The 484019-nt window shown below is 37.2% G+C and overlaps 2 protein-coding genes, 1 long non-coding RNA gene and 1 pseudogene across 26 annotated transcripts; 1 reads left to right on the plus strand and 3 right to left on the minus strand.

The window, feature by feature from the left end:
- Positions 1–142341: 142341 nt before the first annotated feature.
- On the minus strand, positions 142342–297697 carry KIF21A (kinesin family member 21A). Of its 15 annotated transcripts, none has more exons than XM_055247051.2 (38): positions 297233–297697; positions 218825–219047; positions 218515–218697; positions 216681–216830; positions 215828–215962; positions 215148–215315; positions 211882–211997; positions 206977–207172; positions 206075–206264; positions 205660–205723; positions 200603–200806; positions 195302–195340; positions 190876–190966; positions 190346–190463; positions 189746–189934; positions 189009–189208; positions 185950–186057; positions 181808–181876; positions 181489–181703; positions 181190–181343; positions 180812–181006; positions 180283–180384; positions 179340–179505; positions 178836–178856; positions 174821–174881; positions 174398–174452; positions 171238–171452; positions 168481–168588; positions 166635–166763; positions 164498–164536; positions 163796–163807; positions 159988–160124; positions 158159–158339; positions 156130–156294; positions 153388–153505; positions 151326–151496; positions 149839–150038; positions 142342–143638 (listed from the first exon to the last, which is right to left on the minus strand). In XM_055247051.2, exons 1-38 carry the CDS (start codon positions 297274–297276, stop codon positions 143545–143547), a joined length of 5025 nt encoding a protein of 1674 aa, XP_055103026.1. In that variant the 5' UTR covers positions 297277–297697; the 3' UTR covers positions 142342–143544. The 15 variants fall into 15 exon arrangements, with proteins under 15 accessions (XP_055103026.1, XP_055103025.1, XP_055103030.1 ...); XM_055247050.2 differs by having other exon boundaries at positions 163796–163810; XM_055247055.2 differs by lacking the exon at positions 195302–195340.
- On the plus strand, positions 160056–176889 carry LOC129465251 (uncharacterized). Its single transcript, XR_008651921.2, has 3 exons — positions 160056–160129; positions 164491–164586; positions 176619–176889. It is a non-coding gene; the product is annotated as an uncharacterized lncRNA (long non-coding RNA).
- A 20606-nt stretch (positions 297698–318303) lies between the features above and the next one.
- Positions 318304–323459, minus strand: LOC134732877 (large ribosomal subunit protein eL8-like; annotated as a pseudogene).
- A 5509-nt stretch (positions 323460–328968) lies between these two features.
- Positions 328969–480210, minus strand: ABCD2 (ATP binding cassette subfamily D member 2). 10 transcript variants are annotated; one of them, XM_063620147.1, is made up of 11 exons: positions 478168–480210; positions 476482–476662; positions 467417–467532; positions 464578–464746; positions 463731–463825; positions 460414–460559; positions 438041–438186; positions 431267–431351; positions 425453–425578; positions 383301–383363; positions 328969–329431 (listed from the first exon to the last, which is right to left on the minus strand). In XM_063620147.1, exons 1-10 carry the CDS (start codon positions 479104–479106, stop codon positions 383342–383344), a joined length of 2025 nt encoding a protein of 674 aa, XP_063476217.1. In that variant the 5' UTR covers positions 479107–480210; the 3' UTR covers positions 328969–329431; positions 383301–383341. The 10 variants fall into 10 exon arrangements, 8 of the variants coding, with proteins under 8 accessions (XP_063476217.1, XP_063476218.1, XP_055103362.1 ...); XR_010116412.1 differs by lacking the exons at positions 328969–329431; positions 383301–383363 and adding exons at positions 405305–405524; positions 412804–412969; XM_055247390.2 differs by lacking the exons at positions 328969–329431; positions 383301–383363 and adding exons at positions 405438–405524; positions 424751–424840.
- Between the last annotated feature and the right edge of the window lie 3809 nt (positions 480211–484019).

Here is a 484019-nt window from a genome sequence, read left to right on the forward strand (position 1 = left end):
TTCAAGCGATTCCCCTGCCTCAGCCTCCCTAGTATCTGGGATTATAGGCACGTGCCACCATGCCCGGCTAATTTTGTATTTTTAGTAGAGATGGGGTTTCTCCAACTTGGTCAGGCTGGTCTCGAACTCCCAACCTCAGGTGACCCACCTGCCTCGGCCTCCCAAAGTGCTGGGATTAAGGTGTGAGCCACCGCGCCTGGCCTGTACATGGTATATTTTCAAGTCAGTAACATGATTTATGCAACATAACTTTTAAAGCATTTTCTGTACCCCAACAGATTTACTTGCCCAGCATTTCTGAGGGACCTGGAGTTGGTTTTAACCTTTTTTTTTCTTTTCTTTTCTTTTTTGATGCAGGGTCTCGCTCTGTCACCCAGGCTGGAGGGCAGTTGCATGATTTCGGCTCACTGCAATCTCCACCTCCTGGGTTCAAGCAATTCTCTGCCTCAGCCTCCCAAGTAGCTGGGATTACAGGTGCCCACCACCATACCCGGCTAATTTTTGTATTTTTAGTAGAGATGGGGTTTCACCGTCTTGGCCAGGCTGGTCTTGAACTCCTGACCTCGTTATCCACCCACCTCAACCTCCCAAAGTGCTGGGATTACAGGTGTGAGCCACCATGCCTGGCCAGTTTTAACCTCTTTAAGTATCCTTACTAGGAAACAGATCACTAGTAGCACCTATCTCATAGCTTTTCATTTTTTGGTGAATATTAGATGATTTATAGAAAGCTCCTAATATTTACACCCCAAACTTTTCACTAAAAAATTATTAGCCTGCAGTTTTTTAAAGGAATTAATGACAACACAGTTGTCTCCCAGATTCATTCTTTTGTTGCCATTTCTATTTTTACAGATTTGAAATTCCAGCTACCAGTATCTACATGGGATATTTCAAATCTCATGCCTAGTAATATAGTTAGAAAATAGAAAGTATTGACGCTGGTACTAACTGTAAAATACAATGTAATTGAAATTAGGAATTTTGGTTAAAATGAGAGACACCTGATATGGTTTGGATGTTTATCTCCTCCAAATTTCATGTTGAAATGTGATCTCTAGTGTTGGAGGTGGGACCTAGTGGGAGGTGTTGAGGTCATGGGGGCAGATCCTTCATGAACGGCCTGGTGTCTTCTCTGCTGTAATGAGTGAGTGCTCACTGCATTAATTCACATGAAAGCTGGTGTTTTAGAAGAGCCTGGCATCTCTCTCTTGCTCCCTCTCTCGCTCCCTCTCTCATCGTGTGACATGACTGCTCTTCCAGCACACTGTATGTATCCAACCACAATGCTTATGAGGCTGTATCACAATTGTTTAATTACTATTTTCCATCCTGGCCTGGAAGGAAAGCAAACACTGTTCTACAGTGTTCATCATTGTCTTCCCCATGACCTAACATAACACCTGGTAGATAGGAGTCACTCAATAACTATTTTTTTGAATTAGATTTCTATGAACAGAAATACTACAGATATATCTTCCTACCAAGAGAGGGAGAAGTCAGCGGGATATGCACATATCTTTCCCTAAAATGTATCTTTATGGTTTCTCCTCTTAAAAGAGATATAGAAAATAAGGCTATCAGCCCATTGTCTAATATGTTAAGTACTCAACAAACACTTGGAATAAAGGAAGAATGAATGTGCAAATGTTCCAGCCTCTATTTTCTAACAGCACTCTCCTGTAACATGTATTGCAATGGAGATGCAAATTTTACTCATAACACACTCCAGTGTGCGAAGAAAATGATGTTGTGTGGCATTGGCCTGTGGCCTTGAAGTTCCCACTTCTTGTGGTCTGGGGCCTCCACTGCTCTCCTCATCCTCTCAGCACTTCTGCATTTATTCTACTGGAATAAAAAGGCATTTCTCAATCCCAGGCATTTCATTTGCAGGCCATGAGGAGCCAAGAGTATAGCCTCAGGCTCATATATTTAGTCTCTCTCCTCCTCAAATCCACACTCTCCCTCCATTAATGTTGGATGTGGCACTGAGCCAAGTGCATCAATTCTCCTGTCGGCCTGCAGCCTCCCTCAGGCCGTGCCCAGGAAAGCGTACCCTGATTTCCAGCATTCTTGATTTCCCAATATGTATTCGAAGTTTCTGCCACATCAAACTCATTCAAAGCTGGACCTGTGAAAGAGAAAATGCTGACATGAGATCTGTCCTCTTGCCCTCTCACTCCTCTAATGGAAAAGAAAAGCTTTTCTGTCTCACGAGAATATACTGAGTTTTCTCTTTGTGTTTCTTTCTGAGCTTACTTTTCTCCTAGACTCATTGTCAGCACTGTTACAGTAGGTAGCTAGTTAGACATAAACAGGGCAGGAGAGGGCTCCCCACAACCCCCAACCCCCAACCAGGAATGTCAGGAAACCTTCAGGTGATGCTCTGGTGGATGTTAACTGTTTCTCTAAAAGAATAATAGGTAGCAGCCAGCACCAGGGAAAGGCAGGCTCCCAATACGTAGGAAAAGCCTGAAACTGGTGATCGGTAGCTTCCCGATAAGATCTTAGGAGTTGGGTGAGTGGGCTCACACAGGCACACGAAGAGGCAAAATGGCAGAGGTTAAGTGGTATATGATGCCTTAGGGACTTCTGACTGGTAAGGGAAGAGGGAAGAACGCCTCAGGTGAGCATGCATAGGACTCTAGTAAACACACTTTGCATGCTCCCCTCCCAAGTGCAGGCAGGCCCACTGCACTTATGGACAGCCCTTCCCTTGGGGGAAGAATCAGGGCAGAAGGGATGCAAGACCCTGGAAGTATGCCAGCATATAAAACCCCAACTCAATAGGTCCAACTGTTCCTTTAATCTCTCAAGTCACCTGCTTGGTCCTCTTCCAAGTATACTTTCATTTCTTTTGTTCCTGCTCTAAAACTTTTTAATAAACTTTCACTCCTGCTCTAAAACTTGCCTCAGTCTCTCCTTCTGCCTTCTGCCTCCTCTAATGAATTTTCTCTTCTGAGGAGGCAAGAACTGAGGTGTCTGTAGACCCATGTGTATTCACCACCACTAACATACTTTGGTGCCCTGTTTCAGATATGTTCCAACACTAACAGCACCATCGCTCAGGAGAATTTTGAAAAACCAAGATGGGCCAGGCACGGTGGCTCACACCTGTAATCCCAACACTTTGGGAGGCTGAGGCAGGTGGATAACGAGGTCAGGAGTTCAAGATCAGCCTGGCCAAGATGGTGAAACCCTGTCTCTACTAAAAACTACAAAAATTAACCAGGTGCGGTGGCAGGCACCTGTGATCCCAGCTACTCAGGAGGCTGAGACAGGAGAATTGCTTGAACCCGGGAGGCAGAGGTTGCGCCACTGCACTCCAGCCTGGGTGACAGAGTGAGACTTTGTCTCAGAAAAAAAAAAAAGAAAAAAAAAAGAAAAACTAAGGTGGGCAAAAGATTTCTAGATGCACTTTCAATGGAATGCTGGGTCTGTATGCTTGCTTATACTTTTTGTCTTTGGCTATTTTACGATTCTGTACATTGAAGAGGGTAATTATTCTTGTTTATAGAATTGCAAATGAAGTTTCACCAGTTTGATTTCCACCCTATATGAACAATTATTCCAAACAATACATTTTATTGTTCCTCCAGTTTTACATCTATGAGCAAATTCATTTCAGTATCCCTGATTACCTTTAATATCTTCAGTTTATCCTTTGAACATCTTACTGTTTATCTAACAAGTTAGTAAGTTAAAGGAGCTAATAAGTGAAACTTTTGACATGTGTATATTTAGTATCTGTATAAGAATCATGATTTTATCTTTGTATTTTAACTTCATCACTCACCTTTTGTCACATAAGTCAGCAACCTCTGTATTTCTATTCCTCAACAAGCCAAATTCAGTGAATCACCAAAGTCAAACAACTCTGCGTTTACAGCACCTTGTGTCCTCTCTATTCCTCATAATCAATGCCATTTTGTTAATTCTAGCATTTATTTTCTCGATTTAGTTATGTATATCTCCCAAATTCAATATTTCTCCTAAAAATCTAAATTTCTAGACCAAAGCATCATAAGGTACCCCATAAATACACATGATTATTATTTGTCAATTAATTTTTAATTAAATTTCTGACAACCATTGGGGTGATCAATTTAATATGCAAATTAGATTCAGCTCCACCTCTGCTTAAAACGACATGGTTTCCCCATTTTTCCAAGATAAGTAAGGTTCCCAGGCAAGGATCAAAAAGCTTTTCCTCATCGGCTTTCTGCCTCCCTCCAGAGATTTTTCTCTCCCTCCAGAGATTTGTCTCCTGAGATCAGCAAGACTGAATTATTTTCATTTCCCTGGAAACAAACCCCTACACTTCCTTCAGTGTGACTTTATTTATATTTTTAATTATTTATTTTTATTGCAATAGGTTTTTGGGGAACAGGTGGTGTTTGGTCACATGAATAAGTTATTTAGTGGTGATTTCTGAGGTTTAGGTGCACCCATCACACCCGAGCAGTGTACACTGTACCCAATATGTAGTCCTTTATCCCTCATTCTGCCTCCCACCCTTTGCCCCAAGTCACCAAACTCCATTGTATTGTTCTTATGCCTTTGCATCCTCATAGCTTAGCTCATACTGATGAGTGAGAATATACAATGTTTGGTTTTCCATTCCTGAGTTAATTCACCTAGAATAATGGTCTCTGATTCAATCCACATTGCTGCAGATGCCATTATTTCATTCCTTTGTATGGCTGAGTAATACTCCATACTGTGTATGTCAACAATTTTTTTATCCACCCATTGACTGATGGGCATTTGGGCTGGTTCCATATTTTTGCAACTGTGAATTGTGCTGCTGGAAACATGCATGTGCAAGTATCTTTTTCATATAATGACTTCTTTTCCTCTGTATAAATACCCAGGAGATGGATTGCTAGATCAAATAGTAGTTCTACTTTTGGTTCTTTAAGGAACCTCCACATTGTTGTCCATAATGTTTGTACTAGTTTACATTCCCACTAACAGTGTAAAAGTGTTCCCTTTTCACAACATCCCCACCCACAACTATTACTTTTTGATTTTTTGATTATGGCCATTCTTGCAGGAGTAAGGTGGTATCCCATTATGGTTTTGATTTGCATTTCCCTAATCATTAATGGTGTTAAGCATTTTTCATATGTTTCTGGTCATTTATGTATCTTCTATTGTGAATTGTCTATTCTTGTCATTAGCCCACTTCTTTGATGAGATTTTTTTTTTTCTTGCGGATTTGTTTGAGTTCTTTATAGATTCTGGAGATTAGTCCTTTGTCAGATGTATAGATTGTGATTCTCTCCCACTCTGGGTTGTCCGTTTACTCTGCTGATTGTTTCTTTTGCTGTGCAGAACCTCTTTAGTTTAATGAAATCCTGTCTATATATCTTTGTTTTTGTGGCATTTGCTTTTGGGATCTTGGTCATGAAGTCTTTGCCTAAGCAAATGTCTAGAAGCAAATGTCCAATGTTATCTTCTAGAACTTTTATGGTTTCAGGTCTTAGATTTAAGTCTTTTGGCCCAGCGCAGTGGCTCATGCTTGTAATCCCAGCACTTTGGGAGGCCAAGGCGGGCGGATCACGAGGTCAGGAGATCGAGACCACGGTGAAACCCCGTCTCTACTAAAAATACAAAAAAATTAGCCGGGCATGGTGGCGGGCGCCTGTAGTCCCAGCTACTCCGAGAGGCTGAGGCAGGAGAATGGCGTGAACCTGGGAGGCGGAGCTTGCAGTGAGCCAAGATTGCACCACTGCACTCCAGCCTGGGTGACAGAGCGAGACTCCGTCTCAAAAAAAAAAAAAAAAGATTTAAGTCTTTGATCTATCTTGAGTTGATTTTTGTATAGTGAGAGATGAGGATCCAGCTTTATTCTATTACATATGGGTTGCCAATTATCCCTGCACCATTTGCTGAATACAGTGTCCTTTCACTACTTTATATTTTTGTTTGCTTTGTTGAAGATCAGTTGACTTTAAGTATTTGGCTTTATTTCTGGGTTCTCTATTCTGTTTCATTGGTCTATATACCTATTTTTATACCAGTACCATGCTGTTTTGATGACTGTGGCCTTATAGTATAGCTTGAAGTCCAGATTTGTTCTTTTTGCTTAGTCTTGCTTTGGCTACATGGGCTCTTTTTTAGTTTCATATGAATTTTAGGGTTGTTTTTTCTAGTTCTGTGAAGAACGATAGTGGTATTCTGATGAGAATTGCATTGAATTTGTAAATTGCTTTTGGCAGCATGGCGATTTTCACAATATTGATGCTACCCATCCATAGGCATGGGATGTGTTTCCATTCATTTCCATAATCTATGATTCCTTTCAGCAGTGTTTCATAGTTTTCTTTATAGAGGTCTTTCACCTCCTTGGTTAGGTATATTCTTAAGTTTTTTTGGTTTTTTTATTTGTTTGTTGGTTTATGTTATTTTTTATAAGTCCTGTGAGATTTATACTTTAAGGAGATTCCATTTTGGTATACTTTGAGGATTTGTTTCAAGATTTGGAGCTCCGTTTAGCAGTTCTTGTAGTGCTGGCTTGGTAGCAGTAAATTCTCTCAGCATTTGTTTGCCTGAAAAAGACTATATATTTCATTTATGAAGCTCAGTTTCACTGGATACAAAATTCTTGGCCTTCAATTCTTTTGTTTAAGGAGTCTAAAAATAGAAATAGGACCCCAATTTCTTCTAGCTGTAGGGTTTCTGCTGGGAAATCTGCTGTTAATCTGACAGGTTTTCTTTTATAGGTTACCTGATACTTTTGCTTCACAGCTCTTAAGATTCTTTCCTTTACCTTGACTTCAGATAACCTGATGACTATGTGCCTAGGCACTGATCTTTTTGTGATGAATTTCCTAGGTGTTCTTTGAGCTTCTTGTATTTGAATGTCTAGATCTCTAACAAGGCCAGGGAAGTTTTCCTCAATTATTCCTTCAAATATGTTTTCCAAACTTTTAGATTTCCCTTCTTCCTTGGGAACACCAATTATTCTTAAGTTTGGTTGTTTAATATAATCCCAAACTTCTTGGAGGCTTTGTTCATTTTCTTAAAATTCTTTTTTCTTTGTCTTTGTTGGATTAAGCTAACTCTAAAGCCTTGTTTTCAACTTCTGAAGTTCTTTCTTCTACTTGTTTGATTCTATTACTGAGACTTTCCAGTGGATTTTGCATTTCTCTAAGTGTGTTCTTGATTTCCAGAAGTTGTGATTAATTCTTATTTATGCTATCTATTTCACTGGAGATTTTTCCATTCATATCCTGTATCTTTTTTAAAAAATATTCTTTACATTGGACTTCAACTTTCTCTGGTGCCTCCTTGACTAGCTTAATAATTGACCTTCTGAATTCTTTTCTGGCAATTCAGAGATTTCATCTTGGTTTGGATCCATTGCTTATGAGCTAGTGTGATCTTCTGGGGGTGTTAAAGAACCTTGTTTTTTCATGTTACCAGAATTGTGTTTCTCATTCCTTCTTATTTGAGTAGACTATGTTTGAGGAAAGATCTGGGGTCAAGAGCTGCTGTTCAGATTCTTTTGTCCCACAGGGGGTTCCCTTGATGTGGTGCACTCCTCTTTCCCCTAGCGATGGGGCTTCCTGAGACCTGAACTGCAGTTATTGTTACTTCTCTTCTGAATCTAGTCACCCAGCAGAGCTACCAGTCTCCTGCCTGGTACTGGTGTGTGTCTGCAAAGTGTCCTGTGATGTGATCCATCTTTAGGCCTCTTAGCCATGGACACCGGCGCCTAGTCTGTTAGCAGTAGCAGGGTAGTAAATTGGACTCTGTGAGGGTCCTTGGTTGTATTTTTGTTAAATATACTAATTTTGTTTTGATTGGCCTCCAGTCAGGAGGTGGCGCTTTCAAGTGCACATCAGCTGTGGTTGTATAGGGAGGATATAATCTTGCCCTAGAGGAGGTGGGGGATGGGCCCTACAGCTCCCAGGAGATGAGGTCCTTTGTCTTCAGCTACCAGGGCTCGTAGAGAAAGACAATCAGGTGAGGGCACAGTTAGGCGTCTGAGCTCAGACTCTCCTTGGGTGGGGCTTGCTGCAGCCGCTGTTGGGGGAAGGGGGTGTGGTTCCCAGCCCAATACAGTATGTTCCCAAGGAGGATTATGGCTGTCTCTGCTGCATCACACAGGTTATCAGGGAAGTGGGGGAATGCCAGCAGCCAGAGGCCTCACCCCACTCTCACACAACTTGCAGCTCAAAAAGCCAGTCTCACTCCCACCGTGCCCCACCGTGCCCCACCGTGCCCTAGCACTGAGTTTATTTCCAGTCAGCTGGTTAGCAGGGCTGAGAACTTGCCCCAAGCTATAAGCCTTCCAGCTGAGAAAGCAAGCCAACTCACAGTTCCTCTGCTGTCCCACGGAGCCCGCGGGGGTAATCCACCTCCTTCAAAGGGTCTGTGGATTCTCTCGGCTTTCCTGGTATGTACCTGCAGTACTTCTTGGAGCAAAAGTTCATGATGTGGGTCTCCACACACTGCTCTTTCCCTCTGATTGGAAGCTGCAAGTTAGTTCTGTCTCCTATCCACCATTTCCCCCCACCCTTTTTTAATATACATTTCTCTGCCCATCAATTCTCTTGGGTCCTGAGTTAGGCAGCCAGGCCTTCAAGCCTCCCGCCCCACTGATCAGCTGCCCTCTGCCCTTGCCTCTGCTTCCTGAATATCTATCTTTATTCCCTCTGCCTGTGTCCAGCACAGTCTGGCACTGCCCTGATTCCTCAGTGTTACTTTTACCATATTCTATTGCAGATAACTGCTTTATTTGTCTATGTCTTCCATGAGACTGTAAACTTCAGAAGTCAGTAATCGTGTTCATATTTGTATCACTTTTCTATTGTTGTGTAACAAATGATTGCCCACATACCAGTTTAAAAAAATACACATTTATTATCTTAGTTTCTGTGTGTTGGGAATCCAGGCTTGACTTGATTGGATCCTCTGCTTAGGGTCTCCAGAGGCTGCAATCAAGGTACCTGCTTGCAGCAGGGTCTCCAGAGGCTGCAATCAAGGTACCTGCTTGCAGCAGATGGTTTGAATCATTGAAAATGCAGAGGCATTTGAACCAGAGCAACTCCATCTTGAATAGAGACTGGGTAAAATAAGGCTGAGACCTGCTGGGCTGCATTCCCGGGAAGTTAGGCATTCTTACTCACAGGATGAGATAGGAGATCAGCACAAGATACAGGTCACAAAGGCTGCTGATAAAACAGGATGCGGTAAAGAAGGCATCTGAAACCACTGAAGGCAAGATAGTGATAAAAAGTGTTTTCTAGTCATCCTCACTGCTCATTATATGCTAATTATAATGTATTAGCGTGCTAAAAGTCACTCCCACCAGCACCATGACAGTTTACAAATGCCATGGCAATGTTAGAAAGTCACCCTATTCGGTCTAAAAAGAGGAGGAACTCTCACTTTCAGGAAATCTCCACCCCTTTCCTGGGAAACTCATGCATAATCCATGCCTTGTTTAGCATAAAATCAAGAAATAACTATAAGTGCTCTTAGTCCTGCAGCCCATGCTGCTGCTCTTTCTATGGAATAATCATTTTTTTTTTCAAATTTTGACTCATTTATTTAATTAAAATTATACTATGTATAAAACAGCAATCTATATGCAGTGATTTAATGCATCATAATACATACATTTATCTTTACAAAGTCAGGACGCAAGTTCCAATGATTATGACTATAAAATTTTTATTAAACATTTCCATAAGTGACTTCGGAATAATCATTCTTTTATTGCTTTACTTTCTTTAAACTTGCTTTCACTTTATTCTGTGGACTTGACCCAAATTCTTTCTTGTGCAAGGTCCAAGAACGCTTTCTTGGGGTGTGGATTGGGTCCCCTTTCTGGTAACATCTTTTTTTTTTTTTTTTTTTTTTTGAGACAGAGTCTGGCTGTCGCCCAGGCTGGAGTGCAGTGGCGCGATCTCGGCTCACTGCAGGCTCCGCCCCCCCGGGGTTCACGCCATTCTCCTGCCTCAGCCTCCCGAGTAGCTGGGACTACAGGCGCCCGCCATCTCGCCAGCTAATTTTTTGTATTTTTAGTAGAGACGGGGTTTCACTGTGTTTGCCAGGATGGTCTCGATCTCCTGACCTCGTGATCCGCCCACCTCGGCCTCCCTATCTGGTAATATCTTGACTAGAAAAGGCTCTGCCTCTAAACTCCTTCAGGTTGTTGACAGAGTTCATCTCCTTGCGCTATAGAATTCATGGTAAATTGCTTCTACAAAGCCAGCATAGGAGAGAAGGGTAAGGGGGTGGGAACGGGGTGAATGATGAGAAATTACTTAATGGGTACAATGTACATTATTTGGGTGATGAATACCCTAGTTCCCAATCTTTTTGGTAGCAGGGACCAGTTTTGTGGAAGACAATTTTTCCACGGACTTGGGGGTAGGGGATGGTTTTGGGATGAAACTGTTCCACATCAGGTCATCAGGCCATTAGTGAGATTCTCATAAGGAGTGTGCAGCCTGGATTCCTTGCATGTGCAGTTCACTATAGGGTTCGCTGTCCTATGAGAATTGAATGCCCCAGCTGATCTGACAGGAAGCGGAGCTCAGGCAGTAATGCTGGTGCTCACCTCCTGCTGTGCAGCCTGGTTCCTAACAGGCCACAGACCAGTATCTGTCTGTGGCCCAGAGGTTGGGGACCCTTGCCCTAAAGCCCTGATTTGACCAGTATACATTCTGTTCATGTAAAAAAAATTGCACTTGTACCCCCAAATTTTTACAAATAAAAAACAAAATTTTAAAAAGGGAACCTCTGGATATTTATTTAAAAAGCTAGCATGACTGAGTTTTATATAAAACAATTAACAAAATCACAGTGTGACAACCTATCACTATATTCTACTGGGGAGAAGCAACTCTTCCAATGGTACTTAGTCTTTTAGGCCAGCTCTTGGTTGAAGATTATGCAAAAGAATTTTTGTTTATTGTTCCCAGGCATTTTCCTTCATTATTTTCTCTGGGGACTATTTATTACTCAGCACATAGCTAACAGTCTGTTTGGGTCTAATCAAAGCCCCTTCCTTATGAGGCATGCACACACGCACACGTGAGTCTGTGTATGTCTTTTTTGTGTGTGGTCTGCGTATGGGTGTGTGGTGTTTGTATTATGTGTGCGTGTACATGTTGTGTGTTGCAGGCATGCATGTGTGTGTACATATACATGTGTGCATTTGTGCTCATGTGTATGTGTTGGGTGTGTGTGCAAGTGTGTTGTGTGTGTGTTCTGTGTGTTTCAATTTAGCAGCTGGCCAGCATTACTAGCTGCACCTGCTACATTTTCAGCTCCAATCTGTCATTCCAATGGTTCAATTTGTGGAGAAGAAAAAGGTGTAGCTACCCATTTTCTTACTCACCTCAGCTGTCAGCCAGTCTGTGACATGCCAAATGGAGTTCACGTGTATTCTCACAGCCTTCCCACATTCCAGGAACTGGCTGTTTCAAAGGAAGTGTTTTTGATATATTACCTGAGGTTATGCAAACATTTTTGGGCATCTTACAAGGTACAATTTCCACTCTCAGCTACCTGCCTCAGTCTGTCTGTGTTGGAAAGCTTTTTTTCATGGGTTATAATTGAGTTCAATTATTAGGGCAACACAGGGCTACCTTTACTCTACTTTAACTGGGAGTAATGTGAAGGAGTTTTCCAAACACATTGCTATCTTCATTTATATGCAGTGGGCCTCGCTAGGTCTCACACAGCCTTTTCAAGGTCTGATCATCACCCTTTAGCCACACTTTTACTCCCCCTAACAGATGCTAGCTCCAGACATACAGAATTTATTTTAATTTATATATTTATACTCCACTTTAATTTTAATATATATTTAAATGTAGAACCACTTACCGATGCCTGAATGTGTGATGCTCTTCCTATATCATTTCCTATGTACATGCTTCTGCTTAAAACATATTTCTCCTGCCCTTTTAAACTGATTACTTCAAGACTCAAGTGGTATTGTATCTGGAAATTCTTTTATTACACCCCCTCAACTCAGGTTAATCTGCCTTAAAATAATATTCTTTTAAGATAACTATTAGTTTATGGATTTGTCTTCCCTAATAGTGAGCTCCTTGAGGAAGGTAATTTGTCTAGTATGCTTTGCATCAGCAGAGTCTAGGATACTGCCTGACCATAAGATGCTCTTAGTAAAAGTCAATTGAACTATTATGTTCATTAAAGACACAAAAATAATGTTTCACACTGCAAACCCTGTTTTTTATGGAATGCTACCAGAGACCTCACTCTAGATTGACATTGGATTATTGAAATTAGTGCCGAGACCAGCGCAGTCATGGAGACCCTAACCCAGCAGCACTAAAGGAATTAAAGACACACACACAGAAATATCGAGTGTGGAGTGGGAAATCAGGGGTCTCACAGCCTTTAGAGCTGAAAGCCTCGAACAGAGATTTACTCACATATTTATTGACAGCAAGCCAGTGATAAGCGTTGTTTCTATAGATTATACATTAACTAAAAGTATTCCTTATGGGAAATAAAGGGATGGGCCAAAGTAAAGGGATGGGCTCTGGCTAGTCATCTGCAGCAGAAGCATGTCCTTAAGGCACAGATCGTTCATGCTATTGTTTGTGGTTTAAGAAAGACTTTAAGCGGTTTTCCAGGTGTTCCTTGCCTTCATTCCGGTAAACCCACAACTTTCCAGCGTGGGCATCATGGCCATCACAAACATGTCACAGTGCTGCAGAGATTTTGTTTATGGCCAGTTTTGGGGCCACTTTATGGCTAGATTTTGGGGGCCTGTTCCCAACAAATTAGCAATTCATCTAAAAAGGTTGTCATTCAATCCATTACACAGTTTATTGGCAAGGAAATTGTTAGACTTTGCTAAACAATTTGCAGAAAAAAAATTTACCTGAACCATTCTCTACTTTATGAGTTGGTTAACCATATCAGTAAAGAAATTATGTTAATTTGGAATTATTTTTCACATTGTACCCATATTGAGTCCAGTGTAAAAGTTGCTACATGATGGCTTTCCCTTCCCAGGACTATTTTTTACCACCTTCTGGTAATTGCTACCATTTTCTTTGGTAATAATGTCCCCTCCCTACACCAACCATGTTATTCTAGTGGAGACGGCCAATAATATTCTGCCCTTTCCCACCTCCTTGTCATAAAATGGGTCCATTTCTCGGCACAGAGCAATCCTGATATGCAATATTATGACTCAGCTGGATTAGTCACCAGCCTTCGTTGGGATTCTCTGGCAGCTACAGGCTGGGATAAGGCTGTCCTTCTGGACCATGATCTCTGACATGTGGAGAGGCCCATGAAGACACAGCCTTCAAACAAAGAAAATAAGAGTGATAACAAGAGTCACATTTCAGCTCTCATTTCGAGTTGCTGAGATCCAGGTCGTTGTCCTCAACCCTGTAAGTTTCCTTTTTTGCTGTGAGCCAGCCTATTGTGCCTCTTTTTAAAAAATACCATTTTCTGCTTAGGCTAGTGTATGTTGGATTTCTGACAGTAGCAGTTAAATGTTTTCCTGAAGGGCTTCACTAAGGAAGCAGCAGAGGAAGCATTTTCTCAGGTTTACGTTCTGCAGTCTGCCAACACGCTGTGCCTTTTCATTTCAGCTCTATGGAAAGAGTCCCTATAAGACATATGTCCTTTTCCCATTCACAGTAAAGATTCACAGAGTTTTATAGTTTGAGGAATATAGGTTAAGATCAAAATAGGGGCAATGACTTCAAAAGTGAATAGCTATATTCCAATCAATGCATAAAAAAGAAGTGGGGGATGAAGATTTATATTGCAAACAGTGTCTGAAGTTTACAAAATTATTTAACAAATGATTTCTTTAAATAATGAGTTTCTGTTGGGGTATTTAAAACGTACATTGGCTAATTCAAACTTGTGAGGACTATTTTGTACACATTAAACAAACAAGGAAGACCACCTGTGAATTGCTAAAGAAGCGCATCAGCCTTTCCTTAGATCATGCACAGGTAAAACAATGTTTTATAGATTCTAAAATCTATGGCCATGATCCTACAACCAGAAGTAAAACAAAGGTAGAGATGTGACAATGACATATTTATTTAAGGCATTTATTTAAGCCAATAAATCACTGGTGTAGTTATACTATAAATATACCATATAAAAATTACTGTATATACTAACCCTATAAATCAGTAGTAAATCTCATTCATATCTTATCCAACTATCAGTACTATTCTTCTAAGCACCCCAAGAAATAAGCATAAGGTAGTTTCAGTTCACCTATAAAACCAGAAATGGCCCCTGAGGGCTGCACCTGGAAGCCTTGCACACTTCTCGTTGTTTGGGCCTTGTTTCCCCGCTGAACCATATCCTTTACCTTATTAAAGCAACACATGAATATACTCTGAGTCTTGTGAGTCCTTTGCTGTTTCTTGTTACTTTCTTTTGAGTTTAATTAATATCAATCTCTTCATGTGTACCTCTTGTAACAGAGGCTTAAACATCTCACAAATTGTGAATTTTCCCTATACATAGTCCTCTGTAAAACAAGATATTAAGGATATAATATAAGCATATAATAAAGTCAGAGGCAGCACCAACAATTAATTAAATTTGAAACATTTTTTCATATTTTCCTGTTTTTCTAAATTAATGTACATGTCCTTTCTTTATCAAAAAAAAAAAAAAGAAGAAGAAAAGAAAGTAGATTAGGGAGATGGTTAAGTAATAGGGATTTTACAGGACACACAGAGGTTAGCTACTCTGAAGACTTCTTCTACCATAGGCTGTTACTACAGATAAATCAAAATTAGCCATTTACCATGAACACATTTGAGTATTTCAGTGTTACCAGACATGCCCCAGAACCAGCTCTTCCAACATTTGTCCTGGAATAAGGTGTGCTCAGTGTCACCCATGTGAGGTACAGGCTGGAGCTAATAATTCTGTGTGTTCAATATCCCCAATTCTACCCACCACATCTGTAGACAGGTGAGATCAAGGTTAACACTAAGAGAACTTTAAGTGAGATCAAGGTTAACACTAACTAAGAGAACTTTAGGTGAGACCAAGGTTAACACAAAGAGAATTTTAAAGAGTAATCACAAAAACACACTCTAAAGCTGGGCATGGGAATAAGAGACAAAGGATTCTCTGACTCCAGTGTTTGCAAATCTGGCTAAGCTTTAAAAAAAAAAAAAAAGAAAATTGGGGAGATTTTTAAAAATGCTGATGGAAAAAGACAATAGTAAAAATTAAAAAAAAATAGCTTAATGTTGATTGTCAGGTTCCTGCTTCTAGCTGTACAGGTCACAACTCCAAGGGCCACACATTGCATACACTTTCGATGTGAATGGCGTCCCATGGAGCTGTGCAACACAGCAGTCCTACTGGGCCCTACTACACAATTTCCGGAGATGGTGATAGGGCTTTTGTGCTTTTAAAAACATGATTCTAACACACAGCCAGAGTTGAGAACTAATGGTCTAAACTATTTTTTCCATATGCTAATTACATGCCTTTGAGAGTCATGTTGAGATTGTTATTGTTTTCAATATCTGCCTGCTGAGCAGATATTTCTTCTCCATTAATACCCTTAGGAATTTATCTTTTTTATATATTTAACAATAATCTTTCCCCTGTTGTGCAAGAACATTTGTTTTTGTTCCTACTTTTATTTACCTTGCTCCATCATATCCAAAGTTTGAAGAAACTTGTTGAATCACACACTTTTATGTAATTATACAATTTCACTTAAATAATAATGTAATTTTTACATAGATATAGATGTTATTTTTTCCAGATACTCTGCACATTTCAACAGCTCTTTAGGAAATAAACAAAACTTGTATCAAGAAAATTATCTTCTAAGCATTATATGGTACATGTATTTTAAACACCACTATAATCTGCTTTAAAAAAAAAAGCCATTAATAAAAAGGTCAAATCATGTGTTAGTGGGTAATCTGGGTTGTTCTGTTTTGCTTTCTGGGCCTCACAACCTTCTTGGGAGACCTGCTGTGTCTCCATGCCGTGAGTGGCTGGTGGGGCTACTCATTACAGGACTAGGACCATCTCCTGCCACAAATCCCCAGCCTCACTGTCACCATAGGGTAGGTGAGGATGTGACTCGGTTAAGGCCAGTTTGAACCTCAGGACAGAAAGCAACTGGAGTTGGGTTAACCGACGAGAATGCCCTACCGATAGTTCAGTAATTCCCTGACCTACCTTAGGCAACCATATTTTCTTTTTATTTTATGAGTAAACAAATAGCTTTTTGCCTAAGTTGGCCAGAATTGGTTTCTGTGATTTACAACTAAAGGATGCTACAATTAGAGAAATTGGTACCAGTGTAGAATTCAGGCAAAGGAATCCTAGGCATATTTGCAGTATTTGCATTTACTTATTGAGTTGAGGTAAGTCCAATGAAAATAAAAATCTATTTCAAATTCCAGGAAGGGAAACTGGTAGCCATTGATTGCTGCAAACTGCAAAACAACAAGTCAAGTTTTCAATTGCAGTCATCTCAGATGGTGAAGCTCTGGCAGGACAATTAGCTGCTGCCATTTACTAAAATAAAGTGGATAGGAAGATTTTTAGACTGTTGGGGAAAATAGTGGCTCTGAACAATGTAAAGGAACTTAACGAAAAGAAAATCAAAAGTTCTCATTTTAAAGCCCTCCCTTCAAGGTATGGAATCAAACTCAGGACCTTTTAATAACCTGCTGCAAGTCTCGTATTGATGTCCTTTAAGACTGAGCTTATAGAAAGTCAAACACAAAAACTTATGCTGTAGATTTCCAAACTGACCCAGATAAATTGACACCATCTCAATAGACCACTTTTGTAAACATTAAAACACTATTCAGAAAAAACAGTAAGATATTAACAAGTTTAACATTGATATCTAAGACGTATGGGAAGAAACAGGGAATTACAGAAACACAAATCTCTCAGAAACACCATGAAGGTTTCTTTACCTGGGTTATCTTGACCCTCTTGCAGGAGAAACACAATTGGCTCCCCCGTATTCATGGATTCTCAATCCGTGGATTCAACCAACCAGGGATTGCAAATATTCAGAAAAAAAAAAATCCACAATGATCCAAGAAGCAAAGTTAGAATTCTCCACTGCACCTAAGTTGAATCCATGAAAATGAAGTAATGTATAAGCACTGTATTAGGTATTATAAGTAATCTAGAAATGATTTAAAGTATATGGCAGCAAGGCAGAGTGGCTCACTACTGTAATCCCAGCACTTTGGGAGGCTGAGGAGGGAGGATCACTTGAGGCCAGGAGCTCAAAACCGGATAGGCAACATAGCAAGACCCTGTCTCTACAAAAAATTTAAAAATTAGCCAGGTGTGGTGGTGCACACCTGTGGTCCCAGCTACTTGAGAGGCTGAGGTGGGAGGATTGCTTGAGCCCAGGAGATTGAGGCAGCAGTGAGCTGTGATTGCACCACTGCACTCCAGCCTGGGCAACAGAGCAAGACCTTGTCTCAAAAAAAAAATGAATAAATAAAATTTAAAAATTGAGGATACAGTAGAATGTACATAGGCTATATGTAAATACTACACCATTTTATATAAGGGACTTGAGCATCTGTGGATTGTGGTACCCATGGGGGTCTTGGAACCAATTCCTCAGGGATATTGAGGGATGACTGCATATACAACTCGTTTATGACCTCCTCTCACTGTTGCTCTAGTACTCAGGATGAGAACTCAGCATGGCATGGGTAATACACCTACTTTGAAGAGTGGAATGCTAGATTTATTGTGCATCTCACTCACTTCTCTCCTCATTCTTTGCCCATTAGAACCCAAATCAATCTCCATTCTTGCTGCATAAAGACACTTGGGAGAAAACACCAGTCTTGGGAGAAAACACCAGTCTTTTAAATATTGACTACTGACTGTGATCTCCAGATCAGTAATCTATTCAGCAAGTGTATGAAATGCAAAAGGCTTTCTAGTTTCAGCAATTTTCAATGGAGCCCAAAATGACTGAAATCAGGTGGCATCATCAACATTAATAGGCACTGGGACACATGTGGTACAGAAAAACTTACTACGTGAAAAGATCTCTGATTCTGGCTAAAATATGAAGTTCCAGGAATGAAACCAATAAGCAATCACTAAGGTCATCTCTGATTTGTAAAACAGAAAAAAAGAATCCAAATCTAGTGAACACCAGCATGATAAAGTTACTCTGCTCAAACATTGCCTCTCAAACAGTTCTAAATCCTGAGTCAGTTCACTCCCAGCGGCCTTTAAGTGAAAGGGGCTGGGTACCATTGCGAGAAAATGCCAAATTAATATCATTTTGTATTCTTGAATCTTACTCCTAACCTTTTTCAAAAATATATGTGGCTATTTATCTTGGTAACTGTGTCTTGGGAATAGGGAAACATACCAAACTCTTTTTTTAAATGATTGAATACAGGCACTAAAATAGCACTCATGTCTGGGAATCCACACTGCCACTGTATCCCACTGGGCAGAGTGGAGGCTATGGAATCCATATGATAAATGTTACTCTGTCCTGAGTTTGCCTCACAGTGGTTTCAGGAATAACTTAATCCCATTCATTGGTTATTTCCCTAGTTCCTAATTGTAAAGCTTGAGTGATATCTTCAGCAATTAACAGTACCACTACATTCACTCACTGACCATGTAGCAAAGCCCGTTTTCAAAGGAAAAGCCATACTGAAGCCACTATCAATTCTCCTGACAATCATAAGAGCAAACAAAAAGCCACAACTACATGACTTGAGAAACTGCATATAATCATGTCATTATAAATACTTACAAGATGCACCTATTGCAATTTATGTTATACCCTCCATTAATTATCCAATTTAACACACACAGAAGATACATAGGTATGTGAAAACGGCACCAAATTGTTATAAGTGAAATTCAGTACCATTGAGTGGTGACTCCAATTGCTAATGTAGTCTCATTACTGCTGTAAATTAACATATTACCTGGTAATTGACAGGCAGTTACTACCCTATAGAATGCATATTTCTCCTTTTGAATAAATATTAAATACCAAAAGAAAATAACAAAAGTTTGCTTTTACCTGCCAGAGGCTGTAGTATGTTCTTGCACACATATACACAGATACAAATATATAGATATATATATATATACACAAACATATATTTTATATTTCAGCGATATAACCTACTCATAACTGGGTTCTACTTGATCCTCATGGCCACGTGTGGTGCCAGCTTAGATAGGACTTGAAAGCTGGTCCTTTCCAAGTTACCATATTGCCTACTCTGTCAGCTGTGTTTACGTACTTGCTTCATGAAGAAAGTTCAATTGTGACTCCTGAGAAATATACAGTCAGGGACTGTACTGTGAAAGCCAAGGGCTCTCCTTCTATGACTTTGCTTGATGATACAGATTAATGGAAGACTATAGCAATTCTACCCAATTCTACTGCAATCAAGGAACCCTGCCCAGTTGAACTCCTAGCTGAGGTCCAAGGTAATATTAGAAGGAGTAGTAGAGAAAGAGAGTGATTAATTACATCTAATATCTCATAAGCGGTTACAGAAACAAAATCTGTAGCCTGCATTTCTTGGTTTGCTTTGTATTTAGCACATAGAGTATCTTATAGTTTGGTTTTCATTACAGAGTGAACTCTACTACACTGATTCTGATTGAACAACATGCTAACATATTTCTCAAAGCAGGCCAAAATAGTCTATCAGATTTTTGGTTTCAAAGTAGCACTCCAGCAACTATATGAAAAATAGATTGAAGGGCCGGGCGCGGTGGCTCACGCCTGCAATCCCAGCACTTTGGGAGGCCGAGGTGGGCAGATCACGAGGTCAGGAGATCGAGACCATCCTGGCTAACACAGTGAAACCCCATCTCTACTTAAAAAAATACAAAAAATTAGCCGGGCGTGGTGGCGTGCGCCTGCAGTCCCAGCTACTCGGGAGGCTGAGGCAGGAGAATGGTGTGAACCCGGGAGGCAGAGCTTGCAGTGGGCCGAGATCACGCCACTGCACTCCAGCCTGGGTGACAGAGCGAGACTCTGTCTCAAAAAAAAAAAAAAAAGAAAGAAAGGAAAAATAGATTGAAGCTGGGCGCGGTGGCTCACGCCTGTAATCCCAGCGCTTTGGCAGGCTGAGGCAGGTGAATCACCTGAGGTCAGGAGTTCGAGACCAGCCTAGCCAACATGGCAAACCCCCGTCTCTACCAAAACTGAAAAAATTAGCATGGCGTGGTGGCAGGCACTTGTAATCCCAGCTACTTGGGAGACTGAGGCAGGAAAATCGCTTGAACCTGGGAGGTGGAGGTTGCAGTGAGCCGAGATCACGCCAGTGCACTCCAGCCTGGGTGATAGAGCAAGACTACATCTCAAAAAGAAAAAAATAAGGAGGGGTGAAGACTGAGATAAAGTAGAGAACACATGCCCATCTATCAGGTTGGTGCAAAAGTAATTGCAGTTTTTGCCATTATGCAAAAACTTATTAGGTTGCTTGCTTTCGCACCAACCTAATACAAGGGGCAGCCACTGCTCAGCATTAGCCAATTGTAGCCAAGTGGAAATGAAAGCTACACAGATCTGATTTTTCAAAATAAATTAAATGTAAATTTTACAGGAAATCTTCCAAATTTAAGCACACGATAAACTCAAACTGTTTCCAACATGGGGTCAGCCAAGCAGAACATCTCTGTAACATTTCTGCGGGCTCTATGTGTCAGTCCACAAAGTACCAGACTCTTCTGTGCTCTCAAATGTAAGCGTTAAAGAAACCCCTACTTACCAGGCCTCTGGTTTAATACAACATTGACTATAGTGGCGGCATCTTGAAGTGAGTAGTTAGGCACTCACAAGGCACCTGTAAGGTTAATACTTCTAGTCTGAAAATAGCCACATTTTAAGCTGACCACCAATTATAATTACAGAACATTTATGGCCATATAGAGCATCTCCCACCCAGCCCGCAGAATGTCCAGATGCCCCAAGAACATAGCCCACTTTACTTAAAGACAGCACCAATGAGCAAGTTTAGGTTGAAGGATTAATGGTCATCGATAACAATAAAAGCCACTACCTTTAGTGAGCACATCTGCACATTGCAATTTTAAGTATAGCTTTTTATAATTTTTTATAAGTAAAGGCACTAACAAAGGATTGCACATTCCTCCTCTTGCTTTCTAAGGATGCCCTGCTCTGTAACAGAGCAGTTTCCAATAAACTTGCTTCTTTCACTGTTTTCTGTGACTTGACTCAAATTCTTTCATGCATGAGATCCAAGTACTCACTCTTGGAGTATGGATGGAGATCCTCTTTTCCAGCACCTTAATCCCTTCAATAAGTCTAAGAATATCAAGCATTCCACAATACTTAATATTTGCAACAAAAATTCCTGATCATAAAGCAAAAGGAAATTATATTTAGTATGATCTGTTTAATAAGGCTGGAGAATTATATTGTAGCCAAACGGAAGTGAAAGCTACACAGATCTGATTTTTCAAAATAAATTAAATTTAAATTTTACAGGAGATCTCCCATATTTAAACACACAATGAACTCAAAATTGTTTCAACGTGGGGCCAGCTACCTCCTGTTCAATAAGTCTAAGAATATCACCATGTTATAGCATTTCACAATACTTAATATTTGCAATGACCATTCCTGATCATAAAGCAAAAGGAAATTAAATTTAGTATGATCTGTTTAATAAGGCTGGAGAATTATATAATACATCTGAGAAAGTTTCATATCCACAAGGATTAAAGCTTTAAAATGGAAATGATTTAAGCTATTTGTAAACCTTGGCTGTCTGGAATGACATATTACCCAAAGCCTTAATCAGCAGAGTTTTCCTCTATGGTCTTATGCTGTTTGTTAGTTGATGTACAGTTTGTCATAGCTATTATTTTTGTGATTTTCCAATGAATAGTTAGTAGTGTAAAAATTGAATGACTATGTTTTTTATCTCATGGTGTCATCTCAGCTTTTTCTTATAAAATTATCATTACCAGTGGAGGGTGCCCAGGTTCTTGGTGTTTTGAACAGAGAATTGGACAAAATGCACAAACAAAGCAAGGAAAGAATGAAGCAACAGAAGCAGAGATTTATTGAAAATGAAAGCACACTCCACAGGGCAGGAGCAGGCCTGAGCAAGCGGCTCAAGGGTCCCAGTTACAGAATTTTCTGGAGTTTCAATACCCTCTAGAGGTTTCTCATTGGTTACTTGGTGTATGCCCTATGTAAACGAAGAGAATATTTACTGTCATAGCGGAAATGTTTCTGTTTGATTTAGTTCTAGGAAGTCCTTAGGTTCCCTGCGTCCAGGCCCTATTCTTCTGCCTCAATCATTCATGGGAAAACTTCTGGAATGGTGGTTAAAACTTCTTAAAGTCTCTGGAAATTGTCCTAAGTGCATATGACCAATGAAAAAAGAAAACATTTATTCAATAAAATCTACTAAACCTCTATCAAAATTGAAAGAGTCTGTCATCTGAACCATGAGCTACTCCATCCCCATCCCAACCCTCGCAGCCTAGTATGACGGAAGACCCGCCCTAGCAGGTGGAGCCACTAACACAGGACTTCCTTTCTCTCTAGCTCCCAATGTAGGGCTACCGTCTCTCCCCAGGAAGGACACTCCAGGAGCATTCCTCACCCCTCTACTTCTGTACTGCAGAAGCTGTATTCCAGGGAAGAGCCAGTAAGAGATACAGGATCCTCTCTTTCCACACAATCCCCGTTTGTAAAGAGGAAGCCCTATCCCAGGCAAAATACACTGAGAATACCGGGACCCTGATGATCCTCATCCTCAGCTTGCTAGTAGGGCAGAGGTTCCATGCCAGTAGAGGCAACCCAAGATGATCAGAGGCTACTGCCCCCACAAATGCCTTATTTGTAAACAGGGTGTCATGCCCAGGGGGAAAGGCTGGCAATAAGAACAAAAAGCTTCAAAAAGCTCCCTAAGGAAATTTACTTTATATAGAATAGAGTGTGGAAACGTTCAAACCTAAGGACGCTTTTGAAAACAACGGAGATGTTGTAGTAAGCAACTAAGAAGGGGTATGAGAGCAATAAGTGAAATCATAGACCAAGCAGAATTTTACCAGAGAGAATCAGGGAAAGAGACAGTTAAGAAGAGCATTCACGAGGCTGGAACAAATCTCAAAGACTGGTTTCCTAGACTACCCCTGTGAACAGGACTGGATTTAATTGTATGCAACGGGAGAGCAATCCATGCCCCAGGGCATTGTCAAAAACAATAGTGTAATCAGTTGGCAATTAGTGTTGGCTTACAGCTGAGCCTGATACCAAGTGAAGCAAATAGTTTACTAAAGAAATCAAAGAAATAGAAAAAGAGAACACTTCTAAAACCACCATCGTCATAGGAAGATTGTGCACATGTCCAAGGCTGCACTGCATGAAGCAATGTCAGTGGCTGCACACTGCAGGTAAAATAGACCTCTCAAAAATAGTCCAGGTAAGTCACCAAACAAATAAACAAGCAAACAACATCAAAAACAAGCCTGAAAGAGTAGAATTCAGTAGCCAGAGTTACTGTGTTATTTAAAATGTCTTTCTTTTTAACAAAAAAGTTACAAGATATGCAAAAAGGAAGAAAGTGTGACACACACACACAAACAGGCAATAGAAACTGCCTTTGAAGAGGACCAGATGGTGGACTTGCAGATAAAGATTTTAAAGCAGCTACTATAAATATGTTTCAAAAACTAAAAGAAACAATACTTAAAGAAGTAAAGAAAGGTATGATGACATTGTGTCATTAATTAAGAGAATATCAATAAAAAGACAGTAATTATGTTTTCAAAGAACCAAATGAAAATTGTGCAGTAAAAATGTACATTAACTGAAATGAAATATTCACTAGAGGGACCCAATAGTAGATTTCAGATGACAGAAGAAAGAAATCAGAAAATCTAATGACAGAGCAATAGAGATTATGCAATCTAATAAACAGAGAGAAAAGGTAATGAATAAAAATGAGCAGAACCTCATAGAAATGCAGGGACACCATTAAGTGCACCAACATACATGAAATGGGAATAACAGAAGAAGAGAGGGGAAATGATGGAGCATAAAAAATATTCAAAGAATAATGGCTGGAAAATTCCCAAATGTGATGAAAAACACATCTACAAAACCCAACAAAATCTAATTAGGATAAGTGCAAGGGGATCTACACCAGGAAACACCATAGCAAAAACGTTGAATGTCAAAGGCAAAGGGAAAATCTTGAAAGCAGCAAGTGAGAAATAACTCATCCCATACAAGAGAACCTCATTCAATTAAGAATTGACTTTCCATCAGAAACAATGAAGACAGAAGATAGGAGAATGACATACTCAAAATGCTGAAAGATCAAAAAGTAACTTGTCAACCGAAGACCTTATTTCTAACAAAACTATCTTTCTAAAATGATGGCAAAATAAAGACATTCTCAAATATATAAAAATGAAGAGAAGTTGTTACTAACAAACCCATCTTACTAGACATACTAAAGGAAGCTCTTTAGGCTAAAAGCAAGTAACTCCAGGCAGCAACTTGAATCCACACTAAAAAAACAAAGAGGGATAATAAACGTGATTTTGTAATTATAAAGAACAGTAAAAATATTTCTTCCCTTTTCTTCTTTTAACTAATTTAAAAAGCAATTGTAATTGCTTTCCTTCCTAATAGTATAGATAAATAATCTTGACTCCAAGCTAATGCCTATCCCTCCACTTTTGTACTAATTCATTCCTCTCTTTCATATGTAAGGACATACATCCCGCAATTCTTCCCTTTTTATATTCTTCATCATTCTTTTTCCCCTTCCTACCAGATTATTTCTTTTAGCACCTAAATTATACAGTTATTTATGCTGGTTTATAAGCAAGAATTATGAGAGTCTGCACATATTACAGTTTATGTTTTTCAGAGTTTTTCTTACATAAAGAAGAAAAACAAACATTTGGGGGAGGAAAAATTCTAAGCCAATTAGAAGTAATTCCAATGCAATTTAAAAATTATCATCACTTGGGACACGTACTTCGTCATTTATTTGTACAACAAATATTTATTTGCACATAGGTAGAAAATTTAGTTATACAAAATAAATCAATATCAAATATACACAAACATCAAATTTTACCAACTGGTTAATCACACAAGAGAAGAAAACAGAATGTGCACAGCTAAAAACCAGAAAGCTTCAGAAATAAAAAAAAGAAAGATATTTTTAAAATAAATCATACAAGAAAACAAATGCAAGCTTCTAATTTGTTGACTTGCCTTAGCCAGGTAACTCCATCATGCTCCCTAGTACCTCCCATGTACTTGTGCTATCATTCCCCAACCACTTACAGAGCTATCACCGTGACCAGGCCCTGAACAAGTCTTTATATTAGTCAATTCTTCATTCAAAAACTATTTGTGAAATACCTACTATGTTCTAGTTCTTGATCATACAAGAGTGAACAAAATAATCAAAGTCTATGCCCTCATGCATCATATGTTCCAGTGGAAGCAAATAAAACCAATCAACCAATAAATAAATAAATAAATAAGAAAGAATAACCGATCCTAAGTCCCATGCAGAGACTGTGCGTGTCACAGTGACTACTCCAGATTGGAATGTCAGGATAGGTCTCTTTGAGATGACATTTAAACTAAATCCCAAAATTCATCAAGGGGGATTTCTATGTTACAGATGAGAAAGCTTAAGGCTTAAAGAAGTTAAGTAACTTGACAATGTCATAGAGCTAGTAAGTAATAGAACCAGGGTTCTTGAGTATTATTGATAGTGTATTAAATCTGGAGGTTGCCTTATTTGCAACTGAAAAATTAATTTCTCCCCAAGGTGGGGAGGAGCCTAATCTTTAGTTCTTCCCAGTACATAAGAAACCAATATTTCCATTCTATCCTTCTGCCTGTTATTTATTGAGTGTAGATTTCCTTTAATAAATGATCGATAAATGTGACTTTAAAACATACACACACACATACATTGTGCATAGTGACTCCTACAATAAAGATTGTAAAACTTCATTATGTGCGTGAATTAACTGATGAACCACTTAGATGTGCAGTTGGCAAGCCTGCAAATCACAGACTCAGAGGCAGTATGGTTGAGGAAGAGAGGATATAGTACTAACTATGCATTTTTTTTTCTGAAACAAACACCACAGATGCCTTTGTTGCAATGATCAACAGACCACATCTTGTAAAGCCTCCTACTATGGTCTATTACAGTAATTCTCAAACTCTAGTATGAATTAGAATCACCTGGAGGGCTTGTTAAAACAGATTTCTGGGTCCCACCCCAGAATTTTTGATTCAGTAGGGCTGGGGTGGTACCTGAGAATTTGCATTCTAACAAGTTCCCGGAAGGTATCGATGCAGCTGGTTCAGAGACCACATTTTGAGAATCTCTAGTCTGTTCAACAGAGAAGTCTCTGTTAGGTGCATAATTGATTGGTATCCTTGAAACTCTGCTTCAGCTGGTCTGTTTTCTACCTCAAGAACCATGCCAAAACAAAACAAGACAAACTAAAGCATACGGGTCTGTTTCAACACATGCCTAAAAACAGCTGAGCAATTCATCTACTATTGCTTTTATTGATCTGATGCAGGGAGGTAACTTCACTCTAAAATCTTTGTTGATACAAACTACCTATAATTTGCCAAATTATTAAGCCCAATATGTATTGTTAAGCCAAAAATAAAATCCCAAGGCCGCCAACCATCTGAATGGACCCCTCCTTTCTGCCATTCTAGTTCAGAACGTGATAGAAGAGAGGGTTGGACATGCCTCATTACAGCTCCCCAGAATTTACATCAACACACACTTTAGATTTGATAAGAAGCATTTATAGTCTATTCTCTCCGAAGCCTGGTACTTGGAGCTTTCATCTACAGGATAAAACCTAGGTCTCCACAAATCCAGACATTCCTTTCTACTGATAATAACTCTTTCAACCAATTGCCAGTCAGAAAATTTTAAAATCTACCTATGACCTGGAAGCCCTCACTCATCTTTAAGTTGTCCAGCCTTTCCAGATTGAACCAATGTAGTTCTTACATGTATTGATGGATGTATTATGTCTCCCTAAAACGTGTAAAGTAAGCTGTATCCTGACCACCTTGGGCACATGTCATCATGACCTCCTGAGGCTGTGTCATGGGTGCATCCATAACCTTGGCAAAATAAACTTTCTAAATTGACCGAGACTTGTCTCAAGTACTTTGGGTTTATAGTACGTGACATAGTTTGGCTGTGTTCCTCACCGAAGTCTCATCCTGAATTGTAGCTCCCATAATTCCCACATGTGGTGGGAGGGACCCGATGGGAGATAACTGAATTATGGGGGCAGTTTTCCCCATACTGTTCTCATGGTAGTGAATAAGTCTCAGGAGATCTGATAGTTTTATAGGGGGAAACCCCCTTCATTCTCATTTTCTCTCTTATCTGCTGCCATGTAAGATGTGCCTTTTGCCTTCTCCCACCACGTGGAACTGTGAGCCCATTAAAGCTCTTTTTCTTTATAAATTACCCAGTCTTGGGTATGTCTTTATCAGCAGTGTGAGAACAGACTAATACGGTACGTTATAGAAAAGAAAGCTATATATTAGAACTTAGTTTGGCATCCAAAAGTACATCCCTCTGTATTCACTCTTTTATTCTACATTCCCTTGCCATTTGTTTCAATCTATACTGTGCCATTGCACAATACTTTGCTTTACTGTTTCTCTCTTGTTTGTACATTTCCACAAGTTGATCAAAAGCTCCTCCAAATCAGGAATCTCCTCTGTCTTGTATCTCCTTACAACATTATTTTTATAAGGAATACTGAGGGAAAATATTGAGGAAGAAATGTCTGAACAAAGCCAGTCTCCTAGGGGAATACAGTTGTTCCAGGGTATCACCTAGGATTCATTACGGGACCGCTCCCCCAAACCTCCACCCCTACCAACTAGGTATTAAAGACGCTCAAGTCTCTTACGTAGAATGGCCTTGTATTTGCATACAACCTATGCACATTGCACATCCTTCCATACACTTTAAGTCATCTCTAGTTCCTTAAAATACCTAACACAATGTAAATGCTGTGGAAATAGTTGTTATACTGTATTTTTTGTTTTTAATTGTATTATTATTTTTTTTTTTTCCGAATATTTTCCAGCCCTGGTTGGTTGAATCCACAAAGTAGAACCACGGATACAGAGGGCCAATTGTATTAAAACAACAACAACAACAACAACAACAAAACACTCCTGCTTTGATAAACTGTTGTTACATTTATCTCCTTTGTGAAGAATTAATGCAGATTGTAGCAATAAGCCATTATGACTTTTAGAAAATCTGTAAAGTGCAGGTAGATATTATTTGATGCAAAGTTATTGTTGTTTGGACAGAGGTAACAGTTGTTAAGAGAAAGAAATGAACAGAGTAAATATGTTTTAAAAAGAAAAAGGCTACGGAGGAACCTGAGTCTAAAACACACCTCCAAAAAGGTGCTTTCTGTGGCCACCTTACTCCTCCTCATCTTCCCTGGAGCCTGCTCCCCGTGGTTTGGACCAACTTCTATCAGGCACATCCTTCCGGAACTGGACTTCCAGGTGTTCAAGTCCCTCCTTTCTTTGTCATGTTCTCAAAGGACCCCAGTCCATTATAATGTCTTATTTCCCCACGCCCCATCATTGTAAGCTGTCAGTGTAATTACTCATAACATAGGCTGTTTAATACCTCTTAGTCAGATTTAGTTTTCTGAATAGGGATCGTTGCGTCTTCCACAGACTGTGGAACATACAAAAATTCTAGCGTTCAGCGAGTCAGTGCATCCCTCTGAATATTCACCAAGATACTGTTTTAGTTTGGATATTTAAATCGTCAGGTATAGATCCCTAAAATTGGAGATGAAACAGTCAACATGACTTTCTATTTTCTTGTAGGGTGGTAAGAGCACTTAGTATGAGATTACCCTCTTACCAAATGCTTCAGTGTACAATACAGTAAGGAGTATCAGATGTGGGACAGTCAAAAGAGGATCTAAAACGCAGGAGACGGTGGTTAAGCAGCGGTTTCCGGGACTGGGTTGTGCTCCCGAACGTTCGCAGGTTCCAGGACTGACCGCTCACCCTGGGAGTTAACGGCCGGGCGGCAGCCGACCGGGTCCCCACTCAACCCCGAGCTAACCCGGCTCAGCCCCCTGGCCGCCGCGAACTGGGGGTCCAGGTGGGAGCGGACCTCGCTCCACCTACCACGCTCGCGGGAAAGGCACGAGGAGGGAGGCGAGTAGGTCCCCCGCAACAGAATCCGCACCTGCCCCGCGTGCCCTGGCTGCAAGTGGCGACGCCTGCAACCAGAGGGCCCAGGGCGCCGGGACTGCGGAGAGGAGGGCCTGGGAGGCCCAGCGGTCCCGGAGAGGCCCCCACAGAAGCCGGCCCCGAGCCCTGGGGCACATTCTGCTGGGGCGGGGGGGTTCCGCGGCCCCCATCACTGTTACAGCCCAGGAGAGAGCCCCGCTTTGAGCGTGGTTTTCCCCGCCTGCCCCCATTTGCACGCCGCGACTCTCTTTTCTAAAACAGGAGTGCAAGAGAAAGGCGCCAACTTATGTCCTTCTTGCTCTTCAGGGCTTCATGAAGGGACCTCCTACCCACGCCCACGCCCAAACCCGCCACAAACTCCAGAGCGGGAGAGTCCGCGACCTTCAGACGACCCCGGCGCGAAAGCGCGCGCGCACTCGGAGTGCCCGGAGCCGGCGCCGGCGAAGCAGGCTGATTCGACCGCCCCCAACTCGTCCCGCTTCAGCACCCCAGTCACTGCCGCTCCCGCCTCCTGGTGCTGGGGGACCTCACCCAGCACCGAGGGGCACGGACAAAACGGAGCGGGAAGTGCCCAGTTCTTGACGTCGGATCCGTGTTCGCGGCCGGCGCGGGGTCTGGCGCTGAGGACGCGTGTGCGGGGTGGTCCCCCGCCTCGGAGGGTCGCGAACTCGCCGTCTCCAGCGCCGGCGCCTTAACCCCGCGGGTCGCGGCGCCAAAGTCCCGACAGTGGCGGACGCTGGCACCAGGGTGCGGAGAGCAGGCGACACCGAGGGTGTCCATCCCGTCCACCCAACCTGGCGCAACGCTTTGGGAAGCGCGCTGGCAGGATTTCAAGGCCAGAGTTTCAAAGGCGCGTTCCGTGGTAACATTTTAATCCACTCACTGCCAGCTGCTGCCACTTCCCTTGCTACTGCACACGGAAAGCCCTCTTCCACCCCTCTCCATTTCCCCAATTCTGTAATACCTCCATTTAGTTTCATGTTTGTTTTGCTTTTGCATATTAAAAGAGGTATAATAATAGTTCTGACGCACAAGGCTTAAGAGACAAGCTATATAGACTGCAATCCGATTTTATAGGCTTGAATTCACCATCGGTTGGTTATGAGATGCTTAGAAAGTTATTTCCATTCTCTGTTCCTCATTTTTCTCACATGTACAACATGGATAATAACAGTACTGATCTCATAAGGTTATTTGGAAGATATGGGTATATGGCACAAATTGCCTGATGCCTAGTAAGCACTCAGAGCTCTCCTCCTCACAGAACTGTAATGTATTACAACCGAAAGAGCTTTAAAAACACGGTTTTCTGAGGCTGAGCGCAATGGTTCAGGCCTGTAATCCCAGCACTTTGGGAGACCGAGGCGGGCTGATCACCTGAGGTCGGGAGTTCGATACCAGCCTGACCCACATGGAGAAATTCGTCTCTACTAAAAATACAAAATTAGCTGGGCGTGGTGGCACATGCCTGTAATCCCAGCTACTCGGAAGGCTGAAGCAGGAGAATCACTTGAACCTGGGAAGCAGAGGTTGCGGTGAGCCGAGATCGCGTCATTGCCCTCCAGCCTGGGCAACAAGAGCGAAACTCCGTCTCAAAAAATAAAAAAAGAAAAAGAAAAAAAAAAAACTAAACAAGACCCACGATTTTCTATTGTACTGCGAATTTGTCGATTAGGGATAGGTGGGAAACTTCTGTTAGTGATCGGACTTTCAGGTTGGGCAACCTGGGTTGCAGTTCTACCTTCACCTCTCACAAAATGTGTGACCTTGGGCAAGTCACTTCACCTTTCTGCACCTCAATTACATCATCTGTCAAATGAGATAATAGCTCTTGTTAGTGAGGACTAAATAAGCTAACATTTGCAATTAATTTAGAATATTTACTATCAAATGTATATGCCTTTATAAAATGTAGAATTTACCTTTTATAAGGAGGTAACTTGTAATTCAAATTCTATGCAAATCCATCAGAATCTCAGCCTTATTACAAACACTGCTAGCTACATTTGCAATGTACTGTAACCATTTTCATATTCTTTCCTTTCAACAAGCAATTACAAGTTAAACATGATAGTTAAGTAATAATGACCGTAAGTAATAATTTTGGAAAAAATACTGAATACGGAATTATACTAGTTGAGGTATGTTAGTGACAATGTTAATTATTGTTTCCAATATTACTTATAAAATATACATTTTATACTTTTGAGGAATCAATTCAATATTCAGTGAATGTCTCCCTAATCCTCATATTCACATTCTTTTTTTAATTTTAATTTTTAATTTTTGTGGGTATATATTAGGAGTATATATTTAAGATTTACGAGGTATACGGGATATTTTGATACCAGCATACAATGTGTAATACTTACATCAGGGTAAATGGTGTATCCATCCCCTCAAGCATTTATCCTTTGTGTTACAAACAGTTCAATTATACTCTTTTAGTTATTTTTAAATGTACAATTAAATTATTGTTGACTATGGTAACCCTGTTGTGCTATCAAATACAAGTTCTTATTCTTTCTTTCTAACTACTTTTTGTGCCCATTAACCATACCCACTTCCCCCCAATCCCCCAACTGCCAGCCCCAGCCTCTGGTTACCTTCCTTCTCTCTGTCTCCATGAGTTCGGTTGTTTTAATTTTAAGCTCCCACAAATAAACAAAAACATGCAAAGTTTGTCTTTCTATGCCTGGCTTATTTCACATAACATGACCTCCAGTTCCATACATGTTGATGCAAATGACAGGATCTCATTCTTTTTAATGACTGAATAGTACTCCATTGTGTATAAGTACCACATTTTCTTTATCCTTTCATCTGGTGATGGACACTTAGGTTACTTCCAAATCTTGGCTATTATGAATACAGCTGCAATAAATATGGGAGTATAGATATCTCTTTGATATCCTGATTTCCTCTGTTTTGGGTATACACAGCAGTGGGACTGCTGGGTCATGTGGTAGCTCTATTTTTAGCTTTTGAGGAACCTCCAAACTGCTCTCCACAGAGGTTGTACTAATTTACATTCCCGTCAACAGTGTATGAGAGTTCGTTTTCTCCACATCCTCTCCAGCATTTGTTATTGCCTTTCTTTTGGATAAAAGCTATTTCAACTGGGGTGAAGCAGTTTTGATTTGCATTTCTCTGATGATCAATGATGTTGAGCACCTTTTCACATGCCTGTTTGCTATCGATATGTCTTCTTTTGAGACAAGTCTATTCAGCTATTTTGTTAATTTTTAAATTGGATTATTAGATTTCTTTCCCATAGAGTTGTTTGAACTCCTTATATATTCCTATATTAATCCCTTGTCAGATAGGTAGTTTGCAAATATTTTCTCCCAATCTGGGGGTTGTCTCTTTCCTTTGTTGATTGTTTTCTTTGCTGTGCAGAAGTTTTAAGCTTGATTTGTTCGTTTTCACTTCAGTTGTCTGGGTTTTGGGGCTATTACTCAAGAAATCTTTGCCTAGTCCAATGTTCTGAAGAATTTCTCCAATGTTTTCCTTTAATAATTTCCTATGTTGAGGTCTTAGATTTGTCTTTAATCCATTTTGATTTGATTTTTGTATATGACAAGAGATAGGAGTCTATTTTCATTCTTCTGCATATAGATATCCAGTTTTCCCAGTATCGATTGAAGAAACTGTCCTTTTCCCAATGTATGTTCCTGGCACGTTGGTCAAAATGAGTTCACTGTAGGTATATAGATTTGTTTCCAGATCCTCTATTCTATTCCATTGGTCTATGTGTCTGTTTCTATGCCAGTACCATGCTGTTTTGGTTACTATATCTCTGTGGTATAATTCAAAGTCAAGTAATGAATAATAATTCCTCCCGTTTTGTTCTTTTTGCTCAGGATATCTTTAGCTATTCTGTGTCTTTTGCAGTTCCATGTGAATTTGGGGATTTTTTTTTCTATTTCTGTAAAGAATGTCCGTGATTTTTGTTTGTTTTGTTTGAGACAGAGTTTTGTTCTGTCACCCAGGTTGGAGTGCAGTCATGTGATTGTAGCTCACTGCCACATCTGCCTTCCAGGTTCAAGCAATTTTCATGGACTACAGGTGCATGCCACCACACCCAGCTATTTTTTGTATTTTTAGTAGAGATGGTGTTTTTCCATGTTGGCCAAGCTGGTCTTAAACTTCCAGCCTCAAGCGATCCACCTGCCTCAGCCTCCAAAAGTGCTGGGATTATAGGCATGAGCCACCATGCCCAGCCGTCATTGGTATTTTGATAGGGTTTGTACTGCATCTAGGTTGCTTTTTATGGTATGGACGTTTGAACAATATTGATTCTTCCAATCAATGAACATGGAATATCTTTCCATCTTTTTTGTGTTCTCTTCAGTTTCTTTCATGAGTGTTTTGTACTTTTTACTCTAGAGATCTTTTACTACTTTGGTTAATTGCTAGGTATTTTACTTTATGAGTAGCTATTGTAAGTGGGATTATGTTCCCGATTTCTTTTTCAACTTTTTTTTGCTGTTGGCATATAGAAATGCTACTGATTTTTGCATGTCGATTTTGAATTCTGCAACTTTACTGATTTTATCAGTTCAAATAGTTTTTAGGTGGAGTCTTCTGGTTTTTCCAAACATAAAATTACATCATCTGAAAACAAGGATAATATGACTTTTTCCTTTCCAATTTGAATCACTTTATTTTTATTTTATAATTTTTTTTTTTTGATGGAGTCTCACTCTGTCACCAGACTGGAGTATAGTGGCAGCCTCCCAAAGTGCTGGGGTTATGGGCGTGAGCCACTGCACCCAGCCAGATGCCCTTTATTTCTTTCTCTTGTCTGAGTGTTCCAGCTAGGACTTCCAGTGTTATGTTGAATGTGGTGAAAGTGAGCATCTTTGTCATTTTTCAGGTCTTACAGGAAAGGCTTTCAGTTTTTCTTCATTTAGTATGGTACTAGCTGTGGGTCTGTCATATATGGCTTTTATGATGTTGAGGTATATTTCTTCTTTCCTGATTTTGAGGGTTTTTATCATGAAGGGATGTTGAATTTTATCAGATGCCTTTTCAGCATCATTTGAGATGACCATATGGATTTGTCCTTCATTCTGTTGATAAGAAGTATCACACTGATTGCTTTCCATAGGTTGAACCATCCTTGCATCCCTGGGATAGATCCTGCTTGGTCATGATGAATAATCTATTTAGTGTATTGATTAATTTAGTTTGCTTAGTATTTTGTTGAGGATTTTTGCATTAATGTTCACCAGGGATATTATCCTGTAGTTTTCTTTCTTTGATGTGTCTTTGTCTGCCATTGGCATCAAGGGAATACTGGTGTTATAGAATGAGTTTGGAAGTATTCCCTTCTCCTCTATTTTTTGGGAATAGTTTGAGTAGGATTGGTATTAGTTCTTCTTTAAATGTTCAGTGGAATTCAACAGTGAGGCTGTTGGGTCCCAGGCTTTTGTTTGCTAGCACACTTTTTGTTGTTGTTGTTGTTGTTGTTGTTGTTTTTGAGACAGAGTCTTGCTCTGTCACCCAGGCTGGAGTGCAATGGCAGGATCTCAGCTCACTACAGCCTCTACCTCTGGGTTCAAGCAATTCTCCTGTCTTAGCCTCCCAAGTAGCTGGTATTATAGGCGTCCACCACCATGCCTGGCTAATTTTTTGTACTTTTAGTAGAGACAGGGTTTCACCATGTTGGCCAGGCTGGTCTCAAATGCTTGACCTCAGGTGATCTATCTGCTCAGCCTCCCAAAGTGCTGGGGTTACAGGCATGAGCCACCGCGCCCTGCTGCTAGGAGACATTTTATTACAACTTCAATCTTGTTATTTGTTATAGGTCAGTTTAGACTTTGGATTTTATCATGGTCCAATCTTGGTAGGTTGTACATGTCTAGGAATTTATCCATTTCTTCCAGTGTATTGGCATATAATTGCTCTTAGCATCCGCTAATGATCCTTTGAATTTTGGTGATATTGGGTGTAATGTCTCCTTTTTTCATCTCTGATTTTATTTATTTGGGTGTTCTATCATTTTTTCATAGTTAATCTGGCTAATGGTTTGTCAATTGTGTTTATCTTTTCAAGAAAACACCTTTTATTTTTTCTATTGTTTTTCTATTGTTTTCTTTTTTCAATTTTTTATCTCTGCTCTGATCTTTATTATTTCTTTACTTCTATTAATTTTGGGTTTGGTTTGCTTTTGATTTTCTAGTTCTTTAAGATGCATCATTACATTGTTTATTTGAGGTTTGTCTTCTTTTTTGATGTAGGCACTTAAAAACTCACCTCTTACAATTGTTTCACTGTATCCCATAGGTTTTGGTATGTTGTATCCCCATTATCATTTGTTTCAAGAAATTTTTAAATTTCCTTGTTAATCTCTTCACTGACCCCCTGATCATTCAGGAGCACATTATTTAATTTCCATGTGTTTGTATAGTTTCCAAAGTTCCTCTTGTTATTGATTTTTAGTTTCTTTTTTTGTGGTGACAGATGATACTTGATATAATTTTAATTAAAAAAATTTTTAAGACTTGTTTTGTGTACTGACATATGGTCTATCCTTGAGAATGATCTATGTGCTGAGTAGAAGAATGTTGAGTAAAATGTTCTGTAAATATCTATTAGGCCATTTTGGTCTATACTGCAGATTGACCCCTTTATCATTATATAATGACCTTCTTTTTGTCTTTATATTGTTTTTGTCTTGAAATCTCTTTTCTCTGATATAAGTATAGCTAATCCTGCTCTGTTTTGCTTTCCATTTGCATTCAATGTTATTACTGATATGTAAGGAATTACTCCTGCCATTTTGTTATTTGTTTTCTGGTGGTTTTGTGGTCTTGTCTTCCTTCTTTCCTTGCTTTCTTTCTTCTTTTTAGTGTAGGTTATTTTTCTTGTGGCATGTTTTAATTTCTTGCTTTTTATTTTTTGTTCATCCATTGTTTGTTTTTAGATTTAAAGTTACCATGAGGCTTACAAATAATATTTTACAACCCATTATTTAAAACTGATGACAACTTAACACTGATTGCATAAATAAAGTCACAAAGAAGCAAAAAGAAAACTAATAAAAACTCTACACTTTGACTTTGTCTCCCTGAATTTTAAATTTTTGCTGTTTCTATTTATATCTTTGTTTTATATGTACTTACTATTACCAGTGAGTTTTGTACCTTCAATAATTTCTTATGCTCACTAATATCCTTCTTTTTTCAGATTGAAGAAATTTCTTCACCATTTCATATTGGACAGGTCTGCTGTTGATGAAATCCCTGAGCTTTTGTTTGTCTGGAAAACTCTTTATTTCTCCTTCATGTTTCAATGAAGAAAATATAAAGCAGATATTTTACCAGATAAATTATTCACCAGTTATTTCACCAGATATATTATTCCAGGATTAAATTATCCTAGAATAATATATCTAGTGAAATAGAATTTCATTCAGCACTTGAATTTAGAGTTTTCTTCAACACTTTAATATGTCATGCCACTCTACTCTGGCCTGTAAGGTTTCTACAGAAAAGGCTGCTGCAAGTTGTATTGGAGCTCCATTGTATGTTATTGATTCTTTTTCTCTTGCTGTTTTTAGAATCCTTTCTTTATCCTTGAGCTTTGGGAGTGTGATATTAAATGCCTTGAGGTAATCTTCTTTGAGTAAAATCTATGTGGTGTTCTAACCTTCTTGTATTTGAATATTGATACCTTTCTTTAGGTTTGGGAAGTTCTCTGTTATTATGCCTTTGAACACATTTTCTACCCCTACCTCTCTCTCTACCTCCTCTTTAAGGATGATAACTCTTAGGTTTGCCCTTTTGAGGCTATTTTCTAGATAGTGTAGGCATGCTTCTTTCTTTCTCACTCTATTTTCTCTTGTCTCCTCTGTGTATTTTCTAATAGCCTGTCTCTAAGCTCACTAATTCTTTCTTAAGTTTCTTACTATGCTCCTAAGAGACTCTGATGTATTCTTCAGTATGTCAATTGCATTTTTGAACTCCAGAATTTCTGCTGATATTTTAAATTATTTCAATTTATTTTTAAATTTAGGATTCTTAATTTCTGATAGGATTCCTAATTTCTTCTCCGTGTTATTTTGAATTTATTTGAGTTTCTTCAAAACAGCTATTTCCAATTATCTGTCTAAAAGGTCACATATCTCTGTCTCTCTGGGATTGGTCGGTGGTGTCTCATTTAGTGTTTGGGGAGATCATGTTTTCCTGGATGGTCTTGATACTTGCAGATGATTGTTGATGTCTGAGCAGTTAGATATTTACTGGAGTCTTTGCAGTCTGTGTTTGTTTGTACCCATCCTTCTTGGGAACACTTTTCAGGTATCTGAAGGGACTTGGGTGTTGTGATCTCAGTTTTTGGTCACTGCAGCCATATCTATATTAGGAGACACTCTCAGCCCAGTAATACTATGGTTCTTGCACACTCATAGAGGTACCACCTTGGTGGTCATGGATAAGATCCAGGAGAATTCTCTGGATTACCAGGCAGAGACTCTTGTTCTCTTCCTTTACTTTCTCCCAGTACTATGGAGACTCTCTCTCTCTCTGTGATGAGCTCCCTGGAGCTGGGGGAAGGGTGACACAAGCACCTCTACAGCCACGGCCACTGGGACTGTCCTAGGTCAGACCTGAAGCCAGCACAGCACTGAGTCTTACCCAAGGCCTGTAGTAACCACTCCCTAGCTACCACTTATGTTCTCTCAAGACCCTAGGGCTGTACAATCAGCAAGTGGCAAAGTGAGCTAGGCTTGTCTCCTTCTGTTCAAAGCAGTGAGTTCCCCTGGGCCCCAGGCAGGTCCAGAGATGCCGTCCAGGAGCCAGGGCCTAGAGTCAGAAACCTTAGAAATCTACCTGATGCTTTATTCTACTGTGGCTGAGCTGACACCAAAACCACAGGACAAAGTCCTTCCCACTCTTCCCTCCCCTTTCCTGAGGCAGCGTTGTCTCCCGCCTCCTGTCTGCTTCCACCACAGGCCCACGGGAACGCTGGCAGAGTACTGTTGATATTCACTTGAGGCCCAAAGGCTTTTCAGTCAACTTGTGGTGAATGCTGCCAGGCCTGGTCGTTGGGGTCCCCTCTGGCCTGGAGTAGTTCTAGAAATGCCATTTAAGAGCCAAGGCTTGCAATCAAGAGCCTGCTTGGTGCTCTTCCCCATTGTGGCTGAGCTGCTACCCAGGCTGCAAGACAAAGTCCCCTTTACTCTTTCTTCTCTTTTTCTCAAACAGAAGGAGTCTCTCCTCATAGCCACCACAGCTGGGAATGTGCTGGGTCACACCTGAAGCCAGTATGTCTCAGAGTAAGTCCCTCAGCATGTACTACCTGGTTCAGGGCCCAAGGACACTTTACTCAGCAGGTGATGGATCCTGCCAGGGCTGGTCCTTCCCTCCAAGACAGCAGGTTTCCTTCTGGCCTAGGGGGTGTCTAGAAATGTTATCCAGGAGCTAAGGCCCGGAATGGGGGCCTTGTGACTCTGCCTGGTGCCCTATCCCACAGTGGCTGAGCTGGTATCCAAGTTACAAGACAAAGTCCTCTTTACTTTTCCCTTTGCTTTTCCTCAAGAGGAAGAAAAGAGTCTTTTTCAGAGCTGCGAGCTGCATTGCCTGGGGTTGGGGAACGGGTGATGCAAACACTCCTTTAGCCACCCAGCTGGTGTATCACTAGGTCACATGCACCCTAAGTCCAGTGGCTCTGAACCCAGCATAGCACCAGGACTTAGCTAGCAGTCGCAGTCCTTGTGGCCTAAACTGCCTTTTGAATTTATTTAGAACCCCAGAGCACTTTAGCTTGTGGTGGCAAGGCTTGCTGAAACTCAAATTCCAACTGCTGGGATGGGCAATTCCTCTCTGGCTAGGGCTTATTTCAATGTTTCCTCCATAGGCAGTGGCTGAGTTCTGCTTGGTGTTGATAGCACTCGATTCCAATGCAAAGTCCCACAATTGCTGTGCTCTCCCTCCCCCAAGTGCACAGATTCTCTTTGCATTACATGATCACTGCCATGGGATGAGGGAGGGGTGGTATGGACAATTCAAGATTGTCTCTCTTACCTTCTCCAGTGTCTCTTTCAGTGATTTGAAGTTAAAACCAGGTACCATGATCACTCACCTGATTGCTGGTTCTCATGATATGGTGCTTTTTTGTGTAGATAATGTTAAATGTGGTGCTCCTGCTGGGAGGATGACCAATGGGGGCTTCTATTCAGCCATCTTGCTCCACCTCTGACTATATTTATATTCTTCAAGGAAAAATATCTTTTTTCCTTGCTCAATTTTATTTCAGACCATTGGGATTTGACATTTATTATGAAATATTTCAAGCACATAAAAATATGAAAATTAAAGAGTATCTGTATCTAACACCCAGTTTAAGGAAGAAAACAAAGTGTTACCATGAAGCCCCTACGTAGTCTTCGTGGGTGCCCTCTTACCATTCACTTCCATCCACAGCAGGAAAACCTTACTTTGAATTTCTTGTTTACCATATTCAAGCATTTACTTATATTTTTGCTATGCATATGTATGCCTCCTGCTATGGTCTGAGTGTTTAAGCCCCCTGTCAAAATTTATGTGTTGAAATAATGATTCCCAGAGAGGGACTCCTTCTCCCCCTGCCCTGCGAGGACACAGCAAAAAGACAACAATCCTTGAACCGAAAATATCCTTTCATTAGACACAGAATCTGCTGGCATGTTGATCTTGGACTTCCCAGAATCCAAAACTGTAAGTTATGTGTGTATGTGTGTGTGTGTGTGTGTGTGTGTGTGTGTGTGTGTGTGTGTATGTGTGTTTGTTTTGTTTATAAGGCACTCGGTCTATAACATTTTGTTACAGCAGCCAAAAGGACTCCTGAGGCACGTATTTTGCATGTTTGCATATATTTAAACTTCATGGAATGGAATAATTTCTTTTTACTCTTCTATGACTTGATTTTTCTTCCTTAAAATTGTATTTTTATGACTCATCCTGTTGATAAATGTCTGTAGTTCATTTGACCACTGTATTTAGGCTTCTGTCAAATGACTATATAACACTTCACTTACTCATTTTCTTACTGATAGATGTTTCCACAGTATCTTGCTTTTCAACAAATAGCTGCTCTGAACCTCTTTGTGCTTTTTCTTAAACATATTTACAAACATCCTTAAAGTATTTTCTTAAGACTAATTAATAGTCATAAAATATGTTCATGTTTTCTGAACTTGGAAAAATCATGTTACCCAAATGGAAATTTTACTTTTGTCATTTCAAAAAAATGTTAAATAAGAAACCACTATATGTCAGACATCATGCTTGGTATGGGGGATAGAGCAGCAAACATAGGCATGAACTCTTCCCTCATGGTTCTTGTACTATTGTGGATAATAGAGGAGATTTACATGTTGGGGAATGTTCTGTAGTAAATGATATCTGAGGTCTTACTTAATTTTGAGATTTTATGGTTCTGTAAAATCAGACATGATTCTATGAACCAAAATGATTTTAAAGCCAAAATATTTTTCTTTCCTTCAGGAACACTTAATTATTTAACATGTAACCACAAAATGAGGCAATAATACTGAACTTAATGAGACAAAGCAATCAAGGATATTAAAGTTTTACTCTTCAGTAAGAAAAGAATATGCAATTCAGACAGAAAGACTATGCAGTAGGGAGTAAGCAAATAATTGGTCCAAGAAAAATAACCCCAATTGAAAGATAAGTAATAAGTTAAACAGAAGGAAACAAGATGGGTTGTACCAAAAGCTATTGCAAGAAAAAAAGAAGGAAACAAGCTTGATTTTTAAAAAAGGGTTGGTGGGGGGGGAGCAGCTAAAAAATAAATGCCTAAAAATTCATGCCATAAGCCAGATAACATTACAAATATTTCTCCTAAATCAAATAAATCATTAAAAAGTAGAACTTCCATGAAATGAGAAATGACCGAAATGCCACAGTGGCTCAAAGATAGATGGGCACAATTATGTCAGGAATCCTCTCTACTTACTATGGGGAGGCCAGAACGAGAAAGGGGAGGAAAAGGTATGGCCTTCTTTTGTGAGCTTTAAAACCCTGACCAGGGAAGGAAATAGGGAATGGCAGATTTTTTTTCTTCCATCCCTTTATACACGCCTCCCCATCATTTTCTTTTGCCTGATATAAAACACTCACTCATTTATTGAACATACAATGGACAATAATGGACAACATAAACTTGTACAGTATGCCAAACTATGTGCTATTGGCTGTGAATACAAAACGTGAACAAGACTAAAAACATACCTGCCTTATAAGCTTATATTCTAGTGCAGTAAACAAATAAATGAAGAAGTAAGTAAATGCACAAATAGGTCAATATTAGAATCTGATAAGAATTATAAAGAGAATAAACAGTGTGATGGGATAGTAATTGGAGAAGGTGGATGTGGGAGACAGGGAGATCAGGGAAGGCCTCTCTGATTAACTTGAACTGGGACATTAGCTGTATATTAAAAAAAAATAGGCCAGGCATGCAAAGAGCTAAGGAAAATATTCCAAGGTAAGTTACATATATGTGAGCAAATGATTGGAGGGCAGAAGGGGTTTGCCATATTTGAGGAACAGAAAGGATATCATTGTGAGGGTCAAGTGAGATTTTTGTTTTTTAATCTGGTGATTCTATAGAACATTCATGTAAAGGATGGGAATTAATCACTATAAAGGAGACACATGACTGCAAAGAGAGAAGCCCCTGAGAAATAAAAAAAAGGTAAGGTTCAGAGCTCAAGCATAGGAATTTGATTTTACTAAAAAAAGAGGTCCTTATTGCATTCTTACAGGAAGAAAGGCTGAGAAAATCTATAAAATTGCATGTAGTTTATGGGTCTGGTGTTGGAAATAAAACATGAGGACATTTCACGCTGATGTTTTTTTGTTAGTCTGGTTTTTGGAAGGCAGAACCGAGGCAGATAACATACTTTTGATGTTTCTATTTCTCTTGGCCAGCAGGTTTGTGGAGGCAGTGTTGGCTGAGGTCCCAGCATCCAATCACTAGCTTTGTAGTGTCAAGAGGCAGAAAACAGTACACTCATTTTTTCTGGTGCAAATCATAGCTGTTGAATTATTGAAGATCTCCTTGTAGTGGTAGCATCTTTGTCGTGATGGTGATTGGGTGGATCTGGAGGTGATAGCTTCCTAATTAGAGAAGGGCAACAGATCCTTTGGAGGTCCATCCTGGAGTTATTGTTAATTTAATAGGTCATTTCCTCCAGATTTCACAATGATTCTTCAAGTCATTTGTTACCCTGGAATCTATCTTTCCTGCTTAAGTGACATACAGGGATTTTCTGATTTGACCAGTATCTTCAGGGTTCAAGATCAGTCATTCATGAAATAATAAAGTCATTCAGAAAATGATAGGGTTGGGTGGAGAGGAAGAAAATTTTCAACATAAGAATGTAAAGGATGTGGTGGTTTGGGGATGGCATCAGTGAGGATTTACAGCTGGTTCTATGACATGACATGAATTTCAAGAGTTATTTTGTTTAAAATAAGAATCAGGAAGAGACAATGGTGAGCCAGTAGAATATCCCACCTCCCGGCCCTACATTACACTAAGTTTGTGAGAGAGAAAACTACCTGCATTTGAAAGGCATTAGAGAAAGCTTTCAAAAGGCAAGGGGTCAGAGGAATTTCAGAAAAGGAATGAAAATCTAATAAGAGACTTTGCTGAAGTTTAGGAAGGCACAGTGATGGCTGGGGTGGTGGCTCATGCCTGTAATCCCAGTATGCTGGGAGGCCGAGGCAGGCAGATTGCCTGAGTCAGGAGTTGGAGACCAGCCTGGCCAACATGGCAAAACCTCGATCTACCAAAAATACAAAAAATTTGCCAGGTGTGGTGGTGCATGCCTATTGTCCCAGCCGCTTGGGAGGCTGAGGTTGGAGGATCGCTTGAGCCCAGGGGGTGGAGGTTGCAGCAAGCCGAGATTGCACCACTGCTCTCCAACCTGGATGACAGAGCGAGACCCTGTCTCAGAAAAAAAAAAAAAAAAAAAGCATAGAAGTAAGTGAAAGGGTTTTTCAGGGATTCGGTAGTCAGAATAAAGGGTACATAGAAATATTTGGGAATTAGAGTCTTAGGGAAAGTGGATGGCCTGGGAGCCTTGGGCTTCTCTAGAAAATCAAGATAGTCTGAAGTGTAAGGCATGAGGGGGGTCAGTCTTGATTACTCTTTTAAATGAGGAGGGGCAACCACTTCAAGCTGCAGTCTGTGATATGGTGGCTGGGGAAAGTATGAGGCAGCCATTCTTGGCCTGACATTTGAATTCTCCTAGAGCAATACATGTATTATCACTGCAACTCCTTTCCTGACCACTGAGGAAAGATTAGACTTTCTTTAATCCTGTTCACAAGATCAGCACAACAAGTAAACAAGTAGAAGAGTTATTTTGGGAAGAACACCATTTACATTCATGGAATCCTGTATTAGCTCCCACCGGACTGAGTTTCTAGAAACCAGGAACATATTTTCTTCACAAAAATGTTCCTTTCCCATCATTATTATCTATTACTATATCTGGCATAGAATAAATGCTTATTAGTTTTTTTGTTAAATGAGTGAATGGATGAGAGATTAAACATAATAACAGAAACCCTCATCTTTGAAAAAAGTCAAGTTGATTAGTGTTAGGAAATCTATACTTTTAAATAACCAGACTCTTTTCCAGCTTTCAAGCTGCTTTCTGCTTAAAAATTAGATCGTTAAAATATCTAATAAAAACAGGCAAACAAAGAACAGGAAGAAAAAGAGTGATAGTGTCCTAAAACAGTGATCTATGATGTTGACATTTAAATACCTAACTTCTTTCTGAAATTTAGATTTCATGGGGAAAGCACACGGGTGTTTTTGCCTTACAAAGAAACGATCCCATCTCTTGCATACTTAGGGAGAAACATTGCACCGTAACTGTGTTACTAGTGGGAAAATATCTGAATTGTTCCAAGACACATCGTCATTGTGCCTAAAATAATTGCTGTCAAGTAATCATTAATAACATATTTTCTTTCTAAAAGAAGTGTTTCTCTATACTTTGAAAAGCGTAATAGTTTGGCTTAGAAGGACTTCTACAGAGAATGTGAATTGCAAATACATTCATTTTACAACTACATTCCATGACATGCCTCTGAGTACTTCATGCTCTTGACTCATTGAGATTTCAGAATGACAGCCAGATTGAACGAAGCTTAATGTATAATAAAAAACATTATTTACAGGAACATGTGTTTCCAGGGTAACATAAGGGAGTTAGTAAAACACTCTGCTAAGTAGCTCTGAATTAAAGGATAGCATTCCATTGTCTTTAGTGTGAGATAGTGACCTGGCAAATCATTCTTAGGAGACCTCTGTGAACAAGGCTAAAATGCTGAGACTTAATTTCCTTAAAATAAAAAGGTTGTATTCTTTTATTTTCCTGCAGCTTATTAACATTTACAAACAAGAGGGGATAATCTTAATAAATTGCATTGTTCTAGGTTTCATTAACATAGAATAATGTAACCTCAAAATGTAATTTACCAGCCGGGTGCGGTGGCTAACGCCTGTAATCCCAGCACTTTGGAAGGCCGAGGCGGGTGGATCACGAGGTCAGGAGACCATCCTGGCTAACATGGTGAAACCCCATCTCTACTAAAAATACAAAAAAAATTAGCCGGACGTTGTGGCGGGTGCCTATAGTCCCAGCTACTTGGTAGGCTGAGGCAGGAGAAAGGCGTGAATCTGGTAGGTGGAGCTTGCAGTGAGCCGAGATCGCGCCACTGCACTCCAGCCTGGGCGATAGAGCAAGACTCGGTCTCAAAAAAAAAAAAAAAAAAAAAAAAAAAACTTACCATGGGATGTAGAATTACCAATTATATCTTATTCTTTTTTCTGTTAAAAATTATTAAAACATTTTGGAGAATTTTACCTTAAAATTCAAGGAACAATGCTAAAATCTGTTATTTCATAAAAAGGGTAAGAAAACCCTATGGTAGAAATGGCAAGTAAAACTGATTCTAGTGGGCTGAGGGAGGACCCCAGATGCAGGTGAGACCTTGATCCCAGCCATTGTCTAGGCTCTTGACACTGTCAGGAGAATGAGTTCAAGGATGAGTCTGAAAGTGATGAAAGTACAGAGATTTATTGCAAAGGGAAAAGTACACACTCAAGAAAAAGGAGTGTGGGCGTACTCAAGAGAGAGTCACATACAAGGGGCTGCTAGCTTTATGGGTTTCTTTAACCATAAAATGGAATATTCGTGAACATTTCTAGAAAAAGGTAGAGATTTCTTGGAACTGTGGTGTCACCCATTTTTAAAACAAATATGGGTGTTCTCTGAACTGTCATGGCACTGATTCGTGTGTGATTTAGTATGTTAATGAGCATATAATGCGGTCCTGGGTGAAACTTAGGTCAAATCCAGTGCCATGTTGGGTCCAGTCAGTTTTAGCTAGCTTAGTTCACTCCCTGGTTTTCAGGGTCTTAGCATTTCATAGCTTTTGCAACTATTTCAGAAGTTTCCTTTTGCTAGTCATGTGAAACTGCTTCCAGAATTTTCTAATCTCCTGCAACCACCGTGTATTATTCCTGTCTCAAAATTTGTACTCTGTTTTGTTATGGAGGAGTTAACCAACAATAAAAATAAGATCTCACCATTAAAAAGGTGTATACTGCTTTCAGGGAACAAAAATCAGCCTATAATTTTGACCAAGGAGCATTTACTTGCAAAATATTGAAGCCACCTCTTGAATAATAATAATTCAAAATAACAATTTTACATAAAATGGGAGATCCTCAATTCCACCCAAGGGTGAGCCAGTTCCTTTACCATCAGTATACATCTCCCTCAACTCCAGGACAGGGAAATTGTCAGCCTATTCTGGCCTTGTGGGATGTTAAGAAAAATTATCCAAAATTCATAAGACAAAAACATGACTGTATAATCTTTATTGTTAATATAAAGGTTTTCTAGTAACCCTGAGTATCATCTGACTCTAAGGGAACAAATGTTTGTTTGACTTCCTACTTACTACTATTGAGGACCCGAACATACTATAATTCTGTAATCTCAGATATTAATTTGTAGAAAACTGATAAGATAAAAATTATTTTTATTTGCTATAAACATGATATTTTTGTCTGATAGAGAAAATAAACCCAAAGATTTTGTAGATGGATGGATGGATAGATAGATAGATGATAGATAGATAGATAGATAGATAGATAGATAGATAGATGGATAGGCAGGCAGATTGATTTTAGATTACAGGATCACACTCTGCCACCCAGCTGAAATGCAGTGGCTCAGTCACAGCTCACTGCAACCTCAAATTCCTCGGTTTAAGTGATCCTCTCTGCTGACTCAGCCTCCTGAGTAGCTAAGACTACAGGTGCACACCACCATGACTGGAAAAATTTTTTTTTTGGTAGGGACAGCATGTTGCCCAGGCTGGTCTTGAACTCCTGAACTCTCACAATCCTTCTGACTCAGCATCCAAAAGTGCTGGAATCAAGGTAATACTTTTGATGCCCTGCAGGCCTTTAACCGATTTTGTATCTCCCTTTCTATTTCTTTTTTCTTTCACTGACCATGCATATATAGATCTCTCTTATGCTCTTTTGAACGGGTTGGTTCCTTCATTATACGTTAAACAGAACTTTAATACATCCTCATTAGGTTTGGGAATTATGATTTATAACATTTTGTAGATTATATTCTTGGCAGTTCTGGAAAGTCTACTAAAATCTGCTTGTATCAGGAGAATCCACTGGATGGAAGGGCAGCCTGTGGATTAAGGAACATCCTGATAAACATGTCTTTCAAAACTGTCCTTGTGTCTCCCTGACTTTCTGGATTCCTGAGCTGCTATGACTGATCTGTAGGGTTTGGAAGTTTTTGTTTTTGTCTGGGAACATAGCAGATTGTACTCTTTCAGACTTGCATGTAACTATTTATCTAATATGTCTTTATCTTTCAAAAATTAAAAACTGAAAACTTGAGTTCTATGAGTCTTGTCAGATTACTATTTGGAAATTATAAGTTAAGACCTCGCTATTCTGGTTATTATCCTCCAGAGTTGAGTCTAAATACTCTCTTTAGGTTGTTGCTAGAAGTTGTGATATTTTTCTTATCTCCAGGTGAGAGTCAAGTAGACTTGGTTGGACATCCATCTTTAGTATAGAGACTGGAAGTTTGTGTATAATAATATCTTGTTTATGGCACTGCTGTGAAATCTTTGAAGGTCTGTAGAAGCTTGGAAAGGTAAAGAAAAGAACTTGAAGGAGTCTATATGTCTTTAAGCAATTCGATAGTTTGGGGTTCTTAAATTCTGAGTAAGTGTTAGAAGAAGGGAGGGAAAGAAGGGAGGAAAGGCCAAAGAAAAGAAGGAAGGAAAATTTACTCAAAACAGCTAAAGTTGTTTATAATGATATGACTTTGCTATATGTATTTTAAATCCTTGCATTGGTACTCTGGTTAATAAGTAGCCAAGCTGCAGTCATACATTGTTCTCAGGCACCTATGTTCTGGACTTCATCAAATGACCAGTGTAAAAATGTTCCCTTCCCGAGATCAGATGCTAAATTCAGAAAAATAAAATTGTTGAGGTATGTTTTTTGTTAAATTTGTTTTTTAGAGATGGGATCTCACTGTATTTCCCAGGCTGACCTCAAACTCCTGGACTCAAGCAATCTTCCTGCCTTGGCCTCCCATAGTGCTGGGATTACAGGCATTGGTCACCATGCCCAGCCTGAGGTATTTTATATTCCAGAAATACGGACCAGCTTCATGGAGAAACATGATATGCCAATGTAGAGAGAGAAAATTTGGGTCAAACTAAGCCACAAATGGAAAAAAGGTGAAATAATGGCTGAGTCTGAAGGAGCTAACCAATGGAGTCTTCAAAATAGAAAATCAAGCATAACTCTGGTGCATCAAGACAAGCTTAGAGCAAATAGCTTTCTCTCCTAGCTTACATTCAAATGCTCATATGGGTGAAGCACTTTGCTTTCCAAAGCCTCTGCCATTACTAAAACAAAATTATCTTAACTGGGAGGCAGCTGACCTGAGTACTAAGCTTATGGGGGTGACTAAGACATATGCTTCAATGCGATATGAAACAATGCAAACCTGAATGATGGTTATATTGAATAGCTCTAACATGGCTCTGTCTTTTGGCTCACATTTAAAAGATACATTTACTATTGGGGTTTCTATATAGGAATGTAATTTACAGAAATTTCTTCCTCCTGATCAACCCTTAAATACTCTGGTCTGTAATGGGGCTGGGAATCATTTTGTAACTGTAAATTTCATGGTGAAGTGTTAGGGAAAGTACCAGGTTACAAACGTGAAAAGCTATCTGTCGTTTGCCTGGTATGTCAGTGTTATTGCCAGAGGAGTTTTTTACCCTGTGTTTGTGGATTAAAAGCATTAAAGAAAAAATGAAAAAAACATGTGGGTTATTGAGATCAATCAATCCATGAGGATCACATGGTGGGTTCACACATTGGATTCTAAAATACCTGGATTCTGGAGATGTTGCCTATAGGAGACCCTCTGGTACACACAAACAAAGGGACATTTGGGAGTAACCACAATCTGTATAAATTTTTCCCCAGGAACACAATTATTTGGGCTACAAAATATATTTTACAATTATACCCAGGAAGTTAGCACACAGTGGTAACAGCATATATAGTGAATTTAAAAACTTTGGCCTTCCAGAACAAAGGGAGCTTTGGGAGAAATAGGATCAGCCCTAGGAATATTAGAACATACAGAATATGCTGTTAATGAAATCAGTTACTCAGCCCTTCATGCAGGAATAGGATGTCTCCAGGGTATCCCATACCAGTGAGTAGGCAAATGATAGCAAGCTCCACGGTGTGAAAATGGGGTTATCAAACGGAATAAACTTTAAGACAACATGCTGGAACACAATGGTGGGAAATAACTTGTGCTCTAACCCAAGTATGGCTTTTTGATATATGATTTCAAATGGGAGCAGAAGTGGCCCATGTCCATTTACCTGGCACACTGAATGTCAAGTCACAGTGATTCCATTTATGGAAAACAGTTAGGTCCTCTCATTTATGAGAGTTTCTAAATGGAGACTATAATTTGCATCAGTGTCCATTAACTGCTTTGGCACCACCAATAAACCAGAATAAGACATACTTGACTGTATAATTTGTACAGAGTAGATAAATTTTACTCACACACTTCTAATGAGAAGTTGATGGTCCATCTTAAAAGACCCCTTCCACTGGGAATTCATTTCAATTCAGTCTTGTAAGATGAAAGAAGATATCTGAATATGTGTCTGATTATGTGCACAGAATACGTGGAATCCCAAACTCAATCACACATTACTTTTAGTTATACCCTAGTACAAAATAATATTTTATATGGGAAAGGGTCCTATTTGTTTGGAAGGGACAGTGAATGAATAATATAGTCTTAATTTATGAGTTGTTTTATAACTACATGTCTGATATCTATAATCATACTGTAAATTATTGGTGAGGCCGATTTGATAGTTGTCAGTAAGACCTACAATAATACAGACATAAATGATCAAATGTTTGAGGAATTCAAACCTCCTCAATAACTGATCCCAGTGGAAGATGATTATTCTGAAGAGGAGTTAGATTTAATTAACAAATCAGTTAATCATGGTTTTAAATCAATCAGCACACACTTATCACAGAGTCAAAATTACAATAGGAAAAAGTAGCAAGAGAAATGTTAAACTGATAAAAAACATGAGGCAACATGAAGGAATTATAGGATGGTTGATCTGCCTTTTAATGTAGATATCCACACCTGAGTTTTATTTTTATTTTTATTTTTATTATTATTATTTTTTGAGATGGAGTCTCGCTCTGTTGCCCAGGCTGGAGTGCAGTGGCATGATCTCGGCTCACTGCAACCTCTGCCTCCTGGATTCACGCCATTCTCCTGCCTCAGCCTCCCAAGTGGCTTGGGACTACAGGCGCCCGCCACCATGCCTGGCTAATTTTTTTGTATTTTTTGTAGAGACGGGGTTTCACCTTGTTAGCCAGGATGGTCTCGATCTCCTGATCTCGGGATCCCCCCGCCTTGGCCTCCCAAAGTGCTGGGATTACAGGCATGAACCACCGTGCCCAGCCATTCACACCTGAGTTATTATAAAAATAATCATTGGTATTTTGACTTGCTTGCTATATCACTGGTGTGAAAGATGTAACTCTACTAGTGTAGGTAAAGAACAATTTATTATAAAAAGACCTTGACTGAGTGTCACTAGATTGGACTACATTGCACGATTGAATCTCAGGTGGTCTGGGTTGACTGGATGCTTTACTCCAGAGTTGCCTGGAGCAAGGTACTGACCATTGGCCAGCACTATAAAATATTTTAACTAGACAAATAATATTCTGTAACCGTCGGTTCATGAGCTGTTTCAAAGGCAGGGCATACCAGCCTGTCAGCATTGTTTAGGTATAGTGATTTGATTTAGTAGTCTATCTAATTGCAATTGCCTTTGGTGTTGTTGGGACCTAGGGGTTTTGATGGCTGCAGCTGATTGCATAGCAGAAATGTGCCTGTGTAGCCAGCTCACTATAAAAGATCCTCACCACAAGCAGACATTGGGCTTCCTGGTAATCAAAGTTTCATATATCTGCTGGTGATCATTCAATAATGGAAAACAAAGAGCATCCTGTGTGATCCAGCAGTGTGAGGACAAAGACTGAACTTGAGATTGTTTCAGATCCCTTTTAAGGAATATTGTTTGCCTGCAGTTGCTATACTCTATCTTAGCCTGTAATAAAACTATTCTATAAATATAATGTTTAGGGTCTGTAAGTCCTTTCAGCAATCAAACACTTAAGGTAATTAGTGCGTAATTAATGCAGTATGCAAACAGGTTGTGCTATTCTAACAATTGAAGTAGAAGCTGTAATTGTCAAAACATAAGAATATCTTTATTTATACATAGTAACAACTACAATATTTCTAAGACAAAGTTAATACTGAATACCAAAATCACTTCAGCATAGCAATACTCACTTTCTCATTGTCTGTTGTTCTCAGATTTCAGAAATCTTTGAAAAAAAAATCATCTGTCCTACAATGATATTGAACATTTTTTAAACTTCTAAATTTTGGTTGCCATTTCAATCAATTTTAAATCTTTCATGAAATTATTCACTGATAGAGCACGAAAAAAGTTTAGCTTTTGAAGTTTTTAGTGATTTGTAGGTCTTGAAAACAATGCTTGCAGAAAGATAGAGTTTGAAATTTATTTCTAAAAACAAAAGATGAACTGAATAAATTATACAATGATAACTTGAATGGTGTGCAAGATTTAATTTTAAATCCTATAATTATATTTTGTAATATTTTAATATATATGGAGAATCTTTAATAGAGCACACTTTCTATTGAATTTATATTCTATTCAGAACAGAATTAAAAGACTCATGAATAGAGAACATTTATTGTAGAATTTGGCTTATAAAAATAGTTGACATTGTAGGATACAAGATCAATATAAAATCAGCATACTTGCAATGAAATTCTGAAAATGTACTTAAAGAAAATTTCTTTATAATAGAATCAAAAAGAATAAAATACTTAGGTATAACTTTAAATAAAGAAGTACAAGATTGATACAGAGAGTCTCAAAACATTGTTAGAAGAAATTGAAGATTTAAATAAAAAGGATAACACGTTTATAAATCAGAAGACTTATTGTTAAGAACCTATATTCTTTCAATTAATCTATAGATTCAGTGCAATCTCTTTCAAAATCTCAGTTGCCTTTCTTGCCAAATTGGTAAGCTCCTCCTAAAGTTTATATAAAAATGCAAGGGACTCACAATAGCCAAATAATTCTGGAAAAGAATGAAAGAACGAAATTGAAGGAGTCACATCTTTTTTTTTTTTTTTTTTTTTTGCATAATATCTCGCTCTTATCACCCAGGCTGGAGTGCAGTGGCACCATCTTGGCTTACTGCAACCTCTGCCTCCTGGGTTCAAGCAATTCTCCTGCCTCGGCCTCTCGACTAGCTGGGATTACAGGCATGTGCCACCAAACCCCACTAATTTTTGTATTTTTAGTAGAGATTGAGTTTCCCCACGTTGGCCAGGCTGGTCTTAAACTCCTGGCCTCAAGTGATCCACCTGCGTTGGACTCCCAAAGTGCTGAGATAACAGGCGTGAACCACCAAGCCCGGCCAGAACTTCACTTCTATGAGGTGTCTAAAGTAGTCAAACTCATAGAATTAGATAGTAAAATGGTGATTACCAGGGAATCGGGGAAGGGAAAATTGGGAGTTGTTGTTCAATGACTATAGAATTTCATTCATACAAGATGAGACATTTGTGGAGTTCTGCTGTACAACTTTGTGCTTATGATTAACAATATGATACACTTAAAAATCTGTTAAAAGGGTAGATCTCAGGTTATGTCTTTTTGACCACGACCACCACACACACACACACACACACACAAACCACTAAAAAAAAAACACAACAAAAAATAAGGTAACCTGACACAAAGTTGCACCAAATCAATAGCCAAAGTTGCTGTAGTTTCATCTTCACCTTCATGTTTCCTTTAGCCAAAAATGAACTATTTTGCCTCTGAGTTTAAAGCATCCATCAAACAATCACAAGGCAGAGCCATCAGAAACCTATATCTGATTTTCATGACAAATACAGGAATGATGTATTAGCGAGTGGAGCCACTGCTGTATATCTGTGCACATACACATCAACACAAATTGGAATACAGTGAAAACTGTCCCCTGTGAGCAAAGCCACTCCAAAGGAATGGAAAAATCAATAATTAGCTGATGTAATAATACTGAATTGTCTCAAAACCAACTCATGGTTGATGCCAAATAAAAACACTGTTCTTATTAAAATATGACATTATTGAACAAATAAAGTACATTTGAAACCTTAAAAAATAAAAAGAAATTGTTTGGCAATTAAAAAAAACACTTAACTTTGAATCAAAAACTGAGTTTTGCCGGGCGCCGTGGCTCGTGCCTGTAATCCCAGTACTTAGTGGGGCTGAGGCAGGTGGATCACCAAGTCAGGAGATCAAGACCAGCCTGGCCAACATAGTGAAACCCCGTCTCTACTAAAAATACAAAAATTAGCCCAGCGTGGTCGCGTGCGCCTGCAGTCCCAGCTACTCAGGAGGCTAAGGCAAGAGAATTGCTTCAACCTGGGAGGCAGAGGTTGCAGCGAGCCGAGATCGTGCCACTGTACTTCAGCCTGGGTGACAGAGACTCCACCTCAAAAACAAACAAACAAACAAAACACAAACACACAAACTGAGTTTTAGAAATCTTTTTGCCACTATCTGACTATGTGACTCTTGTCAAGTAATTCCGTCTTTCTAAATCTGGTCAACCATCCCTTCTCCCCAAGGTAGAATTAGTCAACAACTACATTTGATCCACATCCACAATTCCTTAGCATGTTTTTGGTCACATTCTTATGATTCTATTAAATTTGAGGGAAAAGTAAAAATTAGAATTTAAAAGGACTCTTCTTGCAATTTGCTTTAGGAAATGTCAGCATTTTCTGAAAACAGACAAAATGCCTCTTGGGTTTAGTCCATGGAATCAAACACGATTTATATATTGAAGTCACAGCTAAAAGTAGAATCGCAAAATTCACTCTACTGAAATTGTAAGCAAGACTCAAAAACAGAAGCAAGAATCAGACATTAAGCAGAAACATAATTTGGACTGACCAAATAGTTGTCCAAGGATTCTGACTCTTCATTTCTTATTGGGGTTTAAAGCAGAGATCAAGTCAGAGAATAAAGTGAGATGGAAGAACTTCACTAATCAATGGCACAAGAACAGACACGAGTCTGGGCTCTCTCAATTTGATACGAATTCTGTGAGAATATAGGGGTTTAGTCAATGAAGGACCAGACATACTGGTTGATGTGTGTCCATACGTAGATAAACCTCACAAGCAGGGCCCTATTCATGACATTTTCATTTAAGTTACACTAGGGCAGGAGTTCTGGTCTTTTGATGTTGTTTTTTTCCCTACTATATTCCTAGCTCTTAGATTAGTACCTGGGCTTTTATTGGTGTTCAATAAATATTGGCCGAAGAAATGAATAGATAACTTGCAAATATGGTTTGAATATTGGTCCTTGTGCTTAATAGATGTGCTCCTTTGATTAATTGCTTAATCACTGAAGCCTTCATTCCTATATCCTTGAAAGGAGAATAATCTACCCCTCAGATACATATAAGGTTTAAATTACCAATCTAAGTACCTAGCAGGGTGCCTGGAACATAGGAGACATTACATAAAAACTGATTTATTTGCTTTTTTCTCCCTCAATTCTTCATTACTTTAACTACTGTAATTATTTAAAGCAATATTATTATACTTTAAAAATATAACAACCACCCTTTTTTATGGTATTTTGCTGAGAGCAGTGAACAATTCTCCCAATTCTGTCTCAGTTAAATGAACTTATGTGAGAAATTTTAATACATTTATTTATTTACTTATTTAAGGAAAGACCAAATATAGTATTTCCAGATACATATTCTTTTCTGGTTAATTCTTTAGCATTTTCTTTTAATCCTTTGAATTAGCTCTAAAATCCCTCTTCAGGGCAAATCATTACTACACCTAATTTAAGATACCCCATGGCCTCCTCTGGCCAGTTGTGTAAGCACAGGATTCTAGAGTTCTCATTAGCTTCTCAAATGAATCTAAAATTATCTATATATGCATATCTCTACGTGACCTACAAAGTTATCATTGTCATTGGCAGCCATAACAGAATGTAGGATTACTGACCATTATTTTGTCTGTATGGCAGTTACCACCATGTAAATGTGCACTTATAATGAAATACCATACATGAAAATTTCATAAACAACGATAAATTCATGGCTGTGTTTCCTCTTGTACATAATTAGGGCTTCAAAAAATAATCTGTATTCAACATGAACAGGATTCTCTTTGCAATAAAAAACAGATGGAGCCAAGAAGGTAAATAAGAATAGTGTGATTTGGCAATGATCATCTCAACACACATTATGAAAAACTTATGAAAATATTTCCCAGTTTGAGATGGAAACTAAAATAGCCATGTGTAGCACATTAAAATGTTAAACCTCCACATTTTCCACCAAAAATTTGTTTTGCACCATATTGTAAAATTTTTAAAAACGCTCTTTGAGCCATTAGTAAATATAGCATAAGAACAGCTATCCTAAATACAAGTATGACCCTTGTGACAATTACGGTTTTGTCTGCCCAGTAACTGTACTGGGTACAATTGCCTCCGCAACTTAGGTTATAACAAGAGCCTCCTCCCCTCACTGAAGAGGTGAATGTGTGCCTGGGTTATGCACTGCATCTTTTTCTTTTACTGCAATGACTTTCTTCAGGTTGGTTGCTAAACTAGTTGGACAAATCAGGCCATCCATGCCCTTTTCCTAAGGTAGAGCAAGGTAGAGCGCTTTTTCTTCTTCAGACATAAATGTGACACCAGAGCTTCTGGCTATCATGTTCCCATCTTATAAAATGGCATAAATGAAAGACAAAAATGTACAGAATCTTGGAAGTCAGTTTCTATGATCAAGTCTTGAGTTTTGTTTGTTGCTATGTTCCGGAAGTTTTCCCTTCAACTGTATGAGCTGTTCCAGCATCATTCAGTATTATTCCAATAAATTCTCCGTTTTTGCTGAAACTAGTTTGAGTTGGATTTTATAACAGTGCTTACTAAAAAGTGTACACACAGAACTTCCACAGCTGTGCAAATCTCAAAGACTCTAAAACTGGTTCATAGCACCACTTACCCTCGAATTAATGAGTCATTTTGTATTTATTGGCTTGAAAATGAAAGCATGGTTGCTTTCTGTATTAGTGCACAGAAGAAAAATAGATCACGCTTTGTTTTGCCAGTCAAATGAAGAAAATTGGTTTGAAATGTTTTTCCCATGGAGGAGATTAGTTGAAATTTATCATGCATTACGGGAAATGGAACTAGAAATAACTCAAATTGATGTCATCTTCATGTATTTTTCATTGCTGTTCGCATTTCTCTGGGTGTGTTAAGAAAAGAGAATAGTTTACTCTTTCAAACTGCAACAAAATGCTTATATATTTTTGTTTTAATATATAATCCCCTGCTTTTTTCTGAAGTCAGTTGATCCTGGCTAGGAAGCGTTGCTTGCTGAACTGGATGATAAGTGGGAGAATACAAAAGAAGAGTAGCTATCAAGAAAGCTAACACAAGAGCATATCTGTAATCAAGAAATGGCTGTAAGCAGCAAAGGAGGAGGCTGCGAGGCAGTAGGAAAGATGTGGTTGAAGTCGATTTTGGCTAAAGAAGAATTCCTGGAGGAGGTTGGAAATGTTTAATGGGAATTTTGAGCAAGTATTGTTAAGGTACCACATTGCACCTTTTTTCTTCAGTCTACTCACAACGTCCTCAGTAAAATCCATACTTCGTGCTAACTAATGCATTCTGGAGTTGGATTTGCTTTGCAGGCTGTGACAGAGTATTATTCCTTGATTTAATGTTACCAAGGTCATAAAAGCAAAACCAAAAACAATTCAGAGGTTTTCTATGTGGACCTCAACATTTGTTTTCAATTATAAATAACAATTGTTTTTCATAACGCAATACCGATTGCAATGGGTCTTATAAGAAATTTGGCATGTCCATCTTAAAACCCAAGTTTTGGAACTGTTTGCATTATATTGTTTATTTTTGAAAAGGAGAAATGAAGTGACAGTCCTCAGGTACTTTGAAGTTGAAACAAAACATACTGAAGGTACCATCTACAGTCCTTAAGTGAGGAATAATCTACGGAGGATTTTACCTTAGAGACTTTGTCAAATGCTGCACTTCTTATAGATACCAGTTTAAATGGTCTTCGGAGTAAAATGTGTTTAATTACACACTGTTGGTAGAAATAGTTCATGCAATTTGTAAGCAAACAGGATCAGCATTATGAAGATGTTTTTATTTTTTCTTCTATCTCCTATGGAACTCAGAATACATTCCCACATGTACTCTTTCCTTGGCATGAGTTCTAAACCATCTCCAGCACAAAGTGGTCTGTAAAGCTTCAAGGAACAATTATATAGTCATACCCTATAGGTCAGTGTCCCCAGTGCCCAGGCGATGGACCAGTACTGGTCCATGGCCTGTTAGGAACTGAACCTCATAGCAAGAGGTGAGTGGCGAGTGAATGAGTGAAGCTTCATCTGTATTTACAGACGTTCCCCGTCGCTCACATTACCACCTGAGCTCCACCTCAGATCAGCGGTGGCATTAGATTCTCACAGGAGCACAAACCCTATTGTGAACTGCACATGCAAGGGATCTAGGTTTTGTGCGCCTGTTGAGAATCTAATGCCTGATGATCTGTCACTGTTTCCCATCAGCCCCAGATGGGACTGTCAAGTTGCAGGAAAATAAGCTCAGGGCTCCCACTGATTCTACATTAAGGTGAGTTGTATAATTATTTCATTCTATATTATAGTGTAATAATAATATAAATAAAGTGCGTGATAAATGTAATGTGTTTGAATCATCCTGAAACCATCCCCCTGCCCCAACTCCAGCCCGTGGAAAAATTGTCTTCCATGAAACTGGTTCCTGGTGCCAAAAAGGTTGGGGACTACTGCTATAGATGATGAATGGTTTAACTGTTGTGACACTTGAAAATTTCACTCAGAATTGGGATCCAGGACTAAGAATTTATGATAAGATTCTTGGTCTTTGCTACAAATCCTTCTCTTCCCTATTTTTATCTCTCTTTCTTTATCTCTTTTTTTATAAACTGGAGAAAATAAAGAATGAAACCAAGGCTCCCAGAGGATAGAATAACTTGATTACCATTGTAAATTCATATATTAGGAATACTTTAAACATTACTTGAGTAAATAAATGAGTTAGTGATTCACTAATGGTGACCCCAAGAGTTAACCTCCATGTTACTCAGAAAGGATCCATACAGATGAAAAGAAAGAGGCTTCTAATTTACATCATAGAATGAGTTCTGGTCAAAAAGCTCTAGACAGGGTTAATTTCTCTTTGGAAAATCACTTTAGATCACTTTCTTTGAGAAGTTTAAAGTATCAGCATTTGATTTTCTCTTTTCTCACTTATTTAACACCATGAGAATATGCCATAACTTGTTCTATGAAAGTACTAGATTCTAAGTTACAGTAAATATTTTGAATGTTGTGCTTTCTGTGCATCATATTTATAGGATATGTATATCCTTGGCCCAAATAATTCAATCCTGGAAGCAATCTGGATTTTAATACATTTTATTAGAATTGTGGAATTGTGGAAACAGCTGGAAGCTCTCAAAATTCAATAATATTTCTACAAGTGCTTCCTACTGCTTATATGCTTAGCTTTAACTAGCTACTTTGTTATAAGTATCATGCTGTTGTCATAGCAACTTTGGAGAAGGTCATGATGTATGGGAAGCTGAGTTGGTGATGACCTGAAGACATAGTCTAATAATGACTGCAGTAATGCCTCCTGGGAAAACAATGTCAAAGATCAAGGAGTTGTGATAATTCTTCAGAAATTCCACAGAGAAGGCTTACTTGGGGCTTAATATTTTCAAGCTAAAACTGAATATAGCTGAACACAGATTCCTTTCCTTCACTCCATTACCTACTACTTTGTCTTAAAGAACGATATTTCCGAGGCTGGTGTATGAATGACATAAACTGAATTCCTGTACTTTCAAAAATAATATTCTTAGTTCTCTTCTAAATGTGGAACCAATACATATCTTTACTTTTCTTCTTTATAGCCACTGATCTAGAAAAAACCCATAGTTTTCATTTGTAACAAAAATCTCCACTGAAACAATCATCTTACATGTAGCACGTGAGTACTGAGCACAGAGTACTTTTCAAGGAATTTTGATGACTTAAGAAATTGACTATCCTTTAATTTTTTTCTGATTTCTTAATGTGGGGACATGAATGTGAATATCATTCTAAGCTTGAAAACTAAAACATGACAATTTCATTTGGAAATTATATCTAAAGTTTCTGTTGTGATTCTTAACCACGATAAAATCTCCCAACTGAGATATATTCTTTTAAAGTTAAACCAACATCTATTTGTCTCTAACTGAATATTTCTAGTGATCCATACTGATAAAAAAATGATTACTTTGGGGGAGTAATTAAAATAGTTGGAAATTACCCAAATGCTTCAACATTTATATACATTATAACAGGCCAAGGAACAACTTTTCATCTTTATTACCAAAACCCAACAAAGGCTACTCTGAGAGAAGCAGTTTTGCCTATAAGAAAGAACATGTCAGACGTAGGTTTAATTAGAGCTTGGCCACTTACTAAACACTTGTCCTTGTGTAAGTTATATATACCTTCTGAGTCTGTTTCCTCAAGTATGAAATATAAATGAATCCTACGTTGCAGGACTATGGAAAGAGAGAAAACACATGTAAGATATCTTGAGCAAAATAATGAAGGATAGCAAACAGAAGAAGCATAGTTCATGATCACTACTGAAAAGTTTCATTGACTACTTATCGATGTTCCATTTGGTAATTATCTAACTGAGTGAAATAACTAATGGATTTTCTAATGAAGGAGAAGTAAATGGATATGTCTCACCCCCAGGCAACATCAGTGGCAAAGGCTGCCAAAGATATTTCTCCAAAATCCACAGAGAAGGAATCACACATTACCAATGTTTAGTACCATGTTTCCTTTTTAAAAAAACTATCTTATTCCAAAACTCAAATAAGGATATATTGTCAATTAAAAAAATTAAAACTCAATTCTTACAAAAGAAAAAAATGAGCTATCTTTAATAGAAATCTATGTAAAGGAAGCCAGGAATCCAAATGAAGAAAACAGTCCTAAATCCCAAGAAGACAGCTGTGTAGCAGGCATAGCTGTGATACAGACAGGAGCCAGGGGAATACTGGGTAGAAGAGGGCAGTTTCCTGGCAAAGGCCCCACCCTCAAGACTGGATACCTGTGCCCCTAAATGGGAAGAGGCATTCCTGTTTTCACACCCAAAAAGTTGCCTTTTGGCCTGCCACACCCCCCTTATACTGTACCCATATAAACCCCATACCCAGGCTCCAGGAGATGAGAAGGCAAGCAGACAAAGAGACAAGCAGATGAACAGCAGAACGACCCTGCAGAGAGGAGGAGCGTCTGAACGAGCAGAGTTTGGCTGAGGGTGGTGGGAGAGGAGTTCGGCCACTGGACAGCTAACTCCAGGGAAAGATCACCTTTCCACTCCATCCCCCTACCAGCTCCCCATCCATCCCACTGAGAGCCACCTCCATCACTCAATAAAATCCCCACATTTATCCTTCCAGGTTGTGTGTGACTCAGTTCTTCTGGGATGCTGGACAAGAGCTTGGAATACAGAAAGCTGTCACACTAGCCCTCTGCCCTGGCAAAAAGGCAGAGGGTCCACTGAGCTGTTAACACTTAAGCTGTCTGCAGATGGCAAAGCTAAAAGAGCATACTGTAACACATGCCATACCTACTTGGGTTTTGGGAGTTGCAGTCACCTACCCCTAGACCCTACCATGAGGCCAGAGCCCCAGAGCGCTTGCCCCAGCTCCTGCACCTGCCCGTTTGCAATGCTCCCCCTCTAGTAAGGGTTTTGAGTGCTTGGTGGCCAAACACATAAGCCATGCCCCAGTTGCCCATCCTGCAAGGTGGGGTCAGGGAACTCTCCCGTCTCAGCGGCACCACTGATTCAGATTGGTTTGGGATGTTAAATAACTCAGGGAAGTTATTCACCAACAAAAAATATAAAGTGCAATAAAAAATATAATTTACAGCATAGAAATATTTGATGACATATACAATTTGGGCAAATAGAAATTCCTCCATCAGGAGCAGACTAAACCTTTGCAATAAAGTTGTAGTTCAAACACAAGGCAAACAAAAATATGACTCAAGCTTGGGTATAGGAAAGGAGAATCTACTTGACCTTACTTGGGAACTAAGACAAGGGAATATAGTACTACTTAAGCTGGTGGATAATATTTACACAGTCATAATACTGTAATGAAAATGGTGTTTACAAGTTGTCAGCTTTTCAAGTCAACCAATGGATAAAAGATGAAAGTTTCTATTATGGGATCAGAACATAATGTAAATGTCAACAATTTTTCAAACAAAATACCAAAATTATAGCTGTAAGAAAGAAGCAGTTGGAAGGAAACAGAGGAGGGTGTGAAAAAAAGCAAGGACAAGTGTACTATATTTATATCCTCTCATAGAACAGAGAATCAAGTATAGACTGCAGTAAATGGAGCAGGAAGTAGAAGTATGTTACTTAAAGTTAACAAAGCAGCCAGGTGACTTTGGGAAACCGAGGTAGGAGAATCCCTTGAGGCTGGGAGTTTGAGAACAGCCTGGGCAACATAGCAAGATCTTGTCTCTACAAAAATTTACCTCCATGTGGTCTAACAGTGACACAAATAGAAAAAAGTATTTATAGTTATTGATGTTATTACTAGAAACTTACAATAAATGCTATTTTAAAATGTTGGCTGTGGGGATGGAAATGGACATAGAGGAAAAGTGGTCAGGAAACTATAATTTCTTACCAAAAGGACTCTGAACTATTCAATTTTCACAATGTATATACCTTTTATATATATTTTTAGATGGAGTCTTGCTTTGTCACCCAGGTTGGAGTGCAGAGACATGATTTCAGTCATTGCGACCTCTGCCTCCCGGGTTAAAGTGATTCTCCTGCCTCAGCCTCCCCAGCAGCTGGGATTATAGGCACCCACTACAACACCACTCTAATTTTTATATTTTTAGTAGAGATGGGGTTTCACCATGTTGGCCAGGCTGGTCTTGAACCCCTGACTTCAGGTGATCCACCTGCCTCAGCCTCCCAAAGTGCTGGGAGCCACTGTGCCCAGCTGTATCTTTATTTTTTAATTCAAGGATATGGAGTTAAAATCATAAATGTGTTTTCAACTTAAAAAAATTTCTGATGTACACATTGATTTTTAAGGTATTTTTTTTTTTATCAGAGATCAACTCCATATTGATTAGTTTCAAAAGGCTTCTCATTAGGTATAACTTAATTTGATCTTAAGTGCTTGAGCTCCCAAAACCCTCTCAGGGATTTAGGCGTGAGCCACCATGCCGGGCAAGAGAGCATAACAATAGTCATCATCACAGTCCATTTTTTTTTCATTAGAGCCCTTTAAAGCAGTGATTCCCAACATTTTTGGCCCCGGGGACCAGTTTTGTGGAAGACAATTTTTCCATGGATGGTGCGGGGTGGGGGATTGTTTTGGGATGAAACTGTTCCACTTCAGATCATCAGGCATTAGTCAGATTCTCACAACCTAGATCCCTCACATGCGCAGTTCACAATAGGGTTCACACTCCTTCCTGTGAGAATCTAATGCTGCCATTGATCTGACAGGAAGTGGAGGTCAGGCAGTAATGTGAGTGACGGAGAGTGCCTGTAAACACAGATGAAGCTTCATTTGCTTGTTCGCTGCTCACCTCCTGCTGTGCCACCTGGTTCCTAACAGGCCATAGACTGGTACTGCTCTGCAGCTTGGGGTTTGGAGGACACCTGCTTTAGTAGAAATCAGTTCCTTCATAGGGTGAGATTTTGGCCAATCTACTACCAATAAAACTTTAAAAAGTGACAGTGTCAGAAAATTCAAGTAATATATCAAAGAAACAAAATTGAGATGGATGCTTAAGTATACACAAATTCTAGTCTATGACTGCGAGGTCCAAAGTATTTCTATGACAGGTAAAAAAGGAAAGAGAGAAAGTAAATCCACAGGTAGGAATAAAAGTGGATCTTAAATTTGTATTTAACCCATAATGCTACCATCAAATATTAAATGGGAAATTCATATCCGTATGTGTCACATGATGCATACAATCTAACACTGTAAGTACAATACGAAGGTTTGGAAAATCTGGAAATTTCCCATTAAATGTATTTCTTTTTTAAAATTTTAACAAAAAGATTTTTGTTTCCTGCACTAGTGTATCAAGTAGTCTTTTTTTTTTTCTTATTTGGAGTCTGCTGTAGATACATGCAAATACAAATTTTTCAGTGCAAATTTCCCAAAGAGCTTCTGTGTCCTTAACATGACCAAACACTTTTCATTTATAAGTGAGCATTAACTTGTTGGAAAGGCACCTGGCTGGAAATCAGATGGATTATTTAATCCTGTCAATCACTAGCTGTGTGGATTTGTGTTCATCGCTTAACCCTTCTAAGCTGAAGTTCCAACTCTTGAAATAAGTTCAACATCTGTCCTTTCTACCTCCTGAAATTCTTTTCAGGAACAAGTGATATGATATTTGATGATAATTTGGTGATAATTAAATGCTTATGTAGCATACACACACACACACACACACTTTTCCATTAAATGAGGAACAGACCATTTAAGAGAGAAATATAAAAGTATGAATAAATAGATTAAGAAAATGTGGCACATACACACCATGGAATACTATGCAGCCATAAAAAATGATGAGTTCATGTCCTTTGTAGGGACATGGATGAAACTGGAAAACATCATTCTCAGTAAACTATCGCAAGGACAAAAAACCAAACACCGCATGTTCTCACTCATAGGTGGGAATTGAACAATGAGAACTCATGGACACAGGAAGGGGAACATCACACTCTGGGGACTGTTGTGGGGTGGGGGGAGGGGGGAGGGACAGCATTAGGAGATATACCTAATGCTAAATGACGAGTTAATGGGTGCAGGAAATCAACATGGCACATGGATACATATGTAACAAACCTGCACATTGTGCACATGTACCCTAAAACCTAAAGTATAATAATTAAAAAAAAGTATGAATAAATAATTATCTAAAGGACTAGTGTTGATTAAAACAGGCATTTGAGTAATCCACTACAGAAAGTTCAGAACTTGTAGACTCTAGTCATTAACACTTTTTGTCTGTCAGAGATAACCAAACACCAGTGTGTATTTCTATGCCATTCCTATGCTCTCCCACCAAGTGTAACAGGAACTGTCCTGTGAAAATAGTCAGACAGTTAGTAACAGACAGCATTTACTCGCCTCAATTTCCTCTGATCAATGGTAGTCAAAATCTGACAATGGAAATTGTTTCTTGTATAATATTGGACTCTGTGCTAGGAAATATAAATCTTAATAAGTCTTAAAAACAGAATCCAGTATCTAGTAGCCTTGGCAAGTGCAGTGAACTTAGAATGTAGTCATTGTAACTTCATTTATTTTCTTGTGTGCTCACTCTAAAAGTTTACACAGGCAAATATAACAACATTTTTTATTAAGTGTTTTTACTGACTTCTGAAAGACAACTTTTAATTCTGATGACTCCTCCTAAAATATATCCTTTTTTCATGTATTTTGGTTTTAATGTGTATGTTTTACATTTTTAAAAAATATATGATTCCTATTATACAGTCAATGATTGTTTAGAATTACCCACATTTTCTTTGATTATCATCCCTTCTTGTTACTCACAGCTTCCATATGGGATATCTTTCCTTCTGCCCGAAATAAACCTGAATTAAAGGAGAAACTTCTTTGTGTGTGAAGATCTTATTGTGGGAAGCCCTCTTTGTTTTTGTTTTTAAAATATTACCTTACTTTTGAAGTATATGTTATCGGGAATAGAAATCTAGATGACAGTTATTTTTCTCTTAGGTCATTATAATAATTACTTCACAGTATTCTGTTTCCCATTGTTGTCAACGCAAAGCAGTTTTAAGTCTAATAGTAGATACAGTCCTTTGAAGGTAATCTATAGATAGATAGATAGATGATAGATAGATATAGATAGATAGATAATAGATAGATAGATAGATAGATAATCTATCTATGTATATTCCTTTCTGGTTGCTTTTAAGCTTTTCTCTTACTTTTTGTGATTTTCCAGATTAACTGAAAAGTGTCTAAGTATAGATTTTGTAGATTTTTCTTACATTTATCCTGCCTGGGGTAATTAGAATTTCTTAATCTGTGGTTCGGTGTCTTTCATAAATTCTGAAAAATTCTCATTCACTGTCTTTCCAATGTGTCTTCCCTATGATTCCTTTCCTCCCTTTCTGAAGCACCAGTTAAATATACGTTAGACCATTCCACTCCCTCCTCCTTATTGCCAACCTCTCTTGCACATTTTCCATTCCACTGTCTCCGGGGTGTAGTCTGGATACTTCCTACAGATCTACAGTACGCTAATTCTATCTTCAAATGGGTTTCCTATGCTACTAAATGCATCTTCTTTACTAGAAGTTTTTTTTTTTTTTGGACTTTCTTAGATTTTTGATTCCCTTCTTTTATGCTTTCAAATATATTAAATATAATTCCAATATCTACAGTTTTGGTCAATTATTCTTTAGTCTTTTTTCTACTTTTTTTCTCACTCACAGTGTTTTATTTCCTTGCATAATCTGTGATTTTTTTTTCTGTAACTTTATGTTTCTTGGATCTCTTTACCTCTGAGAATTTGTTGAGACCTGGTTTAAACTTGGTTTCTTCAGAGAAGGCATGTTATTTCCTTCTGCCAACTGCAGGCTCTACCAATCACAAATTCTAGTTTTAAAAGATATTAACTTTGGACTGTTTTTTTAATCACCCAAGTGGTATGAATTGTGAGCTGCAAATCCAATGGAGAACTTGCAATTCTGCATCCTCAGAGATGTACATTTTCCCACTTTATTCAGTGCCAAGTTTGAAGATAGGTAATATTGCTGTAAGTTTCCTGGAGTTTGACATTAAGAGGCCTTTTCTTGTTCACTTTTATACTGAATGTGTAGCCACTTGAAGTCCTATATTTATACAAAAGAGTCTTGACCATTGATGTTTCACACTAGGTAGGCTTACATCTTTGCTTCATTTCTTTTATGACCAGCACATCAGGAAAAATTAAACTCAAGTTCACGCAGCTTTAGAAAACACTTCAAGGTAAAAACCAGCTTTCTGACTCTACATACTTTTCTAGGTTTTCACCTTCAGTACACATAATACATGGAACACAAATATATTAAACAAGTAAGAGTAGCCTTTAACCAGCACAGTATGCATTATTTTATAAATTCCCATTTATATCATATTTCCTGATTTTTTAATTCAGTAAATGAGAATGCATGTTAATACTTTAGCATCTTCTAACATGTTAATATTTGCTACATATTTGTGCATCACACAGTCCTTTATACTATTGTTTTAACCACAGCTTAAAGTCTAAAAACTAAATTTTATTAGAATATTTGCAGAAATCCTTAAGCATTATTGTAAAATATATTTTGAAAATTATTGATATAATCAGTCAAGTTATTATTCTGGATACTAGATAACCTGACTGTCTTTTCCAAACAATTATCTCTAAATTTCATTGTTGCTACTGGTGAAATAGTAACATTAATTGCAAGTAACATCAATTACCTCTAAATTTCATTGTTGCTACTGGTGAAATAGTAACATTAATTGCAAGTAACATACTTTGTTCATATTCTGGCTTTGTGAGTTGGGCAGTTAAAGAGCACATTCAATTAAAATCATTCTGTTTCACAGATAATGTTGCTTTCTTTTTTTGTGCCAGAATCAGTTCTCAGTAAATTTGACAAAAATGTGTCCACAGTTTATTTCTTCCTAAAAGAAGTGCTGAAGTGGATAAGCTAGTTGTAAAGGATATGCTGGATAGTAGAGATATTTAGATGAGTGCTATTTAGAACAGGGGTCCCCAATTCCTGGGCTGTGGACTGGTACCGGTCCATTGCCTGTTAGGAACTGGGCCACACAGCAGGAGGTGAGCACTGGCAAGTGAGCATTACCACCTGAGCTCCACCTCCTTTCAGCTCCCAGCGGCAGCAGAGGAGCATGAACCCTATTGTGAACCCTATTGTGAACTGCTCATGCAAGAGGTGGATCTAGCTTGCGTGCTCCTTATGAGACTCTAATGCCTGATGATCTGAGGTGGAACAGTTTTATTCTCAAACCATCCTCCATCCCCCCTCAACACCCCCCACCTACCACCCCCCATCTGTGGAAAAATTGTCTTCCACGAAACTACTCCTTAGTGCTAAAAGGTTTGGAGACCACTGGTCTAGAAGACCAAGTGATCTTGACCACCTCGGTGACATGTTACTGGACTAGACAAAAAGGTGGAATTAAATTAGATCAATAAAGCTTTGGTAATAATGATCCGCTCACTAAATAAAGAAACTGGCATTAAAAATGAGAACTCATTCCATAGGTCTTGGTTCCATCCTTGAAGTGGTCTAGTGACATTTATTGGAATCACCTGTAGAATCCCACATAGGCCCTCACAAAAAATGATGTTGAGTATAAGATAGTCCAAATTTTCCCAAGTAGAAGAGCCACTTAAAAAAAAGTAACATGTGCCACATGAATTAAATAAAATAAACAAATATATACTTACAACATTTATTAATTTAAACAGAATATTTAACATTCTATTAGTTGGTGAGTATCATTTTTTCTACCTTGAAAATAATTTTATCCAAACATGCATCTTTGATATCAATCCTCTTATCATTACCAAATAAACTTCGAGATACCCAACACATTTTCCCGGAATATATATCTTCGTTTCCATCTAACCTGTTAGAGATAAAGTCATTTGGGAAGTGGTATACGATCTCATCCCTGGAAATTCTATCTTAAGCCACATTTGTCTTTTACATAACTTTAAGACTTTGTTATAAAAATTAGTCTAATGGGCTATTATTTATAATTTCCACAATGTTACTATATGTAATGACATGGAATGTTTAGAATTATGATGCCTTACATCCAGGAATAACTGCTGACTGTATGCCAATATTTTTGCTTCTATTTCTCTAGATTTTATCTGGTGATCTCTGAGAGCAAGCATTGATTGAGGTTATTTTTAGGATACCATATTTTCCTCCCATAGTACTTTACTTCTGAAAATATTTAAAACAGTGCCTATAATAAGAAACTTCATGAAGAATTAAATATAATACAAGCATTTTCTGAGTGTTGATGCCAAAAAACACTTATATTTGGATATATATAAGTAATTTATAATAAAAATTATTATGAATACATGTTCCCTGACAATATATAAATTTGTATTTTTACATCTGGTCAAAACAGTGTTAAATACCTAAACTGACTATTTTTTTTCCCTCTACCAAACTGAATTCTAAATAGCCTTTGGAATTCAATTCTAGTTCTGCGCTCCTTCGTAAATACTCCTTATTTCAGCCTATACTGATCTCTTTCTTCCGAAAATGTCTACACTATTTGTGATCTATGTTATGGTTTATAATTTAACAGTATTGTTCTATATTGTTCTCCAATTCTTTCATGTTAGTTAACTCCTCTACTGCATTGATTTGAGGACATATACTTCTATTTTATTCTATACGCCACTTATCATATTGTTAACCGTAGCATAATTACTCAAGTGATCATTGGTTGTAAACTATATTTAGTAACTTTCACAAATAAATATCTTCTGATTGAGTTTTGTACTGATAGGCAGTGCTGGGAAGAAAAGAGAGTGGTCCCTTTAAATGGTGTGGAAGAGGGGAAAGGAAGTGTCGGTAGAGGAGGGGATGGTCCCAGGCTAGGGCTCCACCCAGACGGACCTTGGTGAGGACAGGCATTTCGTACCCAAATGTTGTATTTCCCAAGACCACCCTGGCCTGCTACACTGCCCCCCGTCCTGTGACTATGAAAACTCAAGAAACAGTCTGGTGCGATGGCTCACGCCTGTAATCCCAGCACTTTGGGAGGCCGAGGCGGGCGGATCACGAGGTCAGGAGATCGAGACCACAGTGAAACCCCGTCTCTACTAAAAATACAAAAAATTAGCTGGGCGTGGTGGCGGGCGCCTGTAGTCACTGCTACTCGGAGAGGCTGAGGCAGGAGAATGGCGTGAACCCGGGAGGCGGAGCTTGCAGTGAGCCGAGATCGCGCCACTGCACTCCAGCCTGGGCGACAGAGCGAGACTCCGTCTCAAAACAAACAAACAAACAAACGAAAAACCCTGAGACCCTAGCAAGGCAGATAGAGACAAAAGCGGCTGGATGTCGAGAGGAGCACATGGGGGAGGAACGCACCGATAGGCAACGGCCCGCCAGCAGGCCACTGACTGACAGAATAACGTGGAGTTTGGCTGGGGCAGTCGAGGGAGAACTCGGGCCGCTGAGTGGCCCAACTCCTGGGGAAAACCATCTCCCTTCTGGGTCCCCCATCGGCTGAGAGCTACTTCCACTCAATAAAACCTTGCACTCATTCTCCAAGCCCAGGTGTGATCCGATTCTTCCAGTACACCAAGGCAAGAACCCTGGGATTCAGAAAGCCCTCTGTCCTTGCAGCAGAGGGCTTTCTGAAAAAGTAGAGGGTCTAATCGAACTGGTTAACACAAGCTTCCTATAGACGGCAAAACGAAAATAGAGCACCCTGTAACACATGCCCACTGGAACTACAGGAGCTGTAAACATCCACCCCTAGCCGCTGTCATGGGGTTGGAGTCCCACTATGCTCCCCTAGAGGTCTGAGCAGCAGGGCACTGAAGAAGGGAGCCATTCTCCCTGTTGCACGCCCTGCGGGGCGACAAGGGAACCTTTCCCATTTCAAAGCCATCCTCAAGTGACTGTACAGATTAATTAAGGCCATCTGGATCTATTCTATAGAAAATCAGGTGAGGCTAGAATAAAGTAAACAGAAAACTTGCTCAGACATGAATAAACTCTTGTATTTCCACCATCATAAAAATGGTAGAACAAAGTATCAATGGGTGTCTGATCTTTAACATTGAACGAGAAATCACAACACTCTCCCTTCTTCTTATTAAATTAAGGAGGACAGGAAGGCTTTGTTGCTTGAAGTGCAAAGTTATCAAGAGTCAATTCTTTTCTTCTTTTTTCCCGGAACAAATAATTGTTTAATCTTTTTTTCTCCATGTATTTTAACTGTTGGCACAATAATGGATGATTGTAAATATATATTTGATGGCAACAATAATGTTACTAATAGTTCTTTTTTATAACTATAAGACTAGAAATTACTTTTGCATTTAAATAAGATCCCTAAAGTGTTTGAAATAGTCAGCAGTCTGTACGCATAGGAATCACAGAAATATTTCAGATTATTTCAAAATGGCAGATCATTCCAAAATTTTTTTTTCTTCCCAAAGAGGGATAGGCCATAAAGTGTGAGTAATGTCATTGAATCACAGTTAAATCTCTTTCAGCCAAGAAGAAAGGTAAATTCTTATTGAGCCATACTATAAACTGCCTCTTAGCAGTATACAAATTCAGCATCTAACAGATCAGGGAAATGCTTATTTAGAATGATTAAATATAATATGGTTTGTCTGTTGCTGCCATACACTTTGAAATATTGGTTTATAGGCTAACTCCTCATACAAATTTAGGAAGCTTGTTTCTCTGATGTTTTCATTATTATCACCTTTTTTTGCAGCCTCTGATAATAAGTCATAAGTAAATTAAAAATTTAAATACTTGCTTAATCCAGCTGAATTAAAGAACACATTGGGTTTTTAACTCTTTATATTTTTATTTTTATATAGGTGTTTGTGACTGTGTATAATTATTCCTTTATAGAGAAAATATGATTATCTTTTATAACTTCAAAGGGATTTTTTAGGGGATAAAATTTCATGAGATGAATCCAAAGCAATATTCATAAGACCTGCATTTAACCACTAAATATCAGCTGAAATCTACATTATGTATTTATTAAAGTCAACATCAAGTTGTATCACATAACCATTTAATAAATGTGTATGCCTTCCTATAATTTAGCATGTAATGAAAACTTTATTATAACTGAATGACCTAACTGCCACAAATTTCCTGTAAGTTAATATTAGGATCACAATTATTTTTATAATATTTATATGCATTTAATTCTAATACTGTAAGCATGTCACATTTGTAGTTTATAGTCAGCAAAAATTGGTTTTGTCTTTTCTTTTAATATATTGTCCATATCTTTAATAAAATACCAAAATTTAATTCACCAGCAATAATTTCTAAATTGTCAACTCATCACCATAACATCTGTAGTAATGTTTTGTGAGATTTTTGCCGAGACCAGCTCTGTCGGGGAGACCCTAACCCAGAAGCGGTAGAGGAATTAAAGACACACACACAGAAATACAGAGGTTTGAAGTGGGAAATCTGGGGTCTCACAGCTTTCAGAGCTGACAGCCCCGAACAGAGATTTACCCACATATTTATTAACAGCAAACCAGTCATTAGCATTGTTTCTATAGATATTAAATTAACTAAAAGTGTCCCTTACGGGAAATGAAGGGATGGGCTGAATTAAAGGAATAAGTTGGGCTAGTTAACTGCAGCAAGAGTATGTCATTAAGGCACAGATCACTCATGCTATTGTTTGTGGCTTAAGAATGCCTTTAAGTGGTTTTCTGCCCTGCGTGGGCAGGTGTTCCTTGCCCTCATCCCGTAAACCCACAACCTTCCAGCATGGGCATTAGGGCCATTATGAACATGTTACAGTGCTGCAGAGATTTTGTTTATGGCCAGTTTTGGGGCCAGTTGATGGTCAGATTTTGGGGGGCCTGCTCCCAACATGTCCCCCTTCTTTGATTTGCAAATCAATAAATGCAAAGGAGTTTTGTCAGGGTGAGCTACTTCTCGCAGGAGTCAGGATCCACATCTGCAGACTATACAAAGACAAACAACACAGATTAAAAGCATAATTATCATTAAAATCACATAGCTTCCAAGTGTTTTAATCCATTTTAATGGGTTACTAGCTGCTAATTTGTCTGTAACTCCTTTAAGCACTCCAGTTCCCGGCTTTAAGATCAGGTGTGCCTGGGGTACTTTAAATATTTGTTCTTTTAATTTTAAATCCTTATGTTAAGCTCCTAAAGCAGGCCATATCATTTGAGGTTGAGGTGCCACTATACCACCATGGGTCCAGATAATAGGAACTTTTGCCGTACTTCTTGTAATTTCTACCATCTGACCGTTTTGTTCAGATCATCTGAACATAGTGTGGCTGTGGCACGCAGACTGAGAGGGGCAATTCAAGCTAAAAATCCACTTAGGGGACCAATTAATAATGATTCCATAGGAATCATTGTGCAGCACCTCTGCCTGTTCTGCAATGCAATCTTCCTAAACAAGTTTGTTCATTTTTTCTAACTGGGTCCAATCCTGTTTACAAATAGGTTTTTGAGGGCAGTGTGCCTCAATTATAGGAGCAGATTTATTATGGTAAATACTGAGATCAGAAAGCATGTGTAACTGTGTCATAGAGTGATTGCATCCAGGCATTACTGTCAGCCAAGTTTGATAAATATACCCAATAAGTATAATTGTTCTCTGTGTCAGCCCTTATTGAAGGGTGATAACCACTATCATAGCTACCATTAAATTACTCGTTGTGACTGGTTGACTTTCCTCAGGTTTTCTTCCGCCATCTGTGACAGCTTCTTGATCTCTCCCCTGATGGGTGGCTGTGTTCGACGGGTGTTGCTCATGACAGTTGGGGTCCTCCTCAGTGTCAGTTTCGACATGGCTGCAACGGGGGGTCCTCGAGATCCTCCTGGAGTCTCTTCCTCGGTATCTGGCGCATGATAAGGTTTCAGGTGTCTTGATGGTATCCAAATCGGCTGTTGATTTTGGCCTGGAGAAACACAACCATAATCTCTACCCCAAGTTATTATTTTACCTGTTTCCCAACTTTTTGTTATTGGATCTCTCCACCAAACCAATTGTTCTGCTTCTGTCTTTGCAGCTGGTTTCTGTAGATGCTGTTCAGCTGCTGATAACATCTGGCCTTTGGGCAGGCTCAAAAAATTTAAAGTTAATAATGCTAGATTCAGTTGTATCTGTGGTGTTCCATATTCTCTGTCTCCCCCTTTCTGCTTTGGCAACTGCTGTTTTAGGGAGATATTCATTCTTTCTACTATGGCTTGTCCTTGAGAATTGTATGGGTTACCAGTAATGTGTTTAATATTCCACATAGGGAAAAATGTAGTTAGAGCTTGGCTAGTATAACCTGGGGCATTATCTGTTTTAATAGAAGGTGGAATGCCCATCACCACAAAACACTGCAAAAGATGATGTTTAACACAGGCAGAAGACTCTCCTGATTGGCATGTAGCCCAGACAAAGTGAGAAAGAGTGTCTACCCATACATGTACATAAGCTAGTCTCCCAAATGAGGGAACATGTGTGACATCTATTTGCCAAAGAGAGTTAGATTCCAGTCCTTGAGGGTTAACTCCTCCTGTAAAAGATGAGGAATGTACCATTTGGCAAGTTGGGCATTGCTGGATAACAGCTTTAGCTTCTTTCCAGGTAATGCTGTATCTGCGTTTGAGATCAGAGGCATTAACATGGGTTGAATTGTGAAAATGTCTAGCATTAGATATTGCATTAGCAACTAGGTGATCAGCCATTTGATTCCCTTCAGTCAAAGGTCCTGGAAGAGGTGTATGAGCCCTAATGTGAGTGATGTAAAAAGGATTCATTCTACTCCTAACTGCTGTTTACAATTGGGTAAATAAAGTCATCAGTTGTTCATCCGTATGAAATCGTAGCTGAACACTTTCAATTAACTGTGTGGAATGAACCACGTATGAAGAATCAGAAATCACATTAATAGGCATATCAAAAGCAAACAATACCTCAATTACAGCTACCAGCTCTGCCTTTTGAGCTGAAGTATAGGACATCTGGAAAACTTCACTTTTTGAGCCAAAATAAGAGTCTTTACCATTACTAGACCCATCTATAAAACAATGAAAATACTTAGCAGGCTGCAGATTGTTTACTGCAGAAATTGTAAATGCAAACTGTTCACAGTCTTGCTCAGCTAAGGGGATAGTAAAGAAATAGTCTTTTAAATCTATGACTATTAAAGGCCAATTTTTTGGAATTATAGCAGGAGAAGGCAATCCTGGCTGTGATGCTCCCACAGGTTGTATAACTGAATTGACGGCTCTTAGGTCAGTTAACATTCTCCATTTACCTGATTTTTTCTTAATTATGAAAACTGGAGAATTCCAAGGGGAAAATGTTGGAGCTATGTGCCCATTTTCTAATTGTTCAGTAACTAATGTCTCTAAAGCCTCCAGTTTCTCTTTACTTAGCGGCCATTGTTCTATCCAAATTGGCTTATCTGTTCACCATTTTAAAGGTATAGGTTCTGGAGGCTTAACAATGGGCACCATCAAAAATTATTTCCTAATCTTTGGCTGGAACTTTGTTTTTCCACTTGAAGCGGTTCTTTCAAAGCTTGCAAATTTTTTTGTAGTCCCATACCAGGGACATACGCTATTTCATGCATTGTATGTTGACTTTGAGGGCTATATAATTGTTCTGGAATTAGAACCTGTGCTCCCCACAGTTGTAATAAATCTCTTCCCCATAAATGTATAGGTACAGAAGTTATAATTGGTTGAATAGTCCCAGGTTGTCCACTGGGCCCTTCACAGTGTAAAATACAACTACTTTGATATACTTCAGCAGCTTTCCCAACTCCAACTATGTTAAATTGAGCGGGTTGAATTGGCCTTGTGGACTACCAGTGCTGTAGAGAAATGTTTGAAATATCCACTCCTGTATCTACCAAACCTTTAAATTTCTTTCCCCGAATAGTTATTTCACAGGTAGGATGTTTATCAGTAATTTGATGTACCCAATAAGCTGCTTTGCCTTGTTTATTTGTGCTTCCAAATCCTCCTGTTTGCTTAATTTCACTTTTTCCCATTCCCACATATAGCACAATCAGGAGCTTTCCAGGGAACGGAAGTAGATATAACAATTTGAATTTCCCCATTATAATCTGAATCAATGACTCCTGTATGTATTTGTGCCCCTTTTAAACCTAGACTATGGACAGACACTTCTCAAAAGAAGACATTTATGCAGCCAAAAAACACATGAAAAAATGCTCATCATCACTGGCCATTAGAGAAATGCAAATCAAAACCACGATACCATCTCACACCAGTTAGAATGGCGATCATTAAAAAGTCAGGAAACAACAGGTGCTGGAGAGGATGTGGAGAAATAGGAACAGTTTTACACTGTTGGTGGAACTGTAAACTAGTTCAACCATTGTGGAAGACAGTGTGGTGATTCCTCTAGGATCTAGAACTAGAAATACCATTTGACCCAGCCATCCCATTACTGGGTATACACTCAAAGGATTACAAATCATGCTGCTATAAAGACACATGCACACGTATGTTTATTGTGGCACTATTCACGATAGCAAAGACTTGGAGCCAACCCAAATGTCCATCAATGATAGACTGGATAAAGAAAATTCCATATACTCCATGGAATACTATGCAGCCATAAAAAAGGATGAGTTCTTGTCCTTTGTAGGGAAGTGGGTGAAGCTGGAAACCATCATTCTGTGCAAACTATCACAAGGACAGAAAACCAAACACTGCATGTTCTCACTCATAGGTGGGAATTGAACAATGAGAACACATGAACACAGGGTGGGGAACATCACACAGCGGGCCTGTCACGGGGTGGGGGGAGAGGGGAGGGATAGCATTAAGAGAAATACCTAATGTAAATGACGAGTTAATGGGTGCAGCAAACCAACGTGGCACATGTATACATATGTAACAAACCTGCACGTTGTGCACATGTACCCTGGAACTTAAAGTATAATAAAAAAAGAAAATGAATACATTTGGTACACATTATTTTGCCTTGTAAAGGTAGACCTTCCTAATACTTCTACTGAAATACACTTTTATGTCTTTTGGTAAGCAATTTTCATAGTTTTAATTTCATTAGGTTGAATTCATTATGAAAGTATGTTATTCTTACCCTTGTTATGATAAGATTTAGAATTATACCTCTTCCTTTTGAAAAAATACATATCTAAAGAAACTTTTTATTCTTATTTAAGGACTCCCACTGGTGACATAATTCAGATGGAATTAACAAGTTCTTGGAGAGCATGGATGTGGGTGGTGATGTCTAAAGGGAGGCTTGTCAATGCCTAGTAGGAACGAGGAATAGAATTCTTGCATTTTCATTATGAAACTGGAGATAGCTTATTAATAGAAAAACCTTGAAATAATTGTAGGAGGTATAGCTTTTTTGTGTCTTATGTGAGTAGCATAAAGTATTAATTTATTTCCATGTGGTGAATATTTCAAGTACATAAAATCATTTTCCACCCCAGAAGTACAATTGACAGGTTTATTTCTATGTTAGCACTTTTCATTTTAATTAATTAGAATATAATAGTTTAACTCGTTTAGTCAAAGTTTATGATCATTCTGTTTCCAGACAAAGCAAAGCAAAATAAATAAAACACAGGTAAATACAAAACTGTTTAAAAATTTAGTGGTAAGTATGGCAGAGTCAGCATCCATGATCATGTAGTACTGTACTTCTCTTTCATGTTAATTACAAAAAATGAACTTAAGAAGTTTTCCAAAGACATAGCTATAATTAAATGGTTCTACACAAAAGTCATGATTATATAACAATAAATTCTAATATTTATGCTCTAAAATTGGTTCTACCTTAATTACCATGATTCACTGATATGGCAGCCCAACTGATATACGAGGTTCATCCCTGTGAAAAGGAAAATGTCTGAATCTACTAACTGTGTATTCAGCCATGTACCTGGCTAGAGAAAGCTTTCTCTGTCCACATCTGATCCCCACAGCCCTCCCAGGAGATCAGAAGTTTATTCTTTGTGTCCAGGGACTCCAGGCAATAGTCAAGACTGGAATGAGGTGGCAAGTTAAAAACAAGGAACTTGAGAGAATATTTCCATAATGAATACTGGGATCTCATCCTCTTTCCCCAGTCCTGCTTCCAGAACAACTATGACTGTGTGCAGGAGACTGGATAATTCTTTTTTGAAGAAACAGAACTACCTCACATGTATGATTGTCCTCAAGGTTGGCAAGCTACGTCATCTCACTGCAATGAAGCTCACCAGGCAAAACACCTCACCTCCAGTTGCAGATCATCCAACATGCTTTTTAGTATTTTGCTATTAATTATGAACGGACAGATAAGGAGCCATAAGACATTTAGGAAAAGGATTCAACTTGAGGGAGGAAGGCCAAAATAAAGAGAAAAAAAAATGGGGGGACCTGAAAGACATGACGACTATAAATGAAGGAGACAAAAATTTCAAAAAGAGAAGAGCCAGCTGGGTACAGTGGCTCATGCCTGTTATCCCAGCACTTTGGGAGGTCAAAGTGCTGAGAATCGTTTGAGGCCCGGAGTTGAAAATCAGCCTGGCCAACATAGTAAGATCCCATCTCTATTTTTATTTAGAAAAGAGAGAGAGAAGCCGATAATAATCATCCTTGGAAAAGTAAGAAAATATATCATGCCCATGAAACCAGAATAAGGATGAATGGGAAAAAAAAAGCACTATACAAGAAAGAACAATGTTTTTTTAAAATATGACAAAACAAGGATTTTGATAGAAAGATTGAGATACATGATCAAGATAATCACTGAAAATAGGATAGAAAAATAAGGAAAATTAGAAAATTATACCAAGGGGGGTAAAATCTAAATAAGAGTTCCAGAATAGAAATAAAAGCAGAGGAAAAAAGTTATCAAAAACAAAATCAAGAGAAATTTTCCAGGGCTAAAAGATATAAGTCCTTGTATTGAAGGCCCCACTGTCTACCTCTTTGACAGATAAAAGATCCATACAAACGCACTCTGTTAAATTTCAGAACAAGGTGAAAGATCTAAAAACCTGTAAGCTGGGCTGGGGGAATAGGGAGTCATATGCAAAGAAACAGGCATTATAATGTCACTGGATGGCTAACAGCAATGTTAAACAATAGAAGACAGCAGGAACAATAATTTCAAAATTCTAAGAGCACACTTTCCAACACAGACCTCAACCCAGACTAAAAAGTAAGTGTGAGCATACAAAAAAGATGCATTTTTAAACATTCAATAACTAAAAAAATATATATTGCCATACACACTTTTCTAGGAAGCTTCAAAGATGTTTGCTTCACCAAAATGAGGGAATAAACCAAGAAAGGGGAAGACACAGAATCCAGGTCAAAGATACAACACCTTTTCTGGATATAAAAAGTACAGTTAACCCTTGAACTTATATAGGGGTTTTTTCCCACCTCTGCCACCCCTGAGACAGTGAGACCAACTCCTCCCCTTTCTCCTCTTCAGCCTACACAACTTGAGGACAACAAGGATGACGATCTTTATAATAATCCACTTCCACTTAATGAATAGTAAATATATTTTCTCTTCCTTATGATATTCTTAATAACATTTTATTTTCTCTAGCTTACTTTATTGTAAGAGTATATAGTATATAATACCCATAACATAAATTTGTGTTGATTTACTGTTTATGTTCACTGTAGGGCTTCTGGTCAACAACAGGTTATTAGTAGTTAAGTTTTAGGGAGTCAAAACTTACACATGGGTTTTTTTACTGCACGGGAAATTGCTTTCCCTAACCCCCACACTGCTCAAGGGTCAATTGTATTGAGTTTGAGAACTCTTCAGCAAACTACAGAGCAACCAGTCTAGATTAGAGAACCAAGCAGACAACTACAGGAAAAAGTTCTGCAGTGGGGTGAATAAGTTGGGGTGAGAGGTTATTTTGTGTGTTTAAGCATTTGCGAAAAGTTCATCAATGTTTAAAGATTTGATGGAGCACTAAAATAAAAACAAAAACAAAAAACAAAAAACAAATACAGCTGGGCACAGTGGTATGTGTCTGTAATCCCAGCTACTCCAGAGGCTATAGCAGGAGGATCACTTGAGCCCAGGGGTTCAAGTCTGGCCTGGGCAACACAGCGAGACCTTGCCCCAGAAAAGAAAAGAAAAGAAAGAAAAGAAAAGAAAAGAAAACTTATAGGAAACTAAATAAATAGAAAACTAAGCAAATAAATGACACACACTATTACCCCCAAGGATGTGGAAGGAAAATATTGTAAGAGAAATGAAAATGTGACCCTAGTCCAGTAAGTTATTAATGAGCAATATTTATTATCATAAAAATATAAACACTGTAATTTAAAATATGATAGAATTATATTGGGAAACTGGAAGAAAGAAATGAGACTGAGGTGCAGTAAGAGCTTAAATCCTCAACCACCAGAAAAGCAAGTCAGTGATTAAAATCCATAAATGAAGAAATAAAAGTATATTATTTAGAAGCCTATAGGTAAATATCAGAGGCAACTTCCACAGAGTCGTATGGACTGGAAATATTATTTCTAAACTATGTGTCTACATTACTTCGATCAAAATAAAAGTTCTACAAACAACATTCCCTATGGAATCAGTGTTAACAGAAAGTAAAATTGCATAGCTTTAGGAACTTCAGAAGGTAGCTCTCTAATAACAAATGACTGAAAACCAGAAACTCTTATTTCCCATTTTGGCTAAGATTATTATTACTGTGGCCTCCAGCCTGGAATGGCAACCCCTCTTATTCCCTAGGTGACCTTGGGCAAGTTGCTTGGTCACCAAGTACCTCAGTCTACCTCTGCAAATTATGGGTAATGACAATGCTTCTCTCACGGCCTTGGGAAGAGCATCCTTCCATCGTGCCAACAAATAGTAAGCATTCACTGAGAGCAGCCCAACAAATAGATCAGTGGGGGCTGCTGGGGCTGAGTAAGGAAGCAGCTGATGCAGAATTAAGCAGATCATCTCTGCTTTGGACCTGGATGAGGGACTGAGCACATGTATGCCTACAGGATCAGGTAGAAGACTTAATGAGTTGCGAGGAATAGACATTAGAATGAGGGCACGCAATGTGTGAATGGCAGGGACTGTGAAAGAAACAGAAACGTAGCTCATTCTCATCATGGCCATGCAGAATTTCAAGTCTTTTGTACCAGATTCACCTTTTAAATCATCTGCTTTTGAAATCATCTGATTTCAAGTCATAATATGTCAATAAAACATCCTGCAAGCCAAACTAAATCCATCTTTAAGCTGTATATAGTTTATAACTCCCCATTTAGCAGTATCTAAGAAAGGTATTAGGCTGGTACAAAAGTTATTGCGGTTTTTGCCATTACTTTTAATGCCATTTGTTTTTATGGTTTTTGCACAATAAATTGCAATAACTTGTACCAACCTAATAACTTTCTGAGACTGCTAACTGGAGAGCAGTCTCTAAGAAATGCCATTAAAAGTAAGGGCAAAAAACACAATAACCTGTACCAACCTATATCCACGGTCTTGCTCTGTATGGCATTGAGTAAAGGCATCACGCCCAGGTCACTCCTTGTACTATTTAATGAGAAGGGCAATGGCATGTGCTCTTTTTATTAGTGCATGAAAATAGTTCATTTGCAGTTAATGTTATTACAGAAAGAAATAGTAATTTTAAAATGTTGTGAGTACATATCTTCTTTAATAGTCTAAGTACTACCTAATGCCTTCTAGTAAATGAAGAGTCCATGAGAAAGTTTGCTTTTTGTTATACTTTTTCCTGGTAATTCTGAAATATACTGGAAAGTAATGTTTTAGCTCCTGTAATTGTCAATAAGCTTTTAAGTCCTCTACTATGGTCATGATGATATGCTTTTGAGATGTTGCAACTACTCATTGAAAATACTTGAAGTGATAGGAAATATGTGTATCTGATAGTAAATAAAGTAAAACGTTGAAGAGGAAAATGACTTTCCATTGACCTTGTAAATTTAACATTTAAAAAACAAGAAAATTGAACATCTATGTGAAAACACTACCTCTCTGTCCATCATCTTAAGTGAATTAAAGACATTACCATAATCAAAATACATTTGAACCAACTTATAAGAACTACTTTCTAGAAAGAAGTTTTATCTGTGACTAGAAAATTACAGCCTCTGTTGATAATCACCCAAGTAAACTCTGGGCATAATGTCAGTGCAGACAAAATTTATCAGTGATAGCTAAGGAAGAAATGAAAATGAATTTCAAAACTAATTCAAAAATCCTCAAATTTGTAATTAATATGCAAAGTATTATATAGATATGAACAAATATCTTTGAAACCGTAAAAGCATATAGCCTAAAATCACAAGATAACCAAATATAACAGTGAACTATTCCCTAAAATTCTAGGTGTAATCGTTAAAATCTTCTAGCATTTCTGTCTTCTAGTGGTTTTTTTTGGGGGGAGAAGATATTATTACTAAATACGGCTGCTTGTTTCTAATATGTCCTGTATATGTTCATTAACATTAACATTGATCTTTTAGAACAGGGGCTGGCAGACTACAGCCTGTGGACCAATTTCAGCCATGCCCATTTGCTACTGTCTAATGACCATTTTGCTTTCATGCTACTATGGCAGAGTTGAGTAGTTGTGGCAGAGACTATACAGGTCACAAAGCCTAAAATATTTATTTTCTGATTCCTTACAGAAAAGAATTGCTGATCCTTATTTTAGAGATGTATATTAGACCTTCATAGGGGCAAAAATTATGTAGCTTGTCTCTTTGGAATGCATGCCTCTGAAATCAAGATCTTTTCTCTTTCTTCTTTCACGTAATTCATAGCATTTAATTATTGGAAAAATAATAATATCTTTTCTATAATAAAATGATGAATCTTCTAGGCAAATAAGAAATGATTGTTGTCATCTATTTTTGAAAAATACATTTTTAAATGGGTTCCACATGAACTACTATAATAATCTGGGGAAACAGGATTTATATCACTGGGCTTCAGAGATTTTTAGAGTAGTTTATTTTCAACAAATAAGATCTTATGATAGAATTCCAATTTAGAGATCAGATAAGAGGAATATATAGGATCCTCCATGGTTTCTCAGGAAAAAAAATTCTCCAGTGAGTCCTTGAATGTCAGGGATGATAGTTTGCAACGGTCTAGAAGAATCACTGAGTTATCGTGGCATATACAACTGGATCATAACCAGATAAAAATAACCAATGACTCTTTTGTTTCACTTATATCCCCATAATAGATTTTTACAATGTGCTAAACAAGTATTGAATGCTGATGTACAATACACAGGCAAGAAATTGTATTATATTCAAATGTACTGTAATGAATAAACTGTGAACGCCTTAAGGGCAGAGACTTCCATATAAGAATGCAATATATTCTGAAGGGCATTTTCATGGGACTCAATACATCCTCCACTAATTGGGACATGACTACGAAGGCTGATAGGAATAAAATTATTTGGTCTATATAAGACATACCTAATAGGTCCTAATACTTTGCAACTTAACTGGGTTATGTTTATTAATGACAGCACATTCTAGTCACTGCCAAAGAAGATACCTATATTTGGTTTAGGATAGAAAAACCTACATTTGAAGAAAGTTTAGCAAGCAGAAATAATCGCAGAAATATTTCAAGAATTGAAGAGTAATAAATTACAGGATGATTATTGCCAAGCCACTCTTCCTATAAGTGAGCTCTTCAAAGTAATCACAAAAAGAATTATTTAGGAAAGCCCACTTTATCATTCTTTATTTAGAGCCAAGTGTCATTTTTTTTTTATTACCCTCTTCCTATGCCTTAAGCTGTACTCACTACAAACCCAAATCTATCATTTTTACCAAAAGCAATGTGAGTGAGATGTATGTGTCTGTCCTGCTTGCTTCTGCAATATTTGAATGAAAGGGTAATATTATAAAGAAGTTCTCAATTTGTAAGGAGAAAAAAACTTTGTGTTAAATATAAAATAGATGTGTTCTAATTGTATGGAGTCGTCTGCCCACCTGTGCTACATTTTGCTACACAAATATCAGTCACAGATTCTGTTTCCTAAATCTGACTTCAACATCAGACTCCTCTTTTGCTTTTCTGTTCAAACTAGGTCTCTGGATATTGACTTGACATGTATTTTGACTGTAGCATATAGAATGTACTCTGGAGTCAAGCACAGCTCGAATCTAAGTTCTGCAATGTAGAAGTTACGGGATGGAGGCAATTTACTTCTGTGTCATGAACTTCATCTTGCTTGTCTTTAAGGTAGAATATGTAAAAGAACACTTTTATAGGGGTGATGAGAGAATTCAATGGTACAGTGCATGTAAAGTACTCAGCTTGATGCATGGCAAGGTGGACAAGGAGACGGAGGTATACAGCTCTTCCGAGACTCTGTTGTCCAACTTTCACTATGAATGCCAGAACTAGCCGTCCACTAGGGCTCTGTCTCCTTCAGTTTGCCTGACAACTGGGTGCCTGACCACCCACATCTCAGAGGAAATCTGCTGATCCCATTTAATCAGAAAATATCAAGACCTGCTGTAGAGAGAAGAGCAACTAAGAAGAATGAATACATTCTAGAGTGGATTTACATAAAATTCTGGGACTTCTGTGAGATGGAATCCCAAGTAAAAGAGAGAATCATTCCGTCTCAGAAGGAATAGTTTGGAGAGACACTTGATCAAAATGATGGAATCCTGGAGGGCAGTGGTCAGAAGGAGACTATCCTTCATTACAGGGTAATGCAAAGTGGTACACAGAGGAAGAAAGGAAGTCAGGCTATTTTAGGAGATGAAAGGAGGCTTTAAACCTTCTGTTATGCCCAAAGTGAAAGATGGACACATCACCTCTGCTCTTCTGAATTGAGTTGATTCCATGGCACAGAAAAAAGTGCCTTCTTTATGTATATTATAACTCTTCTAACACTATTTGCTGTGACAGGCAGCACTTATTTGATATTTAATCAGTACTATACGCTTGAGAGTGGGAGTCAGATTTCCCTCCCTTCTCCTTTCCCTCTCCACTCCCTGAACGTATTAGAGTGGGAAACATTCAGAATAAAAGATACTTATTGAATTCAATACGTAGTTCTTTAAATTGAGATATGAATTGTGTCTCACTGTGGATTTTGTATTTAAGTAACAATACCTATTAATCCTGAAATATAAAAAACCCAAGGTCTTTTGTGTATGGGTATAAAATCTGAAATGTGAAGCCGAAGGAAACACATTAGGGAAAAAGGTGTGCTATAATCAGATGGTACATGTCCAGTTGTCTTCCTTAGTAGAAGAGCAGAAACAGTCAAATACAGAAATGCCTTCCCAGGGCTGTTTATTTTTATTTTTATTTATTTATTTGTTTTTTGAGATTGAGTCTTGCTCTGTCGCCCAGGCTGGAGTGCAGTGGTGCGATCTTGGCTCACTGCAACCTCCACCTCCCTGGTTCACGCAATTCCCCTGCCTCAGCGTCCCACGTAGCTGAGATTACAGGCGCATGCCACCATGCCAGGCTAATATTTTTTTTTTTTTTGCATTTTTAGTAGAGATGGGGTTTCACCATGCTGGCCAGACTGGTCTCAAACTCCTGACCTCAGGCATCCAGAGCTGTTTTGACTCTTTACTGATCAAAGTTCAACAGTACCCCATTCCAACTCCACAGCCATCAAAACAGTCGTAATGCTGGGAACTATGACACTGGTTTGTCATCCTAATTCTTGAAGAACTTAATCCATTTACATTCAAAGTTATCATTGACAAGTAAGGACTTACCCCTGCCATTTTAAAAATTGTTTTCTGATTCTTTTGTATATCCTTTGTTCCATTTTTGGTTGGTGGTTTTCTGTAGTGATAAGCTTTGATTCCTTTCTCTTTCTCATTTTTGTATCTGCTGAAATTTGTGGAAATTTGGTTACTATGGGGGCTTCTGTAAAAATTCTTATCATTACTGATAACAACTTAACTTTGGTCATATTAAATACTGTAGACATCTTCCCTCCCTGCTACCATTTAAAATTGTGTTGCCTTAATTTACATATTTTCTATTCTGTATGTTCCTTAACAACTTATTGTAGCTATAGTGATTGTTGACAATCTTGACTTTTCATTTTCATTCTGGAGATTTGAAAGATTATATACCACCAGCAGAAATAGAGTATTCTAAATTTGGTAATAAATTTATGTCTATCAGTGAGATTTATACTTCTACATGTCTTTATGATAGTGATTATTGTCCTTTTGCTTCTAGTTGAAGCAGTCCCTTAAGCATTTCTTAAAAGACTTGGTTAGTAATGATGAATTCTTTCAGGTTTTTTTAATCTGGGAAAGACTTTATTTCTCCTTCATTTCTGACAAAAAGATTTGCTGGTTATAATATTCTAGGCTTGCAGTTTATTTCTTTCAGCACTTTAAATATATCATCCCATTCTTTCCTAACCTACAAGGTTTCTGCTGAGAAATCTGATAGTAGTATAATAGGGATTCCCTGATATGTGACTTGAGACTTTTCTCTTGATGCATTTAGAATTCTGTCTTGACTTTTGAAAGTTTGGGCTGGTCGTGGTGGCTCACGTTTGTAATCCCAGCACTTTGGGAGGCTGAGACAGGTGGATCACCTGAGGTCAGGAGTTCAAGACCAGCCTGACCAACATGGTGAAACCCCATCTCTACTAAAAATGCAAAAATTAGCCAAGTGTGGTGGTGCATGCATGTAATCCCAGCTACTTGGGAGGCTGAGGCAGGAGAATCGCTTGAACCCAGGAGGCGGAGGTTGCAGTGAGCCGAGATCATGCCATTGCACTTCAGCCTGGGCAAGAAGAGCGAGACTCCATCGCAAAAAAAAAAAAAAAAAAAAAAAAAAGTTTGATTATAATGTGTTTCAAAGAGTAACTATTTAGATTTAATCTAGCTGGCATCCTTTCAGCTTAATAGATCTGAATCCCATATTTCTCCCAAGTTTGGGGAGTTTTTATCTATTATTTTGTTAAATAAGCTTTCTATGCCTTTGTCTATCTCTTCTCCTTCTGAAACTCCCACAAAGGCCAAATGTTTGTTCACTTAATAGTGTCCCATAAGTCCTGTAGACTTTCTTTGCTCTTTTCATTCTTTTTTCCCGACTCTGACTGGCTTATTTCAGAAGACCTCTCTTCAAGTTCAAAAATTCTTTCTTCTTGATCTAATCTGTTGTTGTTCAATTGTATTTTGTTATTTCATTTATTAAATTCATTAGCTGTAAGATTCCTGTTCGCTTCTCTTTTTTTATAGGTCTTTGTTGAATTTCTCACTTAGATCATGAATCGTTTTTCTGATTTCATCGAATTGTCTGTCTGTATTCTCTCGTATCTTGCTGAGTGTCCTTAAGATTATTATTTTGAATTTCACTTCAGGCAATTTGTACATTTTAGTGTCTTTAGGATAAGTTAATAGAGATCTGTGTTTCTTTGGTGGTGTTATGTTCCCTTGGTTTTTCATGTTTCTTGTATTCCTGCATTAATATCTGTGCATCTGATGGAATGGTCACCTCTTCCAATTTTTTAAGTGCCTTTTGTGGAAGAAGCTTTTCACCTGCAGATGCTTCCTAGGGTGTCAGTTGGTTAGGGTGTGTTGGCTTTGGTTCTGGGTGGGTACAATAGTGTAGCCTCCGTGCAACTTCTTCAACTATACTCAAAGTCAGCCATGTCTATGAGTGACTCAGTAGCACAGGCTGCAAGAGTTTTTGTGGCTGGCTCATCTCCTTGGGTGCTGCTCTCCTGAAGGCAAGGCACAGGGCTGGTTTGTGCTTCAGGCAGGTTGGGGACTGTTTGGCTGGTGGCTTTGCTTAGGTGCTGCTCCCCTGAGGGTGAAGAATCGAAGTTATAAAGTTATGGCTATTTAGCTGGACCTGGACTCCATGTAGCCAGAACAGGATGCTGTAGCCCCTGGGATAGAGAAGCTAGAGTGTCTCCAAGGCAGCTTATTCCTAGGGGGTATGGAGCTATGGTAGCTCAGCTGTGAAATGGTGCCCTACAAGGCATAATGGTGGCAGAGACTTAAGGATGGGGAAATGCAGTGGCTACTGTCCTGCAGAGAAGGATGCACCCTAGCAGTGGCTCCAGTTTCAAGATGGCACCTTTCAGCAGCAGCTCGAGTCACAGTGGGGAGGGGCACAACATAGGCTTTTTCCCTGGAGCAACACAGCTGTGTAATCTCCTGGATGCTCCTCAAACTGGGCTCAGGCCTTGCAAGAACTGTAGGATTCCCCAGCAACAAAAACTGTAGGTGTTGACAGAATTAATGGAGGCTGCCAGGAGCCTCCCACTTACATTCTCTGTGTACAGGGAAGTCTCTCCTGGTTCTGAGCTCTTTTTCACTGGAAGACAGGGTGTCAGCTGCAAGCCTGCTCTCTCCTTCCTCTGTGTGGCTATTCTGAGTTTCTATGTTCTACAGGGTCTCTAACAGACCACTGCTGTACTCCAGCATTCTCCTTTAAATTAGTTAAAATAAAGTTGTTTATTCATTGTTTGGGTCCTTTTTCAGTGGGAGCCATAAGCACCAGACACCTCTAGTTAGTCATCTTTCTGACATCACATCCCATAACTTCTTTTTTAATCTGCCTATTTTTCCCCCTCTCTAAATCAGCAGTTCTTAATTCTTGGTTCCCATTAGAATTAACTGGGAGGCTTTTAAAATTATCAACGCCAAGGCCCACCACCAGGAAATAGCCTGAGTTAATAGAAATAGGATAGAGGCTGAGCTTCAGAATGTTTTAAAGCTCCCTAAGTTATTCTAATATGCAACTAAAGGTTAAAGGCTACTGGTCTACCCAATCTCATTCATACCCAGAGCTTCAATTACTATTCATACTATGTTGGCCCAAAGACCTATTAACCTCAGTAGGGAAGTCACCAGGATCAACAGGCTGAAGAAGAGACCCAAAGAAAGCAAATGAGACATTGAGTTTTATTAGAGGCTTACATACACGGTAGAGAGTCTAGTGGCAGTGGGCAGGACAGAACCACTTTATGTATAGAAATGGTCCAGTGATGGTGGATGGGACAATGTATCTACCTTACATACAGTACAGTGGTGGTGGCTTGGAGAACGTATCCACTTTCCTACAGTCTAGTGGCAGCAGGATGGACAATATAGCTGCACAGCCCAGTGGTGGCATGCTAGGCAAGAAAACTGCCTGCAAACATATGCAGTTTACATAGCATTTTCACTCAACACTTTCCCCTTAACAGCCTCCACCTGGCGACCTTCATTTACCCCAAAATCTCAGGACCTCATTCCCCTGCATGGCCCATGTTCCACAGGACAGGCTGGACTTAACAGTTTCCCCTTAACAAGCCTCCACCTGGCAACCTTCATTTACCCCAAAAACTCAGGACCTCATTCCCCTGTATGGCCCATGTTCTATAGGACAGGCTGGAAGGCTCAGATGTTTATCATACATAAGGAACGAATCTCCAGATTGGCCACTCCCAGATTCCCTACCTTGGAACACATATTCGAGTGCATCTGCCGCACAGGGTCATTCTAAGGATATGCTTAAATTATTGCTATCAGGTACATTTGTGCTACATACTAATGATTCCAAAATCTAGGTCTTCAGCCCACTTTTGCTTCTGAGCTCCAAGGCTGTGATTATTTGGCATTTCTCTCACCCTGCTAGACCACAGGTTCTGTAAGAATGGGAGCTATGGTTGATTTGCTGCTTGCCCATTTTATCCCAACACCAGACACAGTGAAGATACACATAGAAGATGCTGATTAAATATTTGTCAGTTAATTGATCTAATTTCTTGATCATCATGTAGGATCAAGGGAGTTAAAGTTTTCTGATGAAAAGAAAATCTCATGTTTAGCTGTACCAACATTCTTCATTGACAAGAATGTGAGACAACAGAAGAATCCAGGGCACAAATGCATCTAAGTCAAATCTGCTGCATCTAATCCTGGAATTTGCTGCCAGCGTAAATTTTGTCTCTCTCTTCTATATATCCAAAATTGAGATAATAACGGCATTTCCGCAGGTGTATTCCAAGTATGTTTTAAAGGTAGATAATCCCATTTATGCAAAATTGCTTTGAACTACTTAGCAAGAGTGTGCGGTGCCATATTAATTAAAAACTATTGATTCTACTTTATCTGTAAAGAAAAGAAGCTGCTCTTACTTGTTAGGTTTTTAAGAGTGTAGTTGTTTCTCAAACAATTTTAAAATTTAGCCTATTGCCTTTTAGTTTTCAAAACTACGTACTAAAGGAAACAAAATATAACTCTTAGATTTTTTTATGTCTAAAACACCTTCTTATCACTCTATCATGTGCATCTTCTATGACTAAGGTTTTCTTCTGCTCACACAACCTTCAACTCAAGTTAAAGCCATTTGCAAGATGTGCACAGAAAGGAAAATGATGGCAGAGTAACCTGGACATGTTGTATTAATCTTCTCACCCCCTGCAGAGAAAGGGAGCAGGCTTCCTCATAGCCACTTCCTCCCCAGAGAACATTTTAAGCACTAACCATACCATAATAAGGCAGGACCGCTGGGCCACAGGGAAAAACGCCGCAAGTGTAGATAATTACTGTGGAATGCAGTGGGTAATTACAGGACTCCTGTACTTTCACCAGAATAGAACTCCTCATTATCTCAAATCCTAACTTTATGAAATCAGAAACAGTTACCAAAGAAATTGCACAAAGGGGTAAAACTTAGATTGTTGAAATTGAAAGCAATAACAAAGAATTTGTGTAATAGAGAAAAATAGCCTGAGGATCTTGAAACAACTCTGGTGCTTCATTGAGTCTTCAGTGTCAGCACCACTTAGCCTGGCTGCAAGTAAGTTGTTTTTTTTTTAATATATTGCACATCAATTTGTGTGAAGAATACATCTAAAATCCTGGCCAGTCTTATTTCTTTCTTTTAAAAGGTTCTTTAGGTAGTATTGTTAAAATTCTGTCTTTTGTTTGTTTCATACTTTTTTCCCTCCCAGTTTACGTTGTACTCTACTAGTCAAAAAAAAAAAAAAAAAGAAAAGAAAAGAAAAGAAAACTATAAATCTTCAGGTAGCTAACTAGTCATTAATTTAAAAATGAACTCTGTTATGTGTATAAAACACGAAAGCCTCCTTAGATAGTCGAATCTTAGCACACCCAATAGGAATGTCACAGGTGTAATTGCTCATTGGCTTTAATTGGCAAAACACTTGAAGCTGATTAAATGGGAAAAAGTTTGACATTAATACAATTTCTGCAACACCTACTGTATGTGAGGCTGTATGCTAGATTCTTTGCATATACCTTTTATAATTAGAGCTGCAATTCTTTGTTTAATTAGACACTCTAGACACTACTAGACACTATTTCTAAATTTCAGAGGAGATAACTGAAATCAGAAATAAAGTAGCTTGCCCTTGCCCCTTGTTTCTCAGGGGGTGGTTTACAGATAAGCAGGCACTGGCATTTTTAGGAACTTATTAGAAATGTGAAATCTTGGGCCTCACTACAGAACTACTGTGTCAGAATTCACATTTTAACAAGGTCCCCAGATGTTTTGTGTACATTTCGAATTTTGAGAAGGCTGTGATATGTCAAACATCTCGTAGGTGGCTGAGACCAAAGCCTAACCCAGGTACATCTGTACACAGAGCCTGTGGCTTCCCCGCCTGTCACAGTGCCACTCTCAGTAACATCTTGATGGTACTCTACCCTTCCACTAGAAACTTCTTTTTGGAAGAGTCCTAGCAAATGTCTATCAGCTCCCAGGAGCTTTGAGTATGTTGCTATTGAGAGCTAAGTTGACCTTCCATCTCTACTGGCCCTTAATTTCTGTGCTCAATAGTCTCTGCTGTGATTTCCTCTGGGAAGGCACAGCACAGCTTTCATACCCCCATATCCTGCTGCCCAGTTTACATCTGATGACAAGAGATGCACATCCTTAGACCTCCAAAAGCCTGAGAAGAATATGGGGGCTTGCCATTTTCAGAATTTTAGTCTTGTTCGTTTCCATTTTGCTTTCCCTTTCATCATGATTGAGTGGGAACTGAGTCACTGCTCACGCAAATGGCTGTAATTGCTTAGGAAATGTAAATAAAGACCTATAATCATTCAAACTAAATGGTGAAAATTAATTTCCCAAGAAGTCTCTCTTTATTTGCACACAAATTTTTATTTCTCTATTCAATAACCACAATTTATATCTTGCAGTAACTGTCATTGAGATTGATTAGTTGTGAAAATAGCAAATTTTAGAGAAATAAAAAGCTGAACAGGCCTAATGGCTGAACAGGCAAACTTAGTCATATAAGAGTCATCTGTAATATCACGTTTGGAAATGTCAGTTCCCTGCTCTATCCTCTTCCCTAAAAATAGAATAATTCATTAGCAAAGAGGGATGTATTAGGGCAAACACCATGAAGTGATTAAATTAAATGCAAATAGGCCAGGCGCAGTGGCTCACTCCTGTAATCCCAGCACTTTGGGAGGCCGAGGCGGGTGGATCACAAGGTCAGGAGATTGAGACCGTCTGTCCTGGTTAACATGGTGAAACCCCATCTCTACTAAAAATACAAAAAATTAGCTGGGCACGGTGGCGGGTGCCTGTAGTCCCAGCTACTCAGAGGCCAAGGCAGGAGAATGGCATGGACCCAGAAGGTGGAGGTTGCAGTGAGCCGAGATCGCGCCACTGCACTCCAGCCTGGGCAAAAGAGTGAGGCTCTGTCTCAAAAAAAAAAAAAAAAAAAAAAAAAATTAAATGCAAATAAATCATATAGGACCTTTCTTTGTTAAAATTAGCAAAAGTGGACGTACTACTACTGTGTTATATGAGTATTTGGAGCAAAGAAAATCTATTTAACTAGGAGGAAAAATCCATAGATTAGAAAAATAACATAGTATGAAAATAAAAATTTTCTGTATATTTATTGATAAAATTTTAGGGAACAATTTGATTATGACCCATTGAATAAATCAGAATAGATTAGATAAAATCTTGCTTTTATTCAATATAAAACAATGTATAGGTTAATTACAAAGGATCTAAAACCAAAAAAATTTTTTTGAAGCTGAAGTTGTGATTGAGAGCCTGATCTGAATGGGACATGGAAAATATGATTTAAGACCCCACAAAAATGAAAAAAGTTGATATTTTCTTTTCCATTATGGTTCCCAAAATCCCACTAGCACAGATGATGGCTATGACTTTCCCAGGCTGGAGTTATGACTAATCCTCCTAAATTCCACTAGCTACCTGAATGCATGACACCCGGAATGCAAGCCTGGATCCCCTAGCAGGAACCAACAAAATTAAAACATATCTTGTGACCTTTAACTCAGCTGTCTAGGCAAGACACATATAAATCTCCACTCATTCCAGGATTGGCCATATATGGTGCATTAGTCAGAGTTCTACAGGGAAACAAAACCAACAGGATGTGTGTGTGTGTGTGTGTATGTGTGTGTGTGCGTGTGTATGTGTGTGTGTGCATGCATGCGAGTGTGTATTAAGATATTTATTATAAGAAATATCACATGATTATGGAGACTAGCAAGACTCAGGATTTGCATGGTAAGTATGCAATCTAAAGACTCAAGACAGCCAATGGTATATGTATTAGTTCGTTTTCATGCTGCTGATAAAGACATAACCGAGACTGGGTAACTTATAAGGGAAAAGAGGTCTAATGGACTCACAGTTCCACGTGGCCAGGGAGGCCTCACAATCATGGCAGAAGGTGAGAGGCATGTCTCACATGGCAGCAGACAAGAGAAGAGAATTTGCACAGGAAAGCTCCCCTTTATAAAACCATCAGATCTTGTGAGACTTATTCACTGTCATGAGAACAGCACAGAAAAGACCTGCTCCCATGATTCAGTTACCTCCCACCAAATCCCTCCCATGACATGTGGGAATTGTGGGAGCTACAATTCAAGATAAGATTCAGGTGGGGACACAGTGAAACCATATCAGTATAGTTCCACTTTGAGTACAAAGACCTGAGAACAAGGAAAGCCAATTGCATAGTTTCAGTCCACAGGTCAGTAGGCTCAAGACCCAGTAAGAGCCAGTGTTTCCATTTTAGTTCAAAGGCAAGACAAAGATGATGACACAGTTTAAAGTAAATGAGGCAGAAAAAAATTCTCTCTTACCAGGGGGAGGGTCAATCTTTTTGTCCTACTCAGGCCTTCAACTGATTGGATGAGGCCCACTCACATTGAGGAGGGCAATCTACCTTACTTTGTCTACTGATTTAAATGTTAATTTCATTCAAAAACACCTGACAGTAACACTCAGAATGATGTTTGACCAAATATCTGGGTACCCAATGATCCAGTTAAGTTGACACAAAACATGGACAGCATATGGACAGCAACCACAAATTATAATCACTGAAAACACTCTGCCACACACTTTGAGAATATCTGTGGGGGAAACTTGGCTATATGTGAGTACAATAAACTATGGATGGCTTCAATAGTTAATTAATTTGACTATTGTGTTGGTTTTAAAATATGTCCACAAGTTTTTGATACTCACCCCTTTGAAAAGTGTAAATTCTCCTCCTCATAAGGGTTGGCTTTACTTATTGACTGGCTTTTATGAATGGAATGTGGTAGAGGGACAGTCAGTGATGGGCAACACTAAATCATAAAAGGCATTGTGGCATCCTCCTTGCTCTCTCTCTCACTCTCTTCTGGATCACTTGCCCTAGGAAGTCTGCTGACATGTCATGAAAACACACCAGTAGTCCCATGGAGAGGTCCATGTGTTGAGGAACTGAAGCCTCCTGCCAATAGCCATCAAGGAAAAGGATGCCTTCTGCCAACGGTCATGCAAGTGAGCTGTCTTGGAAACCAATCCTCCAGTCCCAGTCAAGCTTCAAAACCTGCAGTCCTGGCCAATATCTGGACTGTAACCTTATAAGAAATGCTGAGTGTGAATACCCAGGTAAGCCTCTCCCAGATTCCTGGTTCTCAGAAATAGCACGGGGTCATAAATGTTGTTTTCTAAAGCTGAGTTTGAGGGTAACTTGTTTCACAGCAATAAATTACTAATAAAACTGTTTCTATTTCCTTCAGGTCAAAACGGGGAGGAAAAGTAACTGGCATCATTAAGATGATATTTATATTCAAAGAGGTTAACCAATTTTTATAGAGATACATTATATCCTTGAAAAATGGATGTTACTACTAAATTTTTCACCCTCAAAAACATATTGTACATCATATGAGTCACACATTTCTATTTTGAATAGAAGACTAAACTTGTATGGCTCCTTCCAGCAAAGACATCATAAAACACACTTTCTTTCTTAGCTGATACTCTAGTCAACATTTACTATAATATCTGAATTTTATAGAGTAATACATTCCACCAGTCCTTTTCAAAAATCTCAAACTACCCTCCAAAGCATTCATTTAGCTCCTTTCTGAATTTCATAGTCATGGCACTGCATGGTTCTCTTTTCCCTCTTTTGAAATGAATCCTGGTAACAAGGGGGAAAGCTGAGCTGACCCTCTAATGTGTCTTCTCACCTTTCCAGCTGTCCAGCTGTTCTCATGCTGCTAATAAAGACATACCTGAGACTGAGTAATTTATAAAGGGAAGAGGTTTAATTGATTCACAGTTCCACATGGCTGGGAGGGCCTCACAAGCACAGCTGAAGGCGAATGAGGAGCAAAGTCATGTCTTACGTGGTGGCAGGCAAAGGAGCTTGTGCAGGGGAACTCCCCTTTATAAAACCATCAGATCACATGAGACTTACTCACTATCACAAGAACAGCACAGGAATGACCTGCACCCATGATTCAATTACCTCCCACCGGGTCCCTCTCATGACACATGGGAGTTACAGGAGCTACAATTCAAGATGAAATTTGGGTGGGGACACAGCCAAACCATATCACCAGCCAAGGCCTGCATGAGGCTCCCTGAGTGGTTGATGAATCCCCAGCGTCTCACACTCCCAACATGTTTAAGCCAAGAAAACACTTACAATAGTGACAGTGATGACAATAAAACCAGTGATAACCAAAGCACTCGCTGCCACTACTGAAATCTGTCACAGCTCAACCTGAAAAAAACATTCATGAATATTGAACCGAGACAGTGGACCAGAAGACGTCATCCCCCAGTACCTTTGTTGGGAGGACTTGAGGTCAGCCCTCAGCCAAAATCTACTGTCTTTAAAGCCAAAACAATGCCCAATTGGCAAAAAAAAAAAAAAAAAAAAAAAGACAATGCTGGCTTCCTGGAATCTGAGTGAGAATTTAAGGTCTTAGTCAATTATAAAGTAAGGACAAAGAAAGTATGCATTAAAATATTTCATGACTGGGCTGTTAGAAGCTAGAAGGACCTAGGAACAACCAGATGACATATGAGGAACCTGTGGCCCCAAGAGGTGAAATGACTCATCCAATATCACAAGCCTCTTAGTTGTGATTTACCTTACAGACATCCCTCCTGATTTCTCATCTAGCACATTTTCTACAATATAGCTATATCACAAGGTTTTGATACATCTATTTGTTAATTTTGATTTTGCCTTATTCTTTTTTTATCAAAAAAGCAATAACTCGTGGTAAATAATTCAAAAAATGAATACATGACCCCATTTATATAAAATCTTAAAATAAAACCAACCTATTTTAAGATTTCCTTTGTAATTAACCTATTAAAATATGAGTGGGAAAAATTTATACCAACCTTAGTGATATGATTTGGCTGTATCTCCACCCATATCTCATCCTGAATGTATCTCCCACAATCCTCACATGTTGTGGAGGAACCTGATGGGAGGTAATTGAATCATGGGGGTGGGTTTTTCCGGTGCTATTCTCAGAATAGTGAGTAAGTCTCACAAGATCTGATGGTTTTGTAAAGGGCAGTTCCCCTGCACACACTCTCTTGCCTGCCACCATGTAAGACATTCCTTTGCTCCTCCTTCACCTTCCACCATGCTTGTGAGGCCTCATCGACCATGCGGAACTGTGAATCCATTAAACTTCTTTTTCTTTATAAATTACCCAGACTCGGGTATGTCCTTATTAGCAGCATGAGAATGAACTAATAAACTTAGGATGCTGGTAGCTCTGGGATTTGGGATCAAAAGGGCTGAAAAAAAATACACAAAGAGAGAGCTTCAATTGTTTTATTAACATGATGATATATTAAGAAAAAAGATCTGTAGCAATTTTTTAAAAACCTTTTTATATTTGGGAGGTTTGTTTTGTTTATAATGTTCTTTATACTCTGTATATTTTAGGTATTTCTTGATTAAAACAAAAACAAATGTTAAGATGTCATAAAAGAAAGTGTACCTCCTACCACAGGCCCTCACTGACCCGCCTCAAATACAATCTCTAAGTTCCTTACGCATTATTTCAGGAATTTTCTTTGCATATATAAATTTCCTTGGAAACATGCAGAATCATAATATATACTGTTCTTCATTTTATCTTTTTTATCTAAACAGCACGTCTTGCAAACTTTTCTATTTCTGCCTTCTTTTTTTAATGACTTCAAAATATTCCATTGAATTAATGCATCTCAGCTGAATCAGTCTATATTATCTGAAGTTTTGCTACTACAGTGTGGCCTGTGGATTAGCAACATCAGGATCAACTGAGAATTTGTTAGAAATGCAGAATCTTTATTTTAATAAGATCTCCAAGGCCAGGCGTGGTGGCTCATGCCTGTAATCCCAGCACTTTGGGAAGCTGAGGTGGGTGGATCACCTGAGGTCAAGTGTTCTAGACCAGCCTGGCCAACACGGTGAAATCCCATCTCTACTAAAAAATACAAACATTAGCTGGGTGTTGTGGCACGTGCCTGTAATCCCAGCTACTCGGGAGGCTGATGCAGGAGAATTGCTTGAACCCAGAAGGCGGAGGTTGCAGTGAGCCAAGATCGCACCACTGCACTCTAGCCTGAGTGACAGGGAGAGACCCTGTCTCCAAAAAAAAAGATCTCCAGGTGATTGCTATGAAATTAAAAATTAAAGTTTGGGCCAGGCCCAGTCGCTCACACCTGTAATCCCAGTACTTTGGGAGGCTAGTTGGGTGAGTCGCTTGAAGCCAGGAGTTGGAGACCAGCCTCGGCAATAAGACAAAAATCCCATCTCTACAAAAAAATTTTTTTTTTATTAGCCAAGCATGCTGGCCCGCTCCTGTAGTCCCAGCTACTCAGGTGTTTGGGGTGGGAGGATTACCTGAGCCCAGGGAAGACAAGACTGCAGTGAGCCATGATTGCTCCTGCACTCCAGCTTGGCAACAGAGCAAGACCCTGTCTCTAAAATAAAATAAAATAAAGTAACAAAAACAGCTCCTGCTCCAAAACAGAGTTTGAGAAGAATTGACATAAATAGCGTGCTATTTGCCAGTGACCTTACTTGAAATAGTCCTATAATGCAGAATACATATATAGTATACTTATTTATAAAAACATACATTTATTTTAAGTAAGTATTCTTCTGTATAATATGATTAAAAAATAGTCTCAGTATATAAGAAACTCAAGAAATGAGTGAAGAATGATTAAGAGATAATTACTAAAAATTCTTCACAGTTGTTTTTCACTGAATATATTTGTTGGCTTGAAAGTTTTAGAAAAGTAACGAAGAGCAGCAGCTTCTGGAAGCTTCGAAATGTTACCATAGGAACAAAACAAACCAATCAAACTAGGCTTGGAAAGCATATTCAAAATAATTTAAAACATAGTTCAGCATATGGGTAAAACCAAGGAAATAAAAATTTAAAACAGCTTTCCTTCCCCCCACCTCACCCCACAAATCATGATGTGCTTCTCATACCTAATTTTCTAGGATGGAAAAACTTGCCATACAAATATGTTTACTTTGCTACTATTTTATTTGTGGACTCCTAGATTCTAGGTCTAGGGGTGAGGCTGCCTTAGGACTAGGACCGCCCAAAGGAAGGGTATGCAGGCCTGACTGTGGAGCCCCAGTGCAGGCAGAACACTTCACCTGCATCCTCCTTTAACTGTTGTCCCAAGGGTGCTATTGTTGGAACTCTGCTCTTCTCATCCTCAGGACTCTCCCTAGACAATCTTACCTAACTCTATGCCTTCTGCTAGCACCTATGTGTTAGTCACTTCAAAATCTCCCACCTAAGGCTGACTTGAGAGCTCTAAACCTTTATTTCCAATTCACTACCAAAAATCTACACCAGGTTGGGACACAGATTATTCTAACACAGAGGTTCTCAACTTTAGAAAGGTGCCTCAGAGTCACCTGGAGCGCTCGTTAAAACTCAGATTGTTTTGTGGATGGGATTGGGCTCATCCCCAAAGTTTATGATTCAGTAGGTCTAGTACAAGACCTGAAAATCTGTTTCTAAAAAGTTTCTACGTGATGCTGGTGCTTCTAGTTCAGGGTCCACAATTTGGGAATCACTGCTGTAACAAAACATATTCAAAATGAAACCCACTTCCTTCCTCCAAATTCTTCTTGATCAACTCTTATACCTGTTGTTCATCCAGTAGAGTATTGCTGCTAACTTCTTCATGAATCTTGAAAATAATCCTCTCCCCTTTCTTCTCCAGTCTACCTCTCATTAATGTAGAAGCAAACTTGGTTCCTGTGGTTAAGAAGGGTAACTGACTCACTGCCCAGCATACACAAAGCTTACTATAGGCCATATCTATTAAGCACACTGAATGAGTGTGGGGATAGTTCAAGAGAAGTCAAGGAAATGGAAATTAATTTTCTTGATCTACGGCCAGCACTTACCCAGCTTATTTAAAATAGACTGGAAAGAAAATTTAAAACTCATTCCTTAGGAAAAGCTGCATTTTTGGTGGACTTTGTCATAATTTCCATCTACCACCCCTTTGGATTTATGATGGGAACTTTTAAAAAATAAATTTTGCAATTAACTTGAGACTTGAGGACTAGAGGGAGCACAATTCTTGAATTTGCTAATTGTTCCTTTTTATTCTACCATTTAAGATAAAGAGCGATTTTAGCAGCATGAGGATAATTTAAACACAAATTACAAAGGTATGTTTACATCTATGCATTGCTGAACAATATTTTCAGGCATGGCAGCACCAAACAGATAAAAGACAGGAACTCTTTCAAAAGTCCAAAAAGTTACAGGAAAACATGGATGTACTGTGGTGAGGGGAAAAAATAAACTCTAAGTATAATAATACAAATAGTCAGGAACACTAGATCACTGAATTTTTTCTCTGTTATTCACATATTAACTAAGCCATTTGTCAACACACTAAATACTAGTAGGGATATCTTGTGTCCAAGAATCTGCCAACATTTGATGATTCAGTAACCATGCAGGGTTTTTCTCCAGAGATTTCATTGGGTTGCTTATAAATAGGCTACAAAATTATATACATCTATGTGCTTATATAATGTCACATTTAAAACATGGAAACATTGTCAAGCACAGGTAAGAAAAGCTACAAAGCATACAAATTACTTGAGGCCTGTTATATTCACTTCATAAATTGAAATCCTATGTTAACACAAGCAGGTGACCATGGCAACCTTTGCTGGTTAGGCATGGAATATTAAAAGAGGGACAAACTGTTTCATTCCTATGCACTTCACAGGAGTGACTTCTATTTTCACTAATCTTGCACTAGTTAAGAAATCGGTCCATTTCCTCTAAGTTATGAAATTTGTGGGCATAGAGTTGATAATATTTCATTATCATCCTTTTAATGTCAATGAGATCAGCAGTAACTGACTTCTTTCACTTCTGATATTATAATTTATATATTTTCTCTCTTTTTTGGTTAGCCTTGCTAGATATTTCTCTTTATTTTTAAAGGCAAGAAACTCATAATATCTTTTTTTTTTTGAGACGGAGTCTCATTCTGTCACCCAGGCTGGAGTGCAGTGGCACGATCTCAGCTCACTGCAACCTCTGCCTCCCGGTTCAAGTGATTCTCCTGCTTCAGCCTCCTGAGTAGCTGGGATTACAGGTGCCCACCACCATGCCCAGCTAATTTTGGTATTTTTAGTAGAGGTGGGGTTTCACCATGTTGGCCATGGTTGGCCCTGCTGGTCTCAAACTCCTGATCTCAGGTGATCTGCTCACCTCAGCCTCCCAAACTGCTGGGATTACAGGCATGAGCTAGTGCGCCGGCCATAACATTTTAAATTTATTGCTACTTTCATTGACATTTTACTGAAAAAGTGTCTTTTTCATAATGAAAAGGGAACTTTTAAATAATTTTAAATTTCTATGTTCTAATTAATAAAAATTATAGTTAAGGAAAAGGCAAAATTAACATACGAATTTGTTTATTTTACATTTTTGTAAAACAATTATATCATTCAGTATTGCTGCTCAAGCGAACACATGCATATGAAAATCTCTCTTGTACACATATAAAATAGAAGACTTATCAAACACCTGCAACACCTATATATTATTTGAGTTTATTATCATTTAAATATCCTTTCAAGTAAGATCCAATAGCATTTCCAAAAATAGAAAGTGTCTATTTGAATACCAGCTTTCGGTAGAACGTGAATAGCATTAAGTGTGTGGCCTGAGTAAAGGGCAGACCAGCAGAAAACATTAGCGGACTTTCCAACATTTTTACCATGGCTGATTAAATAGAAATCCATTTAAACAAAATGCCCCCTGGCATTAAATTCCTAAAACTTCTTATAAACACATATTTTTCATTCATGCAATATCAGCTATTAATTTGTGCCACTTTTGCTGTCAATAAAGAGAAAATTCACCAAAGACAGCTGGAATTACAAGCACCTTTATTGTTTACTTTATAAGAAGCCTGGAGGTTGTTAGTCCTAGAGGTGCTTCTGTGGCTTGAGGAAACATTGACTCTTTCCATCTTTCTATTCTATTGGCTTTATTCTTGTTGGCTGTTACCTTGTGATGCCAAAATGGCTACTGAAGGTACAAAAAATGTCCTCAAATCACAGGATCCCAGGCAGGAAGGACAAGGTAAAGGCAAAAAGGCTCTTGCACAACTTATGCCTTTTTGAGGGGATGAAAATCTTTCTTAAAAGCAATTAGATTACTGGTCAAAAGTAATCCTTGCTTTCCCCTCAAACTGTCATTGGCAAAGAGGCATGGCCACACTGTCACTCAAACAAAGGGACGTTCTGTTCACAAGGAAAAAAAATAATGCTATTGGACGGGTCATAATGTATGCCACATTTTCTCTTGTGACAGAAAAATTTGCAAAGGGGAGTTTTACCATAAAGCCCTCTACTAAATATATATCCATTGGTGATTGATCTCTAGACAATCCTACATCTAATAAAATCCATGACTTGCTTAAATGATGAATGTTCATGTTCATCAAATCCATGTATAAGACAAGATGGTACAGAATTCATCATTTGTACAAGATGGCTAGAAAGAGAAATAAGAATCCAATAAACAATCTGAGTGTCAAGTCATCAATGTGACTTTCAAAAATAAATTCTGTTTTACACATAAGTTTTAAAGTGAACACCTACATTGACTAAGCTTTTCCTTTGAAAAGACCACTCTTATCTCAAAAAAAAAAAACTTTTTAAAACAGAGAATGAATAAAGAACCAATATTTTGAGGACCTACTAGAGCTAGTTACTATGTTTGATTTTTAGCATGTGGTACTCTTAATCCTTACCATAAACCAATGAGCTCTCTCTTTTTATAAAGCTGACTTAAAGTAAACACAGCTAAACAAGGCTGAGTCTGTTAACTTACCAGGCAAGCAATCACATGCCTGTGAAGGAATTTGTTGAATAGTTTGTTCATTCAGAAAGAAAACTCCCAGTTTTGAGTTCTAAAAAAGTAGGCATTCGTGATAGCTATGGTAATTAAGTGTGAAAGCCAGCACTCTATATAGGAGTGAATAGGTCCATATGTTTGTACATGGTTGGTTGTAACAAGATCCATTGTTGATGAATCAGAAAAGTCTTCAGTTAGGTCTAGTAAGGGTCTTTCCTCTTTCTCTCTAAAAGCTTGTGATCTTTTATCAGCTCCAGCTTGCCACCAGTTAGAACTAGTGGCAATGAAACACAGCGGCCAGCTTTGTATTTCCCAGACAAGTACTGTTACGGTTGGAAATTTTTCAATTTATAGCTCAAACACAATAAAAGTTTATTTCTCACTCAAACAATTCAGGGCAGTTTCCCACGAGGCAATTGGGTGGTGTCTCTACAGTCATTCAGGGACGCAGGCAGACAGAGACCATACAATCTTCAATATGTGGTTTCTAAAATTTCCCAGGGCATTGGCCAGGGGAAAAAAAGCTGGGAAGATCTTTTATGAAAGATATTGGGGAACCAGGTCTGTGAGTGGCACATATCACTTCCACCTACATTTAACTGGATAAACCTTGTCACATGGCCATACCTCACTCCAGGATCTGAATGGCTAAAAAATGTCAACTTCCTCATGGTTTCTGTGATCAAACAGTGTTAAACAGAAATGGTCAGTTAATCAGGCTTCCTGCCACAGAATGATTGGCTTTTAATTTGCTAAGGAACCCTGTGATTTTTCCCATGGGATATAAGAATTTGTATACAGAAAGACCAAGAATGGAATGTAAGTCAAGCTATGTGGTAAGAATGACTGATAATCTTTTTTTTTTTTTTTAAAAAAAGAAGTAAATCCTTTAACACTATTCATTCATCTTTCTCTTCTTTAACATTTTCTGGGCACATCTAGATGAATAAGAAAAGGTGCCTTCACTCTCAAAGATCACAGAAGCAAACAGAGGTGTGTCTTGGAAATATGAAGGAAAGGCCTATATTCCAGACAAGCCCCAAGGCTGTGGGGTCAGAGAAAGTTTCTTCAAGCAGGTAAGACTCATTACAAAAATTAATAGCGTATATCATTTTACTTGCTTCCTGCATTAAAATTTTCCTTCAAAATCTAATCAAAAATGTTTTTAAAACTCTGATTTTACATGGCTTTTATTAATATTTTCCTTCTCAGATTTTTAAACAACTTAAAAAAAATAAATAGATAGTAAGACTACTTTAATTTTTTCCCTCTGATTGTGGAAAAGGTTTCTGTGATTTTTCCCTCTGAGAGTTTCAAAGCCTGAACTTCTTGATAGTTAATTAAAACAGGTCATTTAGCCACTGGCCCCTAATCATATAAATTATAACGCAGAGACAAAGTGATGGTCATATTCCATTAATAATTGAGCTAAATGTCAATATTGTGCTTTTGCCTCGAAAATGATGAGAAAATATTTACTAGGGGGGAAATAGGCACTATTTTGACCCTTAAGTAAGGATGGAGCTACTAAAAAATTAGTCAGAAGGATTTTACACTGGATTTCTCTCAAGTGCTAGGCTAGGTTCTGAAATCCAGAGATACATTTCAAACAATTGCTACACTATGTAATTTTGCACTCACCCATTTTAAAAGTTGAAGGTGTATCAGAAAGCATTTTTAATCTCCTTTATTTTTATCAAACATCGCCAACTTTGAACAATGCTTCGTTATGCTCTGGGAGGCTGCTGCAAATGAACCTGTACAAGTTTTCTGTGCTTCTGTTCTAATGTAGAGGATGGGGTATAGACAAGATAACATTGGCCATGAGCTTTAGAATTACTGAAGCTGAACTGATGGAAAGTGGTGGAATCACCATATTATACTGCCTGACTGTCTTTGCTTGTGCTGCTGTAACAGTATACCACAGACTGGGTAATTTATAAAGAACAGAAATTTATTTTTCACAGTTCTGGAGGCTGAAAGTCCAAGGTCAAAGCACCAGCATTTGGTGTCTAGTGAGGGCTGCTCTCTGCTTCCACGATGGTGCCTCATTGCTGCATTCTTCAGAGAGCAGAAACGCTGAGTTTTCATATGAGAGAAGGTAGAAGAGCAAGAGGAATGAATTCCTTACATGAAGCCATTTTATAAGGGCACCAGTTCTATCCTAAGGGAAAAGCTCTCATGGCCTAATCACCTTTTAAAAGCCCCACCTGTTAATACTGTCATATTGGCAAACCTGAATTTTGGAAGAGAACTATTCAAACCGTAACACTTGTTTTATATATATTTAAATTGTTCTTTAATAAACTATTTTACTTAAAAATTAGTGTCCACGCTGGGTACAGTGGCTCATGCCTGTAATCCCAGCACTTTGGGAAGCCAAGGTGGGTGGATCACCTGAGGTCAGGAGTTTGAGACCAGCCTGGCCAACATGGTGAAACGCCTTCTCTACTAAAAATACAAAAATTAGCCAGGCATGGTGGTGCGCGCCTGTAATCCCAGCTACTGGGGAGGCTGAGGTAGGAGAATCGCTTGAACCCAGGAGGCAGAGGTTGCAGTGAGCTGAGATCGTGCCCCTGCACTCCAGCCTGAGAGACAAGTGAGACTCCATCTCAAAAATAATAGTAATAATAATTAGTGTTCAATGGTCTTACCTGCCTAATCAGTTCTACTGGTAATTTCTTGAAAGATAAGACAATGTTTTAGAAGTTATATTTTTTTACCAAGTTGGTAAATGCTGCCAAATATTTTCCCCTAAAATTTGCACAATGTAACTACAAAATGATGAAACAGTTCATTGCTTTCAGTTTTGAGGCTCCATTCCTTTACTGATGAGTCTTTACCAATAAGCCATTCACCCTTCATGAAGAAAAATTCATTTCTAAATACTAGCAAAAAATTTTGATCTAATAACCTGAATTCATATTTTATGTCATAAAATAAATGAAAAATTTCTCAATCTTTAATAAGCCAGTTCAAATATTGTATGCCTATGTAAAAAAAAAAATGGCTGGTGAGCGATTAATAAAGCTTTGCCGAATGAATAATGAATGACTTAAAACTGTGTCTTGGGAGAAAAGAGAGAAATTTCTACCAGTGCTTGATATATTTGATTGAGCCATATGAAGTCTGAAAGGATGTAATTTAAATGAAGAAAAATACACATAACTCTTCTAATTCACTTTTTTTTGCTGCTGGTAAATGTTTAACCAGCTCTAAAAAAAAACATACACAAGTATAATTGCATAGTTTATTTCAAATTCGGATAAAAAAATGTAGCAGACAATTTGCAAATAATAAGTTGTACAATTTTTAACAAATTTATATAATCATTTGATTTTTAAATAACATTTTTATTTTTTGCCAGAATCTTGATTCTTTAGCTAGTCTATATTTGTAATTCAACCATGAATTGAAAACAAATCGTATTACAAATAAGTAGTTGATTAGTACTTATTTCAGCAAAGAAGTCACTCATTGTCAGTGAATGAGTATATTTCTGACAAATATATTGATGGATGGATATTTTTTATTTTTGTTAAAGAGTGAGAAGAAACAACAAAAACAGATGTTAGAACTTCACTCGTTTCATTAATGGCACCATCAACTTCTTTGCCCAGTTGAATTATAGTTTTTAATAACTGAAATAATGTTTTTCCAATTTTTGTGCTTTTCACAAAACAGTGGATACAGACACAATATACTTTTGAGTTTAATCCTTATTAGTAACACTTTTTGTCATCACATTCTTAAGTCTAGGCAATCAATAAAACAATAAGTCAAGCCCTGATTTGTAGTTTTGTCAGTTTCCATAGTGTAAATATTGCGACCATGGCTGATTTTAAGCTACCAACATGGCATCACTGAAAATGAAGTTGGGAAGAGATGCACAGTAGCACACCATCACATGGTATTTTCATCATACAGATACAACAAATGTAACTAATTTCAAAAGTATAGGTAACAAAAGATGTAGTAAAATAATTAGGAATGGATATATTTTGAGTATATACTACCTTTGTTTTATTATAATTTATTTAACTGTTGACACATATATTTTTTAACAATGGCTGTGTTTCATAACTGGCTCACAAAATTCCTAAAAATTAAACAGCCACCTTTTAAACTGTGAGCCAGTACAGGTTAGCTCAAGAACACCACTTCTGCTCTCTTGTGTGAGCTGTTATATGAAATTATCTCGTGTGTGTGTCGGGGTGGGGGGAGTGTGATAAAACTATATTCTTGCTATGCCACTCTCCTTTCGTCTGAAAATATGCAAAATTGTGCTTACACGTAGTATTTCCTCAAACTTAAATGAGCTCTATCACCTCCCAGTTTGAAATTTTTGTTAAACTTCAAGGCCTCCCAGTTTGAATACCACCACCTCCCTGGAGGCTTTCTTGATTTTCTTTTCACAATTAATACGTTTTTCATTCCTCTGAGATACCAATGCACTTTATACATCCTCTACCTAAAATGTTCTTAATTCTACAGGTATTATCACCTTTCCACCTTATGCTTCACAGCAGGCACGCAACACACGTTATGGACTCAATATTTTTCTACGTACTTGAAAACATAAGATACAACAAATATTAATTAATAAGGTAACTTCCACAAGGACAAACCTTTATGCCATGTAAGAGAAGCCCAATTTTTCCCTCCATCATTTTGGTGAGTGAGTACTCACACACATGGGAGAATGCCTCCAAAGTTCTATAATTTGGAAGAATTAATGAAAATGTCACTTTTATATGACAAGACAGCACATGAACACTGGACCCCAATACAAACATGACTCAAGTTCCATCTAATCAAAGGAAATTGGGCAGCAGCTTGTGGCTAAAATAACACACATGCCCAGCTAGGACATTCTCTATAGAGTCACACAGCAGCTTAGGCCATAGTGGAAGAAGTTCTTTCAGTATCAGAAGTTAGGAGGCTTAAATCTCAGTCTTGTTTCAACAATGCATTGATTGAGCAAGGTCTCCTAGTACTTCTGAGGCTTGGTGTTTATATCTATAAAGTAATGTGGCTGAATGAGATGGCCTCGAAAAGAGAACCACCTAGCCCCAATTGTCTATAATTTTAAAACTCAGTCATGTGCAGCTAGGCAATGCAAAGACTGCTGTCTCCAGTGTCCTATAAATCCAATTTTTACACCAAATTATCAAAAGGTAGGCAGGAGTAATTATTTTCTCACTCCCTAATTCTAGATTGTTCTATAAAGGGAATCATGAACTTTGGAACTATGTGGAGAAATATGTAATCAATATTACTTATAATATATAGCTGCAATGTGGTGGAATAATTTTAGAGCTCTATTTTAAACACATTATTCTTTTGAAATACTGAACTGTTCTGGAAAGAAAATATAGTTTTTCAATTAGAAAAACTTTCTTCTATAAACAAAGATTTTTTGTAACTATGGGCTCTGCATCAGAGTGTTGGCTGCTATGGAGACCGAAGGACATAAATATCAGGTAAACTCTAAATCATCTGGTAATCTCTGTTGGGAAGAATATTTTTCTTTTCTTCAGAAAAAAATAATTTTATAAGTTCAACGGTAGAGAAAGGAAGACAAAATTTATAAAGCTGAGGCTAGTATGTCCCTATGGGAGTCATGGAGTATGATAAATAGAGCCTAAGTCTGTTGTTCCAGTTGTTTGTAATAACCAGCAAAGTAAGAAGGTAGCTGTTACAGAAGTAAGTGGCATCACTTGGAAAAGCAGGTAGGAGTTCTTTGATGCTACACTGACCTCACCCACAAAAATAATTGGTCCCATGGAACCTGAAAGAACTAAGGAGGTGAAAATCCATTCAAAAAACAATTTGGGCCTCCTTCTACGTCCTAGGTGCCACGCAACCCAGGCCTTCTTCACAGGCCCCTCTACACGAGCTGCTCAGCCTCTATGCAGCCCAAAGAGAAATAAAGTTCTGAATTTTCTATCCCATTCAGATATCTCAAAAGAACTGATAGCCTTGATTGAAAAGGTTGTTATCTCAACCCAAGAGGATGGGACGACAGAAAAGGCGACAGATAACATTTTTTATTTACACTTTCTTAAAATCATTGGGTTTTGACCTCAAACTGGAATTCCCACATCTTGCATCTCAATTACATGTCTGTTGTCACTTAGCATTCCTTAAATATGTATCTGGCAAGAGCCTCAAGTTCATTAATACACATCCAGGGAATACCTACAACATACAGGACACTCTGTTAGCTTCTTTGGGTATAAAAGAATCAAATAAACATTGATTCTGCCCCACAGTGAGCTTATATACTACTGCAGTAGAGATAAAAACATGTCCATAAATATAATACAAAATGCTGTTTTATAATGAAAATGAATGCCAAGTATATAGGAGTTCTTTTGTGGAGGAGTTAAATTTCAGCTGAGCAGATAGGGAAATGAAATAATGAGGTAATGAAAAAGTTGGAATTAAAGTGGATTATAAAAATCAAACAATTGTGGAAGGAGAGAACAGGTACCTTAGACTGATTAGTTTTACTAGAGTAGAAGATGTAAAATGGGAGTGACAGGCTATAGGATGTAGGTTCTTGGGGGGATTTATGGCTAATAAAATTAGTTATGGTATGTCCAAAATCTTTATTTAAAAACTCTGGAAGATATCCAATAAAGAGATAAAAAATCTTGGAATAAAATTATTAGTTGAGTGCTTAAAATACAGTTTTGGATGTAAGCTATATGGGGATGAGAATCGACATAATGAGATGGCCAAGAGACAGACCCCAGGGTGAGTGAAACAAAAAGAGAAATGAGGATGCAGTGAAGGACTACTTAGATTTTATATATATATATATATATATATATATATATATATATATATATCTGGGTATGTTTTAGTAGATTCAAATCATGAACCTAAAAGAATCATAACAAAACTATGAATTCTTGAATGCAGTCACTGTGATAAATACCTTTATAAATTATCTTATTTTGATGGCCAAATAGGAACAGCTCCAGTCTACAGCTCCCAGCGTGAGTGACACAGAAGACGGGTGATTTCTGCATTTTCAACTGAGACTTAACTGTGCCTCTCTTTGAAGAGGGTAGTGGTTCTCCCAGCATGCAGCTGGAGATCTGAGAACAGGCAGACTGCCTCCTCAAGTGGGTCCCTCACCCCCGAGTAGCCTAAATGGGAGGCACCCCCCAGTAGGGGCAGACTGACACCTCACAAGGCCGGGTACTCCTCTGAGACAAAACTTCCAGAGGAACGATCAGGCAGCAGCATCTGCAGCCACCACTGCTGATACCCAGGCAAACAGGGTCTGGAGTGGACCTCTAGCAAACTCCAACAGACCTGCAGCTGAGGGTCCTGTCTGTTAGAAGGAAAACTAACAAACAGCAAGGACATCCACAGCAAAAACCCATCTGTATGTCACCATCATCAAAGACCAAAGGTAGATAAAACCACAAGGATGGGAAAAAAACAGAGCAGAAAAACCAGAAACTATAAAAATCAGAGCACCTCTCCTCCTCCAAAGGAATGCAGCTTCTCACCAGCAATGGAACAAAGATGGATGGAGAATAATTTTGACGAGTTGAGAGAAGAAGGCTTCAGATGATCAAACTACTCAGAGCTACAGGAGGAAATTCAAACCATTGGCAAAGAAGTTAAAGGCTCTGAAAAAAAATTAGACGAATGTATAACTAGAATTACCAATGCAGAGAAGACTTAAAGGAGCTGATGGAGTTGAAAGCCAAGGTTCGAGAACTACGTGAAGAATGCAGAAGCCTCAGGAGCCGATGCGATGAACTGGAAGAAAGAGTATCAGTGATGGAAGACGAAATGAATGAAATGAAGCGAGAAGAGAAGTTTAGAGAAAAAAAATAAAAAGAAATGAACAAGCCTCCAAGCAATATGGGACTATGTGAAAAGACCAAACCTACGTCTGATTGGCGTACCTGAAAGTGACGGGGAGAATGGAACCAAGTTGGAAAACACTCTGCAGGATATTATCCAGGAGAACTTCCCCAATCTAGCAAGGCAGGCCAACATTCAGATTCAGGAAATACAGAGAACGCCACAAGATACTCCTGGAGAAGAGCAACTCCAAGACACATAATTGTCAGATTCACCAAAGTTGAAATGAAGGAAAAAATGTTAAGGGCAGCCAGAGAGAAAGGACGGGTTACCCACAAAAGGAAGCCCATCAGACTAACAGCTGATCTCTTAGCAGAAACTCTACAAGCCAGAAGAGACTGGGGGCCAATATTCAACATTCTTAAAGAAAAGAATTTTCAACCCAGAATTTCATATCCAGCCAAACTAAGCTTCATAACTGAAGGAGAAATAAAATCCTTTACAGACAAGCAAATGCTGAGTGATTTTGTCACCACCAGGCCTGCCCTAAAAGATCTCCTGAAGGCAGCACTAAACATGGAAAGGAACAACTGGTATTAGCCACTGCAAAAACATGCCAAATTGTAAAGACCATCGAGGCTAGGAAGAAACTGCATCAACTAATAAGCAAAGTAAGCAGCTAACATCATAATGACAGGATCAAATTCACACATAACAATATTAGCTTTAAATGTAAATGGGCTAACTGCTCCAATTAAAAGACACAGACAGGCAAATTGGATAAAGAGTCAAGACCCATCAGTGTGCTGTATTCAGGAAACCCATCTCACATGCAGAGACACACATAGGCTCAAAATAAAGGGATGGAGGAAGATCTACCAAGCAAATAGAAAACAAAAAAAGGCAAGAGTTGCAATCCTAGTCTCAGATAAAGCAGACTTTAAGCCAACAAAGATCAAAAGAGACAAAGAAGGCCATTACATAATGGTAAAGGGATCAATTCAACAAGAAGAGCTAACTGTCCTAAATATATATGCACCCAATACAGGAGCACCCAGATTCATAAAGCAAGCCCTCAGTGACCTATTAAGAGACTTAGACTCCCACACAATAATAATGGTAGAGTTTAACACCCCACTGTCAACATTAGACAGATCAACGGGACAGAAAGTTAACAAGCATACCCAGGAATTGAACTCAGCTCTACACCAAGCAGACCTAATAGACATCTACAGAACTCTCCACCCCAAATCAACAGAATATACATTCTTTTCAACACCACACCACACTTATTCCAAAATTGACCACATAGTTGGAAGTAAAACACTCCTCAGCAATTGTAAAAGAACAGAAATTATAACAAACTGTCTCTCAGACCACAGGGCAATCAAACTAGAACTCAGGATTAAGAAACTCACTCAAAACCGCTCAACTACATGGAAACTGAACAAACTGCTCCTGAATGACTACTGGGTAAATAATGAAATGAAGGCAGAAATAAAGATGTTCTTTGAAACCAATGAGAACAAAGACACAACATACCAGAATCTCTGGGACACATTCAAAGCAGTGTGTAGAGGCAAATTTATAGCACTAAATGCCCACAAGAGAAAGCAGGAAAGATCTAAAATTGACACCCTAACATCACAATTAAAAGAACTAGAAAAGCAAGAGCAAACACATTCAAAAGCTAGCAGAAGACAAGAAATTACTAAGATCAGAGCAGAACTGAAGGAAATAGAGACACAAAAAAACCCTTCAAAAAATCAACGAATCCAGGAGCTGATTTTTTGAAAAGATCAACAAAATTGATAGACCGCTAGCAAGACTAATAAAGAAGAAAAGAGAGAAGAATCAAATAAACGCAATAAAAAATGATAAAGGGGATATCACCACCAATCCCACAGAAATACAAACTACCATCAGAGAATACTATAAACACCTCTATGCACATAAACTAGAAAATCTAGAAGAAATGGATAAATTCCTGGACACCTACATCCTGCAAGACTAAACCAGGAAGAAGTTGAATCTCTGAATAGACCAATAACAGGCTCTGAAATTGAGGCAATAATTGATAGCTTACCAACAAAAAGAGTCCAGGACCAGATGGATTCACAGCCGAATTCTACCAGAGGTACAAGGAGGAACTGGTACCATTCCTTCTGAAACTATTCCAATCAATAGAAAAAGAGGGAATCCTCCCTAACTCATTTTATCAGGCCAGCATCATCCTGATACCAAAGCCTGGCAGAGACACAACAAAAAAAAGAGAATTTTAGACCAATATCCTTGATGAACATTGATGTAAAAATCCTCAATAAAATACTGGCAAATGAATCCGCAGCACATCAAAAAGCTTATCCACCATGATCAAGTGGGCTTCATCCCTGGGATGCAAGGCTGGTTCAACATACGCAAATCAATAAATGTAATTCAGCATATAAACAGAAACAAAGACAAAAACCACATGATTATCTCAATAGATGCAGAAAAGGCCTCTGACAAAATTCAACAACGCTTCATGCTAAAAACGCTCAATAAATTAGGTATTGATGGGACGTATCTCAAAATAATAAGAGCTATCTATGACAAACCCACAGCCAATATCATACTGAATGGGCAAAAACTGGAAGCATTCCCTTCGAAAACTGGCACAAGACAGGGATGCCCTCTCTCACCACTCCTATTCAACATAGTGTTGGAAGTTCTGGCCAGAGCAATCAGGCAGGAGAAGGAAATAAAGGGTATTCAATTAGGAAAACAGGAAGTCAAATTGTCCCTGTTTGCAGGTGACATGATTGTATATCTAGAAAACCCCATCGTCTCAGCCCAAAATCTCCTCAAGCTGATAAGCAACTTCAGCAAAGTCTCAGGATACAAAATCAGTGTACAAAAATCACAAGCATTCTTATACACCAATAACAGACAGAGAACCAAATCATGAGTAAACTCCCATTCACAATTGCTTCAAAGAGAATAAAATACCTAGGAATCCAACTTACAAGGGACGTGAAGGACCTCTTCAAGGAGAACTACAAACCACTGCTCAATGAAATAAAAGAAGATACAAACAAATGGAAGAACATTCCATGCTCATGCGTAGGAAGAATCAATATCGTGAAAATGGCCATACTGCCCAAGGTAATTTATAGATTCAATGCCATCCCCATCAAGCTAACAATGACTTTCCTCACAGAATTGGAAAAAAACTACTTTAAAGTTCATATGGAACCAAAAAAGAGCCCACATAACCAAGTCAATCATAAGCCAAAAGAAAAAGCTGGAGGCATCATTCTACCTGACTTCAAACTATACTACAAGGCTACAGTCACCAAAACAGCATGGTACTGGTACCAAAACAGCATGGTACTGGTACCAAAACAGAGATATAGACCAATGGAACAGAACAGAGCCCTCAGAAATAACGCCGCACATGTACAACTATCTGATCTTTGACAAACCTGACAAAAACAAGCAATGGGGAAAGGATTCCCTATTTAATAAATGGTGCTGAGAAAACTGGCTAGCCATATGTAGAAAGCTGAAACTGGATCCCTTCCTTACACCTTATACAAAAATTAATTTGAGATGGATTAAAGACTTTCATGTTAGACCTAAAACCATAAAAACCCTAGAAGAAAACCTAGGCAATACCATTCAGGACATAGGCATGGGCAAGGACTTCATGTCTAAAACACCAAAAGCAATGGCAACAAAAGCCAAAATTGACAAATGGGATCTAATTAAACTAAAGAGCTTCTGCACAGCAAAAGAAACTACCATCAGAGTGAACAGGCAACCTACAGACAGAATGGGAGAAAATTTTCACAATCTACTCATCTGACAAAAGGCTAATATCCAGAATCTACAATGAACTCAAACAAATTTACAAGAAAAAAATAAACAACCCCATCAAAAAGTGGGCAAAGGATATGAACAGACACTTCTCAAAAGAAGACATTTATGGAGCCAAAAAACACATGAAAAAATGCTCATCATCACTGGCCATCAGAGAAATGCAAATCAAAACCACAATGAGATACCATCTCACACCAGTTAGAATGGCCATCATTAAAAAGGCAGGAAACAACAGGTGTTGGAGAGGATGTGGAGAAATAGGAACACTTTTACACTGTTGGTGGGACTGTAAACTAGTTCAACCATGTGGAAGTCAGTGTGGCGATTCCTCAGGGATCTAGAACTAGAAATACCATTTGACCCAGCCATCCCATTACTGGGTATATACCCAAAGGATTATAAATCATGCTGCTATAAAGACACATGCACATGTATGTTTATTGTGGCACTATTCACAATAGCAAAGACTTGGAACCAACCCAAATGTCCAACAACACTAGACTGGATTAAGAAAATGTGGCACATATACACCATGGAATACTATGCAGCCATAAAAAATGATGAGTTCATGTCCTTTGTAGGGACACGGATGAAGCTGGAAACCATCATTCTCAGCAAACTATCACAAGGACAATAAACCAAACACCGCATGTTCTCACTCATAGGTGGGAATTGAACAATGAGAACACATGGACACAGGAAGGGGAACATCACACACCGGGGACTGTTGTGGGGTGGGGGGAGGGGGGAGGGATAGCATTAGGAGATATACCTAATGCTATATGACGAGTTAATGGGTGCAGCACACCAACATGGCACATCTATACATATGTAACAAACCTGCACGTTGTGCACATGTACCCTAAAACTTAAAGTATAATAATAATAATAAAGAAAGATAAAAAGAAATCATTGTTTCCTATGGGGTGGATGACACAGAGCTTTTGCATTTTAATGATATTTTCTTTAAGAGTTTCCTGCTGATTTCCAGTGATTGTTAGAAATATCAGTCTAAAATAGAAAATGGTGGCTGTGAAAATAAACCTTGCTTTCTTCAATTTCAAGATATTTTAGGAACAAAGATACAGGTTCTTTTTTTACTTGTAAGAACAAAATCCTTCTGCTCCGTAGGATGATTGACAGCCTTTCTTCTACCATATGGGCTTTATTTTATGCAGCAGCATGAAACTACAATTGTGAGGTCTGGTTTTCTACTTTTTATTTATTTTCTTCTTTCTTTCTTTGGGGAAAAAAAAAAAACACATGCTGATTCTTAGTCAGAGATTGAATTTCTACTTGCGTTCCCCGCTACTCCTTGGAGAGCAGGTTTTTTATTTCCTTTAAGGGATGTAATGGATTTCTATTATCTAGAGCCATATTATCAAGCAGTATAGCACAGCACACACAGATGGGGTTTTAGACATATTAAAAAAATAGAAGAACAAACAAAAAAGTTAAAAGTCAATTAAACTCTGCAATGAAAATATCATAGATCACAAAAGCAGTCTGGTCTTATTTTGTTATGCATCTTGATATTTCAGGGTTTAGAAAGTGACTTTTAGTGACCAACATAGGCCAAAAGAAAAGTATACTCTGGCACAAGGGATTGAAAAGAGCAGTTATCAGTAAGCAATGGATTTTTTTTAAATTAGGTTTTTAATCAACCCAAGTGAAGTCCTTCAATTGAACAAAGAAAATATTCACTTAAAAGTCTTGACCAGGCCAGGTGCGGTGGCTCATGCCTGTAATCCCAGCACTTTGGGAGGCCGAGGGAGGTGGATCACCTGAGGTCAGGAGTTCGAGACCAGCCTGGCCAACATAGTGAAATCCCATCTCTACTATAAATACAAAAATTAGCCAGACATGGTGGCAGGTGCCTGTAATCCCAGCTACTTTGGAGGCTGAGGCAAGAGAATCACCTGAACCCAGAAGGCAGAGGTTGCAGTTGAGCCGAGATTTCCCCATTGCACTCCAGCCCTGGCGACAGAGCGAGGCTCCATCTCAAAAAACAAACAGACAAAAAGAGTCTTGACCAAGGAAAACATCCAGCGAGCATAAGAAAGAATTTAAGGGACTAACACATTATTGAGAAGATGTTACTTATATGCTGACAAAACTGAAGGACAATCAAAGACTAAAATACTAAATCGAACACAGTCAAACCTCAAAATTCCTGGGATGTGCAAACATTTCTGGAATATATGACAACGGATGGACCGACATGGGCACTGAAAGCACCGCACCTTGCTATAGGCACAAAGTTGGAGAATGCGACCAATTATAAAGTTCCACACAATTAAAGCTGAAAGATCCCATCTTAGTAACACGTAGGAAGTACTAAGGCCTTTGCAAGTCTCTAGTGTTCTCTTGTTCTCCTCAGCAACTCTCTAGCTATTGCCCTAATTCCCCAGCTTGATTCACAAGCAAGACCTGCACGTTTCATCTCTACTCCACTTCTCTTCAAGACTCAGTTCATCATTGTACCCTAACAACCTCCACCCTCTCTCTTCTATGCTGCCTCTTGCTGGCCAAATCCAACAACCATATTTCAGCCCTTCTCTTTCTTGACATTTTTGTTCATTTGAGATTTTTAGACATTATGTCCTTGAAATTGAGTTTTCCTCCAAACAGTTGCTCTTTCACTGGCCCCTTGGACAAGGAATCATTTTTACTTTTAAATCTTATTATTTTAGAAATACACTTTACTAGGCTATAGCTGCCATCAGTAGTGATTCCTCTGATAGATCTGGGCAAAGTAAGTTGAAAATCTTCTGGAAAAGATTCACCATTTTAGACGCCATTAAGTACATTCTTGATTCCTGGGAAGAGGTCAAAATAGCAACATGAACACAAGCTTGGAAAAAGTTCATTCCAACCCTTATGCATGATTTTGAGGGCTTCAAGACTTCAGTAAAGAAAAGAACTGCAGATGTGGTGAAATAGCAAGAGAACTAGAATTAGAAGTGGAGCCTGGAGATGTGACTGCTGAAATTTCATGATCAAACTTTAACAGATGAGGAGTTGCTTCTTATGGATGAGCAAAGAAAGTGGTTTCTTGATATGGAATCTACTCCTTGTGAAGACACTGAACATCACTGAAATCACAACGAAAGGGTTAGATTACATAAACTTCATCGATAAAGCAGTGGCAGGCTTTGAGAGGACTGACTCAGATTTTGAAAGAAGTTCCACTGTAGGCAAAATGCTATGAAACAGCATCACATGCTACAGAGAAATCTTTTGTTAAAGGAAAAGTCAATTGATGAGGCAAACTTCATTATTGTCTTATTTTAAGAAGTTGCCACAGTCACCCCCACCTTCAGCAATCACCACCCTGATCAGTCAACGGCCATCAACATTGATGCAAGAGCTTCCACAACCAAAAAGATTACAATTCACTGAGGGCTCAGATGATTGGTAGCATTTTTAGCAATGAAGTATTTTAAATTAACAGTTTACTATTTTAGATATAATAGTATTGCACGCTTAATAGACTAGTGTAGTCTATTACACTATACCATTAATAGTAATACTAATAAGTTCATGCTATTGCACACTTAATAGACTAGTGTTGTAGGTGTGCATAATGCTATTAACTAGTCTATTACACTATACTATTAATAGGTGAATGTAAACATAAGTTTTGTATGCACTGGGAAAACTAAAAAACTTTGTGTGACTCAGTTTATTGTGATATTCGCTTTATTGCAACGGTCTGGAACCAACCCCATGATATCTCCAAGTTATGCCTGTCTAGCAGTTATCACAATTTGTATTTATTGTATTTGTGTGCTAGCTATAGTGCTTAGCTATTTCTTGTGTACTATCTGCCTGCAAGTTTCGTGAGCTTGGAGAACAATTTGTATTCCCAGGAACAAGCACAAGGCCTGGCATACCAAAGAAAAATGTTTGTGTTTGTTGAAAGAATGAATAGGAGCCATTTGCAGATGACTCCCCAGTACATAATCCTAATCTGACTTCTTCTCTGAGCTATCAAATTCACCAAACTGGCTCTGAGGTTTTAAGAAAATTCTGGATAATGGTGAATGGACACCAACTCTACAGCATTACCTGTCATATACTGAAGAATCTCTTCTTCCAGTTATGCAGCACCTGGCTAAGAATATAGTCATGGTAAATCAAGGACTTACAAAGCACATGACTGTCAAGAACAAGTATGCCACATCGAAGCATGCTAAGATCAGCACTCTACCACAGCTGAATTCTGCACTAGTTCAAGATTTAGCCAAGGCTGTGGCAAAGGTGTAACTTGTAAACTTGAGTTGGAGTACTATATTTACAAATAAAATTGGCACCATGTGCCATCTGTACATATTACTGTTGCATTTACTTTTAATAAAGCTTGTGGCCCCTTAAAAAAAAAAAAAAAAAAAAAAAAAAAATTTCCCACAGATACTCAAACTCAATGTATGGAAAAAGAACTCCCAGCATTGGTTTGGAAGCCAGCATTGCCTCCTCACTTCCTGTTTCAGTGGCCGAAAAGATCATTCAGCTGGTCTTCCAAATCAGAAAAATAAATGTCACTCGAAATCCCTTTGTCTTCAGTATCTATATCCCAGTGGTACCAAATCTTGTCGACTCTTCTCCTAAATGCCCCTCAGCTTTATCATTGTTGCCTTTCAGCTTCTCAATTTTTATTTCAAAATCTTCAAATGACTCTTCTTGACTCTATCCTCTCTCCTCCAATCTATTCTGCAAATTGTTCCCAAAATAATCCTTCTATATGGTCCCTTTCATCTCCCACGGGGATTGGAAACCAATGCAGTCTATGTTTACTTTGGCCCATACATTTGTTAAGTAAATTTGAATTTGTTTCCAACATTAAAATTTGGAATGTTTTGTGCATAAACCCATATTTCTAGCTCCACCTAAAAAATCCAAAGTTCTGGTGACACTGGACACAGATTTCCACATAGCAACAAGATGGAGCTGAATACCACCCACTTCCACCACCTAGTTCTTGTGGACTGGGAATGTCTGGAGCTGCATTTTATGACACGCCACCCAGCTCGCATTTCATTTGGGCTATATGACTGGATCCACTTGCCTGGAGGGAAAGCTGCAAACACCAAAACATGGCATATCAAGCCTTCTACACGTGATTCTGCCAGGTAGCCTTTTTGGAATCCTGCCCTTCTACACAGCCCCTCACTTTCCAATACCCATTCCCCTCTGGCCTCACACAGTATACTTTAGTCAGTTCAAAATATTCGCACTTTCCCAATCACACCACAATCTCCAGTTTTCCTCCAGTTACACATGCTATTCCCTCTATCAGGAATGCCCTCGAGCCCCTTTAAACTCCCCCTCCTGTATCCAAGGAGAAACAGAACTTGATGGGCCTAGAGGCTCAATTCCTCCCTTTTGGGAAGACTAGCAGAGAGCTGGCTCAGCAGGTGTCTTGACAACCCTCAGCCAAACAGGGGTTCTAGTAGCAGAGCATCTAGCAATCCTGCCCTAACAGGAAATGATGGGTAGCTAGATATGTGTATTTACAGTGTGCCTTCCACAGGGATACTTCCTTTACCTGGTGGATGGCCTAATGCCTAGCTGTCCAGCCCATGACTGGGGGTTCCTTCCCATGGGAAACTTAGTTATAATAGCAGACACCCTTTTGGGTCTTGTCTGACCCCTACCTGACCATGGCTCAAGCTGAGCCCAACCCTGTGTCTCCCCCATCCACACCCCATCCCTCATCACAGAGAAAAGCTAGCTAGGGCAGTCCCTCGTTCTTCAGATGGAAGGTGCAAATTTAATACACCACCCCAATAGGAGACAAGTTCAACGATTTGGCTTACAGTTCCCGGGTGAAGAGAACATAATGAGTCTGGAGGTCAGTTCTCTTTCCAGTTCATGTGAGGCAGGAATGAAGTCAGGCAAAGACAGTGAGTGAGTGAGAGAGAGAGAGAGAGGCAGCATATATAAAGGAAATATAAGGGAATAGATTGTGAGTCACTGTGAGTTAATGGGCAAACACCTAAAGGGGCCATTTAAATGGCAGGAAAGTTGGGAACCCCATCAGCTAGGCAGGAGAGATATCTCGAATTTCTTATCTCTGGCCACCCTTCTGGAGCCATGTGTGTTTGGTGTAAACTGGAAATGGTGTTAAGGGTGACAGACCCCTGCTTCTGATATGATAAAGTTAAATTAATATTCAAAGTGGAGGCAAAGGCAACATAAAATTATAAGAAGTCTCTATAGCAAGTCAGAGTTAGCTCAAAACAAATGGAACAGATGGGATGACACCAACAGCTAGGCTTTGGAGTTTCCCCCTTTCTAACGATGTCATTTCTGCACTCGTTGTTATATAGTCACAGGTATATCCTTCATTTCTCTGATCCTATACACATGTAGAGAGTTACATATCCTATAAATATGTAGGGCCCCTTTCAACTAAAACATTGACAATTGCGTATTCAGCCTAAAATTGGCTTAAGCTGTAGAACAATGAGAAAGCAGGGGATTGCATTGCTCTATTAATTTTCTGCGTGTAACTCTTCCCACAATATGCCCTTTAAAACATCTGCTCCATGCAGTGCTAGAGTGTATGTCACGCCTTCAATTTCCTGTCTAAGCCTTCCTTGGTTTATAGAGCCTTTCCTGACTTCCCCAGCAAGATTGAGATCTTTGTTCCTCCCCCAACTTCAGCACCTTGCTCATTCCATTAGAGTTAGCCCTAATACATAAAGGGTTTATCAACTCTATTGTAATTCCTCCTGTGAGTTTATATTTTATTCATCTTTCTAACACCACACCAGGTACAAAGTAAAAGCTCAATAAATATTCACATGAATTAGCTGAATAATATCAATGGGGTCATTCAGGTAGCTTTCTTATGGTACTTATTCATGAGACAAAGCAGTACATCTTCCCATCTAATTCAATAAGATCTGAAACAAATAATGTTAAGTTTCGTTGTTCTGCCTTCCTTAGAATCTTTTTTGTATTATTTTTTATATAACAATTTTATGGAATGGTTTTGAAAACTAATTTCAATAAGATGCCCATAAGGTGCTTACCGTAAGTAAGCTTATGGTATACTATACACCATAAGTAAATATATACCAGTACTCACTCAGCAACAAGTGAGTATTCGGAAAAATGTCAGTGTACCAGGGAAGCATCATTTGCCATGGTTGAAAACAAAGGTTTTGGAATTAAACAAGATTTCAACCCTGTAGCCAAAATAGCATGTCGCACAGCATAGGTACCGAATAAGTATCTGTTGAATGAATGAATGAATTAATAAGTGAATGAGCAATTCCTGGCCCTGCCTATTATTCCTGGGCTGTCTCCAAGCCCTTGAAATTGCAGCTCTCTCCACCTAAAACAATCTTCCCCACTTATTTGCCTAGTTCTGTCTCTTCTCTAGGTCTCTGTTCAAATGTTCTCTTATTGAGAGGCCTTCTCTGAAGTACCCAGATGAAAGGGAACCCTGGCACTTCCTTTTCCCCTTATCCTACCTTCCCTCTTCAATATGTGATCACCTATAATGCTACACAGTTAGTTGTCTTTTGGCTGCAACATTAGCTCAAGAGAGCAGAAACTTTGCTTTGTTTGCTTCTGCACATTCACCCGGAAAATGTCTGGATGACTGAATCTTGAAGAATCTTGGCCTATTGCCTCTTCCTCATTTGTAAAATAATGGGGTAGAAATGATATGTGAATGCTGTCCTAGATGAAACCTTATATGATCCCTTCCTCCCAATTTTTTGCCCACTGTATACACTAATAAACCTCCTTCTTTTATAAATACATTCAAATTCTGTGCTGCCAGGTAAAGTTGGTCATGTTGAAAAACTGTTTTTTTGTTCACGGTTACTTGGCACTGTCTAGATGGCAGCTAAGTGGTAATGAATCTGTATTTTTATAAAATTTAGAATGTTATAGTTGTGATGGCTCCAAAAGCTCACCTGGATCAACCGACTCATTTTACAGATACGAAATTTGAAGACCAGAGGGGCCAAGTGATTTAGTCAAGATTCCGCAAAGCTAGTGCCAGACTCTCCAGATTGGAGGGTCCTAATCAACACCTATTACAGTAAGCCATGGTTCTACTTTAATTAAAAGGTGGGCACCAGGACTCAAATACCTTCTAACCCTGAGTCCATTCCTTTTTCTACCATGAAGTCCTGCTCCTCCAGTCCTGCTAAGAGCCATGCGTATTAAACTTGCCCGGTGGAAACACAGTTCTATTCTTCCAGCAGCCAAATCTCTTCTGACAAGCTAAGGTGGAATTAGCGACAAGAGGGCACAGCCTGAACTCATTAAGGGTCTGAGCTCTTCAGAAGCAATGCTCTATCCCTCGTCATCTGTTCTGCAGAATTTGCTCCTGTGGTTTCATGGGGCACATAATTCTTGGCAAATCAAATTCCTTGAACCTCCTAAGGCTGCTGGACAGGAGCTTCAAGAATTACGAGTTTTCAGAGTCTGAAGATAGCTATTCAATTTAACCAACTGTAGCAACTGATTTAATTAGGTAGTCACTCTGGTTTAAGGCTCTGCACTTCTTCAGATGCTATTTAACGATTCTGTCTTCCGCTTGAATTTGACTCCAAATCCACCCTAATATCCATAGGCAGTTAGAATTAATCAATGCTTCCCGCTCAAACCCACTCCAAGTCCAAAAAAAAAAGAATGATAAATTTGTCTAGCTACAGTCACCAACGTTGTAGAGGACATCACTGCCCCCTGGTGGAAATACTAAAAACTGTTCTGGGAATGTTCCCAGAAAGATCAAAATCTTCAGAATGTTCCTCAGTTTATACAGAAAAAACTAACTTGTTAGTAATCTGCACATTGAAAGGTCATGACGTCCCAGTGACCATGTTATTATCCTACTCTCTTTTCCCCTCCTTAATTTCTCAATTCGTAGCTCCAGTTGCTTCAGGCATCTACAACGCATCATCAGATGGTCTCCCAGTGACACTGGAATACGAAATCTCCTCAGTGGATGTGCATTACCAAAACACCAGTGACCACTTCAAGACAAATCAAAAGGTTGTCTTCATGTAGCATAACGTTGTCTAAATTTAGGAGAGCTCTAGTTCATGCCGCTACTGAAAATCTGGCTTCTGTGCATACTTGGCAAATTTGCAAATCACCTCTTAATTCTTCCCCATTTTTTTTTTTTGTAGGTGGAGGAGGATTTCCCCAAATTTAGGGAAAAAAAGCGTAGATTTTTTTTCTGTTGAAAAAATTGAATGAGTGAGGTGAGTGAGCCTCAGGGCCTTTTATTTTCCCCTGCCAGTGTAAGACAGAGAAAACGGTGTAGGAGCTGCTGCCATAAAAAAAAAGCCTTCCCCAATGACTCCTGTTTACTCTTTGGAACTCCAAGAGTTTATTTTCTAAAACCATGGATGCTAATCCTGGATGCTCATCAAAATCATCTGAAAAGTTTGTCATTTTGTTCTTACTGCTATTGTGTCATATTATTGTTTGATACAGATTCCTAATTACTGAACTGTTATTTCAGAGAATGGGGAACCAAATTGTTTTCATGAATGAACGAAGTCTCTAAGTAAACCCTAATCGTCTTAGAACAATATTTCTTTCATAACTGACTTTATCCAAATTAATTCTTTTCTCTTTCCCAATTGCCACCACTTTCATTCATACACCAGCATCATCCATGAGCTATTGCAATGGGCGTAACATATTATGGCACATAGGAGATTGTCTTCCCATCCATCCTCAACACCACTTTCAGAGTCATATTTTTAGACACCACATAGATCCTATTATTTCCCTAAATAAAACCTTTCAATGGCTCTTCATTAAACATAAGATAAAATTCATATTCCTTAGCATGACATACAAAAGCTATGTTTCAATACCTACAACTAATATATCAATCAAAAAACGTTTTTTAAGTCTATGCTTCAACCATGACCAAAAACTTATAGTTCCCCCAAATATACCATACCATTTCAAGCCTCTTAACCTTTGCCTAAAGCCCTGCTTAGGCTGCTTTTTCCCCATCTCTACCCATTTCTACCCATTTCTGCAGGACATTTATGTTTCCAGACTCGCAATTTCCCTCTTTTTAAAGCACTTTCCTAACCTCTTTCTTCTTCCCACGTAGAACTGACCATAGCACTTTTAACACTTGACTGTATTTGCTAGTCTACCTCCCTCTGATAATTAGAATGGCCATAAGGGTGACAGAATTATGCCTGAATGATTTTTGTATCTAGAACAAATTACTGTTGAATGAATGAGTGAAGGAATGAATAAAAATGCCCAACACATACACAAATGCATATTTGACTCAGTTTACATTTCTCCATTGCCAAACTGATGGGAAAAAAAAGTGCAAACTCATATGATTGAGCAGACATGATTAAAAACTCAGCACCCAAGAGCCCTCTCAGACAGGTGAAATGAGTAGCTTCATCTGACAGGTCACAATAGCCCCACGCACAGCTGGGAGAAATCAGCTCACATTGAAGGAGCTTAGGTCCTGGAGTAGCCACTGGATTCTGTAAGAGCTTGATTCGCCCATACTATAATGTATATTTAATTATATTACTTAATAAATCATCAGATTTACTTTACTTGAATCATGATTTTACTCGCATGAGTACATCAACTTGATATGTAAGCCTATACTTCTCTAATACAAAATAGTTAAGAATCAAAACAAAATAAATGTTTTTGAGCACTCAATTTAATATAAGACAATAATAATAAATAAACATTGCCTTTCCAGGTTTTCAAACCCCTGGAAACATAACGCATCTATATTAACGTGCAACTACATACATGTATAATCATTATTATGTAAGTAGATTCAGTTTTCATCCTTTAGACAGTCTTTAGCAGTGTAGTATATGACAACAAATGAAAAGTGTATCAATCAAAGTTCCATAGTCCTCTCTCTGCATAAAGAAATATGAGGGAGGAAAATGAAAACTAAATAGACTGGCAGGCAGAAAATGCCGATGCTGTCCTTCATCCACATTTGAAATAGTTCTCTGGTCTCTCTCTTCCTAAAATAGCCTATGCAATAAGTCAAACAATTTCTTTCTTCTTTGGTAAAACTAGACCTAAATTTCAGTTTACAAAGAAAGAAAAGTGAAAATAGGGAAGGAAGGAAAGAAAGATGCCCAACTGCCTGACTTTGAATTAATTGCAATCCTTTTAATAAGAAAATAAATAAATAAATAATTCTAAAAAAGCTGTTCCATCTTGACCACATCCTCTGTGAATCTGTATAACTACCCAGTGAGGTAGGGACCTTCACAGAGCTAAGGAGCTGAGACTCTAGGCCTCCACAGATCCATTGACTAATTGCCCTAAGGGTTCAGGTCAGACCTAATTTCCCCTAATTCCAGTGCTTTCCTCATTTCAAAAAAGTAATGTTTTATCTCTCATCTTTTTCGGTTAGTTTCTAGAGAATATTCTCACTTCCAACTTTATAATTGAGGAGATAATTGGAGGAGATAATTTAAGATTACCAGTGCTTACAACTGTGCTGTCCAAGACAGTAGCCTCTAGCCATGTGTGGCTGCTGAGCACTTGAAATGTGGTTAGTGCAACTGAGGAATTTAGTTTCAGATTTTTTTTAATTTTAATTAAACTAAATTTAAGCTGTAAAACTGATACTCAGTTCCATCAATGGAAAACTTTTAAGTATGTTTGGATCAACTTGTGCATATGAATTTTTCCACTCTAAATTTTATGAACTCTAAATTCAGATAAAAATATATCTAATGAAAAGCTAACATGTGAATTGAGATGAGATGTGCTGTCAGTATAAATACATGCTAGATTTAGAAGGCTTAGTACAAAAAAGAATGCAAAAAATCTCATGGATAATTTCTATGTTGATTACATGCTGAAATAATATTTTGGAAACATTGTGTTAAGTAAAATGTATTAAAATTGATTTTACCTATTTCGTTTTACCTTTTTCAATGTAGCTACTCAAAAATTTTTGATTTTTTATGTGACTCATATCATATTACTATTAGACAGTATTGGCTTAGAAGAAATCTCTATCAGGTGAATGAGTTGACCAGAACTCTCTCTCTTCACCTCCCTCCCTACCTCACCCCCCACCCGGCAAGTAACAGCTTAGGAGAGCTGGCCATTCAGGGATCTGACTTCCATAATTAGCCTGTTTAGCTTTCTCATGCCTCAGTTTCCTCATTAGCATCAGATTTTCTTGAGGCATAGTTACATATACAGTTAAGGTAGTTATCTAAGTATCAGAGCTACAAGAGGAAAAGAAATAAGATGTCTAAATTAAAACAGCCAGCTCTGATAAAGGAAAAAAAAATAGGTTTTCAAAATTCAAAACCTAAAGGTATCTCTTGCTATATTTCCCCACAGATACAATAATGCAATGGCTACATCAGTTTTAGCAGCAGGACAAAATAGGTATTCTCAGATGTTAATATGAATAAGGTCGTTTCTGAAAGATTTTATGCAAAAAACCCTATATATATATGAGACTATAAAACCCCAAATTAATATGAGTTCAGCTTACATACAGAGGTGCCATTTTATCACTCTAGTAATCTTATGTCATAATCTTTGTTAAATAGCAAAATACTGGCATTCTTTATTTCCTTCAAAAACAAAAAGACTACAAAATAGGCATAATTGGTAGATGTCCCTATGGGTCTAATGGGTCTATTTTGGTTTCAATAAGAAGAAAAATTTGATAGGAATATATGTTTTCCTTTTAGTGCTGGCCAACTCTCAAAAGTATTGAATTTTACAAATGGATGTCAAGTACATTGTTTAAGCAATATTAATCAAATTATATAATTGATAATTCCTGGCATGTTGACATTTTGATGATTTCATAAATCAAGATTTTATTGCTTTAGATTCCAAATAGGTTCCTGTTGTGTAAGATGAGATTGTAAAGTAAATTTCAGTTTACAAAGAAAGAAAAGTGAAAATAGGGAAGGAAGGAAAGAAAGATGCCCAACTGCCTGACTTTGAATTAATTGCAATCCTTTTAATAAGAAAATAAATAAATAAATAATTCTAAAAAAGCTGTTCCATCTTGACCACATCCTCTGTGAATCTGTATAACTACCCAGTGAGGTAGGGACCTTCACAGAGCTAAGGAGCTGAGACTCTAGGCTTTCATTCATGTAAAGTAAATTTAAATTGTGGTTTAGTGAGAGTATTCTCATTTATGCAGAATGGTACAGATATTGCATCATTTTGTGCTCATATCCTTATTGGTCTGACTTATAGTAGGAAATCCAGAAAGAAAAGGTGGTATCAGTTCAGCACCCCATGGGTATGGAGATGACTTGCGCCTGGTTTTCTAAGGCCCTAAGCCAGAGAGCCGTGGTTCCTCATTTCCCCAGATACATCATCAGCAATTTCTCTGTTGAGGTTTCTTCTCCCAGTTGGTCTGATCACCTGTCCTTGGCTCAAATCACAGTATCCTCTCTTAGGGTTAAATAATGTTTTGACCATGACCCACTGTAAGATATATATTTTACATATCAATTCTACCCAGATACAGATACACATACATAAAGCACATGCTTCACCCCTGCCTCAAAAAATTACTCTTAATCAGAAAAATGCTGTTTGATATTTTCTATACTATTATATAATATCAAATGGTCTACTATATATAGAGAAATAGGGGCTTCTGGCTTTCAGTACAGCATGTCAGGAGAAAATGAACAGCTCTTCTTAGATCTGTCAGAGAAATGAGGTCGCAGGGCAAACTGATGCCTCCAAAACTGGAGAAACAACAGGAGAATACAGAGAATTACAACTTACTAAAGCAGAAACTCCCAGGCAGAAACCTCCTTGGGAATCAGTGGTAAGGTAGAAAAACCAAAGCCATAATTGGTGAATATCTGGAGGCTGGGTGTGGATGAGTCAGAGAGCCACGAACTCCAAGAGGGCCCAGTCTCAGAGCCTCATACTTTTGTTAATTTTACCTCCAAGAGCTCTACCAGGTTCTCGCAGTGAGATCAGCGAAAGATCTCAGGCTTCCAACAATGAGAGAAGAAAAGCAGCCATTTTGAAACACTCCAGAGCATTCTATTCTTCTTAACAAGGCTTGCCCTCAAGAGATACCAGAGCCTAACCTATTGAGGTTTTATCAGACTCAACTGACCTTAGGAAAGAGAAATACCCAACCCCAACCCACCGGTGTACTTCATGTGGAGGAAGAGAAACACCCAATTCCAGCTTCCTCTGGCCGTCCTGTCATGCCTAAGCCAGGCAGCAGACTCCCTAAAGACTGAGACCTAATCATAGGACTATAGAACACTTCCCTTCCCCAAACATCTTACTACCACATTAGCAAAGCTGTATTTGTTGCAGATCTTTTTACCCACTACAACATGTCCTAAAATCGCAGGGCATACTAAAAGGCAAAAAACACAATTTGAAGAAACTAAGTAAGCATCAGAAAGAGAGTGAGACATGGCAGGCATGTTGGAATTATCAGACAGGGAATTTAAGACAACTATGATTAATATGCTAAGAGCGCTAATGAAAAAAGTAGATTACATGCAAGAAGAGATGGGTAATGTGAATAGAGGTATGTAAATTCTAAGAAGGAATGAAAAAGAAATTCCAGAGATCAAAAACATGATCATAGAAATGAAGAACGTTTTTAACAGGCTCATTAGACAAAGAATCTTTAAGTTTGAGGACATGTCAATAGAAACTTCTAAAACTGAAATGCAAAGAGAAAAAAGACTGGAAATAGCCCCACAAAATATCCAAGTGCAATGGAACAACTACAAATGGTGTAACATCCATGTAATGGGAATATCAGAATGAAAAGAGAGAGAGAAATATTTGAAACAATAGTATCTGAGAATCTTCTCTAAATTAATATCAGACACCCAATCACAGATCCATAAAGCTCAGAGTACACCAAGCCGGATAAATCCCAAAACAACACTATACCTAGACATATCATACTCAAACTGAAGAAAATCATAGGTGAAAAAAAAAAATCTTGAAGAATCCAAAGGAAAAGAACAGCTTACTTATAGAAAGACAAAAATTAGAATTATACTTAACTTCTCAGAAACCATGTGAGTAATAACAGTGAAGAGAAATTTAAAGTATTGATAGAAAAACTAGCAAGCTTATATTCTATATCCTCCAAGAGGGTCCTTCAAAAGTGAAAGAGAAATACTTTCTCCAACAAAAATTGAAAGATTTTTTTTTTTTTTTTTGCCAGTAGACTTGCCTTGAGAGCAATGTTAAAAGTTCTTCAGAGAAAAGGAAAATAAACTAGGTTAGAAACTTGGATTTACATAAAGGAAGATCATTAGAGAAGGAATAAGTGAACGTAAAATAAAAACTCTTATTTTTGTCCGAGCATGGTGGCTCACGCCTGTAATCCCAGAACTTTGGGAGGCCAAGGTGGGCAGATCACAAGGTCAAGATATCAGGACCATCCTGGCCAACATAGTGAAACCCTGTCTCTACTAAAAATACAAAATTTAGCTGAGTGTGGTGGTGCGCACCTGTAGTCCCAGCTACTCAGGAAGCTGAGGCAGGAAAATCACTTGAACCTGGGAGGTGGAGATTGCAGTGAGCCAAGATCATCGTGCCACTGAACTCCAGCCTGGGTGACAGAGTGAGACTCCATCTCAAAAAAAAAAAAAAAAAAAAAACCTCTTTTTTTATATGGTTAATTCATTTAACAGATGATAGTTTGTTCAAAGTAATAGTAACAAAGAGGTATTGATGAGGCTGGGCATGGTGGCTCATGCCTATAATCCTAGCACTTTGAGAGTCAAAGGTAGATGGATCACTTGAGGCCAGGAGTTCAAGACCAGCCTGGCCAAAATGACGAAATTCAATCTCTACAAAAAATTAGCCTGGCACAGTTGTTCACACCTGTAATCCCAGCTACTCAGGAGGCTGAGGCATAAGAATCACTTGAGCCTGTAAGGTTGCAGTTAGCCAAGATCATGCCACTTGCACTCCAGCCTGGGCAACAGAGCAAGACCTTGCCTCAAAAAAAAAGAAAAAGTATTGATAATGATAGATTCTGTATAGTAAAATGAATGACTGAAATGATACAAAGACAGGAGGGAGAAATTAGGAATACCTTGTTATTATAAGGTGCTTGCACTATAGATGTTACGGTGTAATTTCATTTGAAACCAGACTTGGCTTCTCTGTAAATGTATATTTACAAACTCTAAGGCAACCACTGAAAAAAGTAAAAAAAAAAAAAAATTGATATGCTAATAAAGGAGAAAAAATCAAATCATATAAAATGCTCAATTAAAACTAAAAACAACAGAAAAAGATCAAAAGAAAAAAAGAACAAATAACAAGGGCAATGAATAGAAAATGGTAACAAATATGGTAGATATTAATCCAACTATATCAACAATCACATTAAACATCAATGGTTAAAATTGGATCAAAAGAACTACTTATATGTTGCTATAAAAAACTACTTTAAATGCAAAACATATAATAAAAGTAAAACAATGGACAAAGAGATACCTTGTTATTACTCATCAAAAGAAAGTGTAAGTAACTATACTAACTTCAGTGAAGTCTTCAGAGCAAGGAACATTATCAAGGGTAAAGATAGGCATTACATCTTTAATGATAAAGAGGTCAATAGTCCAAGAAGACATAGCAATCCTTAAGGTACCTGCACCTAGCAGCAAAGTGTCAAAATATGTAAGGCAAAACTGATAGAGCTTCAGAAAGAAACAGATTAATACATTATTATTGCTGGAGACTTAAACACCCTCCTATCAGAAATGGACAGATCCAGCAGCAGATAATCAGTAAGGGTGTTGTTGAACTCAACAACACAATCGATCGAATAGATATAATTTACATGCATAAACTACTCTATTAAACAGGGGCAGGTTGCACATGCTCCTCAAGCTTACATGGAATATTTACTTTGATAGACCACATCATGGGGCATAACAACTTAACAAACTTCAAAGAATCAAAACATACAGTACCTGCTCTCCAACCACAGTGGAATTAAACTAGAAATCAATAACAGAAAGACAGCTGGAAAATCACAAAACACTTAGAGATTAAACAATCCACTTCTAATAACATATGGATCAAAGAAGAAATCTCCAAGGAAGTTCTAAAATATTTTTTAATTAAATGAAAATAAAAATACAACTTATCAAAATTTGTAAGATGCAGCAAAAGTACTGGTTAGAGGGAAATTTGTAGCACTGAATCCATATATTAGAAAAGAAGAAAGATCTAAAGTCAATAATATAAGCACCAACCTTAAAAACTAGAAAAAGAAGAGCAATTAAATCCAGAATAAGCAGAAGAAAAGAATAAAATATTAGCAGAAAGCAATGACATTGAAAACAGGAAATCAATAGGAAAAAAGAATCACAAAACCAAAAGCTGATTCTTTGAAAAGATTATTGAAACAATAGGCCTGTAGCCAGGCTGACTAAGGGAAAAAAAGAAAAGACAAAATTACTAATATAAGAAATGAAAGAGGAATATCACTGCAGATTCCATGGACATTAAAAGGATAATAAAAGAATACCATGAACAGTCCTATGCCCACAAATTTTATAACCTAGAAAAAAATAGATCAATTCCTTGAACGACACAATATGCCAAAACTCACACAAGAAGACACTGACCATCTGAATAGGCCTATTATTTATATGAAATAAATTGAATCAATAATTAACAACCTTCCAAAGCAGAAAACACAGGGTCAAAATAGGTTCACTGGTGAATTCTACCAAATATTTAAGGAAAGGATTATACCAACTGCTGTGGGGTTTGCAGCTTTTCCCTTAGGTCCTTCTATATTGTTAACATTTCTAATTAATTGTGGGAAATGGATTATCAAGTGTATGTCTGAATCAACACTACTTTCTTGCTATATTGCCATCATTCCCCTGTTTGGGGGACTTTTCTAAAAAAAATAAAACTTAGATGAGTTAACAGGAAAGTGTCCATTTCTTGATGCTTTTATCCTCTTGTGGTAAGTAAGCAGTCTCTTGATTTTTGACATTCTTGTTATCTGATTTACTCTTCTCAAGCCATATCATAACTTAATGGAATAAAGAAATTAATTCATTTGAAATTCTTCACATTATTCACTACTAACTTCCAGTATAGAGGATTAGGTTAATTTTTTTCTTCCTTACTGTTCAGTTTATCAGATTTTGCAATCATTTGTGCACTTTTTCTGAAACACAACATCTCCCTTCAGGTCATATTTTTAAAACATTTCAGTGACAGGATTACCATGTTTAAACTTTCCTATTAAATTTCAGAAGTATAAAATCTCTGCCAGCTTATTAGTATGCTTCCTTGTAAAGTATTCAATTAATCTTGACATTTCCTTTGCTTCATTTAAAAAAACTCTTGTTGGCAGATTAAGCTAATATTAATAACTGCTTATTTTCAAGCAAAGTTATGAAACCCTATTTCAAATATTCAACTAACTGTTGTCAACCTTTTTCTTCATTTTTGACATTTTGAAGCTGCCTTCTTATAAAACTCGCTACTAGTTACTTCTTTGGGTTCCCTGCGAGCATTTCGGTCCCTGACATACAAAAAAAAAAAAACCCTCATAATCTTGCCCCTAAAATAAATTCATCCTACAAATATTTATTGAACCCCTGTTACATGGCAGGCACTGTGTTAGATGCAAGGGATACAGGGTGAACAAAATCAGACAGACTTTTTCCTCAAGAAGTTGGAAGTCAAGTGAGAAAGGCACACAGATAAAATAAACACGATAACGAATTACAAACTGATATAAATTGTGTGAAGCAAAGGGACCAGCTCTTTGTTGTAAAGGAATTTACTTTTTATTGGAGGATCATGATTTCCTAAGAGTCATACGTGAAATAAGATCTAACAGGTTACAGTTAACTGAAAAATGGAAGACATACCATATGCAAAGATTCTGTGAATCTGAACAAAAGTGCATGAGGGGCTTGGGCATAGAGATCCCCCAAAGCCATTTGTCTTTGTTGGGAGAACCAAGAAAATCCTCTGGATTGTTCTAAGCAGGTGATTGGAATACAATTTTATTTGGAAAATGTCACTCTGGGGAGCAGTGTGGAAGGTGGATTAGAGGAGATGAGAGAAAATCAAAGGGTGGATTATGGCAGAAGCCCAGGTCAGAGATGATGGTATGTAGTAACACTAGAGATGAAGGAAGCTTGAGAAAACTGAGATTCTAGACTTTTTCTTCTTCCTCCTTCCTATCCTGGCACTACATGAATCCAATTAACCAGGCACAAATCCACAAGATTCTTCTTCTTTACTCCATATCAACAATCCTTTAAAGAGTCCTTTCTGTCTCACATCCACAAGTTTCCTCTTCATTTTTGGGGTTGCTGCCCTACTTCTTACCCTTAGAACGTCCCACCTAGATTATTCTCACCGCCTCCTATGAGTATTCCTGTGTACAATATCTGTCTCCTTCAATCCATTACCACCAGAGTAACTTGTCACAGCCATCTTTAGAAGCCTTTCTTGGCTTCACCATGGAGAATCTAAGTTCAAATTCCTTAACTCAGCAGACAGATTTATTATTATCTGGCCCCTGATTGATTACTCATTCCAGACAGTCTGAAATTCTGTTTCTTTCTCTCTCTCCTTCATATTTTTATTCCATACTGCTACCTCTCTAAACAGAAATTTAAACATCACCCCTCAGACAGAAAGAAAGAGAATAATTTTTAGTTTTCTGTTTACCTAAGATAAAGGTAGATGAAAGCAAGTCTAGGATTTTCAACCAAAGTACTTGCAAGAAAACTACGCTTTGACCCAATCCTCAAATTTCTTCAAACTGTCCCTTATTGAACTGCACATATAGGCACATCTCTCCTGGGTAACACCGAGTCCATTAGAGGGCTTTTGAGGGCTGGGAAAGAAACCCCAGCCCAGACATGCTTACCAAGAAGAGTATTTATCATCTCACATAATGAGGAGTCCCAAGTTTGGGCAGACTTGGGGTTAGCTTGCTCTGACATCCCTACCACTGTAATCATTCCAAAGATGGATTCCTTTGTGGTCAAAGATGACTTCCAGTAGCAGTTGGAACCATACACTTGCTAAATCGGCCCAGTGGGAGTGTGCAGTGGGTTTCTCCTAGTCGTGGTATAGTAACACTTCCTCTCATACAGGCTAAGAGCTATGTCAGGAGTCTATACCTAGATGAATAACCATTGCCAGGGAGATGCTGGATTTTAATTGGTCAAAATCTCTGTTCCTTAACCAGTTCCTGAACCACTACAAAAGGGAATAGAATCAACTTAGATCAGTGGTTCTCAAAGTGTTCTCAAATGCTTCCCTAGCTGCACCAGTGTCCTCTGGGAACTTGCTTGAAATGCAAATTCTTGTGAACCAGAAACTCTGAAGGTAGGACCAGGTGATCGGTGATGTAAGAACCCCGCTAGGTGACTCTGACTCGTGCATTCTAAAATGAGAACCACTGGCTTAGACTAATCAGGACGAGTTATGGGGTTTCTCTGAATTACATGGACTATGTAGGGAAGAATGAACTGCTAAACCGCAGTTTGAGAAAAACAGAATGTGTGTTTGTGTCTGAGGGTCTTCCCAATTTTAGACTACTCCTTCTCTTCAGGTTAAATTGTACTTTAATTTTTTATTGTAATGAGAAACTTTTCAGGACACCAAGAGAAAGAGACCAGCCGGACAGTTCTTACATGTTGGTTATTCCATATCAAATGCAATGCATAACAATTACTGGATATTACCTACTCTTTCTTCAGCCTTCTACCTGAAGGTGGGAATCTTTAATTATTCAAGACGTTATTGCTCACTTAGTGAGGGGGGCGGTTAGCCATTTCTCATCCCCACCCTGCAGCCAGCCCCTGTAACAGACCATACTCCAGTAAACGGACGGAGTGCTCCCATCCTATATAATAATTTCCTTAAGGCAGAAATGATAGGCTCAGAGAAATCCAATTACAACCTTTGCCTTATTTGGAATACAAAAGGACAAGTTTTTCCTGACCTATTTATAGAAAACTGAATATCAAATAGAGGAAAAAAGCAATAATACTAAGTAAAGGCAGTTTAAGCAAAGGATTGCAGATGCAATTATTTTCAGTTCAAGCAGCTGGTCATCTAAGAGGAACACAATAACTTTGACATGCCTTGCCTAAGGAAAATAGTCATATTAATAATCCATGAGATAAAAGAATATTATGTAAGGACCTGGAATCTCAGACCCCTTCTAGAGATTCTTCTGTGGTCCTTTAATAGAAATGTGAAATAGAGGAGTCTGCTTTAATCTAGGGAGATGTTTAAAGTGAATGTGTCAGAGATAGGAAAATGATCTATTATGGTCATTTGTTTACATTGCTGATATCTGTGTCACTTCCAGGAAATGGTAACTCAGTTTCCAGCAGATCCTCATCCTTTGACTTAGCTACAAATAACAGTAACCAACTCCACTAGTTCAATCAGAAAAGGAATTTACTGGAGGTTGTTAGTTAACGTGTACAATTCCTAAATGGCCAGAGAAAGCTTTGGGGGTAGACAGCCAGGAACAATGCCCAAAATCATACCTCATAATTGGTTCCTTCTTCCTCCACTAGGCACAGATTCCATGGTTTGCAGCATGGATCCTGACACTCGAACTGCCACTGCTTCCACGAAGAAATGGGCCTTAGCTCTTAACCACCCCTATCACAGGGATTCAGTGAGGTGTCAATATTTGTGTCACTAGCTTCCAATTCAAAGTCTGTTGCCTGTGGTTTTAACAGGCTGAGTCTAAGTCACCTGCCAACCTGGCCACAAGGGAAGGTGGGGAAATGAGCAACGGACATCTGGAGTGAGATGCGGAATTCATAAGGTGAACATACCCCTAACACAGAAAGTGGTTCAAAGGTGCTAAGAAATCCAAAGAGTTGGCAAATAGCTACTAGATCCAGACTTGTGTCCTTTATGCGTTTATACTTGGATTTCATTCAATTTTTTTTTTTTTTTTTTGAGACAGAGTCTAGCTCTGTTGCCCAGGCTGGAGTGCAGTGGCACAATCTCGGCTCACTGCAAGCTCTGCCTCCCGGGTTCATGCCATTCTCCTGCTTCAGCCTCCCGAGTAGCTGGGACTACAGGTGCCCACCACCACGCCCGGCTAATTTTTTGTATTTTTAGTAGAGACAGGGTTTCATCGTGGTCTCGATCTCCTGACCTCGTGATCCTCCTGCCTCAGCCTCCCAAAGTGCTGGGATTACAGACATGAGGCACTGCGCCCGGCCTCATTCAATTTTTTGCAATGAAGTATGAGTGGAGAAGGCATCAAGGGCAGTCATTACACATTATCCAGGTACACACTTGTGGAGGGTCTCTTATTGTCCTAGTGTAAATGACTAAGGCCACGCCTTTACAGTGCCTTACCCGGATAGCTGCCTTTGCCACCCACTAGAACCGCAGAGATAACATAGGAAAATCTCTATTAAGCAACATTCTTATCAGAAATTTCTATTATTCATGGAATAATGGGTGATCAGTCCTAGAGAAACTGTTAGTATATCTTGTCCACATTCTTCAATTTAAATATCTTTTAAAATAGCTTATTTTTATTTTTATTTATTTTTATTTTTTAGAGACAGGGTCTCATCATGTAAATTTATTTTTAAAGAGGCATCTGTGATATAAAATATTGCGGTATTTAAAATTTGGAATTTCTAATTAAAAAAATTACCTGAAGCTGGAGTTTCCTAAGCAACTTACATGTTTAAGGGAAGAAATACATTATTTTTAAACTAACCTTACTTAATGGGGACTGTTTTAACCTTAGGCAATGGAGATCAAAGAGTTCACAATCAGAGCTGGCTTCTATCAGCCGTGGGCAACTACTGTTCAGAAAAACCGCCTTTCTGAATACACTGTTTACTTCCATAGGCTGAAAATCTGTCATTGTATTTTTTATATGTTTTAGCACAAGATGATTTACTGCCATCTGCCTTAAACTTGTAACAAGTATAAATGTACAATGTCTGAAAGGTGAGTGGTACCTTGTTGAGTTGTGCAGTACATGGCAGCTCTGAAGACGAGGGATGCTTTATATGTCTGGGTTGTGCAGTGCAGGAGAGATGCACTCCCTCTCCACGGAAAATCTTTCCTAGAATATATTTTGTTATAAATCATTAACTACATGGCTATATGCCATATTTGTTAGACTGCTGTAACAAAGGATCTTACAATTCAGTGGCTCAGAAAAGACAGATGTTCTCTGTCTCCCATGTAACATTATCCAGAGCAGGAGTCAACAAAATTGTAACCTGTGAGCCAAATTTAGTGCCAGCCTGTTTCCGTACAGTCCTCAGGGTGAGAATGGTTTTTACATAATAAAATGGTTGTAAAAACAAGGATGTATGACAGGGACAATACGTGACCTACAAAGCCTGAATTATTTATTATTCGGCCCTTATCGGAAAAAAACTTTGCTGACCTTCCAAGTTTGATTCCTCCAGGACAGGGAGGAATTTCTGTTTCACCAGGCCACACAGGGTCTCGGGTTCCTTCTATCATGTTGTTCTAACATCAGCCAGATATTGTCCTCATCTGCGTTGTGATGGTTGGTTCATCATCACCACTCCCATATCCCAGTTAGTGCAAAGGGGAAAGAGAAAGTAAAGGGCAAGAACTTCTCTTTTTTTGTTTAAAAAGTAGGACCAGAGATTGTATAATTACTTCGACATAAATCTCATGGACAGAAGGATAGCACACAGTCATGGTCAACTACAAGATCGGGTGGGAAATGTAATCTCTGGCTGGGCAGCAAGTGCTCAGCTAGGATCCCCAGGCTTCTGTTACTAAAAGGAAAAGGAGGATTGGTAGGAGAAATTAGACATCTTTGCCACATATACTACAGAGTCCTCCTGATTCCTTGGTTGGTGCTGAGCTGTCTCAGACAATTGAAATCTCCTCCATCCATGTGGCAAGATAATTCTCACGGAGTGTTTTTTGTCTGTGGGGGATTCCCAGACAACAATCAACACAAATCTTTCCAAAAAGTAAAAGAAAGAAAAAAAGAAGATAGGAAAGGAAGGTCTAGGGAAAAGGAGGTAGGAATAGCCTGGATATGGCTCTCTTCAGATAAGAAGTGAAGTATTCAGTGAGTACAAAAGTAATTGTGGTTTTTGTATTGTTGGAATGTGCCATTTGATATTGGAATACATTCTGAAATAAATGTGGTTATGTTATACATCATTTTAATGGGTATTTCTCACTTAATTTTTTTGGCTAATGACTTATTACTTGCTATTTACCTTATGTTTATTTTAGACTATGGAAATGATGTCAGACGAAAAGTAAATTCAGTTGATTTTCTTATTCGATTTCAAAATGGATTGTAAAGCAGCAGAGACAACTCACAACATCAACAATGCATTTGGCCCAGGAACTGCTAACAAACATATAGTGTAGTGCTGGTTCAAGAAGTTTTGCAGAGGAGACGAGAGCCTTGAAGATGAGGAATGTAGTGGCCAGCTATCAGAAGTTGACAATGACCAATTGAGAGCAATCATGGAAGCCCATTCTCTTAACAACTACAGGAGAAGTTGCCAAAGATCTCACCACTGACCATTCTATGGTCGTTTGGCATTTGAAGCACGCTGGAAAGGTGAAAAAGCTCGAAAAGCGGGTGCCTTGTGAGCTTAGCAAAAATTAAAAAATCATTGTTTTGAAGTGCTGTCTTCTTATTCTACACAACAACAATGAACCATTTCTCAATCAGATTGTGATGTGCGTAGAAAAGTGGATTTTATATGACAACTAGTGATGACCAACTCAGTATTGGACTGAGAAGAAGCTCCAAAGCACTTTCAAAAGCCAAACTTGCACCAAAAAAAGTCATGGTCACTGTTTGGTGGTCTGCTGCCAGTCTGATCCACTACAGCTTTCTGAATCCTGGTGAAACCATTCCATCTGATAAATATGCTCAGCAAATCAATGAGACACACCAAAAACTCTAGTGCCAGAAGCCGGCATTGGTCAACAGAGAAGGCCCAATTCTTCTCCATGACAATGCCCATCCATATATCACACAACCAATGCTTCAAAAGTTGAACAAATTGGGCTATGAAGTTTTGCCTTGTGTGCCATATTCACCTGACCTCTCACCAACCAACTACCGCTCCTCAAGCATCTTGATAAATTTTTGCAGGGAAAACCCTTCCACAACCAGCAGAATGTAGAAAATTCTTTCCAAGAGTTTGAAGAATCCCGAAGCATAGATTTTTATGCTACAGGAATAAACGAACTTCTCATGTGTTTATTGTAATGGCTCCTATTTTTTTGTAATTAATGGGTTTGAGTTTAGTTATCATGATTTAAAATTCATTGTCCAAAACTGCAATTACTTTTGCACCAATCTTGTTTTAGGATCCTTCAGTTAACAGCCAAAGCAGCTGAAAATTACTAACTTTCTCAGCCACTTCCTGTCTTTCCTGAGGAGGCTTGTAGAAGACACCCCTAGTTGCCTACCTCTGGTAGAGACTCCCAATTATAAAAACTGCCTAATAGTCCAGTCAGAGGATAACACACATCCTAATCAGGTTCCTGGTACATGCAAGCGAATGCAGTCCTAACCGAAATTAGGTTTCCTATCACTCAGTTTTCATTTGTTGCATATTTTTCAACGAAGGCATTAAATTGTTGCCAGGAGTGAGGAAGCATGAAAATGTATCTAGGATCTCTGCACTCCAGCTCTCCTGAATAAAACACTGGACAGGGCCAAAACCCTGAGGAGCCTGTCTAATAGGGTAGTCAAAGACAGCAGCACTATGGATGCCTTTAAGGAACAGTGGCATCTCTGAATGCCTGCTGTCCTGAGAGGGTGTGAGAAGTCTTGCCGGCCCTGCAGAACTTTGAGGCAGCTGCACACACTGGAGAAGGCTGACACCTACAAACTGGGAGACAAGAAAGAGCAGAAGGGATTTCCCGGGGCATCAAGAGAGGACTGACAATTTGTTGTAAATTGCAGACCGATCAGAGTAGAATATTATGCTCCTAGCACCAGCCAGCCCTGACCACTCAGGGTAAACAGAACTATAAGTGTGTGTGGGGGGAGGGGAGGGGGGGGGAACAGCACAGCACACCTAAGAAGAACTGAGCAACTGGAGGATGAAGGACAAAGCAGCATAATTCCTGGGGGCTCTGGAACATAGACCTGCCAGAGAAGAGCGAAGACAGTGACTTTCATAAAGAATCATAGTACTTAACGAGATTCTATTCCAACATAGGAAGACTCCAGACAACTGAAAAGTATTGATTTCAAAGTGAAAATAACTACATAGATTAATGAGAAAAGAGGATGGTCATTTTTGAGAACTAACTTAGAGTCTGGAAAAAATAAATGGAAGACATATCTTAAAACACAGGTTACAAATAAAAAGGGATAGTATATCTTTTAAAATTCAATTGCAAATACAGAAAACACTGCAGTTGGTTTAAGCAGGAAGGAATTTAGCATGGGAAAGTGGGTGCTTACAAAATATTTAGGACTAGAGAAGCAAGCGCTAGGTTATCTCCCAGAATTAGTCTATCAAGTTAGTGCTTCCACCACAGTCAGGATGATGGGGAACTAGGGAGTCACTGCCCCTCTCCCCTGTTGACTCCAAGACCAGCAGCTCAGCTGGGTGCCAACAAAAAGACCCGCTTATGCCTGATCTCACAGCACCCACAGCTAGTAACCAGCTGGGACATTTTCACTGTTGCCACTGGGAAAAAAAAAAAGCCTGAAAATTGCACTGCAGAAACACTGGTTCCTCCTCACTCTACCTCTTGCCTGGATTTATGTTTGGTGGAAGGCAGGTTAAATGTGGGACACAGTTGGAAGCAAGTCTGGGAAATGGGGTCTTTGCTTTTCCTAAATCTAACATACACTAAAGCATATTAGAAGTGGTTTGGAATCATATTCTCTACCATATATGATATAGACAACATTTGTCACTACTTTTATCTGTTTGGCAGAAATCCCCACAATATGTAGTACTATATTTCATCAATTCTAGGATGCAAACTATTTATTCACAGTTAAACATCTCTGAACTTGGGAGATGGCATTTTAAATTCCCCTACTTTAGGGGATGTCCAGTCAAACAAAAGGGGAAAGTAAATGCTCAATAAATGTTGGCTATTATAATTATTATCCTCATCAAGATATTAAAAAATAAAAGGAGAGATTAGTGGCAGCATATTTTAAAAGTGATTAAGCATCTTGCTATGGTTAAAAACTGAAAGGATAGACAACTCTTATTTTTGTATACTGACGCTCACACACAGCAATCTGTACATTTTATATTTATAATTTGTAAATACAAAATCCCAGCCATTAGCATCTGCACAGTAGTTGGCAAATAAAATCCCCAATAACGAAGCAGAAAAATAATCTATTATGAGGTCGAAAACAGAATTTGAAATCATTTTGAGTTAAGGTATGGGAAACACTTGGGAAAAGTAGCAAATAGCAGCATGAAACAAGCTGTTGCTTGTTGATGATTTTAATTTAAATTTTTATGAAAGACTCACATCACCTGAGAGTTAAATAATAAGTGTGTGAAGCTGTAAGGTAGAGCTGAATTAATATGCAAAATCTTGTAATTATTTCTTAGCTACCTTTTAGAGATTTGGATTTAAAACCAGAAACATAGCTTCTAAAAAAAAGAGGCTATTCTGTGTGTATGGGGGAATAGAACATATATTTAATACATAGTGTGGAGTAATCCATTTTAAATCTTACAGGCACTATCTCAACTGCTTTAAGAGTTATTTTAACATTTCTGAATGGGATCTTTAGGAGTTAACATGTTTCAAAATGTAAATTTTTTAAAGGCTGCCTCTTTTACATATGCTTTTGAATTTCTTAAATCAGATCCACAGTAGCTGAGCCTCCAGCATTTTAAAAGGTAAAATTAGACACTGAACTTTGTATTTTGCACAACCAAACACAGTGCTCAGGACCTCTCATTGGATTTGCAGTTAAGTTTGGATACCTCTAATAGGTGCTAAAGCACCCTGGACTTTATCTGAGCACTTACCAAGCTATTATGTAAATGCTGGTTTTATTATCTCACTCTACTCAGAGGGCAAGTGCCATCTCAGTTTTGTTATTTTTTCACCCCCAATACTTGGCAATGTGTATGTTCACTAAACGTCTATTGAATAAGTCAATTATCAAACTAATGAATTATTGAGCTATAACCCTGCAAAAAAGAAACACTGCAAGAGACTCGAAATTAAAATAGTCTTGAAGTCTCTTTCAGATCTTGGCATGGTACCTTCTTTCAGGGAAGGAGGCAAAATTACAAAGGAGCTGAGTTTTGTCCTTATAGGAAAATCTCTTCCTTAAAACTTTTTTCAAAAATTATTTTGCTATGAAACTTAGAACATATGCACATACATAAAAGAGGATAGAGAAATATACGTACAGTTTAACATGTATGTAGAAGGTGAATGCTTAAGTTTAGGACCCAGGTCAAAAATTACAACATTGCTAGGACCCCAGAAGGACCCTCCCAACCCTCCCAACTCTCCCAACTCATCTGCTGTGACACCTGCCAGTCACCAGCCACCCCTTCTCTTCTCTAGAAAACAAGGTCACCACCATCTTAATGTTTACAGGAATTTTGTTTTGTTTTGTTTTATTATCCATGTTCAAATTCCTAAATTACACAGTTGAACTTAATTGCTTTAAATAGTGAGTTTCCATGGTTCATCAAGATTAAGTTACTGTTTAAAATTCTCAAGAATTTTAAGCAAAGAAAGGAATGCATATGGATTGCCAGATAGCCAAAAACATGCCTTTTCTTCCATCACACAAAGATAAAATAAAGTTTTACAAACACTGGCCATTCTCTTGCAATTTGGAAAAAGAACAATACAGTAAAAATAATTTCATAGCAACATGTTTATTTAAGCCCTAGCTAAGTTTTCATTTACAAGCAAATATTTTCAGGGGAAAAAAAATCACATAAGACAATATTTTCAAATGTTATACCATCTACATAAAAATTAAACTTGCAGAATTTACAAATTAATATTCTGAGCAGACAGAAATATTATACATCCTTTTGCAAAATCCAGTCAACAACTTTTAAAAATTCATACAGGCACAACACAAGATAGTCTCTCTATACAATCTACCTATTTACATAGCTTTTCCCACCACAGATGATAATAGCTCTCATCATAGCCACCAAGGTTCACAAACATAATATATTTAAAATATATTTAGCAGCATATAAAAAAATAGATAAAAGGGAAGGAAATACTACCATTAAATAAAAACAAAATTAAATGGTCATAATAGAAACAACTCCATAGGAAAACAGATCAAAATATATTTCTGTTAGGACATCAACAATGTTTCCCATCACAGAATATATGCACGGCACTGGAAAAAAAAAAAACAAAAAACAATTTAACAGCATTTTAGTCCTGAGCACAGAATATAGTAGAGCTGCAAAACTTTGGTCAATACAAGCAAATGTCAACATTTAACACAAACTGTCTCCCCTTCTCTGTTAGTAGATTAAGATCAATTCCACCTTATGAAAATTCATCAATAATATTCTCATATCTTATTTTTGTCCATTACATTGAAAGAGCTTTGAAATTTGGGAACCCACTACAGACTGATATAAATACCTGGCAAGCAAACCACAATTTGACTAACATTTTCAATATGTTTAAATACATAAATCACTTGAATAAACTATATGAATGAGTTAACGGTGGGCTGCATTGTATTCCAGGTGTGTTTTCTGACTGTCACAAAAGCAGACGTCTTGGTAATTCAAATAATTTGAAAGTGTGTTTTATAGATAGGCACAAAAATTCAGCCACAATAAAAGTGCGAATAAAGCAATATATCAATTGTAGGATATATATCTATTGGTTGATCTTAAAACTAAGCACACAGGATAGTACACAATTTTATTAGAATACCATTTATAGTCAGCAGTTGAACTCAGATATATTTTCCAGTTAATCCAACTCATATGTTTTGCTTAATAAGTGCAGGACAACATTTTCCATAAAGAATACAGAGTATTATCACAGCATTCAGTTTACAACTTATCTTCATTCATGTTTAATTACTGGCAATATCTTCCCCCAGATCTCCTGTGTCAGAGATCTGACCATCTTGCAAATTGCGAGCTTTCCAAATTCTCACAGTTCGATCACTACAAAAAAATAAACAAAACATGGATATATTGAACAAGGGCAGAAAGATAAAGAAATAGCTCTTATGATTACTTATCATGGAAATATTTTCTACATAGGTCTTCAAGAAATCCAAGTACAAATATGCATTGTCTCATTTGTATAGCAAACACATACCTTAATAATGATAACAGCTTATATTATCAAGGGCTTACTGTGAGCCAGGCATTGTTACCCTGTGCCCTTTACATATGTTAACACACATTTAATTCCCTTTAACTACCATTAGCAATAGCTACTACTATAATCCTCTTTTTATTGAAGAGCTAATTAAGGCCCAGATCACATGTAAGTGACACAGCTGAGATGTGAATCCAGGCAGTCTGGCTCCAGAGCTCTATCTCTTTAACACTGGGTCTGCACTCATTATTCCAAAAAACAGTATGTGATTTGACATAGTGTCAGAAGTCTTTAGGCAAAACAGCCTGCAGGTCACAGTGAGGCTTCTAGGCAGGGAGAAAGCTGGGGCAGGGTTTCTAGGGAGTTAGCTAATCTGGCAAAGTCATGAAGAATTATCTCTGGGTAAACTCAGCAAATAAGCCTACAGAAAAAGCAGGAGGCTACTGAGAAGTGAACTAATACTCCACCTAGCACAGAATGTAGAAGATTAAAAGCGATTCTGATGCCCCGTAAATATACAGTTATTGTTAATTGAAATTGAAATTTTTTATAAAAAGAGAAGAAACAGTATTTCTGAGAAAACATGTTTCTGTTGCCCTCGCAGGTGAATACTGGGGACCAGTCATTAGATAATCACATTTCTTAACATATCTCTCATGGTTAAAGAAATGTTTCTTTTTCCAATTTCCTGATTAATCCAAAGTAAAAAACATAAATAAGAGTTTCCATGGAATTTAATAGTTAAAATGCACTTCAGAGATTATGTATTCCATCCCAAGGGAAAAAAAGGTTTAGTGGAGTGCCAATGTAACACAGCAAAGGCTTTCTAGAACCCAGGCTTTCTAGATTTTAATCAGTTATCTTCTCACCATCCCACACAGCACACATCCATTGATAACAGCAATGGACTATTTTCATTTATCCACCCATTCAAGCATTGCATTTATTCATTCAACCATTTACTCAACAAATGTTTACTGAGAACCTGCTACATGCCAAGCATGCTTGGGATATGCTTTTTTTTTTTTGACAGAATCTCGCTCTGTTGCCAGGCTGGAATACAGTGGCACGATCTCGGCTCCTCTGCGCAACCTCTGCCTCCCAGGTTCAAGAGATTCTCCTGCCTCAGCCTCCCGAGCAGCTGGGAAAACCGGTGCATGCCACTATACCTAGCTAATTTTTTTTGCGTTTTCAGTAGAGACGGGGATTCACCAGGTTGGTTGGTCTCGATCTCTTGACCTCGTGATCCGCCTGCCTTGGCCTCTCAAAGTGCTGGGATAACAGGCGTGAGCCACTGTGCCCACCCTGGGATATGCTTTTTTTGTTTGTTTGTGTTTGTTTAAAAAAAAGCATTCTAAGTGCTTGGGATATGCTTTTTTTTTTTTTTTTTTTTTTTTTTTTTAACAGAGTCTCACTCTGTGGCCCAGGCTGGAGTGCAGTGGCTCAATCTCAGCTCACTGCAAGTTCCACCTCCCGGGTTCACGCCATTCTCCTGCCTCAGCCTCCTGAGTAGCTGGGACTACAGGAGCCCGCCACCACGCCCGGCTAATTTTTTTGTATTTTTAGTAGGGACAAGGTTTCACCGTGTTAGCCAGGATGGTCCCGATCTCCTGACCTCGTGACCCACCTGCCTCGGCCTCCCAAAGTGCTGGGATTACAGGCATGAGCCACCACGCCTGGCCAGGATATGCTGTTTTAAAAAAACAAAAATAGAATTTAAAAGCTCAAATCTTTTGCCTTTGTAGATCATATATTCTAGCAAAAGGAGACAGACAATAAACCACAATAAATGATTTAAAGGTGATAATAAATATTAGAAGGTGACTAGTGCCACAGGGGTGAAAAAAAAAGGAGAGCACAACCAAGGGGACCCGGAGTGCTAGGTGATAGGAGAGATTACAATTTTAAATAAAATGGCCAGGATACTCTTACTGAGGAAGAAAGACTCGCAGGGTCAGGACATTTGAGAGAAAAACATTCCAGGCCAAAAGAGCAGCTAGGGCAAATGCCCTCAGGCAGGAGTGGCTTTGGAATGTTCAAGGACCAGCAAAGAGGTTATTGGGATTGCAAGAAAAGGACAAGCCAGAGGATACCAGATGATAAGGCAAGGGCGATAACAGATGTTCAGAGGGCAAGATCAAGTATGGACTCAACTCTAAGTGAAATGGAGGACCACTGTAGGGTTTTGAATAGAGAAGGAATTCATCTAACTTATACTTTTAAAGGATTATTCTAGATTTTGTGTTGAGTGTAGACTACATATGAGCAAAGAACTTTGTTTAGAAGTCTATTATAGTAATCCAAGAGTTGATGGTGATTAAGTCTGGTGAAGAAGTAGAGGATGTGGTAAGAAGTGGTTAGATTGTAGATATAATTTAAAGGTAAAACTAACAGCACTTGATGATGGATTAGATATGGAGTACAAAAGAAGGAGCGGAAGAAAGGTTCTGTCCCGAGCACAGAAATGTCAAGGAAGCCATCAACTGTGATGGAGAAGGTTGTAGAATGATCAGGTTTCTTGAAAAGATCAGGAGCTCAATTTTGGATACGTTAAGTTTGAGATGATTAAATTTCCACCACTAGCCATGACAGAGTAACTCACACTAGGTTAACCCCCCTATTATAAACAAAGAGAAAACTTGACAAAATTTATGGAGCAGCTGTTTTCAGACACTAGGCAACAGGCAGTGCGAGGCTGTGATCCTGGAGAAAAGGGAAACAAAGATGAACTGTGTGATAGCCCCAGGTATCTGCCTGGAAGCATTTTCCACACCACAGCAAAGGGAAAGGGAACCCGAGCAGAGAACCACAGGAGCACTTAGTTGAAGAGACAGAAAACAAAATCCAGAAAGTAGAGAAGAGGAGAGATCTATGCAGAGAAAAGAACTCTACAAATCTACGTAGGGTCCCCTAAAGTCTTTGACTGAATGTTAAGTTGTACATGAGTAGAGTGCAACTATAAGGTCAGACAGCAAACAGCTACCAGGGAGCTATATATTGAAAACCTCCCAGAGTTCATACAGGGCTATGAGATGTTCAATTTCTGACGGGTATAGTAGAGAGATACCACTGAACACCTGGGACATTCAGTAGAACTGCAGGAAGAGTTAAACTTTCGTAGGAGAGCCAACTAACCCTAGAGTAATGGCTACTCTAGACCTACCTAACAAAGGTTAAAAACAAGTGTTAAAAACATAAAACTGAACAAGTAATCCAATTGCCTGATAAACAAAGCCTGATACTCTTTAAATGAATAAAAAGTACAACAAAATTGAGATACTCAAAATATTACAATGTCTAACATTTAATAAAATATTACTTGACATGAAAAGCAGCAGAAGAAAATGAAACCAGTAATTATGAGAAAAATCAATGATATCAGATCCAGAAACGACAGGTATGATGAAATTATCTATGTAAGTTATAAAGTGCCTCAGTTTTCCTATTTGTAAAATAGAGATTATAATAATAATACTTAACTTCTAGAGTTAGTCTAAGGACTAAATGAGCTAATATCTGCAAAGCACTTAGAACAATGCCTGGCACATAGTAAGCACTATATAAATATTTATTAAATAAATAAGTAGAACTAATTTTTTAAAATTCCTTCTGATTTTCTTGGTTATTTTCCTGTGATTTTGAAAATATGTAGTAGACATATTTGCAAGTGACATACACTGAGTAAGCTGAGAAAAAGTTTAGCTCTTCATCTGCACAGCAAAAGAAACTATCAATAAACAGACAACCTACAGAATGGGAGAAAATATTTGCAAACTATGAATCTGACAAAGATCTAATATCCAGCATCTTAGGAACTAAAACAAATTTGTAAGGAAAAAAACAAACAACCCATTTAAAAGTGGAAAAAGGTCATGAACAGACACTTTTCTAAGGAAGACATACATGCCGCTAACTAGAATATGAAAAAAACCTCAACATTATTAGAGAAATGCAAAACCACAATGAAATATCATCTCACACCAGTCAAAATGGCTACTATTAAAAAGTCAAAAATAACAGATGTCAACAAGGTTGTGGAAAATGGGAACACTTATACACTGGCTAGTGGGAGTGTAAATCAGTTCAACCACTGTGGAAAGCAGTGTGATTCCTCAAAGAGCTAAAAAACTACCATTTGACTCAGCAATCTCATTACTGGGTGTATAGCAGAGGAATATAAATCCTTCTACCATAAAGACACATGCACACAAATGTTCATAACAGCACTATTCACAATAGCAAAGACATGGAATCAACCTAAATGCCCATCAATGACAGACTGGATAAAGAAAATGCAGTACATATACATCATGGAATACTATGCAGCCATAAAAATAAATGAGATCATGTATTTTGTGGGAACATGGATGGAGCTGAGACTATTATCCTTAGCAAACAAATGCAAAAACAGAGAACCAAATATCACATGCTCTCACTTATAAATGGGAGCTAAATGATGAGAACTCATAGACATAAAAAGGGAACAACAGACACTGGGGCCTGTTTGAGGGTGGAGGGCGGCAGGAGGGAGAAGAGCAGAAAAAAGTAACTATTGGATACTGGGCTTAGTACATGGGTGATGAAATAATCTGAACAACAAACACTGGTGACACAAGTTTACCCATATAAAAAACCAGCACACGTACCCCTGAACCTAAAATAAAAGTTAAAAAAAAAAAAAAAAAAGTTTAGCTCTTCAAAACTGAGACCATATCCTGGAAGGTAAGTAAGTATAATTACATTACATGTCAATCCCCAGGCCTCACTGATACACAATACTAAGTCTTGTATCGGGTGTCCCACAGCCAATGTGGGATATATCCAGTAAATTTTCAAGGACACAACAAGTTTCCAAGGAAGTAAGCAAAAGTGGTGACTTTTCAGAAAGTAATGCATCTTGGAAATAGCATCAATGAAGCATCAAAGGTAAGCACCTTAGAAAAACAAAATAAATTGGCTCTGATGCAACTTAAAGATGAAAGTAAATCTAAATGAAAGGAGAAATTCAATGGAAACTGCACAAATAAAAATAAATGACACAGAAATAAAGTAAAGGCTTCAAAATAAAATCAGGGTGTTCATGCATTTGAGATACACTGAATAAAGGCAGTGCTCAAATTAAAGAGATATAAATGGTACACAAACAAAATTGGGAGGTGTTTTAGATAGATATTCATAAGAAATTACATTTCATTTGAATGAGACCTACACTTCACATTATATAATACATACACTTTCCTTTTCAAAGTACATATATACATATACTATATATAATGTCATTTATATATATAAACTGTCATTTTACAGTCACATCTTTCTACCTCCTTCAAGTATCTTAAATGTCACTTTCTCCATGAGGCCTTCACTGACCACCCTATTTTGTCATCCTGCCCTAGGAAAATCCCATCCCCTTTCTCTCTTTTCTTTTTCACCATTGCACTTGTCACCATCTAACATATTCTACTTATTTTCCATTTCTTCTCATAAGAATATAGACTGGGTTTGGGGATCTGTTTTGCTCACTGCTCTATTCCCAGGAGTCTGGAACAATTCCCAGCACTTAGAAGATTCATTGTGAATGAACAAATGAGTCAATCAATCCAGCCATCCACAAGCGGGAGGAAGCAGATGTTATTACTACGTACTTATACTTTAAAGGGAGGAGGAAGCACAGAGAGTTTTTAAATAATTTGTTCCAAATATGAAGAATGGCAAATTTGTTGCCCTTCTGAAAATAAAAATCTTTAGAAATTAGTCATTATTTTCTAAAAGTCAAAATCATCAAGAAAACATGTGACAGCACACTTCCTAAAATAAGCAGAGTGCTATACAGGAGTAACAGTATTGTCATGTAACCTGGGGTTCCTAAATTCAGTGCCCACATGTACATCAGAAAATATAAATAAGACATCTTAAAACAGACATTAGAACGATTATAAGAAGGATTTTGCATATTCAATGTTTCTAGATATTTACAACATATTTATTAAATCTGAACGGAAACAACCAATATAGAGAAGAATCATATAAGAAAACTTACTCAGCTGCAGTAAAAATGTGGGTGGAATTAACACATATAGCATTGATAGGACTATCATGACCCTTCATCTCTCCAACTGGCATAAAAGTATCCATGTTCCAGACTTTCAAAATGCCCCCTCTGCAGCCACTGAGCAAAACTGGGTGGTCTGGCACCACTCCCAGGGCACAGACCCAATCCTTATGTGCATTTGGAACTTGCTAAAAGAAAAAAAGTGAAATCAGCAGCTTAAGGAGAGCTTCCAAACTGACATTTTCACATGAAAATAAACTGAAAAACATTTTATTGCCAAAACTTAATATTCGGAATTGCCTGGAGAAAGTTTATTTTCTATGCAATCACTCTTAGTGATTTAAAGAAATAAATGGATAATTTGCTTCCCAACTTGCCTCACTAATTTTCATCATTGTTATCAGCATTTAAGGGCTATAATTTACAGAACGTAAAAGACGCTGAAAGTATATAGAACTTTCGAGTATCACATCCTCTTCATGGGCAGTAAATATCTTACCTTTCTCCAAAATGTATTAAATAAAGCAAGTTTGAAAACTGCAACCTGGTATGTGGACTATAAGGACTGGCTCATAATACCACCAGTTTAAACTTTCAATAGAGAATATAGAGGCCTGAAGATTTCTGCAGAAGACCAGAGATAATCTACATATTTCATGATGAGTAAACAGTAATTACAAGATCAGACTATATGACTATACTTCATGCATAGGTGTATTTATACGCACAATATAAAATTATAATCATGAATGCAGGTTTATTTTTAAAAAGCTTTCGAATGCAACGCTGTATATGCCTCTATTGCCAAGTTTTTCCTAATATTTATGTTTCTTGTTTGTTTGGATTTCATCTGCTGATTACAAGCAGGAAAGTGGAAGCAACTACGACATATACATACCCACACATATATATAAGGAAAAACTTGAAATTGAAAAGAATTTCATCTGTTAACTAATTTCTTTTCCAGGGAATTAGGAAAAGAGCAATATTTGAATTTACTGACACATCACTTCAACCCAACTATCATTTTGTAGGAAATGAGAGAACTACCACTCTTAGATGCATGAAAATGCTCTTATAAATAAGGAATTATTTATATTACTCTTGACTTTAGCTAAACTTGGAACTCTTTGGAATACGTGTACATAAAACAAAAGCAAAACAAAATGAGAAACTGCAACTGCACTACTCCCAGGCTGATTTTATTTAATAAACACATGCATGGAGCAACCCTAGATCTTTCAACTCTTATCAGCATCTCTTCTTCTCTTATCTAGCAGGTATTATTCAATGTTGAATGTTTCCCTTCTCCCAGTGAAGAACTCTGGGGAGGATGAAACATTCTTTAAGAAAAAGGCTTGATTAATATTATCTGTAAATGATAAAAATCTACATAGAAGCTCTTCAAGTTCTTCTACAGGCTACAGGATTGTGTTGAAATGCCTACTCTATACCATGAAAAGGTTCTACATTACCTGAAGAAGGTCTTTTTGAGTTAAGTCCCATTTCTTGATTCCATTATCTCTAGACCCACTAAATAGGTTATCCCCTTGAATGGTTAGTGCTTCTATGCCATCATAATGAGGGGGTTCAAAATTGTGGGTGGGACTCACAGTCCCAAGAGCTCCTTCTGTAACATCAAACATCTAAAAAGGTAGAAACAAAGCAGTTATCCTATTTAACTTGCAAATAAACACCAACATTTGTACAGTCCTAGAAACACATACACATGTATGTTAATCAGACATGACTTATTTTGTTACCTATTGTTTCTGGTTTGTTAAATGTTTTCTTTTTATTTATTTTATTTATTATTTTGAGATGAGGTCTCACTGTGTTTCCCAGGCTGGAGTGCAGTGCTTATTCACAGGTGCAATCATATTGCACAGCTGCCTTAACTGCAGGCTCAAGCGATCCTCTTACCTCAACCTGCCAAGTAGCTGGGATTACAGGCATGCATCATGGCACCACCTCTTAATTATTGTTTTGTTTTGTTATTTGTTGTTATGCATGTTTTACTAAGTTAATTAAATTAACCTGGCATGAATGATAACTGAGGATAAACCTGTGCCCTTTTTTTCACACTACTTTTGCTTGCATGTTACATGCTTTGTGTCTGTAGGCTTTTAAGAAAGGAAACCAGATTTTTTTCATGTATAAGTGCACAAATGATATGTTCAATAATAAAAATATTACATATCAATCCAGTTGAAATTCAAATAAACAATATGGTTATTATTTAATGACTATTAGGTAACTCTGCAGTCCCAGAGGTCATCTCCAATTCCCCAAAGCTGCTGTTCAAAACCTTTTCACTTTCCTCAGTTGCACTCATCTCTCTTAGCCCGTAACCTTGTGCTTTCCTGAAAAGGCTAGTGTCATAAAAAATAAACTTTTTAGACACTCTCCTCCATTCTAAAAGTTTCTTGTTATCTTCAAACTTCTTCTTACCCTTCCCTTCTTTATCAGAGGCTAAAGTATACTTACTTATTTTCAATGTTCACATCTATGATCTAACTCCTCCTACCACCTTCATCAATTGCCACCACTTCAGTTTTCTCCTCACTCATTCCCTCTCCACTAAGCCCAATTCCTAAGTACATAAATATGTTCATGTCTCTAGGATATAAAATCCTCTTTTCTTAACCATTCTAATTTCAAGTCATTAACCCATCTCTCATTTCTTAATCAAGGTTTCTAGAATGAGTACTTACATTCTTCCTACCTCTCTTTCTTACCTTCTTCCTATTGATTCTCACAGATATTCCCCAAGGCTGAGTTCCCAGTCAGCTTCTCTCCACCTTGGCCACATCATCAACTCTTAACTCTTTGAACATCTGGTTCTCTTTGAATGGCTCCCCAAACCTACATCTCTAGTCACAACTTATTTTAAACTCTAGACTTGAATTTCTAATGGCCTTCTGGCCATGTGAATGTCCTTTATTAGTATTTCATTTAACATTTAAATTTAACATTTTTAGAATCAAACTATGCATCTTTCCTTACCTTACCTGTTAATTTCATAAAATTCTGAAGATCATAATATTTTCAGGATAAAAGATCATGACAATAAGACTCATGTATGAGTTGGAAGACTGAGTTAAAGGAGCTTTAAAATGGTTTCCAACCTTTCTTCTATGAAAAGTGAGAATGCATGATTGAATAATAAGATAACAAAACCACTAACTATGAATGAGGAAAAGATTAAAAAGAAAAAGCAAAGACTAGAAAGGAAAAAAGAAAATAAGAGAAAGAGGTCCTAGATGAATGTGAATACTTCAAAATTATCATTTAATAGACAAATATAATTCAGAAAGTCTCTTTTTTTATTTTTTTTAAATTTTTGTAAACAGTTTTATTTATTTATTTATTTATTTATTTATTTTTATTTATTTTTATTTTTTTATTATTATACTTTAGGTTTTAGGGTACATGTGCACAATGTGCAGGTTTGTTACATATGTATCCATGTGCCATGTTGTTTTGCTGCACCCATTAACTCGTCATTTAGCATTAGGTATAGTCTTTTATACATACTTTGATGTAATGATCCTTGGAGCCAGTGATGATTAGATCTTGTCCATTGGAAATCTGATCCACAGTAAGGCACATAACAGGGCCTAGGTGTCCTGTTAACTTTCCTGTAGACTGAAACCTTTAAAAATAAAGAAAAATAGTTTTGTTTAAAATTATTTCTTAGTATGATGGGACTAAGCCTCAACATAAACAATCTACATTCTTTCATAAAATAATTCACTAACTTTTTTTTTCTTTTTATATGTTTAGAGATGGGATCTTGGGCCAGGTGCAGTGGCTAATGCCTGTAATCTCAGCACTTTGGGAGGCCAAGGTGGGCGTATCACCTGAGGCCAGCAGTTTGAGACCAGCCTGGCCAACATGGTGAAACCCCGTCTCTACTAAAAATATAAAAATTAGCTGGATGTGGTGGCAGGTGCCTGTACTCCCAGCTACTCAGGAGGCTGAGGCAGGAGAATCGCTTGAACCTGGGAGTGGGAGGCTGCAGCAAGCCGAGATCGAGCCACTGCACTCCGGCCTGGGCAACAGAGTGAGAATCCGACTCAAGAAAAAAAAAAAAAAAAAAAACAGAGATGGGGTTCCATTATGTTGCCAGGCTGAAGTGTGGTGGCTATTCACAGGCATGATTATGGCACACTGCAGTCTCAATCTCCTGGCCTCAAGCAATCCTCCCACCTCAACTTCCCCAGTAGCTGGGACTTACAGGTGTGCATCACCAGCTTTTTTCATTTTAGCTCCACATCTATGAAACTCTGTTCAAGTTAGTCAAAACTAATATAATCTATGATGCAAACGCGAGAGTCATAAATAAGTTATTCCAAAGCTGACTAATGTCATTTAGGTAAGCAAAAAAGCAGCAGAAGTGCAAAAAATGATTAATTTTAACTCCAACCTAAATCCACCTAAACATTAATCTGCTAAATGTCTGAATATGTGATAGGCATAGGACTGATTAGGTCCAATTTGAATTTCAAATAAAATGATGATATCACTGATGTAATTACAAAATCAGTAACAGTACTGAGAAAGTAAAATTATTTTATTACACACACATTTTCACAAATACACAGAAATGCATGTACATCATATATACACATATATGCACATATATACATACATATATCTATGTACACACAGATATGTGTGGATGTGTACATCAGACAATAAGTGGTCCATTTCATCAATTATTATAAAGACATGAAAATGATCAGCTATGTGGCTGGTAGAAAACTGTGTGATGTCAGTTGTCAGAGAGTAACAGTGAACCTTTGTTTCACAGTCCTACCTCAAATCAAGCTGCTGGAATAAAGACATGTGTCTAGCTTCTAAGATATTACAGTTTCTTGAAAACTATTCTCTTAGTTCCTTTGTTAAGATCTACACTTAATTAGTAGTATCTTGCTGAAATCAACCAGGTTTCCAAGAGTCAAACTTATCAGCAAATTAAAAAGTGCAAAAGATTTTCAAAAGCTGGTATCTTTTCTGCCTTGTGTCATGATTTTGACTATTTCTTCTATGGTGCTCTTACTATGAGTCAGATTAAATATCTTCAAGAATAAACCAAGTCCTCACTTCTTTTCTCATTTTCTTAAAAAAGTACTGTTTTTAATTTTCTACATTTTGTTTATAATACAGTAGTTAGGACCCTGCTTTTTCTCTTATCTATTTATCTATAAATTATGTTTATTATACTTTGCCAGTCATACTTTAACATGATTTAAATGTTATAAATTATAACACTAGTTTTTTTCAATGTTTTTCAAAAAAACATCCATTTGATTTACCATTGGCAAATCCCTTCTGGATGAGAGGCACCCCATATTACCTGAACTGGAAATGTTACTAAGAATCCTGTAATAGCCTGTTTAATGGCCTTTATCCTCCATTATAAGATGAGCTCTAAGAAGGCAGATCTAGGTTGGGCACAGTGGCTCCTGCCTATAATCCTAGCACTTTGGGAGGCTTAAATGACATGAGCATTTGAGCCCAGGAGTTCAAGACCAGCAACATTTGTCTTGCTCTGTCTTTATTCCTAGTACTCACCACACTGTTGGTGCAATGCCTGACATATTCGGGTTGAATAAATATTTGTTAACTAATAAGTGAAAGTTTCCTTGCTGCCAAAATTTTAAGAACTAGAAAACAAGCTAACATAAACACTCAACTAAAGGAAAAGAGTTCACACTTCATAGGAAATAAAAATCGAATGAAAGATGTAATGCCTTAAATTTTAATTTATCTTTTTTCTTTTTAACTATTTTATCTTCTTATTACTTCATAGATTACATATATTTTATATTCACAAAAATTCTGTGAGGACTTCATGCCCAAAGTTGTTAAATTAATTTTATAAATGAAAAAATTTAAGATATAAGATGCTTAAATGATGTTGCAAGAAATAACTCTAACAAGAGTGCTGGTGAAACTAGGATGAGAATCTTGGCCTCTTCCTAGTAAACAACATGACTTGTAGGCAAATATTAAGAAATTGTAATGTTTCAATTTTATTTTTCCCCCATATACTTATTTTCCCCAGCAACGGAGATTAAAAAAAAGAGAACATTGTCAGTTTGTGAATAAGGACACAAGAGACATTTAGAGGTACTATGCTGAATAAAAAAGCCTATGATTTTACATTAACTTCTGGGGTCATAAAAATTGGATTTCACATGCACTAATGTTATTAATGTCTGAAGTTGTATTTGCCATAGGCAAGAGGTATGTTTTCTTAAAAGTATCTACCTTTTAAGATCCCACATTCTGACAGCATTTCCGGAAGCAGCATAGAGGAAGGTGCCAGTTGGGTTTAGGGCAATTTGATTGATCTGGTTCTCTCCAGAAGGAATAGCTACTGTTCGACTGGTACTTGCAGAACAAGCATCTCCAAGAGTAACTTGACCTGAAGACCTTAAGAGATACAAACAAAGCAAAAAAGTCACATTTCTGGACTTGGGTTTGGCTTAGAATTCCTTGAATTCCCAGGAAACTGGCTGTAGGCAACAACAAGAGCAGTGTCCTTTTGTCACTATGTGTATACTACCTAGCACAGCACCTAACACAAAGTTGGTGCATATAAATAATTATTTGGTAAGTGAAGAGATTAATAAATAAAGTAAGATTATGAATGAATAAAATAAGATTACATGGTTTAAAACTCTTACTTGGTATACTAGTAATTCCAGGCCCTGAGTTAGGAAGGACTAAAACATCTTTCGGAAAAGATTAGATGATTTTTTTTTAATGTTAAACATAAAAAAAATCAACAAATGGCTGGGTGTAGTGGCTGACGCCTGTAATCCCAGCACTATGGAGGCCGAGGTGGGTGGATCACCTGAGGTCAGGAGTTTGAGTCCAGCCTGGCCAACATGGTGAAGTCCTGTCTCTACTAAAAATACTAAAATACTACTAAAAATACAAAAATTAGCTGGGGGTGGTGGTGCGTGCCTGTAATCCCAGCTACTCAGGAGGCTGAGGCAGGAGAATCACTTGAACCTGGGAGGTGGGGGTGGCAGTGAGCCGAGATTGCACCACTGCCCTCCACCCTGGAAGACAGAGCAAGACTCCATCTCAAAAAAAAAAAAAAAAAAAAAATCAACAAATGATACGTTGCCACAAAAGTAATTCATTTTACTACAGCTTCCAGAAGCACCACCCCCCTCCACCCAAGGGCCAGGCTTACCAATACTCTTTTGTGTATAAGAATTGCCTTTCTGGATTAAAGACAATGGAGACCTTTTGAATTATTTGCAGTTTTCATTTATTTTAACCCAATCATAGATGGAGTATCTAAGGCCTTAAACATAACGTATGCCTATTTCTTCAGATAAATTCTAGGTGAAATTTTTTTAAAATTTTGAAACATTTTCTTAGCTAACTTCTAAAATATTAAGCCATAATCAATCTTTTCAAATTTAACTTCAGTGATTCAATTGAATTGGTAAATTCTACCATAAATTATATCTTAATATACGATATAATAGTATTATTTTTCTACAAGTTTCAAGACTTGTATTCAGTACAAAGAATAATAAAGTAGTTCTCAAATTACAAAGCAGCACTTAAAAATAGCCTCTACTATCTCTACAAATTAGTAAAAATTAACCTTTCTTATGCTCCCTTCTCTCATTTAAATGATCACCGAGTTTACGTCAATTTTGATTATTAAAATAATTCATCAATATCACAGCAAAAAGAATCACTTGTTTTACACTCTTAAAGACAAATACAATAATGAGCACAGAAAAAATAAATTCATCCTCCAATTATCCAACATAACCTGCAGTTATGAAATTTGTACTCACACCAAAGCAGTCTCAGTCCTTAAAAAACACTCTCAGCTTTTCAATCTCTGTTAATTAAAAGTTGTAAGTACTTCTTCACTGCCTACCATGCTGATTTCAGCCATTTCCCAAGGAATGGTAAGCAAGTAATATAAAACATTGAACTCTATCAAGTAAGAAATAGTATGAAAATGTAATACCTTATATTTGGGAGGGAGAAAATATGAAATGTATACTTAGTCACCGATCAAATATGGCTTATCCCTTTCTGTTTAATACCAGGCTCTTGTATTTCATTTGTCAAATTTTCCCCCCTCTTATTTTATCTGTGCTTTTCTTTGTGAACACTTTAATATCCTCTGGGAAGTGGACAGGTATACAAAAATTAAAATGCATTTATAGTCCTCTCTTTTCTTATATTTTGTAAAAAACAAAAAACAAAAAAAGAAGAGCTATTCCTCCTTTATGCTATATGTCTTCAAGTTACTTACGTTAGTGTTCGAATGCACTTTGCTGAATCTCTGATATCCCACACCTTAATATAAGATGTTGATACAGTGAAGACCAAACTGGTGTAATTACAGTATTTTACAGACACGACATTGTTGGGATGACCCCCCAGTGACATTATTTCCTGCCCAGTCACCAGATTCCATACTTTACAAGTCCGATCTAAAATGAACACATAAAAAAAAGAAAACACTGTTAATATGAACTACTTTAGGTTCTCTTAACAATAAAAATTATTTAAATAATTTCTCTTCTATGGGAAGGAAATGAAAATAGTAATTAACGTACAACAAGGATCCTAACTTCATCCTTGACCCTCTGCAACAGGCTCAAAGACAAGGTAAGTGTAAAGGATCAGATAAAAGTCTGGGATGTCTGGTGTACGTATCATGTGGTATTGAAAAAATATTTATGAAAAATTTTGAAATGGTCATACCAAAAGAGTCTTGCTTCAAATTGCCGCTGAATTTAGAATGGCAGTCTCAGATCAGCCTCTTCAAAACATTCTTCTCTGATCATACTCCTACCTCCTCACAACATTCTCTACACTAGTAAATATACACACATTTTTCCCCCCAAGGGTCAATGATTGATAAATTGTATTTTTATTTTTGACCCAAAAACATAATCACAGAACTATTCTTTTTCTTTTTCTGATATGTTGAATGTCTAATTATACTGGAGAGAAACATTTAATTTGAATCATTAGAAAAATACAGTATTTTCAAAGAACATATGTTTTTTTAATCGGAGAATTTCTTTACTTTTACTCTCAATTCATAAGTTCTAGCTGGGATCTTATACTTCCTTCATAGACAATGAGCAATAAATATTTGTTGATTAAAGTGAATCTTGGACTATCCCTAAATGCTAAAAACTTTCACTAGCTCCCTGAATTCCTGTACATGTTTGCTTTTCACCTTTCTAGCCTCAACGATCAGCACTTCTCTTATACATATTCCATTTTCAACCCAACTAGAATTAGTTTCCAAACATGCTCCACGTTTATCTTCATGTCTCTGCTTATGTTATTCTGTAATCTCGATTATTCCTTCCTACCTGTAAATATCCAAACCGTCCTATAAGGTACATCCTAAATGACTCCTTCTCAAAGCCTTCCTTGTTTCTCATAGCTGAGCATAATTCCTCCCTTTTCCAGAACCCCAAAACTCTTAGTCTATAACTCTTCAAAGCATTTATAGCTGGTTTCCAGTTACTTGCAATTGTACCAAAGGGGTTAAGAGTGCAGGATTGGAGAAGGGTATACCTAGGTTTCTAATCTTGGTTCTTCCGCTTACTAGCTAAATTTACCTGAGAAAAGTATTTATTCACTTGAATCCTGAGTTTCTTTGTTTACAAAATGAGGATGCAACATGTATCTCCTTGAGATTGTTGTGAGAATTAGGTGAGATATACCAGTATACTGCCTAGCATAGCCCCTGATATGTAGTAAGTGTTGCAGAAATAGTGGTTGCTACGCATCTTATCTCTTTCCCATATTGTATATTTAAATAGCCTTTTATAGATTTTTATATAACCTGCATTTCAAAATTCAGGACCCTACATGCAGTACATGCCCAAATACTGTAGAGAGATGTATTCTGTCACCACTGTATTCACAAAACATCAACAGAAGTTTTACTTGCTGCTCAACTATGCAATAATTTTATATATTTTACATTCAGGGGTTGAACCAGATTATCCGATTCTTTCTGGCCTTAAATAGTTTGACAGTTTTTTAGAGCATGTTAAAAATGTAATTTTTTTTAAAAAAAGCTATTAAATATCTGCATTAGATAACTACTAGCACCTTTTGATCCAGTGAAGAGGAGATCATCAGTAGAATCCACACAGAGCACAGCTTTTGTATGCCCTTCAGCTATGTGAATACACTGAAGTGGAAAAGCTCTGATTCCTTTTGAAGCAGGAAATGGGTTGATTATGCCTCTAAGGTGGGGAAAAAACAAACAAACCAAGACTCGCTTCAGTATCATGAGACTATATCATGAGACTAGTTTTGTTTTTTTTTCCCTAACTTTAAGAAGTCTTTGTAAGTAATTAGTAACAAAATTCAGACTGCTCTCTTAAGCAAAAGGACAAAGTGTGAAATAATAATAGTGATGGAGTATATCAACTAATCAGGCATCTGCTAACAGCTGCATTCTGCAAAGAGCAAAGACTATATAATACATCTAGATTTTCTCATTAATAATTTCATCTCTCCAAGGTTTAATGAAGCCACAATGGGAATTATTTGAGTGTACTGAATTCTGACAAATAAGGAAGAAGCAGAAATGACAAATAACAGGAAGACATAATTCTACGTCAAGCTGGGGTGTAAAGGAACATGCTGGAGAAAGTGTAACATATATGCCACCTAAAATACTAAGAAAGCAGGTTTCAAACAAAAATTGAAGATAGGAATAATTGAATGAACAGAAATTCTAAAGGGACAATGGGTTAAAAAGATCAACAACTTAAAGAACTCACAATCTCAAAGAAAACTTTAAAAGAATGAGAATTTAACAGTGAATGGATAAAGAAAATGTACATACACACAATGGAGTACTATTTAGCCATAAGAAAGAATGAGATCATATCATTTGCAACAGCATAGACAGAACTGGAGATCATTATGTTAAGTAAAATAAGCCAGGCACAGAAAGAGAAACATTGGATATTCTCACTTATTTATGGGATCTAAAAATCAAACAATTGAACTCATGGACATAGAGAGTAGAAGGATGGTTACCAGAGGCTGGGTAGGGTAGTGGGGGTTGGGAGAGGTGGGGATGTTTAATGGGTACAAAAATAATAGAAAGAATAAAGTAAGACCTACTATTTGATAGCCCAACAGGATGTCTATAGTTGATAATAATTGTACATTTTAAAACTACTAAAAGAGTGTAATTGGATTGTTTGCAACACAAAGGATAATTGCTTGAGGGGATGACTACCCCATTCTCCATGATATGATTATTGTGCATTGCATGTCTGTATCCAAACATCTCATGTACTCCATAAATATACAACTACTATGTACCTGCAAAAATTTAAAATAAAAAAATTAAAAACAAGGAAGCTCTTTAGGGAGCTTTCTCATAAATTTGATATTTTTGTAGTTTCTGCTTTATGGCACTGGGCTATGTACTATGGAAATATAGAGATTATCAAAACATTGTCCCTCTCCCAAAGGAGTTTAAGAGAGGGTCTGAATTAAAATAATGGTGTTGGGGAGGCTAAAGATGATAATGAATTAAGACATGACAAACAGTCAAATGTACCTTCGCTCAAAGCATTATATGCTTCAAATTATGTTGAATTATGTCCATTATGTAAGACAAATGTCATAATATTAGGACAAATATAGGGATAAAGGAAAACTGTTTTGTTTCCATCTTCTTAATTAAAGAGAATAATCTTCAAGATGCAAGAGGGCAGAAATGATTAAGAAACGTGAGCCCAAGATAAGTTAGAGCTGACAATGGAGATTTATTCAATAAATTCAAGTATTTCTGTTTTTAAATCATTCTATCATAGGGTTTTGAAAGTATATGCCATTGTGTAGTCAAAATCCTTGTCAGTACTCTAAGAAATCAAAAAGATCAAAAAAAGAGACAAAATATGTAGACCTGATCTTCCAAAAAGCAGGAAAAACGTGGAATTCAGAAACTCAACTTCTTGTTGAGTCTCAAAGAGGAATACATTAAGCAAATCATTATCCACTTAAAAATAAATGTTCACCAACAAAAGATAACATGGGCTCATCAATCTCATGGGGAAAGTTTTTTGTAGGGTTAACAGATACCAATTTAAAGGAATGTCATATTCACAATATATGTTGACTCTAATAAAGCCCATACAATAAGACTTTTAAATGATATTCTTGTGGACAATATGAATAAGTATGGAACTATTAAAGTATTTCCACAGGTAGTTGAAGAGTCACACCTAACAAGTCAAGGTCACTGCTGATCTGGAAGATCTTTAGTATCTAGTCAATCTTTACCTAGCCCTAGGGAGAAGTGGCATGCTTATTAAATGGATATATTAAAGAACTGGACATTATATTGCCTGAAAAAAATCACTGAAACAAAATTCATTTATTTTATATGCCTACTCACTATCAATGATTTGTTTAATAGAAATAAATATTTCAGGAGAAAGACAGCGATAGACTTACTGCATTCTATGTAGGCCATATATGGAATGAGGTGTAGTTTTAGATGTCCCATTATAAGAAGAACATTGAAAAATTGGAGTCTTTACAAAACAGTAGAAGCAGAATGAAGGATCTGTAGACTATATTACATAAGGAACAGATGATGAAACTATTGAGCTGATAAAAGAACATTTACTGGAGAGAGGATACAACAGCATAATTTAAAAGGGCTGAATATTTGAAGCGCTGTCATATATAAACAAAAAGATATATAAAATTAATTCTGGTAAGGGAAAAAAGGGCTGATGAAGACTAACGAATGGAAATTTAAAGGAGGTAAATTTAGAGTTGGGAAGAAAAAAACATTTATTTTTAGGGTCTGGTTATAATGATCACAAGAGTGATAGGAGTTTCTTATCCCTATAAATGATATAAGGAATTATTATTTCTGGATATATAATTATGAAATCTGATGCCATGATTTGCATACATGTGTCAATTTGAGATTACTGAAACTAATGCTCAGTAATTTGTAATCTAACAATTTAACCACATTAAAATTGAAATCGGAGCAAAACCCACTCAAAAGTCTGAATCTGACATTTGGAAATTTTGATGCCTTAAGGTTCATAGATATGAACTGAAGCCATCAAATTTACACATATTGCTTCAAATATTGAAAAGGTATGATTCTAAAGAATAGTAGGTTGCTACTGTTAATTCTCAAACAGAAAATATATATGTATGTATAGATCAAAAAGCTGATTGTAAGAAAACGATTCATGTTAACAGCCTAAGAGCTATTTTCAATGTGCATTTAATAACAAATCTTCTTAAGAAAAAAGCTAAACAGTACCCTCAGATGTAATACTGTGTCTCCAAAGGTTTCTTTCCTTCAGATTACAAGCTTTATCCTAAGAATCTAATAAATGTTTCCCTAATGATGTAACATTCAACACAATTCTGTCATGTCAAAGGTTATAGTATCATAAAATACTCAGTAAATATTTGCCCCAGTGACTTATGTATGGCACAGTTATTTCCAGGAGATCAGGATGCCTTTTTTTCATTCTTATGTGTTTTCATATCATTGGTTATTCAGTCTTTTGAGGAAAAAAAAATCTCAGTATTAAACATAGTATTTTATTAGATACTTTAAAATATTCTTAAATATTCAGAATATTAGGATCAATATTTTATATAAACTACCAAAGATAATAGAAACTTACAGATATTAGAAACATATAGCCATGGTATTTCTCTATTTGAATTAATCTATTCACATTTTGAAATATAAAATCAACTTTAAACAAGTTTAAGGTTAAATATGGCAAATTTGTACAACAGACTTGATACGAAGGAGAAAAAAAAAAACACTTATTTTTGTTCCATGCAAACCTGTAAGGTCTTTTGATACTGGAAATGAAATTAATTTCCTCTCCCTTCCCCTGCCTACCTTCTGGAGGATCTGCTGATGATCAGCAAAATGGCCATAAAACAAGGAAAACAAGTGCAAAGAGGGAGGACATAAAATGATAATGGTGAAAGGGAATGAGACAGACAGAAAGAGAAAGAGAAGTTAAGGACCCCCAGAAAAATCCATAAAATGAAAAAAAATTACAGTTATTTTTAAAGCTGCACCTATTCTTAAAAATATTCATTTTAAAAAATGCTTCCTTAGTGTTTATTTCTTATTCTTTTTAATTTTTGGTATAATAGTATGCTTTTTTTCTCTAGCATATTTTTATTTTTAATCATATAATCTTTTTACTTAAAATTGCTAAACCAACAAGAAAAAAACACCTTCTCTACCTCACACACTTTGAGGCATTAGAAATACCTAATTGTTGAGAATAAGAAAACTTCTTGACATTAATATTCATAAACCTTGATTTCTTTTAAAGAAAAGATTCAGATTACAGACAGAAAACAGGTATCACAATTTTTAAACGATTATACAAAAAAAAACATTACTTTATCTAAAAGGAATGATCACAAAAAGGTATTAAAATTATCATGTTTAGAAATATTAGTGCATTTATATGATTTACAACAAGTGATGCATGCAAGAAAAATGAGACTTGCTTAGAATTTCTAGGAAGGCACTTTAGAACATCAATGAAATTCCAGAATGTAGGAAAGGGAGGAAAGAAAGTACCTGTGTACCTCCGAGAGAGAGGAGTCACTTTCATCAGACCTATAGTGAAAGAGTTAGAATTATGAGAGAAAGAATACAGATGTCAACAGGTAAGGACACTGACTTTGGACTCAAAATCAACAGCATGAATAACAGATATATAGCAAACATTTCCTTCATAGTGCCCTGCTTTTTCTACTTGCACTGGATATTAGCATGTTTAAAGTATAGCTAAGTCACATAAAAAGTTTGATATTTATGTCTTCTAGCAAGACTTTGGGGGCTAAAATTTTCTAATACTGATATACAAAATCTATCCTCACTTCTAAAATTTAGGCCTTGGAGAACAGTATCAAGTACAAGAGATATAGCACTTTAAGGTTTGCTCCATTTAATTTGACTAGTCCTGGAAAAATTTTCCCATTTCAGTAACTGTTGATCAATGTTATTCACCTTGATAATTATTACTTTAGATATAGACTCTAACGTTGAAGTTACACAAATAGATTGTGTTTTGGCATGGAAAGCAAGTCGCTCAAAATTTAATAACTTTTGGCTTTAACTTATCTCAAAAACAGAGTTCTTTTGACTAGGGAGCATCTTAGTAATAGCTGGGGTAATTTAGTGGGCTTTTAAAATAGACAAGTCACTCCTGTTAGCCCAACCTTGAGGCCTCCAAGACTGCAGTGAGTCTGGTTATTATGAAAATCTATTTAGATTGTACACCAGGCTAGAGGAGAATGAGGATATGGTGAGTGTTGGCATAGAATGTAACGAGAAACAATGTGCGGGATCTACGTCTTGCTAGTGGGATATGGTAGCTTCAAAAAGGAGCACCAGAGAAAGTAATGTAAAGGGGTAGGCAAGTTTTTGAAAGAGTAGAGCAGTCAGTTATTCTACATTTTAGTTTATAGAGATGATAACAGAGTCAAATTATTGGTAGCTCATAAAGTATTTCAGTAAAAAATATGGAACTGTGATTAGGTTGTCAAGATTATCAAAAGATTGACAGAAAATGTTCTGACTGTGAAGGCAAGGTAGACACAAATTTAGCAACTCTTCGTATACCTAGTGAAACTTGACTTCCCAAAAGTATTCCTAATGTTCAACTTTTCTCAATTAATGACAGAAATAATTTGACAATGTTAAAGAGTATTTTGTTTAATAACACACGAAAATATTTACCTACCTATATCAATTTAAAGAACATATCTTCTACTAATTAAACCACATTAGAATCTAATGAAGGATCCATAAATAAAAGAATTATCCATAAATTAAGTATATTTATAATTCTTTAAAAATTATGGTATGATTCTCTAAGTTTATAGAGCCATTTAACATGATCTAAACATGCCAGACAGACAGATCCTAAATGGCATCCTATAAATTTTAGAGATTATTGATATATACAGGATGGCAATAGCAGAAAACAATCATTATCATTCCAAGTCCAAGCAGACAAGTCAGAGCTAATAAATACCTTATGGCAGTATTGTTAGTGTGGCATTCTTGCAAGAGAGATTCTGGTTCAATGTGTGGATACTCTGTCATTTCAAATTTGATGACATTTACATTTTCCACATCCCTCCAACTTCTCTACCCCTGCAACCCACTCCCAGTCCTACTCTCTCCATCCGTAAAGGTGATTTTTTATTCCACGAACACAATTATTGAAATTTTGTGTTGAACTTGTCTAGAACAATCAGAGGACAATAACGTGTTGCACATGTAACAGTGGTCTTTGTAAACTGTTATATCCCCCAGAAGTAAAGTAATTTGCCTCTTTCCAACTCAGGCTATCTAAATTAGAGGCTTTTGTGGGCTCACAGAAGCTGAAGAATCTCCAAAAATTTAAACATCAAGTGGTCTCAAAGATTTTTCAGTTCTAATTTACTTGTAAAAGAAAAGGCAAGACAAGTGCTGAAGGCATAGCAATACAAATCTACAACAGGGAATAATGTTCAGCAGGAAAATAATTTTCTCTAATTTTGGCTGCATGGTTCCTTTCCCATTGGAAAGATGCATAAAATATGGCAAGAGTTCACAAGTCAGGCTCCATCTCCTACACAGAGATGACTACATGTTTTCTACAGACTGTACTGACAGGTTGAGAATATTATATAAATAATTGGGACTCTTTTCCATAATGACTTACTTATCCTGCTGAACTGATGTGTTTCCCTGAGAAACAGTAAGACGATTAAAAACATTCAGTTCATTACGGGGCCGGCTTGGTGGGGAAGAAGGAGGTGAAAGACTAGCCTCTGAAGTTCCAGAATCTGAGCTACAAGAAAAAAAGAACATTAAGTAGGTGGCTTTAATTGGTTATGATTTGTTAGAAAAGTTACAAGAAACATGCTCTTCAAAAAAAAAAAAGCTTTTTATTAGAGAACTCCTTTCCTTTCTCTCTTCCTTTTTTGTAAGATAAAATGCATTCTGAACAATTTTTAAAATTTCTTTTCACTGGATTTTGTTACATTGGCCACAAGATGGCACTAAAGAGAAGATTCTGTCTGCTGAAATCAGAAGTCAGTATAAAAATAAAGCAAGCCACATTTAAAATTATACAATTTTAGAATCAAGAGAAAGTTGCTCACTTTACAGATGAGGAAAGAGACCCAGAGAGCCTACGAGAAGTTTGCTTATTCAGTTGATTCATTCATCTATTTTTAAATCATTTATGTGCTCCATCCCCATTTCCCATTATTCTTGAGAGATTTAATTCAGTAGAAACAGGCAAACTACATCTTTAAGTACAGGAAGCAAGGGTGATAAGAAGGATAATTTCGGCCGGGCACGGTGGCTCATGACTGTAATCCCAGAACTTTGAGAGGCCGAGGGGGGCAGATCATGAGGTCAGGAGATCGAGACCATCCTGGCTAACATGGTGAAACCCCATCTCTACTAAAAATACAAAAAAATTAGCCGGGCGTGGTGGCGGGTGCCCGTAGTCCCAGCTACTTGGGAGGCTGAGGCAGGAGAATCGCGTGAACCCGGGAGGCAGAGTTTGCAGTGAGCCGAGATCGCGTCACTGCACTCCAGCCTGGGCAACAGAGTGAGACTCTGTCTCAAAAAAAAAAAAAAAAGAAGGATAATTTCTATGACATTCAAGTCAGCTAAACCCATGGTCACAAAAGAGAGTGTGCATCTTGGCACAGGGTAGTGGATGGTATAGAATTGTCCATTTAGGCACGGAAAATAAATGAACACTTCTTTTTAAATATATTCACATTAATTTTTATGTCAAAGAAATTAAAGTAATTCACTTCACTAATATTTAAATGTAAAGTCGCATAAATGCTTTCAAGGACATGTCTAAGACCTGCCTGTCACATGCAGAACAGGTAAACTGAGGGAGAGGTGGCAGGGGTTAACAGTGGTTCTAATCCAATCAACTTCTGCATGCTGTCTTGTTGCAATTTGTAAATGCCCAGTTAAGTGGATAATCAGATTATATTATGTATCGCTAAGTAAACTAACCCTCACAAAACACACAGAAGAAACACTGAGGATAATACCAACAATGTAAACACGAGAGAGCAACAAGAAAATGGCACAACAACACACCCTATGATAAATATTAGTTTTTCTGTCAGCCACTCTAAAGAGGTAGGGTCAAGATCAGTTTTAGCTGACATTGCAATGACGGTCAAAATTAATTCTAAATTTTTCTATTAATAGAAGACTATCTGAAATCTAGACTTAATAAGCCTTACCTCAAGTATATATTAACTCTTAAAATGATATACACAAATAACTGGCAAGCAAGTAAGTGGACATGATCAGGGACAAGTGCTCAAATATTTTTACAGGTATGTGTATAACCAAGAATATTAGACCACTGAGCCAAGCCAAAAGCTGACTCGACTGTCTTGATTAGTCAAATAGTCATAACCACAGCGCCAGCCTAAATCTGGAAAATAATTTCATGATTGTCTTTAGCATCTAAGTGCAGCAGGCATTTAATACAGTCTAGCAGGTAAAAAACATTAGTCACTTACTGCTTTTGTTCCTTGGCCTTTGATTTTTCTGCTTTCTCATATGCCTTTCTCCTTGTTACAGGAGAAGGCTCTGGAATTTTTTTTTCTGATAGAGATGACTGCCTGGAACTAAGTAAAAGAAGATTCTTTAATTACCTATTTCTAAATTTGCACATACAACTTTGGTAGATAGTCAATCTAAAATTTGTAATAGGTTAATAACTGGAACTTGAGAAAGATTATTACTTGAGAACAAAAAATAAAACTAACATACGAAAATATTACATGAGTTATTTTTAGTTGATGGAAGCTCAGCAACTATAATTTTTAAATTGGTGTTGTTATTAAATATGTAACAACTTATTATCTTTGAATATAAATATCAATGATATACTGCCAAATAGCTATAACAAATATTTTAGATGTGTTTTAATTTCATTTAATTTTATTTCAGATGAAGAAAAATTATCTTTACAGTTTTGTAAGAACAAAAATATTAGAATATCAGAATATGAGAAACAATGAGATTTAATTAATTAATATTGAGACACAATCACAAAATAGTTCTATAGGTAATCATACACACACAAAAATACATAATTATTTTACTTAGCTAGTATTTAATTTGTATCTATGTATATTTTAGTAATAAAAGTATTCTTGCCTTAAATATTTTAAATGCCAAATGTCTGCTTGTAATTAAAAATTCAAGAAAATAATTTTTGTATATGGTGGTAATTAATTTTAACTGAAAAAAAAAGTCTGGGCCAGGCATGGTGGCTCACACCTGTAATCCCAACACTTTGGGAGGCTGAGGTGGGTGGATCACTTGAGGTCATGAGTTCAAAACCAGCCTGGACAACATGGTGAAACTCTGTCTCTACTAAAAATACCAAAATTAGCTGAGTGTGGTGGTGGGCACCTGTAATCCCAGCTACTTGGGAGGCTGAGGCAGGATAATTGCTTGAAGCCAGGAGGCAGAGACTGCAGTGAGCCAAGATCACATCACTGTACTCCAGTCTGGGCAACAGAGCAAGACTGCCAAAAAAAAAAAAAAAAAAAAAAAGTCTGGGGAAAAAAAGCCACTAAGGAATTAGACAGCAAGACTTCCAGAATGGGTTTGCATGATTCCTATTTAAAAGTGAAAACTAAATGTAATTAAATTTTGTGTGCTTGATTTTTCTAATCAGGAAATCACATTTTAGCAATCCTGCATCATTTAAATTATAAGGATCACTTGAGTAAAAGTTATGCAGTAATGGCTTATAAGAGTTACTGCACCAAGTGAGTGACCAAACTCTCACAATGTATAAAGAATTACAAATATATGAGTATAAGCATGTGAATTTATGAAAACTTTAAAGTAAGTTATTTAGAGGCAGAGCCCAAAAGATATTTTTTACAACCTGTCATAAGGATACATTTTTAAAATGTAAAAAGACAAATAGAAGAGATTACCTGAATCTGGATTCCAGGCCATAGATTTAGTCTTGAAGTTCCAAAAGTCTCACTCATCTGACAGACTAAATACCTAACACATGCTAGTTCCTAAAATCTGACCTCAGTTCTCTATCACTACCTTCACCAAAAGCATTTCTTCTATTCTCATCTTATCACAAAAGCAATGAAGCCATAAACTATTCTGGTTAGCAATCTCTAACAGCAGATCCAACAGTTAATTACATAGGCCACCTCAAGCACATGCAAGAAAGTTCTGTCATCATTAAAATTAATTCTGGAACAAAAGGTAGCAGATGGGATTACTGAATGGAAAACAATGGAAATATCCTCATAAAATGAAAAATATTATGAAAAATGGCTATTCAAGGTTGGAAAGTTTGTTATTTTGTATTATTTACAGATCATATAGTGTGTGCCACTTTTGGGGGGGCAATATTCCTCAGTGCAGAGATGTATTCATTCCATAAATTATCTGCTAGACCACATGTGAGGATTAGTTTGAAAAATAGTGTTAAAAATCTTTACCAGTGAATGACTAATCTAATATTAATATAACTAGCAAAACACACACAAGCACACATGGTACACATATGTAAACACACACACATACGCATACACACACAGGACTATGTGGGAAAATCTTTCTTTGTCCTCAAGATAATAATTAAAAATAGTCTATGCAAGAGTTATTTTGAATAGAAGGTTTTTTGTTCGGATTATCATAGGAAAGAGAATATTTCCTCCTTCAAATCTTTAATAATACCAATAAAAATATTTTTGGGGCATACACTCATCCCAGAATATGCAATATGCTTCAAGGTAAAAAATTAGGAAAGCTCAAAATGTATTAAACTTGTAATTGGTATTTTCTTTTTTCTTTAAAAGAGTCAGCAAACATTTACTATCCTGACAGGACTCTTAAAACTAGGACATAGGTAATTTAGAGCAAATTTAAGCGTCTAAACTTTCTGTTTATACATAATAGTTATATAATGGTTTTATAGGTATAACTTTAATTTAGGTATTTCTATATAAGTATTTTCTGTAATTCATAAGTCAGCCTTTATAAAAATTATAACCCTTAAGAATGATCCTAAAACTAGGAGACAAGACAAAGCAATTCAACAAAGGACATCTCATCTTAAATTATTTCAACTCTCCAATACCTTAGGGGAGACAACACCTAACAAATTATTTCGAAAACCAGAGATCAAATTTATATAAATTTTAAATAATAGAAATAAGAAATTAGCAACATGCATACTTTTTTTTTAAAAGCCAAAAGAAAAGAAGTTAGTGTAGCTGGGCCAAACTTACATGCTGCCTATCTTAGAAGGTAAGCCAGGTGGGGGAGAGAGCTCTTTTTCCCTAGCAGAAGTACCACTTGTCTCTGTATTCATTCCAATCTCTTGCCCTTCTGCAACAGGTGTGAGAGGGCCAGGCAATGAGGCATCTCCTGTGCTAGTGTCTGAAGCTAGTTCACTGCTATCTGCATACAGCAATTCCATCTGAGTGGTGGTTCTCCTTCGGGCCTAGTCAAAGAATGGAAGGAAAAGCAATCAGGAGCTGATTAGAGAACAGAGATTTATATGAGTTTGAAATACGTAAAACATTTAGCGTGTCTTTTCCTAGAAGGTGTGCCAAACATAGCATGTGAGATAGTGACAAGCCAGAGCTATAGCTAGATAAAACCTTTAGAGGCCAAAATAATAGCCAACATTTGTATTGTACTTATATGCCAGGCACTGTTCCAAACACATTATTATATTAGCAGGAGATAGGTAATATCATTATCTCAATTCCCAGTTGAGGAAACTGAGGCAAAAAAGCTAAGTAATTTGGCCAAGGTGATACAGCTAGTAAGTGGCAAAGCCAGATTCAAAGCCAGGCTGTCTGCCTCCAACATTACTGTGCTCTCCTGCCACTTGCGGCCAGCTCCCTCAACATATAATTAAAAAAAAAAAAAAAAGAAGAAGAAGAAGAAGAAAGACATTAAACCAAAAGATAATTGCAGGGAAGCTCAACTAAATCCTGGTTTTTCCCATGCTTTCTTTTTCTAATACAATTTTTTTTCAATTATTGTAAGCCTCTTCCCATGATGCCTTAAATATATGTTTAATTTGCCCACTGGACAACACCAGCTAGTATCAGCTTTGGGCAGCCTGCTGAGGCAAGTAAAGGTTATTTTCCTAGAATCTAAACTCACTATAAGCATTCCTTTCCTTACTCTTGACAACCAAGTGACTATCCGGTTATTGCTCAGTTAGTTGTTGATGTCACTAAAGTACTAACAGATAATCGAGTGGTTTACCAGATTATAAGCCTCCAGAAAGGAGCAAACCTGTTTTTTCAGCTGTATAGCCCCAGCTCTTAACACAGTGCTGGTACACACAAATTTAAAATATATAATCAACTTCATTTTTTTCAATAAATGAAAAAGAAATGATATGAGATCCAGCAGGGTGCGGTGGCTCACACCTGTAATCCCAGCACTTTGGGAGGCTGAGGCAGGTGGATCACGAGGTCAGGAGATTGAGACCATCCTGGCTAACATGGTGAAACCCCGTCTCTACCAAAAATACAAAAAAATTAGCTGGGGCATGGTGGCGGTCGCCTGTAGTTCCAGCTACTCGGGAGGCTGAGGCAGGAGAATGGCGTGAACCCAGAAGGCGGAGGTTGCAGTGAGCCGAGATCATGCCATTGCACTCCAGCCTGGGCGATACAGCGAGACTCTGTCTCAAAAAAAAAAAAAAAAAAAAGAAAAAGAAAAGAAAAAAGAAATGATACGAGATCCTTTTCAGGCATCTTAGCAGTTCAAACAGAGTAGCAGGTAGCACTTCAGAAAATGTTTTAAAAGAGAAAGCCCTGTAGCCATTTTTTATACTCTTAATTCTCTCCACAGCCAAGAACCTAGAGCAGAGATGAAATTTTTCTTGGGAATTCTTAACCCAGGTGGTTCTTTCAGGAGATGACCTTTAGGCCACCACTTCACATTTCTCTCTAATGTCCCACAGTGGCATAACTAAATAGGCTTTCTCAGGGCCTGAAAGATAAAATTTATCTTAAGAGATTCTCTCCTTTGCTTAGGACTAGATCCAAACCATAGCAGAATGTTTTATTTGAGTTTTGGTAACTTCTGTTTAGACACTTAGAATAATAAAACACAAACCACATGTTGCCAAGCCAATAGCTCAAAGACCATGTGTAAGAGCCTGGAGATGTTTTTTGATTGGCTTGACCAGTGTTTTAATAATCTGCGAAATCTATGTTAAAATCTGTATTTAAGAATTCTCTTGAAAAAACAAAGGATCTGGTAGCCTTAGGCCCATATTCCCACACAGCAAAAATGAGCAAAACTTGATGGTGGCTCTTTCCTTTTAGATGGAGCATGTACTCTCCAGGTAATCATAATGATGAACCGTTCGTTGTATATCCAGCTAAATTAGTCATTTGCATTACCTGATTAACCACTGTGGGCCTTAAATATATACTATCCATTGCACAGTATTATTATTTTAGGTCCTGATTCAATCCATTCATTCAACAATATTTAATAAGCACTGCAAGAATTCTTTGTTTTCAAACATCGTATGATTGATAGTCAAATCACCTACTATCAAATGCTACCACATGTACCATAGTTATCTCACACATTTAACTGCATGTATAATTTATATCATTTTTAAAACCCTACAAATATGCATCATAGCTTCATAAATTTTTAACACATAATAATTACAGATTAGATTATTATTAAAACCACCTCAAGGCACAGTTAAATAAGAAACACTTAAGAACACACTAGAATGCTAAAATTTAAAAAATCTCCTGCCAATCTAAATGACTGATATTGTATGCCACTACAGAGTCTAGAATTTAGTTAATCAGCAGCTTAAGAATCACCCTCCATAATCGTGTTATCTAGTGGGAAAAATATAAGAATACAGTAAAGCCCAATTTCCACCAACGAGAAGTTTTTTTTTTTTTTTTGAGACGGAGTCTCGCTCTGTCGCCCAGGCTGGAGTGCAGTTGCATGATCTCGGTTCACTGCAAGCTTCACCTCCCGGGTTCAAGAGATTCTCCTGCCTCAGCCTCCCGAGTAGCTGGGATTACAGGTGCCTACCACCATGCCCAGATAATTTTTTTTTTTTTTTGTATTTTTAGCAGAGATGGGTTTTTGCCGTGTTAGCCAGGATGGTCTCGATCTTCTGACCTTGTGATCACCTGCCTCGGCCTCCCAAAGTGCTGGAATTACAGGCATGAGCCACCATTTCTGGCCAGAGAAATTTTTTAATATAAATTTTTTCAGTTACCACTTAAAGGGAAATATGATTAAAAAAACTAAATAAAGAAGAGCTTTAGTAAAACCATGCCCTCTTGCTAATCTATTAAGAGTCAAATCTGAACCTATGTGTTAAATAGTGATAACAAATAATGGTGTAAAACATGTTTACCTGATACTTTTAGTTCTCCTTACCTTGTTCTTAGGTTTCACTTCACCACAAAGCTTCATGAGATCTGAAGACAGCGTGCTATATGCAAATAAATAATTAAGAGCAAGATTAAATAGAAAATTATTATAGAAAACTATAGCTCCTCTATATCAACGACTACAAAAAATTTATATGCCTATGGGAAATACAGAAAGACAACATTTAAAGTCAAAATGAATTAATTTTAAAATAATTCATTTATATTCCTTAAATATTTCAATATTTTCATTTTAAAATTTATGATGGTTAAGCGTAACTTGGTTTCTATTTACTGTTTCTAAGTGCTATTCACTAGGCCATTAGATTGAAAATTATTTCTGTTTTATGGTAATTGTTTGATACAACAAGATAAAAGTATTTAAAATGTGTAAATAAGTCAACTCTATTGTTTCTAAAGGCCTTCTTACCTTCCTTCTGATCCTGGGCTGTTTAAAGGTGCATCCTCATCAGTACTATCCTCTACATTTTCTACAAAAAAATGTTTAAAATATAAGCATTATCCCCATGTCACGGTTTGAATGGTGACTGCAATCCATAGGCTGTAATAAACAATAGCTCAACATCTCAATATGGGCACAATGGTTTTAGTAGCTGAATCTAAATAGACAGAATTGTAGAAAAGTATTTCTAAAAATTCTCCTTTGATTGTGTGTTCTAGAATGAGTAAAACATGTTCAAATAGGAAAACCATGACTTTGAATGGTAAACTGTAGAAGAATAACATCCTTTTGAATAAGATGGGTACATATGAATACTGCAGAGTCAATGTATGTATCCTGTACCATCCAAACATACAAGAATCCACTGTTTAAAAATATAAAGTAAATGCTACATGAGCCGCCTCTAATGTACTGAGCCAACCAACAATACTACATAAAGTGTAAATATAGTTGTTATACTGTATCAGTTATGCCAATGTACTTAAATATTTCTCCTTTTTTAATTTTTGTATTTTTGCCTTCATATAGAAAGAGAGAAGGTGTGTATGAGGGTGTTCAGAAGTCACACATCAGCATGCAGCTCATTCACATGAACACAGAAGACAAAAACAATAGGCTTGCATGCAACAGCTCTGTAAACTAATATAAATAAACCACTGCTATTTCAGAACAACTGTAGCAGACTAGTGAAAAGGGAGAAGAATTAAACATATAAAACTGTTAGGAAGTCAGTAAATAAAACAGCCACAGAAAGTAAACGACTTAAAATGCCAGCGAGCCCCTAACATAGGTGTAGGTTTTTTTAATGTATACATTTTATTATAAAAATCATTCAGTAAATCTAAAGACAAAATTATGAGCAACATATACATTAAAGAAAAATATATAGGGTTCATCCCCTTTTAATTTTTAATTTTATATAATACAGGTAGACTATGGCACCATTAGTCAATTGATTCATTTCTCTCCACAAATGTTCTCTTCCTTTCTCATTGTTTAGTAATACTTGGTACTATTATCTAAAATAGAATCATATCTAGGACTCACTCAAAGGGGTTTACTTTCTGAAGTGAAAAAAATGGTGATTTTGAAGGCAATATGTATCTCATTAGAGGGAGGCTCAAGGACTTGCTTCACAGAAAAGATAACTGAGTTCTAAGGTACTGAATTAGTAACATAGAAAATTATGTTATAAAGAAATGACAAACCTAGCCTCTGTTTCCCATGTGTTTTAATAGCAGGCTAAGATTTGCTAGTTTTTTCTTGCACAATGTGATGAAATTAAATGTTAAACATCATGCAAGTGCTTCATAAAAAGCTCTTAACTCCTGCTTATGCCTGTATGCCTTAGTTAGAGAGAATGGTGTCTTGACAGAACCAGTCTGGCCAGAGCCCAGAGGATCCCACTCAGATGGTCACCAACTCAGGTCCTCTTCAGGACCAAGTTTGGTCTGAAGCATTATGGTTATCTGGGCAGCAGGACACACCAACAACTCACTGTTGTACTCTGAACTCTGAGAACAAAACTCTAGCCCAAGTTTAGCTTCTTTTCTTATCACAGTAGCTTTAAAGCCAAAGACAAAACAAAATTCCCAAATACCCTAAAGTTAATCTATATCATTGTAAAGTTTCACAGTCTCACTTCACTGGAAGTTAATCAAACAGTTGGATTTTTAGAAGTCTTCCTTTAAAGTTATTCTTTTAAAAAGTTATATATATATAGTTTCTGTATACTAATTATATATTTAAAAATTTAACATTGCAGCCCCTGAGACTGCTGTCCTTAGAAAGGCCTGCTTGGAAAACTGGACTTTGGCTGACATCTGAAAACAGCTCTCAGAGCATCCCCAGTCAACTGTTAGCCAATAAAAGTGGCTCACTGTACACTAGAAACTTCGTGCAAATAATACGGCTTATGCTGAACACTTGCTTTCCTTCTAGAAGTCTAGACTGACAGAAGGTACGTATGTCACCCTCCCCAGTAAAACCCTTGGGCACTGAGCGTCTACTGGACTTTTCTGGAAATAAACATTGCACAAATATTGCTGTGTTTTTTGTTCTGGAGAAAGAAAGTACTCTGTGTGATCTCTTATGGAGGGAGAGAGATATGAATGCCTGGACACAGATTCCTCCAGAGTCCATCTGTGTCTTTTCCCCTTATGAACATTGATATCACAAATCTTAGTCATGAATATAACCATATGCTAAGCCCTGTGAGTCTTCTAGCAAATCTCTGATGATAGTGGTGACCTTGGGGATCCCAACACAGATATAGAAAAATAAGGATGTTCTTTAAAGGCTACAAAAGTACAACCCTGTGAGCATGGGGCGCTGGCCCTGGCTCATCCTCTAGCCTTCAGTTCCATCATTCCATGTCATGAACTTGCTGCTCTGGAGCATCAACCTGTTTGTAGGCCTCAGGCACACAAAAGTGTGGCTAAATTCCGATGCCTTAGCTTTTGCTGCCCCTCTGCCTGGAGCGACTCTCTGGCCCCAATTCAACCTTGTCTTTTTCCTGGCTAACTATTTTTCTTCACTTATGTTTTAGCTTAAATGTCATCTCCTCCAGAAAGCCTTCATTAACTCCTCCATTCATGTTAGGTGGTCCCACTCTGTGCTCCCATAACTCTACAGATCTCAATCATTGCCTTCACTGCAATATATCATAATCTGTTCATAGTCTCTCCTCCTCAGTAGGGCATCAAGTCCATAAGGACAAGATCAGCATCTCACTCATCTTTGAATCCCAGCATCCAGCCCAATGATTGTGATAAAACTGGAGAACAACTAAATGATTTTTAAAGCAATGTACCTATGACTTTCTAGCTTCTGTGGGTTTAAATTTCATTGTTTTCTTATCTCATGCTATTTATTTAGCTCCTTTCGTCTAGAGAGCCCCAGTCCCTAGAGCAAATTTCTGCCATGAGTCATAGGATACATTATCTGAATGAGTTCCTACTCTCTGCTTCTGACCCTTCTTCAAGCTATAGAAAATTGAAATTTGTTTGAAAGTTGGAAAACAGTAACACTGCTCATCAAATTAGCAATTTAATATTCTTCTGCACATAAAGACAGCAAATAATTTATCTTTCGAGTTAAAAGACAGCATATATTACTCTGAATTGAGCCACTAAGAAAAACAAAGAGAAGGAGGAGGAGACCAAGAAGGAGGAAAAAGAAGGAGGAGGAGAAAGATAAGAAGAGGAGAAGGAGAGAAAGAAGGAGGAAGAGAAAGAAGAGGAGGAGACACAATAAATTAAAGTACAATAAAAAAAAGAAGAGGAGGAGGGAAAGAAGAGGAGGACGCACTGGGGAGGAGAAGCAAGAGAGGGAGGGAGAGGAAGAGTGAGAGGCACAGAGGAAGGAGGAGGCAAAGAAACATGCTTGATAACACTTGGAATGGAAAAGTACTAGTTATAATGCCAGGTACTTGAATAGCCTGACCAATATTGTTTCAACCTGTTCAGTTAAAACCCTTTGGATAGTTTTCTTCAGTTTACAATATTTAAAAGTGTGTGCTTAAATTTACAAAAATAAAACAGGTAAGTATATATATATATATATATATATATACCAAAGATATATACAGAAGAAAGTTATTTATGAGGTTAAAACCATAGATGCACGTTAATAGATATATTTAAAAATTTTAACAGAACGTATATATTATGTTTTTCTATAAGAAAGAGAAAGAACACAGGGGGTTTATGAAACTGGAGCCACAACTGGAACTCAAATAATAAAAGAGACAACTAACAAAAGCATACTTCTTTACACATCTAAGGATTTTAAAATCAGAAATGTTTAATAAAGATAAAAGACTTAGTGTGTTTGTGGGCATGGATACATTTCAAAAAAGATCATGCAAAAACCACTTGACCACCAATAAAAATCTTTAAAATAAGATGTACCACAATTAGTGTACATGAACAATTAGTAATTCATGCAGCTGTAGGATACACAGAAAGCTAAACATACTTACCTAATGGTACGCTATCTAGATCTGTGTAAATAACAGCAAAAAGGAAACAAAAAGCAATACTCCAATCAAAACAGATCCAATGTTAAAAACTCCCACATAAAACAAGATTATGTACCACTTACATGTAGAATAGATGCCATAGCAAACACTTATAAATTTATTTTTAAGGCAGTGAGATATGCAGAGTAAAGTAATGAAACTTGGTTAACATTTTAAGTAATTTAGATAAACAATACGAAAACTTGATTGGTCTTCTTTGCCCATAAAAACTAATTGCTTAATAAGGTTAAGTAAGCCATTTTAAGTTGATAATCATTTCTTGGAATGACAATAATTACCTCGCCAAAATGTACACATGCAAATTAAAGAAAGAATAATTATTAAAAGCATGAGTAAATACAGCATCTATTCAGTCAAGCCATAGGGGAAAGGGATATACTATACCATGTTCAAAAAGCAAAGCTACCATGCAAATTCATTTAACTAAAATCGAGTGCAAATTACCTTGTAAAGCATGGCCTAGTAAAGCATCTAGCTCAGGATTTAATTCTGCCTTCTCTTTCAACATATGAAATAAGAGCTGGTTTTGGGTAGCACTGGTTATTTCTGTTTGCTTGAGTCGACCTTCCAGTACTTTAATTTGAGCCTCTTTCTGGGCAGCCTGAAGACCCTGAAACACAACAAAAAATTATCTTAGGTCATACGAAACAGGATTTACCACACAAAGATCTGTATCAAACAGCAAATGAATATGATATATGGGCTTTGACATCAGATAGACCTTGAGTCATCCCAGCTCCTCCAGTAACTGGCTTAGTGATCATGTACAAGTTCACCTGTCCAAGATGTTATCTTCTGGATTCTCAGTTTCCTCATATGCAAAATGAGATCAATAATAATTACCTCTTTGCACATTGTGAAAATTAAGTGAGATGGCGTAAGAATAGAAAGACTCTAACAGTCCCAACATGGAAAAAAAAAAAGTGAGTCAGAAACCATTATCACCTTCAACATTTGGGCAGGGTTTTCTTACAGGTGACAAATTAGAGCACTTACATTCAAAATAAGAGAATGATTAAATTATTTTTTCTTTTCTGATTTGCTTTTGATCTGTAAAGAATCAATGTTAAATTAGTTATGATACCAAATTTGTTTGCATGCTGAGAAATTTTTTCTAATTTTTCCTTTGTTAAAGCAAAAGGGGAATTATTTCTTCTTCAAGTTGTTTATCTGCTCTAATAAACAAACATAATGGATGACATGCTAATGAAATTGATCTAAATATTTCTCACTCTTCCTGACTCTAAAGAAAGGTAAAAAAAATACTTTCCAATTATGAATAATCTTCTTCCTTATTACAAAGCAAAGGGTTACTACAGAAAGATAATAAAACTAAAATGAATTAGTCAAAACTTAGGTTTTCAGTAATAGTGTGGTTATATCTTACCTTATTGATGCCCATTGACAGGAAGTGATCTAGCAGGTATCGGGCTTCTGTAAGGGTGCAGGCATTAATGACTGCAGTAACATCCAACGTCTCACCTTCTTCCTGTATAAAATCAGCATAATATGATGACCATTACTTTGAGCTGAAAACAGAAGGCAATAGCCTATTGTTTCATATATTTATTTCCTAGTATTGGGTTAGCTAATGAGATGCTCAGATAAGTGCAATATATGATCATTACCCCAAGAAACATAGAGTTTAGTTGAAAAGATAAGACACATTTAAGCAGTTAAGAATTCAAGGTGGGATGTAAAGACGACCCATGTGTTATATAAACAACAAATGTTATCACATAATCAGCAGAGAAATCTGAAAAGCAAGCAGGAAGTGGCATACATGTAAAACCTAAGCATTAGATTAGACCAGGAAATAGAAAATACCTTCATGTAAAAACTGAAAGTGCTTTGAATGATAAACAATACAAAAGCACTTTTCATTAAACCATTACGCTTTTTTAAAAATTACAAACCTTTGCTTCTTCCATCTGCATTATATTGGCTTGACAATCAGAAATACTGTCATTGATGTAATCTATATTAGCAGTCAGTGACTCCATCTCTTCATTGATATTAGCCACATTTTTATCTCCCTCTCCATTCTCCTTGACTATCTTCTCCCTTCTTTTTGAAAGTTTCTCTCGTCTTTTTGTGAGTTCCTCCCGTTGCTATTGAGATAGCAGGTTGGATTTTTAGAAATTATGTTCATTTATTTATATACAATACCATCAAACCGCCCCCCCCCCCAAAAAAAAACTTGGTAAGTGTTAAATTTACCCAGGAAACAAAATTGGAAGAGTAAAATTAACAGTCAGCTAAGGGGGAGCGTATCTACTCTCTATTTTCCACACCTTGAGGAGTCTATTCATATCCGCCTCCATGTTGGAAATGGTCATCTTCTGCATGATGATGTCTGTGACCCTGCGCTCAAGGAGCTGCCACTTCATGCGAGCTGTCTTGGAAATAAACACTCGGCCAGTCAATCCTTTCCTCTGATATTTTTTCCTATGATCATATAAAACAGACAAGCATAATTACTTATGCACTTATTTGATTGTGCACTGCCAAATAATGAGCCATTTTTTCATTTAAGTATAACATTCAGTATTAACGGCCAAGATTACATCAGCAGGAACAGAATTATGTAGACCTGGTTCCATTTGTTGCTGGCGTTGGTAAGGCCTGGACTCTCGCCACAGGAATTCTCATTTTCTGCTGGGCTCCTGTCCTTGACGCATCTGTTTCGACAGCAGCTGCACTGGAACCCGTGTCCTGAACAGGGGCATCAGATGAACTCAGCTTCCGAGTAACTTTCCCAGCCACTTTATCTGACATGGGTCTTACTTGCCGACGAAGAGCTGTAACCTGAAATTGCAGCAAAGGTTCACTCATTCTCTTAGTCTATAGAAATACATCATTTATCTCAAAGTCAGAATGTTTCTTCCAAATGGTCAGCTTGCTTACTGTACCTCTTCAGTTTTGCGACGTAGAACCACTTCTTGGTTTCTTTTTTGGGCTTCCAGAAGTCTAAGTTGATGCTATAAAATAATATTAAATAAGTGGAAATAGTAAAGTGAAAGATACAATATTTCCTATTCCTATATGAATATATTTCCCCATACCCCTGGGAACTATGAGTTCTTAGCAGAATCTGAGTCAACAACCTTGTATGTATTATTACAGGTACAGCGATTTCATTCCAACAAACACAAGTAAATACAGATATACCCCATCCCTTTTTGAAAAAATGAAAGGTTATCTCTGTGTTACATACTTTAATTTGATACATTTGGTGCTTACTATGTGCAGTACTTTTCTAAATGCTTTACAAATGTTATCTTATTTAATTTTGTTAGATATTTTGTTTTAGTTGCTGTTTGAGGCACAAACAGGAAGAAACAAAGCTTAAAATATTTTCAATAGCGTCATCTTACAATATATACAATAATTATAAACTGTTGTAGACACAGGAGGAATATATATTAATTTGATTAGTACTTATAATAACTATGGATCTTATGGTGGATAAAGTAAATGGACAATAAAACATGTCTGCATTGACTATTAATTTGTTTCTAGGTACTCTCAAAATAAAGATGACTAATTAGGATTACTTCAAGCCATTCTACAGGCATATAATTTAAGAAAAAATTTTGGACTTAAAAAGAACTCAGAGGCCAGGAGCGGTGGCTCATGCCTGTAATCGCAGCACTTTGGGAGGCCGAAGTGGGAGAATCACTTCAGGTCAGGAGTTCGAGACCAGCCTGGCCAACATGGCATAACCCTGTCTCTGCTAAAAATACAAAATTAGCCAGGTATGGTGGCACGTGCCTCCAATCTCAGCTACTTGGGAGGCTGAGGTGGGAGAATCGCTTGAACCCAGGAGGCAGAGGCTGAAGTGAGCCAAGACTGTGCCACTGCACACCAGCCTGGAGGGCAGAGTGAGACTCCATCTCAAAAAAAAAGGAAAGAAAGAAAGAAAGAAGAAAGAAAAAAAGAAAGAAAGAAAGAAAGAAAGAAAGAAAGAGAAAGAAAGAAAGAAAGAAAGAAAGAAAGAAAGAAAGAAAGAAAGAAAGAAAAGGGAGGGAGGGAGGGAGGGAAGAAGGAAGGAAGGAAGGAAGGAAGGAAGGAAGGAAGGAAGGAAGGAAGGAAGAAAGAAGAGAAAGAAAGAAAGAAAGAAAGAAAGAAAGAAAGAAAGAAAGAAAGAAAGAGAAAGAAAAAGAAAAGAAAAGAAAGAAAGAAAAGAAAAAGGAAAAAAGAAAGAACTTAGGTCTTAATTCCAGTTCTATCATTTATTCAATTCTGTGATCTTGGACAAAGTTTAAGAATGACAGTTCACTACAAACTTCCTTTCTAGTACTTAAATTCTGTTATTTAACAAATAATCACTCGTGTTTTGCATTCAAATTCAAACAGATCATTCATTTTATGTTTATATATATTTCTGTCTCATCAGATGGGAATTCCTTGAGAAAATGACTTTATCTTATCACAGCCATATCTTAATTGCCTACCACAATGACTGATATAAAAGCAAAATTAATATGTTTTTTAAATTAATGAATTATCAAAAACTAAAATTATCATAGTTTGAAACTTGTTACATTAAATTTCTTCCTATTAAAAACCAAATCTCAAGCTCATTCATATTTGTATATGGTATGTAAATGTCACCCTGAACTTTCTAAGGGTTCAAAGATGAATATGACAAGGAACAATTTTGAAAGGAGGTCAATATGTACACAAGGCAACAAATAAAAGGGAGAAGGAGTATGAATGTTAGCTTTATATGTGATTAGCCAGCATTGTGTCTTTATAATAGAATATAGGCATCATATGTTATGGAAAAGATTCAAAGAGTTCATCCCAGGAGTTCAGTATTGATCTCCCTATATCTTATATGAATTAGTAATAAAGAAATAGGTAGCATACACTGTAAAGAAATTATTCCCGTTGTCCAAAGGTTTTCATTAAATATAAAATAAACAGCCAAAAAATGGAAAGAACCCAAACGTCTATCAACTGATGAATGGACAAACAAAACGTATTCTATCTATATAACCATAAAAAAAGAATGAAGTGCTGATACATGTTATAACATGGCTGAACCTTGAAAATATCATGTTAAATAAAAGAAGCCAGACACAGCTGAGTGCAGTGGCTCACACCTGTAATCCTAGCTCTTTGGGAGGCTGAGGGGGGTGGATCACTTGAGGTCAGGAGTTCGACACCAGCCTGGCCAACATGGTGAAAACCCCTCTCTACTAAAAATACAAAAATTAGCCAGGTGTGGTGGTGCATGCCTGTAGTCCCAGCTGCTCAGGAGGCTGAGGCAGGAGAATGGCTTGAACCTGGGAGGCGGAGGTTAGAGTGAGCCAAGATCACGCATTGCACTCCAGCCTGGGCGACAAAGTAAGACTCTGTCTCAAAAAAAAACAAAAAAACAACAAAAAAAGCAAGACACAAAAGACCACATCTGGTATGATTCCATTTATATGCAATGTCCACAGGGACAAAATGTAGATTAGTGGCTGCCAGAGGCCGAGGCAATGGTGAGTGACTACCAATGAGTATAGTGTATCTTCCTGGAGTAATGAAAATTTTCTGTAATTAGATAGTGGTGATCATTGCACACTTTTGTGAATATACTAAAAACATGAATTGTACACTTTAAAAGGTAAATTTTAGGATATGTGAATTATATCCCAACTTTTAAAACAATAACAAAAAAAAGAATAGGCAATATGTTAGAATGTGCTTCTACTTGATTTCAGTAGGATCAGATCGATAAAAACACAATTTTAAATGCCCAGGAATTAACTGTGACAAATACACTGATTATTAAAATACACTGACATAGTAGGAGAAAAAAAGAAATAAACATAACCAAAATAGGGGAGTCATCTGGACAAAATATCCACTATCCACTTTTCTACCTCACTACCCTCTTTTCTCTATCCCCTTTCCTCTTTACATCCCAAAATAGATTTCCATTTTCTAAAATATGCCTTATGCTCATATTTTTCCAGGGAGGATTTAGGAAAAGTTGAGCAAGTAAAAAGGAATAATGGCGGAAACCTAACCAATAATAAGGGAAAAAGTGATGGCCTCTTCTTTTTCAAAGAGGGAGTCTTGCTGTGTTATTGTTCAGGCTAGTCTAGAACTTCTGGGCTCAAGCACTCCTCCCGCCTCAGTCTCTCAAAGTGCTGGCTTAGATTATAAGCATGAGCCACTGCACCCAGCTTCTTTTAAGAAAAAAAAATCCTAACCATAATTTTTCACCTAAAAGAAATAATCATATTGCCAGAATTTTGGAAAGAAGAAGAAAAAAAATCAACCATAACTTATAACCCTAACACAACTACAATTAGCACGTTGAGATGTATCCTTTGAATTTTCCCTCATTGAAATCAAGCATACATTTATATGTAAAATGACCATGCTTTACACTTAATGCATGGTCATTTTTCAGATAAGTATACAGTTTCAAAATATAAATGGAATGTACCATAATTTCTTTAACCATTCCTCCTACTGTCAGGGATCTTGGTTGTTTTTACTTTTTTCACAATGACAAAGAATCCTAAAGTGAAGATTTTGATGCATAGTATTTTTACTTATTTTAGATTATTTTCTTCATCTAAATTCATGGAAGTAGAATCTTGAGTCAAAGGATACAAAAATTTTGATAGTCCTTATAAAAGCCTCTTCTAATAAGGGCTGGTTGTTACTCTAGGATTATTTATAAGTACCTCTAGTGATAAAACATTCTTCAAAACTATCCTAAACTTGCTATCTTATATAATACTGCAACTAGTTCCTTGGTCATCCTAGGGATAACCAGTCATTCTTGCCATTTACTTCTATGTCATCATCAGGAAAATAGGCCTCAAATAAAATATATAATATTACAGTGTTTTTTATGAACTCTTATACTGAATTACCATAATCCACATACTGTAATAAATGACATTTTATAAAATGTATGCTTATCTATTGTCCTTAACCTGCAATTAGTAGTTACAGTTACCAGAAATTTTTCCTCCATTTATTAAACAATCTTTTTCAATGTACAATTTTCTTATATAACTGAGAGTTAAAATCCACTTACATCTCTTTTACGTTGATCCTTTTTCAACTGAGCAATCTCTCTGTTTCTTCTAGACTCAGTCAGTCTGGCTTTCTCTTGTTCTTCTTTCATTTGTTTCATTAGGCGAACCTAATCAATTAGGTATATACATCTGTTGAAATTACTCTGTCACAACATTCTTTAAATCAACCACATATATGGAAGTAAGTTCTTAGAATTCTGAATACTTAACATGGAAACATGCAGTTTTGCTGCACATTTAAAATGGGCAATTCTTATTTCTGTGGGATTCATATATTTCTATTTCTAATACATTTTTATTAAATTGCTTAGTATTCTATGCTTTTTGTATTCAATATTCAGTTGTTCTGCAACTTGAAAACTTGATGCTTAGCTTACTATCAGTAGCTGTGTGACCTTGATCGAATTACTTTACTTCTCTAGGCTTTGGTTTGCTCATCTATAAAATGGAAATAATATTTCCACAGCATTGGATTTTTGTGAGAATTCAACCAGTTAACACCCACACGGCGTTTTAACAGTACCTGGCACTTGAATTCTCAACAACTTAATAAGCGCTTAATAATTTTAGCTGCTGTTGTTATCAGCAACTACACAACATAATAATCAAATGACTATGTGCCTCCTAACAACATTTAACTCAACAATGAACCACATTTAAGACAGTGGTTTCATAAGATTATAGTGGAGCTAAAAAATTCCTATTGCCTAGTGATGTAATAATGTCATAACATCACATTACAAAGCACTACACCCATTTGCAGTAGTGCTGGTATAAACAACCCTACTGTGCTGCTAGTCATACTAAGTATAGTCCACACAATTATGTATAGTCCATAATACCTGATAAGGATAATAAATGACTATGTATTGGTTTATGTATTTACTATACTATACTTTTTATAGATATTTTAGACTTATGAAAAAAGTTAACTATAAAGCAGCCTCAGGCAAGCCCTTGAGAAGATATTTAAGAAGAAGGCATTGTTATCATAGGAGATGACAGCTCCATGTGTGTTCATGCTCTGGAAGGCCTTCCAGTGGGACAAGATGGGGAGGTGAAGACGGTGATATTGATGATCCTCACTCTGCATAGGCCTAGGCTATCGTGCATGTTTGTGTTTTAGTTTTAACAAAAAAGTTTAAAAAGTAAAAAATATAAAAATTTAAAATTGATATAAGCTTACAGAATGATGATATAAAGAAAAAATATTTTTGTACGGCTATACAGTGCATTTGTGTTTTAAACTATGTGATATTTCAAGAGTCAAAAAGCTTTTTTAACTTAAAATATTTATAAAGTAAAAAAATTACAGTAAGCCAAGGTTAATTTATCACTGAAGAGAGTTTTTAAAGTAAATTTAGTGTAGCTTAAGCGTGTACAGTAGTGATAAAATCCACAGCAGTGTATAGCTATGTCCTAGGACTTCATGTTCGTTTACCATTCACTCACTGACTCACACAGAGCAACTTATAGTCCTGCAAACTCCCTTCATGGTAAGTGCATATTTTACAGGCATACCTTGGAGACCTTGCAGGTTTGGTTCCAGAGCACCGCAAAAAGGTGAATATCACATTAAAGCAAGTCACACAAATTTGTTGGGTTTCCCGGTGCATATAAAGTTATGTTTATACTATACAGTAGTCTATTAGGTGTGCAATAGCATCATGTCAAAAAAATAATGTGCATGCCTTAATCAAAAAACTTAATTGTTAAAAAAAAAATGCTGACAGAGACATGAAGTGAGCAAATGCTGTTGGAAAAATAGTGCCAACAGACATCCTCAAGGCAGGGTTGCCACAAACATTCAATTTGTAAAAAATGCAGTATCTGCAAAGGGCAATAAAGCAAATCACAGTAAAATCAGGAATGCCTGTAAAAGTGTACAATTTTTGGCTGGGCACAGTGGCTCATGCCTTTAATCCCAGCACTTCGGGATGTCGAGGTAAGTGGATCAGCTGAGGTCAGGAGTTTGAGACCAGCCTGACCAATACGGTGAAACCCCGTCTCTACTAAAAATACAAAAATTAGCTGGGCATGGTGGTGTGCACCTGTAGTCCCAGCTACTGGGGAGGCTGAGAAAGGAGAACTGCTTGAACCTGGGAGGCGGGCAACAGAGCGAGACTCCCTCTCGAAAAAAAAAAAGTGTACCATTTTTTATCTTTTATACTGTATTTTTTACAATACCTTTTCTATGTTTAGATACACAAATATTTAGCATTGTGTTAAAATTGCCTAGAGTATTCAGCATAGTAACATGCTGTACAGGTTTGTAGCCTAGGAGCAACAGGCTGTACCACATAGCCTAGATGTGTAGTAGGCTATAACATCGTGGTTGTATAAGTACACTCCATGATGTTTGCACAATAATGAAATCACCTAAAAATGCATTTCTCAGAATGTACCATCATTAAGTGATGCATGATTACACTTTCTAAGTCACTTCCATATTTGCTATTTTATTGCTATTTTAAGAAAACTACACTGACTTTCATGAAAGATTTAAAGAATAATTAATCCCACAACAAAAACAGATAACAGATCAGGATTTGCCCACTCTCTTTGGACAGGGGAAGAAAATTAGTGCTTTTCTAAGTATAGGAATGATAAACACTAAATTTAAGAGAGTTATTAGCTATTGGAGAATGGGGAATATGATCAGGAAAAGATAAACAGAAGGCTTACTGTATATCTGTAATGCTTAATATTTTAAACTAGACTGTGGATACAGTGTTTGTTATGTTATTATCTATGCTTTCTTGCATATTTGAAATATTTTATACTTTTGTTAAGCTTGCATAAGAGTTTTAAGAGAAGAAATATCTATCAATGTCTAAGAAGCCCTGATGAGCACATGATTTTCAGCTACTCTGAAGAAAGGCTTTGATGAGGAATGACTATCAGAAACAACTTCTAATTGCCAAAGGAAAGTACATCATTTGTAAGACTGGGTTACCTTTATCGAATATGGAAAGAACCACAATAGTTGTTTATTTTTTTGTCCCAAATGACAAAATCATACTGAACATCAAACGTTAATGGAAAAAATAATCAATACCTTTGTTTTTTTCATTTCCATCACATCCTGCTGCAATTTCTTCAACTGCTTTTCATACTGAGACTGATTTTTAAGCAACCTTGCGTGTTCTTTTTGAGCTGCTTGAAGTCTCTGCAGTTCTTTGTTCATGGCTTGGAGTTTCTTTTCATATTCAGACCTAACTTTTTTTGCTTTTTCTTCTGAGTAAGATTCTACCGAGCCTAAATGACCAGAGGACATTTTTATATGTTTTTTGTGAGACACAGATTTTTATTTCACAGATTTACAGTCCATATCCTAAGAGAAGAGTTACTTCCCAAACACCCACATCTCAGAAGACTAGGGTGTCTTTCAATCATTCTCTCTTTTATTATCTACTCTTAACCTGTTTAATGATTGTTGAAGCTTATTTATTAATATGTTATGTTAAAATGTCCCCAACATAAATCAAAACATTAAAACAACCATAAATTTGTATAAAGTAAGTAAATAGCTTAGGCAGATATCGGTATGAAAAAACAAAACAAATAACAATATTTAACATTATGAGACAAATTAACATATAATGTGGCCAAAAAGGATTTACAAGCTACATATAACTTCTAAATAAAAGGCACAAACTTTGACTTGCAAAAACAAAACAAATAAATAACAAAAAAGGGTTTAATATGGCTATTTTTTTTCTTCTAAAGGAAAAGATAAAAACCCATTTTGAATATTTAGCTTGAACTTTCATGTGAATTAAATATAATTCTTACCTAAGTTTTGAAGCACCTGGTCTCTTTCAAGCTGAGTGTCCCGAATTTTATGTTGCAGCATCATTAGCTTCTCTTCATACTGCTTTTTCAGAGTCTGCAGTCTTTTCTGGCTGTTTTCTAGTTCATCAATCAGCTTTTGCTTAATTGCAATTTCACAAGTAATGTTTGCCAAGTCTGCTTGATAATTGGCTATTTATAAAAGAAGAAAATAAAAATCCTGGTACTAGGCCAAAATATCAGAATTCTGGCTTTCAAGCAAGAGCATAAAAACCATCAACTAGGTATTTTTATTCACTTGGTAGTTATTAGAAAAATTTCCTGAAAAAACCAAAAACCAAAAGGTGAATGATATAAAGAGTGTTCATTTTGGTCAAGGACAATGCTATTTGTATTAGGTAAGAATGGAAATCACACAATGACTAAATCCAGTAAGAGAAGTAACTCATTTGTTTAGCACATAAGCCTTGGAAGGCAAATGTAGGTCAGTGGTCACAAAAGTTGCTTTCATCAAGTATGAAATGGAGAATGTTAAGAGTTTTCTGTCATGGTTTAAACAACTTCCCAAAATGAATTTTTGCCCTTATACCAAAGGGCAAGTACCTTTTTCATCTGATTCAGAATCTGATTCATCAGAACTTTCACCCCCCTCAATGTCATCTTCCTCCTCCTCCTCCTCCTCTTCTTCATCCTCATGATCACTCACTTCTTGACTTTCTTCCTAAAATGTGATTTGTGAAAATTAATAGCATAATATTGGCAAAACAAACTGATTCCCTCATTGAGACAGTCTGCTGGAGTACAAAGTACAGAAACATAAAAAAAATTCACTTTTCATCAGTATAAAAATGTTAAGGTTATTACATAGTAATTTTGTCTTAAATCAAAAAGTATTTCATCTCTCATAGTATTCTACTCCTGACTCCCCAACACAATGCTTTCACGATACATAAGATTGAGAGTTGCCAATATTTTATAGCTCGTATTTCTGAAGAAACATCTTCAAAGAAATAGATTAAACAGAATGCATCATAAGCAGTTCACTTTTCTACAAGTAAGTTAGTAAGTTATCATCAACCAAGAACAACCAAACCTGGTGACTAAAACTGACAAGTTCATTCTTTCATACTTACCACTTCTAATTCACTGTTTTCTCTTTCCGAAACACCCTTTTCTTCTTTCTTCTCTTGGTCAGTGTCTGTATTATCCTCTTTACCAGCCACACTAAAAAAAGGAACATAAGGGTACGGTGTTAAAATAGAAAGGAAAGTTATTCACTTTTTTTCCCTCAGATTTTTAAAAGCCATCAATGATTTGTGAAAACAAACTTTAAATGTTGGTCACTTAACTGAGCAAAGCTATTCTATCCGATGCTTCAGAGAAAAATGGAAATTGCCAATCAATCAATAGTGTAATGATTTATATCACTGGAGAAAAGCTTATTTTCAGAAAACACTGAGGAATAGATTATGCCCAAAAGCACGAGACCTCAACACCCCTAAGAACTAGTCACAGTAGCAGCCAATTAACTAGAATGTAAGGCAACTTAAATTCAAAAGAAATCAAACACTTTTGTTTTCTCATCTGAATACAAAAAAACTTCTCTCATATAAATACAAAGATATAAAAAACTACATTTTCATTGATGTCCTAATACATTTAAGAGTAAATTTAAAGTTCCAGTTTAAATCTGCCCACAGTAAGCTTGGCTACACTAGCTATATCCATCAGTATGTTCAGGTCTCCTTCATGTAGTGGCACAGGCTCTTTTTTCTTAGGCAGCCCGTACAGCACAAGGCTACTTCTCATTACGGTCTCACACAATGTGTCTTTGCATACCAAAAACTGTCTAATGTTCAGGATGCCCTTTGATTGAATAGAAAATTTCAGGGTCTGCCGCAAGATTCACCTTATAATTGGAAGCTCTCTTCTTAAGTTACCTAGTACCTACAGCCATAACTACACACATACCAGGGAATGATTATAGCTAAATTAATTCAGCCCTGGTGGCCCGGAGGAAAAGACAGAACTTTTGTATACCCAAATAACTCTAATCCTTTGTGGGTTTAGCAATCAACTATGCACAGAAATTACACTACTGATCATTAGACTCACATATTTAATTAAGCTAAATAACATTAAGAAAAAGTGAACTTTAAATGAATCTGTATATGAACTATTTCCTTTTGTGCTATAGTAGCATTTTAAAATCATTAAAAAGCACTTTGAGAGGCTGAGACGGTCAGATCACGAGGTCAGGCATTCGAGTCCAGCCTGGCCAACATGGTGAAACCCCGTCTCTACTAAAAATACAAAACTTAGCCGGGCATAGTGATGCATGCTTATAATCCCAGCTACTAAGGAGGCTGGGGCAGGAGAATTGCTTGAACCCGGGAGGTAGAGGTTGCAGTAAGGCGAGATTGCGCCACTGCACTCTAGCCCGGGCAACAGAGCGAGACTGTCTCAAAAATAAATAAATAAATAAATTATAATAAATTTTAAAAATAAATAAATAAATAGAATACTCAAATAATGCAATATTCTCCAAGTAAAATTCCTCTAGAAAAAAAACTTTACAACTTTATCAGAATAGCTTAATAACAGCTATCATGTTTTCATATATTCTTCTATATTAAATAATTTCCCTAATACATGGATTGATTTTTAGCTTCTAGGCTAAAAACTTAATCTCATTTAGGCCCTATTATAACTATAACTTTAATGATTAACTCTAAGTTTCTATCCTCAGAGATATTTTTGTACTGAGCACTATGAATATACTTTTCCCTTGTAAGGACTTTTCAGAGTTTGTCATTTATGTTTATGTTATTATTTATTTAGTGTCTGTATTTCTCACTAGGCAGTCAGCTTCCTAAGGGAAGGCATCGTGTCTGTTTGCCTCCACATTACATCCCTAGTACCCAGGTCCTGGCACATAACAAATGTGAAGTAAGTGTTTGTTAAATAAACCAATCCCTGTGACTATGCATGAGCACCTCTGTGTGAACATGCCTATGTGTCTCATGCACGAGCTCGACTGGAGCAGAATGGTACAGTTTCAAAGATGCATAAAGATGCATGAGAGACAGCATACATGTGGAGAGAGAAGAAAGTATAAGTAGGAGTACCAATACAATAGTCTTAACTGGAAATGAAGTAAACTGCAACAGGGTTCCATGAGTGTTGTTAAATCATTTGGATGGAGAAAAATGTGCTTGAAGAAAACTAGGAACCACCTAGAAAGAACTTTTATGATAAACAAGAAATAATTTTATGTGATATATTGAATGCCTCTCTTAGGTTGCTTATAATATACTAGGACTGCTGATTTTCCACCATCATGCAGTTCAAGCTGAAAATCTAGAAAGAAATTCCTCTTTCATCCAATCATCAATTAAAAGGCCAGCAGCACGCACTCAAACAGTGCTATACTTGAGGTTTAGGTCTAAGGTGTAAGGCTACGAAAGGATAATTTGTTAGGGAGACATCTCCCAGCCGGTTTTCCAGTTCCCTCTCCTGGGCAGTCTCCCTTTCTCACCTGTGACTGGTACAGAATACAGTTTTCATTATTCTCTGTTCTTGTATTACTTCAAGTTCCAACCAAATCACATTATACTTAAGTTTACAGCCATACAACACCTTATTCCAAACATTTGACCCAACATATCCTTCTACTCCCCACTCCAACTCACTGATACCCAGTTAAACAAATGTTCTTTCACTTCCACATTAACTCATATATTATAAGTCATTCATGCCACTACTTTTGTGGAAAAATCAGCAGTCATAACTTTACATTATTAATTTAAAAGCTCAAACTTTTAAAATACAAGTTGATAGTTATAATTTTTATACCTCAAATATTGAAGTTTTCCTCAGTAAACGGAGGCAAATTGATACCTAAAATAAGTATCTAAGTAGCAATGGAAGATATTTAAATTTGTACTTTATATAGAATCAGAAGCTTGGGAGCTGGAAGGAACATTAGCAATTACCCCCTTCATTTGACAAACAAAAAGGGAACTGTGGCCTGGAGAAGTGCATTCCCTCAAGAGGACTAAAACCAGTTATCCTGACTCCCAGAACATCTGAAAGTTCAGCTCACAGACTGGAAGCATCTGCATCACCTGGGAGCTTATTACTTATGCAGAATCTCAGGCTCCATCTCAGACCTACTGAATCAGAATCTGCATTTTATCGAAATCCCTAGGAGATCTGTACACACGACTATGTTTGAGAAGTTGTTCTGTAACCACCAAACCACTCTGCTTTTGCTCTCCTGCAGGGATCATGTAAAGATGGGAATAAACTCCTTTCACTGAGTACATTTAAAGGAATTGAATATTTTATGGTGATTAAATGCTTCCACACACAAATTTAATGATGCATCTTATTTTGACCTTTCAGAATAGAAGAAATTTCACAATTTTAATGCCTTAATTTAATTCCAATAATAAACATGTTGTCCTAAGTATGTATTGCTTAGGTGAGTTATAGTATGACCGATAAAAAATTAAAATTATAGCCTAAGTACAGAATACTTTAAAGAACCTATGGGCTTATGGCATATAAGTATAAAAACTTTAGAATACTATATAACATACTAAATATAATTATAAAATATAAATTATAAGGTAATTTAAAGAAAAACATTTAAACTTTAAGATATTTAAAGTAAGATATTCATTTAACTAATTGCATAGTATAAGTTCTCAAGTTCTTAAGTAAAAGATGAATGTCTAAAGCAGGGCTTCTGAAATAGTTAAATATTACCTTGAAACTAGTATATTTTCTTAATCATTTTGACTATGTAATCTAGAGACTTGTTTAGGAAAATCTATGAAGAAAACTTCTGATAAGAAGGAAAATACCACTTGATCCTTGGTTAAATAATCATAATTCTGAATCAGTAAAACGCAATCAAGAATATTATTCTAAATTTTGCTCGTTTCAAATGAAAAAAAAGCAACTATCCTGTTTTTGATGTCCACTTCAAATACATTTTAAAAGCAAAAATTGTTTTTCTATTTCAACCTTAAGAATGTTTTATAAATCTTATTTGTAATAAGGCCACAGTTTCCTTTTGTTTGTTGTCATTTTAATGGTTTTTTTTCCAGTAAAGATTATACCAAATAAAGAAGAGAGAGACAGAGGCCCACCCATGACTCAGCACGTGCTACAACAAAATGTCAATTTCCGCTCTGCTCACAAGTTTTTGTAAGACAAAGAATTACTGTTGTTTTTTCTTTTTCTAATAAATCAAATGGCAGGGGTTTTAGGGTTATTTTTATCCTACAAAAGGTAAGTCATCACCATAATTATCATAGTTTATTCTGTAATCAATAATTCAAGTATCTAGTGAAGATTTTATTCTTAAAAAGTATTTTCTTAAAAATTTATTACAGTGTTCTTGTTAGTTTTATAAAATTAGCATTACTTTTAGGAGCACCCCAGCTTATCTAGTCTGAAACAATCTATAATACTATAACACATTTCCTTGTGAATAGCAACTAAGTATTTAAACGACATTTTAATAAAAAACCTGGGAAATATTCCAACCTTCTTTCTTCTCGATTGCTTTCCTCAAGTTTCTGTAGCCTTCAAAATCACGAGGCACAGTATTGGAAGGCCAAGCCAATGAAGGACAAACCAGACAGTAAAAAGCGAAAGTGATAAGAAGGTAAAAATGATACATGAGCTTGAAGACTTTAAAATAAATTTTAAAAGATATCATCAAAGGACAATACACAGTAAAAAGGCAATACATTTGTATGAATAAAAAGTAAGTAGAAAATCAAGCAGCAATATATCTAAGAAGAGTATATAGACTGTCAGTTGAAATTATGCAGCAGCAAAATGTATAGTCTCAATTTATAAAAGTTGATAAGGATTAGGCAAGCTTGGATGCCTTTTAGTCTGAAGTGGGTCAATTTACTCAGCTTCCCCCAAAAAAGACCACTTTCAATAATATTCTCTTTCTTTCAAGCCTTTACAGAAGACCTTTTAATGGCATCATTAAAAGAATTTCACAAAGTAATGCCTTTATACTATAATATGAAAATACCACTAATACTACATTCTAGGATACTACTTTTAAAAACATACTTTCTGTTTTAATATACTACATATGAATATCACTAAATCTAAAAAAAAATCTGATTTCAAAGTTATACATGAAATGGTATTGCAGGCAAATGAATATGGTTGTTATGATATCTGTGAAAAACTGTAATTTCATTAATTGAAAATAAAATTTCACACTGGGATTAAAGAGTTTACTAATTATTATAAACTAACTACTGAAAGGGCATATCTATAAAGCAATAGTGGCAAAAAAAAAAAAGGGGTGGGGAGAAATGTAGTACTTTCCATTAGTAAGATTGTTTTTTAACCAGAAACATATAAGAAATATTATGTGTAAAGGGTTTTAAAGATAAAGAATATTCAATATTAAAACTTGGGGATCTTTACTCAATGGAATGTACTGTATACCAGTATTTGTCATGTAGACAAAAAAACAGATGTGCTAGGCTCTGATTAAGTATATGGCAACATTGATATAGAACACTTCTGCCCAGAATATTTTTCAGAATCATCAATATTTTAAAATGAAGAGATTGAATCAGAGGTATGAGTTATTTTATCAAGCCAGTTCTTTTCATTTTAATTTCATAACATAAGTGCTCTCATGTGATTCTTATTTATTGGTCTGTGATTGTTTTCACATCAACTTATACGCTGCCATTATAAGACAAGACTAGCAATCTTTCTGAGAAAAAGTCTACAAAGTAATATATACCAGTAATCAAATGGTCCAGTATACTGATTAGAAAAAGCAAAGTAAAACCACTGCCTAAGAAATCTGTGTGTTTCTAGAGTTTCAACCCAACACCACTAAATACAAATCAGTGCAGTCTGATCGATGAGTGAAGTTTTTTATGTTGCAAGTCATTTAAAGCTAGATATCCAAAAATATGGGATTTAATGTGTGAATGGTAAATTTTCCTCATCCACATACACAAAAAATGCAAAAAACTTTTATGTCTACTCTAGGCCTATACTAATGATAACGAGCTACAATGGCTCAGAGAATGTGGTTCCCTCATGAAGAACCCAGATTTTCTGTTTTCAATATAGAGACTTTTGTTAGCTTATACAAGAAAGCTATATTAAAATATATAGCTGACATGAGCTAGCAAGTACATAAACTTCGATGCCTCCTAAACTGCCTTTTTAAAAACCATTACAATCAATAGTTCAAAAAGACAATGAAGGGACAGAGAAATAAACTAATAATCTAACACCTCTCCATAACTTAAAGGAAAACTTTAGTTTTTACTTCACTTAGTTCCCCTACAATGCTGCTTCTACAGTTAAAGAGAATGACAATTCTTGCCAACCATTCTAACATTTGTGTAACTGAAAGATATGTAACATAGTTTAATTGTTATTTTCTTACTATCTACACCTCTGGATTATTCTACAGCTCAACAGAAAATAAGCACAAAAAGGTAGAAGAGCAAACCTTAAAACCTCACATATTAGCTATTAGTTATAGTTCTGATAAAGACTGACGCAGAAGAAGGTGAAACTTTCAAACAGCATTTGTGGCATCCTTCTTAAACACAAATGCAGCTTCTGGCATTAAAATGATCCAGTTACCACTCTTCCTATCAACTCTTACATTGTCAGAGGCCCTAAAGCCACCACAACCAAAAATCTACAACACAAAACAATAAATTAAAAGACACAGAGCTTCTAAAGAATTTGTGAATTCAGTGACAAGGAAAGGAGGCAGCTATAGAAGCCCGGACAGCTTAGAAGAGCTGAATCCAAAGGTCAAGCAAGTCCCAGACAGGTTTTAGAAACTCACAGCCAGAACAAAGGTTTAAAACAAAACAAAACAAAACAAAACCTTTCCTACTCTTTTTTTCATTAGATTATGCTGCCTAACATATTATGTCGTATGGATTAATGTATCCTCTTTAAAAATTCCAAACACCCCTACAAAGGAAGCTTGTTGGTTATCAGACATTTCCACTGGTATGAATTTAGTCAAATGGCTTTGTTCCTGAGTTTGAATTTAAGGAAATCAGAGAAGAAAATAGATAATTTTGAAATTGGAAGTACTTTAGGGTAGGGCAGAATTATGTGAGAACTGGACCACATAAGGGAGGAATGGATCAAGGTAGCATGGGGACACAGGAAGGTCAGTAAGAACGAATGGCTAAAGCAGAAATTCCCATTTTTCCCCCAAAGATTGGCCTACACCCATGAGAGGGAAAGAAGGTTCTTTCCCCTGTCTTGCCTTTTCTTGCTCCCTTCTGAATTATTCTTACCATACTATAAAATGGGCAGAAATCATTTTATGGGAGTGAGCTGGGAAATTTGGACATCATGTATTTGCAATACTTGCTAGAGAAAAATCAGTCCAAAGTTTCAATTAATTTTTAATCGAACCTCCTGTATGTGTAAGGTTGAAGTAGACCCACATTTTGCAATGCCCTCTCTGACAAATAAACGTGAAGCATGGAACGCAACTCAACCAGAATCAATGCATCCAAACAGGAGCTATCACTTTCAAGGAGCTCCTGTGGAAAACTGAGCACTTTAGTAAAGCTGCTGTCCTTCTAAACATTTCTGGAACTCTAGGTTTATTGTTTGCTGGTTTTTTCCAACTTGTAGGGAATCCTTTGGCTAAATGAGGGCTTATCTACATTTTAAAAATAGAAATTGGCACTACATACAGTTAAAAGTTATTGGGATCCGAGTGTGATGAACAAAATGCTTTATCAAACTAAGTAAAACGGATTGGTTTTAATTTTTTAATTCAAAAAAACCTTTGATTATAGTGTGGTAAGACATATTCTATTAAATGTTATAAATTTTTATATGTAGCAATAAAAATTTATAAATTGGCTCTAAAAATGTTTACAGCTATATAGTATAGTACACAAGAAAAATTTTTTGGATTCACAAATTATATAGGTGTCAGTTTTACAAAATTATATAGGTGTCGGTGTACAAAGGTACACTATAGCATGTGTGAAAATGCTCTTAAAAATGTTTGTATATAGCACTCTATAGGTATATTAATTTTTAGAAAGTATTAATTTGTTTTTCTCATTCTAAGCTATCTTTCATTTCTTATATGGCTCACTCACAAATATTTTATGTCTAATTATGTGTCTTTTTGTTAGGAAATAAATTATTTTCTTCACTTAGGCTTTTACGTTTAAATCCAGTTGTTTGGTGAGTTCTTATTAGTATTAACATCTATTATTTTTATTATAATAATTATTACAGCTACATAATCACTGAATTAGTCACAACCACTATTACAATGTTAAAAACAGCCTAGATTTCTATTGGGATCCTTATTTATTTTTCATTAGTCATATTCAACAGGTGATTAAGGAAATATCTCTAAATTTACCTCAAAAGGAAAAAGCAGTATCAGTTGTGACCTTAAAAAATAAACTTTGCTTATACTTACTTATTATTTATGAATACAAATGACCTAGATCTTTAAAAACAAGTCATACCATCTGACATTTTGACCAACTACAGAAGTGGATTTTACAAGTAAGTTATAAGTCATGTGCAAAAGTCTCATGTTAATTCAAGCAGTAAGTTGGGTAACACTAGCTTCAATAATCCTATGATCATTATTTCAGTTTCAACTGCCCTCCATAAGGGGAGAGCTAATCATTATACATTTCTTAATGCTGCCATAATCAATGATCCATGAAAACATCCAAGACATTAATATCTCAAGAATGCAATTTCAATTGCAATGCCTACTAACCATAATGTATAATTCCTTGTTTTAATTATTCTTTTTAAACTCGAGAACAAAAAGCAGAGTTAATTTGAAGAATTTAAACTTCCAATGACTTTGATCAACTGGCTGCTCCAAGAAGAAATGCCTGGCTACCTAAATACATTTTTAAATAAACTGAGCAAAGCAGCAGGTAGGCTAAACGTCTACATCAATTCTACAAAGCATTCCTCCTGTAACAAACCAGGTGGCAAATAAGATGATTTTGCTTCCTTTTGAATATCTAGCCAAAAATGTTTAAATTTAATTTGACAGGCATGCTCAAAATATAGTCTCTGTAAGTAATCTGACTGCACCATAGAATCAGTGTGTAAACATGTAAAGAATTTATGAGTATTTAACCACTTACAACATTACAAGTGGTTAAATTTTCATTTTCTTCCTCTCCTTTGCACCCAGTTGATTTCAGAGGCACATAGTATCAGGATGCAAGGAAGAGAAAGCCCAGAACAGTGGTGAAAAGCTGAGTAACTCCTTGTTGGAAGATTCAAAAAGCCTGAAATAGCATAACTAATTTTCACATAATCAAATTAGAAGCCCTGCAGAAAATATTTAAGAGACCAAATGACATTACATGACATTCTGATGGATTAGTTTAGCCTTTAGTTAAACTAATCTAGACAGGGATGAAAATATCCATGAGACTATTTAATTGCATTAGGAAATGGGGAAAAAATGAAAACACCGAGTTGTAATGGTACAGCAAGCTTTGCTGAAAAGCAAAATGAATGGAATGCAAAAGCAGCTATTTGAAGAAATAATAAAATAATTTATAATGGTAATTTTATATTGTCATGTTCTAAATAAAATTCATTACCATGTTATTACAATTAAATCTATTTTTATTACATATAAGTAGAGATAAACCATTAAAAACTAAATAGTTGTAGTTTCAGCTAACATAGTGATTTATTTCATATACTAAGGTACTCATGAGACTATGTATGCCCTTTATAATTGCAAATTAAAATACCCTGAAAAGGAAACAGATTCATTTAGCAGTGATTTTATAATCCCACCTTTTTTTCTTCCTCTTTTCTTTTCTTTTCAACTTCTCTAAATCTTTTTTTGCTAGGTCTATAATTTCAATGGTTTCTTTGTCTGAGGATAGTATGGTAGGAGAAAAAGTTGATGATCCGCTGAAATATGGCGCTCTTGCTGTGGCTCTTGTCAAGTTTTTTCGAAGGTTCTCATTCACTGCTTCACTTTCTAATAATTTTGCCCTAGCAAATAAAAATATATTTAAATAGGGAGCATTTTTCTCTCTGGATAAAAATACATAACATAAATTGTACCACACTACCATTTCTTAAGTGTACAGCTCTGTAGCACTAAGCAAATCTATATTGTTCTGCAACCGTCGCCACCATCCATCTCCAGAAATTTTTTATCTTCCCATACTGAGACTCTATACCCATGAAATATTAACTTCCCCTTAGCCCCTCTACCTCAGCTCTGGCATCCATCATTCTACTTTCTGTCTCTATGAATCTGACTGCTCTAGCAATAAGGCAGGAACATTTTAAATGAGTTAGTCTGCATGCTAAAAAGTTTTCCAAAATGCATTTCATCATGGCTACAAGATAAGGATTTTTAAACTAAATAAAATTCTCACAAAAGAATAAAAATAATCATAAAAGAATGCTCACAAACATTAACATTTAACAATTTTTTCACATTTCCTGATTTAATAATTATACATTTGTAATCATAATACTCAAAAGAATTCTACATATTCAGATGCCAGTGGTAATTAGATTACTTGAATTCTGGCCAGTGGACATCAGTTGTCCTTGCTTGTAAACCTATTATTTAAACTGAAAAAATACACAAGCAGCATGCTCCCCTTAGTTTCAGTTCCTCATTCATCACACAATAGTGGCATTTCCAAAACTGTGAAAGGAATAATTTGTCAAATTTGCCCCAAACTGCTGACAGACATCTGGCTCCTGAATATAGCGTGGGAAAAGACAGTATCTCCAAGGAAACTTGAGTTTGATAATTGAAAAAATTCTTTTGTTTGCTCAAGCAGTCCTAATAATGACAGGAGAATAATGTACACACTGATCCTAACACATGAAGACATCAAACAATGAAATCCTAAAAGAGCCTAGACTATTGAGACTAAAAGGATTCAGAGTCCTCTAGGCCAATTCCCTTATTTCTATTTGACTTAAACCATCAAAAATACAATTATCTACTTACATATAATAGATTTTCAAGGTTAGTTTGGCACAACAGTGATTGAGACTGAAAAATAAGAAGAAAACACAACCTCTCTCTCTCTCAACACTATATTACTAAGCATCTTTGCCATATGTTCAAATATTTCAGAGAAAGATGCTAGATTATTTGCAACACTAAGCTCTGGAAGGCACAGTCAGCTCAGTGCTTTTCCATTGCCTACCAAAATTATTCATTCTACTCTTGAAATAGTCGAGACAGACGGGGTCTCACTATGTTGCCCAGGCTCATCTCAAGCTCCCAGCCTCAAGTGATCCTCCCACCGCAGCCTCCCAAGGTGTTGGGATTACAGGAATGAGCCACCCCACCTGGTCCTACACATTCTTTAATGAAACTGTTTTATTATATATGTGATACCATATGTGAGCAGAACAATTACAGTGTTTTTAGATGGTTAAATAGCTGTGTACAAACTTCTAGGTTAATTAAATGACTTCAAAATTGTTTTAGAGAAAATTCATATAAAAACTCAAAGTTAAAATTCATGATTATCAAACAATAGAAAAGTACAAACAATATATTATACTTTTCTATATTTTTAATTTCTAGCACAAAGCCTAGGTACCTAATAATGAATGCTAAGAATGAATGAAAATATAATAAATCAGCTAACCATAATGATCTATATTTTAATTGTCTCCTTTGTTATTATGTAATAAATAATGTAGGTATATTATTTTAAAATTTATGTTTTTTACATAATGTTAAAAGTCTGCATTTGGTAGGGGCATATCCAACGATTCTTTGATCCTAGTGCTGATAAAGGCCTTTTAGGGATTACCTCCACAAACTCCATATTAACAGGATCTACTTTTTGTATGGCCTACAGGGAGAACATCTCTCTTTCCCCATCTCTTTCTCTCTCTCTCTCTTCCCGTTCACTCACCCACCCACTTGGTACTTCCTGCATTTCATTTAATAAGAGACTAAAGAGTGAGGTATGAGGGGAAGTGTACAAACTTCTTTGGGAAGGAGTATACTGGGGGCTTGCATGCCAGCTGTCATTCATTGGATCTTGGACCATCAAGTCTATAAAAGCCCCCACCCTTCCCTTTGTAAAATTGAGATAAAAATATATACTTTTCTAGGATTGTTTTGAGAATCAACGATAAAATGAATTTAAAATTCCCCCGACTAATATGGTATTTAAAAAATAATAAGTATTCTTATCATAAAGTTGGAAATAATATAATCATTAACAGCATAGAGTTAAATAAGTGAATTACAACAAGACAGTACTATATGAAGCCATGCAAAAATCATTGTAGAAACTTTTTAACATTGAAAAATGTTCATAATATATTACTGCTTTTCAAAGAATAGATAGCAAAGCAAAATATACACTCTGATGTCATTTGTATTAGTATCCATTGGAAAAATATTAAAGAGATAGATCAAAATGTTAACATCAGTTCTTAGAATAATGGGAATACACATGATTTTAATTTTCTCTTACATTTTCCTATATTTTCAAAATGTTCTGCAAAATTTTTCATGCCCCAAAAAACACAAGGATTAATTAATTAGTGATTATTATTATTTCACAAGTAATGTGACATGTAAATTTATTAAAAGGTAACTACTATTCATTTACAATAAAATGATAAGATGAAATAGAAATATTCCCAAATGGCAATACAAACATAAATTTGCATTAAGTTTAAAGAGGTGCAAATAAATGTCTTCCTAAGATCTAATTTTGATAGAAATATAGGTTGAAGTAGGGTTTAGCAGGTAAAAACAGAACATGAGAATTTGGACCTAAATATTCGTAACACTTTATACCTTTATGACACCTTTATATTTAAGAACGTATATATACTATTATTTTATTTGAGCCCCATAATAACTCTCTGAAATTAGCAGGTATTATCTCATTTTTACAGATGAATAAACTAAAACTCAGAGATGTTAGGTAACTTGCCCAAGGTCATATACCTTATTAATAAATAGAAGCTTAAATTTCAATCCAGGTAATCCAATTTGAATTCAAGGTTCATTTATGCTTATCCCATATGTAAATTATAATCCTGGCATTCTAGAAGGCTACTCCCCAGGGGTGGAACACACCTAATTAAAGAGCCATCAGAGACAAGTTGAGAATCTGGAACAAGGTATTAACCTACACCAGGAAAGATTTGATCAGCAACTGAACTCAGGGCCAATGAGTAATCTCCGTTCTCTAAATGGCTTAAGGAAGGAATAGTCTTAACTCAAGACTGAAGAAGGAAGATATTAGATGCTGCTTTTAGCCACCAGAAGGAGTGGAAGTGATTCTGGTAGTTTTCTAGGAAATAAGGACACTAGTCAAGCAATTTGCCTAACAGTGACATAAAGCTGAGGTACAAACTTAAAATACAGAGTGGAGGAAAGGAAAGAGAGCATAAGAACTCGTATAGGCAATTGGCCTTAACAATTGGCAAGTGCCAAAGAAATAAAAGAGAAAAGAGAAGCAGCCTAAGAGCAGAAAGAGAAACTTCAAGAATTAAAAAACAGAGCTATTAGTTGTGTCTCAAGGAGTGGTAAAGATGGGGTCAACAAAATCAGGAAAGACTGGTCAAAGAACAAATTTTTAGCAGTAGGCAGGGAACAGTACTGTCAACATGGGGTAGAAACTGCAAGTCCAGGTTGGTTGCTGAGCAGAACCAGGATGCAGTGCCTCAAAGGCCTCTACCAAAAATGTGAAGCATGAAAAATTATATATATGTTATATGCATAACATATATAATATATATGTAATATGCATAGCATATATAATATATATGTACACAGACACATACACAGAATAAAATTATACTTGAATAACTATGTTGCCACATTGGGATGTGTTTTCATTTGTTTTTGCTTTTTGAAACATTTAAGAGATCCAGTGTGCCTTGTGGAGCCAGAAACAGTGGAGATAGTACTTGCCACAGTTTGAGAACCTCTAGAATATCCAGAGGAAGAGAAAGAGAACACAAATACAAGACAGGGTAACTGTGAAAGATGATCTCCTCCCGTTTGCTTATGTTCTGCAAATGGTAAGAAGAAGTGAGATTTGAACTACTTAGATGCTCCCCCATGGAGCTGACTGGAGTTTTCCTTCAAGAAAAAAATAGCTCAGTCATCATGGGAAACCATGGAACCTGAAAATACTATTGACTTAACCTTCTTTCCCAACCCTATTCCCCAAGTCTACCCCCTCCACATTCCTACACCAGGCATAGGCATCACTTAACTAAATTTTGTCATTCTGTTTACTATATGTGATGATTTATGTATGCTGCCCAACCTAGAGTGTGAACTCTTCATGTCATGCTTGCCCCCAGCCCAAGTCATGGTATTGACATATGCAAGTATGTGTGGCATGTTGTATGAAATGTGAATGGATGTACCACAGAGAGGCAGGCAAATTCGTAGGCATGCCATGATTTACATGTAAGAATAGCTGAAGATATAAAAGAGAACAGGAGATTCAAAAAATTGGAGATGACGTGTATATATTGATCTATTCCCAAGTGATGAGGGAAGAGGCATATGAAGAAAAGGCATCAAAGATAACTTCAGCAACATAAATTTTGCCTGTTTCATATGTCAAGTTATGTAAGCACCCAATATTGGGATATAGCAGTAAGAGTAGGAGAATAATATGGGAAAAGAAGGGAGGAAAAGAGCTTGGAATATGACATCAAGGGAAAGGTACGTAAACAGTCTCCTAAAGTTAACCTAACGAAAGGGCTGAAATATCACCATGGACAACTACTGAACAATAAGCCCAACAAATAGAAATATTATAACATTGCAAAATCCAAAACAAACATGTGCATTATATGTTACAGAACATGAACTATACCTGAGATCTTCGATTTCTTTTATATAACTATGAATCATATTACTAATCTCCTCATTTCCTTCCCCTGAAAGACAAAATATGAAATAAAAATTTCCTTTAAATTAAGACTTCAACAAAACAGGAGAAAAAAAAAGTCGGGAAACAAAACAATAATTTTTTAAAACACAATTCTTACAGCAAATTTTCCACCCTTTATTACATGAGCAGACCATAAGATAATATGATTACAAAGGGAATATTTTGTTTATATAAGAATTTATTATTTTTTGAAATTAGGTATTTAACTTAAAACCACAGACTGCATACAAAGAGACTGGCATTTCTATTTCAACTATGCTAGGTAATTAGTGAACACAAAGAATGTTCCCTGCCCTCCAGAAGTTAATCCCTTACTTATCCCACCCTACTCACATACCTGCTCTGGCAAGAACATGGTTGGCCTGATCACTAACAAGCTGTGTAATTCTGGACCTCAATGCATCAACCGTCTCTTGCATGGCTTTAATTCTTACACGCAGGTTATTATTTTCAGTCTGTAGCATAGCATTCTCATGAAACATGTCATTGATGCTTTCCACACCCTCTTCGTCAATTATTCTTTTACCCTAGTAAAGGAAAATAATGTCCTTGTTGGTTGAGGAGCCTTAAAAACACAAGAGTTTTGCTGAAGGATACTCTATAACTATACAATTCTCTAACCAAGAGCATTTTTATCTTACCAACCACAAGGCAAAAGAAATCCTTTCGCCTCTAGTAGAACACTCCACAATGCATTTGTTACTAAAGAAATCGATCAGCCAGGTGCAGTGGCTCATAACTGTAATCCCAGCACTTTGGGAGGCCAAAGTGGGCAGATCACCTGAAGTCAGGAGTTCAAGATCAGCCTGGCCAACATGGTGAAACCCCATCTCTAATAAAAATACAAAAATTAGCCAGGTGTGGTGGCGGGTGCCTATAATCCCAGCTACTCAAGAGTCTGAGGCAGGAGAATCATTTAACCCAGGAGGCAGAAGTTGCAGTGAGCCTAGATCACGCCACTGCACTCCAGCCTGGGTGATAGAGGGAGACTCCATCTCAAAAAAAAAAAAAAGAAAAATTGGGTAGCATAGCTTTTGAACAAACAGTTGTTAGGTTAGACTGAACATAGTTAAAGATTGTCCACAAGGAAAACTAGAGACTCCTACCTCCGAAAGGAAGGAGGACACTATTATGACAACCAAGAGATTCCAGAAACACGTATGTGTAAGGCATTATTGTGTTCAGAAAGTGCCAGCCTTAGATGTATCACAAAATGCAAAGTCAAACTTATTAGCTTACTGTTTTGTACTCCATGAGCTCCATCTGAAGTCGTGTGATTTCACTACGAAGTGCATTGATTTGCTGACTAGCTCTGTCCTGATTGACCATCACCTTATTCTTGATATTTCTAGCTCGATTAGCGTATTTCAGGGTGTTTAACGTTTCCATAAAGTCTCTGTCTGAAGGGCTGACACATGCTATCATGATTGTTTGGCTGAAAGTTACAAATAATAGTTAGGCTTACAGATAGAGGCATCTAAAATGCTAAAATAATCAATTTTAAACTCCTGACATTTGAATAGTATCTTCTCTTCAAGATACCAAAATATTGAGCAAATGTAAAAGCCCCTGTACTTTAAGACTACCTTAAAGAAAAAGATTTTGTTTACTTTGGGGAAATAAATTGATATTATTCACCTTTGACCTTGAGAAAGTATAAGCACATACATTTATTTCTTACCTTTCTGCTAAAAAGATTTGAAGCAGTGCACACAGTAATTCTAAAATTAAACTGACTACAATATATTACATTGAAAATCAAAAACCACTTATTTCATTATTTATTTATTCTTTCAGTATTTTAAAAATTTATTCTTAATCACCTGTATCCTGACTTTTGATGTCAGCAAAGAATTGTACACAAAATCCAATCACATCGAAACAAGAAGAGTACTTAGTATATTCTTGTGTTTCATTATATAAACTGTCATTTGTGATTGAATGATCAGAATTACAGTTTCTGGCCAGATTACATAGGAAAAGTGGGAAACATTACTTTATGGTCATGATAAATTGATTTAGCCACCAAAGATTAGGATAGTGAAATGCTAAGTACGCCCCAATTATTATGTTTGTAAATAAAGCAGACATGGAGATTCTAATAGACACTCACAAACTAAAAAATGTGCAGGAACTGCAATTAAGGAGCAGTCTACTTATCCTGGTAGAAAAATCAATGCCTATCAATCATAATCTTAGCCTCCTAGTCTCCTGCTTCCAATCTTTTCTTTCTACGATAATCTCAACACAGTACTCATAGGTACCCCTTGTCCCATTCCACACCTTTTTCCTACAACTCTTGCTTACCGTTACTGTTACTATTATTCAACAATCAACTAAGGTATCACCTAATCCAAGAACCAAATCCTCAGTTTGTCTGTACCCTTTCTGCCTCCTCACACCTTTTAGATATCTCTTTTGCATTCATTATATTATTATTATATGGAAATTTTGTAGACCCCCAAACTCTTGAGACTTTAGATTCCTAAAGGACAGGAATTATCAAGTTGTATTTATCAGCGTACTTCTAAACATACAACACAACATTTGAACCAATATTAGGTCATTCACAATTGTGATGTGTGTCATGTGTACATAATATTTACTGGGGGTCAGAAAGTTAAAATAATTCATGCCACTTTAGTTTTCTCTTTTGATAAAGAAAATAAGGTAATTCAGTAAGTGTGAGGATTATGGATGCTGATTAGAGAATAGGGCAACTTGAAGTGTGGTCCCCAGTCTAGCGCCAGTCTGCAGATTATTTTTACTTACGTAAAATTGGGGAAAATAAATTTATATTAGCCTTCTTTGACCCATAACATCTTGAGTAAGCACAGGTACATACATCCATTTCTTACTTATTTACAAAAAATGTTTAAAGTAATGCAGAAATTGCAAGTAAGCACTTTAGAAACTTCCACAACACTTGAACTTCCTGTAATCAATGACCTCCTCTCATTGAATATAGATCAGTTCAAGTGTTTTCAAACTCCCATGGTGAGTCGCAAATGGGGCAAGCTCTGTATGGTCATGCACAATATTAACCCACCACAAATTGGAAAGAAGGGAAGGACTCGCCTTTAACAAATATTTTGAGAAGTGCTGGGATCAAGGGCTTAAGAAGAATAGTGAAAGTCAGGAATTAGAGGAACTGGCAAGGATCAACTGTATAGGGAAAACGTCATATATTAAACAAAACCCAAAATATGTAAATTTCAAGAATGATTCTATTTATGAAAAACTCAAAGAAAATATTAAAGCTATTTATTTTAAAAGTTCACACAAAAACAATTCTGTTTTAAAGAGAACTATATCATTTAAATATTTTATTATATTGTATATATTTCTTACAAATTAAGTTATACTATACATCTTGAAGAAAATGTATCACAATGTTAGCAGTAGTTACTTCTAGGTATTAGAAATATGATTTTTTTTTTTTTTTGAGATGGAGTCTCACTCTGTCACCCAGACTGGAGTGCAGTGGCACAATCTCAGCTCACTGCAACCTCCACCTCCTGGGTTCAAGCAATTCTTCTGCCTCAGCCTCCCAAGTAGCTGGGACTACAGGTGCCCGCCACCATGCCCAGCTAATTTTTGTGTTTTTGTTAGTAGAAACAGGGTTTTGCCATGTTGGCCAGGCTGGTCTTGAACTTGTGACCTCAGGTGATCCGCCCACCTAGGCCTCAAAGTACTGGGATTACAGGTTTGAGCCGCTGTGCCCAGCTATAAATATAACTGATTTTTATTCATGCTTTATACTTTCCTGTATTTTCCAGAATTTTTGCCATAAACTGGTTACGATATTTATTAAACACTGTAAATGTAAAAAAGCCAGCTCGATTTTCTTAAAAGACACTAAATTATGCACATAAACATATGGAGCTTATTTTCAAAAATATCCTTGGTCTAATTTTTCTTTTAAGGTTAATTTGTATAAACTTCAAAAAATGAAGATATTTTGTTCTCCAAGGCTTACACAAAGTACAGTACTTTTGCGCTAGGAATGCAATCCTAAAATTTTAAGCAAAAATTGAGGCACATGAAGAAAGGAATTAGAAGGGGTCATCTCCTTTGAGGGGTTGCCACCCATTAAGGAAATGGGTGAGGAACATGAGACTATTTAGCTGTAGCCTAAAACTCAACAGAAATTCAAGACCCACAGTGAAAATATCTTATACCACTTACAAGGTAAGCAAACTTTCAAAAGTATTGAAGTTTTCAAGAGTTAAACTTGTAAGGGGAAGACATATATCATCTCTGCTTTGTTTTATAGTTAAGAAATAAATACAGGAGAAAGCTACAATTTAGAAAACCTGAAAAAATTTACACTTGGCTGAAAAAATGAAAATTTTTATTCTGTTATAATAAGACCCCTCTTGATACTGAAGATCAAACTGAAAATATGGAACACAAGAAATACATGATAGTGGAAGGAAAACTGCATCCATACATAGGACGTGTTGGAAGAGACATGAGTTAAGACAAATGCTAATAGTACATAAAAGGAAGAAACATAAAAATGACAATGTTATATTGTACAAAACAGAACTTTCTCTTTTTTTTTTTGAGACGGAGTCTCGGGCTGGAATGCAGTGGCACGATCTCCACTTACTGCAAGCTCCGCCTCCCGGGTTCACGCCATTCTCCTGCCTCAGCCTCCCGAGTAGCTGGAAGTACAGGTGCCCACCACCACGCCCGTCTAATTTTTTTGTATTTTTAGTGGAGACAGGGTTTCACCGTGTTAGCCAGGACGGTCTTGATCTCCTGACCTCATGATCTGCCCTCCTTGGCCTCCCAAGCTGCTGGGATTACAGGCATGAGCCACCGCACCTGGCCAAAACAGAACTTTATTTCTAAACCAAATGGGTTATAAACTTAAAAGGATTTAATATTATCCAAAATTATTTGGATAATAGTTGTTGATACGGTTTGGATCTGTGCCCTCGCACAAATCTCATGTCAAATTGTAATCCCCAATGTTGGAGGTGGGGCCTTGGTGGGAGATGATTAGATGTTGGGGGCAAATTTCCCTCTTGGAACTGTTCTCATGATAGAGTTCTCGGGGGATCTGGTTGTTTAAAAGTGTGTGGCACCTCCCTCTCCTTCCTCCTGCTCCAGCCCTGTAAAGTGCTCACTCCCCCTTTGCCTTCCCTCATGACTGTAAGTTTCCTGTGGCCTCACTAGAAGCCAAGCAGCTGCCAGAATCATGCTTCCTGTAGAGCCTACAGAACTGTGAGACAATTAAACCTCTTTTCTGTATAAATTACCCAGTCTCAGGTATTTATGGCAGTGCAAGAACGAACTAACACAGTTGTTCAAAAAGAAACCTTGGTAGTTTAAATACTAGATTTGTTGTATAGCATCTAATAATCTTTTCAGTAAATATGATGTTACACTATTGCAAACACTGTAAAATAAATTCACTGTGGTTGTTAGTAATTTGTTGAATTGTGCTATGATTGAATTTAAATGCCAAAAATGTTTCCATTTGTAAAGTCAACATGTTTACAGAGGGGAATACACTACCATAAAAAAAAAAAAAGCTGAAAAAACATATCAGAATGATGCAAGGTATGAGAAAGCAAGAATGTCAGTGATATTGGCAAAGTTAATAACCAGCCAACACTCTGTATTTCATTCAGTGGACATCAAGAAGATTTTTCCACATATAAAAAAAATTTGAATTTTTAGAAGACTTTGTAAAAAAGAAAGTACCAATAATATTTAAATTATTTTGTAATTACTTAGGAAACAGTATTTACTTTTTCAACAAAATTTTATTAGGTATATACTCTGTGCTAAGTACTTAAAACAGAAGCTATGATAAGAGAGAAAGTACACATACTATTGACTTCATATACAAGCTAAGTGACCTTGATTGAATTATTTAACCTCTCTAGATTTCATTTCCCTTATCTAGAAAATAGAATAATAATACCTACACCTCAAGGGATGCTAGAAGGATTATGTGAAATAACATACAAAATTATTCACACATTTGAGATCCTTAACAGTATAAGGATTAGCTCCTCATCCTATTAGTTTGCTTTATAATAAAAGTAGTTCTTATAAATCATCTTGCAAGCTTACTTAATAATGAATAATCAAAAGTCTGAGTAGAGGATAATCATCTATGCATACCTATTACCCCCGAGGGAATCCTGTAGTAGTCTTGTTAGCTTGGAATCTCTATAGGGGACATGTGTGGCCCTCTTGCTCTTGTCTCCCAAAGCACTTATTACATTGCCAAGTGCCAACTAAAAGAAAAAGAAAGACAGCAAAATGATACAAATTTACTAATTATAACAATTTTAAATAAAGAAAGCTTACAGAGAATAATATAGAGACATAATATAATTAAGAATATTTGTGTTTAGTTTTGTTTTACATTTGTAACCAACGCCACTGAAAATTTAGTACATATATATTAGTACTACATATAATACCATATGTATATATTAGTACTATAGTACTAATAGTACTAATTCTTTGAAATAGAAATAAGATTGACAACTTTAGTTATCCCTAGAATTATCAGAGCATCAAGTTACGTCCCCAGAAAATTGTCCATTCATGTTACACATTCTTCTCCTCAACTCAATGAAAAAATAAAATGTTTAGTTAGTTTAACAGTTTGATGCAAATTTTCGTTTTGCAATACAGTTCCCACGGGGAAAGAAAACCTTCTTTAATCACAACAAAAAAAATCAGTATTATTTCTCTGAACGAGGTATTCCTATGCAAGTATATCTATCCTTAGAAATACAGTAAGATGGGCTGGATGCGGTGTCTTACTCCTATAATCCCAGCACTTTGGGAGGCCAAGGCGGGGGAATCACCTGAGGTCAGGAGTTTGAGACCAACCTGACCAACATGGGGAAACCCCATCTCTACTGAAAACACAAAAATCAGCTAAGCGTGGTGGTGTGTGCCTGTAGTCCCAGCTACTTGGGAGGTTGAGGCAGGAGAATAGCTTGAACCTGGGAGGTGGAAGTTGCAGTGAGCTGGGATTGCACCATTGCATTCCAGCCTGGGCAACAGAGTGAGACCCCGCCTCAAAATAAATAAATAAATAAATTGAATAAATAAATAAATAAATACAATAATATATGTGTTAGCATCCAATTATTTAAAAACTAGTCAAATTACAGAACTCTGTAGTCACTCCTCCTGCCACCCTGCTGTTTTTCCTACTGTCACTGAATTATCACCTGCAAGATAAACATTATCCAAAATGTTGTTCACACTAGCCATCAGTAATGCAAACATCTATAACCATGACTTTGTTAGGAAAAATAGATCATGCAGGGAGTGGCAACAGGATCACGCTTTTTCATCATTCCCCCTTTCCAGAGCGGCTACTGTCATAAGCAATGGTAATACTGAAACTCTACTAGATATGTCTCAACATGCTTCAAGAGCCTAAAGAGGAAAACAAGGCAATGGCTTTTGTCTTTTCCTGACAACATAAATGTAAATACCACCATGATTACATCTCCTAAGAAACTCAAAACAATACAAAAAGTTCAGAATCCAGGCATGCCGTTTTACACAACATTCACCCACATGTTGGACCGTCAAGATGAGTATTGAAGTTGGAAGGTCTGGCTCTCTCTAATCAGCCTTGGTTGATAATTTTCCCATAGAAGGGTCATAATCATATAGGAGCAAATACTGGGGGGTGATTAATGGGAGGAAAGCAGACACCATACACTCTGAAACTGCCTTTGCAAAATTCATATCAGTGAGAAAAGTATGACAGTGAGGGAGATCTGACCTAATCCACTCCATCTTGCCTTTAATCTCTAAACTGCCCTTGTTCATTCCTATGCTGAGCTAACTAAAGGAGGAATTTATAGTTTAAAGAATTTTGAAAAGATGATAACAACCTTTTCCTGAAACAAACCTTCTTCTTCCCTGGGGACCAGCATGCCTTTGTAAAACTAACAAATTAGCCACAAGATTATTAGAAATTATGATTTAAGAGTCATGAAGCCTGAGGCCACGAGATTCCTAACCTCCCCAATTGCTCCTATGGATAAGATCACTATTGTAAAACCTAAGATTGGTGTTTGGATATTTTTTCAGACCCTGCATTCTGATGCACCAGCTGGCACCATGCAGACTGGTAATCTGGCTCAAGCAGTTCTGTAATCCCACCCAGGAACAGAAGACAGCAAGAACCCACTTAGACCCCATATGATTTCACCTCCACTCTCCACTCCCTTAGCCCCCTCATTCACCAAATTACACTTTAAAAACCGCAGTCTCTGAATTTTTGGAGAGACTAATTTGAGTAATAAAACTTCAGTCTTCTATTTAGCTGGCTCTGTGTGCATTAAACTTTTTCTCTATTGCAATTCTCCTGTCTTGATAAATCAGCTCTATCTGGGCAGCGGGCACAAAGAACCCCTTGGGTGGTTACAACTCTGATGCTATTGGTGTCACAGAAATTTAGAGATGTCATTACATTTGTGCAGGTACAAATATCCAGTTTTGTAATGAAGATAATAAGAACAAATTTAATACACAAAACTTTGCTCTAAAATATTTCCTTCCATGTAATGAAGCTTTATGCTAACTAAATCACAAGCAGTTTTCCAATCAAAATGTCACTAGGTAGCATGGTATTAAAGTTAGTTCTTAATATAATCAAGAAAAATTATCATTTTGAAACAATCATTACTAAAAAAAATTACGATTTCCAAAGTCAATAAAATGACTGTCACAAAATGTTATCAAAAGGCTACTTTGAAGGTCTTCACCCATGAAATAACTTAATATTAAATTTTGGGCCAAGTGCAGTGGCTCGCGACTGTAATCCCAGCACTTTGGGAGGCTGAGGTGAGTGAATCACATGAGCCCAGAAGTTTGAGACTAGCCTGGGCAATGTGGCAAAACCCCATCTCTACAAAAAATACAAAAATTATCCGGATGTGGTGGCGCTCGCCTGTGGTCCCAGCTTCTATGAAGTGGGAAGATCAATTGAGCCCATGAGGTCAAGGCTGCAGTGAGCCATGATTGCACCACTGTACTCCACAGTGGGTGACAGAGTGAGACCCTGTTTTAAAAAAAAAAAGATAAAAATAAATAAATAAATTGATTTTGACAGTATATTGTTAAATGTGGAAAGAATTTTTCAAATAATTTGTATATCTAATTTTCTGCACATATAAATTTTAGTACAACTAAATTTATACAAATGAAGAAAATCTGTAATATATAAAAAAGAAAAAAGCCTACAACATGAGGAGATTGGAGATTCAGTGCATTACTAATAACTGTTCTATAATTTTCATTTCTGAGTCCAGTGTCTGAAGGATTTCATATGGATATTATAAATTACAAAAGACAAAAGGACAATGGAAAAGCTCTGATATATTCTCAGCACAAAGCCTTAATCTTACAAGTCCACAGTTGATAGAAATGCCTTCTTTTGCCCTCTCGCCTGTAGCTCCAGTACGCTTCAGTCTTTCTGATCCTGCGAGATCAACAAAATGGAACTTTGCAGTCAGGGTTTCAAATTCATTCATCTGTGCTGATTCAGAAATAATTTTATTATCAGTTGCATTGTCCTGAAATTAAGAAAAATAATTGAAAATATTTTATTAATGTAACATTAAATATCCTCCTAACCTACCTTGCACTTATCCCATGTACACATATAGGCACAACCAAAGAAACAGGCATAAAGCCAACTAAATTCAAAAATGTCTGCTGGCAATTAGAAATTTAAAGTCAGAAAAAGCCTGGATGGTCAGAACTCAACTATTATCAACTGAGGCTTTGCTTATGCTAATGAAGGGAAACCTACAGCATATAATCCTCAAAAGCAAAGGGTCTCAGGTGATGACAGCTAACAACATATGGCCACAGCATGCTTTTTGGTTTTTCAGACATATATACAATTTTTTATTTCAAAATCTTACATGGCTGACCAGCTTCAACTTAAGTAGGATCAGAAGAGGAAATTAGAAAAAGGAATGACTAAATGAACTGAATTTGGCTCATATATATTCTCACAGAATTCATGTGTTTTTAGGGAGATAGAAATTGAAAGTTTAAGAAATTAGAATTAATAACTCACAGCATCTATTTGGGGACACACTCTGGTTTGACACACATGAATGGTAAAAATGGCATGTGAACGAGAGCTCTGAACATTCATCTGGGTACTGGCAGTTGTCCGGGATAACGCACCCAACTTCAAACACTGCATCATCTGAAAAAGGGGAAGAAACAAAGGACTTTACTTGAACAATAAACAAGATACTATATAATCCAAAGTCTGAGGTAATGGCTAAAACCCACCATGTTAGGGGATACAAAAGATGTGGAATTTCACATTATTAGTTTAGTTACAGGCACTTTTTGAGATGGACTTCTCAGTATAATAGTGTATTTTTTTTAAATAGAAGAAAACACTGAGATTCCATTGTTTGCCATTAGCTGACATTTGCAGCTTCCATTTCAAAACTGTTATAGTAGAATACTTTGGTACAAACTGGGCAATAACTTGAATTATTCAGGCTCTTCTCTATATTCCGTTAAAATTATTTTTTGTAATTTTTCTCAACAATCTCCCTCTAGGAGCCACGATACAGTTCTATATAGGCTAAAGCAAAAAGTAGAAAAGGATTGTGGTCTCATTCTTCACCATCAATTGTCTAACCCTCTTTCTCTAGCTATGAATGAAAACTATTCATAAATTGCCTTAGATTCTTTTGATGCTATGACAAATATGCTGACTTTATAATAATCCTGATATTTTTATACTAATATTCTGATTTTTAAAATGTGAGGAAAGAAGACCAGATCTTAATTCCATGTCATGCTTCAGAATATAAATTTCATATCTTGATCTTAAGCAGACTATCAGCAAAGCTCACTATTTAAATAAAGTCAACCATGCTCTGTTTTAACTACAATATAAATATTACCTCTGATTCTGTATTCACAGTACGTGTTGTAACGCCCACAGTATAAATTCCTCCAGTTGAATCTTCATGAATTCTTATATTTGATTTTTTACTTTTTGCATCAATATCACGAGTGGTATCAAATAAGTCAAGGACCTCTTCATTATAGAGCTATCAAAAAAAATTAGAAATCTAATTTTAGCAGAAATTGTCTGGGTAGTTGTCATAACAACACATTACATAATGATTCCTTCATACAGATTTTTAAAGTATTTCAAAATGACATATTTTTTCAAAATAACACATAAAAACGAATGAGGCTATTATTATAACAGTTATAAGTAAATGCCAGATTTATTTACAAAAGTAAAAACAGTAAGTGACTTAATCATGACTAATGGGTTGAGGACTAGCTAAAATGATCTACTTTGCAAGAGATAATCAAATATTTACAAATACAAGCAAACCCTAGAAACATGTGCCAAATGTAGACAAATCTTAAGCTTCAGAATATTTAAAGAATTTTTACTACTTGAGCTAAAAACATATTTCCTATTTCCCTGAAACCTTTCTTAACGTGTTGAAAAATTAACACTTAGCATGTTTGCAAGGTCAGCAACAATATTAGTGTTCCTGTATCAATAGTGTCTGAAAAAACCCAGATACTTCCTTAGAAGAGAATACACACACCTATTTTTCTATCAATAAGTTTTAAAGTTACAATGCCTAACAACATTTTGGAGGGTGAAAGGGAAGATGGAATAACACTGTTTCTTTTCTTTTTCTACCATCATTTACTTTCCTTAGGAATACATAGTTATATTCTCTTTGGTTTTTACTAAATAAGAATATCCATTAAGACCAGCAGTAAAAAAAAAAAAGAAACTGATATTAATTTTTCTATGTTGTGCTACATAATGCTGAGGAAAATGTTTCATCAATGATGAAAACAACTAGCTCATGGATCAGGTAATTTAGACTAAATTCTCTTTGCACCAAGAACCTAGAATTATGCCACTGTCCACCAAAGTTCAATATTGCTCAAATCCTAGATGACCTCTTAGTGTTACTTTCCTTCTACTATGCTAGACAGCCTAAATTAATCCAAATCCACCACAACCTTTGGACATTATACCAAAACATCTGTCTACCTATGCAAAGATAACAATTTCTTCAGCCAGATAAGTGCTACAACCTCAGACCTATTATTTCTCACATACTTCCCCTACTTTTGGCCTTAGTCATTAAGTTCCCACCACTTTGTAAGCCTGTCTAAATTACAACAGTAATTAACCTTTATCTATTGATAAAAATAAGTTCCTGGCTGGGCTCATACCTGTAACCCCAGCACTTTGGGAGGCAGAGGCGAGTGAATAGCTTGAGGCCAGGAGTTCGAGACCAGCCTGGGCAACATGTCGAAACCCCATCTCTACTAAAATTACAAAAAATTAGCCAGGTGTGGTGGTGTATGCCTGTAGTCCCAGGTACTCAGGAGGCTGGGGCACAAGAATCACTTGAACCCAGGAGGCAGGGGCTGCAATGAGCCAAAATGGTGCCATTACACTCCAACCTGGGTGACAGAATGAGACTCTATCTCCAAAAAAAAGGGGGTGGTTCTTAAATAAACAATATTAATTGTTCTTTTATCCTATGGATATTGGTCAAGTGTTTATAATCTTAAACTCAAACATCACTTACTACAAGTAAGGAAAACTATCTAATGTTAATTTACTCAAACAACATTTATTGAGTACTATCTTCAAAGCACTGTACTTGAAGCCAACAGTATAAAATCATAAACACGATCTATAAGAACAAAATTTAAAATAAATTAATGCCAAAATTGGGTTATTACCTCTAAGAATTGGGCATTCACTTTAAAATCTGGAGGAGGAAGCCCATTTTTAATTGCTATGTGTTTTTTTTCTTCAATACTCTTAAAAAGGTGTTTAACAGCTCGAGAAATAATACCCTGTTCTTCCTCAACAATGTTAACATCAAATCCTGTTCCCATTGTGTATGTTTTACCAGCTCCAGTCTAAACAAAAGAACAGAGAAAGATTAGTGTTCAACCTTAATATAACCTTAAGAAACAAAAATGAAAGCGCAACTGAATTAACATTTCTGAAAAGTTTCAACTCCTATGAAAATAATATGACACTTACTTGTCCATAAGCAAAAACTGTAGCATTGTATCCTTCAAAGCAACCTTCAATTAGTTTTTCTATACATTGAATGTAGATCTGCTCTTGCTGGGAGTCAATGTCAAATACATAGTCAAAAGTAAAAGCCTTATCTTTCCCTAGGAAGACCTGAGGCTCTCCTGGTGTGACAGATGTACAAATATGGCATCCTTCAATCTTCTCTTTGGCAAGCTGTGGTCTTATTCTGTGAGAAATAATCAGAAAAGAAAAAAATATAATAAATGGCAAAAAAACCTCAAAAAATAGGACTTAAAAACTCTTGGCCAAATCTTTTTTAAAACTCTCATGTAATTACCTAATGCTTATTCAGTTGAAAAGTTTAAATAAATTGAATTATAATGAATCAATTTCAGTATATGAGATGACTTTCTTAATCCCAATGAGTTACTTAACAATCTCCCAAAATCATGAACAAAGTAAAATCCATCTTAAAATTAGATACTTATCCAAGTGGATACTTTTCCTCTACTCTGTAAGAGGTAGACACTCAGTCCAATAAATTCTGCTGCCAAAATGCTATTTGCTATTATTATTGTTTTAGATTTTTTTCTCTGTATTTCCAGTGATGATAGTATGGAAAAATAAAAAAGCAAGGACATTTATTTATCTTAATGTCTTGATGCCCTTGACTCGTCTTTTTTGCTAACTCTTCACCAGTGGTTTCTGAACCTATTTGACCATTATGTTCTATCAGCGTAACATATTAAGCCTATTCCCACAATATATATGTATATATATATTCATTTATAAATAATATTCATGTTCTACTATATAGATTTGTCATATATTGAAATACTGTCATCTCTCAGTATCCATGAAAGATTGGTTTCACAACTCCCCATGGATACCAAAATCCACAGATGTTCAAGTCCTTGACATAAAATTATGTAGTATTTGCATATAACTTACACACTTATTCTCCTGTATACTTTAAATCATCTCCAGATCACTTATAATACCTAATACAATGTTAATAATATGTAAATAGTTGTTATACTGCATTATTTAGAGAATAATAAGAAAAGAAAGTCTGTACATATCTAGTACAGATGTAAAAATCCATTATTTTTTCTGAATATTTTCAATCCACAGTCAGTTGAATCTATGGTTGTGGAACCCCTGAATATGGAGAGTCGACTGTGTATACAAAAGCAGAATTTTAAAAAGAAATAAATTAAAAATAAATATAAGTGAAAGTTCTAATATCTTCTCTCCAAAACTTAGTGAATTATTATGAGTTGCCTTTCCTCCACTTGGAAGACCACTGTACTACACACACCCCACATCCTCACACATCCACTTGAATCCAACACCATCCTACCTGTCTTCTCTCTCAAATTTCAAAACCTATTTCCAAAGAAGAAAAGTAAATATGAAGATATGTTCATAACAGAACAAACCAAAGTACAGTCCTATTCTACAGGCTCTATAAACAGGACAGACTATTCTGGAATATACACCACCCACTTACTGTACCAAAGTTTTTAAAGAGATTCCCTACTTGCCATGTAGAAAGAGAAGCAGTTTAAGGAAGAAAGGCAAGACAACCACAGATGAAAAATATAAAATGAGGCCAGGCACAGTGACACGCCTGTAATCCCAGGACTTTGGGAGGCCGATAGCTTGAGGTCAGGAGTTTCAGACCAGCCTGGCCAACATGGTGAAACCCAGTCTCTGCTAAAAATACAAAAGTTAGCCCAAAATGGTGGTGCCGCCTGTAATCCCAGCTACTCGAGAGGCAGAGGCAGGAGAATCGCTTGAACCCAGGAGGTGAAGGTTGCAGTGAGCCAAGACAGCACCACTGCACTCCAGCCTGGGCGACAGAGTGAGTGAGAATCCGTCTCAAAAAAAAAAAAAAAAAAGAGAGAAAAATATAAAATGATAAAGACAGGTCAAGGAACAGATTTTAAAGGAATCTGGTCTCATAGCCTTATTTTCTGAAATTTAAAAAAAAAAAAATCTCAGGTCAATAGAGGTAAAATAGAGGTAAAACAAGTTCATCTATTTATTAGAGACAAAGCCAAGCCCAAGTCCAGATCCCCTAAGTCTAACTCTTTCCAGTTCATTAAAATAAAAGGTCAACAAGAAGAACAGGAATGACAATAGACAGAAAGGATTGAATTTCTGCAAACCTGGTTTTCTAAAATAGAATTTTGTATGCCTCAAAAACATCTCATGTAAATAATATGTCAAGTAAAGAATATGCAACTATTTTTTCTCCTCTATGGTACTGGTATTTTTCTTTAATAAAGTCTTCAGCTTTGTTTGCTGTAATGGAATGTACTAGTCAATGTGGAGCTGTCCAGGTAATGAGGCAAGAGCAATGGAATGGCCAGTAGCAGACCTGAGTTTTACTACTTGTCACTCCATAGGTATCATGTGGTCTTCTCTCAGAGCACCAGCTTCCTCAACTGTGGAGGAAAACTATAATTTCCAAGATTCCTTTTAGATCTAATACTACTTAACTGTAGATACTGTATTATAGAAAAGGGAAAGATGGAAATCACATTGTGTACTGTAATACGTATTAAATGATATTATAACAAACAAAGAATTTGTTGTAATTTCTTGTAGCTATGCACATAGACAATAAAAACAGCCATGGTAGTAGCAGCTTTGGCTTTCTGGTTCCACATAACCTAGATGAGTGGTGTTTCTCTAAATTAATAATTTTTTGTTTCCAAACTCCTCTTCTCCCACCACATTACATTTCACTACAGCAACAGCCCCAATCCTCTTTAGGAAAAATCACCATCTTGATTGTTGCCACGCCAGAAATAGAAGAGTCAGAAACAACCTCAATTCCATGTCAATTCCTCCCTCTCCCCTATTCCACCTATCTAATCTAAGAGCTATTCTCTCTGAAATACTTCAGCCTGCCAAGTTATTTCCTCCCCCATCAACACCACCCAAATGAAGGCCATCATTACCTCTTACTTAGAATATTGCAAAAGTCTTCTAACCAGTCTTCCTGTGTCAACTCTTGCCCTCACCAACCTGTTCCACACACTGTAATATGAGTAATTTGTAAAACAGGAAGTTGGTGAGCTCACTACCCTGCATAAAACCCTTCAGTGCACCTCTAAATCCCTCTGCTTTGCCATGCTACATCTTTGCATTAAAGGATTTTCACTAGTAGCCGTGGTGATGGTTTATTTTAAGCAGTTTCACTACCAGCTATGCTCTCTCTTGTTTCTATGCCTCCAATTTACATTATTCCCTTTTCCTAGACACTCTTCTCCACCCTTTCCATTCCCAACTCCTTTACCTGCCTGAACATTTTTGTTTCAATATCACTTGTTTTGGGAGCTCACACAAACTCCGCATTTCAACATGAAGTCCTGTCTGCGCTCAGGCTGTTCTCTCTCCTGAAAGCTACCTCATTAACTCCAAGTCTCTGCTTTTTCTACCAGCTTTACGGCTGCTATACTACTCTTGAAACTTAACAAATCCCACGTAATAAAAAAGATAAAAATAATAAACACAACACTCTAATGAAAACGAGTACTGGGCTACTACTTAATATCAGTGTGCTATTAATTTTAGGTAAATGATTATAACCATAGGCTAACTTATTTGGCTATTAAGATACTTTAAATTTCATTTCAACATAACAAAGAAAAACTAGGTGCCATTTGAACTGCAGATATGATAGCCAATTTTAGAACGCTAATGTCACTCAGAATGTCTTTAACTTATTCTCTTAACCTCTACTCATCTGGTTATTATTCCTGCTAATGGCAAGGAGGATTCTGTTTGAAGCATGGATGATGCCCAATTTCATCCATTTGCATGGGTGGAGGAGAGAGAGTGGTTTTAAAAGCCAACAAGATGGGTGAAAACTTTTCCACTGGATCCAAGCAATGGCAATTTTCCAGCAGGTCTGAGAAAGTCACACCTAGGAGGGGATGGTGTCCCACACATGCAGATTAATTGGAAGCTGACTATACTTCAAAGACTAGAGATAGGTTCATCTTTTTAATTCCTCTTGAAAAATTAGTATTTTTAAATCTCCAAATCCCTAAATTAATACTCAAGTCAATAATTCTCATAGGAACACCCAACCCAAGCCAATTCACCTGCTTTATAATTGATGAGTTTGAAACCTAGCTACAAACCTCAATTTCAAAACTATTACTTGAGGTTCTATATAGATAAAATATACCTATCCTTCTGTAAAAGAGAAAATTAGAAATATAACATTTACAACTTTGGATATTTTGAAATATCTTCTTTCTCAGTATTTTTATGTAAAAAATAAGATCATTAAACACATGCACCTAATCCCAACACTAAGAAATCATCAGTATTAATGTTTGGATTAACTAATGTTAATCAAACTGACTAACACTAAGAAATAACAAAGCCAAGTAGATTTTTAAAAATGTATTATTCTACAACTAGATGTATTTAAAACTGCTTCTTAAAGACAATTATGGACAAAAATTGAATTATTATTTCTCCATTAGCAAATGATTCTTTGAAGATGGAGAATATATCTTATTCATTCCTAAAGCAAAGTAATCCACAAACGTTTACTGACTTACCCCTATAAACTACACTAGGTAAAAAAAAGAGTATTTTAATGCAAGATATATGATAATTACAACAATATAACATCACTTTACTCTGTCACTGGAAACTCGTTCTTGAACAAGCATTTAACCATGCTACATCTCTGTTTTCTAATCTATAAGGAGCCTGGCTTTACTAATTCCAAGTTTAAATTCTATTTTAATTAATCCTTCAAGAAAAACAAACCAAAGTTTCCCTATGCTGGCTTTTAAAAGGTTGAAATAAACTACTTTTTTTCCCCTGCCATACACTATCCACCAGTACTTCTTATTGTTTGTTCCTTATTTCTTCATGATTCCTATTGTATAACAAATGCTGCTGTGGACATAGGGCAAGGGACTACTTCATTTATGAAAACATTATCATGGGCTCATTGCTGTGGAAGAAACTAGTGAAGATTAGGGGAGATTCTGAGACTAAATTCAGGCAACGTCTTAAAAGTGGGCCCTGCCTTCTGTTCTTTGCCTTTGTAATAACCGAAACTGGTTTTAGCGATTGAATATATTTAAATAAGCCAAGAGGACATGTTTTGAGATGTCCTAAATAAAACAAAAATTTTAAAATAAAGTATTTTGGGGGAAAGGCTTATACTTGCTACCTTTTCAACTAGAGTTTTAGTCATGAAACTTAGCAAAACTGAGTTTATACATTAGTTCTGTCACATACTGCTATTAAGAGGCAATTCACCACAACCTTAGAGTTCCTGCACAGTCTTGCTGGGTATGCCAAGAATGCAAGATCCAGGCTGCTCTTTTCATGGATCATTTCTCAAGGTTGTGTTGGGAAGAAGCAAACTTTATGGATAAGGTAATGTCTTCATGACAGACCTGGCTTGCTTCTGCTTACTATAAAAGTGGTTAATCCATAAGCTCAGCGTTTCTCAATGCCCACCTGCTTGCACAGCACCCATATAATAGGTGCATCAGCACTACCCCCAATGGACTGAGAGGGAACAGAGCACCAGGTCAAATCAACATGAAGCTCACATTACTTATTGTACCATAAGTAATAAAAGTCCTAGTCTCCAATCGGGAGTTTTGTGTCTTCTGTCACTATTTATGATACAGTAATGGGTTAGCTTGTTAGCCTGTAAATGGAGTGAAAACTCAGTCCCTTCATAGGCCTTAATAATACATACTAGCTGTGACCTTTGGCAAGTCACTCTCTCAGCCTTGATTTCCTTATCTATAAAATATCTGTTAAATATTATAATATTATTGCCATATCCACATGATAGCATCTCACACAAATGAGATAATATATGACAGTCAGAGCCTACATAGCTATAAAGTGTTGTTACAACACCACCTGAAAATTCTCTAAGTCATTTCCCTCATGAGGCACCCTAACATCTCAGCTTGGGCCTTCCAATGTGTTAAAGAATGCATGATTTACTCTTTGGCTCCCCAAACTGTTGCTGTATTTTTTAAATTACCCTTTGGATACCTTGAGTCCCAAAGAAAATTAAATATAAAACCCCTACATCATCAATAGAAGTGTAATACAACAATTAACATTCCCGCATACATGTATGCATATACTTACAGATATACATACATCCACTGTTATGCAAAGATAATAAAGCTGGATATCTTTACACCTCCATTCATAAAAGTCATAATCCCAAAATTAGCCTTTTCATAGTAATAAATAATCAAGTCCCAATCATCCTTCTACTTTTATCAGTATAGGGTACAATAGGAGCCAAAATAAGAATTCTTATAATTTAATATTATTATCATTTTTTATAGACATGTAACCAGTAAGGAAATTTCATTGAGAAAGGAATAGAACTAAGGTCCTAAGTAACAAGTCTGTTTAAAGCTGGGAATTAAATTGTTATGGTACAATTTGTCCTTATACTGAATTAAACTGAATTAAATGCTAGTGACTAGAATGTTGACAAATGAGCTACTGAAGGAATGCTGACCTAAGAAAAATAAATAAGTCTATGCTATGATAGTTTACAACTTCCTATAACTTATGTGTGCAGGAACCCATACTTTTTTTTCAAAATTATAAGACTAGCACCAACAACACTCAATCCAATGATGCAAACGATCAAACTTAAATTTTTTTTTTTTTTTTTTTTGAGACAGAGTCTTGCTGTCGCCCAGGTTGGAGTGCAGTGGCGCGATCTTGGCTCACTGCAGGCTCCGCCCCCTGGGGTTCACGCCATTCTCCTGCCTCAGCCTCCCCAAACTTACATTTTTAAATGCATGTGGTTTTTGTGGTACTTTTCAGACTCTCTCTTACACTACCACCCCTTCTATTCCTCTGTTCCCCATTTTATTAAAAACATCGCAAGGGATAAGCCTTTCTTTTGCTCATTTATTGGTCAAGTTATTTCTCCCTACAAATAGAAGAGGAATAACATACAACATGTCTTCCTTTTTGCCACTAGCCATTGCTGATTTGTTGTCCTGTTAGAAAGTACTATTGTCCTTAATCAATGGTTTCATACATGTGATAAATTTTTCCATTACCTAAATGTCTTTGTAAACTGTCTCTCCTCTTTTGCTTGAGTTATTCTGATCTCATCCCCACAAGATTGTGGCAGTTCTCCAATTTATTCAATAATCTGACCTGATTCCCACTTTGTGTAGTTGTTTTACTTACACTTATCTGTAACTAGCCCACTCGACACCTTGGTAACACCTTTGTTCTTCCTAGAGAACACCAATAAATCTATCCTCTGTACAGGTCTTCTGCCTTTCTTTATCTCATTTGTTGGTGTTTTGGATGATCATTATGATGGATGCTACTTACGGGTGTTCAGTTTCATTTCTTGATGTTAATTATTTCTTACTAAATTCCTTCCTTCCATTTCTCCAAAATTAGGACAGCTATCATTTTGTCATCACAACTGAGCCACTGGGGTTTCTGGTCCCTTTTTAAATCCTCCTCTAGTTCATTCCAGTTAGTAGATACCACATTAAGGAAGCATCTGCCCTACTTTAACTCTCCACCTTCTGTTCTAGAAAAGAGTTTCTGACACACCATCAGAACTTGTTAGGCCATTTGTGGGCTTGCTGAATTGTTTCCTAAGAGATCGGGCACTGCATAAATAATGAGTAACTCAAGTCCATAAAAAGAAATTCCTCTCCCTCAAATGGATCTTTAATTACAATGATGGGTGATGAGAAGAAAGGTATTTCTTCAAGACATTTAAGAAAGAAACACACCTCAGTAACTCCATTAAAGAGATTATTAATTGAGTGAAAAGCCTAAAGACAATAAAGCACAGTAATGTGTTCCAGGGACTAGCGAGTACACACTTTTACGAATGACAAAGATGAAGAAAAGAACCTGTTTTTAATCCATTAATGATAAACGGCTGTTAAAAGCAATCCAGAAATTTTATCCTAATCTATATAATTAGCTCTGTATTCTACCGTCTCATCTCTGTGTGGTCCACTGGACTCATAAACTTTATGAAGTTTATTCTTAATAAACAGATATTCATAAACATACATATTTTCAATTAAAATCCCTAATATACATAGCATACATAGCTAATGCTTCTGGCTGCAATTCTAGACTACACTACTCAGTCTCTGGGTTACAACATCCCTTGGAAAAATAAAAATTTATTTCCCTCAAGTCCAGTTCTGTAGTGGCTAATCAGAAAAAGAGAGCAGGAAAAATAGGATGATAAGCTATTGTGCCATCTTCCTCTGACTTCCACTCTAGCGTCTCCTACCTTTTATCCCACGGTTCATCTAAGGACACAGAACACTGATAAAAGTTCTCCCAATTGAGGAAACCAGTATCATTCACAGGGGGGTAACATTGTGCCACTCTATCAGTTGAATAGCAGATGTTCAAAGAACTACATTGAAATAATGCACATGGGCTGACAAAATAAAGAAAAAAATAGTCAAATTCTGGATTTTTATAAAAGTCCAATCCTATGCATCACCGTAATTAATTCTTCTGGAAACTCCGGAGCTTTTTTAGCCTTTCTCCCGGAAATAGAAAGCCTCTACTCCCACAAAACTGAGGGAGTGAGGGAAGGGAGTACTCTAAATGACAACAGGAACCATCTGCCTATTTTCCAAAGTGCTCATAAAATTTCTGTTGATGCTGGTGGCTGTATGTGGTGGCCTATTGATAACCCAAGGGCCACAGAAAATTTCATTTCGTCAACAGTGTCCTGTGGAGCACCTACTAAATGTCAAACAGTGTGTAAGGCAAAAAATGTTTTAAATAAAAACAAAAACTTGAGGAGTGTAACCATGGTCAGAGGTAGGGGAACGATAAGTAAATTAAACATACAGTCAATGAAATATTGTACACAAAGGATAAATGGAATAAAGATTAGCCAGAGGGTAATGGGGAAGGAACAGGAAAAACTGCATACAGGAAACTATATTTGACCTGGGTTTTTGGAGGGTGATTAAAATTTTCGAGACCTAGAAGGGAGAAAAAGTCAGTTCGGGGAAAACAAGTCAAAACTTCTTGAGGTGCATTTGTTCCCTAGTTATGACACAGTCCTTAGGGGCACTAGCATTAAAGTTGTTAGAATTGGCCGGGTGTGGTGACTCATGCCTGTAATCCCAGCACTTTGGGAGGCTGAGGCAGGCGGATCACAAGGCCAGGAGTTCGAGACCAGCCTGGCCAATATGGTGAAACCCCATCTCTACTAAAAATACAAAAATTACCCGGGCATAGTGGTGGGCACCTGTAGTCCCAGCTACTCGGGACAATCGCTTGAGAATTGCTTGAACCTAGGAGGCAGAGGTTGCAGTGAGCCGAGATCGTGCCACTGCACTCCTGCCTGAGCAAAAAAGCAGGACTCTGTCTCAAAAAAAGAAAAACCCTGTTAGAATTTAGGGAAGTTTTGTGAATGTTATGACACCACCTAATTAGGCATACCAGCTAACACATTATCCTCTAAAATGAACACTCACTCTGGTCTCTGCATGATGAAAGATGCTACCAAAAGGCTCACAAAAGGCATACTAGAGATCTCTGCCAAATATTTCTTAGTTTCTTCCTTCTGATTGATCCTTCACCCATCTTCAACTTACCTTGTACCCTGGGAGACTGATGTTCATGGGTGTCAAAAATGGGCTCCCTTTCCCTCAGGCTTCCAATAAAGCTCAGCAACGGGAGGTATCAGTAGGACATTAAGGGGAGGAGAGGAATGAGGTCAGAATGTTTACTGTCCTGATTCCTTCCCTGCCAGGTCCCATTGGTGGGCTCTGTCTCTCTCCCAAAGGCCACAGTTCCTATTAGGCAGCCACTTCTTACACCATAGCCAGTGGTATAGTAGTCCACCTTCTGTTACTAACACCAGAGCACTGCCTCATCTCGTGTCGCCTCCCTTGAGGCTGCCTCTTCTCCCCCAAACTCTCCTAAATTATGTTGTTTCGATATATCATCTGTTTCCTATCGAGATCCTGATCTAATCAGGGTTAGTCTCAGGAAATGGTAACAACACTTTTTTTTTTTTTTTTTAAGAGACGGAGTCTCCTTCTGTTGCCCAGGCTGGAGTGCAGTGGCGCTATCTCCGCTCACTGCAACCTCCGCCTCCTGGGTTCAGGCAATTCTCCTGCCTCAGCCTCCTGAGTAGCTGGGATTACAGGAGCACGCCGCCATGCCCGGCTAATTTTTTCGTATTTTAGTAGAGACAGGGTTTCACCGTGTTGCCCAGGCTGGTCTCGAACTCCTGTGCTCAGGCAATCTGCCCGCCTCAGCCTCCCAAAATACTCGGATTACAGGCGTGAGCCACCGCCCCCAGCCTAACAACGCTTCTTTAAAGCACTACCACTGTGTCATCAATCCTTTCACTCCCATTCCTGAAGTCAATATTGACCTAGAATATAGGTCCCTACAATTCTCCAGCCTTTCACAAACAAGCCATTAACCCAGTCTCTTTCTTGGATACAGCGGGAGTTTTCAGTAGATTTTGGTTGTTAAATATGTAATAAATGATAATACAAAGTTTATAAAGTATCATCTTTGTTGGTCAATCGAATGACTTTTATAAATTCTTAAAATAAAAAAGGTTTAATTAACACTTCAGTTTCATTTTTAAAACTGAAAAGGAAACTGAGTGTGGTGGCTCGAGCCTGTAGTCCCAGCTACTCAGGAGGCTGGAGAGGAGAGGACCGCTTGAGCCCAGAAGTTTGAAGCTAGCTTGGGCAACATGCTGAGATTCCGTATTTTATAAAAAAGAAAAGAAAGAAGAAAGAAGAAAGAAAGAAGAAAGGAAGGAAGGAAGGAAGGAAGGAAGGAAGGAAGGAAGGAAGGAAGGAAGGAAGGAAGGAAGGAAGGTTAAAGGAAGGGCAGGAGAAAATTCAAGAAAGGAGGAGTAAAAGGGAAAATGTAATCTCAGAATAAAAGTAATAACTAGGTGATATTTCAACTCTCATTCTCAGATTAGTTTCTAGCACCTTCTATTTTTTTCTTATTACATTCGTATGCCAATTATATACAGAATTTTCAAAACTCTCCTGTAAAGTTCTTTCTAAATGTACATACGTTCTTTGGGGAAAGGGAAGGGTCTCATTCTACTCTTCATAATAGTATATGTTTTATTAAAACTATTTCATGGCTGGGCGTGGTGGCTCACGCCTGTAATCCCAGCACTTTGAGAGGCCAAGGGGGGTGGATCACGAGGTCAGGAGATCGAGACCATCCTGGCTAACATGGTGAAACCCCGTCTCTACTAAAAAAATGCAAGAAAATTGGCTGGGCGTGGTGGCAGGAGCCTGTAGTCTCAGCTACTCGGGAGGCTGAAGCAGGAGAATGGCGTGAACCCAGGAGGCAGAGCTTGCAGTGAGCAAGATCAAGCCACTGCACTCCAGCCTGGGCAACTGAGACTCTGTCTCAAAAAAAAAAAAAAACTATTTCATTATGAGGAAAGCTAGCATTCTGACTCTATAATGATAGTAATACATCCTTGATCCCAGATGTATATTATTTTTGTTTACAGTCACTCTGGGAAGGAAAAAAAGACTTGTTATTTCATCTTGCTTCCTAGAAATCAAAATAACATTTAAAAAATATGGATGATATTGTGCAGATTAAGAATCTGGTCGTAAAGTAACAAACATGTTATTGATACCAATTTTTACCATCAAGGAAAAAAATTCCTACCACAAACATTAAAATAAGCCATAATTCTGTCATCTCCCAATAACCACAAGTGACAGCTCAAAGCCAAGACATCAGACTATAAGAAACACTTTATTTTTGTAAGGAAAATGTGGTAGGCAGAATTTGAAGATGATCCCCAATGATCCACACCCACATACAATTCCTGCCCCATAAGTGTGGTGGAACCTGTAAGTATGAGGAGATACCACCTCCAATTTAGTTACTAACCAGTTAGAGTTAATCAAAGGGAAATCATCCTGGGTGGGCCTGATCTAATTAGGCAAGTGAGTCTTTTAAAGAAGGTGAAGCATGAGACACATTTCTACTGGACTGCAAGAAGAAAGCAAATAGTTATGTTGTGAACTACTTACAGAGAACACTATGTTTAAGAGCTGGGTACAATGAGACAATAGCAAGCAAGAAAATGGGGACCTCAGTCATATAAGCACAAGAAACTGAATTCCACCCAACGCAGCAACCATCTTTTAAAATTATGTATTTGGAGATTGTTTCAATTAATAGATGTCTGGCCTTGTCAACCAACTTTGTAAAAAATTACCTTTCTTTGATTTTCAGTTTCTCTGCCAAAAGTTACCTCAAGTTGTGGGGTCAGGAGGTGGGAGATAGAGAATCAATGTGTCTTTCATCATTCTCTTAAAACAGAGAAGATTCAGCTCTTATATATTTGTAAGATTTTATATTAAGAAAAGCTAATTTGGTGTTCAAAAAAGATGACTGAAAACCATTGTCATAGAAAAATTCCTGCACATGATAAGATGAAATAAGATGATCCTAAGGTTCTCTTAAGCATCAACTCTAAAATTATGAAAATTTTATACTGTGATGATTCTAAGAACAATTACAGGCAATCTGGTTGCCAATAAAATAAAAACATGAGTCATGTTTGAAAGGGCAATGTTGCATATGTGTCTTAATTTCTCGGGTCAACATGAATTTAATTTAGAAAAAAATAATCTACTCCAATGGGGCATTTTCAATAGTTTCAGCAGACTGATTTTTAAAATTATTTTTATAGTGTATTTGAATTTGCTATATGAAACAACTCTGGTATCTTACTGTCATGCTTACTAAGGCAAACTGAAGAGTCTCCATAAGACTCAGGATACAAATAGATTTTTTGTACTTAAAATCCAAATGAACAATTAACAAATCCCCTCCCAAATAAACAATTAACAAGCCATATTTTCCTAAATGCACACAAAACAGCATGTGGAGTGAACTTACCTGTCAGTGAAATTACCTTTCTAATAAACTTGCATACATTTGCTTCAACATTTTTTTTACAGATTGTTTACCTTTTAGAAATCTAGCTGAATGTCATCCATGGAGCGTTACATTACTGCATGAAGTATCAGAAATGGAGAATACAAACAGCATTTCTCATACAATTCTGGCCAGTTTAATTTGGTCTATTACTTTTAGGACAAAATCAGAGGGAATTGAAAAGATCCTTAGCAAGTGGGCAAGAGCAGGTACCTAGGAAAGCTGGCTTGCTCTTCTTGACATTTTAATGCATGAATGTACTAGAGAAACATTAGAGGACAAAGTATCTTTGACAAATGTGCAAAATGCACTTAATCCTCTTCTTGAATTGAAGGTCAAAGGAAATAGATAAATGTGATCCATTAGCATGAATACTAATAGAGTTAGGAACTACATTTGTACATTCTGAAAGAACAATTTGAGTATTAGGAATTGAATAAAAATGTCATTAGAGATTTTTGAACCATAATGAGTTGTCTAAGCCACTAGCTTTCCCCTTCTGGCAAAGGCCTAATGTCTGTAAGTAGATTATAAAGGTTCCTGCTATATCAACAAAATGATATCCTAAATGACAGATATTTGAGACTAACTATAAAAATTGTTTCCAGAAAATAGGAAGAAATCCTCCTAGAGTCAATTCAATTTAACAAATAATTTATCGTACCCCTATAGGTAAGTTAACCAGGCTAGCCACTGCAGGAGAAATAAAGAATAAACCTTAAGCTCCTGACAATTGGGAATTTATAATCTAGTAATAAAAAATGAGGCAAATACAAAAATAAATGTATGAGCCAGGCTTGGTGGGTCACACCTATAGTCCCAGGTACTGTGGAGGCTGAAGCGAGAGGATCACTTGAGCTCAGGAGTTCAAGGCTGCAGTGAGCTAGAATGGTGCCACTGCACTCCAGCCTGCGTGACAGAATGAGACATCTCAAAAAATAAAAAATAAATCACTGTAATTAAAAATGTATATTATTAAAACACCATGAAGAGGCTTAGAGCAGTACTTTTCAAACTTTAATGTGTACATGAATTACTGTAAATAGTTTTAAAAACATAGATTTTGATATTAAAGGTCTGAGTGGTCTAGGAGCTGAGATTCTGCATTTCTAATACATTTCAGGTGATGATGCTGATGCTGAATTCTGAGTTTCAAAGCCTTAAGGTAAAACAGATGGACGGCATCAGTCCAAGTAAGAAGAGGGAAGAAAAGTATAGTCATGACAAGAAGAGATAATATGGTATTTCAGAGGACTCTTGAATAGGTGGGATTTTTGAGGAAAAGGAAATCAAATGTAAAATAAATAAACCAAAGAAATGTGCTTTGCTTTTTTTTTTTTTAACTCATGGAGTTTTTTCACTTAAGGTAAATCTTAATAATGATTATTAAGTCTATTGTTTTAAAAGAGCTATCTTGGCTGGGCGCAGTGGCTCACGCCTGTAATCCCAGCACTTTGGGAGGCGGAGGCGGGTGGATCACGAGGTCAGGAGATGGAGACCATCCTGGCTAACAAGGTGAAACCCCGTTTCTACTAAAAATACAGAAAATTAGCCAGGCGTGGTGGCGAGCGCCTGCGGTCCCAGCTACTCGGGAGGCTGAGGCAGGAGAATGACGTGAACCCAGGAGGCGGAGCTTGCAGTGAGCCGAGATTGTGCCACTGCACTCCAGCCTGGGCAACAGAGCCAGACTCCGTCTCAAAAAAAAAAAAAAGAGCTATCTTAACATTATCTGTACAGACAGAATAGAATTTTATTAATATGCCATTCCTAATAACTTAGGTGGTTTCTAGACTTTGCAAAGTCAAATATCTTCACACAACTACAATTTTTAAATCAATGGTTCACAGCATGAGCTCAGACAAGAAAGCTCAACAGAAGCTGAAACTTGTAGACCCGATTCTGGATTATATCCCTGATTCTGGATCATGTCTCCCACACCCCCATGCTTGGACAAGGCTGCTCCAAATGTTGGCAGCCACATCCATGAAGAAGGGAGGCAGGATGTAGAATATAGGAATATAGGGCTTTTTTTCCCCCTTAAGCAGCCAAGAACTTTTAATCTCTACATTTTTTCTATTGCTGTGAAACAACTTACTATAAACTTGGAACCTTAGATAACACACATTTTACTATCTCACAGTGTCTGTAAGTCAGAAGCCCAGGCATGGCACAGCTAGGGCTTCCACTCAAAGTCTTACCAGGCTAAAATCAATGCAAGAGCTGGGTGGCATTCTCAGTTGGAATTCAGGGTCCTCACCCAAGCTCATTCAAGTTGTTGGAAGAATTCAGTTCCTTGCAGTTCTGGACTGAGGCCCTTTTTTCTTGCTGGCAAAAGGCTAGCTCTCAACTCCTAAATGCCACTCTCAGGGCCTAGCCATGTGACCCTCTCATAGTGTGTCAGCTTACTACTTGAAAACTACCAGGAGAATCTCTTGCTCCAGTCTGCTAAAATCTGGTCTCACATAATGTAATCATAGGAGTGATATCCCATCACCTTTGCTGTTTTCTATGAATTAGAAGCAATCCACAGGTACTATTTAACTCGAGCAAAGTAAGTAACCAGGAGGCAGGGATCATTGGGTGTCACCTTGGGGTCTGTCTGCCATAGTCAAGACAGTTCTTTCTCAGGAACAGTGACATTTGATTGGAGAGTGGTAGAATGAAGAATCAGTTATGTGAAGGCAGTGGGCTGAGGAAGCAACCACTGAGAAAGAAGGAAGGGCAGAGAAAATAGGGAAGGAGGTAGCCCTTAAAATGCCTGCCACCAGTACCAATATCAGGTATCTTTTAATTCATCACTGGATGCTAATGGATATGAACAAAATACATCACATAAGTTTTATAAGCCCAACTACCCAAATTTCTCAACCATTTCATCCATACCCAAAGAGGTATGCATCAGGGTGAAAGACACAGAAAAAATACTGTATATCTTCCTGGAGTGTCAAGTTTATATGTTGTAAAATTAATAAGTAATTTAAATATCCTTATTTTAAAAACAAATATATTTATAGAATGTGTATACAAATGAATACAAAATTTATACTAATTTTTTAGATAAGACTTGAAGACTCAAAGAAATTTCCAGTTTGAGAGTACATTACACATTTCTCTCACTGTAGTTAGGGAAGCTGTGCTTTCTAGAAAGGCTTGAGACTATGCTATTTTGAGTCTACTCTGTACTTTATACCTCATTAAGTATTAATGAGGGAAAAAACTCACAGGTGAAGACATAAATTTTTAAACACATTGTATCAAATGTAATGCACGTAAGCATTTCACTGTAGTCTCTGAAAGGCAAATTGCAGACTAAATTATTATAAAGGCAATTTAAATACATATATACATATATGTGCAGTCAGGTGTTGATGCCTAGGTTACTGTACTTTACAATTATCCCATCCAATAATTAATTTTCAGGGTGGTGATAAAGGCTTTCTGTTTATTTGTTCTGGGTTTTGTTTTTATTCTTGTCCTTTAAGCTCCAATGTGTATCCTATGTTTTGTGGCATAAATTGCTAATGGTACTCCAAAATCCATTCTCTCTTTTTTCCTCATTAACAAAATCTTTGCCTGGACACCCTGCACATTCTAAGCTTCCTTGCAGCTAGATGTGGCCATGTGGCCAACTTCCGGTCAATGTCAACAGTAGAGCCCTTAAATGGAAAGGATGGGCCTCCTCTTTTTTTCTTTTTTTCTCACTGGCTGGGATGCAGAGTGGTCAGGGTGCACTATTCTGGATCATGTGAATGGGGGTAATACCTGAGGGATGGTGAATCAATAAGATAGAAAGATCCTGGGACACCAACACAATGGTACTTATCAGTTCCGGGCTGCTTATAGTCTGGTTGTAATGTGGAAGAAATGTAAACTTCTTTTCTATTAAGCCCTTGTAATGTTGGGTCTTTGTTAGAATAGCTCAACTCATGTCCTAACAAAATTTGACAGCCAGAAGTAGTTGCCACCCTGACAGAACCTGTAATATGTGACATTGACTTGGAAGTTGAACGGCAGGTGCTGACAAAACAAACAGTAAGATGAAAAGCTACTGACTCTTTCTAAGCCACACCAAAACACTTAGTATGGATTAGCTACTTCTTGCTGTTCTCAACAAAGTCCTTCAAGAGAAATAACCTCAGCCTAAATAAAGCAGTCTCAGGCAGATGTGGAAGTGAAATCACCTCTACTGAGGAAAGTCCACACCACATACAGCTTGAAATCTAAGTTTACTTTACCGTGGGGCTTTACACAGTTTAAAAGCCAGGTTCTTCTATATTCCTTACTAACACAGTTAAAGCAAGAGGTTCAGAAGACACAGCCTAAACTGATATAATCCTGGGACCCTAACAGTTTCTGGCCAGACAATGGGAGCCTGACCAGAAATCAAAATGGTAAAGGTATTACCTTCTCACCTAAGCATGGAGGTAACTGTCATTGATTAAGACACTGGAGAACTTGCAGAACACAAAGTCCAACAATTTAAATCCAGAATTTTTAGCTGGGAAAAAAAAAACTATCTTTGGCCATGGTTACTTGCATTTGGAGTTAATCTGCACAAATAGGCAGAAAACTCAATGAGTTTCTGAAAGCGTGCAGTAGTTACACACACACACACACACACACACACACACACAAGCTTGGACTGTAAAAGCCTATGATAGTCCAACTCAAAGACAACCTCTCAGGCCCCCTCACATGTATCAGCAGGAAGTCAGCTTTGAAAGCTATCCAACCCCAAGAAAACAGTACACGTTCCAATGTCCACTTTAAATTTGGCCATGGAGAACAACAGACAATAAAGAACCTCCCAAAGGACATAACCAGAACGATGGAGAACAAGTGATTTTCTCCTCCCCAAAGACAGCGGGGCAAGCTTGCCAGGAGGCTAACAAAGAACTTTTTCTACTGCCAGGATAAAAATCATCATGATTCCCACATGCAGGATTTGACAGTTGCTAAGGACAAGTAACTGCTAGGTTTCCTATCTTCCCCTTTCCAAATGGAGTGTCTTCATCTTGCTTCTCCTCTGCTGCTATCTTTTGGATATGTTACCCCACCCCTACTTATACAATGGATACAGTATCCATTGTATATCGGATCTGTACGTGGGCCATTAGTAGATGGCAAACAAATTAGCTTTCAGATTGGATGTTCCAACCACAAGAACCATCAGAACTTTGGGGAGAGAGCTGACTTCCCATCTCCCAAGTACAATAAATTATGAGATGGTTGAGACGTGGTGAGGGAGTAGAGGTGCTCCATGGATGGAAAACAGAGTGCACGTGGCAGTAACTGCTAGATGTCTCCCCAAATGCATATTCTTTTTCCTCCACAGTAATAGGGGTCTTAGCTAGGTATATGGTACCCTCTTTTGCTATAGGTGGTAACATGTGTGACATGAGCGAGTTCTGACTAAAAGGCTGCAAGAAAAGTGATGTGTGCTACTTCCAGGTCAGTTCTTTCGAAGAAAAGAGCATGTCCTCTATTGGAATTTGCATGTTTGTCCCCCACAAACTTCTGGTTGAAGTTTGATCTCCAGTGTTGGAGGTGAGGCTTAATAGGAGGTGTTTGGGTCATGGAGGTGGATGCCTCATGAATAGATTAATACCCTCCATGGCGGGGACCGGAGGCCGTGTGAGTGAGTTCTCTATTTGTTCCTGTAAGAGCTGATTGTTAAAAAGAGCTTGGAATCTCCTCCCTTCTTGCTTCCTCTCTCACCATGTAATCTCTGCATAATGCTGCTCCCCTTCACCTTCCATCATAAGTGGAAGCAGTCTGAAGCCCTCACCAGAAGCAAATGCTTCTTACAGCGTGCAGAACCATGACCAAATAAATCTCTTTTCTTCATACATTACTCATCTTCAGATATTTCTTTATAGCAACAGAAATGGACTAAGACATTCTCCCTGTTCCTCTTCCTGCTAGGCTGTAAACTTGGCAGTCTCCATCCATACACATTACATCAATATCCTAGGGACAGCAAAGCCACAAGATAGAAGGAGCCTTAGTCCCCAACACTGCAGATTCCTTACTAGCCCTGGACTGCAATAATAATTTCTCTTATTTGCACATCTGTTGTTTTGGATCTCAGAGCTGTTAAGCCTATAATCTAACTTACACATGCTTATAAAACTATGACAAGAAACTTTTAAATTTGTTGTAAAGATATATCTCTAGAATGGCTTTAAAATCCTATTCCAGGCCGGGCGCGGTGGCTCACGCTTGTAATCCCAGCACTTTGGGAGGCCGAGGCGGGCGGATCACGAGGTCAGGAGATCGAGACCACGGTGAAACCCCGTCTCTACTAAAAATACAAAAAATTAGCCGGGCGTGGTGGCGGGCGCCTGTAGTCCCAGCTACTCGGAGAGGCTGAGGCAGGAGAATGGCGTGAACCCGGGAGGCGGAGCTTGCAGTGAGCCAAGGGTGCGCCACTGCACTACAGCCTGGGCGACAGAGCGAGACTCCGTCTCAAAAAAAAAATAAAATAAAATCCTATTCCAACTAAATTTCTGGTTAATTTAGATTGTGACTCACTACGCAAAAATCAGCGTTTTGTAAAACCATTTACTACCAGATACAGTGCTAAATTACTACTTATTTTTAAAAAATAGGAAAGCTCTAAACATACTGAAACTTCACTGAAAGGAAATGCATTCTCTAATAGAAATTTGTAAACACATGTAAAAATGTCTTGAATTCTAAAATCTGGGAATTGTCCAATTTTAATGTAGCACTTCTTAATATGTAAATTTTGTATTAGTACATATGTGTTTTAGAGTTCGTTAGAACTGAAACTTTTCATCAATTAATTTTCCACTATTTAAAAAAAAAAACTTTAAATGTAAATACCTGTCATATAGAGTAATATTTACTCAATACAGGTATTTGGTTACTTAATATTTATTCAGTAAATATACACACACACACAGACACACATATACATATATATATATGCTGATGTCTCCTGAAAGCCCAAGAACAAAGAAAAATAGTTAATAAAATAATATTGTATATGTCCTTGATGTTTCACAGTTCACATATGCTTTTATGTACCTCTAATATACAAACACTTGCTTTGTCCATTTAAGAGTCTGAAATCAATAAAGGGAATATGGAATCATCCATAACACAAATTTGTTCAAAGGAACAACATGTAGTATAAACTGATAAATAATGTGCACCATGGTGAACTTGCTAGATGCCCTAATTGGCAATTAAAATATAGGCTCCCATGCATCTATTTTCAATGGAGACTGCTTGCCACTGCCACCAGTCCGTAATACTCAAAAACCAAATCAAATTTGTGAGCAATTTAAACCATAAAAGAACTTTGGAAGATAAGACACATTTACCATAATCAGATATCTTTTCCATTAAGCTCCAAGGCATGCCAAGATTTTGGGACCAACTGAGAGAATGACCACCTTCTTCTAGGAGCAGTACAATATATCCCTATCCATTACTCTTTTGGAGTGCAGGGCATTTTTTTTCTGAGGTATCTATTGTTATGGAGATGGATATCTTTTAAAATGTTAATTCACAGTAGTTTCAATAATTTAATTCAGGTTCCATTAATGACTACATATTTTGAAGATTTTTATATGGTGTCAACCCAACAGCCTATCCCTCTGCTCCAGATCTGCTGGGATGTCAAGCAATGTGGGATGTGAGATGTTCACATCTTCCTCTTCTCCCCATACTACCCCACACACTATACAGCTTCCCTTCATTCTGTACATTTGTCTCCTACACACACTTTCAACCAAATTGTGTTTTAGGGACACTACCTGCATCTCTGATTCATCTTTGTATCTCTTCTCCCATACACCTAACCTCCTATATATAGCACTATGCTTCCCATCTGGCAGGTTCTTAGGAAAATGAGAGAAGTAAGACTATGGAAACTATTCATAATGGCAACAACAACAACAAAAAAACACCTAGGTTTTTTCTCACTTGTGCAATCCACACACTGTAAAACCTTTACAAAGTATGAGTATTCAGATCATTCCCATTATATTTTCATAGAAGTGGTGATTTAAATAAGAATTTTTAATGGAAGGAGAAAATTCTGGTTTAAAAAGACAATAGCACTCAATTTATGCTAATAAGAGGTGAATGATTCAAGTTTATGAGGAAAACTAGAGACAAACAGGATTACTGGATATTAGATTTTGTTTCCTTGAAGGTAGTTTTTATTTAGGAGACTAAAGTTCATTCAAAAAGAAAAAAAAATTAAAAACAATGAAAACCTAAGATCTAAACCTTGCTCCACCACAACATTGTGGGATAAACTTCATTTATGTTATACCAAACTATATTAAAAAGAGTATTATATATAAAGTCATATATACACGGTAATGTATAACCTACAAAAGATATTCAACAAAAACTACTTGACTGATTGCTTTAAAGAAGGAAAAAAATATATATATATTTGTCAGAATTGAAAGAGATGATTAATAGCACTGTTGGAAAAAAACAACAATATATGTCATTCAACAAGTGCCTACCATATATGCCAGTCATTTTATATGCATTATTTTTATTCTGTACAATAATCCTAAGAAGTAGGTATTAATTTTACAAGTTTACATGTGACAAAAGTAAAACATAGACAATTAAGTGCCAGAGAGAGCCAGAATTCAAGCCAATGCATGTCTTATTCCAAATCCTGTGAGTATTCTCTAGGTCACACTTCCTGCCTAGCCACAGCCCTCACAATAGTGGTAACAGTATGATTATTATACTTGAGTAATTATGATTAAAATAATTGAGTGTAATAATTATACTGAAGTCAGGATAGAAGGAACCATAGCTAGAGTCTCACTGCAACACATGCTGATTCCATCACTGAAACACAACATAAATCTGGAAGGACAAGTATCCTATGCTATGCAAATCTATTTGGTTCCTGAGCTTAGATAGAGTTTCAATAACAAGCCCTAATAGCAAGAAATTCCAAATCTATTTGGTTCTTAAGTTTTAGGTGGCAAATAGCAAGTTTGGATACTGAAGGATTCAATAAAAAAAAATTTTTTTTCACTTCCTGAGTTCAGATAGCTAGAGTTCAGTTGACAAGTGATACTATCTATCTAAATGGGTTTTATAGTGTGCCCCCTATGCATTCTGAACTAAATTTAGTGGTGTATACAGAGGAGGTTTAAGACATTTGGTTCATAGCTGGGCGTGGTGGCTCACCTCTGTAATCCCAGAACTTTGGGAGGCCAAGATGAAAGAATCGCCTCAGCCCAGGAGTTTGAAGCCAACCTGGGCAACATAGGAAGACCCTGTCTCAAATATAAAAAATAAAAATATAAAAAAGAATTTGGTTCCAAAGAGTTATAATCTACTTGGAGAAACAACTCAATCACACCTATGTATATGTAATCACATATATTAAATCTACAATAGTGTATGAAGTAAAAGCTAAGTCAAATGCTAAAGACTGCAATTTTTGTTGTCGTTGTTGTTGTTGTTGAGATGGAGTGTTGCTCTGTCACCCAGGCTGGAGTGCAGTGGCACAATCTCGGCTCACTGCAACCTCCGCCTCCCGGGTTCAAGCAATTTTCTGCCCCGGCCTCCTGAGTAGCTGGGATTACAGGCACCCGCCATTACGCCTGGCTAATTTTTTGTATTTTTAGTAGAGACGGGGTTTCACCATCTTGGCCAAGATGGTCTTGAACTCCTGACCTCATGATCCACCCACCTCGGCCTCCCAAAGTGCTGGGATTACAGGAGTGAGCCACCACGCCCAGTCTTAAACTGCAATTTTTTAAAAGAAGCAATTGATAAAGATGGAAATAATCACAAAAGCACAAGTCAGGGGATAAGACACAGTAAATGCGGAAGGAAAAATCAGCAGGACCTGGGGATTAAAAGGATATTTCCAGCGAAAAGAGAGCAACATTAGTTAGAGCTAATTAACAGAGCTTAGAAAAAGTGCTGCCTGGCTTTTCATGAAAGAGTGACAAGAAGAGTGTCACATGAAGAATGAAAGAGTGACAAGAAGATTGTGACATAAATATATGTCTCGCTCTTCACACCACCTGCAGCCACAGCATGCCTCAACCATCATTCTCCCAACCCTTGTTTCTATAACCACCAGCCAGTCCTGTCTGGCTGCAGTGATCTGTGTGGTGCTTTTTGCTGCACATAAGGGAGATTACTCTGTTTACTCAGCATTTCCTTGAAGGAGCTTTCACAAGAATATTTTCTTTTATAATCCAGTGGTCATTCCTTTCTTTTTTTTAAATTTTATTATTATTATACTTTAAGTTTTAGGGTACATGTGCACAATGTGCAGGTTTGTTACGTATGTATACATGTGCCATGTTGGTGTGCTGCACCCATTAACTCGTCATTTAGCATTAGGTATATCTCCTAATGCTATCCCTCCCCACTCTCCCCACCCCACAACCGTCCCCAGTGTGTGATGTTCCCCTTCCTGTGTCCATGTGTTCTCATTGTTCAATTCCCACCTATGAGTGAGAACGTGGTGTTTGGTTTTTTGTCCTTATGATAGTTTGCTGAGAATAATGATTTCCAGTTTCATCCATGTCCCTACAAAGGACATGAACTCATCATTTTTTATGGCTGCATAGTATTCCATGGTGTATATGTGCCACATTTTCTTAATCCAGTCTAGCGTTGTTGGACATTTGGGTTGGTTCCAAGTCTTTGCTATTGTGAATAGTGCTGCAATAAACATACATGTGCATGTGTCTTTATAGCAGCATGATGTATAATCCTTTGGGTATATACCCATTAATACGATGGCTGGGTCAAATGGTATTTCTAGTTCTAGATCACTGAGGAATTGCCACACTGACTTCCACAATGGTTGAACTAGTTTACAGTCCCAACGGTGTAAAAGTGTTCCTATTTCTCCACATCCTCTCCAGCACCTGTTCTTTCCTGACTTTTTAATGATCACCATTCTAACTGGTGTGAGATGGTATCTCATTGTGGTTTTGATTTGCATTTCTCTGATGGCCAGTGATGATGAGCATTTTTTCATGTGTTTTTTGGCTGCATAAATGTCTTCTTTTGAGAAGTGTCTGTTCATATCCTTCACCCACTTTTTTTTTTTTTTTTTTTTTTTGAGAAGGAGTCTCACTCTTTCACCCAGGCTGGAGTGCAGTGGCGCGATCTTGGCTCACTGCAGGCTTCACCCCCTGGGGTTCACGCCATTCTCCTGCCTCAGCCTCCCCCATAGCTGGGACTACAGGTGCCCACGACCTCGCCCAGCCAATTTTTTGTATTTTTAATAGAGACGGGGTTTCACCATGTTAGCCAGGATGGTCTCGATCTCCTGACCTCGTGATCTGCCTGCCTCGGCCTCCCAAAGTGCTGGGATTACAGGCGTGAGCCACCGCGCCTGGCCGTTCACCCACTTTTTGATGGGGTTGTTTGTTTTCTTCTTGTAAATTTGTTGGGAGTTCATTGTAGATTCTGGATATTAGCCCTTTGTCAGATGAGTAGGTTGTGAAAATTTTCTCTCATTTTGTAGGTTGCCTGTTCACTCTGATGGTAGTTTCTTTTGCTGTGCAGAAGCTCTTTAGTTTAATTAGATCCCATTTGTCAATTTTGGCTTTTGTTGCCATTGCTTTTGGTGTTTTAGACATGAAGTCCTTGCCCATGCCTATGTCTTGAATGGTATTGCCTAGGTTTTCTTCTAGGGTTTTTATAGTTTTCGGTCTAACATGTGAGTCTTTAATCCATCTTGAATTAATTTTTGTATGAGGTGTAAGGAAGGGATGCAGTTTCAGCTTTCTACATATGGCTAGCCCGTTTTCCCAGCACCATTTATTAAACAGGGAATCGTTTCCCCATTGCTTGTTTTTGTCAGGTTTGTCAAAGATCAGATAGTTGTAGATATGCAGCATTATTTCTGAGGGCTCTGTTCTGTTCCATTGATCATATCTCTGTTTTGGTACCAGTACCATGCTGTTTTGGTTACTGTAGCCTTGTAGTATAGTTTGAAGTCAGGTAGCGTGATGCCTCCGGCTTTGTTCCTTTGGCTTAGGATTGACTTGGCGATGCGTGCTCTTTTTTGGCTCCATATGAACTTTAAAGTAGTTTTTTCCAATTCTGTGAGGAAAGTCATTGGTAGCTTGATGGGGATGGCATTGAATCTATAAATGACCTTGGGCAGTATGGCCATTTTCATGATATTGATTCTTCCTACCCATGAGCATGGAATGTTCTTCCATTTGTTTGTATCCTCTTTTATTTCATTGAGCAGTGGTTTGTAGTTCTCCTTGAAGAGGTCCTTCATATCCCTTGTAAGTTGGATTCCTAGGTATTTTATTCTCTTGGAAGCAATTGTGAATGGGAGTTCACTCATGATTTGGCTCTCTGTTTGTCTGTGATTGGTGTATAAGAATGCTTGTGATTTTTGTACATTGATTTTGTATCCTGAGACTTTGCTGAAGTTGCTTATCAGCTTAAGGAGATTTTGGGCTGAGACGATGGGGTTTTCTAGATATACAATCACGTCATCTGCAAACAGGGACAATTTGACTTCCTCTTTTCCTAATTGAATAGCCTTTATTTCCTTCTCCTGCCTAATTGCCCTGGCCAGAACTTCCAACACTACGTTGAATAAGAGTGGTGAGAGAGGGCATCCCTGTCTTGTGCTAGTTTTCAAAGGGAATGCTTCCAGTTTTTGCCCATTCAGTATGATATTGTCTGTGTGTTTGTCATAGATAGCTCTTATTATTTTGAGATATGTCCCATCAATACCTAATTTATTGAGAGTTTTTAGCACAAAGCGTTGTTGAATTTTGTCAGAGGCCTTTTCTGCATCTATTGAGATAATCATGTGGTTTTTGTCTTTGGTTCTGTTTATATGCTGGATTACATTTATTGATTTGCATATGTTGAACCAGCCTTGCATCCCAGGGATGAAGCCTACTTGATGATGGTGGATAAGCTTTTTGATGTGCTGCTGGATTCGGTTTGCCAGTATTTTATTGAGGATTTTTGCATTAATGTTCATCAAGGATATTGGTCTAAAATTCTCTTTTTTTGTTGTGTCTCTGCCAGGCTTTGGTATCAGGATGATGCTGGCCTCATAAAATGAGTTAGGGAGGATTCCCTCTTTTTCTATTGATTGGAATAGTTTTAGAAGGAATGGTACCAGCTCCTCTTTGTACCTCTGGTAGAATTCGGCTGTGAATCTATCTGGTCCTGGACTTTTTTTCGTTGGTAAGCTATTGATTATTGCCACAATTTCAGAGCCTGTTATTGGTCTATTCAGAGATTCAACTTCTTCCTGGTTTAGTCTTGGGAGGGTGTACGTGTCGAGGAATTTATCCATTTCTTCTAGATTTTCTAGTTTATTTGCGTAGAGGTGTTTGTAGTATTCTCTGATGGTAGTTTGTATTTCTGTGGGATCTGTGGTGATATCCCCTTTATCATTTTTTATTGCGTTTATTTGATTCTTCTCTCTTTTCTTCTTTATTAGTCTTGCTAGCGGTCTATCAATTTTGTTGATCTGTACAAAGAGCCAGCTCCTGGATTCATTAATTTTTTGAAGGGTTTTTGTGTCTCTATTTCCTTCAGTTCTGCTCTGATTTTAGTTATTTCTTGCCTTCTGCTAGCTTTTGAATGTGTTTGCTCTTGCTTTTCTAGTTCTTTTAATTGTGATATTAGGGTGTCAATTTTGGATCTTTCCTGCTTTCTCTTGTGGGCATTTAGTGCTATAAATTTCCCTCTACACACTGCTTTGAATGTGTCCCAGAGATTCTGGTATGTTGTGTCTTTGTTCTCATTGGTTTCAAAGAACATCTTTTTTTCTGCCTTCATTTTGTTATGTACCCAGTAGTCATTCAGGAGCAGGTTGTTCAGTTTCCATGTAGTTGAGCGGTTTTGAGTGAGTTTCTTAATCCTGATTGTAGTTTGATTGCACTGTGGTCTGAGAGACAGTTTGTTACAATTTCTGTTTTTTACATTTGCTGAGGAGTGCTTTACTTCCAACTATGTGGTCAATTTTGGAATAGGTGTGGTGTGGTGCTGAAAAAAATGTATATTCTGTTTATTTGGAGTGGAGAGTTCTGTAGATGTCTATTAGGTCCGCGTGGTGCAGAGCTGAGTTCAATTCCTGGGTATCCTTGTTAACTTTCTGTCTCATTGATCTGTCTAATGTTGACAGTGGGGTGTTAGGTCATTCCTTTGTTTCTTTGTGGCAAACCCAGCTCTTGCATACCTTTTGTCAACCACTTATGTGTGCCAGAAAGTGAAATAAATGGCAGTAAAATAAATGGAAAGGCCAAAGTGAAGTGCATGCAAGTTAGAAAAACTTCTTCAGTTCAGGACAAGGATGTAGTTGGTGCTCTTGTTGGCTGAGAGCATTTGCAGCACTGTGCACTCATATGTTCAAGGGCTGAGAGAATTCAGCACCATGTTTTACACTGGCTGTCACTGGTAAGACAATAAAATAAAATTCAGATTGTGGGAAAATATGTACTATTAATGAGCCATACTAGATGTTTACATAAAACAAGGATCAACATTTTAAAAGAAATTTTAAAAGAAAATTTTAAAAGAAAAAGACAATTACAAATTTTTATTGTCTTTTTAAAAGAAAAAGAATAAAAAAGATAATAAAATAAAATAAAAAGGTAATAAATAAAATAAAATAAAAAGACAATAAAATAAAATTCAGATTGTGGGATAATATATACTATAAATGAGCCATACTAGATGTTTACATAAAACAAGGGTCCACATTTTAAAAGAAAATGTTTCTGAAATAAATAGCATTCTAAGGAAACTGCTGTGTAGGGAACCCAGTTTTTGGTCTTCTGCAGATCCTTCAGCCCCACCTGCATCACCTCCTAACCTTGTCAGCTGTCTCAGCCTCGCCTGGCGGGAGGGCTGAGCTTCTGGCACTGTGCAAGACCTGCAGCAGTATGGCACCAGACCTGGTCTGACTAGACTCACAAAAGCCCTTGCACTTCCCACCATTTCTAGACACAAATGAAGGCTGCTCCATGGGGTTGCAGGATCTGGCTTCCCAGTAGCTTCTGGAATGAGTAGCAGAACCCAGCAGGGCAGGAGGCAAATGCTAACCAATGGAAGGCAAGAGAGAAGAAAAAGGCACAGATAAATTATTTCCCTTTCCTCCCTCCAATGGACTAATCCCAAATGAGTGTTTCCACATGGGTTGTCCAGAGACAGCCCTGGTGACTTGGCTGTGTTCGCAACTCCATTATGTGTCACCTTGTATTTGCCATTCCGTCTTCTCTGCCTTGCTTCATTTTTCCCTCACTTCTGTTACACTGTTATTTCCTCACTTGGTAGAGCACAAGCTTCTAGGCACTGTTGTCTAGGAAACCCAGCCTAAGATAGGCAGTATTAAACTAACTGAGGCAACTTTTTAATGCTTTCCCAAAAGTATTAAGAGAAAAAGAATAAATTTTTAATTATTTCTGTGCTTGCAGTGGAGTGAGGAGAAAGGGAACTAATACAGGTTGGACATTTACAATGTGCCTGGCACTGAGGGTAATAACATGACATGAAATAACATGAAAATCACAATTGGGTTTTCATGTAATTTCATGTAATGTCATTTAAACCTCACAATAAACCATCCAATTTTATTGATGAAGAACAAGGAAATATAAATAGAAGTAGGCGGGCTTTTAACTTAGAACGCTGAGCTCAGCATAGCAATACAAGCATTGCAGCTTGGATTCGGTGTTGTAGTCAGCCAGACCAGGTCAGGCATATTCCGGAACTCAAGCATCTATACTACTAAACCAATCTGCAGGAAACCCATTAGTCCTCCTCATTTTGAATGCTTGGTTTCATCTCTTTTTCATTCCTCCATTCAGATGCTAATCAAAGCTCTGCAGCAGCCAGGCAGTGCTTTTTCTAAGCCAATTCTTCTGAAAGTTTTGCAGAACATGCAATTCATAGGTCATCTTCACATCAAATGCTGCAGTCTTTGTCTATTTACCGTTTTGAAGGAGAAAACCTGTTGAATTTCACCTAATTTAAACACCATTTTCATTAACCAAATCTTTAAAGAAACTGCATGTGGCTCTATCCAAGCAATCCCTCTTACTGCTTTCGGCAAACTTCTTTATAAATAATTAGACATAAATAAAACATTAGCTTGCATTTTTGTTAATTTTGCTGTAGATTTACAGAATAATCACAAACACTGACATGGCACATGCTATGTACCAGACACTGATTTACATAGTTTACATTAGTTCCAATCCTAAGATTGGAACTAATTAGTTACAATCTCAAGACTTGAACAGATCTTTAAGATCTTGGAATACAACCCCAGTAACTGCTTAAATCCCCTCCATGATAATGTCACAAGAATATATTTCACTGAGTAGAAGAGCTCCTGCACTGGAGTCAGAAAACCCGGATCTACCACTTTTTGTCAGGTGTTTATGTAAAATTGGGATGGCAATTTCAGGTGTCATTGCCTTTGATTCTCACAGCGACCTTATATATAGTTACAGCTCTGAAATCTTCATCTCCATCCCAATCTCTTTTCTAAAGAAGGGATGAGGGGCGGGGGAGTTCCTGAAACCCCCATATATATCGAAGGACAACTAAACTGTCTTCACACACCTCTGCTCTTCCCACACCAATCCCTAGCTCCATTAACGAGAAATGCTAGTCTTCCTAGCCTTCTTCTCTCTTACCTATCTCACACCTGATCCATTATGAAGATCTCATTGTGTCTGTGTAAAATCTCTCAAACCATCTTCCCCATCCCAACTATTAGCTCAGTTCAAAGCCATGTCTCACCTAGACAATAGCAATAATCTTCTCACTGTTCTCACTACCTCTGCTCAGCCCATTTCCCTGTCCACTACCATACATATATTTTAAACTATTTTAAAAAGCATAAACAGTAAAACAGTAAACATAAACAGTAAAACAGTAAACATAAACAGTAAAATAGTAAAAACATAAACATAAACCTGCTAGAGCAACCTTTTAAAAACATCAAATTTAGTAAAAATTCTAATTTTCCTATTTAAATCTCTTAGTAGCTCCCCATTACCTTTAAAGCTAGGCTGACTCATTTCTGCCCTCAAATACTTCAAGCTCTTTCTCTTTCCATTGCTCTAGAACTGTTCTATCCTCTGCCTGAAATGCCCATCCCCACCCCGCTCATCCCACCCACCCCCTTCTTCACCACATTACTTCCGTTAGGAGGCCAATCCTGATCTCCTAAGGTGAAGGTTTCTTCCGTCATGTTTCCATACTGCCATATTTCCATAGTATTTTCATTTATCTGTCTAGCTGTGTATTTTCTGTGTTATAGGACCATAATCTATGTTCTCAGTTATAAAAATCACCCACTTTCAGCCGGGCGCAGTGGCTGACGCCTGTAATTCCAGCACTTTGGGAGGCCGAGGCGGGCGGGTCTCCTGAGGTCAGGAGTTGGAGACCAGCCTGGCCAACATGGGGAAACCCCATCTCTACTAAAAATATAAAAATTAGTCAGGCGTGGTTGCGGGCGCCTGTAGTCCCAGCTACTCGGGAGGCTGAGGCAGGATAATTGCTTGAAACCGGCAGGTGGAGGTTGCAGTGACCCAAGACGGCACCACTGCACTCCAGTCTGGGTGATGAGAGTGAGATTCCATCTCAAAAAAAAAAAAAAAAGAAGAAGAAGAAGAAGAAGAAAAATCACCCACTTTCTTTTTCTTCCTTCCCTCGCCTCTCCTCTTCATTCCTTCCCTCTCTGAACACCCCACTCCAGCAATACATGCTTATCTAATTATGCTCTTAAAAAATTCCAGAGGCTAATCTTGAAACAAACCAGGCACAGGGCCCCTGTGGAATCCTCCCGCTTAGGGGGAGTCACAAACAATTAGTCCACCATCATCGGGACAAAGTCAACATAAGGCCAACCTGACCTCTGGACCAGTGATTACCTAAGATAGCCGTCAGAAGAAGACACAGAGACCCCCGACCCTGTACCACACCCACATATATCCCATACCAAGTTGCCCTTTAAAAATCCTATGGTAAATTTTAAAATGTAAGATTGTACTTTAAAATGCTTTTTGGTTTGCTGGCTCTCTGATTAAAACCTGCTTTTCTTCCCAACCCTCACCTCTTGTGTTTGGTTTTTAAGCAGTGAGCAGTCAAATCTGGATTCAGTTACACCATGACATCCCTAAGGTCCCCAAGGGTTTTCATCTTTTATTTTCAGTACAAAGCAACAGCCAAAACTTAATAAATGTGGAAGTAAATGAATGAACAATTCAACAATTGATCTTACTAAACAAAACGTTATATTTTTACATCCCTAAGCAGGAAGCATAATGTTTTCCTCAGATAATGAATTAAAATGGGTTAAGAAATAGAGTAATTATATGTGTACACATGTATATATACTTGTGCACTAAATTATTATATAATAGAAATTGAGGGGGCCTGAAAGAATACTTACTATAACTCCCACATTTTATAGAGAAGAAAAGTCAAGCCAGGAGAGACGAAGTAATTTGCCCAAGTTCCCAAAACTGGGGAAGACATATGTAATGTCTTTGGGTAGACATAGAAATATGTAAATATTTGCAGCATTATTCAAAAATAACCAAAAACTAGGCACAATGCAAATATTTATCAATTGGTGAATGAATAAAGTGCTGTATAACCATACAATCCAACACTGCTCTGCAATAAAAAGGAATAAACTACTGACACATGCAACAACGTGAATAAACCTCAAAAATACAATGCTAAGTGAAACACACCAAACTCAAAAGACTAAATAAATAGTGTATGATTTTATTTATTTAAAAAATTTCTAGAAAAGGCAAAATTACATAGATAGAAAACAGGATCCGTAGTTGCCTGAGACCGACTATTAGTAAATAAACAGAACTTCTTGAGAAGTGTTTTAAAACTGGTTTGTGATGATGGTCACACAACTGCATCAATGTACTAAATTACTGAACTATATACTTGCATTGGGTGAATTTTATGGTCTATAAATTATACCCCAATAAAACTGCTAAAGTACTTGTTTTGGTTCTTTATAATGCATAACATAATGTTTGTGTTCAATATTTTTTATTTGAAGAACCACAATTGATGAGAAATCATACTAAATTATCATTTTAAATTATAATGTCTACAGCAGTATTTTTCAAAATATAGTGAAACAAATATCAGAATAATATTGAGAGCTAGGTAAAACTACACTCCTATTTCCACCTTCATTCTTAGCCCCCATCCAAACCACCCCCCATACTGCTGATTCACCTTAACCAACTCTATTTTTTCCACAGTACTTATCACCCTCTAATATATTATGTAATTAACTTATTTAATATCTGATTGCCCTTTTCTCAGCAGCGACTCCCAAGGCTCCAAGACAGTAGTACTGACATATTCCTATGCCCCAGAACAGTTCCTAGCACATACTGTAGGTACTCAAGCATTTGCTGAATGAGTGAAATTCAGGTTCCTGAGCCTCACTGAAGGAAGCCAGACTGTTTGAGTAGTAGGACGCTGGGATCTACATCTTCACCAGTTCCCCCAAATAATAACACTAACGTTTGGATCCACTGGCCTACAAAGAGTCTAGTTCTTCACACATGGTTATAGCAACTCAAATGGTGGCAAAAATAATCTAATGACAGGCATTATCCAGAAACATGTAAATAGCTGAATGCAGAGCTTACAGACTTAACACAATGGTAGATTGTGTTCCTCAGATTTTGAGTATGACTTACAAAGTTTTGCCTCAACCACAGCCACCCACACAAATCTGACACAATATTCTTAGCCAGACTTTTAAATTGTATCCCCAGGGGCTCTTCTATAACCACAAGTAAAATTGACGTCCAAAAATGATTGTTCTAACTGTAATTCTGTCTGCAAACTCAAAGTAATTGACACCTTCTTTTTATCTATGCTACAACAATGTTGTATACACTATGCTAAATATGTACTTGAGTGTTCTAGGAAATTTACACTCTACATTTTAAAAACCATCATAGGGAGAAAGGTCATTGAATCTTGGTTCCAAGTGGCCATCTTTCATACTGAATGATACTTCATGAAGAAGTTCTTTTACATGAACTCATGCACAAAGATATAAACACACAAAAAATAGGCCAGACATGGTGGTTCATGCCTGTAATCCCAGCATTTTGGGAGGCTGAGGCAAGAGGATCACTTGAGCTCAGGAGTTTGAGACCAGCCTGGGCAACATGGCAAGATCTCTTCTCTACTAAAAATTTTAAAAACTAAACAGGCATCGTGGCATGCGCCTGTAGTCCCAGCTACTCAGGAGGGTGAGGTGGGAGAATTGTTTTAGGCTGGGAGATCAAAAAGGAGATCAATAGAAGGTAGTTGAAGAGCCCAAGTGAGAGGATTACAGAAGTAATCCTTGGAGTAAGAGGGTTACAGAAAGAGAGGGAACCACAACTTCAAAGGCCCTATAATGTGAATTTGGTTTTGAAAATATGTAATTCTGCTACAGAAGATGAATAAGTATATAGTTTACAAGACCTAGGTAACACTTTACCATAGAAAAGTAATCAGTAAACAAGTAGCTTGTGAGACAGGCAGAATTCATAAGATGCATTGAGTATAAAGGGAAATTCAGTCAGCCCTCTATATCCCCAGGTTCCACATCTGTGGATTCAACCAACCAAGGATCAAAAATACTCAAAAAATTAAAAATAGCACAATAACAAAAACAATAAAAATACAAATTTTAAAAATACAGTATAATGTCTGAGAGCGGTGACTCATGCCTGTACTCCCCACACTTTGGGAGGCTGAGGCAGGAGAATCACTTGAGCACAAGAGTTCAAGACCAGCCTAGGCAACATAGAGAAACCCCATCTCTACAAAAAAATACAAAGTGGGCATGGTGGCATGCACCTGTAGTCCCAGCTACTCTGGAGGCTGAGGCTGGAGCGTCACTTGAATCAAGGATGTTGAGGCTACAGTGAGCCAAGATCACAGCAAGATTCCATCAAAAGAAAATATAGTATAACAATTATTTACATAGCATTTATATTGTATTTTGTATTATAAGTAACCTGGAGATGATTTAAAGTATATGTGAGGATGTGTGAGTATATATGCAAATATTATGCCATTTTATGTAAGGGGCTTGAGCATCCACAGATTTTGGTGCCCACAGGGGGCAATGAGGTGGGGCTGGAACCAATTCCTCAGGGATACTTTGGGACATTTGTAGTTAATAAGTCTAGTATCTATCCCTAAATAGAGACAGAATGGAAAGACCAAGAGAAATCTACACTGATGAGGCACTAAATATGCAAAAAGCACCTAATCTTCATGAAGTTGTAAATATAATGAGGCATCTGATGCATTTAACATTCATAATACATTATATAAACATGAGACATATGAGGCACTCTGTATGCACGAGTTCTTAATTTGGTTATCCCACACCTTCTCTCCCCAAGTAACAAATAAAAACCAAAGCTGCTCAGCAGGCTAATTGGCAAGCTACAGCTGAGGCCAGGCATACTTGCCCCTGTGTCTCTCTGATAGGCCCCTAGGCATCTTCATGTGATTGGGCCTCTCACTCACCTCAATTCTGATCCTCTCTGCTGATAATTGGCCCTGCTGAAAAGATGGATTTCACACTTCTGACAACCAGAGGCAGAAAGCATTTATTTACTAGAAGTTGAAGGAATTAAAATATATTTTCATGTGACTCCACCCCAATTAATTTATTTTACATCTTACTGAAATTAAAGGGAAAGAAGGGGGATAAATTGCCACCATTTATCATTTATATATTTATTCCATTTACCACATGTACCTCATGTGTATAACATTGACACAAAGCTCTTTGCTAATAAGTGAAAACACTAATACAGAAACAAAGCCGAGAGAATGCTACACAAAAAAATCTTCCTAGTTTTAGTGAAAATCCCTAGTCCCAAGGCTTTAAAGCTATTTTCCACTGTTTACAATTTTCTTTACTTACAGTTGAAAGTTATTAATGCTCAGCCTCTACTTTAGGTGATGAGAAGGAGAGCTGAGAGTCCAAGATCTTTTAAATACCAGAAGGGCAGAGCTTCTTTTTTCCCTTCAACTTCTATTTTACATTCCGGGGTACGTGTGCAGGATGTGCTGGATTATTATAAGGTAAACATGTGCCATGGTGGTTTGCTGCACAGATCAGCCCATCACCTAGGTATTAAGCCCAGCATCCATTAGCTATTCTTCCTGACGCTCTCCCTCCCCTCACCCCAACCTCCGACAGGCCCCAGTGTGTGTTGTTCCCCTCCGTGTATCCATTTGTACTCATCATTCAACTCTCACTTATGAGTGAGAACATAAGGTGTTTGGTTCTCTGTTCCTGCATTACTTTGCTGAGGATAACGGCTTCCAGCTTAATGACAGACTGGATAAAGAAAATGTGGTACACATACACCATAGAATACCATGCAGCCATAAAAAGAAAGGGAAGGGTCTTTAACTGCTGCTACTTTCTTGCTAATTCCAGCAATGTGCTGATACAGTCAAGAACTATCACTAGGTCCAGAAATAGAGAAAGGCTGATGTAGGCTGAAGTTCTAGAATATGACTATCTTATTTCTAACCAAAACAAAAAAGAGACGTGTACTGCCAAGATGTGTAGTTCTGATAATGCAACAGAAATCAGTACAAAAAAAACCTAAAGCAGAAAATGACCAATTCTACCGAAGGAGAAAACCATCTTCTGCTCAGGTTTTACAACGGTTCCTAGAGACAAGTGATTTTTATATAGTTATACTCACGGAAGCCAAACTAGAAGATTAATTTAATCCAAGAGAATAAATATTGATTGTGCATCCACTCATTGAAAAACTCCATGCTTGACACTCGTAAGACACAAATGTAAATAAGCTAAGAGTTTACCCTCACAGAGTCTGCATTTCAGAGAATACAGACATGTTCCTTTAAAAATGCAAGATAAAATAAGTACCACAAAAGAGAATCGTAAGTGCTCTAGGAACCAAAAGGAAATGAGGTAAAGGCCAGAAAGCATATAGTAAGCAAGGAAAAATAGACATTCATAGGGAATAGTAACAGTAGAAAGCTTCAGTTTTCAAAAGAGCTAAAAGATTAGAGAAGGATACAGGAAAAAGAACTTGCTTCCGGGTCAAAAGCAACAAAAATAATAACGGGAAAATGGAGCAGTAAGGAAACAAAATTCTCAAAGTAAATTCTTTACCCAATTGTCTTGTCTTTTAAAAAGACAATATTTGGGGGAAAATCAAAAGACATTTCTAGGCTGAAAAATGCTTTAGATGAAATTTTAGTATGCCAAAGATTAAAGGGTGTTCACAATAAAATGTTAACAACAGTAAAGGCCAAGTTCCCATGATTCTACAGATACTTAGTGAGGCAAAATCACAGTGTGGCCAGAAAGAACTTGAAAGTGCATGGGAGGAACGCTGGCTAAGCACCAAAAACTGAATCAAAACCAGTGCCCAGAACATCTATCGAAGGCATGTCTTCATGAGAAGTGTTTAATGTTGCCTCCGCTTAAATTCTTCTCTAATCTTTTCAAGAAAAAGTATTTTGCTAGACATTTGCCTTTTAGAAATGGGATTTCAGGATTGGTAATGAATGCACTTAACAACTATATGTAATATTTTTTAAAAAAGGAGAACTGTAGAAATACATGAAAACTACAGCTTATCCAAAACTTCATTTGAACCATTGATGCAATATAATTCCTTACCAAACTAGTTACAAGTTGCAAGTATGCAGAGAAATAGACTAAATTACACTGCATTCATGCATTCTTCCTACTCCTACCAGACAGGAAAATTAAATATATTGATAAAACTAAAACAAAATCAAACAAAACTGTGGCCTATCAAAACTGTATATTTGGACATTCTGGGTAATTGGCAAAGGGATAATCTGGCTCTAAGATAAAAAGGGTGACTGTGCCTTTTAGGAAATTTTATACAATTAGGAAGAGACACCAAAAAATTTATTTTATATTACATAAAAGGATATCTTCTAAACAGATAACAGAATAGTGAAAATCTTTCTGAGCCACCACCACAACTTCGGTAGAACAGGAGTTGGATCAATGTATTTCTAGAAAGAAAGGCAAGGAGAAAGCCATAATGGTAGTTTAAAAGTTTATTAGGTTTAGAAACATTTTTTAAGGTGTCCTCTAAAGGGTTCTAAAGTATTTCTACAATAAATAGTACACTAGCCTTGGTGGCTTATGCCTATAATTCCAACTACTCAGGAGGCCGAGGTGGGAGGATTGCTTGAGGACAGGAGTATGAGACCAGCCTAGGCAGGTAACATCGCAAGACACCTGTATTACACATACCTATACAAATAAATAAATAATTTTTAAATAATAAAATAAGAGGAGCCCCTTTCTCCTCTACTTAGAATTTAATTTTACCCAGTAACATACATTATATCAAACTTGTCCAACCTGCAACCTGCAGGCCGCATGCGGCCCAGGATGACTTTGCATGTGGCCCAACACAAATTCATAAACTTTCTTAAAACATTATTAGTTTTTTTGGCAATTTTTTTTTTTAGCTCATCAACTATCATCAGTGTTAGTGTATTTTATGTGTGGCCCAAGACAATTTTTCTTCTTCCAATGTGACCCAGGGAAGCCAAAAGACTGGACATCCTTGCATTATATTTACTGAAAAAAAAATTACCTGTATATAACTAAAAATTGTAAAATATGTCATAACACATTGCAAGAGAAGAAATTACTACCATCATATGATTGTTGTGCTGGTTCATGAAGCAGTGTTTGGCATCTGCTTGTGAGAACTGGTACTACATGTACTCATAATTCAAGAATGTGTGTCATCCCCATTTAAAAGTCAAGAGCTCAGTAATGAAGCTTTCCCACTTTGAGACAAAAATACACATCAAAAACCTTTAAACACCCCTTGACAAAAAAACCTAACAGTCATTCATTTACCCATTTGTTCATTCATCAAACCCTTGAACACCTGGGGGCTCTATGCAAACACTAGGCTAGGCAATGAGAATACCAAGATATACAATACACGGTACATGCTCTTATGGAACTCACGGTCTACAGTTTGTGAGACAAAGCATGTTTACTGTCTAAAAATGCCAAAATCTAATCAGCATACTAAGTTTTTAATTAGAAAAAGTTTAATCATTTCTGATGATACACTTGTGTATACATGTGACTGTGATACATTATACACATACATATTTAAAAGTGCACACATACTTTTTCAATGCTTCAATTTTAGATAACTTAATATGGTTTGATATGGAAAGAGCACAGGTCTAGGAGTCAAGACTTATGTTCTAGTGAATCTCAGCTGTTCATTAGCTACATGACCTAGGGCAGGTTACTTAAGTTTCATTAGCCTGTTTCCCAGTACATGAAATGAAAGTAATAATTCCTGTTTTACCTACCTTACAGGCTTTTTATGAAGATAAAATGGCAATAGATGTAATAGTGACTATTAAACTGCAGAACTCTACACAAACATGTTATTATAATCTAAAACATGAGAACTCACTATTTTAACTTTCAAAGCTATTAAAATAGCTAGAATACTTTCATGTAAGTTTTTAAGTGAAACAATCTCAGCTTAGTAGCAAAGTCTTACTTCTTTAAGACTATGTTGAAGACTTAATGAAAATTAAGTTAATGTTGAAATTAATGTTGAGTTAATATGAATGAGAACTGAATTAATGTTAAAGAACTGCTACCTGTCAAAAGTTTCTCAAAGGACCAAATGCATCTTAATCACCTGCGAGCTTGTTAATCACATAGACTGGTAATTCCGAATTTCTAGTGGGTTTAGGAATCCACATATTTATCAAGCACCCAGGAGATTCTTTTTTATTTTTATTCATTCATTTTATAGACAGTGTCTCACTATGTTGCCCAGACTAGAGTGCAGTGGCTATCCACACACACAATCATGCTGCTCTACTACCTCCAAGTGCACTACTGCCTCCCAGACTCAAGCAATGGTCCTGACTGAGCCTCACAAGTAGCTGAGGTAAGAGGCATGCATCACCATGCCTAGGTTCCGGAGATTCTTAGACACACTAAAATGTAGGAGCCACTGACATATGGTGAAAGACTACCTTTTCCAACTGACCTTATTAACAAATAAGATGAGAAAATAACGGTAACTTGATTAGAAATACAAATAATGTGGAATAATTACTGCATTTTCCAGCTCCTCTCAAAATATTTTTTAGTAAGAAAGGGTAACATATTTGAGGTATTCATTTCACTACTATAAGTAGTACTTAAGATAATCTGAGTTGTTACTCTTTTTCATAACTAAAAAACACATCCACAAGCAGTTGAGAAATATACAGTAAGAATTAGAGGCCATTAAATAAAAAATCCTCTTTTCCATTGAGATAACACTATTTAGCATAAATGCCATCTACTTGCAATGTAATACTACCATCCTGTTTCATTATATAGTTAGCAATGTAAAAACACATAATCATAATCAATGCAAATATGCTTTCTACAACTTAATAGTAAATAAGACTTCTAACATGTTCCAAAACAGAATTTTATATAAATACTATATCAAGAAAATAATGGAATTTTAAGATTTCTTTGTCTTGGCAAATTAAATATAAAATTAGTGATACCTTCATACTATTTCAGCAGTATCAATAATATTCCAAATAGTATACATTCCTTGCTGAACTAATACAAATTTCAAATGCACAATGTTAAACAAATTCTGTCTATGGAAAGTAAATTTTCCTAAGGCTTTTTTTTTTTCAAACTAAAAAAATATATAGTAGAATAGTCAGTAAAGTGTATAACGGAGAATTTAAAGCTATTCATGTGGTAAAAATACATTTGAAGGCCAGGCACTGGCTCATGCATATAATCCTAACACTTTGGGAGGCTGAGGCGGATGGATCACCTGAGGTCAGGAGTTCGAGAGCAGCCTGGCCAACATGGTGAAACCCGGTCCTTAATAAAAATACAAAAATTAGCTGGGTGTGGTGGTGGGCACCTGTAATCCCAGCTACTTGGGAGGCTGAGGCAGGAGAATCGCTTGGACCCGGGAGGCAGAGGTAGCAGTGAGCCAAGACTGCGCCATTACACTCCAGCCTGGATGACAAGAGCAAAACTCCATCAAAAAAACAAAAAAAAAAGAGAACTTATTTTTTATTTTATTTTATTTTATTTTATTTTTTTTGAGACAGAGTCTCACTCTCTCATCCAGGCTGGAGTGCAGTGGCGCGATCTCGGCTTGCTGCAAACTCCGCCTCCTGGGTTCATGCCATTCTCCTGCCTCAGCCTCTCCAAGTAGCTGGGACTACAGGCGCCCACCACCACACCCAGCTAATTTTTTTGTATTTCTAGTAGAGACGGGGTTTCACCGTGGTCTCGATCTCCTGACCTCGTGATCCACCCGCCTTGGCCTCCCAAAGTGCTGGGATTACAAGCGTGAGCCACCACGCCCGGCTATTTTTTTAATTTAATATTAAATGCTATTTTTAAAGTAAGAGATTAACTAGAAAAATAAATGCAATTTATTTTTCAAAAATGTATCTTTGCCAAAATAATTGCAACATTAAAAAAAGTATTTGTAAGAAAAATTTTGTTTACGTAAAATTGTTGCCATCTTACAGTAAAACTACAGTGCAGAAAATATTTAACTAGTAAAAGTCAAATAAAGCACTGTTAAAAAGCTTCATATAGTTCTTTAAATATCCCTTACATTAACATTTAAGAAACAAAAAACCTACACACACTTTTCCTTGCAGCTGCTTTTAGAAAGTGTATATAAAGTTCCAAAACAAACCAGTAAAAAAAGCCCTACATTATTGTTGCAAGTTTCTTACTAACAGACATTTCTCTGTTTGAAACAGAAGACTGCCTGTTCACTGAAATGACTAAAAACACAAAGTTAGTCGTTCTTAACTAGGCCGTAAGAAAAAAAAATATGCAATAAGAAAAATAATAAAGTCAGTAGTGGACAAAACAGTAACAAGACAGTTACAAACCCATCATTATATATGTGACTAACATTTTATTTTGTGTAGAAGAAAATTTCCCCTTTAGCTCATATGTAAAGCATGTCTTTGCAGATTTCCTTCCTTCCCACCCTTCATGTTCAAGTCAAAGAAAGCTTAGGACATTCAAAACACATCTTTAAATTTCAACTAAAATTTGAAGTAACAGAACAGAACCTGAAAACAAACAAACAAAAAAATATTATTCTATTCTCTAACAGCACCCCACTTCCTCCAAAAAAAAGCCAAACACAAAATAATACTTTCAAGTTTTAACAAATTTTCAAGCAATATATTTGATACATTATGTAAAAGTGAAAACATCTCAAGGTCATTACATTGTGATTATACCTCCTCTGTGGGTAACTATAACATTGTATTATCTTCAGACAGAAAGGGACACATCAGTGTCTCTATCTGCCCAATGCCACAATAAGTAGAATCAATAGATAGGAAATTCAAAGGCTCTAAATAAAAGAAAGCACAGTATTGGAATCACGGAGTTGGTAAATTATTCTCTATTCTTTTGGCATCTGCACATACTTTAATGTCCAATCAATGCTTACCTCCCGCCAAAGCCATTCATGTCACCCAAAATGTTCACTCCCTCCTGTGAAGGAACAAAGCCTGTGTTCTAGGTCATCCGGCCTTTATCATTTGCTTACTTATGTATCCTTTTCCCTGTGTATCATCTAACTTGGCAGGTATACTTTAAGCTTTTCAAGGGAAAGAACTGTTTTCTTCCTTTCTTGGCTTCACTATGTTAATTCATCTTTTGTTCTTTCTCAAAGATGTCAAGCTTCCTGCCTCCCTTTTCTCTCTTACCTCCACAATCTCCACTTTACGTGTATGACCACAAACTCAAACGGGCCCTCAGCACTATCAAAAGACTCATTCATAATCTCAAATCAACCCACTCTCCAAAATAACTAATTCACTGCTTCTCCTACAATACCTCCAAACTCATGCTCAGCTCATTCCCTTGTTTCTTACTTCAGTGAGCAAATACAAGCTATCAGAATAAAACTTCATCTTCCCACTCCAAAATCTACTCATATACTTTGCTTTCAATATTGTTAAAATGAATGAACACTCCCTGCTCCTGTTAAAGGTCACTCTCTCCACTTGTGGACTGCATTCTATAATTTCCCACTTATTTGAAATTTTGCTCCTAGAATTATTCCTTCCAGCTCCTGCATTGTCAATTCTTCCCTTTCCAGTAGATCATTCTCAGCACACAAACATTTTAGAATTGCATTCCTCTCTTTATGCTAGAGATTTCTCATTTTTACAGTGGGGGTCAAAATAGTACTACTATACAAAATTACTGTGAAGTTTATTGTAATTACAATTATTACAATGTTTCAAACTTATCCTTGAATTTCATGTCTGTCTCTCTTGCTACCAGATTTCTCTAATACCCTTTTTCACAATCTCAAAACAATGGCTTATTCTTGCTGTTTTTGAATTCCTCATTCTCTCCTGTACCTCCTTTACTCAGGCCTTTGTCTCTACCCATCCCTGAAAACCCACTGTCGAAGACATTAATAACTTATCATATAACCAGATTCAATAGTTTATTCTCAATCCTCAATGAGTAATACATCAAACCCTTACTATGCTGCCAGAAATATTCATTTATTCCTTCCAGTAACTCTGTGAGATAAATACTATAATTATCTCATTTTACAGAAGATAAAACCAAGGCTTCTAGAGGTTAAGTAACTTGCTCAAGATCATACAGCTTACTCAACCTCTCAGAAAGTCCTAGAGAAAATCCCATTATCATTTTAACAAATATTCCCCTACGCAATTTCTTCACAAGCAACAAGGTGCTATCCTCATGTTCCTATTCACAATGACTCCCAATCTCTCTTAACCCATGCCCGTTCCAAAAAACAAACAAACAAAAATCTCTCTCAATTGGCCTTTTACATATTATATTTAGCATAAAATCAGTAGCATCAAGGCATATGAATAGAGAAAGGAAAACATGACAAATAATCAAGAGAAAAAAACAGATAATGGAAAAAAAATCTCCAGATGACCAAGATGCTGTAGTTAGCTAATGAGGATTTTTAAAAAACTTAAAAATACATTAAAGAATGGAGAAGAAAAAGGTATAAAAAGTTTATTAAAACAGCAGTCCCTGACCTTTTGGCATCAAGGACTGGTTTCATGGAAGACAATTTTTCCAGGGATGGTCGGGGGGTTGGGTGGAGGGGGATGATGGTTTTGGGATAAAACTGTCCCACCTCAGATCATCAGGCATTAGATTCTCAAGGAGCACACAACCTAGATCCCTCACAGGTGCAGTTCGCAATAAGGTTCATACTCCTATGATAATTTAATGCCACCACTGATCTGACAGGAGGCAGAACTCAGGGGGCAATGCTGGCTCAACTGCTGCTCACTTCCTGCTGTACACCTGGTTCCTAGCAGGCCACAGACTGGTAACAGTTCCTAGCAGACCACAGACTGTTACCAGTCTGTGGTCCAGGGATTGAAGAACCCCTGATAAAGAGACACAGAATTTCAAGAGAAAATTTGAACCTATAGAAATAGTTAAATGCATATTCTCAAACTAAAAAAATAAAGTATCTGAAATCAGGAACTCATTGAATAGGTTTAATAGCAGCTTGGACAAAGAAGATGTATGTGTTTTGTTAGCTCAAAAACAGATCAATAGAAAATATCCAACATGAAGCACAGAGAGAAAGAAGAAGAGAACAGGGCATAAGGGAGAAGTGGGATGCTCTCAACATATAACACATGTATAATTAGAGTCCCAGAACAAGAGAATGTGGCAGAAGCAATAGTTGTGAGGGTTTTGTTGGTTTTTTTTTTTTTTTTTTTTGAGACAGGGTCCCACTCTGTCACTCAGGCTAGAGTACAGTGGCATGGTCATGGCTCACTGCAGCCTCAACCTTCTGGGCTCAAGTGATCCTCCCGCCTCAACCTATTGAGTAGCTGCCACCACACCCAGCTAATCTTTGTTGTTGTTGTTGTTGTTGTTGTTGTTCTTGTTGTTGTCTTAAGGGTCTCCCTATGTTGCCCAGGCTGGTCTCTAACTCCTGGTCTCAAGCAATCCTCCTGCCTTGGCCTCTGAAAGTGTTGGGATTACAGGCATGAATCACCACACCCAGCCCAAAAGCAGTATTTGAAAGTACAATGGCCAATAATTTTCCAAAACTAACGAAAGACAAGCTTAGAGATATAAGAATCAATGAACCTTAAGCAAATAAGAAAGAGCCAGGTTTGGTGGTTCACATCTGTAATCCCAGCACCTTAGGAGGCTGAGTTGGGAGGATTGCTTCAGCCCAGGAGTTCAAGATCAGCCTAGGCAATATAGTGAGACCTTGTCTCTACAAAATAAATAAATAAATAAACAGAAAAAAATAGCTACTCAGGAGGCTGAAGTGAGAGGACTGCTTGAGCCTGGGAGGCTGAGGCTGCAGTGAGCCATGACTGCACCACTGAACTCCAGCTTGAGTGATGAAGTGAGACCACGTCTCAGAAAAAAAAAAAAAAAAAACGAAAGAACAAATGAAAAAAAGAAAAAGACTTTATGGTAAGAAGTATTAAATATTAGCCAGGCACACTGCCTCATGCCTGTAATCCCAGCACTTTGGGAGGCCGAAGCAGGCAGATCACGAGGTCAGGAGTTTGAGGCCAGCCTGACCAACATGGTGAAACCCTGTGTCTACTAAATATACAAAAAAAAAGGTCGGGTGTGGTGGCACGTGCCTGTATTCCCAGCTACTCAGAAAACTGAAGCAGGAGAATTGCTTGAACCTGGGACGCAGAGATTTCAGTGAGCTGAAATCACATCACTGCACTCCAGCCTGCAACAGAGTGAGACTCTGCCTCAAAAAAAAAAAAAAAAAAAAGAAGAAGAAGAAGTAGTAGTAGTAAATATTACCAAAGATAGAGAGGAATATTTCATAATGATAACAGAATTGTGATAATAATGTATATCATCGCAGCCCCAAAATGGCCATGCCCTGATACCTGGAGCCTGTGAATATGTTAATTTATATGACAAAGGCGACTTTGCAGATATGACTACATTAGGGATCTTGAGATGGAGAGATTATCGTGCATTATCTCTGTAGGCCTGATCTAATCACAAGAGTCCTTATAAAAGAAAAGGCAATGTGAATCTGGAAATAGAGAAAAATTGAAGAAGCTGGCTTTTTTTTTCTTTTTTTTTCAGACAGAGTCTCGCTCTGTTGTCTAGGCTGGAGTGCAATGGCGTGATCTTGGCTCACTGCAACCTTCACCTCCCAGGTTCGAGTGACTCTCCCACCTCAACCTCCCAAGCAGCTGGGATTACAGGCACCCACCATCATGCCCAGTTAATTTTTGTATTTTTATACAGACAGGGTTTCACTATGTTGGCCAGGCTGGTCTTGAACTTCTGACCTCAGGTGATCTGCCCGCCTCATCCTCCCAAAGTGCTGGGATTACAGGCGTGAGCCACAGTGCTTGTCCTCTGCTGACTTTCAAGATGCAAGAAGGGCCATGAGCCCAGGAATGCAAGAATTGCAGCACTAGAAGCTAGAAAAGGAAAAGAAAGGAATTCTCCCCTAGAGCCCTTAGAGAACCTTAGTTTTGGCCCAGTAAAACCAATTTTGAATTTATGACCCCCAGAACTATAAGATAAATTTGTGTTAAGTCACTAAGTTTGCTGTAACTTGTTACAACAACAGTAAGAAACTAATACAAGGATCAATAAAAGAAGAAAATATAATGAAACTGAGTTTATCTCCACCTAATAATATCAAATCTAAAAAGCAAAATTTGACAGAACAAAAGAAGAAACTGGTAAGTCCATTATCATAGTTGCACCATGTTAACTCACTACTCTTAGTAACTAATAAAGCGACCAAAAAACAAATTAGAAGAGATATGAAAGATTTAAGCAATACTATTAACTATCTTGACCTATTTGACTTTTATAAGACGCTACACACAACCACTGTAGAACACACATTCTTCTCAAGCACACAAGTAACATTTACTGAAACAGACCATATGCTGAGCCATAAAGCAAGTCTTACAAATTCAGAGAACTGAAATTATATCAAGTTTTTTTGCTGCCCACAGAGGAGTTAAACTAGAAATAAACAATAGAAACATCAAATAATAATAAATTTTAAAAAACAACAACAAAAAACCTCTATATACTGGAAAATAAGAGAGCTCTCTCTCTCTTCCTCCTCCCCTGCAAAGTTCTCCCCTGCAAAGTTCTCATGCCCTGGAGGAATGGAGGGAGGGAGGGAAAGAGAGAGAGAGCTCCCTGTCCTAAAATGTCACCACCCTCATTCAGATTCATCTTGGTCTTTACCACTGCTCGCCTTCTCTGTGAAGTTTTTCCTTTTGCCTTTCCACCAATTCCTGCCTCTCTTCAAGGCCTAACTTAAACCTTGCCTTTGCCATAAAGCACTCCCTAATTGCTTTTTGTCCATAATGATCTCAGCTTCCCCTCAACTTTTAAACTAGATATTGTCCATGCCTCTTTTAGCTCTCAACCACCTCTTATCCTAAAGTCTTATTTAAATATTTTATGTGGGTAAACACTAATTCTTTAATAAGAATGCCAACTGTTTAATGATATAATCTATACCTTATAGCCTTGATACGCATAGACCAGAAACAGGAGCATCAGCCAAGGAGTTTGTTAGAAATGGTGGTCTGAGACCCCACCCCAGACCTAATAAATTAAAATCTGCAGTCTAATGAGATCCACAGGTGACCAGAATACATACTTAAGTTTGAAATGTTATGCTTATAGTGCTTCTCTTTAATCCACCACAATATATTGCACATTGTAAGCAATTTAATAAATACCATTCAAATTGATTTAAAAATATAACACGTATACATTTAGTTTTTATTCTTTTAAAGACAGGGTCTTCCTCTGTCACCCCAGCTAGACTGCAGTGGCGTGATCATGGCTCACTGCAGCATCAATCTCCTGGGCTCAAGTGGCCCTCCTGCCTCAGCCTCCCAAGAAGCTGGGACTACAAGCATGCACCACCACACCCAGCTAATTTTTATGTATTTTATTTTTATTTTTAGAAATGAGGTTTTGCTATGTTGCCCAGGCTGATCTTGAACTCCTGGCCTCAAGTAATCCTCCCTCTTCAGCTTCTCAAAGTGCTGGGATTATAGGTATGAGCCACTGTACCTGGCCTGCTGCTAATTTTTTTTTTTTAAGCAGTCTTCTGTCACCCAGGCTGGAGTGCATTGCCACGATCTCAGCTCACTGCAACCTCCACCTCCTGGGTTCAAGAGATTCTCCTGCCTCAGCCTGCTGAGTAGCTGGGACTATAGGTGCACGCCACTGCACCCAGCTAATTTTTGTAATTTTTTTTTTGTAGAGACGGGGTTTTTACCATATTGGCCATGCTGGTCTTGAACTCCTGACCTCAGGTGATCCACCCGCCTCAGCCTCCCAAAGTGCTGAGATTACACAGGGGCGTGAGACCCAGTGCCCTGCATGCTGCTACATTTTTAACATCCAAAGAACACATCATAAATTTAAGGTAAAAAAAAATGTATATTCTCAATAAGTACAATGATTAGTGGTATTTTAATAGACACTTGTAAAATCCAAGCACATGGCAACATGATGTTTCTCCTGCTTGTTGTCTAGACATTATGATGCAAAAGATATTTAAATGTTTGACTAGTCACTAAGAATAATGACCCATGATGAATAACAAACTGAATGGTTGTTTATGCCTACACTACCATCAAGTGGATGAAAGGACTTGTTGAAAAGTAATTACCGCCCAGGTGTGGTGGCTCATGCCTTTCATCCCAGCACTTCGGAAGGCTGAGGTGGGCAGATCGCTTGAGCTCAGGAGTTCAAGACCAGCCTGGGCAACATGGTGAAACCCTGTCTTTACAAAAATACAAAAATTAGCCGGGCATGGTGGCATGTGTCTGTAGTCTCAGCTACTCAGAAGGCTGAGGTGGGAGGATTGCTTGAACCTAGAAAATGGAGGTTGCAGTGAGCTGAGGTTGTGCCACTGCACTCCAGCCTGGGTGACAAAGCCAGACTCTGTCTCAAAAAAATAGAAAAAAAATTAATTAGCAATATATCTATTATAACTAATGCATCTCCATAATTAGAGCAATAACTCTTTACAAATACCTACTTTTGAATTACCTGAGTCCCACGTCAAGCCCTCAAAGATATGATACTTAATTTCGCTTTAAAATGCTGCACTAAAACTACTTCTAGATTTTAATAAGTGTTACACAGTTTACCAGAGTACCAAAAAACTCTTATGCATTTATGAAATTTTTTAGAATGTCATTTAAAACAAACAAATATGAATTCGGCCTTCAATCATTCTGGAGGACCTATCCCAGTGATTTTGAAATTTGAATTTGAAAGCACCTGTTGTAGTGTATTTCTTTTTTGTTTTGAAACCATTAATAAAGCAAATATTTCAGGAATGCCTCCTCTATTTTTTCAGGTCAAACATCCACTTAATTTTAATTACCTAACTGAACTTCTTCTTTATAAAAAAGAATACAGCACTTGAGAAGGTGCCATTAAGAGTAACTAAAATTTTGTTATCTTGACCCTGTAGTATCTAAAAATCTTTGTTTCCAGTTTAAACAGATAAATTAGTAGCTTATATTGCATGCCTAGGTTCTTACACCCATTTTGGAAACAATTGGTCAATTCTTCCTTCCTGCCCCTACCTACTGAATGCTATTCCACTTAAACAAAACATCAACACCTAATCCTTTGCGTTCCTTGACCAGGTGAAATACTTAAAAGAGGTTCCCTGGGGACAACAAGAAAGTGTGTCAGATAGGTGCCTACTGTCATACCTCACTTCTTTATTCTAAAAGAACAAAATTAAGTATGACATAATAATTTTGAAGTTCTACAAGGAATCACTAATTCAAATTACTTCAAAACTGTGAAATAGGAACTAAATAATGATACACATATCAAAGAATACAAAATTGTTCTCAGGGACAAACAGGCATAGTGACTAATGCCTGTAACCCAGCTGAGGAAGATCGCTTGAACCCAGCAGTTGGAGGCTGCAGTACACTATGATTGTGCCACTGTACTCCAGCCAGGGTGACAGAACAAGAACTTATCTCTAAAAATAAAAATAAAATAAAAATGTATTCAGGTAGCCTCCTCTTTTTTTGCCACAATAAGAAGACCATCAAATGTAACATATGGAATTAAAGCTATTTTAAGTGTAAATAGTTACCTCATAAAGTTGTTTTCCCATAAAAAATGTAATATTTGAGGCCTACAGTCCTGACAGATAAGATCAACAAAATACCATTTTAAAAAATTTACTTGTTGAAGCTAGTGAAAGTTTTGCACCAACACCCACAAAATGGGCATAAACATATGTTTCGGTTTCACAAAGGGTTCAGATGTACTCTAGTTTAAAAGCTTGGAAATCTCACTTGATTCTTTTCCTTTATATATTAGCAGAAATATTCAAAATCATTCTATATACTTAAGATGTTTCACTCAAGGAATTAGGCATAATTATTCTTGCTGTTATCAGGAATGGTCATATAAAGATTACGTTTTGCCCAATTGTCCTTTTTACTCTCTCCTCCCCCACAATTTATTCAATGACAAAAGGGCAGCTGTGCAGAAAGCAGACCAAAAATGCTCACTATGAAACCATTAATGGCTATTACATTACTGTCTCTAATACTTTACTATCAAAAGATGTAGCTGATATTTGGCTGACAACCATGTACTACATAGTCTGAAAATCATCTTTAAGAAAGAATTTAAAGCTCTAAATGGCTCTTAAAGAATTCTACACAGTCTTGGTAAGCATCTCATCCAGTTAAACGTAAGACCTAAAGATCAAATAGATACACTAGCTGTTGACAATTAGGGAGTCCCAGAAGCACCATGACTCTGGGAAGAAATCCATGCATGCAGGCTGGTAAAAACAGGTAAGTCTAGCAGTAGGCAGAGAACATTAGGAATATGAGGTTAAGCAGCAGGCAGTAAAGTCTAAGCAGATATGCAGTCAGCCTCAGGAAAATACTGTCAGCAGGTATTAGAGACCCAATCACAAAGATTTACTTTGATTTATAACAACAATTTAGAGAGTCAATCAACAAATGTTTATTGAAGGACTCACGAATTAGTCACTGTTCTGAATACTGGGGATCTAGATATTAATAAAATGATGAAGATTACTTACTATATACAAGGTTCTGTGCTAAACATTCTGTGATTACAAGTGTTTTGTGTTTTGGGGTTTTTTTTTTTTTTAATGGAATAGGTTTATCAGAGAAAAAAAAAGCAAAGCAAAATCAGCCTAGGACTGGGAAAACACCAGCAAAACACTGCAAGTAACTGTTAGAGGTCACTGTGGACAAGCCTAATGAAGTTAGTCTAAACGTACCTGAGAAACATTGCAAATCTTTCTTAGGAAGGCTGTTCAACAGAACTGAGTTTCCGGCCTTTCCTTAAGTCAGTTTTTTTGTTTTGTTTTGTTCCTATAGCTAAATTCAAAATCAGGATGGAAATTTTTTTAAAAGTCTGGTAGAGAATGTTTCTTTAAAACATAAATGATTTTAGCTCCCTTATGTCTGAGAAGCTTTCCATGACCTCATCTTCCACTTCTGTAACCTGGCAGGTCATTAGAAAAGACACTTTATTAGTGTCCCTCCCAATCTGCAGGAGATATTTCAAGCTTCACATCTCAACTTCACATTTTGTTACCTCTTTGACTTGACTTTAACTCTTCCCACCTTTCCCTCTCCCCACCTACTCTCTATTCCAACAATGTTGGCCTGCTTTCTATTTCTGAAACATGCTGGGGAATTTCCCACTCCAGGGCTATTGTATTTGGATTCCCTCTGCTTAGACAGCTCTTCCTCTAAATATAGGCATCACATCCTTTGACCACTTCTTTCAAGTACAAGTGTTATTTGGTTGTTAATATTAGTTCAAGGAAAGCTTAATGATGAACTAACCAGTAAACAAAGCTGGTAACTAAGGTGCAGGGAGCAACAAGCCAGAGTACAAATTATTGGAATAGTGATACAAGGCATGGCCAAAATTCAGTTACTGGAATCAAGCTACTGAAGAGCCAATAATAAAGTTTTAATTCATTCAGAAAGAAAAAAATAGTTTATACCTATACCAAGCACTAGAGATGAAAAAAATCAAAAAGGCAAGACCTGGCCCTAGTCATTGCTTTTAATTAATATTCTCTGATACTCTCAAAGTCTCTGGTTTGTCGTCTTTAAAACAGGAATAACAATAAGCTGATTAAAAATGCTCAAGTGAAAAAACTTGACAGCTGGGCATGGTGGTTCATGTCTGTAATCCCAACACTTTGGGAGGCCAAGAAGGGCGGATCACCTGAGGTCAGGAGTTCAAGACCAGCCTGGCCAACATGGCGAAACCCCGTCTCTACTAAAAATACAAAAATTAGCCAGGTGTGGTGGCGGGTGCCTGTAATCCCAGCTACTCAGGAGGCCGAGGCAGGAGAATCGCTTGAACCTGGGAGGTGGAGGTTGCAGTGAGCCAAGATAGCACCACTGCACTCCAGCCTGGGTGACAGAGCGAGATCCATCTTAAATATATATATATTTTTTATACATATATATTTTATTATATATATTACATATTTTATTATATATAATATATATTTTATTATATATGTTATATGTATTTTATAATATATTATATATTTTATAATATATATTATATATAATATATATTTTATAATATATTATATATAATATATATTTTATTATATATATAATATATATTTTATTATATATAATATATATTTTATTATATATAATATATATTTTATTATATATATAATATATATTTTATTATATATAATATATATTTTATTATATATATAATATATATTTTATTATATATTATATATAATATATATTTTATTATATATTATATATAATATATATTTTATTATATATAATATATATTTTATTATATATTATATATAATATATATTTTATTATATATAAAATTTACATAATATAATATAACATAAAAAATTTACATATTTTTATATATGGATATATATAAAATATATATTATAAAATATATATAATATATAATATATTTTTTATAATATATATTTTATATATATCCATATATAAAAATATGTAAATTTTTATATATATACATATATATTAAAAAAAACCTTGAGGATTCACTCTCTAATCTGCAAGGAGCCATACAAATGTTAGCTATTACTATCATTTATTAACAGACTATAGCATTAACTGAATCATTAAACAGTAAACACCAGAACTAGCATGAAGGCCATGTGTGTGAATGGCTAGGAGTGGGGCCAGAAGAAAAGTGCAGTATATAAGACATTAATGAGAAAGAAGCAACAGGATTTGGCTACAACAAGGGGTACATTAAAAAAAAGAAAGTTTTAAAATGTATCAGAAGACACAGTGTTATGGGAGAGAATGATAGAAAAATATGGCAGTACTAAATTGGGGGTAGGGAAGAACCTTGAAAAATATTAAGAATGAATACATCTAATAATGCCAGAATCACGTGAGGAGAACAGAAAATTCTCAAGTGGATACAGTTTTGTTCAGTCATGATTATATTTTCTAATATCAATGATACTGACAATTATAGCTTTTAGATTTTACCAAATTTTCCACTATTTATATTATGTTATGAAACACACAAGGAATGAAAATATATTAGCTGGCTACTTTTTAACCAGTAAGGGAACAGTTATGTGAGGCTTCTTCGTATCACTTAGCAAATACAGCATACAAGGAAAAGATATGGCTTCCTTCATCTTATTACCTATTGAGTTCTAGAAAGGCTATACAACCAACAAAGCAATACCAATAACACTTAATTTGTGATCAGATCACCCTGGAAAGAAGATTTGCTCCATGGAATGCTCATACCTTACTGGTCTACATCATTATGACACTATTATATTCGGTCAGGTATTGAATAATTTAAAACCTGAACTAGGGCAGCGACAAAGGGAATGGAAAATATATATATTATTAATATAAAAGACAGTATGACAAGAAGCTCTACCACTTAAATTTTACTAGTGGGAATCCAATTTGGTCCAACTTCTGGGCAATGTCTAATTCTGTCATTTAAATAAGCAAAGAATTGGCTGGGTGCAGTGGCTCATGCCTGAAATCCCAGCACTTTGGGAGGCTAAGGCAGGTGGATCTCTTGGGCTCAGGAGTTGGAGATCAGCCTAGGCAACATGATGCAACCCCATCTCCACAAAAAATACAAAAATTAGCCAAGCATGGTGGTGTGTGCCTCTAGTCTCAGGTACTCATGGCGCTAAGGCAGGAGGATCCCTTGAGCCTAACAGGTGAGGAGATTGCACCACTGCATTCCAGCCTGGGCGACAAAACAAGACCCTGACTAATTAAAAAAAAAAAAAAAGAGCAAAGAGTAGCTACAGACAGAAAAACATCCAGAAAACATTGATTTTGTAAGGTCTAATCTATATCTGGACAGAGGTGATTAGTAACAGTTTTGAGACCTGCCCAGTTAGTAATTCTGTAGGAATGACCCACATACATGAAGTAATATGTTAAGTGATGAAAACATAGCAAACATTGTTCAATCCCCTCCAAAAATGCAAACACCTCTCTTGCTACTTGGGTAACTGATACATGAAAACAATATAGGACTTCCTAGAATTTTCTGAGTTCATTATCTGTTGTTCCTAATATCTGATTATGATACTTTACCTGGGCACATACACATCAGAGTGTTCGGGAAATACTAGAAAACTATAGACGCAACAGAAATCAAGAGCGGAAGCCATTTAATTCAGAATGTTCCTCTATGAATGGTGAGCACTCAAGCTTCTACAGTAGCATCAGTGAGAATTCACCATTAATAAGTTAAAGGAAGGTCTGGTTTTGCAATAAGAGAAAGTTGCTAAATGACTATGACAAATGATGATGTTACATGATTGTGTTATAAGAATACCCACAAATTACCAAAAATGTAGCATTTATGTGATACAATTAGTGCAGCCCCCAGAACATGTTCCATTGGCTTAATTGCCCTTCGTTTCAGGGAGGAATTAACATTTGCTAAGCAACTACTATGTGCCAGGAACTGTACTTAGAATCTAAATTTGTTATTTTATTAATATTTGCTATTTGTTCAATTACAGTTTCTCAAACAGTGGTTTTGTTTTGTTTGGTTTGGTTTTCTCTTAAGCGGAAAAGGCACAGTATCTAACTTGCATGTGAATTTGGTTCAATGGTTAGATTCATACAAGTAAATATAGTATTTGTTAAGTGAATGAATAAATGTTGAAGAAAGGAATGAATGGCATGAAATGGTAGGACATGGAAGGGTATGGTTTAGTACCGGCTCTATTCTGAAAGCTCCACTTACAGGAGTACTCTGTTGACAATTTCCTAGGTGTAGTTCTAACAGTAGAAATGCCTAGGAAACAGATTCATAAACTTTAGAGCCACAAGGAATCTTGGAGGAGATCCTTTAGTCTAACTCTCTCATTTTAAAGATGATGCCAAGAGAAAGCAAGTGATTTGCCTAAAGTTAACTTACTAGTTACTGTAAGATGTAAGGCTCAGCCCTGGGTCCTATAATTTCCATTCCTATAGTGTAAACAGTTCCTTTTTGCTACTCCCTTGAGGGTTGATTGAAGCTCCTATGTGAAGGAACCATATAGACCAGTAATGTTTACTATGAAATCACTTGAACTATTAGTATATATAAAATACTCACATTTACGTCAAGATAGGGAAAGGATTTTTCTTACTGCCTCATAATTTCAATGAAAGTCTCAAGGAAAGTTGCTACACACAGTCTCACATGACTTACCAAAAGGTAGCCAAACTGGCCCTTCAACCATAAGCCCTTTATCATTCATCTTCAGGCTATATAAGATAAGGCTAAAGATTCATGGTGGGGAAATTTTGAAGAAATTCCAGGTTACAGAGAACATTGTTTTCTCTCTTCCTCTCCAAAGTATAAGGAAGTAGAATATCTCTCCTGTGTCAAGACAAATGAGAGGGTGGCTCAAGATTTTACTTTCAGAAATTGAAGACCTAAAAGAAGAGAATTCTGGCATCTCCATTCTGCAAAACTCAAGCACATCCCATCTCAGTATGTCCATCTCATAGAAGACAGGCCCATCTCAGAGTGTCCACCCGGAGAGGAGAAGTGAGAGTTCTGGGAAAATGTGATGTGTCCTCTGGAGACCAGATGTATATATAAACACAGAGAAATGGCATCTGCTTCTCACCTGGAAAGGTCTGAAGACAGAAAGTAAAAAAAAAAAAAAAAAAGAGGGCAGTAATTCAACAAGCAAACTGCACTTTTGCTGTTTGACGAGTCACAGATATGTGATACTTCTCATTGCCCAACTGGACAAAATGAGAATGGCCCGAGAATATGCCATTTCACTGGAATTTTGCTAAGGAAAGTTGACTACAGGGGCAAAGGTACATTTGCTGTAAGAGGCTATGGGTATATGAGGAGAGTAAAGAGGTAACAGGAGCCAGGGGATTCCCAAGAGGTCAGACAGAGAGTAGAACTCTCATCACAGATGTAGCAAGGAAGCTGCCCTCAGGAGGCTTTACAAAGAACCCAAGGGTGTAATGGCCAGCTAATGAAAGCAAAAGAGAACTATAAAGAACATCAAGCAAAGAACTACGAAGAACACTAAGTTTTAAAAAAAAAAATCTGCTCTTCTTCCTCAAATGTGTCTCCACTCCCTGTTTTGAAGACCCAGAAACAGCAAAGTGAGTATGGAAAGAGGAATGAAAGAGCAAGTTGAGGCAGTAAGGCGAGTCCCCCTTTCCCACTGTAGGTCATTAAGTCTTCAGTCAGGATGGAGCTAGATGGAAAGAAAAGAACAGCAAATTGGATGTTTTTGGTTTAGATTAAGCAGTACTTTAATTCCTGAAAATGACACCGTTCTTACAGCTAAAAGTAAGCTGAAAGTAATGAGATCTACCCATGAGGATGAAAAGAAAAAAGAAAAAAAAAAAAAACAGACAAATCCTGAATGAAGCATAAACCCAAATTTCCTAGCTGTAACCCACCAAATTCAACCAACCCAACAAACCAGTTATTCAGTCTTCAGGAATCAGGTTTGAAAGAACAACTTAATGATCTAGGGAAATGCTCTTGATTTAACAACAAAAAAAAAATTGAAGTGAAAAATGAAGGAAAACTGTACATACAATAGGATTCAATTTAGGGTTAAAGACACGTGTCACATAGTGATATTTTAGTCAATGATGGACCATATATACAACAGTGGTCCCTTAAGATTATAATACAGTGTTTTTACCATACATTTTCTATGTTCAGATCTGTTTAGATACACAAATGCTTACCATTGTGTTACAACTGCCTACTGTACAATGTTCTGTACAGTAACATGCTACACAGGTTTGTAGCCTAGGAGCAATATGCTCTATCATATACCCTAGGTGTGTAATAGGCTATACCATCAAGGTTTGTATAAGTATACTCTATTATGTTCACACGACCACAAAATCGCCTAATGACACATTTCTCTGTGTCATTAAGAACATATCCTGTTTAAGCAAAACATGACTGTAATATAAGATTATATTAAAAATATGATAGGCAGATGGCCAAGCGCAGTGGCTCAAGCCTGTAATCCCAGCACTTTGGTTGGCCAAGGTGGGTGGATAACCTGAGGGCAGGAGTTCAAGACCAGCCTGGCCAACATGGTAAAAGCCTGTCTCTACTAAAAATACACAAATTAGCCAGGTGTGATGGTGCATGCCTGTAGTCCCAGCTACTCAAGAAGCTGAGGCAGGAGAATTGCTTAAATCCAGGAGGTGGAGGTTGCAGTAAGCCAGGGCTGTGCCACTGCACTCCAACCTGGGTGACAGGGCAAGACTCCATCTCAAAATAAATAAATAAATATATATAATTTATATATATACACATATATATTTATTTATATATAAAAATAAAATATATATAATTTTTATATATTATATAATTATATATAATTTATATATAAATAATAAACATATATATATGGCAGAAATAAAATAACATTTTTAAAATTTATCTGAGTGGTGAAACTGTTATAAATTTTCCAAAATGAACATATAGTACCTTTTTGGGGGGTGGGGGGCAAACTCTCACTTTATCACCCAGGCCTGAGTGCAATGGCGCCATCACAGCTCGCTGCAGCCTGAGCCTCCCCTAGCTCAAGCAATTCTCCCACCTCAGCCTCCCAAGTAGCTGGGATTACAGGTACGTACCACCACGTCCAGCTAATTTTTGTATTTTTTTTTATAGAGAGGGTTTCACTATGTTGCTCAGGCTGGTCTCAAACTTCTGAGCTCAAGTGATCCACCCGCCGTGGCCTCTCAAGGTGCTACGATTACATGCATGAACCACCATGCCCAGCTGCAAACAGTACTTCTACAATCAGAGAAAAATAATTAACCCTTGCAAGTAGTCTTGTGAAAAAAATAGAAAAATTTTTCCTACAAAGTCTTTTCATCTTCCTTTCCCAAAAGCAGCTATACTAATAATATCAGATGACAAGACTACAATCCTTGAATTTCAGGGCCAGAAAGACAACTAGTCAATATATTATTCACCCAAGACTGTCAAATAAGACAATAAAACGGTAGGCTACTGCTATGAAAATATAAATCATCAATTACCCTCCCACCTCCTCTCAGTGGTGTCATGGGACACCTCAAAACTTTAATTAGCCACTTTTTCCCAGTTACCAAAACATCACCCCTAGCAAAACTAGCCATCTAAGGCCTTCAAGTTGTTCTTTGGTCTGAAATATGCCAAAAGTTCATCAAACTACTGTTCACCAAAGTCTCCACCAGAAGTGCAAGCTTCCAAGATCATCCTTCAGTATAAAAATGTTCATTGAGCACTGCTCTAAATATCCTCTAATTTGACCCCATCGTCTATCTTTCATTTCCTTCCTAAATACTTCCACTGTGTGTTGAAAATCATCATCTGCCATCAGCAGTATAGTGCGCTTATTGCCTGGAACACTGGAGGGAACTAAATCTAGCACTGCCACTTCCAACTCTGTGACCAAGGGCAAGTTGCTTAACTTCTCAATTTCCTCATTCATAAAGTGAGACTAATAATAGTACCAATATTATAGGATTATTGTGAAGACCACATGAGATAATATGTGTTTAGAGTTGGGAACAGTTTTGCTTCTGGCAAATAGTAAGTGCTTGACAAATGTATTAAAATGACCTATTTTTTATTAGAACACTCTTCTATACCCTCAACCTAAAACTTCACCTGCTCATCCCCTGAGGACATGGCTTCTACTGAAGGGCTCTCAAGTAAGGCTATTTTTTCTTCTACACCACATATAAGTCAGTGCCCGGAGATGAGTTTTTTTCTTGCTCCCTAATGTAGTTTCCAATATCTCTCTTCTCTTTTTTCCTCCAAAGACCCCATATTCTTTGAAGCACATGTAAGGGTAGATCTTACTACCCTTCAAAACCCTTTATTGCTGTACCTGGACACACTGCCTCACCCACTGATCTCAAGATCCACAGTCTTCTCCTCGCCAGTGATAGTCCTATCAGCATTCTTGGCAACTTCAAATCCCCATAGGTGCTACATTCAACAACACAATTCCACAGCTTCTTACCCTCCTTAAAATCATTCTCATTTTTGTTAAAAAAAAAAAAAAAAAATGCAGGCTGGGCACGGTGCCTTATGCTGTAGTCTCAGCACTTTGGCAGGCCGAGGCAAGTGGATCACCTGAGGTCTGGAGTTTGAGACCAGACTAACCAACATGGAGAAACCCCATCTCTACTAAAAAAAAAATACAAAAATTAGCTGGGCGTGGTGGCGCATGCCTGTAGTCCTGGCTACTCAGGAGGCTGAGGCAGGAGAATCACTTGAACCTGGGAGGCGGAGCTTGCAGTAAACCGAGATTGCGCCACTGCACTCCAGCCTGGGGGACAGAGCAAGACTCTGTCTCAAAAAAAAAAAAAAAAAAAAAGCAGTCAAAAGAGAACTACTTCATCTTCCCACTCTCATATCCAACAACTTACATGCATTATTTGATACCACTGCTTCTGCTTCCTTGCCTAGCATTGTCTCATTAAGCTACTGTAATCAAGCACTCCAGTAAAGCAGCTCATATTTGAGTCATCAATAACTTAACTCCAACCAAAGGCAATGACCAACTTTTGCTCACATCTTACTTGACTTCTCAGCAACATTTAAAATCAACTTTTAGGACAACACACTCTCACTGCTTTCTCCTACCTCACTACTACTAACCACTCTTCTCCAGTATCCTTGACTAGATCTTCTCTTCTTGGCCTCTAAATGTTAGTGATCCAGAGCTCTTTCCCCGTAAGTTTTCTCTAAATTTTCCCTCTCCATGGATGAATGCATCCAAAGCCATGGCTTCAAACATCTAAATGCTGTTGACTCTCAAAAGTTTACCTTCAGACCAGACATCTTCCCTGTGATCCAAACTCATATATTAAATAACTGACTTGACATCTTTATTAGAATGTCCAGTATGCATAACAATTTCAACACAGACAGTGTAGAACTATTAATCTCACCCCCCAAAAAATCAATTTCACCTCAAAGCCCCAAGCCTAAGAATCTACTTGATCCTTTTCTTTTCATCACACCCTTTGCCAGCAAGTCCTAACAGCTCTATCTCCCGAAATCTACTTTTCACCATTTGTACTGTTATTTTTTTAGCCCAAGCCACCTTTATGTCACTCCTGGAACATAATAACTGCTTTCTCACTCATCTCCTACATTTTCACCTCTTATAATACAGTCCACCTTGTACCGAGCAACAAGAGTTATCTTTCTGAAATGCACATTAGATCACGTCACATCTCTACTTGAAGCTCTCTAAAGATTTCTCACTAAAAGTGAAATCTAAAATTTCCACCCTGAACTATAAGGCCCTTAATAATCTTACCTGTCTACCTACCTCTCCAATCTTACCTATCTTCACCCTCGGTTCTATTTTCTATAGCTGGCTATACTGTCCTTCTCACCTGTCCACTAACAGGCCAGTTTATTTCTCAGCCCTTTTTCACTTGCTTTTGCTGGGAATGCTGTTCACTCAGGTCTTCTCATGGCTCATTTTCCAATATTCAGGTCTCAACTCAAATGACTCCTCCCAACCAAGGACAACTAGTATCAAGCATATTGTTTTATCGTCTCCATAGTATATATCAATATCTGGATTTAAAAAAAATATTTATTGTCTCTATCCTCACCCAATGCTTAGCTCCTTGAGAATTAAAGCTCTTGTCTTGCTCACACGTGTACCCTCAATACTCAGAACTCTGTTCCAGGCACACCACTGGCAGTCAAATGGTTTTAGACAAGCTGAATAAAGTCTCCATAAGAATAATCAGAAGTAAATTATATTTTTCACCTCTGGTGTTAAAGACCAGAGCTGATGTGCCTGCTGTGTATTAAGCACCCAGACAGAGGACAAACAAGAAATAAAAGAGCCTATCCTTGCTTTTGAATAATTCACAATGAAATGGAGGAGGCAGAAAAAACCAACATAAGCCCAAGATACTAAAGATAACTGTTTACAAAGCAATCTATGAATAAACTTACTGTCATATAATATAAATTATATACATGGAGGGGTTATAAGTGTTGAGAATATGATAGAATTAGGAAAGACATCCTTAAAAGAGAATAATTTTGTAAGGCATATATTATCAATATCCTTCTACAGATGAGGGAACAGAGGCTTAGGCAGATTAAAGAATCCACCCAAGGTTAAAAACTAGGAAAGGAGTCAGGTTCAAGCAAGTCTCCTAATGTCAGAGCCCATTTTCTTCAGGAAATCATGTTTCTGCCACTTCCTTATAACAAGAGCTAGCTACTCTGAAAGATACATCTAACAGAAGTAAGATTAGAGACTAAAAAAAAAAAAAAAAAAATGGAGCTGTCAAGGACATCTAGAAGTCTATGCAAGATTCAACAGCAAAACTCCACCAATAATAAATGTTTACCATGCCTTGGGTCTCTGGGTCTTTGAATGATAAAACAGGTCATCAGTCTACCAAGACAAAACTGGCTGGTACCCACAAGACACTGAGATTGATGAAATGGAAACATATGAAAAAAATTAAGCAGTTAACAAAGGAGTCTTAAATCGTATTCAAAATATTTTTAGAATTGGAATATTTTAAGAAATTTCCATAAAAGCTTTCTATCTCACTAAAATCCAAGCTGTCCACTCTAAATGGATGTTATTAACTAACTGTGTGAGAAAAGGATGTTGCGAATATGTGTGAGTATACACACATGTACACGCATGTATGCGTGTACTCATGTCCTTGTATGTGTGGATGAACAGTCGTCAATAAATATTTGCATTTAACATATGTGATGAAAATAGGAATAAATTCATGGAGAGGTATTTTTAAAAATGGAATGAGCATGGAAATTAAAAAAGCATTAGAGATGAGAAAGCAAATAAACCAAGGAGGCTATGTCAAAGATTAGGAGATTTCAAAGACCAGATGTCATGGGACTCATATTATTATTAAGAAGCATTTACATTACTATTTTGGAAATTAAGCCCAGGCACGGTGGCTCACACCTGTAATCCCAGCACTTTGGGAGGTCGAGGTGGGCAGATCACTTGAAGCCAGGAGTTTGAGACCAGCCTGGCCAACATGGTGAAACCCCATCTCTACTAAAAATACAAAAAAAAAAAAAAATTAGCTGGGCATGGTGGTGGATGCTGGTAATCCCAGCTACTTGGGAGGCTGAGGCACAAGGATTGCCTGAATCCGGGAGGCATAGATTACAGTGAGGTGAGATCACACCACTGCATGCCAGCCTGGGTGACAGTGAGACTCCATTAAAAAAAAAAAAAAGAAAGAAAATTAAAAAATCATTTTACTGTCTGATAAAGTAGCCAATGTGATTATAGTGGCTAGAGGGGCAAACTAATAGCTTGCACATAATGTGTTCATACTTCATTTTTGGCATGTTTCATGGGAGAGCCATCAGGTCTTGTGTAGACATGCAAGGCTCTCCCAACTGGACTGAGGGCAAAACCCCTGTGTGAATCATCTTGCATTTCCCCATCAAACTATGTTGAGTGCACTTGATCTAGTGGGGCTCAGTAACTAATAAACTGAACTGAACTAAATTAAAACACATGGAATGGATCTGAGACAAAATAAATTGGAATGGTCAGGGATGGAAGTTACTTATTATCCTGAAAAATTTTGTTTCTTTAGATATCGGATACTTTAGTAACTTCTGCTATGCCTACAACGAACTTGGAGCAATAGCTTTCTTTTTACATTTTTACTAGCTGTACTTTCCAAAATGCCTGTAATATACTCAACAGTAGTATTATCTACTTTACACACAAAAGGACCTGACTCATAGAGAGGGGTAACGTTATTTTTCACAGGGTTACTTTTACACCACTACTACCTCAAAGGGAGTCAGTGAAACAGAAGGGATTTGAACTCAAAGTCCAACAGCATTACTTTTCATCATCAAAGTTCATTTTAAAATATTCAATAGTAAAAAGAAAATTATGCAATGTGCAAATAAACATATTTGATAGTCTAAAAGAAAAGAAAACCACAAACCACAAAGATGACTGCTATTGAATCTTTTTTGTTTGTTTGAGACAGTCTCTCTCTGTTGCCCAGTCTGGAGTGCAGTGGCACAACCTGGGCTCACTGCAACCTCCACTTCCTGGGTTCAAGCAATTCTCCTGTCTCAGCCTCCCGAGTAGCTGAGATTACAGGTGCCCGCCACCACACCCAGCTAATTTTTGTATTGTTGATAGAGATGCGGTTTCACCATGTTTGCCAGGCTGATCTCAAGCTCCTGACCTCAGATGATCCAGCTGCCCTGGCCTCCCAAAGTGCTGGGATTACAGGCATGAGCCACCTGCACCCAGCTATATCTTTTTCTTTCTAAAGGTAAACAGAGAACATGGTTCTCATCACAAGGTACAGAAAACAATTCAAATATATAAGCATCTGTTCTGCAGTATGGGTACGGATGATTTTGAAGAATATTCATTCTTAGTCTAGTCCTACTATTGTGTTCATTATCCTAATAGCTTATATGTGGATGATTCTTCCTTGTCAAAGACAGCAAATAGGGCTTTCTTAGTCATCCTCAATAGTCCACTTAACTGTCTACCACAAATATTCTAGGTCCATCTGTCATCACAGTATTTCATTTCACAGTAAACCAACTTTTGTGAAGGACTCAAAAGGTATTTGTTTTAACAATTCAATCAAGTTTGTTTTCTAAAAAGGTTTGTCTTAAAAAGTGAAGGTTGTTTTCAGGATCATTTAAGTTTCAGACCTCATTTGTTGATACCTTATCTCTCAGAAATTTGTTTTTCAACCCAAGAAAAACTAGTTATCTAATCAAAGGTCTCAGTGGCTATTATTGTGTCAACAATCAAGACCCAATTATTGAGTAAGATCCTTTGAAAAAACAGTCACAAATAATTGTTAATTGATTTTTTTCTTATTTAACCATGGTAATTAAAATTTTTATAATATGCAATACTACTTGCCTCGTAACTACAAAGAGGAAAAGTAAAATTAATCAAATGTCTTTGCTAAGTTAGCAAAGGAACTGTCACTTCAGTCAATCTTTAAAAATGACTTCAAATTACCGTGGCTCACACCTGTAATCCCAGCACTTTGGGAGGCCGAGGTGGGCGGATCACGACGTCAGGAGATCGAAACCATCCTGGCCAACATGGTGAAACCCTGGCTCTACTAAAAATACACAAATTAGCTGGACGTGGTGGCGTATGCCTGTAATCCTAGCTACTAAGGAGGCTGAGGCAGGAGAATCACTTGAACCGGGGAGTCAGAGGTTGCAGTGGGCTGGGATGTTGTCACTGCACTCCAGGCTGGCAACAGAGAGAGACTCCGTCTCAAAAAAAAAAAAAAAAAAAAAGACTTCAAATTAGACATGACACAAGGAAATGAGATGTTCACTTATAGTTTAAATATAAAGTATGTGTGTGTGTGATCAATTATGGGGTCTTAGTAAAAACCTTGTTGGTGTAAGTAGAGGTGTGCTCAGGTTAATGATATACTAAGCAGTATATTTAAGAGGTTTAAGGATTAATATGCCAAAGAGCTCACCTGCTCACCTTGCCTGCTAACCAACTGGAAATAAATAAGTATCCCCCATGTCATAGATAAACAGAAAAGGAATGAATTTCCATTAATATACATACCAACAGAGAACAAAGATTAAGAAAACATTTTATTCAAACTGCTCTAGAGGGTATAATCATCTCAGTCTTAACTTTCACAACTCAACATATTCATTAAAGATAAATCGAGATATCCATTCTATCATATAAATACAATGCTGATAGCTTTGACTGGTAATATCAAGGTCACATATTATCAAATATAAATGCACTATTATCATCCCTTTTCTTCATCATTAAAGACAGACATAATAAATTGTAAAAAGGGGGCCCAAGTGAAGACTAGAAAGAATCTCTGTTAAAGAAATAGATTTTTGCAAGTTAATCCCAACTAACATTTCAGGATTACTATGTGCCAGACATTATTCTGAGTGTTTTATGTCAATTAATTCTCATAATGATCCTATTATGTTAGTACTCTTATTACCTCCACTTCACGGACAAAGAAACCAACCAAGATGAAAGTGGGGTTTTATAAACAGGAACTCACCAAAGAAATTAACCCTATCTTAAGGTGATTTTAAAAGAAATTATGGTTAGTTATTAGATATTACCTAGAAGACGAAAAATAGAGTTTCAGGTAGATGGAGAGGCAAAGAGGAAAACAGGAGATAGAAAGAGGAGAAAAAAGAAGAGGAGGGATAAAACTAAAAAAGAAAAAAGAATCTAACATCTCACAAACATTTCTAAAGAACATTCTAACAATCTTAACAACCCTGTGAGATAGGGATTAAGGGATTAACCCTATTTTATACATGAGAAAACTAAGGCTCATAAAAGTTAAGTGGCCATCCGAAATTCTAAACTCAAATATTTGTGATTCTAAAGTCCATGCTTGGCTGGGCACGGTGGCTCATGCTTACAATCCCAGCACTCTGGGAAACTGAGGGAGGAGGATCTCTTGAGCTCAGGAGTTTCAGACCAGCCTAGTCAACATAGCGAAACCCTAAGACCCTGAAAAAAAAAAAAAAAAAAAAAAAACTTGAAAAAATAAAAATGTAAACAAATAAAGTCCATGCTTTTTTCCATAAGTCATGCTGCAAAAGAAAATAAAATTAAGGGCTGAGTGTGGTGGCTCACGCCCGTCATGCCAACACTTTGGGAGGCCGAGGTGGGCGGATCACCTGAGGTCAAGAGTTCAAAACCAGCCTGGCCAACATAGTGAAACCCTGTCTCTACTAAAAATATAAAAATTAGCCGGGCTTGGTGGCAGCTACTCGGGAGGCTGAGGCAGGAGAATCACTTGGACCTGGGAGTCAGAGGTTGCAGTGAGCCAAGATGGCACCATTGCACTCCAGCCTGGGAAACAAGAGCAAGACTTCGTTTCAAAAAAAAAGAAACGTATAAATTTATTTTTTTATGAACATTAATATATTTTATAACATATTGGGCAGATTCATTCAACTCCTTAGTGGATTTTATGTTTTGGTGTGTGTGTGTTTCATGTCAATCCCATACTGCTATGATTTGAATGTGTCTCAAATTTCATGTATTAGAAACTTAATCCCCAAATTCATTATGTTGTTTGAGGGTAGGGCCTTTTGGAGATAATAAGGATTAGATAAGGTCATAGAGGAGAGCCCCCATGATGAAACTAGCGGCTTTGTAAGAAGAAGGAGACTTGAGCAGACACACACCCTCCCTCTTGCCATGTGATGTCCTTCACCATGGTACTATGCTGCAAGAAAACCCTCATCAGATGTCAGCACCCAGAACCAGGAGCTAAATAAACTTATTTTCTGTATAAGTCATCCCTGTTGGTATTCTGTTATAGCAACAGAAAATGGACTAAGACACACACGGAAATCACAGCTTCTAGATCCCATGTGATTTTAGTCTCAAAACATTCTAGGGCCTCCAGGTTGAATGGGGTAAAGTAGAAAGCTAGACAACTAAACTGGATGGCATGGAAGTAAAGTAATGTCCAGAGATGACCTAGAACAGATCAGTGCCAGCCTATGTATACAAGTGGAATAACTCTGGTGGCAGCTGCCAGTTCTGTGCAGCCCACATGAGTTGAAGGAGACCCCAGTTGGGACAAAAGGGGACAAGTTTCCCTCTCCACAGAGGGAGGGCTTTCAATAATTTCACTTTGTCAAGTGGGTTTGGATTCAAGATACGGGGAAAGAAATCTAAATCAGGAAACCAAGACAAAAGCCAAGTTTGGACAAGTAAAATAGGAGGTTAAAGGGAAGGCTATGATCCTAAAAGCACAGGAATAATTAATAATAAGTCTGGAGTAGCAGCCAAAAAATTTCATACTAATGGGTTGGCAGAACAAAACTACTGCTGTGATTTACTTGTGGCTTTATTGAGGACTGACCCAGAAACTCAAGAAAGGCTGAGTTTGTCCACTTTGGACATGAAGAACTTCCTCTGAAAAACGTTAAGCAAGACAGGAATTCAAAAGAAGCCTGATGTCGTAGAACACACACTTGTGAAAAATTATGATTAGGTTATATAAAGTTAATAAAAAATTTAGAGCCAAAGCTAACTAAAGAAACCAAAACCAAATCTGCTACAGAGGCAACAGAAGATCCAATTCCTCTCATGTAACAAAATAGATAAGAATATTATCAAGGACAGATGGAATCTGTTGTCGATCTAAGGGCAAGTTAGCAAACTAAAATTCAAAAGCCTCATGTCGTATCGCCTAAATTGACACTTGAAAATGTCACAGATGTCACACTGGAATTAAGGAACTTCAAATGGCAGGTCAAATAACCAGGAATGAAATTTGCAATCTCATGTTTAATTAGCAGTTGACAACCTCCACTTTAGGACACGACAGGTGAAGACTAACAGACCAACAGGCTACTCAAAGAGAAGTGTTTTGTTTTGAACTGAGGTGAAAGCAAGCAAAATAAACACCTTGGAAACTCACTTATTTTCAAGAAACATGAACTAGTTATGGTCTTGTGTTTGATTTACCATCATTGGCTTGGAATAATGTGCTGGGAAAATATCGACTTCATCCTAATACATTGTGTCTTTACATAGATATAGGTGAAAAGTTAAAATTAAATATCAATATATCTTTTTCTGGAAAGCATCCTCAGTACCATAATGCTTACCCATGTATTCTGGGTGAGCAGCACTATTTGCTCTCACCCATTCCAATAAACACTCTTTGGTAAAGTCAGTGTTCATCAGTGGAATGAAACATTATAAAGAATCAAAGGAGACAGTATAGTTCTTATAAAAATGAAATTAATACCCTTATTAAACAATAAAGTCATGTCAATTAAATCACTGTTTGATATATTGAATTTAATGCATATTGTACTGAGTTATTGAAATAAAGCAGAATGGTGTATAATATTTAGCATGTTACTTAAAATGCCCTTCCTTATATAAAGATGGACAAATTCTTTTTTTTTTTTTAAACAGAGTCTCGCTCTATCACACAGGCTGGAGTGCAGTGGTATGATCTCGGCTCACTGCAACCTCGGTGTCCCAGGTTCAAGTGATTCTCTTCCCCCAGCCTCCCAAGTAGCTGGGATTACAGGTGCCTGCTGCTATGCTCAGCTGATTTTTGTATTTTCAGTAGAAATAGGGTTTCACCATGCTGGCCGGGCTGGTCTCGAACTCCTGACCTCAAGTGATCCGCCCACCTCGGCCTCCCAAAGTGCTGGGATTACAGGCGTGAGCTACCACACCAGGACCAAGATGGACAAATTCTTATGCTATGTGTTAGAGGGGTAAATATCAAGCTACTAAAGGGTATCAACATACTGATTACAACAATTTCAAAAAACTGCAGGTACACATATAAAAACAGACTAAAAAGAAATATAGCAAAATGCTAGTAGTAATTATATTAGGGAATTATGATTGATTGTTTTTCTTATCTTTTCCTGATAATTTTTCCAATGTGATTAACCTATTTCAATAATAAGAAAAAACTGAATAAAAATAACTTTCTTATGGAATTATAAACTGATTTTGAGATCATGAGACAGGCTTACAAGATATACTTTCAGACACGCTTACAAGATATACTTTCTGGTTCTAAATATCAGTCTTGTTCTAAAATGCCTTCAGGCAAGTCTTTATATAAGTTCCATTAATGAGTATTGCAGGCACATTGCCCCATTAGCTCCAGGTCCCAGAAAAAAAAAATTTATCAAAAAAGTTAATGTATAATTAAAATTTTTATATTATTACTTCTGCTCCTTTTACTCAGTTTACCCCTTACAGTGCCCTTTAATCCACAGCCTAGTGTAATAACTTCTTGCCAAGGTTGATGAAAGGAAGTAAAAGGAAAGCATTAGCAATATTTCCAAAAATCCGGTGCAACCTAATTCAGAAGGAAAATTCATATTTTTACTATCCACTTTAGTTACCATTCTCTTACATTAGGTTAAGCAACTAGTAAAAAGTATAACTCAAAACTACTGTTAATCTCACAAAGTATATGCTAGTAACTTTACAAACACTAAGAACTATACTAATTAAAAGGCTTTGTGGAAAAAGAAAGAATAAAAACAGTGAATTCTAATAAACTACAAAAGGATGAATTTGATAGAGTAGAGCAGTATGGCGTGTGATTTATATATTGAAAGCAAAAGAAAACGGGAGACTAGATAGAATAAGGATCTTGGAAGTATTTATATATACTGTTATATCACTTATAGTAGTGTAAGTAAGAGATACTCAAAAAGCAAAAGAACAGATAACAGATACAGACACCTTTAAAGCACTTTACAAATTCAAGTTACAGGTTGTACATCAGAGAATAACTAATCCAATTGCTAGAGTTTGGAATATAATCAACATGCCCATCGTTGGTGTCCTAGTCCATTTTGTGGTGCTATAACAAAATACCACAGACTGGGTTATTTATAATGAACAGAGATGTATTTCTTATAGTTCTGGAGGCTGGGAACTCCAAGGTCAAGAGGCCTGCATCTGGCACGGTCTTTCTTGCTGCCTCATCCTAAGGCGGAAGGCAGAAGGAAAGAGAGCACACACAAGAGAACAAGAGGGGACTAAACTCTTTTATAACAAAGCTGCTCTCAAGAAAATGAAACTACTCCCTCAATAATGACATTAATCCATTAATGAGGGCAGAGCCCTCATGAACTAATCACTTCTTCTTAGGCTCCACTTCCCAACGTTGTTGCATAGGGGATTAGTTTCCGACACATCATCTTTCGGAGGCACACAATCAAACCATAACAGTTGGTTATACCAACTTTATCTAATAATATTACTACCTATGTTTGTATAAAAACCATTTTTCAAGTGCTTTCACACAGTTGTCTCATGATCCTTTCTCAAATCCAGGGGAGAATTACCAAGGGAAAACCAAATTTATCAGGGGTAAGAGTCTAAACCAAAACAATTTTCTAACCATGCAATGCTCATTCTATTATAGCACATTGCCTTCAATTACTTTAATGCCTACAGTTTATGTGATTCCAGTACACAATGAACACTCATTAATTATATATGAATGAATTTTGATCCAAAAAAGTAAATAAGAAGGAATACAATTGAGGCTAGAGATGCCCTGTGCCTCATTAGTACCATGTGATCAATATGCCACATCATAATAAACTACAGCTTGACTCTCCAAGGTCTCTTGTTCACATTTGCTGAAAGATAAAGACTTATTTAGAACAACTCCTAGCTTAGTAGTTGTATCAAATAAATGCGGATATCTATTCTGAAATAATGTAATTCCTTCATCATATTGAGAGATCTATGATATTATCAGGCCTACGTGACAGACACAACTCTCCAAAGTTGAGAATAATTCAAATCTAGTCTCAAAAGCTAACATCTTACTACACACTAAGATACCCAGAAAATGAGGAATAAACCTTGAGCTGTCCTTGATGTTTTTAGCCCCTGGGTGGGTCCATGATCCCCACCATTCCACAACTAAGTTTGAACATTTTTCTTGGTTCTTTCCTCTTACTGAAGAAGCAGATGGATGTGCCCAAGTAGATTGACCCTGTGGTTCAATCCTGAATGACCTTTATTACAGTCTGGGAACTCAGATATCTACTTGTCTCAAGTCAATAATCCAATGTCCTTCAAATGTTCTGTTGTAATAGTGCTTAAATATTCTTTGAGTTTTTGAACATTTCAAGCCATTTCCTATTGGAATTTCAGAGGGAAAAAAAGAAGAATCATATATGGCAGGTCTAAGACCCCAAATGGCAGAACTTTTTCTGCATGACACCAGTCTAGAAAAGCTTTGTGTAGATGTGGGATTTAGGATGCTTTTAGGGTGACAGGCCTCCATTACAATCAAAATGTACTCTGTATTTCCTTCTGAAATGGGTCTGGTTAAGAACCACCTAATTAGTGAAGTAATACTCAAAAGGAGGTCTTCTTAAACCACTCAGATTTCTGCCTCCATCTTCCATTCCAGATGCCAAAAAATACGCCTCACTTCACCCTACCCCCACCCCACACTCCAGCCACCTTCCTTTAGTGAGGTTGTTATTACTGCAATGTGCCATAATCCTTTAGTCTGTTGGAGTAAAGCATTAAGAAATAAAGTGGGAGGAAGCAGGGAAGCCACACGTCTCAGGCCTGGAATTCACAAAAGAATTTCTAATTTACATGCTTAAAATTATTTTCAAATTAGACTGCATATGAATTTTATTTCTGTGGTGGTTGTGAAAGCATTAATGTGCTACTTGCAAATGTTAAATACAGTCTACTTTTTTTATAACTCAGTTCTGGCATTTCTTTATATTTTAATATACCAGAAATCTCAAAATTTAGACCTGGGTTTCTACCCCTGCGGTTCCTCTCCCTTTACTTCTGAGAGGTCTTTGTTAGAATCACTGATCAAGTTCCTACTACTGAGGTGCTTCTAAAGTCAAAATAATGGGTTGACAGTGAGCGACCTTATCTAAATGTCAAACTAAAATTATATAAGGAATGCTTAAGGGATTAAAATTGTAGGTTATTTTAATATAAAAATTATTTCTTGGATGTATGTTAGCAAAACACGAAGTCCTAGAAAATCCACAGTACTAATCAAGAAGACTTGAGCTACTAGTCATTTGACCTCAATCAACTCCTTTTAACTTTTCTGGGCCTCTAACACCTCAACTATCTCGAAGAAGGGGCCTCAACCAATTAATCCCTTCAAGATCCCTTTCAACTTTAAAACCTATCTCATCAATAATTATAAGGGTTTACTATATTTTTTATATATATATATATATATCTTGTCAATAATTATAAGGGTTTACTATATTTTATATATCTATATCTATATCTATATATAGCTATAGATATAGATATAGATATATATTTTTAGACAGGGTTTCACTGTTACCCAGGCTGGAGTGCTGTGGCTATTCACAGGAGTGATCACAGCACACTACAGCCTTGAATTTCTAGCCCCAAGCAATCTTCCCACCTCAGCCTTCCAAGTGGCAGGGACTACAGGCACACACCACAATGCCAGCTTTAAACATTTTTAATAATTTCAAAAAAAAAAAAAAAAAGAACAAGGTAACCTCAAAAATTATTCTGAAACCTTCAGAAAGATCTCATCATAATTGTATGGTATCATGAAAACTGTCCCTTTGGCTTGGCTGTTATTTGCTTCAAATAATGCCTGAGCCACGGGAAAACTATTTTAACACTCTGAGAAGATTAAATAGTTAATCCATTGGGAAACCAAGTTGAATCCACAAATCCCCTTTCCAAAGAGAAGCAGTGAAAATAACAACAAACAACTTTGTTTTATTTTGAATAAAATTGTTCTAATGATATACAGTAAACAAATACTATCATCTGCCATGCATTTTTATTGATATGTTTTTCTTCCTAATCTGAAACTCAGATTATGTCAGGCCACATGTGATTTTGACAGAAAGCAACTATTCATAAGTCCAAGACTCATCTTTGAGCTGTATCATGTCTTGGGGAAAAACACTTAAAATAAGGCATATTCCAAGTCAATTTATTTGAGGAGAAATTGATGAGAATTGGGAGATTGGGCATATTATAGTATTAAATGCTATGATAATTTCTGCTTTCATGGTTTCACTAAACTGGAATTTCTAGTGCATCATTCACTACCCCATAATTATGCATCAAAATATTAACCAATTAGCAGGTAAGATGGCAAGCGCTCAAGGGGTAGTAATAATTAGGCATGAAACCTGAAGTTCCATTGAGTCCCAAATAACAAACAGGTCCACTACTTAATAAACCATATCTGAAGAATGACTATCAACCCACATTTTGTAAATGAAATTATTTCATTGACTTTCTACTTGAATTATCTGCTGGCTTTTCAGTCTACTCTCTTTCATTTCCATTACTCCTCATCCAAATACAAAGACATATAAGTAGGGCATGATATAAGGAATATCCTCCTAATGCATGGGCATTTTGTATCATTGTCTGTGAGAAATGTATGAACTAAAAAATGTCATTGAGAAAAATAAGAGAGAAACAAAAACTCAGATCTAACAATTATCTTTCATTTCTGACATGTGCTATTGATTCTGTTGTGTGTTCATTCCCGCATATTTCGTGTGTTTAAAAAGCACTGTACTGCTAGATCTAAGCTCCATGAAAGCAAGGACAACATATGTCATGTGTGTTGTGGTAGGGAAGTGTCTGGCATGTAATACGCACTTAAAGATTTGTTGCATTAAGGATGAAAGGAATAAATAACCAAACACCAAATAACCATCTATTTCCATAAAATAAATGTTTCTCAGAGGTCTTACTCATTTGCTCCCATATTTTTTGAACATTAAACTATTTGAATAATTTACCTCACATGTATATCTAGAGTTTCAACTTAAAAGATCCTTATTACATTACATTTTTAAAACATTTGGAAATATGTTTCAGAGCACAGCAACAGATATCAGAAACCTGAGTTTGAGTTCCAGTTCTGTTACTTAGTGGTGAATAAACTTTGAGACACATTTTTCTCCTTTGTAAAGCAGAGATAATAATAGCTGCCCAGGCTATCTCATAGGATTTTAATGTAAAGCAAATAAAATATTGTTCATCTGTATTATAACCAGAATGGGACAAAGGGACCATTACAGCCTACATGTTTCTTCTTCAGTAATAAGGATACCTAAAGAAATTATATTATTAGGAAAGTCAAGTTTGAAATATTAAAATAGTTCCTTCCAGTTAATATAGAGGCATCGTTAGTGCCTGCAGTTTGACTAACAACAACTAAAATCATATTTAACAGACTGCACATGAAAAGTTCTTACAACTCTTAATATCTTTAGGTTGACAAACCAGCATTGGGAAAAAGAAAAGTATAGTGAGCTCACATTGCAAGTATGTGCCAGTGACAGACCTAAAACTGAGCTTCTGAATGTCCAAATAGCCCCTAAGCCTGCTGAGCAATGCCACTCCTTACAGTGCTTTGGTAAGGTGAAAATCCAGCAAACCAAAACACAAATTAGACCACATCACACACTAATCCAAACTCACTGTCAAGGATAGGTACAGTTCTCTGATAAAGCCAGGCAAGGAAATTTTGGTTTCTACAAACAGAGAATAACATAAAAACACAAAGGTCCTTTCTGTATCTCCCTTCTTACCAAACTCTTGACATATTTTGAAAGCTAAAGTCCTTGGAAAGGAAAAACATTTCAAAGTTATCATGTCAGCAGAGATAGGGAAGAGAAAGGAACACATCCTCTCATAATGTATTAGATTTAGAAGGTGAAATGTTTGACTTTATCATTTTGAGTTAACTGTTTGGTTCAATTCAGTATACTTAGATAATAAGAATAGATTCTACATTGTACTTTATTGTTCATTTTTGTTGGCGACATCTATCTAAGCAATCCATTCAACTTACCACATTTCCTAGGAAATCAGCTACCTGATTATTGAGTCTAAAATCCATACCTTCCTACACCCATGCACTCGGAGGAAAAAAAGTGTTGCTGTTGAATCACATCTTACATCTTACATGTATATATATACTTATGTGCGTACAGGCATATCCACTCTAAAATCAGATACCCAATAATTTAGTATTTTCTTAATATAAGGATGTGATTAGTCCATGATGGGGTGTCTGTGAAAAGTTTTATTCTAAATGTATTCCTCACATTTTTAAGTTATAGTGCAGTGGTATCCAATAGACACATATAATGTGAAAATTAATTTTAATTATATTTTATTTAACTCAATGTAAGCAAAGTATTATCATTTCAACATATAGTCAATATAAAAATCTAAATATTTACATTCATTTCTTCAGAGTAAGTCTTTGAAAGCTAATGCATATCTATTACACTTACAGTTCTAGTCAATACGTACACTAAATTTTCATCAGAAATACTTGTAACACTACTTCGATTTCAAAACTTTACAGCTGAAAAAGTAGATCCAAGTTGTTCGAAACACACTTAAAAGTTTATAATAACTGGATGAAGGATCAGTTTTTAAATTTATATTTTAACTCATTTAAATTAAATTAAAAATTTAGTTTCTCAGTAGCATTAATCATAATTCAAGCGCTTAATAGCCACATGGCGTTGGATAGCAAGGGCTGTTATCCAAATCCATATCTATCTCAATGAAAGAAACCCCACAGAACATCTCAAATATACTGTAAAAAGGTATTTTTGGAAATTGAATAAAAATTGTTCTCCCTAAATGAGAATCTTTGTTTAACATCTTTCTCCCAAAGCCTTAAATGATCCATTCACTTATCTTGAGAAACCTACAACAGAGTCATCAGCTTTAACATACTGATAAGCCTCTAATAAAACATAAGCACCTCTAGGATGCATTTCCACAATTATATTATTCATTAAAGGAAAAACGCAGGTCATATGCTTTTGTTGATTTTGTATATAGACATACAATTTTGTATTGATTTATTTTTTTTTTTTATTTTTTTTTTTTTTTTGAGACGGAGTCTCGCTCTGTCGCCCAGGCTGGAGTGCAGTGGCGCAGTCTCGGCTCACTGCAAGCTCCGCCTCCCGGGTTCACGCCATTCTCCTGCCTCAGCCTCTCCGAGTAGCTGGGACTACAGGCGCCCGCCACCACGCCCGGCTAATTTTTTGTATTTTTAGTAGAGACGGGGTTTCACTGCGGTCTCGATCTCCTGACCTCGTGATCCGCCCGCCTCGGCCTCCCAAAGTGCTGGGATTACAAGCGTGAGCCACCGCGCCCGGCCTTGATTTATTTATTCTGCTGAGGAACGCTTCTCAAACTGAAGGGTAGGGTAACAGGAAGCTGGAAAGATTAAATAATTTGAGGAAATACTTTAGTAAGTTCAGGTCCTGTCTTAGCTCTATCTTTTCTAGCAATATCAAAATATGAATAACCTGTGAAAGCCATTCATTTGTAAATGAACTAATACAAAATCAAGAACAGGCAACTGACCCAAAGCTAAGTGAAACTTTGCAAAGCCATGTTCTTGCCTCTCACTTCTGCAGGGTTAATGGTTAAGAACTCGGGCTATTGAGTCAAGCTATCTGGGTTGGAACCCTGGCTCTCTCATTTGTTACCAATTTAACTTTGGATGGTTTACTTAATCTTTCTGTGCCTCATCTGTAAATGTCCATAATAATAACAGAACCTAAGTCACAGATTGTTATGAGGAATAAATAAGACTTTACATGAGATAAAACATCTTAACACAGCACTAATCCTGGCACACAGTGTAAGTCAAACAATTATCACTACTTTTAGCCCAGAAATCAGGATAACAGAGATGGGGATACATCTTCAATAAATAATGGTTATAAATGAACAATATAAGTCCAAACACTTTATAAATACTAAAGTGCTATATGAGTATAAGCTATTTTTATCCTATATAAAGTAAGTTTACAAGGTAGCTCTGTTCAGAGAACAATGTATTTAATGAAAGAAATTCCCGATTTATGCAGGCGCAGTGGCTAATGCCTGTAATCCCAGCAATTTGGGAGGGACGGCTTGAGCCCAGGAGTTCAAGACCACCCTGGGCAACATAGGGAGGTCCCATATCTACAAAAATGTATAAAAATTAGCCAAGGAGGGTGGCACACGCCTGTGATCTCAGCTACTCAGCAGGCTGAGATTAGAGGATTGCTTGGGCCCAAGAGGTTGAGGCTGCAGTGAGCTATGATGGCACCACGACACTCTAGCCTGGGTGACACAGCAAAACCCTATCTCAAAAAAAGAAAGAAGAGAGGAAAGAAGACAGAAAGAGAATGGAAAGAAGGAAGGAAGGAAAGAAGGAAGGAAGGAAGGAAGGAAGGAAGGAAGGAAGGAAGGAAGGAAGGAATCCTGAATTCAACAAATTGAATCTTTGCAATGTGGCTTACTAAGTTATGTTGAAGTTTTTATAAAGCCTTTCCCCAAAAATCAAACCCACATTCATTCACCTAAAAAGTCCTAACATGCACACCAAAACCAAATACAAGTTATTTATCAGTCAACATCACTTTAGGGTCATCCATGGCTCTACAGGCAAAGAAGCATAGGATTTAACAGAATGGTCAACAAACTGCCTTGTGATAGTCTAAAGAATTCACATATAAAAATCTCAAATTTCTAAAAACAGACAAATTGTCTGTTTTCAGTAATATTTTATGCACCTTCTTCACTTTCCTTGATCAGATCTCCTAACAAAATTGCCTCTTACTGGGTTTTCTGTCTTTTTCCTTCCCCTTTCTCCGCCCTGTGCAGTCATTAACTGGTATTAAAGGGCCAAAAGAGAGGTAGTAGCAGTGAATAGGAGAAACAGACTAATCTAACAATTGGATAAGTAGCCCTACAATAACCAAGAAGGCCTAATTAAAACTTCAAAAGCCTTATAACAGGTGATTCTAACCAGTCATAAAACTGTCACCTCGCTGGGTGGTAAAAAAAAAAAAACACACACACACACACACACACTTAAAAACTCATTTTATTATTTAAGTTAATTAAAGATACAAAGTATACAAAACAGCCATTACTATGCCTGACCCAAGATGTGTCACTAAAATAGTAACTATAGAAATGCTTAGAGGGGAGAATTTTTAGAGTAATTTTCTGGAAAGACTACAAGACTAGGAGATTGTTAATAGTTTCTAATTTCTTGGAGTGTAGATTATTTTTATAATCCTTAAAGCATAAATAAAGAGAAGTGAATTAACAGTAGACTCTCAGAGCTGTGAAAGTCACGCACTTACCCTAGGATGAATGCCTCATTAATTTTTCACACAGTGTGATGATGTTGCAATTTTCCATGAGCAACTATCAGAGCTTTCCTTCTTGATAAGTATCAAAACAGCCGAAATTACATCGAATACTCGTGCCTGTCATTGGCCGAAATATAATTTTGATGTACCCAGTATTTCCAGACTCACACCCTGGCCTGTGTAACGTTACGATTACATTGTATCCACCCTACCTACCGTCAGTATGTTTCACACAGTCACCCATTTCACCCTTCCTCTGGCTAAAGAGTTTTCTTCCTTCTGTAGACCTCTCCCCGGTGGATTTTACCTTAAATTCCACTCCCATTCCAACACCCAAGAGGCCAGATCTGTCTCCTTTACCCACACGCGTGGCCATGTCTAGATCCCCGTGATGCTGAAAAAGATGTCCCATTTGCACAGACATCAGAACCCGAGTGGGCGCGCGGCGGGCCCTGCGGTCGCCGGCGCTGACAGTCAGATGCTTTGTCTCCTGCCTGGGAAGGCCGGAGCTGCATGGACACGTATGACAGACATTCTAGAACTAATAAAAAGAACACCACAGCCCCGCGCAGAGGCAGCTCCTCCCGGACAGGCGATAGCCCAAGGCGGCCAGACCTGAGGCGACTGATCCGGCGAGGGGACGGAGGGGAGTGACGAGGGCTTTTCCCCCGGAGAAGTCAAGACGCCCCCCAGGGACCCGGAGCCGCGCAGCCGCCAGCCACCTGCAAACACAGACGGCGTGACGGCGGCGCAGTCGCCCCGCCAGCACCCGGCCGCGCGTGCCAGGCCGGCGGGGACTCACTGCCTCAGTTTCCTCAGCCGCAGACCCCGGCCGGGACGCCCCTCAGGTCGCTCCACCCCGGCAGCCGGTGCCCCGGGCCACAGCCAGGTCCTTGCCGCGCCCTCAACCCGCCGCCCGCCGCCCGCCGCCCGCCGCCGGCAGACCGTCTTCTCACCTGACAGCCACCCGCACGGAGCTCTCGTCCGGGGCGCCCAACATGCTGGCGGCGGGCAGCTACCGGGCCGTTGGGCCTCGGCACCGCAGAGCTGAGGCGCCGCCGGGGCCGCGGGACTCGGGCGCAGTAGACTGGGGCGTCTGCGGACGGCCGGCTCACCTCCGCCGCGCTCCAGCCATGTTGGGCGACTGAATGGAAAGGTGGCGGCGGCGCTGAGGCAGCAAGAGGAGGAGGTGATTCACTGCTCGCGGGCGCCCGCCCCTTCTCCCCCGCTCACCCCCCAGGATCTGGGGCGGGGACGAAGCGCGCTTGAACGGCGAGCGCGCCGGTGGAGAAGCCAACAGGCCTCCGGCGGCCTCAGGGCGGCCGGGTGAGTGCGCCCTGCCCCCTCCGGTGGGGACGCGGCCTCCCAGCGGCCGGGCTGGGGACTCCACGCCCGCCGGGGCGCTCCGGGCTCCTAGCCCCGCACTGCGTCAGCCGCGGCCGTGAGGCTCGGCCCCACCTCGCCCTCCCCCAGCCTGCGCCCCGCCCTGCCCTCGGCGGGACACTGCCTGGCGCTGCTGGGCAGGGAGGCGAGGGGGAGGGATGCCTGCCGCCGGCTGCCCTCGCCCGAGGGCGACCAGCCTGTGCGCCCTTCCAGGCTCTTCTGGGAGAAGGAAGCAGCCAGTGTACGCGCTGCTGCCAGGTCCCTTCTCAAATCGAAGCTTGATTCAGTGGCGCGCCGGGAGCCAGCCAGCTGCTGCTGCGGTTCGGCTTTGTGTCCCACGCATAGCCTTATTGTCCTGTCTGCAGCTTGGACTTTGACCCCCTTCCCTATCCCCCAGCTGAACGCCCTCCCTCCTCCCTCCCCGGAGTCGGTCATTCATGCTAAACGGACTCCCGGGTTTGTCCACTGTCTCTGGACAGCTGGGCTGTTCTACAGTTCATCGCCCGTTTACCAGCTCGGGTGGGATATGGAAATGATTTCCTCGAGACTCCTGAATGCGTTTCTGTTCAATCATTTGTACACTGGTAAATGAACTGCACCCTGGTACCACCAACTGTTCCCAGAACTGAATATATCCACCAAGACCTGCTGTGTAGTAAATCCTACCAAACTGATTTTCTTTCCCTTCTGGCCTTTAAAAAGCACCTCCCAATCCCAGGATTCTCTCAACATTGACCCATTGTGGTTTCTGTTTGTCACTATTGTGCTTCCACATGCCTTCAGATAGCTCTGTGGAAACAGCCTTTATTAGCTTTGCCACAGAGTATCTTTTGTGGACTGCTCCATACATCTCTATAAACAAACATGTGGCTTCATACAAAATAGTATCACAAATTAAATGGCACTATCCAAATAAAGACACTACCTCAAATGCCTGCAATCTACAATCACCTACCTAATCATCTTGTTCAGCAGTGATACGGCAGCGTGGCTCAAGGAAGGCTGCAATACTTTGGGAAAAACAAGAAGTGTTTGATGATTTAAACCTATGGGAAGGCCGATGGGGTATATAATTATAGACAGTTTTAAATTTATTCTGTTCCTTAATCTCACTACCCCTAAATCTTAACAGACATGTAACTGGGAGGTAAAGAGGGCAGAGATGCTGAGTATCCTTCTATAGATCAAATTGGTGGGAAAGCTCTCCTCTGGCTACTCTTTGGAGGGCCTTCCCTAGCCTCAAAATTTATCCATCAACAAATCAGAGCTGCATTTCACCCTGCCCTGGCAAGCCCATATCTGGGTGGATCTGGGCTGGCCACCTTGCTTCTTTTGTTGATGAAAGCTGCAAGGAAAGCAAGAATGGCCCAGCACATTTAGCAAGAAAACTAAAGAGAAATTTGTATAATTCAAGACCCTCTTTAAAAAAAAAGTTCTATTTTATTTTATTTTATTTTGAGACAAAGTCTTGCTCTGTCGCCAGGCTGGAGTGCAGTGGCATGATCTCGGCTCACTGCAACCTCTGCCTCCCGGATTCAAGCGATTCTTCTGCCTCAGCCTCCTGAGTAGCTGGGACTACAGGTGTGTGCCACCATGCCCAGCTAATTTTTGTATTTTTAGTAGAGACAGGGTTTCACCATATTGGCCAGGCTGGTCTCGAACTCCTGACCTTGTGATCCACCCGTGTTGGCCTCCCAAAGTGCTGGGATTACAGGCATGGGCCACCACACCCAGCCTATTTTTTGAGACAGCGTCTCGCTCTGTCGTCCAGGCTGGAATGCAATGGTGTGACCTCAGCTCACTGCGACATCGACATCCTCCTCCGGGGTTCAAGTGATTCTCATGCCTCAGCCTCCGGAGTAGCTGGGATTTCAGGCATGTGCCAACACATCCAGGATTTTTGTATTTTTAGTAGAGATGGGATTTCACCATGTTTACCAGGCTGGTCTCAAACTCCTGACCTCAAGTGATCCGCCCACCTCAGCCTCCCAAAGTGCTGGGATTACAGGCATGAGCTATCTCACCTGGCCAAAATAAAGTTCTCATTTTAAATAACAGTAGTATACATATATGTCTCAGTAAGGGGAGTCACAAACACAAATGCCTACAGGAGCCAGGCAGGTAGCTCAAAAGAGCAGAGCAAGATGAATACTATGATAAAGGTGAGGACTATCATAAAATAGAGACACAGGCCCCTTCCAAAGGCGGTGGCCATCCTCAGCACTGGCTGAATATTGCCTTGATGAAATGCAAATCCAATGCTGCCAAGATTTTTGTTTTTTGTGTGTATGTTGCTTCTCAAGAAAAAGAGAAAAACAGATCTTTATGCAAAAACTCCTTAGTTTTAAACACCAACAACTAATTCAGCACAATATTTACATATGCTGCAAACCAGTCAAAATATGTCTCAGGCCAACTTTAGTCCCAAGACACCAGGCTGGAACTTCTGGACAAAATATTACCACCAATAACAGCTGTGGCTTTGGGTTCATATTGCACATGGTTTCAGGAAGAGGCAGTATAGAAATTCAAATTCTCATTAATGACCTAGTTAGTAATTTTTCCCAAAATCTCTAAAGTTGTAAAATTAACATACTATTTTGTATTTAGTTCCAATTCATTTATAGCTGCTATAACACCTTTCCTTATGACTCCTCTTTTTTTTTTTTTTTTTTTTTCTGAGAGGGAGTCTCGCTGTGTTGCCCAGGCTGGAGTGCAGTGGCGTGATCTCGGCTCAGTGCAAGCTGCACCTCCCAGGTTCACACCATTCTCCTGCCTCAGCCTCCTGAGTAGCTGGGACTACAGGCGCCTGCTACCACTCCTGGCTAATTTTTTGTATTTTTAGTAGAGACGGGGTTTCACCATGTTGGCCAGGATGGTCTCAATCTCTTGACCTCGTGACCCACCCGCCTTGACCTCCCAAAGTGCTGGGATTACAGGCGTGAGCCACCGCGCCTGGCCATGACTCCTCTAAATAATCTTAATTTCCAGAAAGTTCCAAGGGCAGACCTTTTACTGCAAGAGTGGTTTAAGTCCTATTCCAATCATTGACTCAATAAATATTTTAAGTGATTATATGCAAACAAAGTGAGGGACAACAGTGATTTAGAGAAGAATAAGACGATGTCAGTGCTTACAAGGAGTTTACTGTCTAGCACAGGAAGATATATTTGAAAATACATAAATGGAATAACAGAAATTACGAGAGAAATATGATGAATTTTACCTGGAAGGGTAAGGAATTCTTCAGATATAAACTGCCCAGGATGGTCTCCCTGAGTCCACTCTTGCCTTCTTCATATTGCAGGAATAATTTTTTTTTTTTTTTTTTTGAGACAGAGTCTCACTGTTGCCCAGGCTGAAGTACAGTGGGGCGATCTTGGCTCACTGCAACCTCTGCCTCCTGGGTTCAAATGATTCTTCTGTGTCAGCCTCCCGAGTAGCTGAGATTACAGGCACCCACCACCATGCCTGGCTAATTTTTGTATTTTTAGTAGAGACAGGGTTTCGCCATGTTGGCCAGGCTGGTCTCAAACTCCTGACATCAGGTGATCCACCTGCCTTGGCCTCTCAAAGTGCTGTGATTACAGGTGTGAGCCACTGTGCCTGGCCAGAATAATGTCCTTTTAAACATAAGTCATTTATGTCATTTCTCTGCCTGAAACCTTCCAATGGCTACTAACACAAATAGAATAAATTATTCTAGACTTTAAGACCTTCACACCCTGTCCCTGCCCCCAACTCTGACCTCACCTTTTGCCACTCTGTACCTTAACAACTACTTTTTGGTGAGACTGGTCTTCTTTCTATTTCTGGAACTCATAAAGTTCTTTCCTGCCTTAGGGTTTTTGCACTAGCTATACCCTCTCCCTGGAATGTTCTTTCCCCAGACCTTCCCATCATTGGCTTTTTTTTTTTTTTTTTAAATTTCTAGGTTATCAGTTTAAATGCTGTTTTCTCAAAGAGGCCTCTCCTGATCACCCAGTCTAAAATAGCACCCCCACAAAGACCAGCTACCTGATTTGCACCACCTGGTACAAAATGAAGATGTGAGGGATCTTGTAAGAAAAGGAGGATAAAAATGATATGAAAGGTATGAAAATAGAAAGCTTTTCCCCTTCCTTTAAGCTCTCTTGTGTCATGGTATTTTTTATTTGCTATTTAATGTCATTCTCCAGAAAGAAAAGTTAAAGTTTTAGATTATTTCCATGATTTTCTCCATTCATCTTTATAGTGTACAATGCTGGTTTTAAGTATCAATAGGAGAGCATTTAACTCTTACATGGGATTATAAAAATTATACAACTTATTTTATAGTTCATACATGCATTTTATTCTTAACAGTAGAAACATTGCACAAAACTAACTCAACTGTTTTTGTTTCATATACAAGTATGCTAATAACATTTCCTACCTTTGGCTTACAGATTAGTAAGGAAGAACTGAAAAGAAAGGAAACTACTCTGTCTTGTCTTTCCCTTTCCTTTTACTGACATGGTTTGGCTCTGTGTGCCCACCCAAATCTCACCTTGTTTGTAATAATCCCCATGCATCAAGGACAGGACCAGGTGGAGATAGTTGAATTTCAGGGGCAGTTTCCACCATGCTGTTCTGATAGTGAGTGAGTTCTCATGAGATCTGATGGTTTTATAAGGGGCTTATCCCTTCACTTGGCACTCATTCTCTCTCTTGCTACCCTGTGATGAGGTGCCTTCCACCATGATTGTAAGTTTCCTGAGGCCTCACCAGCCATGCAAACCTGTGAGTCAAACCTCTTTCCTTTGTAAACTACCCAGTCTTAGGTATTTCTTCATAGCAGCATGAGAAGGGACTAATACATTACATCATCACTTTTGGAGTTAATGGCTGGCTGCTACAGGAAGTAATGAAAGAAGAAAAGAATAAGACTGGGTTCTTTGGTCATCTTTCAGAATGTCATTGCCTTCTTTTTGCATTGGAAGTGTTAAACTATGGCCTGAGAAGGACTCTGTACTTCTATATCTGAGTCCTTGTGGATGAACTGTAACCTAGCTTAATAGACAAAATTGAAAACCTAACTTGGTAGCATGTACCTGTAACAATAGCTGAGTGTTGGCCAATCCCAGCAGCCATACTTCAACCACTCATAGACTGCAGAATGTGCAAACTGCATTCAAATAAGGCAAACACTGAGTAGTAAACCATCTCACTGTTTCTGTACCTCACTTCCGATTCCTGTACATCACTTTACCTTTTTTGTCTATAAATTTGTTCTGAACACGAGGCACCCCTGGAGTCTCTTAATCTGCTGTGATTCTGGGGGCTGCTTGATTGGCAAATTGTTCAATGCCCAATTAAACTCCTTTAAATTTAATTCAGCTGAAGTTTTTCTTTCATCAGAAGCAAGTTCTGGTTTGAGAGAAGCATGGCTTCTAAACATATCAGCATCGCCGGGCGCGGTGGCTCACGCTTGTAATCCCAGCACTTTGGGAGGCCGAGGCGGGCGGATCACGAGGTCAGGAGATCGAGACCATGGTGAAACCCCGTCTCTACTAAAAATACAAAAAATCAGCCGGGCGTGGTGGCAGGCGCCTGTAGTCCCAGCTACTCGGAGAGGCTGAGGCAGGAGAATGGCGTGAACCCGGGAGGCAGAGGTTGCAGTGAGCCGAGATCGTGCCACTGCACTCCAGCCTAGGGGACAGAGCGAGACTCCGTCTCAAAAAAAAAAAAAAACAAAAACATATCAGCATCCCTGCTTCCTCCATGGAAGACATAGAACATTTATCTCACACTGGCTTTGAATCTCACTCAATTCTCCAGGGTGGTGATTCAACCAGAATTCCATGCTCATGAGGGATCACAAATGCTACATAAGAATGGCATGGTAAGGAACAGAGGACATGCATGTGCACATATGCCTTCTGCTTATTCATATGTCACAGTGCCTTATCAAACCACACTTATAAAACACAAGTCAGAAGATAAAATTAAGAATTCAAGACAATGACAGCAGAACATTATTAAACCAAGAGTGTGGCCCTTCTGAACAGAAGGCTCTGTGTAACTGTACTGATCTCTGACCCTGTACACTCAGTTACAAACTATCATATCAGTATTTTATTTCTTCGTAGCCCTTATCACTAGCTGATATTGTCTTATTTTTTGTTTATTGTCTGCCTCCCTGCATTTGAATATGAGATCCAAGATAGCAGAGATCATTTCTGCTTTATTCACAGATATTTCTGTAGTTCCCTCAACAGTCTGACATGTAATTTAATGTCTGACACATATTAGGGGTCATTAAATATTAGCTGAATGACTATATGTCTTTGGACCAATATGAGCCCTTTCTAGTCTCAGTTTTTTATAAGTAAGTAATGTACTTCCAAGCTTATTGAGTTGTTTAGGGATTTAAAGATCTTTGCTTATCACATCAGCTCCCAGTAAGTGCACATCAAAACTAATTTTATAATAATTATTTTTGCCCAGCGCAGTGGCTCATGCCTGTAATCCTTGCAGTTTGGGAGGCCAAGGCAGGTGTATCACCTGAGGTCGGGAGTTCAAGACCAGCCTGAACAACACGGAGAAAACCCATCTCTACTAAAAATACAAAAAAATAGCCGGGCATGGTGGCGCATGCCTATAATCCCAGCTACTTGGGAGGCTGAGGCAGGAGAACTGCTTGAACCTGGGAGGCAGGGGTTGCAGTGAGCTGAGATTGTGCCATTGCACTCCAGCCTGGGCAACAAGAGCAAAACTCCATCTTAAAATAAATAAATAAATAAATATTTGTATAAATACATGTTTTTTAAAGCAGGTACTGATGCTGCAGCTGCACCTGTCTAAGGTACATTTGGAAGAAAGATTCATTACAGCACCTACTGTAAGGCAGCCAAAAAGAGGCAGCTGAAAAGAAGTTACAGCATGCATTAGTGTAACTATCTCACCAGTTTTCTCCCTCTAGGCCATCTACCCTGTGTTTTCTAGTTTCCACATTCTAATCAGTCATTAAAAGTTATTTGACTCTTCCGTTTGGCTGCTAGCAAAAAGATGAAAAGAATAAGATCTGATTATAATTTTGTATGCAAACAGCTGGCTTTGGAAAAGCATGCCTAGACAACCATCCCTTCAGAAATATTTTTGGAAAAATCTTTAGAAAGCTAACCCTTAATGCCACAATCAGAAATATCAGTTTTCCTTCAGTGATTATTTATCAGTGTGTCTGTGTGTGTGTGTGTGTGTGTGTGTGTACATTTTCCCCACTAATAATGAAAAGCATTTACATGCATAGGGCTCTTTCATCATGCCAGTGCATGGAGTTAAGTGCCCAACAAGTGTTATTTCACTTAATTTTCTCAACGGCCTAGAAGGTGGGTACATGTATGTATGTATGTATGTACGTATTTATTTATTTATTTATGACAGGTTCTGGCTTTATCACCCAGGCCAGAGTCCAGTGGCATGATCACAGCTCACTGCAGCCTCAACATCCCAGGTTCAGTGAGCCTCCCGCCTCAGCCTCCTAGTAGCTGGGATCACAGGTGTGCACCACCATGCCCAGCTAATTTTTAAAGGTTTTTTAGAGCCGGGTCTTGCCATGTTGCCCAGGCTGGTCTCAAAATCCTGGGCTCAAACGTTCCGCCTGCCTTCACCTCCCAAAGTGCTGGGATTACAGATGGGAGCCTCTGCACCCAGCATTGGTAGGATTTTTATTTCCGTTTTACAAAAGAGGAACTAGAAGCCTTCCCAATAATCTCTGATAAAATGTTATCTACATTTCAAGCCCAATTCAAAACCACCTCTTTCTTCAGCCTTTTCCTGAGTTTACTCCTCTCCTGGACCAAATGTATCTTTTCCTTCTGTGAAATCTCCGTTGCATCTTGCTTATGTTTTTATTGTTGTGGTGACGATCACTTTCTGACTCAACTATACTGCAAATTCCTGAAAGGCAGTATTTGTGGAAAACCCAGAAGGGCAGCCAATACTTACTTGTTGAATAAATAAATTGGTGATTACCAGCAGAAGTGCATGCTATGCTTTGGTTTCCATACAAAGCACCTTTTCAGTGTAGATAATCTGCTGCCTACTGGTATAGTTCTCAGACAGACTATTTCCAGACCATAATGTCTATTTAAGGTGGCTTTCAAACACTCAGGAAGAAAAGTAGAGCACCACTTGAGTTTCTGTAAACCAGCAAATATAAGCAATGCTCCTGTAATTTTGGAGATAAAAGATATTTTACAATTCTACTCCATCCTATTAATTTTGCAGGTTAGGAAGTTTATTAATTTTGTGAAGAGGAGAATTCACCACCACACCAGTTACACCTACTTCCCAACACACACACCACCACCACCACCACTGTAAGTTAATGGTAGAGATAAATTAAAATTCAGGTATCTTGACCCCCTTTTCTGAGCTCTTTGTCCTTCACTGTTAATTTCACTATCATTTTATTTTTGGGACTTAGAAAAAAATCTCAGCCTGCACTGCAACAAGTGTTTGCATGTGAAGAATATGTGCTGAAATAATGAGATGATCTTAAATTCTAATAGTAGTAATTTATCTTATAATAAAAGCAGTTTAACATTTTATAAACTCATTTTAATGGCTCATAACATTACTGAAAAATCAAACTAGTTGAAATTTTTTAAATGATATAAATCACTTCTGAAAAGGATTGAAATTCTAAGAAAAAAAGACAAGAAGCTCAACTTTTATTCATTAAGAATAAACAATTAGATAAAATTTAGATTTAATCATTCACATTTAAGATCAGAGTTTGAAATCTAACTGAATTTAAGGACCTGGACCTGAGTTCCCTGCATAAGGGAAATTCAAAGAATAAAGCCTCCCCTCCAGTGCTTTGGACATTTGTTGAGTTGCAGCATATGTGTATCGCAGACAGCTTGATTACCCTCAAAGTACTGGCCCAGTTAATTGCATTCAAATGCAAATTACAGCTATTAAGTCATGCTGGTTTTGAGCCAAAATCTCGTGCCAAATTTGTAAGAGGAGTATGTTTTTTCCTAACTGTGCAGGACCAAACTTGATAGGCAGTTTGGGATAGTCATTCATTAGAACCTCATTCTTTGTGTGTGTGTGTGTTTTTAAATTTTATTTTAGAGCATTATAGAACTGAATCACTGAAAGATTATTTTATTAGCCATTTTTAAGAGAGAACATTTCACCATTTACCACCCCCTCATCTTTTATTTATTCATCAATACCACCATTCTTTTCCCCCATCTGTTGATTGGAGTTCCTGCCTTTTTTTTTTTTTCTAACCATTTTCTTTTCTTGTTACCGCCACATGGATACTTTTCAAATTCTCATGGTTCTGGACACCCTGAGCCAAAAGATTAATAAAGCCCTGAATTTTTCATCCATATTCTCTTTCCATAAACCTCTATCAATTAAAAATATGAAGTTGTCTTTTTAAGTTGGGGATAATATATATTTCACTAACTTCTTCACTGAACATGTGCTTAGATTTACCTCTCCTCAAAAAAAAAAAAAAATTTTAAGCTACAATAGAGTAACAAAGCCCTAACATCTAGATACCTAAATATTCCCTATGCAGATGCCCATTTGGTAGAATTGATGCTTTTCAAGCAAAAATATGCATGTTACCTTTCTAAGATGCTTTACCTAAATCAAAGTAAAACTCTGCTTTAATCTCCTTGATTGGTTCTGAGACCAGTTATTTCACAGTAGGTTCTACCAAGGAAGCCTTCCCAGACAGGAGAAACTGATGACATTTGTATTGATTTTATAATGCTAAGCTACTCCTCCAATTTTTGCAGTAGTGCAAAGTGAGAAACCATTTCTGATAGAAAAATTGTTGTTAAACTCTCTTTTTGGCCCAAATGACTCTTTAAAGGACTTGTTTCTAAATCTGATGTTAACAATAGGGATTAAAAAAAAGATATGGACACAGTAAGATGTTGATGGACAATAAATTAACAACAAGATCATGGCAGCACCTAAACACACTTGCTTATGCATGCACCACCACCACCACAACAACAAAAAGGTGTTTTTTGGATGTCAATGAGAAGTCAGGGGGGTAGGTACAGTGTTCATAGTACAGGATAGTACAGGAATTTAATAGAAAATACAGGAAATGCTTTAAACTTTGTGAGTGGAAGAGTGATAAGATAAAGGCAGGATTTTTTAAATGTGTAAAGTAAAATAAGATTTTAAAAAGGATTATGAATCTGGTCCAAGTCTATGAGATGGACTGGGGACACTCAGTCAGGTCACCAGATCATACTGTCATACTTTTTTAGTTATGACATGGTAAGGCCTGAACTAGGCTTTTTCTTTTTCTTTTCTTTTCTTTTTTTGAGATGGAGTCTCACTCTGTCTCCCAGACTGAAGTGCAGTGGCACAGCCTCGGCTCACTGCAACATTCACCTCCCGGGTTCAAGCAATTCTCCTGCCTCAGCCTCCCAAGTAGCTGGGATTACAGGTGCACGCCACCATACCCAGGTAATTTTTATATTTTTAATAGAGATGGGGTTTTGCCACGTTGTCCAGGCTGGTCCCAAACTCCTGACCTCAAGTGATCTGCCCTCCTCCGTCTCCTAAAGTCCTGGGATTACAGAAATGAGCCACCACGCTCGGCCTGAACTAGGCATCTTAATAGTGAATATGGTAAAAATGGAGAAGTAGAACTTATAAATGAAAGACATTCTGAAAGGAAAAATGAACAGGAATTAGCAACACAGGAGAAGAAGAATAGGAGGTTAAGGTATTAAACTTCCTGCCATTGAAAATGCTCAGTCATAGGCTAGAAAATCACTCCCTGAAGATATCATCAAAAAGATGAAAGCATCAACTAGGAAGGATGAGGGGGAAATGTGAACTAAAGGGCCTCTTGAAGTCCTGCCAATCGGAGATTACGAATTTATGAGTGGTTTTAAAAAATATTCCTAAATCTAGGCAATTGAGAGAATAACAATATTATTAGCAGAAACAGGCAAGTTGAGTGGGAAGAAAGGGAAGCTCATCTGATAGGAAACACTAAGTATATGGTAGAAGGAAGTAACATGACAAAAATAAAGGCAGAACAAGAGCATCAAGGCACTAGACGAACCCAAAGGAATGAAGACAGGGAAGGAATCAATGGATCTATCACATCAGCAAAGCTAATTATAACTTGAGAGAGTAGTTTGAATAGGACAGGGGAAAGAAAAGCCAGGTGTCTGGCCGGGCGTGGTGGCTCATGCCTGAAATCCCAACACTTTGGGAGGCCAAGGCGGGCAGATCACGAGGTCAGGAGATCGAGACCAGCCTGGCCAACATAGTGAAACCCTGTCTCTACTAAAAATGCAAAAAAAAATTAGCTGGGCATAGTGGCGAGCGCCTGTAGTCCCAGCTACTCGGGAGGCTGAGGCAGGAGAATAGCTTGAACCCAGGAGGCGGAGGTTGCAGTGAGCCAAGATTGCACTGCTGCACTCCAGCCTGGGTGACAGAGCGAGACTCTTGTCTCAAAAAAAAAAAAAAAAAAAAGAAGAAGAAAAAGAAAAACCAGATGTCCAAGGAACTAAGAATTGGTAGTAGGAAGGCAAGGAGACAGTTCACAATTTCAGAAGGCTCACTAATGAATGTACAAAAGGGGTCAGTCTAAATTCCATTTCCATTTGTAAATTACTAAATCTGTGTAAGTGTTTTAGCGCATAAACGATCCCATATTTAAAACTACTTTCAACGGCTTGTCTCCATTCTACCCCTTGTTTCTTTGGGCAAATTCTACACAATCTTGAAAGTATTCTTAGACTCCTCTCTTGCACTTATGCTAGACCAAGGACACCTTTTGGATACTCACATTGTATATGGGCATAATTAAAGTATTAATTTATTTTAAATTTATTTGTTTAAACATGGCTTCTGCGCTAGATTGTAAACTTTTAAAGTAGATACTGTGCCTGATACATTGTACTTACAATTCCAAATACAATGCATATCATTTGATACTCAGTATCAAATCTTTATGGATGACCTAAAAATCCCTCTTCTGGCAACATTGTCTTTAAAGTACAAATAGCTATTAAAAATTGACTGTGGCCTGGCGCAGTGGCTCACACCTGTAATCCCAGCACTTTGGGAGGCCAAGGCAGGCAGATCACTCGAGGCCAGGAGTTCAAGACCAGCCTGGTCAACATGGTGAAACCCAATCCCTACTAAAAATACAAAAATTAGCCAGATGTGGTGGTGTGTGCCTCTAATCCCAGGTATACCTGAGGCTGAGGCAGAAGAATTGCTTGAACCCGGGAGGTGAAGGTTGCAGTGTGCCAAGATTGTGCCACTGCACTCCAGCCTGTGTGACAGAGCAAGACTCTGTCTCAAAAAAAACAAAAACAAAACAAAAAGAGTTGACTGTGCTTGATTTTCCCAAGATACTCTCTACTTTTAGACCACCAATTTAGATAACTATATCTTGGACTTCTTTGTAGGTCTTCCCTTCCCAGTTTCTAAATTTTGAAACTCCCAGTTCTTGTCAAAAGTTCTCTTTCTTTTCCTTTCTATATTTTCTCTCATAGCTCAAATTCAATCTATATGGGGGTTACCAGCCATTCATATTTCTATTTAAACAAAAAGCTTAAAAGTAAGAAATAAATATTTAAGAATAGAAAGCTGCTCAAATAAAAACATAAAGAAAGAAAAATATTTTTGTATGGCTGTACAATGTGTTTGTGGTTTAAGCTAAATGCTATTATGAAAGAGTCAAAAAGTTCTAAAAAATTAAAACATTTATAAGGTTAAAAGTTACAATACGCTAACGTTAATTTATTGAAGAAAAATTTTTATTTACGGTGGCCTAAGAATACAATGTTTATAAAGTCTACAGTATTGTGCAGTAATGTCCTAGGACTTCACATTCCCTCACCACCCACTGACTCACCCAGAGCAACTCACTTATAGTCCTGCAAGCTCCATTCATGGTAAGTGCCTTACACAAGTGTACCATTTTTTTTTTATCTTTTATACCGTATTTTCACTGTATGTTTTCTATTTTAGATGTGTTTAGATATACAAATGCTTACCATTTTGTTACAATTGCCTACAGCATTCAGTATAGTAACATGCTATACAAGTTTGTTGCCTAGGAGCAATAGGCTACACTACACAACCTAGATGTGTAGTAGGCTGTATGGTCTAGGTTTGTGTAAGTACATGCTATAATGTTTTTACAATGAAAAAGTCACCTGAAGATGCATTTTTTAGAGTGTATCCCCACCATTAAGTGACACGTGACTGTGTATACACACACACATACACACACAAGTGTAGGTGTGTACATTAATTTATTCTTATTTTTTGTTTGTTTTAAAGACAGGGTCTCACTCTGTCACCCAGGGTGGAATGTGGAATGCAGTGGCTCAGTTACAGCTCATAGCAGCCTCAAATACTTGGGCTCATGCAATTTTCCCTTCCCAGCCTCCTATATAGTTGGGACTACATGTGCACCCCACCATGTCCAGTTAATTTTTTATAAATTTTTTGTATTGGCTAGGTGCAGTGGCTCATGCTTGTAGTCCCAGTACTTTGGGAGGTTAAGACAAGTGGATTGCTTAAGCTCAGGAGTTTGAGATCAGCCTGGGCAACATGGCAAAACCGTGTCTCTCCAAACAAACAAACAAACAAACAAGAAAATGGTTGTGTGTGGTGGTACATGCCTGTAGTCCCAGCTACTCTGGAGGCTGAGGTGAGAAGATGGCTTGATCCTGGGAGTTAAGGCTGCAGTGAACAGAGATTGGGCCACTGCACTCCAGCTTGGGTGACAGAGCAAGATGAAGGAAGGGAGAAGAGAGGAAGGGAGGGAGGGAGGGAGGGAGGGACGGGGGGACGGGGGTGCTGGGTCTCCCTATGATGCCCAGGCTGGTCTCAAACTCCTGGCCTCAAACAATCCTCCCACCTCATGCTCCCTAAGTGCTGGGAATACAGACATGCATGACTGCACCCAGTCTTAACTTATTAAAAAAAAAAAAAAAGACTTGCAAAAAGTTGTAAAATAGAACACACAGTTCCCATATGCCCAGGTTCCCTTATATAACAATTTATGAAAGTATACCATAATTATCAAACCAGAATATTAGCATTTGTTTACAAAATGTCCTTGTTCTATTCCAGGGGACCCAATCTAGGATCCCCCATTGCATTTAGCTGTCGTGTCCTCTTAGTTTTCCATCTGTGGCTGTTTCTTTGTCTTTCAAGACCTTGGCACTTTTAAGAGTACTGACCATTTATTTTGTGGAAGGTCTGTTAGTTTGAGTTTTTCTGATGTTTTCTCAAGATTTGTTTGAGGTTATACATTTTTTTGCAAGAATATCCGAGAAGTGATGTTGTACACTTCAAAGTGCATCCTATTAGGAGGCACACGATGCTCACGTGTCTTATCACATCACCAATATTAACTTTGATCTCATACCTGAGATGTCTGTCAGGTTTCTCCACTGGAGAATTATTTTTTTGATCTGGGCTCATTGAAACATCTCAGGGAAGATATGTTGACAGTATGATAATCTTTTTTCTCATCATATTTCATCCACTAATTCTAGTATTTGTCAATTATTTCTTGTCTATAACAATTATTACTGGGATGTTCACCTAATAGTGATTTTCTATTTCCATCATACCTTCTATATTTATTAATTGGTATACTCTTATTCGAAGAAATAGCTACCCTTTCTCTCTCATTTATTTATTTTTCCATGATTTATTTATATCAGTATGGGCTCATGGATATTAATTTGTTTTATTTGTTATAAGGCATTAGAAAACAATAAGAAATCAAAGAAGGAGGGAAAAGGAGAGTGAAGAAAGACAATGCTAGTCTTTCCTCAGAATATTACTAATATGGTCCAAAGGTCATATTAGTAATATTGTAAACTTAGAAAACTATTCATGAAAAGTATTGTACTATGATCAAATATAAGTTAGAATTTTAAAAAGAACATAAAACTATGGTAAGTTTTTAAATAGTACTTACATATTTTGGTTATTCAATATTAAAATATAAAGATAGAAATTTTATTTTTGTAGGACATAAAAAGAACTATTAACTCAAACTTCAAGCTGTTGCCAAAACTAATGCATTACCTTCCCAGGAAATGCCTGCCTCCAGCCTGTCCTATCCTTAATTCATCCCGCACATTAGCATCTGTATACCACAACAACTATCAAGTTATCTGCGAATTCTTTTTCTATCAGCAAGATTTTGGAAATATTTATCTAAGTATTTGGTTTTAAAAAAAACGATTTAGTGACTGTATAAAATCGAAATACTAGCAGTGTTGTTGCACTCCAGCCTGGGTGACAGAGCAAGACTCTGTCTCAAAAAAAAAAAAAAAAAATACTAGTAGTGTTGTTAGTAGTGAAAAATCCACATGAGTCTGCAGCGACCTCAATTCTTGCCTCCTTGGAAGAAAGAATTCAACCGAGGGGCATAAGGCAGAGTGAGAAACCAAGGCAAGTTTTAGAGCAGGAGTGAAAGTTTATTAAAAAGTTTCAGAGCAAGGCCAGGTGTGGTGGCTCATGCCGGTAATCCTAGCACTTTGGGAGGCCAGGGTGGGTGGACTGCCTGAGCTCAGGAGTTCAAGATCAGCCTGGGCAACACGGTGAAATCCTGTTTCTACTAAAATACCAAAAAAAAGAAAAGTTTCAGAGCAGGAACAAAAATAAAGTACACTTGGAAGAGGGTCACACCAGTGACTTGAGAGATTCATGTGAATAGTTTGACCATTGACTTGGGGTTTTTTCATTGGTATTCTTCCGGGGTCTTCCCTCATCTCTTCTCCCTGATTCTTTTTTTGGAGTGGCTGTCCACATATGCAGTGGGCTGCCAACTCTTGGGAGGGGCCACATGCGCAGTATACTTACTGACATTGTACACATGCTCATTGAGGCGTTTTTCTCTTAACAGTTGAGATAAACTCTGCCATTTTGCCTCTTAGTGTGTATGCATGTGGTCACTCACTCAACTCCTGAGATCTTATCAGGAAGCTGTGGATTACCAGTTTCAGTTGTTTCTGTCTGATGGGAGACTGCCTTTCCCTGTTGCTGGCTGCAACCAATTATTATTTTAGAGGCAGTTTAACCACCACCTGACCATCACCTGATGGTCGCCTGACATTCCTGGTGGGGCGGGTGGTGCTCTCTCCTGCCTTGCTCATGTCTGCTTGATTACCTACTATAATGGTGTCATAGCTATATACACATGCATTTCTCTAAAACACTTCCACAAATATCCATTCCTTACTACTACTACTAACTTGATAAGGAATCCATAGAATAGTGTAGTTTCAAAATTGAAATGAAAGTATAGTTTGCAAGGCTGGGCGCAGTGGCTCACGCCTGTAATCCAAGCACTTTGGGAGGCCGAGGCGGGCGGATCACAAGGTCAGAAGTTTGAGACCAGCCTGACTAACATGGTGAAACCCCATCTCTAAAAAAAAAAAAGAAAATATAGTTTGCTACCTATATTTCCAAGACACTGTATTTGCCATCTCCATACCTGAAATTTCCATGCTATTTTCACAGTTTCCCTATCCTCGTAACAGTTTGAGCCTCCTGTTTAAACTTACCCCCACTTGGATCACTTTCATAATTCCTGTTCTTTATTAAATTCATGTCTCCTCAATGTATTATTTTTTTCTGTCCTACTTGGCAGTAAACTCCACTCACTTGACTATAACTTCTAGCAAAGTATGGATACCGCATCCCATTTTCTACTTGGTGTCCAGTGCTTACCATAAAGCAGCAGCACAAAGAGGATGCTCGATAACTGTTTACTGAACAAAAGGATGAATAAATGGCAACATCTTCAATCCCAAACATTAACTAACATGAATATTAGTTAAGGAAACACTAGCTGCTCTTGGAACACAGTTTTATCAATTAAGTGGCAGCACGTTTTACTGCACATCCAGGGTATGTAGATGTGCCCATAGGTTTTATTTTGTTCCTGCTTATTTTAAACCTGTGAAACAGTTCAGAGTAATATACAAAAAAAAAAGGAAAGTTTCACCATACCAAGTATCTATCATATTCTGGAGTGAGATATTAGACTCAGAAAAAGTCTAAATATAAATAAATATAATATAAATAAAATTCTAAATTTCAATATAAGTAAAATTCTATAGGTTTACATAGAAGAGTATGCAAACATGTGAACCATGATGCATTATTATTTTTTATTGCTTGTCACAGCTTCTTATACTCCTCACTAATGCATATTTGATGTTTTTATTTGACAGCATCATGCATCAATAATGATATTCTCTAATTATTTTAATTTCTTAATTAGTCTAAACACCAAATTATTTTGTTTTGTTTTTACTGGCGGGTGGGTGGAGTGCTTTAAAAATGTCATGTCTTGACAGGCTGAGGCCTCCCACCTCCCACCTGGGACTCTAAGCCTGAGATAGAGGCCAAGGCCAGGATGGCAGTGCCCAGGCCCTGTACATGAGGTCTCTGGTGCTATCTCCAGAATGTGACATGCATCAGACACTGAAGGAGATGGACTCTGAGAGGGAAATCCACTTGGTAACCATGAAGAAGAATGGTTACAATGTTCCTTACTCTCCCAGCCACAATGGGTACTGCACTATGTGCCATTCTTGCTGGAAAGTAGAGCCAAGTTACTGGTATTCCCAAATCCACAAAATGCTACTGCCTACACCAGGTACACTATGAGAAAGCTTTTGCTTTCTCATAGGCTTAACTTCAAGGTGGCAGATGATGACAAATTCTCCAGACTGCACAATGTTGCTTTGAAGGGTCAAGAAGACCTTTGTTCTCTCCTTTGAAACTCAGACCAGTCCTAAGGCTGTCTGAGTTGGAAAGGCATGAGCAACATGTGACCTGATGCCCTGTAATAGTAACTGTTACGGACTACATGTTTGTGTCTCCCCCACCTCCCCAATTAATATGTTGAAGTCCCAGTGTGATAGTATGAAGGGACAGGGTCCTTGGGAGATAATTAGGGTTAGATGAGGTCATGAGGGTGAGGCCCTCATGATGGGATTAGTGCCTTTGTAAAAAGGGACAATAGAGAGCTTGCTCTCCCTCTCTCTGTCTCTGTCTCCCTACACATGCACAAAAAGGTATGTAAGGGCATAGTGAGAAGGTGGCCATTTGCAAGGCAGAAAGCAAGCCCTCACCAGGAAATGAATAGGCCAGCACTTTGATCTTGCATTTTCCAGCCTCCAGAATTATGAGAAACAAATTTCTATTGTTTAAAACACTCAATCTAAGGTATTTGCTATGGCAGCCAAAGCAGACTAAAACAGATTTAGGTACTAAAAAGTGGGGTACCACTGTAACAAATATCTAAACATATTTGTGCAAGTGGCTTTGGAACTGCGTACTGGGTAGAGGCTGGAAGAGTTTTGAGGCACATATTAGAAATATGGGCATTAGTGATTCTTGTGAGGTCTCAGATGGAAGTGAATAACCTGTTATCAGAACTAGAGGAAAGGCAATCCTTGTTATAAAGTGACAAACACTTGACTAAATTGTGTACTAGTGTTTTGTGGAGGGTAGAACTTGCTTGCAATGAAACTAGGTATTTAGCTAAGGAGATATATAAGCAAAGTGTTGAACGAGTGGCTTAGTTCTTCCTGATTGCTTATAGTAAAACGTGAATGGAGACAGAGGAATTAAAGAAGGAATTGTTACACACAAAAAATCCCAAAACTTGAAGATTTAGGAAGTTCTCAGCTGACCATATTGCAAAAATAAGAAAGCATATTCTGAAAAGCACACCAGAGATGTTGCTAGACTATCACTTGTTAAAGAGTTTATGGAATTATACAAAGAGAAACGCTGCAAGTTTGAGCTGAAGGGGATTGAGACGGGATGAAATAAAGGAAGGCTTTTAGACCTCTTGGATTTGATAGGATGGGATGATAGTGCCATTTGGCTGCGAACATGCACTATTCATCAAGAGGCAACAATGACCCTGAAGGTGATTAAAAAGGTGATCAAGGCCACTACCTTAGTTTTAACCAGCCAAACAGCTTCTGCCTGAAGCTGTTGGGGTGGGACCCTGACCTGGAACCAAGGAGCAATGCAGCCACCACAGTGTATAAAGAGAGCAGAGCATCAAGCAAAAGAGGATTATCCTCAAGCCTTAAGATCTAATGAAATTTGCCTTACCAGGACTTGGATTTGCTTGGGACCTGTCACTCCTTTCTTTCTTCCAAAATGACCCTTTTTGAATGGAAATGTTTATCTTATGCCTGTTCTACTATGGTATTTTGAAAGCATATAACTTTTTTGATTTTACAGGTTCACAGCTGGAGATGAATTTTGCCTAAGTATATATCATATGTCCAGTTTCACCCATATTTTATTTAGATGATATTCAGATGAGACTTTGAACTTTAGACTTTAGAGGTGATGCTGGAATTAGTTAAATCTTTTAAGGCTACTGGGGTGGAATGAATGTATTTTGCATGGAAGAAAGACATGTATCTTGGGGGACCAAGGATGGAATTTAGGGACTGAATATTTGTGTCCCCCACCCCCAAATTCATATGTTAATGCCCTAACCCCCAATATGATAATATTTCAAGATGGGGCTCTTGGGAGATAATTGGCGTTAGATGAGGTCATGAGTATGTGGCCGTCATAATGAGATTAGTGCCCTTATGAAAAAAAGGAAGGAAGACCTGCTCTCTCTCTCTCCCTCTCACTCTCCCTCTCTGATGATAGAAAATATCATCAGGATATTAAAATATCCCTATCTTTTAGAAAGAGGTCAGAGGGGAAACCAGAGAGCAGATTTGAGGGGTGAGGACTGCAAGTGCTAAAGCTTGAACAGATTATCAAACTCCAAATTATTCATGTGATGATGCCTACTCATTTGGGAGGGAAAGAGGGCGATCCCTCCCTCCATACACAAAAATTAATTTTTAGGGTATAAAATACCCACATATAAAAACCAAAACTATGTAAGTATTAGAAGTAAATACAAAATATATGATGCAAATCAAAAGTTTTATAAAAGAAAAGCTTGACAAGTTCAGTACATAAAAGTTTTAAACTGCTACAAAAAAGACAACTTGAACAAAGTTAAAAATAAGTGACAAAGCAAAATTGCTCTATATGTATTACAAAAGATTCATATCCAAAATATGTTTCGTTTTGTTTTTGAGACAGACTCTCACTCTGTAGTCCAGTCTGGAGTGCAGTGGTGCAATCATGGCTCATTGCAGTCTCCACCTCACCGGCTCAAGGGATCCTCCCACCTCAGCCTCCTGAGTAACTAGGCCCACACATCCAGCCAATATTTAAATTTTCTGTAGAGAAGGAGTCTCCCTATATTGCTCAGGCTTGTCTTGAATTCCTGGGCTCAAGCGATCCTCTCACCTTGGCCGCCCAGAGTACTGGGATTACAGATGTGAACTACCACACCTAGTCCCAGAATGTTATAAAGCTCCTACAGATCAAAATGAAGAGACCAAAAAAAGTTTACAGAATGAGCAAAAGATATGGGCTGACCATTCACAGAAGAGATCATACCAAACAACAACAACACAAAATGGTGCTCACCTTAGTAGTAATTAGGAAAATGCAAAATAAGGCAAAAAGTCAATGGCATTTTTGACCCTTTAGATTGTTACTAATAATGGCTTTCTGATAGAATCACAAATGTTGGCAACGTTTGACACTTCTCGGTGTTTTCCATATATTAACTCATTTAATCCTCACAGTAACCCTATGATTAGGTGCTATACTGTCGTCCACATTTTACAGTTGAACTGAGGCACAATATGGTTTAGTAACTTATACTGAGGTCTCACAGCTAATAAGTGGCTCTAGAGTCAATGCTCTAACCATTTCATTACATTGTCTATCAACTGGTAGCAACCTTTCTGGATGATAATTTGGCTGTAATAAAAACTTTTAAATAAATACACACTCAGACACACAAACTGTCAATTCTTGAGAATTGACAGTTCTGCTCTCTGGAGTCAGAGGACTTAGGTTGGAGTATGAATCCGCCTAATTACTGCCAAATGCAAACAAGTCACTTCACTTCTCTGAGTTTCAGAATTTTTATGGTATTTATTTTTATAGATTTAGTGAGTACAAGTACAGGTTTGTTACTTAGATATTTGCATAATAATTTTCATTTTAAAATGAAAATTCTATATGGTTGCATTGTGAAAATTAAGAGATTATATATTAGAAACACTTTGCAAATCAAAAACACTTTAAGACATTCTCTCATTTTACTGAATTTTTGTACTTTAAGAAAGCACTGGTGCTTGAGTTTTTGAATTTTCTGAATAAAAATATTTCAGTGGAAAGCTAGTAGTCTTTCTGAATTTTTTTTTTTTTTTTTTTTTTTTTTAGACAAAGTCTTGCTCTGTTACGGAGGCTGGAGTGCAGTGGTGTAATCTCGGCTCACTGCAACCTCTGCCTCCCTGGTTCAAGTGATTCTCCTGCCTTAGCCTCCAGAGTAGCTAGGATTACAGGCGTGCGCTGCCATGCCCAGCTAATTTGTTTTGTTTTGTTTTGCTTTGTTTTGTTTTGTTGCACTTTTAGTAGAAATGGGATTTCACCATGTTGGCCAGGCTGCTCTTGAACTCCTGACCTCAAGTGATCCGCCAGCCTTGGCCTCCCAAAGTGCTGGGATTACAGGCGTAAGCCACCGTGCCCAGCCAGTCTTTCTTAATTTGATGAGCCTGTAATTTAAAAAAACTAAAAAATCAGTTTTGGCATTGGTCATCAGCATTTTCAGGACGAAATTCTAGACTAAGAATTCAGCAGGCACTGGCAGTGGCAGATGACAAAGGAATAGGACTCATAGTGCTCTCCCTTCCAAGTTTACCATTTCCTTGTGGTTACACAACATGCACATAGGCAAGAGCTTAACACTTACAAAATAGTAGAGATGCTGTGGGGGTTCAGTGCGAACAAAACACATACCGCAAAGTCCTTGAAAGCAGAAGGCTTTTGGTGTCCAATAAGACCTAATTCATAATCCTGGCTTCTTCAGTTTCATAAACTAGAAATCACACTACCTACCAGGAAGGATTATCCCCAAAATCAAATTAGTGTAAATAAAATGGTTAGCACATACAGTGTCTGGCATAAAGTTAAGAGCTTCTGCTATTATTGGCTGCAAAGAGAAGTCAGAAGAGTGAGCACAGTTCAGAACATCAGGCAGTAATTTAATAAAGTGCAGTGTGAGAAAACATTTTCTAAAAGAAATATGTTTCACATAGGCCTTAAAAGAGAAAAAGAAGAAATGACATTTTCCAAAATATTTGCTTTTAGCATGGGAGTCTTTACGTGATGGGACATATTAATCTGAGAGTGTGGTAATCACACCAGTAGCCAAAATTTAAAAAAAAATAGGAATTTTGATGATGAATATAGGAAAAGTAAGTTGCGCTGTTTCAGCTATCAATTTATATCTACATACCAGTGCATAATGTTATAAAATTCATCACACTTTCCAAAAAAGAATGATAACCTCTCTGATTTAAAAAAAAATCAGATTTTCACGGAAAAGGCAACATGGATGCTTTCTACTATTAAATTGAAGTATTTTCTATCTAGAGGTAAAGCAGCAAGCAGAACTTCAGAGCAACTTAAATTCAAAGTTGCCTTTAAAAAAAAAAGAACTAATTGACTTTATTTTTTGAGCAATTTTAGGTTTACAGAAAAATTGAGTGGAAAAGACCAAGTTCCCATATACCCCATCAACGTTCTAGTTCCTCCTATTATTAATACCTTTCATTAGTGGTACATTTGTTACAACTGATAAAACAATATTAATACATTATTTTTAACTTAAGTCCATAATTTACATTAATGTTAAATCTTTGTATTGTACAGTCATACATCGTTTTTTGTACTTCGCTTTATTGTGCTTCAAGGATATCGCATTTTTTACAAATTGAGGGTTTCTGGCCACCCTGTGTCAAGCAAGTCTATTGGCACCATTTTTCCAATAGCATGTGCTCACTTCATGTCTCTGTGTCAGGTTTTGGTAATTCTTCCAATATTTTAAAGCTTTTTCATTAGTATTTTTTTGAGAGTTTGTATTATTTTAATTATTTTCACATACAGAAAACTCAACGGCATACATTTAATCCAGTTTGGTGGTAAGTTCTTTAGCCTTTGCCTTTTCCAGCATGGCAACGTGAACCACAGATTTGGGACCCAGCACATTGCCTTCCCCGTGTTGGTGACTCTCATCATATTTGTCATTGTAATTGGTCCTGATAGCTTCCACCAGCTGAGCCAAAGCTCCTTTGTCTTCCGAGTTAATGTGTGTGAAGGCGACAGTGGTGCAGGTCTTCCTATGGACTAAACATCCCAGTCTTGCTTTCCACTTGATAATGCAGTCAGGGACCCCCATTTTATGACACAGAGCAGGCCAGAAGACAACCAGCTCGATGGAATCCAGTCGTTTGCAGTCACCACCAGCTGAGCCTTCTTGTTCTCCACCAAGGTAGTGATGGTCTTAACTCCTGCTCAAAGGACAGGTGGTCTCTTAGTGGAGATGTCCCCTTTGCCAGCAGCTTTCTTCTCAGCCTGGGCCCACAGCCTCTGTTCTTCTCTTGCTTTGCCTCTGGTCTGTACCTGTGGGCTAGCTTAAGCAGTTGTGTAGCTGTTTGGCAGTCCAAGGCCTGGGTGAACTGGTTAATCACAGGAGGCACTTTTAGCGGGTTATAGAGGATAGCTCTTTGCCACTGCAAACTGATACAGCCGGGCCATTTGATAAAGGGGGTGAGGTCCCTTTTAGGCTAGACGTCCTGTCCAATGCCTTTTAGGCTGGATGTCCTGTCCAAAGATTCACACCTTTCTCGGCCTCCTGCTTCTTCCCAACAGCAGGGTCTGGAGTCACCTTCCTCCCCTTGGCCTTCTTTCATTCTAGCATCTTGAGCACTGGAAGGACTCATTATTATTATATGTGTTACAGCGATCTGTGATCAGTGATCTTTGATGTTATTATTGTAATTGTTTGGGGGCTGCCACAAACCACATCAATATAAGACTGCAGATTCAATCGGTAAATGTGTGTTCTGACAGTTCCACTGACTGGTCATTCCGCCACATCTGTCCCTCTCTTCATACCTCTCTATTCCCTGAGACACAACAATATTGAAATTAGCCCAGTTGATAACCCTAAAATGGCTTCTAAGCATTCAAGTGAAAGAATGAGTCATATATGTCTCATTTTAAATCAAGAGCTAAAAATGCTTAAGTTTAGTGAGGAAGGCATGTTGGAAGCGAAGACAGGCCAAATGTTAAGCCTCCTGCACCAAATGGTTAGCCAAGTTATTAGTGCAAAGAAAAAGTTCTTGAAGGAAATTGAAAGCACTACTCCAGTGAACACACAAATAGGAAGTGAAACAGTCTTATTGCTTCATATGAGCCTTATTGCTTATATAGAGAAAGTTTTAATGGTCTGGCTAAAAAATCAAACCAGCCATAACACTATCTTAAGCCAAAGCCTAATCCAGAGCAAGACCCAAATTCCTTTTTAATTCTATGAAGGCTGAGAGAGGTGAGGAAGCTGCAGAGGAAAAGTTGGAGGCTGGCAGAGGTTGGTTCATGACGTTGAAGGAAAGAAATCATCTCTATAATGTAAAAGTGCAAGGCAAAGCAGCAAGTGTTGATGTAGAAGCCACAGCAAGTTATCCAGATTTAGCTAAGATAATTGATAAAGGTGGCTACGCTAAACAACGGATGATTTTCTTTCTTTCTTTCTTTTTCTTTTTCTTTCTTTCTTTCTTTCTTTCTTTCTTTCTTTCTTTCTTTCTTTCTTTCTTTCTTTCTCTCTCTCTCTCTCTCTCTCTCTCTCTCTCTCTCTTTCTTTCTTTCTTTCTTTCTTTCTTTCTTTCTTTCTTTCTTTCTTTCTTCTTTCTTTCTTTCGAGATGGAGTCTTGCTCTGTCGCCCAGGCTGGAGTGCAGTGGCACGATCTCAGCTCACTGCAACCTCCGCCTCCCGGGTTCATGCCATTCTCCTGCCTCAGCCTCCCGAGTAGGTGGTACTACAGGCACCTGCTACCACACCCGGCTAATTTTTTGTATATTTAGTAGAGACGGGGTTTCACCATGTTGGCCAGGATGGTCTCGATCTCTTGACCTCGTGATCCACCTGCCTCAGCCTCCCAAAGTGCTGGGCTTACAGGCGTGAGCCACCGTGCCCAGCCAACAGATTTTCAATGTAGATGAAACAGCTTTCTACTGGAAGAAGATGTCATCTAGGACTTTCATAGCCAGAGAGAAGTCAATCCCTAGCTTCAAGGCTTCAAAGGACAGGCTGACTCTCTTGTTAGGGACTAATGCAGCTGGTAGCTTTGAGCTGGAGTCAACATTCATCTACCATTTCAAAAATCCTAAGGCCCTTAAAAATTATACTAAATTGACTCTGCCTGTGTTCTGTAAATGGGACAAGAAAGCCTGGATGACAGCACATTGGTTTACAGCACGGTTTACTGAATATTTTAGCCCACCGTTGAGACCTACTAGTCAGAAGAAATGTTCTTTACACAATATTACTGCTCATTGATAATGCAACTTATCACCCAAAAGCACTGATGAATATATACAAGGAGATTAATGTTTTTATGCCTGCTAACACAAGATTCATTCTGAAGCCCTGGATCAAGGAGTAATTTTGACTTTTAAGTCTTATTATTTAAGAAATACATTTTGTAAGGCTATAGCTGCCATAGATAGTAATTCCTCAGATGAATCTAGGCAAAATAAATTGAAAATCTTCTGGAAAGGATTCACCATTCTAGATGCCATTAAGGATATTCATGACTCATGGGAGGAGGTCAAAATATTAACATCGACAGGACTTTGGATGATTTTCAGGGGTTTAAGGTTTCAGTGGGGGAGGTTACTGCAGATAAGGTAGAAATAGCAAAAGAACTAAAATTTGAAGTGGAGCCTGAAGATGTGACTGAATTGCTGCAATCTCATGATAAAAATTTAATGGATGAAGAGTTGCTTCTTATGGATAAGTAAAGACAGTGAGGATGCTGTGAGTACTGTTGAAAAGACAACAAAGATTTTATAATATTACATAAACTTAGTTGATAAAGCAGCAGCAGGGTTGAGATAATTGACTTCAATTTTGAAAGAAGTTCTACTGTGGATAAAAAACTACTGAATAGCATTACAAGGTATAGAGAAATCTTTCATGAAAGGAAAAGTCATTGTGGCAAACTTCATTTTTGTCTTATTTTAAGAAATTGCTACAGCCACCCCAACCTTCAGCAGCCACCAGTGTGATTAGTTGGCAGCCCTCAACATCAAGGCAAGACCCTCCACCAGCAGAAAGATCATAACAAACTGAAGGGTCAGAGGATCGTTGACATTTTTTAGCAATAGAGTTTTGTTTCTTTATTTATTTGTTTGTTATTGTTTTTGCTTTACAGATGAAGTCTTACTATGTTGCCCAGGCTGGTGCAGTGGCTATTCACAGGTGCAATCGTAGCACATTGCATCCTTGAACTCCTTGACTTCAAGCAATTTTCTGGAGCAACTGGGATTACAGGTATGTATCACTATGCCCAGCAATAAAATATTTTAAAATTGAGGTATGTACTTTTTTTAGACATAATGCTATTACACATTTAATAGACAATAGTATAGAGTAAAAATAATTTTTTTTAGAGACCAACTCACTTTGCTGACCTCAAACTCCTAGACTCAAGTGATCCTCCCGCCTCAGCCTCTCGAGTAGGAGTGGGAGTACAAACACATGCCACCGCGCCCAGATAAACATAAAATTTATTTATTTATTCATTGATTTACTGTCACCCAGGTTGGAGTGGTGTGATCATGGCTCACTGCAGCCTCAAACTCCCAGGCTCAAGCAGTTCTCCCACTTCAGCGCCCCCTGCAGCCATCCCTCTATAGGTGGGACTGCAGGCATGTGTCATCACACCCTGGTAATTTTTATTTTTATTTTTTAGAGATGGGTTTTTGGCATGTTGCCCAGGGTGGTTTCAAACTCCTGAGCTCAAGTAATCCGCCCACCTCAGCCTCCCAAAGTGCTGAGATTACAGGTGTGAGCCACTGCACCCAGCCAAATATAGCTTCCTTTTTTTTTTTTTTTTTTTGTGACAGTCTCACTCTTGTTGCCTAGGCTGGAGTGCAATGGCGTGATCTCGGCTCACTGCAACCTCCACCTCCCGGGTTCAAGCGATTCTCCTGCCTCAGCCTCCCGAGTAGCTGGGATTACAGGCACCTGCAACCACGCCTGGCTAATTTTTTGTATTTTTTAGTAGAGACGGGGTTTCACCATGTTGGTCAGGCTGGTCTCAAACTCCTGGCCTCAAGTGGTCCACCCGCCTTGGCCTCCCAAAGTTCTGGGATTACAAGCATAAGCCACCATGCCCAGCCCAAATATAACATTTACATGCATTGGAAAACCAAACTATTTGTGTGACTTACTTTATTACAATATTCACCTCATTGTAGTGCTCTGGAACCTAACCCACAATATCTCTGACGTATGCCTGTACCTTGTATGAGTTTTGACAAATGTCCAATTACATGTATCCACATTACAGTGTGTGAAAGGAAAACAAATCTTGGGGTCTGAAAATCACTAAGCTAAAGGGAAAAGTCAAGCTGGGAACTGCTTAGAGCCAACCTGCCTCCCATTCTATTCAAAGTCACTGCTCTGCTCACTGAGATAAATGCATATCTGATCACCTCCTTTGGAGAGGCTAATCAGAAATTCAAAAGAATGCAACCTTTTGTCTCTTATCTACCTATGACCTGGAAGTCACCTCCTGGCTTTGAGTTGTCCCGCCTTTGCTTCAAGTTGTCCTGCCTTTCTCAGACAAGTTCATCTTACATATGTTGATTTACGTCTCATGTCTCCCTAAAATGTATAAAACCAGACTGTGCTCTGACCACCTTGAGTGCATGTCCTCAGGCCCTCCTGAGGCCGGTGTCAAAGGTGCACGTCCTCAACCTTGGCAAAATAAACTTTCTAAATTAACTAAGACTTGTCTCAGATATTCGGGGTTCACAGTGTCATATGGTACAGTTCTACTGCCTTAAAAATCCCTTGTACTCCATCTATTTATCCTTCCCTTCTTTTCCCTGAACCCATTAACCACTCATCTTTTTAAACTGTCTATAGTTTTGCCTTTTCCAGAAAGTTAGATTTTTAGAAGTAAAATATTTGTAAATCACATCTTTGTGGAGAAACCCATGTAGCCAGCTACTACAAACAAACAAAAAACGCTGAAATATAGGAAATTCACTTTATAAATAGTAAAAGGGAGATGTCACTTAATATCAATATCATCACAAAGAGCAGTAAGTGATACTACTGATGTGGAGAGTATTGAATGAAATTACTTACGTGCAGAAAACAAAGCATATATTGACATCTATGTGGCACATATATGATAGAGAAAGGCTTGACAATTTTATTTTGCTATCACAGAAATCTATGCCATTAGTGGAGAGATTTCCATTTTGTTATGGCAAGTGCCTTTCAATATCTTCATGATGCAAGCGGTTTACCAGTGGAATAGAATAGGTTTACCAGGGCAGAACAGACATAGTTTCTTATTGGAAATCACAGCCACACTCCCAGTTTTTCCCATTCTCAACACTTTGGTGGAATAGAAATGGAAATGAAAATAGGAGGACAGAAAAAAAGACAATTGAAAGTGGCCAATCAGATTTCGAAAGGAACCAAACAGAGGTTTAGAAATGTAGATATAATAATTAATATTAAAAACCCAGTGTATGGATTAAATAGTAAATTATACCTAGCTGAGGAAAGAGGAATGGACCTAGAAAATAGATCTAGAAGAACAACATACAATATAGCACAAAAAAGACAAAGACATGAAATATAGTTAAAGAGATCTTAAGAGATGTGAAGGATAGAGTGAGAAGACCTTGTGTATGTTTCATTCAAGAGTCCAGAATGATTAGGGAGAATGAGAAAGTTGTGGATTGATTTTTATTTATCTTATGATCTTTTGGCTTCCTGAATCTAAGCATTGTATGTCTTGCAATAATTCATGAAAATTAACAACCATTATCTTTTCAAATATTGCCTCTGTTGGTAGTAATTTTCTCCAGTGTTTATTTGTTGGAAATATTTTCTTCTTTTTTCTTTTCCCTTTCCCTTGAAAGACAGTTTCACTGAAATATAAAATTCAACATTTGACAGTTGATATGGTTTGGCTGTCTCCCCACCCAAATCTCATGTTGAGTTGTGGTTCCTATAATCCCCACATGTCATGGGAGGTAATTGAATTATGGAGGCAGGTTTTTTCCATACTGTTCTTGTGATAGTGAATACGTCTCATGAGATCTGATGGATTTATAAAGGGCAGTTCCCTGCACACACTCTCTTGCCTGCTGCCACGTAAGACATGTCTTTGCTCCTCCTTCAACTTCCACCATGATTGTGAGGCCTCCCCAGCTATGTGGAACTGTTGAGTCCATTAAAGCTTTTTTTGTAAATTACCCAGTCTCAGGTATTTCTTCATAGCAGTATGAAAATGGATTAATACAACAGTTATTTCTTCTCAGCATTTTGTAGATGTCATTCCAGTATCTTGTTTCCATTATTGCTCTTTGGAGCAGCTGCTAGTCTAAGTGTCACTCATTTGTAGGTGAGCTGGGCTTTCTTTCCTCTACTTTCAATATCATATTTTGGTGATGATATAACAAAAGAAACTCATTAAAGAAACGGGAGGAAAGTGATCTCAGAGATTTCTGTGTTGTGAGAGGAATGGTGAGCAAAGAAAAAAGTAAACATAATTAAAGCAAAAAAACACAAATGTCTAATTGTTGGAATTTCAAAAGCCAAGATAGAATTAAATTATTGTACCACATTCTCTAATTATAATGCAATTAAGTAGAAAATAATAGCAAAAATATAATTTAAAAAATTTCAAATATTTAGAAATTTAAAAACACTTCTAATAGAAATTTGAAAATATTATACTTAGAATAATAATATAAGTAATATAAATACTATATTTATATTATAGTATAATTCTGATATATTATCAGAATTTATGCAGGTAAATTTATTTTAAATTTTAATGTTTATTATAGTGAAGGAAAGTTGAAAATTAATGACATATGCATCTAACAAATTAGAAAAAGAACAACACAATAAACTCAAAGAAGTAACAGAAAAGATACGATAAATGTAAGACAAGACATAAATGAAAATAGAAGAGAAAATGGAGAATTTTAATAAAGACAAAATTGGAATGATTAACTTTTTTTTTTTTTTTTTAGAGATAGAGTCTCACTCTGTCACCCATGCTGGAGTATAGGGGTGTGATCTTGGCTCCCTGAAACCTCTGCCTCCTGGGTTCTAGCGATTCTCGTTCCTCAGCCTCCTGAGTACCTGGGACTACAAGTGTGTGACACCATGCCCGGCTAATTTTTTGTATTTTTAGTAGAGACGTAGTTTCACCATGTTGGCCAAGCTGGTCTCAAACTCCTGACCTCAGGTGATCCACCCACCTCAGCCTCCCAAAGTGCTAGAATTACAGGCATGAGCCACTGCGCCTGGATTGATTAATATTATTGATAACTTCTAGTAGAGAAGATAAAGGACACAACTTAAAAAATTGAGAATTAATAAATTAACAAAAATATATAGCAGATATTTCTAAAATATTATAAACAACTTTATGGTGTGAAATTTGAAATATTGGAATATAGGTAAGACAGATTAATCTTTAGAAAAATACAAGTTACCAATCTAAAATAGAACTCTATAAAATTACATGGCAAGAAATAGAACATCTGTATGGCAATGTAGCAATAAAAAAAATCAAATCACTAGATTGAAGTAGTCCCATAAAGAAAACTTTAGGGCCAAACAGTTTTATGAGTTCTACCAATCATTTAAGGAACATACAATTTTGATTTATAAATACATATTTTCAGATAGTATAAAAAGGAGTAACACTCCCCAAATTCTTTAATAACATTGATATGAGCTTGATAGCAAATTCAGATAAGAATACCAAAAAAAAAAAAAAGAGAGAGAATTGATAGGCTGAATCTCCCTTCTGACTAAAGAATAATTCCTAAATGAGATAGCAAACTAAGCCCTACGATGTATAATTAAGGGAAATATATCAAGTTAAAGTTGGTTTATACAAGAATAGCTTTGTTTGATTAGAATATCTGTAGGAAAACTTACTATTATCATGATAGATGCAGAAAAAGCATTTTATTACATTTAGCAAACATTCTTGAGAAACGCTTTCCATGAAATAGAAAGAAACTTCCCTTAATTTTGTTAAAGTTGTCTTCACACAGACAAACACAAGATACAGCAAGTATCATACTCAGCAGTAATACATTGGAAGCATTCCCTTTAAAGTTAGAAATAAGAAAGGATGCCCATGAATGGCATTTCTTTTCAACATTGTTCTGAAGGTCCTAGCCACTGTAATCAGGACATGAAAAGAAAGAAAACCTACCAAGATTGGAAAGAAAAAAATAAAACTCTCATTACTTGGAGCTGATTGTTGATATTGAAAACATAAGGTAATCTTTAGACAAAGTATTAATATTAACAAGGTTGTCAGCTAGAAATAATTGTTAAATAGTCAATTGCCTTTCTACATGCTGGCAACGTGTATGATAAAACAAATAAATCTTTACTAAGGAGAAAGACAGATATGACCTCAAAGAAAGACTCACAGTTTATAGACATTTATCTGTGACAGAGATGGTCCAGGAGCTAAGTGAAGAACAGAGGAACTTTCCCATAAATGGCTCTAGAAAAACTGTGAATGAGAAGAAAACGTTAAAAAAACCCATGAAATTGAACCCCTATTTCACATCATACTAAAAAATAATAACAAATCCAGGTGGATTAAATATCTAAATATAAAAGCCAAAATTATGAACATTTTAGGTGATAAGAGATAGTATTCATGATATCAAATAGAGAAGATTTTTAAATAAGACTCTAAAAAGTAGTAATCAGAAAGGAAAAGGTTGATAAATTAAGCTCCATTACAATTATGAACTTCTGTTCATCAAAACACACCATCAGTTTATCTACCTTTATCTCAAAATAAAATGTTCAAAGTTTTGCTGAGTTAAATAAAAAAAAAATACCCACAATATCAAGAGTGAAGATAAGCAAAACCTTGGAGAAAGTTATTTGTATACATAAAACTGACAATGGATTAGGATGCAGAAAACATATTCTTACAAATTACCTAGAAAAAGCCGGAAAATTATACATAGAAAAATGATGAAAAGACGTGAGTAAGTCTTAAATAACATCAATCTGGAAACATCTTAAATATTAATTGAGAGTCAAATAAATAAATAAATTACGGTACACTAGGATGTTGTAGAGAAATTTTTAAAAATGAACTACAGCCTTAGGTATGAGTAAAAGTTTCAAAAAATGATGTTAATTTAAAAAATGTTATGGTAAAATACACTCAGAGTTTTTGTCAGTAAATATTTTTCTTATTTTGTTGTTTTTGAATTTCCTCATGGACTTTATGTTGTATAGAAGTTAAGATGTTTATGTACAGCCAGGCATGGTGACTCAGGCCTGTAATCCCAGCACTTTGGGAGGCTGAGGCAGGAGAATCGCTTGAACCCGGGAGGTGGAGGTTACAGTAAACAGAGATCGCACCACTGCACTCCAGCCTGGGTGACAGTGCAAGACTCCAGCTCAAGGAAAAAAAAAATGATGTTTATGTACTTGAATTTACCACTCTTTTTTCTTTATTTTCTCTAAGCATTTTTCCCTTATACTTCAAATTGTTGAGTCTGGAATTGTTGGCTGTTCTTTTCGTTGATTTAATTATGAAACCACTGCACATGATTCTTTGAAAATTTAATTGTGTATATTGCCTAGAATAGTGTCATGTACATGAGGCACTGAGTAAATATTACTAAAAAAAAAAAAAACTCTTTCAAATTCATATTCCAGTTTTACTCTTTTACATTTGAGGTTGTCTGAATATTTTTTTAACTCAAAACTTAAAATCAAATTTGCTTTGGTGCATCTCACTAGTGAATAAAGCTAATGCAGAATGAAGTTTTAATCATAACAAATTTTATATAATTCTTAACATTTCATTGGCAGGTTTCAAGCATTAAAAATAAGTCACTGGTAGAGTAGTAGTTGCTTCCTGAAAAGTTGAGAGATAACAACATACATTTGAACCTTTGTATTTGAAAAAAAACTCTTGTTCACTCCAGAAGCTCTAAAGTTTCCAGGTACCAATCAAAAGGGGTGTTTTCCATCCCTGAATGACAGCTGAATACATGTCATTCACAACAAAAGGAGAGTTTCAATGTGTTCAGGCAGGAGATTAAACAGCCTTTTTTCAGAAATGAACATAAGTGCCTACAATTTGGAGGTCGCTTAATTTAATCTGTTACCAGAAGTCTGCTTTCTTTCTTCTTTTCTATTTTAAGCCACATTCCACAACAATTTTGACAAGAATAACTAAAGTCAGCCATTTTTTTCTGTACCCTTGACTGTATGTCTTAATTCCTATAATTACTCTTATAAAAATCCATGGTTTGCCATTTTCAGCTGCGTAAGAAGTTAGTGATATTATTTCTCAGAGTTCTGCTGTTAAAATTAAGTGAATACACTAAATGCATGTAGTTATAAAAAATATCTTCCAGGCAGTAAGACTTACAAGTAAAACTATAAGGGAATTGTGCATAAGATATAACTAAAAACTAAATAATGAAAGACATTTTCCAAATTGTTATAGGGAATCAGTGTAGAACGGAATGAGGAAGTGGAAACATGATTTCTAAGCCGATGCTCTACAAAATATTTTTCAATTCAAGAGGACTTCATGGAAAGAATCAGACTCAGTCTGTGTAAAGGGATAGTTGACATTTGCACACATAGATACAAGGGAAAACTTCAACCTGGAGCATAACCAAAAAGTACAAAGTGTGATGCTTTATGTGTTATTGAAGGAGGAAGAGGAATGCTGGCTGGGGACTATAAAAAAAATGTTATTAGGCTGGGCGCAGTGGTTCACGCCTGTAATCCCAGCACTTTGGGAGGCCGAGGTGGGCAGATTCCGAGGTCAGGAGATCGAGACCATCCTGGCCAACATGGTAAAACCCCGTCTCTACTAAAAATACAAGAATTAGTTGGGTGTGGTGGTGCATGCCTGTAATCCCAGCTACTCAGGAGGCGGAGGCAGGAGAATCTCTTGAAACTGGGAGGTGGAGATTGCATTGAGCCGAGATCACGCCATTGCACTCCAGCCTGTGCAACAGGGCGAGACTTCATCTCAAAAAAAAAAAAAAAAAAGTTATTGATGAATCATGGGTGCTTGTTAGACAGAACAGGAGAGGCTGACAGGAAACAGTAGTTACCCAAAGCCTTGAGATCAAAACCAAGATTAGAATCTGAACTGTTTGACCCAAATTGGATGATGTCTGGGGAGACAAATCTGATTATGTCATACCCAAGCTTAAACTTCTTTTATAATTCATCACTATCTTAAGATAAAGTATAAACCCCTTAACAAAGTCCTGTGGGGCCTTCTATGTTATGGACACAAGTTTCCTTTCCATATATATTCATCTTCTAATTTTAAGAAAACCTACACTGCAGCCATTCCAAACTCGCCCAATGCCTTTTTCATGCTATGTTGTTTTATTCCTTCATATCTGTCTTGCATAGTTTGTACTGCCTTTTTCTCCTTCTCAGCTAACCACCTTGCAAACTTCTATTTATCAAATCCAACTTCAATGACTCCACTTAGGAAGTTTGTGCTATTCGGCTAGGAGTGGCATTTCTTCTTCCATGATTTCGTGACATTGTTCATTCTGATAGTAATTACTTATTTATGGGTCCACTTCCCGCTCTACTTGGAGCTACTCAAACTCAAAGACCATATCCAATTCACGTTTATATCTGTGTTTGGTTTCAAGTCATATGATAGAAAAATCTCTGTATTTACAGTCATAATACTTCACTTTAAAAACTAAGGATCTGGCCGGGCGCGGTGGCTCACGCTTGTAATCCCAGCACTTTGGGAGGCCGAGGCGGGTGGATCACGAGGTCAGGAGATCGAGACCACAGTGAAACTCCGTCTCTACTAAAAAATACAAAAAATTAGCCGGGCATGGTGGCGGGCGCCTGTAGTCCCAGCTACTCGGAGAGGCTGAGGCAGGAGAATGGCGTGAACCTGGGAGGCGGAGCTTGCAGTGAGTGGAGATCGCGCCACCACACTCCAGCCTGGGCGACAGAGCGAGGCTCTGTCTCAAAAAAAACAAAAAAAAAAACAAAAAAAAAAACAAAAAAAAAAACAAAAAAAAACCCAAAACTAAGGATCTGAGAAATTGGATTAATCCATGAGAAGCTATATTTATCATTTGGATTCTCCAGAAGTAAATCTCAAAGGCAGGCCTTCATGTCCTCTGCTAGTCTAGTGGTACATGCCCTCCTTATTATAAAAATCTAATTTGATTTGATGCTATCAGTAAAATTTGATAGTGACATTGAAATTTATGATTTATTCTTAAGACTCTCTATTGATCTTCAGCTTTATAAAAGTTGTTATTATTTCTTCCAATACTGTAATGTGTAAATTATTTGAGAGTAATTATGCTATAAAAGACAAGAGAACAAGTGGTATGGGTGAAACTCATAAAAAGCATAGGGTATACACAATAATTAAACTATGAGCTTATGATTTAGAGGTGAAGCTCACAGAATGTGTTAAGGATAGATAGTGAGTAAACAAGTAGCATGTAAAGACAGGAAAATCATAACATGAAAATATCAAGAGTAAATTAATAATCTCTAAGAACTGCCAAAGATAGTTAATAAAAATATTGTGGGAAAATGTTACTTAAAGATAGAAAGACATGTAAAGACCAATTCATAATCATGATATAGCTGGGCCATGAGAACGTATGATCCTATTCTGGTCCCACATGCTCTTTTTTTTTATTTGCGACGGAGTCTCGCTCTGTCACCCAGGCTGGAGTGCAGTGGCGCGATCTCGGCTCACTGCAATCTCTGCCTCCCCGGTTCAAGTGATTCTCCTGCCTCAGCCTCCCGAGTAGCTGGGATTACAGGTGCGTGCCACCATGCCTGGCTAATTTTTGTATTTTTAGTAGAGATGGGGTTTCACCATGTTGGCCAGGATGGTCTCAATCTCCTGACCTCGTTCATGACCCACCTGCCTCGGCCTCCCAAAGTGCTGAGATTACAGGTGTGAGCCACCTGCCCGGCCCCACATGCTCTTAACCCAAGAAACACAAATAAAAACCAGAGTGGCTCAGCAGGCTAATAGGTCTGGTGTACTTGCCCCTGCATTTTCTAATAGAGCAAGTGTGTATTGGCCCTGGACATCTCCCACTGGCGGGCTGCTTACTCAAGTCTGAACTATGATTCTCATAGTCACGTCAAAAGTTGGGAAATTTGATGCAGCAAAGAGAGAGGCAGGACATATGAACTCTGCATAACGGATTCAGGTAGTGTGGTACCCCCGCTTATAACCTGTTCTAAGTGTGTTAACCCACTCCATCTCTTTTCCCGGGTTTTGTCACACTGTATGATTTAATAAACTGTAATTTGAGCATCTTTATTGTGCCTGTGAACATTTCTGTTCTATGACCTCTGGGCTATCTTGCCTGATAGTATACTTGGAGGATACCATTGCACCAAATTAATTCTCTATGTGACAAGTAGAACAATAGGCTATATTGAACCATTTGGATTCATATAGCTCAGCTGAAATGACTAAATGAAAGAATAAATGACTCAAATGAAGAAGATAACCTTTTCAATCAAGAACAAAAATTTATGTTGGCTAAATAATCATAAAACATTTTTAAAAAATTCATTGTAATTAAGGAAATAATTAACCAATTTAAGAGCTCTAGGCCCCACTGCAAACATTCAAGAGGAGTGATAGAATGGAATTGGTGAAATCCTAATCTGGGAGGCAGAATATGAGCTCCAACCTGGCTTCTGTCGATTCCTAGATGGGTCACTTAATCGGATTTCTTAACTTTACTGAGCCTCTGTTTCCTCATTTGAAAAATGGGGGCAAAAAACCTGTGAAGGTATTTTATAGGTATGATTAAGACTTTTATTCAGTTGGCTTTAAGTAAAAAAAAATTACCATTGATAATATCTGTGGGCTTCATCCAATCCATTGAAGGCCTTAAGAGCAAAAACTAAGATTTCCCTGAGAAGAAGGAATTCTGCCTTAAGACACAGAAATTCTGCCTGGGTTTCCAGCCTGCAGGCCTACCCTACAATCTTCAGACTTGCCAGCCCCAACAATTGCATGAGCCAATTTTCTCTCTCTCTCTCTCTCTCTCTCTCTATATATATATATATATTCCATATTATATATATTCCATATTATATATTATATATATTCCATATTGTATATTATATATATTCCATATTGTATATTATATATATTCCATATTATGTATTATATATATTCCATATTATATATACTATATATATTCCATATTATATACATATTATATATATTCCATATTATATATATATTATATATATATTTCATATTATATATATTATACATATATTCCATTTTATATATATAATATATATAATATATATTTTATATAGATTATATATATTTTATCTATATTATATATATAATATATATTTTATATATAATATATATTATATCTAATATATAATATATATGAAAAATATATAATATATATATTATATATTTTATATATATTATATATTTTATATTATATATATTATATATTTTATATAATATATATATTATATATTTTATATATATTATATATTTTATATAATATATATAACATATATAATATATATAATATATATCACATATATTATATATATTATGTATAACATATATATTATATGTGATATATAATATATATATTATATATGTTATATATCACATATAATATATATGTTATACATAATATATATAATATATGTTATATATAATATATATATTATATATGTTATATATAACATATATAATATATATTTTATGTATAACATATATAATATATATTTTATATATAATATATGTAATATATATTTTCTATATAATATATGTAATATATTATATATATTTTATATATAATATATATTATATATATTATATATATTTTATATATAATATATATTATATATATTTTATATATAATATATATTATATATATTATATATATTTTATATAAAATATGTAGTTTATATATAATATATAATATATAGTTTATATATAATATATATAATATATAGTTTATATATAATATATAGTTTATATATAATAGATAGTTTATATATAATATATAATATATATTTTCTATATAATATATAATATATAAATATATATTATATATATTTATATATTATATATATATAAATATATATAATATATATTATATAATATATATAATATATATTATATATAAAATATATAATATATAGTTTATATATAATATATATTATATATTTTATATATAATATATATTATATATCTTATATATAATATATATAATATATATTATATATTTTATATATAATATATATAATATCTATTTTATATATAATATATATAATATATAATATATATAATATGTATAATATATAATATATAATATATATAATATATAATATATATAATATATATAATATATAATATATATAATATATATAATATATATAATATATATAATATATAATATATATAATATATATAATATATATAATATATATAATATATATAATATATATAACATATAATATATATAATATATATTTTATATATAATATATATTTTATATATAATATATATTTTATATATTATATATAAAATATATAATATATATTTTATATATTTTATATATAAAATATATAATATATATTTTATATATTTTATATATTTTATATATAAAATATATAATATATATTTTATATATATTATATATTTTATATATAAAATATATAATATATATTTTATATATATAATATATAATATATTATATATTATATATAATATATATAATATATATTTTATATATAATATATATAATATATAATATATATTTTATATATAATATATAATATATATATTATATATTATATATAATATATAATATATATTTTTTATATAATATATATAATATATATTTTTTATATAATATATATATATATGTATATCCCCTATTGTTTCTGTCTCTCTGGAGAACCTTGACTAATACACCTTCCTGTCTCTATTTCAAATTACTATGAAAGTTATTTGAAAACTGAAAAAATGCCATGCCAACTTAAGCTGTATCATCCCAAAAGTATCTGAAGTATTTAATTTGAATTGATGAATGTAAATGTATCTATCTCATAATTTTATAAAATCCTTCTTGTAAAAGGACTCTGTAAATAATATGTTGCACAGAAATGCCAGTTTTAAAAGGGACGATAGTGAGGAAAAGTTGAATGATGTTTATGAACAGTTGCTTTTAATTACTTTATGAATCCTAATTTTGCAACAAAGGTGAAAGAGAATAGTACCAACCTCTATTTCTCTTTATCATTTAATATAATTAGAATACATTGCTTATTTTGATTTTAGCAAAATGCTTTTGTTGTCAACCTTTCAGTAAAACTGAAATTGTATAATATTCGTTTAATCTAAAGATACACAGAACCTTCCCCTTCATTAACATAATCCATCTTTTAGTCTTTCATCTGCATTTCACTATAAAACCTGCCATTTTCTGGTTCAACATACAAAAATCAATAAACGTAATCCAGCATATAAACAGAACCAAAGACAAAAACCACATGATTATCTCAACAGATGCAGAAAAGGCCTTTGACAAAATTCAATAATGCTTCATGCTAAAAACTCTTAATAAATTAGGTATTGGTGGGACGTACCTCTAAATAATAAGAGCTGTCTATGACAAACCCACAGCCAATATCGTACTGAATGGACAAAAGCTGGAAGCATTCCCTTTGAAAACTGGCACAAGACAGGGATGCCCTCTCTCACCACTCTTATTCAACATAGTGTTGGAAGTTCTGGCCAGGGCAATCAGGCAGGAGAAGGAAATAAAGGGCATTCAATTAGGAAAAGAGGAAGTCAAATTGTCCCTGTTTGCAGATGACATGATTGTATATCTAGAAAACCCCATTGTCTCAGCCCAAAATCTCCTTAAGCTGATAGGCAACTTCAGCAAAGTCTCAGGATACAAAATCAATGTACAAAAGTAACAAGCATTCTTATACACCAATAGCAGAAAAACAGAGAGCCAAATCATGAGTGAACTCCCATTCACAATTGCCTCCAAGAGAATAAAATACCTAGGAATACAACTTACAAGGGACATGAAGGATCTCTTCAAGGAGAACTACAAACCACTGCTCAATGAAATAAAAGAGGATACAAACAAACGGAAGAACATTCCATGTTCATGGGTAGGAAGAATCAGTATCGTGAAAATGGCCATACTGCCCAAGGTAATTTATACATTCAATGCCATCCCCATCAAGCTACCAATGACTTTCTTCACAGAATTGGAAAAAACTACTTTAAAGTTCATATGGAACCAAAAAATAGCCTGCATTGCCAAGTCAATCCTAAGCCAAAAGAACAAGGCTGGAGGCATCACGCTACCTGACTTCAAACTATACTACAAGGCTACAGTAACCAAAACAGCATGGTACTGGTACCAAAACAGAGATATAGACCAATGGAACAGAACACAGCCCTCACAAATAATGCCGCATATCTACAACTATCTGATCTTTGACAAACCTGACAAAAACAAGCAATGGGGAAAGGATTCCCTATTTAATACATGGTGCTGGGAAAACGGGCTAGCCATAAGTAGAAAGCTGAAACTGGATCCCTTCCTTACACCTTATACAAAAATTAATTCAAGATGGATTAAAGGCTTACATGTTAGACCTAAAACCGTAAAAACCCTAGAAGAAAACCTAGACAATACCATTCAGGACATAGGCATGGGCAAGGACTTCATGTCTAAAACACCAAAAGCAATGGCAACAAAAGCCAAAATTGACAAATGGGATCTAATTAAACTAAAGAGCTTCTGCACAGCAAAAGAAACCGCCATCAGAGTGAACAGGCAACCTACAGAATGGGAGAAAATGTTTGCAACCTACTCATCTGACAAGGGGCTAATATCCAGAATCTACAATGAACTCAAACAAATTTACAAGAAAAAAACAAACAACCCCATCAACAAGTGGGCAAAGGATATGAACAGACACTTCTCAAAAGAAGACATTTATGCAGCCAAAAAACACGTGAAAAAATGCTCATCATCACTGGCCATCAGAGAAATGCAAATCAAAACCACAATGAGATACCATCTCACACCAGTTAGAATGGCCATCATTAAAAAGTCAGGAAACAACAGGTGCTGGAGAGGATGTGGAGAAATAGGAACACTTTTACACTGTTGGTGGGACTGTAAACTAGTTCAACCATTGTGGAAGTCAGTGTGGCGATTCCTCAGGGATCTAGAACTAGAAATACCATTTGACCCAGCCATCCCATTACTGGGTATATACCCAAAGGATTATAAATCATGCTGCTATAAAAGACACATGCACACATATGTTTAATGCAGCACTATTCACAATAGCAAAGACTTGGAACCAACCCAAACATCCAACGATGATAGACTGGATTAAGAAAATGTGGCACATATACACCGTGGAATACTATGCAGCCATAAAAAATCATGAGTTCATGTCCTTTGTAGGGAAGTGGATGAAGCTGTAAACCATCATTCTCAGCAAACTATCGCAAGGACAAAAAACCAAACACCGCATGTTCTCACTGATAGGTGGGAATTGAACAATGAGAACACATGGACACAGGAAGGGGAACATCACACACTGGGGACGGTTGTGGGGTGGGGAGAGTGGGGAGGGATAGCATTAGGAGATATACCTAATGCTAAATGACGAGTTGATGGGTGCAGCACACCAACATGGCACATGTATACATATGTAACAAACCTGCACGTTATGCGCATGTACTCTAAAACTTAAAGTATAATAACAATAAAATTTAAAAAAAAACCTGCCATTTTGGTTAGTCCAGCCTAGACAAGCTGTGATTGCTCCATCTCGGTGAGTACATCCTCACATAAAAGCCCTACTATGGATTCTACTATTTGTTCTACTGAGTTCACAATGAGCAAATTACTCAAATCACCTGTACCCTCAGTTAGTAATCTAGTTGATCAGCCTTTCAGGATAGTTAACCAAGCAAATTATTGTTGCAACATGCCTCCCCTATCATCACTCCTCTACTTTCCACAAGTCTCACATAAGAATTAGTCTTGTTACTTTAGAGACATAGCTCAGTTTGACTTACTACAATCCTTATTACAAGCAATCCTTATTTATAAGACTTGGCTCAATGGCTTCAGCTTTACCCCCAAAATTAAACTTACATTCAAAGGGTGAAGTTTTGATGAATAGTAAACATTTTAAAATGTAATGCCAATTTTGAAGGCTATTATCAAAACAGCTTTTTGAAAATTATTTGTAGCAGTGACCTCAATAGATTAAGTAATTGAGCCTGATGGTATACAGTGATCATGTGAAAGAGAATAATGTATATTTGAATGTGTATGTTTTGATTGGGTTGTTGAAGAAAAATCAGCCATATATCCACATCCATTATTCATTGATTTTGATTTAACTATAAGATCCATAATCATTTTTCTTGGCTTTGTACCCTCAGTACCTAGCATAGTACTTGGTATATGAACTGTGTTTATGATCTACAGATAGATATTGCAAGGATAAATATGCCTCATTTTTTTTCTGATTTATCGGGGGTGGTGAAGTTAGGAAATATACAATATATTTGGCCTATGAACCATAAATGATGATTACCTGGTCTAGATTTCTAAACTAAAAATTAACTGCCCAAATCCTTAAAAGCGAAAAAACTGGCTTACGACTTCAAAGAGAAAAAATCAAAGTTTGAGCAAAAGCTAAGCAAGGACACTTACGTGTCTCTTTGATCTGTTGCTCTTTCATATACCTCTTGGTTTTCAAAACAATACAGGTAAGAAAAAGAGATGATTGGGAAGAAACAGAGGGAGTGCCAGAGAAGTGAGAAGCTTATTTACTTCTGTTTACCCTATTATTACATTGAGAGAATATTCCTGTTGTCTGTGTAGCAAAGCAATTTCCCTCACCCACATAGAAAACCTTGGTGATTCTTTAACCATGGCTAAGTGCCAACCTTTCCACATTACTTGGAAGAAGCTTCAAGATGGTTTCCCTAAAGAAACTCATTGTGTAAATCCAGATGATAAGGGTAGTGAGATTGTTGGGACTTCTCTCTTCCTTGATGAAATTCCTTCATAAGCTTATATAACTTTATCTGCTCGATTGCATGTTTTACACAGAATAGAACCTGCCATAGTAAGTGCCATAAATCGGGTAGATAGTAACATTTTTCATTCTAAATATATTGGAATGTTGATTTTTCCAAATTCCTCATGCAGCATGATAATAGAACTTTAAAACCTCATATCACAGCCCACTTTGGCAACTCTTCTCAGAGCTGTCAGGCCAGTACTCCACGGATAGAGTGATTTCACCAAACAAGGTGGGGCCTTTTAAAACATTACATCATCTCTACACACTGAGCCAAGGAAAGATCTTCTCATATAGTACCTCCAGAGTAGCTTGTCCAGGGAACATTTCAATGACTCAAAGCCATGATGATTCTACCCTTGCTTGAGAAAATATTTTGTGAGCTATTCATCTTGCTCTTAGGAAATACAGACATATTGAATTTTGAGCTGCTCAAGACACTTGAGATCATTAAGTTCAACCTCTTTGTCTTTGCATCTAATCCAAGATGTAGTTGGTGAAAGAACTGGAACTAAAACCCAGGTATCCTGCTCTTTCTATTACCTGACACTGATTGTTACTTATTTAACATTAAAAAATGACCTTTATTTAAGAACACTTTCCTCCTCCATCTGTAATATAATAAAGGATGTGCTTTCCAAACAATTGCTCTCATGCCAGAAAGTCCTTCAGTTTCATATTTCTTTTTTGATATTATAATATTTATCCATTTTTTAAAAATATGTAAAAAAAGTTTTCAGAATTTTTTCTAGGAAAATTGTCATTTGGTAAAAATTTATTGCACTTAAGTTTTTAAAAATACTACAACAAAGTGGAATTAATTTCACTCAATGAAATGTCAGTTACTCATTTTGAGACTATAGCTTAAGACCCCTACTGTAAAGTAAGACATAGCATAAAACATATGGACACTAAGAAATACCTATATGTTTTTAAATTATCACTAGTAACTTTTTTATTGCACAGTAAACTAACAACCATCTTCTTCCAGTGACTGTGGTAAATATAATTTTGTTCCTCATAAGAAGTTTGTGCAACATTAGCCATCAAATGAGTTCCATCTTATTTCTTAGGATTGTTCATATAAAGTCCAGTATTTTCCCCAAAATGACTCTCTGTCTTTTGGAATTTTCTAGGGCTCTCCACTTATGAACAGCTTCTTATTAGTTCATCCTAAGAGACAAGCAAAATCTCACTGGATAAAGCTTCCAGGGAATTAATTATCTTCTTTGTGCATAGCCACTATCAGGCAAGTCCTCCTGTTGGAATAGTACTGAAACTCAGTCTAGCTCATCCCCCTATAACCTAGAGTGACAACTATAGGTTTAGAGTCACAGTACACCTGGGTTTAAATGCTGACTCTGCCCCTTAACAGCTCATCAACTTGGGCCAGTTAGGGAAACTCGTATGCTCATTGGTTCAGAAAGTAACACCCACCTTTCAAGGGTGTTGTTAACGATTACATAAAATAATATGTATACACTGGTCCCAGAAAATGCCTAAAATATAGTAAGTTCTGAATAAGTGGCGTTACTTATATTATTTCCCTTCAAACAACATGTTACTCCCTCCTTCCAATTCTTCAGGTACTGACAGTTTCTCACATTTCAAGTGACCAAAACAATGCTGACCATTAGGTGGTTATATTTTGTCAGGGTTACTTTCTAAGCTAATTTACCTTCTTTTTTAATTTTTGCAAGTAACCCTTAGTTAATCACATTTTTGGCATGTGTTCATTACAGTAAGACATTTCCAGCCTATTTTTCCCTTTCTAGAAGACCAGAATCCTTAATGTATTATTTCTTTAACCATGTAGACAGGGATTTCAGAGCTCCTTAAGATGAATTAAACCTACTACCATCCTTGCAGCAGAGCTTCCTTATTTTAGACTGCTGAAATGAGTGCTAAGCGTTTTATCACAGAACAAATAATTGGCAAATCTGGATGTGGAAGCCAACAAGCTAGATTACCAGCTCTTTGTGACACTGAAAGAAGACTTCCATTGATTGAGTTCCTCTTCTTTGGGGTTTCAACAATACCTTAGTGAGAATTTGACCAGAGATGAGAACACCTTCCTGTACTGAGATATGATGCATCCGCACACTCACAGACAATTCTCCATTGACTTTAACTGTAGAAAAGGGAAGCCTGGCATGCTGCTTAAGAAGGGCAAGTCAACCAACAACTGCACTCACCACTAGCTTTCCTACAGAAATAGCACTGTGTCCATGTTGCTTAACCATTTCATATTTACAGAGTGGGTTGCCTGCTCAGAAATAAACTAGGTAATAATTATCAAACTTAATTTAGCTTTATTAGATGACCTAATTTTGCCTATTTTCCCACATCATTAGCATAAGTTATCTGGCTCACGGTTTGCTTTTTCTCATAAGAATAAAAATATCTCCATATTCTTCAGTACACGGTGACTTATTGTTTTTGTTTCCTCATGGAGGCTGAGAGGGAGATAAAATATATCCTTTTATTAATAAATGATTTTGTCTTTTACTTTAGTGATACAGTTTTGTGCAAAAGTCCAGAATGAATTATCCCTTATAAATCAGTCACTGAAATTACAAATATAATGTTTTAAAGTTCTTTTTTTTTTTTTTTTTTGAGACAGGGTCTCATTCTGTCACTCAGGCTGGAATGCAGTGGCATGATCACAGTCGACTGCAGCTACCTCCTAGGCTCAAGTGATCCTCCTGCTTCAGCCTCCCATGTAGCTGGGACCACAGGTATGCACCACCGTGCCCATCTAATTTTCTTAGTTTTTGTAGAGACGAGGTCTCACTTTGTTGCTTAGGCTGGTGTTGAACTCCTGAGCTCAAGCAATCTTCCAAACTAGGCCTCCCAAAGTGCTGGGATTATAGGCGTGAGCCACCACACCTGGCCAATAATGTTTTAATATTTGAAAGTTATTAATCAGAGTGAGAGAAATATTTAAATAAAGAAAAATTCTCATCTACCAAGTTTAATATATATATCATATGCATCATTCTATACTGTTATATGAGTGTGTGTGTGTGTGTGTGTGTGTAAAATAAACGGTTAAGGTAAATTTTGGATTAAGGCAAAATTTAATCCTATGATTTAGGTTGCTTATGAAGATATCATACCTGTGAGGGTTTACATATCATTATCTTGGCACTTTGAATTTGAGCTCTTCAATAATTCAAAATATTTTTGCTTCTGGTATAAGCTCAGTTGTTAAATATGTATTTTTAAAAGGGAAGAGATGGTGCTGTTCTGCTATTATTACTTATCTTAATCTTCAGCTTGCTTATCTTACAAAATCCTTCAAACACTATACTACATTTATCTTCAGTCTAGGAATAAAAAGGAGAATTTAATCTAAAAATAACACCATTCATGCTTAGTGGTTTGGAGTTTCTGAACTACCCATTCTAATATATAATCAATTTCATTTCACTGTTTGGGTATATGTTTAATGACAAGCCTGTAGGATTTCTGTGGTTATTTATCCCTTGGGATGAAATTCAATTTTGATTATACCATAAACATTTTTTGATTATTCAGAAATACTGAGATGAGGAAAAAGAACAAGTTGAAATAGTGCTCTGTACAGCTCATACTTGCACTCGATTAATGCTATCCAACTGTGAAAGCACTACCAAAGAGCACAGTTTTCTAGCTAACAAACCAGGTACAGAAATGTTCCCCAGTTTAATACAAATACATGCATTCCGAAAAGGAAATTTCCGTGTCAGATGTTGATATGTCCCAGTCAGACTCTTTCCTGCTTTGGAAATCACTGTGCTCAGTCAATCAGGCCTGAGATGGGTCTGTTCAGCCTTCGCAGAGGGAATTGGCCAGCTCAGAGTGAAAATGCTTTCCAAATATTTAGGTGGGATTAATGCTCAGTTTGTAAGACACTCTAGTTACCTAAATATAAAATATTTTTGCTCTTTTCCTCACTGCAACCTCGAACCCCTGGGCTCAAGTGATCCTCCCACCTCAGCCTCCCAAGTAGCTAGGACTACCAGGTCAGTGCCACCATGCCTGGCTAATTTTTAAATTTTTCTTTTGTAGAGATGTGATCTCACTATGTTGCCCAAGCTGGTCTTGAACTCTTGGCTTCAAGTGATCCTTCTGCCTTGGCCTCTCAAAGCATTGGGATAACAGGCATGAGCCACCATTCCTGGCCTATTTAGTGTTTTTATGAATTGATTTAAAAATTTCTCCTTACATAATATACAGTGTAACCTATCGTTGCAGATGCACTTTATATATATAATATGGAATTTAACATTTTTAGCTAGTCAAACATGTTTTATGCCTTTGCTGCTAAGTTTGTAAAATTTCTTTGTTCCAGAGGTTGATTAGTATTCTCAGCAGTATGTCACACAAAGTCTCTCATAGTTTTATTCACTCACTTTTCCCCAAGTACCAAGCAGTAGATCATTCAACTCTGCAGTGCTAGAAAATGGCATTTGTTTTGTGCGTTAATTCTGGAAAGGAGCAATTTCTAATGAGTACAACTCAGTGAGAAGGAGACAATTTACTTGTGTCAGTGTTTTAAGTCTCAGGACCACCTACTGAGAAGTGGGGGAATGCAGGAATATTATTTTCAACAGTTTAAAGAAGAAAAATATATTTGTGCACCTGTTGCACAGCTGTAGTGATGGTTTAACAGGGACAAAGCATGCAGAAACTATGCTCAGCAATTACTTGCTGTACATAAGGTGCAAATGCTCTGCTGGTTCAAGAATTCCTCTGCAAAGTATCAGGCCTAATAATATCTTCAGTGAGCTTTTTAGTGAGAGACTCGATCCTGCCTGCCATCTTTTAAATTTGTGTAAAGTAATAAAATGTGGCTGATTTCTAAAGGCAGAAAAACTTATAAAATCTCACAAAATGATAATTGTCAAAAGGATAATTTTTTAAAGTAGTGTGTTCTTATAGTGGAATATTACTCAGCATTGCAAACAAAGAAAGCACAAGTACGTATAAACATGGATAAACCTCATAACCACAATGTTGAGCTAAAGTATTAAGACACCAAAGAAAACTATTAGTATACGTTATATAGTTCATTATATATAATGAACCATATAGAACTATATAGAATTATATATAATGAACTATATAAAACTATATAGAATTATATATAATGAACTATATAGAACTATATACGTTATATAGTAGATAGAAATATATACATTATATAGTTCATTATATATAATGAACTATATAGAACTATATAGAATTATATATAATGAACTATATAGAACATTATATAGTTCATTATATAGTTCAGAAACAGGGGTGATATGGTGTCCCCTCCCAGACCTCATCTTGAATAGTACCTCCCATAATTCCCACATGTCATGGGAGAGACCTCATGAGAGGTAATTGAATCATGGGGGCGGGTTTTTCCCATGCTGTTCTCGTGATAGTGAGTAAGCCTCATGAGATCTGATGGTTTTATAAAGGGGAGTTCCCCTGCACATGCACATGCCCTCTTGCCTGCTGCCATGTAAGATGTGCCTTTGCTTTTCCTTTGCCTTCCGCCATGATTGTGAGGCTTCCCCAGCCATGTGGAACTGTGAGTCCGTTAAACCTCTTTCCTTTATAAATTACCCAGTCTCAGGTATGTCTTTATTAGCAGCGTGAGAACAGACTAATATGAGAGGCATGTATGTAGGTGGTAAAAAATACCATAACAAAATCAAGAAAGTGGCTATCATGTAATCATAATAGCGGTTAAGTTTAGGGGAGGAGAATGAGCCTGGAAGCCTCCTACAGGATGGGAGGCTCTTAGGTTGCTAGCAGTGCTCTATTTCCTAACTTGTATGGTGGGTGACAATCAGTGTTTACTCTGTAACTTCTCATTTTATCTTGCATTGTTCTTTAAACATTTCTGAATGTATTTTATTTTGCAGTAAACATATGGTAAAAATCACTGTCATAGTTAATTGCAGGTACCTACTTTTTTAAAAATATCAAATTATTTTAAAACTGTTACAATCGAGACTGTTCATAAATACATGGAATCTAGATGTGAAGGTGCAGATTTTTAGTGAGCAAACTAGGGTGTTACCTTTTAGTGATGAGAGGAAATTCCTTAATTTTAAAATGTTGGCAGTAGATTATGGTAAACATACTTAAACAAAAACAAAATCACTTATTCCCTGAGGGTTTGCATAAACTAGATGACACACTTTTATTCCATAAGGGCTTAGATGCTTTAAATATCTTTTCTGAGTGTGCTGTCATTTCCTTCTACATGTCATGTCAAATAAATGATTAATGGAGGTGTTTGTAGATTTGGAGGCTGATACTGATCATTTGGAAGCACTTATTAAGGACAAGTTAGCACAAACATTCCCCTACCAGCACTAAATTCAAACCAGGTTTAAAAATTTAAGCAGAAAATGCTTCAGATATTCAAAACAATCTTTCGTGCTGTTATAAATTGGAAGGTTTTAGAGGCTTAACAGATACTTGTACAGCAAGAAGGATGATTCCCACTCAATTATTTCTAAAACCTGAGATAAGTTAATATACATAAGATAATATACATAAGGAGGTGGACCTGGATACATACCAAACCCACCATAATCTCGAGTGTGATTACCCTTCCTAATTAATGCCCTTTCAACTTAATGCCTGTTACCCTCCACATCCCATAGTTGATGAATATTAAACTGCTTGATGTTTTTTATATCCGTGGCTTCAGCTGTTATGTGAAGACTCTTTTGATTATGAGTTAGAAAAATCAATTCAAACTAGGTTAAGAGGAAAGGAATTTAAAAAAAAACTTTAAAAATAAAAATAGAAACATATTATCTACTCAATTGACAATTCCAAATTCATAGAAGTAACTACTATAAAAATTTGTATAAAAATGCACAGAAACAGAAAACCAAATATAAGTTTCTTACTTATAAGCCTGAGCAACATAGTGAGATCCTGTCTCTACAAAAAATAAAAAAATTAGCTCGGTATGGTGGTGCATGCCTGTGGTCCCAGCTACTTGGAGGCTGAGACAGGAGGATCACTTGAGCCCAGGAGGTCAAGTCTGTGGTGAGCCATAATTATGTCACTGACTCCAGCCTGGGCGAACCACCTGAGACCCTGTCTCAAAATCAAAACAAAAAAGCAGATGGGAACAATAGTCCCTGGGGACTCCAAAAGGAGGAGGGAGGGAGGGAGCAAGGGAACGGCTGGAAACTTCCTAATGAATACTGTGTTCACTATCCGGGTAGCAGGATCAATAGAAGCCCAAACCTCAGCATCACACAATATGCCCTTACAACAAACCTGCACATGTGTCCCCTGGATCTAAAATAACAATGGAAATTTAAAGAAATCTGGTTATGGATCATTCCAGATTTTAAACATACATGTACACATGCCAACATGCACACAGTTTTTCTTCATGTGGGATGATACCATCTATGTTGCTCTTCCAATGGCTTTTTTCATTTAATGGACAACCTTCCAAGATAGTATTAAAGTACTGCCCCACTGTCTGGGAAGTGAGGAGCGCCTCTGTCCGGCTGCCGTGCAACCCTCCAAGTGTGAAGTGGCAGCCTTGTGTGTGATCTTTCTGCCCTCCCCAAGTTTGCATTTTTGACATTAAAGTTTACTTTTAAATTAAAAATAAATAGTAAAGTAGGTAACTACCTTATTTTGTAATATTTGTGTTATTTTAACAAACATTTATGACAGTTCTCATTTCCAGTGGGAATTTATGGACATTATTCTGAGATTATCACACAATCCAAGGAAAAGTTAAACAACCATCAGCAAGAATGAAGGAACCAAGGCAACTCTGCAGCAGGAATTCTGTTTGTTTGTTTGTCTGAGACAGAGTTTCGCTCTCTCACCCAGGCTGGAGTGCAGTGGCCTGATCTCAGCTCACTGAAACCTCCATCTCCCGGGTTCAAGTGATTCTCCTGCCTCAGCCTCCCAGGTAGCTGAGATTACAGGCACGTGCTGCCACGCCAGGCTAATTTTTTTTTTTGTATTTTTAGTAGAGATAGAGTTTCACCATGTTGGCCAGGCTGGTCTCGAATTCCTGACCTCAGGTGATCTGCCTGCCTCAGCCTCCCAAAGTATAGGATTTCAGGTGTGAGCTACCATGCTTAGCCAGGAATCCTTTGATTCTCCTTCCAGAGCGCTGTGATCAATATGTCTTTCAGTTTAAATTCTCTAGAGAGTCTCAGATTGGTTCAGCTGAGGTCAGGTCCTACTCCTGGTCCAATTAGGTTTGACCAGAGAACCAGGGTCATATAGGGGGGAGAAAAAGCTACCAGGAAGCAACACCTGAGGTGGAATGCTGGGCCTATTACTTGATTTTGTCTTTCCGATGCTTACATGGTGTCTTACCATCTTCATAGAAATAGATAGGACAAAGTCGTGTTTAGAACCTTCTATAATAAATTGTCCTCCTCCCACCTTGTTCCTTTACGTCAGTGTTCTACTGATAGATACTACATACTAAATGCAAAGATTACGTGTTGTGACAGGCCCTGAAGTTCAAGTCAGAAAGGGCCAGCTTGTGGAGCTGCAATGAAGGCAGGGAAAGGCAGTCTGTATGAGACCTGAGTCATAAGTCCTTCCTTGTTTCCAACACACTCACCCCCATTGCTTTCTCAAGTTCCAGACCTACGTGTCCAAGTGCTTATCAACATCTCCATTTAGTCATCCAAAGGACACTTCGAAACAGCATTTCCAATTGAATTTATCTCCTTCTCACAGACTTCACTTTTTCTGGGTTACCTCAATTAACAGCATCTCCAGCCAATTCCTTTCTCATCCTTGCTTTCCAATCAATGTCTGCTCTTCCTCCTTAAGGCATTTCAAATCGCTTCACTTTTCTCCAACCCATTACAACTGCCCTTGTTTAGCCTAGACAATTACAACCTCTTACTCATCTAACTCAGCTCCTGCCTTTAGTCTTGTTCCCTATAATCAATTCTTGACCCTGCAGCCAGTGCTAGCAAAACTGATCACTTCACTCTTTATTTTGCAACTAATTTCTCTTCAGAATAAAGCCTAAAGTCCTTAGCATAGCACAGCATAGGATGACATTGCATAGCCTGCAAGGCATTTCACGAATTGTCTGCTTCTTCCATTCTAGTCTTTCTATTCTCCTCCCTCAGTAACCTTTCTCTCTATTTTCTTCTAACTCCCTGATTTCTTGTTTGTAGAGTGCTGGTTCTGAACCTTGACTAGACATTAAAATCGCATAGAGACTTTAAAATATCCCACTGCCGAGGCCATCCCAAACCAATTAAATCAGACCCTCTTGGGGAGGACCCAGGCATCAGTAAGTTTTTAAAGCTTCAAGATGATTCTGATGTGCGGCCCAATTCGGGGACTTTTGCAGTTGTGTGCATATGTTTACTTTCTCTCCCTGACCAAATCTGCACCTCCACCTTTGTTTATTCTTAGATCCTCACATCCCCTGCAAGCTGCCTAGTATCTACTTGCCCTACAAATCTCATCTTACAACCCACTTATACTGTGACCTTTTGACCGCAGAGAATAGGTTATGTGAATAGACGTAGAGTTTTGAACAACGAAACTCTCACAAATCTTTAAATTCATGTTCATAAATTATTTTTTGAGCCATTTGAAGTAATAAAGATTTTGAAGACTCCATTGTGTTTGTCAGGCTAATAATACCCTTATATCCATGAGTTAACTACCACTGTTGGGGTTTGTACTGTTAGTGGTGGCAAATCCATACGGGTCTGCAACAACCTCAGTTCTTGCCTCCTCAGAAGAAAGAATTAGACTGAGGGGCACAAGGCAGAGTGAGAGACCAAGGCAAAGTTTTAGAGCAGAAGTGGAAGTTTATTAAAAAGTTTAAAGCAGGAGTGAAAGGAAGTAAAGTACATTTGGAAGAGGGCCAAGCAAGCGACTTGAGAGGTTCAAGTGCACATTTGGACCCTTGACTCAGGGTCTTCTATGTTGGCATGCTTGCGGGGTTGCGTTACGTCTCCGGTGATTCTTTCCTTGGGGCGAGCTGTCTGCATGCAAAGTGGCCTGCCAGCACTTGGGAGGGGTTGCATGCACAATGTGTTCACTAAAGTTGTGTGCATGCTCACCTGAGGTGTTTTCCCTTACTAGTCCACTGTTCCTAGAGGAAGGTCATATACCAGTTAAACTCCACTGTTTTGCCTCTTAGTGCACACACTGGAGCTCACTAGCCCAACTCCTGAGGTCTTATTAGGAAGCTGCTGGTCACCAGCATCAAGTTTTTTTCTATCTATTGGGAGACTTCCTTTTCCTGGTGCTGGCTGCGACAAATTATTATTTTAGAGAGGCAGTTCAACAGCATCTTACCATCACCTGATGGCTGCCTGACATTTCTGGTGAGGGGCCCCTCTCCTGTCCTGCTCCTGTTTGCCTTACTACCTACTGTAACAGTGCTGGGTGAATTGTCTGCGTGATCTCATTTAATCCTTTTAACAATCATTAGGAGGTATTCAAATCCCATTTTACTGCTGAGAAAACTGAAGTTTGGACAGTTTAACAAATTTCCCAAATACATACTGAAGCTACAGGATAGATAACTTAGATAACTATATGAATTTTTTTTTTTTTTGAGTTGGAGTTTCACTCTTGTTGCCCAGTCTGGAGTGCAGTGGTGTGATCTTGGCTCACTGCAACCTCCGCCTCCCAGGTTCAAGCAATTCTCCTACCTCAGCCTCTGGAGTAGCTGGGACTACAGGCATATCCCACCACGCCCAGCTAATTTTTGTATTTTTAGTAGAGACGGGGTTTCACCATGTTGGCCAGCATGGTCTCGATCTCTTGACCTCGTGATCTGCCTGCCTCAGCCTCCCAAAGTGCTGGGATCACAGGTGTGAGCCACCGGGCCTGGCCCCTATATGAATTTTTAAAAACCCAAAGTATATTCACCAGATTTTTAGAAAATCAGAATATTATAAATGTAAGCCTTGAAATCTTTTAAACAAGAAACGTTTTTTAATGTATATTTTTAAAATTTCTGATGCTATGGAAAGAACTGTTCAGCAGGATAGCAGAAGAAAAATAAATAAAAATGTTGGAAATAACAACTAATGATGTTATGAGATATACCAGTGTTTCTGATAAGCACATAAAGATTCAAAGAACAGAAACTGTGGATGAGCTAATTTTGCTTTAAATTGAAAAAGTTATTTATTCTTTTAATGTATACTTAAGAGGGAGCATTTCAAATCAATAGTTAGGAACAAAAACTCGAACAGAATTTCTAGAACTTTTTTTTTTTTTTTGCTACAGATACCTCTATATCTACTGCATGGTTGGCAGACATTAAGGTTTCAGAACCAGAACATACACCACACCCTTTTCATTCACTACTCCCTTCTCTCTCCACCACCCCCCCACCTCTCCCTTAAACTCACATCTATATTTTCTAGCTTGTTCTGTGTGTTTTCCTCTGGTGTAATTACCATAAATAATTAGCAAGATAGGACCTGTGTGGTAAAAGTGCCACACCTTGGTTTTGTTGTGAGCAACCGCTTGAAGTGGTGGCAACCTAAACATTTGCACACTTCTCACCACAGTGTCCCATATTTAAGTATTTCATAACATGTAAATCCAACAGGTGAAATATTGGAATACCTCTTCATGGTTAATACCTGACCCAAACTATCAGTTGAAGTGTTGACTGGCTAATGTATTGACTCCGTATGCTTGGATTGGGTGTTCATGGCAGCTCAAAATGATTTATTCAAATTAAAAACAAAAAAATTGTTCTGCCCTATGAAGAACTGAGCCCCTGCGGGTGGGGGAACAAAAGGCTTTGTTTAGCTGTAAACCATAAAAGCAAAGGTATGGTACCTGCTCCTGCCGAGGCTAAAGTAAAGCAATTAGCATCATGACTTGAGGGGTCACAAGATCCCAAAAAAGCAACGTTTTGCCACTTTCTTAAGCCAGATAGCAGTGTGAAAGGGGGAAAAAATCCACAGGCGTCCTCAGTAAACAATAAGGTATGCAGGAAAAGCTCCCTGATTTTCTCTGGTCTAGCTTGTCTTCACTGCCCCCAGGCCTTGAATAAGTATTAATCCTCCCCTCCTTGAATTCTATTGAGTACCCTCTGGGTCTTCCCAGCTACAAGACAGTTTTTCATTCCCTTTCTCCCCAAAGAAAGTGTGAGGTTATTCAGCATGTTATAATGAGCTGCCAGTATTGGAGAGATACCAAACTCTGATTTCCAAGTCACTAATACCAGCCCCAAGCCCCACCACACACGTGCGCGCGCGCACACACACACACACACACACGAGGCCAAGGTGGGCAAAAAGAAAAAATTATATCATTGGATGGAACTGTGTAAATCAGTCAGATCCCTAACTTAAATATGAAGAAATCAAGAGTCAGAAAGGGAATTCATTTGTTCAGATTCACACTAGTTACTGGCAAACTAGAATAGGATCCAGATCTCATGAGTTCCAGTCAAGCATATTTTCCTACTCCTAATATTTATTTTAGTAAACTAATTTTGCTTACAGAATTTCATAACACCTTTTGAGATAGGTAGTGATACCTTGGTTATCACAAAACTAGGGGTAGAGCACAGCCAAAAAGAAGCACGAGTGTTTAGTATAATTTTTTAACTTAATTTTGTACTGCGCTTCTTTACAAACTTTACCGATATCATTTTTTTTCAATATGTGGGTTTTGGTGGCACAATCTGGATTATTTATATCTTATTATAATTTTGCAATGTTATTTCAACTATTGTATTTTCCTTTGATTTGTCACTATTATTCTTTCCAGTATGACTAACCATTGCACTATACAGCTCCTCTAGAGGAACAACTGAGTAACTTAAGAAGGGAGATTAATTGTTTACCTAAGATAGTTAAGTCTTAACTCGTGGTGTTTTATGCAATTCTCCTTCTTGGCCCAGGAAGATGCCTTCTAGAATAAACCCAGTTGTGCCTGATCTATTTTGATAACCTTTCTTAAAAGATCTGGCTGGGCAAGGTGGCTCACATCTGTAATCCCAGCACTTTGAGAGGCTGAGGCAGGAGAATTGCTCAGAGTTCAAGACCAGCCTGGGCAACATAGTGAGACCCCATCTCTACAAAAAAACAAAAATAAAAAAATTAGCAGGGCATGGTGGTGTGCACCTGTATTCTCAGCTACTTATGAGACTGAGGCAAGAGGATTGCTTGAGTCCAGGAGGTTCAGGCTGCAGTGAACCATGATCGTGTTATTGCACTCCAGTCTGGGTGACAAAACAATGGGTGACCGTGTCTCAAAAAGAAAAAAACCGAGATCTGGCATCTGCTTTATTTATAATTCTTTTGTGAAATATCGAACAAATCACTTCTCTCCTTTGGGTGCTCTGATGATGTAAATGTCATGAAGTCAAGGCATAATTGTTCTTACTTGGCAGCACTTAACTTAATGGCAAATCTATGACATGCCATTGAGTGCTAACTCTGTAAGCGCATGTGATAATTATATCCCAAATTGCGGTTCTAGGATACAATTCCAGGATCTCCAGTGTCCAGGGTACCCAACAGGCACCACAGCATGCTACTGTACACAGCTCCAACCTATACCCCTGCCAATCATGCTACTTCTTCTATCTCAACCTGAACTTTACACTGAGAAACATTCTATCATTTCCCCTCCCTTCTAAATTTTGATCTAACTAAAAATATTGGATGCTCATCTTTCAGACAATGAGCTCCTTAAGGAAAATGACTATGAAATATTTAACTTTGGCTTTCCAGTGACTGACAGCCTTATAATGGGGATTTAATAAATGTGAATCAATAAGTGAATGAATAAATAAATAAGAAATGAATGACTGTTTCAAATCTCTCCCATACAAAGATAATCCTATTGACACCATATCTTAATTATGCCCATTTTTCTCTTCTTCGATAATTCCTTACCCTTTCCCTAACTGCAGCTCCCTTCATCTTTGCCTCAAAATAAGCCATCCCTTTTCTGCTATGGTCCAAGATTATGGGGAATTGTAAGGCTTGTAGAAGATGCTGGTCTTCTAACATGTCATAGTAATAAGGTACTGGTTGACATGCCCCAGTAAATTATTAGATGTTTGTTGGGAGGCAATGATCAGGTTGCAATTTGCAAGCAAAACTGACATAGTTCATTAAGAGATTAACTACGGCCAGAACACTGAGAGGGGCACATCATTTCAAAGTTGCAGGGGCTAGAATGGAAATCAGTGAAGAAAGGAACTGGAAGAAGACTAAGAGGAATAATACTAGATGGTGTTAAAGTTGATGTGAGCTTCTAAACACAACCACAGAGGCAGCTCATACCTTCCCAGCCCCAACCCCCTGTAATGAGCTCTGCATTGTTGATGGTTGCTCAGCAACCACACTCCTTTCCACATGCCTATCTCAGTTGCTTATTAAGGATTTGTGGGTTCTCATTTTTTTCTTTTACCTTTTAGAACTGCCTTTGAGATTCAGTTATTAATCATAATCCAAATGTCAACAAATGTACTATTTGTTTTGAAAGCTGAGCACTACTCAAGATGGTCCAGTTGCTATAAAGAATTTTGTGTTATTGACCTCACAAACCCAGGGACAATATCCAAGTCAGAGACTTTAAATGTATGGCTCCTTCACCCCTAAGCACATCTTCTAGGAATTTAACCCAGGGAAGTATTCAGAAACATGCTCACACTGATGGCTTATTATTTATAAAATTCAAAAACTGGGAACAATCTTAATTGACATTATACATCCATATGATAGACTGTTATCAGCTAAAAATTAAATTGTAATAGGCTATTAACATCATTATTATTAACATGTAAACATTTATTATATACTCTTTTAAACTGCATGCTATTTAAACTTTTTATTTTATATGTAAGTACATATATAACAAATAACTAGACAGATGAAAGCAAAATGTTGACAGTGGTTATTTTGGGTGGTAAGATTATGATGAACTTTGTTTTATAACTTTGTAGTTATTTGGTATTTTCTACGTTTCTTATGAAAAAATGTATTATTTTTGTAACTGAAAACATTAATAAAAAATAGAACAGGCCAAAGAGACAACTTATATGCTGGGAATTCAGAAATAGTGAAATTTTTTTCCTGCTTCTCCAAAACTACCTTTGGAATAAGCTTATTGGTATCTAAAATTTCACAGTTAGAGATATATTTCTTTTTTCTTTTTCTTTTTCTTTTTTGAGATGGAATCTGGCTCTGTCCTCTGTCACTCAGGCTGCAGTGCAGTGGCGCCATCTTGGCTCACTGCAACCTCTGCCTCCTGGGTTCAAGCAATTCTTCCTGCCTCAGCTTCTCAAGTAGCTGAGATTACAGGTGCACACCACCATACCTGGCTGATTTTTGTATTTTTAGTAGAGAAGAGAGTTCACCAAGTTGGCCAGGTTGGTCTCGAACTCCTGACCTCAGGTGATCCTCTGCCTTGGCCTCCCAGAATGTGCAATTACACGCGTGAACCACCATGTGGCCGAGATACATTTCTTTGTCCTTACTTTGCATCTTTTGCTAAAATGAAAATATAACTAAATGGGGAAACATTAATTCTATTAAGCATTTATAACATCAAAGACCAGTGTTTTTAAGCTACAAGTTTATGAAATCAATTTATTGGGTCTTGGCTTAAATACAAAATAAATGAAACAAAATAGAATGGAAAATATCTGTGTTTTTCCTTCTTAGTAAGGGAAGGTATTATTTAATGATATTTTAATTTAAATCACATATGTATATACTGGGACATGAGGTAAAATATATTCTTTATGGAAGAACACAGTCAAAAACTTTGGATGTCACTGCCATAGAATGAACACTAGATCCTGTCCTAAAAATGTGTTTTTGATTGTGGTGGACATATCTGTGAAAGACCACCAGGTGCTTCAGATGGATAAAAGAGAAATCCCTGGGTTTTGAGGATGCAGAAAGGGAGATGAAGGCATCAGAGGACACAATTTGTTCTGTGGCTATTCTTGGCTCTCCTTGGCTTCCTTAGGGAGCCTAAACTGTGGCACAGAGCTCTACTCAGCAGTTTCCTGGAAAAGTGGATGTTCTGCTGCTATTACAGTCATAGTGGATGAATTTTTTTTTTTTTTTTTTTTTTTTGAGACAAGTTCTCACTCTGTCACTCAGGCTGGAGTGCAGTGATGTGATTAAAACTCACTGTAACCTCGCACTCCTGGGCTCAAGTAATCCTCCCACCTCAGCTTCCCAAGTATCCAGGACTTCAGCTGAGGGCCACCATGAATGGCTAATTTTTAAGTTTTGTAGAGACGGGGATGTCTCTATTTTGCCCAGGCTGGTCTCAAACTCCTGGGTTCAAGTGATCCTCCTGCCTCAGCCTCCCAAATTGCTGGGATTACAGGTGTGAGCCACTGCACCCAGCCTATGAATATAATTTTTGTAGTTAGTAAAGTTTAGGACTATAAGATCACTGTAACTCAGTGGGCTCCTCAAGATCTTACTATCTGTTGTTACCTAAACAAAAAACCAGCTACTTGCACTGTGATGTGAAAGTGGTATAATCTTTACAAGCCATTGGAAGAATATTTTCTAACAACTGAATGCACAAATACATTGTTACATTTTCAAATGATATGGGGAGAAATATTGTAGGGCTTCTTTCACCCTTCTAGGATCCAAGATTCTAAACAATTTGGGAAATCAAAATTTATCCTGCCTTACTATTCTGTACCAGTGGATGGGTTTTCATTCTTTCTCATATATTCTTTGTTCCCATACCATCCAGAATTTCTCATTCAAGCAAAGGAAACTGAGAAAAAAAAATGCATTAAGTTGTACATGATTTTATGTTACCTCTTCAATGGGTATTTGCTTTGGAAAGAGGTCCTAACAATGTCAAGAAGATATTTAACACAAAGCAATAAATGGAGCCTACGACAGGCAGGTCAGGAAAAGGTCTATAGTACATACTTCTCATGTTTTGACCTTCATTATTTTTGACATCCTTCCTCAAGTTAGAAATCTAGGTCACAGCCAAGCCACCTTGGCTTTGCTAATCATATATACTTATGTGAAACTCTCAGCTGGAAAAGAATAATGTGAAGTGGCAGGTACCACTTAAAATACATTTTCTAGAGAAGACGGTTGCAGAAGCATGTGGTTTTTGGGGCTAGCAATGATAGAATTTCGGGTATATGGTGTCCAAGGTCAGTAGCGTAAGTTGGGGTTGTCTATGCCCAATAAGAGGGCTATGGGGTCTTTACTGGAGTAACTCTACAATGTGATTTAGGCTCTCTGACTGTCATAAAGATTCTATGCCCTTTCTAAGATATGTTAATATATTTCTTGCTATTTAAATTTGGTTAGAATGGGCCTGGCACAGTGGCTCACCGTGTAATCCCAGCACTTTGGGAGGCCAAGGCAGGTGGATGACCTGAGGTCAGGAGTTCGAAACCAGCCTGGCCAACATGGCAAAACCCTGTCTCTACTAAAAATACACAATTAGCCAGGCATGGTGGCACACACCTGTAATCCCAGCTATTCAGGTGGCTCAGTCATGAGAACTGCTTGAACCCAGGAGGCCAAGGTTGCAGTTAGTTGAGATTGTGCCACTGCACTCTAGCCTGGGCCACAGAGCAAGACTTTGTCTCAAAAAAAAAAAAAAAAATGGTTAAAATGAGCTTTGTTGTTTGTGACAAAGAACCCCAATTAATACAGGTTCCTTCCTCCAAATTATACTATGTAGACAAAAGTGGGCAAACTATGGAGCAATTATCTAGTAATAATGTCAGATAGTTCTTCCATACATGTTACCTGGTGCTCACCTAAAACAGAAAACATCTGATGAAAATTTATTTTTTAATTTTCAGTTATTCGAATAAGTGATATTTGCTTTGGGGTCTTAAAGGTAAAAACATTGATAAATAAGATGGAAGCCTTGACATGTACAGCAACTCTTTCTTTGCCATTTGTTGAAATGACTACTTTTAAAATTCTTTGTTCTATTAAAATAATATTTTATTACTAGATTTACATTAATCAATGAATTCTGTGTCCTTGTACAAAAAAATTAAAAAGCTGTAAAGTAGATAAGTATATACAAAAAAAAGTAGGATAAGTAGATAGAGAAAAAAGACATTCCTTTAACCATGTTATAGTGCTTTAGATTAATATTAAAAACAACATAAGAATTGCAAAGTTGTGTTCCTTTTTTTACTGACCTAGTTAATTTAAGCAGAATTTACGTAAAGCTTCGTACATAGAGATCAATAAATACTTCTTAACCAAAAAAAAAAAAAAAAAATGGCTTATAAGGACAGTTCAGGGTCATGAAAGCCAAAATGGAAAAGATGTCTTCCCATTTAAAAGAAATTTTCATTGATTCAATGGATCTTCTGTCATAACAGCCAATTTTTCTGGGCCATTCCTTCAAGAGTTCTATTACATTCACATATTATACGAACCATAATACAAACAAATAATCCAGTCATTTAAATTTTACATAGAAAATGGCTGACTAGAGGTACCTGACACTCACCTCCTCCACAAATAAGAACTGAAATAACCATGCTTCAAACGGAGAATCTAAGGGAGAACACTGGAATTTAGCAGAGGAAACACTTGAAACCAGGAAGGAGAGGAAAGTAAGGAAGTCTGCTGGGGCAAGATCAGTCGGGATTCAGAGAGACTTTTCAGTACAGAGAAAGGGTAAGTGAGTGATCCCCAGTGGTCTACATTCCCACTATGGACTCTTGCACTTCTAGCCATGGGAGAGCTCCTTGACCTTTGGGGAGTCTGAGGCTAGTATAGGAAGCTGCCTGGAGTCTGCATCACAGCATTGCTCCAGATAGAGAGTTCACATTAGGTCCCACACATGCCTTGAGACCCAAACAGCTGCAGCACACCACCATTTTGAGAGCCCAGCTCCCACCAGGCTGCATCTCCCCTGAGGCCCAGCATCTCCTGCATGTACTAATCCTTGGAGCCCCACTGACATCCCCTTGTGTCTACCCAGAGGGCTGCAGTAGCATGATGCTGTTTGGACCTAGTAGTGTGGCCTGGTCCCCAGCACTCTCTCCCACACAGTGTCCTACACTCTGGGGAATGGGTAATGCAGCACACCTTGTGGCTGCTCCTGGGACAAAGAGAGCCAAGGACAGGGTTGCCCTACCCACTGCTGCTGCTGCCATCACAGCCACTGGAAGCAGAAGTACCTGCTCTCCAGAGCTTGAAAGCCACCTGCCTAGGACCACTACCACTGGCAGTAACACTGCCCCTGACCCCCAACAGGAGACGGCTGCAGTGTACTTGTACATGCCCTGAGGACAGGCTCCCTCTACCCATTGCCTCCTGAACTTGCTGCCCAAGAACCTGGGCACAGCCCCATTCTGCACAACACAACCCATGTGCACCACTAGGGGACCTGAGAATAGGCCCTCTCAGCCTGGCACCACCTCTCAGTGCCGCCACCTAGGGATCTCCCAATTCCATTGGTTGAGTCAGGTATGTGTGCAGACCACCAGGAAAACTTACAACAGGCCCACAACAACTGCTGGGACCCAAGCACACGGTCTGGAGGCCTAGGGATCTCCCCACCCCATCTACCACCTCTGGCATCAGTGCACTCTTTCCAGGGACCTGAGGATGGGTTCACCCAGCCTGTTGCCACCATCCATACACATTACCTGGGGGGGTTGCACATTGGCCTGCCCATTTGATTGCAGCCATTGATAATATCAGCATATGCTGCCTGGGAGCCTGAGTATTGTCTTGCTACTATTACTGCCATTGCCCATGCCATACATGCTGTCCAGGTACCCAAGGACCCACCCACATGCCCAACCCACCAATATGACTGTTGGAACCCAAGCAAGCTGTCTGGAGGCCCAAGAATTAGTCTGCTTGAACCCGTTAACACTGGTGCCTGCATACACCACTTGGAGGCCCAATGGCAGGTACACTTGGTCCTATCACCACTGAGTCTTGAGGACTGACCCACCTAGTATCCTTGTCCCCAGCAAAGACTCACTACAGCCTCTGCTAACAACTGCAGCCTAAGCCACTGAGGAAATCACAGACACCACTAATGATATTTACAGCTGAAGAAATAGTATGGAGGCTACATGACTACATAGACACAAAATCAAAGTAAAAGTGTCCTACTAACTAACACCATAGATTGATCTTCAGGAAAAAGTCAATCCCTATGAAAGCCACCTCAAAAAATTGGAAGAAGCCACTATTATACAACATGTGCAGATATCAACAAAAAAATACCAAAAGAGAAAAAGAGTTTCTGCCTGGTAATCCAGAAAATTCTTCTGGACCTTATCCAAGACCATAAAGGTAGTACTTTTATGAGTCTGAAAGAAACACAGCATTACTGGGCTTGGGGTGACCCCTAAAGCAGGTACAGCTTAGATCACAACTCCCAAGTTCTTGACAAATCTGGAAAACCTTCCCAAGAAGGATGGGCACAAAGAAGCCCAGATAGTGCAGACTAAAATAAATACCAAACTCCTCAATGCTGAGACAACAAAGAACATCTACTAGCATCAACACCATCCAGGAAAACATGACCTCACTGGATGAATTAAATAAGGCACTAGAAAACAATCCTGGAGAAACAGAGATATGGGACCTTTCAGACAGATAATTCAAAATAGCTGTGTTGAGGAAACTCAAAGAAATTGAAGATAACACAGAGGAGGAACTCAGAAATCTACTAGATAAATTTAACAAAGAAACTGAAATAATTAAAAAGAATCAAGCACAAATTCTGGAGCTGAAAAATGCAATTGGCATACTGAAGAATGCATCAGAGTCTTTTAATAGCAGAATTTATTAACTTAAGAAAGAACTAGGAACAGAAAACCAAACACCACATGTTCTCACTCATAAGTGGGAGTTGAACAACGAGAACACATGGACACAAGGAGGGGAACATCACACACTGGAGTGCCGGGTCCGACCTGCAGACCCTGGCCAAATGACAGATGAACAAATGCACTCAGACACAGACCCAGTGAAACAGCAGGCTAGGGGACCGGGCCACCTACAGATACCGAGAATGGTGCTGTAAAGCCTCAGCAGCAGCAGCCTTGACTAGCTGGTGCTGTGGGCATTTATTTAGTACAGATTTAATGACAAAGGCTTGAGTCAACACTCTTTGTGGGTTAATAACATTGCCGACCCCCCAAGTAGAGATAACATGAGTAAACAAGTTTTTTGAAAAACTCTTCTACATTCCCTTGTATCTATGCCCTAAGCTTTTAGGCTTCTGATAAGAGAATCTGGCTGCCTTCAGCCAAATCCTTTTCCAAAGCTTTTGTAAAACCTTCTGGCCTCCTGAGAAGGTTTGCATCTTTCTACAATTTTTCCCACTACCCTGACAGATCTCCTACACCGGAGCCTGTTGGGGGTTTGCGGGAAAGGGTAGGGAGAGCGTTAGGACAAATGTCTAATGTATGCGGGGCTTAAAACCTAGATGACAGGTTGATAGGTGCAGCAAACCACCATGGCACATGTATACCTATGTAACAAACCTGTACATTCTGCACATGTATCCCAGAACTTAAAGTAAAATTTAAAAAAAAGAAAGAATTAGTGAGCTTGAAGGCAGGCTATTTGAAAATACACAGTCAGAGGGGACAAAAGAAAAAATAATAAAAACCAATGAAGCACACCTACAGCATCTAAAAAACAGCCTCATGCAAATCTAAGAGTTATTGACCTTGAAAAGGAGGTAGAGAAAGAGATAGGGGTAGAAAGTTTAATCAAAGGGATAATAACAGAGAACTTCCAAAACCTTGAAAAATGTATCAGTATCCAAATAAAAGAAGGTTACAGAACACCAAGCAGATTTAACCCAAAGAAGGCTACCTCAAGTCATTTAATAATCAAACTTCCAAAGGTCAAGTATAGAAAAAAAGATCCTAAAAGCAACAAGGGAAAAGAAACAACATACAATGGAGCTCCAATACATCCGGCAGGAGTCTTTTCAGTGGAAACATTATAAGCCAGGAGGAAGTTACATGCCATATTTAAAGTGCTGAAGGAAAAAAAAAGTTTTACACTAGAATAGTATATCCAGTGAAAATAACCTTCAAACACAAAGGAGAAATAAAGAGATTCCCAGACAAACAAAAGCTGAGGGGTTTTATCAACACCAGACCTGTTCTACAAAAAATGCTAAAGGGAGTACTTCAATCAGAAAGAAAAGGACATTAGTGAGCAATAAGGAATCACTTGAAGATACAAAACTCAGTGATAATCGTAAATAAACAGAAAAACACAGAACATTAAAACACTGTAATTTTCAATGTAAACTACTTTTATTCTAAGTAGAAAGACTAAATGATGAACCAATAAAAAAAAAAACTACAGGTTTTAAGACATAGTGCATACAATAAGATATAAATAGAAACAACAAAGTATAAAAGTGAGGGGATAATGTTAAGGTGTAGAATTTTTATTATTTTCTTTTTACTTGTTTGTCTTTTTATGCAAACAATGTTAAGTTCCTATCAGGTTAAAATAATGGGTTATAAGATGTGTTTGCAAGCCTCATGGTAATCTCAAACCAAAAAACATACAATGGATACACAAAAAGTGAAAAGCAAGAAACTAAACCATGTCACCAGAGAAAATCACTTTCACTAAAGGAAGACAGGAAGGAAAGAAAAAGGAGAGAAAGAAAGAGAGAGAAAAGAAAAGAACAGAACAGAACAGAAAAGAAAGAGGGAGGGAGGGAGGGAGGGAGGGAGGAAGGAAGGAAGAAAGAAAGAAAGAGAAAGAAAGGAAGAAAGAAGGAAAGAAAGAAAGAAAGAAAGAAAGAAAGAAAGAAAGAGAAAGAAAGAAAGGAAGAAGAAAGAAAGAAAGAGAAAAGAAAGAGAGAAAGAAAGAAAAGAAAAGAAAGAGAAGGAAGAAGGGAAGGAAGGAAGGGAGGGAAGAAGGGAAGGAAGGAAGGAGGGAGGGAACACCACAAAACAACCAGAAAACAACAAAATGGCCAGGAGTAGGTCCTTACTTATCAATAATAACATTGAATGTAAATGTACTAAACTCTCCAATCAAAAGACAGAGAGTGACTGAATGGATGAAAATCAAGACTCATTGATGTATTACCTATATGAAAAACACTTCACCTATAAAGACACACATAGACTGAAAAGAGAAGGATGAAAAAAGATATTCCATACAAATGGGAACCAAAAAGAGCAGGACTAGCTATACTTACGTCAGACCAAATAGATTTCACAACAAAAACTAAAAGAAGAGGCAAAAAAAAAAGTCACAATACAATGGTAAATGGGTCAATTCAGCAAGAGGATATAACAATTTTAAATATATATGCACCCAGCACTGGAGCACCCAGACATATAAAGTAAATATTATTACAGTGAAAGAGAGAGAGATAGGCCCCAACACAATAATAGCTGGAGACTTCAACACTCTACTTTCAACAATGGACATATGTCCCACACAGGAAATCAATGAAGAAACAATGGACTTAATCTGCACTTATAGACCAAATGGATCTAATAGGTATTTACAGAACATTTCATCCAGTGACTGTAGAATACACATTCCTTTCCTCAGTACATGGATCGTTCTCAAGGATAGATCATATGTTAGATCACAAAACAAGTTTCAAAGCATTCAAAAAATTTGAAATAATATCAAGCATCTTCTCTGACCACAATAGAATAAAACTAGAAATTAATAACAAGAGAAATTTTGGAAACTATAGAGATATATAGATATTAAACAATATGTTCCTGAATGACCAGTGGGTCAATGAAGGAATTAAAAAGGAAATTGAAAAATTTCTTGAAACAAATGATAAGAGAAACACAACATACCAAAACCTATGAGATACAGTGAAAGCAGTACTAAGAGGGAAGTTTGTAGCTAAAAGTGCCTACATCAATGAAGGGAAACTTCAGATAAAAAATCTAACAATGTATCTTACAGAATTAAAAAAGCAAGAGCAAACGAAACCCAAAATTAGTAGAAGAAAAGAAATAATAAAGATCAGAGCAAAAATAAATGAAATTGAAATGAAGAAAACAATATAAAAGATCAATGAAACAAAAGTTCGGTTTTCTGGAAAGTTAAAATTGGCAAACCTTTAGCTAGACTAAGAAAAAAAAGAGAAGATTTAAAAAATCAGAAATGAAAAAGGAGATATTACAACTGATGCTGCAGAAACTCAAAGAATTATTAGTGGCTACTATGAGCAACTATATGCCCATAAATTGGAAAATTGAGAAGAAATGGACAAATCATTAGATACATACCATCTACCAAGACTGAACCAGGAAGAAATCCAAAACCTGAGCAGACCAATAACTGAGATCAAAGCTGTCATAAAAAGTCCCTCGGCAAAAAAAAGCCTGAGACTCTATGGCTTCACTGCTGAGTTCTACAAAACATTTAAAGAACCACTATTAATCCTACTCATACTATTCCAAAAAATAGAGAAGGAGGGAATATTTCCAAACTCATTGTATGAGGCTATTATTACCCCGATACCAAAACCAGACAAAGACACATTTAAAAAAAGGTAAACTACAGGCCAATATCCCTGATGAATATTGATGCAAAAATCCTCAAGAAAATACTAGCAAGCCAAATTCAACAATACATTAAAAATATCATTCATTATGACCAAGTGGGATTTATCCCTGGGATGCAAATGGGGATCAACATATGCAAATCAATCAATGTGATACATTATATAAACAGAATGAAGGATAAAACCCATATGATAAAAATCATTTCAATTGATGCTGATAAAAGCATTTGATAAAATTCAACATCCTTTCATGATAAAACCTGTTAAAAAACTGGGCCTAGAAGGAACATAATTCGACATAATAAAAGCCATATACAACAGACCCACAGCTAGTATCACAATGGATGGAGAAACACTGGAAATCTTTCCCCTAAGATTTAGAGCATGACAAAGATGTCCATTGCCACCACTGTTATTTCAACACAGTACAGGAAGTCCTAGCTAGAGCAATCAGACAAGAGAAATAAACGGCATCCAAATTGGAAAGGAAGAAGTTAAATTGTCCTTGTTTGCAGGTGATATAATCTTATATTTGTAAAAACCTAAAGACACCACCAAAAAACTATTAGAACTGATAAACAAATTCAGTAAAGTTGCAGGATACAAGATCAACATACAAAAATCAGTAGCATTTCTATATGCTGACAGTAAACAATCTGAAAAAAATTTAAACTGTAATCTCATTTACAATCACCACAAATATAATTACATATCTAGGAATTAACCAAAGAAGTGAAAGATCTCTCTATAATGAAAACTATAAAACACTGATGAAGGAAATTGAAGAGGACACCAAAATGAAAAAGTATTCTGTGTTCATGGATTGGACTAATCAATATTGTTAAGATGTCTGTACTACCCAAAGCAATCTACAAATTTAATGCAATTGCCATCAAAATACCAATGATATTCTTTGCAGATATAGAAAAACAATCCTAAACTTCATATGGAACTGCAAAAGACCCTGAATAGCTAAGGCTATTCTAAGCAAAAAGAACAAAACTGGAGGAATCACATTACCTGACTTTGAATTATACTACGGAGCTATAGTAATCAAAACAGTGTGGTACTGGTGTAAAAACAGACACATAGACCAACGAAACAGAATAGAGAACCCAGAAACAAATAAACACACTTACAGAAAACCCATTTTCCACAAAGTTGCCTAGAATATACACTGGGGAAAGACAGCCTTTTCAATAAATGATACCAGAAATACAGGACATCCATGTGCAGAAAAATGCATCTAGATATCTGTCTCTTACCATATACAAAAATCAAATCAAAATTAATTAAAGGCTTAAAAATAAGACCTTAAACTATGCAACTACTACAAGAAAACACTGGGGAAAATCTCCAACACATTGGATGGGCAGAAATTTCTTGAACAACACCCCACAAGCACAGGCAACCAAAGCAAACATGGACTAGTGGGATCACATCAAGTTTAAAAGCTTCTGTGCAGCAAAGAAAACAATCAACAAAGTGGAGAGACAAATCACAGAATGGGAGAAAATATTTGCAAACTACTCATCTAACAAGGGGTTAATAACCAGAATATATAAAGAGCTCAAAGAACTCTATAGGAAAAAAATGTAATATTCTGATTAAAAAAAGTAAGCAAAACATTTCAATACACATTTCTCAAAAGAAGACATACAAATGGCAAACAGGCATATGAAAAGGTGCTCAACATCACTGATCATCAGAGAAATGCAAGTCAAAAGTACAATGAGATATCATCTCACCCCATTTAAAATGGCTTATATCCAAAAGAGAGGCAATAACAAATGCTGCTGAGGATGTGGAGAAAAGTAAAGCCTTGTACACTGTTGGTGGGAATGTAAATTAGTACAGCTACTATGGAGAACAGTTTGGAGGTTCCTCGAGAAACTAAAAATAGAGCTACCATGTGATCCAGCAATCCCACTGCTGATTATATACCCAAAAGAAAGGAAATCAGGGCCAGGCGCAGTGGCTCACACCTGTAATTCTAGCACTATGGGAGGCTGAGGTGGGCAGATGACCAGGTCAGGAGTTCAAGACCAGCCTGGCCAACACGGTGAAACCCCGTCTCTACTAAAGATAGAAAAAATTAGCCAGGCATGGTGGCACAAGCTTGTAATCTCAGCTACGCAGGAGGCTGAGGCAAGAGAATCACTTGAACCCAGGAGGCAGAGGTTGCAGTGAGCCAAGATCACACCATTGCACTCCAGCCTGGGCAACAGGGTTAGACTCTGTCTCAAAAAAAAAAAAAAAAAAAAAAGAAAAAAAGAAAGGAAATCAGGATATCGAAGAGATATGCACACTCCCGTTTGTTGCAGCACTGTTCACAATAACTAAGATTTGGAAGCAACCTAAGTGTCCATCAACAGATGAATAGATGAAGAAAATGTGTTTCATACAAAATTGAAGAAATGATGAAGAAAATGTGGTTCTATAAAATTGAAGATGTGGTTCTACAAAATTGAAGAAAGCCTATGTGACACATGGGATGCCAAAAAGCAATCAAAAGAGATTTAGACATCCAGATATCTGATCCCCCAAATGGAAACAACCCAAAAAGGTCTTCAAGGCACATTATAGTAAAACTGTCAGAAGTCAAAGACAGGTAATTCTAAAGACAGTAAGACAGTAGTCACACATAAAGGAATTCCATCAGACTAAAAGTGGATTTGTCAGCAGAAACCCTGTAGGTCAGGAGAGAATGGATGATATATTCAATGTGCTAAAAAACAAAAAATTAAAATTAAAAAAACTATTAGCCAAGAATATGATCTCCAGCAAAACTATCCTGCAAAAATAAAGGAGAAAAAAATATTTCCCAGACAAGCAAAACAGAGGGAACTCATCACCACTAGATCAGCTCTACAAGAAATGCTTAAGGGAATCCTATACCTGGAAGTGAAAGGATGATATCTACCATCATGAAAACACACAAAAATATAAAGTTACTGGTAGAACAAACACACATATGAAAAAGAGAAAGGACTCAACCATTACCACTATAGAAAACCACCAACCTGCAATGATAAACAGTAAGAGAGAAACAAAGGAACGAAGCACATACAAAACAACTAGAAAATAATGAACAAAATCACAGGAACAAGTTCTCCCATATCAATAATCCTGAATGTAAATAAAAATTCCACTTAAAAGATATAAACTGGCTTAAAATTTTTTTAAATGACTGAACTACATGCTGCCTACAAGAAACTTAATTTACCTATAAAACACATAGATTTAGAGACGGAAAAAGTTAATCCACATTAATGAAACTCAAAAGTGAGCAGTAGTAGTTATAATTATATCAGATAAAACAGACTTTAAGTTAAAAACCGTGAAAAGAGGCAAATAAGGTCATATATAATGATAAAGAAATTAATTCAGCTGGGTGTGGTGGCTCATGCCTGTAACCCCAGCACTTTGGGAGGCCGAGGCTGGTGGATCACCTGAGGTCGGGAATTTGAGACCAGCCTGACCAACATGGAGAAACCCCATCTCTACTAAAAATACAAAATTAGCAGAGTGTGGTGGCACATGCCTATAATCCCAGCTACTTGGGAAGCGGAAGCAGGAGAATTGCTTAAAACCGGGAGGCGGAGGTTGCAGTGAGCCGAGATTGTCCCATTGCACTCCTGCCTTGGCAACAAGAGAGAAACCCCATTTCAAAAAAAAAGAAATTAATTCAATAGAAGGATATAACAATTCTAAATACATATGCACCCAACACCAGAGCACCCAGATTCATATAGTTAATGTTATCAGATCTAAAGGGAACGACTTCAATACAATAATAGTTGGGGACTTCAAGACCCCACTTTCAGCATTAGACAGATGACCTAGACAAAGAATCAACAAAGAAACATTGTGTTTAAATGGCACTTTAGGTGAAATGAACCTAACAGATATTTACAGAACATTTTATCCGTAAGCTCCTGAATACAGATTCTTCTCATCAACACATAGAACATTCTCTAGGATAGAACATATGTTATGCCACAAAACTAGTCTGAACACATTTTAAACAATTAAAATAATATCAAATATCTTTTCAGACCACAATGGAATAAAATGAGAAATCAATAACAGAAGAACTTTGAAAACTGTAAAATATGTAAATTAAACAACATACTCCTGAATGACCATTGGGTCAGTGAAGAAATTAAGAAGGAAATCTTAAAAACATTCTTGAACAAATGAAAATGAAGACACAATATACCAAAACCTGTGGGACACATCAAAAGCAGTGCCAACAGGGAAGTTTATAGTAATACATGCCTATATTTAAAAAAAGAGGGAAAGGTTTCAAATAAACAACCTAACAATGCACCTCAAGGAACTAGAAAAGCAAGAACAAACCAAACACAAAATTAGTACAAGGAAAGAAATAATAAAGATCAGAGTAAAACTAAATTGAGACTAAAAAACATACAAAGTATCAATGAAATGAAAAGTTGTTTTGTGAAAAGACAAAAAGAAAATCAATAGACTGCTAGCTACACCCACCATGAAAAAAGGAGGGAAGACCCAAATATACAAAATCAGAAACAAAAAAGGATACATTACAACAGATACCACAGAAATACAAAAGGTTATCAAAGACTACCATGAACAGCTAGATGCTAACAAACGGGAAAACCCAGAGGAAATTAATAAATTCTATTTATGGACATATACAACCTTCCAAGATTGAATCAGAAAGAAAGAGAAAACCTGAACAAATCAATAAGAAGTAACAAGATTGAATCAGTAATAGTCTCCCAACAAAGTGAAGCCCAGGACGAAATGGCTTTATTGCTGAATTCTATCAAACTTATGAAGAATATCTAAGACCAATTCTCAAAACTATTCCACAAAATTGAAGAGGAAGGAATTCTTCCTAATTTATTCCATAAATTGGTAAATGCACACAGAAATGATAAATGTTCAAGTGATAGATATTTTTAAAACTGACTTAATTCTTACACATTGTTTGCATGTAACAAAATATCACATATACTACATAAATATGTATGAATATATGTATTAACAAAAATTACACAACAAAGACAAATTTAAAATTCTTATTCTGTATGAATCAATATATGTATGTGTGTGTGTGTTATTTTTCTTTTTCAAAAAGCTGGAACCAGTATTTTGGTTTTTTAATTCTCAAAGATGTAGCAAAAAGTTTAAGAATTGTCTTATTACCGGCTGGGCGCAGTAGCTCACGCCCGTAATCCCAGCACTTTGGAAGGATGAGGCAGGCGGACTGCCTGAACTCAGGAGTTCACAACCAGCCTGGACAACATGGTGCAACGCCATCTCTACTAAAATACAAAAAATTATCCAGGCGTCCCAGCTACTCAGGAGGCTGAGGCAGGAGAATTGCTTGAACTTGGAGGTGAAGGTTGCAGTGAGCCAAGACCGTGCCACTGCACTCCAGCCTGGGCAACAGAGTGAGACTCCATCTCAAAAAAATAAAAAAGGAAGAATTGTCTTATTATCTTTTGCTCTTAATACAATTTGTTATGTGGGGAGGAGTTTTCAAGAACAGGCTTAAGCCTTCCAAGGCCCAGGAGAACACACAGTTAAATATCAGTAACTAACATTTGTACTTTAATCATGATCACAACAATTTAAGACACATTTTTATTAGCTACCTCTACTGTAAATCTCACCAGAAAAGAATCTGAGTTTTGGTACCACTTATGAACAAAAATGTTTTCTTTTGGCTTTAACATTGCAACACACAGAATAGAAGTATTGTGTGTGCCATGAGACTTTTTTTTTTTTTTTGAGACAGAGTCTCACTCTCTTGCCCAGGCTGGAATGCAGTGGCGTGATCTTGGCTCACTGCAAGCTCTACCTCCCAGGTTTACACCATTCTCCTGCCTCAGCCTCCCGAGTAGCTGGGACTACAGGCACCCACCACCACGCCTGGCTAATTTTTTTGTATTTTTAGTAGAGATGAGGTTTCACCACGTTAGCCAGGATGGCCTTGTGATCCACCCTCCTCGGCCTCCCAAAGTGCTGGGATTACAGCTGTGAGCCACCGTGCCTGGCCAAGACTTTTTAGATATATATCAGATTAGCATAATAATTAATTTCAAAGGAGAAAATTGGGGGAAAGTATGCATAAAAAAACTCTGACCTAGAATACATCTCGTCAACTCAAAAATTATCTATTTTCAAGGTTTTGTGACCAGTTTTCTGGAGTAGAGAAGAAAACTTAGGCAATACCATTCAGGACATAGGCATGGGCAAAGACTCATGACTGAAACACCAAAAGCAATGACAACAAAAGCCAATATTGACAAATGGGATCTAATTAAACCAAAGAGCTCCTGCACAGCAAAAGAAACTATCATCAGAGTGAACGGACAACCTACAGAATGGCAGAAAATTTTTGCAATCTATCCATCTGACAAATGGCTAATATCCAGAATCTACAAAGAACTTAAACAAATTTATGAGAAAAAAACAACCCCATCAAAAAGTGGGCAAAGGATATGAACAGACACTTCTCAAAAGAAGACATTTATGTGGCCAATAAACATATGAAAAAAAGCTCATCATCACTGGTCACTAGAGAAATGCAAATCAAAACCACAGAGAGATACCATCTCATGCCAGTTAGAATGGCAATCATTAAAAAGTCAGGAAACAACAGATGCTGGAGAGGACGTGGAGAAATAGGAACAGCTTTTACACTGTTGGTGGGGGTGTAAATGACTTCACCCATTGTGGAAGACAGTGTGGTGATTCCTCAAGGATCTAGAACCAGAAATACCATTTGACCCAGCAATCCCACTACTGGGTATATACCCAAAGGATTATAAATCATTCTACTATAAAGACACATGCACATGTATGTTTATTGCCACACTGTTCACAATAGCAAAGACTTGGAACCAACCCAAATGCCCATCAATGATAGACTGGATAAAGAAAATGTGGCACATATACACCATAGAATACTATGCAGCCATAAAAAAGGATGAGTTCATGTTATTTGCAGGGACATGGATGAAGCTGGAAACCATCATTCTCAGCAAATTAATATAGAAATAGAAAACCAAACACCACATGTTCTCACTCATAAGTGGGAGCTGAACAATGAGAACACATGGACACAGGGAGGGGAACATCACACACTGGGGCCTGTCAAGGGGTGGGGACCTATGGGAGGGATAGCATTAGGAGAAATACCTAATGTAGATGATGGGTTGATGGGTGCAGCAAACCATGTGGCACATGTATACCTATGTAACAAACCTGCATGTTTTGCACACGTATCCCAGAACTTAAAGAAAATATAATATAAAGAAAATGATTTTAACAAACTTATTTGAAATGTTTGCAAAACTGCTTGGAAAAGCTAAGCTACAATTTCTTAAGAAAGAAAGAAGCTGGAAAAAAAAAGAGCAGCAGCAAGACTGATGAAATAAAAACTTCTGCTCAGAGTCAAGTATGAAGTGGCATTAAAGAACAAAAGCAGGGATGCCGCAAATGAACACTCAGCAAGTGAATTAATCTGATTCACAGGATTATGTTTAATCGCCAAAAACACACTGGCCGGTGCACCATAATATGTTACCAGAAGAGTTATTATCTATTTGTTCTCCCTTTCAGGAAACTTATTGTAAAGGGACTGTTTTCATCCCATAAAGACAGGACTACAATTGTCAGCTTTCTATTACCTGGATATGGAAGGAAACTATTTTTAATTTGCATGTTCTGTCCTAAGCGTCATCTTGAGCCTTGCACATGATACTCAGATTCCTCACCCTTGCTTAGGAGTAAAACAGTATACTTTACAGGGTGATAATAATCTCCATAGTTATTTGAAGTGGCTTGAAAAAGGCAAGATTGACTTTTATGACATTGGATAAAATCTACAAATCAGCCCTCAAGTTATTCAGTGATAACTGACAAACTAAAATATTTCCCTAGAAAGGAAGATGAAAGGAGTGGAGTGTGGTTTGGCAGAACAACTGCATTTCACAGCTTTTCCAGTTAAATTGGAGCACTGAATGTTCAGATGCATACCAAATTATGCATGGGTCCTAATCACACATATAAGGCTGGCTACTAGCTTTGACACAGCACTGTTCATCTGGCCAAACAACGGTGGTTAAAAACATATGTAAAATGCTTTTTAACAGCTGGTACTGTATAAGACAAAGCCAAGATGCAAAATTAGGCTTTGATTGGCACTTTTTGAAAAATATACAACAAATATGGGATGTTAAAAAAAAAAAAAGAACAAAACCTCTGAAGTTGAACTAACTAGAATTTTAATTCTAGGTCCATCATTTGGTTTCTGTATTATTTAATCTTTTTTCTTCAGTTTTCTTATTGTTAAATGGATAAAATATGTATTAATACCAGTCAGGATGTCACGTATTTAAATGAAAAGTACTTTACATAGTATATTGCATATAATAAACTGTCAGTAAATGGTGATGATCTTGGTGATGATGATGATACTATTTCGGAGAAAGCAAGGCAAGAATAGGGCCGTGTTTTCTACAACTGGCTCATCAATTCTCAGGCTTCACCCTCTACCTATTAAGACAGAACTCCAGGGAGTGGAACCTAGAAATGTACATTTTTTTTTAAAAAGGTCCTGGTGACTGTGTTAATAGGCTAATTTTGAGGCCGTTAGAATTTTGTATAGGTTGCTGGCGTTCTACTGACTTTTGTGATGTGAAAGACACCACGACTGCAAAATGTCTCAAAGTAACCAAGTAAAGAACTTGTGGGTGAATCATTACCTGAGCTCCTTCTTTACGCCTGTGTGCATCTCTAGACCTGGTGTAGAGGTTACCCTCCAGCTATATACAAAGCTAGCATGCTAATTTAAATAATCTCTTTAATGAAAAATAGACAGGTGCTTACATTCTCTGTAAGACTTGTAAACACATTGAAAAAGCAAATAACTAAGCCTATGTTGATCCATAAACAATATGTCTAACCTCTGAAAATATCATCAGGCTATGAGCAGACTGAGACTCAGTGCAACCTGAGGCACAACTTGCAAACTCCACTTACCTTCATGTTCCCATTAGTGGTTCTCTAATCCTATTCTGGAGAGCTATATGCCACCAAGAGGCAACAACCCTAATCCTGACTCTGCAGTTTCCTGCTCTGGCAGGCAAGATGGATTCATGGACACTTCCCTGCATCCTTAACTGGATAAGACTCAGCTCTGGGGTGTCAATGAATGTGAATTGGATTGTAAAGTAGAGAAAACAAATGAAATTGCTTCACCTGTAAGAAATGGCAGTGAAGATTCCTGAAGCCCTTCCAAGTCCATGTAATGTATTTATTTTAGGTACTTTTGTAATACTTGTATTCTCTGGACTCAATGTTGGTCACACATTCTGAGATGTATTCTATAAAGGAGCATCACTTCCTTTGATAGACTCCAGATTACCATTCAGAGCAAGACATTGCATTATATGATGCACAATTTTAAAAAGTCAATTGACCTCTGGGAGACTGACAGAGGGAAATAGACTATAACCCCTTAGCAGGACTTTTTGGGGCACAGCAATGACAAGACAATAACAATAATAATAATAATGTAACCTTTATGCAAAACTTTATAATTTATAAAAAGCATTGCAGAGTCCGGGCGCAGTGGTTCACACCTGTAATCCCAGCACTTTGGGAGGCCAAGGCGGGTGGATCACAGCAAGGTCAGGATTTGAGACTAGCCTGGCTGGCATAGTGAGACTCTGTTTCTACTAAAAATACAAAAAATTAGCCAGGCGTGGTGGTGGGTGCCTGTAATCACAGCTACTCGGGAAGCTGAGGCAGGAGAATCACTTGAACCTGGGAGGAGCAGGTTGTGGTGAGCTGAGATGGTGCCATTGCACCATAGCCTGGTGACAGTGCAAGACTCTGACTCAAAAAAAAAAAAAATGCAAATGTGGACTTACAGTTCGAGTTTTGAGAAACCTTATTTTATTTAGTTTGATATCTATAATCAAAAATAAAACAAAGGACATTAAGAAATTATTTACCTAAATATACAGATATCAACTATTGAAGTTAGATTTTGATTTCCAATTCTCAATTCACTTCATGATTTTAAGTCTAATATTTTCACTGTAAAGGTGATTTGATCACAATTTATATGTAGTAGGGAAATATTAGCCGACTGAAACCTTTTGATGTTGTTCCAAAATCAAATGTGATAGTTCTTTTACAGAAGGTTTTACTGAATTGGGTGGAGGTGCTAATTAATTGAGGCCTGAAGTAGGAGGAAACATCTTATTACAGATCTTAATGTGTCCACACAGAGGTATTATTTATCGGTTTCAACAATCCTTTCTCAAGGTGTAGTTAGAAAAAATAAACTACTATATTTAACACAAAGATCATATTGCAAAGTCTCTTTCATGAGGAAGAAGAGCAAGCGGAAAGCTTTATATGAAATCTTCAACCATAATTAGAGAGGTAATAATAAAATTCCCACTGAATACATAGGAGGAGATGACAGTTCAATAATAATTACAGGCCGGGCGCGGTGGCTCACGCTTGTAATCCCAGCACTTTGGGAGGCCGAGGCGGGCGGATCACGGGGTCAGGAGATCGAGACCACGATGAAACCCCGTCTCTACTAAAAATACAAAAAAAAATTAGCCGGGCGTGGTGGCGGGCGCCTGTAGTCCCAGCTACTCGGAGAGGCTGAGGCAGGAGAATGGCGTGAACCCGGGAGGCGGAGCTTGCAGTGAGCCGAGATTGCGCCACTGCACTCCAGCCTGGGCGACACAGCGAGACTCTGTCTCAAAAAAAAAAAAAATAATAATTACATAGTGTGTCTTAATAACACTCTACAATCACTAACTAAATAATCCAAATATCTTTCCTATGAAGTAGAGTGAGTATTGTCAGTCTTGTTTTGTCAATGAGAAAATAAAATGCAGAGTGGTTCCATGACATGCCCAAAGTCATACAAGTGAGTTATGGCAAATTGAGATTAGAATCCACAGCTCCGATTCTGTTATTCCTAGAAATCATTAATCTTCTTTATCCAAGTTTTTGGGCTAAAATATTGTTTTTTATGTTTCACAATTATTATTATTTCTGATTAAGTGTTTTTTTTAAAAAAATACCACCCCATTGTATGTAGAGCTCCTTTCTTCTGTCTAATTTAAGAACTTGCTAGACATTCAGTAGACTGTCATGATTCTATGACTGTGCATCTATTTTCTGATAGGCATAGAGGGGAATAAAGGAGATGACAGGAGAGGTGTAGAGAAAATAATGAGATTTACATTATAAGATATGCATACATATACAAATACATGGGTATGTTTGCACACATCTTAGATTGTGAAAACACACATACCTACACATGTATATTCTATGTGACCCATAAAGTCTCTCAGAATGTACTAATGACTATTTTGAACTGAAATTACTGGGGAATGAAATAAAGCCACCCAAAAATATTTGTGTAAATAAATTAGACAAGAGCTACCAGCTATCTTAGCCTGAACCAGATATAATAGAAAAACTATTTTGGTTCTGGTTCCATTGTTGACATAATCCTTTAACCTCATTATCTTTCAGATGATATCTAACCAGAGAAGTAAATATTGTTGTACTAGTAGATTCTCATGGTGCTGATAAAGACATACCTGAGACTGGGTAATTTATAAAGAAAAAGAGGTTTAGTGGACTCACAGTTCCACATGGCTGGGAAGGCCTCACAACCATGGCAGAAGGCGAAAGGCACACCTTACATGGAGGCAGACAAGAGTGAATGAATGCCAAGTGAAAGAAGCTTCCCCTTATAAAACCATCAGATCTCTTGAGATTTATTCACTACCACAAGAACAGTATGGAGAAAACTACTCCCATGATTCGATTGTCTCTCACTGGGTACCTCCTACAACACATGGGAATTATGGGAGCTACAATTCAAAATGAGATTTGGGTGGGGACAAAGCCAAACTATATCATTCTGCCCCTGGCCCCTCCCAAATCTCATGTCCTCACATTTCAAAACCAATCATGCCTTCCCAACTGTCCCCCAAATTCTTAACTCGTTTCAGCATTAACTCAAAAGTCCACAGTCCAAAGTCTCATCTGAGACAAGGCAAGTCCCTTCCACCTCTGAGCCTGTAAAACCAAAAGCAAGTTAGCTACTTCTTAGATACAATGGGGGACAGGCATTGGATAAATACACCCATTCCAAATGGGAGAAATTGGCCAAAATGAAGGGGCTAAAGGCCCCATGCAAGTCCAAAATCCAGCAGGGAAGTCAAATCATAAAGCTCCAAAATGGTCTCCTTTGACTCCATGTCTCATATCCAAGTCATGCTGATGCAAGACGTGGGCTCCCATGGTCTTGGGCAGCTCCACCCATGTGGCTTCGGAGGGTACAGCCTCCCTCCTGGCTGCTTTCATGGGCTGATGTTGAGTGTCTGTGGCTTTTCCATGTGCACAGTGCAAGCTGTTGGTGAATCTACCATTCTGGGGTCTGGAGGATTGTGGTCCTCTTCTCAGAGCTTTACTAGGCAGTGCCCCAGTGGGGAATCTCTGTGGGGGCTCCCACCCCACATTTCCCTTTCACACTGCCCCAGCAGAGGTTCTCCATGAGGGCCCCACCCCTGCAGCAAACTTCTGCCTGGGCATCCAGGCATTTCCATATGTCCTCTGAAATCTAGGCAGAGCTTCCCAAACCTTAATTCTTGACTTCTGTGCACCCACAGGCTCAACACCATGTGGAAGCTGCCAAGCCTTGGGGCTTGCACCCTCTGAAGCCACAGCCTGAGCTATACCTTGACCCATTTTAGCTATGGCTAGAGTGCTAGGATGCAGGGCACCAAGTCGCTAGGCTGCACATAGCAGGAGTCCCTGGGCCTGGCCCATGAAACCATGTTTCCCTCCTATGCCTCTGGGCCTGTGATGGGAAGGGCTGCTGTGAAGACCTCTGACATGCCCTGGAGACATTTTCCCCATTGTCTTGGTGATTAACATTTGGTTTCTCGTTACTTATGCAAAGTTCTGCAGCTGGCTTGAATTTCTCCTCAGAAAATGAATTTTTCTTTTCTATCTCATTGTCAGGCTGCCAATTTTCTGAACTTTTATGCTGTTTCCCTTTTAAAACTGAATGCTTTAAACAGCACCTAAGTGACCTTTTGAATGCTCTGCTGCTTAGAAATATCTTCTGCCAGATACTTTAAATCATCTCCCTCAAGTTCGAAGTTCCACAAAGTTCTAGGGCAGGGGCAAAATGCCACCAGTCTCTTTGCTAAAACACAGCAAGAGTCACCTTTACTTCAGTTCCCAACAAGTTTCTCATCTCCATCTGAGACTACCTCAGCCTGGATTTCATTGTCTATATCATTATCAGCATTTTAGTCAAAGAAAGTCAAAAAGTCTCTAGGAAGTTACAAACTTCCCCACATTTTCCTATCTTCTTCTGAGCCCTCCAAACTGTTCCAGCCTTTGTCTGTTACCCAGTTCCAAAGTCATTTCTATGTTTTTGAGTATTTTTACAGCAGTGCCCCACTACCCAGTACCAATTCACTGTATTAGTTTGTTCTCATGCTGCTGATAAAGACATGCCCGAGACTGAGTAATTTACAAAGAAAAAAAGGTTTAATGGACTCACAGTTTCAGGTGAATGGGAAGGCCTCACAATCATGGTGGAAGGTGAAAGCCATGTCTTACATGGAGGCAGACAAGAAAGAATGAGAACCAAGTGAAAGGGGTTTCCCCTTATAAAACTGTAAGATTTCCTGAGGCTTATTCACTACCATGAGAACAGGATGGGGGAACCACCCTCCATGATTCAATTATCTCCCACTGGGTCCCTCTCACAACACATGGGAATTATGGGAGCTACAATTCAAGATGAGGTTTGGGTGGGGATATGGCCAAAGAGCACTGGTTTCAGAGTCCAAGAACTGCTGTTTAAAGCCCAGCTTCACTGTGTAAGATTGGAGAGCCTCCTTAACCATTCATTTTCCTCAAATGTAGCATTAAGTAGGTTAAGGATCACAAGATATGTCCTGCTAAAAATCTGCACATAGGCTATTTACTGATATATAACATAGTTGGCACTGGGGGCCCTGTTGAATTACTGGGCCCCTTCCTTCAACCCAATTCCCCTACTCCTTCATCCACCATGAAGCTTCCCTCTTATTACATCATGTGGTCGGAGGATCCTATAGGATAATGCACTGGAATTCTTTATAAACCTAAGTGGGGCTGCAGGGGATAGGATGTAAATATTTGTTGTTACCAAAGGTGAAGTGGTATAAAGTCAAAACCAGAAAGGGGTGCAAAGTTATGCCCATGATAGCCAATAAGAAACTTTTACGCAACCACCAAAATTCTTGTGGCTTCTAAGATGAAGCATATATTTTGAGTAAACTTCGATGTAATTTAGTTGTAATATATTAAGCCACTAGTAGACATGTGCATTTTCCATATGCAGGACACAAATTATTTTACTGAGTTTTTAAAAATCCATTATACCTTGTTTAAAACCTCTAGCAATAAGGGCGAGATATGTTTTGAGTGCTCATCTATAACCACAAAATTTCCTCTTAGAAAACTTAACTTCTGCCTTCAGTTATCAGAGTCAGTGGAGAAAGTTTAACTTTACATGGCATTTCCTTTCCTTTTATTTTTCGATTTATGAAGATTTTAAACTTATAGTAAAGCAATAATAATAGCAAATACTCATACCAGTATCTGTGTGCCAGGTTTTGTACTAGGCACTTTACATGTATCAAGCCATTGCATTTTTACAATAACCATTTTAATACACCAATTTTCCTCATTTTACAGGTGAGAAAAGTGAAGCCTAAAGTTACACAGCTAGTAAGTGGCAGAACTGGAACTGGAATTTGAATGCAGCTTGTTTGGCTCTAGTTTGGGTTCTTTTTTTTTTTTTTTTGGAGACAGAGTCTTACTCTGTCACCCAGGCTGGAGTGCAGTGGCACCATCTTGGCTCACTGCAAGCTCCACCTCCTGGGTTCATGCCATTCTCCTGCCTCAGCCTCCCAAGTAGCTGGGACTACAGGTGCCTGCCACCATGCCTGGCTAATTTTTTTATTTTTTATTTTTAGTAGAGACAGGGTTTCACTGTGTTAGCCAGGATGGTCTCGATCTCCTGACCTTGTTATCCACCCACCTCGGCCTCCCAAAGTGCTGGGATTACAGGCGTGAGCCACCGCGCCTGGCCTAGTTTGGATTCTTAAGTGCTTCATGATTCCACCACTTTGTACAAAGATAACATAACCCTCCAAATCTGATGAATGTTAACATTTGGTGTATTGGAAGCAGATTACTTTCTTTCTTTCTGTCCTTTTTTTTTTTTTTTTTTTTTTGAGACAGAGTCTCACTCTGTTACCCAGACTGGAGTGTGGTGGCACAGTGGAACCTCTGCTTCCAGGGTTCAAGAGATTCTCCTGCCTGAGCCTTCCGAGTAGCTGGGATTACAGGTATGAGCCACCAGACATGGCTAATTTTTGCATTTTTAGTAGAGACCGGGTTTCACCATGTTGACCAGGCTGTGTTGAACACCTGACCTCAGGTGATCCACCCGCCTTGGTGGATCCCAAGGTGCTGGGATTACGGGCATGAGCCACCGCCTCAGCCCAGATTACTTTCTTCTTTGGATGGTGGCAAGATTATAAACAGAACAGAGCCAGTTGACCCATACTTTGTGCCCCTTCCTGAACCCATTGTTCTTAATAGAGCATTTCCAATGAGCCAACATTAGTCGGGAAAGCATTAGTTTCTCATCAGTGGCACAGTGTGTCTTTGAAAATTCATGCCTGAAAATCCTACAAGTATATGAGAAAATATGATTTTTAAAAGTTGAATTATGGGTCAGATATTTTAAAATGCTAACATGTTGCAAATTTTGCTTAAAAATGTATTCTTCATCAGACATTTACCTTTAACTGAAGGAAAAAATATGGACAGTACTGTATGAGATTCATAACCGATACTGACTGATTTTTTTCACAATACATTATCATAATAACCTCCTTGATTCAGTATCTTCTTTCGAGGTATGCATTCTCTTATGGGCTTTGCAGTGGTATTCAATAGCAAGTGTATTACTGTAAGTGTTTTTGTATAATTCAAATCGTGGATTTAAGAGTTAAGATTTAAGAATTTCCATAATACCTCACTGTTCTGTATAGCAAATGGTTTTCTTGCATCAGAAAAAAATCCACATTAACCTTTAAAATAAGATTTTTAAGATTTGTTGAAGCCCTTAATTTATTATCTTTCCTAGTTCTTTTAAAATTCTTGTCAAAATAATTTTAGCATGCTGCCAAGCTAAAGCAAAGTTTTATTGGGCTGTTTAGTAGTTCGTTTACTTACTTACTTACTTATTTATTTTTTGAAATGAAATTTCACTGTTGTTGCCCAGGCTGGAGTGCAATGGCGCGATCTCGGCTCACTGCAACCTCCGCCACCCAGGTTCAAGTGATTCTCCTGCCTCAGCCTCCCAAGTAGCTGGGATTACAGGTGCCCAGCTAATTTTTTGTATTTTTCGTAGAGATGGGGGTTTCACCGTGTTGGCCAGGCTGGTCTCAAACTCCTGACCTCAAGTGATCCATCCGCCTCGGCCTCCCAAAGAACTGAAATTACAGGAGTGAGCCACTGCGCCCGGCCAGGTTAACAGTTAGTTTAATATCTACAATTCAGTGACTTCTGAATGTGAAATAAAACTTACTTTTGCAACACATAGATTCAAGCAGCATCTTAATCACATATATTATCAAATTATTCAACAAATACTTATCAAGCTTCAATTCCAGGCACTTTTCTATATATAGGGATACCACCGTGAACAAAACCTGCCCTGTTGAGCTTACATTCTAGTGGGGGTAGGAGGGTTGCATTTTATAGGATTTTTCTGTCATCAAGAGAGTGGTCAGCTCTGTCTTTGGTGTCCATTAATAAAATGAGTTAGTTTCTGCTATGGTTTGAATGTTTATGTTCCTCTAAAATTCCTGCGTTAAAACCTAATCACCCAAGTGATGGTATTAAAAGATGAGGGTTTTTGGGAGGTGATTAAATCATGAGAGCAGACCTCATGAATCGGATTAATGCCCATAGGAAGGAGGCTTGAGGGAACTTGTTAGACTATTTTGACCTTCTACCAGAAAAGGAGGAGCAGTTTATTTTGCAGCTTCTTGTATGACAGAAAGACTAATGTGAGGAAGTTTTGAAACAGGTAAATGCTGCCAACCATATTTTTAAACAGTACACACTTTATGCAGGAGTTTTTAATCTGCTGTCTCTGGCTGGGCTTCAGGGATCAGTAGAACCTTCTACATTATAAAGAAAATTTTATGTACATCTGCATTCCTCTCTTTGATCAGATTATTAAGGGAGTTCAGTCTTTCTTAACTAAGGCCATTTTTGCTATTTTGGGAGGAATCATGCTTTTTTGTGAGGGGCTGTCCCAGGTTTTGCAAGACATATAGCATTATTGGAAGTCTGTACAATACGTTAAATGCAAGTAGTAACCTCTAGTCTTTGTGACAACCCCAAACAACCCACATATTCGCAAATGCCGCCCAGGGGCACTTGGATTGAAAAATCGCTTAACGTTACATATTCCCAAAGAAGATTGAGGAGAGCACTGTTTTCTAAAGCTTTGACTGCCACAGTGTTGAAAGATTTTTTTCTTGCTTATGGGATGATCTACTTACGGAGAATAGATGGATGGGACTGGAAACGTCAGTTAGGTGGATTAACAGGTATTGTGGGAGTACCTGAGAAAGAGAAGAAGTGTAGAAAGAAGGCATCAAAATGAGGTATCTGACTTTAAGTTCAGAAGTTCAAGCAGTTCTATATGATGACAAAGTTCAACTGTGGCCATGGAAGTGAATGGCTCATGTGGGTAGAGATGAGTATCATTAGAGATGAAAAGGTCAAGGGATAAAACGACCCATATAGTTAGATGAGTTATTCATATGTGGATTGAAAAGACTCAGAATAGAGGCAGGGCTTGAAATGAAAGAGAAATGTGCTAGGTAAGAGAACTTTAAAACGTGAAGCTGACATCTGACATCTCCAATAATCATAAAATACAAAGTAAAGAATAATTGGATTCTATTTTTTTTTTGCCAGTTTGATAAACTTAAAAGATTGATAATATGTATTATCTACTGGGGACAAAGGAGACAAACTGACACTCATGCATTACTGTAGGAAATGCTACGATCTTTTTGGAAGAAGATCTGGCAATGTATATTAATTCTTCCATTACACTTTTGAGAAGCTATTCTGCAGAAATACACTTAGCAGCATGGAAGCTACATAGACAAAGCTGTTTATTGCAGTCTTGATAGCAGTATTACAAAAAACTGGAAACAATTAAAATACCCATCAACAGTGGAACAGTGCACCACCTTATAAAGTAGGCACTTACAAAAATAACAAGTTAGAAACAAATGTTTTAAAAGAAAATATCTATAATATATTAGGTAAAATGTTTTTAAGTTACAGAATTATGTGGAGTAAACAGAAGTAAATAAATTCTGTACATGTTGGTATGAAAATAGAAAAAGGGCCAGATGCAGTGGCTCACGCCTGTAATCCCAGCACTTTGGGAAGCCGAAGTGGGTGGATCATGAGGTCAGGAGTTTGACACCAACCTGGCCAACATGGCAAATCCCCGTCTCTACTGAAAAAAAAAAAAAATACAAAAATTAGCTGGGCGTGGTGGCAGGCGCCTGTAATCCCAGCTACTCGGGAGGCTGAGGCAGGAGAATTGCTTGAACCTGGGAGGCGGAGGTTGCAGTGAGCCGAGATCGTGTCATTGCACTCCAGCCTGGGTGACAAGAGCACGACTCTGTCTCAAAAAAAAAAAAAAAGAAAATAGAGAAAGGTATGAATGCTTAGCAATTTTTTCACATGGGATATAAGATTGAAGAGAAGAGAGATTATGAGTGCTTTCCTTATACATCTTGACTTTTTTAAAACCTGTTTTAAGTATGCTTATTACTTTTACCATTGAAAATAAAACTATCATAATGAGCAAAACAATCCATTTCCTCAAAAGAGATTACATTTTTTTTTGTAAAGGGATAATAGAGGTATACAAATAAATTAAAAGGCAGAACAATTGATGAGCCCTCAAAGAGATGAATGAATTAATAGTTTCTTGAGAACATAATCTAAACTAAGAGCTCTTAGAATTTTTCTCATACCTCATAATATTTCTAAGGAAAAAAAAACTATTCACATTTTCATTCAGATGTTCATGGAGAGGTTTTTCTATAGTGAGATCTACCTTGTGGAAAATTTTCTTCTTTAACCCCTGTGTTAGGGGTATATTCAAATATTTTTTAGAATGTCATAATCTCTAGTTTTGTAACAATTGTAAAACAGTCTTCAGAAATTAATAGGCACTCCCTAACACATCTTGTTTCATTGTCGGAGAAGTATCCCTAAAACTATTCACAGCATCTTCAGGTACTGCCTGGAACCAGTGTAGAGTTTTACCAAACACAGCCCATCTCTAGCCTTTGGCTGTAGATACAGTATTACATGTTATAAAAATAGATAAAGAAAAATAAGAAACAGAAGGCATATGATAGGAATGAATCTCAATGAAAGTGATAAAAAATTGGTGCATGTGAATAGTGTGCTTTGCAGAACCTGGGGTATAGAACCCACTCCTTCATCACAAATTGTGATAGTATTACTGTTTTTTTTTCTCCACCCATTTTAAGCTAATGCATTACGTTAGCAGCTATGAACCTGGGAGTCATCAGTGAACTCCACCTCTTAATTCCAGTTTCACAAGAACCATAAGTAGGTGGATAGGTGTGCAGTAGGGTGGTGGCCCTGTCACATCCATCATGCCCCTGCCAGTCCAGTTGTTGAGCCAACAGGAGGCTGCAATGCTATAAGGAATAAAGGACAACTTCTACCCAACTTATTATCTTCAGTTAAACGCAGTTTGAAACTTCACTTGTTACATGATATAGTAAGAGCATTGACTTTGGAATCAAATCCCAGCTTTAGAGTTTCTAATTGTATGATTTGGAATGTTATTTTCCCCTCCTATCATTAGATTCTCTGCCTGTAAAAATAGGGCTTACACCATCTTCACAGAGTTTTTGTAGCATGCTCAGAAAATATTGACTCTAGGCCGGGCATGGCAGCTCACACTTGTAATCCTAGCACTTTGGGAAGCCAAGGCAGAAGGATCCCTTGAGCCCAGGAGTTTGAGACCAATGCGGGCAACACAGGGAAAGAAAGAAAGAAAGGAAGAAAGAAGAAAGAAAGAAAGAAAGAAAGAAAGAAAGAAAGAAAGAAAGAAAGAAAGAAAGAAAGAAAGAAAGAAAGAAGGGAGGGAGGGAGGGAGGGAGGGAGGGAGGAAGGAAGGAAGGAAGGAAGGAAAAAAGAAAGAGAAAGAAAGAAAACAAAGAGAAAATGTTGACTTTATATCTCGTCATCTACCTGGCTTGCGCAGTCTGACACTGGCCTCTAATTTAATGCTTGTCTCACTATCTAGTTAACTTCCTTTCTGTCCTTCCTGGCCCTTTTGCTTCTCTAAATGGATTTTCTTTTCTCTGGAACAATTTTTCTTTCTTAAATACTGTGCCCCTTTAAAGTTATAGCCACTAGAGGACTATCAAACAAGATCCAATCCACTCTCTCTGACCACGTTTGGAATCAGACGGTGGGATTAAGTAATCACAAAATGTTGAAAAGACTTTAAAAAGCATCTAATCTAACTCCTAACTTTAAGAATAAGGAAACTAGATATTTAAACAAACACAAACAGGTAATTGTTATGTTTTTCAAATCACTATGCCTCTCTATAAATCTATAGTTAAAAAATAAATTTTATGTTATTTTAAAAGTTTTCTGACTTTGGAACTACTTATTAAAAAAGACATACATGAGGGCAAATAAATCTCCATTAGTATCAAAGGTAGTTTGTAGATTATTTTTGTTAATTCACTTCAAATAAAGTCCAAATATAAATCTACATAAAATCTAAAAATAAAGTCCAAAATAAATCTACATAGCCAACATATTCAATTAAAAATGTATAATCTCTAAATTTGAAATATCTTAGATAAATTTTTTTTTGCTTTAACATATAATCTCTAAATTTGAAATATCTTACATAAATTTTTTTTGCTTTAACAGTCAACGAATTGAAATTTGTCTGTACTTAGATATCCAAGCAACTTGATACTGTAATCTCTTAATTTTCAACACTTATTCATTCTAAAATATACACAAACTATGCCAAGTGTTTATACTTACCTGGAAACTAATACAAAATATAATGTCATATTTGAAAAATGGCCTTAAGTAAATACTACATGCTATCGAAAGTATAAATTAAAAATTTAAACAATAAAGAAATGAGGCCAGGCACTGTGGCTCATGCCTGTAATCTCATCACTTTGGGAGGTGGAGGCAGGCAGATCACTTGAGGTCAGCAGTGTGAGACCAGCCTGGCCAACATGGTGAAACCCTGTCTCTACTAAAAATACAAAAATTAGCCGGAAATCGCTTGAACCTGGGAGGCGGAGGCTGCAGTGAGCCGAGATCACGTCACTGCACTCCAGCTTGGGCAACAGAGTGAGACTCTGTCTCAAAAATAAATAAAATAAAATAAAGAATGAAATGAAAATTCCATGTAAAATACACAGTCCAGAAGAAACCTTATATATTTGTTCATCTACTTTTCACACATATACACAGAGGCCATGTGTCCAGAAAGATGTTTTCTATTTCACTTTTATTTGTTCCCTACATCATTATCTCATTTAAAAAATGTTGCTTTGATATTTTTGAGAATGTATCAGACCCCAAACAATTCTACCACAGAAACTCTGGTGGCAGTGAGAGTTTTGTCTGTGTCTTAGATCTGCAGTAGAGGGGCCTGAGCAGCCAGAAGCTCCCAAATATGGAAGGGTCAAATATATTCTCATGCTTAAGTTATATTTTAAGAAAAGGCACATATAAACTGTTCATAAACTGGTTCTTACATTTGGCACAATTAAGCTAACACTTTTATATACATTGAACATGCTAAATTCTGATTTTAATGGGAACCAATGACTATACTGTGGAATTCTTGGCTTTAGTAGAATGGGAGGAGAGTTTTTTTGTGGTTGTTGTTTGTTAAACAGATATATGTTTAGGTGCTTAGAACATTTTAGGAATCGTATACAAGAAGCTTAATTGGACAACCTTGAGAGGTGAGCTGAAGGAGAAAACGTTCATTCTCCATCCCCCTAAATGTTTACTTTTCATTTTATACTCCTGTGTTCCATTTTGATTGAGTGTGTGTGTTTGTTTTTTGGCCAGCAGCATCACCTTTATAAAAAGGACCAAATAATTTGGTTAGGCTAAAAACCTTCTGGTTTGAGCCTTGCATTGCAAACACTACCAGGATAAAGCTTTATGTATATTATCTCACATCTTCGTTGTGAGTAGATGTGACTAATACTGGACTCCCCAGGCTACCCTCCATTACCAAATGTGCCTAAACTTGGAGGCTGCTTCAGGCCGCCCTCTCTTTGTGCCTCATTTCCTGAGTCCTCTTTTTTTTTTGTCTGTGTGCACTCATTCCACTGGTGATCTCACCCTGCCCTCTGACTCTTAAGAGATCGTCCAAATTTCCTAGACCCCCCCCGCACTCTAGACACACACGTGCATTGCACCTACCTCTTCAAAAGTTCCACTTGGATACCAAGTAGACACCTAAAATTAAACTTGTCTGAAACTGAACTCATCTTCCCCCTAAAACTTGCTCTACCATAGCCTTCCAAATCTCAGTTGATGGAATATCCAGGCTTCTAGTTGCGCAAGTCTATAACCTGAGTAAAAGAACGACTGGAAAGCAGAGTGTGACCCACAATGCCAGCTACCTAAAAATGAAGATAGATTTGGATATTAGGATTGAATATATCATAAAATCATTAAAATGATGTCTGAAATGTTTAAAGTTAACTCATTTTAAATCTAGGATTTAGATTTTGACATTTTCATTTCTTTTGAATATGTCATCTTTTCACAAGCTAAGAAACAGAATCAAAATAAAGCAATCTGGTCCTCCAGGGATCCAAGGATCCAGGCTGAGTCTTTCAATCATTATCAGAATGACATCATAAAACAAGGTGCTAGCAATAAGGTTATAAACTCAGAATAATAACCACTTATCTACGGTTTTCATTAGGAAACAACCAAAAGTCCAGTCCTTAAATGCATAATCTACAGAACACCTTGATTTACAAGGACAAAATGATGTAAATTATATGTTGTCCAATCTATTGGTAGACCAGATCCAGAGCTGACCACGAACTGGTAAACAGAGAAAGTGTTTACATTTTAAAAACTTGCTCTGTGAGATAAAAAATTCCTGGTTGCTATCAATAAGAAAGTAAGTAAAAAATATTACAGATGAATCAGAATGAGGCAGGAGAATAGGGTCTGGAGGCAGGGAACCGAAGGACTTCCTATAACTAAATCAAATGGAAACACTTCAGCTATGACAGGAAATATCCTCTCTGTTTACATAGGGTGTAAACTAAGTAGCCAATGGAAACCTCTAGAGGTATTTAAATCCCCCAAAATTCTGTAACGGGGCTCTTGAGCCCCTATACTTGGCCTACTCCCACACTGTGGAGTGTACTTTCATTCTCTTTGGTTTTTTTTTTTTTTTTTTTGAGATGGAGTCTGGCTGTGTCTCCCAGGCTGGAGTGCAGTGGAGCCATCTCGTCTCACTGCAACCTCCACCTCCAGGGTTCAAGAAATTCTCCTGTCTCAGCCTCCCAAGCAGATAGGACTACAGGTGCCTGCCACCATGCCTGGCTATTTTTTTTATTTTTTATTTTTAGTAGAGATGGGGTTTCACCATGTTGGCCCGTCTGGTCTCAAACTCCTGGCCCCAAGTGATCTGTCTGCCTTGGCCTCCCAAAGTGTTGGGATTACAGGCATGTGTACTTTCATTTTCAATGAATCTCTGCTTTTGTTGCCTCATTCTTTTCTTGCTTTGTTTGTGCATTTTGTCCAATTCTTTGTTCAAGATGCCAAGAACCTCGACACCTTCCACTGGTAACAAACCCACACTGATACTTGATGTTGCCAAGGTCTTCCACTAAAACATGAAGGTAGAGATAAGTATAGGGGATAAGTGAAAAATTCTCCCTGGGGCCTGAAAGCTTGAAGGGATGAGTAACTCCTCCCTTTGCAGGCCCAGTCCCAAGGTGCAAGGCTACTTGTGTCAGCAGGGTGCGTCAGCAAGATAGCAGAAGCTGGAAGAGAGCTGGCAGGAAGACACCTACCCTGGCTGGAAGACACGTACCCTTGAAGATCTGAAGATCGAGAAAGAGGCCGTGCGGGTACTATGTAGCAGTCACGTCAGACTGGGGCGCTTCCTGTTTACAGAGGACTATAAAACCCCTGTCCCGTCCTCACTGGGGGCTCACGCCATTTTAGGCCTCAGCCCGCCTGCACCCAGGCGCTCATTAAAACAGCATGTTGCTCCACACCACCTCGTGTTGTCTGTTGGCACGCTCTCAGGGTTTGAACTTATACAAGAACTCTTCAAGAAGATACTTAGATATTTCAAAAATCAGTTACCTCTTAATAAGAAATTAGACATACTGCATTCTTCCATTTGGTACGAAAACAAATTGACAGTGCAGACTAAAAGCAATGCTTAACTCTAAAGAGGGTGGTGACAGCAATGCTTTCTACACAGAATAACTTCTCATTTTCATAGCTAGTATTTCTATTCTTCCATCATGCATATTCCTATTGAAAAACTTGGCAGGAGCTTTTGCCAGGGCCAAGAGATGGAAAACAGAACATGTCCTAATTAGCTAATTGTAAGCTCAGTTAGTATCTTTGGGATAGGCCCGTAAAATCTAGTTATTGTTTTGTTAAACATATGCAAACTACAGGATTCCTTAGCCCTTTAGCTATAGTTTCTGCTCAATATCTTAAAGTTGAGGCAGTCCCACTGAGACTCTTTTCCTCAGGGCTGAGGTGGGTGCTAGTCATCAAAATCTGGAAAGTTATTGTAGGAGTTAAAATCTCAGTGGGAACACCAGAATGCCAAGGAGCAGGACTGGAAGAACACTTGCCCCACCCTTGCTGATGTAGTGGACCAGCAAGAGGGAGCCTATAATAATGAGAAAGGCATTAATCAAAAACAGCACAGTGCCAAGTGCAGTGCCTTATAGGAGATCATACGAGGGGTTTTCTTAAACTCAAGGTCAATGTAGCTATTGTCTGTGCTGGGGAGCCTTGACTATTTCACTTTACTACTGGGGGTTCCAGCAGCCAGGCTGTTATAATGACAGCATTATAACACACTGACAGTTACAGTCAAGAGCCAGATCCCAGGTTATCTTGCCACCAAGGTTTCCTGCCTTCTAATTTTTCCAAAGTCACACAGAGATTAAGTGGAAGAGTGATGACTCAAATCCAGTTTCACCTCACACCATAGTATGCCTCTGTGGAGCATCGCTGCAGGCTTCCTGTGCACTGGGTGCTCACAGACAGTTGGTCTGTCAGATCACATCATCTGGCCCACCTAACAGCCGGCCACCCAGCAACGGCTGTTGTTGTTGTTTTTAATAATCCCCTTAGAAAACATTTTACTGACTCTACACCAATTCTCTGATACTTAACCTTAATTCTTACTTATAGCCCTTGCACATAGTGAAGAGTGGTAATCTGATTAATTCATTCATTCTGAGGACTAAGCTCTGTTTTTTCTTATCTTGCCCAAATTCCTGCTTAAGGGTTCTGAGGAGTCATACCTTAAAAACCATAAGTTCTCATCAGATGGGTTTTATTTAACCCTATATATCCTGACTTACTTTCTGATCTGACTCTGGCATAGCGTTACATGACAAAGAAGAAAATCAAATTATTCTACCCCAAAACATGTTTCTTTGCCATATTTTGAAATGGCCCTACAAAGCTGTCCTTTGTGGGAAAAAAATTTGCATCTGTAAAGAATCTCTATTGACAGCACTAGATGTTTTTCTTCTAGGCCCTCCCAATTCTGAAGAGATTAACTGAGAGTCTAGCATTTTTTAAAGTTCAGAATAGGAAACATTTGTCATCTATTGTCTCTGAGGGCAGCCACTATGAGACTTCAAAAGAACCTTGGTCTCCACAATCTTTTGTCTTAACCTAAACATTTCCTTTCTATGATCCCAGGTCTTTAGACAAACTCAACCAATTGTCAACCAGAAAAATGTTTAAATTACCTAAACACCCTCCCTTCCCCCACCACCTTGAATTGTCCCGCCTTTCTGGACCAAACCAATGTATTTTTTAAATGTACTTGATTGATGGCTCATGCCTCCCTAAAATGTATAAAACCAAGCTGCACCCAACCACCCTGGGCACATGTTCGCAGGACCTCTTGAAGGCTTTGTCATGGGCCATGGTTACTCATATTTGGCTCAGAATAAATCTCTTCAAATATTTTACAGAGTTTGACTGTTTTCATAAACAATTGAACAAACATTTCTTGAGTTCCTACTGTGGACCAGGCAAAAGGCTAGGAGAAAATCTAGAGCCAAACAAACAAATCCCATAGTACTTGTCCGCATGAAACAGATGATCTAGTGTAAATAGAAATGGGAGATTGGAAATATTAAAGAATAATAGCAAAACCGCAATTACTTTTGCACCAACCTAATAGATATTAGTCAAAGAAAAGTAAAATTACATCTGTGATATAAATGATATAAAGAAGACAGTGCTGTTATGAGAATTAAACTGGAAAAGAGAGTTCAAGAAAGCTTCCCTGTAGAATTGAAGAAAGAACTGCAATCTGAAGAAAAAAATGAGTAAAGTCAGTGAGGGGGCAGCTTTCTAGGCAAGTGTAATGACCTATGAAAGACTCTTGCAATGCAAGGAGCATCTCTCATTTCAGGAGAGGAAAGAAGGACCTGACGCACAGAAAGTGTTCTTCAAGAAGAGGCTTGGGAAGAACGGAATTCAGATTATGTAGGGGCTTATGGACAAAGTTAAATATTTTAGTCTTTCCCAAGAGTTATGAAAAGTAATTGAGAGAACAATCACAGGATTAGATTTGCACTGGGAAAAGGTCACTGGCTACTGCGACTGGAATGGATGGGCTCAAGAGAAATTTGTGCAGCACGTGACATGGATCAAAATGTTCACAGCACTATGCTCCTCTTAATAGCCCTAAACTAGAACTAGACCAAAGGATTATCAAGAGTAGAGTGAATAAATACATTGTGCTGTAAAAGTATTACCATCTGGTATGAGAATGAACAAACAACTACATGCTACAACATGAATGAACTTCATGCACATAACATTAAGTAAAAGAATACAGACAGAAAGATGTAAACAATATGATCCTATCTGTATAAAGTTTAAAGTAGGCAAAACTAACGTGGTGTTAGAAGACAGGATAGTGATGACACTAGGAGTGAGAAGGGCTGGTAATTGAAAGGAAAGCAGCATAGGGTGGGCCTCTGCAGTGCTGGCAAATTCTCCATTTCTTAACCTGGGTGATGGTTAAATAGGATTTGTGATAATGCACTGAGCCGGATGTTTATGTTTCATGAAGTTTTTGTGTATGTGTAATATAACATTTTAAAATATTTAAGAAATTTTAAAGAATAAATTGCCAGGCATGGTGGATCACACCTGTAATCCCAGCACTTTGGGAGGCCGAGGTGGGTGGATCATTAGGTCTGGAGATCTAGACAATCCTGGCTAACATGGGGAAACCCTATCTCTACTAAAAATACAAAAAACTAGCCAGGTGTGGTGGCATGAGCCTGTAGTCCCAGCTACTCAGGAAGCTGAGACAAGAGAATTGCTCAAACCCGAGAGGTGGAGGTTGCAGTGAGCTGAGATCACGCCACTGCACTCCAGCCTGGGTGACAGAGCGAGGCTCCGTCTCAAAAAAAAAAAAGAAAATAAAAGGAATAAATTGATAGAGTTAATGAATGGATGTAGAGAGATTAGTTAGAAAGCAATGGCAATAGTCCAAGTCAGAGAAAACAGTTATTCTTGAACCTTGCTAATAATGGTGAAGATGGAGAGAAGAGGACTTCTTCAAGGGCTATTATTTAGGGGTCACAATGAATAGGATTTGGTGGTGAATTGTCTGTGGAGTATGAAGGGCTAGAAGATGTCATGGATGAGTTCTAGGGGTGACTGAGTTAGGTAGGCAAAGAGGCAGTGCTATGTTTATGAAAAGGGACAAAGTATAGAATGAATGAGGATAAGGGTAAGTTTTTAATGTCTGGTGGCAGAAATGTAGTCAGCCAATGATCAGCTGTGAGAAAAGAAGGGAGGGGAGGACTGGGCTTGTTCAGAGAGCAGGAAAAGTTTGAGACCAGTTGTACAGAGTGGAACAGTGAGAGAACTAAAGAAATACAGGAGGATTGCTGAATGGTGCTGACAACTCTTTTGAAGTTGATCATCATGAATTTATAGTGAACATTTTACCTCGAAGAGTGACTTGCTCCAGCAGCACTCAGCTGCTCTTTTCCATGTATGAAGAGAACCAGTGATTAGGATCACACATGATTGGAATTTTGCCAGATGGATATGATCAGTATAGTTTTTGACTTATCATATTAAGTCAAAATATCAATGAAAGACTGTGATAAAATCCAATTTTTCATCCCATTATAAGGACAGAGAATTTTCAATATTCACCTGCCCAGAGTTTCCTGAGAACATGGAAATTCACCTGAGAAGATGAGAGAGAGATGAGGGAAGCCAGTGTGACATTTGGACCCTTGGTCGTAGGTCGTAGGTCTCCAGAATTACTCCTCTCCTCTCTAAGTGTAATTTCTGTTGCCGCTGCAGTCACATATTACCATCTCTCTTTCATTTCCTTATCTTTCTATTTATTATTCTTTTTTTCCAAGTCCCTTTCTCTCTTATGTCCTTTTCCTTTGTGGGGATCGTATGAAAGATATAAGCATGATGTGGACACATTAAAATGGTGTAGGAACACCAGCAAATTTGGGACTGGAGAAACTGAATTGAGAAGAACTTAGTGTTTCAGCTTTTGTTTCAGCTTTTTGGACACATTATTTTACATACAATCCAGGCTTTAGTAACCAGTAGGATCCGTTGCAAAGACGGAAAGTCCGTACAATTTCAGCAACATGCCATCTGACATTTGGAACCTTAGCCCAATTGCAAAGAAAGCAATTTTATTCTTGGCATGTGCCTATCTCCTTTTCCCTTTTTTCTGTTAATACTTAATTTACAGATCCATTCAGTCATTCTGTTACTTATTACACAAACATATATTAAGTAACTACTATACATCAGATACTGAGCACTAGTTCAGTATCCTCTATCAGCTCACACTTGGGGTCTTTTAACTCAAAAGGACTACCTCTCCCACAAAGTTATACTGCCTTCTCTAATGATATAACCACCCAAGGAGCTCACCTTGCCCACTGCCTAGACAGAGCCAATTCATCAAGACAGGGAAATTGCAATAGAGAAAGAGTAATTCATGCAGAGCCAGCTGTGTGGGAGACCGGAGTTTTATTATTACTCAGATCAGTCTCCCAGAGCATTCAGGGAGCAGAGTTTTTAAGGATAACTTGGTGGGTGGGAGGAAGCCAGTGAGCCAGAAGTGCTGATTGGTCAGGGATGAAATCATAGAGTCAAAGCTGTCTTCTTGTGCTGAGTCAGTTCCTGGGTGGGGGCCACGAGATCAGATGAGCCAGTTTATTGATCTGGGTGATGCCAGCTGATCCATCAAGTGCAGGGTCTGCAAAATATCTCAAGCACTGATCTTAGGAGCAGTTTAGGGAGGGTCAGAATCTTGTAGCCTCCAGCTGCATGACTCCTAAACCATAATCTCTAATCTTGCGGCTAATGTTCATCCTACAAAGACAATCTAGTCCCCAGGCAAGAAGGAGGTCTGCTTTAGGAAAGGGCTGTTACTCTCTCTGTGTAAAGTATAAACCATAAACTAAGTTTCTCCCAAAGTGATTTCAGCCTACACCCAGGAATGAACAAGGACAGCTTGGAGGTTAGAAGCAAGATGGAGTCAGCTAAGTTAGATCTCTGTCACTGTCTCCATCATAATTTTGCAAAGGTGGTTTCAATCCCTCCCTTTGGGTTTTATAACACCTTAATCTTAAGGTGTAGATTATGAAGATAGGAAAAGGCTGTAGATCGCTCTGGCTTCTTCCTGCTGACAGGAGACGTAGTGGGAATGGGAGTGAACCCCAAGGTGAGAAGAGTGGAACCGCTTTGCAACTGTCTGAGTGTACTCATGCAGGCCTGGTTGAGCTTCCAAGGCTTGCGTGGCAGAAACATTAGTACTCTTATCTACAGTTTTACTACAGTGTTTAAGTGAACAGACTACTGTAAGGTAAATAACAAGTCCTAGGATGAGTAGTACAATTTCCAATTTTAAAAGCAAAGATTTGAAAGCATTAGTTTGGGGACTTCTAATCCACAAAGAATTTAGAATTTAGCTTAAACTGCAGAAAAACACCTCAAGAACAGCTAACAACAGTGTACTGTAGTCTTTCTTTTGAATAATTTTTGTCTTTCTAGTCCCCATTTTTATTAAAAACAGATCATGGTAGAACTAATTTGTTTACAAAATAAACTTTAGTCTTACTGTACTTGGCCTAATTATTAGCATGAAGTGCAGCAAGAATAATTATTTTTCACTTAGACTAACAAAGCCTAAAAATAAAGCCTTTAAAAATTTGGCTTAGATAGGACTCTGTTCCATGAGGAATCTCAGATAAGATTTTTTTTTTTTGAGACGAAATTTCGCTCTTGTCACCCAGGCTGGAGTGCAATGGCATAATCTTGGCTCACTGTAAACTCCACCTACTGGGTTCAAGTGATTCTCCTGCCTCAGCCTCCTGAGTAGCTGAGATTACAGGTGCCTGCCACCATGCCAGGCTAATTTTTGTATTTTTAGTAGAGATGGGGTTTCACCATGTTGGCCAGGCTGGTCTCAAACTCCTGACCACAGGTGATCCACCCGCCTCGGCCTCCCAAAGTGCTGGGATTACAGGCGTGAGCCACTGCATCCGGCCTCAGCTAAGATTTTTTAAAAGCCAAGCCCAGCCATGGGTTTGTACTCTCAAATACCTGTGAGTTGGGCAAATTCCTCTTCTCTCAGATAACTATAATCATATGCCAACCTCTCTCTCATATACGTCTTAATACATTTAGTCCCCACAACATGCAATGAAGTAAGTGCCATTATTATCTCCATTTTAAAAATGAGAAACCTGAGGCATGAAGAGATTATATAACATTCTCAGCAGGGAGATGACAGAGGTAGGACCCCGCCAAGCAGTCTTTCTCCAAAGCTAGTGTACCTAATCATCACTCAAGCCGATACCTAAGGCTGGTGTGAGAAGAGGTGCTGTATTTCTAACAGGCTCTATTATTGGTGAAAATTTGCTTTCTGCTGTGAATTGACCCTTTCATTCTTGTGATCAGGTCTTGTGCCCATTAGGGTAAGGTTGTTCTGTTGGCATTGAGTTTTTTTATACAAACACAAAAAGAAAGTAAAAAGACTCTAATTTGAGGGAAGACCTCTTTATGGTCATTGGCTTGATAATAGTAAGAGTATAGGATCTATGAATTCCTGGACCTAGTCCACCTGACTTGAGGGATGTTGAGAGCTACCCAAAGAAGCAGAAAGAAGAAGGATATACAGTTTGGGCACTCAAAGAGAGAGGAAAACATGGAGCTAGATAGTTCACTTAGATAGTTATTGTAATATCTAACTTCTGTTGAATCAAGGAATTTGAAGAAATGTTTGTAAAACTTTTATTATCACCATCCTGTTGGGAAGATTTAAACCAGTGGGTTAATTCTTAATTTATTCTGGAGAGGAGGAAAGAAAGTAGATGAAATAAATATTATGAAATTCCCAAGATGCCTAATTTTTCTGTTAAGCAGAAAAGAAAAAACTGCACATTATAATTTTACCTAATAATGTGGGTTTAATACACAAGAATATGAAGGAGTGAGTGCACTTTTTAATATTCGTCTCCTACAGTAATTTTATTCATTCTCACAAATTAACCTTTATTTTTTCATTCACATTTTTATTTTTTGCTCCATTTGTATTCGTTTGTTCACTCATGCATTTAGGCACCTATTGAATAAATACTTTTCAAGTGTCCCCTATCTGCCATGTATTGTTCTAGGTGCCATGAATACTAACTAAATAAGACAAGCAAGATTCCTACCCCACAGAGCTTATAGTCTAAGAAGGGTGGAGGTTATATGAAGTTAGATTCAATTGTCATATAAATAAATAAGATAAATGGAGATAATAATAAGTTACATGAACAATAAAACTGGGTAATGTGTTGAAGAAGGACTGGTTGGGGGAGTATTTTAGATTGAATAGTCTGAGAAGATTATATGACAAATAAATAGTGATTGAACGAATGAATGATTAGGGAAGATACATGGGTGCACACAAATGATAAAAGGTAGCATATGATAAATGTAATGGTAAGATTTGAAATAAAGTCCTCCATAGTCATAATAAAGGAAAATATATAACTGAAAAAAAAAATTTAATGCCCTTGAAGCTGGACAGGATTTTGATAGATGAAGGTGGTAGAGGGTAAGGGCATTGTTGGCTGAGAAAATAAAATGAGTAAGAGAAAAAGCAAAAGGGAACACCCACTGTGTCCAGTCAAGGGAATGAAGAACAGAGGAATGCAGGAGGGATAAGGGGAAACAGCTATTCGGAAGCAGAGAAAACAAATTGAGGCCAGATCATGGTGGGCCTTAAATACCATGAAACAAGTTTTAATTAAAAAAAATTTTTTTCAGGCTAAGGCTTGCAAAGACATTTGTCTAAAAATGATATACAAATGACCAACAACATATGAAAAGATGCTCGATATCACTAATCATGAGACAAATGCAAATCAAAACTACAATGAGATATCACATCATACTCAGATTGACTCCTATCCAAAAAGTAGAAAATAGCATGTGTTGGTAAGGATGTGGAGAAATTGGAGCCCTTCTGCACTGTTAGTAGGACTGTAAAATAGTGCAGCAACTAGGAAAAACTGTATGGAGATTCCAAACACACACAAATAAAAACTCAGCAATTCACTTCTAGGTATATATCCAAAAGAACTGAAAACATGGTCTCAAAGAGATAATCGTACAATGATATTCACACAGCACTATTCACAGTAGCCAAGAGGCTGAAGCAACCCAAGTAAATGATTAGGCAAAATATGATATATACATGTACTGGACTGTTATTCAGCTTTAAAAAGGAAGGAAATTCTATCACATGCTACAACATGGAGGAATCTTGTGGACATTATGCTAAATGAAATAAGCCAGTCACAAAAAAGCAAATACTGTATGATTCCACTTACATAATGTATCCAAAGTTGTCAAATTCACAGAGACAGAAAGTAGACTGGTGGTTACTTGGAACTAGGGGTTGGAGAAAAAGGAGAGTTTAATGGACATAGAGTTTCAGATCTGCCAGATAAAGTTCTGAACATCTGCTTCACAACAATATGAATATAGTTAACATTACTGAACTGTACACATAAAAATGTTAAAGATGGTAAATTTTATGTTACATGCTTTTTACCAAAATAAAAAAGAATTCAGTAACTTAAGTCCTCAAAATATTTATGCTGCTTTGTAATAAACTTCTAAGGGGTTGTGTGTGTGTATGTGTATGTGCATGTGCATGTGCATGTGTGTATGTGTGTTAGGTTGTAGTAAAATATATGTATAGAAGGTCCCTGCCTTATGAGAGTCTGACCTATGATTTTTCAACTTTGCCATTGTGTGGAAGTGATATGCATCCAGTAGAAACTGTACTTCCAGTTTCCAGTTTTGAACTTTGATCTTTTCCTGGGCTAGAGATATGCAGTATGATACTCTCTTGCACTGCTAGGCAGCATCAGTGAGCCTCAGTTCCCAGTCAGCCACTGATCAGAAGGGTAAACAACTAATACTCTACAGTGCACTATGATGCTAGATGATTTTGCCCAACTATAGGCTAATGTAATGCAACTGAGCACATTTAAGGTAGGCGAGACTAAGCTACTATGTTTGGCAGATTCGGTATATTAAATGTACTTTTGATTTACGATATTTTCAACTTACTATGTGTTTATCAAAATGTAACCCCCTCTTAAGTCAAGGAACATCTGTAGCTGCTTTTATCTACATTAACCTCATTTATCTATACCCTACCTATGTGAGTCTTGGAAACTTGTCTCATATGAACAATGAGCTAGCCTAAAAAAGGGGACTTTGACAATTGCTTCATCAGTCTTTGTCACTCTGGAAATATCAGCATCTGCATGTTGAAAGATGTCTCATTATATTAGCTTTCCATACGATGTCACCTGATTTTAAGACCTCTTTTGCACCTTCCCAGGTGAGTCATCAGACAATTCTTTAGTTTTATACATTTGTAGGTCCAATGCATTTTAATTAAATTTAATATATTTAATATATACAAATTAAATATACTTCATATATAAGGTTATCCCTTATTTATATGGATTAAACTGACTAAAATTAAATGATATAGCCAAGTTAATATTATTTTATGTTTATCAATATTTCATTGCTTCATTGCTACATAATTTTTAGGTATAATATTAAATCACATAAAAACTCATAAGTGAATACTTAATCTTTTTGTTTCTATATTGGGTCACAAGTACTGAGACAAATTATGTAACTTTAAATATTATTAACTTTGGAATTCTTGTTTATTATACAACTATAATTGTTGATTTTTCTTTTGCTTTTTAGAGCTTTCCTGCTATGTTTATCTGCATTTCGTGGTAACATAAGAGACTTACATTTGAATGTATAAAACAGGCTCATTTTACATGATCTGAACTTGAGAAGCTGTTTCTTAGGTTTCAAGACAACATGCTAAATACATGGGACCATCTACTGGTGAAGGATGATATAGTCCTATGGACTGGTTTTATTGGAACTTGTAATAGCCCAAGTTAAAAATCATGAGGATTGTGAAGCCCAAAAGTGTATTATTGAGGGAATCCTGCTGCCAGAGTATGCTTATCACTTAAATTGCAACAGAGTGATCTTAGATAGAAAATACAAGAGCTGAGAAGATACTACAAAACAAGTCAGTCATTTATATGGAGCCACAACATCTAACAGGCATACATTTGTTTAATATTGATATAGTAAAATATTTCATGAGGGCTCTGACAAGGACTGTCTTGTTAATCTCTGAATCCCTAGCACAGTAACTGGTGCCTGGAAGTGTCAACAAGTATTTACTGAATCAGCGAATGAATAATGACAACCAGGGTCTCAAAACTTTTGAAAATTTGCCTTATGTTCTCCCTCTCCCATAGGACCACACCCATAATTTAAAATAAAAAAAATACAAAGTGTAACATAAATTCCCTTTTTAGATGAAAAGTGCATCTATCTGTTTGGTTAACCAGAAACCTTGAGTCAGTAAAAATTATACTTAATATTTATGTTAAAAATAGTAATAATGACAAATGACCTAAACTAATTAAAAGAAGGTTATATGGAGTTGCATAGGCTTTATAATCAAATATTGCTGGTGTCAAATTCCAGCTCTATAGTTTGCATATTGTATGAGGTTGGATTAATTACTTAACCTTTCTCTCCTCGTTTTCCTCTTTTATTAAACTAGCATTTTGTGAAGATTTGGTGAGTCTGTAAATGCAATGATTTGTGCCTACTTGGTAAATACTAATAATAAATACAGCTGTTGACTTTTTGTCTGACTGAGGGCATTCGTTTTCCTAATTTTCAATGGTCACAAGCATCTTTGGACAGGGACTAAATTTTATTTAGTAATAGAACTTAGCACAGTGCCTGGCATAGGTAGATACTTAATAAATGTGTTGTATTAATAAAGAAAATTAATATTTAAATATTTGGTGACTATTGTCTATAGTTCTACACACGGTTATATACAATACAATGTATAAGTAAGGTGTATATAGATATATACCCAACATGGCCATTTAAAGTATAGAAACAAGGTATTTTGTACAAATGGAATAATTCGTAATTCCTTTGATAACTCTAGTCTTTTTCTTAATGGTTAAGGAATTCATAAGGAATGATGAGTTCAAGTAAATACACATCAGATGGAAATTATATTATAATGTACTCACACACAGCCACAATCTCATTTAGCTACATAATGATTTTTACCTTTAAGGACATTTTTCTCATTCATTTTCATTAATACAATTCTGGCTTATAAATAGACCATTGTTTTGAAAATTTCACAATATGAAATGTAAACCAGCCCTGAACTTGGTAATCAGGAAAAGCATCAACAATGAAGAAGAAATTGGTTTTTAAAAAAATATTTTATACATCCACCTGAAAGCGCTCATGTGGTAAACATTAGAAGTACAACCCCAAAACATATTCAACATATCTAAATGTATATAATCAGAGCTGTAAATAGCCTAGGCTATGTGAAAGTACTTTTCACTTCTAAATGAGGACAATTTTGCCCATAAAGTAATTATATCAAAGTCATCTTTTTAAATCAATGATTTAATAACCTTTACCATCATTTTATGCATATATCAGAAGTGTGTAACATTCTCTGGACTTGGGTTTCGATGTGTAACAGATTTTTCTAGACTTATTGAATCAAAAAGCTATTCCAAACATATTAGAATAGGATGAATCTATTGCCAAATATTAAACTATACTTGGAACCAATGTTTCAAATAAAAACTAACATATTCATTTATGCCTTTACTGACAGACCAAAACTTGAGACAAAAACCAAATTTCTATCAAGAGAAAACCATTCCCACTGTAAACAAATCTAAATTTGAGTTGAGTTTTTTTTTTTTTTTTTCTTGAGATTATTTGAGAGGGATAATTACACATTATCCTGCTTACAAGAACACAAACTGTTTTAGACTCATGCTTGGCATAATATTACATGCTGTAGAAATATAATGCAACATTTTCATAGAATGCAACTTATTTTTCAAGTTTAAGAGTTAACCTAAAGAATGCACATGTTAAACTCAAGCTCCATAAACTTATAGCTTTTTGTTTGACCAAAAATATGTCAAACGTTTGGACAAATAGATATAACATGGTAAAAGTAGTTTGAAACTTGAAATATTCTTTCCTTTTTCCTTTCCTCATCTATCACTTGCTGTATTCAAAAATGGCTAGTTTCTCAGTCTTTTTCATGTTTTTCATAAAATATAAGAGTAGTAAAATATGGTATACCCATTGGACCAGTTGGAAACAATTGAATGGTACATAAATACAAGTTCAAATCAGAGATGTTTTCCCCTCCAAGTTAAGGATATTGGTCCCGAAAAATAAATTCAGAAAACAAATAGGCACAAAAAGCTAATGGAAAACATGTGCATATTAGAACTTTAACATTTAAATTACAGTGTATATAGTTTTTAATACAGAATTTTACGCATCTCTGAATCCTGTACATTATAAATAATGAGTCTTTTTTGCTTTAGCTCATGGGTAAAATATATTAAATAATGACTAATTACAAATCTAATATTTGTTTTGGCATTCTTTTCAATGTTTCAAAACAAAATTATCAGGTTTTTTAAAATTATGTTTTATTTTTATATTATGAAAATTAAGGCATGAAAATTATACACATCTTTCACATGAGGATTTTTCATTTTCTTCTTGTACCTTTAAAAGTTAAAACACTTGCCTCAGACTTTTCCCCTTATAGCAGTATAAACTGGATAATCACTTATGTAGGAAAGATTAATGAATAATTTTTAGCAAGTTTAAGTTTTGGTTCCATGCTTCTTAAAAAAATCTTTAATTCTTGCCTCACTTCTCTAACAGGAAATATTAGTAACTGATAAATAAGTAGGTGATAATACTAACAGAAAATGTTGGACAAATGTACTGATTATAATTTTATATTGCATTCCTTCATGTAAGCTGGTTACATTTATTGAAAATTAAAAATGCACTAGTTATCATGGCAGAATTGAAAATGTAGAAATGTTATGATGTTCTATAACGATCATTATGAATGACTTCCAGGTACTCTATCACCTGAAAAGTCTAAGAATCACAGACTTAACATCTATTGTGGCTGTGTCTCAACAGGCAAATAAAATCCTAGGCCACTAACAACTGATCATTCCAACATTCTTCTGGTATATCAAAGTGGTATCATAAGCAGCAAGAGATAAAGTTTCAGTCTTGGCTTTCCAACTCCAGTGCACACAAATAGAATAAAATCTATTTCATATGACCAGTCCATATAGAGTATTTCTCATTATGTTCAGTGAATATTAAATTTACCAAAACCATAATTATTTGCCCTTCTCATTGCTAATGCCTTAGAGGTACATTAATATTGAGTAATACTGCATAGTTGCTGAATGATTTACTAACTTTCTTGTTTCACTTTAAACCACAGAACAATGATCTTTGCACTTTGTACTTAATTTTCATTTCTTGTAAACAATAACCAAACAACAATAAGACTAACATTACTAAATTTATTTTATTTTCTACACCTCATCTAACTTTTATTGCTATTATAGCCCAGTTTGATTTAAAGGATAATAACAAAAGAGCACTAAACCAGGGAGTCAGGAGAACTTCATTTGATTTCTCAATCTTTCCTTAAGTAAAGTGCATGATTACGGCAAGTCTGAGTGTCAATTTTCTCAAAAGCAAAGTAGGAAAAATAGTATTCGTCTCAAAACATTGTCCTAAACATTAAGGTGAAATGATGTAAATGGGGATTGTAAATTATAAAGTACTGTTCTACTGTATGTTATTACTATGATTCTCAGAATCCTTAAGTTCTTTTATACCCCTGCAGTTCTTAAAATGTAGACTCATCCTTGGGCAAAAAAACAAGCTGTGTATTTCTGAACAGAAGTTGCAATAGGTAATTCTGCTAAGGAAATTATCAGGTTGAGACATTGTTTGGATACTCCTTTTCTGTATTGGCAACTCTCTTTTTAAAATGAAAGGGTTTATTAAAAATATGTAAGATTTGTACTAAAATTAATTTGTTATATGCCCTCATTAGATGCTTAAAGTCCAAAATTTAAAAATATGGCCATTTTATACATTTTAACCATGCTTTTTTCTTTCAACAACTGCCATTAAAACAATTTTTATATTGAAATTATTTATAAAACTGTCAACTATTTTGTACAGGTTTAGTTGGCCACTAGCAATAATCAATTTGAATTCTAGCTATTAAACCTAATATCATCCATAAATGGACTAAATGTCACTCAAAGTTTGAATTTTATGCACTTGGTATCCACCCAAATGCTGCTCAGTTTAACTTGTTTTGTTTCCAGAATATCTCCCATGTTTGTTAAGAACTTCAGACACACCACAAATACATAGTAAATCTGGTATTCATCATGAATTCACCTAGAAAATCCTGTTTTACAAGTGAATTAGGCCTTCACTAGGAATTAGTATAAGTCATAATGACTGACCTTACATAATGCATTTGTTTATTTTCTTCTGAAAAGTCAGATCATATACTTCCTTAATGCTAAAATCTTATAAAACATGTCTTGCTGCCTTTTTTTCTCTGTGCTTAGCTTAACATACTTCATGCAGTGTAACAGAATGTCTTTGAGCCTTTGTCTAATAATTAAGTTTTAAAATATGTCAAAACAAATTAAGATGTCTCATCTTCATTTTTAATGGTTTTCAGCACTGAGTCTTCTCCCAAAATTTTACATAGTTCATTGAGTCTCCGCTGCATTTTGGGAATTCCAGCTAGCTGAGATTCTAGCTTTTGTTTTTCTTCACTCAATGTCAAACGGATAGCAGTATCCAATTGTTCAAAGCGCCAACTTCCTTCACCATCAAACTGTAATAAATGTGTGTGGTATTTCCTGCATAATTAAAATGAAATAATATTATTAGCCATAATGTTGAAAAATCATTTTAGTTGTAGGTTTATCATTCAAATTGATACCCAAAGGCAAATTTTAAGTAGGTGCTATTTTACATTTGAGTTTTAAGGACATATCAAGAAGTTAAATACTGTGATGTTTTTAAAACCCAAAAGTCATTAATCTGATTTTTAGGAAAATATTATTATTTTTTTCATATTCTGGATGTATATTAACTGTAAAGGAAGACATGCTGTTGCATGTATTTAATTTATCTTCATAACTCAATTTGGCTCCTGAATAAATAGTAAGGCATACTTAGGATGGGAGTAAGGAAAGGAAGCTGAGGAAAGAAAATCAACATTAAAAGGTCATAGAAAAACTAAGGAAAACAAAGGAAATACAATAGCAATTCATTAATACACCGTCCTTTGGGAATGAGTTCTTCTACATAAGTAAAATTTCTCAATAATAAATATAGTTTAAAAACATTTTAAAAAACAACTCTTTGATAGAAGAAATGTTTTAAAGATACTTCCACATTTTTATATAATTTTTTTTTTTTTTTTTTTTTTTTTTTTTTTTTTGAGACGGAGTCTCGCTCTGTCGCCCAGGCTGGAGTGCAGTGGCGCAATCTCGGCTCACTGCAAGCTCCACCTCCCGGGTTCATGCCATTCTCCTGCCTCAGCCTCTCCGAGTAGCTGGGACTACAGGCGCCCGCCACCACGCCCGGCTAATTTTTTGTATTTTTTAGTAGAGACGGGGTTTCACCGTGGTCTCGATCTCCTGACCTCGTGATCCACCCGCCTCGGCCTCCCAAAGTGCTGGGATTACAAGCGTGAGCCACCACGCCCGGCCCACATTTTTATATAATTTAATCTCTTTCTTATGGCTCAGTTTCATAATGAGGAACTTCACAGAGGTACAGAGATTATTTTACTGATGAGATAGGAGATGATCCACCTTGTCCTAAAGGAGGCTGAGGTCACCATTCTGTGGGCTTTGTGGGGGCTATCTGGTGAAAGAAAAGTTGGCAGAGCTGGTCCTGCATGGCTGAGCCACCTGCGTTTTTTCACTGCTGAACTGGCCTATATTCTTATGTGTCCTCAATTTTTCTGCCTTCCCCTATAGTTTTTCTCACTTCTTGCTTCCTTTTAAGATCTCATCTGTCATTGTTAAGTATGATCGGTGGGCTTTTTTCAAGCAGTTTCCTCCTGCTTTTTAAAAGATTGAGATATAATTCACATACCATAAGTTAATCCTTTAAAGTGTAAAATTCAATGATTCTTAACATACTCACAAGCTCATGCAACCATCACAAGTAATTTCAGAACATTCTCTCCGACCCCAAAAGAAACCCATTATCCATTAGCAGTCTTTCTCCATTTCCCTTTCCACCCAGCCCCTGACAACCACTAATCTCTTCTCTGTCTCTATAGATTTCTCTATTATAGACATTTCATATACATGAAATTATAGAATATGTGGCCTTTTGTGACTGACTACTTTTACTTATAAAAATGATTTCAAAGGACAGAGGGTGGAGGAAGATGATGGAATAGGACTCTACAGTGATCATCTGCTTGCAGGAAAATATCAAATTGAGCAACCATCCACACACAAAAATACCTCTACAGAAGCTAAGGAAACCAGGCAAGAGTTCACAGTACCTGGTTATAGAATAATAAGAAGAAAATAGTCATTGAAGTGGGTAGGAAGTGCAGTTTTACATTCCCCAAGTCACCCATGTCCCAACCACAAAGTGCATAGCTCAGAGAGAAATACCATCTACTTGGGGAAAAGAGAGGGATGTAAGCATAAGACTTTGCATTGGAACACACTACCAGGCCTGCCACAGTAAAACCCAGCACTAGACAGACTCCTACAGCCCCTCACTTCTGCTGGTACCTGCAGACTGAGCCTCTGAACCTGCCTCAGTACCAGACAGAAACCTGTTGTCCCTGCCAGACAAACTCAATTTCTGGTCTGCAACACCATGAACCAACTAACTATAGAAGCCATGGGCACCAAATAGCCCACAGTGGCAGGCAGGACTCAGTGGCTGGGGGCTCAGATTTCAGCTCAGCACTGTGCCAGCCTTGGTGGCCAAGGGATTCCACCCTGATACTGCACCATCCACCATGGTCCTGGGCTTAGAGTGCTCTTGGTGTTGCAATAGCTGCAGGAATCACTATCTTAGAAACCACAATAGGTGACCCACCTAGAATTTCTGGATAAGCTTACTGTCAAAGAACTTTCCCAGACAAAGCTAGACTATGTAAACTGGAATAAATTTCTAGTTCTTTAATGTTTAGACATCAACTCATGACCACAAGGATCAAGAACAATCAGGGAAATGGGACTCACCGAATGGACAGAATAAAGTGCCAGTGACTGACTCTAAAAAGATGGAGATGTTTGACCTGCCTGACAAAAAAATTAAAATAGTTGTTTCTAAAGTAAGCTTAGTGAATAATATGGTTTGTCTGCATCCCCACCCAAAATCTCATTTTGAATTGTAATCCCCATAAGCCCCATGTGTCAAGGAAGAGACAAGGCGTAGGCAGTTGGATCATGGGGGTGGTTTTCCCCATGCTGTTCTCATAATAATGAGTGAGTTTTCATGAGATCTGGTGGTTTTATAAGTGTTTGGTAGTTCCTCCTGTGTTCATTCTCTTTCCTGCTGCCTTGTGAAGAAGGTGCCTTTCTTCCCTTTTGCCTTCCACCATGATTGTAAGTTTCCTGAGGCCTCCCCAACCATGCTGAACTGTGAGTCAATTAAGCCCTTTTTCCTTTACAAATTACCCAGTCTAGGGCAGTTCTTTATAGCAAGATGAAAACAGACTAATACAGTAAATTGGTACTGGTAGAGTGGGGTACTGCTACAAAGATACCCAGGCCTAGCATGGTGGCTCATGCCTGTAATCCCAGCACTTTGGGAGTCTGAGGCAGGTGGATCATGAGGTCAGGAGTTCAAGACCAGCCTGGCCAAGATGGTGAAACCCCATCTCTACAAAAATACAAAAATTAGCTGGGCGTGATGGAGGGTGCCTGTAATCCCAGCTACTTGGGATGCTGAGGCAGGGAATTGTTTGAACCCAGGAGGCAGATGTTGCAGTGAGCCAAGATCACACCACTGCACTCCAACCTGGGTGACAGAGTGAGACTCTGTCTCAAAAAAAAAAATAAAAAGATACCCAAAAATGTGGAAGTGACTTTGGAACTGGGTTACAGGCAGAGATTGAAACAGTTTTGAGGGCTCAGAAGATGGGAAGATGTGGGAAAGTTTGGAACTTCCTAGGGACTTATTGAATTGCTTTGACCAAAATGCTGATAGTAATTGAGCAATGAAGACCAAGCTGAAGTAGTCTCAGATGAAGATGAGAATCTTCTTGGGAACTAGAGCAAAGGTGACTCTTGCTATGTTTTAGCAGAGACTGGTGGCATTTTACCCCTGCCCTAGAGATCTGTGGAACTTTCAACTTGAAAGAGATGATTTAGGCGGAAGAAATTTCTAAGCAGCAAAGCATTTAAGATGTAACCTTGGTGCTCTTAAAAGTGTTCAATTTTATGCTTCACAGAGAGATGATTTGGAATTGGAACTTATGTTTGAAAGGAAAGCAGAGCATAAAAGTTTAGAAAATTTACAGCCTGACAATGCAATGGAAAAGAAAAACCCCTTTTCTTGGGAGAAATTCAAGCCAGCTGCAGAAATTTGCATAAGTAATGAGGAACCAAACGTTCCTCACCAAGACAATGGGGAAAATGTCTCCAAGGCATGTAAGTGGTCTTCATGGCAGCCCTGGAGGCATAGGAGGTAAAAATGGTTTCCTGGGCCAGGTCCAGGAACTTGCTGCTTTGTGCAGTCTCAGGACTTGGTGCTCTATGTCCCAGCTGTGGCTAAAATGGGCCAATGTACAGCTCAGGCCATTCCTTCTGAGGGTACAAGCCCCAATCCTTGGTGGTTTACATGTGGTGTTGGACCTGTGGTGCACAGAAGTCAAGAATTGAGGTTTGGGAAGCTCTGCCTAGATTTCAGAGGATGTATGGAAACACCTGGATGTCCAGGCAGAAGTTTGCTGCAGGGTCAGAGCCCTTAAGGAGAACCATTGCTAGGGAAGTGCAGAAGGAAAATGTGAGGTCAGAGCCCCCACACAGAGTCCCCACTGGGGCATTGCCTAGTGGAGCCGTGAGAAGAGGGCCACCATCCTCCAGACCCCAGAATGGTAGATCCACTAACAGCTTGCACCATGCACCTGAAAAAGCGGCAGACACTCAATGCCAGCCCATGAAAACAGCCATACTCTGCAAAGCTACAGAGGTGAGCAGCCCAAGGCTATGGGAGCCCACCTCTTGCATCAGCATCACCTGGATGTGAGACATGGAGTTAAAGATTATTTCAGAGCTTTAAGATTTGACTGATCCACTGGATTTAGGATTTGCACAGGGCCTGCAGCCCCTTCATTTGGGCCAGTTTCTCCTATTTGGAATGGGTATATTTGCCCATTTCATGTACCCCCATTGTATCTAGGAAGTAACTAACTTTGGACTTGGACTCTTGGGTTAATGCTGGAATGAGTTAAGACGTTGAAGGGCTGTTGGAAGGGCATGATTGTGTTTTGAAAGTGAGGGCATAAGATTTGGGAGGGGCCAGGGAAAAATGGTAAAGTTTGGCTGTGTCCTTACCCAAAATCTCATCTTGAATTTTATTCCCCATAATCTCCACGTGTCAAGGGAAAGACAAGGTGGAGGCAATTGGATCATGATGGGGTTCCCCCATGTTGTTCTCATGATAGTGATTGAATTCTCATGAGATCTGATGGTACTATAAGTGTTTGGTAGTTCCTCCTGAGTTCATTCTCCTTCCTGCCACCTTGTGAATAAGGTCCTTTGCCTCCCCCTCACCTTCTGCCATAATCATAAGTTTTCTGAGGCCTCCCTAGCCATCTTGAACTGTGAGTCAATTAAGCCTCTTTTCTTTATAAATTACGCAGTCTCAGGCAGTTCTTTATAGCAGTATGAAAATGGACTAATACAGCGCACTTCAATAAAATACAGAGAAATAATTCAGAAATCTATTAGAGAAATGCAACAGATATGAAATAATGGGGAAAAAAGCCAGAAATGCTGGAGCTGAAAAATACAATGAAAGAAATTAAAAATGCAATGCAGACATCAACAGGAGAATTTATCAAACAGAAGAAAAAAATACGTGAACTTGAAAACAAGTTACTTGCAAACTTACGTTATGATATGAAAAAAGAATGAAAAGGAATGAAGAAAGCTTATGGGACTTATGGAACAGCATCAAAAGAACAAATGTCACCTGGACATGGTGGCTCATGCCTGTAATCCCATCACTTCGGGAGGCTGAGGTGGGTGGATAATGTGAGGTCAGGAGTTCAAGACCAGCCTGACCAACCTGGTGAAATCCTGTCTCTATTAAAAATACAAAATTAGCCCAGTGTGGTGGCATATGCCTGTACTCTCAGCTATTTGGGATGCTGAGGCAGGAGAATTGCTTGAACCCAGGAAGCAGAGGTTACAGTGAGCTAAGATCACACCATTGCTCTCCAGCCTGGGTGACAAGAGTGAGACTCCAGTTCCAAAAAAAAAAAAAAGAGCAAATATATGAGTTGTTGGTATTCAAGAAGGAGTTAAGAAACATAAAGCTTTATAAAGCTTATTTAAATAAATCATAGCAGAAACATTTCAAAATCTGGAGACAGATATAAATATCTAGGTACAGGAAGGTCAAAAGTCTTCAATCATATTCAATCCAAATAAGACTACCCTATGATATATTACAATCAAACTGCCAAAAACCAAAGACAAAGAGAGAAACCCAAAAGCAAGAAAAAAATAACATATAAGGGAGTCCTAATATGTCTGTTATCAGCTTTTTCAGCAGAAACCTCACAGACAAGGAGAGAATGGAATTACATATTCAAAGTGCTGAAGGGAAAAACCCTTTCAGCCAAGAATTCTGTTCTTAGCAAAATTGTCCTTTGGAAACGAAAGAGATAGACTTTCCCACACAAACTAAAGCTGAGGGGCTTTATCACCACCAGACGTGTCTTACAAGGAGTTCTAAAGGGAGTTCTTCACATTGAAAGAAATGATGCTAATGGGTAATAAGAAAACATTGGAAAGTATAAAACTCACTGGTAAAAGCAAGTAAACAGTCAAATTCAGAATACTCAAATAATATAATGGGGGTATGTAAATCACTTATTTCTTTTTTTTTATTATACTTTAAGTTCTAGGGTACATGTGCACAATGTGCAGGTTTGTTACATATGTATACATGTGCCATGTTGGTGTGCTGCACCCATTAACTCATCATTTACATTAGGTACATCTCCTAATGCTATCTCTCCCGCTTCCCCCTACCCCAAAACAGGCCCCGGTGTGTGATGTTGCCCTTCCTGTGTCCAAGTGTTCTCATTGTTCAATTCCCACCTATGAGTGAGAACATGCGGTGTTTGGATTTTTGTCCTTGTGATAGTTTGCTGAGAATGATGGTTTCCAGCTTCATCCATGTCCCTACAAAGGACATGAGCTCATCCTTTTTTATAGCTGCATAGTATTCCATGGTGTATATGTGCCACATTTTCTTAATCTAGTCTATCACTGATGGACATTTTGGTTGGTTCCAAGTCTTTGCTATTGGTAAATCACTTATTTCTTTACTATGAAGATAAAAAGACAAAACTATTAAAAATAATAACCACTAAAACAATTTGTTAAAGTGTATACAATATAAGAAGATGTAAATTGTGACACTAAAAATTCAAAATGGGGAGATGAAGGGTAAAGATTTTGTTTTTTTGCAATTAGTATATACTTGAACAGCTAAAATAATTTGTTAACATATATACAATATAAAAAGATGTAAATTGTGATATTAAAAATTCAACATGGGGAGATAAAGGGTAAACATTGTGCCTTTTTTGCAATTAAATTAAAATTGTTATGAACTTAAAATAACATAAGATGTTTTTATAAGCCTCATGGTAACCATGAAGCAAAAACATATAATAGGTACAAAAATAACATGTTTAACTATGTTTTTTGTAAGCCTCATGGTAACCACAGAGCAAAAACCTGTAGTAGACACACTAAAGATAAAAAGCAAGGAATGAAAACATATTACTAAAGAAAATCACTTACCCACAAAGAAAGACTGTGACAGGAAAAAAGGAAGAAAATATCTACACAACAACTAGAAAGCAATGAACAAAATGACAGAGGTAATTCCTTACCTATTAGTAATTACCTTGAATGTTAATGGATTAAGTTCTCCAATTAAAACACAAAGTGTCTGGGCCAGGTGCAGTGGCTCACGTCTGTAATCTCAGCACTTTTGGAGGCTGAGGCGGGCAGATCACTTGAGGTCAGGAGTTTGAGACCAGCCTGGCCAACATGGTGAAACCCCATCTCTACTAAAAAAAAAAAAAAAAAAAAAAATTAGCTGGGTTTTGTGGTAGACCCCTGTAATCCTAGCTATGCAGGAGGCTGAAGCAGAAGAATCACTTGAACCTGGAAGCAGAGGTTGCAGTGAGCTGAGATCACACCACTGCACTCCAGCCTGGGCTTCAAAGCAAGATTCTGTCTCAAAAAAAAAAAAAAAAAAAGACAGTCTGGATTAAAAAGCGAGACCCAATTGTGTGCTGCTTACAGGAGGCTCACTTCATCTGCAAGGACAATATAGACTAAAAGTCTAGGAATGCAAAAGATATTTTATCCAAATGAAAACTAAAAGGCATCAGGAGTAGCTATATTCATGTCAGGTAAAATAGACTTTAAGTGAAAGCTATAAAAGAGGCCAAGAATGTTATTATATAATAATAAAAGGGTCAATTCAGCAAGAAGATATGATAATTCTGAATATATTTGAACCCAACATCAGAGCACATACATATATAAGTCAAATATTCCTAGATCTGAAAGAAGTGAACTACAATACAATAAAAGTAGAAGACTTCAACACCCTACTTTCAGCAATTAGATCATCCAGACAGAAAATCAAGAAAGAAACACCAGATTTAAGCTATATTCTAAACCAAATAGATCTAATAAACATTTATAGAAAATTTCATCGAAAAGCTTCAGAATATACATTCTTCTCAAGTACACATGGAACATTCTCCAGGATAGATCATATGTAATGCCATTAAACAAGTCTTCAAAAATTTAAGAAGATTGAAATTATATCAAGTGTCTTTTCTCTCCTGAATGATATAAACTTAGAAATCAATAAACAGGAAGAACTTTGGAAACTTACAAATACATGGAAATTAAACAACATGATATTGATTAACCAATGGGTCAATAAAGAAATTAAAAGAAAAATTTTAAAAATTTTCTTCTGAAAAACAAAAATGGAAACATAACATACCAAAATCTGTAGAATACAGCAAAAGCAATTTAAAGAGGAAAGTTTATAGCAATAAACACCTGCATCAAAATAGATTAAAAATGTCAAATAAACAACCTAATATTGTAGGTCAAGGAACTGGAAAACAAGAACAAATCCAAACCAAAACTAGTAAAAGAAAGGAAATAATATACATCAGAGTGGAAAGAAATTAAACAGAGCCTGGAAAAACAACATAAAATATCAGCAAAAATGAATAATTGATTTTTTCAAAGATAACCAAATTTGACAAATGTTTATCTAGAATAAGAAAAAAGAAAGAAGATTCAAATAAATAAATTCAGAGATGAAAAAGAGAAATTATAATTCATACTACAGAAATACAAAGAATGATGAGATTGTTGTAAACAATTATAAACCAACAAATTGATAACCTAGAAGAAATGAATAAATTTTGAACACATACAACCTACAAAGATTGAACTATGAAGAAACAGAAAATGTCAACAAACAAATAACAAATAAGGAAATAGAATCACATCAAGAAAGGCCCAGAATCTGATGGCTTAACTACCAAATTCTACCAAATATTTAAAGAACTAATATTAGTTCTCAAACTATTCCAAAAATTGAAGAGGAAGGAATATTTCCAAACTTATTCTACAAGGCCAGCATTACCCTGACACTGAAACCAAACGAAAAGACAAGAAAAAGAAAACTACAGGCCAATATCCCTGTGAACATAGATGCAAAAATCATAAACAAAATACCAGCAAACTGAATTCAACAGCACTTTAAAAAAGTCATTCACCATGATCACGTGGAATTCATCCTGAAGATGCAAGAATGGTTGAACATATGCAAAGCAATAAATGTGGTACATAATATTAACAAAATGAAGGACAAAAAATATGATTATCTTAACTGACACAGAACAAGCATTTGATAAAATTGAACATCCTTTTATGATAAAAACCCTCAAAAAGCTAAGCATAGGAGGAACATAGCTCAACATAATAAAGACCATATGTGACAAGCCCACAGCTAACACCTATACTGAAAAGGGAAAAGTTTAAAACTTTCCCTGTACAACCAGGCATGGTGGCTCATGCCTGTAAATCTTAGTACCTTGGGAGGCCAAGGTGGGAGGATTACTTGATCCTAGGCGTTTTTTGGTTGCAGTGAGATATGATCACACCACTGTAGTCCAGCCTGGGTGACAGAGTGAGACCCTGACTCTAAACAAACAAACAAACAAACAAACAAAAATAACATGTTTTCTGTAAGATATGGAACAAGGTAAGAATAAGAATGCTCACTTTTGCCACTTACATTCAGCGTACTACTGAAAGTCCTACCCAGAGCAATTAGGCAACAAAAAGAAATAAAACGCATCTGAATTTGAAAGGAAAAAGTTAAATAAAGGAAAAAGATAAATTGTTTCTGGCTGCAGATAACATGTTCTTTTTTTTTTAATTATACTTTAAGTTTTAAGGTACATGTGAACAACGTGCAGGTTAGTTACATATGTATACATGTGCCATGTTGGTGTGCTGCGCCCATTAACTCGTCATTTAACATTAGGTACATCTCCTAATGCTATCTCTCCCCCTTCCCCCTACCCCACAACAGGCCCTGGTGTGTGATGTTCCCCTTCCTGTGTCCATGTGTTCTCATCATTCAATTCCCACCTATGAGTGAGAACATGCGGTGTTTGGTTTTTTGTCCTTGCAATAGTTTGCTGAGAATGATGGTTTCCAGCCTCACCCACTTCCCTACAAAGGACATGAACTCATCATTTTTTATGGCTGCAGAGTATTCCATGGTGTATATGTGCCACATTTTCTTAATCCAGTCTATCGTTGTTGGACATTTGGGTTGGTTCCAAGTCTTTGTTATTGCGAATAGTGCCACAATAAACATACGTGTACATGTGTCTTTATAGCAGCATGATTTATAAACCTTTGGGTATATACCCAATAATGGGATGGCTGGGTCAAACGGTATTTCTAGTTCTAGATCCCTGAGGAGTCACCACACTGACTTCCACAATGGTTGAACTAGTTTACAGTCCCACCAACAGTGTAAAAGTGTTCCTATTTCTCCACATCCTCTCCAGCACCTGTTGTTTCCTGACTTTTTAATGATGGCCATTCTAACTGGTGTGAGATGGTATCTCATTGTGGTATTGCTTTGCATTTCTCTGATGGCCAGTGATGATGAGCATTTTTTCATGTGTTGTTTGGCTGCACAAATGTCTTCTTTTGAGAAGTGTCTGCTCATATCCTTCGCCCACTTGTTGATGGGGTTGTTTTTTTCTTGTAAATTTGTTTGAGTTCATTATAGATTCTGGATATTAGCTCTTTGTCAGATGAGTAGGTTGCGAAAATTTTCTCCCATTCTGTAGGTTGCCTGTTCACTCTGATGGTAGTTTCTTTTGCTGTGCAGAAGCTCTTTAGTTTAATTAGATCCCATTTGTCAATTTTGGCTTTTGTTGCCATTGCTTTTGGTGTTTTAGACATGAAGTCCTTGCCCATGCCTATGTCCTGAATGGTATTGCCTAGGTTTTCTTCTAGGGTTTTTATGGTTTTAGGTCTAACATGTAAGTCTTTAATCCATCTTGAATTAATTTTTGTATAAGGTGTAAGGAAGGGATCCAGTTTCAGCTGTCTACATATGGCTAGCCAGTTTTCCCAGCACCATTTATTAAATAGGGAATCCTTTCCCCATTGCTTGTTTTTGTCAGGTTTGTCAAAGATCAGATGGTTGTAGAAATGTGGCATTATTTCTGAGGGCTCCATTCTGTTCCATTGGTCTATATCTCTGTTTTGGTACCAGTACCATGCTGTTTTGGTGACTGTAGCCTTGTAGTATAGTTTGAAGTCAGGTAGTGTGATGCCCCCAGCTTTATTCTTTTGGCTTAGGACTGACTTGGCAATGCAGGCTCTTTTTTGGTTCCATATGAACTTTAAAGTAGTTTTCTCCAATTCTGTGAAGAAAGTCATTGGTAGCTTGATGGGGATGGCATTGAATGTATAAATTACCTTGGGTAGTATGGCCATGTTCACAATATTCATTCTTCCTACCCATGAGCATAGAATATTCTTCCATTTGTTTTTATCCTCTTTTATTTCTTTGAGCAGTGGTTTGTAGTTCTCCTTGAAGAGGTCCTTCGCATCCCTTGTAAGTTGGATTCCTAGGTATTTTATTCTCTTTGAAGCAATTGTGAATGGGAGTTCACTCATGATTTGGCTCTTTGTCTGTTAATTGGTGTGTAAGAATGCTTGTGATTTTTGCACACTGATTTTGTATCCTGAGACTTTGCTGAAGTTGCTTATCAGCTTAAGGAGATTTTGGGCTGAGACGATGCGGTTTTCTAGATATACAATCATGTCATCTGCAAACAGGGACAATTTGACTTCCTCTTTTCCTACTTGAATACCCTTTATTTCCTTCTCCTGCCTGATTGCCCTGGCCAGAACTTCCAACACTATCTTGAATAGGAGTGGTGAGAGAGGGCATCCCTCTCTTGTGCCAGGTTTCAAAGGGAATGCTTCCAGTTTTTGTCCATCCAGTATGATATTGGCTGTGGGTTTGTCATAGATAGCTCTTATTATTTTGAGATATGTCCCATCAATACCTAATTTATTGAGAGTTTTTAGCATGAAGCATTGTTGAATTTTGTCAAAGGCCTTTTCTGCATCTATTGAGATAATCATACGGTTTTTGTCATTGGTTCTGTTTATATGCTGGATTATATTTATTGATTTGCATATGTTGAACCAGCCTTGCATCCCAGGGATGAAGCCCACTTGATCATGGTGGATAAGCTTTTTGATGTGTTGCTGGATTCAGTTTGCCAGTATTTTATTCAGGATTTTTGTATTGTTGTTCATCAGGGATATTGGTCTAAAATTCTTTTTTTGTTGTTGTGTCTCTGCCAGGCTTTGGTATCAGGATAATGCTGGCCTCATAAAATGAGTTAGCGAGGATTCCCTCTTTTTCTATTGATTGGAATAGTTTCAGAAGAAATGGTACCAACTCCTCCTTGTACCTCTGGTAGAATTCGGCTGTGAATCCATCTGGTCCTGGACTTTTTCTGGTTGGTAAGCTATTATTTATTGCTACAATTTCAGAGCCCGTTATTGGTCTATTCAGAGATTCAACTTCTTCCTGGTTTAGTCTTGGGAGGGTGTATGTGTCGAGGAATTTATCTATTTCTTCTAGATTTTCTAGTTTATTTGCATAGAAGTGTTTATAGTATTCTCTGATGGTAGTTTGTATTTCTGTGGGATCAATGGTGATATCCCCTTTGTCATTTTTTATTGCATCTATTTGATTCTTCTCTTTCTTCTTCTTTGTTAGTCTTGCTAGTGGTCTATCAATTTTGTTGATCTTTTCAAAAAACCAGCTCCTGGATTCATTAATTTTTTGAAGGGTTTTCTGTGTCTTTATTTCCTTCAGTTCTGCTCTGATCTTAGTTATTTCTTGCCTTCTGCTAGCTTTTGAATGTGTTTGCTCTTGCTTCTCTAGTTCTTTTAATTGTGATGTTAGCGTGTCAATTTTAGATCTTTCCTGCTTTCTCTTGTGGGCATTTAGTGCTATAAATTTCCCTCTACACACTGCTTTGAATGTGTCCCAGAGATTCTGGTATGTTGTGTCTTTGTTCTCGTTGGTTTCAAAGAACATCTTTATTTCTGCCTTCATTTCGTTATGTACCCCATAGTCATTCAGGAGCAGGTTGTTCAGTTTCCATGTAGTTGAGCGGTTTTGAGTGAGTTTCTTAATCCTGAGTTCTAGTTTGATTCCACTGTGGTCTGAGAGACAGTTTGTTATAATTTCTGTTCTTTTACATTTGCTGAGGAGTGCTTTACTTCCAACTATGTGGTCAATTTTGGAATAGGTGTGGTGTGGTGCTGAGAAGAATGTATATTCTGTTGATTTGGGGTGGAGAGTTCTGTAGATGTCTGTTAGGTCTACTTGGTGCAGAGCTGAGTTCAATTCCTGGATATCCTTGTTAACTTTCTGTCTCGTTGATCTGTCTAATGTTGACAGTGGGGTGTTAAACTCTCCCATTATTATTGTGTGGGAGCCTAAGTCTCTTTGTAGGTCTCTGAGGACTTGCTTTATGAATCTGGGTGCTCCTGTATTGGGTGAATATATATTGAAGACAGTTAGCTCTTCTTGTTGAATTGATCCCTTTACCATTATGTAATGGCCTTCTTTGTCTCTTTTGATCTTTGTTGGTTTCACGTCTGTTTTATCAGAGACTAGGATTGCAACCCCTGCCTTTTTTTGTTTTTCATTTGCTTGGTAGATCTTCCTCCACCCCTTTATTTTGAGCCTATGTGTGTCTCTGCATGCGAGATGGGTTTCCTGAATACAGCACACTGATGGGTCTTGACTCTTTATCCAATTTGCCAGTCTGTGTCTTTTAATTGGAGCGTTTAGTCCATTTACATTTAAGGTTAATATTGTTACGTGTGAATTTGATCCTGTCATTATGATGTTACCTGCTTATTTTGCTCGTTAGTTGATGCAGTTTCTTGCTAGCCTCAATGGTCTTAACAATTTGGCATGTTTTTGCAGTGGCTGGTACTGGTTTTTCCTTTCCATGTTTAGTGCTTCCTTCAGGAGCTCTTTTAGGGCAGGCCTGGTGGTGACAAAGTCTCTCAGCATTTGTTTGTCTGTAAAGGATTTTATTTCTCCTGCACTTATGAAGCTTTGTTTGGCTGGATATGAAATTCTGGGTTGAAAATTCTTTTCTTTAAGAATGTTGAATATTGCCCCCACTCTCTTCTTGCTTGTAGAGTTTCTGCTGAGAGATCAGCTGTTAGTCTGATGGGCTTCCCTTTGTGGGTAACCCAACTTTTCTCTTTGGCTGCCCTCAACATTTTTTCCTTCATTTCAACTTTGGTGAATCTGACAATTATGTATCTTGGAGTGGTTCTTCTCAAGGAGTATCTTTGTGGTGTTCTCTGTATTTCCTGAATTTGAATGTTGGCCTGCCTTGCTAGCTTGGGGAAGTTCTCCTGGATAATATCCTGCAGAGTGTTTTCCAACTTGGTTCCATTCTCCCCGTCACTTTCAGGTACACCAATCAGAGGTAGATTTGGTCTTTTCACATAGTTCCATATTTCTTGGAGGCTTTGTTCATTTCTTTTTATTCTTTTTTCTCTTAACTTCTCTTCTCACTTCATTTCATTCATTTGATCTTCCATCACTGATACCCTTTCTTCCAGTTGATCGAATCGGCTACTGAGGCTTGTGCATTCGTCACGTAATTCTTGTGCCTTGGTTTTCAGCTCCTTCAGGTCCTTTAAGGACTTCTCTGCATTGGTTATTCTAGTTAGCCATTTGTCTAATTTTTTTGTAAGGTTTTTAACTTCTTTGCCATGGGTTTGAACTTCCTCCTTTAGCTTGGTGTAGTTTGATCATCTGAAGCCTTCTTCTCTCAACTTGTCAAAGTCTTTCTCCATCCAGCTTTGTTCCATTGCTAGTGAGGAGCTGCATTCCTTTGGAGGAGGACAGATGCTCTGATTTTTAGAGTTTCCAGTTTTTCTGCTCTGTTTTTTCCCCATCTTTGTGGTTTTATTTACCTTTGGTCTTTGATGATGGTGATGTACAGATGGGGTTTTGGTTTGGATGTCCTTTCTGTTTGTTAGTTTTCCTTCTAACAGTCAGGACCCTTAGCTGCAGGTCTGGTGGAGTTTGCTAGAGATCCACTCCAGACTCTGTTTGCCTGGGTATCAGCAGCGGAGGCTGCAGAGCAGCGAATATTCCTGAACAGCAAATGTTGCTGCCTGATTGTTCCTCTGGAAGTTTTGTCTCAGAGGAGTACCTGGCCCTGTGAAGCGTCAGTCTGCCCCTACTGGGGGGTGCCTCCTAGTTAGGCTGTGGGGGTCAGGGACCCACTTGAGGAGGCAGTCTCTCCGTTGTCCGATCTCCAGCTGCGTGCTGGGAGAACCACTACTCTCTTCAAAGCCATACAGGAACATTTAAGTGTGCAGAGGATTCTGCTGCCTTTTGTTTGTCTATGCCCTGCCCCCAGAGGTTGAGTCTACAGCAGCAAGAAGGCCTCCTTAAGCTGAGGTAGGCTCCACCCTGTTCGAGCTTCCCTGCAGCTTTGTTTACCTACTCAAGCCTCAGCAATGGCGGGCGCCCCTCCCCCAGCTTCAGACTGCTGTGCTAACAATAAGCGAGGCTCCGTGGGCGTAGGACCCTCTGAGCCAGGCATGGGGTATGATCTCCTGGTGTGCCGTTTGCTAAGACCATCGGAAAAGTGCAGTATTAGGGTGGGAGTGACCCAATTTTCCAGGTGCCATCGGTCACCCCTTTCTTTGACTAGGAAGGGGAATTCCCTGACCCCTTGCACTTCCTGGGTGAGGCGATGCCTCGCCCTCCTTCGGCTCACACTCGGTGGGCTGCACCCACTGTCCTGCACCCACTTTCCGACACTCCCCAGTGAGATGAACCTGGTACCTCAGTTTGAGATGCAGAAATCACCTGTCTTCTGCATCACTGATGCTGGGAGCTGTAGACTGCAGCTGTTCTTATTTGGCCATCTTGGCTCCACCCCCCCAGACAACATGTTTTTATCCTTCATTTTGTTAATGTTATGTACCACATTTACATATAAAAAGCCCTAAAGACTCCATCAAAAAACATTAGATTTATAAATGAATTCAGTAAAGTTGCAAGATACAAAATCAGTATGTAAAAATCAGTAGCATTTCTCTACACTGACAGCAAGTTATGTGGAAAAAAATCAAGGAAACAATCCCATTTACAATAGCTAGAAAAAATTAAACACTTAGGCATAAATATAAGCAAGGAGGTGTAAGGTCTCTACAATGAAACTATAAAACATTAATGTAAGGAATCGAAGAGGACACACATACACAAATAAAATATCTCGTGTTTATGAATTGGAAGAATTAATATTGTTAAAATGTCCATACTACCTGAAGTGATCTACATATTCAATTCAATCACTATGAAAATGCCAATGATAGTCTTCAGAGAAGTAGAAAAAAAATTCTAAAATTTGTGTGCAACTGCAAAACACCCAGAATAGTGAATAAATTCTTGAGCAAAAAGTACAAAGCTGGAGCCGTCCCACTACCTGGTGTCAAAATATACTACAAAACTATAGCAACCCAAACAGCATGGTACTGACACAAAAACAGACACACAGACTTAAGGAATAGAATAGAGAACCCAGAAATAAATCCTTGTATTTATAGTCAACTGATTTTCAACAAAGTTGCCAAGAGCACACTATTGGGAATGGGCAGTATCCTCAATAAATTGTGGGAAACTGTATATCCACAGGTAGAAGAATGAAATTTGACCCTTATTGCTCACCATATACAAAAATCAACTCAAAATGGATTAAAGACTTCAGTGCAAGACCTGAAATTATTAGAAGAATACATAGGGCAAAAATTTCATGACAATGAAATTTGGATATAAGTTTGAAATGACAATGAAATTTGGGCAATGAGTTTTGGATATGACCTCAAGAGCATAGGCAACAAGAGTAAAAATAGACAAATGGGATTACATCAAACTCAAAAGCTTCTGTGCAACAAAGGAAACAATCAACAGAATGAAGAGATACCTATCAAATTGGAGAAAATATTTGGAAACTATATATCTGATAATAGCCAACATATATAAGAAATTCAAACAACTAAATAGCAAGAAAATGAATAACCTGATTACAAAATGGACAGAAGATCTGAACGAACGTTTCTCAAAAGAAGATATACACAAATGACAAACAGGCATATCATAAAATGCTCAACAACACTAATCATTAGGTAAATTCAAATCACCTCACTCTTGTTAGAATGGCTATTAAGAAAATGACAGAAAGTGTTGGTGAGGATGTGGAAAAAAGGGAACTCTTACACACCTTTGGTGGGAATATAAGTTAGTACAGCCATCATGGAAAGCAGTAAGGAGGTTCCTCAAAATATTAAAAATAGAACTACAAAATGATCCAGCAATCCCCCACTGGGAATATATGCAAAGGAAATGATCTCAGTATGTCAAAGAGATAACTGCACTCCCATGTTTATTGCAGCACTATTTTTATAGCCAACATATGGAATTAACCCTAATGTCCATCAATGGATGAAAAGATAAAGAATGTTATATATATACATGATGGAATACTACTCCACTGTAAAAAGAATAAAATCCCGCCACTTAAAAAACATGGAAGAACCTGGAGGACATTATAGTAAGTGAAATAAGCTAGGCACAGAAAGACAAATACCACATGATCTCACTCATACATGGTCATTCATATATTGGGCAAACCCCACCTTCGATGTATAATGATGGTTTGGCTCATCACTCTGGTCTTACAACATTATTTGATTTCTACATGGAAGGAACCAACTGTGTAGGTGTTTCATACCCTGAGATTCAAAGGCATGTTCTATATTACAAGCTGAGATAATACTTCAGGGTTTATCTTAGAGGAATTGAAAAGAAATTGCTATTTTAACTGAAACTCATTTGAGATAATCTTTAAACTTCCTTCACAAATAGGAAAAAGCTTAGGAAAGTGATGGTTATACAGCTATAGTTCTATCCGGGAATCAGAAATTTTAATAAGCTTCTATAAATTTTTACTTCTTCAGACACTAGTATTGATTTTAATCTTTACAATCAACAATTACTCATTTGTTGTTATGGGAAAAATATGACACATCTTTCTCCACTTCTGAAATCTATTCAGGGAAAATAAAAATTTCATTTTCCCTGAGAGAAAGAATAATCAGAAATGACAACCTAAAAGGCAAAGCTAAATAAAAAATCGGAACTAACATGTTGTTTTGTTTTGTGGAGAAATGTACTTGGGTAGCTGCAATTAAAAATGTGTTTCTTGTCAAAAGGCATAGCCTTACAGATTTTGTTATTTACTTAAAAGACTATTTGTTCCCTCAATTGAGGAAACAATGGCTATATATGCTTTCAATGCTTCCTAAGGCTACTTGAGTAAGGAACTGAATGGCAGGATAGCATAATAAATCCATTAACACAGGTCAGAAAAACTCCAAGCCTAATATGTCCCAACATGTGATTAATTTGGGAGAAAGTCTGGAAATTAAGGTTCATACCAAAAAGGGCTCAAGAGTTCTGGCCTAGCTCTGTGTAGTCCTTGATTCAGAGGATTTACAGGCACATGTCATTATTGTCTTAAAGATCTAGGTCCTATTGGTCTTCTTCAGGATAAAAGTCAGAGGAAGCATATTCATTGGCATGGATCCTAACTCATGCTGGACTAGATCCAGAAAGTATATTTTTAAAAAATTCTGAAAAATCTGAATGTTTAAATTGAGTGTGAAAATAGATTACCTTTTCAATATAAATGAAACTCACAGTCAAAGAATTTTGAACAATAAAAGCCTGATTAGATGAATACTTTTTGCTAACAATTTTAATGTAAACATTCTTTATAAGGTCAAAGGTCTAGAAGGGCTTCAAGGATTAATTCCAATAATGCTTGCTACTAGGCTAGATTGGAAGCCATGTACATGATGACAACTTTGGCATGAAATCTGATCAGCCACCTGCCACAGAATGCTGCAGCCAGAAAGAGAGAGAGGAGGAATCCTGTGCAGGCAGTCCTTTAGAAAACAGGAGGCCAAAGCATATATAGAGACAGTTATAGCTACTAAGAAGTCAAAAGAAAAAATTTTCATTGATTAAATAGAAATGCAAAAGTAGAGAATGTAGTATTTAAGGTTAATGCATGAGATACACTGAGTTCCTTATAATGAGAGCCATGTGCTGTAGTACAGAGTGTGTGATCATGGAAGTATCTCACTTTTCTGGTTCTCAGTTTCTTCATCTGTAAAACAGGAAGATTAGATTTCCTAAACTCCATAGGGTGTTGTGAGGCTTAAACAAGATGTACCTGGAACAGAATAAGTGCTCAACTAGTCAACTAGTATGATGATGATGAATCAATGGAAAAGTAGGGGAATTGTAAAATTAGCATCTTTATTTGAAGGGGAAATTCTATATGATTTTATGAGATATTATTTCTAAAAACATTTAGCTCATTTTTCTTTAAACCAACTAAAAATAAGCCCTCCCTCCTTCCCCACCACCACCTGTGTTTTCTCCACTTAATCGTTTGGGGGAATATCAAGTTGTGTGTACATATATTTTTCCCCGGATTTTACTTTCCTAGGTTTTAAAGAAAGGATTAAAAGAATGATGTACAAATATACAAATATATTTTTCCCAGTACATGTTACTGGGTAATGATAAATATTTTCCATTAAAATAAATCACTGGATTTTTCCATGTCTTTTAAGAATTACTGGAAAGTGATGATAATTCAAATAATACATTAATGATATTAGGTAGGGAGTATCTAAGCTACTAATGTGCAACTGAAGAGATATACGGGTAGAAAATAAGTGAAATAGCCTACCCTCTACTGTGAAAAATTTAGCAAAGTTATTTTTTGAGAAATTTAAAGAAAAGCCATCTACCACAAATTAGCACTAGAAACACTTACCAAAGAGAAGGCCTGTGTGTTATAGATAGTAAGGAAATTCCAGCCCCTTTTGCAGCCTGAAATATCTTCCCTTCGACATCAATGCTGACAGCACTGGTACATTCATCCAGCAAGGCATATTTTGGTCTTTTAAAAAGTACACACACAAATTAATTATTTTGCTATATGAATTATAAGTTTTTCTTTGGACAATATGAGTTTCATTGCTAACAATTTTAAAGGAGCAAGAAAGAATATGACATTATTAAAGGTAATAAATGATAAAGCAAAAAAGTAGTTATCCCCCTCTTTGGACTATAATATCACATTTTTAATACATTTAAATAGATTTACTGATGCTTTCTAATAATACAATAAGCTTTATCGTCTTGTAGATGAATGAATCATAAATATGAGACATAGGAAAGATGAGGCAGGTCACTGAGTACACTTTCATTCTTGGTGAGAAGGGTCTGACTAACTACATGAAAAATACATTGCAGTAGCTAATTATCAAACAGGCCACAGCCCTGTTAGCAAAGCTTTAATGAGAAGATTATTTTATCAGCAATATGAATACCTAAGCATTACTAATGGAATTTCATCACTATAAGACTGAGAGAGTGAATGTGGCTCATCCTACAAATTTACAGCACACATTTAACCTCATAATATTGGAACCATACTCCAGAATCAAATTCTTAGGAGAAAAAGTAAACGTTTTTCTAAGTATATTGGACAATTTTTTAAGCTTATTTTTTACTTTGAGAATGCCTGTCTGTTGTCAGAGGCACCTTATCACTTGCCATTGTTTCCCTCTGCCTATCCTTTCTCCCTCTCATCTCACCCCCTGCTCGCTCTTTTCTTTGTCCTTTCCCTTTCTTCTTTCAAGTCCCTCTGGACTGTTGGTACTTAGCATGACTTAGCTTAGTTAATGGGAACAAAATCAACTCTTATACTGTCATTTACTATTCAATTTGGAGTTGAAAATCAGTACCAAGTATTTGCCAGGACAATTTCCTTTACAAAAAATATTCTGATTTTTCAAAATAAAATGACAAAAAAGTTTAAAAAAACGAAAATCAGTAATTTCTTATCAGAATAAATAATTATTTGCCCTGTAAGTTACTGTTCTAAAATGGATTTGCTTATTAATAGAATCCAGTTACCTACCACAGGTCAGGTAGTCAGGGCTAATAGATACAGGAGTCAAAGACTCTAAAACTGCTCTCTATGCAAAGAATAAAAGATCAGTGCATGTTCTCCATGAAAGCATCAACGGAAGTAGTGTCACTGCTTGACCTTTGGTTACTGTTCTAGTTTAAGTATTAAGCATTACTTCTTCGTCTCAGAGTTATTTTCTGTTTTGTGGATGAATGATATTTTTAAGTGAACAAGAGGAAGAAGTGAAGGAAGTATAAAAGTGAAAGGCTGAGTAAAATTTTCCTTTTGTGTAAAGCTCTTTCCAGTGATTAACATGTTTATTGCATTTTGGCTTATTTTTCAGAGTGCCTTGATCGAAACAGAGAAAATAGGCCATTTTAGAATTAGAAAAATGTATGCATCTTACACTGTGTTGTCATAGCAACCTCTAGTCTAGCAGATGTAAGATCACACGTTTCAGTTTCCTTGGCAGGGCTGGGGTGTGTGTGTGTGTGTGTGTGTGTGTTTGTGTGTGTACTTGAATATATCAAGCAATAGCTAGAATCTGATACTGATATAAGTAAAAAAAGCATTAGGTAATATTGTTTCTCAGATTTCCTTTCCTTTTTGCTTTGTGTATCATCAGTAGAATGGGCTTTGTGAAGGATGTAATCTATCCTCCTTAAGACAGGACTTTTTCAATCGTTCTTGAGATATTAAAGCATTTAAAATCCTCGCAAAAAGAGAATACTATTGTGATGCTTAATACTTCCTGCTAAAGTTCTTGATTTTTGCCAGCTCAAGTCTTTCACATCACAATTCAAACTTTAAATCCTTTGAGAATGAGGGAAGGCAGTTTCCTATTGTTAAACTTTCTCTTCACTAGATTGAATACCTAAAATTCCTTTTATCTTTTGTCAAAAGATTGTGCTTTTCAACTACTTGCTCTTCTTCACTGATCTTTATATGGCTCACTAAATTTTCTTTCCACTGATGTACTTGTGACTTATCTTCACTCATTATCACATTGTATCCAAAATATTTTAGATACACAAACACCAAGTATTTATTTCAGGTTACAGATATGTGAAATCTCTTTGGGTTAACAACATTCATTAATGCCACTCACTATTTATTACGAGGTTTATTTTATTAACACACTGATACGGTGAGAAATTTATGGCTAAATTTTACATTCCACCATATTATATTTCTATGCTGGTGATCATATTACTGGGTACTTATGGCCTAGACCCAAACAGATTCAAGGTGATAGTGGGTAACAGCTGGTCATAAATGCCAAGCTGTAAAGTTTCTTTTTGCTGTTGCTGTTGTTGTTTTTGAGACGGAGTCTCACTCTATTGCCAGGTTGGAGTGCAGTGGCACCATCTCGGCTCACTGCAATCTCCGCCTCCTGGGTTCAAGTGATTCCCCTGCCTCAGCCTCCCGAGTAGCTGGGACTATAGGTGCCCGCCACCAGGCCTGGCTAATTTTTTTTAATTTTTGTAGCGACGGGGTTTCACCATATTGGCCAGGATGGTCTGGATCTCCTGTCCTCATGATCCGCCCGCCTCGCCCTCCCGAAATGCTGGGATTATAGGCGTGATCCACCGTGCCCGGGCTCAAGCTGTAAAGTTTACTCTTGAATTTCACTACATCTTCTGAGAAAGGGGTATCCCAAAATACACGTCACTAAAAATCCCAAATTAGCAAAATTTAGTTTATATTTTTACCTAGCCATATTCTTAAATGTACATTATTATAAATAACATGTTATGAACACAACCAGTAATTTTTCTCACTAAAAATCCCAGCTAAACACAAAAATAATATTTAGTGTGTGATTTAATTTACCTGAAGTTATACAACAAGCAAAACCAATTTATGGTGACAGAAATCAGAACAGAAATGTCTAGAGGGGACTGGATTGGAAGGGAGGATGAGTAAACTTCCTAGGGTAACAGAAATGTTTTTTTATCTTGATTGGGGTATTGGTTACATAATGTAGAAACATTTATAAAAGTCATCCAATTGTATACCTAAAATCTGTGTATTTGGTATATAAATTTTAGTACAATAACAATAAGCCCTGGTTAACTATTATATAGTAATACAGAAAAGCACATAATTACATATGAAATAAAAAGGATATAAATTATAAAATGCTTTATGAAAATAGCTACATCAAAATAATAAAAATAACAACCAATTTTTGCATATTACCAAGACTGGGAAAAAAATATCCCAAAATTTTAACAGTGTTTAAATGTTACAGTAATTTAAAATTTGAATAATTTAAAATGTCCAAAATTTTAACAGTGCTAATAAGATAACAGCTAATGAGATCATCGCAAATGAGATAACAGATTTTTCTTCTTTTTACTTATGTACATTTTCTACTTTTATAAAATGTACATAATTATATTTTAATAAAATTCTTTAAATCATTTTTTATGCTATGTTCTCATTCAAAAGGCTGAACCTAAATCTCATCAAGCTTTTTGCTCTAATTTCCAGTTTACAGAAAAAAACGGGAGATTGGGGAACAAGATAAGGGACCCCTACCTAGATTTACCTGATAAGGTAGCAATGAGGTAAATCTAGAATAGGCAACATTCTACAGGACAATTAACCCAGTTCCTTCAGCAAGTCAAAGGTATAAAAGGTAGGTGGGGCATGGGAGGAGGAGAGATTCTTTAGATTAAAAAGGAATTAAGAGATGTAACAATAAAATGCAATGTGTGAAACTTGTTTAGATCCAGATTTGAACAAATCAAGTGTAAAAAGATATTTTTGAGACAATTAGGGAAACTTTGAATATGAACCATATATTAAATAACTTTAAATAATTATTACCAATTTAATTAGGTATCATTGTGACATGTTATCATGTAAGAATATATCCTAATATTTCAGAGACTGTTCTCAAAGTATTTAGGGAAAAATATCATAATACCTGTGATTTGCTTTAAAATACTTTAGAAATTTAAAAAAATGGGTAGATAAATCAAGTGTAACAAAACATTAGACTTGTTAAATCAGTGTAATGAGAATATGGGGTTCTTACAACAATTTCTCTTTTTTGATGAAGTTTGACTTTTTTTCCATAATTAAAGGCTTTTAAAAAAATGAATAGCCAACTGAGTGCTTAGTGTGGGCCAACTAATTGTTAGGTGTTCAATAATACATACTTGACATAATTTTTAAAGTTCTCTATAAAATGTTACTACTTTCACTGCAACTCACACAAAAGTGCTGCATCTGCCATCATTTATGGCCCATTCATGAATTCATGTACATAACTATTTAGTCCTTTTTGCCCAAGACTTAATTATTAAAAGTGAGGGCTGGGCGCAGTGGCTCACGCCTGTAATCCCAGCACTTTGGGAGGCCGAGGCAGGAGGATCACGAAGTCAGGAGATCAAGACCATCCTGGCTAACATGGTGAAACCCCCTCTCTACTAAAAATACAAAAAATTAGCTGGGTGTGGTGGCAAGCGCCTGTAGTCCCAGCTACTTAGGAGGCTGAGGCAGAAGAATGGCGTCAACCCAGGAGGTGAAGCTTGCAGTGAGCCAAGATGGCGCCACTGCACTCCAGCCTGGGCAATAGAGCAAGACTCCGTCTCAAGAAAAAAAAAAAAAAAGTGAGTAACACAGTTTCTGGCTGCACAACTCAGGTTCTCATTGCCAGACATCTAAGGGGGTTGGGAGGGGGAATGGAATGAATCAGGAGAATCAGAAGGGCTTTAATAGTTCCTTCCCATGTCTTGTGCTTGATATCCTTAAACTGAAAAGGCTATGAAGCTGGTTACAATTAAAAATGTTTTTATCAGAAGCAATTATTTCCTGCCTCTTAATTTTTCTCAATCCATTGAAACCTACGCAGAATGGTCCCTTTTTCCATTGGCTATAGCTTTGAATTTCAAGGGGGAGAGCATTACTGGTTTAATAGGCTGCTGAATGGTTAAAAAGTTGACTTACCTTGAATTTAATAATTTAATTCAGAAAGTTTTACTGAATGTCTACCTATTGGATTTACACAAGTATTGTAGTGATTGTATAATCTTCATATTTTAAAATTAATAATCATTATTTCAAACTTAGGATACATAAAAATTTAGTTTAGTCCTTTGTACACATTATTTCATCTAATATTACTCAACATGAAAGAAATAGAAAAACAAATACTTGGAGATTCTACTATAAGAAAAAATAATTTGGCCAGTCACGGTGGCTCACGCCTATAATCCCAGCACTTTGGGAGGCCAAGGCGGGTGAATCACCTGAAGTCAGGAGTTCAAGACCAGCCTGGCCAACATGGTGAAACCACGTCTCTATTAAAAACACAAAAATTAGCTGGGCGTGGTGGCACACGCCAGTAATTCTAGCTACTTGGGAGGCTGAGACAGGAGAATTGCTTGGGCCTGGGAGATGGAGGTTGCAGTGAGCCAAGATCGTGCCACTGCACTCCAGCCTGGCTGACAGAGCGAGACTCTGTCTCAAAAAAACAAGCAAGCAAACAAACAAACAAACAAAAAAACCAACTGTGAACTCTATGCACTAATTTTGTAGTAAGATATTTTTAAGCTAAAGATGAAGATGATAAATCCTGTCCAAACTTTTGTTGTTCTTGTTGTTGCTTGGTTTGGTTACAACAATGGACTAGTAGTTACCTGAATTTAGTATACTTACTTATGATAAAACATACGAGCCATGCCCATTCTTTGCTTTTCCCCTCCTGACAGGACATCTTTCCAGTCCATAACAGCATCCCATCCTTAAGAAAATAAAAAAAAATTTTTATAAATCATTTGTTTAATCGTTACTATTTCTACCCTAACAAGTGATTCCTGACAAATTCAAATTGTCAACATGAAGAACTTGGTATTTTATAGAATATACGCTTGGATAAACTACAGAGCCTCATGTATAAGCATTTTGTTTTAGATTTGATATTCTTTTGATGGTAATAACTTCTTATACTGACAAATGATCTTACAAGAATTCTAAACACTGACACTTTAAAAACTGTGTTTGTTTCTCAGTGTCTCCAGTGGGTTGATAGGCTTATACTTATCTTGGAGGGAGATGGGAGAAAAGAACCAACAAGATAAGCATTTTGTTTTAGATTTGATATTCTTTTGATGGTAATAACTTCTTATACTGACAAATGATCTTACAAGAATTCTAAACACTGACACTTTAAAAACTGTGTTTGTTTCTCAGTGTCTCCAGTGGGTTGATAGGCTTATACTTATCTTGGAGGGAGATGGGAGAAAAGAACCAACAAGTTTTCATATGTCAATTACAAAGTCTACAAAGGGTAAGAAAGGAACTAATTTAGGTGGCTCTCCTGTGCCTAGCACTTTATGTGAGTTTTCTCATCATATATTTCACAGTTTTTGTAAGACAGATTTTATTTCTTGCATTTTATAAGTGAGCAACCTACAGTTCATGGAGTAATTGACATGTCTAGGTTTACACCTGTCTGGTTTCAACCTCCTAGGTTCGAGCTATTTACCCTCCTCAGCCTCCCAAAGTGCTGAGACTCTAAGTGTGAGCTGCCAGATGGGGCCAGCTACTAATTCCTGTGACATCTTGAGATGTCAGAACTGGGATTTATATTTAGGTCTATCTGATGCTTTTATAGTTTTTCCATGCATGCTATCTCTTAAAATATCTTAACTGTTGTCTTTCTGTTTGGTATTTATTCAAAAAACAAGCATTCTATTTTTCTTACAAATAGAGTAGATCTTGTATATTAATATGAAAATGTGCCCAGAATATCTGTACATTAAAAATCAAGTTTCAGAATTGTATATATCATCGTCTTTCTGTAAAGAAACACATACACATATACTTCCAGGAACAGAATTAGATTCATTTCCTAAGTTATCCATTTTTATAAAATTCTAAAATTTTATAATAAGCCTACCTTAATTTTATAATTAGATTTTTTAAAGGTTACTTAAAAATAAAACCATAGTTCCACTACTGGAGAGTCTGATTTTCAAAGAAGAAAATGATGCCAAAACCTAACAGATACTTAACAGCAAAATTTCTAAATCCTAAGTGTTCAGGGATTAACTCTCATCTTTGGAAAAAATCCATGTTCTCTGTTATCTTTTTACTTGCTCAGCTGTATTTTTACCATTAAAATTTTGAAATTTTTACCACTAAAGTTTTGAAATAATCTTGGTCAATAGGAAAGAAAATAGTCCTCATTGCTTTATGTGTACTGTGTATCTGAAAAGTCAAATTATCAAAAATGATTATTTGATTCTTTTGCTGGTCAGAAGAAAAATTTGGACTTATTTTTGAAATCCAAAAGTTCAGAGGCTTTGATGAAATAATATATATTAATTGTTAAACATAAAATGCATCTTTAGGTTTCTTACCATCTTCTTCGTTTAAAATTACCACTACAAAGTACGTTGCATTAAAAAATGTATAAAAGCATAAAAAAGAAACTAAAAACAATGGTTGCCTGATGGGGATAGGTGATAACTGGATGGAAGGAAATAGGAATTGGAAGAATTTTTTAGAGTACATTTAAAAATGCCTTTTCATTTATGAATTATGTGAAAATTACTTACTTCAAAAATTAAATAAGCAAAGACATACAATAAAGGTAATACAATATATGAAAAATTATCAATAAAAAATATCTGGAGTGAAAAGGAGACTTGCCCTATTTCCCATTGACACCTGAAATCTCACTCTCCAGAGGGATTCACTGTTTATTTTCTTGGGTAAACTTTCAGAAATTGTCATTTTTTAAATAAGAAAATACACATAGGAATAGACAAATCCTTAAAATTTTATGTTAGGAAAAATAATCTTAAAATACCATCTGATTTAGAGTTCTTGCTTCTAGGGAAAACTGTTGAAATAAAACTTTCCCTGTGGTTGAATTTCATAGTATTTATGAAATATAAGTGATGATTTGAGAAATAGACTTGGATTACTATGCAGTGGAGAAATATTCTGGGCTTAACTTTTTTTTTTGCCTGCCCCCTAAAAACGTGGCACAAGAAAAAGCATTTGGGTCAAAGGACACTTTAACTTTTACATATTTTAATAAATCGTGTTCTTTGTTCTACTAAACCCAAAGATTTTTGTAGGCAGGCAATATTGCATGATCACGGAACACATAAACGAAAACTCCGAGTCATAATGTTGCCTCTGACCCTGATTTAGTGAGACAAAGTCAGCAAAGAAGGGAATGATTTTCCTGCTTCCTAGAGATGTATACGCTTCTTTAGTTCGTGTCCATTTGTTAACCCTTTTATGCTTTTCTGTTTTGTAACCTAGTTTATGGAATGGAATGTAGTTTTTAATTCCATTTTTATTATACCAACCAAAGGATTAGCTAGTCTAAATAGAACTTCAGTAGGCTTCTTTCAAATTAAATAATGTACTTGCAAATTTAAGTGTTTTCCTGCCTTACTTAAATATTTCAGGTTTAAGAATTAAGCAAGTAAAACAGGTTTCCTTGAAGTTTTTTTTTTTATGTGCAAGGATATAATAGTTTTTATTATTGTTTAAAAAGCTAGGAGTTACCATAGTATAGTGGCAGACCGTAGCATAGAACACTGACTTTCAAGTCAGATCTGTGCTCGAATCCCTGTCCCACAACTTGCCATGGGACTCTGAGTAAGTTACTAAATTCCTGAAATTAATCTTTAAGATGAAGATAGTAAAACCTACATCATTGGACTATTATGGATATTAAATAAGATGATATATATAAATTCCACATAGTAAGCACTCAATAACCCATAACAATTACGATTACATTTTTAAGTTTGGAAAATTCTTGGAAAGAGTTCTAGACCTTCTTGATGACTTCTAAAAGAACAGAATATTTCATGTTTATTCTAAATTTCTATTTGGATCATTAGATTTCAAACTTCCTCAAAATAATTTTCCCAAGATAAACATGTAGCATTTATTCTACCACAGCTTTCTGAAACTCCAAGGACTTGACCACATGAAACAAAAAACCAATCTGCTTTCCATATATAGTAGGAATTGCAAATATCAAAAATTAAAAGTATTTTTCTTGACTGCCTTATTTGTTTATTGTAAGGATCAAATGAAATAATGTATGTGATATTGTTACATAAAACTTCAAGCATTATCACACAAAGACAAAGTATAGTATCAATATTACAACTACTAATATTACCATTAGCTACTAATTTTTTTTTTTTTTTTTTTAGACAGGGTCTCACTCTTGTTGCAGTGGAGTGCAGTGATGCAATCACAGCTCACTCCAACCTTGACTTTGCAGGCTCAGGTGATTTTCCCACCTCAGCCTCCCAAATAGCTGAGACTAGAGGGGTGTGCCACCATTCCCGGCAAATTTTCGTGCGTTTTGTAGAGAAGTGGTTTCACCATGTTTCCCAGGCTGGTTTCAACCTCGTAGGTTCAAGCTCTTTACCCTCCTCGGCCTCCCAAAGTGCTGGGATTACAGGTGTGAGCTGCCGGACGGGGCCAGCTAGTAATTCTTGTGTACTCATATGCCACTGTGCTGATGTTTTACGTACAGTCCTATTTAATCTTCACAAAAAACTTATAAGGTAGATATTTATCCTCATTTTACAGTTGAAGATACAGAGAACAGGGCTAATCAAGATTTAATTCCAGAACTCTGAGTTAAAAGTCCATATTCTCAATCACTGTATTACTACTCTACTTCTAATAATGTAAGTGGGCTGTGAAATAGAACATAAAATACATTTAAAATTAAACTTGTTGTCTCATTTGTTATTTCATTTTTCTAAACTATCAAATTATATGAATTATTAAATTATTTGAAAGTGTGAATATAATTTTTTGTTTTATTTTATTTTATTTTTTAACTTTTAGGCTTGGGGGCACATGTGAAGGTTTCTTACGCAGGTAAACATGTTTCATGGGGGTTTGTTGTACATATTATTTCATCATCCAGGTATTAAGCCCAGGACCCAATAATTTTCTTTTCTGCTCCTCTCCCTCCTCCCACCCTCTAACCCTCAAGTAGACCTGAATCTCTGCTGTTTCCTTCTTTGTGCTTGTAAGTTCTTATCATGTAGCTCCTACTTAAAAGTGAGAACATGCAGTATATGGTTTTCTGTTCCTGCATTAGTTTGCTAAGGATGATTGCCTCCAGCTCCATTCACGTTCCCACAAAATACGTGATCTCATTCTTTTTTTCTAGCTGCATAATATTCCATGGTGTACCTCTACCACACTTTCTTTATCTAATCTGTCATTGATGGGCATTTACGTTGATTCCGTGTTTTTGCTATTGTGAATAGTGCTGTGATGAACATTTGTGTGCATGTGTCTTTGTGGTAGATGATTTTATATTCCTCTAAGTATAAACCCAGTAATGAGATTGTTGGGTGAAATGGTAGTTCTGTTTTTAGCTCTTTGAGGAATTGCCACACTGTGGTTGAACTGATTTACACTCCCACCAACAGTGTATAAGTGTTCCCTTTTTCCCACAACCTTGTCGACATCTGTTATTTTTTGACTTTTTACTAATAGTCATTTTGACTGGTGTGAGATGGTACCTCATTGTGGTTTTGATGTGCGTTTCTCTAATGATCAGTGATATTGAGCTTTTCTCATATGCTTGTTGGCTGCATGTATGTCCTCTTTTGAGAAGTGTCTGTTCATGTCCTTTTCCCACTTTATAATGGTGTTGTTTTTCTCTTGTAAATTTGTTTAAGTTCCTTATAGATGCTGGATATTAGACCTTTGTCAGATGCATAGTTTGCAAATATTTTCTCCCATTGTGTAGGTTGTCTGTTTACTCTGTTGATAGTTTCTTTTGCTGTGCAGCTCTTAAATTTAATTAGATTTCACGTGTCAACTTTTGCTTTCATTGGGATTGCTTTTGGTATCTTTGTCATGAAGTCTTTGTCTGTTTCCATGTCCAGGATAGTTTTGCCTAGGTTGTCTTCCAGGATTTTTATAGTTTGGGGTTTTACATTTAAGTCTCTAATCCATCTTGTGTTGATTTTTGTATATGGTATAAAGAAGGGGTCCAGCTTCAATCTTCTGCATATGGCTAGCCAGCTATCACAGCACCATTTATTGAATAGTGAGTCTTTTCCCCATTGCTTGTTTTTGTCAGCTTTGTTGATTAGATGGTTGTAGATGTGCGGCCTTATTTCTGTGCTCTCCATTCTGTTTCATTGGTCTCTGTGCCTGTTTTTGTAACAGTACTATGCTGTTTTGGTTACTGTAGACTTGTAGTATAGTTTGAAGTGGGGCAGCATGATGCCTCCAGCTTTGTTCCTTTTGCTTAGGATTACCTTGGCTATTCAGGTTCTTTCTTGGTTCCAAATAAATTTTAAAATAGTTTTTTTCCTAGTTCTGTGAAGAATGTCATTGGTAGTTTGATAGGAATAGCATTGAATATGTAAATTGCTTTGGGCAGCATAGCCATTTTAATGATATTGATTCTTCCTATCCATGAACATGGGATGGTTTTCCATTTGTGTCTTCTCTGATTTCTTTGAGCAGTGTTTTGTAATTCCCACTGTAGAGATCTTTCACCTTCCTGGTTAGCTGTATTCCTAGGTATTTCATTCTTTTTGTGGCAATTGTGAAGAGGATTGCCTTCCTGATTTGGCTCTTTGCTTGGCTGTTGTTGTATAGCAATGTTAATGATTTTTGTATGTTGATTTTGTATACTGAAACTTTGCTGAAGTTGTTTATCAGCTGAAGGAGCTTTTGAGCCGAGACTATGGGGTTTTCTAGATATAGAATCATGTGTCTGCAAGCAGGGATAGTTTGACTTCCTCTCTTCCTATATGAATGCCCTTTATTTCTTTCTCTTACCTGGCTTCTCTAGTTAAAGTGTGATTATTATTATTAAATTATTTTAAAGTATCACTAAACACAGAAAGAGTATTATTAGACAATAATTCTATTTTAAGCTTATATGTACAAATGTTATTTATACTCTTTCAAAAATGTTTTATGCTGGAAAACCACAATACGGAACTTTCTAACTTTAATTATCTGTGTCCTGCTTGAGAGCAAAAAAAGATACTGGTCACATTGTGGTTCTGAAAACAAAAAAAGAAGTTCTGTGGTATCTACTTCTCAAATTATTTAATTTAATGTGAGCTGAGAGCTTGTAAGGCAAATACTTCTGTCACAGACTTTACATACATCTAGACTGACAATGGCCTCAGGGACTTTGTACATTCAAATATAAAAGAAAAACTGTTTTTAAATGTTAGCTGCACTGACATGGAGACTTAATAAAAACTTAGTGTGTTGCATTAAACAAGCAGAAAAAGAAATGTAAATAATGGAACAGCAATAAAACTCCGTCTTTACACTTATGTGCTTATTTCCGATTATAGTATACATTCAAATTAAACCACAGACTAAATACATACCCAAGCTTACTTTTTAAAAGTGAAGTTAAATGCATTAAAAAAGAATGATAGACTTTACCTCCTTCTCTTTGAACTATGTGATAGAGATGGACATCGTGTAGGATACGTTCCAGATCTTGGTCTGTATAACCTTTATCATGCATATCATCCACTGAATCAGGGTAAATGACTTGATCCCGAAGACTTCCAAGAGACATATATGGCCTGTAAAACACCAAGCACACAAGAATCCTAGTGGAAAGTCATGTTAACTTACTCAATGTGACATCTTGGTAGTCTGAAAACACCAGCGAAGACTTTAAATACTACATTTCCAGGATGATATTTGTTACCTGGCAATGAGTACTTCTCCCTCAGGTACTGCTAAACATACCGTTATGTTTACATAAAAACTTACTGACACACGGACACAAGAAAAGCTTCTCCAAGAAATCATCTGACATTTTCTTTTTCTAAAACATTCTATTTTATTTTATATTTTGTAGAGACAGGGTCTTGATATGTTTTCCCAGGCTAGTCTCAAACACCTGCCTCAAATGATTCCTCCAAAGTTGGCCTCCCAAAGCACTGGGATTACAGTTGTGAGACACAGAACCCAGCCACATTTAACATTTTCAGCCGAGAAATACTGTATATACTTTGTTTCACTGTATTTGATAAAGATTGCTTCTGTAATTCATCTATAATTATTTGGGTTACATATTATACAATTTGGGTTTTGACCCAGCAATGTGAACAAACAAAACAAAAAAATTTAATTCATAGTAAGAAAAACACAAATTAAAACTACATTTTCTTACTTATCAGATTGGCAAAAATTCAACAACTTGATAAGTCACTCCACTGGCAGGCCTATGGGTAAAGGAATGTTCTCATACTACAGTGAAAATGCAGAATGGTACAACTCTTACAGAGGGGATTTGGCAAACTGACAGAGCATTTGCCCTTTGACCTCCTTCTGGGAATTTACTCTGAAAATATACTTCTAAAAATACAAAAAAAGATGCATGAGGTTACTCATTACAGCTTATTTGTAATAGCAAAATACTGAAATACAACATAAATACCCATACAAAGAAGACTGACGGAATAAACTATAGTACATCCACTATGCAGCTGTAAAAAAAGGATGAGGAAGTCCTCTATAAACTGATATAGAGTGATTTCCATGATATATTGTTAAGTTGAAAAGCAAAATGCAAAAGTAGACTTATAGCAGGATTTCTCAACGACGGCACTTTAGCTTATTGAACCAGATAATTCTTTGTTGTCAAGGGCTACCCTGTGTATAGTAGGATGTTTAGCATTATACCTGATGTCTACCCACTAGATGTCAGTAGCACCCCTTCCTGTAGTGAACAAAAATAATTCTCTCCAGATAATGCCAAATGTCCCTGGGGGACAAAATCTTCCCAGTTGAGAACCACTTCTATGTAAAAAGAAAGCAAAATGAAATATAGACATACCCATTTATATTTAAAAAAGGAAACACAGGAAGAGTAAACCTAAACTAGTGAAGTTGGTTAGCTACAGGAGGTGGGAGGAAAAAGGTGGAATGGATAGGCAGGAAAAGGCCTAAGTATCCTTTCTGTTAATAAAGTTTTTACTTTTGGAATCCCTCAAAGTGTTACTATTCAATAAATAAATAAAATTAAAACAACAAGAAAGAAGGAAGAAACCTTAAAATTGAATACAAATAGAAACAATTTAACTGATGTCCAAAGGATAAAGTAACCACACAGCAGAGGGGATGGAGATGGGGATGAATTAATCCATGTAACTTTTGAACTTGGTTATATAATTTCAGTCAAACACAGAAAGAATCAGGCGGAAATCTTGAACTTTACTTGCAAGTTTATTTTTGGTAATGATATAGGGGCAGCAATTCTGAAACTATTTTATGTATATTGTAGGATTGGTTAAGTAAGTAAACGGTTTCGTAATGTTAGGAGCAAGGGTTCTCACTGTGGAAGAAGAAAGATACAAACATGTTGTGTGGGAAGGCAATAGAAAAACTACTATTTAATTTTAATCTGAGTATCGGTATGAATTTATGTTTTTTAATAAAAAAAATTTCTAGCCCTATCTATATCTGGAACAGTCTAATATTATCCTTTGAGAAGCACACATCATTTCAGTAACGCAATAAATTCAATTGTGGACCTAAAAAGATCCATCTTAATCCAGACCTCCCCATATCTGTAAATGAAACCTTATTTAGAAACAGAGTCTTTGCAGATTTAATTAAGGTCATTGAGACGAGATCATCCTGGATTAACCAGATGAGCCCTAAATCCAATAAATGCTCTTATCAAATGAGAAGAAACTTAGGAAAGAAAAGAAAGCCACGTGAAGAAGGAGACAGAGATGGGAGTTATTGCCACCACAAACGAAGGAATGCTTGGCACCACCAGAAGCTGGAAAAGAGGCAGGAAATAATTCTCCCCAAGAGCCTTCAGAGGGCGTGGATTGCCAATACTTTGACTTCTGGTGTTCAGGAATGTGAGAAAATAAATTTCGGTTGTTCAAACCGCCAAGTGTTCGGTAATTTGTGGCCCTTAGAAACTAATACAAGCAGTATTTCTGTAAAAAGTTTATAACCTGAATCACATCATGGAGAAACTATCAGACAAACCCAAATTGAGGTATTCTCTTAAAAAAAAAAGCAATAGTCTTACACTCTTTAAAAATATCAATGTCATATAAAATAAAGATGCTGAGAAACTCTTTTGAATAAAAGAAACTATAATAGGGGGGTGGAGCCAAGATGGCCGAATAGGAACAGCTCCGGTCTCCAGCTCCCAGCCCGAGCAACACAGAAGATAGGTGATTTCTGCATTTCTGCTTGAGGTACCGGTTTCATCTCACTAGGGAATGCCAAACAGTGGGTGCAGGACAGTCGGTGAAGCGCACTGTGCGCGAGCCGAAGCAGGGCGAGGCATTGCCTCACTCAGGAAGCACAAGGGGTCAGGGAGTTCCCTTTCCTAGTCAAAGAAAGGGGTAACAGACGGCATCTGGAATATCGGGTCAGTCCCATCCTAATACTGCGCTTTTCCAACGGGCCTGGAAAACGGCACACTAGGAGATTGTGTCCTGCACCTGGCTCGGGGGTCCTATGCCCACGGAGTCTTGCTGATTGCTAGCACAGCAGTCTGAGATCAAACTGCAAGACGGCAGCAAGGCTGGGGGAGGGGCGCCCGCCATTGCCCAGGCTTGCTTAGGTAAACAAAGCAGCCAGGAAGCTCGAACTGGGTGGAGCCCACCACAGCTCAAGGAGACCTGCCTCCCTCTGTAGGCTCCACCTCTGGGGGCAGGGCACAGACAAACAAAAACTCAGCAGGAACCTCCACAGACTTAAATGTCCCTGTCTGACTGACAGCTTTGAAGAGAGTAATGGTTCTCCCAGCACGCAGCTGGAGATCTGAGAACGGACAGACTGCCTCCTAAAGTGGGTCCCTCACCCCTGAGCAGCCTAACTGGGAGGCACCCCCCCAGTAGGGACAGACTGACACCTCATTCGGCCGGGTACTCCTCTGAGACAAAACTTCCAGAGGAACTATCAGACAGCTCAATTTGTGGTCTCACGAAAATCCGCTGTTCAGGACCCATCAGTGTGCTGTATTCAGGAAACCCATCTCACGTGCAGAGACACACATAGACTCAAAATAAAGGGATGGAGGAAGATCTATCAAGCAACTGGAAAACAAAAAAAGGCAGGGGTTGCAATCCTAGTCTCTGATAAAATAGACTTTAAACCAACAAAGATCAAAAGAGACAAAGAAGGCCATTACATAATGGTAAAGGGATCAATTCAAAGAGAAGAGCTAACTATCCTAAATATATATGCACCCAACACAGGAGCACCCAGATTCATAAAGCAAGTCCTGAGTGACCTACAAAGGGACTTAAACTCCCACACAATAATAATGGGAGAGTTTAACACCCCACTGTCAACATTAGACAGATCAATGAGACAGAAACTTAACAAGGATATCCAGGAATTGAACTCAGCTCTGCACCAAGCAGACCTAATAGACATCTACAGAACTCTCCACCCCAAATCAACAGAATATATATTCTTCTCAGCACCACACCACACCTATTCCAAAATTGACCACATAGTTGGAAGTAAAGCACTCCTCAGCAAATGTAAAAGAACAGAAATTATAACAAACTGTCTCTCAGACCACAATGCAATCAAACTAGAACTCAGGATTAAGAAACTCACTCAAAACCGCTCAACTACATGGAAACTGAACAACCTGCTCCTGAATGACTATTGGGTACATAATGAAATGAAGGCAGAAATAAAGATGTTCTTTGAAACCAACGAGAACAAAGACACAACATACCAGAATCTCTGGGACACGTTCAAAGCAGTGTGTAGAGGGAAATTCATAGCGCTAAATGCCCACAAGAGAAAGCAGGAAAGATCCAAAATTGACACCCTAACATCACAATTAAAAGAACTAGAAAAGCAAGAGCAAACACATTCAAAAGCTAGCAGAAGGCTAGAAATAACTAAAATCAGAGCAGAACTGAAGGAAACAGAGACACAAAAAAACCCTTCAAAAAATTAATGAATCCAGGAGCTGGTTTTTTGAAAAGATCAAGAAAATTGATAGACCGCTAGCAAGACTAATAAAGAAGAAAAGAGAGAAGAATCAAATAGATGCAATAAAAAATGAAAAAGGGGATATCACCACCGATCCCACAGAAATACAATCTACCATCAGAGAATACTACAAACACCTCTATGCAAATAAACTAGAAAAGCTAGAAGAAATGGATAAATTCCTCGACAAATACACCCTCCCAAGACTAAATCAGGAAGAAGTTGAATCTCTTAATAGACCAATAACAGGTTCTGAAATGGTGGCAATAATGAATAGCTTACCAACCAAAAAGAGTCCAGGACCTGATGGATTCACAGCTGAATTCTACCAGAGGTACAAGGAGGAACTGGTACCATTCCTTCTGAAACTATTCCAATCGATAGAAAAAGAGGGAATCCTCCCTAACACATTTTATGAAGCCAGCATCGTCCTGATACCAAAGCCTGGCAGAGACATAACCAAAAAAGAGAATTTCAGACCAATATCCTTGATGAACATTGATGCAAAAATCCTCAATAAAATACTGGCAAACCAAATCCAGCAGCACATCAAAAAGCTTATACACCATGATCAAGTGGGCTTCATCCCTGGGATGCAAGGCTGGTTCAACATACGCAAATCAATAAATGTAATCCAGCATATAAACAGAACCAAAGACAAAAACCACATGATTATCTCAATAGATGCAGAAAAGGCCTTTGACAAAATTCAACAACCCTTCATGCTAAAAACTCTCAATAAATTAGGTATTGATGGGACGTATCTCAAAATAATAAGAGCTATCTACGACAAACCCACAGCCAATATCATACTGAATGGGCAAAAACTGGAAGCATTCCCTCTGAAAACTGGCACAAGACAGGGATGCCCCCTCTCACCGCTCCTATTCAACATAGTGCTGGAAGTTCTGGCCAGAGCAATCAGGCAGGAGAAGGAAATAAAGGGTATTCAATTAGGAAAAGAGGAAGTCAAATTGTCCCTGTTTTCAGATGACATGATTGTATATCTAGAAAACCCCATTGTCTCAGCCCAAAATCTCCTTAAGCTGATTAGCAACTTCAGCAAAGTCTCAGGATACAAAATCAATGTACAAAAATCACAAGCATTCTTGTACACCAATAACAGACAAACAGAGAGCCAAATCATGAGTGAACTTCACAATTGCTTCAAAGAGAATAAAATACCTAGGAATCCAACTTACAAGGGATGTGAAGGACCTCTTCAAGGAGAACTACAAACCACTGCTCAATGAAATAAAAGAGGATACAAACAAATGGAAGAACATTCCATGTTCATGGGTTGGAAGAATCAATATTGTGAAAATGGCCATACTGCCAAAGGTAATTTATAGATTCAATGCCATCCTCATCAAGCTACCAATGACTTTCTTCAAAGAATTGGAAAAAACTACTTTAAAGTTCATATGGAACCAAAAAAGAGCCCACATCACCAAGTCAATCCTAAGCCAAAAGAACAAAGCCGGAGGCATCACGCTACCTGACTTCAAACTATACTACAAGGCTACAGTAACCAAAACAGCATGGTACTGGTACCACAACAGAGACATAGATCAATGGAACAGAACAGAGCCCTCAGAAATGATGCCGCATATCTACAACTATCTGATCTTTGACAAACCTGACAAAAGCAAGAAATGGGGAAAGGATTCCCTATTTAATAAATGGTGCTCGGAAAACTGGCTAGCCATATGTAGAAAGCTGAAACTGGATCCCTTCCTTACACCTTATACAAAAATTAATTCAAGATGGATTAAAGACTTAAATGTTAGACCTAAAACCATTAAAATCCTACAAGAAAACCTAGGCAATACCATTCAGGACATAGGCGTGGGCAAGGACTTCATGTCTAAAACACCAAAAGCAATGGCAATAAAAGCCAAAATTGACAAGTGGGATCTAATTCAACTAAAGAGCTTCTGCACAGCAAAAGAAACTACCATCAGAGTGAACAGGCAACCTACAGAACGGGAGAAAATTTTTGCGACCTACTCATCTGACAAAGGGCTAATATCCAGAATCTACAATGAACTCAAACAAATTTACAAGAAAAAAACAAACAATCCCATCAAAAAGTGGGCAAAGGACATGAACAGACACTTCTCAAAAGAAGACATTTATGCAGCCAAAAAACACATGAAGAAATGCTCATCATCACTGGCCATCAGAGAAATGCAAATCAAAACCACAGTGAGATACCATCTCACAGCAGTTAGAATGGCCATCATTAAAAAAGCAGGAAACAACAGGTGCTGGAGAGGATGTGGAGAAATAGGAACACTTTTACACTGTTGGTGGGACTGTAAACTAGTTCAACCGTTGTGGAAGTCAGTGTGGCGATTCCTCAGGGATCTAGAACTAGAAATACCATTTGACCCAGCCATCGTATTAATGGGTATATACCCAAAGGACTATAAATCATGCCGCTATAAAGACACATGCACACGTATGTTTATTGCGGCACTATTCACAATAGCAAAGACTTGGAACCAACCCAAATGTCCAACAACGATAGACTGGATTAAGAAAATGTGCCACATATACACAATGGAATACTATGCTGCCATAAAAAATGATGAGTTCGTGTCCTTTGTAGGGACATGGATGAAACTGGAAAACATCATTCTCAGTAAACTATCGCAAGGACAAAAAACCAAACACCGCATGTTCTCACTCATAGGTGGGAATTGAACAATGAGGACTCATGGACACAGGAATGGGAACATCACACTCCGGGGACTGTTGTGGGGTGGGGGGAGCGGGGAGGGACAGCATTAGGAAATATACCTAATGCTAAATGACGAGTTAATGGGTGCAAGAAATCAACATGGCACATGGACACATATGTAACAAACCTGCACATTGTGCACATGTACCCTAAAACCTAAAGTATAAAAAAAAAAAAAAAAAAAGGAAACTGTAATAAATAGACATGGCAACTAAGTGCAGTGCATGACAATGGATTGGGAAAAACAAGTTGCTCTGAAGTACAGTGTTATGACAATTGCTGAAATTTAAATATAGACTGTATTTAGATACTAATATATCAATGTCAAATTTCCTGAATTTGATAGGTATACTGTAGTTACCTAAGAGAATATCCCTGTTCTTTGAAAATATACCCTAAATTAGTTAGGGGTAAAGATTTATGATTACTGCAACTTGATTAAAAAATACAAGGTGTATATTGTGTGTGTATGCCTGGAGAGAGAAAGAAAGAGAAGGAGAGGTTTTCAAATACAAAATGTGTTTTGTGGATGAATTATCTACCTATTTTCCCATGGTACACAAGCCATTAGTTTGAAGGATAGACAGCACAAGCTTATTTTATAATAGATTTAATTATTATTTGAATTCAAAATGTTTATATTTTACTTGTACATGTGTATGTTCATAAAAGAAAACTTTGCAATGAAATTATTACAAATATAAGGAATCTTTGGTCTTGGTTTTTTTTTTTTTTTTGAGAAGGCGTCTCGCTCTGTTGCCCAGGCTGGAGTGCAGTGGTATGATCTCGGCTCACTGCAGGCTCCGCCTCCTGGGTTCATGCCATTCTCCTGCCTCAGCCTCCCAAGTAGCTGGGACTACAGGCTCCCGCCACCACGCCTGGCTATTTTTTTGTATTTTTAGTAGAGGCGGGGTTTCACCACGTTACCCAGGATAGCCTTGATCTCCTGACCTCGTGATTCTCCCGCCTCGGCCTTACAAAGTGCTGGGATTACAGGCATGAGGCACCGCGCCCGTCCTGGTCATGTTTTCAAATTGAGATATGGTTCACATATCATAAAATCCACCCTTTTAAAGCACACAATTCAGTGGTTTTTAGTGTATTCGCAAGGTTATGTAAACATCACGACTAATTCCAGATCATTTTCTTCACTCCAGAAAAAATCTCATACCCAATAGCAGGCATTTCCTATTCCTCCTGCCTCTCAACCCCTGGCAACAATTAATCTATTTTCTGTCTCCATGGATTTGCCTGTTGTGGACATCTCAAACATATGGAACCATACAATGTGCGGTCCCTTATGATTGCCTTCTTTCCATTACTATAATGTTTTCAGGTTCATCCATGCTGTAGCATGTAACAGTTCCTTTTTTTGGCTGAATAAATATTTCACTGTAGGCCATATTTGATTAATCCACTCATTGGTTGATGGATATTTTAGTTGTTTTCACTTTTTTGTGTTATGAATAATGGATATATGCCAAAGAATGAAAATACTGAAGCATATAATTTTTAGAGAAATTGCCAGACTGTTTTTCCGAAGTGGCTATACCATTTCTGGTCACATTTCTTGTATCATATCTCTGTCTAAGGCTTTCCCTCCTGCCCTGTTCTTTATTTTTCCCTCTCCAGTCTAACTATATTAAAAAAATAGGATACATACTTATTTGTTTGTATAGATTGTTGTAAGCCCTCATACAATATGACATTATCTTAAATTAATATCAAATAATAATAGCATAAAATAGAAATTAGTCATCAGAGCCAATGTGCAATTTTAATTAGGTACTCTGAGACTACTCAGAAGAAGAAATAACATAGAATCTCAGGAGAGAGTTCTTTTGCTGCCTTCCAAGGTGACGTCAGCTCCAATGTAATATAAAACAGAAGCACAGATATTCTCCCCCCATAGCATAAAACCCTTATGTAATTAGGTCCAAAGAGTAGCCATGACACAATACACAACTGAGACCACAGTGATAAAAATACATCAGTGCATTCATTTCACAAGTGTTTCTACAGGATTCCACCAGAAAACTTGATTAATTGGCACTATTTGATGATGAAATTTGGTTTTATATCTATATTTCTGAAAAGGCAAGCACTATAAAATCATGATTGTGATAAATGGTTTTGGAGAGATGATTCTGGGGAATCATTGTAATATCACTCAAATTCCAAGCTAGAGGTACCTCATTTGTAAAATAGCTTATTTTAATAATTTCATTTGTTATGAGTACTAAATGAAGCAGTGTGTTTTTATGAAACTAAGTGAAGCATTGTACTCAGATGACTTATTATAGTACAGGCACATGGTAGGCACTCAATAAATGACATTATGAAGACAAAGAAGTTCATTTCTATTTATGCTTATGTTCTCTACTTAAGCAAAAAAGGTAACATCTTAAAAAAGAATGAATAAAAAGATTTCTATTTAGCCAGACAAGAGACAAGTGGTTTTTATTCCATAGTAAATTTTTATTGTTCTTGACATGATTAAGAATTAAGTACCTAGATATGTAGATTTTAGATTATATTCTGTTAAGTACTCATGAGAATACCTTGTTCACCTAGAAGTATTTAAAAAAATACTTGGAACACCATGTATTAACAGTTTACTGGAGCAATTTATGGGGCCTCGAAAGTATCAAAATGTCCCAGGATGCCAAGTGTTTTCTTTGTAACGGAATTTGGAGAAGCAAAACCATGTAATTTCTTCAAAAGTCTAGTTTAATATTATTTTTAATTTCCTTAGGCCTTTTGAAATCAGACAATTTTCTTCAATGAACAGATATGGACATTTTTCTCATAAGGGATTTTAATTATAAGGCAAAGCAAAATAATTAAATTATGGTTTTGCAATGCTTAATTTCTTATTGAACTTATAAAAGCCTAATATTGATATCTTAAACACATACTCCTGTAATTAAAAAAGTCAAACCAAAACAAAAAAAAAGAAAAAAAAATTTAGCTACCTTTTAAAAAAGTTTAATCAGGACAAGATTTCAATAAAATACCAAGTCATAATATGATGCTAAAAGAACTGCAAATGTGCCCACATTATTTGCTGAGTATCTCAGCTTTCTTTTTTTTTTTTTTTTTTTTTTTTGAGCTAGAGTCTTGCTCTGTTTCCCAGGCTGGAGTGCAGTGGCTCAAACTCCGTGGCTCACTGCAAGCGCCGCCTCCCGGATTGTTGCCATTCTCCTGTCAGCCTCCCAAGTAGCTGGAACTACAGGCGCCTGCCACCATGCCTGGCTAATTTTTTGTATTTTTAGTAGAGATGGGGTTTCACCGTGTTAGCCAGGATGGTCTCGATCTCCTGACCTAGTGTTCTGCCCACCTCAGCCTCCCAAAGTGCTGGGATTACAGGCATGAGCCACTGCACCCAGCCCTATCTGAGCTATTGTTATTTAAATGATGTAACGAAGTATAAAAATTGCTCACTTTGAAAACTGATGTGAATGAGAATGTTGATGAATATATATAAAAGTATTCATAAGCTTATATATTTATTGAGGACTCATCAAATATTGTTTTATTAAAGTTCAATTTTTTGTCAATTATTGTTTTATGATCATGTGAAATGGTAAAAATAATACATTCTATATATGTTTGATGTACATAGCAACTAATGCCACTTAGGTTTTTATTAATATAATGATTTTAAAATATTATTATAACGTTAAAGCCACCACTGAATTCTCTGGAAAGACTGTGTCAAGAAAATTCAGGATGACATTTACTCAATTTAAAAGCACAAGGAAATGGAGGACCCTATAGCCAATGTTTATATAATTAGTTTGCATGTGATTCTCTTTCCAGCTCAAAGGTCTGGAATTTAACATTTTGAGTCAGTTCAAGTTTCTGTAGTCCTACCAAAGTTATACATAATAGATAAGCACTCAAAGTACCCTTTACTAAACTTTCCTTTCTAGATATATAGACCTATTCAGATAATCTTCTAAATATTTCAGGTAGATCAATTACAACGTTAGAATGTTACTGGCTCACTTGCTCTGCCTCATTATAAAGGAGATCATGCAACATAACTAACACAAGCGACAAAAGAAATGGTCACATTGCTCCTAATTAGTAGCTATCAAAAAAGAAACATTAACTAGTTTTAATTTACTTTCTATAAGTAAAACCCAGAATCATCTCTATATGTTATGGAAAAGATAGCAAAATAAATCCATAGGTGTCACAGATCATTTAACAAATAATCCTTATTTAAACAATTATAATAATTATAATAATTGTTTTTCTTGGGAATCTACAATTCTTTCAAATGTATATATAGTTAAAATTCAATTATAATAGTAAAATTATTTGAGATAAAATTCATTCCCCATGATTATGGATTTTTATAGTTTTGTTACTAATGTCTCAAGGTGTTTTTATACTTTGCATTATATTCCCACTTTTCTGCATTGACATCTAAGTAATCTGAAAGTGATTTTTTTTTTTTTGGTAAAATGTATTGATGTTTGTTAGAGTTACTTTTTTATTATTCTCTAAGACAAAGCTAGAAAGAACAGGAAAGCATTGAGAAGTGTTAGCTGTATCTATGTGCTTGGAGCTTCTGAATGACACAAAATTCTAAATATTTCCTAAATTGAGAGCCAAAAACCAATTCAAATCCAGAGGAGAAAAGTGTAACATGAAAGGCCTATATGCAGAGAAAACAAATTTTTAAAATAATAATATAAAATTTAATTGGAACAATATTGATAAAAAATTTGCAGCAATGTTAACTGTATTTAAGGCATGAGATGTGTTAAGTTTAAGAATAATGTATCACTAAGTACTGCTGTGTTGTGGTAGCAATAAGAAGTTAGCAATCTGAAAGGCATAAAATTTAACTATCAATAATTCATATAACTATACATGCTGGAACCAATCATGGCATCAGGGTTTTTCATGCATAGAAAGAACTAGATTTGAGTCGTTTATAGTATTCTTAAAAAATGTGTGATAATAAGAAGAAATATTCAAGTGAAAATAGATATGTACTATTACTGAAATTATATCTTTTGAATAAGATATTTCTAGATTCCAAAACAGAGATGAGAATAGCCTCTTAAGAGCAGGGATAAGGTTTATTTCCAAGTAATAAAAATAATATTAGGCCTGGTGCAGTGGCTCATGCCTGTAATCCCAGTACTTTGGGAGGCCAAGCTGGGTGAATCACCTGAGGTCAGGAGTTTGAGACCAGCCTGCTCAACATGGTGAAACCCCATCTCTACTAAAAATGCAAAAATTAGCCAGGTGTGGTGGCACACACCTGTAATCCCAGCTACTTGGGAGGCTGAGGCACAAGAATCTCTTGAACCCTGGAGACAGAGGTTGCAGTGAGCCAAGATTGTGTCACTGCACTCCAGCCTGGGTGATAGAGTGAGACACTGTCTCAATAAGTAAATAAATAAATATATTATTTAGTGGAAGAATTAAAGTATTGCTAAGCTGTTAATGCAAATTTCTCTAAAAGTCAACTTTAAGAGTATTTATCATTATATCAGATTACCATTTAAATTGCTGGTATTTGACCTATAAAAATTGCAGTTCCATATGATTTAATGTAATAGTACTCATAAAATGAGAAAAACTTTTGAGTGAGAAGGGAGTTTTTTTCATTATTACTTTTATAAATGAGCCCTTAGAAAAGTTAAAGATTTTAAAAAGTATCTTTAGCATTCTTCCAAGCCATAGAGAGCTATAGAAAACTGTGTTTACATTTATAGATCTCTTTAAAAGAGATTTTAAAAAACTGAACTGTACCAACTACTACACAGGAGGAACTAAAATGTACAACTTATATTTCTGTCAACTGACTACCCAAAGGTATTTATACAAAGATTACTTGGCTGTAAGTCTAACAGTCAGAAAGCAAGGAATAGAAGTCAATTTGCTACAGCAATGCTACTAAGCCTTCCTTGTGATTAAAATAATTTTCTAAAAAAGAACATGTTAAATGACAGATATTTATCCCCATCATAAAGAGGATTTTGCAACATACCTACTGCAAGCAGCAAAACAAATAGATTGCTCATAATTGGTGTAAGGTACCAGATTGACTTGGCAGTAGAAACCAAATCTGTGGAGATGTTCATTCATTCAGTCAATCACTTATCAGATATTTATTGCACAATTACAGTATATTTACTAGGATCCTACCAGTGCTGTACAGAGACATGTGGATGCCTCTTCTAGCTTTTAATCTATAAAAGTTTGTTCAACAGTGACTCAACATGGGCAAAGTCTGTTCCAGTACAACCCCTACTCCCGAAGCCAGATTTCTCTGCTTTGAGGGCAGCAGGACAATGGATATGTAACCTACATACACATTGGCACAGTACATAGGTATAGAGTTCTGTGAGGAGCTCTGGATTAAGCCACATCACATTCCTCCTTTGTTCCAGTGGCTTTTATAGACCCATATTCCACTCAGGCAGTGGCCTGCTAATCTGCCTCTTTCTTAAATAAACACACTCCTTGTCCTCAAGAGGTGCACCCTGTTTGCCTTTTGGTAGCTAGATATTCATTAAGAATTGACAGGTCCAAAAGCTAGAGACCTATAGGAAAATTGAGATTAAGATATTTAAAACAGCATACCCCAGATTCTTGCTTAGATCCTTTTCCAGATCACATCCTCATTTTTAAAATCTGAGATCTTGGATAAAAAGAAAAAAAGCAAGGATCTCACTGAGAATACTTTAATAGCACCCTTTCTGTCCTCCGTAGAGAAAAGAGGCAAATTAGTTCTTCTGACCTGATCTCATATGATTTCTAGTTAATAGTCATCATCTGGTTTTATACGTGTGGGTTAAACACAAGAGTTCCCTGATCCCTACAAAGAAGAAATCTTGGATTTGGAAGTCATTCATATAGAAACAATAGAAAATGGAACTTCATAGCTTTTATTTTTTTGGTTTATTTTTATTTTTATTCTTTTGAGATAGCATCTCACTCTGTTGCCCAGGCCAGAGTGCAGTGGTGCAATCATGGCTCACTGCAGCCTCAACTTCCCAGACTCAAGCAGTCCTCCCACCTCAGCCTCTTAAGTAGCTGGGACTACAGGGAAGTACCACCATGCCCGGCTAGTTTTTTATTATTTGTATTGACAGGGTCCCTCTATGTTGCCAGGGCTAATCTTAAACTCCTGGCTTCAAGTGATTATCCAACCTCAGCCTCCTAAAGTGCTGGGATTACAGTCATGAGCCACTGGGCCCAGCCCAGAACTTCATGTTTTAAAATATCCATAAAGCTTATTTGGTGCAAGTACTTCTTAGTGCACAGAGCAGTTGTGCCAATGTTGGTGTTATCGTCCTTCAAGCCCTTTCTGCAGAACTTCCTGAAACAAAACACCATCTTCACTGTTGCAAGAGACAATCTCTTCTTTTGATGACATAAAGAGTAAGTCATTATCTTTTTATGCCATAATGCATCCTGAAAATTAAGGTTTGCTTGTTTTATATCTCAACAAGAATTCTGATTTAAAATTAAGGGACTATTTTTGAAAAATTCTTTAAAATTTTATAGAGAAATGGATTTTAAAAGAATAGGAAAGAGTAGAGAATATAATTTAATTTGAAAATGGATTGAACACCAATAAATTTTTTAAAATTTCACTTTCATATGAGAATATAGCTTCCTTCACCTTAACATATCTGAATGATGGCCAAGTACCTATGCTAAAATGTATGTTAAAATTGACTTAATTGCCCTGTACCTCCAGGATTATGAGGACCTCTGCCTCCAAACCACAGCTTGTTATTAGCACAGATCAGCACACGAAGAAAACAACCTTAGCTGGCGATACTTGCAAAGTCAGGATAAAGAGTAGTAATTTTTCATATACATGCCCCTGTTGATACCAATAAGGCAAAATGACTTTAGAGTAAGGCACATCTGAGTTCAAATTCTAGCTCCAGCATTTATCCACTGGAGGACTTAAACCTCTTTAAGTTTTCTCACAAAATAGGGATACTAATACCAACTTTATAGGTTGTCATACAGAAAAATAAGAAACTTATATAATATATGTAGAATTGTGACTAGCACACACTAATTGTTTGACACATTGTTAATTATAAAAAATAACAATACCCTAGAGATGCTCAATCCTGGTCCAGGATGCCTAGGACCCATCAGTTATCTCAAGAGCTCACAACATTCCCAGGATAAAATCAATTTTAATTCACATAATTTTTTAAAACACACACAATATCATTAAAGGGAAGAAGTGGAAATGCCATCAAAGAAAATATAGATATCGGCCGGGCGCGGTGGCTCACGCTTGTAATCCCAGCACTTTGGGAGGCCGAGGCGGGCGGATCACAAGGTCAGGAGATCGAGACCACGGTGAAACCCCGTCTCTACTAAAAATACAAAAAAATTAGCCGGGCGTGGTGGCGGGCGCCTGTAGTCCCAGCTACTCGGAGAGGCTGAGACAGGAGAATGGCGTGAACCCGGGAGGCGGAGCTTGCAGTGAGCCGAGACTGCGCCACTGCACTCCAGCCTGGGTGACAGAGCGAGACTCCGTCTCCAAAAAAAAAAAAAAAAAAAAAAAAAGAAAATATAGATATCAATTAGAGATACCAAAGAAGACGTAAATCTACTAGTACTTGTAAAGGCTGAGATTTCATGTCATAAGCTCTTCTTCCTTAGAAAAACAGTTGAAGAATACGATGGCCAGGTAGAGTGGCTCACGCGTTTAATCCCAGCACTTTGGGAGGCCAAGGCAGGTGGATCACTTGAGGCCAGGGGTTCGAGACCAGCCTGGCCAACGTGATGAAACCCTGACTCTACTAAAAATACAAAAATTATCTGGGTTTGATGGTGGGCGCCTGTAATCTCAGTTACTTGGGAAGCTGAGATGGGATGATCACTTGAGGCCAGGAGTTCAAGATTAGCCCTGGCAACGTAGGAAAACCCTGTCAATACAGATAATAAAAAATTAGCCATGCATGGTGGTACCATGGTGAACCCAGGAGGCAGAGGCTGCAGTGAGCCAAGACTGTGCCACTGCACTCCAGCCTGGGTGACAGAGTGACACTCTGTTTCAAAAAAAGAAAAAGAAAAAAGAAGACAGTTGAAGAATACAGACATTTTTGAAAGGTGAAGATAAATTATAAAGAATGATATTTCGTTATTCCTCAGAAAGTTGGGAAAGTAATACAGACTGTATTATGATTATCTGAGAAAATATTTAAGATCAAAAACAGTAAGATTTTTTTCATCATAAGAAGGTGCTTAAACGTGATAATCTTTATTAATCTGAAAATGAGAGGCAGTGAGTACAGGTTTGTATTCAAAGACTTGGTATAGTCTAACTCTGGCTTTGAAATTCCATATAACACTAAGTAAAGTCTGTAGTCCCTTTGAAATTCAATTTAATTACTTAAAAATACTCTATTTAGCATAACTTATGCAGAACATAATTAATATGCATTATTCATGCATAACAAGATAGAAATAAAGTTATTATCTATATTTAATTTCCTGTACAATCTAATTAGTGATGTTACCATTCCTGCTTACAATCAAATTTAAGACTTTTATGTTGCATTTAATTTTAAAATGTGATTCATAACTTTATTTATTAAGTAGTATTTATACTTGATCTAGGAGATTAGGTAACATGGTACTTGTGCACACAACCCTGTGAATGAAGTAGTAGTTAATAGTTAGAAGTAAACAAATTTTGAGCTGATAAGTAAAATGTTACTCATAATTTCAGAATATCTTCTGAAACCAGGAAACAAAAAATAATGAGTGTTGTGGAAGCAAGCTACCGTCATCTTTTATTACGCTTTTTGAAAGCAATTTAACATATAAAATTGTGTCACTTACTTATAGAGAGCAGATTGAGCTCCTTAGCTAGAGCCTGGGAAAATGGCAAACATCCAAAGTACTAAAAAACCTTAAAAAATTAAATCAGGCCGGGCGCGGTGGCTCACGCTTGTAATCCCAGCACTTTGGGAGGCCGAGGGGGGCGGATCACGAGGTCAGGAGATCGAGACCACGGTGAAACCCCGTCTCTACTAAAAATACAAAAAATTAGCCGGGCGTGGTGGCGGGCGCCTGTAGTCCCAGCTACTCGGAGAGGCTGAGGCAGGAGAATGGCGTGAACCCGGGAGGTGGAGCTTGCAGTGAGCCAAGATTGCGCCACTGCACTCCAGCCTGGGTGACAGAGCGAGGCTCCTTCTCAAAAAAAAAAAAAAAAAAAAAAAAATTAAATCAAAGAACTTCAGCTAAAAGAAACAGTGCAGCAACGAGTAAGGATCGAGAGGATGAGCACTATTATTTCCAGTATGTACTGATGACTTCTTATTAGCGGGGATGAGTCTAAGAAATGTTTTCTTTTCTCAGCAGCGTGTGTTAGAGGAGAGTAGGAAAGAACAGTATGCTATCCAAAAGTGTCCAAAAAACAAAAACTTCTGCTTACTTGAATCTGTGGTATTTCTTAGCTATTTAGAAATTGGAGAAACTGATGCAATCCATGGCAACTGTTCAAATCCTGAGTTACTTTCAAAACTCAGGTCAAATGACACACTGTTCTATTTTTTCCTCATTTTGAACATCCATAGCATTTCTTGCCTTTCTTGAGGCACTTATTTCTGGTTTTTATTTCTGTTAGTTGAATGTTTTTATTTATAACTAAATGATACATAAACATCATAATGAGATTATATCCTAATTATTGTCTATCCTAAAAAGACTAAATGAAAAGAAATTGTATTTCTCTGACATGAAACACAATACTCCAGCTATTTCTCCCTTTTTTCTTTTTCTTTCTTTAAAAAAAGTATTTGATCAGATTTAATTCTATACTTATATATAATCCTTCTTTCACTTTCTGAACCTTTTGTTTCTCAGATTCCAAAGTCATGGATGGGCAAAAGTTTATACAAGTTACCTTTTTGTACACCATTGTGGGAAGCCTGAATCTATTTCAGATCTTATGGGCCTCAGTATTTGGGCCTGCATAGTAAGTTTGAATAGTAAGAAAATTACGATTAAAATTTCTTTTTCAAGATATTTCTGCCAAGGAAGGGTAGGTAGTAAGAGCATACGTGTTAGAATTACGTGATGGGTTGGTGCCCAGGGTGGAATTGGTTCCAGGACCCCAGAAAACACCAAAATCCACAGATGCCTTTGTATAAAATGGCCATAGTATTTGCATATAACCGACACACATCCCCCTATATACTTTAAATCATCTTTAGATTACTTGTAATACCTAACACAATACAAATACTATGCATTGGTTTTTTGTTTGTATGATTTTTTATGGTTATGTTGTTGTTTTTAGTGTTTATTTTAAAAATATTTTTTATTCATGGTGGGTTGAATCCAAGGTTGTGGAAGCTGCAGATACAGAGGCCCGACTGTAATGTGAGGTATGCAGATGATCTTCTGGAGTATTATTTTTAAAAACTAGTACAAAAGAAAGCAAGATTTTGCTCTGAGCAGAATATATTTTCTCACCAAATATCTATTATCATCTGTCTTTCTTCCTTCCCTCCCTTCCTCTGTTGCTTCTCTCCCACTCTCTCTCTACCCCCAACTCCCACTAAATATTCCAATTTATTATTTTGATGATTTTTAGCATACTATAAAATTTTGTTAGCAGGTGAACAAAATAAACAAATAAAAGGGTGAGTTAGGGGCTTTCATGGATGAAGACAGAAACTTACCAGGGGATTAGGAAGTAACAAATAGGCCATAAATTAGTGGATTTGTGAAAGTGAGAGCAGGGGATCACAAATCTCTCCTTAGGAACTTGGGAAGACAGATAAACTGCAACAAGAATTGACAGAAGAAATTCAGGATCTATGTCCAAATGAAAGACTTTTCCTGAGGTCAGGATGGCTAATATAGGAGAGAGCAGTGAGTTTCAATCATCAGCTTAAGGAGTACATTCACATGGCTCAGAAACTCAAACAGCCTAAAATTTCCAGAATACTGTTCTAAAGTATTACCTGAGCAATACTAAGCATTTTAACATACGCCATTCCATAGATTTAGAATGGTTAACCTACATTTTGATGAAACATTTCTTTCCAGAAACGTATCTGATGATCATATGTCATCATTAATGAAGATAGGATAAGGGGAAGCTGTTCTGAAACCAATTTATCTACCAACATTTTTGTTTGTGTATTCTTGAACTGAAGCCGAGATTTTCTTTTATCTGGTTCTCATTATTAACACTGCTAAAGTACTAGATAACAGTAGCTGGGAAAACATTGAGGTGGTTTCATAATTTATTAGGAATTCAGCTTTCCAAGCTTATGAACTGAGCTATAGCAGCATTCTTTGTGAAGATTTGGTTTAAAAAAATGGCCTAATATAGTTAATTATAATTTTTCCTTAGTGGTTCACTTCTTTCTTCTGTATACTACATGACATCATTATAAATCCACTTTTACAAATATACTCTATTTTTCTCCCATGCAAGTAACAATTAATGTACATTCTGATCAATCCATAAAGAGATTCATCCTCTACCCAGAAGTCTTTCAATCACAAAAAGTGAATACAGGGGGATTATTGTAAAGCTCTGTTTTATGACTTGTGAAGTTCATACATAAGTGTCAATTCAATATTGAAATTTCATATTTTTTGCTGCTAAACTAGTAGTTAACTTATATTTGATTATTATGAATTAATACAATAAATTAGATTATATATACATTTTTTGAGGTGGAGTTTTGCTCTTGTTGCCCGGGCTGGAGTGCAATGGCATGATCTCAGCTCATCGCGACCTCCGCCTCCAGGTTCAAGTGATTCTCCTTCCTCAGCCTCTTGAGTAGCTGGGATTACAGGCATGCACCACCATACCCGGCTAATTTTGTATTCTTAGTAGAGACAGGGTTTCTCCATGTTGGTCAGGCTGGTCTCGAACTCCTTCCTGACCTCAGGTGATCCACCCGCCTCAGCCTCCCAAAGTGCTGGGATTACAGGCGTGAGCCACCCTACCAAGCCGGATTATATTTACTAATGAGAATATCATAAGGCAGTTACCTACCAACAAATATTTTGAAATAGATTGCATAGCAGCTTTCTTTTACATCATAAAAACATGTAAGATTATTTTTTAAATTTACTCGAAAAAATCAGAAGCTTTTAGAATGTAAGAAACACTACATTTAGACTCTCAGTTTACATATGCATTTAAGTAAATTCTATGGTTTTTGCAAGGATAATGGTCCTATAAAACTTCTAACACATACCCAAATGTTCATGTTTCTAAAAGCCGTATAATCAAGGTAAATGACTTTTAACAGTAATTATTAAAATACATTTTAGCCTGAAAAATAGAGTTCCCATTGCTATTTTTCTCCTTAACTAGATTGCAGTTGGTTTTTTTGCTTAGGCAACAGTAAATTTCTTAACTAAGAAAAAGTTTCCTAGTGATTTTTGTTTGTTGCAAAGTAACATAGTCAAGTATCTCTGCAGGCAAAGGCTAGAATTTCTTCACTTTCTTATTCCCTGGAAATGTTTTATATTGTTCAGGTCGAAGTTATATTCAACAACTGTAGCTAAAAATATAAAATTTATTTATGTGATTTTACTTGCATCAAGAGAATTGAGTTCTATGATATAATAGAAAATTTTCTTCATCACTCTGGGGACTGTTGTGGGGTGGGAGGAGGGGGGAGGGACAGCATTAGGAGATATACCTAATGCTAAATGACGAGTTAATGGGTGCAGCAAACCAACATGGCACATGGATATATATGTAACAAACCTGCATATTGTGCACATGTACCCTAAAACCTAAAGTATAATAATAAAAAAATAAAATAAAATAAAAAAGAAAATTTTTTTCGTAATTCTATGCCTTCTAACCTAAATAAAAAAGTAAAATCAACGTACTAAACACATTAATGTCTAAAACAGAAACTTTTGGCAGTATAATTTAGCTTTCAGAATCAGAATGTTTCCCAAAGGTATTGAAAGCATAGACAGAAAGGGACAATGCTTCTGGTGTCACAAAATGTTATCTATTTTGTGTTAAACACAAATATCTATGTCATTGCTCATGTCCAGCATTTTCAGCCAATGCAGTTCTTCATTCTCCTATATTCCAGGCAGCTTCCTACTACCACCATAGGTCTTACTTTAAAGAAAAAAACCCACAAAACCTCATCTGCCTAACTACTATGTCTGGTCTAAAAATTAGGCCAGTAGACAGGATTGTACAGTACATCCAGGCAAAGGCAAAGGGACAAAAGAGACATATGAGAGCACCATACTTGATGTGACTTTTATGTTTGTGCTTGTACTATACTTCCAGCCTAGGCGCCTGTTAGATTCCACAAAACAGTCCTCTGACATAGTAGGAGTGCTCTATGGGATGTCTATGTATCCAGGATGATGACAGATGGAAAAATTACCGGGTCCAATTAACATGAGGAAGTTCTTCAGACTTCACCTTCTCTGATCCACAATGAATATTGCTAATTCTTAGTGTATACCTTTGAATTTTAGACATTTCTAATTGTCCTCAGGGAAGATGATAGCTAAAGAGCTCTGAAGAAATAGTGTTCTTTTTCTATGTTTACATGATATTCTTACAGTAAAAAAGTTTACTTAAGAAAGTTACAAATCAATCATATAGCATAATTGTAAAGTCTATTTTGTGGAGTCTCAAATATAAATGAACAATTTTAGAATATATGAATGTATGCAGCTTGATGGAGAGAGCTGTATACTTATCCAGGTGTTATTTTTTTCTATGAGAAGAGATAATCTGACATCTCAGGCAATCTAATCATTCTCTGGAACAGCCTTCTTGTTATTCCTTGAGACTAACATCTGCAGTCTTTGAGTATTTATTCCATCTAGACTGATGTGAAAATGAAAAGAAGTGGTATTGTCCTAGAGAGTATTACAATCAAAGCAGTAATAAAATATTTTGGGCTAAGTGAATTTTTATTTCCTTAATAGTTTCTCTTAATAAAAACATTCTTAAAGATATATAAACTGAGGAGCTTGAGGAATCAAGACAATTCAAGAGCAAAAGGAAGTTGTTTCTTGTAATATAAAGAGATATACCTACCTTTGTGGAATATAAAACATATGTTGAGGAGGTGGTTTATAGAGGACTCCTTGATACACAGGCCAGAGCCCACTTAGAATTCTGAAGAGAGAACTTTTCCCACAACCATTGGGACCAGTTATCAAAAGATGCATTCCTTCTTCTACCTAAAGTAAGAAATAAAATTACAAACTGCAATAGTTTAAAATGATTTATTTTGGCAGCACCTAAAAGTAAATTATTTTTTAAAAATGTTCAAACACATGATAACCTAGGATGGGCAAGTGATCAAGGAAAAATATTTCAGGGTTGAGAACAAGTTTGGCTTTTGACTATTCTCTGAAGCTAAAAGCATCATAAAATAATTCAATTCCAAAGAAAATGGATCTTCTTGAAATGGGCACTGGCTTTCCAAAATTGTAATTTGTTATCGGATACCACATACACATAGAGAAAAACAACTGCCTGGGAAATAAGACAAATCATAAAAATTTAAGTAAAAATATATTACATTATATTTTGATATTAATATTGGATTAAATTTACATTGAATTCAAATACAACTGAAAATTAACTGCAGTTAATAGCTACAAAGCACAGTTATCCAAGGAGTCAGCTGGGTTGTTTAATTTTACACTTCAGCAGTCTGAAATGCTACAAAAATCACAAAAGCCCATAATCAGAGAGAGAAGATGATTGAAATTCTGCTTTATTCACAGATAGAGAAAATATGTTTAACAAACCAAGGATAGAGGAAAGCAATAGGATTGTATTTTAGTCTCATGTCTAGGGATGAATTAAAACATACACACACACATAGAATATTACATATATGTGAATAATATATATATAATATTCATAAATAAAGCAGGTTATTTATTTATTATCTATTGGATACTTCCTTTTATTTTCTATCCTATTATTGACATTTAAACTGTTAAATTTCATGAGTTCCCATTCCATACAATAGGATGAAGAAGTTGTCTTATTATGGTATTTAAAGGGTATTGTGAAGAACAAGCAATAGAAACACCATTTAAAATTTTTGTCTACTTCTACCAGGAGCAAATGAAATTTTATAATCGGTGATACCCAAAAAATAAGTATCAGAAATTTACAGGATGTCTGTAGATCTAGCTTTATATAGAAAGGACACCAATATTCAAGTATCAATAATGTAGAATACATCATACTGGACCTCAGAGATGAGAGTATTATTATATTGCTAGCATACCAAGAAAATCTCAGGAAGAAGCTAGAAAAAATTAATTTGTTATCTGCCTGTACTCTTTCAATAGAGAAAAGGCTAAGGGTTTAATTGTGTAGAAGCATAAATATTTTCCAAATGATTTTTTAAAAAACATATATATCACGGTGAAAAGCACATTGGCAAAATATTTTAATAGGGCCATTCTCTATTAGGAATTCTCAGAAATTTAACACATTTTGAGGGGTAATTGGAGACTTTCTACATTAATATTAATATTTTTCTCAGCATAAAGTTCTCTGATGCTTAGAATTCTTTTTGTCTCACACTAACTTTTCTTCTGCAAATAATTTTTAATTTTTTAAAAATTTTATTTATTTATTTATTTTATTTTATTTTTTATACTGAGTCTTATTCTGTCTCAGGTTGGAGTGCAGTAGCATGATCTTGGCTCACTACAACCTCTGTTTCCTGGGTTCAAGCGATTCTTGTGCCTTAGACTCCCGAGTAACTGGGATTACAGGTGCCCGCCACAATGCCCAGCTAATTTTTGTATTTTTTAGTAGAGACAGGGTTTCTCCCTATTGGCCAGGCTGGTCTCGAACTCCTGACCTCAGGTGATCTGCCCGCCTCAGCCTCTCAAAGCGCTGAGATTACAGTCGTGAGCCACCACTCCCGGCCTGCAAATGGCTTTTTAATCCTGCAGGCTAACAAAGGTATGAGATCCTTTCCTCTAGAAACTTATTTTTCAATCTATGCAGAGGAAACAGAACTTCCTATTATATTTTAGGGACCTGAGAATTTAAATATAATTCTCTGTCTGAGTTAGAAATAAATAATTATGAAGAAAGTGTACTTTACTAATGCATATCTTTGTACAACTTCAGACCTTCTAAGATACTTTCACCAGATTGAGTATTTTTAGTTTAGTTTTTTCTATGTAAAAGAAATGGCTCTAAATTTTTCTGCAGAAAGAGTGTGATATGCCCACACTAATGTAGTTAGTAAGCAAAGCTCAAGACATGTACACTATTTATTAAATAAATAGAGAAACAAGAGTCATTATTATAAAATGTATCCAGACCAAAAAACCCTCTCTATAAAATCATAAATTATAAATTGTGAAACCATTAATAAATAGTTAAATACTCTGTGTATGCCATGAGTACCTAATTGGTGCTTGTGGTCAGATCCTAGTAATTAGATCATCCTATAGGTCTATACATGGAAAAAAAAAATCTGACCAAATTGCAGCTAAAAATACAATTTCTTTAAATTTACTAACACAGGATTTTACCCTGTTCAATGCTACTCATCCTCTCCTTTCAACTCTCAGTAACCCAAAATATTTGCAAATACATCTTTGATAATTAAACCTTGACTAAAGTCCATACTAAAATCATTAATTAGCATATGTGTTATCATGTTGGTAATTCTTTTATCAAGTCAAATCATTTCTTTGTTTGAACTAAGCTCAACTTGCTATATTATGTCAGCAAATTATTTTGTGCTTGAATCCCGGAATGTGTGTTTGAATTTTATAATGCCTTAAGTCAGAGACTCAGGTTTATTAGATACTTTTACTTTTTAATTTTTGTAATTAATACATAAGATGTGAAATAACAAATTATTGTCAACAGAATTAAAAACTAAATTCCAATCCGTAAATCTTCTGATTATTTTATATTAGTACATTAGTACATATAATTATTTTAAAAATTTAAGTCACAGAATGTATATTGACAAAATTAAACTTGCTAATGACCTCTATTCATATTTTAGGAAATATATTACAGTATTGGCTTTTTAAATAATAATTTCTATAAGGCAAAAAATTAAAAGTTATTTCCAGGTACAAATTTCTGACGAAATTTCCTATTGTTCCCCAAAATTACCTTGTACACTATAATTTTGATTTTCAACCTGGCAATAAAGCAGTAGAAATCAAATTTCTCTTTTCTCTCTGCTTTCTGAGGAATAACTGCTTCTGTAATTGAGCCACTGTGCATACCTTTCTTGATTTCCCCTTTCCAAATGCTCCTCCAAGTATTTAACATAAGGTACATGAATTCTGAGTTGTTTTGTATTAGTGTGATGGCAACAATCAGAAGATTCTTGAATATCATCTTACTTTGAAGTTTAGCCTGGAAGCCACCACTTCTCCTGCTGGTGTAATTATGGGAACATTTTCACAAATAATTCCATGATCCACATCAATAACTTTTCCTGTAATTAAGAAAAAGTGTAAGATACAAACATTATCATGGGTTTCTGATTAAATAAATTATTATGCAGTATAACAGGTAATTTCAATTATAAAGATAATTCACAGTAACAAATCACAGAAACAAATGTAAATATAGATATCCAGACCTGAAGCAAAGTTTAATGTAATGCAAATTTGTACATATTGACACATCTACTTGGAAAATCTTTCTGAGAAACATTTTATAATAATTGAATGTCAACATCATTACAATAGCAAAGCTATACAATCTGAAATAACCCAGCCTTAATTTTTACAACTACTCTATTTCCCTAAATTAATATTTCCTATAGAAAAAAAACCCCACAGTGCTGCAGAAAAGGGAAATAAGACATAGAATAATGCAATTTTAAAAAATATGTAACCAAATTTAAGTTTAGAAACAGTATAATGAAGAACAACATGACATTAGCTCAAATTCTACTTGTTAGATGAATTTTAAAAGCAAACGATTCATTATGCCATATGTGCAGTTTCCAAAAATAATTTGGAAAATTGTGTCCTAAACAAAAGTAGCATAACACTGTGTTTTTGTGGTAATGTTAGTCACTACCCCTCGAATTGCAATACTAATATTAGGGATTGCTGTTTAAATAATGTTGGTTATTTAAATGTTGGTACTTCGTAACTACTAAAAGCTACCTTCTTAAACTTTGGTTCTGTTGATAAACACTTAAATATAGCAAAATATAAAAGTACTTGAGTTTAATACCTTTAATTGCCAATGTGTCACTGAGAGGTATTTCTACATTAGCTCCATTCTTGCTATGGCTTTCAGACTCTTGAATGACAGCAGTTCTCTTATAAATGCCTCTTTTTACTTCATCAAAGACCCAAAACATATTGTACACTCGAGCAGTGTAGCCTGCTAATTCAGTGACCTAAAAGCAATGCAGAGATATAAAATAGAGTTACTATACCCAAGACAAGATTTTAAATAAATATGTAATCAGATAAGCTTCTTGACTTAATGTTAAAGATCCTATTGTATTATATATGAGATATATATAATATATCTGAAAACTAAGACACAAGACAGTACAAAAGAGCACTATAACACAATATGTTTGATTGAAATTATAAAACATAATATACAGATTTCAGAATATTAATGAGACTTAAGGATCTTTCAGTCAAATTTCTGATTTGACCTCTGTTTACATGATGAAATTCATTTCCGATAAATTATAAATTTTGTGGAAAGCTTAAGGTCATTCAGTGAAATTATAATCTTTTATTTTTGGTATCTTTTTTCTATTTAAAACAGAAGGTTTTAAGTAGGAGAAAAGTACCTTTTTGTCCTATTATGAAATGAATGTTTCCGAGCCAAACTGATTGTCAAAATTCCTATATTTGGCAGGATACCAATATTGAGAGCAAGCTCAATGAAAAGCTTCAAATCCTTTTCAGTATAATTCCTACAATCCAGCTTCTTTTGAAGCCAAACATGATTTATATGCCCATAGAAAAACATTAAATATGTTATTTTTTTCTAGGTAAGATTATAAGATGAGCTAAATCTCTACTTTAGTCCACAAAGCTCAGTGGAATGGTGCCTTGTTCCTATTCTGTCAGCTGTTCATTTTGGTTAACCTCCTGCTGTTTTTCTATTAAGAGAACACCTTGCTATCAGGGTACTGTGAAAGGTGACTCATCTCCTATCAAGAACATGTTTCTCAATGAAAAAGAATACACAAGAACTAAAGATAGTTCTTGCACAAGAATGCACAAGAATAAGCAAGGCATCTCAGAAATAAATGTTTCTTAATAAATTGCAGAAAAATACAACAATGCTGACATTTGTGTAAAATTTCTGTGTATGCAAAACATAAGCAGTAAATGAGTAGGTATTATTATTAAAAGCCTTCTACAACACATCTCTACTGAGAGATCTGTAATTACACTATTATTTCATTTCTATATGTTAATGTTATAGCTATTTAAGTGATAATTTCTAATGTTATCTAGAAGAACCTCTTGAGTTGCCAAGTAGAGGAAAACAAATGTAAAGATTAACAAAATATGGATTCAAGTGAAACCTGGGCAAATATAAATATTTGCGTAGAAAAAATTCCAAAACCACAAGTAGAAGTCAATTCAAGAAAGGCAGAAGGCAATGAGTCAGTGGACCAGGATGGAGTGTGAAGACGGCAGGAAGTGTCTGACAAAAACTAAGAATGTGCTGGTAGACAAATTACTCTGGGGTACAAGGCAGGGAATTTGTCTTAGAACCCTAACTCTACAAAGGAAACTTGGTCCCTCTGGTGCTAGCAGAGAAGGCATGGTGGGTGCTTTCACGTGCCGTCACAGCAGTACAAGAATTTTTAGAAGTGAACATTTTATGATTAAAACTAAATTCAGGCAAAATAAAGCAAAATGCAATCATCTGTTGAGTTGGAGACAGTTTAGAAAAACTAATTGATATCATTTCTCTAACCTAGATAGCGCAATATTTTAATGTGAGATAAATAACATTTCGATTTGTCATTTAATTTTAAGTAACTTATTACATCAACAAATCTATCCCAAAGACTGTGTCTCCAGTTTATCAAAATTATTATTTGAACTTTTTAAAAAAATTGAGTTGCTTGCTAGCCCTTTGTAACTCTTTTGTATAGTTTATTCAAGGCTGACTTAATATGCAGCTAAATTTATAATGATGCTCTAGAATTTATATTGATATGATAACCATAGGAGTAACTGGTAGTGAGAATAACTTTTATGGGAACATTGTGTAATATCTGAATTAAATTAAGTAATTTTAACCTTAGCCCTGTGGTATCTGCAGGTTTTATTACTATTTTGTCAACAAATATGTATTAACCACATACAGTATTCCAAGTATGAAAATGGATATTAGAAATGTAAAGACGAGTAAGTCAGTTCCTGCTTCAAGGAGCTAAATGGCGTGATGCAGGCAATATAGACAGTTACAATGTGGTAAAACATCAGACATACACTGAGATGGACACAAAACAGGAAGACCCAAACTCTGCAGGAAGAATGTGGAATGGTAAGAAGGTATTACCCATTTAATGAAGGAAAGGTAAAAGTTTGCAAGATATATAAGAAATGTTATTAGCTAACATTTATTGAGTGTTTAATATGTGCTGTTTTAAATATTCTACATGTATCAACTCACAACAACCCCACAAGTCAGTGTTATCATTATCCCCATTTTATAGATGAAGAAACAGAGACACAGATGCATTAGCGAACTTGACCCAAGGTCACATAATTTGTAAATTCATAAAATGAAAATTTAGGCACTCTGGCTCCAGAGTTCATACCTAAGGGTTTCTTTAAAATGTGAAAACAGAGATATCATACTATAGAGAGAAAACGAGAAGTAACAATTGATAGTATTATAAAACAAAGGATATTAGCAGCATTACACTTGGGAGTTGCTGCCCTTAATCTTGATTATTCTCAGCAATTTTTGGCAGAGAAAAGATATGTTTCCAAAATACTAAGTATACTTGGTAATTGACATTTTGCTTGATTTTCATAAATTTTATTTTAATTGAATTGACAATAAGAAATGCAAGTACCTCTTTGTATGAAGACATAATCCTTTCAATAGCATCAGCTCCAGAGGCCAGTAAATTTCGAGCAGTGGTAAAGGCTTCTGTCCGTTCACTAACCATAACTTGCTTTTGGCCATCCTCTAGATATAAAAACAAATTACAAAACTATTGAGTTTTTTTTTTTTTTAGTAACTTAATGTTTTATATTATACAAACTAAATTGTGACTAAAACAACCACATATTAATTTTTCATTAGTAGTAGCAATTTTCTAGAAATATAATGAATCATTGAAAACTCAGTGTTTGGGCCAGGTGCAGTGGCTCACGCCTGTAATCCCAGCACTTTGAGAGGCCTAGGCGGGCGGATCACTTGAGGTCAGGAATTTGAGACTAGCTTGGCCAGTATGGTGAAACCTTGTCTCTACTAAAAATACAAAAATAAGCCAGATGTGGTGGTGCGTGCTTGTAGTTGCAGCTCCTTGGGAGGCTGAGGCAGGAGGATCACTTGAACCTGGGAGGTGGAGGTTGCAGTGAGCAGAGATCATGCCACTGGACTCCAGCCTGGGCCACAGAGTGAGACCCCTTCTCAAAAGAAGAAAGGAAAGGAAAAAAAGAAAAGAAAAGAAGAGAGAGGAGAGCAGAGGGGAGGAGAGAAGAGAAATAAGTGTTTGTATCAGATTTTGTTTAAAGTTCCTCTTGTTTTATTATTTTTTCCAAAATGAGAGTTGGGACAAATAAATCAAAAGGAACTAAAACTATTTTCATTTAGCATTCTTTCAACCCTTTCCATATTGGACTCCCTGCCCTTAGGAGGGAGCAATAATGTACTACTGGGCGGCCGGGTGCGGTGGCTCATGCCTGTAGTCCTGGCACTCTGGGAGGCCGAGGCAGGCAGATCACTTGAGACCAGGAGTTTGAGACCAGCCTGGCCAACATGGTGAAACCCCATCTCTACCAAAAAAAAATGAAAATTAGCCGGCCATGATGGCAGATTCCTGCAATCCCAGCTACTTGGGAGGCTGAGGCACGAGAATCGCTTGAACCCAGGAGGTGAAGGTTGCAGTGAGTGGAGATCACACCACCACACTCCAGCCTGGGTGACAGAGTGAGACCCTGCCTCAAAATAAAATAAATAAGATAAAATAAAATAAAACAAAATAAAATAAAATACCTACTGGGCAATAAAATAGCATTGATCTGGTAATTAAATATTAATACTACTAATTAATAAACAGACATTTATGGTGTAGTTTCTTTAATAGAAATGCAAATTAGCTGATTCTCATAATCTAGCCTCTGTCTACCTTTCTCAACCATCCTTCACTCTATGCTCCAGCAGCACCCCATACATGACATACTCTGTTAATCCTCTGGCATTTGTATATGTGATTTCTTTGGACTTTAATATACTTTCCTTTCTTTCTTGCCTAACTTTTTCTTCTTCTTTAAGAGTTAACACTTTACTAAAGGTATTCCTAAGAATCCTGTCTCTTTCAGTGGACTATAATTTCTTTGAAGGTCAAGACTGTGTGTTTTATTCTTTATTCCTAGTATTCAGCACAGGGTCTAACACATACTACTCCTTAATGTGTATTGAGTGGATGGATGAGTGGATGGATGGATGGATGGATGAACATCCTAAATTACTTTCAATGGAGAATTATGGTTAAGAGTTAGGAATCAGACTAGGTTTGAATCTAGGTTTTACTCCTTATAAGCGAGTAGTAAGGTAAGTAGGGCAAGACACTTACCTCTCCACACCTATTTTCTCACCTGTAAAATGAGGTACATAACTATCTCAAACAGTCCTATCTTTTAGGGTTCTAAGGGTTATTAGTGAAAACCAAATGAAGTGTTAGCGCAATACATGGCCCACAGTAAGTGCTCTAAATATCAGCAGTTATTATTTTTTCTAGTTGTCGTTGCTATTATTGTATATCCACTCAATTTTAGTTTTAGTATTCAAAATTACATTCTCCAGGTTGTTACTTTAATCTTTTCATCAATTTGATTCTCTAGCTGGTCCTTCTGTAGATTATCTTCAAATTTCCAAACTAGATATTATAAGTTAAGGAGGAAAGTAGCAGTGATATAGATAGCCATAGGCCCATTTTGATATTTAGTTCACTCTAATTTACCTCAAAGGATTTCAGTGCAAATATATACTTTATGCCTTGCTGTAATTACCAGATACTTTTACTTTTTTTGCACATAGACAGCTCAACTTACTTTGAAAGGGATACCTGCACAATATAAGGTAAAATTCACCCAGCATGTATTTACTTGACACCTAGATGTGCAAGAAATTAGGCAAGATACTGTGGGATATAACAAGAAGAAATGTGATTTTTAGATTTTTTTTTCCTGAGGGAGCTTACAGCTTGGTAGAAGAGAGATGTCAGATTCCTAAACAATTATGTAGGGAAGCCTGGATGAGTTAATGCAAGGTGTTTGGAGAGGGCAAAAATTATTACTTGCTGCAAGAGACAGAAAATGCTTCATGGAGGAGTAGATTTTGAGAGATGTCTTGAAGACGGCATAAAATTTTAATAGATTAAAAGTATGGCATAAGCAATAGCACAGAGAAGGGACATGTCAAGTAATGCTAACTGAATGACAAACTGGCTAAGTTTACAGTATGGGTTGATGTCAAGCACTGATTTCATGGACTATCAGAATCATCATGAGTTCATGGAGACGTTTTACCATAGTCCAATGTGTCCTCTCCTAGCCCTACAGATAATCACTGCTCTAGAGAACTACTGTTACTCCCCTTGAAGTTAATTAGTTAGTTTACCTAAAGAAGGAAACAAAAAGGCTGATGAGCATTGGTATAAGGGAGAAGCAAAAGATGTGATTACATAAATAGACTGGGAACAGAATATAGATATTCTTAAAGACATGTAAATGTGTGATACAATTTAGATAGCCACAAAAAGAGTACCAAAATAGTAAATTCTTGTATCAGTTAAAATGCTAAGAATAGTTTTGGCTCATAGAAAATCTGGCTGACAATCTAAAATAATTATGGAATTTTATGAATTTGGGTTAAAAGGGATTCGAATAGTAGTTTTCATCGACAGCCTCTGTTAAGAGGAAAAAACATTTGCACAGATGGACTGGCGTTTCATATGGCATGATAATTTCTGTCTTGCTTTGGCAGATTAATGCTTATTGGGTCTTCTTCATGTTTTTAGCAATAAAATAACAAAAGCTTCCTCCAGATTTTATGTGGCTTTTTATTCTACTAGTTGTTCTTTGGCAGGTACTGTGAGAGAATTTCCGGTAGTATTTTGTCATGCACGCAACAGCCAACTGCCTGACCTCTAAGACAGGGCCAGATTCCTTAGTGCCAGAGATATAAATCCATGACCTAAAATACTAAGCAGTTTTTATTCTAGGTCAATACATTCTTTTTGTCCTCACCGAATATTTTAGCTCTTTTGTCAAAGGTTCCTCATTTAAGGATTTCATATTTAACACTATACCTGTTCATTTTACTGCTACTTTGGAGTTCTGATAGTAACAAGAACATATTGAAAATTGGTCACATGTCTTGTTATTTCACAGAAAAGATGGGAAAGAATTTTAAACTTAAGATTATGCCTTATATATTTATCATAACCCTTGCAAATGTACATCACAAAGAGTGAAGCCTAATGTAAACTATGAACTTTGGTTAATAAGGAATAGATATTGGTTCATCAGTTGTAATGAAAGTTCCACACTAATACAAGATATAAGGCATAGGGTAAACTATGGGGGGGAGAGGGTATTTAGGACCACTGTACCTTCTGATCAATTTTTGCGAACCTAAAACTTACCTAAAGAAATCAGGTGTATTATTTTTAAAAAATAAAAAGTAAGTTTATTCTTCTACTTTTTTCAAGCTTATCATCTGAGTTTCTCTTCTTTTATCTTTCTCTTTGTCATCTTGACAAATCTTGACAAGATTTATAACCTGCGCCTATCCTCCACCATATATAAACATCCATTCTAAATGACTGCAGATCTGAATGTGAAATGAAAAACCAAGGAAATTTCTAGAAGATAAAATAAGGAATATCTTTATTATGTTGAGTTAGGCAGATATTTCTTAAGTAGGACATAAAACCACTAACCATAAAGAAAATTATTGGTGAATTAAACTATATTAAAAGTATGAATTTCTATTAGACACCATTAAGAGAGTGAAAAGGCAAGATGTAGGGTGGGAAAATATATTTGAGATTAAACGTGTGTGTGTGTGTGTGTGTATGTGAATGTGTGTGTGTGTGGTGTGCATGTATATTATATATCCAACAAATGACTCATTACATAATACATAAAAGCTTTTACAAATCAGAAAGAAAAAAACTGATAAACCAATGTAAAAATGAGCAAAAGACTTACAGGCACATCATAACAAAGGCTATCCAAACATCCAATGAATAAATAAAAGTGCTTAACCTCATTAGTCATTAGAGAAATGCAAACTAAGATCACAGTGAAGCACCACTATACACTCATGAGAATGTCTAAAACGAAAAAGCCAGACAAAGATGCGGAGGAAATAGAACCCTTACACATTGCTGTTGGGAATGTAAATTGAAAGAACTTTTTTTGGAAAACTGTTTTACAAAATCTGCTAAAGCTGAACCTATGCATAGCCTGTAATCTAGCAGTTCCACTTCTAGTTAAGTACCCACAGATATGTATATATATACACCAAAAGATATGGACAAAAATGTTCTTAACAGCACTATTACTAATACCCACCAAACTGGTTACAATCTAATGTCTGCTAACAACAGAATGGTTAAATAAAATGGTATAGTCATACAATGGGATGCTATATAGCAAAGTCAATAAATATACTATGGTTATACTCAGTAACACTGATGAAGCTCATAAGCATAATACTGAGTCAAAGAAGCTAGTCATAAATGAGTATGTATTATATAATACTATTTATGTAATTTTCAAACTAGCAAATACTACTTGATAGTGAGAAGGTCATTATACTTTGTGACAACTCATTAACTGGTACACTAATGATTATGCCCATATTGGCATATATGCTATACTTGAAACAATTACAGTCACTGATATGCATACTTAATTAGAGTTTTAAAGTATGCCTTTGATATGTATTGATAATACTGCTATGTTCATTGGTCAAAAGGAGTACAATTATATCCAAATTGGCCCACAATATAAAATAACATTTCAACGATTTGGCATTGGAATATGAGACAATAATGCAGCAGAAGCTGAAGCTATGGTTATCATCTTATTGGCAGTACACTTTAGGAATAAAAGCATCACCCATGCTACTGGAGTGCATGCAGTGTCTTTCAGTTACTCCCGATATTCTGCTTCACACTCACAGATCACAAACATGTGGACATTACTGGCAGTGCTAGTAGCTTAGACCCTCTTTTTTCCTGCCTGTTAGGTGTCTGTGATAAGATATCGACAGAGTAACCTCATAGCTTTCACTGGCCTCCTTGCCCAGAACAGCTTTTGATATCAAGAGAAGAAAGGCAGCCTACTAATGTTAAAGAATTGAAGCTGTAGACCTCAGGTAACTATTTTCTTCACGTAATTTCAGTCATTCTCTTAATACTAAGTAAAGAAAGGGGTGATAGTCTTTAAAAATAATATAATAGAAACTCTACATAACTAACACTTCAGTGCCTCTTTGCCAACCATTTGGTCCCATGATTACTCTGCCTCAAACTTACCCGTGTTCCTTGTAGAATAAGTTCCAATGTAGCTAATATGGTGGCAGCATGATGCAGTAGAAAAAAGCAGTGCATCTGGAGTTATATAACACCCTCCATCCTTAGAGCTTCCGCTAACTGTGTGACTTTAGGCAAAGCTGGGGCTCTAGACCAGATGGCCTTTAAGCTCCTCTTTTGATGTGAAAATGCCATGTTCTATATGTAATTTTATTATGTGAATTTGAATATAAACATAATCTTGTCCTTACCATAAGATTTCACTTAAAGTTTTAGGTGGATAGTACAGCAAATCTGCAATAGAATTATTTTTCCTTTCCCTTCCAACAAAAATTATGCAGGTTCTTCCTTTCTCCATTTTCACCTCTGAATTCCTAATCACGTTTGAACTTGCTCCTTTAAGCTACAGCAGTGATCATGTTAGCAAACATCTATTGAATACCTGTGAGCCAGGCCTTGTTCTAAGTTTTACATATCTGATCTTATTTAATGCTTGTAACAACGCTGCTATCATTTCTCTCATTTTGGAAATGTGGAGATTGAAGGACAAAAGCTTACATGATTTGCCCAGGGTCACAGTCTGGAAAGCAAAGAAGCCAGCACATGATCCAGGAGATCTGACTCAGGAGCCACAGGGTAAGAATATGATAAATATTAACAATCGCTTCTACCTAGGTTCTTACTTAGCCAAGGACTGTTTCAAAGCACATTAAGTATGTTTCATGTAATTTCATAAAAATTTTGAAAGATGTGTATAATTATCTCTATAGTTAAGATAGGAAAACTGATGTACATAAAGTGTATGTAACTTTCCCAGGAAAGGATAACTATCAAATAGCAGAGCCAGCATCTGAACAGCAGCCTTCTTTTTTCTTCATTCTATCCTCTTTTCTCCCCCTCTACTTCATATTTTCCCCTTGCCATTTCTTTCTGACTCACCTATTTTTCTACCTTTTATTTTTGCCTTAAAGTATATAGCATCATGCACTTTACCCTCTAACATAAGGGACAACTAAAGGCATAAGTGTAAACTATGACTGAAGATTAGATTAGAATACATGGTATGTAATTCCAAGAACTAAAACCTTAAAGATATACTATTATTTTAAAAAAATTCTTTTGGCTAAGTAAAGTCACTCGGTATTTTCATGTGTTAAATCTTTGTATGACAAATATATTTAGTAAATACATACATATACCTGCAAACATTACAAGCACAGATAGTAACCCTTGATATTACAGATTTTGAAGAACATTCTCAATTGATATTCTGTCATATGAATTCATTTTTCTGTCTATGAAATTCTTACATTACTTTTCTCTATATAAACATTTTCTCTTGAAAGAAGCTTTAAGAAATACTTTGCTTCACTTGCCTCAATGTGCTTATTATATTTCAATCTAAAATTTTAATGTTTCTTTAATTTAGTATGGAATTTTCAGGATTTGTGGGATTTATTTTGAAATATATTATTACATCTTGTTAAATAAGCTTGTTAGATTCTTTGTATACATTGTTTACTTCTTACTGGTCTCTGTGGGGTTAATTTGTCACCATTTAATAGCTGCATTTTTGCTGTTCTGTGCTGAATACTCCAGGGTTTTTTAATAACACCAGTGTGTCCAAGCACTGACTAACAAAACTACATCATAGTCTTGTCTATAGAGTTGTCTCTAATATACATTATATATTAAACTTTTTAAATGAGTATTGTTATTTTAAGAAATGACTTTTTAAGTGAATATCTGATAATTTTGACTTTTTTTGGTAAAACTAATACTAAAACCATAGATTTTAAAGTGTCATTCTCTCTAATACTCTTTTGAAAAAGTAATTTTATTTCATTATGAAAGGATTATGTCTAAAATACTATTACTAACAATACCTTTTTCAATATAAACTTTTTAAAATTAAATTCTTTTCAGTAAATTTTAAAACACAAAACCAGATAAAATTCAATTTTCTTAGTGGTCTACAAATACTGTCTATTACACAGTTCAGTTGTGAGGTATAATTGATATATGTATAGTACTTGCCACAAAGAAAGGCTGGCAAATACTAACTTACTGAAATGAACATATTTATGTTAAGAATAACTCAACTTTGACAAGTGTTTTTGTAAGGATTGGTTAAAACATTGAAGCACAGTTTCAAAACATTAAGGCATATTGTAATTATTGTTTTTATTAGATCACTTCAAACAAATAACTATTCATCCTTAATTCTATACAAAATAACTATAAAACTGTAGATTCTGTAACAATATTCTTAGTTTTCTAGGTAATAATTGTCACCTTTTATTTTCTAGGTAATAATTGTCACCATATATCAAGTATAACATGCTCTGTACTTCATAAACATTATTCAGTTAAATCCTCACAACATTTCTCTGAAGTAGCCTTTCTGGTTCTCATTTTACAAATGAAGAAACTAAGGTATAGAGAGTTTAATTAACTCTAATTAGACTAAGAGGATACAAGTAGGAAGAGGGGGAACCAAAAGTTGAACAAAACTCTGTTTCACTACAAAGCCTATGCTTATGGCCAATTTTAGTCCAGTGATTTTTAAGGAGGGATGTCTTATTTTAGGAAAAGAGAAGAAAATACTTCTTCAGTTAATTCTTCTCTGTTCCAACCAATTAAGATCCAAGCTCCCATCCAAGGATGATACAACATTTTAACATTGTCTTTTCTTCCTTGCCCTTATCTTTCTTTGTTATTCCAAAGAATAAAAACTGTTATTAAAAACTGTTGAGACAGTGGTAGGATAGAATTAGCCAGCTGCAGCTTGACAACCACCATTCCTACAAAACCACCAAATCGTGCTGCATAAGAGGTTATCTGTATTATTCACAAGTAGAGGAGCCCTTATTCCATGGCACTTAAGCATTCTCTGAAGCAATATTCCTGCTTGCCCATTGTAGTCAATTGACTTTTCAAATCGCAAAGCAGGGCAAATTCAGTTATAGAATATTTATAGACTAAATGTATGGGATGTGTAGAACTAATGTTTATAACACATGAGAAAAGCTTGTGTTATACTCTTTCTGAGGGTACTAACTTGTTCTGAGGTTAAGTGTAAAGTAAAGAAAATTCCTGTATTAGGCAATATAATTAAAATTGCTCAAGGTCAACTCCCAGAAACATTGCATCAGAGATCTCTGAAATAGCTCAGAACTGGGAACGTCTTTGAGCCACTGTCTCCTTATTTCATACTGCTGGTCTTATTACTCTGCCATTGTTTTGGACCATTGTTAAGGAGAATATGACCATGTACACAGTTTAGCTCACATAAAACTAGCAATGACAACTTCAAAAGAAATAATGTTAAAAATATATTTGAGATTAAGCATAAATGTCCTTACCACCATCTGCAAAGCCAGTTGCAGTGATAATAGGTATAGCCACCATAATTAGTCCACTGCTGCTCCAAACATACTTCATCAGGAACTGTTCTATCATGATGTACCACAAACGTTTGGATAAAATGAGGTTCATCTGATCCGCTAAAGCTTTGTAACTTTTCTGAAGTTGTTTCATTTCTACCTACAGAGAGGAAAAAGAGTTGAGGACTTTCTTTAAAGATATATACATATTCTTCTTTTTTTTTTTTTTAGTATGGCGTTATCTATGCAGCTTAACAACCAATAAATGCAGATTAATACCAGTATTAGTTATTATTTAGTTTTGGTCACATGCATATTATTTTAAAAAGTTTATGCTACTCAGTGGACATAATGTTAGGTATAAAATACATATAAGTAATTTATAGTTATGATATTTAAATTTTATGTATGAGATGTTAAAATTAAATGATATTATATAAGACATGAATAAACAATTATTAGAGCTTTGTCCTTGTTGATTACACCAAAAATATCTGAAAATGGACACATGACATATATATATATAGACTCCACTTTTGAACTGACTCAATTTGTTGGATTTTGTCTTTTATGCAAGAAGTCTAAGCACACTATAATTTATATCATTGAATTCAATAGTTCAAGAAGAATCACAAATCAGTATGATATAATACAATATATGAGGTCAATTTTCAAGTGGGAGTAGGATTCCTAAATTTACTTTAAATATTCTTTTTCAGGTTGCTACTGCTATTAAAGACACTGATAATTACAGATGCTTTAAAAATTAAATAATTATGCTTGGTGATTGACATGCCATCTTCAACAGTAGAATATTTTATTCACCAAATCATTTAAATTAAGATTGCACTTCCTTCAAAATTTCTGTCATTTCATATTCTGAAGTTACCTTCATGCACTGTGAGTATGTATAATTGGGCTAATTGTTTTAGGGATCTGCTTAATGTTGAAAATCTTTAATAATTAAAAACATTCTGAAACTCCTTTTGTTCTCCTCATTTCTTCTCTAATCTCAGCTTTTTTTTTCCAAAGCTAGACAAAATTTCATTTCACTTACTCTTTTCATTTTGTCAAAATACAGCGCTGAACATGAACTAAGAGTCGTAGAAATGCCATTTTGTGAGACACTCTCCTACGCTTCTTGGGAATGGGGATGCTCCATGTTGATCAGACATGCAAAATTGTTAAAAATGTCTTCTATAAGAAACCCTGGCTTTTCTCCCCTCTTGGACAACAAAGGAACAGCAAAGGATATCATTCTAAATTTTCCATTTCAATGGAAATATGTTTAGTCTTAGTTTCCAAATATATATTTTCTTCTGGTAGGTGCTTTAGGACGACCTACTAAGTTGGGATTTAAGTTTTAAGAAAATGTGTTAGAAATAATTCTGAGCATATTTGAGTAAATGAGGCTAAGTAGACTTTTTTAGAGTGTTGCAAATTTTATTCTCCTGAAACTTCAGAAAAGTTTGCACCCTGTAATTCTTTAACTGGTTACAGTTAAAAGGGCTAATGAAGCATATATTTTAATTCAGGTTTAGATGTCAGAGGAATCTAACACACTAAAGAAGTGGGTCCATTGACAGGACAACAGATGGTATCTGGCACTGCAGTGGCAGCTTGAACAGTCTCACATTTCACCCATCACCTTAATTTGTGTCTTACCTTATGTCCTCTGTAAAAGGCAATTTCTTCTACATTGGCTATAATTCTGGAGTGCACATACCGCAAATAGCCTTTTCTATGAGCTTCCTCTGCCACCAGTTTGCCAAATTTGGGAGAACAGGCTTTTAACACTTTAGCAGTGGCATATACCACAAGTCCTGCTAGTAGGGTGGGCCCGATTGGGCTTGCTCCTCTGGATGTAGCAGTTTGAATGAGTGTATAGGAGGTCAGGATTACATCTAAAATAGGTTTGGTCAGATTGGAATACAAGTGAGCCACAGATTGGGAGAACATCATAATATCCTCCGTAAGAGATTGGTCAGGGTTTGCCAGCCTCCCATCCATATTGATCACTTTATAATAAGTCTGATTTGTAAAATAGGTTTCATAGGCGTGGTCTACTAGGCGAGTTCTGAAGGCCAAAGCCAATTTGCATTCCAGGTACCTTATTGCACTGTTGACGAAGGTAGCAGGGATGGCAATCATAAGCCACTTGATTAATTTGATGATGAAAGTCCGAGGCTTCTTTTCCACTATGCTTTTCACGATTTTTCCATCCAGACCAGCCACATAGATAGAAAGAAAGGTTCTTGAGATTAGAGCCACTGAGTGCAGGCAGAGCCACCCTGTTTCAGTGGTCACAAGTTTTGGAAACAAAATTTTCCGAAGTTCTAGTAGCTGTTTGAAGAAATCTGCATTCACTCCAGGCGAAGGTTTTTCACAAATGGTCTCGGTGCAATGCAGTATTTCTGTGTTCTCTGCAGCAGGGTAAGCTGCTTCTTTTTTCTTCCCGTGGCCAGATTGCTTTAAACGCTTGCCAATGATGGGATAGAGGGTTTTCAGAGCATATGCCGCAGCCACCAGGCAGGCAGCCCTCTTAACAGCACTCGATCTGGTCCATTTCACTCGATCAGCTGCTGCATTTAGCATATGTGTCATTTTCCCAGTTACCCAAACCGGCTTCCAAAAGAATTCGTTTTAAAAGATCATGCTTCACAGAAATCCCCAGAAAATGTTTCAGAAAGTCCTACAGCGTCCCATAATCTGCAGCGTTTCTCTTCCACTGTTGTGTATTTAATTTTGTTCTGCTGTGACAGATGCAGCAGAGCTCAGACTCCGCTGCATCTACCGGGAATGATTCTCTCAGAAGCTCAAGCTGCACCAAGCTCCTCCCCCCCAGGCCCCTCATTGGCTGTGAGGGCGGTGGGACCTTGGAATCCTCGCAGCTTCCCTTTGAACCTTGAAAATGAGGAGAGAGCAAAGCGAATTACATCCTTCCTTAAACAGGAGTTCAGAGAGTTAAAATGTCTATTTTTGGAGAGGTCGAATCAGGCCATCTGCTGGCGAACAAAACCGGCTCTAGCTACTGAGCATGCTCAGTGTCACTTAGAAACCCACAGAAGTTTCAGAATATACATCACTTCGGTAAGATTTCAGTAGATACCGCAAACAGAAGAGCAAGCAGAAAGGGAGATTCCCAAGCGAACAAAACCGGCTCTAGCTACTGAGCATGCTCAATGTCACTTAGAAACCCGCAGAAGTTTCAGAATATACATCACTTCGGTAAGATTTCAGTAGATACCGCAAACAGAAGAGCAAGCAGAAAGGGAGATTTCCAAGCGAACAAAACCGGCTGTAGCTACTGAGCATGCTCAGTGTCACTTAGAAACCCGCAGAAGTTTCAGAATATATATCACTTCGGTAAGATTTCAGTAGCTACCGCAAACAGAAGAGCAAGCAGAAAGGGAGTTTTGCAAGAGTTTTAATGAGACGAGGAGGGAGAAGGAATCACGGAAATGAGGGAGGAGGGACAAGAGGATCAACATAAAATGAATATGAAAAGGATATGGAATGAATCTGAAACGGATCAGAAAAGAAAGTGACAAGCGTGAGGGGCACTGGAGAATGCCAAATATCAAATACACTTGGATCTGTTTTTCGGTCCCGCAACCCCCGGCTTTTTGGGGGTCTGATTTCACATAAGGTCTCAGAACCTAATAGACAAGTTGTAATTGAGGGTATCTCTTGTAAATAAATAGGATAAAAGTCTTCCGTGTTACAGAAAATAATTATTTGCAATGCCTCTAGCCATTCTCCCTTTTTCCCCTCCATCCTACTTGTCCTTATGCTAAAAATCTTCCAGCCCCATAACTGGAGATCTGATGTACTCATATTTACTTACAAGGTGACGACTATTAAATAAATGAGAGCAATGTTTCATGTTTACTACTCCCATGTGTTAGGTAGTTTTTACTTGGAGTGGGGTAGCACTTATAATGAAAGTTTAACCATTTGGGAATTCAGCTGGTGTTAGATGGTGGAAATAGATTCTCTAGGACCTTACTTCATTTTTCAAGAATCCTTTGTCTTTTGCAAGTTTCTGTTTTGTTTGTTTTGTTTAGCTGTAGAGATAATCTACTGGCTACTTCCTATTTCCATTTGGTTATTTGATAAAAACTAAGAGTCTTAAAATTCTTCATATCCATAATGGAGGATTTAAATTGTTCAACAGTCAAGGACAATTCTGCATATTTTTGAAAATGTAAAAAGCTTTTTTTATGAGACAGAGTCTCTCTCTGTCACCCGGGCTGGAGTGCAGTGGCACGATCTCGGCTCACTGCAGCCTCCGCCTCCCAGGTTGGTGCCTCAGCAGCCCGAGTAGATGGGATTACAAGGGTGCGCCACTATACCTGGCTAATTTCTGTAGTTTTAGTAGAGATGGCTTTTGCCATGTTTGCCAGGCTGGTCTCAACCTTCTGGCCTCAAGTGATCCACCTGCCTTAGCCTCCCAAAGTGCTCGGCCAAGAGCATTTTTTTGTAGTCAGGGCTGAGTATATTTTTGGATATGGAAAAACCATTTTTTTGCTTTTCACTCTCCCCGCCCCCCATCTCATTAAAACTCTTGGAAATCTCCCTTTCTGCTTGCTCTTCCGCTTGTGGTATCTACTGAAATCTTACAGAAGTGATATATATTCTGAAACTTCTGGGGATTTCTAAGTGACACTGAGTATGCTCAGTAGCTACAGCCGGTTTTGTTCACCAGCAGCTGGGCCCCAACATACATACACATTTCCAGTCAATTAGAAGCTTAGGAAAATGTGCATTAAGCTAGAACAGAAGTTGGCAAATTACAACCGGTGGGGCAAATCTAGCCTGCCACTTAATTTTATATGACCTTTAAGCTAGGAGTGATTTTTACATTTTTAAAGTGGTTGAAAATACTTCAAAAGAATATTTTGTCCTGTGAAAATTGTATAAAATTCTCATTTTTGTGTTTATAAATAAAGTTTTATTGGAAAACAGTCACACCCATTCATTTACTCTCTGTCTATGGCTTCTTTCAAGCCACAGTGGTGGATGCAACAAAGACTAAAATATGTATTATTAGGCCCTTTATAGAAGTTTGCAAATCTCTGTGCTAGAATATAAAACCCATCTCAGCATTAAATGATCTTCATTACTGAGTTTATCACAAAGAACTATCCTCACTTTCATGAGTAACCATATTCTTAAAATTTTAAAACTTCTTTCTTATGTACTCATACTAATTCTGACAATCATCACATATCTCTTCATTTGCGTTCAATTCAACAGATTGACTGACACATGAGTGTCAAAGTCATGCAAGTTTTTTTGATAGCTGGCCATATTAGTAGCATACTCCGTCATCCCATTAAGACTTTTTAAGCCTGTATGTACAGATAATAGTGGTCATGGAAGTTATTCCCAAAATCTTTTATACCTAAGCTCTTGCTTTTGTTGTATGCAAGATAAGGTTGCCTTTCATTTATGTCACATCTCCTAACAGCTACACATAAAAGGGTTAGCAGCGACAGGACAGGTTAAAGGCCAGGGTAACCCTAACTAGGGGTGATGACAGGATGCTGTTAGGCAGAACATGGTACACAGAAGGATGCAGACAGCAGCTGGCAGTCGAGGCAAGTGGTTTGCAATACATACAACCAGAGACAGCCATATTAGGGGAGGAGCATGGCAGTGAGAACTCTAGAAGCAAAGGACACTAGAGATTCAAACAGGACTTAGCTGGAGGTAGATCAGTTTACCAACTGATAATGAGGTTGTAGTGCAGGAAGAAGCTTTCAGCATCTGGAGTGAGAGACTTGTGAGAATGAAGAATTGTTTATGAGGGAAATGATCAAGACAGAAATTTTGTTACCTGAATCGTGGTACAAGGAAGGTTGAAAGTGAGTTACCTGAAGTGTGGAAAATGTCAACGTGAAATTTGATTTGATATTGAGCCACTTAGGTGAAGACCTAACTCTAACCACTTAAATTTCACTCTCACCATTCACCTCTCCCTGCTCTCAAGGGTAAGAGTTGGTCCTAGTGTCTGAGACTAGGCACAAGTCTTCAGATAAGGCAGAGGAAGGATTCAAGAAGACAGGAAGCCATATGGACAATTGAGTCAATAATATATGGCATTTAAGTAAAAAACTAAGAATGTCAAGGTACTTCTTTCAGTTTTTTCTTTTTCTTTTCTTTCTTTCTTTCTTTCTTTCTTTCTTTCTTTCTTTCTTTCTTTCTTTCTTTCTTTCTTTTCTTTCTTTTTTTGGGGGAGATGGAGCCTCACTCTGTTGCCCAGGCTGGAGTGCAATGGCACAATCTAGGCTTGCTGCCACCTCTGCCTCCCAGGTTCAAGCGATTCTCCTGCCTCAGTCTCTCAAGTAGCTGGGACTGCAGGTGCCCACCACCACGCCCAGCTAATTTTTGTATTTTTAGTAGAGATGAGGTTTTGCCATGTTGGTCAGGCTGGTCTCGAACTGCTGACCTCAGGTGATCCACCCCCGTCGGCCTCCCAAAGTGCTGGGATCACAGGCGTGAGCCACCGTGCCCGGCCTTCTTTCAGTTTTTTTTCTATTGGCAGTATGAAATTAAAGCTAAGAGAATGTTAATTTAGTTTGAATTCCAAACTAGGAAAGAGGAGAAAAAAATCTTTGTTACTGTAGTAAAAAACATACTTAGGCCTAATTTCCACACAAATGTCTCAACTTCGTGTGTGTTTATATGGGAGAATATTAAAATTTTCTTAAGAGAGAAGAAATCGTCTTAGAAAAGATCTTAAGAAACAATGAGAATAATTTTTAAAACCAATAATTCTCCAATCACTGTGCTCTCAAGTGTGATATTCTCAGGTACACTACCAATATCCATGAAAGAGATGGATTCAATGGAGTTTATATATATAGAATACAAATGAGAGACTATATATGTTTTGTGAACTGTAAAACATCAGAAATTATTTTTGTAATAAAGAGAATTATATATATGTATCTACATAAATGTATATATAATATATATTATGTATGTATTGCATGTTCAGATTATGAATATCTAGAAAGTAAATAATTTTTAGAAATAGGTAAAGATAAATTGTTTAAGGTTTGAGAATTTCGAATGGATTTCCTTTTCAACAAATGCTTAATAGTATTTCATCTGTGCCATATTGCTTTCTTGAACTGTTTCCTGACCCAAGAGATTACCTAATTGCTCTACTGGCCCTAAAATAGCATAGCATTGGACTCTTTTATTATCTATCAGTCATGCTAGTCTTACTCATGGAGGCATAAACAGCACTGAAAATGAGATTTTAGGTCAACATTTCAGCTATTACACATAACTACCTAATACCAAGTTCATAAGGAAATGTCTTTTTCTGTGAAGGAAAACCCAGTAAATATCTTGTCTGAACATGTATCTCATAGGTTAATCTTTCCTTAGCCTTATTCACTGCCTCCCTGTGACTAGAAGGAAAGAAATGACTCTAGTAAGGGAGAAGAGATGGCCCATCCAGCTCTCAGTTCTTATTAACATTTTTATGTATTTTTCTTTTT

The sequence above is a fragment of the Symphalangus syndactylus genome, chromosome 17 (assembly GCF_028878055.3).
Source record: "Symphalangus syndactylus isolate Jambi chromosome 17, NHGRI_mSymSyn1-v2.1_pri, whole genome shotgun sequence".
NCBI classification, from domain to species: Eukaryota; Metazoa; Chordata; class Mammalia; order Primates; family Hylobatidae; genus Symphalangus; species Symphalangus syndactylus.

Bases quoted from the DNA above. Each gene is read 5' to 3' on its own strand.
- ABCD2 (XM_055247509.2), bottom strand. From the start codon at position 479,106: ATGACACATATGCTAAATGCAGCAGCTGATCGAGTGAAATGGACCAGA. The intron at 460,560-463,730 runs GTAAGATGATAT...TTCTTACTTTAG, and splicing joins CTTCCAGGCTAAACTTCAAA to GTAGAAGAAGGAATGCATCT. The intron at 405,525-425,452 runs GTAAGTGTTTCT...TTAATTATGCAG, and splicing joins ACACACAGGCCTTCTCTTTG to GAAATACCACACACATTTAT.
- KIF21A (XM_055247050.2), bottom strand. From the start codon at position 297,276: ATGTTGGGCGCCCCGGACGAGAGCTCCGTGCGGGTGGCTGTCAG. The intron at 216,831-218,514 runs GTAATAACCCAA...TTTTTTTGATAG, and splicing joins TGAATGCCCAATTCTTAGAG to CTCTATAATGAAGAGGTCCT. The intron at 205,724-206,074 runs GTATGTGAGTAG...TTTGTCTTTCAG, and splicing joins CCATGTTCTTGCCAGAGCAG to GGGAAGGAAATGAGGAGATT.